The sequence below is a fragment of the Symsagittifera roscoffensis genome, chromosome 7 (assembly GCF_963678635.1).
Source record: "Symsagittifera roscoffensis chromosome 7, txSymRosc1.1, whole genome shotgun sequence".
In the NCBI taxonomy this organism is placed as follows: domain Eukaryota; kingdom Metazoa; phylum Xenacoelomorpha; order Acoela; family Convolutidae; genus Symsagittifera; species Symsagittifera roscoffensis.
The window spans coordinates 46,353,795-46,855,938 of NC_087068.1; the positions used below are offsets into that span (position 1 = coordinate 46,353,795).

At 37.3% G+C, this 502,144-nt stretch overlaps 11 protein-coding genes, 1 long non-coding RNA gene and 1 other non-coding gene across 17 annotated transcripts in view; 2 read left to right on the top strand and 11 right to left on the bottom strand.

Moving 5' to 3' along the window:
- LOC134851367 (uncharacterized) overlaps positions 1–1,808 on the bottom strand; it is a gene marked incomplete at its 3' end in the record, with an annotated part of 2,708 nt that extends 900 nt beyond the window's left edge. The window contains 1 exon segment of the mRNA XM_063867422.1: positions 1–1,808. This exon segment is cut by the window's left edge and continues 900 nt beyond it. Within this exon segment, the coding sequence (XP_063723492.1) occupies positions 1–1,141 (1,141 nt within the window).
- A 12,924-nt stretch (positions 1,809–14,732) lies between these two features.
- Positions 14,733–20,473, bottom strand: LOC134851155 (uncharacterized). The gene is made up of 7 exons (XM_063867114.1): positions 19,538–20,473; positions 17,843–18,350; positions 17,295–17,472; positions 16,846–16,964; positions 16,524–16,614; positions 15,999–16,193; positions 14,733–15,620 (listed from the first exon to the last, which is right to left on the bottom strand). Exons 1-7 carry the CDS (start codon positions 19,565–19,567, stop codon positions 14,864–14,866), a joined length of 1,878 nt encoding a protein of 625 aa, XP_063723184.1. The 5' UTR covers positions 19,568–20,473; the 3' UTR covers positions 14,733–14,863.
- A 5,247-nt stretch (positions 20,474–25,720) lies between these two features.
- Positions 25,721–52,567, bottom strand: LOC134851563 (protein scribble homolog). Of its 2 annotated transcripts, XM_063867703.1 has the most exons (18): positions 52,117–52,567; positions 50,553–50,845; positions 50,229–50,349; positions 48,681–48,755; positions 47,633–48,592; positions 46,061–46,081; positions 44,947–45,405; positions 44,075–44,341; positions 40,488–40,665; positions 38,643–38,751; positions 36,463–36,586; positions 34,313–34,888; positions 33,855–33,972; positions 30,676–30,896; positions 30,337–30,516; positions 29,673–29,870; positions 27,156–27,332; positions 25,721–26,339 (listed from the first exon to the last, which is right to left on the bottom strand). In XM_063867703.1, the coding sequence occupies exons 1-18, from the start codon at positions 52,276–52,278 to the stop codon at positions 25,992–25,994; spliced, it is 4,587 nt and encodes a 1,528-aa protein (XP_063723773.1). In that variant the 5' UTR covers positions 52,279–52,567; the 3' UTR covers positions 25,721–25,991. The 2 variants fall into 2 exon arrangements, with proteins under 2 accessions (XP_063723773.1, XP_063723774.1); XM_063867704.1 differs by lacking the exon at positions 46,061–46,081 and having other exon boundaries at positions 25,722–26,339.
- On the top strand, positions 47,610–363,230 carry LOC134851561 (ranBP2-like and GRIP domain-containing protein 3). 4 transcript variants are annotated; one of them, XM_063867699.1, is made up of 19 exons: positions 47,610–47,619; positions 328,968–329,037; positions 332,777–333,094; positions 334,666–334,881; positions 335,246–335,391; positions 335,644–336,406; positions 336,721–337,026; positions 337,557–337,654; positions 345,668–345,899; positions 346,219–346,465; positions 347,078–349,315; positions 350,877–351,029; positions 354,733–354,948; positions 355,217–355,831; positions 356,143–356,358; positions 360,548–361,150; positions 361,450–361,684; positions 362,122–362,221; positions 362,797–363,230. In XM_063867699.1, the coding sequence occupies exons 2-19, from the start codon at positions 328,975–328,977 to the stop codon at positions 363,013–363,015; spliced, it is 6,984 nt and encodes a 2,327-aa protein (XP_063723769.1). In that variant the 5' UTR covers positions 47,610–47,619; positions 328,968–328,974; the 3' UTR covers positions 363,016–363,230. The 4 variants fall into 4 exon arrangements, with proteins under 4 accessions (XP_063723769.1, XP_063723771.1, XP_063723770.1 ...); XM_063867701.1 differs by having other exon boundaries at positions 355,217–355,747; XM_063867700.1 differs by having other exon boundaries at positions 354,733–354,936.
- On the bottom strand, positions 59,124–59,727 carry LOC134851565 (60S ribosome subunit biogenesis protein NIP7 homolog). The gene has a single exon (XM_063867707.1). It carries the CDS (start codon positions 59,721–59,723, stop codon positions 59,178–59,180), a length of 546 nt encoding a protein of 181 aa, XP_063723777.1. The 5' UTR covers positions 59,724–59,727; the 3' UTR covers positions 59,124–59,177.
- On the bottom strand, positions 66,498–68,210 carry LOC134851504 (uncharacterized). The gene has a single exon (XM_063867625.1). The coding sequence runs from the start codon at positions 68,200–68,202 to the stop codon at positions 66,514–66,516; it is 1,689 nt and encodes a 562-aa protein (XP_063723695.1). The 5' UTR covers positions 68,203–68,210; the 3' UTR covers positions 66,498–66,513.
- On the bottom strand, positions 75,763–78,477 carry LOC134851642 (protein SDA1 homolog). The gene is given in 3 exon segments (XM_063867818.1): positions 75,763–76,869; positions 77,261–77,623; positions 77,626–78,477. Coding segments are annotated over 3 exon segments (2,211 nt in total). The 5' UTR covers positions 78,451–78,477; the 3' UTR covers positions 75,763–75,846.
- Positions 81,655–83,429, bottom strand: LOC134852049 (uncharacterized). Its single transcript, XM_063868329.1, has 2 exons — positions 83,238–83,429; positions 81,655–83,186 (listed from the first exon to the last, which is right to left on the bottom strand). Exons 1-2 carry the CDS (start codon positions 83,427–83,429, stop codon positions 81,741–81,743), a joined length of 1,638 nt encoding a protein of 545 aa, XP_063724399.1. The 3' UTR covers positions 81,655–81,740.
- On the bottom strand, positions 91,290–93,973 carry LOC134851701 (protein SDA1 homolog). Its single transcript, XM_063867904.1, has 2 exons — positions 92,782–93,973; positions 91,290–92,390 (listed from the first exon to the last, which is right to left on the bottom strand). The coding sequence occupies exons 1-2, from the start codon at positions 93,970–93,972 to the stop codon at positions 91,374–91,376; spliced, it is 2,208 nt and encodes a 735-aa protein (XP_063723974.1). The 5' UTR covers position 93,973; the 3' UTR covers positions 91,290–91,373.
- LOC134851251 (protein transport protein Sec23A-like) lies at positions 264,879–267,912 on the bottom strand. The gene has a single exon (XM_063867251.1). The coding sequence runs from the start codon at positions 267,787–267,789 to the stop codon at positions 265,408–265,410; it is 2,382 nt and encodes a 793-aa protein (XP_063723321.1). The 5' UTR covers positions 267,790–267,912; the 3' UTR covers positions 264,879–265,407.
- Positions 268,264–282,418, bottom strand: LOC134850991 (dnaJ homolog subfamily C member 21-like). Its single transcript, XM_063866855.1, has 11 exons — positions 282,388–282,418; positions 278,559–278,690; positions 278,275–278,400; positions 278,119–278,204; positions 277,874–278,041; positions 272,353–272,523; positions 271,905–271,955; positions 271,751–271,830; positions 269,187–269,837; positions 268,649–268,859; positions 268,264–268,455 (listed from the first exon to the last, which is right to left on the bottom strand). The coding sequence occupies exons 2-11, from the start codon at positions 278,677–278,679 to the stop codon at positions 268,330–268,332; spliced, it is 1,791 nt and encodes a 596-aa protein (XP_063722925.1). The 5' UTR covers positions 278,680–278,690; positions 282,388–282,418; the 3' UTR covers positions 268,264–268,329.
- Positions 349,483–349,553, top strand: Trnag-ucc (transfer RNA glycine (anticodon UCC)). Its single transcript has one exon. It is a non-coding gene; the product is annotated as a tRNA-Gly (tRNA).
- A 53,682-nt stretch (positions 363,231–416,912) lies between the features above and the next one.
- On the bottom strand, positions 416,913–462,045 carry LOC134851137 (uncharacterized). Its single transcript, XR_010164216.1, has 3 exons — positions 460,204–462,045; positions 420,320–420,473; positions 416,913–418,864 (listed from the first exon to the last, which is right to left on the bottom strand). It is a non-coding gene; the product is annotated as an uncharacterized LOC134851137 (long non-coding RNA).
- Between the last annotated feature and the right edge of the window lie 40,099 nt (positions 462,046–502,144).

The following is a 502,144-nucleotide window of genomic DNA, read 5'->3' on the forward strand; positions in this document are numbered from 1 at the left end:
CCCCGCTTCGCTTCGACGCTTTTTTCAAGAACTCTATAAGATCATTTTTGCATTTTTCTGCTTCTTTTTCGGTCATAGTCTCGTCAAGTTGTTGTTTGATCCATTTATCAATATCCTTTTTAACTTTAATGGACTGAAATTCATTGGATTGAATTTTGGTATCAACAATGGCACTAGACCCCTCCATGGAACTGAGAGCCACCAGACGGAAAACCAGCAAGTCAAAATTATCTGTAGTGGTCATTGTCGGAATCTTATCAATAAATTCAGCCCACTTTGCCGCAAAACCTTTCTTAATATCTGACTTTTCGAACACAATAACTTGGCTGTTTTTCTGAGGGTACCACTGGGAGTCTTTTGCAAGCTCAGCTATTGTCTCGTTATTACCAGCAAGGTAGCAAAATACTGCATGAATTGGAACTTCTGTAGATTCGGCGCTGATTTCTTTTTCTGAGGTACTGGGGTATTTTTGAGAATTTCCTCTATAGCTCATAAGACATTGTAAGAAATTCAGGTGGACAAGCATTTCCGATTTCATTTTTTCGTCCAATTTCTTAGCCTTTTTTCTATTCTTTGACAAATTTTCGGCTTGCATGCTTGCGTTTTTCACATTAAAAATGAAAATGCCTTTCAGTGGGTGGGCAACAATCATGTCAATTTCTACGCAACCTATTGACTCCTTCTGAAAAATGTGACTTCCGTCAACATTTGGGAGAACAATAATTCCTGCGTCGTCCGTTTTAAACTCGTTTATCAAGCATCGATACACTATACTTTCGCCCTTTTCCCCTTTTTGAAGCGATTTATATTTCTGCCGAAGAGCTTTGCTCAGTTCCACGTTATGTAAAAACATTTTCGGAATACGGACACACGGTATCGATGATTTGTTTTTTGGTTCTTTCCAGTCTGGATATTGGTGTACTAGAAGATTCTTCAAAAACTTGTCATTAGCAAACATTTTAAACGACTGCCCCGGCCAAAGGATCTTCAAATTGTTGAGCTCATTGTCGAAATTTGCACGCTTTTGTTCGTCACTGAGAGCAAAGCATGATCTACTTTCGACTGAATTTGGGTCACCTGATGGTGTTGCTCCAGCCTCGTCAGAGATGTATTCAGTCATTTCGGTTGCAGAAAAAGCCATAAAAAAGGAGTTAAATTATCGTCTATTGAAGTTTTGGGTTCATTGCAATTTGGCTGGTGTTTAATTTAAAACAGATGCAAAGATAAAGGTAGATTACTCCGTAGAAAATTGCGCGTATTGGATCAAAATTTGTATCCATTGAGTAAAAGTTGCCAAACATAAGCTTTCGATTTAGCTCATCTGGCTCACGAGGTTATTAGGTGGTTAAAAAGTGAAGAAGGAACACATAAAAAGTTAACACATCATAAATTAGACAAAAATATATTATCATTATCAGAATTGAGATAATTTTTATAAGGACCAGCAATGAGTTCCATGAACAATAATCGATTACAAAAGTTTTTCAAGGCTTGTCTCCATAAAATTCTCGAATAAACTATTATAAATCAAGCAAATTAGGTTTCATTTTAATCCATTATAATCGATTAATAGGATTATTATGGAATATGAAGGATAGTATAATAATTTAAATTTGTTTAAGCACAAGCCTGGATTTTCTCATAAACAGTTGGAACATACTTGAAACTTGAAATAGCTTGAGATTTAAGTTTAACTTGTATTAAAAACTGGCATGGTTTTGTTTTACTTGTGTTCTGATTTCAAATTGAAACAGAATCATGAATTATTTTTTTGTGCTCACAAAGTGTGACGCCGCCGCCACCACAAAATAAATATGTTTTCATCCGTTTGCAAAAGGAAGGGAAATGCTATTGGAATAATTCGAATAACGTTTTAAGCATTGAGAAATGAAACGACTAGTATCAAAAAATCTAATTCCCTACAAAATTACAAACTCCCCAGTTGGACGAATACACTGAGCAAATCCAACGTAGCCATATACATGAAACGCATCAAATCCGGGAGCTAAAAAAAACAAATCCACAGTTTGAGAACAAACAATCACCAACTCATAGCCCGGTTGGAAGGAAAATTATAAAAATTTATCCTTTCATTTAAGATTTATCCTTTAATTTTATATAGCTATGTAGTATGGCTACTAATTTTGCCTTTTCCAACAATTTTGATTTTTATAAAAAATATATATATACCTTTTTGCAACCAGTCCTACCGAAATTACGCATACGGACACCCACTTCACATACTTCAGGACGAAAAGGAAACTTCAAGAAAAGAGTGTTCAAGGAATGATAATATTGAACTGAACTTCAAACTTTTTAGAAACAAATAATTTTGATGTAATTAAATTTATAATTTGATCACTTGGCTGTGTAAATTTTATTTGATTTATAAATTTAACTGTTGTATATATATTCATTCAGGACTGACTCAAAAATTAGGTCTACAATAACATCTGCTGTCGATAAAAAAACCAACAACAAACTATTGAACAAACTTCATGAGGTTGAACGAAAATAGCTTTGGTTGATTAATAAGTACCTCGCTTGATTAGCAGGGTAAAACAAAAAGTTTTAGTTTTTTTCCTCTCTAAAAAGTAGGATGGATATATTCTGATTCCGAATTGAAACAGAAACATGAATTTTTTTTTTGTGCTCACAAAGTGTTATGCCGCCGCCACCACAAAATAAATATATTTTTATCCCTTTGCAAAAGGAAAGGAAATGATATTGGAATAATTCGAATAACGCTATGAGCATTGAGAAATGAAACGACTATTCTCGTTCAATGCGAATAATAACGATTCCTCTCGTGAAATACGAGCATACGAAAGATTCTTGTCGTGAAATACAAATGCACGAATAGCATTCACGAGAGAATACGAAGTTAAAAATAACTTCTCATTTGATACGAAAAAGTGGGAGATTTCCCATCTGATAACAAATAGAAGCTGAAAACTAATGAAATTCATTCCAACCTTTTCCCTTCTAACACCACCACCTCCCCCTCTAATACTCCAACAAATTCTCACAAAATACCAACACCACTCTCTTCAACCACCCCAACCATTCTCTATAAAATACACTCCATTCTCAGAAAAAAATATCTCTAATTTCATCCTAAAAATAAATATTGAGTCAGAAGACAACTTGCAGTAAATTCATGCTAACTTCTTTTCTAATAAAATATTTCTCAGCAAATTTTAGATTTTTTTCCAAGATAGAAAGTAGAAAGGAACCTTTATTACTAGCAAGCGTTTTTTCCGACGTACATAGTATTGCTAGCGTAATACTTGTCTTTTCAACTTTTTCTCATTTTGGTCTTTTTTTCCTAATTTGGGTATCTCTCAGCCATACCTTTATTTGCACCACACTTATTTCCTGCATTCTTATTTCCGTAATTTACTACCACCTCTACCAGCACTTAATTTTTACGCTCAGATGTCTGCTGCCAACCCTCGCCTTGAGGGGGCGTAGCGTAGGCTGTATGTAATGCAGAAAAAGCTGCTAGTTTCGCTAATTATAATAATCCATTATAATGGTTTTTAAAATGATTATAATCAATTGAAATTTGCAAAAAAAGTGGAATTAGATGAATTAGAATCGACTAAAAGGTCCCAAATGGTAATTTTATTCCCTTATCATGCCAACATTTTTGGATACAAAAATATAATAGATTTTTATCAATGAAACCTCAGCTCGGGGAAATGTACTAAAAACAATTATTTATAATTGGACAAAAGTAAAACACAGTATCTGCAAAAAAACTAGATCTATAAAATTTTTTATACATTTGTGACAAACATCAATTTCAATATCATACTCCAGTAAACACACTCAACAAAACTAAATTAGCTCAGAAAAAGTAACGAGCGCCAAGTGATCCGACACATTTTTGGTAGATGACCATTGAGCCGAAAAATAATTAATATAAAACATTTTGAGCGAGTAGAGTTTGCAACTCCAAGATTTACACCCTCTCGGAACACACACAAAAAAATTCAAAAAAACTGTTTTTGTCCTTGAAGCGCCAAAAATTTGGTGTCTATGCCAATATCAAGAATGCCGAAACCATTTAGGCCAAACAAATAAAAAAATTATACAAAATCAGAAGTCGCAAATGTCAAATTTATAAGAAAAATTCAAAATTATTTCAATTCTAGCAAAACGCATTTCGTCGATAAAATAATTAAAAGCGTGATTTCAGAAAAAAGTGATAAGAAATAAACAAATAAAAAAAAATCCGGTAATTAAATTTCTCCCAAAAAAGAACCATTGCATTTAAGAAATCCACTCTTTGCCAGCATCGATCCAATTACCCTTGTCATCTCAAGCTCAGAAATTACCTTCAAGCACCTAATCTGGTACCTCAAACTTGACATACTTCTAAAGTAAATTGAGCAAAAAGGTTCAAAGATTTTATCAAACAATTTTTTTATCAGAAAACATCTATATTCAGGTTTATTAGTGCTTGCTAATTGCAACCGTAAAAAATTCAACCAGTCACATAACTAAAATAAGCTAAAACTTCGTCCAAAACTATAAACAAACTGTAAAAGACAAAAAATTATGAGAAAACTTAATCAAACAAATTGACAACTTTTCATGTTTAACTTTTCTAATGTTATTCTAGAATTCTGAAAATGATCTTTTAGATTTTCAAAAATTTCTGATTGGAGTTCAATCCTTCTCATACAATACCAACAAAAACAAATATAAAACAGAGGCGAAGTTGCACTCATACAAAAGCAAAAAAAAAGATGACCGATAACGCTTTTGGGAAAAACTGAATGAGTAAAACTTTGAGTCTACAAATTTTCTTAGGTGACGCACGCCAATTATGAGTATACAAACTTGCTGCACAAGCCAATTATGACACATTAGCAGTACCAGTCAATTTAAAAAAAAAAATTACCACATAGTATGCTTCAATTTTAAGAGCGGACCGCAAAAACATCCGACCCTACCCTGGTTCGAACCCTCTTATTTTGTTGCGGGTCTCCGTCCCTACCTCTACGCTACAGATCCATGATACCTAGAAGCTAAAGTGCTATTTGTAATATAATAGTCTGTGTTAATATCCTTAGCATTGGCTGTACTTAATAGCTGGATCAAAACGAACACTTTCAAAATGTACACATTTTGTTGCAACAATATTTGCGTCGCAACAACTTTTGCGACTTAAGTTGGAAAAAAAGAAAGTTCATACTATAACACAAGCTTCGCTTGTGTAAATAAACAACAAGAAAAGAAACTGAAAAAGTTCACGGAATTGACCTCAGCGCCAAAAATTTACCGAATATTTTCGCCACTGATCAAAAATATTTGCAGTTTTTAGAGTGCAGCCATGTCTCAAATGTCTCATTAATTTGCTTCAAATGCGACTTACAGTCATTTGGTTCATTCTGTGAAAAAATTGCGTACTGGAAAAGTCTAGTACCCGGTTGGAACACCCTTGCTTAATACAAGGGAAATATATATGAGCAGAAAAAGCTTCCCTACTTACCGTGTAAGCAGACAGTAAGACGAATTATTAATAGTTTACCAGATAAAAATCCATGTTATAATAGTGCTTTGATTGCGTTTTCAAATTTTTAAAGAGATGATTCTTTTAAGCCGGGTCGAGGTGCTCGATTTATGTTTCGATTTTCTCGACCGAAAATGGGCATGTTTCGACTTTGTGCCCGGCTTAAAATTGCTTCTCAACAGCGGAATTTCAGTCGCAAAACTGCAACGTCGAAATATAAGTCGAGCTTCTCGATCCGGGTACTACACAATCTTATTATATTTTAAAGTGCTAGACCAGAGTAAATTTGTTTAATTTATTTTTCAACTTTTGTTTTGGTGAAGAATCTACTTGTCTTAGATTTACGTGAAAAGAAAGATCTGGATAAAATAGCACTGCTTCTTTGTTTAAACTGATCTGGTTTGCCCACTTTTCAGCTATCGATTTACAGACTTCCCGAGTCGAGATTTTTCACCTAATTTGAAGCAAGATTTGAGCAGTTTGAGCGGGTTTTTTAGTGATTGATCTTTAGATTTTGTTTGGCAGCAAGGGACCTCGTAATATAAGTTGTTCGTTTTTCTAGTTTTATAAAATGAAATCTTCTTTTGAGAAAAAAAAACTGTTACAATAGGCAGTAGATTTTAGGGTATTCATAGAACAAAATTTGCGTAAATCGTACATACATAACTCAAGGACTGTTAAAATTTTGTGTTTATTAAAGTGTTCCCTATACTACTATTGTAATTTTTCTCGTAAAATATTTTCCTGGTTATTGTTTTGACTTTCGATACGAAAGTAACGGAATATTTGCGCTCGGGGTGGGTTTTTTTTTCTTCCGACAAATTTCGATTTTTTAACTAGCCATTTTTGACGGAATTTTTTTATCATTCAAAAAGTATTGTTGCCCTGAGCTCAAATTTGAAAAGATATTTCACTTGTGATCATTTTTCGTAAAGCTATGGGGGTTTAAAGATTGCCATTTTGGCCAATTTGGGACAATTAACGCGCGATATATTTCGGGCTATTAACGAGTAAGCGGAGAGTTAATCCGTCTTAGAAATCGTTCAAAATTGGTTTAACGAAGCCTATTTGCCATAATTGATTTGTTACAAGTAGCTAAATTGATCTTTTTGTACTTTAAATGGCGTGTGGGGGGATAATTTTCATTAGAAATTTCAAATTTTAGAAAAAACAGTTTTATTTTGTTTTATTTCATTTAACTTTTTAATGTTATTACTGCTCCATAAACCTGAAAAGGCAGTCGGAACACTCAGGGTTTCGCCCCGATACGAGCAGTCTTGTTGTTCCGACTTTCGATACGAAAGTAACGGAATATTTGTGCTCGGGGTGGGTTTTTTTTTTCTTCAGACCAATTTCGACTTTTTAACTAGCCAATTTTGATGGAATTTTTTTAGATCATTAAAAATGTATTGTTGTTTTGAGCTCAAATTTGAAAAGATATATCATCTGTGATCATTTTTCGTAAAGTTATGAGGGTTTAAAGATTGCCATTTTGAGCATTTTGACCAATTTGGGACAATTAACGCGCGATATATTTCGCGCTATTAACGCGTAAGCGGAGAGTTAATCCGTCTTAAAATGGTTCCAAATTGGTTGAAAGAAGCTTATTTGCCATAATTGATTTGTTACAAGGAGCTAAATCGATCTTTTTGTACTTTAAATGGCGTGTGGGGGGATGATTTTCATTAAAAAATTTCAGAAATTTTTTTTAAAAATTTTATTATATTTAATTTTTTAATGTTATTACTGCTCCATAAAACCTTAAAAGGCAGTCGGAACATTCAGGGCTTCGCCCTGATACGAGCAGTCTTGTTGTTTTTGCAAAAGAATTAGAGCTGCGGTTCGTGAAAATGATTTTATTAAACACGAGTAATCCATATTGTATGAAAGGTTTCATATTATAAAACTAGTAGTTAATGGTTTCTTCGATTGGCTCGAACTTCCTCATTTGCGCAGAAATTCCAGAAAGAAAGACTTCTTAATTTAGTTTCAAGTTTTCAATATGCGTACAAAAAGACAGTTTGCAATCCATAAAAACAGAGATATTTCTAAAAATTTTAAGTTTTACAGTATGTTCATTCAGACACAGCTGAAGTCTGGAAGCACTGAAGTCATCTCGAAAAAAAAGTTGACTTTTCACCGTTGAGTGTTAATTCATTTTTATTTAGCCAACATATACTCTTAATATCTTTAATGAGAGTTTGAAGGACTTGTTCTCGCATGCGAAAGTAGTGTCACCTGCAAATAAGTAACTTTCACAAAACTTCACCCTAACCGGCAGATCATTTATATTTACCAGGGACATTAGGGGAACAATTAATGACCCTTGGGGGACTTCATATGGTATATTCAACCAATCTGAAAACACCGAACTTTTAATAAAATAGTCATTGCATACAAATTGCATACAAGTGGGTTTTTTTTCTTCAGACAAATTTCGACTTTTTTACTAGCCATTTTTGACGGAATTTTTTACATCAGTCGAAAAACCTTGTTGTCCTGAGCTTAAATTTGAACAGATAATTCACCTGTGATCATTTTTTGTAAACTTATGAGGGTTTAAAGATTGCCATTTTGGCCATTTTGACCAATTTGGGACAATTAACGCGCGATTTAATTCGCGCAATTAACGCGTAAGCGGAGATTTAATCTGTCTTAGAAATCGTTCCAAATTGGTTGAACGAAGCTTACTTGCCATAATTGATTTGTTACAAGGAACGGAATCTATCCTTTTGTACTTTATATGGCGTGTGGGGCAATGATTTTCAGAAAAATTTCAAATTTTACAACAAAAATTATTTTCATTTTTTAAAATTTTATTGAATTTTTTCATGTTATTACTGCTCCATAAACCTTAAAAGGCAATCGGAACATTCAGGGCTTCGCCCCGATACGAGCAGCCTTGTTCAGATTAATTATTGAATCGGTTCAGATAGTTATATAGACTGGATTTGCATTACGCTTTCAAAAGTGTACCCCAGCATTTTAGCAAAGAATTCGGCTTACAATTAACTTCATCAATTTCACTCACCTCTCTGTAGCACGGTATGAGTTTGGGGCTCATAGGAAGCTCTGGAGTCTTTCCTTTTTTAAATGACAGATATATCAAGTAGGTTAGACAAGGTGGAGTTAAATACGAAACCGTTTTATAACAATAACGCTTTTTTCATCAAATCCAGTGAAATGATTGACATTTGAACTGTCAATCACCTCAAATTTTTTGAATACTGTGGATTCTTATGTTTTTGTTCCAACTTTTGATACGAAAGTAACGGAATATTTGTGCTCGGGCTGGGGTTTTTTTTCTTCAGACAAATTTCGACTTTTTAACTAGACTTTTTTGACAGAATTTTTTTATATCATTCAAAAGCCATTGTTGTCATGAACTTAAATTTGAAAAGGTATTTCACCTGTGATCATTTTTCGTAAAGCTATGAGGGTTTAAAGATTGCCATTTTGACCATTTTGACCAATTTGGGACAATTAACACGCGATATAATTCGCGCTATAATTCGCGCTATTAATCCGTCTTATATCGTTCCAAATTGGTTGAACGAAGCTTATTTGCCATAATTGATTTGTTACAAGGAACGAAATCTATCTTTTTGTACTTTATATGGCGTGTGGGGGATGATTTTCAAAAAAATTTCAAATTTTGGAGAAAAAAAAATTTTCATTTTATTTCTTTTAATTTTTTATTTTATTACTGCTGCTCCAAAAACCTTGAAAGGCAGTCGGAACATTCAGGGCTTCGCCCTGATACGAGCAGTCTTGTTATCTTTTAAAATATCATATCTCGAAGTTTTTTCACGGTGGGGACTTTCCGTGCTACTCTGCTTGAAAAGAAAAAATTGTTTGGGCAGTGATCTGCCAAATGATGCGCTTCGAAAACTTCTAATTGTTCCGACTTTCGATACGAAAGTAACGGAATATTTGTGCTCGGGGTGGGTTTTTTTTTCTTCAGACAAATTTCGACTTTTTAACTAGCCATTTTTGACAAAAATTTTTTACATCATTCAAAAAACCTTGTTGTCCTGAGCTCAAATTTGAAAAGATATTTCACCTGTGATCATTTTTCATAAAGTTATGGGGCTTTAAAGATTGCCATTTCGGCCAATTTGGGACAATTAACACGCGATATAATTCGCGCTATTAACGCGTAAGCGGAGATTTAATCCGTCTTATAAATCCTTCCAATTTGGTTGAACGAAGCTTATTTGCCATAATTGATTTGCTACAAGGAACGAAATCTATTTTTTTGTTCTTTATATGGCGTGTGATGGGATGACTTTCATAAAAATTTTCAAATATTAGAAAAAAAATTTTTCATTTTATTTTACTTCATTTAATTCATTTATGTTATTACTGCTGCTCCATAAACCTTAAAAGGCAGTCGGAACATTCAGGGCTTCGCCTTGATATGAGCAGTCTTGTTATCTTTTAAAATGTCATATCTCGAAGTTTTTTCACGGTGGGGTCTTTCCGTGCTACTCTGCTTGAAAAAGAAAAATTGTTTGGGCTGTGATCTGCCAAATGATGGGCATCGAAAACTTCTAATTGTTCCGACTTTTGATACGAAAGTAACGGAATATTTGTGCTCGGGGTGGTTTTTTTTCTTCAGACGAATTTCGGCTTTTTACCTAGCCATTTTTGACGGAATATTTTTATATCATTCGAAAGGTATTGTTGTCTTGAGCTCAAATTTGAAAAAAAAATGTTACGACTGCCTTTTAAGGTTTATGGAGCAGCAGTAATAACATAAAAAAATTAAATTAAATAAAAAAAAATGAAATTTTTTTTTCTAAAATTTGAAAATTTTCAAGAAAGTCATCCCCCCACACGCCATTTAAAGTACAAAAAGATAGATTTCGTTTCTTGTACAAATCAATTATGGCAAACAAGCTTCATTCAACCAATTTGGAACGATTTATAAGAAGGATTAAATCTCCGCTTACGCGTTAATAGCGCGAGCTATATCGCTCGTTAATTGTCCCAAATTGGTCAAAATGGGCAAAATGGCAATCTTTAAACCCTCATAACTTTAAACCCTCATACGAAAAATGATCAGAGGTGACCCTCATAACTTTAAACCCTCATACGAAAAATGATCACAGGTGAAATATCTCTTCAAATTCAAGTTCAGGACAACAATACCTTTTGAATGATATAAAAAAATTCCGTCAAAAATTGCTAGTTAAAAAGTCGAAATTTGTCAGAAGAAAAAAAATCCACCGCGAGCACAAATATTCCGTTACTTTCGTATCGAAAGTCGGAACAATAAAACATCAGATACTCCGTTTTCAACAGTCTTAGGTTCCAGAGGCACCAAAGTACTGTCAAAAAACAAATTTTTTCTTCGGGAAACAACTCATTGAACACTCTATTGGGCAATCCCAATGAATTGCTACTTCATGTTGACTACTTATTCATGCATGCGTTTTGAATGCTTTTCTGCTTAAAAAAATGTGTTTTTTCTTTGGTCCAAACTGCCTGGATTTGTTCATCTTGTTTAATCAATCACTTAAAACTGAGCGGCGCACTGTTAAAATTCATGCAGATAAAATTAAACATTCTGCTCACTGTTTTTACGCATCCTTCTTACTCAAAAAATCGATTTTCCCTATCCTTCTCGAGAATCGTACAAAGATTGGTAGGTTCCTGTAAGATGCACCTGTCGCCAATCGATAGAACCATCTGAAGGAGTAATATGAGCACCTATACTCGTAGATACTTGTATAGCATTGCTAATGGACTGATTATAATTTTCGAGTCAGTTGTTTCACTTGCATCTCGTCTTATTTGTTCTGAATATTTCAATAAGTTCAACTTAAGTGTCTTGTTATAGTTCTATACTTCTTCTTCCTCACATATAGCCTTTGCAACAATTTACTTTGCTTTAGGTTTCATTTCTTTTCGGACTTGCCCAAAAATTTCTGTTCTTGCGACAGTCAAAGTTCGTTCACTAACTTGAGTTTATGTCCGGAGTGGCCCACTCATAGATAAGGTACACCGTCTGTTCGTCACGCTATCTTATTTTCTAATACCGATCTTAATCTTACTCTTATATCTCCTAGTATCAATTAATCTACTGTATACTGGTATTTGCGAGGTTAGATATCAGGAACTGTTCTGGAGAAGAGCAACTGTTTGCTAAGTTAAAGTTATTCTGTTCTGGTTGAAACTATAAAGTGTTAGTTATCCATCATGATTGGTTAGTTCTAAGTATTTTACAGAGATAATTTAACAAGAATAAAAATAGGTTAAAACAAATACTTGTTTTGAACTGGTTCCAAATTGTCGAATTGTTACTTCGAGATCCTCCGTCTGCACTCTTACAATAGCCGGAATTTTGTTTTCAATTACCTTCACGATGGTTTTCTCCCAATTCCAGATATTCAGCGGGACTAAGTACCATGGAGGATTCCATTGTAACCTATTTCGCAATAGGCGCCTGGTCATGAAATTTTAAATTAAGTGGCTGATGGATTTTGGCATCATTTTTAACTTAAGATTGAATAATCTCAATTTCCAGTCTCTGAAACTATTTAATAATTTTATCACAACAAGTACTACCATGAATAATTTTATAAAAAACCATCAGTTTAGAGAAAACTTATCAGTTTTAAAAAACAGTCGTTGCCATGCAAATTGCTCAGAAATGTTTTCACGGAAGCTTAAATCGCTAAAGCTCTTAATCAAACAGAACGAAAAGAAAACAGAAAACGTGCTGTTTCTTGATCCGTACAAAAATTTAATTTCTGAGTCGTTTCTGAATACAAAATAAAAGTGATGAGAAATTTTATTTCTTAACTTTGCACAATTTTGCATAAATTTGGCATGAATTAGACTTGCAAAAATTTTGTATAGAAAAAAAACACAAATTAATCATTTAAATCACTTTTAGTTTCGTTAAAAATCTGCGCATTACGGTAGTCGGTTCTTTTTCTCAAAGAAAAGGCTATTTTCTTTCTTAATTAATGAATTTGTTTGGAACTTTTTATCGCAGCTAAAAATAACTCATTTAGTACCTAACTTTCTCGTTTAGTGTCAAAAATTTCTACTTACTCAACCTCAGTTTTTTCCATGCGGTCTTTTAGTAGCCTTCGATGGAACGTCAGCTCTTAGTTTCCATGTAAAATTGAACAGAACCAGCATTATAACTGAAATAGATAAAGAAATTTGAAACCCATAAAGAGAAAAACGAACCAAAACCATTGTTGGTTTGTCAGACAAAATGATTTCGTAATAAACGGTTTTGTAATACAGTTTTTCAGACAAAGCAATGAATATTTTTCAAAGAAAAACAACTACTTTTTGAAGCATATTGCAAGTCAAAATTTAAACATGGAAAATTTTGTATGTCGTACAAAAAAGACGCGGTTCAGATAATTTTAAAATTATAAAAAGAATCAAATAAAATCAATTTTTCCAGACGGCAATTCGACTCGTGGTATATTTGATATCAGACGGCACTTCGGTCCCTTGAAAATATACCAACACTAGCCACCAAACTGTTATTTGCTATGCATCAAAAATAGGACAGCTAGACAACGTTTTTGGAAATACAATAATTTGGATTATTGTTCCGACTTTTGTAGCAAAATTCGACTTTTGAACTAGCCTTTTTTGACAGGATTTTTTGTATCATTCAAAAATTATTGTTCTCTTGAGCTTAAATTTGAAAAGATGTTTCACTTGTGATCATTTTTCGTAAAGTTATGTGGGTTTAGATATTGCCATTTTGGCCAAATTGGGACAATTAATGCGCAATATATTTAGAGCTCTCAACGTGTAAGTGGAGTTTTAATCCATCTTAGAAATCGTTCCAAATTGCCATAATTGATTTGTTACTAGGAGAAAAATCTATCATTTTGTACTTAATATGGCGTGTGGGGGATGATTTTTGCTCAAAGTCAAAAAATATTTCATTTTACTTTTTTTACATTTAATTTTTCGTATTGTTACTGTTCCATAGACCTTAAAAGGCAGTCGGAACGTTCAGGGCCTCGCCCTGATACCAGCAGTCTTGTATTAAGTGTGAGGCATTTACGCTAAGTTTGTATTTAAAAACTTGGAAAGCACAAAGTCAAATTATGTCAAAATTGTGTATTTCAAAAAAAAATGCATTTTATATTGCAAAGGATAATTTCTGGAAAACAGTTTTTATAATGGTACTGTTGTTTGAAACGGAAAAATTTTTTCGGTTCATTTGATGCATTGAAACGCATCAAATGTGTTGAATTTTGACTAATCGAATTTCAAAGCACATGCTGCCAAAAAACGTACAGGTGCCTCCAAAAGTGGCCCAAATATTTACGACTTAGGTTGAAAAGAGAATACTTGTAATATTCCACCACGCTCGCTAAAGCTGGCTTGTGTAAATATAAGAATCTTAATAACGCACGACACACGTTAAACGCGTCAAGAAAATTGTCTTCGGAATACATAAGAATTTTTCAAGAACGATGTTTGATCAAACATTAATTAAAATTATTTTCCAACTGGCTGAAAAAAAATACATCCAGGTGGTTTATCTACATGAGTTCTACAAAAAGTCTAATGTGCTGAAATTTATCTGCCTAATATTCTTGCTACAATCTTTGTAATTTAGCATACTCGTCTCCTTCCCGGGATGAGGTGCTCGACTCATGATTCGACCCTGTTCGACTCATGATTCGACCCTGTTCGACTCATGATTCGACCCTGTTCGACTCATGATTCGACCCTGTTCCACTCATGATTCGACCCTGTTCGACTCATGATTCGCCCCTGTTCGACTTATGATTCGACCCTGTTCGACTAATGATTCGGCCCTGTTCGACCCATGATTCGACTTTGTTTGACTAATGTGTTCGTTCGACCGTCTTAATTTGCGACAAAAATTGGACTCCGTTCGACAGTGTCGGTCGAATCATGAGTCGAGCACCTCAGCCCGGGTAATAACTTTTTCTTTTAGTATTACTCTCAGTCGCAGCTAATCTCGCGAACCCTGCATGCAGTGTAGAAATTGTAAGTTCAGTTGAAGCTGCTACCTGAATTCAATATTCAATGCTGTTTGAGGATTGAGAGCCTGATCTGAACGTTCACGTAAATTTCTCAGTATAGGTAATATCTTCTGTAAATCGCAAATTTCACTGAGCAAGTTGAGCAAATTAATTTTATTTTATACAATCACCTGCCACCGAACTTGACCTTAAAAGATAAAACGTAAATTGAAAAATAAATTCTAAAAATGATTATTTCAAATTTATTTGTCTGATTATCATTTATTTTCAACCACACAGCATCATTGTCAAAACATGCAAACTACTCGCAGTTATAGAACGTACAAAAATTGACTTAAAGAACTGTTGAGAGACTCAATTCGGAATTTGACATCGGCGAAGGACTATCATCGTCACTTAGTACGTCAATCGAGGTGTCGTGAAAATTCATACTCGCCAAATTTTTCTTCGGCTCATTGATCACTTTAGTCTTTTCGTTTCCATATTTGCTACTTCCTTCTTGTAAATAATCAAGGCTTGAATTTTTTTGAACTTTCACGATTTGTTCACGTGGTTCACCGGAAGCCAAAGATATTTTGGGAGGGTTTCCGTCCTTTGAGATTCGGTGTTCGTTTGTAACTGTGCAATCTGTTTCATCACTAACGCGTGACCTTTCCTCTTCATTATCGGCCACATTGTCATGATGATTTCCATTCATGGCGGATGAAGTGCATTGAAAAGAATTGCGAATTGGCAGAATTAACTGCTCTTGTGGACTGTGAACTGAAATCATTTCATTCGAATTTTCTCGAATCGGACTTTGCGACAACATCGGTTGATTTTGCTCGGCAAGAAACGACTGCCCCCTTGATTTTCGTTTCGATTTAGTTCCGAATAAATCTTCCATAGCCTGTTCTGTACCAATTCCTTGGCCGCCTTTGGGTTTTCTGGGACGTTTCATGAAACTGTTCGTTAGAAGAATTTCGTTGCCGTTCGGAACTGATGCAAGGCCTGCGTATTGAGCTCCCTTTTTGAGTTGTCCGGGTGCAAAATTATTTGAGTAATCGAGCGACTGAGCGAGTTTTCGCTGAATTGCTTTGTTATTCTTGTTCCTAAAAATAGATTATTCCTCTAAAGTTGCGCTAAAAAAACTTTTTTTTGGCTGAACTGTGAACGGGCTAGCTATATTATCCCTAATATATAAATGTGTTGCAATATTCATGTGTCGAAAACTTGCAGAATAATTTATTTCTCGAATCAGTGAATTGGTTTTAGCGTTTAATTTCTTTCAAACTGGCTTTCGAGTTTCAACAACTTCTGATTAGTACGCCAAAACCCATTAAAAATGAGTAAAATAATCCGTTAAAAAAGAGCTAAGCAAAGCAAAGCTTTATTCTATTAAAAGGAGGATGGCTTTCTTTCCGTACTTTTCATTTGCCTGCTCGACTTTTTTCATGATGTCAGGAAGATTTTCAAGTTGTGTCACTAACTTATGAGCGATGTAGATACATCCGACAATGAGAAACAGCGACGCCAGTGCCACAATCACGAAGCAGATCAAGAGGACGTCTTTGAGAGGTACCATATATGAACCCCCCTCGTCCAGAACTCTGTCTCCCCCTGGCAGAACAGAGGGGTAGGGGTTGTAGTGCTCACACCTTTCGCCCACGTACCACTTCGTACAGCTAAAAAAAATAAAAAGATCTCTTTAACTATCCCCCTATGGCTTCATAGAGAAATTCACCCCTGTAAAGGACTAATTCAATGATTAAACATCTGCAGATTTTATACCTAATAAAGAATCATCTTTACTAGTCCCCTTCTTCATCTTAATTCCCATTTTAGCTACACTGCTACTGTTTGAAAGTTTTTGAATGGGGCAATCTTTGAAAAATATTTGTACGGACTCCAGTGCCTGAAAAGATTTTTTGTTGGTGAAGTATATCTGCTCATAAATTTCGGTTTTTCTTATCAGACGTTCACGATTAATGTTATGGCTGTTACATAATACTCACTGGCATTCGCTCCTGTTCTCTCTGATTCGGTGGATGCAGAAGCCGCCATTCATGCAGAACCCCAAGTAATCCAGATTGCAGTCTTCAACGTCTGAACAAAAAAACAGAGAGTTGAATTCAAACCGAAGCTAAAGTCTATCGAACGGTAAAATACCCCCCGCCCCCTCAACAAAAAACACTAGTTTATTTGGTTTTAAATTGGAAATTAACTAGGGGTTTGGTTCTAATTTGTAACAGATATCTGCTCATTAATAGACACCCGAAACTTTCCATCTATAAGTTTCGAGGTGAAAATACACATAACCGATGTCATCATGCTTACCGGCCAACTTCAAGTGCAGCTCCGTCTTCACTTCGGGGTCTTTGAAGTTAGTCCCGTGGCAGGAATAATAGCCTGGGTGTTGCCACGTCACAAATGGAATCTCAAGTACGCTCTTTTTCCTGAAACACGACAATAACTCCGATTCAATTTTCTCTCGAAATCAAAATCAAAATTTAATTTGGCTAGTTTTCATTTCTCCCTAAGTTTTTTTTTACAGAAAAAAAACTAAATTAAAATTGTAATAATGCAATGAAACGTTCATTCTTGCGTTCCTTTTTTGTTAAAAATGATTGTTTGATCTCGTTGTTATTAATTCTACGGTGCCTATTAACGAATATCTAAACCTATTTTCTGTGCTAGTCCAATAATGGATGTTTAGGATTAGGTAATGGGGTTGGTAATTGTCAGCGAGATCTAGAAATTATTTCAAGGTGCGTTTTCAAACATACCAGCTGGTAGTGACTTTGATTGACTTCGAGGCTGGGCCTTCTAAGGGGTGTCCGTTGAACTTCCAGTACATGTAGGGCTGTGGGAACCCTTTCACCTTGCACTCAAGCAGAACTGAATGCTTCAGTTTCGTCTCCATAACTGGCTCTAACTGGTGAACTTTTTTGATGTAGGGTTGCTCTAAAAGCAAATAATTTGGATCGATAATAGCATTTTTTTTAAAAAAAATTAACATCAAAATCAATGAACTGTAAAACAATACAGAAATGAATGTTTCGCTCCTTTATTTGTACTGAACTGAAATACAAAAGTGGTTAACTTCCATATTTTGCAGACTCTGTGTTTTTAAACATTTCATCTTTCTTTTAAAAGAAAGTTGCTTCTCATAATACAGGATTATTGAAAATTATATATCAAAAACGCAATCAATTTCTTATGAAAATTCTAGGTCGTAACCGTAATAAAACAGACCAGCAAAATAAAGTTAAAAAATTCGTTGCAACTAATAGCTCTATTGCTTTACTGAAGAAAGAGTTCGAGAAAAACTTACCAGGGCAACCTTTGCAGTACTTGCTCTCGTCTAAATATTTCGTAATTTCCCTCATCTTTTTTCTCTTATACTTTATCGGCTCGGCCATCGAAACCCAAACGGGGCTCTTTGTCTCTTTGTCCAGAATTACGTCATACTCCGCCAACATTTGGTCAGTCTTTTTTAAAAACATTATGTAATCTCGATCAGTGCGCATTTTGTTCACGCAATCAGATGCGCTTAAATTAACAAACAGCTCTCGAGTTTTTTCTGGCACTTGCAATGAATCTTCATCAGTTCTGATGACTTTCATAATTCCAGGATATAAAACGGAGACTTCGTCCGAAGTGTTTTCTAGTCGTGCCTGGACATAAAAGTCGGCGTTGTTCGCTTTGTATATGTGGTAACGAGGTACCTCGTTATGTTCGTCCATACATTGCATGACTTCAGTTGGAACTTCCGTTGATAATTGATTGTCAGTTTGTCGTGCATTTGCATCCGCGGTACAAATTTTGATTAAAGATGAAAGCTGAAACACAATGACTTTTGAAGATTAGATTTATAAGAATGACACCAATTTTTTTTCAGCCTATCTAGTGTTAGAATTCAACGGCAGATACTTTCTCTGTTGCTAATCGGTACCTTAAATCCATTGCTTAAAATATTATACATATACATTTTTTAAACCCGCTAAATCTACATAGTAGCGTACCGAGGGGGGGGGGGCGACCGCCATCCCTCAATTCTGGTTGCCAAATTTTGCCAAAGGGTCCTCCTTTTGGTATAATTTTACGACATTCATGCTGACGAACCGAACCTCAAAATTTTCTAAAGGCGCATTCGGCGCCAATATATCTGACTTCAAGGGGGTAACACGCGCGGAAAAAACGCAATTTTTTAGTCAAAATTTCACAAACTTTTTTTGGCCTGTTTTTAAAAAAAATTGCCTGCGGCGCAGAACATTTTTCAACAAAATAGGGTCCTTATAGTGTTGTTGGATCAAGTTGTTAACATCCTCCTCCCCGAATTTACCGAGTTAAAATTTTGCGCCCCAGCACTTAACTTGGATCAAATTCGCTTCCTAGTGCTGCATCTAAAATGCTTGATTCTGAATGGCTGAAACTTTCCACTTAGAACCCAGTTAAAATCCTCCATCAAACCGTTTTGGGGATGCTAATTGGTCCGAATAGTTATTAATCTGGGTTATGCTGTGTTATGCTGGGTTCCAGCAAGTGGCGTCCCTCATAATGGAGGGACCGAATGTTGGAAAACTATTTTCCGTCGTAGAATTGCGTGTTTGAAAGTCTCAAAGAAAGCGAAAAAATCCAGCCCATTAAAATCAAAGTTGACCGATAAGAGAAGAAGCAGATACATAAATTTAAAATATTGTGAAATCGAATTCGGGCATTTGAAAAATCGAATACCTATCTAAAAAAACTGAAAAATATAACAAAAAATTGTCTATCTGCTTGAATTGTACAGAAAAACTTCGCTGTGCTGCTATAATTCACTTTCTGTTAATAATGACTTCAGTTTTTTGCAAAAATCATTTAGCCAATAGGAACGCCTAACGATTCTGATTGGTTAAAAGTTTTCCATCATTCGGTCCCTCCATCATGAAGAACACCCCCTGTTCCAGCAGCTATGACCAAATTACTAAGCACATATACTTCTCGACTACAGATTTGTATGTATGCTGACGAAACTGAAACTCACCACGACGATGATTGCGTAACTGATCCTCATTTTGACGAGCGGCACTCAAATTTGAGAAGTAGTCTTCGAGTTCAAATATTTGTTCAAATTGAACCCAATGGTCGATATATTTATTTACCGTACTTCAAGATTTGTCTGGGTAAACAAAGTTAAACTCTGTCTGTATTTCAAAAAGAATGGAATAATTGTAAGGAAGTGAATATTTAATCACGGACGCCCTGAAGTTATAACTGTTTCTCAGGAGTTTGCAAATTCTTGGAATTGAATTGATATAAAATGGGATTTTGGTTTTGGGATTATGTTCAAAGTAAAGCAGTTGGTCGCAAAATGGTAAAATGAAAATTCAGCAAGGGTTTCAGACACTTTGGCTCCTGTGTGGTTAAATTTGATCTCCCTTAGATCTCGGCAATGTGACTTGGAATGAGCAATCGACTATAAAATAAAAACAAATACCCTTTCTTGGAGGTTTTCTCAATCAACTTCGAGAAGATTGACTCGCAGAAATTATGGAAAACAAAACTGAAGATTCCAAAAGATTTGACTTGAGGTAATAGTTTCTTAATGTATTGGTTATAATAAAGATAAAACAGGTTTGTAATAAAACATTTAAAGCTTATTTTCGCAGCCTGGCGTTTTGGTTTGCGGTTGCTTTTTAAGGAAAGAAAGAGAAAATTCTGGATTGGTTTCTGGCTGTGACGTAATATTTTTGTTGTACCAACCGGGACCAAATATTTGTTCATTATTTGTTGCATGATACAAAATGGTATCAGCAAAAGTGCTGTCCTCAAGCGCAGTTTATCGTTTGCACAGTTATTAACAGAAGAAAAAATTGGTTCCAAATGTGCTCAGCTAACTGGAACACATTTCTTTTGTGTTAAATTGTATCAAAAAAGCTGGTTTTTGGTCGAATCAAATTGATTTGACCTGCAAAAAGTTAGCAGAATTTAGCAATCAGTTTAAGCATTTTTTTCATCTTTCGGAAAAAAATTGGAAAAAAATCAAAATTTTGAAAATAAGTTTGTTTGAACTTAAAAGTTTTTTCTGCATTTCAGAAAAAGTAAAGCAGAGTATTAACCTAACGCAATCCGTTCAATAAAATTGATGCCATTCATAAAAACAGATTGCTGATAAAGAAAGCCTTCTGAATTGCGTGGGACGACTATACATGACACATCGGTTGCTGAATAAACAATGAACATGGAAAAATAAAATTCAATGGGATATAAAAGAAATTTTTAATGCAGGTCAAGGAAAAACAATCTTATTTCCTTTATAAAGGGCCTAAGTGTTACTACAATAATAAATCTCAAAATAAGCGGGTATTCCAAAAATTTTTAAGAAATAGTTGAACTTATACAAAAAAAAATGCAGATCAATGTCAGACATCAAATTTTCAGAAGCGGAAAAACACTCGTATTAATTTAATTTGATTGCTTTTTTGTTTCGAGTTCAATTGATTTCAATCGACTTAACGCAACTTCGGAGGATATCTACTTCAAAAGGAAAGCGAAGGCCAAGGAAATGAAGCACCTTGGTGCACTTATCAGATTCAGGAAAGTGAATTTATCATCAAAGCATTTCTAAATTACTGTCTGGTTTTTCTATATTTGCAAATTTGGAAATTTGCAAATCATGTAATTCTTTGCCAGCGTGCAAGATTTTTTATCGTGATAACGGCGAAAGCTCAAACAATGTCTAAAATCGAACCAAATTTTTTTGACGAATATCAATCTTCACCAAAAAATAATTTAAGACGGCAATTACTTGTCGCCTTTTTTGTCTGTTTTCCATTTTAGTTTCCAAAGAATCTAGCACAAATGTACTTGAAACTTTTTGGGTTGCTAGTCTGCGTTTACAAAAAAAACATAGGTTTTAGTCAATTGGTTCACCCTCAAAAAAACTATTTTCAATATTCAGTGTTTGAAGCTAACCCGCTTTCACTAAAAAGAGAAAATAGTAGATTATAATGGATTTTTATTGTCAGTCTCCATAAATTTCAAAAAAAGAAATACTCATCGATTAAAAATGGATTATAATGTTACTATTTTTCGAAACAAAAAAACCCAATAAAAAGCCGTTTTTGGCCTGTTTCTTCAAAAGTTTGACTGCGGTGCACAAATTTTGGCCAAAACAAGGTCTTTTAAGTTCTTTGGGAGAGCTCAGAAAATCGATTTGGTCTATCTAAAAAAAAAGGTCAAAAATCCACCCCACCCTTCGAGAAAATCTCTTATCTGCCCCTGGTTTACTGATTTCTTACTTCTCACTGATTTTTAATGTGTTTTCATGCAGAATAGCTAAATTATAATCCATTATATTTCATTTTTCTTGGAAAATATTATTTTGATTGAAAAAAGGAATATAATCTATTATAATAGATTATAACAGATTATAAGAGATTATAAGAGATTTTCGGAAAAATTATACGCAATGATAGTTGATTATATTTTATTACATTGTCACCAAAAATGTTATGATTATAATGGATTATAAATCGTTTCATTATTTAAAATTGGCGCTTATAATTAATCATAATTTTGCTAAAAGTACGATTATAATTATAATATAATCGATTATTTTCTCTTTTTACTGAGTGCGGGAAGCCTTAAGTAGCACGAATATATAAAATAAAAAAATTCGCAAAATTAGCCTAGCAAGTTTAAACAATTTTCGTGCTAATGAGAGCTTATATGATGTATTTTTGGGCACGTTCTGCTAATAGAACAGTATGCTCTATCTTTCGTTTTAATTAAAACTTTTTTGATTTGTTTTCTTAACTGATGTTTATTTTCTTCATATATTGTGTAGAAAAAAAACAGAAATTTCGTTCACAGAAGTGAGGCTGCGCATCGCAAACACAAACGAGAAAACGATAAAGAGCAGCTCTAAGAAGTGAAATACCAAAAAGTAGAAAGGTGCTTTGAATTAGCAAAATATTTGCTGTGTGTCAAATTCGAATCTGCAACCTAGAGATTTGAAGTCTCGTGTTTTTGCATCTGCGCCTCCCTTGCAAACTTATTAACAGCAACCACCAATGACGCGGCTATAGAAGCTAATATTATGCCAATTGTATGCAGCAATTTTTCCAGCAAATAAAAACAAAACTACTGATTATTGCGGCGCTGAACCTTCGACTTATCTCACGTCCTACCGTCTGAGACAAGGACGCTCAACTAATGGCAACCACTAGCCACCAATGACACAAAAAATATGCTATTTTAATCTTCCAACGCTACAGATCAAGATAACATTAAAAATGCCACCAAAAATATGAACAGTTTCATTTGCTAGTTAGATTGGATAAAATGTTGCACATCGTAATATCATACTACGCTCGCTCAGATTTTGCTTTCCGAGAATTATCATTTTTAAAAAATAGAAAAAGTTTTCGGAGTCCATCGTACAGCTGTTAAACAGAAAAATATATGCGCATGATTGATTTAAACAGTTAGTTACACAAAGATGCGGGTCTCCTTCGTACGCCACTGCATAAAAAGGCGGGTGAGGGCGATGCTCCTTGCTTCAGGGATTCGAGCCCCTGCCGATCTAAAAGTTTCTCCCTTTGCACTAATCTGAGATATATATTTTTGGCTGTTTCATCTTAAAATTTTCTAAAAGAGCCAATATCTCTTACGTTTGAGAGGGGATCGCCGAGTTAACCCCCATAGAAACTTTTTAGGCCAAATGACAGTGACTCGACAAAATATACCCATAATGAAAACAGAAACAGAAAAATAGAAAATCCAACAGAAAAAAAAGAAAAATTCAAAAAACTGAATGGGACCAGGAAAAAAAAACGATAAACTTTTTTATGAACAATCAGTTTTCAGAAGTCGATTTAAAAATTACAACAATCAATACCTGTTTGGAACTTCAAAAAAAATTTCACTTTTTACGTTTTTTTTAAAATTAAATGACTTACTATGGGTAAAACTGGGTTGAAAGAAATTTTTTGTATACTTTATTTCAAAAAAAATAAGAAAAATTTCCCATTCCGCTGGGAAATCCTCACTCCTCTATCGAAATCAGTTAATAACAGTTTCTGTGCCATTTTAAGTTTTATTATTCAACAGCACATTTGTAGGTTTTACTCAGCTTACAAAGCTTTAAGAATAAACAAACAATAAAACCAATTGAAAGTTTTCTACACACTGGCGAAGTTGCTCTTCGCATACACAAGCAAAATTATGACCAAAAACGCTACTGGGAAAACTGAATGAGTAATACTTCGAGTCTACAAAACTTCTTAAGTGACGCACGCTAATTATGTGTCTACATACATAATTGCAAAGTGACGCATGCCAATTATGACGCATTAGCAGTACCAGTCAATTTGAAAAAAAAATTACCAACTAACCTGCCTAAATTTATAGAGCAAACTCATTTTTAACTAGTATACGAAAAAAATCATAAAAAACATCCGACCCTGCTGAGGTTCGAACCCTCTTATTTTGCTGCTGATCTCCTTCACTACTTCTACGCTATATAACCATGATACCTAGAAGCTAAAGTGATAATTGTAATATAGGCTGTTTAATATCCTTAGCATTGGCTGTACTTAATAGCTGGATGAAAATGAACACTTTTAAAATGAACACATTTTGTCGCAACAATTGTATTGCAACTATATTTTCGACTGAAGTTCGAAAAATAAAGAAAACTCATACTATAACCCAAGCTATGCTTGTGTAAAAAGACAAATATATAGAGCACTAAAAACTATAGTCACTGTTTTTGAACAGTTCTGAGCACTATAATGAATTCCTGAAAACCTTGAACAAAAAAAACATTTTTGCTTGGCTCCGAAAATTCTAAAACTAATATTTTACGTTTTCCGATCAATTTTAAGCAATATGAAAAACTCTGATTAATAAATTATTTATTTTTTCTCGATCGATTTTAAAAAAAAATCAACTTCAAGTTGAAATAGAAATCTTTCATGTCTTTCAAGCCTGATAAACAATTTGAAAAGCCTGAAGTGTGCTTAAAGTTCTAAATAACAAAAGCATTCTTGAAAGACTGAAGAAACAATTATATGGACAACTGTTTTTGCGATGCATTTGATTAGCAAAAATTGAGTATATCTCCCAACTTACGGTTAAGTGCTTTGAATTCCACACCACAGCTGCTTGACAGAACATACATTCTAGCATAAACGAATTGATAGGGCAAGAAATTATGCCTTATCTTAAGCACATTTGAAACATGTTAGAAAAATGAACACAAGCCTTGCAAGGAAAAAATCTTGCATTGAAAAATTTCTTGGAGTCAAATTTTTAAGAGGAACAGAAAAACAATGCTAAATATTTTATTCATTCAGTAATCTTCTTTCAAAGAAAGGAGGAGATATTTTTAAATCTAAGCTCGGGCCGATCTTCGAAGGCTGGCTAATGCAGACAAAATTAAAACTTAATGGAACTGTTTAGGCAATTGTTCGATATTTATGATTTCAAAAATCAAGTTTAAATTTTGTCTGAATTAGCCAGCCTTTGAGATCGGACCGTGCGTAGATATAAAAAAAAATCTCATCCTTTCTTCAAAAGGAAAGTATTGAAAGAACAAAATGTTTTTTTCCCGTTCCTCTTTTAATTATTTCATGCACCTTTTTTTGAAAATTCATTTTTGAAGTTCATTTAAAAAAAAATTTACACAATTCAAAGAGAACATTTTAAACAACTGATCGAAAATTCTGGCAACAAAATTAGCTTAATTCGGAGTTAACTTGATCAAAGACAATTTTTTTCATTCTACTGGAAGTTCATTAATTTAAACCATTTTTTGAGTGGAGGTTAATCATATTTAACCAAAAAAACCGCGCGTAAGGCATTCTTGGCTTTCACAAAGGAATGCAACCTTTCAATTCGATAATGCCCAGTTTTTTTATTCAGTTCGAAGTACCACTGAAAAGGTTTCACATGTAAGAAGATGAAGGTCATTCACATTTTTTCGCATCATTCGAAGTCTTTAATTGGACAACGCAGCTTGACTTCCCTTTAACAAATGAAATTACATTGCTTGGAAATAAATTTCAGCACGAACAACTTAAGACAATTAAGTGCACAGACATCGTTCCTTGACACGCTTCGTTTACCAATTTCAATCTGCCATGAGGCAAAATAATCTTAAGCAACAAATAAACATTTTTTTGTGTTCTAATTGAAAACGAATTTCGATATTTTTTCTCAATGAAATTCCTGGAAAGCGATTGAATCATATCAATAATTACATTATCATTTACACTACATCACTGAATATCATTCTAAAGTTCAATCAAAACGGCGATCAAATTAAAGTCAAGAAAGTAGAAAATGTGAAATTATTGTAAGCTTTGAAAAGAAGGCAAACAAAAGAAAATAGAACGACAGAATAGATAATTTTGTACTTTTCAGCAAATTCTATAAAATTACACTCTTTAACACATTAAGTTAACACCCTTTGAGCTCAAAATTCAAAAATTTTAACTAGCGAAATTTCGCTGCTCGCGGCCAGGGCCGTTATTAAACTTCGGGTCTACAGTTTTCTGAGATTGTGAGTTACTAGAGATAGTTTTCGACATGTGTTCTTGTTCCACAATTGAGCTAATCGACTTGTTCATGTGATGTACGTTTGCTTCAGTTCTTGGAGGTTGTTTGCGGGTGTTACTTGGAGCTGTTTGTTTCTGTGATGATGACGCTGGAGCTCGTGATGATTGATAGGCGGGGTAGTTGAATCCATCACAGACGGTGATTTTCAAGTCGAACTTGGAACTACTCAGTTCGTATTTGGCTTCAGGGTAGCTGACGCCCACCATCGATTTATTGTTTATCTAAAACAATACATTTTGTATAACTTCAGCTGGGAAAAATACATATGAATTTGAACACGATCATTCGTCAGCAACTCAAATTACTGAGATCTTAACATAGTCTCTATCACAGTAGTGAAACGGCAAATAGCACACGAAAAGCAAATAATTTTAAACACTGGCGGAATTGCACTAAGCATATAAAACGCGAAAAAAAAACTAATCACTCAAAGTTTCTTAATTAAAGATCATTTTAGCATAGAGTCGAAGACGTGCTTTGTAAACACAAGCAAAAACGGTTTAAGGGTAAACGGTTTCCCCCTTTTGTACTATTTTGAAATATCTAATTTTGGTGAGGTACCCTAAAAATTTTCTAAAGGCGCCAATATACACTAATTTTGAGGGGAGAGCGCGCGCGATTTTTTGGTCAAAATTTTCCTAAAAGAGCCTAAAAACGCCTTTTTTGGCCTGTTTTTTAAAATTTTGCCTGCAGCGCAGAAAATTTTGCCAAAACTGGATTTTTTTTACTGCTTTGGGGGAGCTCGAAAATTCAATTTGGTCGACCTAAAAAAAGTTTTCTGATAATTTTTAGCATACAAAAATTTTAAATGTCATAAATCTAGAAGCACTTAATACCAATTCCGTTTTCCGCAATCCCTGCCCTATTTAGATTAAACATGGCGCAAATATCAGGCGAACGATTCGGAACATCGAAACAAGAAAATTCGACATGTTTTTCGGATCATCGAAACAAGAAGCTGAGTTTTTTGGGGGGCAGGGGCTGTCCACATAGTTCCTTTGGAGGAGGGGGCATTGTCGCGTTGATCCCAAAAGTACCTCGATGATGCGTTGTCCAGGTTGAATTAGGGCGCAGTTATCGGCTGGGGAGTAAGGCACCACTCCGGTTATGTAGATGCTCTCATCCAAGGGCTCGTAGGGATTGGCAGACTGGTAGCCTAAGCCTCCTTGGATCATGATTCCCCACACTTCATTGAAATGCTTTTTCAATTCCAGCTGTTAATCAGAAGTAAGTTTAAACGAAATAACTTTACAAAACTGAAATAAAGAACAGATTTAAAAACACAACGAAAATTTTTTTGTTGAGATAAAAAGTATCGCGTTATCACATCTGTTCCACGACCGCTGTAATGCAGCAAAAATTCGACCAAAACAAACTAATTACATGTTCCGGATTTGAACACCCGAATTGCTGATTAGGAGTCTCACGTCCTCACATCTTGGAAATTAACAAGTGGCCCAGCTAAAGCTGGATCTACCTGTTCCAATATTTTTAATCCTACTTTGTACTGATACGGAAATGCTTAAATTTGAAAAATTCAAAAAAAAAATGCTGAACCCTAGTTTTTCTGCTTAATTCGGGGACTAACCTCTCATTTAAAGAAGAAAACTACAAATCGCTCTTTCAATTGAAGTCTCTATCTCAGATTTAGCTGGGTAGTTTTGAAAAATGATGAAAGATTCCAGAAATCTATCAAAAAATTTTCCTCAACATATTAACTTTTTCTTGTAAAACCCAGAAATAGCCAATTTCCAATTGAATATTTCCGCACCCTAATTTTTTAGATTGAACCCTCAATATCAGATAACGCAAGAAGTTTTCGAGAATGGTGACAAAGTTTCTGTGAAAAAAAGGGTAAACATTTAAAAAGGAAAGTTTCCGAAGTCTATCTCAGCTTTTCTACAAAAAAACAGGGTAAAACAGATCTCACAGGGAAAATCCAACTACTATGTTAGTTTAAATGAACTACAACCTCAGGTTAGTTTTTTAAATCAGCAGGTCAATATTTGAAAACAAAAAATAGAATTACTTTCCAAAAACGGGTAAAAATTTTAAACTTAGACATTTACAAGGACTATATATTGTTTTCAACTCGCAGCGCATAGCCGCTTTCTCAGATAAAAAATGTATAAGTGATTTTTTTGTCGGTTGAACCCTCAAAATCTGATTTCACAGGGTAGTTTCTGAGAAAAAAACAAACAGTTTTAAGAAATAATCAAAATGTCAAAAAAATGGCTTGTTTGAAGCTATATCTGTTTTTTCTAGCTAATTTAGGTTATAGCTGCTTGAGAAAGGGAAACCCCCATAATTTAATCTTGTGATTGAAACTTTCATATCAGATTTGTGCATTTAATATTTGAGAAAGTAAAAAAACTCAAAAATAGGCCAAAAATCCCCCAACTGAAACTTCGAACGCCGTAGAACGTGTGGTAACATGAAAATGGTTGGACAAAAGGCAGGAACAAAGAAGAGCAGTCGGTTTTTCCATTGGTACCAATTGCTTTGAAACCCCGTATAAGAGTTTTTGAGAAAAAGTGAAATTTTTTTGCAAAAAATGCAAAAATTTTCCAAATCGTTGCAAAAATTACGAAAAACATCAAACCCCATTTACTTTCATAATATGTTTCTTCAAAAACGACCTATTAGCCAGACATAAAGCAGCAACTTATGCCATTAAATTGTTGATGCTTTTATAAGCTTAAATATGATTACATTGAAATATACCAAAAGTGCCACCAAATGAGCTTTTTTATTTGCGACTTATCTTAGACAAAAAACTTCGTAAAAATACACTACGCTTCGATTGTATATACAGAGTCAACAGACAGTTAGAAAAGAGTCATTGAACGCAAAAAAAATTAAAAAATTGATTTCTGTGTGGAAAAAAATCGAATTCGAATTTTAACCAAAAAAATATATGCTCTTGTAGCTCTCTGAATTTCAAGAACAATCAGTAATTGGTTCTTTTCTGATGAAATTATTAACCCAATTTGAGAAAACTGGATTAGTAGGAAAAGCTTTCATTAGGCTAGGAAATCTAAAAATTAAACTCTACTTTCCAAACTTAAAATCGATCACGTGGGGATGGGGTATAAAATTATCAGAGGGGTCCCGCAACTTCGGATCATTTTTGATAAACAAGATGATAAAATCGAGCCAAAAATATTCTTGAACAATAAAATTGGCATGAAAATTCGGATATTCGAACCACGCGAATGTTTTGCGATGAAAATTTCGGGTACAAATTTTATGGCATAAAAACTCCTGTGGCATCCATTCCCAAGTTTGAGGTGGTCAATATTCTAGGGAGTGAGGTTAATGAAGAAGTATTGCTTTGTATTGCGTGGGGTCCCGACAAATAAGTAGTGCAGAGTAGAGTATTGTAATATCCTGAAAAAAATATCATCACAACCTAGATAAGAGTCTGAACTACGTTCATCGACTCTTAATTAAGCGTATTCCTACTTAGCACTTATTTAAGTCAGCGTACTCCAAGCGGCCCTAACAAAACGAAAACGTTTTCAGCACGGTGTGGAAAGTAAAATTTTATTTACGTGTTTATAGCCACTGAGGAAATACTCGTGAGCAACTAGAAGGGTGAGACAGTCCAGTTCTCCTTCAGCGTTTGGTGGGGACACGAGGGCATTGACTGCCTCCTTGTGGGTCACACTGTTCAGGTTGATCCCATTGGCAAACAGGATTTTGTCGCCCACCACTAGATTGGACCGGCAAGCCAGACCCTCGGAGGTTATCTAAAACGTATCAATAGTTCACTGATGCGTACATTGTCAGTATTTCCAGAATTAAATATAGGTTATTGTTGGCAAATCATTTTTCAAAAGTTATGTCAAAGTTAATAAGATCAGTTATCTACTAGGGAAAACCCAGTTGTGATTTTAAAAAATCAGCTTATTTATTGGATGGCAGATGTCATGTCGCTCAACTCTCAAACAACAATCGTTAAGAATCGTTAAGCGACATTTGAGCCTCGAAACATCAATCTCTCGACTAATAGGCGAAGATAATAACCACTTCTTCTTTTATTTGACTCTTTAGGGTTGCCTGGGGCTCAATTTCACAATAGGATTTTCCATAAAACCGAATTTACTCGATGGGAAAACAACTACTGCATATGCAATATTTCGCAATTGGGCCACTAGCTCGAACGTTTTATTGGAATAAATCGAAAGAGGAGGAAACGACGGGAAGATGAACAACCTTGGATATGTAAACAGATGTGTCCTTGAGGCCGCAGATGTGCATGGGGTGGTCAGTGCCCCCCTTAATGCTGAAGCCCAGAGGCTCACCCGTCTTCACAAGCACCACCTCCTCCACGTGATCAAGTTTCATGTCACCCTCCTTTTCCTCCTCAATCACACGATTACCATTTTTCTCAATCTAGGAACAAGAAAACATACCATAACCATATGTTTAAGTTTTCTAAGGTCAGAAACTTTCAGCTAGCTACTCTCGTTTAGCTGATTTTAAAATATAGTTGTAGAAATCATTTTCTCGCTAACTCTTCTGGTATATTACAAAAAATTACGATTGATATACCTTTTCTTCTTCCTCGGGTTTTCCTGTTTCATAAGTAATCAGGTTCTGAGGTGGCAGCGGACTAACTCTGGACACAGGAGGGTGAGGTGATGGTGGCGGTGGACTATGAATAGCTGGTCGTTCTGGCTCTGGCATCTGTTCAGAGCTAGAGTTGATGCGAACTCCATTCGATTTCCCTCCAGCTGGCACTCGGTCTAGTTTGGCTGTTGAGTTGACATGAGCTGAAAATTAGCACTGAGATCAAATGGCGGTCAAATAAATGACAAATGCAAAAAAAACTTAACCAATAGAAAGTTGGGAGTGCTAACGAACAAAAGAAAGCGGAAGAAATTGACATTTCATAAAACTACCGCAATTAGAGAAAACTGAGTCAAAAGAAATGTTTTTCACTCCGCTGGGAAACCTGAAAACTGAAATCCACTTTCGGACCAAAGAACACTCATGCTTTCGTAATTGGAGAGCGTAATAAATTTGAGCGTGAACACCCGAAAAAAAGGCTTAAGAAAAATCAATGCGACTTCACAACGTATAAGCGCCTCCACGACGTTCATTAACACTTAATAAGCCAATCCTACGAATCCTGAAAAAGACTATGAAACAGTTGAAAATGAACAGATCTTTTCATTTGATATGGCTATAATTAGGCTATAACACTACAAATCGTGCAATACGAAACTGGGTTTACACGGGACCTAAGAAAAACAAGGATAGCTGGTTGCAGTGCAAGTAGCAGATAATGTGCCGACCACAAACAAAGAACGAACTTCAATATGTGAGTGACGTCCTTTTCAAAAAAAATTAATTCAAATTGTTCAAATAAATTTTAAAAAATTGTTGGCATCAATTTAAATTTTTCCATAACTACTTGAATTTTTCTTACGCAATTTAAATTTTTTTGAATTCTGTTTTTCAGTAGTTTTTAACAACTTTGTGTATTTTTCGCAATTTTGACACAGAGGCGAAGTTGAGCTTCGCGCCACTTGCGATACAGCAATTATAGGATGAGTGCACCATGACGCTAAAAAATAAGCAAAAACAATATGTCACAATTAAAGAAGGAAGTAAAAAAGAGAGAGAAAAAAAAAACAAAAACAGCTTTGTGTTTGAATTTGATTGTATTTTTCAAAGAGGCCCTAACCAGTTTTAAGTTGGGCAATCAAAAAACTGGTGCCAGAGTCTTATTGATCTTAAAAGTACTACCGGACATCTCAAGGAAAAAAAGTTAATAAGCCGACAGAATTGAAGCCGACATCCAAAAAGCTGAAACTCAGTCAGAAATTTTTGTCAAAAAACGAGGGAAAAATTTTTGTGTAACGCCCACATAAGATCCATGATAGCTATTTAACACGCATATGCATGAAGTAACGCCCGCATAAGATCCATGATAGCTATATAAAAAGAGTAGACTACATAAATTGGAAACTAAAACGACAGAGCCGAAAATGAAGCCAAAAACCATCAGGAGAAAATTATGCATACTATGGTTTCAGATATAACATGAATAGTAACTAGTATCCCTTAGTTAAACCTGATTTTCATGAAATTGAGCGCGTCAGCAGCATTAAACATAATTTAACTAATTTTGTTAAACAAGTTGTAAAAAAGTCTATGTTCGGATTTGATAGCGCTTGCTACTAGCAAGCGTAAGCAAAAAAATATAAAGCATTTTTTTCAGGCAAGTCTTTGCAAATAAATTTTGTAATTTTGGTCGTGAAGACTCCGCGGATCTCTCAATTAACTGCCATGAGTAAAAAAAATAGGCGTCAGATCGAATCCCGTTCATAATTTACGTCGGACTCACAATTTACATTAAAATAAACATTTCAATAAACGAAATATGAATTATTTTAAATTGTTTTTTTTTATATGGACATCACTGATTTCAACGCAGAGGCGAAGCCAAGCTTCGCAACGCTATACAACAAAAAACAATGAGGCAAAAGACAATGAACGGAGAGATATCGACGTTAAAGAAGGATAACCGGTTCCTGTGCAAATAACACAGAATGTTCCGACAATAGCCTAAGAAAAAAGTAAATTTTTTTTTCATATTAGTATCGGTTTTCTGTGTGGTTTGATCAAAAAAATAAAAAAAGGCATATTCTACAGTCAAAGCCAAATAGGCTACTTGGAAAACAGTTTTTGTAGAAAAATGACAAAAAAAAACGAAAAAATAATCAAAGAAAAATTTTCAATAAGTTCATTGTTTTTAACACATTTTTTGAATTTTCTAAAATTTTTCGATTACCAAAATGGCGCTAAAAAAACTCGCTCGAAAAAAAATTCATTTTTTTCAGGCTTAAATTAAGCTGAAATAAGGTATTGTAAGCCTGGACACACCTTACTAGCACGAAATTAGACCAAAAACCAAAAAAATTCCAACCGGTTTTTCTCGACACCAAGGAAAAATTTTCAGACGTTTTAAATGTTGTTCGAATTACGACTGAAAAGGCTATAATATGGTATAACACTCAACCAATTCCGACGATTATTTGTGTTAACTAACTTTGTGAGGAAAACGAAAGAAAAAAAGCAAAAAAAAACACCCGAATACAAAGTTCCTCCATTTAAAAAAAAACTTTTTCTATTTTTTGCGGAAATTTTCTGAACATTTTTTGATGTCACTCGAATCACGACTGTTGGAGCTTTTGGATAATATATATCTCGATCCACTTCGATGATTATTTGTGGTAGCTGATTTTGCGTGGAAAACAAAAAAAAATCTAAAACACCCGAATACAAAGTTGTTCGAATTCAATGTCAAAACAAAACACCAATATAAATTTCACGTTTGCACTGGATGAGGCCAATAAACAGCTATAAAAGCAATGAGAATGATTCAACGAGCGGCAGCTAAGGCGACAAAATTTTGGTCGACCCCTGTCGAGCCAAAAACAAAAATGTTGTCAAAAATTTTGTCAAAAGTTCGTACTGAAAAACTGAAAGCATATAATATTAATTAAGGCTAATAAAAGATAATGAAGGCTAATAAAAAAGGTGGAAAATAAAACGAAAGAAAACAGCTTCGTTCATTGAGACTTAATGACTAGGCGAATAACCCATGAAGCGAAAAAAAAAACATCGAAAATAATGAATTGACTAACATGTGAATCAAACCCGGCCCCATTTTTGGTCACAAAGTACGTGCCCCACCCATTGCATATTGTGAGTTTACTTACGGAATTTGAAGACGTCTGACTTCCGGACAACTGCGAGGGACACCTCAAACACACTCCTGAGGATATTGACTGCCGAGTCCCTTCCTTCGATGCCATTGGTCACATCTACATCGTTGATCTTAACACAGAGAAAAAAACATAGCCAACAAACGAAACTTGAAACCAAACAAAGACAAACTTAAAACTGATCGAGAAACTTTTGTGGCCTTTTCCCAGAAAAAATAAAACAAAAAACCACATGACCAAAATAAATGAAAACTCACCTTGTTCAAAATAACTTATTTATACAATTTTTGACAAAAATTTTCTGCTAAAAACAAAAGCTAAACTTTGAAAAAAAAGAACTACGTACCAATTTGCTCTATAGCCTAATTAATTTTAGCACAAGCCTACGGCACATTGGCGCTCAAAATAGAACTGTTCAACTACTTGTTGAACTTGACTGTATATAAACTAACAGATTGAATCAAGTCTCCAATATGCAAGGTTCCTTCTTTGGCAGCCACGCCATCAGGTGCAATTTTTGTGACCTTCAGTCCCGTTTCATTCTGGATACTCGCACTGTTAAACGAAAAGCCGAAGCCCTGGTGCACCTCTCGTCTCAACTTCACGTCAATCGTGAAGAAGGGCGACAAGGGAGTCACGGGTCCATTAAGCCTCGAAGCTTCGGAGACTCCGATTTCGTCTGTGACACTTTCCGACTCGTTGTTATCTGAATCGTGAACAAGATTGTAAATCCGTCGTTCTACTGTCAGTGTGATGGAAATTCCCCCATTACGTAATATTTCCACAGCTGAGGAGTGATCAATTTTAGATAAGTCATTTCCATCCACGCTTAGAATTTTGTCGCCAACTCGCAACCCAGCCAAGAAAGCAGGACTGTTTACAATGATGTTGGAGAGGAAAATTCCATCGTCTCCTGGTCTGTACGGAACGAGAGATCCGATTCCTCCCGCGATTGTTAAACCAAAACCGACTCCGGGACCTCTTGTGACCACGCAAACAAACTGTCCGTCTTCGAATTCGTATTTACTCTAAAATGATTCACAATTGAAACCAAAAAGTTCTACATATAGATGAAATATCAGCAAGGAAAGGACAATAACAATTTCAGCTAAAAATTGAGACAAACAAATAAAACATAAAACTTCGGGTAAATAAAACATGAATCGTTAAATTTTGAGAACAATTTTCGATTTAGACACTTTGTTTAAAACAACTTCACCTCAATTTGGAAAAAAATGGATAAATAGTCAAATTTTTTTTATTCCACCGGGAAATCTGAAATTCAAAACACATTTCGAAACTAGAAATCGATCACGTTTTTTGCGACATTTCCGCTTTCGTAATTGGAGGAAGCAATTGGCCTTTTTTTTAGCAAATGAACATGAATGGAATTCCAAAAATGCATATATTCTGCAGCTCATTCACTAACGCATTAATAAGCATATCTGTAGTTATAAAAGATTTATGTAAGTACATGAAAGTAACAAATACTTCGTAATCTTCCACTTAAAAACTCTAAGAACAACAACTGGAAAGATGAACAATAGACAACCCCCCTCTCCCGACATTGTTGGAAATTAATTTCACACACAGTTCATTTATCACTGCACCAAAGTAATAAACGAGCAGTTCACCTAGGCTCAAAACGCATTTAGGATTGGCCATACTTGAGTGGTATAACTTAGCATTCAGGTTCGATCTCAACTTTACAATCGGTCTGAATAAAAAAATCACCTCAAGCATATAATTCTCACTTTCTTCAAAAAGTCGGATCAAGGACGCATAATTTTGGTATACAATTTGCTTCAAGCATTTTCGATTTTACAGATGCTACAATTTAATGACCAAACACTCATTGCATGGATGAATTTTCAAAATAACAAGCTTAACATCACAGGCCAAAATTATGACTCATTATATTTTCCAGTGCCTCGGTAATAGGATTACTTAACAAAAAAAAACATTAATCTAACTTGCAATTCAGCCGCTTTCAAACAAAACTGGACATGTTATAACACTGACTGATAGACTATATTTAAAACCAGATAAGAGACCCTCAAAGAAAAACAAAGCCAACAGACTGTTGAAAAGGAGTCAATGAATGTAAGTAAACAGAAAAAATACTGACTTGTTGTTTTGAAAAAATCCCAACTTTCGAATTTGAAAAAAAATTGCTAATCTTAAAGCTCTTTGAATTTCTAGAACAATTTCTGATTGACACTTCTTAGATAAAACTAACCCAATTTGTTTGAGAAAAGATCAATAAGCAAAATTTATATTTCGCTGGAAAATCTGAAAACTGAAGTCCACAATCAAAACTAGAAGTCGATCAAGTTTTTGGCGATCTTTACACTTTTGCTGTTCAATAGCTGAGTTTGCCTTCTTTTTAACAAAGGAAATGAACTGAACTTAAAAAAAATCAAAAGTCAAATTGCGAAAAACTAAATTTGAACCTGAAAAAATTTTAAGACTTCCTTAAACAAAAAAACATCGCGACCAATAAAAGAGTGTAAACTGTAAACTACGTTCATCGACTGTTGAAAGAAAACCGAAAAAAGATCGAAAGAATTAAAGCAAGAAAGGGAAACAGAAAGAAAGTTACGTCATCACTGTAGAGCAGGTATGGTTGTTTGGCGGAGGCCGAGGTTGGACTGAGTTGGTTGTGGTGTCCCGCGAGAAGCTGCTGCAGCTCCTCCTCTGTCAACTCCTTTCCCTCGTCCACCAATCTAAACAACAACCACACAGCATGACTTCTTCAATTATTGATAAGGAGACCATATCGAGCAGAAAAATGTATACACAGAGGCGAAATGAAGCTTCGTGCCACTTGCGATACAAGTAGGCATACAAAAACAGAAGTCTAAAAAATGAAAAAATAAAAAAAAAATAAGGAATCGCCGTTTTCATCTCAGATCTGATAGGTTAGTTTTTAAGAAAATTCACGAAATTTCTAAAAACAGTGAAAAGTTCAACAACTGTCGAATTTCATAACTTTTTCTGCAAAAAGCAGGTGGTGGCTGCTAAAGCAGAGAAGAATCCCAAAAGCGGGTTTCACGATTGAACATATAATCTAAGAATCGGCAGTATAGTTTTCGAGAAAAACAAAGAAATTTCAAAAAAAAACGGTCAAATTAAAAATTCGACGTTTCCGAATATCATAGCTTTTCATGAAAAAAATTTGGGCGTAGCCGCTAATATAGAAGAGATTCACTGAATCTGTTATTTCGGGTGGGTATGATTGAACGCAAAATCTCAGATTCGGGTGGGTATTTTTGAGAAAAATCCAAAAGTATGGGATAAAGCTTCCCGGACAGACTTTTCGAAGGCTGTAGTAGAATATGGGGTAAAAAAAGAAACTCGTGGGTTATTCAGACACAGGCACATAGTGGAGTGGGGTTATTTCTATTGCAAAATTGGTAGATTCGTTTTCGAGAACACTAAATCTTACAAAAAAATATTCGAAAACGTCTCAAAAAACTAATAAAATACAAAAATCAATCCCATACACTTTCATTATACCTGTTTTTATCAAACAGGAATTCTAATTTAACATACCAACAAGATATTTAGGTTTTAAATTAGCAACGGAACAAAACTTACGAAGCGGAAACAAACCCGACAATCTTGGAGCAGGCACCAGTCAACGGAAAAGTATTGATTTTCTGAAAACTTTTAAAAAATTTAGGGTCCCCCTAAAACTACGATGATCAACACTTGCCCTCACGAGAATACTTGCTTACAGCACAAAAAAATTCATGACGTGGAACCTAAGCCGACAGAAGGAAAGGAACCAAGAGTTGCTAGGGTTCAACAAAAAAGCAAGTTCATTTTCTTGTACACATAACTAGCGGGAACACGACAAAAAGCATAAAGTGTGATAAGAAAAAATAGTAGCAGACCTCGAATAAGTAAAAATTCGGCTACGTCTCGGATTCGATCTGCGACCTAGAAATAATGAGTCTGACGCGCAAACCACTCAGCCACGGACGCGTAATACATCACAAACACTAGACTCAAATAAAGCAGAGAACAGATGCTAAGAAATTTCTAATGGTACTGATCGTGATTATAGCAAAAGTGCCACAAAATAAGGGAGCCCTTTAAATGAACACTTTTAAAAGGGTTAGGTTAGAAAAAAGAAGGTTCGTACTAATACACTAACGCTCGCTTGCTAGTGAAATGAAAAGATGTTTACGGGAAAAAAGACCAGTTCCCGATTACAACCTCAATTAAACTGAAAAAATGGCTCACATTTATTCATATTTTGAGTAATTTTTCAAGGAAAATTTCCGGCATTTGATTTGTCATTGCTGAAACATTTATCTGATGTCTAAAACATAGCCAACTGGCAGCTGGAAAAGAACGAAGAACGCAGGGAAATAGAAAACTTCTATTTATTAAAAAACGCAAACTTGCAAATTTTAAAGCAAAAAATGTGCCCTTTCTAACTTTTTGAGAAAACTGGATTAATATGTAAAACTTTTGAATTCCCTGGATAATCTGATAGTTAAATTGTCTTTTCGAAATTAGAAGTCGATCACTTTTTTCGTGACATTTACAATATCGCTGTTCGATAGCTGAGTTTGCCTTCCATTTAGGAAAGGAAATCAAGTGAGCTTAAAAAGAAATCAAAAATAAAACAGCGAAAAAAGTAATATTGAGCGCAAACAAATTCCTGTAAAACGATCACCAAGCCCTATATCAGAGCATTCACTACGTTCATTTCTCTTAGAAAAGATCGCGTGACTTCTAAAAGGGTCATCATGTCTCGTCACTTCTCACCGTTTTCCCTTCTTGTGGTGTGGTGTATCCCTCCGTTCCAGGAAAGCATCCTCCCTCATCGGCGTCTTTTTCGGTCTCAACTTGACCACACTCTCCACTCCGCCAACAACTAAACACAAACATCTCATCTACACAGAACTAACTGATGCTTCCTTTATGAACAAACAACTTAGTAGCTCACTAGTGATTCCTTTATAAACCATCAATGGCGTACCTCATGATGCAGGGACTGAATCTTGGAAATTTATTTTCACTTATTTTCAGCATGTCAGAACTGAGTAATCAAAAGTCTCAAAGAAATTGCAAAAATCTCAGATAAAAAGAATGATTCAAATCCATAAAAATTAGTCTTGACCGATAAAAAATAAGCAGATACATGAGTTTACAGATATTGCGAAATCGAAGTCGGGTAGTGGAAAAAGCTAAAACCAATTTCTTAAATTGTGAGAACAAAAAATTTATTGAAAGATGTCCATCATGCAGTCCCTCCATCATGAGAATACTCCCTTGAACAATCAATTTAGTTGCTATATTCATTCACTAATTCTTCTGATTAACTTTTGTCATTGAGTGAGTCCTTCACAGAACATTATCTACAGAAAAAACTCCTTGAATGTGCCAATTTCATATTTGAATTTGATTTCATATCTCATACTTTAATAACAGTAAAATAGCACTTTTAACACAATCTATCAGCGAACGCGGTGAGCAGCAATTTCAGAACACCGTAACAATTTCGCCGGAAAATTCCACAGCGAGAAACAGTGAGTGATCTGGGACTTTCTCCAGAGGGGTGGATTTTGAGCTCCCTTCAAAATTAGTATATATTGGTGCCGAAGGGCCTTTAGAAAAGTGTTAGGGCAGCCAGCCAACATGGAGATCTTACAACAGTATCACAGCGGATCCTTTGGGTAACGATGGTTTCGAATGCATATTTCCGTCAATTCCTTTCAAACTGCGAAACAAGGATCCAGAGAGAGCTTTAATTACCAAAAAGGTAGACCGCAAAACGCCAATTTTGACAGTGTTTTTGACTCTTTCTATAAAGTACGCATGCTGAAAAGCTTATTGCAGCATTGTGTTGTTGTTTAGCACACGTGAAAACTTACTGACCATGCCGGGTAAGAACATTTTGATATTTAATTATCGGAAGCATTGTTTTGATAGTGTCCGTTATTGTTATGATAGCATTCTTCATATAGTAGTTATTCATGAATCGTATTGTGATTCATGAATCGTGGGTACAATAATTCTGTGAAAAACCAAGCCGATCTCTTCAACTCAAAAGGGCGGATATTCGTTACTATGTATAAAATTCGCATAACCTTAACCGTTGAGTTATTTCATTATAGGGGTGGCAATTAGTTACTAGGTACCAAGGACGTAGTGAAGAGGGGGGGGGGAGGGGGAAGTTAAAGCAGTTTTTTTTTTAATTTTCAGCACCATATCAACCTTTTCGGCACTTCCGGCAGAGCCAAAATAATTCTTCCTGCTCATGACGGAATGCCTGCGTGATGAAACTAATATAAGGCAATCAAATTCGCCAACTCAAAATCTGATACACCTCCAAAAAATCTCCAAGAAAGCAAATAAACCTAGTTTACCACCAAGCCACTGGGAGTTTTCATTACGTTCTGCTAATTTGCTTTCGGTTATCTGCATGTAACCTTCAGCGACCAAGAACTTGTTCCTCTTTTGCACAATTCTAATTGGTCTAAATTTTTGCATCATTATGTCCCTCCACAATAAGATAATCCTAAATTTGTTATTTTGTTTAGAAAATTGCTTTTTACTACTAAGCCTCGTCAAATCCCAGATTTCTGGCTAAGTTAAGACATCACTTACGTCCCACACGCTTCGCCTCCCCTCCAACTACTGCCTGATCCGCTTCACTGTCCTCCCCCTCATTCAAATGCACTCCTCCTCCCCCGTTGGTAGCAGTGGTTGTGGTCACAGTGACGTCATCACTAAATCCCACAGTCTTCTCACGAGACACGTCCAGGTCGGAGTCCGAGTCTTCTTCCTACATGATCACAATGGAAATATCTCACAAAAAGTTTTGAAATAACAAACAACTAAAACGATCTTCAGCCCATCAAAATGCAGCAAAACTGGAATTCTCAATAGAAAACCTTTGTGCTCATTAACTGTATTTAACTATAGATGTGGATTTTCTTTATTAGTAGATACCATAGGCGGTTGTCAAATAGATCCCTCAGTCATAAAACAATATCAAATAAATTTTTTAAAAATGCTTTTGCCGATAAAAACGAACTGGTGTACCGGTAGTCATCTTATTGGCTGCAGTGTTTCAGCCAGCTCACAAGGTGCCTTGAAAAATTGAACGGGTACTCTTGAATTAGTTGCGGTAAAACACATTTATCATGATATCAAAAAGTTTTGACATCAATAAACAAGGTTGCTGTACAAGTAGCCCAGAATGCTCCTGCCCCTGCCTCAGCACTTTAAGTAAATCAATTTAAAAATCAGAAGAATTAAGAAAAAGCATTTTAAAATAGATTTACATATAATATTTTTTTAGATTAGTGGGTTCAATTAGATATTAATCTGAAAATCGAAGGTTTACGGCTTGAATAAATTGAATAGCAGAAGAAATAGATAGGAAGCTTATCAGTTTTCTTGCTCATTACAAAGTCATCTAACAGCAATTAGTCTGAAAAGCGGAAAAAATTGAAACCAACTTCTCGACACCAATTTTAGAATCCAAATCAAGGCCTTTAATGTGGCTTTAATATGATAACAAACTTTGCCTAAAGTGTCTAAAATAAGCCGGAAAAAAAACACTTTACGCGGTCGGAACAATAATTCTCGAGAAAAAAATGAAAAAAAGCGGAGAAATCAAATGAAAATGACGAAGCTAAAAATTGAGAAAAAAGTGTACTGAAATTTTTTTAAGAAACCTGTTTTTAAACATAGAGAAGCTCAACATATACCAGGAGACAAACTAACGACCTAAAGATACTTATGCTGCAAGGCTGTAAAAATTTTTGAATTGAACATATGAAAACAATGATTCTTTCATAACGGCAGAAACAAAAAAAGTGGTAACTTAAAAAACAATAATTAGATTTCGGGAGAAAACCCTTAACATCCAAAGAACAGCACACCAAAAATACCTTAAAGAAAATCGCGCTTATTAGTTCCTCAGAAATTAAGCCGACAAATTATCAACTGAATGAAACCCAAAAAAACACAGCCAATAAACCGTTGCAAAATAGTCAAGGAATTCGAGTATCACCAAGAAAAAAATATTGAACTTCATAAACTTTCGCAATTCAAAGAACAGATACATCAAGTTGAAAATTTCTTAATTTCAAAAAAACTTTAGACTCCACATTTTATTTCATAAAACTAGCCCAATTTGAGAAAAATGGATCAATAGATAATTACTTTATTCCCCTGGATTATCTTAAAGTATTATCCACTTTTCGAGCCGTCCTGTTTTTCTCGCGAGTTCTGCTTTCTTGATCTGAGAGCATAATTAACCTTTTTTTTCAGCAACCAAAAATGAACTTGAAAAAGGGAAAAAGCAAAAGATCAAGTTTGGTGTGAAATTTTTCCAGAAAAGGTTAACATACTCAATAAGAATTTTCATATGGTGTCATTTTCATAGTGTTCATTGAATCTGCACAATTTAATTGAAAATAATCTGCATAAAAAATTTTGACCAATTTTTATCTTTCGAAGAAAATAATATCACTTTGAAGCGTGATATGATGAAAAAATTATACAGACGCGTAGAAAATAAGTAAATTGGACAATGTCTTTATATTTTTTTGAAAACTTGCTGCCAACGAAGCGCAAAGTCAAGCTTGCAGAACTAGTTTTTGCTAAATAAAATCAACTTTTCTTAGCTTAAACGACCAATTTTATACAGAGGCAAAGCTGCACTTCGCAAAGACTAGCCAAAACACTACAAAAAGCAGCTCTATAAAGTGCAATAAGAAAAAGTAGAAATAAGCCTTGAATTAGTAAAATTCGGCTAACGTCTAGGATTTGAACCTGTGGCCTAGAGATTATGAGCCTCACACACCAAGCACCCAGTCACTGACGCTTAATAAATCACAAACACTAGCCACAAATGCACAGATGCTATGCATTTTCTAACTCTACAATGATATTTCCATATAAAAGAACACTTTTAATGAACACTTTTACTTGCGAAATTGGTTAGAAAAAAAAGTTCGTTCTAATAAACTAACGCTCGTAAACTCACTAGTGCAATAAAAAACGAACGCTACAGGATCGCTTTACTCGCTGAAAATTAGAATATAAAGCAAATTTTCAAACCGGTTTTTCTCGACACGGGGCCAATTTGCTACAATTGTTTCAATGTCGTTCGAACCACAACTTGAAGGGCTTTAATGTGATATATCACTCGACCCATTCCGATAATTATTTGTGGTACCAAATTTTGCTAGAAAATTAAAAAGAGAAAATAAAACACACCCGAGTACAAAAATGCTCTCCATTTAAAATGGTCGGATTAAAAATCATCAAGACCTTTATAAGCAAAAACCACTTGGTTCTTTTACACTTAAGAACTTGAAGAAAAAAGGGGTCAACAAGAACTTCAGATTTTTGTTCATTTTTTGAGGAGGGTCTGCGAGGTTAATTTTAAATTTTTAAATTTCAATGGTTTAATAAATCTCAAGTAATTCTAAGGGATTTAAATAGAAAGAGTCATTTCAGGCAACTGATTCTGCAGAATTGATGGCGACACCTGATAAGCAGAAAAACCTGCGGAATTTTTGGCAAGAAAAAACTCGCTTTGGAAGAACGCTGAGCAACTAAATGCACCAACTACACAGTAACCACGAGTGCACATTTTTATATTTTGCCATTATCTTCGCTAAGTTTTTTACGCGAAAATAAGTCTATTACCCGGTTACATTATCCTTGATGATCACATGGGTAAAAAAATTTTTCCTGGATATCTTGATTTTTTATAAATGGAAATGCTAAAAAAAAACTCACTTCTCCCATCAACACATTGATGAAGACTCTACAGTACTTTATTCGCGGGCGTCGATTATTAACAGCGGAGAGATTGAACGTTTTTCGGACAAAAAGGCGCTTTTCATTGCGACAGATTTCACAACTATCAGGTAGTGCCGCAACCCGCAACTCACCAAACGTTGAACACAAAACTACCTTGATCATAAAAATTGGCAAGAAATTTTAAGGGCTTTTTGCCTAGAAAAATTAGTTTCTTATTTGGATCCCTTAAAAACGTCCTACTTTTCCAAAATACTTGCATGCTATACAAAAGTTTCGGTGAGTCCCCCCAAGTTTGGCGGTGGCTTATTTTAAGAAAAGAAATTATGTTGTGGGAAGGTTCCCGTGAATTAAGTGGTGAATAGTACGAATCTATAACAAATTGTTCAACAAGAACCTGATAAAAAACTCACTATATTGGAAGAGCTCTCAGCAGTGATTGAACTTCGATTCAGTTGATCGCTCACATCCGAAGGAGTCTGTTTATGTTGCGATTTCACATTCAAACTATTCCCCTGCTGAGCAGAGGCGGCCGAGAATCGAGACACGGATGACCTCTGGGGTGGAGTTGGTAACTTATCCGTATTCCATTTCGGAGTGGGCGAACTTGACCCAATGATGGAATTTTTGCCCATGTCAAATTTTCTAGTCTCGCCTTTGTTTAACAGGCGTTCATCAACCTGCGTAAAATAATTTCTCAAAATTATACAAACTGAGTTTAATGCGGCCCAAAAAAATAAGGGCTGCAAAAGTGCCAATGACAGCAAGAAATCAAAAAAATTACTGAATTTTTTTTTTAATCTTCAACTTCCGATAGTTTTTGGATAAAAATAGCCCAATTTGTGAAAAGTGGATCTATAGGTGGATTTTTAACCGCAGCTAGGAAATCTGAAAATTAAAATTCACTTTCGAAGCCAGATTTCAAAAGAAAAACTCATACCATTTTCTTTTTTGCAATTTAAGAATGTAAAGGTCTTCTTCTTAGCAAATCAAATTGCATGGAACTTTAAAAAATCATGAGTCAAAGATCCAATTTGTCGTGAAAAAAAAACCAACACAGCCTACAAAAAGTCTTCACTACGTTCATTGACACTTATCAATCTGAAATTTTTTCACAAATTTATTAAATAATCCATGATTGCTTGACTTTCAAGATTTAAACACCCGAGTTATTGAATGCAATCTATTATCATGTGTCGCATCCCTTGCGAACCAAAAATCCATTTATTTGTTGGATTAGGATTAAGGCTACTGGGCTTGAAAAATATGCGAGCAACTAGCTTACCTCAACTTGGAGTTGGTCGGGAGAGATAGGGGTTATGTCCACAGCTACTGTCGTACTATTACTGCCTCCTAATCCGACCCTGCCTATGTTGCTACTACTACTATTCACGCCACTGTATTGATTATTGTTGTACATTTGAGATGAAATCAGGTGTTGTTGTTGTTGTTGTTGTTGTTGTTGATTTCCAATGCCTCTACCTCCACCAACCATCAACGCTTGTGTGGGCGACGGTGATATTGAAATAGGGGGCGATTGATTACTGTAGTTGTAACTGATATTAGGAGGAGAAATAGACGAAGAGTGGCTTGGGAGTTCTTTTTGGGGTGACGAATTGGTTAAATTTATGTGTGTTTCCTCTCGTCTTCTTGCGCTTTCGGTTCTGTACACCATCACCCTTCCCTGTTCTTTTCTGAACGCTAGTTCTTTAGGATGCGGAGTATGATGCCTCTTCAATTCCGTCTAAAATTTTAAATAATTTAATCTATTTAACTTTATTTATTATTCAATGCGGTTCCATGGCAGTCAAAACTTTCTTTGTGAACTTGAAATTATAGACAAGATCTCAAATAAATGAAACCAATCTTATCTTAAATAGTTGTTTACATGAAATGTGTTAACATGCGTAAAATTGTTATCATCAAACTCTATGATGAAACCAAATAAAGGCAGCTAATGAGCTCTAAAGGATTAATTTAATGATAAACTATACTGTTTTAATGGTTACTTTGTCTCAAGATAAATGAGTAAACCATACATGCTCTAGCGAACCGCTTGGTGCTGATTTAGTTTTTCAACGACATACAAATCGAGATATGACTTTCAAGATCAAATATAAGTTTCAGGTTACTTGTTTGGTCACTCAAAAAAATCAATTTACACAAATGGCCCCAACTTTTTGTTGGCTAGAATGCGCAGTTGGGAAATTAGACTGTAAACACACGTGAAAACCTGCTTAATTAGAGAACAAATGTCTGTCATAAATGCTGTTGACCCCGGAAGTACTAATAATTTTATTTGTGACCAAAACAAGTTTGATGAACTAAAAAAAAAAACAAAATCGATAACAATCTGATGAAGACATCCGATGAACACATCTTACGGTGAGAGATCTAACCGATGGGCCGAGCCAGCGATACTGGTTTAAAATAAAAAATAGATAAAAATGACCGATAATCAAGATTTTGTATGCCCTAACATCATTTAAATGCGCGCATAGTAAAAAAAAATAAGGAATTCATTCACCGCCGTTTTCAATTACAGGCTAAATACATCGTACTGAATTTTAAAAAAAAAACACCAAGAATATATTCAGTTGAATTCTCGAAAATCGTCAAAAAAAATTGCGAGATTGATATTATCTCATATAGGGAAGCGTCTTTTTGGTGAAAATTGCTATTTCTACAGTTTTGCCTTAATCACTTATCCATGACGTCTTGAAGATCAAAACTCGGGCAAGCTTTATTCTTTGATTTCAAGCTTTGCATCAACACTTTCCACTAAACTAACTTAGTTTGGGTGAAAGTAACAATCTTACAACACTACGCTCACAACCTCACTTGAGAATCTGAGTGAATAGAGGAGTTTTCGATGTGCTGTGTCAAAAATTTGAATAGAAATGGTAGCCCGTTGCTGTACAAGTAGCGCATAACCTTCCGACATCATATATTGCAAAAAAAAATATGTTGAAAAAAAAAATCGAAAAAAATCAACTTTATGTTCTACTATTTTTGACGTTTACCAAGTATCACAGTACAGACATGGTGGCCTCCAAAGTGTTTTAATTTGATAAAAACATTTAAAAAAACTTTTGAAACTATTTAAAAACATCAATCAAAATTTCGAAAATTTTTGAGGATATGTTCAATGCGCTCAAACAGAAGGCAAGTTTTGACATTGTTGTATCCCAATTGGTGCGAACGATACTCGTCAACTAACGCAGATTCCAACACGCTCTTAAAATGTTCTATGTTTTGATACATAAAATTTGATACATAAAATGTTTTGATACATAAAATGTTCTATGTTTTGATACATAAAATATTATTTTTCTTATAGGAGATAGTAATTTGCCTTCCAATCAACAACTAACAATCATTCATCATTCAAACTTTAAAAAATAATAATTTTTGAGATTGAACGAACTTCAATTTACAAAAAAAAACGAAAACGCGAAGTTAAATAAAAGAAAACTCAATTGGTGTATTAACTATTGAAGACCGTTTTTCTCGGCGTTGGATTTCAAGTAGTAAGTAAAAGGGCTTTGAATCAAACCACATTTGAACCCGCGCAAACTTCCTTGAATATTCCTAAAATCGTGCAAAAAAAACACCCTACGCCAATTTTCTCGCATTATTTTGGAAGGATCATAGGGCTGGACTTAAAAAGCAATCGCCCTGCAAATATTGAAGCATTTCTGAAAAGTGTTTCACAAACACTAATTATAATTGGAGTCTTGTCATCACATTATATGTTTTTAAAAAATAAAAAATTAGATGAACGAAAAGACGTTATAATTTCTTGCATAAAAAATCAAGACAAAAATCAAGACATAAAAAATCAAGACTTCTTTTAAATTCAAAGAAAATCGCGTTTTAAAAACGCGTGCATTAATGGTCTCAAAAACTGCTGTTCTTCATGAACAAATAAATGTTAGATGTTAACTTCTTATTAAATCAAACTAACTTACTGTGTACTGATTTAGAAGTTCGTCGTCTACAATTTCCGCATCATTAGACTGAAATGACACTTTCGACTCTCTCTTACTCCCTCCCCCCTCTCCCCCTTCAATTCCCTCTTCGAACCTCGCCTCCTTCATTGGTGGGCGCCTCATTTGCACCCCCATCATTGCACCTTGCGCGTCCCCCCAATCCCGCTGATCAACCTCATTACCCGCTGTCGTTTCTCCCGTATCGTAAACACCCGATTCGATATCGTCCATACTTTCCATGTCTCCTCCGTGATGTCTGTTATATTCATCGAAATGCAACGAAGTCATCGACGCCGCCAGCAAGTTTTCCATGCTTCCCGTCTTCTGTGGGAGGAACACACACGTCAGCACTTTCTTAGTGCCTCTCATTTCTGCATTTAGAGTTGGCAAACTCTGAGAACCCTGTGTTTCGGAGAGCCATAACGCTTTTAACGTGCGACCTAGCTTTCCTATACTAAATGGTAGCCATTCGAGTCTGTTGTTTGTCAAATCAAGAACGTACAGTTCCGTAAGATTTTCAATCGAGCTGGGAATTTCTGTCAAACAGTTGTCACGAAATGACAAAACACCAAGTTTGACGCATTTGCCGATGGATTCTGGGATAGACGTTATTCCATTCTGGTCAAAGTTCGCAGACCTCAAATTAACTAAATTTCCAATTGATTCTGGGATTTCTTTCAAACCGTTTGACGTGAAGAAAACTTCAGTTAAGGAAGTGCAATTTCCCCATGATTGAGGTATACATGTGAGCATATTTTCAGTGATTTTTAATCTGCATAGCTGCTTGAGATGTGAAATTGAGGTAGGGAGATTTTCGATATCATTCGTGTCCATCAGGAGCTCGTTTAGATTTTTAAGGTTGCCCAGTTGGTCTGGTAAATACTCCAGTTCGTTTTGGGTGACGTCGAGGCTTTCGAGACTGCGTAACCCATCAATGGTCTGGAAAGATAAAAAAAACAACTTTGAAACAAAAAACTTTTAAAATTGAAGAACTATGTATTGCTGATCAATTGGAGAATTTGCATACCTTTGGCAGCTCGACTAAGGCATTGTCATCAAGAAACAGGTCGCGCAAAGCTGTGAGATCTCCGATTTCATAGGGCTAAAAATCGAAGAGTTTGAATTCATTGAAGAGTTTGTTCAAGGCTGGTATACGATATTTAAAACGAGGCGCGGATATCTTGTAGGGCGCGAAAAAATTGATTTTGCTAGTTTGCTGCAAGAATGGCGCCACAAGTAAATTGTTTTCGGAAAATTTTTGAGTGATTTTTTATAAACAGGTTTTTGTCGAACACGTTTTTGGGCTTGTTTTTAGCGTGATAGGCTTGTTTACTTCCTTATTTTAATTCCGAACAAGAAATATGAAGGAACACTGCATTCTAGTGGGGGGCGTTCAACAGTGCCGAAGTACAACAGTGCCGAAAAAGGCGAGAAATTTTCAGAATAATTTGAACGCATTTTCTAAAGAGCGGGAAATTACTGACGCTAATTATCAAAGAAAATCACTCCAATTTTGGCGCCAATATGTCTGCAACTGCAAATTAAACAATTATTTTGGCGCCAAAACGTGTAAGCTGCAAATTTTCTCGCTCAAAATCTTTAAGTTTTACTCAAGATTGTAAACGATCGCTGTTTAATTTTTGATTGCCGCACTTAATATGTTGAAATTTTCGGCACTGTTGAACAAAGTTTTCATTTTCGGCACTGTTGAACAAAGTTTTCATTTTCGGCACTGTTGTACTTCGGCACTGTTGTACTGCCCCATTCTAGTGTTTTAGTTTGTAAATTTTTTATATGCAAAATAAGGCGTCACCACAAATAAACAATTTATGTCTACAAGTGATATCATATTGAGGCCCTTTTGATCGCAATTCGATTGATATGAACAATTTCCCAAAAGCTTTTTCTCGAGACAAAATCGGTCAGAAATTTAGCTTTGCGGTAATTTCTAATAAAACTATATCAAAAGCGCCTTTTATGTAGCCCACGAATAAAAGTTTTGCATAAAAAAAAATTGGAAAGCTTTTGGAGAATATATCCGTAAGACTTTTTGTTGGACCACAAGAAGCTCAATTTTATTTCGTTTAGCCAGGAGCTGGCCCGGTTAATTTTTGCATAGTTTTTATTAACACAACGCAGTCAAAAAGTGTCGGTTGCAAAAAAAAGAGTATTATAAACATAGCCAATCAAAGATTGGAAAAGAGAAATAAACGCAAGTAAACAAAAAACACGGACTCTGTTTGCCCGGATAAATTAAATCAGCTCTGCTGCTGTGTAAAATTAGGTGTCTAGTTGTGTTTACCTAATTTTTCAAATTTCATTTTCGTTAATCATTTTGCAGGACTGAGACTGAAGCCATTACCAATGTTATAAGCATACTTTAAGCTCCTCCCCCGCACGAAAAATTGCAATCTGAAAAAATATATCTATTACTTTTTTTCGAAAAATTTGTGACCAGCACCTTACGTGCTTTTTGCGCAGCAATTGGCAATACTGTACTGGTTGCAGTTTATTTCCTTTTTAGGTATAACTCAACATCTAAAAAGAAACCAGTCGACAGTGAAAGAGAACATACCAGTTCGTAGAGATCGTTTCCTCCCAGATCCAATAATCGCAGTCGGGTCAAGACGCCAATGGTGACAGGAAGAGTCTTCAGGAAGTTATCACGCAACTCAAGGCGCTCCAATTTGTTCAGACTAAACAAACAGCTTCAGGTACAAAATTCTTGAATTTTTATTTTACAAAACAATTAATTAACCTTCAGCGCTCATGTTATGTCGGAAACCATTTGACTCAACGCGTAAAAACAGAGCCAAACTACTTTCTGGCGCATTGAACAACTCATGGTCACCAATATTGGGAACTGTTTATGATTAGCTAAATAACCAAGACATCTTACGTCGATATTTCTTCCGGTATCTCCAGCAGACATATGTCATTCATCATCAACTTGTTCAAGTTTCTGAGCCTCCACAGTCCAGGGGGCACCTGGCCATCCATCATGGAGTTGCGACTGATGTCCAGATAGGTCAAGTTCACCAGCAGATTGATCTCATTGGGGAGCACTCTGATTTCATTGCGAGATATGTCGAGATGAGTTAAGAGGAGAAAGGTGGTGATTTGGGACGAAAGCTGTCGGATTCCATTGTCTGATATGTTAAGATAGCGAAGTTTAGTCATCTTCCAGAAGTCCTGCAATAACAAAAAAGGGGGATACATATGCTCAACCGTTGAACAAGTTCTTACCGGAGTTGCAATTCTTAACTCGGTAACATGGGGGTGATGGTTCTTAAAAGATCTAATTTGTGTTACCTTAACAAACATCAACGCTTTTGCCTTTCTGACAGCGCTTCAAAGCACATGTTTAACACAGATGCGAAGCTGAGCTTCGCACCACTTGCAATACAAAACAGGAAAGCTGCTAAGTCGAATAAAAAATTCGAAAATATCAAAAAAACTAGATAAATAGGGCAAGTTTAAAAACAAAACACAAGCCAAGACAATAGAATGTAAAATTCGCATCAAATGAAAATTTACCGAGCGGTAGCAAAGCCGAAAACACCTTAGATGAAATCCTTTAAGCTGAAAAAAATTCAACAAGACTTTTAAGAATTTATCAATTCCCCCTCGCCCTCAAAAAAAAACACAAACAAAAAAAATTTCGCTCCTCGAACGACGCAATATGATGCCACTAAGCCAATATAATATAGGCCGAATCTTACTAAGCCGAAAAAAAAAGTAAAATAAAAACCCATAAAACATCAAAAAAAATAAGATATTCAGTCACCCACACCCTCAAAACACACAACTAAAAAATTAAGCCAAAAAATTAAGACTACTTAAAAGTTATTAAGTCCCCTTCACTCTCAAAACACACACACACACATACACACACACACGCACACACACACACACACACGCGCGCACACACACACACACTTTATCGCTCGTCGAACGACGCAATTTTCGGCAACTAAGCCTATAGACTTAGTGGACGAATATATAGGCCTAAGCCTATCAAGCCCAAAAAAAGGAAAAGAAAAAACATGAAATTTTAACTAAATTACACATGACAGTTGGTTAAAATACAAACGACTTAAAAATAATTTCAGAACAGACAGATATTGAAAATCCCAACAAGCATAAAATATATCTGTAGCGGTAAATTGGTTGCTAAGAGGCTTCAAGGAAATGAGTCCAGATGAAAAGGTCATGAGTCTTCAAGGAAACGCGCCCTGTGAACAAAGTTATTTACGGGAAAAAGTCTTGTACCTGATTGCAATACCCTTGCCTATCGCCTATTCCGTTCGAAGGGTACTTAGAACGGAATACTTCGACAACTGCCGCACAAATTCAAAGTTAATTTTCCAATGTATTGCATCATATACACCCCTCCATTTGAATAGCAAGATTTATAAGATACTACGAGCTGTATGCGAGAATGAGTGTGCATGAAATAATACCTGAGGCAGACTTTCGAGGTCATTGACCTCCAAATTCAGCTCCAGAAGCGTCTTGGCGTAACGCAGCACTTCCGGGGGCACATCTCGTAACTGACATCTGGACTTGTCAATGGATTCTATGTTGCGGTTGCACGCCAAAACCAGCTGCTTCCAAAATCCCATTTGGACAAAAACTGCACGGTAAAGGTAAAGGTCAATTTACTACATCAGTCTTAAGGCCACGCGGCAACAAATGGAAAGAAAAGAGCGCAAACTAGTTCTATGCTAATGCAATTATGTTGTATTGCTATGTACAATAAACAATTTGGAGATAACGTTATGTAAAAAATTATATCATTCACGCATTCCCTTCGTTTTCTGGCGACATCAATTCAGGCATCTGTTTCAATCAGCTAAATTTTACGGGTAAACCCAACAAATGCACACTTAACAATTGTTGCTGAGTTCATTCTAATCTGAAAAGAGTCTATTGTGATTCTAGGCTGATCAAACAGCTACAAACTCAGAGCACTTATAGCATATAGAATTAAAGCCACCATCTCAGTCAATGTAAATTGACTTCGATTTAACTCTCAGATTTATATGATACCTGACTTTGAGTATAAATTAGGGCTATGAACAACTTTACTACCAACAGAGCATTCGTTTTTTAAAATTGGCGATCAAAAAAGATTGAAAAATAAATATCAAAAATTGAAAAAAATCCAGAACAAATAGATGAAAAACTATCTGAAAGTTGCAGTCTGAGTCGTATTCGAGCATTTACGCCATCAAGGTGATATTCAAGCATTACGCTATCATGGCCTTCTAATTGCCAATCACAACGCGACTGGAAAGGTTTGGGTCAGCTTCGGGGATGTGTTCCAAGTTTCAGACCAATTGAGCCATCTCCCCGCGAGGGGGCCTATCGCTCAATTAAACTTGATAGATGTTTATAACCACTTGAAACTTCTAACAAAAACATGAACCAGATTCTTGAACGAACATGGAACACCAAAATGAACAACATCAAAACTCACAACTACTTTCAGTGTAAGTAAGAAATCATCAAATTAGTTAATATTTAACCAAAATTTTTCAGTTTCAAATGAAGAAATATGTGCGGTTACATACATTAAGGTGCCGAGGAGAACCATTTTAGGTGTTAAGATATAATAATAGAGAACCAAACAGATTAGATAACTTACTTACCTCGAAGCAATGATAACTCAAAACGAACATAACAAATTTTCGATTTTTTTCTGTATCAACAAATTCTTCAGGCCTGCGTGATAATTATATATTATCGACCTGTTCGCGTTCCGTGATGTCTTTTCCGGTGATTTTGCCAGTTTTCCTTGGCTGGAGATAGCTCAATTGGTCATTACTAGGTGAGAGGAAAATCTTACAACTTCAAAAGATTCACTAACCGAAATCACAATTACTGGGGACCATCTAAAGCTGGAGGTACTTGTTTGGGTGCATAGACATTTGTGTCTCGGGACATTTGTGTCCTTGACAAAACAAACCGAAATTATCAAATTGTACCAGACATATGTCCCAGACAAAAATGTCCGAAACTGTTTTGCGAAATTAATTTCTTTGATTTGACCTGGGTAATTTTTGACAAAATTTTTTCGTAATTTGGTCAATATTTGAAAATGTAAAAACCCAAAATTGGGTAAACTGGAGCAAAGTTGAAATTGTTGACTTGATTGAGCCAAAAGGAAAGAGAATAGGACAAGCTGGATTACATTGATCATTTGCCGTTTTCAAAACGGGTCTTGCTCATTTTTGAAAATTTCTGGGAAAAAGTTCAACTTAAAAAAATTTATTAAAAATTATTGCTTCGCAATATCAACTTTGGAAAAAAAATAAGTTTGAAATATAGTTTCATGTTGCTGCTGCATCCTTTTAGGAAACTCAGAAATTTACTTAGTTCGTAAGCCGCAACTAGTTCGGACAAGTTTTTGTCAAGTTTGACCTGAAAAGGTTTTATAACAAGACACTCTTTGCCCGGCACACATTTTTTCGGTCAAATTCAGCATTTTTCTGTTCGTCCTGAAACTTTTCTTTGAGTTTGGGAAATGATGGATGCTTGCCGTTCACGAGCTTAACGAAGTTGCTATTCCAACCTTCAACAGCATTGTTGGTTCTGGGTCGCCCGGTTATCACACGTTGATGACATCTCCAGCTGTCAACGTCAAAACTGGGGTTTTGAGGAGTTCCATTTGCCGCCGAGAGCCGACCAACGTAATTGTCCTCCGAGAGCCGAACAAAGTAATTGAAGATTGGGTGGGCTGTCTCAGGGCATGTCTTCTGAAGAGTTTCAAAAGCAGTAGAAACATCACTTACAGGCAGGAAAGCGATACTCAGCAGCATTCGGACATGCTCGCGGAATTCTAGATCTAGTCTGTAGTTGTTTGTATTCTCAGTAGATTGAATGTGACGCCAGACGCTTTGGCTCAAATGGAAATAGCAGTATTGACATTGTACATTTTTGGATATTTAATTGAACGCATTTTTGACCGCTATTTCGAAATCAATGGTGGCTCGTTTGGGAAATTCAAAGTCGAAGCATCATTTTTCGCTTGGTATCGTTAGGTCCAGAGTCAAAATGAAGGAAACGCTCGCCACTGTGTGCCACTTTCAGCAACTCTGGCAGTTCAAAATCAATTAAGGACTGGGGTTCCTGCATTCTGGGCCGTTCTTCCTGTTTTACTCTGTTAATCATCCTCTGGTTGGCTGACTAGGTCGGAATTACTGCTGCAGTTCGGAACTTTTACTGCTGCTGCAAATTTTTTCAGCCTGCATGATACTTTATACATTATCGACCTGTTCGCGTTCGGCGATGTCTTTTCCGTTGATTTTGCCAATTATCCTTGGCTGGAGATAGCTCAATGGGTCATTACGGGGTGAGATGAAAATCTCACAACTTCAAAAGATTCACTAACCGAAATCACAATTACTGGGGACCATCTAAAGCTGGAGGTACTTGTTTGGGTGCATAGACATTTGTGTCCTTGACAAAACAAACCGAAATTATCAAATTGTACCAGACATATGTCCCAGACAAAAATGTCCGAAACTGTTTTGCGAAATTAATTTCTTTGATTTGACCTGGGTAATTTTTGACAAAATTTTTTCGTAATTTGGTCAATATTTGAAAATGTAAAAACCCAAAATTGGGTAAACTGGAGCAAAGTTGAAATTGTTGACTTGATTGAGCCAAAAGGAAAGAGAATAGGACAAGCTTGATTACATTGATCATTTGCCGTTTTCAAAACGGGTCTTGCTCATTTTTGAAAATTTCTGGGAAAAAGTTCAACTTAAAAAAATTTATTAAAAATTATTGCTTCGCAATATCAACTTTGGAAAAAAAATAAGTTTGAAATATAGTTTCATGTTGCTGCTGCATCCTTTTAGGAAACTCAGAAATTTACTTAGTTCGTAAGCCGCAACTAGTTCGGACAAGTTTTTGTCAAGTTTGACCTGAAAAGGTTTTATAACAAGACACTCTTTGCCCGGCACACATTTTTTCGGTCAAATTCAGCATTTTTCTGTTCGTCCTGAAACTTTTCTTTGAGTTTGGGAAATGATGGATGCTTGCCGTTCACGAGCTTAACGAAGTTGCTATTCCAACCTTCAACAGCATTGTTGGTTCTGGGTCGCCCGGTTATCACACGTTGATGACATCTCCAGCTGTCAACGTCAAAACTGGGGTTTTGAGGAGTTCCATTTGCCGCCGAGAGCCGACCAACGTAATTGTCCTCCGAGAGCCGAACAAAGTAATTGAAGATTGGGTGGGCTGTCTCAGGGCATGTCTTCTGAAGAGTTTCAAAAGCAGTAGAAACATCACTTACAGGCAGGAAAGCGATACTCAGCAGCATTCGGACATGCTCGCGGAATTCTAGATCTAGTCTGTAGTTGTTTGTATTCTCAGTAGATTGAATGTGACGCCAGACGCTTTGGCTCAAATGGAAATAGCAGTATTGACATTGTACATTTTTGGATATTTAATTGAACGCATTTTTGACCGCTATTTCGAAATCAATGGTGGCTCGTTTGGGAAATTCAAAGTCGAAGCATCATTTTTCGCTTGGTATCGTTAGGTCCAGAGTCAAAATGAAGGAAACGCTCGCCACTGTGTGCCACTTTCAGCAACTCTGGCAGTTCAAAATCAATTAAGGACTGGGGTTCCTGCATTCTGGGCCGTTCTTCCTGTTTTACTCTGTTAATCATCCTCTGGTTGGCTGACTAGGTCGGAATTACTGCTGCAGTTCGGAATTTTTACTGCTGCTGCAAATTTTTTCAGCCTGCGTGATACTTTATACATTATCGACCTGTTCGCGTTCGGCGATGTCTTTTCCGTTGATTTTGCCAATTATCCTTGGCTGGAGATAGCTCAATGGGTCATTACGGGGTGAGATGAAAATCTCACAACTTCAAAAGATTCACTAACCGAAATCACAATTACTGGGGACCATCTAAAGCTGGAGGTACTTGTTTGGGTGCATAGACATTTGTGTCCTTGACCAAAGAACCCGAAATTATAAAAATGTACCAGACATGTCGCAGACAAAATTGTCTGAAACTGTTTTGCGAAATAAATTTCGTTGATTTGACCTGCGTAATTTTCGACAAAAATCTTTTGTAATTTGGTCAATATTTGAAATTGTAAAAACCCAAAATTGGGTAAACTGGAGCAAAGTTGAAATTGTTGACTTGATGGAGCCAAAAGGAAAGAGAATAGGACAAGCTTGATTACATTGATCATTTGCCGTTTTCAAAACGGGTCTTGCTCAATTTTGAAATTTTCTGGGAAAAAGTTCAACTTAAAAAAATTTATTAAAAATTATTGCTTCGCAATATCAACTTTGGAAAAAAAATTACTTTGAAATATAGTTTCATGTTGCTGCTGCATCCTTTTAGGAAACTCAGAAATTTACTTGAGTCGTAGGCCGCAACTAGTTCGGACAAGTTTTTGTCAAGTTTGACCTGAAGAGGTTTTATAACAAGACACTATTTGCCCGGCACACATTTTTTCGGTCAAAATTCAGCATTTTTCTGTTCGTCCTGAAACTTTTCTTTGAGTTTGGGAAATGATGAGTGCTTGCCGTTCACGAGCTTAACGAAGTTGCTATTCCAACCTTCAACAGCATTGTTGGTTCTGGGTCGCCCGGTTATCACACGTTGATGACATCTCCAGCTGTCAACGTCAAATCTGGGGTTTTGAGGAGTTCCATTTGCCGCCGAGAGCCGACCAACGTAATTGTCCTCCGAGAGCCGACCAAAGTAATTGAAGATTGGGTGGGCTGTCTCAGGGCATGTCTTCTGAAGAGTTTCAAAAGCAGTAGAAACATCACTTACAGGCAGGAAAGCGATACTCAGCAGCATTCGGACATGCTCGCGGAATTCTAGATCTAGTCTGTAGTTGTTTGTATTCTCAGTAGATTGAATGTGACCCCAGACGCTTTGGCTCAAATGGAAATAGCAGTATTGACATTGTACATTTTTGGATATTTAATTGAACGCATTTTTGACCGCTATTTCGAAATCAATGGTGGCTCGTTTGGGAAATTCAAAGTCGAAGCATCATTTTTCGCTTGGTATCGTTAGGTCCAGAGTCAAAATGAAGGAAACGCTCGCCACTGTGTGCCACTTTCAGCAACTCTGGCAGTTCAAAATCAATTAAGGACTGGGGTTCCTGCATTCTGGGCCGTTCTTCCTGTTTTACTCTGTTAATCGTCCTCTGGTTGGCTGACTAGGTCGGAATTACTGCTGCAGTTCGGAATTTTTACTGCTGCTGCAAATTTTTTCAGCCTGCGTGATACTTTATACATTATCGACCTGTTCGCGTTCGGCGATGTCTTTTCCGTTGATTTTGCCAATTATCCTTGGCTGGAGATAGCTCAATTGGTCATTACGGGGTGAGATGAAAATCTCACAACTTCAAAAGATTCACTAACCGAAATCACAATTACTGGGGACCATCTAAAGCTGGAGGTACTTGTTTGGGTGCATGGCGTTAGCAACCATTTAGGACATGGTTGAACCGGTCAACATTGTTGACCATTCCTGTTGATTTTAGCACCCAAAAGCTGAATATTTTTCGTTTTTCCTGAACTAACTTCGTGAGCAAATCTTTGGGAGCAAGGTCTGAAGATTTAGCTTCAAGTTCTCGGCATCTATGTTGTTTAGCATTCAAGAGTCGTGTGGAGTTGTTTTGCATGGCAAGCAGCTTTGCTTTCATGGCGTAAAAGTTTTCTTCGACTTATTTGACCCTTTCACTTTCATCTGAAGTTAAGTTTTGAATCTGACCATCTCGGCTATTATTTGCTATACTACTAGGGTTCATTGATGAATTATCATCAGCTGAAGAACCATTGTTTGCAATTGTTTCTTCTTCTGTTTTTTGCCATCTCTTCATCTCTTCTCGGTTTATTTTAACTTCGATTTCAATTGGCATATTTTTTGCAAAAGGCGCTTGTTCTTCTCCACTAAAGCAACGCAATAAGCAATGGGTTCCATGTTAAATCTGAAACCGATTTCTTTTGTCTCAAATTTGAAGTTATTTTAAGATCAAGTTCTCGAAAATAGTTGCACTGGGAAACAACTTTTCTACAGCTGCGCTTCCCGGGTTAAGCAGAAATCGAGGGAAAGAACTTCGACTTTTTGCAGCACTTTTTGTAGATCATTCTTGAACATCCCAAATGGAGCCGTTTAAGTTGTCAAGCTATCTAAATAGTTTTCAAAAATTATTTCTTCGAAGAATGAAATTAAAAGGATGCCTGAAAGCGGGGACAACCACGAAAGCAAAAAAACCAAGTCAAAAACAAACACTACAGCCCGAATTTGAAAAACTTTAGGGGTGCGATTTTTTTTCGATATTCGGAGTTTAGACTAAAAAATCCTTGATCAATATGAAATGAAACTTGAGCATTGAAGCGATACAGCTGTACAAAAATTTTTCTTTGACTTATCTTGCTGCAATTTTCAGACCTGGTAATTCATCCGTGGCTTGAAAATTTCTTTTGAAGAATTAAATTCTCACGAGAGTAAAAACAACAAAACAATTCGATTTAGGTCAACAGTTCTGACTCGGACCGAATGTACTCTCCCACATCACTCTGATGCAGCAAAACATTCGTTATCGGTTGGGCTCTTCTGCAATCAGCTGTTGACCTCGCTGATACTCCGAAACCCAGCGGCACATCGCCCATCGAATACACGACAACACCCGCATACGCCGGTGTATTTTCTGTGATACGCCCCAAGCCCCCTTTAGTCACGTGATTGCCATACAAAAAAGATTGCTCTGAACTGGGCTTGAGCCATACTTTATACTGTGCGTAATCAGCAATTACTGGCAAAGCGGTTATTAGAAGTTTGAATTTTCCTGTTTTTGTGAACTTTCCAATGCAAGTTCCGACTGAGATGATCTTTTTGCGTGGGACTGTGATTGCGGCAGTGATGACATCTTCTCTGGCGTAAAACACGCGGTCGTTGTGCAACCTGAAGCTGTAATGGTGATCTGTTCTCTCGATTAGTTTCCGCACATTGTCTCCGATGTATTTCATCAACTTCTCAATCACCGATTTCATTTCTTGCTCTTTCAGCTGACGCATCTTTCTGTCTGAAAATAACATGGAAACCTTTGGTACTTTTTAAGAAATCCATTTTTTGCCGACCGACCCTAAAATTTTTCTAAAGGCGCCTTTGGCGCCAATATATACTAACTTTGAGGGGGAGCGCGCGCCAAAAAAACGCGATTTTTTTGTCAAAATTTTTCAAAAAGTGCCTAAAAACGGCTTTTTTTGACCTGTTTTTTCAAAAATTTGCCTGCGGCGCAGAAAATTTGGCAAAAACAGGGACCTTTTAGTGCTTTAGAAGAGCTCGGGAAATCAATTTGGTCGACCTAAAAAAAAAAAAAAGGGGGCGTCAAAATTTTCGAAAAATAGAGCAACACCCAATGGATCGTCTAGTGTTTTGTTCTCGGCAGCTTCAAAAAAATTTATAGCCCGATCTTTCTAAATGAAGTACAGTAGTGTCATCCTGGTCGGCGGAACAGTTGATATACTACCAATTGACCATGTACAGGGCATAATCTTATAAAACAAATCGCGATTTAAGATTTTCAGTCCTTTAAAACATTTTCCACTATTTTGCAAGAAGAACCTAGTATTATGTTCCTCCAATAAAAAACGATGGAGCCTTTTGCAAAGACTAGATAATAACGAGATCACTGACAAAAACAAACAACCTACCTAAAACACGATTGGTCTTCTAACATGCCCAGAGCCGAAGGAAACAGACAGGAAAAAAGCACTTGACGTAAAAGAACTTTTTTGCTGGACATGCAACAGACAATAATTAGCATGGATGGAGATCTGAAAGATCGTCTGATCGTTGAACAAAAATTAGAGAAATTGTTCTAATTTTCAATCGCAAACATGATCAACCGAATCACGAAAACCTTATCACCTTGTATGCACAAGCTTTCAACTCATTGTATTTGAAAAAAAAAGAAAACAGAAATGGAGTTGAAAACTTGGGCATGCGTGATGATGAGGTTTTTATTTTTCAAATACAATAATTTGATTCGATTTTTGCAAGCGATAAATAAATTCGATGATACATACTGAAATCTGAGCATATGGGAGAACATATGGCAACACGAACTCAAAAGATGCTTTAAAAAATCATAGGTATGCAAACAAATTATCGCAAATACATATGTCACTATAAGATTGGTTGATGAACAGAGGAGTTCAACGGAAAAAATAGAGCCACGTTCTCAAAGAGCAAAAATCAAATATGAACCTAAATCACAATGGAGCTTGCTCATATTTTCTGACTTCACACCCAACACAATTTTGCAAGACGCACAATTAAGTAATCTCAAGTGTGCATCCTGCAAAACAACCAAATACGAATATCCCACAACAACTACACCAACAATTGCATCACTCAAGTCCTGCGTGTTCAGAGAACACAACTCAGCAAAACGCCTATGTACTCAAAGAGCGCAACTCAGAAGAGGATCCAAAACAGAGCGGACACGCAGCGCACGAGTGACCCAAAACAATGCCTTTTCCAAAGGATGACAAATCTCACATTCATTTGATTCCCTCAAGGATGATAGTGGATGAGCACCGTTCTTTGGAGACTTCACTATGGGGTCGAGCCAGGCAGCAGCTTTTGGAATTTCATATAAACAAGACATGGCAGAATCGCATATAGTATTTTAAATACAATGCAAGACTATGACCCAAAAAGAGACTATTTATCCCAAAACCTAAAAACTATTCGCAATCAACCTTGAGGCAATCGAATGTGAGGTACCACTTTTCAACAGACAGGCTCTGTACGAACCACGCAGGAATAGCGGCGACAAAAGACTTTTCAACAGAGGTGCACGAATGCACTTTGGATATTGGTCAATCAACAACAGAGAGATCTCGCGCTGATGCAGTTGTTGGTGTAGTTGTTGTGGGAGATTCATATTTGATATTTTATAGGCATCAATATGGGGCGAAGGCTGCTCCGGGGTGGACTCTAGGCCGGAAAAGCCTTATTGTAAGATCAAATATTATATATAGTTCATAACAACTAGATAGTAACGCACCTCCGGTGCTTCGAATTTTTAACAACTCGTAAAAAACGTTATATTGGGAAAAAAATCAGCATCCTTTGAGTGTACTCTGACAGCACCGAAAAACAGGGTTGGCAATTTCAAATTTAAAAAAAATTCTTTTCAATTCAAAACTTTAAACACCACTAGGTTTTTTATATCTTAAGTCTTTGAAAAACTTTAATATTCTAAAACTAATTGAGCGGTGGCATTTAGACGCAAGATTTACAACTCCTGAGAGAACTCTTATAGTACCCAACTACAGCGTTGGGAATTTCAAACTTTGAGAAACTTAAAATTAAGTTTTCTAAAAAAAAAACTGAAAAAAACGTCTTATCTCGAAAACAACCGAAGATTTGAGCAGCCACAACTCGAGGCAAGATCTCTCGTAATCCCTGAGAGTACTCTGATATCCTCCAACTACAGGGGGTTAGGAACTTCAAAATTCGAAGAAAAAAATTTAAGTTTTCTGAAAATTTTAAAGAAAAAATAACAAAAAACGTCATATCTAAAAACTACAAAGACTTGAGCAGTCACATTTCGAGGCAACATTTGCAACACCTGAGAGCACTCTGACAGCCCCAAACTAAACGGTTGGGAAATTCAAATTTAGAAGAAATTAAATTATATTTAGGTTTTCTGAAAACTTTTTTTAAAAAAAACACAAAAAACGTCATATCTCAAAAACTACAAGGATTTGAGAAGTCATATTTGGAAAAAACACTGACAACTCCTGGGAGTACCCTGACAGCGCCTCACTATAGAGGTGGGAATTTCAAATTTTGTGATATTATTTATATCTAAATTCTTTCAAAAAATCTTGAAAAAAATCCTTAAAAACATCAAATCTCGAAAACTGAAAGGATGTGAGCAGTCATATTCAGAGGCAAGATCCGCAACTCCTGAGAGTATCCTCACAGTTTCCAACTACAGGATTGAGATCTTCAAACTTTCTGATTTTTCTTAAATTTTAAATTTTTCGAAAATTTTTGAAAAAATTCTAAAAAAACGTCATATCTTGAAAACTACGATGATTTGAGAAGTATAATTTGGAGGCAAGATTCGCAACCCCTGAGACTACAGGGTTGCAGATTTCAAATTTTCAGAAACTTAAAAAATTGAAGTTTTCCAGAAATTTTTGAAACATCTTGAAACATCGAGGCCGAAATCGCAACATCCGGGGAAACCCTGACAGCATCTCACTATTGGGTTGCTTATTTCAAATTTGGTGAAGTAAAAACTGATTTCAAACTGGAAAATTGGAAAAATCTTAACCATAGCAATATACGATATAGCTTAAACGTGAAAAAATTCTTTTGTTAAACATGCAAAAATAATACGTCGAAGAAGCTTAAACATGGCGAGATAGTGAACACTGACAACTCCTGGGAGTACCCTGACAGAGCCTCACTATAGAGGTGGGAATTTCAAATTTTGTGATAATATTTATATCTAAATTCTTTCAAAAAAATCTTGAAAAAAATCCTAAAAATATCAAATCTCGAAAACTAAAAGGATGTGAGCAGTCATATTCAGAGGCAAGATCCGCAACTCCTGAGAGTATCCTCACAGTTTCCAACTACAGGATTGAGATCTTTGAAATTTTTGATTTTTCTTAAACTTTAAGTTTTTCGAAAATTTTTGAAAAAATCATAAAAAAACGTCATATTTCGAAAACTACTATGATTTGAGAAGTGTAATTTGGAGGAGGCAAGATTCGCAACCCCTGAGACTACAGGGTTGCAGATTTCAAATTTTCAGAAACTTAAATAATTGAAGTTTTCCAGAAATTTTTGAAACATCTTGAAAATTGCAGAAAACCGTTATTGAAACATGGAGGCCGAAATCGCAACATCCGGGGAAACCCTGACAGCATCTCACTATTGGGTTGCTAGTTTCAATTTTGGTGAAGTAAAAACTGATTTCAAACTGGAAAATTGGAAAAAATCTTAACCATAGCAATATACGATATAGCTTAAACGTGAAAAAATTCTTTTGTTAAACATGGCAAAATAATACGTTGAAAAAGATTAAACATGGCGAGATAGTGAAGCCCGCATTTAAATATATAATAGATAACAGGCAGCGGGTTCGCGTGTAATCAATATGTATATTGGTTAAAAACACTATCAGGTAGAGGTTTTGCGGTCACCATGTGTGTAAAGTTCGATAACACCATCAGATGTCTGACGAAAAATTAGATGAAAGCCGAAAAAACCGAACGAAAAAATCGATCTCTGAAATAATTGTCTTGATTTTTTCTTGAAATAAAATTATTTCAAAAACAGATGCCCACGAATAAAAAAATGAATGTTAAACGAGGGTAAAAACCGTCGAAAGAAAACTTATAGCGGTAACTAAGACAACTCTTGAACAGACACGTCATTGTTTTTATTGTCCCCCTCATAACTCGTAAATAAAAATGTTTGCTCCTCAAAACCGCGTCAAAAAAAGCTCTGAGCCACAGCCTTTGACACCAAATAAGGAAGCTGAAACCTCTCCCTGTATCGAAGAGGACCAAGCTTCTTATCACGGAAATCTCGCAGAAAACCAAAATTCAAGCATCTTTTCAAATATCTCAAAGCTTGCTCATCCACCAACAGTTTCCTTGGGAAATTCTACAGCATCAACCTTGACTCAACAGTGCGCAGTTTAAACCTCGAAACATTCCAACTACCATACTCTGATACTATTACTGACAATCATTACATATCCGAAAAAAAACTTAAAAATCTCACAATTTTTGCATGTCACGAAATCGAGAGGTACCTCCAGCGCTCTTCACAAACACAACGGAGCTCTCCAAGTCGATCGGCTAGTTGTTCAGCAAGAATTAACAAAATGGTGTCTTTAAAGAAGAGTGGAAAGTTGGTAAAGTTAATTTTTTTTAAAGAAAGCTCCGAAAACTGATTTTTTTAACTATCGACCTATCACGCTGCTGAACAAAAATTGTCTTTCCCTCTCTTTACCAGCATGCTGTTTATTGTATTCCAAATCATCGATTCGGTTTTCAGATCTCCCATAAAATTCAGAACTTCTTTGCTATCTTGAAGCAATTTACAAAGGCATTGAAAACCCTGGTGCTGTTGTCCGAGCAGTTTACCTCCTCGACTTCTCAAAAGCGTTCGACAAACTAAATCATGACAGTTTGGTTAATAAGTTGCAGCGTATCGGAGCCTGAGGGCGCCTCCTCCAGATTATCAAAAGTTACCTCACTGACCGAAGACAATACGTTCAAGTTGGAGAGACTAAGTCATCATGCCTTTTCATAACCCATCAAAAGGATCCATTCTTGGGCATTTGTTATTTCTTGTTTTCGCTTTCGTCATGAACGACAGCATCAATTCTCAGCCTTTTATGTTTGCCGATGATAATTAACTGATATCATTATGCCAGCTTGGAATGGCTTCGTCACTACAATGAGATTTAGACTTACTTGGGACTTGATGTAGCTCAAACCAGATGATATTCAACTTCGGAAAGGGTCATCACATCTCTTTCGGCAGTAATAAATCAAACGCTTCGCTCAGTATTTTGCATTTCGCAGTAATAAATCAAACGCTTCGCGCAAAATATTTCGCATTCACACGAGGAGAAAGACTTGGGTCTTATTCTAACTCAGGACTTAAAGTGGAGCACTTACATTCTGAAGGCATGTTGTAACAAAGCTAATCAGAGCCTGTAACTTGTCAAACGCAACACTTCGCCTCGCCTGCAACATCTACAAAAATTAAAAATAGACAAGTCGATGAAACTTCCCATAGTGTTATATTGCAGCAAGGTGAGGTATCCATCCAGTACAGATTTGAAAGCAATAGAGCAAACTCAACGAAGGATGATTGGATACTACGTTTTCCTAGTGCTGCTAACCAGCAGCGTTTAAAAACCCCGAACACATTACCTTCATCGCTCAACATGCAGATTCATGACCTTCTGACAGTCTAAGATACTAAACAATGGATACGACCTGCCTGGGGATTGTTACTTATCATGGTATTCTCCAACTTACGATACACGTGGCTCATCGATGCAGGTCTTCTCCTTACTGCCACTTAAACTCAAAGACTTCAAGGAAAATTATGGTATCGAACTGCAAGACTTTTCAACATTTTGAATATTTTAACCAGCAGCGGACTAAAACCAAGATTCTTGAGGTTATTTTCATAATACTTCGACAACAGTTATGTTATTGATCGCATATGTGCCTGGAGATATGCGTGCATGTGCTCCGGGTGCCTTGACATCTTGTATTAAGTCGTTTATTTTTTTGAGGGTTCAACCCCTGCGGTGTACCGCGAATTTGCAATAAAAGCAATAATAATATATTTGAGCTGAGAAATATTTCTTCACTCTCAAGCAAAGCGTACGGATCATGGTAGGCCTAACACCAGGGATACTTTTCAACTTAAAGGTATAGAACCAGTAACATCGCCACTGCTTCTTTGGGTAGGTTATGTACTAAAAGTGGCAAAATATTTCAGTAGTATTACCTTTTTCCTCCAAGAAATGAATTCAAGGGGTCTGACTATTGGGGTATAAATAAAACTCCAATATTCATAAGCAAACACCTTTCTGCTCTTCCCGTATAGAGCATGATATAGTAGGCCACTACGGAACAAAAAACTGCATCCTTTTCTCAAAAACAGTAAGTCGCAAAAATTTGCAAGCTGGAATCTTTTTGCAGCTTGAAAGGCAACAAAAATGAACTTCTTCTTTTTAATACTCAGTTTCATGGAATTACAATTTAGGCAAATACCACTAAAGCAAAAAGATCTATTGCAAAATCAAAAAGTAAATTTTGACTCTTTCTTATCATCTTCTCGTGCCATTGGTTCAATTACAACGCCTACCTTCTTTCGGATCCTCGGTTCAATCAGTGACTTAAATGAGGCTGAAGTGTTGAAGTCCGGGCCAATAGGTTGCCTCATACTACTCTCAAAAGCTTCTGATTTCTTGTACCCAAATGGAACATCTCTTACTTTCAGTTGGTGTTCTGCTAGCTTCTCGTTTTGTACATTATTAAAAACAACATAGCCCATTGGCAAATTTTTTTTCATAGCCTTGTCATCTTTTTTACTTTTTGACTCTTTCAGTTTAGCTTCTTTTGTTGTGGATAACCCAGGACCAGTCCAACTTCCCCAGCCAAAATCACAAATATTTTCCTCTTTTTCAGACTTGTCCTCTTCAACCTGCATTTCTTCGATCAAATCTTCGTCGTCTTCAAATGCTTCGTGAATAGCAGATGTATTGACAGAAGTTGCTAGAAAAATATCACGATTCCCATCAGATGATCGCGACGTGGAGGTCAAAAAACTAGACGGATTGATATTTAGCTGGTTTTGGACTGATTTATACTTGCGCTTGATTCCGCCTCCAATTTCTAGTGGTGTTTCTCCGTTGTCCTTTATATCCTTCCGAAACTCAATCACTTCCTCTGTTTCAACGTCATCAACCAGGGGCTCACTGTCGCTGCCAGATGCTTCCTCTGAATCGGGATTGGATGTTTGCTTTGGTCCTCGTTTGTTTGTCACTACTTGCCATTCTTCATCTTCGGATTCATCGCTCTCATCCACACTCATCTCTTCGTCATCTTGTTTGACAGTCAGCGACTTATTCATTCTCCGTTTGCTCTCAAGCTCATCTTGGGTACTTTTCTCATGCTTCGCATAGTGAGCCAATTTCCTATCCCACTTTCCGGTAACCCTGTGTCTGAGTGTTGTGCGTTCGATTATTCGTCGATCACGTAACGTTGAGCTGAGACCTTTTGAAGTCAATTCATCCTGCATTTTCTCCATTTTATATCGTGTTTTCAGTCTTTTGAATTTCTTACTTTTGACAGATTTTTCGCGCTTGAATCTAGCAAGTTGCTGTCCGGTAAGTATCCTGTGTCTTCTCAGCTCCTTCAAGCGCTGCATCGCTTCATTATAGTCCAGCTTATCTAATGATGCGGTTTCTTTAGCAGTCAAACCTGTTTCCTTGCTCGGCGCTTCGCATCCAGCCGCTTTAAGAGTCGCATAAATTTGCTGCTCTAAGGTCGACGGGTTCTGAGCTGCGCGTTTAGAAATATCAGAAGCTGTTGCGAAATGTGTCAAAGGTTCTTTGTCAAGGGGAAATAGCAACTTTTCGGCTTGTCGATTAGATTTTACCAAAGGCTCCCATTCTGAAACCTGGTTCGTTACAGCCGAAAAATCAACATTTCTTTCGGCTGCTACGGCTTTAGCTGAATTGGGCTGGGCCTTCAATGTCTTTCCTTTTCCAGATTTGTTCAGCCTTAAAGTTACATTTTTACTCTTCTTAACATTCACAGACGAGTTGACCAGTTGAGATAAGGATAAAAAATTCGCCGCCGTAGGCGCACCAATAGCCGAGATTTCACCGGTAGTTCCTAATTCTCTTCTAACGTCCTTCCTATTCTTTTGAGAGAAAGCATTGATAAGTTTCTGATGATCATTGGCATCAGTATCTTCTTCCATAACGATCTGTAAAAATCGGTAAAAATTAGCTCGTTTAAAAAACGTTTCGGTATCTTCTGCCGTTCTTCTATTTAAATGCTTAAAAAATAGTCAATAAATGCTCAAAAAACGTGTCGGAAAAACAAGATCGACCAAAATTAATCAGGCTAGTTTTGAAATAAAAGGATGCACAGACAATAGAATGTGAAATTAGCATCCAAAGAAAACTTACCAAACTGTTACAACAAAACAATGCAGCTTTCCAAGTCGATCAGCTAGTTGTTCCGCAAAAATCAACAAACTGGTGTCTTACCAGAAGAGTGGAAAGTTGGCAAGGTTACCGCAATTTTTTCAGAAAGGTTCGAAAACGGATTTTGCTAAATATCGACCTATCACGCTACTGAACATTATCTCAAAGATCTTCAAAAAAAAGTGTCTTCCAAAACATCATTCATTTTTTAAAAGCGCTGATCCCCCATAACCCAACTTCTTAGCTATCTTGACGCAATTTCCAAAACAATTGAAGATCCTGATGCTGCAATCGAAGCAGTTTACCACTTCGACTTCTCAAAGGCGTTTGAAAAACTAAATCATGAGTTTAAAAAAAAGTTGCAGCGTATCGGAGTCTGAGGGCGCCTACTCTTCATTATCAAAAGTTACCTCAATGACCGAAGACAATACACGTTCAAGTTGGACAGAGTAAATCATTCTGCCTTTTCATAACCAGCAGATCCACACAAGGGTCTATTCTCGGGCATCTGTTGTATCTTTCTTATGTTTTCGACATGAACGACAGCGTCAATTCTATACCTTTTATACTTGCCGATGATATCAATATGCCAGCTTGGAAGTGCTTCCTCACTACAATCAGAATTAGACTTACTTGCGACCTGGTGTAGCTCAGATGATATTCAACTTCGACAAATTTCATCAAATCTCTTTCGTCAGAAAAAAAACAAACGCTTCAGAAACACACCTGACGAAAAACCCACACACTCAAAGAGCACACCTAAGAAGCGGAGCGGACACCTTGCGCACGAGTTACCCGAAGCACAACAGTTTCTAAAGGATGACCACTCTCATATGTGATTCTCTCAAGGATGATAAGAGATGAGTGCCAAGCTTAGGGCGAACCCCTATCTGATCGATTATGGCAGTAGTTGTTTGGAATTTAGGATAAATTTTTCTGTTTGAAGGCATAATCGAACATTGTATTAGAAATCTAATGTAAGACAAGGACCAAAAATTGAAATTAAATATCCCGAAATGGTAACATTATTTTCAATCCAGCTTCAGGCAATCAAACGAGAGGGACTACTTTTTAAAAGACAGGCTCCGAACGAGCAACACAAGGAAGAGCGGCGAAAAATGACTTATCAACACTGAGGTGCAAGATTTTACTTTTCCACATAGGTCAATAAACAACAAAGAGAATCTCGCGCACGTTTTTTGTGCACATTTATCCTTGACGTAGCCGAATCCCCTAACGGGTTATAAGCCTTCAGTTCTTGTCTCCTAACAAGATTTTTTCCCCTAATAGGGGGCACTATGGAAATAAAGCTGCCGCGGGTGAACCCTGGCGGACTCTAGGCCAAGAGAGCTTGATTGACTGCGAATGCAGTGGGTGCACCTCTTGCACCGGGCCTACCGCCCCTTGTGCCTAGAAAGGGCAAAATCGCAAGGGTAAAGACGTACAAAAAATAAATCTCAAGTAAACATCCTGCAAAGCAACCAAATTTGGAACTCCCAAATATGGATCTCGCAAAAGCCTACGTACTCGAAGAGCAAAACACAAAAGCCGAGCGGACATGTATAGCACGCGTGATTCGAAGCACTAGATTCTAAAGGATGACCACTCTTATATTTGATTCCCTCAAGGATGACAAGAGATGAGTGCCAACCTCTTTGGGCAAACCACTGTCGTCGACCTAGCGGAGTAGCCACTGACCAGTAGTCTATGGAATTAGGAATAAAAATTTCCAATTTTAGGCAGAATCCTGTATTGTATTATAAATACAATTTGTGACTATGACCGAAATTAGGGAAAATTTTTCCTAAAATATTAGAGCTACTCGCAATCAACTTTGAAGCCATCAAACACACAGGAAGAGCGGCAACAAATGACTTATCAACACTGAGGTGCAAGATTGTAATTTTCTACATTGGTCAATAAACAACAAAGAGAATCTCGCGCACGTTTTTTGTGCACACTTATCCTTGACGTAGCCGAATCCCCTAACGTGTTATAAGCCTTCAGTTCTTGTCTCCTAACAAGATTTTTCCCCTAATAGGGGGCACTATGGAAATAAGGCTGCCGTGGGTGAACCCTGGCGGACTCTAGGCCAAGAGAGCTTGATTGACTACGAATGCAGTGGGTGCACTTCTTGCACCGGGCCTACCGCCCCTTGTGCCTAGAAAGGGCAAAATCGCAAGGGTAAAGACGTACAAAAAATAAATCTCAAGTAAACATCCTGCAAAGCAACCAAATTTGGAACTCCCAAAAATGGATCTCGCAAAAACCTACGTACTCGAATAGCAAAACACAGAAGCGGAGCGGACATGTATAGCGCGCGTGATTCGAAGCACTAGATTCTAAAGGATGACCACTCTCATATTTGATTCCGTCAAGGATGACAAGAGATGAGTGCCAACCTCTTTGGGCAAACCACTATCGTCGACCTAGCGGAGTAGCCACTGACCAGTAGTCTATGGAATTAGGAATAAAAATTTCCAATTTAGGCAGAATCCTGTATTGTATTATAAATACAATTCGGGACTATGACCGAAATTAGGGAATATTTTTGCTAAAATATTAGAGCTACTCGCAATCAACTTTGAAGCCATCAAACCAGAGGGACTACCTTTTCTAAGACAGACTCCGAACGAGCCACACAGAAACAGCGTTCACCAATGAGTTTTCAACAATGGGGTCCAATAATGCATTTTCCAGATTGGTCAAATAACAGCAAAGAGAATCTCAAGCATCATTTTTTGTGCACACTTATCCTTGACGTGGCCGGATGCCCTGACGGGTTATAAGCCCTTCATTTTTGTCTCCTAACGAAACCTCGCCCCCCTTATAGGGAGCACTAAGTGACAAAGGCTGCCCGAGGCGGCCCCTAGCAGTTACTTGCCCAAGAGAAAATGATTGACTGCGAATGCAGTGGTTGCACCTGGTGCACCAGTCTTAGCGCCCCTTGTGCCCAGAAAGCGTAAAATCTAAAAGTTAAGATAGATTCCAATTTCGGCATAATCGTGTATTGTATTACAAAAACACTGCAAGACTGACCAAAAATTTATATTATTTATCCCAAAATCTAAAAACTACTCGCAATCAACCCTGAGGCAATCAAACGAAAGGTAAAACCTTTTAAAATACAGGTTCCGTACAAGCCACACGAATAGAGTCGACAAATGACTTTTCAACCCATACAGGTCAATTAACAACTAGAATCTCGCGCACCATTTTTTGTGCAGACTTATCTTTGACGTGACCGGATCCCCTAACGGGTAATAAGCCCTTAGTTTTTGTCTCCTAACGAGACCTTGTCCCCCCTATAGGGGGCACTATGGGACGAAAGCTGCCGGGGTGGATCCTAGCGACCCCTAGGCTAGGAGAATCTGATTGATTGCGAATATAGTGGGTGCACCTGTTGCACCGGTCCTACCGTCCCTTGTGCCCGAAAAGGGTAAAGTCGCAAGGGTAAAGACGTACAAAAAATAAATCTCAAGTAAACATCCTGCAAAGCAACCAAATTTGGAACTCCCAAATATGGATCCCGCAAAAGCCTACGTACTCGAAGAGCAAAACACAGAAGCCGAGCGGACATGTATAGCACGCGTGATTCGAAGCAATAGATTCTAAGGGATAGTCACTCTCATATTTGATTCGCTCAAAGATGATACGAGATGAGTACCAATCTTTGAGCAAACCACTATTAGGCAGTGGGTTTGCGGGTCAACGATGTCCATAATGGTTGCGAACACCAAGCGTCGGTCAACAAGGCTTCTCATGGCTGATAACACTATCAGGCAGCGGGTCAACAATATGTATAATGTTTGAGAACATTGTCGGGCAGCGGGTTTTCGGGTAAGCACTATGTATAATGGTTGATAACAGCATCAGGTAGCGTGGTTGCGGTACAACGATATGTAGAATGAATAATTACACGATCAGGCAGCGAGTTTGCGGGTCGACAGTAAGTATAATGGTTGATAACTCTGCCAGGACCGGTTGCTTGTGACGTACAAGGCATCTCGTAGAAAAATATTACAATGCCCGCCCAATTTGATCCCACGCCGCAAACCTTTCTTGATCAAATTGCAAACGGTCTTACAAGCAGCTCTCCGTGTCTTGTCCGAACTCCATTGACCACCTACGCAACTGTATGCAAACTGATAACCGTGCAACAAGCTTTAAGCGGTACAATTACACCTGATATCGTAACTTGATTTCCATACACCTACTTCCCATATCAAAACCAATTGTAAACAAAGATAGAACAATTCATGTCCTTTCTTCTGTGTGGCACAATCGACAGTTATAGTCGAACAAGCCAATCGGAACACAGTTTTTGTAGACAAATGACTTAAAAAAAGAAAAATGTTTACAAAAATTTCTTATTTTTTTTCAAAAACTAAGTTTAATCGAATAAAACCAAGTTTTCACGGCTTAAAAAAACCTGCATGCAAACCTTATTAGCTAGAAAATAGACCAAAAATCAAAAAATTCAAACCGGGTTTTCTTGCAGAATTTTTAAAATTTTCTTGAATATTTTGATTCCAAAAACGGCGCTAAAAAATCCCAGAAGCTAACATTACTCGATCAAAATTAAGTTTCCCCGGCTTAAATTCAGCTTAGATAAGCCTACATGCTCAATTTTTTGGCTGCAAATTAGACCATAAATCAAAAAAAACTTCAACCGGTTTTTCTCGACACTGATTCCCATAATGGCATTTAAATCTCCAAAAACTTATTTTACTCGAGCAAATATAAAATTAAGCATGATTGAGCTATAGTAAACGGTCTAAATTAAGCATAAATAAGCTTGCTCGCTCGCTTGAATTTAGACTAAAAATCAAAAAAAATCTCACGCCCGTTTTTTTCAAAAAGTTGTTCGAATCAAGGGCTTTAATATGATGTATAAATCGACCTATTCCGACTATTATTTGTAGTACCTTATTTTGCGTCAAAACAAAAAAAATTAAAGCACAGCCGAATACAAGTTCCTCCGAATTTTTCAAATGGTCGAAGAATTACATTTTGAAGATCAATTTTTGAAGCAAAATACTTTAGAGCACTGATTAATGATGGCAAAGTCAATTGTAAAAAAAAATCATAAGTTCCCGTTGTGCCTACCCGAAAACTCCTCTACCACGGAAAGGCTCCCTAAAATAACTACAGTCCGATTTTAAAACCTGTCTTGAATGAATAGACCTTAATCGCCCGAACTTTCCTTGAATCCTGCCCCCATATTGCATTTCGCCTTCGCAGCAACCCAAATAACCAGCTTAGAGATCTGTGGCTACAGCCGACCAAAGTAACAAAGTTCATTGGACTAAGTCAAGCCCGCATGACTAGCTCCCGATGCAATGGTCTTAAAGCTCGACTTAAATATATGTTGGTCACTTTTTTGATAAAATTAAATGAATTAGAAAAAAAACTAGAATAATAAGTTATTTTTCATTCCGCTGGGAAATCTTGAATAAAATCTATTTTCGAAACTAGAAGTCGATCACCTTTTTCGTAACCTTCAACTATTTGGTGTTCGATAGTGCAGTTTGCTTTCCTTTAAACGTCAAATCGCTAAAGATCAACTTTGAGCCTGAACGAAAAAACGTTTCCTGAAAAACAAACAAATAATCATCACGACCTATATAAAAGTCTTCACTACGTTCGAGAACTCGAGAAGACGCGATATCTCTCTCGCTTTGTATTTGACACCTTCAATAATTTACAAATTTATCAAACTGCAATTATTCGATAGATCAAACCGAAAACAATTCGAGAACAAGCTAACTGACGCTCCTATAGAAACGGTAAAAAACGGAAAACAAACGATGCAAGAAATATCTACGTAAGGAAAAAAAACAACAGTATATAGAAATCAGCAAAGCGGGTCGGAAAAAGTGAATCCGTGCTTAACTTTCAGAAATTAGAATATAGCCATTCAGAAATTGAGATACTGAAGTCAAGCTTCAAAAATTACAAATAGAAGAAGCTGAGCATCGCACCCTGTTCAATACAAAAACAAACACAGAAGCGACGCTTCGCAAAAACTAATGAGAACACAACAAGAGCAGCTCTATAAAGTGCAAAAAGAAAAATTAGAAATAAGCCTCGAATTAGTAAAAATTCGGCTTGTCTGAGAATCCTGCAACCTAGAGATTAAGAGTCTCGCACACTGACCACTCAACCACGGCCGCTTGCTAGGTACCAAACACTAGCCACAAATAAAGCAGAGAACAGATGCTATGCAATTTATAAAGGTTCAGTGAAATTTCCAAATAAGTGAAAACTTTTAATCAACACTTTTATTTGCGAGTTAAATTACAAAAATAGAAGGTTTCTAATAATACACTCCGCTGATCGCAAAGGTAAAAATTAAGAAGATTTGGGAATGGTAGAAAGAAGCCGAAATTTCAAAAAGTCCACTCTCGGGAACTAAGCCGACAAAAATAAGCAGACGGACAATAATCAAAACAAGCCGAAAATTTACAGTTTGCAAAAAAAAACAGACTGGAATGAAACTACCGGCTTTGTCATCTCAGCAAAAATGTTACATCAACTTCAAACAAAGCTGATATTCTGAAAAAAAGTCGGGCCATGGTAACTAAGCCAACAAAATTAAACAGACGGACGATAGTCCGAAAAAGCGCAAAAATTATTTGCCGCATTCAAACCACAAGATTTTGCCGTCTCAAGCAGTTGCTTTACCACTACGCCAGATGCCTCCGGATGGTTGATTGAATTTATAACAAGCAAGCGGTAAAAAAAAATAGCTGAGCAGAAACGCATCAAGCCGAAAAAAAATGTTTAAAAAACTCAAAAATTTAAGTCCCCCTTCCCCCACAGAACAGACACACTAACAAAAACTTTTTCGCTCATCAAACGACGCAATAAGAAGCTACTAGGCCAAGTTAAAACAAACCGAACCCTATTATGTCGGGAAAAAAGACCAAAAAAATTTGAAAATAAATGAAACTTTCAAACCGAGGACGTAGAAATTTCAACCAACATAAAAACGAACTTCGATTATGCCGGATTTTAAATTGCTAATATTCTCGAAACATCTTTGTTGCAACAGAAAGGCCCAGTAGAATAATGAGTCCAGGATCCAGGAGATGAGTCCTGTAAATCAAGTTATTTACGGAAAAAATATATAGTACCCGATTGCAATACCCTTGCTTATCGCAAGGATAAAGAAATAAAAACTGAAACACAGAAGCGATTTTTACTTCATATACACAGAAGCAAAAAAACATATAAAATAAGACTTGCAGAACCCGGTCTTCGTCTGCTCACAAATCTCACAATAAATTCTGACCAAAGCTACGATAAAAAATTTGATAAGGAATTGATAAGACCAACTGCATTGCTTCAATTTAACAACCCCACCGTTTAAAGATAAGGGTCTTCAAATATTTTATTAGCCAATAACTATATCATTTGGGATACCTCCTTTTCAACGAGTTCCTCAGCTTCTGCTGTCTTTCAACAAATGATCTTGTACGGCTTTTGTTTTTCGTTTTGTGACGTAGCATCATGAAATTTTTCGCTCTGCCCTTTTCAACGTTTGTCGTGCTTGCATGCGGATTTTGTCTTTTCTGTGGTCGACCAAACTTTTCACGACCTTCCCTTCCCGCCAAAACAGAGGCCATCTTTGAATCCTTGTCGTGTCTTCGCTTCATATTCACTTTTGCAATCGCTTCATAAGTTGGCAACTCATTTTCACTTTCGCTCGACTCATTCTCTAAGTCATCTGAGCCGATATCTAGCACTTCTTCATCGACTTTTACTTTCTTTCCTCCTTTTTTGCTCGCTTGCTCCATCTTCCGCTTCTTGGCTTTGCTTGCAAACTGCATTTTCTTACGCAATGTTTCAATTTTGATCTTTTTGAAATCTTCGTCTATCAGGATTCTCGACTTCAACAGATCTTCTGTAGTTTCTACTTCGGAACTTTCTATTCTAATCGTACCATCGTCCAATTTTTTCTGAACTTCTGCTGAAGCACCTTGGTCTTCAGAAATACCGCCTTCCTTTTCACTTTCGTCATCCGTTTCGCATTCGTCAGTATCATCAGCGTCGTCACTGTCACACATTTCAGCTTCGGCGTCGGAAGCAACATCAGACCATTGCTCTTCGTCGTCTTCATTTTCATGATCACTCGTCTCATTATCTTCCTCTATCTCTCTTTGCAGCAACACCTCAGCTCCAGCAATTATCGGTTTTTCCGACTCCAACAGGCCTGCCATATGTTCACTTGGCTTCCCTCTATCCTTTCTTTTCAACAAATGCGGATTGATGTCTTTAAGCAGCTGAATGATAGATCGTGATGCTGTGGCTACTCCTCGGTTTCTGTGGCGTTTGAATTGTACTAGATCGTCCACTAATTCCTGGTTCCCGTTTAGTGCACTTGGACAGCGTGAAATGATTTCCCGGACTGTATTGAGTCCAACGGCCATAACCTAAACACCGCACAATTTCGCACTGCATTCGTCGCCAATTAAATGAATTTTACGTCGATCCCCAAAGTTTGAAAGGAAGTTTGGCCAAAGGTGGAATTATCACGCAGAATTAAGTAACAAAAATGAAAAGATAATTTCATGTGATACTTCATTTAAATATCATCAATTGAAAAAAAAAACATTTTCTTTTGTAAACATTTTTTTTCGAAATAATAACCAGGGTCGCAACATTCTGAGCTTCTGGAACAGCCACGAGCTGCCCTTAATTTATGCACTCTTTTTACTTAACTTTTCACGCACCTTATTGCAAACAGTCCTTTAAATCATAAAATTGAGAAAGAGAGGAGAGAGAGAAAAAGAGAGAGATAGAGAGAGAAAGAGAGAGACTAACCTCGTCGGCATTCTGGTCAGTGATGAAATTGTAGCAAATAGTTCGAACTAGCTTCTCAACCACATCGCTGGGAACAACCTCGTGGATAGCCTGCGCAGCAAACAGAAGACACTTGGTCACGTCACGTTGATGTGCGTTAAGGTACCTCTGGATGAACGGATAGAAGTTTAGAACCATTAATTGATGCATGCCAATCAATCTTGAAATCAAGTCCATGATCATCAATTTGATGTGGAACTTACCGTTGTAACCTAATAAAAACTTCAAAAGCTTCTCAGCTAACGACTGAGGGTCGTATATCAGATCCAGTGCAGGCATGTTTACTGAGGAAGAAACATTTTCCTTTTCCTCTTTTTTCAAGAGTTTTTTGCTCGTTCAATTTTCCGTGCTTTCCGTTTTGTTTTCTTTGTGATTACATTGGCTTGTAGCAAACTTTTGAGACGTTTCTCGTGTTTTTGTTTCTTTTCTTCCAGGTCATCGTGTTCGCTGTCACTATCTGGTATATCAATTTCGCCAGCATCATTTCGCTTTACAAAAAAGGCCAAAGATTTCACCAACATGACGGGATGAGATGAAAACAAACAATTCGCAATGCTGTTAACCACTTTTTCTTCTGTCCAAATGCGTTTTCTGAACATTTCTACAAGAACGTTGAGAGCGACTTTTGCAACACTGACATTCGGCACCTTCAACTTAGAAAACACAATGTTTTGCAACTCACTGTTCAGTGCCCTGTCTTTGTGGTTTTTGTTGATATTTTTGATATCAGCTTTAATCAATTTTTTAATAGAACTTCGAAGTTGCTTATCTTGACAGGTACACAACTCGAAATATACTTCAGTAGCGAACTGTGACGTGATGATTTTGCGGTTTCTGTAAAACGTGAGTGCTTTGCAGAAACTCATTCTCAGATGAGGATGCATGTTCGTTTTGTGTCTTAACAGAAGTGTTTTGAACAATACTGGAGTATCCGCTAGTTCTGCCTTGTAGCATGGTGTAATATAGGCAATAAATAGTACAAGCTGCTGTAGAGTTTTGTGAGGTTGATTAGGCTCCAGTTCAAAAAGGTCCAGGGAGCTTTTGAAATGAATGTGAGCTTGCAGAAATTCTTCGTGATAACCGACAGGATCCCTTTTTATCTTATTTTGCAACTCAAGCAGGTTGTTCAGAGACACTGCTTGGCGCGGCATTTTTACTGAAAAGTCAAACAATGTAAGGACACATACTGAGAGATTAATCGCAGAGAAAAATCAATAGATACTCGCAGTCAACAAAAGTAACTTTTGTTTTCAGTGTCCAAAATTAAGTCAACCAGATTAAGAAAACTTCTCGTTTGAATTCATTGAACTGTTATGAAAAAGTATCGACATTTTTCTGGTTTGGGGTTTATCCTTCTGCTCTTTTTGGGTGCTTAAATAACAATTTTTCCCGCATCGGGCTTGCTGTTTATTAGCTTTTTTCAGCTCGAGATCTTGAGAGGCGTTGACATTTGCGGAAGGGGTTTAGATAGTGGTAGAACTTTGTATCTTTTTTATTTTTCATTGATGTAATTATATTGTTTATTGGTGTATTTATTTAAGGCTGGTATGGGCCCTATCCAGCTTCTGCACGACCACAATCACTTCTTAAAAAATAAACTTTAATTGCAAAATGATGAGCAATAATGTAACAGTCGCCTACTTATGTCACATATGAGGTTAAGAAAAACAGGCCCTATAACCATTGGCTCAAGGGCCAGGGACACTATCTCTTGTGCTTGTGCTTTTACACCTCATTCAGTCGGAGCCAATTCGATTCGTTTAAAACATGAGACTACAAATCGTGTTACAACTTAAAAGCTACTAACAAAATAGCCCCCCCCCCACACTCTAGAAATAAGAACATCCCCATGGTTAGGTCTCTAAATACCTAAAGCAAGCGAACGCCATTGAAAACAGGGTCGAATACCGTTAGTTTCTATCAGACAGCGGACCTTTGATACATTTCAGATGGATCAACCTAAAACTCGCCTTATCTCAACATAATCACATAAAATGAACTCAAGAAATTAAATTGAGTATTCACATACCGAGTCGTGTCAGTATTACCGACACGACTCTAGATTCAAGCAAAATCATTCATTCAGCAAATTCAATAAAGTAACTAAGACTCTAGATTCAAGACTCTGGATTTTTATCGTGTGCCATTCTGCCAGATGGCACAGCGCAACCTTCCGGCGACACGAGAAAAAACGAATAAAGGCCTTAGGAACGAAAAAGTATTGCGAAGGAGGGTTGGAATATTCTAGAATTTTTATTTTTAAAATTTCGATTGAATTGTGGTTTACATGCTTTTGATCAGCTTTCGTTTACATGCGAACACAACCACATAGCTGAGTCTCGGATCCTCAGACTACATGATTGTCATTAAAAACACGGCTCAAACAACCTATTTTAATATGTTTTTGTGTGACAGTTCTATATTAAATCCAGGCATTTCGGGACCCGACATTTTTCAAACCCGAAACCCGATTACCCGATAAGCTAAAACCCGAACCCGAACCCGACGGTTTCTTCAAACCCGAACCCGAACCCGACATTCATTTCAAACCCGAAACCCGGCCCGAAACCCGAAAAAGATCTCAAAACCCGATTACCCGACCCGATACCCGACATGCCCGATTTTCAGGTAGATTAAATGGTATGAACGTTGACGCAATAAATTTGATGCGTTTTAAGAGTGTAACTTTCTCTTCAGTAAAAAACCTCAAACAAAAGAAAAATTGGGAAAGTTTTTGTCGAAACCGAAAACAGTAAACAAAAGTCGGGTTTTAGAAATCCGACATAATTGAATACCCGAACCCGAACCCGAAAATTTGTTGAACCCGAAACCCGACCCGAAACCCGAAATTTGTCTCAAAACCCGAAAACCCGACCCGATACCCGAAAACCCGAACCCGAACCCGAAATGCCTGATTAAATCCATTGGAGATGGATTGACCCTTTCCTTTTTCTAGCTACTCATGCTCTGAAATATTAAACAATAACGGTGTTAATTAAGATCTATGACATTATAGCAGCTATACAGTCAGTCTATACAGTCCCTTCACATAGACAGTCTCTGGGGGGCCAAGCCTCCGCTCCCGTAATATTCTTGAGATAACACTCTTATCTCTTATATTTCGTGTCCCGGGAGGGTCCCGTGGTATATTTCTTCCCCCACTGAAGCCTCCTTCTCCACAAATTTCCGTCGCTAAGGTTCTTATCGTGTGTTATCGCCACGATAAGAGGCTTCGTATTTTTTCGTCTCTGATACGACTGTTCTTCACAATATCTGTCGTTGTTCTTTTTTCGTCTTTTTTATTCAAAATGGCCGTCTTTTTTCTATTTCTCAGAAATGTTCACTCTTCAATCGAATATTTAAAATTAAAAATTCCAGAACATTCTGACCCTCCTTCGCAACATTTTTTTTGTTCATAAGGCCTTTAGCCGTCCTTTTTTACGTCGCCGGAAGGTTGTGCTGTGTCATCTGGCAGAATGGCACATACTCCCCGGACAAGTCTCCATCAATGTCCCTATTGATCGCATAACACCGGGTTATCGTCAAGTACATTACCTTCATCGCTCAACATGCAGATTCATGACCTTCTGACACTGTCTAAGATACTAAACAATGGATACGACCTGCCTGGGGATTGTTACTTATCATGGTATTCTCCAACTTACGATACACGTGGCTCATCGATGCAGGTCTTCTCCTTACTGCCACTTAAACTCAAAGACTTCAAGGAAAATTATGGTATCGAACTGCAAGACTTTTCAACATTTTGAATATTTTAACCAGCAGCGGACTAAAACCAAGATTCTTGAGGTTATTTTCATAATACTTCGACAACAGTTATGTTATTGATCGCATATGTGCCTGGAGATATGCGTGCATGTGCTCCAGGTGCTGTGACATCTTGTATTAACTCGTTTATTTTTTTTAAGGGTTCAACCCCTGCGGTGTACCGCGAATTTGCAATAAAAGCAATAATAATATATTTGAGCTGAGAAATATTTCTTCACTCTCAAGCAAAGCGTACGGATCATGGTAGGCCTAAAACCAGAGATACTTTTCAACTTAAAGGTATAGAACCAGTAACATCACTACTGCTTCTTTGGGTAGGTTATGTACTAAAAGTGGCAAAATATTTCAGTAGTATTACCTTTTTCCTCCAAGAAATGAATTCAAGGGGTCTGACTATTGGGGTATAAATAAAACTCCAATGTTCATAAGCAAACACCTTTCTGCTCTTCCCGTATAGAGCATGATATAGTAGGCCACTACGGAACAAAAAACAGCATCCTTTTCTCAAAAACAGTAAGTCGCAAAAATTTGCAAGCTGGAATCTTTTTGCAGCTTGAAAAGCAACAAAAATGAACTTCTTCTTTTTAATACTCAGTTTCATGGAATTACAATTTAGGCAAATACCAGTAAAGCAAAAAGATCTATTGCAAAATCAAAAAGTAAATTTTGACTCTTTCTTATCATCTTCTCGTGCCATTGGTTCAATTGCAACGCCTACCTTCTTTCGGATCCTCGGTTCAATCAGTGACTTAAATGAGGCTGAAGTGTTGAAGTCCGGGCCAATAGGTTGCCTCATACTACTCTCAAAAGCTTCTGATTTCTTGTACCCAAATGGAACATCTCTTACTTTCAGTTGGTGTTCTGCTAGCTTCTCGTTTTGTACATTATTAAAAACAACATAGCCCATTGGCAGATTTTTTTTCATAGCCTTGTCATCTTTTTTACTTTTTGACTCTTTCAGTTTAGCTTCTTTTGTTGTGGATAACCCAGGACCAGTCCAACTTCCCCAGCCAAAATCACAAATATTTTCCTCTTTTTCAGACTTGTCCTCTTCAACCTGCATTTCTTCGATCAAATCTTCGTCGTCTTCAAATGCTTCGTGAATAGCAGATGTATTGACAGAAGTTGCTAGAAAAATATCACGATTCCCATCAGATGATCGCGACGTGGAGGTCAAAAAACTAGACGGATTGATATTTAGCTGGTTTTGGACTGATTTAAACTTGCGCTTGATTCCGCCTCCAATTTCTAGTGGTGTTTCTCCGTTGTCCTTTATATCCTTCCGAAACTCAATCACTTCCTCTGTTTCAACGTCATCAACCAGGGGCTCACTGTCGCTGCCAGATGCTTCCTCTGAATCGGGATTGGATGTTTGCTTTGGTCCTCGTTTGTTTGTCACTACTTGCCATTCTTCATCTTCGGATTCATCGCTCTCATCCACACTCATCTCTTCGTCGTCTTGTTTGACAGTCAGTGATTTATTCATTCTCCTTTTGCTCTCAAGCTCATCTTGGGTACTTTTCTCATGCTTCGCATAGTGAGCCAATTTCCTATCCCACTTTCCGGTAACCCTGTGTCTGAGTGTTGTGCGTTCGATTATTCGTCGTTCACGTAACGTTGAGCTGAGACCTTTTGAAGTCAATTCATCCTGCATTTTCTCCATTTTATATCGTGTTTTCAGTCTTTTGAATTTCTTACTTTTGACAGATTTTTCGCGCTTGAATCTAGCAAGTTGCTGTCCGGTAAGTATCCTGTGTCTTCTCAGCTCCTTCAAGCGCTGCATCGCTTCATTATAGTCCAGCTTATCTAATGATGCGGTTTCTTTAGCAGTCAAACCTGTTTCCTTGCTCGGCGCTTCGCATCCAGCCGCTTTAAGAGTCGCATAAATTTGCTGCTCTAAGGTCGACGGGTTCTGAGCTGCGCGTTTAGAAATATCAGAAGCTGTTGCGAAATGTGTCAAAGGTTCTTTGTCAAGGGGAAATAGCAACTTTTCGGCTTGTCGATTAGATTTTACCAAAGGCTCCCATTCTGAAACCTGGTTCGTTACAGCCGAAAAATCAACATTTCTTTCGGCTGCTACGGCTTTAGCTGAATTGGGCTAGGCCTTCAATGTCTTTCCTTTTCCAGATTTGTTCAGCCTTAAAGTTACATTTTTACTCTTCTTAACATTCACAGACGAGTTGACCAGTTGAGATAAGGATAAAAAATTCGCCGCCGTAGGCGCACCAATAGCCGAGATTTCACCGGTAGTTCCTAATTCTCTTCTAACGTCCTTCCTATTCTTTTGAGAGAAAGCATTGATAAGTTTCTGATGATCATTGGCATCAGTATCTTCTTCCATAACGATCTGTAAAAATCGGTAAAAATTAGCTCGTTTAAAAAACGTTTCGGTATCTTCTGCCGTTCTTCTATTTAAATGCTTAAAAAATAGTCAATAAATGCTCAAAAAACGTGTCGGAAAAACAAGATCGACCAAAATTAATCAGGCTAGTTTTGAAATAAAAGGATGCACAGACAATAGAATGTGAAATTAGCATCCAAAGAAAACTTACCAAACTGTTACAACAAAACAATGCAGCTTTCCAAGTCGATCAGCTAGTTGTTCCGCAAAAATCAACAAACTGGTGTCTTACCAGAAGAGTGGAAAGTTGGCAAGGTTACCGCAATTTTTTCAGAAAGGTTCGAAAACGGATTTTGCTAAATATCGACCTATCACGCTACTGAACATTATCTCAAAGATCTTCAAAAAAAAGTGTCTTCCAAAACATCATTCATTTTTTAAAAGCGCTGATCCCCCATAACCCAACTTCTTAGCTATCTTGACGCAATTTCCAAAACAATTGAAGATCCTGATGCTGCAATCGAAGCAGTTTACCACTTCGACTTCTCAAAGGCGTTTGAAAAACTAAATCATGAGTTTAAAAAAAGTTGCAGCGTATCGGAGTCTGAGGGCGCCTACTCTTCATTATCAAAAGTTACCTCAATGACCGAAGACAATACACGTTCAAGTTGGACAGAGTAAATCATTCTGCCTTTTCATAACCAGCAGATCCACACAAGGGTCTATTCTCGGGCATCTGTTGTATCTTTCTTATGTTTTCGACATGAACGACAGCGTCAATTCTATACCTTTTATACTTGCCGATGATATCAATATGCCAGCTTGGAAGTGCTTCCTCACTACAATCAGAATTAGACTTACTTGCGACCTGGTGTAGCTCAGATGATATTCAACTTCGACAAATTTCATCAAATCTCTTTCGTCAGAAAAAAAACAAACGCTTCAGAAACACACCTGACGAAAAACCCACACACTCAAAGAGCACACCTAAGAAGCGGAGCGGACACCTTGCGCACGAGTTACCCGAAGCACAACAGTTTCTAAAGGATGACCACTCTCATATGTGATTCTCTCAAGGATGATAAGAGATGAGTGCCAAGCTTAGGGCGAACCCCTATCTGATCGATTATGGCAGTAGTTGTTTGGAATTTAGGATAAATTTTTCTGTTTGAAGGCATAATCGAACATTGTATTAGAAATCTAATGTAAGACAAGGACCAAAAATTGAAATTAAATATCCCGAAATGGTAACATTATTTTCAATCCAGCTTCAGGCAATCAAACGAGAGGGACTACTTTTTAAAAGACAGGCTCCGAACGAGCAACACAAGGAAGAGCGGCGAAAAATGACTTATCAACACTGAGGTGCAAGATTTTACTTTTCCACATAGGTCAATAAACAACAAAGAGAATCTCGCGCACGTTTTTTGTGCACATTTATCCTTGACGTAGCCGAATCCCCTAACGGGTTATAAGCCTTCAGTTCTTGTCTCCTAACAAGATTTTTTCCCCTAATAGGGGGCACTATGGAAATAAAGCTGCCGCGGGTGAACCCTGGCGGACTCTAGGCCAAGAGAGCTTGATTGACTGCGAATGCAGTGGGTGCACCTCTTGCACCGGGCCTACCGCCCCTTGTGCCTAGAAAGGGCAAAATCGCAAGGGTAAAGACGTACAAAAAATAAATCTCAAGTAAACATCCTGCAAAGCAACCAAATTTGGAACTCCCAAATATGGATCTCGCAAAAGCCTACGTACTCGAAGAGCAAAACACAAAAGCCGAGCGGACATGTATAGCACGCGTGATTCGAAGCACTAGATTCTAAAGGATGACCACTCTGATATTTGATTCCCTCAAGGATGACAAGAGATGAGTGCCAACCTCTTTGGGCAAACCACTGTCGTCGACCTAGCGGAGTAGCCACTGACCAGTAGTCTATGGAATTAGGAATAAAAATTTCCAATTTTAGGCAGAATCCTGTATTGTATTATAAATACAATTTGTGACTATGACCGAAATTAGGGAAAATTTTTCCTAAAATATTAGAGCTACTCGCAATCAACTTTGAAGCCATCAAACACACAGGAAGAGCGGCAACAAATGACTTATCAACACTGAGGTGCAAGATTGTAATTTTCTACATTGGTCAATAAACAACAAAGAGAATCTCGCGCACGTTTTTTGTGCACACTTATCCTTGACGTAGCCGAATCCCCTAACGTGTTATAAGCCTTCAGTTCTTGTCTCCTAACAAGATTTTTCCCCTAATAGGGGGCACTATGGAAATTAGGCTGCCGTGGGTGAACCCTGGCGGACTCTAGGCCAAGAGAGCTTGATTGACTGCGAATGCAGTGGGTGCACTTCTTGCACCGGGCCTACCGCCCCTTGTGCCTAGAAAGGGCAAAATCGCAAGGGTAAAGACGTACAAAAAATAAATCTCAAGTAAACATCCTGCAAAGCAACCAAATTTGGAACTCCCAAAAATGGATCTCGCAAAAACCTACGTACTCGAATAGCAAAACACAGAAGCGGAGCGGACATGTATAGCACGCGTGATTCGAAGCACTAGATTCTAAAGGATGACCACTCTCATATTTGATTCCGTCAAGGATGACAAGAGATGAGTGCCAACCTCTTTGGGCAAACCACTATCGTCGACCTAGCGGAGTAGCCACTGACCAGTAGTCTATGGAATTAGGAATAAAAATTTCCAATTTAGGCAGAATCCTGTATTGTATTATAAATACAATTCAGGACTATGACCGAAATTAGGGAATATTTTTGCTAAAATATTAGAGCTACTCGCAATCAACTTTGAAGCCATCAAACCAGAGGGACTACCTTTTCTAAGACAGACTCCGAACGAGCCACACAGAAACAGCGTTCACCAATGAGTTTTCAACAATGGGGTCCAATAATGCATTTTCCAGATTGGTCAAATAACAGCAAAGAGAATCTCAAGCATCATTTTTTGTGCACACTTATCCTTGACGTGGCCGGATCCCCTGACGGGTTATAAGCCCTTCATTTTTGTCTCCTAACGAAACCTCGCCCCCCTTATAGGGAGCACTAAGTGACAAAGGCTGCCCGAGGCGGCCCCTAGCAGTTACTTGCCCAAGATAAAATGATTGACTGCGAATGCAGTGGTTGCACCTGGTGCACCAGTCTTAGCGCCCCTTGTGCCCAGAAAGCGTAAAATCTAAAAGTTAAGATAGATTCCAATTTCGGCATAATCGTGTATTGTATTACAAAAACACTGCAAGACTGACCAAAAATTAATATTATTTATCCCAAAATCTAAAAACTACTCGCAATCAACCCTGAGGCAATCAAACGAAAGGTAAAACCTTTTAAAATACAGGTTCCGTACAAGCCACACGAATAGAGTCGACAAATGACTTTTCAACCCATACAGGTCAATTAACAACTAGAATCTCGCGCACCATTTTTTGTGCAGACTTATCTTTGACGTGACCGGATCCCCTAACGGGTAATAAGCCCTTAGTTTTTGTCTCCTAACGAGACCTTGTCCCCCCTATAGGGGGCACTATGGGACGAAAGCTGCCGGGGTGGATCCTAGCGTCCCCTAGGCTAGGAGAATCTGATTGATTGCGAATATAGTGGGTGCACCTGTTGCACCGGTCCTACCGTCCCTTGTGCCCGAAAAGGGTAAAGTCGCAAGGGTAAAGACGTACAAAAAATAAATCTCAAGTAAACATCCTGCAAAGCAACCAAATTTGGAACTCCCAAATATGGATCCCGCAAAAGCCTACGTACTCGAAGAGCAAAACACAGAAGCCGAGCGGACATGTATAGCACGCGTGATTCGAAGCAACAGATTCTAAGGGATAGTCACTCTCATATTTGATTCGCTCAAAGATGATACGAGATGAGTACCAATCTTTGAGCAAACCACTATTAGGCAGTGGGTTTGCGGGTCAACGATGTCCATAATGGTTGCGAACACCAAGCGTCGGTCAACAAGGCTTCTCATGGCTGATAACACTATCAGGCAGCGGGTCAACAATATGTATAATGTTTGAGAACATTGTCGGGCAGCGGGTTTTCGGGTAAGCACTATGTATAATGGTTGATAACAGCATCAGGTAGCGTGGTTGCGGTACAACGATATGTAGAATGAATAATTACACGATCAGGCAGCGAGTTTGCGGGTCGACAGTAAGTATAATGGTTGATAACTCTGCCAGGACCGGTTGCTTGTGACGTACAAGGCATCTCGTAGAAAAATATTACAATGCCCGCCCAATTTGATCCCACGCCGCAAACCTTTCTTGATCAAATTGCAAACGGTCTTACAAGCAGCTCTCCGTGTCTTGTCCGAACTCCATTGACCACCTACGCAACTGTATGCAAACTGATAACCGTGCAACAAGCTTTAAGCGGTACAATTACACCTGATATCGTAACTTGATTTCCATACACCTACTTCCCATATCAAAACCAATTGTAAACAAAGATAGAACAATTCATGTCCTTTCTTCTGTGTGGCACAATCGACAGTTATAGTCGAACAAGCCAATCGGAACACAGTTTTTGTAGACAAATGACTTAAAAAAAGAAAAATGTTTACAAAAATTTCTTATTTTTTTTCAAAAACTAAGTTTAATCGAATAAAACCAAGTTTTCACGGCTTAAAAAAACCTGCATGCAAACCTTATTAGCTAGAAAATAGACCAAAAATCAAAAAATTCAAACCGGGTTTTCTTGCAGAATTTTTAAAATTTTCTTGAATATTTTGATTCCAAAAACGGCGCTAAAAAATCCCAGAAGCTAACATTACTCGATCAAAATTAAGTTTCCCCGGCTTAAATTCAGCTTAGATAAGCCTACATGCTCAATTTTTTGGCTGCAAATTAGACCATAAATCAAAAAAAACTTCAACCGGTTTTTCTCGACACTGATTCCCATAATGGCATTTAAATCTCCAAAAACTTATTTTACTCGAGCAAATATAAAATTAAGCATGATTGAGCTATAGTAAACGGTCTAAATTAAGCATAAATAAGCTTGCTCGCTCGCTTGAATTTAGACTAAAAATCAAAAAAAATCTCACGCCGGTTTTTTTCAAAAAGTTGTTCGAATCAAGGGCTTTAATATGATGTATAAATCGACCTATTCCGACTATTATTTGTAGTACCTTATTTTGCGTCAAAACAAAAAAAAATTAAAGCACAGCCGAATACAAGTTCCTCCGAATTTTTCAAATGGTCGAAGAATTACATTTTGAAGATCAATTTTTGAAGCAAAATACTTTAGAGCACTGATTAATGATGGCAAAGTCAATTGTAAAAAAAATCATAAGTTCCCGTTGTTACCCGAAAACTCCTCTACCACGGAAAGGCTCCCTAAAATAACTACAGTCCGATTTTAAAACCTGTCTTGAATGAATAGACCTTAATCGCCCGAACTTTCCTTGAATCCTGCCCCCATATTGCATTTCGCCTTCGCAGCAACCCAAATAACCAGCTTAGAGATCTGTGGCTACAGCCGACCAAAGTAACAAAGTTCATTGGACTAAGTCAAGCCCGCATGACTAGCTCCCGATGCAATCAACAACATTGCTTGAGCAATAAAACTCTCGAATGTCATAAATGCATGCCAAACAAGAACTCATACATTCAATAGCACTAGGCGGGCTTGAGAAGAATAATAATTTTGAAAAAAAAAATCAGCCGAATACCGGTTAACGTTGAAATTATCAATTCGAAAAAAAACTAAAAACATTCCTTACATTTAAAACAAACTTCCATCAAACCGAAAATATGGCCACCAAAAAGAAAAAACTTGCAAACAAAAACATCGACTTGTTTTTTTTTAATAAATCTCAACGTTCGAATTTCAAAGAAAAAATATATGGTCTTAAAGCTCGACTTAAATATATGTTGGTCACTTTTTTGATAAAATTAAATGAATTAGAAAAAAAACTAGAATAATAAGTTATTTTTCATTCCGCTGGGAAATCTTGAATAAAATCTATTTTCGAAACTAGAAGTCGATCACCTTTTTCGTAACCTTCAACTATTTGGTGTTCGATAGTGCAGTTTGCTTTCCTTTAAACGTCAAATCGCTAAAGATCAACTTTGAGCCTGAACGAAAAAACGTTTCCTGAAAAACAAACAAATAATCATCACGACCTATATAAAAGTCTTCACTACGTTCGAGAACTCGAGAAGACGCGATATCTCTCTCGCTTTGTATTTGACACCTTCAATAATTTACAAATTTATCAAACTGCAATTATTCGATAGATCAAACCGAAAACAATTCGAGAACAAGCTAACTGACGCTCCTATAGAAACGGTAAAAAACGGAAAACAAACGATGCAAGAAATATCTACGTAAGGAAAAAAAACAACAGTATATAGAAATCAGCAAAGCGGGTCGGAAAAAGTGAATCCGTGCTTAACTTTCAGAAATTAGAATATAGCCATTCAGAAATTGAGATACTGAAGTCAAGCTTCAAAAATTACAAATAGAAGAAGCTGAGCATCGCACCCTGTTCAATACAAAAACGAACACAGAAGCGACGCTTCGCAAAAACTAATGAGAACACAACAAGAGCAGCTCTATAAAGTGCAAAAAGAAAAATTAGAAATAAGCCTCGAATTAGTAAAAATTCGGCTTGTCTGAGAATCCTGCAACCTAGAGATTAAGAGTCTCGCACACTGACCACTCAACCACGGCCGCTTGCTAGGTACCAAACACTAGCCACAAATAAAGCAGAGAACAGATGCTATGCAATTTATAAAGGTTCAGTGAAATTTCCAAATAAGTGAAAACTTTTAATCAACACTTTTATTTGCGAGTTAAATTACAAAAATAGAAGGTTTGTAATAATACACTCCGCTGATCGCAAAGGTAAAAATTAAGAAGATTTGGGAATGGTAGAAAGAAGCCGAAATTTCAAAAAGTCCACTCTTGGGAACTAAGCCGACAAAAATAAGCAGACGGACAATAATCAAAACAAGCCGAAAATTTACAGTTTGCAAAAAAAACAGACTGGAATGAAACTACCGGCTTTGTCATCTCAGCAAAAATGTTACATCAACTTCAAACAAAGCTGATATTCTGAAAAAAAGTCGGGCCATGGTAACTAAGCCAACAAAATTAAACAGACGGACGATAGTCCGAAAAAGCGCAAAAATTATTTGCCGCATTCAAACCACAAGATTTTGCCGTCTCAAGCAGTTGCTTTACCACTACGCCAGATGCCTCCGGATGGTTGATTGAATTTATAACAAGCAAGCGGTAAAAAAAAATAGCTGAGCAGAAACGCATCAAGCCGAAAAAAAATGTTTAAAAAACTCAAAAATTTAAGTCCCCCTTCCCCCACAGAACAGACACACTAACAAAAACTTTTTCGCTCATCAAACGACGCAATAAGAAGCTACTAGGCCAAGTTAAAACAAACCGAACCCTATTATGTCGGGAAAAAATACCAAAAAAATTTGAAAATAAATGAAACTTTCAAACCGAGGACGTAGAAATTTCAACCAACATAAAAACGAACTTCGATTATGCCGGATTTTAAATTGCTAATATTCTCGAAACATCTTTGTTGCAACAGAAAGGCCCAGTAGAATAATGAGTCCAGGATCCAGGAGATGAGTCCTGTAAATCAAGTTATTTACGGAAAAAATATATAGTACCCGATTGCAATACCCTTGCTTATCGCAAGGATAAAGAAATAAAAACTGAAACACAGAAGCGATTTTTACTTCATATACACAGAAGCAAAAAAACATATAAAATAAGACTTGCAGAACCCGGTCTTCGTCTGCTCACAAATCTCACAATAAATTCTGACCAAAGCTACGATAAAAAATTTGATAAGGAATTGATAAGACCAACTGCATTGCTTCAATTTAACAACCCCACCGTTTAAAGATAAGGGTCTTCAAATATTTTATTAGCCAATAACTATATCATTTGGGATACCTCCTTTTCAACGAGTTCCTCAGCTTCTGCTGTCTTTCAACAAATGATCTTGTACGGCTTTTGTTTTTCGTTTTGTGACGTAGCATCATGAAATTTTTCGCTCTGCCCTTTTCAACGTTTGTCGTGCTTGCATGCGGATTTTGTCTTTTCTGTGGTCGACCAAACTTTTCACGACCTTCCCTTCCCGCCAAAACAGAGGCCATCTTTGAATCCTTGTCGTGTCTTCGCTTCATATTCACTTTTGCAATCGCTTCATAAGTTGGCAACTCATTTTCACTTTCGCTCGACTCATTCTCTAAGTCATCTGAGCCGATATCTAGCACTTCTTCATCGACTTTTACTTTCTTTCCTCCTTTTTTGCTCGCTTGCTCCATCTTCCGCTTCTTGGCTTTGCTTGCAAACTGCATTTTCTTACGCAATGTTTCAATTTTGATCTTTTTGAAATCTTCGTCTGTCAGGATTCTCGACTTCAACAGATCTTCTGTAGTTTCTACTTCGGAACTTTCTATTCTAATGGTACCATCGTCCAATTTTTTCTGAACTTCTGCTGAAGCACCTTGGTCTTCAGAAATACCGCCTTCCTTTTCACTTTCGTCATCCGTTTCGCATTCGTCAGTATCATCAGCGTCGTCACTGTCACACATTTCAGCTTCGGAAGCAACATCAGACCATTGCTCTTCGTCGTCTTCATTTTCATGATCACTCGTCTCATTATCTTCCTCTATCTCTCTTTGCAGCAACACCTCAGCTCCAGCAATTATCGGTTTTTCCGACTCCAACAGGCCTGCCATATGTTCACTTGGCTTCCCTCTATCCTTTCTTTTCAACAAATGCGGATTGATGTCTTTAAGCAGCTGAATGATAGATCGTGATGCTGTGACTACTCCTCGGTTTCTGTGGCGTTTGAATTGTACTAGATCGTCCACTAATTCCTGGTTCCCGTTTAGTGCACTTGGACAGCGTGAAATGATTTCCCGGACTGTATTGAGTCCAACGGCCATAACCTAAACACCGCACAATTTCGCACTGCATTCGTCGCCAATTAAATTAATTTTACGTCGATCCCCAAAGTTTGAAAGGAAGTTTGGCCAAAGGTGGAATTATCACGCAGAATTAAGTAACAAAAATGAAAAGATAATTTCATGTGATACTTCATTTAAATATCATCAATTGAAAAAAAAAACATTTTCTTTTGTAAACATTTTTTTTCGAAATAATAACCAGGGTCGCAACATTCTGAGCTTCTGGAACAGCCACGAGCTGCCCTTAATTTATGCACTCTTTTTACTTAACTTTTCACGCACCTTATTGCAAACAGTCCTTTAAATCATAAAATTGAGAAAGAGAGGAGAGAGAGAAAAAGAGAGAGATAGAGAGAGAAAGAGAGAGACTAACCTCGTCGGCATTCTGGTCAGTGATGAAATTGTAGCAAATAGTTCGAACTAGCTTCTCAACCACATCGCTGGGAACAACCTCGTGGATAGCCTGCGCAGCAAACAGAAGACACTTGGTCACGTCACGTTGATGTGCGTTAAGGTACCTCTGGATGAACGGATAGAAGTTTAGAACCATTAATTGATGCATGCCAATCAATCTTGAAATCAAGTCCATGATCATCAATTTGATGTGGAACTTACCGTTGTAACCTAATAAAAACTTCAAAAGCTTCTCAGCTAACGACTGAGGGTCGTATATCAGATCCAGTGCAGGCATGTTTACTGAGGAAGAAACATTTTCCTTTTCCTCTTTTTTCAAGAGTTTTTTTGCTCGTTCAATTTTCCGTGCTTTCCGTTTTGTTTTCTTTGTGATTACATTGGCTTGTAGCAAACTTTTGAGACGTTTCTCGTGTTTTTGTTTCTTTTCTTCCAGGTCATCGTGTTCGCTGTCACTATCTGGTATATCAATTTCGCCAGCATCATTTCGCTTTACAAAAAAGGCCAAAGATTTCACCAACATGACGGGATGAGATGAAAACAAACAATTCGCAATGCTGTTAACCACTTTTTCTTCTGTCCAAATGCGTTTTCTGAACATTTCTACAAGAACGTTGAGAGCGACTTTTGCAACACTGACATTCGGCACCTTCAACTTAGAAAACACAATGTTTTGCAACTCACTGTTCAGTGCCCTGTCTTTGTGGTTTTTGTTGATATTTTTGATATCAGCTTTAATCAATTTTTTAATAGAACTTCGAAGTTGCTTATCTTGACAGGTACACAACTCGAAATATACTTCAGTAGCGAACTGTGACGTGATGATTTTGCGGTTTCTGTAAAACGTGAGTGCTTTGCAGAAACTCATTCTCAGATGAGGATGCATGTTCGTTTTGTGTCTTAACAGAAGTGTTTTGAACAATACTGGAGTATCCGCTAGTTCTGCCTTGTAGCATGGTGTAATATAGGCAATAAATAGTACAAGCTGCTGTAGAGTTTTGTGAGGTTGATTAGGCTCCAGTTCAAAAAGGTCCAGGGAGCTTTTGAAATGAATGTGAGCTTGCAGAAATTCTTCGTGATAACCGACAGGATCCCTTTTTATCTTATTTTGCAACTCAAGCAGGTTGTTCAGAGACACTGCTTGTCGCGGCATTTTTACTGAAAAGTCAAACAATGTAAGGACACATACTGAGAGATTAATCGCAGAGAAAAATCAATAGATACTCGCAGTCAACAAAAGTAACTTTTGTTTTCAGTGTCCAAAATTAAGTCAACCAGATTAAGAAAACTTCTCGTTTGAATTCATTGAACTGTTATGAAAAAGTATCGACATTTTTCTGGTTTGGGGTTTATCCTTCTGCTCTTTTTGGGTGCTTAAATAACAATTTTTCCCGCATCGGGCTTGCTGTTTATTAGCTTTTTTCTGCTCGAGATCTTGAGAGGCGTTGACATTTGCGGAAGGGGTTTAGATAGTGGTAGAACTTTGTATCTTTTTTATTTTTCATTGATGTAATTATATTGTTTATTGGTGTATTTATTTAAGGCTGGTATGGGCCCTATCCAGCTTCTGCACGACCACAATCACTTCTTAAAAAATAAACTTTAATTGCAAAATGATGAGCAATAATGTAACAGTCGCCTACTTATGTCACATATGAGGTTAAGAAAAACAGGCCCTATAACCATTGGCTCAAGGGCCAGGGACACTATCTCTTGTGCTTGTGCTTTTACACCTCATTCAGTCGGAGCCAATTCGATTCGTTGAAAACATGAGACTACAAATCGTGTTACAACTTAAAAGCTACTAACAAAATAGCCCCCCCCCCCCCACACTCTAGAAATACGAACATCCCCATGGTTAGGTCTCTAAATACCTAAAGCAAGCGAACGCCATTGAAAACAGGGTCGAATACCGTTAGTTTCTATCTGTAACATTCGTCTACTGCAGTCACACATGAGGCTTAAGAAAAATAGGCCCTATAACCACTGGCTCAAGGGTCAGGGACACTATCTCTTGTGTTTTCCCACCTCAAGAACGGTCGGAGCCAGTTCGGTTCGCTTATGACATGAGACTACGACCCGTTACAGCTTAAAGGCTACTACTAAAATATCCCCCCACTCTAGAATTAGAAACGTCCCCATACTTAGGTCTCTAGATACCCAAAATACATGAACGCCGTTAAAAACCGGGTTGGAACAATCCGTTAGGTTACTTTTTATTAGACAGTGTGACTTTGATCCATTTCAGATGGATCAACCTAAAACTCGCCTTACCTCAACATAACAATCACAAAACACACTCTAGAAATTAAATTTGTACTCACATAGCAGCACGCTCAAGAATTGGGAAAATAATCCAGTCAGTAACTAACTCAAGAAATAAATAACTAAGAGAAGTTTAATGTTTTATAGTTTGGACAGCAAGGATAAGTTCATGCTCTAGAATTTGAGTTCTCTTGGACCGTTGGGACACTCCAGTTGTCCGCCTTTCCGCTGAAGGTTCACTCTGGTCCAACTTTAGTAATCGCTCTCTCGGGGATACTCTGTCTTCTATTTCAAGTAAGACAGCTCTACTCTCGATTGTATATAGACGGAAATTGTGAATAGCAATTTCCCACTCGTTTTTACTTTCTAACTTTCCCGCAATTGCTCTAAAATTGTTCTGATTTCTTTTTCTGATTTTCAGTTGTCGCGAGAAAATCGTGCATGACACGTTCCATTCGAATTTTTGAAAAATAAAATTTCTCTCCAAAATCAAGTATTTTCTGCTCTTCTCAAGGTCAAACTTCCCAACATGACCGACTGGCACATACTCCCCGGACTCGAGATCGATGTCCTCATCGCGCGCTGTCTTCTGCCAGTGAGTCCCAGAAAAACCGAGTGTTGCTCAAGATACAGTGCCAGTGGTCATTTACAGAAGTTTGCAGCAGATTTAAGATTATCTACACCCCAAAATTCACGACCATTTAAAATTTTCACACTATTGCTAAACAGCAATCAAAATCTGCATTTACCTGCACCTTTGAATTTTTCGCTTTTCAAGCCAATCATTTTAAAAATTCTTTTGTCCTATTCAATCAGGAAATTGTCATGCAGCATTTCGATTTATATAATAGATATAGTATATTAGTAACAATATTTACTTTGTTAAAATTTCTTTTTCGTGAATCCAAGTTTCACTCGGATTCACACTCAAGCCCCCCTTCCCTCTCAAGACTCAAGATCCATCCGATTTGCCCATTCACCTCGTGCTCTTCGCCTTGGATGTACTGCATCCTGAAGTGCTAGATGCGGCAAACTGTCTCAACAGTTCCTCTTCATCATCGGAACTAATCACAATCTCCTCCCAAGCCTTCAGTTGTTCATAAGATCGCATCCATTCTCTCTGCTCCTGCAATCTCTTTGCCTGGTTGGGTAGTGCCTTCACCCTAGCTTCTCGGTTCAAGCAAAAGGAGTTGTGCAGGCTCAAGCTCACGTTCTTCGCCAGGTCTTCCTCTAGTATCGACTCCCTCGCTTTGGTATTGTCTCTAGACATCTTACCCACTCTCTTCCATCCCGTCGTGATCGCATTACGATGGGTTAGCAGGGGTCTCTTGAAAGCTTCCGGCCCAATCTCGGCCTGGAACTGTCGATACTCCTTTTGATGTTTTCTCATGTGATCTTTCGTTGCCCTGTACAACCAAGACGTCAGTGTCGCCCGAAACCATGGAAAGTACCTCAAGCGACTCCATACGTGCCTGACTTCCGTTGGTATGGCGAATACTTTGCACGCAGTCTCAAACAACTCAAGTCTCCTGCTGTAGTCTATCGCGTATATTGACTCAGCCGTTGGTGTCGTCGCCTCCCGATACTTCGTTATATTCTCTTCTATCCATCTCAGAGCTAACATCGTGCTCACTACTAAGAGCGTCACCTTCTGCCGGTGATCCGGCAGTCCGATCGACCGAATCTCTTCCACATCCCACACCAGGCAAAGGTTCTTGTGATCTGGATACCACACCGCTTGTGCCAAACAGTGGCATGGGCATTCCCCATGAGAGATCTCAATGCTCCTGAGATTACGCTCCCCTGAGGCTTCCAAGAGAGGCTCAAGCTCCATCATTTTCTCGTGCATCGTGTCATTGTCTTCCAGGTTTGGAGTACTTCCCACAGGTTTCCCGATCACGTTTTGTCTCTCGTGATCGCTTGTGTTTTCTCTTTCCAACTTCAGAAGATCTTCTCCCCAGATTTCGCTCAAGTCATCTCTCAATTCTTTTGGTACTGTCCCTTTGATTTTTCTCAACAACTTGTGCGAATGATGCGATATCCGAGCCAACCTCACGCACTTGGGCACTGAGAAGGCCTTGTCCACCAGTATTCTCTGGCTGGACACTTCCACCATCGCCATGTGTAGCGGGTAGTGACTTCCGCACAAGTTGGCCATCATTGACCCTATCAGCGACTTCGCGTTCAATGGCAAGCCATAAGCTTCGCTCAAGGGAAATCCCATTTCCGCCTCAAGACCAACCTTCCAGCTCCGGATGTGTTTTTGAGTCACCTGCAACACCCCGGGCCATGATTCTACGCTCAACGCCGTCACTAAATGATGCTCAGACTCCAGTCTCTCCAGTGCCTGCAGATCACACATTCTCGAGAAGAATCCGAGAGCTGTCGCTATATTCACCGTGGTTCTCGCGTAACATTCCGCTATTATTTGCACTTCACTTTTCTCCCTTTCTGTGATGTCTTCGAACCAAGTGACCAGATCTTCTTTTTGAAACGACAGTATTCTGACGCATGACCGTCCATCGCAGATGTGCTCTCCGTTCCCACACGTCGAATCCAGACAGCTACCCGGCTCCAATTTCTTTGTTGACCCGGGGTCGCTCGTCCTTTCGCTTGGTTCTTGCATCTGGGGTGTGATTAGCTTATGTAGCACACTCAACTTCGCCAGATCTTCATCTTCCGTTGGGGCTAACCTCACTCGCTCGGTGGTTTCCTCGATTAGACTCGCATGGGGATGTGGACACCAGGAGGGTCTTAGTAGCTTCCATATCACTCCCAAGTTCGTGGTTAACAAGCCATTTCCACCGCCCATGTTCACTTCAACTCTCTTGTTTGAGCGCGGTATGCTTATCACCTCTGGTGCTTTCTCAAGAATCAGGCCCAGGCTCGGCCCCTCTTTCTCCACTGCGTCTATCTCCATTATCCTTTCTGTCCAAAACTTCAGTAGCTCCGCTACCTCATGGTTTCTGTGGGCTCCTCCAGCTTCCGAGTCTAAGAAGGGATTGTAGGCTATTCCCATCACTCCAGACACATATTGGTATTCCCCCTTCTCACTGAGTCTCGAGTATTGTTCTGACGAGGCCAGGTTACGGTGAACATCATGTTCTTCCTCGAACTTCTTATTAGAGAACCTCCGTACCTCGTCCAGCTTTCGATGGTTCTCCAAGGATACTCTGGAGCTATCTTCTTTCTCTATTCCTGTACTCTGATATACGTTCAAGATGATCGTTGAGACTCTTCTCTCCATGGTTTTACTTCCACTTGCTCTCTGGTGGCATGCCAGGATGGTGCTATCAGACATCATAGACATTGTCCATCTCAAGAAACATGTGGCATCTTTTCTTCTAGCCAGGCTCAAGCCTGAATTGTCCCTGGCCACGTGTTGCATCAGTGCCTGATACACCTCTAGCTTCTTGCTTCCCAACTTCAGCCTGTCATACGAGGTCAATGTCTCCAACTCTATTCCCACCAGACTCCAGGTGAACATTAATTGTCCCGCAGTTCTAACGAAGGGATTCGCCATTAGTGGCGGTGCTGATGAGGATGTTCTCATCGCCTCTTCAAAATGATCCTTCAACAAACTCTGCCAGGACCTCTTCAGATGACTTGCCATCTCTATCTTATTAACCTCGGCTTTCTGCTGGGTGGCCCAATTGCGTCGCCTGCGAGCTATTCCACTATCCAACTTCTTCAAGCAGTCCTCCATTTCCTTCAATGTTTCGAGGGCCACCCACCACGTCCGGGAAGTGTTCCTCGTCTTCCTCCTCTCCAATGGATCACTCGTCACTTGTTTGCCCATGTCCTGATGTGCCTTCGAGATCCATTCTTTGCCGATCTCCACTTCCCCTACCTGTCCGTTCGTTGAACCTCTCTTCACGTTTACCTTCTGAGGCTTGAAGTCTTCTTCTGACGTCGAACTGGTGGAAACCTCTATTTCCTTTTCCACTTCAAGTGGTTTCCTGAGCTCCGAGCTGTTCTTGTATGCCGCCGTCTTGCATCGGGCCAAAACGATGGGCGCCGTCTCTCTCAAGTTTCCTTCCGAAACAGCATCCACTGAAGGACTACCCCATCCCTCCACTTCTCTCTTCCTCTTGCGAGTCTTCACATCTCTGCTCGAGGGGGTTGTGGCTATCATCATTGATTCGACCTCTCCATCCACTCCTTCCAACTCTTGCCTCCCCCCTGCTCGAGCCTTAAGGATATTAGTACTTTTAATCATATTACTAGTCCCAACCTTATCCCTTTTTATATCATCAACCATTTTATCCACAGTTTTTTGTTTCAGAGTAGAGCTGTCCTCACATTTCTCTTTTCTAGTCTTCGATCGTGCGTTCCTCAGCTCCACTAGCTTGTTCAGCAGCTCTTTTCTTGCTTTCTCATCCAGGCCCGTTCCTATCAGGAGCGGTTCCCCGAATCTCACTACTGCGTCCCACAGTTCCTTCTTGAACTTGTCCAGCGTCGTCTCGCTGCCCACTTCTCGATTGAATTCCTCCAGGAACTCCTGCCAAGCGTCATCCTCGAGAGATCCCAAGAATATGTCCCTGTTCCCTTCGAACGTGTTCTTCCCCCTTTCCTCCGAGCTCAAGAGTAACATCCCCATATTGAAGGTATCACCTGCCAATGGCAATTCTAGGTCCTTCCGCGGGGACGGGTTCAGAGGTGGTGTGGCAGTATCTGCCCAATTCTCTTCGCTCAAGTCTTTCAACAGCTCTTGAGTGGTGAGTTCCTCCCCTGATGGCCCTGGTTCAGGTGTATTCCCCACCTCCATGTCCTCTCCAGCTTCACTGAGAGTTTCATCCATACTTTCTTCCTCCGATTCATTTCTTCTTCTCTCAAGAATTCTTTTGAATCGATCCTCAACGGGTCCGCTCCTCTTGTCTCCAGGTGTGTCCACGGACAGTGGTGATGGTGTCGCGGGATCCAGCTTTTTGTATTCCGTCAGTGCTACGTGCAGTTGACCTGCTGCATCTAGTTCTGTTCCTTCCTGTCTTATTTCCACCTGTTCCAAGCCATAGGGCGCCCTATATTTTCTCGTGGCAAATTTCATGTCGTCCACCAGTGCGACGTGTCCCTCCACCACGATCATCCTGCCATCATCCCATATGGGTAGCATATTCTCAAGTCCTTCCTTCTCAAGAGTCCTCAAGACTTTCCGCACCTCATATCCAGGGGGCTGCGAACCTCTACTCTTTTTCGCTTGCGTCGTCCACGAATTTACCTTTATCTCGCTGGTATGGAAGTAGACCGCCGCCGTGTAGCCAATGAACAGGGGGTCCCAGCCATCAGTGAAATCCTTCTGCATTTCCTCCGCCCTCATCCTCGCCATTATGGAGGGAACTACCAAGGGACTATTCATACCTAAGGTCATCCTCCTGACTATTGGGAACTCAGGCATGGTTGCCGGGAGGATTTCTTTCTCCATTATGGTCTCTAGCTCCCTCTTCACCAGTGCGAAGCACTCCTTCCAGGCAGGAATTCTCAAGATTTCTCGTCCGTCCGCCGTCAATGGGTTCAAGTTCCAGAATTTGGGATACATTTCAATAGGGCCCTCTCGCTTGCCTCCCATTCTGCATTGCATTTGTCCCCTGAAATTGCACACCATCATCTCAGCATCTTTCACTTTTCCGAAGAGTACCGTGTTCGCCCTGCACTCGCCCTGGTCCTCCAACTGGAGGATCGCATTCAGCATCACCGCCATTCTCTCGTCGATCTGGGTGTGGTCCAGGTCCCTCAAGCGTCTGTACAGCTCGTCAAGAGTGGGCCTCTGCAGAGCCGTGGGCATAGAGTTCCAGAATCGGTCTGCCATTCTTTATAACTTCGGGATGTGTGTAGATAGATGTCAACCAGCTCAAGAATTACCTTACCAGCTCAAGAATTACCTTACCAACTCAAGAATTACCCAATTCAAGAAATCTCTAGAAATCTTCTCTTGCAAGCACTTGCTGTAGATCCGGATTGTCGCGTGTTCAATCAAGATTCTCTTTTTCTGTTTCTCGTTTGAGTGTAGTTGGATATTCAACTTTGTTTTCAAACTTGATCTGAAAACATAGAGCTCATTAAAACTTAGTATGTCACGTTCCTAACCTAGGGACCCCCCTTCTACCCGTATGATTAAAATCTTATCATTCACATATCACTTAAAACAATTTGATTGGATCTCCCTTAAGAGCATGCAGATTCATTTTATGTTTTAGCACCATCAATTCTTTCTTTTAAAATTCAATTGTCATGCCAATCACATCTTAAGATCCCTTTACCTGCGCCGCACCCCAGTACCTGACTCAAGACTCCTCCCTCACACCCGACCTGATACCTCCATGTACCCGACTCAGGCGATGCTCAAGTAGTACTTCTTGTGAAGATGCACCATTATCTCGGTTTCTGCAAAGACCACATGTAGGATAGCGTACAATTCCCTCGAGCTCAGTTTGCCCCTATTTGGGTCGTACACCGGCATCGAGACCTCCACTATTCCTCTTTCAATCATGAAGTCACGTAGTCTTGTCAGTGCCAATATCACGTGTTCGGGATCAATTGTGTTTCTGTCGTTGACTCTCGTTACTAGGAAGCAGAGGTATTTGCCCGGGACTTGTGCCACTGACGGTGGAAGCGCTGCTATGCCTCCCAGTCCTGGCCTCTGTCTGAACAGAAACTCTACGTTCTGGTACTCTCTTTTGAAGTCAGCCTCCAATCTTGATTTGAAACTCATATCCGCCGTGATGCAGATCGCGCTGGTCCTGTTTGACAGGATGAAGTCGCTATCTGTTATCATGATGTTCTCTGAGTATTCATTGGGTATTTCGAATTTCGTTTTGAAATTCCTTCCTATGGTAGGCTCTGGTTCTTCTTCCTCCAGTTCCAATCCGCTTGTTTCCCTCACTTCCTTGAGCTTCTTTATCATCAAATTTTCGGTGTGGGTAAGTCCTACCCCCACTCCCCGGACAAAAATATTTATCGACGTCCCCGTCGATGTAGTCGGGTCTGAATTGTCCTTAGGGATGTCCAGTGGCCTGTCTGTTGCTGTCCATCCGAAAAGAGGGTCCTCTGTCTTCATGTAATTTGCTGCGGATATATCGACTTGCTGAATGCTTTGTCCTTCGTGGCTCTCGTCCTTGACATCACGCATCCACTCTAGAATCCTCAAGTTCGTGTTCTCCCTCCTTTCTATTTCACTCTGCTCGAGATCCGTCTCCAATTCTGGCGTCGAGTAATCATCCTGCGGATAATGTCCACCATCGTCAATGACCTGCCATTCCTCTCCGGCTTCCAGTTCGCCTGCGCTTAGTAGTTCATCGCCCAACTTGTCTGGCTGTATCTTATCGATCAAGAAGTCATCCCCGTACCTATTGTACCTCATGCCTGTGCGTTTACGATTGCCAGTCCTGGTTTCCGGTGGTGTTGGTCGATCCGGCTCCATCCACTTCGGTACCTCGTTTTGCTCTGGGTCGTTCCAGTCTTCTTCTACAAATGAACCTGCATCCGACTCCACTTCTATCTTTTCGTTGTCGTCCAAACTCAAGTTCTCATTACCATCATTTTTCTCTCTGGTGCCTTTCTCATTCACTTCGCACGCTGGTTCCACCACCAGGTACTCAAGACCTTCCATGTCTCTTGGTAGGCACCAGTCCTCCGGGGACGGGACATGAGGCTTCAGATTTTCGTAATGTGCTGCTCGCCCTGTACTCAAGCGATAGAACCGTCCTTGTTGATGTACTTCCGTAATCATGAACGGTCCTCTCCATTTCTTGAGTAGTTTCTTTGTTCCCTTGGGCGGTATGACATTTTGGAAGACCCACACGTATTGGCCCACTTCGTATGGCTTTGCTCTTAGTATCTTTTCGTCATATTTCTTGCGTTGCCTCATTTGCGCTTGCGCCGTGTTTCTCCGACATAGCTCGTTTAGCTCTTGTTGTCTTTTGATCGCTTCCTTCACGTATGCTTGAGGTGACGTCCTCTTCCCCTCGTACTCCGGGTAAAAGAATGTTATAGGCATTGCCCTTTCCCTGCCTGTCAACATCATGAAAGGACTGATACCCGTCGTTGAGTGCTGAGTACTATTATAGGCTCCTACTACCTGTGGCAGGTATTTGTCCCAGTCCGTCATGTATCTCGAGCAGTACACCCTGAGCATGTTGACCAGTGTCCTGTTCTGTCTCTCTACCAACCCATTGGTCTGTGGATGATAGGTCGTCGAGTGCGCTTGAGCAATGTGTGATCTCTTCATCAATTCTTTTGTCAAGTCCCCCACAAAAGCCTTGCCGTTGTCTGACTGGAAAGTCATTGGACAACCATATCGCGATATCCAATGCGTTATCAGGTGATCACATGTCTCCTCTGCCGAGGCTGTCTGGCACGGAACCGCTTCCGCCAACTTGGTGAAGTGATCTATTATAACTAGTATTTGGTTATAACCCGACTCCGTCATGCAGATTTTCTGATGGTCTATCTGCACCACTTCATTGAATTCCGAACTCTCGACAGACTTGAGGGGAAACTTCATCTTCCTTGGGTCTTTTACTTGAAGGCATGCTAGGCAGGCATTCACCCATCTCTCGCAAGCTTTTCTCATTCCCGGCCAATCAAACCTGTGAAGTATCCTTTGTTGTACTTTATCTATCCCCTGGTGGCCCATCTGGTCGTGTGATCTGAAAAGCACCTCCGTTTGGTACAATTGTGGTAGTATGATGAGGTTGTGTTTGTGTAATATTTTTTCCTCATCTCTTCTCTTGCACGCTACCACCCCTTCAGCTGTGTGATAAAGTAAATCTCTCTTTTCCTTGTAGAACTGGCTCAAGATCTTGTAGCTGTCTTCCTCAAGTTCCCCCTTCTCCTTGACTCCCGAATGGATCCATTTGGAGAGGTTACTTGTCATTTTGTCATTCTTCTGGGCCCTTATTAGGTCAGACAGCCTGTATCTCGCCTTAACGTGCTCCTTTAGCGCCATGATCTGTCCATTCATTTCACCAGGGTTGTGGGTGTCATCACTCAGCTTCACACATATCATCCTTTTCACGATTTTCATGTCGTCTTCTGGTACCAGATTCGTTCTGACGTTTGAGTTGCACGATAGTTCCCTTAGTGGTTTTCTTGAAACTGCTATTTTCTCAAGCTCTTCACCACCTCGTACCTCTTGTGTTTCCAGATTGTACGTCCCTGAAGATGGATCCGTCTGTAATTCCCTGTCGTGCTGTCTTATCTTCTCTTCCGCCAGTATCATGCATAGACTGTCTTGGTCTTCGCTGCTCTCATCCGAGTCTTCATCCCATTCTTCACGCTCCCCGGACAATTTCCCTTCTCCGGTTTCGTCTTCTTCCATGAATCTGGACCACTCCCCGGACTCTTGATCTAGTCCCAGGTGTTCAACTTCTTCTCTGAATGTTACTTTCTTATCCCTGACTTTTGTCTGTTCCAGAATTTTGTCGGGGATTTTTTCAACTAGTGATCGCACAACTTCCTTGCTATCAGTGATGCTTCCTTTTGAGACGTCAGTATTGTTCACTGTTTCTTCTCTCCGAAGTATGGTTAGTTCCGGTGCCTCCTGACCTTTCCCTTGGATCACGGGCTTGTCATCTGATAGTTTCTCAAGCAACCTCATTAAGTTTTCATCTATTCGGACCGTTCCCTCCTCTACCTGGGTGAGATCATAACCTTTTGCCTTGAGTGTCTCCCTCACGATCTTGGACTTGAGCATTATTCCTATCGGAATCCCTCTATTTTTCTTCAAGATGGTCTTTTCAAGAGGCTCTTTCGGCAATTCGGGATGATCTTCTATCGGTTTGCCTGATTTGTCCAGCCATCTCGTGAGTGGAAGACTGTCGTACGTTTCTTTGTCCATAAAGGAGAAGCCGTCTTTGATCTCAGGTCTGTCCGCCTCTCTTTGTTCTTGCCTCTCGTAGAACTCCGTCTTCTTACTCAAGCTGTCAGCATTTTGATGTTTATCTCGTGTTCTGTGCTCAATTATCATGTTGTATCCATCCAAGCCAACTATCCACCTCCCAATATAGCTCTGGTCCATTGAGTACGTTTTCAGCCAGCTTAGTGCTCGGTTGTCGACTCGCAGCTTGAAGGGCTCACTGCCTAGGTATGCTCTGTATTTTTCGACAAAGGTGACCACCGCGAACATCTCTGCTTTCGGTGCTCCGTACTTCATTTCTGTGTCACTTAGGACCTTGCTCCCGTATGCTATTGGTCTCAAGACTGTCTTCCCATTCCATTCTTGTTCTTGATGGAGAATCCCAGAAATGGCGACTACTGACGCGTCCGTGTCTAGCACGTACATCCCCTTCTCTGTCGGCATACCCAGTACTGGTGCCTCACATAGCTCTTTCTTTATTCTCTGGAATGACTCTTCTGCCGCGTTGTTCCACGTGAACTTCTTGCCCTTATGTCTCATTAGTTGTTGCATCGGGTATACCTTGTCCGCATAGCCCTTGATGAATTCTCTATAATAGTTGGCGAAACCCAGGAAGCTCATCAGCTGGTGCTCCGTCTTCGGTGATTTCCAGGTTAGGACTGCTTCCACGGCGTCTGGATCAGGTCTAATGCCGTGCTTATCTACCATCCTTCCCAAGTATTTAATCGAGTCCTTGAGTATCTCGCACTTTGATGGTTTACACTTCAGCCCCGATCTCTTCATGCACGCGAACACCTCGTCAAGCCTCTCGATGTGGTCTTCTAGTGTCGGCGTCGCTATTACCACGTCGTCCACGTAGCACATTACCAGGTTGCCGTACTTCTTCGTCACGCCTATCAACGCGTGTGCCATCAGCCGCTGAAACGTGGCTGTTGCATTGCAGAGTCCAAACGGCATCCGTTTCCATTGAAACAGACCCAACTCGCAGGCGAACCCTGTCTTGTCCCTGTCTTGCTTCCTTAATGGTACCTGCCAAAAAGCCGAGCCTAAATCAAGAGTCGTAAAAAATTTTGCATCACCTAATTTCGAGAGGCTCTCATCAATTCTAGGTATGGGATAGGCATCCTTCACCGTGACGGAGTTCAGGTATCGAAAGTCACAACAAAACCTTAACTGGTCGCCTTTCTTTTTGGCCATCACTACTCCACACGCCCACGGTGACTTGGATGGTTCTATCATGTCATACTCTAGTAACGTTTCGATTTCTTTTCTACACGCGTCCGATTTGTGTGGGGTCATGCGCCTCGCCCCCTCCCTGTGTGGTACCGCGTTTTCCTCAAGTTCAATTTCATGTTCAACAAAATTACAACACCCGATATCCGCCTTATGCCTTGAAAAGACCTCCTCGTTCCGCTCTAGTACGTCCTTGATAGCTTCGAGCTGTTCATCTTTCAGTTTGCCCCTTAAATGTTCAATCTCCGGCAGAACCGGTTTGTCAATTTGCATTTCATCTAGTGTGGGTCTCTCTGGAAAGTTCGAACAGCTCGAAAGCCCATCGTCCGTTTCTGACTTAAGTGATTTGATAAGACCTGAAGAATCTTTTATTCTCTGCAATCGTCTCAAGATACAAATTTTGTCCCTGTGGTTGGGACAATCAACAACTTCATTTTGTTTTGAGTTTTCAATTGTTTCATATCGAGTTTTAACCGGTAAAGCATATCCCAGCTTCCTGCCTCTCTGTATCGTGATCGGTATATCAAGGGTATTTAACAAGACACTGACGCAGAGGCCGCTCTTCGTTATCGAAAATGATCTTCCTAAAACAGCAGCGCTTTGACTATTAGGATTTGGAACTATACACACTTGCTTGTTGTCACTTAGTTCATTATAATTTTTCATCCTCAAGCTTACGATTGCCGCTTCATTAGCTTTTAACCTCACTCTCTTACTCAAGAATACCGGTGCTTTGTTTTCATTCGCCATTATTAAATTTACCGGTTTGATTGCGTACCTCCTATCCGGATTCCGTATCCTGAACATTGCATTATTTAGATCAATCGTTACGTCGAAATTCCTGATGAAGTCTCTGCCCAAAATGAATTGGTCAGATTCATCTAGGTTTTCTACCACGATGAAGCTCATCCACAGGTTACGTTCCCCCAAATTGAGGGCTATTATCGGCGTCCTGCCCAGCACCCGTAGGGCCCCTTTGTTTGCAGCTGACAGCCGTATTCTCGAGTCTATCAAGTCACCTTTGTCAAAGCCCATCTTTTCCCATGTTTCGATTGGTATGACGCTCAAGACTGCTCCCGTGTCAAGTAATCCACGCAACTGAGTCTTTTTGCCATTTATGTCTAGCACGTGCCCTGTCACGTCTGCTTCCGTCCCGATGTGCATTGCATCTTCTTCAAGCATGGCACAGTGTCCGATCGATCTTACTTTCAATTCTTCTTTCCCTACATAGATTTGTCCAATTAGGTCTTCGTCGCATGTTATCATCGTCTTTGTATAGATGTTGATTCCATCTATATTCAGCATGACCTCGTGTGGACCATAAGCTTCAGTGTACCTATTATCAACACGTACCGATTTGCTGCCCCCTCTCGTGAGTAGTGCCCTAAGCGCTCTAGAAGTCGTTTGTGGACTTATTCCACTCAAGTAGTCTGCATACACGTCGATGTGCATTATCGTCTGGTCGCTCGGCTCGCTCAAGTTTCTGGTTACCTCGTGTCCGCCCACTGTGATTATCGACATTATTCTTGCTCCGATTTTCGATATCCCAAAAGGTTTACCTGTCACCATTTTCACGGTGTTACAATTCCCAGTCTTCGTTGAGCCCGTTCTAGCCTCTGGTATTGAGTTCGATCCAGTTAATGCTTCGTTAAAATTTTGTCTTTCGATCTCCAACTTTAGTCGTTGCTCTATTTCTTTTGCTGCCAGATCTTGTTTCACTTTGGCAATTGCTTCCGTCGCCGCTTTCTCATAATTTATCTCTAGAGAGCTTCCGGCTGCGGAGTCTAACGCACCGCTAACATGTGTGACAGCTTTCACTGTCTTCGTCGGCAATTCGGTGTTTGGTGCCCCTAAGTTCCTAGATTCGAACTCGTTTTGCCTGTTCCTCTGATTCTGCACCGCCGCTAATGCCAACTTATGTTTGGGGTGATTCTGGTCCTTGACCGCTTCCCAGAACAAGGGACAATCCATTCTGAAGTGCCCCTCCTGGTTACAGAAGAAGCATCTGGCGCCTATCTTGATGATTAAGCCATTGTAGTACTCGTGTTCCTCCATCTGACTCATATCCTCCTCATCCGGTGCATAACCTAGGCTCTTCATGCCTTGTTTGTACGTTGTGCAGTCAGCCACATGATGATCCGCTGACCCGCAGTTCGCGCATGATCTGCGCTTATCCATATCATCTCTAGGTTTGTACCATGATGACCTCTGGGGTTGACCTCCCCCTTGCGTGTTCCTGTTTTCAGAATATGAGTACTTCTTAGGTTTCATCAGCATGTATTCTCTTGATTTCTGTCTCATTTCTTCTGGGGTGGGTGCGCTGTCCTTCGACAATGTGTAGTATGTTGCTAACATTGTCCTTAAGTCATCACTTTTCACCCCATCGATGAACTTCGAGGCAATGCTAAAGTTCCGTCTATTTGTCGACTCCTCTGGGTCACTCCTCCTTCTCAAGCTCTCGAGGTCATCTAGGAACCGATCTATTGACTCGTCGTCCCTCTGCCTTCTTTTTTCAAATCGCATCATCGCTTGGTGGCCTTTCATGCCTGACCCGAATCGATTCAGCAATATCTCGAAGATCTTGTCCGCGGTGTCGCGTTCTTCCTCCTTCTTTGCGACCACGCATTTTAATGCCGTTCCTTCCAAGTTGCTCAGTATGGCTGTACATGCTTGCCTTTCGTCACTCAAGTTATCTTGCTCTAGATGTAATCTCATCACTTCCACCCAAGTGTCAATGCATCCATCGGAGTCGTCTTTGAATTCCTTTGGCTTCTTGAATGTCTTTCTTGTTTTTCCCTCTCTCCTGTCGCTCGAGTCAGTGTTCCTCGTGGCGAAGGCCTCTAGAGTCCTGTTCATCATCTCCCAAGTGCTGGCCCATGTCATAGCATCCGGTCCTGTGTTGCTGTTAGCTGTCGAATCTCCCGGAGCAGTCGTTGTATTCGACGTTCCATTCTTCATTATTGTTTTCGCAGCTGTTGGTGCTATGCTTATCGCATCCCTGGTTAAGGGCAACGGTGTCGATTGCCGTTTGTTCCTTTGTGGTTCTGCAAAGTCAACTCTGGTGCCTTGCGTACGATCCGTTGTCGGTCTTTCTTGTGGAGTAGAACCTCTCAAGATTGCATCCAACTTCGCCTGTATTGCACACGAACTCTCGGCTTGACTCTTGCTCATTGTGTCCATTCTCCTTTCCAGGCTCCCTAATTGGCTGTTAACATCATCATATCGGTTCTTCAACTGTTGCATGTCTGTTTTGATGTTCTTTTCTCGTTCTTCATTGGTGGCTTCTACCTTGTCTGACATTTCCTTGAGTCTCTCCTCTGTTGCCTTAGCTAGGTTAAAATAACTGTCTAGATACTCGTGTTTGTTGTATCTTATCTCCTTTTTTATCACCTCTCTGTCTTCTTCACTGTTCTTAAGCCTTTTGTCGATTTGATTTAATTTCGCCAACAAGTCGCCCAGCTCTATGGTAGTCTCTTCGTGGTCAGCCGTCGGTTTCTCTTCGGCCGTAGCCTCTGCTTTAGCTTGTTCCTCATTCTGGCCGGCTTCTGTCGCTTTCGTGCTCACTGTACCAAATGTTCGTGCTCTTTCTGTTTTTGGTTCTTCAGTCACGTTTTCTTTCGCTTTGAATCCGACCATCATCGCCAACTTGTCTGTGAAGGATGTCTTTTTCACTTGAGAGTCGTTTTTCACAGTCTCTCGGGTATTGCCTGTTGTGTCTTCCAATGCGTCTATTCGTGAAAACTCCACGGTTTTTGGACTTTGGTCTTCCACGTGGGGCATCGGTGTGGATTCCGTTGTCCTCTTCTCCACTTCATCTACGCTCTGGTCTGGTGTCTCTAGGTCGATTTCGATTGTGGGCTCCACCTGTTTTTCCCCCACATCTTCTCGTGTCTTACTCTCGGTGCCACTTCTCGTACTGACCATGTTAACTGAAAAGTTCTTCTTTGTTATCTTTGGGCCTGTTGATGTCGTTCCGCGCAGCGATGAATTATATTTCATGTTTGATCCACCTGACCTTTTTTCGAGCACCGGTACCCTACTCCGCCTCATCATTTCTATTTACAACTGCTTCTATTTACAATTTTATTATATACACGATTCTATTCTAAGGGTAAAAAAAAAATATTTTTTGTGGTAACAAATTCTGTACAACGTGTTAAAAACCTTCTCCAATTCCCTTTCTAAAACCTCCGAAAAATTTTCCTTAATTTGGTCTTAACCCTACCTATTTCAATTTGTCTTATTCTGTCTTAAAACGCACTTGTTGTAATTTGACTTCAATTTCTATACCGTCCCAAGACTATTCGTCACTATCACAGTACTCTCCGTTAGTGTCCTAAGACCCTTGTACCAAGACCAGTGTCCCAAGGCTAGTGTCCCAAGACTACTGTCCCAAGGGTAGTGTCCCAAGACCAGTGTCCCAAGACTACTGTCCCAAGACTAGTGTCCCAAGGCTAGTGTCCCAAGACTACTGTCCCAAGACTAGTGTCCCAAGGGTAGTGTCCCAAGACCAGTGTCTCAAGGCTGGTATCCCAAGACTAGTGTCCCAAGGGTAGTGTCCCAAGACCAGTGTCCCAAGGCTGATGTCCCAAGACTAGTGTCCCAAGACTAGTGTCCCAAGACCACTGTCCCAAGACTGTCCCAGGACCACTGTCCCAAGACCACTGTCCCAAGACCCTGTCCCAAGACCCTGTCCCAAGACCCTGTCCCAAGACCCTGTCCCAAGACCACTGTCCCAAGACCACTGTCCCAAGACCCTGTCCCAAGACCACTGTCCCAAGACCCTGTCCCAAGACCCTGTCCCAAGACCACTGTCCCAAGACCCTGTCCCAAGACCACTGTCCCAAGACCCTGTCCCAAGACCCTGTCCCAAGACCACTGTCCCCAGGCCCTGTCCCAAGACCACTGTCCCAAGACCCTGTCCCAAGACCACTATCCCAAGACTGCTCTGTTTTAAGACTTCTTCGGTCTTGTCCCAATACTCGTCACGGAGTGTCTTCCTCGTTGTAGGGTCTTCTTGAACCACCGTACCTTGTACCACCACTCAAGCTCTAGTAAAATTTTCCCAAAAACCCTCTCTTAAAAGCCAAATGCTGACCCCCCTCTTCTTTTTGGTTGTTTCTCTTTCAATGTAGGTGCGCAGGTATCTTGTGATCACCTGTTCGTATATAACCAAACACAAATCCTCAATAAAATGCAACAAAAAATTTTAAGTAAGAAAAATAATAAAAACAGAAAAATGAGCCCACCTAAAATTTAAAGGTGACCAATGTCTACCTTTCGTCTAAAAAAATTGTCTGGTACCTAATTGCCACGCGTTTTCCTCCCCCCACTAGTGATCTTATGGGGTATCACAAAAGCTGTCTATATCCGGTCCCCCCTACCAAACCAACCAGCGTACCAGTCTCAACTCGAGTTGAATTCTGGATCTCCACCTAATATTACCAACGCGTGTTAATTTCTAATGTAACTAAGTCAACGATGTCGACTAATTAGTTACTCTAATTTCCCCCTTTTTACAATTTACAACCGCCAACCTCTAACTTAACCAGCCCCCCTTCTAACCTCCCCCCTTTCTAGCCCCCCTTCTTAAGCCTAAAAATTACTTTAAGCGCCGGGTGCTAAACCTCTCAAGAGAAAACCGTAGACCTGTTTCCAGGCCTGCTCAAGTAAAAACGTTCCTCAAAACTGGGGGATTTCGCTTATCCAATTTTACACTTATCTCCTATAATGTAATGTGGATTCTAACGATACCCGTTCTGCCCAACTTGAGAACTCGAGAATTGCCAAATCCTTCTTGGCTGCTTTCCCACTCGACTGGTCACCTGTTCCAGTCCAGTCTCCTATTGGTTCAGCCAAGTGTCCCTGAACCACTCTCCCACTCGGCTGGTCACCTCTTCCAATCAAGTCTCCTACTGGTTCAGCTCAAATGTCCCTGAACCACTTTCCCACTCGGCTGGTCACCTCTTCCAGTCAAGTTTCCTATTGGTCCAGCTAAGTTCCAAGCTATCTGAAAACCCTTGACAACGCCCCACTTCGGGCGCTTTATTCAGTTTACTGGTTTAAATTGCTAGGTTGATCGAAACGATCGAACTTGTAAAACAGTATGGGTATACTATTTAATTAATATAAAGGTTTGATCCAACTAATCTGGTGTCAAAGTCACTGTCTTTTTTCGTTTTATGGTTTTTGTTCCTTTTTCTATTCTTTTTTGGTTTTTGTTTTGCTTTTTGTCTTTTTGCTCGTGTTTTTGTCCCCCTAGTTGCCCCCCTATACTCGGTTAGCTAAGCCTCGTTCGGAGAGCGCACCAGGAAATTTTCTCGAGTTTTCTTAAAAAGCTATCACGGTACAACCGGAAGGTTTGCACGTTCCTGTCGAACCGTACCGCCGGTACTCTAGAATGGGCATTCAGCCCGAAGCTGTCTCAAGTGGGTTCGACTCCGTAGTCTTGATGTCGTAAACACCCAGGAGCGCCATAAAAACACTATGTAACATTCGTCTACTGCAGTCACACATGAGGCTTAAGAAAAATAGGCCCTATAACCACTGGCTCAAGGGTCAGGGACACTATCTCTTGTGTTTTCCCACCTCAAGAACGGTCGGAGCCAGTTCGGTTCGCTTATGACATGAGACTACGACCCGTTACAGCTTAAAGGCTACTACTAAAATATCCCCCCACTCTAGAATTAGAAACGTCCCCATACTTAGGTCTCTAGATACCCAAAATACATGAACGCCGTTAAAAACCGGGTTGGAACAATCCGTTAGGTTACTTTTTATTAGACAGTGTGACTTTGATCCATTTCAGATGGATCAACCTAAAACTCGCCTTACCTCAACATAACAATCACAAAACACACTCTAGAAATTAAATTTGTACTCACATAGCAGCACGCTCAAGAATTGGGAAAATAATCCAGTCAGTAACTAACTCAAGAAATAAATAACTAAGAGAAGTTTAATGTTTTATAGTTTGGACAGCAAGGATAAGTTCATGCTCTAGAATTTGAGTTCTCTTGGACCGTTGGGACACTCCAGTTGTCCGCCTTTCCGCTGAAGGTTCACTCTGGTCCAACTTTAGTAATCGCTCTCTCGGGGATACTCTGTCTTCTATTTCAAGTAAGACAGCTCTACTCTCGATTGTATATAGACGGAAATTGTGAATAGCAATTTCCCACTCGTTTTTACTTTCTAACTTTCCCGCAATTGCTCTAAAATTGTTCTGATTTCTTTTTCTGATTTTCAGTTGTCGCGAGAAAATCGTGCATGACACGTTCCATTCGAATTTTTGAAAAATAAAATTTCTCTCCAAAATCAAGTATTTTCTGCTCTTCTCAAGGTCAAACTTCCCAACATGACCGACTGGCACAATCAGACAGCGGACCTTTGATACATTTCAGATGGATCAACCTAAAACTCGCCTTATCTCAACATAATCACATAAAATGAACTCAAGAAATTAAATTGAGTATTCACATACCGAGTCGTGTCAGTATTACCGACACGACTCTAGATTCAAGCAAAATCATTCATTCAGCAAATTCAATAAAGTAACTAAGACTCTAGATTCAAGACTCTGGATTTTTATCGTGTGCCATTCTGCCAGATGGCACAGCGCAACCTTCCGGCGACACGAGAAAAAACGAATAAAGGCCTTAGGAACGAAAAAGTATTGCGAAGGAGGGTTGGAATATTCTAGAATTTTTATTTTTAAAATTTCGATTGAATTGTGGTTTACATGCTTTTGATCAGCTTTCGTTTACATGCGAACACAACCACATAGCTGAGTCTCGGATCCTCAGACTACATGATTGTCATTAAAAACACGGCTCAAACAAACTATTTTAATATGTTTTTGTGTGACAGTTCTATATTAAATCCAGGCATTTCGGGACCCGACATTTTTCAAACCCGAAACCCGATTACCCGATAAGCTAAAACCCGAACCCGAACCCGACGGTTTCTTCAAACCCGAACCCGAACCCGACATTCATTTCAAACCCGAAACCCGGCCCGAAACCCGAAAAAGATCTCAAAACCCGATTACCCGACCCGATACCCGACATGCCCGATTTTCAGGTAGATTAAATGGTATGAACGTTGACGCAATAAATTTGATGCGTTTTAAGAGTGTAACTTTCTCTTCAGTAAAAAACCTCAAACAAAAGAAAAATTGGGAAAGTTTTTGTCGAAACCGAAAACAGTAAACAAAAGTCGGGTTTTAGAAATCCGACATAATTGAATACCCGAACCCGAACCCGAAAATTTGTTGAACCCGAAACCCGACCCGAAACCCGAAATTTGTCTCAAAACCCGAAAACCCGACCCGATACCCGAAAACCCGAACCCGAACCCGAAATGCCTGATTAAATCCATTGGAGATGGATTGACCCTTTCCTTTTTCTAGCTACTCATGCTCTGAAATATTAAACAATAACGGTGTTAATTAAGATCTATTGCATTATAGCAGCTATACAGTCAGTCTATACAGTCCCTTCACATAGACAGTCTCTGGGGGGCCAAGCCTCCGCTCCCGTAATATTCTTGAGATAACACTCTTATCTCTTATATTTCGTGTCCCGGGAGGGTCCCGTGGTATATTTCTTCCCCCACTGAAGCCTCCTTCTCCACAAATTTCCGTCGCTAAGGTTCTTATCGTGTGTTATCGCCACGATAAGAGGCTTCGTATTTTTTCGTCTCTGATACGACTGTTCTTCACCATATCTGTCGTTGTTCTTTTTTCGTCTTTTTTATTCAAAATGGCCGTCTTTTTTCTATTTCTCAGAAATGTTCACTCTTCAATCAAAATTTTAAAATTAAAAATTCCAGAACATTCTGACCCTCCTTCGCAACATTTTTTTGTTCATAAGGCCTTTAGCCGTCCTTTTTTACGTCGCCGGAAGGTTGTGCTGTGTCATCTGGCAGAATGGCACATACTCCCCGGACAAGTCTCCATCAATGTCCCTATTGATCGCATAACACCGGGTTATCGTCAGGTAGTTATCCAGTTTTCTGTAATCAATCTTACAAATTGCATAAGAAATTGAAATTTATCTACTCCACCTCAACTCACTACGTGTTCACAAATGGCATCGTACTACATCTCACTGCCTTTCAACATTTTCACAAAATTTGCACCATGAGGAGTGTCCTAGATAAAATTTCTTTTCTGACTACTTTACGTCGTCTTGCCATAAAACTTCTCTTCGCTCTTTGTGATTAAAAAGTGGGACGTGGCACGGCCACGCACCCGTTAAAATTAACTTAACATTACTCACCAAGTATAATCAGTTATTTATGCGGTCCTTCCAATATTAAAACTAAGAAACTCTGTGGCTAGGAAAGTTCTTGAGTTACCCACCCTTCCAGAGCGAGTTTACTCAAACTTGCCATGTCGCCACACAGTGAATTTGTGTCTTACATAGGTTAAAAACTTCAGTCGTGAATAAATAGGTAAATATACTCACCTAGGTTCCTCATATACATACATAGATAATAGTAACTAAAATCAATAATTTCAACAATTTTAACAATTGCAACATTATAGTTTGGTCTGACCAAACTAAATCAAAACAAAAAGTTTCACAAGTTCAATAATCAAAACTTGGTTGATTGGTTTAAGTTTTAGCACACAAATACAATCAAGTTTTCTCTCCTTCTCTTCTCTTCTTTGGTCATCTTCATTCCATCACTTCTCCATCTTGATCTTCGCTGTCTTCCAACACTTTCTCCAGCATGTCCATGGAGTTGCGGGCCGTGCCCCAACTCTCCTGTTCCAACAGCCTCGGTTTGCAGCAAGGTAGCAAGTCCACATTCACCTTCTGCTCCCGGTTCCTTCAAAAGCTGTTGTGAAGACATAGGCTCACGTTTCGTTCTAGGTCAGCTCTTAAGACCTCTTTCTTCTCCTCTTCATTAACACAAGGCGTTCCAGCTACCCGCTTCACCGCTGTGGTGACCGCGTTTCTGTGCGTCAAGAATGCTCTCTTATAGGCTGCTGGTCCTATATCTAGCTGGAAAGATTGATAGGCTTCCGTGTTCCTTGACATGTGACGCTTCGCGCGTTCATACATCCATGATGTCATCACTGCACGGAACCAAGGCATCAATCTTTGCCTTGACCATATTCTTTCAATGGCTTTAGGTATCCTCAGAACCTTGCAGGTGGTTCTGAAAAGATCCAATTCACGACTCATTTTTACGTTGCTCAGCTGTTCAGGAGTCGGCACACCGTTATTGTTAGCCTCCAGCCATCTCACTGCTAGCATGGCGCTAACCACCACGATTGACACTTGTTGATTCTGATCGGGCAACCCCGTAGAGTACAACTCCTCCACGTCCCATACTAGCATCAGATTCCCGCGTTTGGGGTACCACAACGTCTGCACCAAGCAGTGGCAAGGATACTCCCCATGGGTTCTCACTATGTTCCTTCGGGTCCGATACCCTGAGGCTCCCAGCAACGGTTCCACTTCCATCAGAATTCTATGTAAATCGTCTTTTTCTTCTATGGTGGGGAATTCAGTGGGTAACGCTCCACTCGCTTTCTGTTTCTGGAACTCACTCACTTTACCTTCGTTCAGTCTGATGAACTCGTCACCCACAACGTCTTGCAACTCGCCTTCGGATCTCTTCGGGACTGCCCGAAAGATCTTTGCCAACAAGTCATATGACCTTTCCGACATTCTGGCCAACCTCACGCACTTTGGCACAGAGAAAAGTTGGTCAACCAATACTTGTTGCGTCCTCGCATCCATTACCACCATGTGCGTAGGATACTTGCTATTACAGTATGGCGCGGAGCTTGAACCCACCAGATATTTTGAACCAGTCGGTTTATGATAGGCCTCACTATCTTTAAGATTCAACTCGTTCTCCAGAGCTTCTCTCCAGCCTCCGATCTTCTGCTCCGTTTGCAATGCTCCAGGGAATACTTCCACGCTGAGGGACGTCACTAGCTCATGGGCACGCTCCAGGCGCTCAAGCGATTCAATCGAACTCGTCATGCTGCAAAATCCCAAGGCTGTGATCAAATTTACGTCCGTCAACCCATGACAGTCCGCGACCAACTCCATGGCACTCTTATCTGACATGCTCAATCTTCCGTACAATCGTGCCAGTTGTCGATGCTGCTCGCTCAGCGTAATCAGGCAGTGTCCCAAGTTGCAAACATGCCCTTCCATCCTACTTTGTTGAGCCAAGCATGTGCCTTGCTTCAACCAATCGCTCGATGGACTTTCCTCAGGCAGCTCCTTGGATGGATTGCTCTTCCGCTTCGTCGACTTCATGGCCAGCAGATGGTGTATCATGGCCAGATCATGTAAACTCGCGTCATCATCTAGGTCTAACGTGATATCCGCCGTCATGTCCCAGATTAAACCGGCATTAGGATGAGGGCACCAAGAAGGCTTCATGAGTTCCCACATCGTCACTAGACTGGTTTTCAAGGGACCGTCCCAAGAACCACAATCAAAACTCACTTGCCCCTTTAGCTCGGGAACCGAGGGTTCGACCACTCGTTCTTCCAAAATAATTCCCAGCTTGGGTTGTTCCACCATCAGCATCCCAGTTTCTTTAATACGCTCGACCCAGAAATTGAGTACTATGACTTGCTCATAGTCGAAGTACACTTCCCTGGCTTCTTCATTCACGAAGGGATTATACGCCATCCCCGGTATGCCAGACACATATTGGAACGACTTCAGTTTCCCTAGTGTTGCAAACTCTTATCGTCTCCAACCACTGTTGTCGTTCGGGGGTAGTCCCTCGAATACTCGCCAGGCGTCTGACCGGGTGGTTTAGCAAACTGCCTGTACATCTTGTGATGCTTGTTATTGGGCTTGTTCTCTGTCTGGAATTTGCCCTTGCGAGCAGGTGGTGTCCTTTCCCGGGTCCTATCTCGAACATCGGTGAGCGACCGGGTGTTCAAAGGTCCAAAGGTATTGTCATGAGGTAATCCATTCAAGTCTACATGTCGGAGTGAGGTCGAGGAGCTGAATTTCTCCTGCTCTGCTAGCAGCCAATCCACGCCCGGTATCCGATAGAGTCGCGATACTGTAGGACTTTCTCCGCCAGTCATTCTCATCACGTCCTCCCGACAAGTCAAGGTGTTCATGTTCAACTTCGCCGTCAAGGTTATACTGACCCCAATGACTAAGATCTGATCTATTCCAAAGCAGCCTGCTGCCTGATTCGATTCCCTCCGCTGGCACGGTACGTGTAGACGGTCCTGTTGTCGAAGCAGGATTTGTCGTGGCAGGCGGATCGTTCCTCCTAGACGCGGTCTGGGAGTTATTCCTGTTGTTCTGTTCCACCGATCTGCCGAGTCGGCTTCCAATCGATTGCGGCCTGGGAGGAGGAGCAGTCCCTAGCCTGTCTCTCACGTTTGAACTTGGAGCAACGGTTGCGGCTCCAACCGTCTCCGTTGCCAAGGGCCCTAGACGGTTGGCAAGGGATTCGGGCACGGTTGCCCTTATTCTACTCCCTCCGGTCGAATTGGTCCGAGCCAAAGAACCGGTCGCCCTCGACTCTTGCTCCGCTTCCCTCAATTGCGTCTGAAACACATCATTAATCCAATGCCTCCCTCGTTGGGTATTGAAGTGCACTCCATCTTTAGTGAGCGCGATGTGGTCAGTCATGCGCAGCATATTCTCGAGATCCAGGAGTCGCAACTCGCCAGGGTTGTTTCTCACCAGACTGCGGGTCATTTCATTCCACCGCGTCACGTTGCCATTCATGAAATCTGCAGCTATGGTGCCCACCAAAGGATTTGGTGGTATCGTGCACAAGATCACGAGCTTGGGTCTGTACTTTTCTTTCAATTCGTTCAAGAGACACACCAATAGAGGTTCCCACTTGTTCTCCGGAGTCACGGGGGCTCTCGAGACGTCATTGGTCCCCAGCATTATCATTAATGTATCCAGATGATCCTCGCTCTGGAATTCCATCATTTTGATGACCTGAGCCACTGAGGCTCCTCCAAAGGACAGAATGGTAGTCTGACCATAGACGAAGATCTCATTCAGATCTCTCACCAAACTGTCTCCAATGATCAAATGGCGACTCCCTGGGGGAATTACCTGGTCGTTCGTGGCGGGGTTCCAGCTCATGTCATTCAGGCAGGCTCGAGGATGCTCGGCTGGCACTTGCGTGAACTGATGACGTGCCATCAGATTCTTCCTGATGTCTACCACGCGAGACTTCTCAAAGACTCCACCAGGCGCAGAACACGCTATCGTGCGGGTTGCTCGCTCCGAGCTATTTGATGACTGATCACGACGCTGGGAAGGAACGATCCTACCCAATGTCCGTCCAGTGGTCCGGTTGATCTCCTCCATTGTCGCTCGGGCCACTTGGTTGAACGATTCTTGGAACTGAGGGGCGAGGTAAGTGTCAGAAGGATCTGGTATCGCGAACCTTTGACTAGAAGCAGACGGTCGTGTCTGCTGAGGAGCCTCGGGCTCTCTCGATGCACGCAAATCCAGAACCTCGGTCCCTCTCGATACACACAGCTCCTGAGCTGTTGTCCCGGGGCGTGTGTCGTTGGATCCCTCCGAGGATCTCATGCTCGCCAGGACCTCCGGTGACACTTGGCTCACCTTCGCCATATACAGCTCCTTCAGGTGCTTTATTTCATCCTCCTTATAAGCCACCTGTAGATCTTCGTATTTCTTCTTCCATTCGTCCCTTTCTCGAGCTATTGCCCTATACTCCTGGAGTTTGGCACACAGCTCGCTCTGATCTTTCTCCTTCTTTTCCAGCGTCTCGATCGTCTCCGACGTCTGGATCTCTATCTCACTCACCCTCACTTTCTTCAAAGGAGGAGCGGCTGTAGGAGAGTCGACCGAATGTGACGGGCCTGGCCCATCACGTTGTCTCTTCGCTCCGATGAGTGGCTGCGCAGGTTGGACGGGTAAGGGCATCTCACCTAGCCGGTGGTCCCTTTGCTCACCTAGTCCTGGCTCACGAGCCAGGTCGTGGCCAGACATTTCTCCACGCCTCCATCTCATCAATCGGTTTCGGCCTCTCTCGGCGGTCCCGGACTCACCGAAGGCCAACATCAACACGACTTCTGTAGGGCGATTCCCTCGACCCTCTCGTCCTATTGCATTGAGGAGTGCGACCACAAACATCGCCAACCCCGGGTCTTCTCGTGTGAGATCACAATCGATCAGCCGCTGATAGATCTCGTCTAGAGTTGCTCCTAGACTCGCTGAGAGGAATTCCATGAGTTCGTTCGTGTCACCCATTTCTTATCGTGTTGATTCTTCTTGTCGTGTCGTGTAATTTCTTCGTTTGATTCAATGAATTCAATAAACAATTTCTGATCAATCAAGATCTAAAAAACAAGTCGCGACTTAGAACCATCATTTTTGGATACAACATCAATCAATTCTTTAAAACTCTCCATTGAAATTCTTTTCACAATTCTGATTCAAAATTTTAGCACCAAGGTGGATCGTCCACCTTTACCTTTGTCAGAGTAGCACGAATGTGCGCTGTCACCTTGATGACCTGGAGTGCCCCAGGTCTTTTATGACACAAACATAAAACCTATCATAACAATAGCATAACATAGACACATAAACATCACACACCTATACTATCATATAAAAACTTAATCCCTAATAAAACTTGATCCTAATCTAAACTTAATCCTAATCTCTGTCAAGTTAACTTAATAAAAACCACTTACCGCCGGGCGCAACTCTTAGCATATGCTCAGATAGTATTTTTTATGTAAGTAAACTTCTATGTCAGTCTCTGAAAATATCACATGTACAAGTGCGTACAACTCTCTCGGATGTAGCTTTCCCCTATTAGGATCGTATACTGGCAACGAGAGAGAGGTCACGCCTCTCTCAACCAGGAAATCCCTAAGTCGAGTCAAGGCCAATACCAAGCTCTCCGGATTCACGTGTTGCCTATCAGTAGCTTTCGTAACCAAAAAACACAAATATTTCCCTGGTATCTGTAATGCGACAGGGGGCAGCGCTATCATCCCTCCCACACCAGGCCTCTGCTTCCACAAAAACTCGATATTTTTATACTCTCTCTTGAAGTCAGCCGCTAGTGCTGTTTTGAAGCTTACGTCCGCGGTTATCCGCGGATATCGCTATTCAATGAATTCAATAAACAATTTCTGATCAATCAAGATCTAAAAAACAAGTCGCGACTTAGAACCATCATTTTTGGATACAACATCAATCAATTCTTTAAAACTCTCCATTGAAATTCTTTTCACAATTCTGATTGAAAATTTTAGCACCAAGGTGGATCGTCCACCTTTACCTTTGTCAGAGTAGCACGAATGTGCGCTGTCACCTTGATGACCTGGAGTGCCCCAGGTCTTTTATGACACAAACATTAAACCTATCATAACAATAGCATAACATAGACACATAAACATCACACACCTATACTATCATATAAAAACCTAATCCCTAATAAAAACTTGATCCTAATCTAAACTTAATCCTAATCTCTGTCAAGTTAACTTAATAAAAACCACTTACCGCCGAGCGCAACTCTTAGCATATGCTCAGATAGTATTTTTTATGTAAGTAAACTTCTATGTCAGTCTCTGAAAATATCACATGTACAAGTGCGTACAACTCTCTCGGATGTAGCTTTCCCCTATTAGGATCGTATACTGGCAACGAGAGAGAGGTCACACCTCTCTCAACCAGGAAATCCCTAAGTCGAGTCAAGGCCAATACCAAGCTCTCCGGATTCACGTCTTGCCTATCAGTAGCTTTCGTAACCAAAAAACACAAATATTTCCCTGGTATCTGTGATGCGACAGGGGGCAGCGCTATCATCCCTCCCACACCAGGCCTCTGCTTCCACAAAAACTCGATATTTTTATACTCTCTCTTGAAGTCAGCCGCTAGTGCTGTTTTGAAGCTTACGTCCGCGGTTATCGCTATGGCGCACGTGCGTTCCGTGAGTATGAAATCGCTGTCCGTTATGACGATATTGTTCGAATAATGGTTCGGTAGATCAAAATACGATTCAAAGATTCGTCCAAAAGGCGGTTTTTTAGCGTTCTCGCCCTCTGTCTCTAGTTCTCCGGTTTCTCTTGCCGATTTCAATTTTTTTATTATCAGATTTTTGGTGTGGGTGAGTCCTACCCCCACTCCCCGGACAAAAATATCCATCGACGTCCCCGTCGATCGCCCAAAGTCTAGGACATCGAGGTTGGATTGTGGAACACGTAGAGGACCATCTGGGGCGACCCAGTTGGACTCGGTATTGTCATGACTGATGTATTTGACGCCGTCTCTATCGACGTCCTGAATCGTCAGGATCGTCTCTTTTGGATCTGTCGGCAGATCATGGAGCCATTCGAGCACGCGCAAGTTTGTTAGTTCTTGCTCATGAGTCTGTTCCGCTTCTGGTTTGAACTCCACTTCCGGTTCTGATCGATCGTCGATCCAATCTTGATCCATATCGTTCACAAAGTCGATTTCTTCTAGCATCGCCACTTCGTCCAGTCCCACCAGCGAGTCCATGACATCACTTACTACTGTCCTGTCTACAACGAAGTCCTCGCCGTACGGATTGTATTTCTTCTGGTTTTTTCCTCTCTTGCTTTGTCGTGTTTCCATAGTGAGAGGAAAGTCAGGCTGTATTCCTTTGTCAATTTTCGGTTTGTTCCGGGCAGTCCCAGTCTTCTTCGGCATAAGGTAGAGTTTCATCGTCCACCTCTACTCGCTCGGTCAACTCGAGATCCAGTGGTAGATCGCAATTGTCCACCACCTCATTCCCGTCGTTCTTGTCGCGAGTACCCCTTTCATTCACTTCACAAGCAGGATCCACTATCAAATAGTCTCCCTCTTGCATGTCCGCTGGGATGCACCAATCCTCTGACTAGGCATTGTGGGGTTTGATATTCTCGTAATGAGCCGCTCTTCCAGTGCTCAGCCGATAAAAACGACCTCCTTGGTGCACCTCTGTTATCTGAAATGGACCAGGCCATTTCTTTAATAATTTCTTGGTTCCTTTTGGTGGAACCACTTCCTGGAACACCCAGACGTAGTCGCCACCTGAGTAGGCCTTCGCATCAGCTGTCCTTCTGTCAAACCTCCTTTTTTGTCTAATCTGCGCCTGTTGCGTATTCCTTCTGCATAAGTCATTGAGGTCCTGCTGTCTTCTAATAACATCCCGCACGTACGTTTGCGGTGCTGTCCTCTTCCCCTCATATTCAGGGTAGAAAAACGTCAACGGGAGCGCTTTTTCATGACCCGTTAACATCATGTGCGGACTTATTCCCGTGGTGGAATGCTCCGTGCTGTTGTAAGCACCCATCACTTGCGGCAAATGCTTGTCCCAGTCATCCATGTAACGCGAGCAATAGACTCTCAGCATGGATACCAGTGTGCGATTTTGCCTCTCGACTAGGCCATTCGTTTGCGGGTGATAAGTGGTCGAGTGGGCCTGCGCTACCTGCGACCTCTTCATTAACTCCTTCGTGAGATCGCCCACGAATGCTTTGCCATTGTCCGATTGGAACGTGATGGGGCAGCCATGCCTCGCTATCCATACATTTATCAGATGATCGCATGTTTCTTCCGCCGATGCTGTCATGCAGGGTGCTGCCTCCGCATACTTCGTAAAATGGTCGATCATTACCAGCACCTGATTATAGCCCGTTGCTGTCATGCAGATTTTCTGATGATCAATTTGCACCACTTCGTTGAAACCTGACGACTCTATTGACTGTAGGGGGAACCTTAGTTTCCTGGGATCCTTTGCCTGTTGACAAGACAGGCATGCGGCTATCCATTTCTCACAAGCCTTCTTCAATCCCGGCCATTCGAATCGTTTCTGTATCCTGTTGTATACTTTGTCCACGCCTTGATGACCCATCTGATCATGTGAACGAAAGAGCAATTCGGTCTGGTACAACTGTGGTAACACTATTGAATTGTATTTATAAAGGACCTTGTCCTCCTCTTTTCGTTTGCAGGCTACGATTCCGTCCTTGTTCAGGTACAACAAGTTGTTTCGCTTCAGGTAGAATTGCTTCAGGATTTTATAGCTGTCTTCTTCCAAATCTCCCTTGTCTGGTGCTCCATTCTCGATCCATCTCTTCAGACTGCTCGTCATTCTGTCATTTCGTTGAGCCCTTAGGAGATCCGACAGCCTGTACCTGGCTTTCAAATACGTCTTCACCACGTTCATTTGCCCACTCATTATCTCCGGAGCATGAGCATCGTCCATCAGCTTGACACACCATATCTTTTTCAAAGGCGTCGCTTCCTGCACAGATGGTTCCAGATTGGTACGGACGACCGTACCATGTGGCAGCAATCTGGTTGGGCGTTTCGAAACTGCTATCAGCTCGAGCTCGTCCGCGGCATTATCTACCACAGTGCCCTCTTCATCTGAGGTGTATCTGTCCCTGTCTGGATCCTGATGTGTTTCCCGGTCCAGCCCACGCTGCTTCCAGTCTACCAATAAGGAGTGGATTGCGATTTCTGACATATTGGAACTGGAAGTTGTTTCAGACGTGTTGTCCCAGGACTGGGGTCCCGAGTCAACACTTGAGTCGACTGATTCTCCAACATCATACTCCAAGTTGTTTGAGATGTTTCTCGACTCCCCGGATCCTGACTTCCTCAGTAGTTTGGTTCTGATTCAGAGTTCCATATTCAGTGAACGAAGTTCTCAACAAGACTTCCTTCGGCATCGAGCTCACCAGCTGGTTGACAATCGACCTGCAATCCCGTTCAACGCCTCGGCTGCGAATGGACACTGGCCTCTTCTCTGTTCTCTCGGTGACAGTCAACCGCTGCATGGTCTCCATCCATTCACGATCATGCCTATCCACTTCCCTGTCCAACAAGTCACGGAGTTTTCCCATGTCACGGAGTTTTCACGTTCACCGTCTTGTTCAATAGAGCCATGCTGTTTATACCCAGCCTGGTTAGTTCTTGCTGTACCAAGTTGGATCGGACTAGCAGATCCAACGGAACGGGCTCGCCTCTGGCTAAAAGCTTTATCTCCGCGGCCGTCTCCACTGGAAGATCAGGGTGTCCAGGTATAGGATGTCCTGACTTGTCTAACCACCTAGTAAGTGGCAGCTTGTCGTAGGTTTCTTTATCCAGAAAGGAAAACCCGTCTTTGATCTCTGATTGGTTAGCCTGCTTCTCCTCGAGGCGCTCATAAAATTCTGTCTTTTTACTGAGGCTATCTGCGTTCTGGTGCTTGTCACGGGTACGGTGCTCTATGATCATGTGGTATCCATCCAGGCGCACGATCCAACGACCAATATAGCTTTGGTCCATCGAATAGGTTTTCAGCCAGGCAAGGGCACGGTTATCCACACGTAACTTGAAGGGAGCACTCCCCAGGTAGGCCCTGTATTTTTCCACGAACGTGATCACAGCAAACATCTCCGCTTTTGGTGCGCCGTACTTTATCTCAGTATCACTCAGGACTTTACTTCCGTAAGCTATCGGACGAAGAACCGTTATCCCGTTCCACTCCTGCTCTTGGTGAAGTATGCCCGATATCGCAACCACTGATGCATCCGTGTCCAGTACGAACATCCCTTTCTCTGTTGGCATGCCGAGGACCGGTGCCTCGCAAAGTTCACGCTTGATGTTCTCAAATGAAACTTGTGCTTCATCAGTCCAAGTGAACTTTTTGCCCTTGTTTCTCATCAACCGCTGCATGGGGTATATTTTGTCAGCATACCCCTTGATGAACTCTCTATAATAATTTGCGAATCCCAGAAAACTCATCAGCTGTGTATCTGTTTTAGGTGCCTTCCAGGTCAGCACCGCTTCAACCGCTTCAGGATCTGGTCTAACTCCATGTTTATCAACCAGGCGGCCCAGATACTTTATGGAATCCCTGAGGATTTCACACTTAGAGGGTTTGCATTTCAGACCCGCCTGCTTCATGCAAGAAAACACCTCCTCCGACCTCTCTATGTGGTCTTCTAAGGTTGGTGTTGCAATCACGACATCATCAACATAACACATGATGAGATTCCCGTATTTCTTAGTGACGCTCGTGAGTGCCTGGGCCATTAGTCGCTGGAATGTGGCCGTCGCGTTGCACAATCCGAATGGCATCCTCTTCCACTGGAACAGTCCCAGCTCACACGCGAAGCCTGTCTTCTCTCGATCTTGCCTTCTAAGTGGCACTTGCCAGAATGCAGAGCCCAAATCCAACGTCGTGAAGAACTTCGCGTCTCCCAGCTTGGATAGGCTCTCATCGATGCGGGGAATCGGGTACGCGTCCTTTATAGTCACTGCGTTCAGATAACGGAAATCACAACAAAATCTGAGCTGTCCCCCTTTCTTTTTCGCCATAACCACACCACAAGCCCATGGAGACTTCGACGGCTCGATCATGTCGTACTCCATTAACATCTCGATTTCCTTCCTACACGCTTCTGACTTGTTTGGGGTCATTCTTCTCGCCCCTTCCCTATGAGGTACCGAGCCCTCTTCTATCTCAATCTCGTGCTCTACAAAATTGCAACAAACTATGTCAGCCTTATGTTTCGAAAAAACGTCTGCGTTCCGATTTAGCACCGCCCTGAGCGAATCTAGTTCCTTGTCTGATATTTTACCCTTCAGATGTTCTATCTCAGGTAGGACAGGTTTATTCACTGCTAACTCTGCCTCCGTCGGTCTCCCAGGGAAGTTGGAACAACTAGACAGCCCATCATCCGTTTCCGACTTCATTGAAAACAATTTCCTAGAAGATTTCAATTCATTCACTCTTTTCATTATACATTCTTGGTTCGCATGCAATGGAAATTTAGTTACATCAAACTTTTTCAAGTTCTCCACACTCAGAAAGTCTGTGTTCAGAGGCAAAGCGTAGCCAAGTTTCTTTCCCCGCTGTATTGTCACTGTTGTTGCTTCTGTGTTCAATAACACACTCACACACAGTCGGCTCTGAGTGAGTGAGAAGCTTCTTCCTAAAATAGCCGAGCTTTTACTGTTTGGATTTGGTACCAGACACACCTGTCTGTCATTGCTGAGTTCATTCAAGTTCCTCATCCTAAACGTCGCTACTACGGCTTGGTTTGGTTTTAATCTAACTTTTCGATCCAGAAAAATCGGCACCTTGGCCTGATTAATTAAGATCTTATTAAGAGGTCTTTTTTCATACTTTCTCTCAGGATCCTTGATCCTAATCAATCCGTCATTGAGATCGATCGTGACGTCAAAGTTGCGAACGAAATCCCTTCCTAAGATGAACTGGTCGGATTCGTCCAAATTCTCTACTACTAGGAAGCTCATCCAAAGATGTCTTCCTCCGAGCTGCAGTGAAATGATCGGGGTTCGTCCGGCGACAGAGATCGCTCCCTGATTGGCAGCTGCCAACCTGATGTTTGTCGGTATGAGATCCGACCTTTCGAAACCCATGTCGGTCCAAGTTTTGACTGGCATGACACTAACCACTGCTCCCGTGTCTAGCAGTCCCTTTACTGAAAGTTGTCTGCCTTGCACGTCCAGAACGTGTGCGGCCAGATCGGCCTCGCAACCAATATGCACCGCATCTTGTTCGAGCATCGCGTTGTGTCCGATTCGTCTGACCTTCAGCTCCTCTTTACCAATGTATATCCGGCCAACCTGATCGTTCGCATCAGTTATGTGAGCTTTCGTGTAGATATTGATGCCATCTACATTCATCAGGATCGGGTAAGGGCCATGGACATCGATATAATGTCCGTCCACTTTCATCAGCCTCGGACCTCCCGTTGTGAGCAGCGCTCGCACTGCCCTGGAGTCCAGTTTGGGATCCTTCTCCTTCAGGTAGTCGGCATAGATGTCCCGGTGGACTAGTGTAATCTCGGATGGTTCACTCAAGTTTTTGACCACCTGGTGTCCTGCGACTGAGATGATGGACATTATTTTGGTCCCCGCCTTCGTCATGCCGAAAGTCTTACCAGATATAACGTTCAGTTTTAGTCCCTGTTTCTTGGGCTCTTCTTTGTCTTCTGCTTTTGTCGTTTTACCCAGGACATTAAGACTTTCCCGAAGATCTGTGCTCTCCAGCTCCGACCTTCCCCATTGCTCCACTTCTTTCGTGGCTAGGTCCTGTTTGACATTCTGCAGCGCTGTCCTTGCCGCCAGGCCGTAATCCACCTTGGGTGGGCTCGAGGACTCTGTTTCGAGGTTCGAGGCTACCACCTCGTCAGGCCATGTCTTAACCTTTTTGGTCGTGAAGGTGCTCGGTGTCGTCTCCTTTCTCCGAGATTCAGCCTCGTTCATCAGACGTGCTCGACTGGCCTTGACACCCGAAAGCGCCTCTTCGTGGCGGGGATGTTTCGCGTCCGCTACTGCGTCCCAAAATTGAGTACAATCCGACTTGAAGTGTCCCTCCAAATTACAGAAGAAACACCTCGGACCATATTTCATGATGAGCCCTCTGACGTACTCCTCATGATCCTCGTCGGTCGCGTCGGCGTCCTCGAGAAAGTAGCCTATGGCCTTCATGTTCTGTTTGTATGTAGAACACGCAGAAACGTGATGGTCCATCGAACCACAATTCGCGCACGACCTCCTCTTGTCCATGTCATCGCGAGGTTTGTACCAACTGGAATTCGCACCAATGTTTGTCCCGCTATAGTTGCCATAATTGCCGTAACGGTTTTGCGCCCTCGGTTTTATGAGTAAATACTCGCGTGACTTCATACGCAAGTCGTCAGGAGTGGGTACCGGATCAAGCGACAGGGTGAAGTGAGTGGCCAACATCGTCTTCAACTCCTCACTCCTTACTTTATCCATGAACTTCGAAGCAATCGCCAAGTTTCGCTCGGATATTCTCTCATCCGGGTTGCTTCTCCTCCTGAGCAATTCAAGGTCGTCCAAGAATTTATCTATTGATTCTTCATCTCTCTGACGCCTCTTCTCGAACTTCACCATAGCCTGGTGCCCTTGTACTCCAGAGCCGAAACAATTCAGCAGGATGTCGAATATCTTGCGAGCGCTGTCTCTCTCATTGGCTCTTTTCGCCATTACACAATTTAATGCAGTACCCTCCAGGTTGCTCGTCAGCGCGCTGCACTCTTTTTTCTTGGAGAGATTCTCTTCCTCAAAGTGTAACTTCATCACCTCTATCCAAGTATCAATGCAGCTGTCCGACTCGTCTTTATGTGACTTCGGCTTTTTCAGTGTTCTTCTTGACCTCTCTCCTCTCTCGGTTGACTTCGAGAGTTTGGTGATGAATGTTAAAAGAGATCTGTTCAGAGGCTCAAACATCGAGGCATACATCGTTGTGTCTTGTGAGGCATACATCGTTGTGTCTTGGATCTGGTACTGAACTGACTTGTGGCACGGTTGGCAATCTTGTCTCCGGGGTGGCATCTGCATCCGGCGGGACTGGATTCGTCCAGCCAGGCCTCTGCGGGTCTGCCCTTGGCCGCTCCTTGTTTCTATGTTCGTAGTTCGTTCTCGAGCCTTGCTGGGCTCTGGCACTGTTGCCTGTACCATCTCCAACATTCGCATGGCGTGAGCGCTCCCTTGAGTTGGAATGCTCCTGCCAACTACTCCCATTCAGGATAGCGTCAAGCTTCCGCATCATCAAGTCAGATTTGGCGTCCAACCTCTTTTCCAGGCCAGTCATCGTTTGGGCGTAGGTATTATCATGATCATTTAATAATCGCTCGATCTCTCTTGTCATCCTAGCCTCTCTTTCCTCTGACTCTTTGTTTGCCTGTGCCAGGCTCTCAGCCAGGCATTGATCGGTGTTACGAATCAATTGAGCCTGATCAAACCTCGCCTGCGACTTCACGTGCGTTAGCTCATCTTTCAAACTCTCTCGACCATGGTGAGCTCTCTCGTCAACTTGATCTATCCTCTTAGTCATGTCCCGCCTCAAATCATCCAGGCCATTCATCACACCAGCGAACATGTCACTTATGTCACCAGCTGCCCCCAATGGCGGGGTTAGCCCCAGAGAAGACGAGGTCAACTGCGGCTGTAACCTAGTACTCGATGACGCACCGCCCTTTTGCTTGTGCATTGACGTCATCAGTCTGTCGAAGGTTGATGACGCTCCCATCGTTATCCCATCTGACATGGGCCTGGTCGGCAAGGCTGATAACGCCTTCCCGTTCTTATCGTTCCTTGGGCACGGTGTGAAATTCACATCCGGATGGGATGTCTCCGGGTAGTCATAACTGGAAGTTAAACCTACAGTTGGTAGTGACGCCATGCGCTCGTCGTACAATGACTTCCAACTCTTCTTGGCCTTCGAACCCGGTTGTTCTTCACTCGGGCTTATACTCGACATCATTGCATTGTTGCTCTGCTTGGCCAGGGATGAGTGGGTACTAGCCGAATGTGAGTATTCTCCCCTCCACCTGTGACTCTTGGTCTCCGATTTGGACATTCCCTTGAATAAGACTTCCTCTCGCGGCTCGACCTCGGAACGCTCCGAGGTCTCCTCCGTCCTCTCGACTTCCTCCCGCTCGAGGTCCTCGCTCGGCTCAAAGTCGGGTCTAATGAGCGTCTGTTCTTCCTCGTCAAAGGGGTCCACAAGCGTTTCGCTCGCGGTTCCGGTTTCGGCCCTCCGCCTTTGATCGCCATCGAGGTTTTTCTCGCTCCTCAATCTCATTTCGCTCACTGAAAGATCAGGTTGACCTTTAGTCGATTCTTTTTCGTCAAACACGTCGGAGGCGCTGCTTGCTAAACGAGGACTGGCTACGCCTAGTTTTAAATTTTCGCGTGCTCCCCTTACTCAGCCTGGGGATCTTAGTAGTCAATCCTAACGAGTCCCTGCGCTGCATGCTTTGTTACAAAAACAATTTTCGTATGATTTAATGGCGACGCACACGTACCGCAAACAAATTCAAGTTAAATTACTTAACGCTGCCTCCTCGATCTCGTAAGTATCAAGAGTGTCTCTTAGATTTCTCAATGACAATCTTAGTGACTCCGTTAGAGTTACACACACACAGGGCCTGCTCAGTATTGATATAATGCTAGCTCAACCCTGTCGTATATTATAACAGTATCACAAAATTTTCACAAGATATAATCAACACACCAAACACAATAGATAATCAGATAAGAATATCCTACAGGTGACAGCGACCTTTTGTCAGTATCAATTTATCGCCACACAATTTATCAAGTCACTGCTTTGTTAAAATTAAACAATCTTTGATGAAAAGCAGTGATGACTCAGAAACAGATCAATAAAACTTAGTCTTAAAGAAAAAAGACTTCCCTCAATCGGAACGATCCGAAAGAACAAAGCCCAGGACACAGTCTTCTCAAGTGGGTGTGTATTTGCCTAATACACCCACCGAGGTCTTCTCTTAGGTGCCCCGCGATTGCCCGAGCTGTCCTATTAAGTAGCTCAAGGCAACCTCTGATCGAAAATTTCTAAAGTCTATGAAAAAGCTCTCCCACACCCGGACTGCTCCAAGTGCACGAGAGCAGGGAACAACTTTTCTTCTCAAGTGAGTGTGTATTTGCCTAATACACTCACCGAGGTCTTCCTTTATTTGTTCCCGGATTGCCCGAACTTTTCTATTAAGTAGCTCAAGGCAACCACACGACCAAAATCACAATCAAAAAAACTTTTCTTTGTTCGGGTACTTCTGATACACCCAATGTAGAATCCAAAGTTGATCACGAATTTCCGGGTCAAAATGGGTGCCTATGATCCTGATAAGCACGCCTAATATCCTAATATGATCCTAATTAAATGGATATTTTCCGTTTCCCAAATTGCCACAGAAAGTTTACTCAAGTCTCTAACAAGGAAGATCTTTAGAAGGTTTAAGACACTCCGGAGGGTTACCTCGGAGGGTACCTTGATCACCCAAGCTACTTCGGAGGGTACCCTAATCACCCAAGTTACTTCGGAGGGTCCCCCTAAATTTACTAAGGAGGGTCAATAAGATGCTTAATATGCTCCGGAGGGTTCCTCCAAAATTTTCAAATTTTTTGATCTCGCTTAGAAGGTTCTCCCACTAGCTTCAAAAAGCGTCAAAACAAGCTAGGAGCTCTAAGGGGAGCTGTTTTAACTTCTTAGGGTGATCTCGTGGAAATTTTCCACTAAGGAGGGTTGCCAAAAGGTTTAGCTGACTCCGGAGGGTCACTTCGGAGGGTTCCCCCAAAATCAAGAAAAAGGGTTATATCACCGCAGTAAAGCCTCTGAAAGCGGTCTACCTGACTTAAAACTAGGTTGGCTGACACGGTCAACCTTCCCAGTTGAATAAAAAGATGTTTTGATAAAATTTTCTGCCGCTCGGAGGGTTACCTGTAATTTGGACCCTCCGAACCAACAAATTCTAAAAAAAATTTCTTTTCCGAGATTGTCAATCCCAAAAACGGTTGAGATTCGGAAAAGTGGTCAAAAACGTCGACTTATGGTACCAAAATTATCCCAATCGGATAACTAGTCTTTGAGAAATCGCCAAAAACGCGTTCGTCAAAATGGCCTTTTTCACCACCTGTATAGGATCTGAAAGACTTTTTTCGCAGTTTCCGGTCGAAAGTGCCTAAAAATACTTGAAATGAGCGTAGTAGCCCTGTACTGTATGGCACTGAAATAATGCAAAAAACCGGACTAAAATTGGTTTAGAAACAAAAATTTGGCCAAAAACTATCAAATTTGGACCCTCCGATTCCTTCCTTTTCCAAACCTTAAGTCGTTAGCTCTATCCACGGAGCTACTCGGAGGGTTACCCAAAATTTTCTCTAGTAACCGAGCACGTTATGCTAGCACGCTCCTAACGCAAAAAAATTTATTGCTCTAACTCTAAAAACTCAAAAACTCGATCCCCAAAACAGATTGACAAAATACAGAAAACTATCAAAATTTTGATCAAAAAAATTCCGTTTTTCTAACTTCTACTGAGTCTTTGCTCACGCGGTTTCTTTAACGAATGGGATCGAACTACGTAGCTACTCTCTGTATAAAAGCTTTTTGCCTATCGGAAAAGCTCGGATATCCGGAAATTTGGGGGTCTGCAGTTTTGGTCGAAAATTGGTAATTTTCGACAAAAATGGCTGTTTCTTGGGTCTAAATAGGAGATAAGTAATATATAATAAGGATAATGATCTATTAATAGTCGTTAATGAATGGTACTATACCCTCCTTTGCACCAAAATACCCGAATTAAGACCCTTAACTCGGAAATTTGTAATCGATGGAGGGTACAATCGGACCGCGCCAATCGTGCCCCCCACCACTTAAGTTTTAATGAAATAGTACCCGAACGATACTAAAATTGCTTCAACGATACCCAACAGTCGTTGCAGATGTTGCCCTTGATGTCCCTGTTGAGCGTGGAACACGTCGGTCAGCTTGCCACTCTACCCTCCGGTCACCGGCAAAATCACCATTAACGTGCTTAAACACTCAAATTACACTCGAGGGAGGGTATCCAACCCTTCACCAAAACACACAACCTTTCTATTAGAAACGATATAAATCAATCTGAAACAACAACAAATAGGAAGGTCAGATCACATCTCGTCCGGAAATAACATATAAACTGTCACTTTATGTTTTTTTTACTGTTTTTGGTCTTTCTTGGATTTTTTACTGTTTTTTGTACTTTTTTGTTTTTAAATAAATTTGTTTTTGGCTTTTTCTTGGTTATACACTATTTTTGTTTGGTTGTTTTTGGTCCCGGGACCTCGGGACAAGCGGGTTCAAGACTTCCCACCTAACCCTCCGGCCCCCTGAATTTTCGGTGTTAACTGAGTTAAAAAGCTAAATTGTACTAGACGGAGGGTACGCACCTTCCCCCTAGTACAACAACGGTCATTAAGACCTCTAACTCGGGCATACTCTCGGAGCGGAGGGTTCGTCGCTGAAACGCTTGCTGATCATGATGGTTGCATGCCTTTAACAGGCCCACCCAGGAGCGCCATAAAAACGTTTATGTAACATTCGCCCAAATACTACACAGCGACGGAGCGTAGAAAAAGTACCTATTAACGACTGGCAGGCGTCAGTTACCTTAATCCTACTCGTTTTTCACCGTCTCGACCTTGCCAGTTGATTTTCTGGTCTGTTTAGGGCAAATGAAAAAGGTACCATTTTTAGGCCATCAGTCAAACGACTTTTGATCAGCTTTCGTTTACATGCGAACACAACCACATAGCTGAGTCTCGGATCCTCAGACTACATGATTGTCATTAAAAACACGGCTCAAACAACCTATTTTAATATGTTTTTGTGTGACAGTTCTATATTAAATCCATTGGAGATGGATTGACCCTTTCCTTTTTCTAGCTACTCATACTCTGAAATATTAAACAATAACGGTGTTAATTAAGATCTATGACATTATAGCAGCTATACAGTCAGTCTATACAGTCCCTTCACATAGACAGTCTCTGGGGGACCAAGCCTCCGCTCCCGTAATATTCTTGAGATAACACTCTTATCTCTTATATTTCGTGTCCCGGGAGATATTTCTTCCCCCACTGAAGCCTCCTTCTCCACAAATTTCCGTCGCTAAGGTTCTTATCGTATGTTATCGCCACGATAAGAGGCTTCGTATTTTTTTGTCTCTGATACGACTGTTCTTCACAATATCTGTCGTTGTTCTTTTTTCGTCTTTTTTATTCAAAATGGCCGTCTTTTTTCCATTTCTCAGAAATATTCACTCTTCAATCGAAATTTTAAAATTAAAAATTCCAGAACATTCTGACCCTCCTTTGCAACACTTTTTTGTTCATAAGGCCTTTAGCCTTCCTTTTTTACGTCGCCGGAAGGTTGTGCTGTGTCATCTGGCAGAATGGCACAATATTTCTCAGAAATACAAAAAAGACGGCCATTTTGACGAAAAACGACGAAAAAAACAGAACAACGACAAATATTGTGGAAAACGGTCGCACAAGAGACGAAAAACACGAAGCCTCTTATCTTGGCAACAACACACGATAAGACCCTTAGCAGCGGATATTTGACACGATAAGACACTTAGCAGCAGAGGAAGCTTCAGTGGGGAAGGAATATTCCACGGAACCCTCCCGTGCCACAAATTGGAAGAGATAAGAACGTTATCTCAGGAAGATTACGGGAGCGGAGGCTTGGTCCCCCAGAGACTGTTTTATGTGAAGGGACTATATAAGACTGACTTTGTAGCTTCTTGGATGTCGTAAAACTCTGAATTAACACCGGTATTATTTGATATTTTAGAATATGAGTAGCTAGAAAGAGGAAAGGGTCAATCCATCTCCAATGGATTTAATATAGAACTGTCACACAAAAACATGTTAAAATAGGTTGTTCGAGCTGTGTTTTTAATGACAATCACGTAGTCTGAGGATCCCAGACTCAGCTATGTGGTTGTGTTCGCATGTAAACGAAAGCTGATCAAAAGTCGTTTGACTGATGGCCTAAAAATAGTAACTTTTTACTTAGCCCTAAACAGACCAGAAAATCAACTGGCAAGGTCGAGACGGTGAAAAACGATTAGGATTAAGGTAACTGACGCCTGCCAGTCGTTAATAGGTACTTTTTCTACGCTCCGTCGCTGTGTAGTATTTGGGATGAGATGAAAACAAACAATTCGCAATGCTGTTAACCACTTTTTCTTCTGTCCAAATGCGTTTTCTGAACATTTCTACAAGAACGTTGAGAGCGACTTTTGCAACACTGACATTCGGCACCTTCAACTTAGAAAACACAATGTTTTGCAACTCACTGTTCAGTGCCCTGTCTTTGTGGTTTTTGTTGATATTTTTGATATCAGCTTTAATCAATTTTTTAATAGAACTTCGAAGTTGCTTATCTTGACAGGTACACAACTCGAAATATACTTCAGTAGCGAACTGTGACGTGATGATTTTGCGGTTTCTGTAAAACGTGAGTGCTTTGCAGAAACTCATTCTCAGATGAGGATGCATGTTCGTTTTGTGTCTTAACAGAAGTGTTTTGAACAATACTGGAGTATCCGCTAGTTCTGCCTTGTAGCATGGTGTAATATAGGCAATAAATAGTACAAGCTGCTGTAGAGTTTTGTGAGGTTGATTAGGCTCCAGTTCAAAAAGGTCCAGGGAGCTTTTGAAATGAATGTGAGCTTGCAGAAAGTCTTCGTGATAACCGACAGGATCCCTTTTTATCTTATTTTGCAACTCAAGCAGGTTGTTCAGAGACACTGCTTGGCGCGGCATTTTTACTGAAAAGTCAAACAATGTAAGGACACATACTGAGAGATTAATCGCAGAGAAAAATCAATAGATACTCGCAGTCAACAAAAGTAACTTTTGTTTTCAGTGTCCAAAATTAAGTCAACCAGATTAAGAAAACTTCTCGTTTGAATTCATTGAACTGTTATGAAAAAGTATCGACATTTTTCTGGTTTGGGGTTTATCCTTCTGCTCTTTTTGGGTGCTTAAATAACAATTTTTCCCGCATCGGGCTTGCTGTTTATTAGCTTTTTTCTGCTCGAGATCTTGAGAGGCGTTGACATTTGCGGAAGGGGTTTAGATAGTGGTAGAACTTTGTATCTTTTTTATTTTTCATTGATGTAATTATATTGTTTATTGGTGTATTTATTTAAGGCTGGTATGGGCCCTATCCAGCTTCTGCACGACCACAATCCTTTCTTAAAAAATAAACTTTAATTGCAAAATGATGAGCAATAAAGTAACAGTCGCCTACTTATGTCACATATGAGGTTAAGAAAAACAGGCCCTATAACCATTGGCTCAAGGGCCAGGGACACTATCTCTTGTGCTTGTGCTTTTACACCTCATTCAGTCGGAGCCAATTCGATTCGTTTAAAACATGAGACTACAAATCGTGTTACAACTTAAAAGCTACTAACAAAATAGCCCCCCCCCCCACACTCTAGAAATAAGAACATCCCCATGGTTAGGTCTCTAAATACCTAAAGCAAGCGAACGCCATTGAAAACAGGGTCGAATACCGTTAGTTTCTATCAGACAGCGGACCTTTGATACATTTCAGATGGATCAACCTAAAACTCGCCTTATCTCAACATAATCACATAAAATGAACTCAAGAAATTAAATTGAGTATTCACATACCGAGTCGTGTCAGTATTACCGACACGACTCTAGATTCAAGCAAAATCATTCATTCAGCAAATTCAATAAAGTAACTAAGACTCTAGATTCAAGACTCTGGATTTTTATCGTGTGCCATTCTGCCAGATGGCACAGCGCAACCTTCCGGCGACACGAGAAAAAACGAATAAAGGCCTTAGGAACGAAAAAGTATTGCGAAGGAGGGTTGGAATATTCTAGAATTTTTATTTTTAAAATTTCGATTGAATTGTGGATATTTCTCAGAAATACAAAAAAGACGGCCATTTTGACGAAAAACGACGAAAAAAACAGAACAACGACAAATATTGTGGAAAACGGTCGCACAAGAGACGAAAAACACGAAGCCTCTTATCTTGGCAACAACACACGATAAGACCCTTAGCAGCGGATATTAGTGGAGAAGGAAGCTTCAGTGGGGAAGGAATATTCCACGGAACCCTCCCGTGCCACAAATTGGAAGAGATAAGAACGTTATCTCAGGAAGATTACGGGAGCGGAGGCTTGGTCCCCCAGAGACTGTTTTATGTGAAGGGACTATATAAGACTGACTTTGTAGCTACTTGGATGTCGTAAAACTCTGAAATAACACCGGTATTATTTGATATTTTAGAATATGAGTAGCTAGAAAGAGGAAAGGGTCAATCCATCTCCAATGGATTTAATATAGAACTGTCACACAAAAACATGTTAAAATAGGTTGTTCGAGCTGTGTTTTTAATGACAATCACGTAGTCTGAGGATCCCAGACTCAGCTATGTGGTTGTGTTCGCATGTAAACGAAAGCTGATCAAAAGTCGTTTGACTGATGGCCTAAAAATAGTAACTTTTTACTTAGCCCTAAACAGACCAGAAAATCAACTGGCAAGGTCGAGACGGTGAAAAACGATTAGGATTAAGGTAACTGACGCCTGCCAGTCGTTAATAGGTACTTTTTCTACGCTCCGTCGCTGTGTAGTATTTGGGCGAATGTTTCATCGCTGTATGATTTTTGCAAACCATTTTTTCATAATTCTCAGTTTGGTTTTAGTAAAAAACGCTCCAGTTCACTTCAACTTTCAGTTTATTTAGATGAAATTTATTCAGCAATTCAACAGAAGAAAGAAATAGATGTTGTATATACCGATTTTGAGAAAACTTTTGACAGAGTCGATCATGGAATTTTACTTCAAAAACTTTCTGATTTTGGTGTCAGAGGAAAACTATTAAACCTGTTAAATTCTTATCTTAGCGGTCGCAAACAAAGTGTCAAAGTTGGAAATTACCTGTCAAAATTAATTGTTGTAACCAATGGGGTGCCTCATGATTCAATTCTTCAGCCTTTGTTGTTTTTACTATTCATCAATGACTTAGCTTTACAGACTGTCATGTCAGCTCACCATTATTATGAGCAGATGATGCAGAGTTCATTACCTTAAATTTCCTGAACAGTTTTTCCAAGCAGAAATAGATATTCTTTATACATGGAGCGTAACAATCAAAATGCCTTTCAATGCCCTTAAGAGTTGCTTTTAAAGTTTCAGATCGAAGAGTCAAAAATATTTATATTTCAATAACATTCCAATTACTAATCTGAAATCTCACAAAGACTTGGGTCTTTAAGTTACCGACGACCTTTCTTGGGATCTTCACGTATCAGAAAGTATCAAAACAGCAAATTCTGCTTTACTTGTAATTGAAAGAAATTCTCCTAAGCTTTCAATGAGCACAAAATCGAACCTTTATAAAAAAATGATTTTATCTATTATCATAGATTCAAGCTGGTGCTTCTACCCACGCATCAAAAGTAATCGTTTATTGGAGTCGTATCAAAAAGAATTTTTTTATTGGATCAGTGGTTATAAAAATTATGAATACGCCCTAATTAAATTGAACATTTTACCAGTACCATATTATCTTCAAATAATATATCTTTTATACTTATCGAAACTAATGAATGGGTCCTACGATTTCTATTTTGCTGCTAAAGCGGTCAGTTTTTCACCCAGGCAGAATCTTTTCAATTCAAGGTATGCTGCTTCTAGTTTGTTTCAGGTACAACGCACGAAGTTGAAGCTATGTGAACAGAACTTCTGATTTCGTTCGACTCGAGTTGCAAATTTAGCACCAAGTTATGTTGACATTACAGATATTGTTTATCTCAAAAAAGGCCTTCTTCGATGGTTTTGGAAATATTTCACTAGATACTTTGATGAAGATGTTACCTTCCCTTGAAAAATCAATTGTGATTGTCTATAGTACAACCGTAGAAATTTAAGAAGAATATTACCAACATGAGATTATCTCAGAGGATTGATGAGCCCTCATGGACTTTCCTCATGAAGTAACTAAGAAAACTCAGGAAGTTTCAAGTAATAGTTTTAGCACAAGTAGTTTCAAGTAACTCATGAACTTTCAAGTAAATACTTCTAGCTCAAGTAGATTGGGCAGCTTGACTCGTCTGCCTGCCCAATCAAGGTTCTCTCTTGCCCAACGATGACACTTTCGCTGGAACTCTCAATATTATCTGTCGGGAACAAGACAGCTCTACACGAATTGAAGATTCTGGTAAATTTGCGAATATCAAATTTACATTAGTGATTTCTGACAACTTTTTTTCTCCTTCAATTGTCGCGAGAAACTTGAGCATGACAGAATCGCGAGAAATTTGAACATGACAAAAATTACTTTTGTCCCCAAAATCAAGGTAGAATTTCCACATACGACCGACTGGCACATACTCCCCGGATTCAAGATAGATGTCCTCGTCGCGCGTCGTCGTCATGTAAGTGAGCCTCCAGAATGTTGAGTGCCTCGCAAGATACAGTGCCAGGGGTAATTTAAATAAATTGCAGCAGATTCAACTTCATATACATCCCGAAAATTCACAGACATCTAATAATGTCACTCTATAGCCTAACAGCAATCAAAATCTTCATCCACCTGCACCCTGAATTTCAGTTTTGAAAGTTTTTTCTTTGAAATTTATTTTGTCCAACCAATTAGAAAATTACTATGCAAAACTATGATATAAGTAAATAGATATTGTTTATTAGATAACAATATTTTTTTTTTTAATTTCTTTTCCGTGCCCTCAGATTTCATCCGAGTTCACACTCAAGTCCCCATTTCATTCGCCACTCGAGCTCGAGGCTCAAGAATCTAACCCGAGCACCCTGCTCAATTCGCGCCCTCTAACTTTGAAATACTGGGTCTAGATGCGCTCGACACCGTGATCTGCCTCTTCAACTCCTCCTCATCATCAGATCTGAGCACGATCTCTTCCCATGTCTTCAGTTGTTCATAGGCCCGCATCTATTCTCTCTGCTATTGAAGTCTTCTCGGTTGACTTGGTAGCTTCTTCACTTTGGGCTCTCTGTTCAAGCAAAAGTACTTATGTAAGCTCAAGCTAACATTCTTCGCCATGTCTTCCTCCAGTATCGACTCCCTTGCTTTGGTATTATCTGTAGACACCTTACCAAACCTATTCCAACCCGTGGTTATCCCATTACGATGAGTGAGCAGAGGTCTCCTGAAGGCATCTGGCGTTATCTCGGCTAGGAACTCGCGATACTGTTTTTGATGCTTCCTCATGTGATTTTTTGTCAAAGCATACATCCGAGAAGTCAGCCTTGCTCGAAACCATGAGCAGAATCGTATGCGGCTCCATACGTGTCCTACTTCCATGGGAACATATTTTTGAGAAAACAAATCCTTTTTCAATTTTTTTAGTAACTGTCTTCTTGGATTTTTAAAGTAAATTGGGTCATTCGGGGCTTTGCTTTGAACAAAATTGCTTTGATTTTCATTTTTATTGCGAAGACTAAAGCAAAATATAATTGAACAGTAGATATATTTCTCAGAAAAACAACAAAAAAGTGCATATTGAAGAAGAACAAATTGCATGCGAGCAAAGCTGATGTGATGTACACTTTTTCCACGATGCATGTTTTTGTTGTGGTTTTTCCACTAAAATTAAGCGAAGCGTTTCAGTTTATTGTTTTTTTGGCTTTTGGCTTTTTGTTATTGACAGCTATATTATAATCCATAAAAATTGATCCGGTTATGTCTCAGGTGTGAAAAAAATTTGACAGCGTTTTTGATAAAAATTGCTTTGATTCTAATTAAAAGTTTGTTGTCTGAAGCTCAAAAGGAAAAAAATAACAAAGAGTTGTTTTTTGTTCAGTTATTGGGGTCTGAAAATTGCTAGTTTTGCCATTTTGTATGAAATGCGCGTTATATTGCGTATAACACGCGTAAAAGGCGGATTAAAGCAAATTGAGTTGAGGCAAGACACTTGACCTTACTTTGAGATAAAAAGATGCTAAATACGACTTTTTACAAATATGCGGGGAAATTTAAAAAAATATACTCTTTTTTTCAATTTTTTTTTTGTTTTGTCAATTTTTTATTCAAAAACATTTTATTTGGCTGCAAAATGCAGTCGGAATATTTACGGACTGGCACTGATATATGAGAATTTTTGTTTCCTCATTACCAACCTTCGGTACCACAAGGTGAAAAATTGACCAAAAAACTGCGCAGCCTCATTTTCAATATATTTGTTGGCGCCCTTATAACGGAGAGATCGAATAATTGAATTTCAATTTCAACCGATGAAAAATGAGTATACGCACGATGAATACAAATTCTCAGAAAAATCGAGGAAATTATAAACTACGCAAATAAATTCAGGCCATTGAAATCAAAAATGACCAATTGCAAAATTGTCAAATTGAAAACGCGCGATACTGAAAGGATACCGATTTCAAAAGCAGGAGAAAAAAAACTTAATTGCTATTTGCATGAATTATGAATATTCCCAAATAATGATAATAGCCGCCAGATATTTTAAACGCTTTTCGAAAATTTAACATTAGTATGCCAGAAAAAAACTCGAATTTAGAGATTTTTTCAAAAATCAAGACTTTTATGTTGTTCCCAGATTCAACAAAGTTAACAAAATATTCGCGCTGGGGTTTGTTTTTTCTTGCTCCAGGCAAACTTTGAATTTTTGACTAACAATTTTTGACGGACTGGTTTCTATCATCCGACACATACGGTTGTCCCAAGCTCGCATGTCAAATTATGTCTAACACGTGATTTTTTTTTGTAAAAATATGGGAGTTTACAGATTGACAATTTGACCACTTTGCTATTAAAGCATAAGTGCAGATTTAAACCGCCTCAGAAATTGTTCAGAACTGAACTGAGGCATTTGTTCTGATTAAAAAAATTTGTATTTTATTAGCGTGTGCCTTTCGTAAAAGGGTGAAAATTTCATCATTTCTTTAAATCGAATACAACTTCAATGTCCTTAAAAAGCAGTCAACAAATTCAAGGCTTCGTCTAGAAATAAAATAAATGAGCAGTCTTGTTTCATTTTTTTCGCTTCCGTTAAAAAAACAGAAAAGCTTTGCGTGAAAATAAGTGCAATCAGTTTTGTTTCTTTGGAAGCAGTGTACCATTTTTCGTTGGCTGACCTCAAGAAAATATGACAATCGAAGAAAATCACAGCTAAATTTTTATTGTCCGATTTTACGCGGTATTGGCAAGTAGCTATGATTGTCATATTGCTTTTATGCGCTCTTATATTTGAGACGAGAAATAACTCGCACTGGAGTTTCTTGGGAAAAAATATTTTATTGGATAAAATTGGCAAATTTTTTTCGCATTTAATCGATTTTCATGACCCATCTAACCATGAAATTGGATTTATACGGGATTATAATTGATTGCTCTCAAAATTTTAAAATCCATTTTGACAATATAAACGATTTTTTCAAGGAAAAAAAAATTGATGAAAATTAAACTTTTGTCTGAAAAAAAATTGTTTACAGCTAAATAAACTCTTGAAATATTTGGATGAGATTTTTGCACATTTACATTTTGTAAAATTAAAATATCTGCATAACACCGAAACGTTAAAAAAACAACGTTTTTCATGTTTACAACGCGAACGTTCATATCATCCCAGTTTATGTCACTACCCCATTAGCCTCAACGTATGACATCCGCCACTACTTTCGCACCCACCCTTCTATTAAAAAAACTCGAAAAATTTTAGCCCATCACATCTAACACCTTCACACACGTCCAGTTTGCAAAATTTGTCATTTATCAAAACCTGTCAAAAAATCCTTTGAATTGGGTTATTATGATTACAATGAATTATATTGATATGAAATTTTAGGATTAATGAAAGTCCTGTGCGAAAAGGCACGTGAGTCAGTCTTTGTTGTCATTTTCGGTAGTTGAACCGATTTTTAAGTTTCAAGTTAAAATTAAATTTTTAACTACTTGGCAATCTCTTGGCAAATATGCTAACCACCAGTTTTTGAGATGATAATTGCTCTATGTGCGGTTGTTGTTACTTCTGCTAATTTTACTTACATCTTCCAACATTTTCCTTGGTATAAATTAAACGGTTTGCACTTGTTAGACGGGTGAGTGACATTGCTGAATTGTTGTCATATTACCATGACTTTATTTTTCAGAGTCTCGAAATTTTCTTTAAAAAATGGCGACTCCTATCAGCAATGAACGAACTAGACTATGTAGCAGCTGCGAAGAAACGATCGCAATAGACCTCCTCTACAGATGTACCCCATGCAACGTGTCTGATGACCCAAAGAAACCAGTGGATTTTTTTTGCGACCACTGTGTTGTTCTGCACATAAAAAAGGGCCACAACGTGCTTGACCATAGTAGCATGGAACCATCTCTATGCCCAGATAACAAGCAACTGTGCTCACACTATTGCATCGATTGTAGCGTAATTTTCTGTGTGAAGTGCCTGGAAAAACACCGTAAGCATGATTTCAAATCACTGAACAAAAAAGCATCTGAGTTGCGAGCGAAACTTTCTGACTTGTTGACTGATTGGGAAAAGAAGAATGAGGTTGCTCTTCAAAAGAGCGAAGATGTTTCGGGTACTGTTGGTGTTCACGAAAATGAGGTTCAACAGATGATACAAGAAGTAGAATCTACGCTAAACTGTGTAAGAAATACTCTTATTGCAGAAATAAGATCGAAACTCGCCGAATTTTCAGATAAAAAGAATTGGTTGAAAGAACACGTTCATAAAGTCGGTAAAACCCAAAAGGATATGCGGAGTTTGCTTTGCCAGTCCAATGGAACTTTAGTAACGTCTTTTCCAGCTTTTGAATCTGAAGTTGGAGTATTAGGTACGTTTCATTCAGAAGTTGAGCAGTACCAAATGCATGAAGAAAAGTTTGAAACACGTGAAGAATTCGAATTTCTAAACCAAAAATTTGTTTCTGAAGTAAGAAAGGAGCTAAATTTTCCTGGCGTGAAAAAAAAAGAAAATCCTGGACCACCTGTAGTGAAAAAATTGCAGCCTATAAAGACACCCGGAGTGTATTGTATTATATTTTAATATCATAAAACTAATATAACACGACATCATAAATAAATTTACCACATCAGACCAGTTTTTATTATTATTCAAAGGTTTTGTATAAGTTCTATCATCTTGAATTTGTCTTTTTGGATAAAAATAACTAAGCTTTTTTTTTGGTTGCTCATATGTGGCCACCATATATTCAAACCGATTCCAACATAAGTTGTAAGACAAAAAAATGAGTAGGAATCAGATTAACTGCTTTTAACAGAGAATGTAAAACTACCTTCAGATATTCACAATTTCCTGAAGGTTCTAACAAACAAGTACGCGTATATGTTAGAATATTTGATAAAAAAATACGCTTCTTTCACTGCGTTCTTCAATTTAGAAAAGCAAAACGGATGGCATTTTTTGTTCATATGAAAACAAAAGTCTGCAAAAAGCATTAAAAAAAACAAGTTTTAGGAAAATTTCAAAATACTGTCAAATCAATCATCAAAGACAACCATGGAGTAAAGAAAACAGAAACAACCTGCATGTTTTTTGAAAACAATCTAAGTTTTTACAATGTTTCTGAGATTTTGTCACCGCTTTTACACTGAGAAATTACCACTGTTTCTTTCACTGGTGTGTGTTCGCAAGTCTTGGTTGAGCTGAAAAATTCTGATCGATTTCATTTACTTGAAATCAAAATGACAGAAACTTGAGTTGGAATTGCTCGACAGCAACACAAAAGTTTGTACAGTGCTGATTTAAATTATCCGGACAAAACGAACAAAACTTGAGTTTTCAAACACGTTTTTCTCAAACTGGGTTAAGATATGACCAAAAGTGAAGAGAACAAAACTTGCTCAGAATTTCATCAGAATTAATATGGAGTAATTTTTTCTCCGAAATTCTCAGCCAAAATTTTACCCCAAAAATGGGTCACTTTGGTTTTTTTTCAAATAACCAAAAAGTACGCTGAAACTAATTTGTTAATTGATAAGAACATTATATCACAAGAAGCCTTTTGCACAGCCCAACAAAGTTTAAGAACGGTTAAATCTCCAAAAGATTGAGCAAATTGCTTAAAATTTGATTTTGAACAGAGGATCTGGGTTTTATATGGTAAAAATCACATTTATTGACTATCAAGTAAGAAATGTTTCTCTTATTCTAATTTTTGGAGATTTGACCCTTCTTAAACTTTGTAAGGCTGTGTAAAAGGCTTCTTGTGATAAAATATTCTTATCAATTAACAAAAAAGTAGTTTCAGCGTACTTTTTGATTATTTGAAAAAAAACCAAAGTGACCCATTTTTGGGGTAAAATTTCGGTTGAGAATTTCGGAGAGAAATTTACACCATATTAATTCTGATGAAATTCTAAGCATCTTTTGTTCTCTTCATTTATGTCTAATCTTAACCCAATTTGAGAAAAACCCGTTTGAAAATTCAAGTTTTGTTCGTTTTGTCCGAATAATTTAAATCAGCACTGTACTTACTCCTCCTTAACAAAGTCTTCTAAATCTGCTCGACAAACTGGCGGTTCTCCATCTGTAATCAATGCTTTTGTGCAGACTTGCACCAAAAGTGTCTACAAGATGAGATACAAAATGAGATCAGAAGAGGCTGCTGCATAATCGGTTTAGAGTGTTCAATCGAGAAAAAGTATTTCATAGTAAAATTATATTATCAAGTCAAAAACGCACGAACTACAAACTGTATTCAGCAAAAACTTTTCACGTTCTCTTTTTGACAGTAAACAATCAGGATCTTTTTTATGACAGTATAACTTCTTTACTTTTTGGAAAACTTGAGTTTTTAAATTTCTTAAACCAAAAACTTCCATACAATGAAGAAGAATCTTCAAAACGTGAGCCAAACACTTCCTTGAACAGCTACTTGGAGAATGATTTTTTTAAAACTTTTAAAGTACCTGATCAAGAGTTCTACCAAAAAGTTATATAGCTCCTCTAGTCGATCAAGGGAGGTTATCTTGCAAGATCTTGCAAAATTCTTGCAATATTCTTTCAAAGATGATGCATCTCTTTAAAAGAGCTTGCAAGATTCTTGCAAGATCTTGCAAGATAACCTCCTTTAAAGATAACTTTTTTTTGCAAGATCTTTAAAGATACACTTTTTTTGGGCAAAAACAGCTTTACACGCGAAGACAACCAAGTTGCGTTCGTGGAAGAAGCTCCCAACGTTTTTCAAGTTTCAAATTTTTTTCACATTTGATTTTTTCTTTTCAAATTGGCTTTTACATCAACAAACTTCAGTTTTTTTTGTTCAAGTTTACCACCAGTTAAGTTAACAGTAGTGAACGCACAAGTTGAATCTCAGTCCAACATTATCATAACACCTAGTATTTCCCTACCAACTATTCTTTGAAGAAAAGCTTATGGTTTTTCATTTCATAGGACCAAAGATATATTTCCCGTTTTAGCCCAAAACGTCTCCAAACATTTTCAAAACCATTCCCCTGTTAATATCCATAGGGCTGGTACTGTCAGCCACAATTGAATTTTTCCTCACAGTATCCCAGACTGTGGTTTTGGTGTTCCCACATTACTGAGCCTGCTTTTAAAACCCTCTTTTGGACTACAACTCAGAACATTGAAAAAATAGCAAGGTGAGAACGAGATCGGGAAAATTGAATGGAATTGGCAATTATTGAACATACTCGCAGAAGAATCTCAGTCAATTAACATCAGGAAAAACGCCATCTAGTTGAATCCTGCAGTACTGGCGGATACAGAAAGCTAGGCAATTTTTTGATAATGGTTGAAAATTTTTGTACAAATGAGTAAATGAAATCAACACAGGATTGTTTGAGTAAAAAAATTCGATTTGCGGTTGAAAAAAAAACAAAAAAAACGTTTGGAGCATTTTAAAAATTACCTGGAAAATGTTTTTGTTTTCGCTATCAAATAAAAGCTTGTAATACAATTTCCGTATATAGAAATTGTGTGATTAGCAGGAGCAGAATTAGGGTGGGAGGCGGTGGCCGGACGTCCTTCCTCAGGCATTCGACCCCCTGCCGGCCCAAATGGTCCCAATTAAAGTACTTATTAAGAAATCCATTTTTGGCCGACCGACCGTAAAATTTTTCTAAAGGCGCCTTTGGCGCCAATATATTTATAACTTTGAGGGGGAGCGCGCGCCAAAACAACGCAATTTTTTCCAAAAAGTGTTCAAAACGGCTTTTTTGACGTGTTTTTTTTTAATTTGCCGGCGGCGCAGAAAACTTGGCGAAAACGGCATGCTTTAGGAGAGCTCGGAAAATCAATTTGGTCGAACTAAAAAAAAAAGGTCGTCAAAATTTTCGAAAACTTCTTGAAAATCCGCCGCTCCCTCGAGAAAATCTTAGATTCGCCCCTGATTATTAGCGTTTATTTTGACAAAAGTTTTTCATTTTTAGTACGATTCATTTTTAGTACGAATTTTATGCTAAAACAAGAAAAAAGTCTTTAAAAATTCGATGTCATCATTTTAGCAAATTGTATAGAATTTTCATGAAAAGTAATATTAGTAATTTTCCATTGATGGCTTGATTATTATGATTTGATTATGATTTTCTTCGCAAAGTTTTGATCACTAAAAGCATATTGCCTGACAATGAAAAAATTTGAAAACATTTTTTTGATACTATGATTGACGACCTTTGAATGCTAAAGAGAAATTGCGGCATGGAAAATTCCATTTACTACGGTCCATACGGTTAAAAAAGACGTTTTAAATCGTATGAACTATTTACTGCGGTTCATACGGCTTGAAACAGGAAAAACCACAACCCGAGAAGTATTTGTCTAAATGTCCGTGTTGTAGAAATGGAATAATAGAAGCCCTAAATGCCCATGTTGTCTCTGTCATGAGATCCTTTTTAGATTGCGAATGGATTAGTTCCAACTGAACGCGTTTTTGGGGCCAATCAGAAGTGGAATCTTTCAATAGTGAACAACAACTGAGGTCAATTGGATGATACGAAAGAAAAAAAATGTATCTAATAGAACACTTTTACAGTGCATTTAGAAATGTGAAAAAAAATCATTGGAGTGAACAATGAAGTCAAAAACTCTCGTTGGCCATCGGCAATGATCTGTGGAAATAATCGATCGGACAAAATATTGAAATTCTTGAAGAGTTATATATCAAGCCACGGGGTGCCACGGAAAATCCACATTGATCAGGGAACTAGTTTCATGTCGAACGCGGTCAAAACTTTTTGTAATGGGGAAGGCATTGAAAACAACTAAAGGATCACTGGTTAGTGATAGCGATTGAGTTTTAAGCCACTAGTGACTCACCCTCTCCCTGGGTTAGAACAGTTTAACGAAGTTTGAAGTTACTAAGATTCGACGATCAATTTTTTCCTTCCTTGTCCTGATTGATAAAGTCAATCATTACGCCCCCCATTTTGGTGACCGCCGTTCTTTTCCGCCCGCTTCTTCTAGACGTTGTGGATGATGTCTCGTCCTGGATCTCCCCCTGGCTGCTGTATGAGACCAGCCTTGCTTTCCTGGATGAGGTTCCCTTTTTCTTGCTGGTGGTGATCGGTTTTGTTGGGTCTTGCACCCCTGGATTTGCCGTTCCTTGCACCCCTGGATTTTGAGCATCCAACTCGCCGCCTAGTGCCGGAATGGTGTCCTGGTCAGTTTCAGCTTCGGCCTCTGGTAGTGCTGTTGCTGAGCGTTCTATACGTGCTTCAGGGGTGGTAGTTTCTTGCTGTCTAGTACGTTTTACCGAGATAATCGGTAGGTCCTCGCTGTCCTCTGATTCAGAGCAGGTTTCTTCGAATCGGCGCCCGGTCCTCTCCCGTTTCTTTTCCGCAATTCGCTTGTTCAATCGTTCCTTTACTTCGCGCGGAGTTGGCGGTGGTAGTGTTGTTTGAGTTGCCCGTTTTTTCGCTTCTTTCAATGGTACCGGTAGTACGGATTTGGCTGCGGTTTTTGATTTCTTTGGTATGGACTTCGTGGCCACTCCCGATTTCCTAAGCACAACCCCATTATCTAACGTTAGTGTATGTGTACTCTCAGATCTAATTTTAGAATGATTTTGTCTATACCTTTTTAGGTTTTTGTTTCCAGTGCGCTGAAACAACGATCCGGATGGTCCCGGTTGTCCTGCGGGATTTGAACTTCTACGTATCGACGGCTCGTCGTCCTGATTTCCGGATTGATCTACAGTAAGACGTCGTGCATGGGTCCTGTTTTTAATATCATAGTCGAGATCTGATCGTACACTCCAGTTTGTTTCGGCTGGATGGGGCATGTCTTGCACATTAGGATCGGTGGTATCTAAACAAGCATTTTTCGTTTTTATAACCCGTGACCAATCCAGATTCTGCAGCAATGGTTTTTTAGTAAGATTCCGTAAAACTGTGTTTGCTTCTCTACCATGATGAGCTTCAAAGGGCGAAATTTTAAGTGTTGAGTTTTTTGAGAATCTGAGAGCACCAAGGGCCCGTTCGACCATTTTCTCCAAGGGTTCAGGATTTTTTTCGTGAGCGAAAGTAAGGATTGAATTCTTAAGACTTCCAATAGTACGCTCGACGCACCCGGTTGCCCGATGGTCGTTTACTGGTGATTTAATGATTTCAATGCCTTCCCCATTACAAAAAGTTTTGACCGCGTTCGACATTAAACTAGTTCCCTGATCAATGTGGATTTTCCGTGGCACCCCGTGGCTTGATATATAACTCTTCAAGAATTTCAATGTTTTGTCCGATCGATTATTTCCACAGATCATTGCCGATGGCCAACGAGAGAACCGGTCGACCGCTACAAGTACATATTTTGAGGATTCTTTTAAGTAATTGATGGGGCCCCAAAAATCTAATTGGACAGATTCATTTGGTTCTTTTCGTTCTGGTACAGATCCCAGTTGATTTTTACTTATTAACGTCTTTAAGTTCTTACCAGCTGCAGTACATTCAGGGCACCCTTCGGCAATGGAAGCTATTGAACGGTAGATGTAGGGATACCAGATATCCTTTGCGGCATCGAACATATTTGACTTCCCATGATGGTACGCGTGGATTCGATTATTGATTGCTGACTGGAGGTTAATTGGAATTGCTAATTTATCATCCATCCAAACTACATTTTCCTTCACTGAGAAATCATTGACAAATTGAGCATGATAACGGCTCATTTGAGTAACCTTTTCATGAATTTCCGGGTCTTGTGTAACAATGAGATCGCGAATAGCGCTCAGTTGGGGGTCCGATACATAATTTGATTCTATGAATTTTAAATTAAACAGGTCAGGTAATGCAGTAGTTTTGTTAACGATCTTACAATTTCGCGGGATAATTGACATACATACACGGTTTGGGTCCACTGGTGGTACTGTTTCTCCTTTGAATTCCGAGGGTAACGAGAGAGTTGTATTTGTGCGTATTGATCTTGTCTCTTTGGTAATGGCTTCTAGTGATACATTTGGGGGCAATTCTTTGATTTCGTCGCTACTACTATTTAGGCTTGGATGCTGTTTAAGAAATTTCTGCCATTTGCGCATGCTTCGGTCCATGTTGATATGTGATTTAAAAATTTGAGGGCTGGATGTAAAAAAAAATTGATTTTGAAAATTGGATTCAGATAATTTTGAACAACTGTGTTCTGATTGAATAATAGCCCCAACTAATCCAGTGCGTATTTCGCTTAGCCGTCGGCTTAAACCACGTGGTTGCTTCTGATTGGTTGATTTCCGCTTACATGTTTTGCCGCCCTCTACCGAATCGTTATGTGACGAAACTTCCAGTCTATTTATAGAATGCTCTCTATTCGCTGTACAAATTGGTCCCTTGGATGTATTAGGTCCCTTGGATGTATTAAAGCCAAGCGCAGTGCGAATTAGGTTGATCTTTGCCACCGTGAACATATTATCATACGTACTAATTGGCGTTGCTTCTTTACTTGGATGACGTGATAAATAGTCCGCCAAACCAATTTTAGCTCCCGGTTTATGCTCAATTTGAAAATCAAAGGGAATTAGTCGATCTAACCAGCGAGTTAAACGACTAAACATTGTCTTATTTTTCTTGTTATTACCGTTCAAAAGGGATATCAGGGCTTTATGATCGGTAACGATCAAAAAACTTCGGCCCAGTATGTAATTTCTAAAGTATTCAGCCCCCCACACAACTGCCAACATTTCCAATTCGTTTGTTGAGTATTTCTTTTCCGCTTCGTTAAGGTATCGCGACGCGAACGAAATTGGGCGCCATCCTTCTGGTCCCAACTGTTCCAACACCGCGCCGAGCCCATTATGGCTTGCATCGCACACTATGCGAATGTCCTTGTGGATATCAAAGTGCCGTAATTCAGCAATGTTTGAAACTTGTTTCTTCAGATTTTCGAACGCGTTCTGGCATTCAGGTGTCCAAATGTATTCATTATTTTTGCTTAATAGGGGCCGCAGTGGTGCCGATGATTCGGCCAATGCCGGCAGATTCGGCCAATGCAAACTATGGATCGACCCCACAAACGATTTTAATTGCGACAAGGTCCGTGGCGGCGTTAGCGCCTCTATTGGTTCTGTTTTTCTAACCAATGGAGTAATTCCAGTCGGAGTTATTTTATGTCCTAGCCATTCGCATTCTCGTTGGGCGAATTTACATTTTGTCAATTTTAAAGACATATTTTCACGATCCAGTTTCTTTAAAATTTTCTCTACCGTAGCTATGTGGTCTATTGCTGTTCCCTTGGTTACGACCAAAATATCATCGATGAACGCATGCGCTTGCGGGTATTCGGCGAGTATACAATCCATTGCGCGTTGGAATTCCGCGGGCATTGTAGTGAGGCCATAGAATCCGGTTTTGAACCGGTATGTACCCGTCGAATGGCCTCCAATTAGAGAAAAATTGCACTGTATGCTCGTCTCAGCATTTAGTGGCAGTTGGCCATAAGCGTATGTTAAATCCATTGTTGTGAAATATACGTCTCCCTGTTTTTTTCGCTAATCGTTTGCCCAACCGTGTCCATTAGTTCCTCGATATTCGGCATTTGGTATTTATTCTTATGCACTTGTTTATTTAGTTCCCTCGATTCTAGTGCCAGTTTTACGGATCCATCCTTTTTTACTGTTATTACTATTGGGGACACAAAATATTTGTCCGAGCATTCAGATAATTTTTCGATATGACCCTGTTTTAATAATTTGTCAATTTCGGCATCCACTTTTTCTTGCAACGAAATCGGGACTCGATGCCCCTTCTGTTGTACTGGGGTGAGGTTTTCAAAAAATTCAGCTGCTACTTTGTAGTTTCTTATTTTCCCTACCCTGCTAAAAAGATTTGAAAACTGCTTACTGAAGTATGTTTGCCACGAATCCAACTCCCCCTCCGGTTCCAGTGCGTCGTGACTGCCTTCTTCAATGGACATGATTTGGTCCCCCGGTGTTTGTTGCACCAACTGGAGTCCTAGTTGGGGCATCAGATCCCTTCCAATTATTGATGGTCGGTTCCCCCCGATCACTTTTATCCTTGCCTGGATCTTCCAACCGTTTGATTGTATTGTTACTGCCATTGTTCCAATCATCTGTAGGGGATTGTTTCCATAATCCCGAAAAGCATTATCCTCCTCCGTAAGATTGTCCAGCTTTACTCCTGATGTTCCCAATGTTTTCCGTAATTCCCCGATGGTAAAAATTGAGATTGGGGATCCGCTATCGATCCACACGCGAGTGGGTTTTCCATTGACTTTGATCGGCAATTGTGCCCCAGCAACTTTCAATTCTGTTACTCCTCTCCGTTTTATGGCCATGACCATATAATCCCCGTCGGAACTGCTTGAGTCCCACGAGTGCACCACTGGATTCTTATTGACCCATCCAATGGAACTTGCATGTTGTGATGCTTCTTCGTCCGCAGAATTTTCTAGATGATGATCGTCGACATTCTCCCGTATCATTCCTACGGCTCCCTGTCCTCGTTGGTTTCCACGTTTTCCCCTGCAGGTTCTTTCGAAATGGCCAATTTTGTGGCAAAAATTGCATGTAACCCCTTTTGCTGAGCATCTGTCCAAATGTTCCCTGGTGAAATTTTGTTGGTCGCAATTATAACATTTGTTGTTATTGAGGGGATTTCTTCCTCGATACGATCCTCGCCCTTGGTAAGAGCCCCGGCCCCTTGAACGATTGTTCCGGTAACCTACCCGGATTATCCCAACTGGCTCCGATTTTCTCTGGATTCCTCCGCCTCCTGATGATGATCCAGGGGTCCCCGCTGGTCCCGTGGCAACGTATGAGGATGCATACTTGCTACCCCTCTCGTACGAGAGAGCTATCCGGTACACTTCCTCAGGTGTTTTCGTCGACCTGCATAGTTCCTTTTGTGCGTCCCGATTATTCATATTAACAATGAATACGTCTCTTAGTATTCGGTTCTCTAGTGTTCCGAAATTGCACCGCGCTGCCAATCCGCTGAGTACGGAGTGGAATTGCTCAAGACTTTCATTAATAAATTGCTTACGAGAAAGGAGTTGGTATGTTTCATATGTTTCATTCCTTTCTTTCTTGAATTCCGTTTCCAGCGCGTCTATCATTCGTGGGTAACGAATCGTCTGGAGGTCCAGGTGTGGTCGTCTTTTGTGCAGTTCATCCTGCCCCTTCTCCCCCAAACACAAATACAGGTTCGAAATTAACACCATTTCTGATTCCCGCCGATTTTTCCCGTCTACTTCCGCGGGCAAGTCAGTAATTTGTGCGGCTGTGAGATTCGCGGCGAAATAAAAGTTCATTGGATTTAGTGAGTGTTTGGCGACCATTCCCCATTGGAATCTGTTAATCCAGAATTCCCACATCATTGGCGGTTCCGTGCATTTTGCTGGCCAAAATCCCGTGATGCCCAGTGGATTCTTTCCCCCACCTAATCCTGCTGGCTGCGCCATGTCGAGGAGGTAAAACGATCGTCGTGCAATTGTTAATTCCGAGATAAAAATACAGTAACTTAATCTTGCAAAGTTAGCATAAAAAGTGGTTAGAATTAGTATCCAAGGGTGACAGACTGTTCCAAGGACAAGCACCTGCTAATCAATTAGTCTATCACCAAGAGTGAACATTTGATTGACAGCTTTGGAAATGAACTAAATTACTCAATACAACAATTCTAAATTTGCATCAACAAATTTGTGATATTATTGGAGTTCATCCAAAAATTTTGCGCATAATTTTTTTCGATGGCACCTGTTAAAAATTCTGCAGGAAATTAGACAGCTTCTTTCCAGACACGGAAAAAATTTGATACATTTAACTTATTTTGGAACGACACCTGCGCAAGGCTTTCATAACAAGTTGTTAACCGAAAAGTGGGAAGATCCAAAACAGAAACAAAATCCAAGTTACCCCAAAAACCAAGGAAAGCATATAGAAATTGAAAACGCTCAATCAAAATAGTAAAAATTTCAAATAACGAGAATAAAGAGCTGCATCAAACTAGATGGTAACCTTCATTTATTTGATGAAAAAAGAGAAAATATGTATTATCTATGTAATGTGTGCGGATGAACTATCATATTTTAACAGTTTGGTTAATAGCAAGGTCGACCAAATAGATAATGAAAACTCAACCGCAACGGCAACCAAATTTGTTCAACTCAAACTAAGCGACCAAAATTTATCAGTGCATATTTGTTCCACCAACTCAAAAAAACAAGCAAAAAATCACATTATTCACCCACCAGATAACACCTTTTTAAATCAAATTCAAATTCTGCTCATAGTCGTTTTGGGGAATTTGGGAGGTGAAAAGAAAAAAGAAAAAATCAACAAAAACTTTGGAAGAAATTGTAAAAAGTTTATGGTTCTGAATAATTTTATATCAAATTTAATTGAGAAAAGCATTTAGAAAAGAGAAGAACAATTAGAATATGTTTTCACAATGACAACACCAGCACTCAAGGAAAAATTGGCTGAAGTAATTTGTGTAATAGTGTGTTAGTTTTGACTTTTTTGAACCTCTACAAGTCAGAGCGGAAAGAGTCTTGAAACGCGCACAATCTTGAAGGACTCTAAAGTAGATCAGGCGGAAACCTGTACAGAATAAACGAGACTGACAGGATTCTTTAGCCCTGAAGTGATCACTCAAAGATACGCGTCAGGTTGAGGCGGCGTGATTAAAGAAATAAACGCGGACTACTCGAAAAACTCGATGGTGCCAGCGATAGATGAATGACATAATCGATCACAATGAAGACAAGGAAGAAGAATTGAAACCAAGAGGAAAGTAGCGGCAAGTTAAAAGAGCCAGATTTATTGGAACAAGTGATAGGGCGCGAGTATTTGAATGCAACTTTTCTGCCTTCCGATGAATCATGAGCTGTCGTGTAAAAGTGTAAGAAAAATACGCCAATACGAAGGATGACTACTGAGCGATCGAATATAAAAACCTTCGTTTTTGTTTTGAAGAAAACGTTCTTTCGTCTCAGTCGGTCAACTTTCAGTTGATCATACAATCGCAGTGTTCAGATATGAGCAGAAAAAGAAGCAAACGATAGCTTTTTGAAAAGAGGAGGACAAAAATAGGCTGCAAATAAAAGAGATATCAAGAAAATACAGAGAATCAGAGAGCTACATTATGAAAGGAACGAGTGGTAGAATTGAGGGAAGCCAATTCGAAGTCCTACGAACCCACTAGGCATTACTAAAAGTTCTTTTTAAGAATGTGGCTCCATTGGTATTAAAAGCAGGAAGCTTTTTTGTTCCGGAAATGATGAGCACAAAGCATTAGCAACAAACTGCAGGCGACATGAAGAAGATTTTTGACAGCCGAGAATAATTCTTAGCAGTTGAAATTATTCATTATCTGAAGATGTGGGTGATAATAGGTGATCCACGGGAGGCCCTCAGATATTGGTCGAACGTCTTGGTAGATAGACTGATATTGGAGGAAATAAATTTTCTTTGAACCAACTAACTGAACTTTACTTGAGTGACGATAAAGAAGTATACAAATGTTGTGATGTATTCTATGTCGTTGACATTTTTTTTGTAGCAGAACAAAAGTCGAAAATCAGATTCTGTGAGCTTCAGACGGGTTGAAAAGCCGAAATATCAAGTCACGAAACTTCAACTTTCTCATGTTGAATATTCACAAAATTGCGGCGAAATTGAAAAGAATCAAAATGCCAAACAAGCCATGATTATTCAAAAGTTAGCCATCTGAAGTGCTGCTGATTATCAAACCAAGGTTTTTGAATGTATAGTCTCGCTAGCATGATCTTTGAATGGAACAATTCAGTTAACAGCTACCTGAAGTGTTTGTACCGACCTATAGCTAAAAGTGACTCAACCATGTGTTTCTTAAGTTGACAGTTCTATTTGAGCTTCAAAGGGTTCATAGGGATTCCAGTCTCAAATAAGATACACCATACACCAAGTAGACTTTTTTAGACAAAATGGTGACAATTACGTTGTGATAATTCATTAGGCGTCAAAGGTTTTGACCGAGTTTATACGAGTACCCATGCACCAGAAGCAAAAATCACATCAAATGAATTAGTATTGGAGAAATCATTCATATTAGAAAACGGATTGAAACAAAGATTCACCAGCTATAATGTATACACAGATAACAAGCGGTTAGATGCCTGTCAGCAACCCACACCACATTTTGATCCTAAATCAAACAGATGTGGCTAAAAAAGCATTGATCAGTTTTTTGTTCCGTTTTTCGAAGAAAACGGAATAGTTATGATCGGTATGGTTTTTTATTCAGTCAATTCGCCGATCGAAATAATAGTTTTCGACAAAACTTTTTATACCCCATTAAAAATATCGACCTCCTGAGTTCAAATTTGAAAAAATATTTTACCTCAGATTTGTTTTTGCTAAGTTCTGGGGGTTTAAAAATTGCCAAATTGGCCATGTTCTGAACTAAATTATGCGCGCTTTGAAGAATTTATTCATATTTCTGAGAGCGTAACGCGAATTATTTATGCGTGGCGAATTATGCCGCACAACAAAATCGCTCCAAATTCAATTGAGGCTAGCTAATCAGATCGATCGTATTAATTTCGTACGACTCAAAATTTCACACTTAGATATTGTCCAAAATTTATAAGTTTTCAATCTTTTCTTTTCCTAAAAACTATTCGATATGAATTAGGGGACAGTAGGAACATTCAGAGCTTTGCCCTGATATACCAGCAGTCTTCAGGGGCGGAGTTAGGGGGGGTGTGTTTGCCCTCCCTCCCTCAGGGATTGTACCCCCTGCCGACACAAAGGGTCCCCCTTTGTACTATTGCGAGATATCCATATTTGGTGAAGGACCCTAAAATTTTTCAAAAGGCGCCTTAGGCGCCAATATATACTAATCTTGAGGTGGGAGCGCGCGCCGAAAAAACGCGATTTTTTGGTCAAAATTTTCCAAAAAATGACTGAAAACGCCTTTTTTCAAAATTTTTCCTGTGGCGCAGAAATTTTGACCAAAACAGGGTCTTTTAGTGCTTTGGGAGAGCCCGGAAAATCAATTCGGTCGACCTAAAAAAAAGTTAGACAAAATTTTCGAAAAGTTTTTGAAAATCTGCCCACAGTCTTGTTATCACTAGAAAAAAGCTGCTTAAAAACGAAAATTGTGGGGCATGAGCAATTTGCGACCAACTACTTTTCGGGACCAAACATGACAATGTGGCACAGTGACTAACTACAAATTACTTGAATGAGTAACCTGACATGCTGGGCTCAAGCCTTTAAGTCAGAGAATGGGGTAGAGAGAATAGCACGGGCATTTTTTAGAGAAAAACTCGTAATCAGTAATTTAATTGAGTACGTGGCTTAACTGAGAAAAAAAAAGTTTTTTTTTCCTGCTGATTAATTTGTTTTAGTAACATCTCCGAGCAGAGTTTAGTATAACAGACTATGCGCTGGTTGTCTTATATATTGAGTGTTTTCTAAAAAGCTATCAAAACTTTTCGAAGGAGTGAAAAACACCCCCATCAGTTTCCACAGTTGCTCTTTCTAGGGCTGCTGCCAACCCTAACCCTGATAGTGTACTCATGAAGTAATTATTCAGAATGGTGCGCCATAGAAGCACTACGTTACAATCGTTCGAAGCAGCACACAACTCGAGAAAGAATGAAATGCCTACAGCCATTTTTACAGGCCGCTAAAAATGCACCCAATCTTGTTTGAATTGAACGATTAACTCTAAGCAATGGTCATGGGATGCTTAAAATACCCAGTTATCATTAAAATCCGGGGGCAATAAGTACGGCAATGGGAACTTCTCTGTTTTTTTTTGTCTTTTTTATTTTGATCCGTTTTCTAAAAGATGAGCTCTCAACTCGACTACTTCAACATAGCCGGAAAGCGGAAACAAAAAGATACTTCAACAAGGGGCTAAGTACAAGCTTAGAATTGAGATTTGGGAGTCTGTGTCTCTCCAACCAAAATTTGCAATGAGTTTTAAGGACCTGTGGAAGAATATTGAAGGCAGTTCCGTAGAGGCTGATTTCACACAAGTGATTTCTTCCAACTTTGTCTTTTCTTTTTCCTTGCAGTTGTTTTCTTTGTCAACTGTGACTAGTCCGAGTCATACTGTTATACAAAAGAGAGATTTAAATCATACTTCTACATCTGATGGAACTGTTTGATATTGTCTGTGCGGTTGTTCTGGAGAGAGTGAGAGTTTTTCAAATTTCTAGCGTTTTGGCGCCCATATTTCAGCCCGAATATCCTTTCAAAAAAAATTCAGTAGGCGCAGTAAATAACCGACTACCACAAAAGTTCCTCCGTGCATGCAAATTGGTCAAAAATTTATGGAAGCAAACAAAAAACAGACTTCATATTTTCTGAAAGGCGTCTACCCAAAGAGTACGCCCCAATTCTCATTGAAAAGACTATAAGGACGCAACCAGAAAAACCACTCAAATGAAACCTCGCAACCTCAAAAGAAATTTTGACGAAACTACACCACAAGTCATCTGGCCACTGGTTCAAGTATTTTTTACTTGAAACTGCTCAAGGTACTCAATCTACAACAGCAGTAAAATTGGTTCACGTAACTCTAAAAAGAAAACCTGCTTCTTCCAATCAAGCGCCTATATAGCACCGGGCTTAACTCTTTTCCCTCTTATTTCCTCCTTACATCAAATACCAAACACAATAAAACCAGTTTTTGCGTGAACAATTAAAATTTAGAGCTAGGATTTTTATCTAGCAAATGCGGAAATTAAAAGAGCGGACATAACTATTGTCAGTGGAATCCATAAACAAACCTTGAATCATTAGTAAACCAAAATTGTATTTGTACCTTTTAGTATTTGGGATAAAATTCCCTGTCAAAATTTCTTGGGATCACAGCAATTCAGCCAATAAAAAAACTTATACTTGTTTAGCGCCAAATAACCAACATTATTTAAACCCGGGTTGACCTCCATAGACCAAAAATGCTAATCATACACTTCCATAAACTAAATCTATGAAAAAACACTATTCATACACATTTCATACATTTTGCTTAAATGGTGTCATTGCATTTTCGAACAATTTTTCTCTTGTTTAGGCATAAAATTCGGTGTATCGTACTGAATAAAAAACAAAAACTTTTTGTCGAAAAATGCTAATCATACAATTTCCATATATGGAAAATGTATGACTAGCATTTTTTTGATGGCGAAAGTGTTTTTGGATTTGCCCCCAAAATTTTTTTTGCAATTTTTTTGCAACCGCAAATTGATTTTCGTACACAAACAAACATTTTTCGAAAAAAATAATTTTGCATGCAAAATTTAATTTTTTGTGTGTATAACGTAGTCCTGGATATACTAATATTGAATTTTTTCCTTTTCTCTTCATAGCTTTTCAAAAACGCTTGAAATTCTTCTTTCTTTTGTATGACACGTTTTTGTATGCCTTGATCAATGTCTGATAATTTAAAAATTCAAATTTTAGAAATAATCATCTTTGAAAATTTTTGCCAAAAATTAAAAGTTTGATGCTTTCGTTATTTTATTTGCGTGAGACAGAATTAAGACATTGCAGGCTATTTCCAAAGCATACTTAATGCGAAACGGCCAAACCTTTGCTTACTACGTTTGAGTAACCAAGGTTTATGTCATTTGTGTTCGGTTACGAACACAACCAAAAAATTTTGAGAAATTAAATTGTAAAAAATCGATGTTTTTGGTTTATGGAGAAATGCTAGCCATACAGTTTCCATATATGAAAAAATACTAATCATAGACCTTTCATGCAATTTTCTGTACTTATGGAATTGCATGAAAAGTGTATGATTAGCATTTTTCCATATATGAAAATTGTATGACTACCATTTTTGGTCAACCCGGGAAGTTACATATGTAAACACAGACCAGCTGCTGCGGGCATTAGTGTTTGAGTTGAGGAGATAAGAGTAACTGCAAATCATTAGGGCAAGTACTTCAGTTCTTTCAGTATTTTAGATAGGAAAGATTGGAAAGACCGGAAAGAAAAGATGACTTTGGCTGGAGACTTGAAACTGTAATCAAGAAGTGAGATCAAACGTTGAATTAACGGGTTACGTGAGATTTAACTGTTACTGTTGCCAGGAATTGATATTGACTGTTGGCAATAATTGAGCTTGAACTCGCAGATGACCCACAAACCTTGCGTAAAAAAATACATTTAATTTAAAGATGCAACTCGATATGCAACTGGAATCAGCAAACGAAATGCGTAGTCCGCTCACATGTTGCGAACTTCTCTTATAATTTGCTGATTCCACTTACAATTGCGGATTCTGCGACAGCGCAATTTTACAATACACATATAATTATTCGTTTTAGGATTCCACAAACTATTCCGTTTTGTTGAGGTTTTCGCAAAATCGGCTGCTTTTTTCTAAAATAATTTTGATTAATGGTGTGTTTTAGCTATTCTTACGTGGAATCCGAAACAACAAATAAGGTTTAAAAAACTAGCAATAATGTTGCGGAATCTGCGACAAATCTGTTTTTGGCCTGTTGCTGAATCCGCTTTTATTTACAAAGTTCAATGTTTGGCCTCGTTATGTTTTTTTTTCAACTTATTCATGATCCAAGCCACACCGAAGTGTCTCCGTTTATTATCTATTATCTGGTGATTTTGTAGTCGAACAAAAAAGTTTTTTTGAATAATCAGTTATCTGGTGATTTTGTGGTCGCAGAGTAGAATAATCGATTATATGGAGAAAAAAAACCCATTAAAAAACTTTAATTTTATGTCGATTACATTGGAATTATAATAAATTATAATAGATTGCCGCACTGAGCGCCCATGGATCATAATCGATTATATTGTCATAATATGGTCCGCAATAAACTGACAAAATAATCGATTTTAATCCAATAAAAATAGATTATAATCCTAATATTTTTTTGTCAATATAATCCATTATAACCGATTTTAATCGATTATAATGGATTTTTTCGAGGGTTTATTCAAGAAATTTACAATTCATTTAAAGTTATATTATTTCCTGTTTAGTGCAGTTGCTACGTATTGCGTTTCAGAAAATGTTACCATTCAGAACAAAATTTCTATTCTTTTTGGTTTCTGTTTTTAAATTCATCGCAGTTTAACACTTCATTTTACAGTTTTTTTCCACAAACTCCCCCCCCCCCAAGTTTAAACACCCCCACCCTCAGTTAAGCCCCCAGTTCACTACCCCCACCAGTTTACTCCCCCCCCCCCCCCCCCCCCCCCCAGTTTACGCCCCTCCCACTATTTACCCTCCCCCAATTTACCACTTTATTCCCCCCCCCCGATTTATTTACCCATCCCCCCGGTTATGCCCCCCAGCTTACACCCCCAGTTTACCCTACCCCTTCAGTTGGGGGGGGGGGTGAGGTAGAAAGCTTGATGGGCCGAAGGTATGACGTTGAGGCATTCCCGCAACATTTGCAATTTTTTGCAAAAATAATCGAATTTAGTTCTAAAAATGAAATGAATTATAATCAATTATAATGAATTATAAGGGATTTTTATTTCATATGCTTTTACTGCAATTTTATGGCGTTAGCAATAGTCTTTGTTGCAATTTTTTGGCAGTTTTATGGCAAATATATTACATTTTATTGCGATTTTATGGCAATTTCAGGGCGAAAAAAAAAGATTTTGATGAGATTATGTGGAGATAAAAAAAACATTTTAGTGGAATTACAAGGCAATATACTTTTGATGAAAATAATCTATTTTTTTTCTATTATAATAGAAAATGTTGCTTAAATTGGTTACACATAATCGATTATAATGGCAACATTTTCCGCAACATTTTCTCAATATAATCTATTTTTATCCGAGAAACTTCAGTGCGGGAACCGGACAATGAACTAACATCGATATTCAGCAAGAGTTTGAGGACCCAACGTCGATAGTAATGAAAGAAAAGAGGCTGCTTTGTACTTGGTGCAAACTGAGTGCTACAATTTGTCTCTAGCTCACTAGTATCACATAAGGCAGCACTTTAAGACTGGCGTACCTCAAGAAGAGAAGGTATGAAAAAAGTATAGCGACGAGACATCGAGAACAATCTCATTGAGTCTGGCTCGGAGGCTGGGTAAGATCTTGAGCAAATGGAGTTGCAGTTTTTTGTTAGAACGGATAAGCCAATCATATTGGTGTCCCAGGAGGTCCAAAGGTGGCAAGACGAGAACGAAGTGCAAGGGATATGGCAAGTATTTCATAATTGATAGAATCTAGCTCGATGGAAAAATATACTACTGCATAAAACTGTTTTCAACCCCCTTCTCGGTGGTTTTGCAACTAAAGTCCCTTGCCGAGGATATTCATGACATGATATTCAATGATATTTACAAAAATCTAAAGTGAGGTAAATTCATAACAGAGTAACTTAATTCGTTGCCAAATAATCGCAAATTTAACTTGAATTTGAAACCAAAAAGGGCAACTATGAAGACAACTAAAAATTAAAATGGATTCAATTCATTGTGTCTTGCTTATACCAGTTACAATTGTTGTAATACATAACTAAAGATCAGAAACTAAATATTAAAAACACCATTTGGTGAACCATTGCTGAAGTTGCGAACTACAGTTGTTGAGCAAATAAATTTTATTTCGATTTAACAACATATGCTAATTGCACGTGAAATGAACAGCTTATGTTATCTGACCAGAGTTCCGTGGGTAATAATCGATTATAATGGAAAATTGTTGTCTAAAATGTTGTCATTATAATCCAATATTGTTGCAAATTTAGACCACAAAATCGATTATATTGTCATTATAATCGATTATTTTCGTAAATACACAATCCAATAAAATCCATTATAATGGATTATAATCCATTTAAAATCCATTATAATTGAGGCTCTTTCTCCTTTTCCCCCACCACACACGAACATGAATTTTATGGTGTAACGGGTGGTTTTACAAGGTTAAATGTGAAGACCAAATATGTTTGTCATAACCTAATCAGTCCGTATGTCACTTTTCATAACGATCGAACAAGTTCAACATAGTTTTTACTTGTAAAACTTTGCAGGTGGGGGCGAATGGAAAAAGAGCCATAATTGATTATATCGGATTATAATCTTTACATTTGTTTGCAAAATCATTTGCAAAACTTGCAACATTTCTGCGTTACTCACGGCCTACTCGCAATATAAACCTATTCAAATTAACCCTCCCCCCATCCGCATTGCCCAAACCCCTACCCCACTCTCCTACGTTTATCCCTACGCCCACCCCCATGTTTACTAAAGTTTACCCCGAACCCAACCCCCCGCCCCTAAGTTACAGTTTACCCCCCCCCCCCCCCCCCCCCCCCCAGTTTGTTTACCATTCAACGGGGACAGGGAAGGGGGTTAATCAGTGTGAACAACACCAATTTACATCCATTCTCCATTTTAAGCCCCTTTCTCAAGTTTTTTGTTGCTTTCTCCCCCATTTTTTACCCCGCCCACATTCAGTAAAAGGCGGGAGGGGGGTTAAACTTAGATGGGGGTGGGGGGTAAACTGGGTGGGGGCGGATGGTAAACTGACGAGGGGTAAACTGGGAGGGGGTTACGTAGTATAGAAAAATTAGCGAAGTAAGAAAAAAATTTATGAAACGTAATACGTAGCAACTGCACGAAACAGGAAATGAGATAACTTTGAAAAAAATTGCAAAATTCGTAATTTCTTCTCAAAAAATACATTAGAATCGTTTATAATCTATTTTAATGGATCATAATCATTAATAGAATATTATGATTACAATCCATTTTTGATGGGTTATAATCGATTATAATCGAGCATTATGGTTAATATTGATATGAAAGGTACTAGGATTATAATCCATTTTTGATTATAATCGATTAATTTGTAACTTATTAGACATTGACTATAAAATGACAAATTAATCGATTATTATCCGTGGAACTCCGGTGCGATCTCGGTATGTGATCTCAGTTAAGTTAAGATCTGTTTTCAGAAAAGCAAAATCTAGTTCCCTCTACATTAAAAAATAATGTCTAAATCAACAAAGTTTTGACGATCCAAGGTCTAGGTTAATGAAAAAGAGGCTGCTTGTACATGATAGAAACAAATTGTATCTTTGTCTAGCTCACCAATAATACAGCACTTGAAGATTGCCGTTTGTCCCAAGGCTTTGCAAAGGGAAAATTACTAATAGCTCAACCAGTATTTTAGGTGAACGAGAAAAGTACGCGTGAAACAATTATCCTTATGCGAATTTGAGCGTCATCAAAGAACGAAATCGTTGAGGCTGACTCGTAGGCTTTCTCACATGCAGAAGACGATTGAGAGCATCCAGAGGTAAGAGATTTTCTAATTTCAGTTTGTCGCAACATACCGCATTTGGGTCGCGCAAAGCCGCATAAAATTTCCTCGGTCGCGCAAAGTCGCAACATACCCAAATGAGTCGCAATGGTCGCAACATGCCCGATTTGGGTCGCAATGGTTGCAACATACCCATTTTCAGTCGCAATGGTTGCAACATAAGTCCCCGACCTCGACCCGGGACCCGAGCATGGTAATACCAGATTGACGTTCAAAAATGAAAATGATGTCACAATGAATAAGGTGAAGCTCAAAGAAATGATTTGGGTACAAAACTTGTTGAGGTGTGCAGACAAGTAAACTAGACGACGGGCGCATAGTTCAGCTCATAATGTGCAGAATCAAAAAGTAAGGCGCAATGCTTAAGCCAAACGTGTACTTGTACTGAAATTTGCACTTGGTATTATTTTTTTAAGCAAGATTCATCTTTTAGTCGAAAATCATAATTAATGACGCCCTGAGCATGTTTTTCAAAGATTAAACGGCAGATTGGTAAAAAAATCAAAATTACATAACTGAAGTCAAAACAAACTCGGGACAATCGTTTTTTTTTTCGTATAAATTTATGAATAATCTTGCTAGGAATATAAATGGTGAGAACAAACGGTGTTTGTATTCTTACCATCATTTTATGATGCAGTTTACTTGAAAAAATTCAAACCAGAATCACATCGTGAAAATAAGGTTAATTGTAATTAAGCCTATTTTCCCTCTAAACATAAACCAGGCTGCACCAATTTTTTCTTTGCACCATTTTTTCTTTGATTACAATCCATTATAATCGATATATTGGATTTTATAGGGATTCAAATAAACTTAAGTTTCTCGAAAACAAAAACTAGTTTGGTTTATAATCGATTGCGTGGTCCTAAAACATTTTGAATGCGAAAAATAATTATAATTGTTTCTTCTCAAATGAAATTTGTCGCAGTTGCTGCACATTAGCAGTACAGAATAATTTTGTACTACTTAGTCAAACGTTGGTACGGACGACCGCTACCATATCATGCAGATAGACAAGCATAACATTCTTAAACAAGATTGCAAGTGTCAGTGTCAGAACAAACTCTTCCTGAATGTTTTGACTGGTGATCGAGAATGCTGCCCATTTGTTATAAATTCAGATATTGATTATGTTATGTTTTTTCTCTATACGTAAAATCAGATGCAATATAAATTGACAAAAGTCAAATTCGGACTTTGAAATTTTTTAAAAAGTGATCATTTGTAATTAATTTTTCTTAAATAGAGAACAACATGTCAATAGTTTTAAGATAATTTAAATCAGTTCAATATGAAAATCACATCCTCTTTGAAAGTCGGGACTTTTATTCTGTCTTGTCTTTCGTAGACAGTAGAGATATAATTAAGCTTAGATGGTGTTTCTATTCAGAGCAGTTTCAAATAGAAACAAAATCAAATGGAAAAAATTGCAAAAATATATATTTAAATATTTTTTTTCTAGTTAAATGGGCCGATTTTTTCTATTTGCACTGATATAATTATTTTTAGAAAATTTTTTGGATATAGAAATATCAGTATCTATTACATGCAATGAAAAAATATCGGCAGAGTGTATAAAGGAAAACTTGAAATTGCTCTGAATAGAAACACCATCTAAGCTTAAATGTTTCTTTACTGTCAACGAAGATGCGATTTTTATTGAACTGTGTAAAAATGTGATTGAAGATGTGATTTTTTTTATTGCACATGTGATTTTTTAAATTGCTTTATGTCATCATAAAATTATTGACACGTTGTTCTCAATTTTAGAAAAATTAGAAACAAATTATCATTTCTTAAAACGTTTTAAAGTCCAAGTTTGAGTTTTGTCATTTTGGCTCAATTGGGACACATTATGCCCGGGTTGACCAAAACTTCTTATCATATAATTTCCATATATGAGAAACTTCTTGTCATACAATTTCATACAATTCCATACGTACAGAAAATTGTATGAAAACTCTATGATAAGCATTTTTCCACATATGAAAATTGTATGATAGTGTGTTTTTCCATAAACCAAAAATTTTGATTTTTTCTTTCTAAATTTATTTTCTGAAAAATTTTCGGTTTTAGTTGCAACCGAACACAAGTGACAAAGACCTTGGTTACTCAAAACACCAAAGGTTAGCCAGTCTTGCATTGAAAAGGCATAGAAAACGATCTCAATGGGGCTGATTTTTACAATTGATATAACAAAAGTAACAATCATTTATTTTTTGGCAGAATTTTTTAATGATGATTATTTTAAATTTTTGAATTTTCAAATTATGAGACATTGATCAAGGCATACATTAACACCCCATACAGAAAAAATAGGAATTTTCCGCGTTTTTGAAAAAAATATATAAGTGAAAAGAAAATAAAAGCCAATTTTATCGCATCCTGGACTACGTTATGCACACAAAATATTCAATTTTGCATGCAAAAAAAATTTTTCGAAAAATGTTTGTTTGCGTACGAAATTCAATTTGCGGTTGAAAAAAAAAACAAACAATTTTTGGGCCAAATTTTCAAAATTACTTTGTCTCGCCATCAAAAAAAACTCCAGTCATAAAATTTCCATATATGGGAATTGTATGATAAGCATTTTTTTCAAAAAACATAAACCTCAGTTTTTATCACCAGACTGTTTTATTAGAATTAAACAGCCACAGAAACGAGTTTATACCAGTTTTCAACCATTTTTAGAAATTGTATGAAAATTGTATGACAAGCATTTTCCCACACACTTGATGTATGGAATTGTATGATAAGCATTTTCGGTGTATGGAGGTCAACCCGGGTGAGCGACATACTTCGTTCCACAGACACAAACCATTAATACAAATTAGAAAAACTTTGCCAATTAAAAAGTATCCGCTGATCTAGTTGTTTATAAAAGGTAAGGTTTTTCTTGCTTTTGATATCATAAATCATTTTTGGGCGTTTATAAAAACATCCGACTAGCAAAACTCCCGCACCCAGTTTCAAGTGTTTATAATTGATGCTGTTGAGTTTGGTTTCAGCATTTCTTTCTAAATTGAGAAAAAGTCTATTACAATAAACTAATAGTCGATTGTTTCAGAAAACGTTTTTGAACTAAATTATAATCAGGTATTCTATTATTTTAATCAGTATTTCAAATATTTATAATAGATTAGTTTTTACATGTTTTTGTTACCTTCTCAACAATTGAAATCAAAATTACAATCGACTACTTTCATCTCAATTGAAAAATTTTTTACGATTTAAATTCCAATTTCAGCGATTATAATCTATCACAACCTATTCCATTTTTAAAAGCATGCATCTATTTTGCATTTAATGTAAGTTTTTTGAAGTCATTAATTTTTGTGAAAATTTTGAAAACAGTGGAAATACTTTTTCCCCGAATTTTTAAAGATGCACATTTCTTGTTGTGTTCCACTAAACTTAAGTGAAACGTTTAAGTTTGTTGTTTATTTTGGCTTTGTTTGATTTCACGGCAAAAAGTGTATAACTGAAACAAAACTTTTGTTTTGTGGTAAGCTTCTATGTTCAGATGAACAAAATGTGAGAAGACCTTTTATGTTTAGCGATTTCGTTATTGACAGCTATATATTAATTCATAAAATATAATTAGGTAATGGCTATATTTTTATATTTTGCTTGGAGATGAGTTGTTATTGTCAAATAATAAGTTGTTATTGTCAGAGTATCAAAGTATCAAAAGAAGTAAACTTTGACATTTCTTAGCCACATCAATATTGACTGAGCGACCACCTTATAAGTCTTACATAACAGAGCAATTAGTGTTATTTCAATTTTCTTGAATCTAAAAGCCTCGCTTCAATGAAACCGACAAATACTTCGATTGAATAGTCATTTATAGTTTTCAATTAAAAGTTTGACTTCTGGGGATAAATGACGAGTATCCATATTGCCGCAAGAACGGACAGCTTCAACAGGTTGTGTCCTAGATAATCAAAATCTTAAATTGAGTAGAAAACTAATTATGTCAAACACTGATTCACGCGCAATTAGTGATTCAATTGTTTTTAAGTTACATGTTCTGGTAAGAAGTAGGTTCGATAACACTTTTGGGCATGCAAAACGCCAAAAAATCAACTGAAAAAAATTCTCTATTACTATTTTGATAATTTACTGCAAATGAAGGGTGCTGCTCAGATCTTCGAAGAAAGTTAAGTAGATATCGAAACGACAGTTTTTACACATCAACTTTGATAACAATTTTTGGCAAATAGAATGAGAGTTATAAAAAAAGTTTCTCTTTAAGGTATTAGTAGTCGATCAAAAATTGAAGATAGCCGCCTATCACAAAAAAAAAATAAGATTGCTTCCTTCTTCCACAAACGCTACTTGGTTGTCTTCGCATGTAAAGCTGTTTTTGCCCAAAAAATTGTATCTTTAAAGATCTTGCAAAAAAAGGTGGGTTATCTTGCAGGAGGTTATCTTGCAAGATCTTGCAAGTATCTTGCAAGATCTTTTAAAGAGATGCATCCTCTTTAAAAAAATCTTGCAATATCGAAGTGTACTGTACAATTTTGAGTCGTACGAAATTAATACGACCAGCATCTAGCTAGCCTCGATTCAATTTAGAACGATTTTGTTGTGCGAGATAATTCGCGACGCATAAATAAGTTGCGTTACGCTCTCAGTATTATGGAAAAACTCTTCAAAGCGCGCATAATTTAGCCCAGAACATGGCAAATTTGGCAATTTTCAAACGCCGAGAACTTTACAAAAAGTAATTGGAGGTGAAATATCTTTTTGATTTGAACCCAGGAAGTCAATATCTTCAATGGGGTATAAAAAATTTTGTTGGAAAAAATCATTTCGATCGGTGAAAAATGACTGAATAAAAAAATCACACCGGGCACAAATAATCCGTTTTCATCGAAAGTCGGATCAAAAACAAAATTTCTGATCTGAAATTGGATATGAAATAGCCCATCCTTAAAGTATCCAAGTTTAAATATTTCACAGCCCATTTCAGATCCGACAATAAGATCTGAAAAAGATTTTTTCAGATCTGAATTAGAAAATTTGCTAGGTGCCGGAAAGAAGTCAATTTGTTTTAACTATGACTATTTTTGCATACTAATCTTTGGTGTTATTCTACTGTGTTAAGATCCGACTTAACTGTTGAGCCATTGACCACAAGAGTGTATGGAAAAATAGGTAGTATGTAGGTATGTTAGGTTTTATCAACTGAGTCATTTTGACAAAATCCTCAACCCAAAAACCAAGGACATTAATTTGGATCTCCGGTCTCGAATATTCTCAATATGCTCTTTGAATTTAAGTTTTTTAATCGAATAATTACTCCCAAATATATTGCATGCGGTTTGATGTTAACTTTACCAAGAAAGGGAGTTTCATTTGTTTCATTTTGGGGTTGGTTTTACACTAATGGCTGAAAACAATTCTAAAAGACTTTTCTTCATTCAGTGTCAATTTTAATTCAGCTGAACCTAGCTTCTACCTTATCTAGATCTTTTATAACTTCTCATTAATTTCATTTATGAAAGTCTGAAAAAATTTTCAACCATCTGCAAATATAGTTGTATCCATTTTTCACATTCAAGAGGAAATTTGTTCATGTAAACAATAGAAATTAGAGGAACCAAAATTGACAATTGAGATACGACGCATCGTATGGTCTTAACTCCGACATTTCAATAAAGTCATACCAAATTGCAGTTTTTTTCGAAGGAGCGATGTAAAAAAATTGGCTGTTTTCACTTTATGTTCATATGTGTATCACAATTTTATGATCAGCCTTGTAGAAAACTCAAGAAAAATCCAACAACATGATTCCAATTGTGCTGCTCTCGTTAATTCGCGTGTAAATTCGTGCGTTAATTCGCGTGTTAATTCATTGAAAATGGTACATTACATTTTGGGGATTTTGTTTGCGGTGATTTTACAATTGGTTTTCATACAATTCAAGTACTGCCATTCTGCACATGTTTGCACTGGTAGTAATACATGATTCTGTTTTCAACGTGTGAGACTTTTTTGATTATGTTCTCAAGTTGAGTTTTTTGCAACAAAAAGTTGATATTTTGTTGGAATTCACAGGGGGTCATCAGATTGGTTATACTTGGGACAATTTGGTATATTGAATGGTAAAAAAACTTTTTTGTAAAAGTAGAAACGAATTTTTCTTGTTACTTGAAGTTAGGACATCCCATCTAATTCTGTTTTTTTTTTGTATAAGCACAAATTTCATTTTTCATTTTACATCATCTTTGCCAATACCATCCATTCTTTAAAAGATTATTTAGGATTCTATTTAAAGTTCAAAATGAAATTTTTTGGCGACACAAAAAAAAACGCTTTAGTGAAAGCTTACAATCACAATATTGCTGAATTTACTTTTGTGAAATCAATTTATGATAAAGGCTTGGTATTCAATCAAAAACTTTTTGAAAATCGCGTATAAAATCATAAAGGTTTAGCACAAAATTGTCTGTGAATTTGGCTGTGTTGAATGTGTAAATCGAAAAAAATTCGTCTATAAACTTGGCCTTAAGTTTTTGTGGTTCTAAATTTGGCTACTTCTCTCGAATAAATCGAAAACTTTGAAGTACTAAAGAGTTTTACAGCGGTATCTAAGTTTCTCCTCACTGCACTGCACATTTGAAGCTAAGTGAAGAATAGGGTATCACTTTTTTAATTTGTGGTTTAGACAAGTGTTGCAATTACTGGGTTTTACTCACAGAGTACTTCTATTAAAAAAACTGAATTGAACTTTTGTTCCTAATTGATCGTTAAAAACAATGTTAAAAGCTTTGTTTTATAAAATGTCTTCTTCTAAATCAAACAAGACTGCTCGTATCAGGGCGAAGCCCTGAATGCTCCGACTGCCTTTTAAGGTTTATGGGGCAGTAATAACATTAAAAAGTTAAATGTGAAAAAAATATATAAAATTTTTTTTTTGAAATTTGAATTTTTTTATGAAAATCATCACCCCACACGCCATATAAAGTACAAAAGGATAAATTTTGCTCCTTGTAACAAATTAATTATGGCAAATAAGCTTCTTTCAACCAATTTGGAACGATTTCTAAGACGGATTAACTCTCCGCTTACGCGTTAATAGCGCGAAATATATCGCGCGTTAATTGTCCCAAATTGGCCAAAATGCCAATTTTTAAACCCCCATAACTTTACGAAAATTGATCACAGGTAAAATATTTTTTCAAATTTAAGCTCAAGACAACAATACCTTTCGAATGATATAAAATTTCCGTCAAAAATGACTAGTTAAAAAGTCGAAATTTGTTTGAAGAAAAAAAAACCCACCCCGAGCACAAATTTTCCGTTACTTTCGTATCAAAATTCGGAACAATAACGAGTTTTGTAATTAAGTAACTTTGAAATTTTGTTGATTCAAATAGCCAAATAATCTGAAGGCCACAAATTTTACTTGTATTTAGCCAAAAATTTTTGTTAATTTCACGCGGTATTGGCAAGTAACTATGATTCTCATATTACTCATCTGCGCTTTTATATTAGAGACGATAACTAACCCGCACTGGAGTTTCATGGGAAATGATCTTTTGTAATGGATTATATTGGCTAAATATTAAACACATACAATCGATTTTCATGACCCATCCAACAATGAAAGTGGATTTTAGGGGGTTGTAATCGACTGTTTTCAATATGTTGAAGTCCATTATACTGGATTATTTTGACAAAATAATGGATTTTTTCAAGGCCACAAAAATCCATGAAAATCGTTTTTTGTCTACAAAAATTTTTAAAAAACAATTAAACTCTTGAATGAGAACTTTACACAGTTACATTTTGTAAAAATCTGCAGACACGAAAATGTTATAAAATTAACGTTCTGCGAGCTTAGAACTCCAGTTGAATTCCAGTTTATATCAGCCATCCCCCTCCCCCCCGCCTCTCCTGCTTTCACACCCACCCTTCTTTTAAAAACTCGAAAGCACTTAACCCACCACATCTGGATAGGGGGGGGGGGGGGTTGTTAATTGTGGTGATGGAGTTTACGTTGAATGAACCCCCCTCCCCCATCCCCCTGCCTGTTTAGACCACCACCTGCACATGATCAGTGGAGGGGGAGGGCGGTTGCAGGTAACTGAACTGATTATACCCCAAAATAGGTGGGTTGAACGGGGGGGGGGGGGTAGCGGGGGTGTCAAAATTGTTATGAAACGTAATCAGTAGCAAATGAAACAAACACAAAAATGAGGTAATTCGCAAATTTTGCAAAATCCTCTCAAAAAATCCATTATAATTGGTTATATTGATATGAAAAGTATAAATATTATAATACATATTTTGTTCAACATTTAAAATAAATCATTCTCGACAGTTGAAACCAATTTCAAGTTTCAAGTTGAAGTTACTTTTTGAACTTTTGGGCAATCTGGAAACGTTGATGGAAAATTAAAAAAAAACTGTGCTAAACAATGAGTGGCGAGAATATATTTATGTAGAAAAAGTTGAATTTTTATTCTGACCATGTCAATTTTGATGTGAAAAAACTGTGTGCTAAGTGTGATGTCGTGATGTCAAATGAGAGGCTGACCTCTCAACTACAATTTTCATTCACTATATTTTACTACTTTTGACGTTATTTAGCAAAGCTTAGCTCCCATTCTTGCAGTTTGTCATGTAAATCAGTCGCCCTATACAAAAAAAAGATATAATGATATTTTTGAATAAATATATGTTTGTTTCTGAAATCCTTGTGATTGGAACATGTTGTGCTACTTATACTGCAATCGGCTATACCTGTTCCGTTTGTTTTTCTTTTCATCAACAGTTATAACCAGAAACTCACCCTCGATATCTATTAAAGTGTTTGCACCTATTCGACGGGTGAGTGACACTGCTGAAAATGTTGTCATTTTACCATGACTTTACTCTGAAGTTTTGTTAGGAAAAATGGCTACTTCTACGAGCGATGAACCGACTAGACTATGTAGTAGCTGCGAAGAGTCGATCGCGATAGACCTTCTCTACAGATGTACCCCATGCAACGTGTCTGATGACCCAAAGAAACTAGTGGATTTTCTTTGCGACCACTGTGTTGTTCTGCACATAAAAAAGGGCCACAATGTGCTTGACCATAGAAGCATGGAACCCGCTGTATGCCCAGATCACAAGCAACTGTGCTCACACTTTTGCATCGATTGTGGCGTAGTTTTCTGTGTGAAATGCCTGGAAAAACACTGTAAGCATGATTTCCAATCACTCAACGAAAAAGCATCTGAGTTGCGAGCGAAGCTTTTTGACTTGATGACTGATTGGGAAAAGAAAGAAAAGGTTGCTCTTCAAAAGAGCGAAGATATTTCGGGTACTGTTGGTGCTCACGAAAATGAAGTTGAACAGATGATACAAGAAGTGGAATCTACACTAAACAATGTAAAAGACACTCTGATTGCAGAAATAAGATCGAAACTCGCCGAGTTTTCAGATAAAAAGAATTGGTTGGAAGACCACGTTCAACAAGTCGGTAAAACCCAAAAGAATATGCGGAGTTTGCTTTGCCAGTCCAATGGAACTTTAGTAACGTCTTTTCCAGCTTTTGAATCTGAAGTTGGAGCATTAGGTACTTCTCATTCAGAAGTTGAGCAGTACCAAATGAATGAAGAAAAGTTTGAAACACGTGAAGAAATCAAATTTCTAAACCAAAAATTTGTTGCTGAAGTAAGAAAGGAGCTAAATTTGCCTGGCGTGAAAAAAGAAAATCCGGGACCATATGTAGTGAAAAAATTGCAGCCTATAAATACACCCGAGTACTGGAGTAAATACTGGAGTGAATTGTAAATTTTTTCCGATGAATTAAGGTGCTCGCTGTTGATTTGACGTATTATATAAATATCATTTCTATCAATATTTTCTCACGTTTGTTTCATCATTTGACTCTCACTTATTGAATTTAATTTTGATTTCCAAAGCTATTTCAATATGCAGACATATATTTAGGTTCCCAAGCTTATCACCCCGCGTTGTTTAACATATAACTCAAAAATAGATAACCCCACAACAATTTAATCCCTTCTTAATACCAATTGTTAGAATCAAAGTAAAATTTATTTGAAAGAAATTCTTAACCATAGCGTCGGAAATCAACAAAGCTTTAATTGCAAAGTTTTTGCAAAACAAAACGAAATAACATGCAAGCTGCTAAATACAGTTTGGTTTTTGTACCAGAAATGACCTTGCAGATAGTCTAGACCTCGATTTGAACTTGAAAACTATTCCGATCGGCATGATTCAAAAATATGCAAATTTGTAAACTAACCGTCAATTTCTTTCATTCAAAATACAAAATTTTACGAATGAATTTGTATTTTATGGTGTTTGAAAGTTCCAATTTAACCAATTTGGGAAAAAATCTGGAAGGTATTTCCACTTATTGTAACTCGTAGTGACTGCAAACTAATCAAGCTCAAAAACTGTCCAAATTGAATAAAAAACCTTAACACAAATAATTTTTGAAGCTATATGATTTGAAACTAATTATTTGATTTGTTTTATATTGATGGTCAAGTTGTATTAAAATGCAAAGTTTTTCTGCTTTCATTTTGGAGTTTTACAGTGGTCCGCCAATTTTTATTCCATTGATACATTCAGAGAAATCTAGGTGCCAAACATTAAATAATTTAGTATTTTCTAGAGAGCCAAAATGACTTCAAAACAAGCAGCAAAAAATTTCAACATGAATTTTTGAGTCTAAAACAATAAAATAAAAGGACTTCAAGCCAAACAATTTCAGAAACTATTTTCCTACAATTGAGCAACTGCAGGATAATTCTTATTAGTCGATAAAAAACAACGATACACAGTATTCTTCCAAGATTTTTTTAATTCAAAACTTTTTGATTACTAACTTCTGAAACTTAATTTTGGGCAAGTAATCACTTTATGCGAGTAAATAAGACAAAAGAAAGTTTTGATACTTCAAAATGATTAGCAACTTGTTTTGGCTGATTGCTCAAACTATGTTTGAAACGGATAAGGCACACCGGCTATCTGATTTTCGGCCGGATTGATTCGTGCAACTTTTTAGTCTAATACCAATCCTAATCTTCTCTTATTTTTCTTAGTCTCAATAGATCTAATATATAATGGTGCTCGGTAAAAGTAGAGTAAGAGCAATTTTCTGCTATGTTAAATTTATTCTTCTCTTGATGAAACTATAAATAGTCTCAGCCTTACAAATTAAGTTTTAGTCAGGGACCATGATTGGTTAATTCTAAGTATTTTACAGTGATAGTTATCAAGAATATAATTGGATATATCGAGTACTTGTTTTGAACTGGATACCCTTATCCGGGTTTTAGAAAATTTTCAAGTTTTTAGTTTTTCCGAGTGAAGGATGGATAGATTGAATTGTGTAGGTTCTTTGAAGAGAGCGGCAATTTCTCTTGTGACATAGTTGTCTTCATGGAGAAAGTAGGGATTTGAGAAGACTGCAGTGAGTTGAAAGATCACATCAAGTTGAAGATTGATATAGTGATATGTCGATTTCGTTAAGTAGAGTGAGACTGTGTGCATTCTCAACTATTTATCAAATAGCGAGATAGGGTTTGACTTCTCTGAGTGAAGCGCCAAGTGACTATGATCCGTATTTCTGAGATCAAAATCGAGTTGGCCATTGTCCTTGTACAATGCTCTTTACTTTATATCCTGCGAGGGTAGTGACTGCGGCAAGCAAAACCAATAGTGTTGCCAATCCAGAGTCGGAAGGTCATCGAGTTTTCATCTCCTTTTTGCTGAGTATTTCTTTGATCTGAGAAGTTTCTTACATTTTTTTATATCTGTACCTTCTTGGTAATTTCAGTTTTAGTTATGATTTTTTTAGTCAATTTCGCAAAAGCGTTTGGATGAGTTCAGTCATTTTAAACAGTTGCTCATACTAGAGCTATTCTTATCAAAAATTGTGGGTCGGGGTTCTCCGTACATGGCTGGCTCATGTACTTCGAGCGACGTCTGACGGGTGAGGCCAGAGGAGAGTAATTTTGAGTGTCTCTTTGAGGAGAGTCTCTTTTTTGTATAACATTTCAATTTCTTGTTGTGAGGTGTTTTTTTGGTTTTCTTGGTTATGTTCTTTTTTTGAAATGTGCTATGATAATTTTGTGTTTTATCTTAGTTTCTTAGCGTTTCATATGGGCTTAATAGTTTCTTGCTTTTGTGTTCAAAAGAATATTTTATACAGTTTAATCTGTCTTTAATCTGTTTTGGATTACTTGAGACTTTACTTTAGTAAGCTGCGTTGGTTATTTAAGCTTAGCTTTAATTCTTTCTTTCAACCGCGTTAAGGGAAAGTTTGAAATGTGAAAAAGCGAGTTAAAGTTGTTAGCAGTTAAATTGCTAAACTAGAAATTCATTCATTCTCAAGCACTGTAGTGGCGAGTTTTGTTGAATTGTGGGGAATGCGTGCGTGACTTGTGGGCAAGTCATAGCAATGAGAAGAATCTCAAAATCATAACACACATAAAAAAAGTTTAATTCTCATCACAATTTTTTATTTATGATTAAATCAAAACTTCGTATAGAGAACTTACGAAATTATTATATTAAATCAATACTGCTTATAAAACTTACAGCACTTTTGAAGTTTAAAACAAACATTTTGCAATTTTTGCATAAAAATTTGTAAGAAGTTTTACAATGTTTTCCTTTTCATTGGGATTTTAAATTGTTTTTAGAGAAATAACTGAAGAAATCTAAAAGGAAGCAGTGAAATACACGGGTAAAAATGATAAGTGGTAAACAAAAAAAGTTATTTAGTGAAAAGTATAAGGTCATAACTACTGACGGTTGGCTTCCGAAAAAAAATCTATTGGGAAAGTTTCTTTTGTTTGTTGGTGAGTGCAATTGATTTGAGTGCATTTGAGTGCAGCAATTTTGCGATAATTTGAATGACATTTTGTCTACGTAAAAGTGGCTAAAGGAAATCTAGTGCGCAGATCATGTTAATTTCTTCAGCATTGGCTGGGAGTTCATGGTTAGTTTGCTGTATTAGGTTATTTAGCTTATGAATAAATTTAGTGTTATAAACGTTCTCTACTCTTTGTATGCTTTGGTGTTTTGTACTGCATGGTCAATAACATGGTCAAAAATTTCATTAGTGCTAGCTAATTCAAATAAGTATCCGTTTCAAAGACGAATTTCTCTCTTAGATCAAACTTTACTGCAAGATCTGTTTTGTAAGGTAAATCTTCCATGTGGCAGATGACCGTGTTGCCGTAGTGCGTGATAGGGAAATGGTTAGACTTGAGTGCGATGATGCGTTTTAGTACTTGTGAGAGTCCAATGTTAGTAAATTGTTTGAGGTGTAGTGCAGTAGTGAGTTATTCAAAACTAGTGTCCCAAAAGTCGTCGTCATCGGTGTTTCTTCTCAGTGGTATCTTCAAATGGTTAGTAAAGTTGAAAAAGGATATCCAGGAGAGAGTATGAAGAAGGAAAACTCGTCAACATAGTTGTTAAGTTGGCTCTGGGCTTCGTTATAGTCATAGATATATTGGGGAAGGATGGACGGTTTTAAACTAGAAACTGTGGTTTGTTAGTATGGCGAAAATGGTGACTTCGAAGAAGCTGTGATGATGATGAGCGATTGAGTAAATATCTTGGTGGGCTTGTAGGATACTTTTTCATAAGGATGCGTTGTGCGCGACGGAGAGCGCTGCGAATGGTTGATGTATATGTTTCTGAGGGGTGGGTTAATTGATGGATAGTAAGTTGCTGGGTAGTTTTGTGAAGCTGATGTTGGTTTTGTGCATTAAATTATCGAGTTCATGTTCGAGCTGATCATCAGTCATGGCGCTAGGGCTATTGGGTACATTATTGGCTTAATTCTGGTAGTGAGAAGGGGTGAGGTGGGACATTGATATGAGAGAGTGTTGTCGTTGGAGTTTGGAGGAATAATAGAGAGCACGGTCTCATCGTGGGCTAAAAAGATGGTTGATTCTATAGTACCAAACGATGTATTCTTCCTACTAGAAAAATATTGAGCGGTTACCTGAGAGTAAGTATCCTGCGTAGGGTTTTTTAAATACGGCTAGTGCTAAAGATTGTAGTATTTGTGTTTTTCAATGTCGCATAAATGATGTAATGTTCAATTCCGGATAATGACATTTCTTGAAAAACTATACGGATAGTATATTCGATATTCATTTTGAGGTGGATGGCATAATTGATTGCGCCAAAGTATGTGTTATTCATTAGTGTCACGATTTTCCGGTAGGGGTTTTCCAGCACTTTCTATTGTTGTTATGTAATATAAATATAGGATTTTTCATAAAGGATTGGTATATAGGATTTAGGACTGGTATATAGGATTTTTCATCCTCTTTGTTTTGATTTGGATGAAATATGAGAATTATGACTTTTCCGGTTTTCTTGTCCAATCTTTTATCATATTGGACTAGTATTTCTGAACATTGAGTATTGAGTTCGAACAAATGGTTTCCAATTTTTGCACGCTATTTCTGTTTCAGTGTATATTTTAAAAACATGTTAATTTATTTTCTTTTTTTCTATAATTCTATAAGGTTTCTCGTCATATTTTCATTGAATAGTGTGTAGTTGGCAAAATGGTACAACTTCTCTAAAAAAATTGAGAAACTTCATCTGTCTTGCGTAAAATTTTGCGTTTTGAGTCATGTGTCTTCAGGAAACCAAACAATGATTGCCTGGGTTCGAGTTGAGAGGGCGCAAAATCCTTGATCACTCCTACAAGATAAGCGGATTCCTTGATATGATTTTGGGTCATCTTTTAAATCGCGTGTTAGTTTAATTTTTTCAATTTGTTTTTTCCAATTATTTCTGGATATTCTGAATTTGTGGCATTTGCCTTTCATATTGATGGATCGTTTATTTTAATATGAGATTTCCTCGTTTGTGTATATCGTAAATTAAGCGTCCGTGGGCACCCTGATCCGGGAATTTTTTGTCTAATTGTGTATGGCCAAGAGTTGTTCAAGTTGTGCTTGATGTTATGAGTTTGGAAGAACGTGAAAGTTTTTTAGTGTTCAAGTACAAACTTTTGTCTCATTAGCTTTAAGCGTATTAGTTCACTTTTACAGGGTTCAAGATTGAAATGTAGTAGTCTTTCAATTTTTCTTTGGAAATTTGATTCTTAATCGGGTCTGTTTCCGTTTGAAATTTGGTAGCAAATTAATACTTCTCCAGAAAATGATCCTGTGAGCTTATAGCCTGAAAGAATTGTAGCGCTGTATTTTGAATAAAAGGTTGCAATTGCTTTAGTTGATTCGACTGCTATTGGTTCTAATGCACATTGTGTAATTTGGTTTAATGCATATTTGTGATGTGTTTTCATTGGTTATCTTCGCAATCGTAATGAGTTACGAGGAGATCTTGTGGTCCTGTACGTGATGAAGGGTTGTTGTGAACTGTCGGTTCAGGATGTTCTAGGAAGTAAAAGGAATAAATTGACAAATCGTTAGAAAAATCATAAATATGATAGTCCTGAAAATGGATTGTAGAAATTTATGTTACATGTTGTTTTTTAGTGTATCTATCGTATTTGTAAATCATTTCTGATCAAATAAATGGAAGGGATAGCATTGAACAGTGATGTCTGGTTGTGATCGTGGCCATAGGTGATGTACCAGATTGTTTACTTTTTTTTATTATGTCGAATTTAGATACTAAACTCTGTTCTGATAGGATCTGGATGTTATGTGTAAATCTTGTCTGTACTGTAATCTGTTTAAGGCCCCATTGTGAAGGCTGCTACTGTATAGATGTTGTCCAAATAAAGGAGGAGGTACTATGATTGAGTTCCAATCTAGTCGGATGCCCAATTGTGAAGGCGGCTACTGTCTACACGTGGTTCAGATAAAGAAGGTGTTAGTAGGGTTAGTTGTAATTTTTAATTCGTGATATCTATTGTTTAATTGATGTGGAAAGATTTTTGAAAAAGTATATAGGGATGATATATTTGCTACTGAAAGTGTTGATGAAAGGGAAAGTGTTTCTAGCAAGGATAAAGAATTTATGTCTGAGAAAAGATCGATTGGTTCGTTTAGCAGTAGGTTTGCTTTGGGTGAATGAATAATTTGTCCAACGTGAGAGCCTTAATGAAGACGTTGAGAGATTGAATGCGTTTTTTCTAATTTGTTCAAAATTAGGTGTTGAACCTTAGTAATTCGGATGGTAGATTTGGTGTGTTTTCTTCTGAATTGAAACTTACACGCGAAGGAGTGCTTTGAACTGTGTTGCTTGATAGATCAAGACGAGTCGATTTTAATGATGACAATATGTTGAATTGAACTCATGGTATTGTTAGTGTCCGGTTTCGTCGTGGTTGAGTTATCTGCCGTTCGATGATGGTATTTGGGTATGATTTTGAAATTAATCTGGTTCGATTTGAATCCTGTTGTAGTGATCAGTCAAGATTATTTGTTGGTTCGTATCATGGTTAACTCGGAGTTGCGTGGCGACAGGCTGGTGTTAATGGTTTTGATAAAGGAGCTGTTCTTTCTTCAAATTTAAAAAAAAATTTTGTTTATATGATGTGGGAGTAGATGTTGAGGGTGGTTTGATATAATTGGTGTTGAATGGAAGTTTTGGAATGAATTGGTAGGTGGGGAAAAGAGGCTTGGAGTTTGATCAGCAATTTTGACTTTTTGATTTAGGTTTTTGTCAATGGAATCATTAAATGAGTGTTCTTGGTAATAGTCTTCAACAAAATTTTTTATTAAAATGATTGCTAGAACAGATGCAATTATTTCTCTCTTGAGACTTTTATTAAAAGTCAAGGCGAGGGAAGTTATTTAAATTATGAAAACGACAAAAAAAATTATCAGTATGTGTTTTTGATAAATAGATTTTTTATCATTTAGAAGAAAAGATGTTGAAAATGAAAAATGTATTTGTAGTAGAATAGAAAAAATTTTAAATTATTTATGAAAAATTAAGAAAAGAATTTTTTGCCGTTTAAAATATCGCTTAGTAGAAAAATGCAGAAAACAAAAATTTTTGGTAAAACTTGTATTAAACAGAAAAAAAATTTTTTTTAAGAATACGGACAACTAAGTTTAAAGTAAGCATTAGGAAAATTATCGACTGTTCGGAGTGTTTTCAAATTTTTCAAATTTATATTGTGTAGGGTCGGGTCGTTTTCTGATTTTTGACTAGCGGGTTGGTTATGAAAAGGTTCTGGTGAAGGTGAGTCTGGCGTTTTGGATAAAAATAGCTTATTCTTGATTTTATTAATAAAATGATTTGATGCTTTTTTGCGTTAGTAGTTTGCGTTAGGCTGACGAGCTTATAAGTTCTGGTTTAAGGCTATTTTTGTGATTTTCTTTTGAGATTTTTTGAGACCTAATTTCTTTGAATGTTGTTGATTCTGTTTTGATTGATAGGAGGGGGTCGTATCTTTTATATAATATTTAAGTAAGTTATTGCTTACTTTTTACCGGAAAGTGTCTGAGTTAGAGTTATTGTTTTAGCTCAAATTGGTGTAAATTAGGCTAAGAATAGCAGCGGTGTCGAACAAAGAGTGAGATAATTTCAGGAGCTATGATTGATTATTTTTCGGGATGATTACTTCTGTGAAATAGAAATCAAATTTGCTTGGTATAAAGTTTTTAAAAATAACTTTTACAGAATTTTTGGAATTGTGTTGATGTTTATGAGAAGTGATGGTTGTTCGAGTGAAATGAAAGAATTTGTTATTTTAAATAGATGGTTAATTAAAATCTACTTTCTTTAAAATTTAAGTTTGAGGGACAAAAATTTTTCAAATCTTTTTTTTTGGTTGATTTCGGAGTCGGGATGATTGGCGTTGTGATTTTCCTTTTATTTCTTTTAAAAAAAATTGTTTTGTAAATTTTGATTTGCTCTTTAAGTATTGGTGGAATCTTTAGAGAATTTTTTTCACTTTTTTTATGAATTTTTTTGATGTTTGCGACTTTTTTTGAAAATTGTGTATCAACAATGTGTTGTCCTGTAAAAAATATAACTGAGTTAGATCGCGAAGAGCGTTTTCTTTGAGATAAAATGGTAAACGTTTATTTCTGTGTTGTTTTTTTTTGTTTTACTTCGGTCAATTAGTTTGTATGTTAAATCTGTGGGTTTTACTATAACTTGACATAGTCTTTTCTGATGGGGTGTGTTTTTTTGTGTGGTAAGACTTGGAACAAGTAAAAAGTTTCTTGTATCAAATCAGGAGCTGGTGAGAATCTTGAACTTATTTGAGGTTGTTTCTTCTTGGTAATTGTTTCTTTGCTTTTTTGATAAACTTAATTGTGTTTTATTCCTGTTTGGAATTCAATCCTTTTGGGTACCGAAGGCTAATTGAAATATTTTGGGTGGTGAAAACGAAGTTCATCATGAGTATCAAAAAATAAATTGTAACAAAATGCATCTTTTGTTGGTCCGCAGTATCCTTTTACGTTTTTGAGGAGTTTGCGGTGAAAATTTTTGGATAGTTTTTTGATTAAAAACAACTTGATAAAGTGATAATCTAAATAATGTTGTGATTTGAGATTTATATCGAATGGAAATCATTTTACTTCTGCTGATCATTCAGTGTACTTTTTACCATCTCCGTTAATTGTACATCGGAGGTATACTTGTATGGAATGAATCATTCCTTCAATTAATCCATTCCTCCGTGGAGCATGTGAGGTTCTAGAATTGTGTTAATATTATGCAAATGACATAGTGATATTTTAATTCGTTAAATGTAAATTCTGTCGCCTTGTCTGTTCCGTTTTTTGGGTTGGTTTTGGTATATAAGCCAAGCCTTCATTTGCGAATAACAAGGTCGAGGTTCTGATATTTCTCAGCAGGTCGGTTGTCATTTTTACTGTGCATGGAAGGAAAAAAATTCAGTTTCCTGAGATGATAGAGATTTAATTTCATATGGGTCTTTTAAATCAAATACTTTGTTTATTGTAATTGTTTTGTTAAAATCTAACTGTCCTGCTTAGATTTTTGTGTCTAGTAGATCTTCCTTTTTGGTTAAAATACAATGATTTTTCCGTTGGGCAGTTTGTTTTTTTTTTGTTTTTAATTGTGTTTTTATCCATAAGGAATATGGTATGGGTTTGATTGTCTGTTTTTGTTAAATCGACTTCATAATGTTTTTTTCTTTCTAACTCAAATTAAAGAAAATCCAGGTGATTGATCTTTGTTATCGGGGTCAATTTTGACTGCATTTTTTATTCTAACTGTGATGATGTTTCATCTTAAGCATGAAAGATTTTGTATAATTTGTGGGGTTTTTACAGGTGTTTTTTGTGTAAGTAATTCTTGTGCCTTGTTCCCTAAAAGTGTATCTGTCTGGTACAACTTTTTTTTTACCTATTACCCAGACCATGTGTAATTTTGAAAATTTCAATAGAGTTATTTGAAATCTATATACTCTATGATAATGGTCAGGTTTTTGTGCAGAGAAACATAGTATTTTTTAAATCTGTAAATAAACTGTTGAATGTTTGATCCAAGGATTAAAAACTCATGTTCTGTTAGTGTATATATTATTGCTGTGCGTTCTCATTAGTGTAGTGACATAAAAGTGCTTTTGTAAAAGTCTTGATTTTGCTGATATTAATTTCATTTTTTTATGCGGATGTAAAAAGGCTGCGCCAATTGGAAAATTTGACGCGTCGCACATTAAATATATTGATTGATTTTGATATGGGATTGTATATGAAGTTTGTTCATTTTTTATGTGTTTTAATTTCGTCGAAACGTATTTGATGTCCTATTGTTCTTTCAAAAAAAGTTTTGTTGACGTGGCTTTTTGTAAAATGGTCTAAGATATAACTGCATCATGTAAAAATGTTTGCTTAGGAAGTTTAACATTCCAAGGAATTCTTGTATTTCCTTTTTCTTAGATGGTGGTTGAAGTTCTATTAAATTGATACTGTAGGTTTCCACTAAACGAACTGTGTTAAGCGGATTGATTGTTTATCTAGGGGCATTTGCTCATATGTGCTGTTCATGTCATCTGTTGTAGAGTTTGTCCGCTTGTCTTTGTAACAATTACCTGTCTTTTTTCCGAGAAAAGTGGTATTTTTCAAATTTTTTATCTAAGCGAAATTGTTTTTGGTGTTGTATGTTGATACATATTGTTCGTATTTGCAAATTTTAACATTATATTGGCTGTTACTTGTTTTTAGCTGTTTATTATCAATATTTTTTGAATGTGAATCTGCTGTATTAGATAAACTCGAGTTAGGTAAAAATTATGTCGTGAATCTGCTGTATTAGGTAAACTTGTGAGTTTTGTGTAAATTTTGTGAGTTATTTTTTGGTATTTTCATGTTGTTGCAGATAATAAGGTAATGGAATTTCAATTCTCATTGATCCTGGTTGATAGCCTTGAGTATTTATTCGAAACTGTGAATGTATATTATGGTTTGGTTGTGTAGGATTTTGTAACATTAGTTTATTTTCTGAAACGGAAACTTCCATTGGATTGTTTTGCTTTGCTTCAGGGACGTTTTTTACTTACTGGTCTGTATGTTTGATAATCCATTTAGGGATATTTAGGAACAACTGTTGATTTAATTGTTGTTTGTGAAAACTGGGTATTATTTTCATCGCGTGGTTCTGTAATTGTAGGTTGGATCGGTGAAATACTTTGTTATGTTGTTGTAGGTATTGTTTTCTTATATTTTCTTAGCTTATATTTTCTTAGCTTATATATTTTCTTAGCTTACAAAAAGTGATATAAAGTGATTTTATCTTGCTGATATAGGTTTGTATTTCTATTTAGAGTGTCTTTTGTATTCAAAAATAATTAAATTAAACTGTTGTTAAAGGTCATATCAAAGACCTTTTCTTGTAATTTAAATGTGTGGTATCTGTTGTTAATGGGGTTACTGTTAAGTAATCTTATCTACTCAGATGGTTTCAATTGCTGCACTGGAGATATCGTTTGATATGTTAGGGAATAAACTATGATACCATTTTGGGTCCCATACATAATCTGTTTCATCTGCCAGAACTGTATCATGTTCATTTTGTGGTATAAATATTTTTCGGGCATGTGCAGTTAAATCTAAGTTGTATTGAAAATAGTCTAAAATGAACCGTGCTAGTACTCTTTAAAAATCGATCTTCCTGATTTTTGAAATCTTTATATCAGTAAAAGTTTTGTGGGTTGAGTCTAAAAATCATGAAAACAGACTGATTTTTCTTCCTACTATTGAGTGTCGAGATATATGAGGTGGGGAAATATAAAACGTTCCATTTGCATCTCAAATTGAAACATAGCTGTAAAGGATGGAACAGACGTCAATTGTGATTATTGAGTTTGCTTTTTGTGAGTTTCATATCTATTCTATATATACTCCAAAAAAAACCTGCGTTCAGCATCATCTGTTTTTTTTTTCTTGGGATGGTGTTTGACATTTTGGATTTGTTGGTTAAATTTCAATAGTGAATACGCCAGAATGGTAGGGTTACAATGCTAACACAGGGTAAGTACGGATCTAGTATTTGTCTTTTGATTTCTGATTATGGGAATTTTTTTAGGCTTCGCCTGTTTCCTTTTCGAAACAAATTTACTATTAAATTGTGGCAAAAATGGATATGTCATATTGAATCAATTTTTATGTTGTATTACACTCAAATTGTAACTCTCCATGTGTTTTAGGGGTTGACTCCAGTTACATAATCTAACTGGTTTTCGACTATAAGTCTGTATGTTTGACAATCCATTTAGGGATATTTAGGAACAACTGTTGATTTAATTGTTGTTTGTGAAAACTGGGTATTATTTTCATCGCGTGGTTCTGTAATTGTAGGTTGGATCGGTGAAATACTTTGTTATGTTGTTGTAGGTATTGTTTGAACATTTTCCTAGCTTACAAAAAGTGATATAAAGTGATTTTATCTTGCTGATATAGGTTTGTATTTCTATTTAGAGTGTCTTTAGTATTCAAAAATAGTTAAATTAAACTGTTGTTAAAGGTCATATCTAAGACCTTTTCTTGTAATTTAAATGTGTGGTATCTGTTGTTAATGGGGTTAATGTTAAGTAATCTTATGTACTGAGGTGGTTTCAATTGCTGCACTGGAGATATCGTTTGGTATGTTAAGGAATAAACTATGATACCATTTTGAGTCCCATACATAATCTGTTTCATCTGCTAGAACTGTATCATGTTCATTTTGTGGTATAAATATTTTTCGGGCATGTGCATTTAAATCTAAGTTGTATTGAAAATAGTCTAAAATGAACCGTGCTAGTATTCTTTAAAAATCGATCTTCCTGATTTTTGAAATCTCTATATCAGTAAAAGTTTTGTGGGTTGAGTCTAAAAATCATGAAAACAGACTGATTTTTCTTCCGACTATTGAGTGTCGAGATATTTGAGGTGGGGAAATATAAAACGTTCCATTTGCATCTCAAATTGAAACATAGCTGTAAAGGATGGAACAGACGTCAATTGTGATTATTGAGTTTGCTTTTTGTGAGTTTCATATCTATTCTATATATACTCCAAAAAAAACCTGCGTTCAGCATCATCTGTTTGTTTTTTTTTCTTGGGATGGTGTTTGACATTTTGGATTTGTTGTTTTAATTTCAATAGTGAATACGCCGGAATGGTAGGGTTACAATGCTAACACAGGGTAAGTACGGATCTAGTATTTGTCTTTTGATTTCTGATTATGGGAATTTTTTTAGGCTTCGCCTGTTTCCTTTTCGAAACAAATTTACTATTAAATTGTGGCAAAAATGGATATGTCATAATGAATCAATTTTTATGTTGTAATACACTCAAATTGTAACTCTCCATGTGTTTTAGGGGTTGACTCCAGTTACATAATCTAACTGGTTTTCGACTATAAGTCTGTATGTTTGACAATCCATTTAGGGATATTTAGGAACAACTGTTGATTTAATTGTTGTTTGTGAAAACTGGGTATTATTTTCATCGCGTGGTTCTGTAATTGTAGGTTGGATCGGTGAAATACTTTGTTATGTTGTTGTAGGTATTGTTTGGACATTTTCCTAGCTTACAAAAAGTGATATAAAGTGATTTTATCTTGCTGATATAGGTTTGTATTTCTATTTAGAGTGTCTTTTGTATTCAAAAATAGTTAAATTAAACTGTTGTTAAAGGTCATATCTAAGACCTTTTCTTGTAATTTAAATGTGTGGTATCTGTTGTTAATGGGGTTAAGGTTAAGTAATCTTATGTACTGAGGTGGTTTCAATTTCTGCACTGAAGATATCGTTTGGTATGTTAAGGAATAAACTATGATACCATTTTGAGTCCCATACATAATCTGTTTCATCTGCTAGAACTGTATCATGTTCATTTTGTGGTATAAATATTTTTCGGGCATGTGCATTTAAATCTAAGTTGTATTGAAAATAGTCTAAAATGAACCGTGCTAGTATTCTTTAAAAATCGATCTTCCTGATTTTTGAAATCTCTATATCAGTAAAAGTTTTGTGGGTTGAGTCTAAAAATCATGAAAACAGACTGATTTTTCTTCCGACTATTGAGTGTCGAGATATTTGAGGTGGGGAAATATAAAACGTTCCATTTGCATCTCAAATTGAAACATAGCTGTAAAGGATGGAACAGACGTCAATTGTGATTATTGAGTTTGCTTTTTGTGAGTTTCATATCTATTCTATATATACTCCAAAAAAAACCTGCGTTCAACATCATCTGTTTGTTTTTTTTTTGTGATGGTGTTTGACATCTTGGATTTGTTGGTTAAATTTCAATAGTGAATAAGCCAGAATGGTAGGGTTACAATGCTAACACAGGTTAAGTACGGATCTAGTATTTGTCTTTTGATTTCTACTTCTGGGAATTTTTTTAGCTTGGCCTGTTTCCTTTTCGAAACAAATTTACTATTAAATTGTGGCAAAAATGGATATGTCATATTGAATCAATTTTTATGTTGTATTACACTCAAATTGTAACTCTCCATGTGTTTTACGGGTTGACTCCAGTTATATAATCTAACTGGTTTTCGACTATAATTGTTTTTTATTCGACGTTTGCTTTTTATTGATGATGATCCTGTAGCTTCAGAGTCAGAAAAGTTTTGTTGATTGTCAATTGGTTCAATTGCAATCTTTAAGTTTTCAAATTTTTGTATCGTTGTTGAGTCTGATTTCGAACCATCGTTATGTAATCTGGAAAAAATTAGTATTAATAAATTCTTTGATTAGAACTTATAGCTTTCTTTCTTGTTTGCTTACTTGATCTGATATAGCCTTTTTTTTAATTGTGTGTGAAAATAGATAGGTCGTATTTTGAAAGGAATAACGAGTTTGTATCCTTAATTCAATAGTTCTGGTTTGTTATTGTTGATCTTTTCCTCAAATTATCGCTTAACATAAGTTGTAGAATGACTGATGCAAAATCCAGGTTTCCATCTCTATTTCTTAAACTGTTACGTTTAAATTCTTACGTTTTTGGGAGGTTATCTTAAAGTTTGGGATTGATTGTCGTTGCTAAACGGGTTGCGGAGAGTATATTAACTCTTTTCAATCATTTTGTACTGATCTCAAACAAATGTGGCGCTTTTTACATCTAAGTAAACATAATCTTACATAAATGGGGTTTGATATGAGATCGAAGATCGAATAAAAAATCAATCCACAAAGTTCAGGTATAGTTAAAACACAAGTAGATCATTAAATGGTTTTTTGGATCTTGCTAGTTTCAAAGTTTGTTCTAGACCTGGGTCAATTAACAGGTAGGCTTCAAGTGAAGGATGAGTTACCGAAGTTCTTCACTGTTTAGCCTAAATGGAATGGTTTTTATGTTGAAAAAATTTCAGCTGTTTTTGGGTTTTGGATAACTGTCGAAACATGAATTGACCTTTCTGGTCATTAGACACTAGTTTTAAGAGGTGAGGTAAAGTGATCCGAGAAAAGCCTTAATGATCTAAGTTTTAAAATTAAAATTAAAATACAGTTATAAACAAAAAATTAGGATTTCTATATAAAGTTACAGTTCAATGATCCAAGGGTAATCATGACGATCTGATTTTAAACGAACAAAGTTAAGGCTTAAATCAAACAAGGATAGGCCTTTACAAAAATTGAATGACAATTTAAGGATTTAAAAACGGCTAAAGATCCAAGAAAGGTCTTGATAAGCTTTAAATAAATTCAAGTTAAACTTTTCAAATCTTTTATTTGTTTAAGGTAAAAAAGACAACAAAAGAGAAGGTCCTCGAGAAGCATGGAGCCAAGTTTTGTAACAAAAACTAGTCATAAATTGTTTCCACTGAATAGTTTTTTGTGGTTTTTTTGTATTCATTTAACAAATTTTTTTACCCATATTATTGCTGATTTCAAGGTTTTGAGGCAGCTAAAAAAAAATTTCAGTGACTTTGTATTCATTTATAATACAATTTGTGCTTTGTTATTACGTATACGGCTTTGTAAGGAAAGTTACAGCTCTGTTTTTTGCATTTCATAATAGTTAGTAGAAATTTACTACATCCATGGTCTTGTAGATGAATAATTGTTGTAGTCTGCTTTTTCGTTTCACAATACAGAGGTTCGGTTTGTTGTCTGGTTGTGATCTAGCTTCAGCTTTATAATTGACTTGATTTGATTAGATTTTTTGAGACGTGGAAATAAGCTAACTAGGCCTTATTTTCGATTTGGTTGATCATTTTGTTGCTTTTTTAGAATGTAACTTGTCTATTCTATCTTTGTCTTTTTTAAATCTAAAAAGTATAGGTTTGTTTGAGACTCATTTGATCGCACGAGATGAGTTTAAGTCCGGGTTGGCTTCCTCATAGAGTAGTTCTGGATAAAGTACACCGTCTGCTCGTCAAGCTATCTGTCTTTCGGCCGGATAGATTCGGGTTAGTTTCTTAGTCTAATACCGATTCTAGTCCTACTCTTATATTTCATAGTCTCAAAAGGTCTAGTATATACTGGCATTCTTGCGAGCTTAGAGGAGAGGAAGAGCAACTGTTTGCTAAGTTAAATTTATGCTTCTCTGGCTGAAACTATAAATAGTTTCAGCCTTAAAAATTGCCGACAATTTTAGACATGGATCATGATTGATTAGTTCTAAATATTTTACAGGTATAGTTATCAAGATTAAAATTGGATGTAATAAATACTTGTTTTGAACTCTTTCCAGTCCATTGAACTGGCAATTATCCGAAAGTTTTATCGTTATTCACTTGAAAAAAACTATGTCGATATCTCGAATCACCAAAATTTTGCAGGGTAGAAAGCTTTTTTGTCATTAAAATTGATTGACGGTTTTTTGCTTAGGTTTTGTGTTAAGTTCAATGGCTTTTTAGTGCCACAATTATTTTCGTTTTGAAACTGGAATTCAGCTGTAAATTTGAATTATTTTCCAGCAGAAATTTTATCTTTCACTGATGATTTTTGGTGAATCATGGTCGCATTGTTTCATTTTTTTGCTCAATTTAGATTAAAGCGATTTGTTAATGTCCTAATTTATTGATTTTAAAATCATTTAAAAGTTTTTGTTTCTAAAACTTTTCATGATTTTTTTTGTCGTTTTTAAATAAAACCATTGTTGAATTGATCTATTTTGTTGGTCACATAATGAGATGTAGTCGCTTTTTAACGGCTAAATTTGTTGTCCTAAAATGTTTTAATACGCTTTGAAACAGAAAAACTATAGGAAAAGTTATTATATTTTTTTTTGAGTTACAAATGAGTTTTTTCACTCAAGATTTTTACTAACTCATGGTCGCAATGCTTCATTTTATAGCTCATATGTTTTGATTTATCCAAGTTTATATCTTCTATAATTTGTTTTTTAACTGTCGCAACCCACTGATTTAAAAAAAAACTTGGAAAAATCTTCAAGACTCTGGACTTTGCTTTTTGTCTTCAAGAGTCTTGGAAATTTGTTAACGATCTTCACCAATCTTCAAAACGCTTGAAACGCTCTTTGAGGTTCCCTTGGATTTCACAAAAAATGAAAAGACCGGTGGGCCTATGGTTAAACGCATTCTTCAGAAAGCAGTTCAGAATCAAAATTTTGGCAGAATTTCTCATCGACAAACGTTTCAATTCTTCGTTGCGAATTTTGTTACAGCGGGGCAAGGGGAGCAAAAGTTTCTTCTTTGCCAAGGCCGCGTGCCACGTCAAATTTTTTATTCTAAACGATAAATTTTGGCATACATGTTTTGTGCTAGTCGAGCTCTATCCTATTCATTTCATCATTACCAGATGGAGTGAATAAGCGCGTCGCTGCGTCGTACAAGGCGAGTGGTTCAGTCACGCAAAAAAATACTGAATTAAACACTGATTTTTTAAACACTGAATTCAAATATTATGGAGGAAAAGAACAATTGATGTGCCATTCGACACCCGTGCTTTTTCTTGATTGTGCTCCCAAAATCACACACGCTTCGTACAGTTACCATCTTGATTAACGTCGGTTTTGTTTTTTAAAGATCATCATGTATCTACCAAACTGTGCACAAAGTTTGTTTCGATTAGGATCCTCGAATAAACGCAAAAAACGGGTTATTTGATAACATTTTTGCACTTTCATTACCAGGCATTAATTTTCGTTTACGCTTTTGCTCAGGAAAAATATATAAAAACTAAAAAGCCAGAAGAAAAACCGCAAGAAAATTTTTTGTAAAACATAAACTAACTCGACACATAAACTAATCATGGTCTTCGTTGGAGTTGGCTATGGGTATGGTCATGGTCACGGATGCCGAACTGGCATAAATCTCGGCGAGGCCATGGTTATAACTCAAATGATGAAAAACAATAACAACAACGACAACAACTTGAATCAATATCCGCCTCACTACCATCAGCCTCAACCACTACCACCTGGCTATGGGTATGAAAAAAAAAATAATTTATCCAGATCAAACGACATTTTTTTAGCAATATAAACTAAAACGGGCAAAAAAATGTTTTCTTTAATTTAATTCGATAAAACACTCAATTTCATATTCTTTCCGACAACTTATTTCTAAATTTTAACTAAAGTTTTAATTGAGCAATTGATTTGATGTTCACAAACGAAAGTATAATTAGTGGAAGCTTTTATTGTTAACTAACCCACCACTTTTATGGTAACTTCTGGACTAATTTTACGAAAGACATAATTTTGAAGCTGCAATAGTGCTTTCTCAGTGGAAATTTTAGAGTTCAAAATTTCAGACAAAAAATTATAAGAATTTTCAAAATTTATATTTAACAAGTAATATTTAGTCAAATAAGACCAATTGTATTTGACAGGCAAGATTTTTTTTAGAATTTGAAAATCAAAAGGTATTAAAAGACACTTTAAGAAAAAAATCTGATTTTTCCTTTTTTTTTTAAAAAATCATGAGATTTTTGAGTTATAATGTCTTAGTCTCTAATATGATGCTGAAATTTTTCTTATTACTCAAAATTCTTGTTTTTACAAAAATGAAGAAAAAATTAAATTAGTTTTGGTGAAAAGTTTTTTTCCTAGGCTTTTCCCTGTCTTTCTATTGGTATTTCTAATATACTGAACCTTGACATTCAACTTATTCAGAGAAAATATTGAGCTTAAATACGTTGCTTAATAATAGTATTGATCAATGGCAGAAATTATGCAAAGTTCATTGGTAGAATTCAGCTTAGTGAATAGTTCCAGCAAAAGTATAATCGAATTACAATGAACTTTGCTTAAATCACGCCACTAATAAATATTATTAATTACCAATTTATTGTTCCGACATCTGAAAGATATTGTTAGTTTGAGCTCAAATTTGAAACGATGTTTCAATTGTGATAATTTTTTGTAAAACTACGAGGGTTTGAAAATTGCTAGATAAATGCGTTCCTATAACACGCGTAAGCGGTAGATTAATGCCTTCCAAATTGATCCGGGCCAGCAATTTAGTCTCATTATAACAATACGAGACGCTAAAGTCACCCTTTGTATTTTACCTGTGGAAGGCTTTAAAGTGCGTGTGGGGGAAAATTAAGAAAAAACAATCGCTTAACAATCGCCCTCCATTTGGTATCTACTTAAGAATTGCCACCCCTATTAATGAAAGCAGTAAATAGCACTAGAACTTTTTAGTTAAAATTCGAAATTTACGGCATTCTGATTGGTCAAAAATGCGTTAATTTAATCTACTTAACAATTGCCCCCCCCCCCGCTTTCTTAAAAGAGGGGGCAATTGTTAAGTAAATTCGAAAAAATTATAACAAACACTGTTTTCTTTCTTCAATTATTTTGTCAATTATTCAACCAAAAATTTTATTAATTGACTTTTTGAAGCTTTCGGAAAAATTAGGGGTTTGCCTTGATATACGAGGAGTCTTCAATGTGTTCTCAAAATGTGTTGTCTGAAAAACTTGAATGTCGAAGTTCAGTATTGTAGAGTATGGTAGTATAGAACAGAAACAAGTAAAAAGTTTGTTCTGAAATCATCTCAAACAAGCTTGAAGTAATTTATAAAAACAAAATAAATCTTTTTAAAACAAAAAACAACTGTAGCCAGTCGCTGGGATAGAAATAATCCGAACACTGTTGTCACTGCAAAAAAGATATGAAAATGTTTTTATACCAAAAATGTTGGCGTTTCTTATGAAAAAATTAATCGGTTTTTAATAATTAGTTATTTTTTCGTGACAAATTTTGTCGTATGAAATAAAAGGCATTATCCATTTCTCGCTAAATTTGAGTCCGATAGCAAGAAAAAATCAACCGGTTTTTTTCGACACTGCGAAGAAAATTTGAATTTTTTAAAATAAAATCCGGCTTACGACTGGAAGGCTTTAATATGATATCTCACTTAACCCGTCATAAAATTTCTCTGATGTATCTAAATTTGGTTGGGAGAAACTCCACCTTACGTCATAGTTCACGACTTTTGATCAAAATTATTGGGAAAGGCATTGCCTGAGATATAATAGCTTAATTGAGCCGATTTAGTGTTGTGGGGTGAGCGGGAGTTATAGCAGCCATTCTGGAGTAAGATAAAATATTTGAGCTGACTTATGGCGTCTGTTGGAAATCATTTATTGATTTGTTATACTACTAACTTTTTCTAATTTTTTGTTTTTTTTCAGAAAATTTTAAGATTTTTTAGTCCATAATATTCACCACAAACAGGAGCATACCTTAACCCAAATACACCCTACCCAGTGAGTTACCCAAACTACCCGACTCCACAACAGAACCAGCATTTCGACAGGTACCGACAATCCGCAAGAGGGCCCCATTCCAAGCACACAAGTACAGAGACGCCAAACTATCCACGAAGTCGACATAGATACCGAAAACGACGACCGCCAAAAAAGTGTTTCGAGACAAGGTACAACTCGAACTAACTCGCCTGAGCCGAGAGACTCAATTTTCAACACAAACGGACGAAAAGGGGTTACTAGTGTCCAGGTCTCTCGAAAAAATCGAGGCTCTTCGTATGCTCCGACTGTGTCACAAAGGAAATCGGAAACAGCACGTGAACCTGTGGTGAAAAAAAGAAGGAACGTTAAGCGCGTAAAAAAGCGCAGAGACGGCTGATTAAAGTTCTATATCTACTTAACAATCACCCCCCTTATGGTAACTACTTAAGAATCTCCACCACTATGAATAAATACAGTAAAATAGTAGTGAGCTTACTATTGAGAGTTCTAATTTTGCTGCATTCTCATTGGTCGAAAAATCTACCAGTTTGATCTACTTAACAATCCCCCTTTCTTGATTGATAAGTAGATTCAAAGTTTTCTACAGAATTTTTTTATGAAATGATAAAACTACGAAACAAAGGAAAAATTTCGCTTTTTATTTTGTTTTCGCAATATTTGGAAAACGTAAAATGGCCAGTTCTAGGTTCAAATTAATTTCCCCTACTGCCAAAAATCAGTTAGAAACAGTTTACTCAGATAACGAAGAAGTGTTTTAAGAAATATGAGTTTACATCGATCAAGCCGATTTCAAAGTGATTGACACCCATTTTTGAATAGTTTTATACACATTTTGTAACCCAGTTTTAAATCAATTATACTTGATTTTAATTCCATCAGAAACCAACTTGAAACATTAGTAAACCTGGTCTTAGCGCAGTTTTGTATTGTCTTATCGCAGTTTGCTCTCATTATTGCAATCTAACGAACAGCAAAATTTTTGAATAGAAGCTCCTGCGTTGGATTTCTATGAGTCGATTAAAATTGAGTTTCATTGTCAGTCTTCACAAAGGTTAAAAAAAATTGACTATAATCATTTAAAAGGGGATTATATTAATGATACTACTTTTTTTGAGGAAAAAAAAACAGTTTTTAATCCATTATAATCGATTTTGCTTTCACTTTTGTGGACAATGAGAATTGGTACCAGTTTAAAACTAGTAATTATAACCAAATATACTATTGATAAAAATATCTCTACAAGATATTCCTAACTAAAATCATGATCCATAACTAACACTTACAATAACTTGTAAAGCTGAAACTAATCATATTTTCAGCAACAGAACAAAACAAATATAACTTATCAAATAGTTGCTCTTCTCTTGAACATTTCTTGATATCTAACTTCGCAAATACCAGTATACACTAGATCTGTTTAGACTAGGAGATATAAGAGTAGATTAAGATTGGTATTAGACTAGGAAGTTGCCCAATCTAACCGGCCTAAAATTAGATAGCGTGACGAGCAGACGGTCTGCCTTATCTGAATTTACTCTATGAGTGAGCCACCCCGACATAAACTCACAATGAAACTCAATAAAATTGAGTTCTCCCCTTTATTGAGATGCAAATTCCAACAAACATGAAGTCTTTTCTACGTTTTAAACTAAAGTTGGTTACTTGTTGTTAAATTTAACTTTTTATTCTGCTCAATTTTGAATTTGTTACTGTTTTTTATGTTACTTGGTTTCTCAGTTTCTCCCCCCCCCCCTTATTTCCCCTCCACCTGACCACCTGAGACATCCCCCAACCATGAACCACCACCCCACCCCACCCTCCCCCCATCTGAACCACCGACCATCCCCTCCCCGTCTGAACCACCTGAGACATACCCTTTCCCCACCTGGCCAACTGAGACATCCCCCCGCCACCTGAACTTTGCAAATGGGCAAACGTTTGAGGGTGGAGCTTAACGGAATATTTTTGCAATTTGAGTTCAGATTTAGAAACGGAGTAGGCCGTGCACTCGCTTTGCAAAGTTTCCACGTTACTCATATGATTAAGTGTAGAAATTCTAGCAAAATTTTGCACGACGTAAAACAAAAATAAAATGAAAAAAAATCCATTTTAATGCGACTTTCTTTTTATTATATAATCCATTATAATTGATTTGAAATGAATTATAATGCCTAGTGTTTTTGGGAGTTTCACTTTTCTCAAATGCAAGTTCGTTTTTACTGAGCTTTATAATTCATCATTTGGTATTTTTCACGGCTTTATCAACGATAAGGGGTCAAAACAAAACTTGATAAGCGAAACAACCCCCCCCCCCCGCCCCCCAAAAAAAAAATCAAAATCTGTCAATGGATCTGTACAAAAATCCCTTTCAACCGATTTTAGTCACACGTCTGAGATCATTACATGAACCCTAGTTTTTCTGGCAGTTCTGTAGATGAGCTAGCTCCTCAGCCTGACAAAAACTGCTGCAAGCAATAGATTTCCAAAGAATGGCAATAATTATCATCTTACCAAACAGAACAATTCCATGTTTTTTAACCTTATGGAACTGTATACTGTATAGTAGGCAAATTTTCACAAAATGAAAACGGTCTGACAAGCTACTTTTGAAAAGTTTTTGTCAGATTGAGGCATTTATACCTCAGGCGCACCAGGATACCGATACAGATCAAAAAAAAAATGTACCATCAGTATTTAACAAAAATTGATTGAGCTTCAAAAAATCCAGCATGGAGATCGCCATTAGTCAAATTATTACGGCTTCAGACGACACTGATTGCAAAAAAAATATGTATAAATCATATGACAGTGCTATAATACTCCATAAAATTTGTTTTACTAAGCTAGATTATTAAAACCGTGAATTGAAAAAAAGAGATTTTCCGTTTTATTGACAAAAAATTAATTACACTGAAAATGCATGAACAAAACTTCACTAAAGAGAATAAAAAATTTAAGCTTTTAAGCGTAAAAGAACGCTTTGATTGTAATTTACATGCGGTCAAAATGTTATTTTTTAATTTCAGGAAGTAATTTAAAATTGTGCACGTCCAAATTCATTGTTGCAGAGCATTTTTTTAAAAAATTTTAGCTCCACTAATAAACCACAAGAGTGCAAGATCAAAAAAAAACATGAAGGGCTTCCATTTTCAAAAAAGGCTTCAAATTTCAGGGATCCCAGCGAAAAAAAAATATCTATTTTCCAGTTTTCTTTAAATGGGATTCACTGAAAATTGACCAGCCATTTTTGAAACAGAAAGAGCTTCAACGTGATATACCCTCTTGTTCGAAAATCAAAAGTTAAAAAGGAAAAAACTCATTTTTGTTTCGGCTTCCTTGATTTTTCACACTTTTCCAACCATCAGGTGGCTATGTTCATATATCTTTAAAAATAGACTTTTGGATATTTTTGATCAATTTTTTTTCGCTAGACGTAATACTCAAATGTCCGAAACGCCCCTACCAGCAAACTATTGTCCCGTACAAAAAGGCTATTGCTGAGGAATTAATTGCTAGATACACCATTTTCGAATGCGAGTAGTAGTATTGCGTATCGGCGTTCTCCGGGAGGGTGCAAGGAGACTTCTAAAAAAAGTTAATCAAACAAATTTGAATTTAGGAGAAATTAGGCAAAAACCGAAAAAAAAAATAGTTTAAATGAGCAAGTGAAAGCATATAAGATTAAATATTAGAGTCTGTGTATGAAATAGTTATCTGTTGATTTGTCCGGGATAAGTTGATATTACCTCTAGAAGCCTTCAAAATATTTAACTTTTGGTTGAACCCAGGTGAATTTTTACAAGAAAAACTTTATATTGAAGTATGGCTGCCGTAAAACAAATCGGTTGTACGTGGACGCCACTCTTGAACTGCATTTATGGTTCGGGCTAGGCCAGCTAGACCACACACAGCATTTTGATAATGGTTCTCTAAAAAACAGATAAGAGTGTTTTTTGGCCAACCAAATTCCCATTTAAGTACGTTTTTTGGAAATAGGCAATGAGCTAGTCTAACTTTTCGAGAACGGTTTGTGAAATATGCAGTTTGGTTGCCACGCTGCATATTTCCTCGGTTACTAGGTCAAACCCTGTTTCCACTTTTGACTCCGGCACAAAACTAAGAGCAGGAATTATATTCAGCACTAAGACAAGCTCGCTGTTTAATTCGTAAGTCTTTTTAAGGAACAATTTAGAAAATTTCTTTGAAAATAGCATCCCATAATGTCATTTTTGTAAAGAAACGCAATACATTTTTTCGAAGTCGATCAAAAATTTTTGCGGGGTGACGTCACCGATAAGCAATTTAAAGGCGTTTACGAAACTGTTATAGATCGATACGCATTTTTGGCTGAGCAGAGCGTAGATGCCAGCTGGGCAAAACCCATCAATCTGGATGTGTACAATGTAGACCGTGTGAAAGTTTCGTTTACAAGTCAGATTCTTTCGTACAATTTATGTGCACTGAGGTTCTCTTTCTCGCTAAAAGTCAATCTGCGATCCGTATCTTGTTTTCCGCTATAAAAAAAACAAAATGCATGAAATGATCCGTTATTTCGAAAAGACGGTCATCTGTGGCAAAAAAGGACAGGGACGCTTTTTGTTTACTTTTGCCTGAAATTCGCGTTATCGCCGAGCAGGAGGGCGAAGACAGTTGGGTTACTTTGTCTTCCTGCACCAATTGCAAACTAGCTGCGACGATTCGGCTGTTTACTAGATTTAGTTGATTCCTAACTGTTTTTTCATTCGCTGAACTAGTTGTCGAGCTTCTGAGCGTCCTGCGTTGAGCTCGTGACTATGTTAGAGATTATCTTGCTCCCACAAGTGATTTACTTTTTCGGGCACTTTTATGATCTCTTTTTTCTGCAGCGCCAGTGTGTTGTTGTCTTCGTATCGCATTTCTTTTGAATTTCATGGCCGTCATTAATAATGAAGAGGTGGCTTTTTTTGTGAGGTTTCACGAGTAAGAGGATTCATTTTTGACTATTCAGTGAGTTAAAGAAAAAGACAATGAAGTAGAATGTGAACATTTTCAATTGGGTTAAATACTTGCTGGCACTACGTTAACCCAACAAATGAGTCCAGTTTAAATTAAATTATCTTAAATTTGCGCTACTGATTAAAATGAGAAATAATTACTCTAGCTTTATTTCTGATAATACTTTGATCATGACATTTGTTCATATATCATGGGATCTTTTTAATTGGCATGGGATCTAATGGTATGAGCTATTTCTGTAAAAGGGATTTTTTGTTGCAGAATTTTTTCATGGGAGTTTTAGTATGGTACCTTTTGACACCTGGAAAATAACCAACTGGACCTATTTGAAACAAAAAACGCGCAAAACTTGATTATAAAATTTGAAAGAAAAAACTTTTTTAAATCAATGTAATTGTACGAAAACAATTTTAAAAAATTCGGTTTCTCTTTTTTTTGGTTTTGGGAAAACCTAAATTGACCACTTCGAGCTTCAAAACAAACATGGGCTTCAAAATAAACATAAGCGTCAAAACAAACATAATTACCAGTTTTAGTTTGATCAGTCATCAAGTTAAGCCGACCTAACAAATATTTCAATTTCAATTATAGTTTCTTTCACTTTCATACTTTTATAAGACCCAGATTTCAACACAGAAGCTAAGCGGAGCTTTGTACGATTTAAAATAAAAAAGCAAAAAAACACGTCGAAAAAATTCAATTGTTGAGAGAAACTAAGAGAAGTGAAGTTTTTGCATCTTTTAAAAAAATTTATTAGGGCCCAGTTAAAGCTGGAGGTACGTGTTTGATATTGCGTGAGTTTTTTTACTGATGCGGAATTTGGTGGGAGAGGTATCGAGAAAAAAACGGTCAAAACAAAAAAAATGACCTTTTTGAAAATCATAGCTGTTTGCGTAAGCAAACTTGGGCTTAGGCGTTTATGTCGAAAGTTTCACGCAACCTGTGAAATTGATTGAACTTTAAAAATCAGATATGGGAGTGTAGTTCTCGACAAAAGGCAAAAAAATTTAAAGAACGGTAAAAAATCAAACATTTGAACTTTCTAAGTGCTATAATTTTTTGTTCTTTTGATCTCAGTTTTTTTACCTGGTTAGATTGCAATCATATCAAAATACTTATAACTAACCAGTCATGATCCATTTCTAACACTCACAATACTTTGTAAGGCTGAAATTATTTATAGTTTCAGCCACAAAAAAAAATTAACATAGCGAACAGTTGCTCTTCCTCTCCTCGAGCCTCACAAGAAAATCAGTATATACTAGACCAATTGAGAATAGGAAATATAAGAGTAAGATTAGGATCGGTATTAGACTAAGAAGTTGCCATTTATCTAGCCGAATTTAAAAAAGGTGACGAACAGACGGTGCACTTTATCCAAAATTACTCTAAGAGAAAGCCACTCTGGACTTAAACTCATCTGGTGCGACCAAACGAATCTCGAGTAGATCTATACTGAATAAGGTTTAGAAAAAAGAACATAGAATAGAGCCACAAAATGACAAACCAAATAAAAAAATAAGCTTTTTCCTTGTCTCAATAAGTCTACAAAGTAACCTAAATAATACCACTGAAGCCAGATCACAACCAAGACAACAGATCAAACCTCTGTATCGTAAGACCAAAAATTAGATTACAACGATTAATCATCTGCAAAACTATTTATGCAGTAAACTTCTATTCACTAGTATATGAACTGCAATAAATAGAACTGTAAATAAAAAAAATCTGTATATTTTCATATAAGGCTTAACTAGTATTATATATAAATATGTAGTCGACGACAAAACCTCCGTCTACCTCAAAACGTCAAAATTTGCTGTAATTTTGAATAAACTTTCAAAATTTAAGGTTCATTGAATTTATACAAATACAAGAATTTAGTTAGAATAAAGAATTATGATTAAATTTTGTGAAAAAATCGGTTCTTAATTCTAGACACTTTTCTAAAGTTTGCTCTTCTTCACATAAGACAAACAACAGTTTTTAAAACTACTAATTTAATTTCAATTCAAGATCATCAAGACATTTCTTGGATATTTAACCATTTTTAAATCAATGAATTGTTCATTTAAATCTTATCATAACCTACCCTTGGTCAATTTAAATCTTAGTTTTGCTCATTAAAAACCAAATCATTAAGGCTACCATTGGATTTTTAAGCTTTAGTCTCAAAAAAATTTCAAATTTTTATTCCTAACTTTTAATTTATTTTTACTTTAAAACTCAGATCATCGAGGCACTTTTGGACCATTTTTTAAGTTACCCACCTCTTAAACTAGTGTCTAACGACCTCAACCGTTGATTCACCATCTGATCGATCTACTTGGGTTCTTAATATACCTGAACCATGCGGATTGGTTTACTATTCTCCAACCCTCAATCTCAAATCAAAGCCCATTTAAGTCAGATTAGCTTCACTTAGATGTAAAGAACGTCCATTCGTTTGAGAGCAGTAAAACTTATTCTAACGAAAATATATACCATCTCCACAACTCGTCTTGCCACGGCTCGTCTTGCTAATCAATCTAACCTTTTTGCTGATTTGAGAAATCGACAAAACATAAGTCTCCTTTATTGTTTGTTTAAGGACTCTAGATTCGACCTTTTTATTACAACACAACAAGAAGTAAGCTACATCAGATCAAAAAGCAAATAAACAAGAAAGCTATAATTTCTGAACAGAAAAAAAACCACTTTTTTTGGAATCTGACTCAACAACGATACAAAAACTTGAAGATCTTTTACACGACAAAAAAACCAGTTGACAATCAACAATTCTTTTTCTGATTTTGAAACTACAACAGTATCATCAATAAGAGGCAAACGCAGAATCATCAACACTTATAGTCGGAAACCAGTGAGATTACATAAATGGAGTCAACCAATAAGACACATTGAAAACTATACATTAACCAAAACACCGCACAAGAAATGATTAAAAACGACAAAATTATGACAATGAATTTATCCTCCCATTTGTCCTTGATCCAGCAAGTGACCCCTCGAGAGGACAAAATCAATTTTGCCATAATTTGATAATAGGTTTTTTTCGAAAAAGAAATAGCCCATGCCAACAAAACTTTGCAGAATTTGAAATAGGAAGATGAGTTCTGGATCAACATTTACCCGTTTTAAGCAAAATAAGCCCACATTATGACATAATTATTATTGCAATTTTATCACCAAATCGAACAAACAAAAACTACCACAACGAGCACAAAACAGATGATAAAGAAATAGATTTCTCCAACGTTTTTAGAGAATATATCAAAAATATTTATTAAAAAAGTCAGAGAATGCAAACTCGATTTTCCAAGTGGATGTCCTTGCTATCATTTATAATTTAGGGTGCAAGGAGACTTCTATAAAAAAAATAATCAAACAAATTTGAATTTAGGAGAAATTAGGCAAAAACTGAAAAAAAATTAATAGTTTAAATGAGCAAGTGAAAGCATATAAGACAAAATATTAGATTCTGTGTATTAAATAGTTATCTGTTGCACTTTGCATTCCGTACTTTGTCCGGGCTAAATTGATATTACTTCTAGAAGCCTTCAAAATATTTAACTTTTGGTTGTAGGAACCCAATTGAATTTTTACAAGAAAAACTTTATATTGAAGTATGGCTGCCGTAAAACAAATCGGTTGTACGTGGACGCCACTCTTGAACTGCATTTATGGTTCGGGCTAGGCCAGCTAGACCACACACAGCATTTTGATAATGGTTCTCTAAAAAAACAGATAAGAGTGTTTTTTGGCCAACCAAATTCCCATTTAAGTACGTTTTTTGGAAATAGGCAATGAGCTAGTCTAACTTTTCGAGAACGGTTTGTGAAATATGCAGTTTGGTTGCCACGCTGCATATTTCCTCGGTTACTAGGTCAAACCCTGTTTCCACTTTTGACTCCGGCACAAAACTAAGAGCAGGAATTATATTCAGCACTAAGACAAGCTCGCTGTTTAATTCGTAAGTCTTTTTAAGGAACAATTTAGAAAATTTCTTTGAAAACAGCATCCCATAATGTCATTTTTGTAAAGAAACGCAATACATTTTTTCGAAGTCGATCAAAAATTTTTGCGGGGTGACGTCACCGATAAGCAATTTAAAGGCGTTTACGAAACTGTTATAGATCGATACGCATTTTTGGCTGAGCAGAGCGTAGATGCCAGCTGGGCAAAACCCATCAATCTGGATGTGTACAATGTAGACCGTGTGAAAGTTTCGTTTACAAGTCAGATTCTTTCGTACAATTTATGTGCACTGAGGTTCTCTTTCTCGCTAAAAGTCAATCTGCGATCCGTATCTTGTTTTCCGCTATAAAAAAAACAAAATGCATGAAATGATCCGTTATTTCGAAAAGACGGTCATCTGTGGCAAAAAAGGACAGGGACGCTTTTTGTTTACTTTTGCCTGAAATTCGCGTTATCGCCGAGCAGGAGGGCGAAGACAGTTGGGTTACTTTGTCTTCCTGCACCAATTGCAAACTAGCTGCGACGATTCGGCTGTTTACTAGATTTAGTTGATTCCTAACTGTTTTTTCATTCGCTGAACTAGTTGTCGAGCTTCTGAGCGTCCTGCGTTGAGCTCGTGACTATGTTAGAGATTATCTTGCTCCCACAAGTGATTTACTTTTTCGGGCACTTTTATGATCTCTTTTTTCTGCAGCGCCAGTGTGTTGTTGTCTTCGTATCGCATTTCTTTTGAATTTCATGGCCGTCATTAATAATGAAGAGGTGGCTTTTTTTGTGAGGTTTCACGAGTAAGAGGATTCATTTTTGACTATTCAGTGAGTTAAAGAAAAAGACAATGAAGTAGAATGTGAACATTTTCAATTGGGTTAAATACTTGCTGGCACTACGTTAACCCAACAAATGAGTCCAGTTTAAATTAAATTATCTTAAATTTGCGCTACTGATTAAAATGAGAAATAATTACTCTAGCTTTATTTCTGATAATACTTTGATCATGACATTTGTTCATATATCATGGGATCTTTTTAATTGGCATGGGATCTAATGGTATGAGCTATTTCTGTAAAAGGGATTTTTTGTTGCAGAATTTTTTCATGGGAGTTTTAGTATGGTACCTTTTGACACCTGGAAAATAACCAACTGGACCTATTTGAAACAAAAAACGCGCAAAACTTGATTATAAATTTTGAAAGAAAAAACTTTTTTAAATCAATGTAATTGTACGAAAACAATTTTAAAAAATTCAGTTTCTCTTTTTTTTGGTTTTGGGAAAACCTAAATTGACCACTTCGAGCTTCAAAACAAACATGGGCTTCAAAATAAACATAAGCGTCAAAACAAACATAATTACCAGTTTTAGTTTGATCAGTCATCAAGTTAAGCCGACCTAACAAATATTTCAATTTCAATTATAGTTTCTTTCACTTTCATACTTTTATAAGACCCAGATTTCAACACAGAAGCTAAGCGGAGCTTTGTACGATTTAAAATAAAAAAGCAAAAAAACACGTCGAAAAAATTCAATTGTTGAGAGAAACTAAGAGAAGTGAAGTTTTTGCATCTTTTAAAAAAATTTATTAGGGCCCAGTTAAAGCTGGAGGTACGTGTTTGATATTGCGTGAGTTTTTTTACTGATGCGGAATTTGGTGGGAGAGGTATCGAGAAAAAAACGGTCAAAAAAAAAATGACATTTTTGAAAATCATAGCTGTTTGCGTAAGCAAACTTGGGCTTAGGCGTTTATGTCGAAAGTTTCACGCAACCTGTGAAATTGATTGAACTTTAAAAATCAGATATGGGAGTGTAGTTCTCGACAAAAGGCAAAAAAAATTAAAGAACGGTAAAAAATCAAACATTTGAACTTTCTAAGTGCTATAATTTTTTGTTCTTTTGATCTCAGTTTTTTTACCTGGTTAGATTGCAATCATATCAAAATACTTATAACTAACCAGTCATGATCCATTTCTAACACTCACAATACTTTGTAAGGCTGAAATTATTTATAGTTTCAGCCACAAAAAAAAATTAACATAGCGAACAGTTGCTCTTCCTCTCCTCGAGCCTCACAAGAAAATCAGTATATACTAGACCAATTGAGAATAGGAAATATAAGAGTAAGATTAGGATCGGTATTAGACTAAGAAGTTGCCATTTATCTAGCCGAATTTAAAAAAGGTGACGAACAGACGGTGCACTTTATCCAAAATTACTCTAAGAGAAAGCCACCCTGGACTTAAACTCATCTGGTGCGACCAAACGAATCTCGAGTAGATCTATACTGAATAAGGTTTAGAAAAAAGAACATAGAATAGAGCCACAAAATGACAAACCAAATAAAAAAATAAGCTTTTTCCTTGTCTCAATAAGTCTACAAAGTAACCTAAATAATACCACTGAAGCCAGATCACAACCAAGACAACAGATCAAACCTCTGTATCGTAAGACCAAAAATTAGATTACAACGATTAATCATCTGCAAAACTATTTATGCAGTAAACTTCTATTCACTAGTATATGAACTGCAATAAATAGAACTGTAAATAAAAAAAATCTGTATATTTTCATATAAGGCTTAACTAGTATTATATATAAATATGTAGTCGACGACAAAACCTCCGTCTACCTCAAAACGTCAAAATTTGCTGTAATTTTGAATAAACTTTCAAAATTTAAGGTTCATTGAATTTATACAAATACAAGAATTTAGTTAGAATAAAGAATTATGATTAAATTTTGTGAAAAAATCGGTTCTTAATTCTAGACACTTTTTCTAAAGTTTGCTCTTCTTCACATAAGACAAACAACAGTTTTTAAAACTACTAATTTAATTTCAATTCAAGATCATCAAGACATTTCTTGGATATTTAACCATTTTTAAATCAATGAATTGTTCATTTAAATCTTATCATAACCTACCCTTGGTCAATTTAAATCTTAGTTTTGCTCATTAAAAACCAAATCATTAAGGCTACCATTGGATTTTTAAGCTTTAGTCTCAAAAAAATTTCAAATTTTTATTCCTAACTTTTAATTTATTTTTACTTTAAAACTCAGATCATCGAGGCACTTTTGGACCATTTTTTAAGTTACCCACCTCTTAAACTAGTGTCTAACGACCTCAACCGTTGATTCACCATCTGATCGATCTACTTGTGTTCTTAATATACCTGAACCATGCGGATTGGTTTACTATTCTCCAACCCTCAATCTCAAATCAAAGCCCATTTAAGTCAGATTAGCTTCACTTAGATGTAAAGAACGTCCATTCGTTTGAGAGCAGTAAAACTTATTCTAACGAAAATATATACCATCTCCACAACTCGTCTTGCCACGGCTCGTCTTGCTAATCAATCTAACCTTTTTGCTGATTTGAGAAATCGACAAAACATAAGTCTCCTTTATTGTTTGTTTAAGGACTCTAGATTCGACCTTTTTATTACAACACAACAAGAAGTAAGCTACATCAGATCAAAAAGCAAATAAACAAGAAAGCTATAATTTCTGAACAGAAAAAAAAACACTTTTTTTGGAATCTGACTCAACAACGATACAAAAACTTGAAGATCTTTTACACGACAAAAAAACCAGTTGACAATCAAAAATTCTTTTTCTGATTTTGAAACTACAACAGTATCATCAATAAGAGGCAAACGCAGAATCATCAACACTTATAGTCGGAAACCAGTGAGATTACATAAATGGAGTCAACCAATAAGACACATTGAAAACTATACATTAACCAAAACACCGCACAAGAAATGATTAAAAACGACAAAATTATGACAATGAATTTATCTTCCCATTTGTCCTTGATCCAGCAAGTGACCCCTCGAGAGGACAAAATCAATTTTGCCATAATTTGATAATAAGTTTTTTTCGAAAAAGAAATAGCCCATGCCAACAAAACTTTGCAGAATTTGAAATAGGAAGATGAGTTCTGGATCAACATTTACCCGTTTTAAGCAAAATAAGCCCACATTATGACATAATTACTATTGCAATTTTATCACCAAATCGAACAAACAAAAACTACCACAACGAGCACAAAACAGATGATAAAGAAATAGATTTCTCCAACGTTTTTAGAGAATATATCAAAAATATTTATTAAAAAAGTCAGAGAATGCAAACTCGATTTTCCAAGTGGATGTCCTTGCTATCATTTATAATTTAGGGTGCAAGGAGACTTCTATAAAAAAAATAATCAAACAAATTTGAATTTAGGAGAAATTAGGCAAAAACTGAAAAAAAATTAATAGTTTAAATGAGCAAGTGAAAGCATATAAGACAAAATATTAGATTCTGTGTATTAAATAGTTATCTGTTGCACTTTGCATTCCGTACTTTGTCCGGGCTAAATTGATATTACTTCTAGAAGCCTTCAAAAAATTTAACTTTTGGTTGTAGGAACCCAATTGAATTTTTACAAGAAAAACTTTATATTGAAGTATGGCTGCCGTAAAACAAATCGGTTGTCGTGGACGCCACTCTTGAACTGCATTTATGGTTCGGGCTAGGCCAGCTAGACCACACACAGCATTTTGATAATGGTTCTCTAAAAAAACAGATAAGAGTGTTTTTTGGCCAACCAAATTCCCATTTAAGTACGTTTTTTGGAAACAGGCAATGAGCTAGTCTAACTTTTCGAGAACGGTTTGTGAAATATGCAGTTTGGTTGCCACGCTGCATATTTCCTCGGTTACTAGGTCAAACCCTGTTTCCACTTTTGACTCCGGCACAAAACTAAGAGCAGGAATTATATTCAGCACTAAGACTAGCTCGCTGTTTAATTCGTAAGTCTTTTTAAGGAACAATTTAGAAAATTTCTTTGAAAACAGCATCCCATAATGTCATTTTTGTAATGAAACGCAGTACATTTTTTCAAAGTCGATCAAAATTTTTTGCGGGGTGACGTCACCGATAAGCAATTTAAAGGCGGTTACGAAACTGTTATAGATCGATACGCATTTTTGGCTGAGCAGAGCGTAGATGCCAGCTGGGCAAAACCCATCAATCTGGATGTGTACAATGTAGACCGTGTGAAAGTTTCGTTTACAAGTCAGATTCTTTCGTACAATTTATGTGCACTGAGGTTCTCTTTCTCGCTAAAAGTCAATCTGCGAGCCGTATCTTGTTTTCCGCTATAAAAAAAATGCATGAAATGGTCCGTTATTTCGAAAAGACGGTCATCTTGGCAAAAAAGGACAGGGACGCTTTTTGTTTACTTCTGCCTGAAATTTGCGTTATCGCCGAGCATGAGGGCGAAGACAGTTGGGTTACTTTGTCTTCCTGCACCAATTGCAAACTAGCTGCGACGATTCGGCTGTTTACTAGATTTAGTTGATTCCTAACTGTTTTTTCATTCGCTGAACTAGTTGTCGAGCTTCTGAGCGTCCTGCGTTGAGCTCGTGACTATGTTAGAGATTATCTTGCTCCCACAAGTGATTTAATTTTTCGGGCACTTTTATGATCTTTTTTTGCTGCAGCGCCAGTGTTTTGTTGTCTTCGTATCGCATTTCTTTTGAGTTTCATGGCCGTCATTAATAATGAAAAGGTGGCTTTTTTGTGAGGTTTCACGAGTAAAAGGATTCATTTTTGACTATTCAGTGAGTTAAAGAAAGAGACAATGAAGTAGAATGTGAACATTTTCGATTGGGTTAAATACTTGCTGGCACTACGTTAACCCAAAAAATGAGTCCAGTTTAAGTTAAATTATCTTAAATTTGCGTTACTGATTAAAATGAGAAATCACTACTCTAGTTTTATTTCTGATAATACTTTGATCATGACATTTGTTCATATATCATGGGATCTTTTTAATTGGCATGGGATCTAATGGTATGGGCTATTTCTGTAAAAGGGATTTTTTGTTGCAGAATTTTTTCATGGGAGTTTTAGTATGGTACCTTTTGACACCTGGAAAATAACCAACTGGACCTATTTGAAACAAAAAACGCGCAAAACTTAATTATCAATTTTGAAAGAAAAAACTTTTTTAAATCGATGTAATTGTACAAAAACAATTTTAAAAAAATCAGTTTCTCCTTTTTTGGTTTTGGGAAAACCTAAATTGACCACTTCGAGCTTCAAAGCAAACATGGGATTCAAAATAAACATAAGCGTCAAAACAAACATAATTACCAGTTTTAGTTTGATCAGTCATCAAGTTAAGCCGACCTAACAAATATTTCAATTTCAATTATAGTTTCTTTCACTTTCATTCTTTTTTAAGACCCAGATTTCAACACAGAAGCTAAGCGGAGCTTTGTACGATTTAAAATAAAAAAGCAAAAAAACAAGTCAAAAAAATTCAATTGTTGAGAGAAACTAAGAGAAGTGAAGTTTTTGCATCTTTCAAAAAAACTTATTAGGGCCCAGTTGAAGCTGGAGGTACGTGTTTGATATTGCGTGAGTTTTTTTACTGATGCGGAGTTTGGTGGGAGAGGTATCGAGAAAAAAACGGTCAAAACAAAAAAAATGACATTTTTGAAAATCATAGCTGTTTGCGTAAGCAAACTTGGGCTTAGCCGTTTATGTCGAAAGTTTCACGCAACCTGTGAAATTGATTGAACTCGAAAAATCAGATATGGGAGTGTAGTTCTCGACAATAAACAAAAAATTTTACAGAACGGTAATAAATCAAACATTTGAAATTTCTAAGTGCTATAATTTTTTGTTCTTTTGATCTCAGTTTTTTTACCTGGTTAGATTGCAATCATATCAAAATACTTATAACTAACCAGTCATGATCCATTTCTAACACTCACAATACTTTGTAAGGCTGAAATTATTTATAGTTTCAGCCACAAAAAAAATTAACATAGCGAACAGTTGCTCTTCCTCCCCTCGAGCCTCACAAGAAAATCAGTATATACTAGACCAATTGAGAATAGGAAATTTAAGAGTAAGATTAGGATCGGTATTAGACTAAGAAGTTGCCATTTATCTAGCCAAATTTAAAAAAGGTGACAAAAAGACAGTGCACTTTATCCAAAATTACTCTAAGAGAAAGCCACCCTGGACTTAAACTCATCTGGTGCGACCAAACGAATCTCGAGTAGATCTATACTAAATAAGGTTTAGAAAAAAGAACATAGAATAGAGCCACAAAATGACAAACCAAATAAAAAAATAAGCTTTTTCCTTGTCTCAATAAGTCTACAAAGTAACCTCAATAATACCACTGAAGCCAGATCACAACCAAGACAACAGATCAAACCTCTGTATCGTAACACCAAAAATTATATTACAACGATTAATCATCTGCAAAACTATTTATGCAGTAAACTTCTATTCACTAGTATATGAACTGCAATAAATAGAACTGTAAATAAAAAAAATCTGTATATTTTCATATAAGGCTTAACTAGTATTATATATAAATATGTAGTCGACGACAAAACCTCCGTCTACCTCAAAACGTCAAAATTTGCTGTATTTTTGAATAAACTTTCAAAATTTAAGGTTCATTGAATTTATACAAATACAAGAAATTAGTCAGAAAAAAGAAATTATGATTAAATTTTGTGAAAAAATTGGTCCTTAGTTCTAGACACTTTTTCTAAAGTTTGTTCTTCTTCACATAAGACAAACAACAGCTTTTAAAACTACTAATTTAAAATCAATTCAAGATCATCAAGACATTTCTTGGATATTTAACCATTTTTAAATCAATGAATTTTTCATTTAAATCTTATCAAAACCTACCCTTGGTCAATTTAAATCTTAGTTTTGCTCATTAAAAACCAAATCATTAAGGCTACCATTGGATTTTTAAGCTTTAGTCTCAAAAAAATTTCAAATTTTTATTCCTAACTTTTAATTTATTTTTACTTTAAAACTCAGATCATCGAGGCACTTTTGGACCATTTTTTAAGTTACCCACCTCTTAAACTAGTGTCTACAACAAGAAGTACAACACAACAAGAAGTAAGCTACATCAGATCAAAAAGCAAATAAACAAGAAAGCTATAATTTCTGAACAGAAAAAAACCACTTTTTTTGGAATCTGACTCAACAACGATACAAAAACTTGAAGATCTTTTACACGACAAAAAAACCAGTTGACAATCAACAATTCTTTTTCTGATTTTGAAACTACAACAGTATCATCAATAAGAGGCAAACGCAGAATCATCAACACTTATAGTCGGAAACCAGTGAGATTACATAAATGGAGTCAACCAATAAGACACATTGAAAACTATACATTAACCAAAACACCGCACAAGAAATGATTAAAAACGACAAAATTATGACAATGAATTTATCCTCCCATTTGTCCTTGATCCAGCAAGTGACCCCTCGAGAGGACAAAATCAATTTTGCCATAATTTGATAATAGGTTTTTTTCGAAAAAGAAATAGCCCATGCCAACAAAACTTTGCAGAATTTGAAATAGGAAGATGAGTTCTGGATCAACATTTACCCGTTTTAAGCAAAATAGGCCCACATTATGACATATTTACTATTGCAATTTTATCACCAAATTGAACAAACAAAAACTACCACAACGAGCACAAACAAATGATAAAAAAATAGATTTCTCCAACGTTTTTAGAGAATTATCAAAAATATTTATTAAAAAAGTCAGAGAATGCAAACTCGATTTTCCAAATGGATGTCTTTGCTATCATTTATAATTTACAGATACATTTCAATATTGAATACTAATGAAACATTTTATGAATCCCCACTACAAACATCTCCAAAATTAACAGTAAAAAGAGAAATTAATAGTTTTTCACAATTTTTAGACTCAATCCGCAAAACACTCAACAAATAACAAAAGTCGATCTAGAAAGAATACTAGCATGGTTCATTCTATATTACTTGCAACATAATTTAGATTTAATTGCACAAGCCCGAAATAATTTTCGTTGACAAAGTGCCGAAGACATAATTCCAGCAGAAGATACAAATTATGTATGGGACCCAGAATGCTATCACAATTTAATTTTTGAACTGGCAGAAGATTTCTCCAGTGCAGCAATTGAAACTGTTTCAGTACAAAAGGGACTACTAAAGAGTAACTCAATCAACAATAGGTACCACACATTTGAATTGGAACACAATGATTTACAATAGGGTACTCAAACGCCATCATATTTTTTAAATGAGCAAAATGTTGAAACAATAAATACAACAACGCAACAAAATATTTCACATATCCATCCTACGATCACGACACTACAAAATAAGAATTGAACTCCGTTTCGTCAAACTTCATTATAATCAAGAGTTATGGTAAGAGTTGTTCCTAAATATTCACAAATGGATCACCAAACATACAGACCAATAATTAAAAAACGTCCATTTAACAAATCAAAATATACAAGTGTAAACCATTTTGCAAATAATAACTACGAATTGGAAATGCAAATAATAACCACGAATTGGTCGTGCTATTGGATATAGAAATCCAATAGCACGACCACTTATTGAAACACATTTTCTGTCTCAACAACATAATAAAAATCGGCAAACTTCCTAAAAACCCAACAACTCAATCCGTAAGTTTCAATGAAAAATGAAAAACTCAAGCAGATCGCACTGAGAACTATCCTTTTTTTTATTAAAAAATCATAAAAAATCACCCACAAAAAACCACCCACTCAATAATCAATTCAAAAAAACCAAACACATTATTCAAAAGATGAAAAATTTTTCAGTCAAAACTAACAGCACAAAAACTCTAACCACCAAAAATGTCCATGAAATGACGTGGATCAACCGAATGATAGTTTCCAGCCACATATTTTTAATCCTTATCAATTCATTAAGACCTCAATAAGAGAAAATTTTGCACAATCAAACCATAAGATACAATCACAGTATCAAATGAAAACCTAAATCTACCAGAGTCAATGAGAAATGAAATTCCATCACCTTATGATTTTTAACCACCTGAAATTACCAAAACCCAACACAAAAATTTTACAAAAACCAAATACAGTAAGATCATCTCAAATGACGATGAATCCATACCTTATGGGTGGATCATCTATTACGTCAAACAAACCGCTAATGGTTTTCACGGGAACAGACACCGAATACTCAGTAGAGGATTTTTTAACCGCTGTCACAGCTAACCTAATATTAAATATAGGCCCAGAACCTATAATTACATCACTTTATCAAAATTGGATTCATAGACGTACAGTAATGATAAAAATTACACTCGGCTGTGTAGCCCAAATAAAGTTTTCAGTCTCACTTATCAAAATTAAGTCCGATTGAGAACGTTTTACTTGATTCTGAAAAAACTTGAGTCTGAAAAAAAACATCGAAGAACTTTGTGTAATGAATTTTGAAGAATTCCAAATGAACTATAAGAGAACTTGCAAAAAGAACACAAGTTCTGTTACAAAATGCATGTTTTTAAGTACGCAGGACTATAAAAACACAAAATTAACAGACACTGGAATGATGACTTTGACATCACAATTAGAGAAAAAAACATAAATAGAAAATATAGTAATTAAAACATCAAATCCATCATCATTTCGCGAATCGTATATAAAATTCCGTTTTTTGTAGACAAACTAGAGTAAGCAGGAATTACAATGAAACTGGAAGAAACGAGAAAATTGAAAATTAAAGTCATTTTCAGACAAGTACGTCAGACATAAAAAACATTCAAGATTTTGATAGTGAATAAGCAGGAAAAATCACTCAAATCCTCAAAAAAAAAACGAAAAAAAACCCGAATTTTAAAAAAAAACCTCGTTTAAAAAATGATTAAATCTTTAACATGATAAATCAAACCGATCACCAAAACATAACAAACCAAACACATCTTTTTACCAATACATTAAGAAAGACAAAATTTACCAAACAAAAATTGTCAAAGCAATAATAGTTCAAGAAAGCCAAATCTACCTAGCTATAGTAACAGCAGATCACAATTACCATATACAACAATTTTCGTGCACAAGCCCAAATTGTACAAAAATCACAAATTGATTCACCAAATATGTACACTCGATCAAACAATCAAAAAATCCAAACAGAAAAACCTATCCTAGAGGTGACTCTGATAGAGTTACCTATACTAACTACCTTAGAAATTGATTATATTCCAACAAATGTAATGGATTAAACTCATATGATCTTTCTAGACATTCCTCAATCAATCGCAAAAGAGTTTATTCAAATAATCGCAATAAGAATTATTCAAATAAGAGATCCAGAAACTACTTGAATAACAATTCATGTAACAGAGACTGCAACAACCGATTCCGTGAAAATTTAAATAACTAAAGACATTCAAGCAATAGCTACCAAAACAGATCATGAAAATATTCTCAGTCATTAAATCGATCCAATTCACAGTACTCAGATAGACAAAATCATAATTATAGAAGCAGTACGCCTAAACACCAAAGACAGATAAATCGGGTACAAGCTACATATGAAACACCTCCAGACCCATCAGGAATAGAAAGCAGAGAAGTTTCAGAAAATAAATTAAATCAATTACACTGGGAAAGCACAGATGTCGAAAGTAAAAACGAAAGGATTGTTATAATTATATTAGTTTTAGCATACGAATATGAGACTCCAGTTCACTCTAATCATTATCAAAATAAGTATACTTCCTCTAGTTTCAACGAAAAAAAAACAAGGAACAAACAGCTCAAACATATTATAACCCACATATTGTTGACAATCTTGCAAATACGAATAAAATATACTTATATACAAAATCAAAAACACCTCCGCCTAGAAAAAATGTGGACAATTCCAGTTCTTTTAGAAAGCCCGAAAAAAACTTTTCAACCACAAAACCTTAAAAAGGAGTTTTCAATAGATTCAGGAGCAGAATCAAAATTTTTTGAAATTTTTCTTTGAACGGAAGACAATCATTACACAAACTTCCACTTTCAAAAACTTCAAGCAAATTAGCTGGAGCACAAGTCACAAGCTTATCGTTTTATGGAAAAAACCAAGTATCTCTCATACCAAGAAGAACGATGGAACAAAACAAACTTCTAGGAAAGTGTTTTAAACAAATATTTCATATCACAGATAATTAACACTACTTAATAGGCATACCATTTTTAACTAAATATATAACAACAAATAATAACCTTAAAAGTAAATTATATAGTAAAGATAAATACAGGCTGACAAAAAAGGTTTATTTAATTTTTTTCATTGACTTAAAAAACAACCTCCATTCTTTTCAAAAATTTATTCTATATATAACCAATAACGCAAACACTTGAAACCATAAGCTGCACATGCATGTAATTTTTCGATCAACCAAGTTCATCAATACAAATAAGATCAAAACACACATCAACATTTAGACACCTGACCTTAATTTCGGACAAATCCCCAATTTCTTCAGAGTAAGAATCTCATCATTTAATGGTGCAAAGAAAAACAAATGTGGACGTATTGGCATTACATAAAAACCACAAGTACCCATTAAAAATCACACTTTCTCTAAGATTACTCGGATTTTGCTATAAGAATGCAACATTATGCTCTACTCAAGAAAAAGCATACAGGTAAATGACACCTTAAAACTTTTAGACATTCTACAATTTCAAACGGAGAATTATCACTTAACAACATCATGAATGGATCAAAACGAAACACCAATTATTTTTACTGAAAAGCCATAACTTTAAGCAGATTTTTATTGTTTAACTTCCAACACACTTAGATAGATAAAACAAAAATTCGAACAACTAGCAGATTTGTCAAAAAACTACCCCAGTGTGTGTTTAACATCAAAATTCGCTGTCGGAAAGATATATTCACCATTGCATCTTCCACTCAAGCCCAAAGCATTTATCAAAAAACAACGAACAATTAAAGTTGCAATACATCTTTGTCTTGTAGATGTATTGGGACTTTAATTGCTCGTTGTTTTTTTGGACTTATTAAAGTAAAAAGGCAATTACACTTTTTCGAACAATCTGAAACTATATCACCATTAAACAAAGAACCACAATTTAAAAAAATTACATTTTTAAACCCAGTTATTTTCCGTGCATTTTTCAAGAAAGTTTTGGATGCAAGATACTTAAATGCCCTAATCGATGAAATAAAAGGATATTGGCTCATCGAACCAATACAGGTAGTTCTCTCATAACTGAATGGACAACAATACACAACAGCAACTACGAACAGCGAATATAACCAAATGCCCCTTGAAAACAATCACACTGTTTAAAACAATTTGTTATTGGAAACCAACCATTTTTATAGACTATTCTATGGCATCTCGCTAGAACCAGATAGGACCTGCCTTTATGACCGCTGATCTTAGGTAAAAAAAGCAATCACATACTTATTGGAAACCAATAATACCATTTTTTTAGATTATTCTATGGCATCTCGATAGGACAGGATAGGACTTGCATTTATGACCGCTGATCCTAAGTAAAAAAGCAATCACATACTTAGATGATGTCTTCATACAACCACAGACAAAACAACAAATGTTAGAGACTTTGGAGAAATACCTTCAAGTTCTGTTAAATGAAAATACGAGAGCAGCTCCAGACAAATCACATTTTCTCTCACTCGTAAGAAAAACTTCTCGGACATATTTTTGAAGGGCAAACAATTACACTTCTATAATCATGAAAAGATGCAAACTTGAAATTTCAGCCACCATCTGAAAAAGAAAGTACATGAATTCTTTGGAAGGTTAAATTTCCTACACAAATACGTTAATAAGATGTAACTATAACTTAGACCATTTTATAACATACAACGTCAACAAAAAAAATAAATAATTTTGAATGGACGCTGGAACATCAAAAACAATTCGACAAAATTGAAGAATTTTTAATCAAGTAGAATTACGACTCTCTGCACTAGTGAGAGAGTGCACAGCAATAGAACATACATTAACAGAATATGAATTTTTAATTCTTTGATCAAAACCTTCAACAGTTTTAATTCCACTTTTACAAACCTATTATCTTTCTTTTTGCACAAAAATCTGACCCTTATCATGGAGTACATAGATTTTATTTAACTCTAGTGGAATTTACAAACCTATACACAGTCTGGACAGCAGGTAAAAATTGTTCTTTACCAGACAATTTCAGTAGAAACACGCCACGAGAATTACTTACACGAAAAACACAGGTAGTGATACCACAAAAATTAAAAATCTTTCTTGTTAAAGATGAAACATCACCACGGATAGAATGTAAATACGCAGTCAAAATTGACTCCAATAACAAAGATTAATCATCTAGAACATTTTCTTCTTCATTTAGAATGCCAAAACAACCATTATGCGGTCGATTTAACAGGAAAGTACAAATTTAAAACCAAACTATATTCCTCATGGATAAAAAACAAAACACAATTGACAACACAAAAACAAGCTCCACATCCGAAAAAAACTATTTCCTTCATTAGAAAAGGAAGATCTCATAGATGCAATCAACTTAACAGGACCGTCAGAAACTAACAAAAAAACATACAATAAACATTGTATTTGTTTCAAAAGAACTAATTGACAATATATCTCTAATAACTCATGATATCCAAAAAAAAATGTTGCCAAGCAAAGTTAAAGTGACAACCGACCTACTCAAAAAACATCAAAATCTCGACCTTGTTTTCCACCAAAGGAAATCTTGGCATAAAAACAAAACTAAACACGGAAAAGCCAATCTCACTATTTTAGGAAACAAAACATTACTCAGATACTTCTGAAATTTAGTAAAACCTTAGAAAATGAAAACAAAGATATTTTAAAATATCATACCAGAGATACAGTAGTCTGCATTCCATACTTCACGCTGTTTAAATCCAAAAAGACAGATTGAATCGAAAAAAAATGTCATAAATCAAAACAAAGTTTTTACTTCCCAAACGCACCAAAATTCGTTAAAGTACTTTGCAATGACCGTCTTACCTGCCAAATAAATAAACCTAAAAGATAAATTCCACAGAAAAAAAATTTGAAAAAAAACTTACAAAAGGCCCTATATCGCCATCTTCCGAAAAAAATCATACATTATGGTAAGTATAGACGCATTTAGACACCAAGTAGGACTAAATCCCACTCAACACTGCAATGCTTACTGTGCATACACAACATTTTATAAACATTGTATAGCGAAATTCGGATTAACTGAAATCCTTGTTACAGACATTTTAAGATTGAACAGAATTTAAAAATAACGATACTGTTACACTATAAGATATAAAAAAATTAAACAAAAACCTAGAACCTCATATGCTCCATAGAAAAATGGACAGTTGAGGGCATGAACAGTTCCTTACAAGAGAACCTCCGATGTATAATTAACTGAGATAATAAAGAACACACTGATTGGTCAACAGATGTAAAGTCATTTCCAGTAGCTTATAATTCTCAAATCACAACAACATCCGGATTATCATCTTTTGAAATGCTTTTCAACCAAAAACTACTTAAACCAATAATTTTCACCGAAAACTCCGCAAAACATGTACAAGGACATTGTTAACCAACAAAAGACTCAATTTATAAAATGTACCACTTCATACCCATGATGATGATCATTTTCATCACCCAAAAACTTTAACATTAGCCTCTGGTACGCACATGGAATGAATTTTGAACAGAAATAAAAGAAAACAAGAAAATTTAACCAAAGTTTCAAGGAAATTATTACAAAGGCAAACCTTTAGTGTCAAATAAATTCACGCTTCACACCAGCTTCATGTTCAAGAATAGGAACATTTGTGTTATATTCTTTCTGTGCAACACAAAAAGGAATTTCAGAAATTGCAAACCAACGGAAAAGGAACACATCAAAATTTAGAAAAACACACAGATATAACAGAAAATATTCGACCTAAATAGAAAGGAAATAACGTAACACAAAAATAAACTTTAACCAAATTATTCCAAAGAATACGCTTATTGCGAGCTAACACGGTTGTACGTTTTATTGAAAACCACATTGTTAAAAAAACAATGATTCTAAATTACCTGATATTCAAAAAAAAAGAAAAAAATACCCGAATATTTTGTAAAATCTGGATACCTCATATCACAATAAACGACTAATTCACAAAAGTTCAGAATACCAAGAAATCGCTAAAATTCATGCGAGAAAGATAAAATTTCACAAAATTTTCTTAAAGAATCTATACCATTTGACCAATCACACCATATTAGACGAAGATCAGACAAAACTCCCTAAAGAAAAATGCTAGGTCTTGGAAATACATTAACGTTTTCAAACATACTCTGAAACAGAATTAATATGCAAAAATTGTGATCCATTTTTTTGAACTCACTATTCAAAAAAGCTAGTCAAACTTAAAAAAAAATTTGATATGAAAACAGGAAAACACAAAATTCCGGTACATTCTCAATCAAAATAGAAAGGATGAAAAATCCTACATACCAACTACATTACAGAAAAAGAATTGACACCTTGATGAGAAATTCCTACCAGAAAATGGTGACAATAGACGACTACAAGAAAAATCACCAATGAAAAACACATACTTTGGCGCATTTCATAATGACATTAAAGTTGACTATAATATACAGTTTCAGGAACTTCTTATAAATTGACAGTATCCAATGACAATCTATTGATCAAAAAATCAAACAACTCGCTGAAATAGACTAAATTTTCTCAACGTAAAAAAATTACCGCTTTCAAGACATTTCCGCTCATAAGAAGACCAATTAAAATGTTTAAATTTTAACATGTCTTAACTGAGCTGCTAGATTTTAGGACGGCCTTATTACATCCTAAAAAACATAGTATTTCATACGCAGCTTTTACCGGAGCCCCGAGCCAACGTAACACATATCTTGACGTATTGTACCTTCTCCCTACACTCTCCTGGATATCTCTTTATAGTTTTACTAGCCCTTTAAAGAAACCACTAAAAAATACCGATGTCGACGAATTTTGTGACACTATTATCCAACAACTCGCTAATGCACTACACCTCAACCAATTTATTAACATTGGACTCTCACAACTACTAAACTGCTTCATTACACGCAAGTCTAACCAGTTCCTTGTCACGCACTATAAGACATTCGACCAGAATGGCCAAAATGCAATCTCTGCAGAATTCGAATTTTTAGCAGCGAGCCTTCCGGATTGGTGGTTATTAAGAATTAAGAACGTTATTGGAACGATTGGCCAAACGGTGAGGGCTAGAATATTCTGTTATTTTAAAATTTCAAAAATTCGAATTATGACGTCATATTTCTGAGAAGCGTCAGAAACGTCCATTTTGACTAAAACGAGAAAGAAAAGGAGAACAACATTAGCTGCGCTAGCAACAACAACGAAATTGAGATCGGAAAACAACAACGAGTTACAGAGTAACAGAAGAACACTCCGAGTTGCAACTATTGTGCTGCTACAATAGTTGCAAGGCCGTTGCGAACAACGGTGAAGGGTGAGAGACGGTCTTCCGGATTAAGAGAAAATCAGGATTAGCGAGCTTGATCCAGCGGATTCATCAATCCGGAAGGGTAAAGGAACTGAAACTTTTATCCTGTTGCATAAACTTTTAGCTTCCTGTCATGTCCTGACTTGAATTTAATTAATATCTGGATTCATTTTGATAGGGATGAGAAGCTAGGAGTTGGGGGAAAGGGTTGATCCATCTTCGATGGAGATGATGATTTTTATCTACTGAGCAAAAACAATAGTAATATAATAAGTAGTAACCCTGTTTTTAGGAGTGACCTCGTGGTCCGGGGATACTGAGACCCAGCCATGAGCTCACTATTTCTGCATGTAATCTAGTTAATTTGAGTGTTTTGACCGAAGCCGAAGGCAGTAACGTTTTTGTCGACCCGATGTTAGAAAAGACCACCGAAAAGTACTGGCTTGGTAGAGACGGTGAAAAGCATGCAAAGCTCTGTTTAGACGCTAGCCAGTCGTCTTAAGACTTAGTTTTGTTTTCCGTCGATATGTATCTTCCGGGCGAATGTTACATGTATGTTTTTATGGCGCTCCTGGGTGTTATTCTTTTTTAACATCATGACCGGCAGAACCGTTAACGAGCACTCCGCGCCGAGCGGATGCTCACATTAACGCCCTTAATAGGCCTAAACCGCCGGGGCGGAAGGGTAGTTCGGAACGCGGAAGCCTTCCGGATCACCGTGAATAGTTTTTTAACCTAGTTAAGACCGAAAATTCACGAACCAGGAAGGGTGGGGGGATTCGCGGTCCCGTCATCTCCTGAGTGGTCCGTGACCAAAAACACTTAAAGATATATATAAAACCAAACAAAAAGTAGTATAGTACCCAAGAAAAACAAAAAACATTAAAAAAAATAACCGAAAAACCAAAAACAGTAAAAAAAAAGTAAAAAATCAGTAGAAATCATCCCCCCAGACAAGATGTGATCCGACCCCCCCGTTTGTTGTTGATAGATATATTGTTGTTACAGGCATTTATATCAGTCAGGATCGTTACGATCAGTTTTGTTGCCCGTTTGTGAGGCTTGTACTGTAGGGTTATTTGAGCATTTAAGCACGTTAATGATAAATTGCGCTCAATCCGGAAGGGTCAGCTGATTTGCGCTCAATTCGGAAGGGTCTTGGGAGAAGACTGATCCGGCAAGCAGTACAAGGAGCAACAAGAAGAGGCTCAACGACGACAAAATTCGACTGTTGGGTATCGTTAACAAGTTTTGTAGCCCTTTTGGTACAAAAATTAAGATAGTAATCTGTGGGGGGCTCGACAGTGCTGCACTGTAGTGACCCTTCACCGAACTGCGAATATCCGAGTTAAGCACCTTAATTCGGATACTAAACAAACCCGGAGGGGTATAGTATTACTAATATTATTACTTGTATAGCCTATATTAATAGTCTTATATCGTTTTTCAGTGAAAAACAACGAAAACAGACCGGTTTTTAGGGTCAAAATAGCGATATTTTGATCCCCCCACAAGTCGCGATTTTTGAGATATCGAAATTTTTTCAAACGGAAAAAAGCGCTAAATTAGTGTGTTACATCGTAACTGCACTACCACAATAGATAGAACCGGTTAAGTTTAGTTCGGAAGTGGTTGGAACTATTTTGGAACCAAAAACCGAATTTTCGTGATTTTTGAGAAAACGAAACACTATAAATTTAGAAAATTTTTTGAAATTTTTAAGTTACAACAGTAAAAATAGTTGTTCGGACAACGTCCACTAGTGAATCTACAAGTTTAAAAACCCGCTACCCGAAAGCCTTCCGGGTTGCAGAGAAATCGAACTTAACGTGTTTGATTTGGTGGATTCATCAATCCGGAGGGGTACAGGTAGCATAGTTTTTCGCAAAATTTTTCAGCAAAAGCGTTTTAGATCGGGTCTTTTGCATTGCACTAGAAGAGTATAGGCCTTCTGAGCTCGGATCAATAATTTTTAAGTCGAAAGGACCTGATTTGCGGAAAAAGTTAGGCGGAATCTATAAGAGAGAAAAATTTTTGAGTTTAGAAAAAAGACGTTTTGGTTAATAACTTTAGAACTACTGGGCATATCGAGTTTATCTTGGTACCAATAGATCAGAAATTAGCTGAGCTTACTTATAGGGACAAAAGTTTTTCGGAAAAGGAAGCGTGAAAATTTTTTGAGATTGTTTTTAGCAAATTCCTCAATTTGGAAGGGTAAACCCTTCACGTTTTATAAATTTCTTCTAGAAAAGCCCTTATACCCCTACTAAAAGGTGATAGCGGTTGAATAAAGTAACTTTAGGCTGTTCTAGACGAAAAGGGAAGGCTAAAGGCACAGCAAAACCTTAATCGAGCCGAAGTTAGGCGAGCGATAAGACCCTTCACCGTCAGTGTGAATTGTCAAATAAGAGGCTTAACTTCAATCCGGAAGGGTCTAGGAAAGTAGCACATACCCTTCCTAGTTAATTGAAAGAGCAAAATTGCATCGGAGAACGTATCCGGAGGGGTATAGGTTGAAAGAAGGTAAACTCTGAAAAGCTACTTTTACAAAACCGGAGGGCTCCCAATCCGGAGGGGTCAAAGATTTTTCAAGATAGGAGGGGTCCGATTCCGGAGGGGTCTTATAGTTGCTAATTCGGAGGGGTCCAAATCCGGAGGGGTCTTATATTAACCAACTCAGAGGGGTCCCAATCCGGAAGGGTCTAGATTTTGTTAGTCCGGAAGGGTCCTATTTGTGCCAACCCGGAGGGGTATTATTTTATTAAAGGACTTAGGTAGACGAAAGAAAGACTAAAAAGTGAGAGGTATTAGGTTATTAGCACACAGGCTAGGTATCAGTGACTGCACTGGTAACTTGCCTTTCAATAAGAACCAGACCAAAACAAAACAGGTCCGAACCTGGAAATTCGCGACACTAAGTCTAAACTAAAAAGAGCGTGATTGATTGGTGTGGATTGTAACTTAATACGTTTTTGTGAAAAGTGACTGCCCTGAGGAATTTAGTAGGTCTAGCTCGGGCAGTCCGAAGACAGATAGGTAAGACAGCACTCGGTGGGTGCAATAGACGCCCACTTGAGAGAATTACTGCGTTCAAAGTTTTGTCTGTTTGGTGCAGCACCTAGCAGGGAAAGCTTTTTCTTTAAAAGACAGGTTCGACTATTGTACTGCGACCGACTAAGAGTACATTACACATACGTTTTTTTTTTTCATAGAGGTATTCATAGTTTGACATTAAATATATATATTTTGTTTTTTTTTATTTTAAATCAACATAAACTGTGCTTGATTGGGTAGTGAGTACACTATCTTTTAAATTGACTGATAACATCATATTGTGCTAGTTTTCAAATCTTACCACCGATATTCGGTTAGTGTGAATAAATTTTATACATATTTGTACTCTGATAACATACAGGGATTCGTGGTCACTATTTAATAGAATCTGGTGAATTTATTGTGTTGTGTCATTATTATTGTTAATAAAACTATAAGGTCTCTAGCAATTGAGTCAAGAATAGGCATTAGAAAGTGACAAATAGAGAATGAGTCTAGACAAGTCAAGGATACCAAAACGAGGTAATAGCTCTAGGAAATTCATACCTGAGGAGCAGAGAAAGACGATGACCGATCCTTTTGTGGATTGGATCAAGCGATCCCGGTCTGATAAAAAAGGGACGGTTTCAGGCAGAATGGTTGAAACGAGAAGTCAGAAGACCTCAGAAGAGCGAAAAGAATTGTTAGAAGTGGAGGTCAATACGGACCATACCATGAACGACAACCAGGAAGTAAATGGACTGGAAGGGAGAGGCAGAAGGCTGGCGAGTGAATCTACTCCGATAGAACAAGGCCATGATTTTGCCACTTCCACCGGGACATTGGATCGAGAAGAGATGTCGGAACTGTCCGACATCTCAACTGAAGTAGCGGCGACTAGAAGATGTCCGACAGACAACACTATGATGGCAGGCGGAACTGGGAAACAAACAACGTCATCATCGTTCTCAGAAAGAATGAAGAACACCTTCGGAAACATCTTTCCATTCAGCATGGGAGGATGAGCAGGAAACGACGATGGGTCCCAGCAGGAAGAGGATGAAGAGGAGCAAGGGGACTTTGGATCTCAAGTCAGCCTCAATAGTTCGATCCAGGAGAGTGAGGCACACGTCGGAAGAGAGACTGGAACCATGGACAAATTTGGTGTAGTGACAACGATAAGCAAAGAGGCAAACACACCGGGCCAGTCAAAGGACTTCGCGATTAGGACAAGTTCGGAGCCACAACCTGGAGAGAGTAGAACCAGAGGGCTCGGCAACGCGTTAATGGATCCTGAAATAAATAATGAAAATACGTTGAAGCAGAGAGTCAAGGCCCGGATCTCGACAAGCTTGAAGTTACCTGGGACCGACAGGGTTACACCACCACTAGTGACGCCACTCGTGGAAAACGAGGCAGCACTAGAGGAAGCCTTAAACAACATAGTGGACAGTTTAGGAGAACAAAACGAGCAAATGTCAATAAGGATGAGTGAACTAGAAAGAGCAATTCACATTGAAAGAGAAAGTCTGCGGGAAGAAATAAACCGCAACAGACAAGAAGTTGGCAGGAGCGAAAAACGCTTGAAAGAAAGAACGGACGAACATATGACGAGGAACTTGTCGCGAATGACAAGAGAGGCGGAACAGAGGGAGTTACGCTTAAGAGCCGACATGGAGAAGTTAAGAATTCAGCAAGAGCAGTCTCTTGGGACTCTTGACACAAAGATAGATGCGATGATGGAGAGGCGAACTCAGGCTATCATGGATAGGTTGGACGGGCTACTAAGCAGCAAGAGTGGACCAAAAGAAGGAGAGCCGAACTCGGGAGGTCCCAGCAGGGAACCGAGGGTGAACTTCAATGAACATCAAAGGAGGAAGACGTATGGATCCACTAGAGGCAGGGGCAGTTCATCAGGCTATGCCACAAGGGGTAATACAGCATGGGGCCCGAACAGTAGAGCAAGTTCAACGGGGAACAGACAAACCTCTAACGAACGACCAACGCAAAGCACACATGCGACTGGGAGAAGTGATTCCGGCAACAGGGGGCATGCAAGCCCGAGGAGGAGTCATGTGGGCCAAGCGGGAAGCGCTCACGGTGATTCGGATTGCAGGGATGCACCGCACACAGAGCCTTCGACGAGGTGTGAGGACACTCAAGCGGGACACTCAAGGGATGCTACGGCAATGGCCACAGCATTTGAACCCCTGAATAGGTCTTTGGAGACATTCCTGACGCGGTTATCTAGAACCAATGAACGCAGTGAGAAGTCCAGAAGAGTCTTTAAGAAGCCAAGATGCTACAAAGACGAATTTGATGGCTGTATTGATACCTGGATAGAGGTAATGAAGCTGCATTTCGAGGAAGAGGACTTATCAGAGAGACAGGAATGCAGCGCGCTCACCAGCAACTTAGAAGGGACAGCCCTGAACTGTGTCATGGCCAAGAAGCAATATCAACGTGACACTGCTGAAAAAATCTTCGAAATCTTGTTAAACCGTTTCGGATCAGGGGTGCAGGGGCACCAGGCGATGATGCGCTTCGAGAAACGGAGGCAACGAGAAGATGAAACCATAGACAAGTTTCTCGATGATTTGGAAATGCTGAGAAGACGCAGCCAACCGGATGAGTCAAACCGAAGGATGAACCTGGCCGTAGCCTCAAAATTCATCGATGGTGTGAAAAATGATGAACTTCGTACGATGCTAGCAACGCATTACACACCACTATCAACTAATGCGCCAACACCGGAGGAGTTGAGGCTCAAATCAAAGGAGCATCTTTTGTTGAAACCTCCTTCGAGATCTGGATATTACAAGAACAATTATGGCAATTTTAACAACGGACCAGCAAACCAAGGGAACAATTGGTACAAACCGAGGGATGATATGGACAAGAGACGCTCTTGTGCTAATTGCAGTTCAACAGACCATCATGTGTCAGCATGCCCAGCTTACAAACAAGGCATGAAAGCAATAGGCTTTAGCCTCGAGGACGAAGATGCGTCAGAGTTGGACCATGAGGATTTCATCAGAGGAGTAATTGCAAAATTCGGCCCGAGATGTTTCTTTTGCAAATTGAAAGGTCATTTTAAATCAGATTGTCCGCAATTCTGGGATGCAGTGGCAGACATCAAGCATCCAAGACATGAAGAAGCTTTGTCAGGAGTGAAAGCCAGCAAGTCTCGACTTTTGAGTGAAGCGGAGGCACGCAGAAAGGATAAACCTCAAGAGCTGGCGGCAAAGAAGATGCAAGCGATAACAGAGAAGGCACGTCAGCCGGAACCAGCAACTGCGGCTGACGACTTCAAGATTGATTATAAGGCAGCCGCAAGGGATGCTCTAAATAGAGTACAACAGTAATTGGTGACGAAAGAGATCGAACAAAAAGTGAAACTTGAACTGGAAAATGAAAAGCTTCAGGAGCAATTGAATACCTTCGAAGCAACGGAGTTCGAGGAGACGAAAACACCAAGCAGTTTAGACATGAAACATAAAGTGATCTCCGGTAAGAGGTTCGGCATGGTGCCGCAGGGAAATAAGATACAGTCGATAATCTCAGTGGCTGGACACCAGGTAATAAGAAATCTGAGTGAACCACATATGCAGATTATCTGAGGCAGGTGGAGCCACGCACCGAGTCGAGAGCTGTGCGAGCACTACTAACGACGGGTGGCCCTCGCATGAAGAAACTTCATGGACGCTACATGGAGGTCTATGGGCCGTATCAAATAATGCTGAACGTGGATGGAATCAGTATCTACACCAGGACTTATATAACAACAGATGATGACCAAATGGGGCAGATCTATTTGGGTGAAGAGGAACTCAAAGTCCGCAGGATAGGCCATGACGCCATGATGGAACAAGACGCGGTACACATTGGATATGAAGCAGATGTGACAGCACATCTGCTCGACACCAACGGAACAAAAATCGGAGTCACAGGGCTTCTGGACACAGGAGCGGTGGTGAGTGTGATGCCGATAAAAACCTGTGAAAAGATGGGCTTCACGCGGGAAGATCTGATTCCTACGAATCTCCGACTGGCCGCCGCAAATCGAGGAGCCATCTACGTAGCCGGAAGAACACCGATAACGGTCCTTCACATGGGAGGACGAGATCTTTGGATGAGCTTCCTGGTGGTAGAGAATCTGGACGACGCCGACCAATTCATCTTGGGCAGAGACTTTGTCAGGAATTTTGACGTGATGATTGACTTGAACAACGGTCTAATACGGATTAGAAACCCGGACCGAAAGTATGTTAAGAGACCAATTAATAGGATAATAACAGACGAAAATAAGGTACCAGTTTTTTTGGATAGAAAAGTAAAATTACAACCAGGACAAGCTGTAGTAGCAATTTTTAGAATGAGAAATTTAAATTCGTTAAGTGATAGTAAACAGGTTTGCTTAGTACCGAATCCAAATAGTCAGAGTTCGGTGATTTTAGGCCGGAGCTTCTCGGTAACGCGAAACGGACTGTGTGTCAGTGTGTTGTTGAACACACTGGACACCACGGTTTCAATCCAGCAAGGAAAGAAGCTTGGCTACGCTTTGCCGATGAGGACCGACTATGAGGGGACACAAAACTTGAAGAAATATAGTGTGAAAGACTGTCCTTATCATGCCAATAAAGATAAAATTTTAAAGAGGATTAATGAATTAAAATCTATTCATAAATTGTTTTCAATGAAATCCGAAACGGACGACGGGTTATCAAGCTGCTCGAATTTTCCGGAACGCCCCTCGTCATATGAATTAGAATCTGACAAACCGGTTTTGCCAGAGATAGAACATTTAAAAGGGAAAATAGGTGAGGGAGATTTCGAAAAATTGCGGGACCTCCTAAATCGGAACGCCGATGTATTTTCAAAACATAAGGCGGACAACGGTTGCTGTAATTTCGTCGAACACGAAATCGAACTAGAAGAGGGCGCCGTTCCCCATAGTGAAGGCGCAAGGCGAATGACGCCACATAAATTGGAAGCGTGCCGAGCGGAAATAGAAATGTTGCTTGAATACGACATGATAGAACCCTCGAAATCGCCATGGGCTTGCGGAGTAGTAATGGCGAAAAAGAAAGGGGGGCAGCTTAGATTTTATTGCGACTTTCGTTACTTGAACGCGGTAACGATAAAAGATGCGTACCCGATACCGCGAATAGACGAGAGCCTATCTAAACTTGGTGATGCCAAGTTCTTCACCACATTGGACTTAGGTTCTGCCTTCTGGCAGGTCCCTCTGCGAAAGAAGGACAGAGAGAAAACAGGATTCGCGTGCGAATTGGGATTGTACCAGTGGAAGAGGATGCCCTTCGGCTTGTGCAATGCAACGGCCACTTTTCAAAGACTGATGGCTCAGGCGTTGACGAGAGTGACCAAGAAGTACGGGAATCTCGTGATGTGTTACGTGGATGACGTTGTCATAGCGACACCGACCCTGGAAGACCACATTGATAGGCTCGATGAGGTCTTTGGATGCATGAAAAGAGCAGGATTAAAGTGCAAACCATCGAAATGTGAAATCCTTAGGGACTCGATTAAGTACCTAGGACGAATGGTGGATAGGCATGGTGTGAGGTCGGATCCGGAAGCAGTGGAAGCAGTGTTGAAATGGAAAGCTCCCAGAACGGACACACAGCTCATGAGCTTCCTAGAGTTTGCCAATTACTACCGAGAATTCATTAAAGGATATGCGGACAAGGTGTATCCGATGCAGAAGCTGATGCGCAACAGAGGGAAGAAGTTCGAATGGAACGATGAGGCACAAGTTGCTTTTGAGAACATAAAGCGGGAACTGTGCGAAGCGCCAGTGCTGGGCATGCCTACAGAAAAGGGCATGTATGTTCTGACGCATCGATGGTGGCCATCTCAGGAATCTTGCATCAAGAGCAAGAATGGAACGGAAGAACGGTTCTCCGTCCCATTGCATACGGCAGCAAGGTCTTGAGTGACACAGAGATGAAATATGGCGCACCGAAAGCAGAAATGTTTGCAGTAGTCACCTTCGTGGAAAAGTACCGTGCATACTTGGGGAGCGCTCCCTTCAAGTTACGCGTGGACAACAGAGCGTTATCCTGGTTGAAAACCTAGTCGATGGATCAGAGTTATATTGGTAGATAGATAGTAAGATTGGATGGCTACCATATGATAATCGAACATAGGATGCGTGATAAACACCAGAATGCTGACAGCCTCAGCAAGAAAACTGAGTTCTATGAAAGATTGGAGCAGAAACAGGCCAATCAGGCGGAAATAAAGGAGGGATTCTCGTTTCTGGACAAAGAAACTTATGAAGCGCTTCCCTTGACGAGATGGTTGGATAAGTCTGGACATCCAATTCCAGGGCACCCTGAGCTACCTGTAGAGAAAGCAGCCGAGATAAAGATCCTGTCCAAGGAGGACCCGGTCCCGTTGGATTTGTTGCTGCGCTCGAACCTGGTCCAGCAAGAACTCTCTCGCATGAATATAAACAGCCTCTCATTATTGGATAAAACGGTGCAAGTCACACCACAAGTGATGCGGATGCTGGGTGGATTGTTAGAAAGAGAACTGACCAGAGATGACCCCGAGTGGACAGCAGCAGTGGCATCGCTAACAGTCAGTGAGAAAGTGAAGATCATGCCGTCCAGACGACAGCACGAAGAGAACGAGAGGGATTGTAGGACAATAGTTCAGCAACTAGTATCCTCAATACCCCAAGAGATTTTAACCAGTACTTCTTACGGACAGAAAGAACAGGGGAGCAGCAAGCGAAAGAAAACCGTCACCTTTGTGGACCGGGATAAAGAGGGTGAAGTTGTAGAACAAAATCTGCTGCAAGACTATTTGTCCGGGGAGAAGGATGAGGAGAAGAACCAGCGATCACAAGATCAGCACCCGGGACAAGAAAATTTGTCCGGGTAGTCTGAGATAAACGAGAAAATTCCTGATGAGAAACAGGACCTAGAAAACAAGGTTTTGTCCGGGGAGTTCAGATGGATGCGAAGAAAGCACAGACATGATCTAGAGGAGCGTGCAGTCTCCAGCACAACCTCTTCGACAGATTATAATTCAGGAAGCTCAGGAATGAACACCTATTCAGACAGGAATTCGACCTCGGGATCAGAACTGTCAGAACTAGCGATACACACGCTACTAGTGGAAACTCGGGCAAGGGACCTGGACAGAGAAGTGTACCAGGATCCTGACAGTGATCGCTACCTAATATCAAGCGAAAGAGTCTTTGACAACGCAGCGGGTGACTTAGAAACGATAGCGGTATCGAAACGCTCGATAAGCCTGTTGCCGCAGAGAGAGGTAGTCAGGACTGATCTTCAGCCGTTTGAACAAGAAACACAACCGTTGGCGAAGATTTGGTGCGTTAAGATGGAAGAAGACACACATCAACCCAACGAGTTGAATAGTCAGATGAGGGTCATGAAGACGTACTTGAAGGCGAGATACAGACTCTCGGACCTTCTAAGGGCGCAGAGAAAAGATCGCATGACAAGCAACCTGAAAAGGTGGATCGAGAATGGTTCTCCGGATAAAGGGGACCTCGAGGAAGATAGTTATCGCATCCTGAGACAATACTTCATGCAAAAGGAAGGGAGGTTATATTTGAACAAGGACGGGATTGTGGCTTGCAAAAGAAGGGAGGAAGACAGAGTCCTGTACAAGTATAACGCGATAGTATTACCGCAACTCTATCAGACAGAACTATTATTCAGGTCACATGATCAAATGGGCCATCAGGGGATCGACAAAGTATATCAGAGGATCCTGAAGCGCTTTGAGTGGCCGGGGATGAAAAAGGCATGCGAGAAATGGGTAACAGCATGTCTGTCATGCCAACAGGTCAAGGATTTAGGAAGTTGCGATTTCCTTTACAATCGATTGAGTCGTCTGAATTCAACGAGGTGGTGCAAATAGATCACCAAAAGATATGCATGACAGACAATGGTTATAATCAGGTGCTGGTCATGATAGATCATTTCACGAAGTATGCAGAGGCCGTGCCCTGCATAAATGCCTCGGCGGAAGAGACATGCGACCACCTGATCAATACATGGATAGCAAGACATGGTTGTCCAATGACGTTTCAATCGGATAATGGAACAGCTTTCGTAGGAGAGCTTACGAAAGAGCTTATGAGACGCTCACAGGTCGCTCAGGCTCACTCCACGACATACCACCCTCAAACGAATGGTTTAGTGGAAAGACAGAATAGGACGTTAGTGTCGATGCTGAGAGTATACTGTTCCAGGTATATGACAGACTGGGACAGATACCTTCCACAGGTGATGGGGGCATATAACAGCACGCAACACTCCACCACTGGAGTCAGTCCACACATGATGCTGACTGGACACGAGAAGTCTTTACCCTTAACCTTCTTCTACCCAGAATATGAGGGAAAGAAAACGTCCCCACAGGTCTATGTGAGGGATGTGATCAGACGCCAACAGGAGCTGAACGATTTGTGTAGACAAAACACTCAGCAGGCACAGGCAAGGCAGAGGAAAAAATTCGACAAGAAAGCAGCTCGTGCAAAGGCTTACTCGGTGGGAGACTACGTATGGGTATTTCAGAACGTTATACCACCGAAAGGGACAAAAAAGCTCCTAAAAAAGTGGAGGGGACCCTTCATGATTACAGAGGTGCACCAGGAGGGACGCTTTTATAGACTGAGTACTGGCCGAGCCGCCCACTACGAGAACATCAAGCCACACAATCCATCGACAGAAGACTGGTGTATACCTGCAGACATGGAAGAAGGGGATTATCTAATGATGGACCCTTGCTTGTGAGGTCAATGAAAAAGGCACCAGGGAGAAGAACGATGGAAACGAAGTCGTAGAGGAAGGTACGGATACACCGCTGGACCTGGATCCAAACGAACAGATCGAAGCGGACGATGAAACCTTACCCTACGCAGAGGAAGATTGGCAGGATCCCGAACAGATAGAGGTTCCCAAGAACTTGGAACCGGATCTTCCGTTCACCATACAGACTCGTCAGAAGGACGGGATGAGACCAAGAAAGAAATACAATCCTCACGGTGACGACTTTGTAGTGGATAGGATAGATCTAAAGAAGATAGTGGAGGAAGTAGTGGGTCTAGAGGAAATAACTGTGTCACAAGACATTGACATAGTCGATGATCACAACGATGAGTGGGTTGACGACTGGTCGAAACCCGAGGTAGAATTCGACGATGAGCAACAGCAGTCAAATGAACAAGACCTGACGAACCTGCGTGTCTTAGAGTGGCTGAACGAAATGACATCAGACCCTAAAGAGACCAGCGTTACGATTCAAGACGTAGATCGTGAAAGCGCGAAATACATTAAGACCGAACGAGATGATCCTTCCTGGGCTGCCCAGGAAGGACAACTTCTCATTCCAGCTTCTAACCTTGACTTGATATCCGGTATGCGATCGACGGGGACGCCGATGGATGTTTTTGTCCGGGGAGTGGGGGTAGGACTTACCCACACTGAAAACTTGATAATAAAAAAATTAAGAATAGCAAGAGAAACAGGAGACTTAGAAGCAGAAACAGGCGAAGAACCTAAGAAACCTGGCATAGGCAGGGTAGTTGAGTCATATTTTAATTTACCGAATGAATATTCCAGTAACATAATACTAACAAACAGTGATTTCATACTCACAAACAGACCATGTGCGATAGCGATCACCGCAGACATGAGTTTTAGGACAGCGCTAGCGGCAGATTTTAAGAGGGAATACAAAAACGTGGAATTCGTTTGGAAGCAAAGACCAGGGATAGGGGGCGTAGCAGCCTTACCTCCGGCGGTGTCGCAGATACCAGGAAAGTACTTATGCTTCTTGGTAACGAGGGCGACAGAGAAGCAGCATGTGGACCCAGAAAACCTAGTCTTGTCTTTGACGAGGCTGAGGGACTTCCTTGTGGAAATGAACGTGAAGGAGCTCTCGCTTCCAGTGTACGATCCAAACAGAGGAAGACTGCATCCTCGGGAATTGTACGCGCTTGTACACGTGATATTCTCTGATACGAACATACAAGTATATCTACATAAGAAATATTATTTAAGTATAGGCTGAGTGATGTGCGAGAGGGTGTTAGGCCAAAGATTAAGTTGTGTGTAATATGTGATATGTGTGTTATGTTATGTTATGTGTTAGGTTATTAAGATCATGGGTAAGTAGGGGTTAGTGACCATGAACAACTAAATGACAATCTTGGGAATAGATCCAAAGTTTAGACTGTCCAATCTTAGGTCGAATTCCAAAATTTTAGAAACCAATTGATTTTAATAAGTTTTAGGATAAATATCTTTTTATCTGAACTGTCTTTAAGCAAATTTTAACGATATATGTCAAGGTGAAACTGACAAGTGTGACATTCGTGATTTCTTTTCTAGATCCTGATTGATCGTTTAAATTACTCACTTGAGTCAAATCATCAAATCGAATCAAATCAAACTTGGAAAGAATAGTATGGACAACTTCAACCTGGATGAATTGAAATACAATCCTTACGGTGACGACTTTGTAGTGGATAGGATAGATCTAAAGAAGATAGTGGAGGAAGTAGTGGGTCTAGAGGAAATAACTGTGTCACAAGACATTGACATAGTCGATGATCACGACGATGAGTGGGTTGACGACTGGTCGAAACCCGAGGTAGAATTCTACGACGAGCAACAGCAGTCATATGAGCAAGACTTGACGAACCTGCGTGTCTTGGAGTGGCTGAATGAAACGACCTCGGATCCAGAGGAGACCAGCGTCACGATTCAAGACGTGGATCGTGAAAGCATGAAATACATCAAGACTGAACGAGATGATCCTTCCTGGGCTGCCCAGGAAGGACGACTACTCATTCCAGCTTCTAAACTCGACTTGATACCCGGTATGCGATCGACGGGGACGTCGATGGATATTTTTGTCCGGGGAGTGGGGGTAGGACTTACCCACACTGAAAACTTGATAACAAAAATATTAAGAATAGCAAGAGAAACAGGAGACTTAGAAGTAGAAACAGGCGAAGAACCTAAGAAACCTGGCATAGGCAGGGTAGTTGAGTCATATTTTAATTTACCGAATGAATATTCTAGTAACATAATACTAACAGACAGTGATTTCATACTCACAAACAGAACATGTGCGATAGCGATCACCGCAGACATGAGTTTTAGGACAGCGCTAGCGGCAGATTTTAAGAGGGATTACAAAAACGTGGAATTCCTTTGGAAGCAAAGACCAGGGATAGGGGGCGTAGCAGCCTTACCTCCGGCGGTGTCGCAGATACCGGGAAAGTACTTATACTTCTTGGTAACGAGGGCGACAGAGAAGCAGCATGTGGACCCAGAAAACCTAGTCTTGTCTTTGACGAGGCTGAGGGACTTCCTTGTGGAAATGAACGTGAAGGAGCTCTCGCTTCCAGTGTACGGTCCAAACAGAGGAAGACTGCATCCTCGGGAATTGTACGCGCTTGTACACGTGATATTCTCTGATACGAACATACAAGTATATCTACATAAGAAATATTACTTAAGTATAGGCTGAGTGATGTGCGAGAGGGTGTTAGGCCAAAGATTAAGTTGTGTGTAATATGTGATATGTGTGTTATGTTATGTTATGTGTTAGGTTATTAAGATCATGGGTAAGTAGGGGTTAGTGACCATGAACAACTAAATGACGATCTTGGGAATAGATCCAAAGTTTGGACTGTCCAATCTTAATTCGAATTCCAAAATTTTAGAAACCAATTGATTTTAATAAATTTTAGGATAAATATCTTTTTATCTGAACTGTTTTAAGCAAATTTTAACGATATATGTTAAGGTGAAACTGACAAGTGTGACATTCGTGATTTCTTTTCTAGATCCTGATTGATCATTTAAATTACTCACTTGAGTCAAATCATCAAATTGAATCAAATCAAACTTGGAAAGAATAGTATGGACAATTTCAACCTGGATGAATTGATGGACCTGGCAGAGGCATATGTAGGACCGATGATAGATGCGATCTATCGTCGGTCGATCGATCGAGACTTCGCTCTGGAGGACCCAGAGGTAGTCATGTTGCTGACCGCCCTGATCAACATCTTGGGGCACGACAACCGTGGGGACCGCCCCACGGAAGTCCTGTTGATGGCAGCATATGGAGAAAGAGAAAAAGGGCGAAAGTAACACAGAAGGTTCAGACGAACCAAACCATACAAGATCTGGACGAGATGAACGATCAGCTGAGAAGTACGAAGAAGGAGCTGGACGAGATGACCAAAAGCATGCTCCAGATGGAGGAAGACCGGGACATGTGGAGAAAGTTGTTTGAAGGCTGCAACAAAAAGCAGGGTCAAGAGATCGAGCGCTTAAGGCAGGAATACAAAGAGCGATCGGAGCAGGTGGCGTTGACAAAGGCCGTGGAGAAAGTGATACCTGCAAGGGATATTCCTCGTGGGCAGTCCCCGATGGAGCTCTTGACACCTCGAGAGATGAGTCAAACAACGGAGACACGGCTTCCAGCAGAGGCAGAGACGAATCGAGTAACAATCCCGGATCCTAGTGACACCTTGGGTGATCCCGTCGTAGAACAGACAGTGAGGAGGCTGATAGAGACAGCTGGACGACTGGTCGCTAACAAGAATGCGCCAGGTTCCGGGGTGACTGCACCCTATGGAACGATTGACGATACGGGCAGAGTACAACTCTCCCAGACCGTGATCAGACAAGGGATAAGTAACGTGACACCACTCATGGGGAGCTCGAGAATCCCAGAGAGGAAAATACGAAAGATGCCAGCGAAGAAAGTGTCTCGTATAATAGACGTGCAGAAGAATAATCAATTGAAGTATAATTTCACAGGAGTTCCGGAGACAGACCCGAGGGCCTGCTTCAATCGAGCTACCTGGAGCCCGGCTGTGAAACTGCAGCAACCACCACTCGGGACATCTCACCTGATATTGGGAGACAGCTTAGTCAGAGTGCTGTCGAATTTGAGGACCTCGTGGGTCACCACGGTGATGGCCTTTGGAGGCGCGACGATAGCCCAATTATATCGGATGGTGGAACTGATGAATCCGGGGAAGATTCCCAATGTGATGATCTTAGTTGGGACGAATGATATCTCCAGAGGATCAGACGAGCAGGAAGCACTGTGGGAGTCAATGATGGTGTGTTTGTTTACTACTCTCTGGCAGAAGTTCAGTTGCGCGGTACTGACCGTTTGCACGGTGCCAATGAACGCGAGAAGCCTGACAGCATCAGGAAGAAGGCACAACGAGGGAGTCATAAGATGGAACAACATCTTGAGAAACCAAGCAACCAAGTTGTAATTGAAAACTGAAACATTAAGTTGAGTTTTGAAATTGTTGCATTTATAAATTTGCATTTTGATTTTAGTTGAAGTGGCTTTAGAGACACTTATTATTTATTTAGAAAGGCTTAAGAGAAGAGTATATTTAAATATTCCAGCCTGCATGATTGTTTTTAATCACTTAGGAAGACTGATCACTTTGTGGTGACATGAAAGACTTGAGTAATCTCTTGAAGAGGGAGCTGGTTACATTGTTCTTTCTAACCATAAAGTTTCTTAGTTTTAATATTCAGGACAATAACAAGCAAGATTTCCGAAGGGAAAAGCGTAGTAGGATAATTTTAGCTTGTTGGTTGGCAGGACTGTCCTGCAAGCCAACACCTTTTAAATCAAAGAGAAAAAGTTTTAATCGGGACATTGACACTGGGAGTCAGAAAATATGTTTTATCTTAGGTTATATCCTCAATGTGCAGATTAATGAAAGAATTTGAAGGCTATAGTGATGTAGTATGATGCCATTTATGTTCTGCAGTGAGTCGATGTGACGTGGATAAAAGTAATTTCGTGCATTTTATAAATTCTGTTCGATGACACTGTAACCATTTTACGAACATTGTGCGATTCAATGAGGACATTGACGGGACTGTCCGGGGAGTATGTGACATTCGACCAGAATGGCCTAAATGCAATCTCTGCAGAATTCGAATTTTTAGCAGCGAGCCTTTCGGATTGGTGGTTATTAAGAATTAAGAACGTTATTGGAACGATTGGCCAAACGGTGAGGGCTAGAATATTCTGGTATTTTAAAATTTCAAAAATTCGAATTATGACGTCATATTTCTGAGACGCGTCAGAAACGTCCGTTTTGACTAAAACGAGAAAGAAAAGGAGAACAACATTAGCTGCGCTAGCAACAACAACGAAATTGAGATCGGAAAACAACAACGAGTTACAGAGTAACAGAAGAACACTCCGAGTTGCAACTATTGTGCTGCTACAATAGTTGCAAGGCCGTTGCGAACAACGGTGAAGGGTGAGAGACGGCCTTCCGGATTAAGAGAAAATCAGGATTAGCGAGCTTGATCCAGCGGATTCATCAATCCGGAAGGGTAAAGGAACTGAAACTTTTATCCTGTTGCATAAACTTTTAGCTTCCTGTCATGTCCTGACTTGAATTTAATTAATATCTGGATTCATTTTGATAGGGATGAGAAGCTAGGAGTTGGGGGAAAGGGTTGATCCATCTTCGATGGAGATGATGATTTTTATCTACTGAGCAAAAACAATAGTAATATAATAAGTAGTAACCCTGTTTTTAGGAGTGACCTCGTGGTCTGGGGATACTGAGACCCAGCCATGAGCTCACTATTTCTGCATGTAATCTAGTTAATTTGAGTGTTTTGACCGAAGCTGAAGGCAGTAACGTTTTTGTCGACCCGATGTTAGAAAAGACCACCGAAAAGTACTGGCTTGGTAGAGACGGTGAAAAGCATGCAAAGCTCTGTTTAGACGCTAGCCAGTCGTCTTAAGACTTAGTTTTGTTTTCCGTCGATATGTATCTTCCGGGCGAATGTTACACTACGAACACAGTCATCCGCTACAAGGAAGATTCACTTTATAACACATTTCCGGCAGTAAACTCACAACTAACCGAGAAACTCTTTATTGAAACCGATTACATATTTGATTTAGATAGTCTTTATGAAGAGTTTGATCATTGTTTTGACCATGCAGTACAAAACACTAAAGCATAAAAATCATAACTGAGCAAAATTGATCACTTCCAACTAACCTTTATCTTCTTTATTCCAGAGCAGCGTAACATCAACTGCTCGCATGAAGTAATGCTCCAAACCAAGCTGACTCACACCCACAGTTATTACCGCTCCATCCAACGTCGTTTTGTCAACAACACCTCCATATATCGAAAACCCCATCACCGCTATATGTTTACTGCTTCCAAATATACCTCACCCTATTTTCTTTACTTTGTATATTGTATTGAAACTACTGGCCTCCACGGCATCCTCTGAAGATATGATCCCGTCCGCCAAATGTATATGTTTTGTCCCCTCACGAACAACTTCCCTCTTTAGGAATCCTACACCATTATTTTTCCGCATCAGTAAATCCAAGCTATTGAGATCCCACTCTTAGAGAACATTCATAACACTAAATTTAATCACAAGCTAGAAAATCTAATACTGAATACCAACCAAGAAATTTCAGCGTCTACTGAAGAAACCAACATCATCCGCGCACTGGATTTCCTTTGGCCACTTTTACGTACCTAAAATAACATTCAAATGCTCGCAAAATTTTTATTGCACTCGCCCACAAATCAAACTAACTTTCCCAATGGATTGTTTTTTGAACCCGATCCTCATTAAAAACGCATTTATTTTTCTCAACTATTATATTTTATGGGTGTGTTCCACTGTTTCTTTTTATATTTCACCAGTTATTTGTCTGAAAACGATGTAAAATCCAATGATAAATAAAAAAACTTTGTAATACTTTGTACAATTTTTAATCAAAATTGCCAACTGTTCGTTGGAACTTTATAAAATGCAATAGAATGAAAAAGCAGCAAGAAAACATTATAATTATGCCTTAAATTCCCTATGGAAAACATTGATTTAATAATGAGAAATAAATTAGGATAAAAATTAAACCTTTGGAATGTGTGCTATATCTTGTTACTTTCACATTTGCTGTTTGACTCGCCCACATTTCACGCACTCTCTCCACATAATTCAATGTAGCTCGCCACTACAGTACTTAAAAAATGAAGTTTCAGTTGGGGAAACTAACTGATTACAACTTTAACTCGCTTACACACGTTTCAAAATTCCCTTAACCCGGTTGAAAGAAGGAAATAAAGCTAAGCTTAAATAATCAACTTAGCTTACTAACACTACCATGCTAACAACATAAACAGGAAAGTCTCAAGGTACCCAAACCAGATTAAACCTAGATTAAATTTGATAAAGTATTCTTTTGAACCCGAATTCAAGAAATTAGTAAGACCACATGAAACGCTAATAAACTCAAAGAAAACACAAATTTAAAATAATCCATTTTTGAAAAAGGACACAACCAAGAAAATAAAAAAAGAAAACCCGATAAAAAGGAAAATAAAGGTTATACACAAACAGAGACTCTTCTCAAATACACACCCAAGGTAACTCTTCTCTAGCCTCTACCAGCTAAATGTTCGGACTTCCAACCAGACACAAATTTCACTAAGAGTAAATTTTGTGTGGGGCACTTTTTAAAAATGACCAAGTTATTTAGAACGCTTTTGCGAAAACAAATGACAAATGATCATTGCTTAAACTCAAATTACCAAAAGGTGCAGATATTTATAATGTCAAAAAGTTCTCAGAGCAAAGAAACGAGCAGCAAAAAGGAGACAAAAACTCGACGACATTTCGAGTCTGGAATGGCAAGTCTAATGGTTTTGTTTGCCGCAGTCACAACCCTCGCCTCAAACATATTTATAGAGCCAATATCGCAGCGAAGGTTTTATTTAAAAATATTACTAGCCAACTCGATAATGAACTCAGAAATATGTATCCTAGTCATTTGGCGTTTCACTCAGAGCTTGCTATTTGATAAATAGTTGAGAATGGTCGTAGTCTCGCTCTAGTTAACGAAATCGACACATCACTATATCAATCTGCAAACTTGATACAATCCTTCAACTCACGACAGTATCCGCAAACCTCTAGTCTCTCCGAGAAAACAATTGTTTCACAAGACCGAGAAACTGCTACTCTTCTCTCTTCACTCTTTTTTAGGAACCTACTCAAAGAAGAAATTGGATTTCACTCCATCCATCCTTCACTCGAAAAAAAATTGAAACTTAAAAACATTCTAAGCCCCGGATGGGTGGAACCAGTTCAAAAACAAGTATTACTATATCAACTTATATTCTTTATCAGTATCACAGTAAAATACTTAGAAATAACCAATCATGATCATTGACTAAAACGTACAATATTTTGTAAGGCTGAAACTATTTATAGTTTTAGCCAGAGAAGAATAAATTTAACTTAGCAGTCAGTTGCTCTTCCTCTCCTCCTACCTCGCAAGAATACCAGTATATACTAGATCTATCGAGACTAGGAAATATAAGAGAAGGTTACGATCGGTATTAGACTAAGAAGTTGCACAAATCTATCCGGCCGAAAAAAAGATCGCGTGACGAACAGCCGGTCTATGTTATCCAAATTTACTCTATAAGAAAGCCACCCCGGACTTAAACTCAGTGGGTCCCACGAAAAAATGAGTACAGAAATTTAAGAAAAAAAAAGAGTATTACTACTATTGGAGCTCCAATTCTTCTTATTAGATTTTTACTAACTGAAATTCGATTTAAACTCGAATGTTGATGCTGGGTAATTTTTTACTTGCACTGGTACCTTGGCTCGATTTCTCAACAATACAGCACAGATGATTCTGACCAAAAAAAAACAGAACTGACCATTTAAAAATAATCTTTTAGCTTATATTCAACTTAGAGAGTCAAAATGATTATTACAAAAAAAACTCACTGATCATTCAGTCTAAATTTACTTTTATCTAACAGTTTCATCTACCAGAGATAATACTTTAACTGAAAAATGCTGCTGAAGATTTTTTAGTTAGGTGAAGAAGGTTAATTGTACTCGAAATGGAGTAAAAAATTTTGAAGGGAGATTTAGTTATAGCTTTTAGAGTAATATATCAGTCAATTTACTGAAAATTCATCACTTTTGTTGTTTCTTCTCTAGATAGTTTACTGTCACTAAAATCGTCCCTGTTCAAATTGGTTGATTATCTCCCTACAGGAATTGGTAAAGGCTGTAAATTTTATAAAGCAGAAAAAGTGATTGAGAATACAGTGAAATTTATTACTATTGTCAATCATAAGTGCTAATATATCTCAGTAAATCTATTCTGTAGTCTTTGCTATTTCCACAATTTGTTTCATGGTAATTTTATATGCAATCAATCAGCTTGACAGCATCAAAAATTCACGAGCTCAATGCGTTAAACTCGACGAAGCACAACCTAAACGCCCGTCTATTGGTGGCGCGTCTCAAGCAATTCTCCAAAATTAGATACTTTTCTTCTTCTGGTTGAAGTTCTCTCGTCCAGAGGTTTCTGAAAACACTGGCACTTTCCGATTTTCCCAAAATTTTATCCGTTTCTGCTTTTTCAAAATCATTGCAGAAAATGTCAAAATTGACTTCGACGCCCAAAGTTTTCAACTGGCGGTACAAGTTGATTATTTTTTTCTCGCTGTTTTGACGACTTCGAGTGAAAATCCACCCATTACTGTGTGATTCATAAAAAACACGGGCGTCTGGTTTTTGTTTGCTTATGAATTCTTTTGGCGCGCAGAATTTGATCACCAAGAAATCCGAGTCGAGATATATTAAGAATAAGTACCCAATAGATTTGTATGGTAAGTAAGCAGCCTTGCCTTCAAACTGGAATGAAGATTAATTTGCAGTTTTGCCGTTAATGTTTTTTGTTTAAAAATTTTTTGTTTCCTTTGTTTCCTCATTGTTCCGACTTTCGTAACGAAAGTAACGGAATCTTTTTGTTCCGACTTTCGCAACAAAAATAACGGAGTATTTGTGCTCGGGTGGTTTTTTTTTCTTCAGACAAATATTTGACATCATTCAAAATGTATTGTTGTCCTAAGCTTAAATTTGAAAAAAAATTGATCAATTTTCGTACAGTTATGGGGGTTGAAAAATTGCCATTTTGGCCTATTTGGGACAATTAACGCGCGATGTATTTTGTGCAATTAACGCGTAAGCGGAGATTTAATCCGTCCTAGAAATAGTTCTAAATTAGTTGAAGGAAGAAAGCGTATTTGCCTTAATTGATTTGTTACAAGGAGCGAAATCCATCACTTTGTACTTTATATGACGTGTGGGGGATGATTTTCACGAAAATGTCAGATTTTAGAAAAAAAATTCATTGCATTTTATATATATATTTTTTCTTGTTATTACTGCTCCATAGACCTTAAAAGGCAGTCGGAACAATCAAGGCTTTGCCCTGATACGAGCAGTCGTGTCTTTTATTTCATTTTGTTTAAAAATACCCTTTCAATACGCCAGAAATTTGAAACAGTTTAAAAAATGAGACTAGCTTGAGAAAAAACTCTTAAAAAATTGTGAATGAGATCAACTTCCTGATCAAAACAAATTGAAAAACGGAAGAACGGGAAAACGCAAATAAAATGGATTGATCTCAGTTTCCGTTTGGAAGAAGGACCATACTCCCACTTCAAAGACGCCATACTTGGAGCGCACCAGCTCAGCTGGCTGCCGGCCCGAGAAGTACGACCCGGCAGAGAAGGCAGCTGCAGGCGAACCAAATTTAACTCTGTAACGTCCTGAAACAAAAAAAAAACAAATCAACCAGGTCTGAAAAGGTCACCAACAATACGTGAAAAGGTCACCAAAGATCACAAACAATCACCCCCCCCCCCCCAAAAAAAAAACAGTTTGGAAACAAAAAACTTAAGATTTAAGGGTTCATTTGGTAAAAATGAGAGCCACGTTCGGGAAATCTCAAACAAACCTTTGTTATGATTTTACAGTGCGATTCGATGAAAACTGATAGCAGTGATAATTGGTAGAAAACAAAAAACTTAGTCGAAAGCTAAGTTCTGCTATTAACTCGAGGAAGCATTTCAGCAATGGATGATAAATTAATCCTTATATGGGTGCTAGTTGTTAAAAATATTTGTAAAAAAAACTAAGCAACTCCTTTTGATAAGTGAAAAGAAAGGTGTTTATCGAACGGTGTTTTCAACATTTCTTGTCGATCGGCACAGGGCGCCAAAACAGACCTGGGTGAGGTTGAGTGACCTCTAAATTGACTTCACTGCCACTAGTGAAAACGTTTTCTCCTTCTTTATCAGTAGTTTCCACGCAATTGTAGTTTTCAATGTTAAACCAAGTGCCATTAAGAAGGTCAACGTCAATATCCACCGGAGAAATAGGCCCACAATTATCCCATTCATAATTTTGCGAAGTCACTCGGCTGTTTGAAAGGATAAAAAAGTTGACAACAAAAAACAAAAACATTTGTGAATTGAATTTTTGATTAACGCACAATATAGGGATAAATAGTTTGAGTCTAGCGGTCAATGACTTTGAAGAAATTTAGAATAAAAGGTCAAAGGCCAAAAGGTAAAAACATTGTAAATTTCAAATTTTCGTCTATTTTATTTCTTTCAGTCTATGATATTTATTTGGTTTCAACCAATTATTAGTGGACTTTGTTTTTGTCGCATGCTTATATGCTTGAGTAAACAATTATGTTGAGGATGAACTAGTTAGGTTTCTTAGGAAAACTTATTTGAGGTAAATAACAAAATTTAGGACATTAAGTCGCATTTTTGCGAAGGGCTCGGGTAAAACGTAAGACGACCAGGGCCGAAAAAATTTGGTCATGGCAAAATAATGTCGACCAAAATCAACAGTGAAAATTGTTCGACTCCTAAAACTTACAGTGAACGTCATTGTTTGACCCACAAAGTCGAGAACGTACAAAAGCCGATCCATGGGGCCGATACATAATGCAGTCACCTCAATGGGAGGGGGGGATGAAAGATTTTTCTATGTACGTGTCAGAGTAAAAAAACTAAGTGACTATTTTGAACATTATATTTTTGCCAATGAGCGTCGTCGTTATCTCATTTTATTTTCTCTTTTTTAGAGGTCACGGTCACAATTTCCACATTCCCGGGCCTCACTGGGGTTTTGTTAAAATCAAAATAAAATAACTTTATAGGAATTTACAATTTACGGCTTGATTAGTATCATCGAAGTTTTTATATCATTTCAAAGAAAAGGCTAGCTTCCACAAAACTTAGGGACATAAATTTTCTCTTTTTTCTAATCTTTTCAATCTCAAAGTGTTTGAGGTTTTCATCTCTTCTTTCTTCTCTCTTCCTCCGTCTCCCCTTTTACTTTCCTTCCTCATCAATCAAGTTTTCTTACGTTTCCTATGTCTAAGTACAAATTTGAACTCGTAAATATCGTCCTTCACGCGGTTGATCGTTTTCGATAGCCAGAGCAATACAGCCACTGCTTTTCAGTTTCGTCCCCTGATGATTCCCACTTGAGCCATTGTGGCCGGTCCCTCAAAACTTACATCAGCGTGGATTCTTCGTCCAACAGTCCCTTCAACGGCCTCAGAGACATTCGGTAACTCTTCACCGCTAGGTTCAATTTTCTTATGAATCTTTTATGAGGTCAGATGTCGAAAGTGGATAGGCAACTCTTGAGCTTTTTTTGCTAAACCAGATAATGAGTTGTTGTCTATTGTAGCAGGCCGATTGAAATTCTAGCTATAGTCTATTGTTCAGGGGTAATCCCCTTCTCGTCTGGTCCAATCACACTGTCGATTGTTTTTTGTCTCGCCGCTCCTTGATTATGTAAGCGTTAGTGTTATTCTGCTGTAGTGATCGCTAATTTTGTCGTTTTAGTCTGATTTTTTCATCCGAGGAAATATAAGTTTCCTGTTCAATTGGCTTCGTAGAAACTGTGTATAGCGCCTTGTTCAACAAAAATAGCTCGTCAACTGCGAATATCATATCATCGACGTGTAGGGCGAGTAGCACAATGTTTTGCTGAAAAGAGTTTGTAGCGTAAATTAGACTGTGAGTCATATTGATTTCATGTATGCCTTCGCCATCTGAGTTCCGTTTGATTGCCTTGTACCAGTCTACTGCCGCGTCTGCAAATCCATATGCAGCAACTCTGAGTCGCCATAACCTTCCCATGCGTACATTTGCCCCTTTCGGCGGTGAAGCGTAAACCAATCGCCGTATCTGGTCCGATTGGAGAAATGCCTTTTCACGTCTATGCAATGGGGGATCCATCTTTTATGAGCGACCATGTTAGGGGCTAGTAATATTGATTTTCAGCTTTTTGGGGGCCTAGTTTTTCGAACATTTTTCGTCCCCTTTCATATCTCATCTGATTATCAGGCGGCTTTTTGTTTCTCTTGCTTTATACTCGGCCACTTTTCATGAGTCGATTTATCTACAATTGATTTCTCTTCCCTGTTCAATTGCTTTGGTTGCACTCACTTCTTGAATAACCCAAAAAAACCCTCCATCCTTGTAGCTCATCTGTGGATTTATCTAAAATGTCTTTGCGTTCTTTATGATCATTCGGAGTAGCCAACTCAGTGGTGGCTATCAAACTCGGTATGGCTGATGGTATGGCTTCTCCAAATCTTGTAATTTTGTGTCCGTTTACTTTTGGCCGCTGATTCATCGTGATGCATTGAGGGTCTTTTCTGATATGTTCCTCCTCGCTAATAACCTCGTCGTTTGTATTCGAACCTTCGTACTGGGTTGCCTTTTCTCCTGTTCCGGTCTGTCTATGTAGTCTAGAGACTTTTTCAGCAATCCATGGCGAAGTCACCCAACGTTTTGGCCAATTCTTAGTATGTTTTGCGCGTTCATTTTTTTCTAGGCAGGTGGTATTTTCTGTTTGGTCTGATTGACCTTTCTGGGTGTGTTTCTTTTGACGACAAACTGAACCCATTCTCTTTCTCTTTTTCTTTCTGGTGGTTTGGTGGTGTCCATTTCTTGATCTGGAATCCACGTGGCTTTTGCAGGGATTTTCCACCTCCCCTTCCCTATTTTTTCTTTTTTTCTTTAGTCACATACTAAATTCTCACATTTAAATTGATTCACGAAGAATTTTTGATTTTTTTTTTTACTTCTGGTGGTTTTATTCTTCGACAAAATTCTCTCATACCGCTTGGATGATATAAAAGGATTGTTTCAAGAGATTTAAAAAATGTTCATTTTAGCGTTATCAAGAACATCTTGAAGTTCTTCTCGATTTAGTATAGAAAAATTGCGCTTGTCCCCTATACTCGCTGGAATGGGGATACTCCGTCTACATCTAATCTAATAGCACATTTTTTGTCATTGTTGCCTAAGCCATTAGTAATTCAGGGTCTTCATTTATCAACTTTTTGTCTTTTCTGCATCAATACAAGATATTCTCTAGACTCGCGTTGTGTCTTTCGATGACTCAGTTCGAAAAAGGAAAAAATCCAGCGGTTGTTTCCATTTTACATCCACAACTCGAGTATAGTAATGCTAGGTCGCTATTGAACTCACCTCCAAAGTCCTGAAGATATGATTGCGGGGGGGGGGGCAAATTTTGTGAACCACTTCATTAGTATCCCCTTCATTATTTCTTTAATTTTTTATGGTAAAAACAGTGGCACTCATTCTTAAAAACAATCGATCATGTGCAATTCTATCCATTTTTGGTTAATTCAAGTATCTTTCCAATCAGTCAAACTGATAGCTACACTCTGGCTAAAGTAGCTGCTTCCTTGTATGGTGAGTTTTTTTGATTTTTTTTTCATCGTGTTGTGTGTCGCGCATGGGTCACATATCTCTATGATTTTATCAATTAACTCGTCTGTTTGTTATTCAGACCCGGTCAGATTTTCTTCACCAGTGAATAGTATATAAATGCTGATACTTTTTCTTCTGATGCGTGTTCGAAGCTTAGGTGAAGATACTTGATGCCTGATCCATTGAACTTCTCAAAGTTTGTCCGGTCAGAAAAACATTTACCTTTCCGTCCCTTGTCTAGGTGTATTGATTTGATTTGTAACTTTTTGATATGTTGTTCTACAGTTAGCTGCTGATGTTGAATGTGGGTCGTTTTGTTTTGAGTAGATTCTGTCCGATGTTAATGATAGATTCCAAGTTCTTCAGTGCTTGGATACCGAATAAGCAAGGTATTTTCTCATCATCGATGTATTTCTTTGGTGTTCAGAAAATATAATGCTCTCTGAAATATTTACTACTCATTCCACACTGACTGCGTTTCTTCTTCTGGATTTGAGTTTTAGGTCTAAAATCATCTTTCAGCGCTGTTTTTCTTTCCACTCATTGGCTTTCAGGGTTTCTTTTATCAAGTTTATACACTTCTTTGGTAAAGCGATTTTTGACTCTCCCGGATCTATAGTGAGTTTCAACCTTATTTTTGAACTATTATACCAGTGTATGAATTTGTTGATTCGTGTTAAAATTAATGGACCATTTTCATCAGTGTTATAATTAACCTCATGAAATCTTTTAACATAACTTTTTTAATTGCCTCATTGATTGTCGTTCCAAGGTCTTCCTCTCAAATTGTACTAAACTCCTCTTTGATTTCTCCATCTACTGCAAGCTTTTGCAAAATGTGCTTCTGTTATCTGTTTCTGCTGGTCTTACTTGTCTACATTTGAATCATCTTTAAATTACTCTGCCTCTCCCTCTGGAATTAACTCCAGCTCTACTCCTGTTCGTTGCAAAGACATACATGATACCTCCTGCTGTCTGTTCTTTCGACCCCTCAAACCTTCATATCGTATCTTCTAATGTTATGGGATCCGTTGTCTCATTGCCGGAAATGTCCCTCAACACAACTGCGATGTTCATTTTTGAGCTGTAATCTAGATTTGATTAAGTCAACAAAACTAAACACCAAATGAAATCAGGTATTAGCATTACTAAATTCTCCGTTCATTTCGGTACTTCTTCAAGTTTTTTGTACGGTTCCCAAAAGACAACTGATCATTTCTCCTTTGTCACCCATTTCTTGTAACATTGGGACAGTTTCAGAATTGGGTTGAGGAGCATGTGTTCACCTAATACTCTCAGTGAGAAAAATAAATTTTTTATGTTCAATGGGCCCTGTGGATTTTTTGAGACAGCACTTTATTCATTTTTAACAAAACTAATTCTTCACCTGCGGACATCGTATCATGGACATGCAAGGAGAGTAGCACACTGTTTTGCTTAGTTTCGTTTGTAGCGTTAAATAGACTGTGAGTCATCTTGTATTCATGTACGCGAATGTCTTCTAAAACTCGTTTGATTGTCGTGTACCAGTTTTCTGCTGCGTCCGCAAATCAAAATACAGCAACTCTGAGTCACCGTAGTCTTCGAATGGGTACATCTGCCTCTACTGGAGGTGATACGTGAACCAATCGCCGTATCTGGTCTGATTGGAGAAAAACTTTTTCACGTTTATTTAGTGGGGCGATCCATCTTGTGTGAGCGATCAAGTTAGGAGCAAACCAAAAAACGGATTGTGGGGTTGTCGGGGCCTAGTTTTACCAACTTTTTTTGTTCGCTTCTATTTCTCATCTGATTGTCAGGCGGCTTTTTGGTTCTCTTGTTTTATCCTCGGCCAGCTTTCATGTGTCGAGTCATCTAGAATTGAGTTTTTCTTTTCCCTCTCCAATTGCTTCAGTTGTACTCACTTCTTGGATAACCCCATAAGTTTTCCATCCTTATAGCTCTTCTGCTCTAGACTGACTTTGCATTCTTCAAGATCATTCGGGTTGACTCTGGATTGACTTTGCGTTCTTCTAACTCAGTGGTGATTATCAAATTCGGTATGGCTTCTCCAAATCTTGTGATTTTGTGTGCGTTTCAGTTTGGCCCTCAGAATTGGGTTGTCTACTCTCCGGTTCCGGTCTATCTACGTGGTCTGGAGACTTTTTTTGTCAATCAATGGCGAAGTCACCAAACATTTTGGCCTTTTCTCATTATGTTTTGAGTGTTCTCTTTTGCTACGCAGTTCGAATTTTCTGTTTGGTTCAATTGACTTTCTGGTCATGTTTTTTTTGAGGACAAACGGAACCCATTCTCTTTCTTCCCCTTCCGATGGTTTGATGCTGTCCATTTCTTAATCTGGAAACCACGTGACTCTTCTTTTGGCTGCTTATCTGTTGGTCTTCTATCCGTTTCCTCTCTTCTGCTGCTCCCTTACTCCGCTCCTGTCGTCGATTGTGTTTCCTTGTTTCCCGGTTGTTTTTCGTTTGGCTTACTGTGCTGCTATTGTGTTTCTATTGTTATTGATGAACATAATGGTCTCTCGTCAGATTTAGATTGATGCTTTATTCTCGATAGTGCCGTTCGCAGTTGTACTCATTTATCAACTTTCCAATTCGACGACTAACTAATCATATTGAATCCCCAGTCTCTACCTCAAGTGAAGAACGTAACTGCTTCACCTTCATCAATTGAGCCGGTTATGAAAATTTGTAATTCTTTTTGTCTATTGTTTTTCTAATTTCTTAGCTATACAGTCTCGGCATATTGTCTTGTAAGCTCATGCTGTTTAATTGCTTTTCTTTTCGTTTTGTACAATGAAGCTCGCTCAAGTAAACTCATTAGATATAATCGAACAGAGTTTTGGAGTTTAACAATCGCAAGTCTAAAAAAACCTGAAAAGATGATATATGTTCTTTCTCCGCTTTGAATGTTGCGCGGGGGTTGAGAAATTAGACGATAAGCAAATTAGACGGAGGTAATTAAAAGGAAATTAGACGGTAGTGCAAAACTGCAATTGTGAGAAAATAGACGAAAGTGAGAGAAATTAACTTTGTTTGCACACAAATTGCGTTAGAAAAAATAAAATTGTTTGTAGATAACAGTTCAATTTCGGTGGCCAAAAACTTTACAAGTCAATCATGCATAATTTATTCAATTCAAAACTCTCCTGTAATATTCAGATTTGACATTTTATGTTAATTTGAACTAAATGTTTTGATAGGTATTGAATTTTATGTTCTTTTTGTATTTGTGAATTTTGACTCTTAAGAAAAAATTTTGTTGGCCCTTTCCTTTTCATAGCTCTTTCGTCTAAAATGCCAGATCTGTAAAAAATAAATTTCGGTTTAATAGTATCCGTCTAATTTGCTTATCGTCTAATTTCCTAGGCCCCATGTTGCGCCGATACTTTTCGTGTTAATCTTTGTGTGCTTCCGCGTCTATCCCTGTCAAATATTTCATATTGTTTTTCAATTTTTTTTGCAAATTGTTTCCGATTCCGTTTTCAATGGAATTTCTCTAGATGAAGTTGACTGTTTTGCAATTAAATAATTGCTCACTTGACTGCTTCCGTTCTGTGCTGGCTCCGGTCAACTTTATTACGTCATTCGTTTCATTCTGTTGTGTTTGTGCACATGATCGCTTTTTTCCGAGATTGATAGGGTCACTATGACGTAATGCATCTCTGATATTTGTTTTGAACGAATTATCAGTTCTACTTAAGGAAAGACGTTTTGATGGGCGAATGATTGTTAACATTGATTCATTGATCCTGCGGAGACCTTGAAAAATTGATACAGTCATGACATTTGCCTTTTGATCTGTCAGACTCTGATTGTTTGATTCTTGAGTATCATCTTGTTCTGCTGTGTTCCAATTTTGGGCCGGGTTAACTCAGGTTTGATGTGCATGAGTGATTCTTTTTCCGTGTTTTATAATGACAATTGGGCGGTGATTCACAAGTACTTCTGCAGGGCCTGTTCACCGCCCCGTTTAGTATATTTTTTATAATAACAAACAAAACCCCACTTTTAGGTTGATTCATTGATTTTTTTTGAGTTTTCAAGCTTCTCATGTTTTTTTTGCTTCGACGAAAGTCTCTCTGACCGGTTCGATGGTATTATATTATGATATTCTCTAGACTTCGATTGCGTCTTTCAATGAGTCAGTTCCAAAAAAGGAAAGTATCAAGAATCAAAAATCACAGAAAAAAATCCAAATCAAGATTATTAGAAGGTCGTTATTGAATTTACTTCCCAAGTCATGAAAACATTATTGTGGGGGGGGGGGGCAAATTTTGTGACCCACGCCATTAGATCCCCTTCCTTACTTCTTTTCATGTTGAAAAAAAACAGAGGCAATCATTCATGAGAAGTCATCTTTCCTTTTTGTCAAATTTCTAGCTACACTCTGGTTAAAGTCACTGCTTCTTTGTACAATGATTTTAAAACTTTTTTCTCTACCTTTTTATGTGTCGCGCATGGCTCATATGTCTTCATGATATTATCAATTAATTCGTCTGTTTGTTTTTCAGATCCTGTCATTTTTTTAACATTAACTTGTCAATAAATGCGTACAGTTTTTCCTTTGCCGCATGTTTGAAGCGTAGACGAAAATTTTTGATGCGTGATCTATCGAACTTCAAATCATTTGTCCTGTCAGGAAAACACATGTCTTCCACACCCTTGTCTAGGTGTAGCGATTTGATTTGTAACTTTTTGATAAGAAGTTCTAAAGTTAATTGTCTATGGCCTGAGTCTCCCCTACTGTTATTCACTGTGTGGCGTTTAGTTTTGAATAGTTCCGTACCATGTTGATGACAGATTCCAAGCTCTCCAGTCCTTGGATACCGACTAAGCAAGATATATTCTCATCAACGATATAAATCTTAAGTGTTGAGAAAATGCCATTCTCTTTGACAGTGAGATCTACTACGCTTTCCGCACAGACTGCGATTCATCTCCCGAATTTGAATTCTTGATGTAAAATCTATTCTGCGTTGTTTTTTCTCTCCGCTCATTGGATTTTAGGGTTTCTTCTATCATTTTCATACACTTCTTTGTTGTAACAGTTTTTGACACTCCCGGAACTTCAATGAGTTTCAACTTTATTGTTAAACTATCATACCAATGATAAGAAATTGTTGAATTTTGTTTAAAAGAATTTTAATGTAAATAGCATCATAACGATGCATCATCAATTCCAGTTTTTTTTCATCCTTTTTTTGAGGTGTTTATTTTTCCATCTTGATGTTTTCCTGCTTTCGGTTACGCTGTTTTCTCCATATCGTGGACCATTTTCATCATTGTTCTAACTGACTTATTGGACTTTCGTACCATAGTTTTTTTGTCGCCGCTTTGATTGTCGTTCCAAGTTCTTCCTCTCCAATTGTAGCAAGTTCCTCTTTGATTTATCCATCTTCTGCAATCCTTTGCAAAATGTCCTTCTATTCCACGGTCAATTCAGTTACAATTAACTCTTCGTCTTTCTCTGGAATTAACTCCAGCTCTGCTCCTGTTGTTTCCAAAGACATACTTGATGTCTCCTGCTGTCTGTTCATTTGACGCCGTGAATTTTCTCATCGTGTAATCTAATGTTCTGGGATCCATTGTCTCATTGCTGTACAAATTTCTCACCACAATTTCTGTTTTCATTTTTGTGCTTTCATCTAGATTTGAACAATTCAATAACACTATACACTAAATGATATCAAGTATTATCATTCCTAAGTTCTCCTTTTCTTTTCGGTACTTCTTCATGTTCTTTTTGTACGTGTTCATCTGACAAGTGATCTCTGTTCCCATGTCACCCATTTCTTGTATCATTGGGATATTTTCAGAAATTGGTAGGAAAGTATAGTTCCTCTGATACTTTCATTCTTGAGTCTATTCTATGCTCCACGTATGCTGATGCTTTACGCTGATGCTCCACATATGCTGATGTATGTGGACTGCAATTTTTTTGAAATCAGGATTAAGTATGCCAATCAGGATCGCATGTGCCGCCTGTAGAGTGTTACCCAATGGAGAGCAACCTCTCTACCTTTTCAGGTTTTTCTTCCATCTTGAATAATCATCCATAAGACTTGTCTATAGGATGGCTACTTACACATCTTTTATCTTTATCTATTTTCTTTCGTGAAGATACCCGTTTCGGCTGTACGGTTGTGAGTTAAACATTTGGTCAATTGGTAGTGACAGTAACCCCATTTATGATTTCAATCTTTCTAGATCACCTTCTGCCCTTGTTCATCAGGATTTGAATTCTGTGTCCATGATCCCGAGTACGTTTATCCGTTTTGGGAAAAAGATTCTCTTACACTAATCATGGTCGCGTTCACTTTGCTCTCGGTTCTTGCTCCTCCAGCTGTTTGGCTTCTCTGCCATTGTTCATTAAGATTCGTATTCTGTGTCGAAGATCCCGAGTATTTTGTCCATTTTGGGAATTAGATTCTCTTACACTGAATGATTTTTATCGCATTCACATTGCTCTGTTTTTGCTCTGCGAGCTATGTTGCTTGATTCTGCCGTGCTGTCTGTTTCCTTTTGGTCGCTTAGTAAGTCGAACGAATTTCTCACTGTGCCTAGACTTTATACTGCATTCGACTTGCAGCCTGTTGGCATTTTCTAACTGTCTTTGCTTGTATTTTTCTAATCTCCTTCTACCATGAATGGTTTCTCTAATAAGTCTAACTCAAGAGTAAAAAGCAAAGCGACAATTTTGAACATTCTACTTTTGACTCTGAACTTCCCTGTTCTCTCATCTTATTTTTTCTCTTCTAGGCCAAGGCCATAATTCTCTCAAATTCTCCTTTTGATCCGAAACGGTCCCTTACGCATAAAGGCTCTCTTCTACTCTACTGAATAAACTACATTTTCCCACATTTAAATTTCAAATTTGAAAGCAAACTTGACATAGCTACAAGGTAACCAAATTTTGCAAGATGCATAAGTTAGCTATAATAGTTTAACTATGCTGATTAATTAACGCAACTTAATTTTGCTATCTTGACAGGAAGACTGTCACTAACTGTCACTAAATATCGCTTTCGTATACCTATGTCTGAGAGTGGTGTCCGCTAATTCTCGTTCGCTACTTTCTGCTCTTCTGTCTCTCTCTCCTCTCTTTCTGTCTCTGGCACATACTACCTTTCTCTTCTATCACCTCTGTCTTTTTCTCCCCTCTGCATCTCTCTCCTGTCTCTCTCAGACCTCTCTCCTGTCTTTATCTCAGTCTCTCTCGCTCTCTCTCTCTCTCTCTCTCTCCTCTCCTCTCTCCTCTCTCCTCTCTCCTCTCTCCTCTCTCCTCTCTCCTCTCTCCTCTCTCCTCTCTCCTCTCTCCTCTCTCCTCTCTCCTCTCTCCTCTCTCCTCTCTCCTCTCTCCTCTCTCCTCTCTCCTCTCTCCTCTCTCCTCTCTCCTCTCTCCTCTCTCCTCTCTCCTCTCTCCTCTCTCCTCTCTCCTCTTCTCTCCTCTTCTCTCCTCTCTCCTCTCTCCTCTTCTCTCCTCTCTCTCTCTCTCCCTCTCTCTCTCTCTCTCTCTCTCTCTCTCTTATTCCCCTCTATCTCTCTCTCCTCCCTCTCCCTCTCTCTCTCTCATTCCCCTCTATCTATCTCTCTCTACTCCATCTCTCTCTCTCTCTCTCTCTCTCTCTCTCTCTCTCTCTCTTTCTCTCTCTCTCTCTCTCTCTCTCTCTCTCTTTCTCTTTCTCTTTCTCTCTCGTTCTCTTTCTTTTTCTTTTTTCTCTCTCTCTTTTTCTTTGTCTTTCTGTTTCTCTATCTCTTTGTATGAGCCCGTTGGATTACCATTTTTTCAGATATGAATTTCAATTAACCTCATTCATTTCTGCAAGTGATTAGAACCAAACAATTTGCGTTTTTTTTTTCAGAGCAAAATTTAATGACGTTGAAAACATGGTGGCTGACTTTCATTGTTGTACTCAAGGTTACTAACGATTAATTACCGCACACGAGAAAAAGTTTTATCTTCTAAAGAATGAATAGTTTTGAGACAAGAGAGAAATGATACGGTGAAAAAGCTACAGGTTTTTTTGAGCTCACACTGTAAATTTTTACCATCACTTTCAACTCAACTGGCAATCATCACTTAAGGCAACTTGCACAAAATACCATCACCAGTCTGCATTGACTCATTTTGATCATCGAAGCATTATTTCAAAGATACAATTGATAGGTTATTCATGCTTCGCTCCCAAAAAAGAACAAAACTCGGTTCAAATAACTTATGAAAAAAGAACGAAAAATCACAATAACCTGAATACTCGAACACAAAATCCGTTACGCCAAATGTTTTAATGAGATCAACGTTTTTTTCTGATGGACAAATTTTGATAGTGGTAACCTAACTTGAGAAATCTGGAACAAGTTGTGTTTTTTTTGTCTAGTTCGCTGGGAACTTTCAAACCAAAATCTTCGAAACGAAGTGCTTCAAGTTGTTTAGCAATATTTACAATTTCTTCATAGGAGAGCGTAAATTGCTTTCTTGTCAGCAAATGAAATTGATTTCGGAATTCTTAGGTGGCAAGAACCTGGAGGTTGTGAAGGTTCATTAAAAAACCAAGTTGTAGAAAATTAAAAGCGAGTAAGAAAAGTTGTTTACTGGAAAACTTTATCCCGATTTCAGACAATTGCTCTCGCAAATGTATTAAGACCTTATTTTTTCAAACAGGATGTTTTACCTTCAAAACAACCCAATATACGTTCATTATGCCAGAAAATGTAAGCTGAAATTGTTTAATCGAAGTAACAAACTTTCAAAATTAAAAAACAATCAAAATCAATAAAATTCATGCTTAACAAGAAAGCCGAAAAAACAGTACCAAATAAAACAAACTTCGTTAAAAAAAGAGAAAAGAACTGATGGAAACTAGGCCGAAAATCACGACTACGCCAAGAAATCAACTTTTTTAAGAACATTATTTGAAACATACTAACACCGAAAACGTACTACAACTATTTACTACCCAAATGAAGGTAGTTTTATTTGCAATTTTAATAAATTGAGCAAGTATGAAACTTGCCATTCCTACACATTTGACCATTCTGCTCCTAAATTTATTTACGGGGGGAAAAGTCTAGTACCTGACTTGCTTTCTTCGTTATACGATCAGCGCTTTTTTGTACAATAGTCGCAACTTTGTTGTATTTAAACAATTTCCACACGAGGCTACGTTTACCATTGGCGTTTCTACCAACTTTTTCTCGAGGAACCTCTTTTGCTACTAATTTGTATGCATTTCTTTTCAAAGCCGCAAATTCGATACACGCAGAGGCGAAGCGGAGCTTCGCACCACTTGCGATACAGCACTAACATAAATTAAAAACATAAAAAGCTGAAAATGAAAAAGCTTTCATTTCTCGATAGAAGTTCATTCCAGGCAAACATGCCAGACACTTGAGCCTTATATCAGCCACAAGGAACAAAAATTACGAAGAAACAAAGCCGAAAAAAATGATTTAATAAAAAAAGTTTTAAGTCCCACATTAAACAACAAATGCGCTTGCAACTGCAACGGAAAGTGCTTACAAGAAAAATCAATTCTGTGGCAATTAACCCAACAATATATGAGCTAAACCCACATGAGCCGGAAAAAAAAAACAATTTTTTGATTTTCTTTTCAATCTTTTGGCTCTTTTCCAGTTTCTCATCCCCCCCTCGTAAATTACAAAATTTCAAAAACTGTTCACACAGCATTTTGCATGTTAAAAATGCTTACAATTTAGTTCACTTGTTCACGCAATTTATAACATGAAAAATCATTTTAAATAGACTTTCATATATTGAATTTCAGAAAATATCAAAGGAGTGAACTGGAAAAAAGCCAATCTTTCAAGTCCCCTTGAAACTAGAATGAACAACACTTGCGCTATCAATACATGTTACTTACAGTAAAAAGAATCAGTGATGATGTGCCAATTAAGCCGACCATCTTTGAGCAGACATTAACAGAACCGAAAAAAAATAGTCCCTCCTTGAAACTAGAATGAAAGTTGCACGTGCCACAACTAGGAAAATTGTCTACAGCACAAAAAAAATTCGTTGAGGCAATTTAGCCGACAAAACCTGAGCGAATAAACGAAAAACCCACAATTCATTTTTCTCTAAATTTTTTTTCAATTTCCTTGATACTGAAAAAAAAACAACATCCGTCCACGACTCGAACCCCAGACCGTAGGGTACGAAGGCAATTGCTTTACCTCCAGGCCAAGGGAGAAGCCACCTGGAACATGTTAAGAGATGGTAAGAAGAGAAGTGAAGATAATTTTAAAAAATTGAAAAAGTGATTCAACTGATTTTGTTAAACTAGTTGTTAACCAGAAAAAAGTCCGTATTCCAGTTTGATAACGCTTTTTTATCACAAGCGTAAAAAATTATTAAGGATAGCCGGTTAGTGTGCAGGTATCACAGAATGTTCCGACCATAATCATAAAAAAACATCCACGCGACTGGTATGAGCACATCAAGTCAGTTTGGAACCAATCTCATTTTACTTAAGACCCTGGATTTACTTGACACCAATGTCGTCTGCATTTATCTGACCCTATAATCGTGTTATTATACCATGAACCACTTTTTGAAAATCGGTTCACTTGACTTCATATGACTTGAATATTTTGGCTATTCACAAGTTATGATCGTCTGAGAAGAAAAAGGTGTAAATAAGGAGAACATTCAATTCGGCTGCTGCCTGGACCTGAAAATATCCATTCTTCATCTTGTTCCAAAAAATTTGCGCAAAATTCAAATTGATACCCATCATCAATTCCTGTTTTTCATCCTATTCCTGGTGTTTATTTTTCCATATTGATGTTTTCCTGCTTTCGGTTTTGCTGTTTTCTCCATATCGTGGACCATTTTCATCATTGTTCTAATTGACTTCTTGGAGTTTCGTACCATATTTTTTTCGTCGCCTCTTTGATTGTCGTTCCAAGTTCTTCCTCTCCAATTGTAGCAAGTTCCTCTTTGATTTATCCATCTTCTGCAATCCTTTGCAAAATGTCCTTCTATTCCAGGGTCAATTCAGTTGCAATTAACTCTTCGTCTTTCTCTGGAATTAACTCCAGCTCTGCTCCTGTTGTTTTCAAAAACATACTTGATATCTCCTGCTGTCTGTTCATTTGACGCCGTGAACCTTCTCATCGTGTAATTTAATATTATGGGATCCACTGTCTCATTGCTGTAAAAGTTTTTTCACCACAATTTCTATTTTCGATTTTGTGCTTTCATCTAGATCTGAACAATTCAACAACACTATACACTAAATGATATCAAGTATTATCATTCCTGAGTTCTCCTTTCCTTTTCGGTACTTCTTCATGTTCTTTTTGTACGTGTTCCATGTGACAAATGATCTTTTTTTCATGTCACCCATTTCTTGCAACATTGGGATATTTTCAGAAATGGGTAGGAAAGTATAGCTCATCTTATACTCTCAGTCATGGGTCTATTCCACCCTCCATGTATGCTGATGCTTTAGGAATGTGGACTGCAATTTTTTTTTTGAAATCAGGATTAAGTATGCCAATCAGAATCGCATGTGCCGCCCGCCTGTAGAGTGTTACTCAATGGAGAGCAACCTCTCTACCTTTTCAGGTGACTTGTTTTACGGATGGCTACTTACACATCTTTTATCTTTATCTATGTTCTTTCGTGAAGATCCCCGTTTCGGCTGTACGATTGCGAGTTACTCATTTGGTCAATTGGTAGTGACATTAACACCATTTATGTTTTCAATCTTTCTAGTTCACTTTCTGCCCTTGTTTATCAGGATTTGAATTCTGTGTCCATGATGCCAAGTACGTTTAACCGTTCTCATGGTCGCGTTCACTTTGCTCTCGGTTCTTGCTCCTCGAGCTGTTCGTCTTCTCTACCATTGTTCATTAAGATTCGTATTCTGCGTCGAAGATCCCGAGTATTTTGTCCATTTTGGGAATTAGATTCTCTTACACTGAATGATTTTTATCGCATTCACATTGCTCTGTTTTTGCTCAGCGAGCTATGTTGCTTGATTCTGCCGTGCTGTCTGTTTCCTTTCGGTCGCTTTTAAGTCGAACGAATTTCTCACTGTGCCTCGGCTTTATACTGCATTCGATTTGCAGCCTGTTGGAATTTTCTAACTGTCTTTGCTTGTATTTTTCTATTCTCCTACTACCATGAAGGGTTCCTCTAATTAAACCTAACTCAAGAGTAAAAAGCGAAGCGACAATTTTGAACATTCTACTTTTGACTCTGAACGTCGCTGTTCTCTCATCTTATTTTCTTTCTTTTAGTTCAAGGCCATAATTCTCTCAAATTAACCTTTGATCCGAAACGGTCCCTTACGCATAAAGGTTCTCTTCTACTCTACTGAATAAACTACATTTTCTCACATTTAAAATTCAAATTTGAAAGCTAACTTGACATTGCTACAAGGTAACCAAATTTTGCAGGATGAATAACTTAGCTATGCTGATTTTACTATGCTGATTAAAATAAGCAATTTAGTTTTGCTATCTTGACAGGAAGACTCTCATTCAAAATTGCTCTATCACCTCTGTCTCTGGCTCACTCTATCTCTCTCTCTCTCTCTCTCTCTCTCTCTCTCGCTCGCTCGCTCTCTCTTTCTATCTTTCTTTTTTTTCTCTCTTTCTCTTGCTCTTTGTCTGACGTGTCTTTTCCTTTCTGTTTTTCTTTCTCTTTCTTTTTTCCTCTGTATGAGCCTGTTGGATTACCATTTTTTTAGATATGAATTTCAACTTATCTCAATTTCTATGCAAGGGATTAGAATCATACGATTTGTGTTTCTTTTAGAGCAAAAGTTAATGATGTTGAAAACATGTTGGCTCTCTTTCATTGTTGTACTCAAGGTTACTAACGATTAATTCCCGCACACGAGAAAAAGTTCTATCTTCTAACGGATGAATAGTTTTGAAGCAAGAGACAAATGATACGGTAAAAAAGCTACAACACTTTTTCAAGCTGACACTATAAATATATATATCATCACTTTTCAACTCAACTGGCAAATCATCACTGTATTGACTTACTTTGATCATAGAAGCGTCATTTCCAAGGTACAGTCGACAGGTAAGTGATTCTTCGCTCCTAAAAAAAGAACAAAATTTGTTTCAAACGAGTTATGAAAAGTCCGAAAAAATTACAATCACCTGAAGAGTTCAACAAAAAAATCCTTAGCGCGAAATGTTTAATGAGATCAATGTTTTTTCTGAAGGACAATTTTTGATAATGGAAACCTAAATTGATAAATATGGAACAAACAGTATTTTTTTTTATAGTTCGCAGGGAATTTTTTTAACTAAAATCTCTGAAACGAAGAGCATCAAGTTGTTCAGCAATATTTACAGTTTCGTCATAGAGACCGTAATTTGCTTTCTTGTCAGCAAATGAAATTGATTTCAGAATTCTTAAGGCCAACTGTAAAACGTCAAATTTAAGTGCAAACAATTTTTGAAAATTTTTCAAAAAAATTGAAAATCACAGACTTATACACATAAGCGATTAAACCACTTGCGATTAAACACAAAACAAAAACACAAAAAACATAGGTGAAAAAAATGGAAAACGTTGAAAACTAGTTCTACCAAAATTTAAATTTTTGCATGTCTCGATAGAAGTTCACTCTAGACTGAAATGCCAAAATTTGAAAATTATTTCAGCAACGGAACAACTTACGAAAAGGAAATAAACACTGCCATCTTTGAGCAGACACAAGTAGAGCAGAAAAAAACTATCATTTCATAAAAAAAATATATTTAGAGTTTCAATTCCCACCTGAGATTAGAGTGAACAAAAATTACAATTTCAACTACAAAGGAAGTTGCCTACAGCACAAAAAAACAGTGATGTGGCAACTAAGCCGATAACCTTTGCGCAGACACCTGTTGAGCCGAAAGACAGATTTATTTTTAAAAAGTTCAAAATGTTTCAAGCCCAACTTCCTGAACCTACCAATGGCAACACTTGCACTTGCACTGAAAGTTGTAAACAGGACCAACAAGATTGTGATGCGGCAACTAAACCGCCAAAATTTTAGCCGAATAAAGGAACTCCAACGATACAATTTTTACAGATTTTTTTTTCAACTGCTGCGGAAAAAAAAACTAAGTTCGGCAAAGAGTTTAAACCCAGACTTTATGGTACAAAGGCGACGTCGTTAACTCCAGGTCAAGAGGAAAAGAACCTTGAGGTTGTGAGGGTTCAATAAAAAAGCATGTTTAAAGCAATAACAGTTAAAAAGTGTAAGAAAAAGTTGCTTACTGGAAATACTATTGTTCTCAATTTCAAGACACCTGCTCTCGTAATTGAAAAAAAATTAATTTTTTCGAACAGGAACTTTCATCCTCAAAACAACGCAGTATACGTTCATTATGCCATAAAATGTACGCTGAAATCGTTTAATCGAACTTAAAAACTTTCAGCAATATTTAAAAAAAAAATTCAAAATCAATTAAATCCATGCTTAACAAGCCGAAAGAACAGTACCAAATAAAACAAAATTCGTTAAAAAAAGAAAAGAACTGATGGAAACTAGGCCGAAAATCACGACTACGCAAAGAAATCAACATTTTTAAGAACATTAATTGAAAAGAAACTAACACCAAAAACGTACTACACCTATTTACTACCCAAATGAAGGTAGTTTTATTTGCTTTTTCGAAGAGTTGAGCATGTATGAAACTTACCATTCCTACACATTATACCATTCTGTTCCTAAAGTCATTTAAGGGGGGAAAAGTCTAGTACCTGACTTGCTCTCATCATTACACGAACAGCGCTTTTTTGAACAATAGTCACATTTTTTTGTATTTGAACAATTTCCACACGAGGCTACGTTTACCCTTGGCGTCCATTAAACACAAAAAGTTTGTCAACTTTTCGTTTTTTAAGTTCAAGGCCTAAAAAGTGCTCAACGTGCCAGAAGCATTTCCAACGAAAAAGTGAACAACCTAATAAACCACCACGAGCGTCAGAAACACCTAGACTAAGTAACCTACGAAATATTCCAACGAATCTAGACTTAGCCCACCCCTCCACCTTTCTACCAACTTTTTCTCGAGGAACACTTTTGCTACTAACTTACATGTATTTCAAAAACCGCAAGCTCGATACACGAAGAGGCGAAGCGGAGCACTAACATAAATTTAAACATGAAAAGCTGAAAAAGAAAACTGTTGAAAAAAACTAGGTCATACAAACTTTCAATTATCGATAGAAATTAATTCCAGGCAAACATGCCAGACACTTGAATTTTATATCAGCCACAACGGAACAAAATTTACGAAGAAACAAAGCCGGAAAAAAAAGAACTTTATATAGAAAAATTTCAAGTCCCACCTTAAACAACAATTGCGCTTGCAACTACAACGAAAGTTGTTTACAGCACAAGAAAAATCAGTTCTGGGGCGCTTAACCCAACAATATATGAGCAAAAACCACTTGAAACAAAAACAAATGCTTTTTTGATTTTCTTTTCAATCTTTCAAGTCCCCTTCAAACTAGAATGAACAGCACTTGGGCTATCAATAAGTTACTTAAAGCAAAAAGAACCAGTGATGTGGCAACAAACACTAACAGAACCCCAAAAAAAAATTTATGATTTTTTTTTTAATCTTTCATGTCCCCCCTTGAAATAAACATGATATTTGCACTTGCCACAATTAGGAAAATTGTCTACAGCACAAGAAAAAAGCATTGTGCCAATTTAGCCGACAAAACCTGAGAGAATAAACGAAAAACCAACAATTTTTTTTTAACTTAATACTTAAATTTCCTTTAATCCGACTCGAACCCCAGACTTATTTTTTTAAATTTCCTTGATACTTAAAAAAAACAAGATCCGACCACGACTCGAACCCCAGACCGCAGGGTACGCAGGAAATTGCTATACCTCCAGGCCAAGGGGGAAGCCATCTGGAACATGCTAAGAGAAGGCAAGAAGAGAAGTGAAGACAATAAGAAAAGTGAAGTGATTCAACTGATTTTGTTTAACTTGTTAACCCGAAAAAAGTCCATATTCCAGTTTGATAACGCTTGCTTATCACAAGCGTAAAAAGTTATTAAGGATAGCCGGTTACTGTGCATGTAGCACAGAATTTTCTGACCATAATCATAAAAAAAAACATCCACGCGACTGGTATTAGCAGATCAAGTCAGTTTGCAAAAACCAATCTCATTTTACTTAAGACCCTGGATTTATTTGACACCAATGTTATCTGCAATTATCTGACCCTATAATTGTGTTATTATACCATGAAACACTTCCCGAAAACCGGTTGACTTGACTTCATATGACTTGAATATTTTAGCTATTCGCATGTTATGATCGTCTGAGAAAAATGTGCAAATAAGGAGAACATTCAATTTGGCTGCTGCTTGAACCTGATAATACACATTCTACTACTTGTTCCAAAAGTGTTACGCAAAATTCAAATTGATACCCATTTCTCCGATAATACTCCAGAAAACTCGGAATTTACATAAACCACATTTCTACACAAATTGAGAAACTCTAAAACAACGGCAATATTCTTTTACAATATCGCAATTAATTTGATAAATTGATGAAATTTATGAAGCATATTATTTAGTATCATAACCTTTACAATTTATAATATATATTCGCCAAAATGATATAGGACACGTTGACATTGCAATCCTACTGAACTTTATTACACATGTACTTAGCTGTTTTCCGTATCTTTTTACAATTGTCAATGCTATCTTGAATCTTTTAAAAACTCTCAATGCTATCTTGAATCTTTTTTAAATTTTCAATGCTATCAAATGCAAATCGAAAAATCTTTTCTGAAAGCTTGACAAACTTCACATAAAAATAACCACTCGAAGACAATTATTGCAAAATCTTGATTAAGTCAAGAAACATCGTCGAAAGGGCCAGGGAAAAAAGATCAAGAAAACAGTTTCGTACATTTCAGTCTTCAGTTCTGAGCAGCGACTGCTAATTTCTTCAAGTGGTCGAAAAACACTTGGAAGCTGACATCATCCGTCAAAATCGGCATTGAAGACTCGCCACTGGTTGTCAAGTAATTATTGTGAGTCTGCGAGGGGTTCACGCGACTCATGAGGAATCGCGCCTGGGATCCCTCGTGTTCCGTCTGGACGAACCTCGGCAACGGGAACCTGTTTGCTATAATCTCATGCGCATCATCAACAGGCGCCTGTAACAACTGTCGCAAATTTGCATACTCAGGCATGTTTTGATATCCAAACTGTACCCATTTAGAAATAGTCTCTCCGTGGTAAATGACCACCTGGAAAAACGTATCCATGAGCAAGATTCGATCCGGTTTTATGCTCGTACTATCCAGTAAAACTGGCTCTGGTCCTTGGAAACTGTACGCGTACAACAACGGCTGAATCATCATTACACTTTGTCCAGTTTCTTCAGCATACAAACAATGTTTGTAGAAGACTGTCTCATCGGGCGAGAACCCAAAAATCTGCAGGAACTGGGACCGTCTTAAGTGGAACATAAATTGCGGATACAAGCTGAAGTTCGCGGGCAACGTAAACGAATTCGGGTCTTCCTTTGAGTAGTTTCCGAACTTTTGACACAGTTTGATGAGCTGTCGGTCTAACCAGCGAAGCACGTCTGGTATTTCTTCTGTCTCGGCTCGGTGGACCGCCAAGCGGGCCATAACAACAGCTGCCGCTTCCTGGTCGAACCCGGCTGCAATGTATTGCAAGTTCGTTTGCACTTCGGCCCAGGGACGACAAATAGTAGTGACTCTAATACGTCGCGAGGACGATAAGTGTTGATACTGAGTCACGAACTGAATGTAGCCTCTACCACCCGGCGGCATAGGTTGGTTCGTTTGTTGCGAGGCAACGTCGAAGAAATAACCGAAGGTCGAAGTCGGAGTTATACCGCATATTTTCCACTGAACCGTTCCCGATTCCCCTATATCAGTTTCAGCAATCGACGGGCTTTTGATTTCCATCGAGATACAATTTCCAACACATCCTGCAATTTTCAGCTCTTTAGACATGCGGACCTCACAGGTTGCTCCGAAAGCCAATTTCGAGTCCTCGTTTTCTGGTTTTGTCAAGAACTTCTTGAACGTCGAGTGGAATAATTGAGTTCCAAATGAGTCCCCCTGGACAACCACGCCTCCTGTTAGACGGAAACAGGTTGACATTTCCAGCAACCCAGTTTGATCCAGTGCGGCCGAAAAATAGTCAATCACATGCCCGTTATGACAAGCTTGCCTTGCGAGTTGGTCAAAGAATTTCGTACTTTTCTTCAAGTATTTCGCGTCATCCTTCATAATATCGTTATGTGATCTGATTGTATGTTTTAGATCATCGTCAATGACTATACCCGGTCCTTGGGTGCATGGTCCACCGGTAAACAGCATAATTCTTGCGCCAGTATTTGGGAACGACATTTCCAGCAGGCTCACCGCAATAGCCATCGCGGCGCCAGTCGATCGCAAAGCTCGCTTTCCAGTCGGAACTGGCCATGAATCTTTCTGGATATCCCTCACAAAATCATCCAAAGCCAGGTCACATTTCTCAATCGGCTGGATAAAAGGATTCGACGGAATAGCTGGTGCGTTCCCAGCTGGGTTATTTTGCGCAGGTCTGGCACCTCCCGGTTGAAACTGGGGAGGAACCGGGGCTCGCTGCCCAGGTGTCGCGTGAGGCATCATACCACCTTGGGACGCCTGTCCAATCCCTAACATCTCCTGCAGCTGTTTGGTTGTGTAGGTCTTAGTTCCTCGAAACACGAAACTCTTCGACAGTTCCGTGCAACAAAGATCGTGAACATGCACCATTTTGCCGTAAGTGATAAAACCTACAAGCGCATTGGTCGGCAAAAGTCCGATTGACACTTGAAGTGACTCTTTCAGACTATTCATTTCGTCTTCATCCAGGCACGTGTCCACGACGTACAGGAAAATAGGCGGCAACACCTGCGCTCTGGGCAACGTGTACTCTATAGTCGTAAATTGGGGGATGATCTCGGCCGGTTGATTCTCACGTGAAATCATCGCATACTGCGGCGGGAACGAGTTACGTTGAAAGCAGAAGTTACAAGCCCACACTTTCGAATCGTAGTCGATTTGGCAGAAAGGGTTCAGAATCGCTCTGCATGTCGGTCGTGCACAAATGATCGGATCGTACTTTAGTTCGGGTAAGTCCGGTCGGCTTTTGAGGGGGGTGTGTAGGACACTAATGGGCACGACATTTCGAGTGGCTTCCAGTCTGTTCGTGGGCCATACATTCCATGTCATGCGCACTCCGTCTCTCTGCTCTTCGGCCAAAATGTACTCTTCGTAAGTTTGTTGCTGTGCCATGTCAAACTCTGAAAATTAAGATAGCATTTCACGCACTGTACACAAGTATGAAACTCGGATAAACCGTACAATCTCCACTCTACTCCCGCCAAATGACTTACCGTTGATTTCAACTCCCCTCAAGCCTGTATTAATTTCTGAATTTTTTTATCTAAAGGTGTAAATATATACCAATTTCTAGGGAAAACCACACCCAAAAAAACGCGACATCCAAGTCAAAACCTTCACAAAAGAGCTCAAAAAGCTGCGCAGAAAATTGATTTGCTATATTTTTGGGTTCGGGAAATTGATTATTTCACCCTAAAAAAAGTCGACCAAAACCAAATCTAGAAAATCCTTTTCTCCAGGTAAATCGAGTAGACACTTTCAAAATTACTAGCTTACTAAAAACTAACGAGGCAAAAATGACTGACATCGAAAACCATGACAAAAAAATCAGATTTATGACATCTTAAATAAGATTCATTGCAGCTAAATTTCTTCATTCCAAAGCAAATTTCACTGAGAAAAAGGAAGAATGTGAAACTTGAATTAGAAATTTCATTTGATGATGGCGTGTTTTGTGTCTTTGAGGTGTTTAAAAAGACCGTTGCGAGAGGGCGCTTCGAACTTGCAGACTGCACACGTCAAACCACCTTCTGTATTGTTCGAATTGGAGACAAGGTCCTGCAACAAGACAATTTCTGTATATAATTTGATAGCTTAACTTTTATTTCTTCGAATCGCTTAGTCGAAAGAAAGCAGCCTGTATAGCAAACTTTTGTATTTTCGTTACTGATGAACAATTATAAACTAAATTTAGAAGCTATTGGTCCAGAATATTGTTGGTCATAACCCCGATGTTTAAAGAGCAACTCACCGGTTTATTTTTACTTTTCTTTTTCTTCTGTTTGGGTTTTCGTTCACCTGCTTGAGATTGTGACTGTTCATTTTTGATATGACCGTTTTTTGACTCAATTGTCTCGACTGTTTTGTCTCCATCGTCATCATTTTCGTCTAATTCTGGAATTTTGGCGCCTTTCGACTTTTTGGAGTTTTTACCGTTGGAAGTATCCACACTCTCGGCAAAACTAAATTGACAACTTTACAAATATCTCAGAGCAATCAAAATAAAAATTAGAACAAGAGCTAATTAAAGACATACTGTTCGAAGTGCCTTTTTAGTAGTAAATTTTGACAGGGTAAACAGATGTTAAAAATTGGGCTATTACACTGGAGGTACACCCAACACTGAGCTCCTTAGTAAAAAAAATTGTAAGAATTTATATAAAAAAGAAAATAAACTGCCACCTGCCTTTTCTACAGCATTCATTCAAAATCAAAAAAATGTTTTCAGCTTTCACTAAAACAATAGTCTAGATAATATTTATTTCTAAATTGACAAGAGTGAAACTCACCGATGCAGAAACTCATCATCATTTGGACTATCACCGTGATCCTCGTTTTCATCCAAAGTTTCAGTCTGTTTTATTGGTCTGTCTGAATTTGCGCATGTTTTGACAGTTGAGCTCTTCGCTACTTTCAACTCTTTTTCCATCTCAATTTTCGCCTTCTTCACAATATCTCTATGCTTCTTACTTCTCTCGTGACTTTCTTTTGCATTCATAGTTTTGAAGTCTTTATTACAAAATAAACATTTGAGTTCATTTGGGTCGAATTCGTTTTCATCGCAACTAGATTCCGATTGGTTAGAATTTGCTCCATTTTCTTTTTCTGTTGACGTATTATTTACACCATCAGTTTCTGTGACATCATTTTCATCATCGTCATCAATTTCACTTTCAGAGATTTCTTCTAACTCGGCTGAATATTTTTCAACCATTTTCAAGTGCAGCTTCGAAGTTTGATGGTTCAAAAAACTGTTTTCATTTTTAAAAGATTTATCGCACAGTTCGCACATGTACGCGACTTCTTCTGCTTCGGAATCAGAAGTGTCATCTTCATGTGCAATTTTAGTAGCAGATGTTAACGCCTCCGCTTCTGTAGCTTTCGCACTAGCTGCCGCAGCTACGGATGCTTTGTATGCCTCTACACTTGCTTGTTGTTCCCTAAATACGTCATACTTTTCTCCGTGCGAAAGATTCAGTGAAACAAACCACCATACAATCAATTTTCCAAAAAAAATAAGCACCCCCGTAAGCTTTTTTAGTTTTGCTCTCACTAATCGTTGATTGAGGAAGGCGAGCAATGCTTACTCACAATGCATATCACTGACACGTAAGCTCGAGTAATAAACTCAACGCTGTCCTAGTTGTTCCGATCACTCTTGATAAGGGGGGGGGGGGGCTATGGCGTAGGGTCCGTTCTTTTAATTTTCCAGCTAATTTTGACAACCTCAAGTGTGGTATCACAATAAAACCCGATTGGTCATGGTGATTTGGATTCTGAAAAACCAAATAAGTCCCCTCAGTCTGATTTGTTTCGTTTTCTGGGATTATTGATTGACTTTTATGGCTCATTGACGAATTTAGTCTCCTCTGAATAGCTAAAAGTTCAAAAAAAAATCAGAAACGCTTTTAAATTTTTCTCTTATTTTTGAAATTAAAAAAAGTTGCTTGGTCAGATAATTCTACGCTGCTTCCACAGCAACCGACTACTTCTGTTGTTCCGACCATTTGAAAAAAGGGGAGGAATTTTGTATTCGGTGTGTGTTTTTTTTACCTTTTTTTCCACGCAAAATCAGGTACCACCAATAATCATCGGACTGGGTCGAGTGGTATATCATATTAAAGCCCTTTCAGTCGTGATTCGAACCAAATTTAAAAATTTACCAAAAAATTTCCCAGTGTCGAGAAAAATCGGGTTGAAATATTCGATTTTTCGCCTTAATTCGAGCGAACTAAGCAAGCGAGTAGGCTTACAACAGCTGAATTATGCCTGATTTACGACCTGAAAACTTGATTTTGAGCAAGTAAAACTAGTTTTTGGAGTTTTTTTTAGCTTCACTTTGTTTCTCAGTTCCCAAAGTGAAGCTAAAAAACTCCAAAAACTAGTTTTACTTGCTTATCCTTTTATCACACCAAGCAGAAAAAACTACACAAATTTGGAAAGAAAAACTTTCGAAACCGTAGTTTTCTGAAGACAACATGGTCACAACATTCTGTGCTACTTGCATAGTAACCGGCTATCCTTTTTGTCATTTGGGTTTTTCGTTAAAAAAAATACGAAACGTGTCTACAAAAATTTTAAAAGCGAAAAACATGAGTTTATGACACTAGTATAAGTTTTATTTTACCGTAAAGACCAAGTGCAAAGCCATGGACGACCTTAGTTTTAAGAAAACGGATTAGAAATCTAGTTTTTACTACCAGTAACCATAATTGTTCCCACTATTGAAATGGACAGGAACTTTGTAATCGGGTGCCTTTTAGTTTTTTTGTTTTTCCAGCCAAAATCAGGTACCACCAATAATCATCGGACTCGGTCGAGTGATATATCATATTAAAACCCTTTCATTCGTTAATCGAACAAGAAAAAAATACAAAAAGGTGTTCCAGCGACGAGACAACCGGTTAGAAATGTTTCATTTTTAGTCCAATATCGAGCGAGCACGCTTATATTAGGCTGTTTATAGAAAAAGGATAAGCCGGGAAACTTTTATTCACAACCTGAAAAACTAATTTTACTCCAGTTACTTAAGTATTCCGGGTATATACTATTTCAAAAAAAAAATTTTTTCTGGTTATTTTTGCACAAAAAAACGCTTCCAATTTGCCTATTTTTCTATGATTGTCAAATATGCTTAAGTTCTAGTTTTTCTTTCAAATCCTTGTATAACACATACACACCACGCACAAAAAACTACATATATTTGAAAAAAAAACACTTTTTTGTAGTTTTTTTTTGAAGAATACGATTGGAACATTCTGTGCAATCCTTGCTTTGATTTGAAATCACTCGAAATCTCTGTGCTAAATACAAATCAATTCCTTTTCAAAAAATACAGTAATGAGGAACTAACTGAATTCTCTGATTCTGCCTCTCAATTTCCCGCTGTTTTCTTTCAGCTTCTCTCTTCTCATCGGCTATTCTTTTTTCTTCCTATAAATTAAAGAAACAACGTGACCTCTTTTTCGCCTAGACAAAGTTTGAAGCAAAACAATGAAATTAATTACCAGATACTTTTTCACTCGCGGATCTCGTCTCTTCACTTTAGAAACTAGCATCTAAACATTATTGACATGATTAAATCAAACTTGGCATTTAAATAACTTCCAAATTATTTCGTAGCAAAATAAATACGCATACAAATTCATTACAAATATCGAAACCTTCCGTTAATATTTTTAAAAATCTTCTGCGGTGCAGCAATATCGCATATATCGGTTCAGCAATTTTGCATGTAAGTTTGACAACCTAATTTAAATGAAAACCGGGAGAGTGAACTCGTTCAGAATCCAGATCCACGTTTTGAAGGTAGAATTGAATTAGATATTACTTTTACAACAAATACAAACAACATACAATAACAGTACTTTGAATCACGCCACTGATCAAAGTGCAATATTTTCACAGACTGCGTTAAATGTCATGAGTTCACTTATGTAATGAATATTGACTCACTCGGACGTTCTCGTTCCACTCTTTTTTCGCAGCTGCTCTCAACTTCTTGTTTTCCTTCTCCATCAATTTGGCCACTTTGCCATTGGGTGCCTCTCTCGTGTTGAACTCCTCCTCCCAGACGAAACTGCGTCTGGTGGAGAAACACTCCCACCACAAATAGAATTCCCTCACCTGAACAAAAAACACATCTTTTTTGTTTTACCTCAAATAAAACAATATAATTTGCCGCTCAGTCTCAGAAAATTCTTGACTGATTAAAACACTTTTAGATAAGAATAGATGATACTAACAAACAACTAACACCATACATCTGTAAAAATTATCATATTAAGCAAGTCGTCAGCACCTGTATTATTATTATATTTAACATTGGCCCAACCAGCGGTCACAGCCAATCGTCGTCTGTCAGCTTATAAACTCCGCTTTTCATGGTTTCCATCAGTTCATTACCGCAAGCTCCGTTCTTGCTCAGATAATTCGCAAGCATTCTCTCACTCCGACAATGGCGAAGTTCAGTAATGTCACCAGAACTCAGTGCGTCTTTGATCATAGAGATGTCAGTAATTATCCACGAATCATCGACCAGTTTAGTGATTCTCACAGCTTCGTACAGGTTCCTACAGTCCGTAAAAGCAAAGCAAGGTAAAATACTCATTCTCTGGCCAAATAACTGCACCAGAATCAATTTCGTGATGACAGATTTTACGTCTGTAACTCTAGCTTTCCGTACTTGCTTTGCTGCTCATGCTTTTGGCATAAAAACACAGGTCCGAACGGCTCGTAAAACTGATATTTGTAATTTTTCCAACCACCGACCGGAAAAGTGATTGCATATCTGCGCATGCTCATTTTCCAGTTGAGCGCTACTCAATTCTTGGAAATCGGATACCTCTAAGCTTTCTAAATAGTGATTCTGGTCCAAATTAATATCCTTAGCAACCTGCTCGATATGCAGGCCAACATATCGAAAACCAAAATCGTTATCAATCCCAAATGCGAATATTGCCCTCAACGAAGAAAAAATAACACAGTTGGGTGTTAAAAACCGTAGACTCTACTGGTGTTTCAGACGCTTTATTAGTCGGTTCAAGCAGAACAGAATCTTTAATTGAATCGCAACTGACTTTAGGCAAACCACTCGAAATTGGATTATTGAAATCATCACTCAATGCTTCTGTTAATGGGTCAGAGGTTACAGTTCTTGGTTCTTGATTGCTTTGAACATCAGAAACACGGTTTTGTGTAGCTGTTTTCTCGGTAGATGTTTCCGCAGGCTCGTTTCTTACGCCATAAACGTCGTCAGCCTTTGCTAACATAACATGGTCAGAATTTATTGTCAGAAATTTGTTTGCACGCACTGAATAAAGTAATTTACCGTCTTGTGAGTGTAATTTAACAAGACCTTCCCATTTACTTTCATTTTTGTAACAAATCCAGTCTCCCACGCTGATATCTCTAGCGCCTTTGAAAATACGTTGCTTCAGAGCGGATATGAGAGAACAGTCGGATTCTGACTCAATGATCAATATGCTGGGCCAGTGCTTTTGATACTGAGACCTCTTCGAGGCCCGGAGGACCCGCTGAGAGAAGTGTGAGCAACTTCGGATTCCGTCCACTAACTATTTGTGCAGGAGAGAACCCGTTCACGTTCTGGAGAGTGTTTTAAGCGTTAATTCAGCAAGCTAATGCGACTTCTGCTTTCATATCCGGATCAGATGTTAACATTTAGATTATCATTCTGTCGACCACGGCATGATTACGCTCGTTGCACCCATTGGCATTCGGACTGTATGCTGCAATACAGGTCTGCTTGATTTGGAGGTATTCTGCAATAGACGTCAGTGAAGCGTCACATAGTCCATATACCGGCCATCTCAGTTGCCCTAGTATCCCTGGAAACCTCAGCTCCTTCGGTGGCTGAAGTGTGACGTTACGCTCAATAGGCGCAGATTGGAGAAATGCGCTTGTGACATCACTGGACTTGATCAACCAGTCGTTTTTCGCAGCTACTGCTAACAAAATTCGGATATTTCCTTTCCGCACAGTTGGGGAATCTTTCGCAAACAAGGAGGAGTCCTCAAGATCACCCCAAATTGTCAATTTGGCTTTGGTGATAACTTTGTCGTCTTGTAATTTTTCGTTGACAACCCAATGAAGGCCTAATCACGTCTGGCCAACGCTCGATGCTTCGTCGTAAACGTCAAATCTGTCAAAGTTAGCTAATTCAGCCTCTTTTGCTTCTTTGATCACGACAGTTCCATGAAGCCAGCGTGGAACATTGACCGAAAAGGTGTCAGTGCATGGTAGGTTTTCTTGTCTCTGTAGTTGGTTTACCAGCTCTAAATTCTCGGGAAGAACGTGACCTGTGCCATGATCAGCCAAATTCCACCAATAACGATTTACTCCGATTTTCTTACCCGCTCGACTCAGAACTTTGGCTGTGATGAATTTATCTGAATTTTCAAGTTTGAATCGGATCAAATCGCTCTTTTTCATATTTTATGCACTCAATGAAGAAAAATTAACATAGTTGAGTGTTGAAACCATAGACTCTACTGGTGTTTCAGGCGCTTTATTAGTCGGTTCAAGGAGAACGGAATCTTTAATTGAATCGCAACTGACTTTAGGCAAATCACTCGAACTTGGATTATCGAAATCATCACTCAATGCTTCTGTTAATGGGTCAGAGGTTACAGTTCTTGGTTCTCGATTGCTTTGAACATCAGAAACACGATTTTATGTAGCTGTCTTCTCAGTAGATAATTCCACAGGCTCGTTTCTTACGCCAAAAAACGTCGTCAGCCTTTGCTAACATAACATGGTGAGAATTTATTGTCAGAAGTTTGTTTGCACGCACTGAATAAAGTAATTTACCGTCTTGAGAGTGTATTTTAACAAGACCTTCCCATATACTTGCATTTTTGTAATAAATCCAGTCTCCAACGCTGATATCTCCAGCCCCTTTGAAAATACGTTCCTTCAGAGCGGATATGAGAGAACAGTCGGATTCTGACTCAATGATCAATATGCTGGGCCAGTGCTTTTGATACTGAGACCTCTTCGAGGCCTGGAGGACCCGCTGAGAGAAGTGTGAGCAACTTCGGATTCCGTCCACTAACTATTTGTGCAGGAGAGAACCCGTTTACGTTCTGGAGGGTGTTTTAAGCGTTAATTCAGCAAGCTAATGCAACTTCTGCTTTCATATCCGGATCAGATGTTAACATTTAGATTATCATTCTGTTGACCACGGCATGATTACGCTCGTTGCACCCATTGGCATTCCGACTGTATGCTGCAATAGAGGTCTGCTTGATTTGGAGGTATTCTGCAATAGACGTCAGTTCTTCATTGAGGAATTCTCGTCCTCTATCAGTATGGAGTGTTTTCACTGGTCCTGGATCGGCTTGGGATATCCAAAAACGCAAGAGGGCTTCACCAACAGATACCGCAATCCTTATTGTTGATGAACATAGCCACGGTGAGCCTCGAAAACAGATCTACAGCATTAAGAATGTAGGCATATTTTCCTTCGCTGCCATAAGCTTTCAGGTCCGAACTGACTTATTCGTTGAACTCAGTAGCACGAGGAAGGGCAATTTTTGGTTTCGGCTTCTTGTTAGCGTTAAGCAGACAACTCTCGCAATCACGAATTTTTTCAAGGAAACCCTTCGCCTCAGTACTCAATTTCCCAGCGTTTTTGAGCAGTCCCGTGAGTTTTTCGACTGATGCATGTCCAAAATAGTGGTGTAGACGCCATATTTCTTTCTCCGTTTACTCTTTACTAGTTGCAACTAATTTAACTGCAGTTTCTGGTAATTGCTGCGGTGGAGGCGATATTTCTATGCTGAAATGGCCTGATGGCTCTTCTGACAAGTCCATTTCATTGCCGAAAAATGAAAACTTCCGCAGAACGACATCAATAACGGTGCATGCCAATTTCAAAGAAGAATTGCCAAGGAGAATTGTCAGATCCTCTTCGATGATTTGTTCTCAATTTGAGCAAACGGCCGCCAATGACGCACGGGAACTTCACGCTGTATTTCGAGTGACGCACTTCTCCGCCTCCAAAGCGATAAACCCTCTGAGTATCATACACTTCGAAATTCTGCTTCTGATCATAACTCAAACACGAGAAAAAAATCACAAATCCATTTTCATTCCTCCTAGTTAGACAAGCACAACCTAGAATCATTCTGAAACTTTTTCCGGAAGTGAAGTAGCACGTCTCAGAAAAATTCCAAGAAACCAGGCAAAGTTAATCGGAATCCTGGAAACCTTCCATGTCAGGAATATTGACAGACATAAACAATCCAAGATCAGATCTAGCATCACTTGATAACGAGGTGGTTTTGTAATCATTCCTCTGGTAACTTGAATTTTTGTAGTCGCCGTTTTTCTTGTATTGATCTGCCAAATGATAAACACGTGTGCACGTACAGGTGGTCGTGTTCTCACATTTACAAGCAAAACACTTTATCGGTTTTCCGTCTCTTCTAAGAGAATTCTTCTTTCCAAGATACTTCTTCCCCTGATCAGAACGTTTTGTGGGTGAATGACTACATTTCAGTGGCTTCTTCCAGCCGTTTGCAACTAACGTAGTTTCCATTTGTTGACTGATATAAGTTGATTCCGTTTTGATGACTTGCTGCGAATCCACCGAGCTATTATCAGTAAATACAGCAAGTTTTCCTTTTAACTTCTTCAAAGAGGCGTTCATCTGTTTGAGAAGTTTCCTCTGTACTTTACCAGTTTGATAGTCCACTCCGGTAAGAACGAGCTGTGTCTCTCTTTCATCTAACTGAGCTGCTTCCAGGAGCTCAAAAGAAAGCACGATATCTGGAAGTTCACAATCAGCATTTTTGCACTTGTAATAAAGTGTTTCCCACTCAGCAACGAATTCGTTCATTTGCTCACTTTTTGGGCGCTTTTTGGCTTTGAAAGCGACATATTTCCGATATGCATCACTGATATCGTCATCACCACAAATAGTACTCAGAAACTGAAGTTACAACTGGATTCCATCCTTGTTTTCAACAAATTCGTCGCTGAGATTTGTATCGATCTTTTCTTTAATACGAGACGGATGATCTTGCAACATATAAATAATAGTTTCTGCCTGCAATTCGGCCTTGATTGACGTCAATCTTGACCATCTCTCCAGATCTCGTTTGTATTCAGAAAAATTCTTGTTTTCTGAGATGAATGATGGTGATTCCAAACGCCTTGTCGCCATTCTGCAACCATTGACTGAATAAAATTTTTAGATAAGAATAGTTGATATTAACAATCTGTATTATTATTATAATTAACAATTCTAATTCACATATCATCTAAAAGCGTCTTCCAAACACTCCAGCAGTTTTAAATTCAGTTCAAAGCGCGTAGGATCAAGGATCTAGACTAAGCTTTGTTGAAATATTGCCCACTTTATAGCAGTACATAAACTTTCGTGAGAAGTTTAGAAACAATCAGTACAACTCATACTTAGAAAATACAGCGATTACACGTATTAAGACCTAACTTTTTCAGAACTGTCAGACGAAGTGCCAAAATCAGGTGGTTTCTGTGCCTCATCCACGTTGCGATTTTTCTGACTCTTCTTGTTCTGGTAGTCGCTTGAGTTCCTCGGAAATTTGGCCTCTTCTGTGCTAATTTCTTCGAATGCTTTCCGGTACACTGCATAGAAATCCTGAAATCAATTTTCGAGTGAAATGGACATCTCTTCATTGACTCGATAAAATCATCGGTAACTTATTGAAATCTTACGTCGTCAGCATCTCCAAACGTTTTGAAGCATTGTCGTCTGAAGTAATTCAAGAGTTTTTGAGTTAGCTTATCTTGGTAATCATCACCTGCAAACAGAACTTATGTCATCCTGCCATTTTAAAACTAAGTTAAATAAATTCTAAAATGCAACATCACCTCCATACAAAAGGACTTCTCTGTGTCTGTCATACCATTCTCGTTCTTGTGGATCACTCAATACTTCATATGCCTCTTGAAGCTCCTGAAACAGCTTTTGAGCTTCTTCATTATCAGGGTTTTTGTCTGAAACAAGTTGAGGCACGACTTACATTCAAAAAAATGAATTTATATTTCAACGAAAATTAAAATTAAGCCTCTGATATCCACTTTTTTCTGACTAAGCAATTTTGAGACTGTGGTCTATTCTAGAACCTCTTTTTTCAGTATTTTTTACATCTTACCTGGATGCAACTTAAGAGCTAATTTTCTGTACGACTTCTTCAGCTCATCATCAGTAGCTGTTTGTTCGACTTGAAGCAGTTCATAATAACATTTGGATGGCTGCATTGAAGACCCTACCATTATGCAGTTTCTCTAAAAAGGAGAGAAATGTTTCGTTCGGATGATTAATACAAACCTCAGCAACAAACATGTGCCATTTTAAAGTGCTATTCAACTTTTTTTCTTTACTAAAATAATCAGAGGGTCGAAAGTATCATAGTGACCGATGTTACAGTCAGGAGTCCCTTCATCACATTATCCAGTCAAAATCCTCGGAATTTTTTAGATAAGGAAATGATAATGATAAAAGGAGATGACTAGTGTTGATGTGTTTCTAATTAAACTCGATACGGTAATCAGAAGGTCAAAAGTATCATAGTAACCGAGGTTACAGTCATGAGTCCCTTCATCATGTATTCCAGTCAAAATCCTTGGAATTTTCTAGATATGGAAGTGATAATGATAAAAGAAGATGTCAAGTGTTTAAGTCCTTTTCATTTAAAATCGATACGGGTTACGCTTCTTCAATAAGAACACGCAACTCGACACGAGATAATATAATATACAAGTGTTACAAGTAAAAAATTTCGTCGAAAGTTATTTTGTCATTTATTGTTCCGAGTACGCAAGCGGCGTTCGCAATCTGTATTGCCAGGGAGATTCTCTGTTTTAAAAAGCTGCCTGCTCTGGGTTCCTCAGTGCATATGCTTAGGTTCTTACAAAGCTTGCTCAAAAAAACTTCTGCGCTGGGGCCGGCCGCGCCCTGAATTTCAAAAGCTAGCGGTTGAAAAAGATATCCATCATTTACAAGATCTTTATATTTGTCAATTTTTCGCTCTTCCGCTTCAGCGGCAGCCGTACCAGGGTTACAAACAGACCCGGCATTAATCCTACAAGGAGCTAAGGAGTCTACTACCGTTACATCCCACAAGAGCTGCTTACCATCAGCCCATGGAACGAGCGTCAAACCGTCTGGTCGCTTCTGATCGGTCCTGTAGAGGTGTCGTTGTTCTAAAACAGACGGAATGTGAGTAGATGATAGACTCTGCTTTATAAGGGCATTCAGGTTTGAATGCCTAGAGAATCTCCCTGCACTTTTGAGGCAAGAAAGACCATGCCAACCATCCTCGGTAACGTCTTTTCCGCACACGCATTTATGCCGTTCGCATATTTTTGATCCTAATCGAAGTCCTATCGCAATTCTGAGTTGTTGGTTCGACAGTTTCAACCTTAAATTTTTGCAGGGGATGACGTTCAACCATTGGGATCCAAATCTATCTTGGAACGCGTTGAACCTTTTCACGTCCGTTGGTTCGAGTCGTAAAATCAAGTCTGCAATTTCGCTGTCAAAAATTGGCTCCGTCCAATTTTTTTGGATTTCATTTTCCGGAGCCATTTCAATTTTTCCAAGGTCAAACCACCGTTTAAGCGCATCATCATAGGTTCCATCCACATGCTCCAAACCAAAGATTTCGCTCAAGGCATCTTTCGCTCCTACTGCTGAGGCTAAGAAAGCGGGTAAAGCGAGTAGACGAGCGGAAGAAACGCCCAAGCCACCTTTGGCTGCCGGGAGAACTGCTTGTAAAAACTGGTTATCATCCATTTTCACGTTAGTGACCTTGCATAACGAATTTCTTAGTAATTTATCGTAGCGTTCCAAAAAATCATTTTGCAAAAAACAAGGGCTCGTACGCAAAAAATATAGGAGTTTTGGCATGCTAAAGCAATTTTTCAGGAGGTAAAAACCATAATGGGCGTCTAGTTTGTCAATGACATCCGAGATTTTTTCAAGCTCCCTAATTTTTTCGTCGAGTAATTCTTTTCGGCAAAGTTCGCCGATTGGAGATCCTAAAATGAGGTGTTCTTCTTTTGTTTTTATTTTTATTTTGGGGCATATTTTTCGAAATTGTGTTAAAATTGAATTATACTGTGTACTAGTAGTCGGTCCCAAAAAACAAAGTTCACTCTTCTCAGTGTTTAAGCTCAGGCCGTAAATTTGTTCCGATTTCAGGATGTTTTTAAGGTCCCGGAGTACTACCTTATAGTCGTCGGCTAAATTCCCATCATCTAAATACCAGATGTTAATTTTCGACTCCAACTGTTTGACTAGTGTATGAGGCTTCAGGATCACCTTGCTGAGTTCCGTCTTCTGACATTATGACAGAGCTTCCGTAAAAAAAGGTAACTAGGTTTAGCATACGCGCAATGGGTGTAATTATATAATTCGGGGCGATTTGAAAAAAACATGATTCAGCATTGTTTCTCTGTTTAAAGAGTTAAAGGCATTCTTAAAATCTAGTTTTAAAAGAACAGTACATTTTGGATTGTCGTCGCGTTCAATTAGGTTTCGAAACGAGTGCGCAGCTATTTCTGCTCCTCGTTTGGTACCGCATCCTACCTGTACGTTTCCGAAAAAATTTTGTCGCTCGGAGAGGGCCTTGCTTCCAGCGCATTTAGACGCGATACGTCTCAGCGTGTTGCCTATGGCAATCGGTCTCAACCCTCCGTCTATTTTTATGAGGGCGATAAGCTTTGCGCCAAAAAAGAAAGGTCTTAGTGGTTCCGGTATTTTGCCATCTCCAATGAGGTTTATCAGCTTAGTAAGCGATTTCAGAAAATTAAGTCCTGCACTGCCATTCGACTTACTAACAAGATCTTTAAAAATTTGAGGAAATATTTTATCAGGACCTGCTGCTGATTCAATTGGAAAGGACATTATCGCTTTGTATAGGTCGAAATCGGTTACGAAAAAACTATCCAACTTTTCTGGATTTGGAGCTGCAAATTTGGCTCGCTGTGGGTGCTTAGATAACAATTTTTGATAGTTATCAGTTGAAAAAGGAGCTATTTTGTCATCCGAAGCAGCAAGCCTTATTCCTCCCTTTACATTTCCTTCATCGAGCTTACTACTTATTAACTTTATTCTCTGCTCGAGGTCACTCAGAGGCGGGCTTGAAACTTGGGGATGGGGTTTTGGAAGTGACACGTCATTTGCTCGAATTTTTTTATTTATCAAAGAGCTCATGCTTGTGGTCTGTTTGCGTCCACTTCTTTTCGGTTGCTCCAAAAAAAACAAGAACGACGTTAAAAAAATTAGCCATTTTGTAACATCTTCTACATGTAGACGATGTCATTTATTTTGTCCGACAGATTTTCCGCCAAGGGAACACGCGAGTCTTTTGGTACTCTCTTGAGTACTCGGACATTTGAGATGGCTGTATTAACATAATTGTCTAGCACTAAATCATTACCTATTGTTGCTTTATTAACAGATTTTACATCAACGCATAAAGGACACTAAAACCATTGGGTTTTCTTAGAGTCGCTAAGAGAAATTTTTACACAACTGATATGATACCAACTAGAACAACAATCACATTTAATCCAATTTATCAGTCCTGAAGGTTTTAAGCAATCTTTGCTTGTACACTCTTTGTTGTTTTTCCTCATCTTGACGCAGCATAAAGGTAAAAAAAAAAGGATTTTGACTGGACTTCAGGGGACTGAACTAACCCATGATAAGCGGTTAGTGGGAATTTTAGAAATCAGCAAATAAAAAAAAAAAAAAGACAACTAAATTAATTTAAAAGGTTAAAAGGCAGCATAAAGGTTAAAAATCAAAAACAAGGAACAATCTCACCCGAGCTCAGTAGGTTCAGCGGCGCACCACCAGACTTCTCAAGCCAGTTCCAGTTCCCCACCTCCCCACAGAAAGCCACTTGACAGACCTGTCTCTAAAATCCCTCAGAGGGCGCTCCACACACAGGCACAAACATCAAACATAACAAATCTATTTAATAAGTTTATCACAACAATTAGGCTAAAAGGTTAAAAGGTACAGGTTACGTTTCTTCAATAAGCACACGCAACTCGACACGACAAAATATATATTAATAAATAATATACTTTATTCCCTCACGAGCAGCCATATTCAAAGGAAAGATTCGCAACACCCTGAGAGTACCCTCACGAATTCCAATAACAGGATTGATATCTTCAACGTTTTGTAATTTTTTAAAATCTAAGTTTTTGAAATATGAAAAACGTCATAGCACTACAAGAATTTGAGAAGTGAGGATTGGAGTAGCTTATGAGTGTTGGCTGTTTGGTCTATAATCTCTGACTTCAGCTCAGCAGTACAGCCTACCTCCTTATTACATTCTAACAAGTGTTGTCCTAATGGGGAGTCCCCTTTGCGGAGTTCATCGACCCTCGTGGCTAAATGTCGGACTGTCTGACCGACATAGGTGCAGTTACATCCACTACATGTAAGCTTGTACACCACTTTGGATCTGTTCACGAGCAAAGGAAGTTTTGAGGGATGGCAAGCATGTTTTCAATTTTCTTGTTGTAAAAATTATTTGTGCCACGGATAATAGCCGAACCTTTGCAGCTAACAGTTGAGATGGATTGCCTCGATATTCCATTGTAAGAAGGGGTGGTGAGTCTTTCAACCATTTGTCATTTCTCGGTTCTGATGCCTTCACCTCTAAATTTTTCTTTTCCTCAATGATCTTGTTAAGAGTTTCAAACACTACCCTGTCAGACCAATTTTTTGGATATTGATTTTCAATCCATAGTTTCCGATTTTTTTTCAAAGCCAGGTCAAAATACTCCCACGTTGAGGAAATTCTGAAAACCCATTGAACCGTCCCTTCAATAACGTTTCTTTTGTACTGCGCAGCCTCTGAAATTTAGAATGGTACCGGTGTCAGTGGGTTTTTGGTACCAACCACACTGTGACATTCGACCAGAATGTGAAAAATGCAATCTCTGCAGAATTTGAATTTTTAGCAGCGAGCCTTCCGGATTGGTGATTATTAAGAATTAAGAACGTTATTGGAACGATTGGCCAAACGGTGAGGGCTGGAATATTCTGGTATTTTAAAATTTCAAAAATTCGAATTATGACGTCATATTTCTGAGAAACGTCAGAAAAGGCCATTTTCGCTAAAACGAGAAAGAAAAACAGAACAACATTAGCTGCGCTAACAACAACTACGAAATCGAGATTGGAAAACGACAACGAGTTACAGAGTAACAGAGAACACTCCGAGTTGCAACCATTGTGTCGCTACAATAGTTGCAAGGCCGTTGCAAACAACGGTGAAGGGTGAAAGACGGCCTTCCGGATTAAGAAGAAATCAGGATTAACAAGCTTGATCCACCAGATTTGTCAATCCGGAGGGGTGAAGGAACTGAAACTTTTATCCTGTTACATAAACTTTTAGCTTCCTGTCATGTCCTGATTTGAATTTAATTAACATCTAGATTCATTTTGATAAGGATGAGAAGCTAGGAGTTGGGGGAAAGGGTTGATCCATCTTCGATGGAGATGATGATTTTTATCTACTGAACAAAAACAATAGTAAGATAATAAATAGTAGTAGCCCTGTTTTTAGGAGTGAACTCGTAGTCTGGGGATACTGAGACCCAGCCATGAGCTCACTATTTCTGCATGTAATCTAGTTAATTTGAGTGTTTTGACCGAAGCCGAAAGCAGTAACGTTTTTGTCGACCCGATGTTAGAAAGACCACCGAAAAGTACTGGCTTGGTAGAGACGGTGAAAAGCATGCAAAGCTCTGTTTAGACGTTAGCCAGTCGTCTTAAGACTTAGTTTTGTCTTCCGTCGATATGTATCTTCCGGGCGAATGTTACATAGATGTTTTTATGGCGCTCCTGGGTGTTATTCTTTTTTAACATCATGACCGGCAGAACCGTTAACGAGCACTCCGCGCCGAGCGGATGCTCACATTAACGCCCTTAATAGGCCTAAACCGCCGGGGCGGAAGGGTAGTTCGGAACGCGGAAGCCTTCCGGATTACCGTGAATAGCTGTTTAACTTAATTAAGACCGAAAATTCACGAACCAGGAAGGGTGGGGGGATTCGCGGTCCCGTCATCTCCTGAATGGTTTGTGACCAAAAACACTTAAAGATATATATAAAACCAAACAAAAAGTAGTATAGTACCCAAGAAAAACAAAAAACATAAAAAATAACCGAAAAAACCAAAAACAGTAAAAAAAAAAGTAAAAAATCAGTAGAAATCATCCCCCCAGACAAGATGTGATCCGACACCCCCGTTTGTTTTTGATAGATATATTGTTGTTACAGGCATTTATATCAGTCAGGATTGTTACGATCAGTTTTGTAGCCCGTTTGTGAGGCTTGTACTGTAGGGTTATTTGAGCATTTAAGCACGTTAATGATAAATTGCGCTCAATCCGGAAGGGTCAGCTGATTTGCGCTCAATTCGGAAGGGTCTTGGGAGAAGACTGATCCGGCAAGCAGTAAAAGGAGCAACAAGAAGGGGCTCAACGACAACAACAATCGACTGTTGGGTATCGTTAACAAGTTTTGTATCCCTTTTGGTACAAAAAGTAAGATAATAATCTGTGGGGGGCTCGACAGTGCTGCACTGTAGTGACCCTTCACCGAACTGCGAATATCCGAGTTAAGCACCTTAATTCGGATATTAAACAAACCCGGAGGGGTATAGTATTACTAATATTATTAATTATATAGCCTATATTAATAGTCTTATATCGTTTTTCAGTGAAAAACAACGAAAACAGACCGGTTTTTAGGGTCAAAATAGCGATATTTTGATCCCCCCACAAGTCGCGATTTTTGAAATATCGATATTTTTTGAAACGGAAAAAAGCACTAAGTTAGTGTGTTACATCGTAACTGCACTACCATAATAGAGAGAACCGGTTAAGTTTAGTTCGAAAGTGGTTGGAACTACTTTGGTACCGAGAACCGAAATTTGGTGATTTTTGAGAAAACGAAACACTATAAATTTAAAATTTTTTTTTTAAATTTTTGAGTTACAACAGTAAAAATAGTTGTTCGGACAACATCCACTAGTGAATCTACAAGTTTTAAAACCCGCTACCCGAAAGCCTTCCGGGTTGCAGAGAAATCGAACTTAACGTGTTTGATTTGGTGGATTCATCAATCCGGAGGGGTACAGGTAGCATAGTTTTTCGCAAATTTTTTCAGCAAAAGCGTTTTAGATCGGGTCTTTTGCATTGAAATAGAAGAGTATAGGCCTTCTGAGCTCGGATCAATAATTTTTAGTTCGAAAGGACCTGATTTGCGGAAAAAGTTACGCGGAACCTATAAGAGAGAAAAATTTTTGAGTTTAGAAAAAAGACGTTTTGGTTAATAACTTTGGAACTACTGGGCATATCGAGTTGATCTTGGTACCAATAGATCAGAAATTAGCTGAGCTTACTGATAGGGACAAAAGTTTTTCGGAAAATAAAGCGTGAAAATTTTTTGAGATTGTTTTTAGCAAATTCCTCAATTTGGAAGGGTACACCCTTCACGTTTTACAAAAAATTTTTAGAAAAGCCCTTATACCCCTACCAAAAGGTAATAGCGGTTGAATAAAGTAACTTTAGGCTGTTCTAGACGAAAAGGGAAGGCTAAAGGCACAGCAAAAGCTTAAGCGAGCCGAAGTTAGGCGAGCTGTAAGACCCTTCACCGTTAGTGTGAATTGTCAAATAAGAGGCTTAACTTCAATCCGGAAGGGTCTAGGAAAGTAGTGCATACCCTTCCTAGTTAATTGAAAGAGCAAAATTGCATCGGAGAACGTATCCGGAGGGGTATGGCTTGAAAGTAGGAAATCTCCGAAAAGCTACTTTTACAAAACCGGAGGGTTCCCAATCCGGAGGGGTCAAAATTTTTTTTCAAGTTAGGAGGGTTCCGAATCCGGAGGGGTCTTATAGTTGCTAATTCGGAGGGGTCCAAATCCGGAGGGGTCTTATATCAACTAACTCAGAGGGGTCCCAATCCGGAGGGGTCTAGTTTCTGCCAGTCCGGAAGGGTCCTATTTGTGCCAATCCGGAGGGGTATTATTTTATTAAAGGACTTAGGTAAACGAAAGAAAGACTAAAAAGTGAGAGGTATTAGGTTATTAGCACACAGGCTAGGTATCAGTGACTGCACTGGTAACTTGCCTTTCAATAAGAACCAGACCAAAATAAAACAGGTCCGAACTCGGATATTCGCGACACTAAGTCTAAATTAAAAAGAGCGTGATTCATTGGTGTGGATTGTAACATAATACGTTTTTGGGGAAAAGTGACTGCCCTGAGGATTTCAGTAGGTCTAGCTCGGGCAGTCCGAAGGCAGATTGGTAACACAGTACTCGGTGGGTGCAATAGACGCCCACTTGAGAAAATTACTGCCTTCAAAGTTTTGTCTGTTTGGTGCAGCACCGAGCAGGGAAAGCTTTTTCTTTAAAAGACAGGTTCGACTATTGTACTGCGACCGACTAAGAGTACATTACACATACGTTTTTTTTCATAGAGGTATTCATAGTTTGACATTAAATATATATTTTGTTTTTTGATTTTAAATCAACATAAACTGTGCTTGATTGGGTAGTGAGTACACTATCTTTTAAATTGACTGATAACATCATATTGTGCTAGTTTTCAAATCTTACCACCGATAATTGGTTAGTGTGAATAAATTTTATACAAACTGTACTCTGATTACATACAGGGATTCGTGGTCACTATTTAATAGAATCTTGTGAAAATTATTGTGTTGTGTCATTATTATTGTTAATAAAACTATAAGGTCTCTAGCAATCGAGTTAAGTATAGGCATTAAAAAGTGACAAATAGGGAATGAGTCTAGACAAGTCAAGGATACCAAAACGAGGTAATAGCTCTAGGAAATTCATACCTGAAAAGCAAAGAAAAACGATGACCGATCCTTTTGTGGATTGGATCAAGCGATCCCGGTCCGACAAAGGGGAGACGGTTTCAGGCAGAATGGTTGAAACGAGAAGTCAGAAGACCTCAGAAGAGCAAAAAGTACTTTTAGAAGTGGAGGTCAATACGGACCATACCATGAACGACAACCAGGAAGTAAATGGACTGGAAGGGAGAGGCAGAAGGCTGGCGAGTGAATCTACTCCGGTAGAACAAGGCCATGATTTTGCCACTTCCACCGGGACATTGGATCGAGAGGAGATGTCGGAACTGTCCGACATCTCGACTGAAAAAGCGACAACTAGAAGATCTCCGACAGACAACACTATGATGGCAGGCGGAACTGGGAAACGAACAACGTCATCATCAGGATTGTTACGATCAGTTTTGTAGCCCGTTTGTGAGGCTTGTACTGTAGGGTTATTTGAGCATTTAAGCACGTTAATGATAAATTGCGCTCAATCCGGAAGGGTCAGCTGATTTGCGCTCAATTCGGAAGGGTCTTGGGAGAAGACTGATCCGGCAAGCAGTAAAAGGAGCAACAAGAAGGGGCTCAACGACAACAACAATCGACTGTTGGGTATCGTTAACAAGTTTTGTATCCCTTTTGGTACAAAAAGTAAGATAATAATCTGTGGGGGGCTCGACAGTGCTGCACTGTAGTGACCCTTCACCGAACTGCGAATATCCGAGTTAAGCACCTTAATTCGGATATTAAACAAACCCGGAGGGGTATAGTATTACTAATATTATTAATTATATAGCCTATATTAATAGTCTTATATCGTTTTTCAGTGAAAAACAACGAAAACAGACCGGTTTTTAGGGTCAAAATAGCGATATTTTGATCCCCCCACAAGTCGCGATTTTTGAAATATCGATATTTTTTGAAACGGAAAAAAGCACTAAGTTAGTGTGTTACATCGTAACTGCACTACCATAATAGAGAGAACCGGTTAAGTTTAGTTCGAAAGTGGTTGGAACTACTTTGGTACCGAGAACCGAAATTTGGTGATTTTTGAGAAAACGAAACACTATAAATTTAAAATTTTTTTTTAAATTTTTGAGTTACAACAGTAAAAATAGTTGTTCGGACAACATCCACTAGTGAATCTACAAGTTTTAAAACCCGCTACCCGAAAGCCTTCCGGGTTGCAGAGAAATCGAACTTAACGTGTTTGATTTGGTGGATTCATCAATCCGGAGGGGTACAGGTAGCATAGTTTTTCGCAAATTTTTTCAGCAAAAGCGTTTTAGATCGGGTCTTTTGCATTGAAATAGAAGAGTATAGGCCTTCTGAGCTCGGATCAATAATTTTTAGTTCGAAAGGACCTGATTTGCGGAAAAAGTTACGCGGAACCTATAAGAGAGAAAAATTTTTGAGTTTAGAAAAAAGACGTTTTGGTTAATAACTTTGGAACTACTGGGCATATCGAGTTGATCTTGGTACCAATAGATCAGAAATTAGCTGAGCTTACTGATAGGGACAAAAGTTTTTCGGAAAATAAAGCGTGAAAATTTTTTGAGATTGTTTTTAGCAAATTCCTCAATTTGGAAGGGTACACCCTTCACGTTTTACAAAAAATTTTTAGAAAAGCCCTTATACCCCTACCAAAAGGTAATAGCGGTTGAATAAAGTAACTTTAGGCTGTTCTAGACGAAAAGGGAAGGCTAAAGGCACAGCAAAAGCTTAAGCGAGCCGAAGTTAGGCGAGCTGTAAGACCCTTCACCGTTAGTGTGAATTGTCAAATAAGAGGCTTAACTTCAATCCGGAAGGGTCTAGGAAAGTAGTGCATACCCTTCCTAGTTAATTGAAAGAGCAAAATTGCATCGGAGAACGTATCCGGAGGGGTATGGCTTGAAAGTAGGAAATCTCCGAAAAGCTACTTTTACAAAACCGGAGGGTTCCCAATCCGGAGGGGTCAAAATTTTTTTTCAAGTTAGGAGGGTTCCGAATCCGGAGGGGTCTTATAGTTGCTAATTCGGAGGGGTCCAAATCCGGAGGGGTCTTATATCAACTAACTCAGAGGGGTCCCAATCCGGAGGGGTCTAGTTTCTGCCAGTCCGGAAGGGTCCTATTTGTGCCAATCCGGAGGGGTATTATTTTATTAAAGGACTTAGGTAAACGAAAGAAAGACTAAAAAGTGAGAGGTATTAGGTTATTAGCACACAGGCTAGGTATCAGTGACTGCACTGGTAACTTGCCTTTCAATAAGAACCAGACCAAAATAAAACAGGTCCGAACTCGGATATTCGCGACACTAAGTCTAAATTAAAAAGAGCGTGATTCATTGGTGTGGATTGTAACATAATACGTTTTTGGGGAAAAGTGACTGCCCTGAGGATTTCAGTAGGTCTAGCTCGGGCAGTCCGAAGGCAGATTGGTAACACAGTACTCGGTGGGTGCAATAGACGCCCACTTGAGAAAATTACTGCCTTCAAAGTTTTGTCTGTTTGGTGCAGCACCGAGCAGGGAAAGCTTTTTCTTTAAAAGACAGGTTCGACTATTGTACTGCGACCGACTAAGAGTACATTACACATACGTTTTTTTTCATAGAGGTATTCATAGTTTGACATTAAATATATATTTTGTTTTTTGATTTTAAATCAACATAAACTGTGCTTGATTGGGTAGTGAGTACACTATCTTTTAAATTGACTGATAACATCATATTGTGCTAGTTTTCAAATCTTACCACCGATAATTGGTTAGTGTGAATAAATTTTATACAAACTGTACTCTGATTACATACAGGGATTCGTGGTCACTATTTAATAGAATCTTGTGAAAATTATTGTGTTGTGTCATTATTATTGTTAATAAAACTATAAGGTCTCTAGCAATCGAGTTAAGTATAGGCATTAAAAAGTGACAAATAGGGAATGAGTCTAGACAAGTCAAGGATACCAAAACGAGGTAATAGCTCTAGGAAATTCATACCTGAAAAGCAAAGAAAAACGATGACCGATCCTTTTGTGGATTGGATCAAGCGATCCCGGTCCGACAAAGGGGAGACGGTTTCAGGCAGAATGGTTGAAACGAGAAGTCAGAAGACCTCAGAAGAGCAAAAAGTACTTTTAGAAGTGGAGGTCAATACGGACCATACCATGAACGACAACCAGGAAGTAAATGGACTGGAAGGGAGAGGCAGAAGGCTGGCGAGTGAATCTACTCCGGTAGAACAAGGCCATGATTTTGCCACTTCCACCGGGACATTGGATCGAGAGGAGATGTCGGAACTGTCCGACATCTCGACTGAAAAAGCGACAACTAGAAGATCTCCGACAGACAACACTATGATGGCAGGCGGAACTGGGAAACGAACAACGTCATCATCATTCTCAGAAAGGATGAAGAACACCTTCGGAAACATCTTTCCATTCAGCATGGGAGGAGGAGCAGGAAACGACGGTGAATCCAAGGAGGAAGAGGATGAAGAGGAGCAAGGGGACTTTGGATCTCAAGTCAGCCTCAATAGTTCGATACAGGAAAATGAGGCACACGTCGGAAGAGAGACTGGAACCATGGACAAATTTGGTGTAGTGACAACGATAAGCAAAGAGGCAAACACACCGGGCCAGTCAAAAGACTTCGCGAATAGGACAAGTTCAGAGCCACAAACTGGAGAGAGTAGAACCAGAGGGCTAGGCAACGCGTTAGCGGATCCTGAAATAGATAATGAAAAGACGTCGAAGCAGAGAGTTAAGGCCCGGATCTCGACCAGCACGAAGCTACCTGGGACCGACAGGGTTACACCACCACTAGTGACGCCACTCGTGGATAACGGGGCAGCACTAGAAGAAGCTTTAAACAACATAGTGGACAGTTTAGGAGAACAAAACGAGCAGATGTCAATAAGGATGAGTGAACTAGAAAGAGCAGTTCACATTGAAAGAGAAAGTCTGCGGGAAGAAATAAACCGCAATAGACAGGAAGTTGGCAGGAGCGAAAAACGCTTGAAAGAAAGAACGGACGAGCATATGGCGAAGAACTTGTCGCGAATGACCAGAGAGGCGGAACAGCGAGAGTTACGCTTAAGAGACGACATGGAGAAGTTAAGAATTCAACAAGAGCAGTCTCTTGGGACTCTTGACACAAAGATAGACGCGATGATGGAGAGGCGAACTCAGGCTATCATGGATAGGTTGGACGGGCTACTAAGCAGCAAGAGTGGACCAAAAGAAGGAGAACCGAACTCGGGAGGTCCCAGCAAGGAACCGAGGGTGAACTTAATGTAACATTCGTCATGTAACAGACGCACATTACCAGGTTGCCGTACTTCTTCGTCACGCCTATCAACGCATGCGCCATCAGCCGCTGAAACGTGGCTGTTGCATTGCAGAGTCCGAACGGCATCCGTTTCCATTGAAACAGACCCAACTCGCAGGCGAACCCTGTCTTGTCCCTGTCTTGCTTCCTTAATGGTACCTGCCAAAAGGCCGAGCCTAAATCAAGAGTCGTAAAAAATTTCGCATCACCTAACTTCGAGAGGCTCTCATCAATTCTAGGTATGGGATAGGCATCCTTCACCGTGACGGAGTTCAGGTATCGAAAGTCACAACAAAACCTTAACTGGTCGCCTTTCTTTTTGGCCATCACTACTCCACACGCCCACTGTGACTTGGATGGTTCTATCATGTCATACTCTAGTAACGTTTCGATTTCTTTTCTACACGCGTCCGATTTGTGTGGGGTCATGCGCCTCGCCCCCTCCCTGTGTGGTACCGCGTTTTCCTCAAGTTCTATTTCATGTTCAACAAAATTACAACACCCGATATCCGCCTTATGCCTTGAAAAAACCTCCTCGTTCCGCTCTAGTACGTCCTTGATAGCTTCGAGCTGTTCTTCTTTCAGTTTGCCCCTCAAATGTTCAATCTCCGGCAGAACCGGTTTATCAGTTTGCATTTCATCTGGTGTGGGTCGCTCTGGAAAGTTCGAACAGCTCGAAAGCCCATCGTCCGTTTCTGACTTAAGTGATTTGATAAGACCTGAAGAATCTTTTATTCTCTGCAATCGTCTCAAGATACAAATTTTGTCCCTGTGGTCGGGACAATCAACAACTTCATTTTGTTTTGAGTTCTCAATCGTTTCATATCGAGTTTTAACCGGTAAAGCATATCCCAGCTTCCTCCCTCTCTGTATCGTGATCGGTATATCAAGGGTATTCAACAAGACACTGACGCAGAGGCCGCTCTTCGTTATCGAAAATGATCTTCCTAAAACAGCAGCGCTTTGACTATTAGGATTTGGAACTATACACACTTGCTTGTTGTCGCTTAGTTCATTATAATTTTTCATCCTCAAGCTTACGATTGCCGCTTCATTAGCTTTTAACCTCACTCTCCTACTCAAGAATACCGGTGCTTTGTTCTCATTTGCCATTATTAAATTTACCGGTTTGATTGCGTACCTCCTATCCGGGTTCCGTATCCTGAACATTGCATTATTTAGATCTATCGTTACGTCGAAATTCCTGATGAAGTCTCTGCCCAAAATGAATTGGTCAGATTCATCTAGGTTTTCTACCACGATGAAGCTCATCCACAGGTTACGTTCCCCCAAATTGAGGGCTATTATCGGCGTCCTGCCCAGCACCCGTAGGGCCCCTTTGTTTGCAGCTGACAGCCGTATTCTCGAGTCTATCAAGTCACCTTTGTCAAAGCCCATCTTTTCCCATGTTTCGATTGGTATGACGCTCAAGACTGCTCCCGTGTCAAGTAATCCACGCAACTGAGTCTTTTTGCCATTTATGTCTAGCACGTGCCCTGTCACGTCTGCTTCCGTCCCGATGTGCATTGCATCTTCTTCAAGCATGGCACAGTGTCCGATCGATCTTACTTTCAACTCTTCTTTCCCTACATAGATCTGTCCAATTAGGTCTTCGTCGCATGTTATCATCGTCTTGGTATAGATGTTGATTCCATCTATATTTAGCATGACCTCGTGTGGACCATAAGCTTCAGTGTACCTATTATCAACACGTACCGACTTGCTGCCCCCTCTCGTGAGTAGTGCCCTGAGCGCTCTGGAAGTCGTTTGTGGACTTATTCCACTCAAGTAGTCTGCATACACGTCAATGTGCATTATCGTCTGGTCGCTCGGCTCGCTCAAGTTTCTGGTTACCTCGTGTCCGCCCACTGTGATTATCGACATTATTCTTGCTCGGATTTTCGATATTCCAAAAGGTTTACCTGTCACCATTTTCACGGTGTTACAATTCCCGGTCTTCATTGAGCCCGTTCTAGCCTCTGGTATTGAGTTCGATCCGGTTAATGCTTCGTTAAAATTCTGTCTTTCGATCTCCAACTTTAGTCGTTGCTCTATTTCTTTCGCAGCCAGATCTTGTTTCACTTTGGCAATTGCTTCCGTCGCCGCTTTCTCATAATTTATCTCTAGAGAGCTTCCGGCCGCGGACTCTAACGCACCGCTAACATGTGTAACAGCTTTCACTGTCTTCGTCGGCAATTCGGTGTTTGGTGCCCCCAAGTTCCTAGATTCAAACTCGTTTTGCCTGTTCCGCTGATTCTGCACCGCCGCTAATGCCAACTTATGTTTGGGGTGATTCTGGTCCTTGACCGCTTCCCAGAACAAGGGACAATCCATTCTGAAGTGCCCCTCCTGGTTACAGAAGAAGCATCTGGCGCCTATCTTGATGATTAAGCCATTATAGTACTCGTGTTCCTCCATCTGACTCATATCCTCCTCATCCGGTGCATAACCTAGGCTCTTCATGCCTTGTTTGTACGTTGTGCAGTCAGCCACATGATGATCCGCTGACCCGCAGTTCGCGCATGATCTGCGCTTGTCCATATCATCTCTAGGTTTGTACCATGATGACCTCTGGGGTTGGCTTCCCCCTTGCGTGTTCCTGTTTTCAGAATATGAGTACTTCTTAGGTTTCATCAGCATGTATTCTCTTGATTTCTGTCTCATTTCTTCTGGGGTGGGTGCGCTGTCCTTCGACAATGTGTAGTATGTTGCTAACATTGTCCTTAAGTCATCACTTTTCACCCCATCGATGAACTTCGAGGCAATGCTAAAGTTCCGTCTATTTGTCGACTCCTCTGGGTCACTCCTCCTTCTCAAGCTCTCGAGGTCATCTAGGAACCGATCTATTGACTCGTCGTCCCTCTGCCTTCTCTTTTCAAATCGCATCATCGCTTGGTGACCCTTCATGCCTGACCCGAATCAATTCAGCAATATCTCGAAGATCTTGTCCGCAGTGTCGCGTTCTTCCTCCTTCTTTGCGACCACGCATTTTAATGCCGTTCCTTCCAAGTTGCTCAGTATGGCTGTACATGCTTGTCTTTCGTCACTCAAGTTATCTTGTTCTAGATGTAATCTCATCACTTCCACCCAAGTGTCAATGCATCCATCGGAGTCGTCTTTGAATTCTTTTGGCTTCTTGAATGTCTTTCTTGATTTTCCCTCTCTCCTGTCGCTCGAGTCAGTGTTCCTCGTGGCGAAGGCCTCTAGAGTCCTGTTCATCATCTCCCAAGTGCTGGCCCATGTCATAGCATCCGGTCCTGTGTTGCTGTTAGCTGTTGAATCTCCCGGAGCAGTCGTTGTATTCGACGTTCCATTCTTCATTATTGTTTTCGCAGCTGTTGGTGCTATGCTTATCGCATCCCTGGTTAAGGGCAACGGTGTCGATTGCCGTTTGTTCCTTTGTGGTTCTACAAAGTCAACTCTGGTGCCTTGCATACGATCCGCTGCCGGTCTTTCTTGTGGAGTAGAACCTCTCAAGATTGCATCCAACTTCGCCTGTATTGCACACGAACTCTCGGCTTGACTCTTGCTCATTGTGTCCATTCTCCTTTCCAGGCTCCCTAATTGGCTGTTGACATCATCATATCGGTTCTTCAACTGTTGCATGTCTGTTTTGATGTTCTTTTCTCGTTCTTCATTGGTGGCTTCTACCTTATCTGACATTTCCTTGAGTCTCTCATCTGTTGCCTTAGCTAGGTTAAAATAACTGTCTAGATACTCGTGCTTGTTGTATCTTATCTCCTTTTTTATCACCTCTCTGTCTTCTTCACTGTGCTTAAGTCTTTTGTCAATCTGATTTAATTTCGCCAACAAGTCACCCAGCTCAATGGTAGTCTCTTCATGGTCAGCTGTCGGTCTCTCTTCGGCCGTAGCCTCTGCTTTAGCTTGTTCCTCTCTTGGATTGGCTTCTGAGGTCTTCGTGCTCACTGTCCCAAATGTTCGTGCTCTTTCTGCTTTTGGTTCTTCAGTCACGTTTTCTTTCGTTTTTATTCCGAACATTATTCCCAATTTTTCCGTAAAAGATGTCCTCTTTACTTGAGAGTCTTCTTTCACCGTTTCTTCGGTGTTGCCTATTGCATCTTCCGCGTCATCTATCGGTGAGAACTCTATGGGTTTCTGGTTCGGTTCCTCTGCATTGGGCATTGGAGTTGACTCTTTCGCCATCTTCCTTGTTTCATCCACACTTTGATCGGGTGTCTCTAGATCAATCTCGATGGTGGGTTCTACTCGCTCCCCTTCCGTGCCCTCTTTCGCCCTGTTCTCCGCTGTACTCCTTGTGCTGACCATGTTAACTGAAAAGTTCTTCTTCGTTATCTTTGGGCCCGTTGATGTCGTTCCGCGCAGCGATGAATTATATTTCGTGTTTGATCCACTTGACCTTTTTTCGAGCACCGGTACCCTACTCCGCCTCATTATTTCTATTTACAACTGCTTCTATTTACAATTTTATTATATGCACGATTCTAATCTAAGGGTAAAAAAATAATAAAACAACAAGACAACAAAAAAAAAAAAATTTTTTGTGGTAACAAATTTAGTACAACGTGTTAAAAACCTTGTTGTAGCTCTCTTTCTAAAACCTTTGAAAAATTTCCCTTAATGTGGTCTCAACTGTACCTATTTCGATTTGTCTTATTCTGTCTTAAAACACCCTTGTTGTAATTTGACTTCAATTTCTATACCGTCCCAAGACTATTCGTCACTATCACAGTACTCCCCGCTAGTGTCCTAAGACCCTTGTACCAAGACCACTGTTCCAAGACTGCTGTCCCAAGACTAGTGTCCCAAGACTACTGTCCCAAGACCAGTGTCCCAAGGCTAGTGTCCCAAGACTAGTGTCCCAAGACTACTGTCCCAAGACTAGTGTCCCAAGGGTAGTGTCCCAAGACCAGTGTCCCAAGGCTAGTGTCCCAAGACTACTGTCCCAAGACTAGTGTCCCAAGGGTAGTGTCCCAAGACCAGTGTCCCAAGGCTGGTGTCCCAAGACTAGTGTCCCAAGACTAGTGTCCCAAGACCACTGTCCCAAGACCCTGTCCCAAGACCCCCGTCCCAAGACCACTGTCCCAAGACCCCTGTCCCAAGACCCTGTCCCAAGACCCTGTCCCAAGACCCTGTCCCAAGACCCTGTCCCAAGACCCTGTCCCAAGACAGGTGTCCCAAGACCACTGTCCCAAGACCCTGTCCCAAGACCACTGTCCCAAGACCCTGTCCCAAGACCCTGTCCCAAGACCACTGTCCCAAGACCACTGTCCCAAGACCCTGTCCCAAGACCACTGTCCCAAGACTCTGTCCCAAGACCAGTGTCCCAAGACTGCTCTGTCCCAAGACTTCTTCGGTCTTGTCCCAATACTCGTCACGGAGTGTCTTCCTCGTTGTAGGGTCTTCTTGAATCACCGTACCTTGTACCACCACTCAAGCTCTAGTAAAATTTTCCCAAAAACCCTCTCTTAAAAGCCAAATGCTGACCCCCCTCTTCTTTTTGGTTGTTTCTATTTCAATGTAGGTGCGCAGGTATCTTGTGATCACCTGTCCGTATAAAACCAAACACAAATCCTCACTAAAATGCAACAAAAATCTAAGTAAGAAAAATAATAAAAACAGAAAAATGAGCCCACCTGAAATTCAAAGGTGACCAATGTCTACCTTTCGTCTAAAAAAAAATGTCTGGTACCTAATTGCCACGCGTTTTCCTCCGCCCACTAGTGATCTTATGGGGTATCACAAAAACGGTCTATATCCGGTCCCCCCTACCAAACCAACCAGCGTACCAGTCTTAACTCGAGTTGAATTTTGGATATTCACCTATTATCACCAACGCGTGTTATGGCTAATGTAACTAAGTCAACGATGTCGACTAATTAGTTACTCTAATTTCCCCCTTTTTACAATTTACAACCGCCAACCTCTAACTTAACCAGTCCCCCTTCTAACCTCCCCCCTTTTTAGCCCCCCTTCTTAAGCCTAAAATTACCTTAAGCGCCGGGTGCTAAACCTCTCAAGAGAAAACCGTAGACCTGTCTCCAGGCCTGCTCAAGTAAAAACGTTCCTCAAAACCGGGGGATGTCGCCTATCCTATTTTACACTTATCTCCTATAATGTAATGTGGATTTTAACGATACCCGTTCTGCCCAACTTGAGAACTCGAGAATTGCCAAATCCTTCTTGGCTGCTTTCCCACTCGACTGGTCACCTGTTCCAGTCCAGTCTCCTATTGGTTCACCTCAAGTGTCCCTGAACCACTTTCCCACTCGGCTGGTCACCTCTTCCAGTCAAGTCTCCTATTGGTTCAGCTCAAGTGTCCCTGAACCACTTTCCCACTCGGCTGGTCACCTCTTCCAGTCAAGTCTCCTATTGGTCCAGCTAAGTTCCAAGCTATCTGAAAACCTTGACAACGCCCCACTTCGGGCACTTTATTACGGTTACTGGGTTAAATTGCTAGGTTGATCGAAACGATCGAACTTATAAAACAGTATGGGTATACTATTTAATTAATATAAAGGTTTGATCCAACTGATCTGGTGTCAAAGTCACTGTCTTTTTTCGTTTTATGGTTTTTGTTCCTTTTTCTATTCTTTTTTGGTTTTTGTTTTGCTTTTTGTCTTTTTGCTCGTGTTTTTGTCCCCCTAGTTGCCCCCCTTTACTCGGTTAGCTAAGCCTCGTTCGGAGAGCGTACCAGGAAATTTTCTCGAGTTTTCTTAAAAAGCTATCACGGTACAACCGGAAGGTTTGCACGTTCCTGTCGAACCGTACCACCGGTACTCTAGAATGGGCATTCAGCCCGAAGCTGTCTCAAGTGGGTTCGACTCCGTAGTCTTGATGTCGTAAACACCCAGGAGCGCCATAAAAACACTATGTAACATTCGTCTACTGCAGTCACACATGAGGCTTAAGAAAAATAGGCCCTATAACCACTGGCTCAAGGGTCAGGGACACCATCTCTTGTGTTTTTCTACCTCAAGAACGGTCGGAGCCAGTTCGGTTCGCTTGTGACATGAGACTACGACCCGTTACAGCTTAAAGGCTACTACTAAAATATCCCCCCACTCTAGAATTAGAAACGTCCCCATACTTAGGTCTCTAGATACCCAAAATACATGAACGCCGTTAAAAACCGGGTTGGAACAATCCGTTAAGTTTATTTTTATTAGACAGTGGAACTTTGATCCATTTCAGATGGATCAACCTAAAACTCGCCTTACCTCAACATAACAATCATAAAAACACACTCTAGAATTTATATTTGTACTCACATAGTAGCACGCTCAAGAAGTGGGAAATAATCCAGTCGGTAGTTAACTCAAGAATTAAATAACGTAACTAAATGAGTCTAATGTTTTATAGTTTTAACAATGAGAACGAGTTTATACTCTAGACAATAGTTTTCTTGTGAACCATTAGGACACTCAAGCTGTCCACCTTTCCACCGAAGGTTCACTCTAGTCCAGTTCCGAATAATACTCCAGTCGTTATAATCCAATTCGAGGGAATGCTCTCGTCTCTGTCACAGATGGGACAGCTCTACTCTCGATTATTATAGTGATGGAAATTGCGAATAGCAATTTCCTACTGCTTTTTCTTGCGACTTTCCCGCGTATGCGACTCAATTGTTCTGAAATTGTTCTAACTTCTTTTTCTGATTTTCAGTTCTCGCGAGAAAATCGTGCATGACAGGTTCCATTCGAAATTTTGAAAAATTAAATTTCACTCCAAAATCAAGTGTTTTTTGCTCCTCTCAAGGTCAAACTTCCAAATATGACCGACTGGCACATCAATGAACATCAGAAGAGGAAGACGTATGGATCCACTAGAGGCAGGGGCAGTTCATCAGGCTATGCCACAAGGGGTAATGGAACATGGGGCCCGAACAGTAGAGCAAGCTCAACGGGGAACAGACAAACCTCTAACGAACGACCAACGCAAGGCACACATGCGACTGGGAGAAGTGACTCCGGCAACAGGGGGCATGCAAGCCCGAAGAGGAGTCATGTGGGCCAAGCGGGAAACACTCACGGTGATTCGGATTGCAGGGATGCACCGCACACAGAGCCTTCGACGAGGTGTGAGGGCACTCAAGCCGGGCACTCAAGGGATGCTACGGCAATGGCCACAGCATTTGAACCCCTAAACAGGTCTTTGGAGACATTCCTGACAATGTTATCAAGAACCAATGAACGCAGTGAGAAGTCCAGAAGAGTCTTTAAGAAACCAAGATGCTACAAATACGAATCTGATGGCTGTATTGATACCTGGATAGAGGTAATGAAGCTGCATTTCGAGGAAGAGGACTTGTCGGAGAGACAGGAATGCAGTGCGCTCACCAGCAATTTAGAGGGGACAGCCCTGAACTGTGTCATGGCCAAGAAGCAATATCAACGTGACACTGCTGAGAAAATCTTCGAAATCTTGTTAAACCGTTTTGGATCAGGGGTGCAGGGGCACCAGGCGATGATGCGCTTCGAGAAACGGAGGCAACGAGAAGATGAAACGATAGACAAGTTTCTCGATGATTTGGAAATGCTGAGACGCAGCCAACCGGACGAGTCAAACCGAAGGATGAACTTGGCCGTAGCCTCGAAATTTATCGATGGTGTGAAGAATGATGAACTTCGTACGATGCTAGCAACGCATTACACACCACTATCAACCAATGCGCCAACACCGGAGGAGTTGAGGCTCAAATCAAAAGAGTATCTTTTGTTGAAACCTCCTTCAAGATCTGGATATTACAAGAACAATTATGGAAATTTTAACAACGGACCAGTAAACCAAGGGAACAATTGGTACAAACCGAGGGATGATATGGACAAGAGACGCTCTTGTGCTAAATGCAGTTCAACGGACCATCATGTGTCAGCATGCCCAGCTTACCAACAAGGCATGAAAGCAATAGGCTTTAGCCTCGAGGACGAAGATGCGTCAGAGTTGGATCATGAGGATTTCATGAGAGGAGTAATTGCAAAATTCGGCCCGAGGTGTTTCTTTTGCAACTTGGAAGGTCATTTTAAATGAAGAAGCTTTGTCAGGAGTGAAAGCCATCAAGGCTCGACTTTTGAGTGAAGCGGAGGCACGCAGAAAGGATAAACCTCAAGAGCTGGCGGCAAAGAAGATGCAAGCGGTAACAGAGGAGGCACGTGAGCCGGAACCAGCAACTGCGGCTGACGACTTCAAGATTGATTATAAGGCAGCCGCAAGGGATGCTCTGAATAGAGTACAGCAGGAATTGGTGACCAAAGAGATCGAACAAAAAGTGAAACTTGAACTGGAAAATGAGAAGCTTCAGGAGCAACTGAATACCTTCGAAGCAACGGAGCTCGAAGAAATGAAAGCACCAAGCAGTTCAAACATGAAACTTAAAGTGATCTCCGGTAAGAGGTTCGGCATGGTGCCGCAAGGAAGCAAGATACAGTCGATAATCTCAGTGGCTGGACATCAGGTGATCAAAAATCTGAGTGAACCATCCGAGTTCACTTTGATGCATTTGGACACATATGCAGATTATCTGAGACAGGTGGAGCCACGCACAGAGTCGAGAGCTGTGCGAGCACTACTAATGACGGGTGGCCCTCGCATGAAGAAACTTCATGGACGCTACCTAGAGGTCTATGGGCCGTATCAAATAATGCTGAACGTGGATGGAATCAGTATCTACACCAGGACTTATGTAACAACAGATGATGACCAAATGGGGCAGATCTATTTGGGAGAAGAGGAACTCAAGGTCCGCAGGATAGGCAATGACGCCATGATGGAACAAGACGCAGTACACATTGGATATGAAGCAGATGTGACAGCACATCTGCTCGACACCAACGGAACAAAAATCGGAGTCACAGGGCTTCTGGACACAGGAGCGGTAGTGAGTGTGATGCCGATAAAAACTTGGGAAAGAATGGGCTTCACGCGGGAAGATCTAATTCCAACGAATCTCCGACTGGCCGCCGCCAATCGAGGAGCTATCTACGTGGCCGGAAGAACACCAATAACGGTCCTCCACATGGGAGGACGGGATCTTTGGATGAGCTTCCTGGTGGTAGAGAATCTGGACGACGCCAACAATTCATCTTGGGCAGAGATTTTGTCAGGAATTTTGACGTGATGATTGACTTGAACAACGGTCTGATACGGATTAGAAACCCGGACCGAAAGTATGTTAAGAGACCAATTAATAGGATAATAACAGACGAAAACAAGGTACCAATTTTCTTGGATAGAAAAGTAAAATTACAACCAGGACAAGCTGTGGTAGCAATTTTTAGAATGAGAAATTTGAATTCGTTAAGTGATAGTAAACAGGTTTGCTTAGTACCGAATCCAAATAGTCAGAGTTCGGTGATTTTAGGCCGGAGCTTCTCGGTAACGCGAAACGGACTGTGTGTCAGTGTGTTGTTGAACACACTGGACACCACGGTTTCAATCCAGCGTGGAAAGAAGCTTGGCTACGCTTTGCCGATGAGGACCGACTATGAGGAGACACAAAACTTGAAGAAATATAGTGTGAAAGACTGTCCTTATCATGCCAATAAAGATAAAATTTTAAAGAGGATTAATGAATTAAAATCTATTCATAAATTGTTTTCAATGAAATCCGAGACGGACGACGGCTTATCAAGCTGCTCGAATTTTCCGGAACGCCCCTCGTCATATGAACTAGAATCTGACAAACCGGTTTTGCCAGAGATAGAACATTTAAAAGGGAAAATAGGTGAGGGAGATTTCGAAAAATTGCGGGACCTCCTAAATCGGAACGCAGATGTATTTTCAAAACATAAGGCGGATATCAGTTGCTGTAATTTCGTCGAACACGAAATCGAACTAGAAGAGGGCGCCGTTCCCCATAGGGAAGGCGCAAGGCGAATGACGCCACACAAATCGGAAGCGTGCCGAGCGGAAATAGAAATGTTGCTTGAATACAACATGATAGAACCCTCGAAATCGCCATGGGCTTGCGGAGTAGTAATGGCGAAAAAGAAAGGGGGCAGCTTAGATTTTGTTGCGACTTTCGTTACTTGAACGCGGTAACGATAAAAGATGCGTACCCGATACCGCGAATAGACGAGAGCCTATCTAAACTTGGTGATGCCAAGTTCTTCACCACATTGGACTTCGGTTCTACCTTCTGGCAGGTCCCTCTGCGAAAGAAGGACAGAGAGAAGACCGGATTCGCGTGCGAGTTGGGATTGTACCAGTGGAAGAGGATGCCTTTCGGTTTGTGCAATGCAACGGCCACTTTTCAAAGACTGATGGCTCAGGCTTTGCCGAGAGTGACCAAGAAGTATGGGAATCTCGTGATGTTTTACGTGGATGACGTAGTCATAGCGACACCAACCCTGGAAGACCACATTGATAGGCTCGATGAGGTCTTTGGATGCATGAAAAGAGCAGGATTAAAGTGCAAACCATCGAAATGTGAAATCCTTAGGGATTCGATAAAGTACCTGGGAAGAATGGTGGATAGGCATGGTGTGAGGCCGGACCCGAAAGCAGTGGAAGCAGTGTTGACATGGAAAGCCCCCAGAACGGACACACAGCTCCTGAGCTTCCTAGGGTTTGCCAATTACTACCGAGAATTCATAAAAGGATATGCGGACAAGGTGTACCCGATGCAGAAGCTGATGCGCAACAAAGGGAAAAAGTTCGAATGGAATGATGAGGCACAGGTTGCTTTCGAGAACATAAAGCGGGAACTGTGTGAAGCGCCAGTGCTGGGCATGCCTACAGAAAAGGGCATGTATGTTCTCGACACAGACGCATCGGTGGTGGCCATCTCAGGAATCTTGCATCAAGAGCAAGAATGGAACGGAAGAACAGTTCTCCGTCCCATTGCATACGGCAGCAAGGTCTTGAGTGACACAGAGATGAAATATGGCGCACCAAAGGCAGAAATGTTTGCAGTAGTCACCTTCGTGGAAAAGTACCGTGCATACTTGGGGAGCGCTCCCTTCAAGTTACGCGTGGACAACAGAGCGTTATCCTGGTTGAAGACCTACTCGATGGATCAGAGTTATATTGGTAGATGGATAGTAAGACTGGATGGCTACCATATGATAATCGAACATAGGATGCGTGATAAACACCAGAATGCTGACAGCCTCAGCAAGAAAACTGAGTTCTATGAAAGATTGGAGCAGAAATAAAGGAGGGATTCTCAATTCTGGACAAAGAAACTTATGAAGCGCTTCCCTTAACGAGATGGTTGGATAAGTCTGGACATCCAATTCCAGGGCACCCTGAGTTACCTGTAGAGAAAGCAGCCGAGATAAAGATCCTGTCAAAGGAGGACCCGGTCCCCTTGGATTTGTTGCTGCGCTCGAACCTGGTCCAGCAAGAACTCTCTCGCATGAATATAAACAGCCTCTCATTATTGGATAAAACGGTGCAAGTCACACCACAAGTGATGCGGATGCTGGGTGGATTGTTAGAAAGAGAAGTGACCAGAGATGACCCCGAGTGGACAGCAGCAGTGGCATCGCTAACAGTCAGGGAGAAGGTGAAGATCATGCCGTCCAGACGACAGCACGAGGAGAACGAGAGGGATTGTAGGACAATAGTTCAGCAACTAGTATCCTCAATACCCCAAGAGATTTTAACCAATACATCTTACGGACAGAAAGAACAGGGGGGCAGCAAGCGAAAGAAAACCGTCCCCTTTGTGGACCGGGATAAAGAGGGTGAAGAGGTAGAACAAAATCTGCTGCAGGACTATTTGTCCGGGGAGACGGATGATGAAAAGAACCAGCGATCACAAGATCAACGCCCGGGACAAGGAAATTTGTCCGGGGACTCTGAGATAGACGAGGAAATTCCTGATGAGAAACAGGACCTAGAGAACAAGGTTTTGTCCGGGGAGTTCAGATGGATGCGAAGAAAGCACAGACATGATTTGGACGAGCGTACAGTCTCCAGCACAACCTCTTCGACAGATGATAATTCAGGAAGCTCAAGAATGGACACCTATTCAGACAAGAATTCGAACTCGGGATCAGAACTGTCAGAACTGGCGATACACACGCTACTAGTGGAAACTCGGGCGAGGGATCTGGACAGAGAGGTGTACCAGGATGCTGACAGTGATCGCTACCTTATACCGAGCGAAAGAGTCTTCGACAACGCAGCGGATGACTTGGAGACAATAGCGGTATCGAAACGCTCGATAAGCCTGTTGCCGCAGAAAGCGGTTGTCAGGACTGATCTTCTGCCGTTTGAACAAGAAACACAACCGTTGGCGAAGATTTGGTGCGTTAAGATGGAAGAAGACACACATCAGCCCAACGAGCTGAATAGTCAGATGAGGGTCATGAAGACGTACTTGAAGGCGAGATACAGACTCTCGGACCTTCTAAGGGCGCAGAGAAATGATCGCATGACAAGCAACCTGAAAAGGTGGATCGAGAATGGTTCTCCGGATAAAGGGGACCTCGAGGAAGATAGTTATCGCATCCTGAGACAATACTTCATGCAGAAGGAAGGGAGGTTATATTTGAACAAGGACGGGACTGTGGCTTGCAAAAGAAGGGAGGAAGACAGAGTCCTATACAAGTATAACGCGATAGTGTTACCGCAACTCTATCAGACAGAACTATTATTCAGGTCACATGATCAGATGGGCCATCAGGGGATCGACAAAGTATATCAGAGGATCCTGAAGCGCTTTGAGTGGCCTGGGATGAAAAAGGCATGCGAGAAATGGGTAACAGCATGTCTGTCATGCCAACAGGTCAAGGATCCAAGGAAGTTGCGATTTCCTTTACAATCGATCGAGTCGTCTGAATTCAACGAGGTGGTGCAAATAGATCACCAAAAGATATGCATGACAGACAATGGTTATAATCAGGTGCTGGTCATGATAGATCATTTCACGAAGTATGCAGAGGCCGTGCCCTGCATAACTGTCTCGGCGGAAGAGACATGCGACCACCTGATCAATACGTGGATAGCAAGACATGGTTGTCCGATGACGTTTCAATCGGATAATGGAACAGCTTTCGTAGGAGAGCTTACGAAAGAGCTTATGAGACGCTCACAGGTCGCTCAGGCTCACTCCACGACATACCACCCTCAGACGAATGGCTTAGTGGAAAGACAGAACAGGACGTTAGTGTCGATGCTGAGAGTATATTGTTCCAGGTACATGACCGATTGGGACAGATACCTTCCACAAGTGATGCGGATGCTGGGTGGATTGTTAGAAAGAGAAGTGACCAGAGATGACCCCGAGTGGACAGCAGCAGTGGCATCGCTAACAGTCAGGGAGAAGGTGAAGATCATGCCGTCCAGACGACAGCACGAGGAGAACGAGAGGGATTGTAGGACAATAGTTCAGCAACTAGTATCCTCAATACCCCAAGAGATTTTAACCAATACATCTTACGGACAGAAAGAACAGGGGGGCAGCAAGCGAAAGAAAACCGTCCCCTTTGTGGACCGGGATAAAGAGGGTGAAGAGGTAGAACAAAATCTGCTGCAGGACTATTTGTCCGGGGAGACGGATGATGAAAAGAACCAGCGATCACAAGATCAACACCCGGGACAAGGAAATTTGTCCGGGGAGTCTGAGATAGACGAGGAAATTCCTGATGAGAAACAGGACCTAGAGAACAAGGTTTTGTCCGGGGAGTTCAGATGGATGCGAAGAAAGCACAGACAAGATTTGGACGAGCGTACAGTCTCCAGCACAACCTCTTCGACAGATGATAATTCAGGAAGCTCAAGAATGGACACCTATTCAGACAAGAATTCGAACTCGGGATCAGAACTGTCAGAACTGGCGATACACACGCTACTAGTGGAAACTCGGGCGAGGGATCTGGACAGAGAGGTGTACCAGGATCCTGACAGTGATCGCTACCTTATACCGAGCGAAAGAGTCTTCGACAACGCAGCGGATGACTTGGAGACAATAGCGGTATCGAAACGCTCGATAAGCCTGTTGCCGCAGAAAGCGGTTGTCAGGACTGATCTTCTGCCGTTTGAACAAGAAACACAACCGTTGGCGAAAATTTGGTGCGTTAAGATGGAAGAAGACACACATCAGCCCAACGAGTTGAATAGTCAGATGAGGGTCATGAAGACGTACTTGAAGTAGAGATACAGACTCTCGGGCCTTCTAAGGGCGCAGAGAAATGATCGCATGACAAGCAACCTGAAAAGGTGGATCGAGAATGGTTCTCCGGATAAAGGGGACCTCGAGGAAGATAGTTATCGCATCCTGAGACAATACTTCATGCAGAAGGAAGGGAGGTTATATTTGAACAAGGACGGGATTGTGGCTTGCAAAAGAAGGGAGGAAGACAGAGTCCTATACAAGTATAACGCGATAGTGTTACCGCAACTCTATCAGACAGAACTATTATTCAGGTCACATGATCAGATGGGCCATCAGGGGATCGACAAAGTATATCAGAGGATCCTGAAGCGCTTTGAGTGGCCTGGGATGAAAAAGGCATGCGAGAAATGGGTAACAGCATGTCTGTCATGCCAACAGGTCAAGGATCCAAGGAAGTTGCGATTTCCTTTACAATCGATCGAGTCGTCTGAATTCAACGAGGTGGTGCAAATAGATCACCAAAAGATATGCATGACAGACAATGGTTATAATCAGGTGCTGGTCATGATAGATCATTTCACGAAGTATGCAGAGGCCGTGCCCTGCATAACTGTCTCGGCGGAAGAGACATGCGACCACCTGATCAATACGTGGATAGCAAGACATGGTTGTCCGATGACGTTTCAATCGGATAATGGAACAGCTTTCGTAGGAGAGCTTACGAAAGAGCTTATGAGACGCTCACAGGTCGCTCAGGCTCACTCCACGACATACCACCCTCAGACGAATGGCTTAGTGGAAAGACAGAACAGGACGTTAGTGTCGATGCTGAGAGTATATTGTTCCAGGTACATGACCGATTGGGACAGATACCTTCCACAAGTGATGCGGATGCTGGGTGGATTGTTAGAAAGAGAAGTGACCAGAGATGACCCCGAGTGGACAGCAGCAGTGGCATCGCTAACAGTCAGGGAGAAGGTGAAGATCATGCCGTCCAGACGACAGCACGAGGAGAACGAGAGGGATTGTAGGACAATAGTTCAGCAACTAGTATCCTCAATACCCCAAGAGATTTTAACCAATACATCTTACGGACAGAAAGAACAGGGGGCCAGCAAGCGAAAGAAAACCGTCCCCTTTCTGGACCGGGATAAAGAGGGTGAAGAGGTAGAACAAAATCTGCTGCAGGACTATTTGTCCGGGGAGACGGATGATGAAAAGAACCAGCGATCACAAGATCAACACCCGGGACAAGGAAATTTGTCCGGGGAGTCTGAGATAGACGAGGAAATTCCTGATGAGAAACAGGACCTAGAGAACAAGGTTTTGTCCGGGGAGTTCAGATGGATGCGAAGAAAGCACAGACATGATTTGGACGAGCGTACAGTCTCCAGCACAACCTCTTCGACAGATGATAATTCAGGAAGCTCAAGAATGGACACCTATTCAGACAAGAATTCGAACTGGGGATCAGAACTGTCAGAACTGGCGATACACACGCTACTAGTGGAAACTCGGGCGAGGGAATATGAGGGAAAGAAAACGTCCCCACAGGTCTACGTGAGGGATGTGATCAGACGCCAACAGGAGCTGAACGATTTGTGTAGACGAAACACTCAGCAGGCACAGGCAAGGCAGAGGAAAAAATTCGACAAGAAAGCAGCTGGTGCAAAGGCTTACTCGGTGGGAGACTACGTATGGGTATTTCAGAACGTTATACCACCGAAAGGGACAAAGAAGCTCCTAAAAAAGTGGAGGGGACCCTTCATGATTACAGAGGTGCATCAGGAGGGACGCTTTTATAGACTGAGTACTGGCCGAGCCGCCCACTACGAGAAAATCAAGCCACACAATCCATCGACAGAAGACTGGTGTATACCTGCAGACATGGAAGAAGGAGATTATCTAATGATGGATCCTGCTTGTGAGGTCAATGAAAAAGGCACCAGGGAGAAGAACGATGGAAACGAAGTCGTAGAGGAAGGTACGGATACACCGCTGGACCTGGATCCAAACGAACAGATCGAAGCGGACGATGAAACCTTACCCTACGCAGAGGAAGATTGGCAGGATCCCGAACAGATAGAGGTTCCCAAGAACTTGGAACCGGATCTTCCGTTCACCATACAGACTCGTCAGAAGGATGGAATGAGACCAAGAAAGAAATACAATCCTTACGGTGACGACTTTGTAGTGGATAGGGTAGATCTAAAGAAGATAGTGGAGGAAGTAGTGGGTCTAGAGGAGATAACTGTGTCACAAGACATTGACATAGTCGATGATCACAACGATGAGTGGGTTGACGACTGGTCGAAACCCGAGGTAGAATTCGACGATGAGCAACAGCAGTCATATGAACAAGACCTGACGAACCTGCGTGTCTTAGAGTGGCTGAATGAAACAACCTAGGATCCAGAGAAGACCAGCGTCACGATTCAAGACGTAGATCGTGAAAGCATGAAATACATCAAGACTGAACGAGATGATCCTTCCTGGGCTGCCCAGGAAGGACGATTACTCATTCCAGCTTCTAACCTTGACTTGATACCCGGTATGCGATCGACGGGGACGTCGATGGATATTTTTGTCCGGGGAGTGGGGGTAGGACTTACCCACACTGAAAACTTGATAATAAAAAAATTAAGAATAGCAAGGGAAACAGGAGAATTAGAAGCAGAAACAGGCGAAGAGCCTAAGAAACCTGACATAGGCAGGGTAGTTGAGTCATATTTTAATTTACCAAACGAGTATTCTAGTAACATAATACTAACAGACAGTGATTTCATACTCACAAACAGAACATGTGCGATAGCAATCACCGCAGACATGAGTTTTAGGACAGCTTTAGCGGCAGATTTTAAGAGAGAATACAAAAACGTGGAATTCCTTTGGAAGCAAAGACCAGGGATAGGGGGCGTAGCAGCCTTACCTCCGGCGGTGTCGCAGATATCGGGAAAATATTTATGCTTCTTGGTAACGAGGGCGACAGAGAAGCAGCACGTGGACCCAGAAAACCTAGTCTTGTGTTTGACGAGGCTGAGGGACTTCCTTGGGGAAATGGACGTGAAGGAGCTCTCGCTTCCAGTGTACGATCCAAACAGAGGAAGACTGCATCCTCGGGAATTGTACGCGCTTGTACACGTGATATTCTCTGATACGAACATACAAGTATATCTACATAAGAAATATTACTTAAGTATAGGCTGAGTGATGTGCGAGAGAGTGTTAGGCCAAAGACTAAGTTGTACGTAAAATGTGTGTTATGTTATGTTATGTTATGTTATGGTTATTAAGATCATGGGTAAGTAGGGGTTAGTGACCATGAACAACTAAATGACGATCTTGGGAATAGATCCAAAGTTTGGATTGTCCAATCTTAGGTCGAATTCCAAAATTTTAAAAACCAATTGATTTTAATAAATTTTAGGATAAATATCCTTTTATCTGAACTGTTTTAAGCAAATTTTAACGATATATGTTAAGGTGAAACTGACAAGTGTGACATTCGTGATTTCTTTTCTAGATCCTGATTGATCATTTAAATTACTCACTTGAGTCAAATCATCAAATCGAATCAAATCAAACTTGGAAAGAATAGAATGGACAACTTTAACCTGGATGAATTGATGGACCTGGCAGAGGCATATGTAGGACCGATGGTAGATGCGATCTATCGTCGGCTGATCGAACGAGACTTCGCTCTGGAGGACCCAGAGGTGGTCATGTTGCTGACCGCCCTGATCAACATCTTGGGGCACGACAACCGTGGGGACCGCCCCACGGAAGTCCTGTTGATGGCAGCATATGGAGAAAGAGGAGTACTAGACCGCCCGAACATGAGAGTGATGAGGTGGAGAAACGGGGCTCTCTCAGGGAGTGACTTGGCGAATGAGCCTGGATTGGGAAGTTCTAGGACTTACCAACCAGGTGAGATGCCAATGCCCTCTAAGCCTAAACCTGGGCTGACGAGAATGCATCGGGAGATGAACAGCGAGACGACCTCGTCTGGTTCACCACTGAGAGCAGCTGTGCCACCAAAAAGGGCGAAAGTAACACAGAAGGTTCAGACAAACCAAACCATACAAGATCTGGACGAGATGAACGATCAGCTGAGAAGTACGAAGAAGGAGCTGGACGAGATGACCAAAAGCATGCTCCAGATGGAGGAAGATCGGGACATGTGGAGAAAGTTGTTTGAAGACTGCAACAAAAAGCAGGGTCAAGAGATCGAGCGCTTAAGGCAGGAATACAAAGAGCGATCGGAGCAGGTGGCGTTGACAACGGCCGTAGAGAAAGTGATACCTGCAAGGGATATTCCTCGTGGGCAGTCCCCGATGGAGCTCTTGACACCTCGAGAAATGAGTCAAACAACGGAGACACGGCTTCCAGCAGAGACGAATCGAGTAAAAATCCCGGATCCTAGTGACACCTTGGGTGATCCCGTCGTAGAACAGACAGTGAGGAAGCTGACAGAGACAGCTGGACGACTGGTCGCTAACAAGAATGCGCCAGGTTCCGGGGTGACTGCACCCTATGGAACGATTGACGATACGGGCAGAGTACAAATCTCCCAGACCGTGATCAGACAAGGGATAAGTAACGTGACACCACTCATGGGGAGCTCGAGAATCCCAGAGAGGAAAGTACGAAAGATGCCAGGGAAGAAAGTGTCTCGTATAATAGACGTGCAGAAGAATAATCAATTGAAATACAATTTCACGGGAGTTCCGGAGACAGATCCGAGGGCCTGCTTCAATCGAGCTACCTGGAGCCCGGCTGTAAACCTGCAGCAACCACGACTCGGGACATCTCATCTGATATTGAGAGACAGCTTAGTCAGAGTGCTGTCGAATTTGAGGACCTCGTGGGTCACCACGGTGATGGCCTTTGGAGGCGCGACGATAGCCCAATTATATCGGATGGTGGAACTGATGAATCCAGGGAAGATTCGCAATGTGATGATCTTAGTTGGGACGAATGACATCTCCAGAGGTTCAGACGAGCAGGAAGCACTGTGGGAGTCAATGATGGTGTGTTTGTTTACGACCCTCTGGCAGAAATTCAGTTGCGCGGTACTGACCGTTTGCACTGTGCCAATGAACACGAGAAGCCTGACAGCATCGGGAAGAAGGCACAACGAGGGAGTCATAAGATGGAACAACATCTTGAGGAACCTAGCAAATCGAAATGCCGGAAGGATGATCCTCATGGACATTGAACATGAGTTGAGAGCCATGGGTCAGGCCAGACTGACCACGGATGGCATCCACTTCGACAGTATCGAAGGACAAGCTTGGTTGAATCGAGTCTTCCAAGAACGGTTGGATGAGCTGGAAGCAGAACTCTTTGACACAGGAGTGCTGAAGGAAGAGGGAACGGTGAGTGATGCGGTGATTACCACCTTTGTGCCTCCTAGCCTGGAAACACGCCTGGGTACGGTCCCAGCCGTCACGAATTACCGGCAACAAAGCTCCAGTGAACCAGGTCGAAGAACAGACGTGCAGGATCGGTTGGGAGAAGCACCGTTGAGGAGAACAATTCATCCTAGGAGAAGGATAGGACCTGTCAACCAACCAATCGAAGAAGTAGCAGGCACATCTAGATCGGACACTAGATCGGAGACGACGAGTACCAGTCGAGAGGAAAGACCGAGCAGAGGCTCATTGTTGTGGTCGAGATCCATACCGTCTCCTTGGCATATATACAAAGACGAACTAATGAAGCTGGACCTGCAGAGGGTAAGCTTCATCGAAGATGCAAGGAGGATGCTGAATGGAGCGATGCTATCCGTCAGCAGATTATACTCAATAACCGGCGTAGACTGGTTGATAGCCGCTAGCATAAATTTCAGCACCACGACGGCCTTGAGATTTGCTGATTTGGAGGGACTGCCCTCTAACAACACGATGGGACCAGTGAATGCGAGACCGTTGCAAGATGTGAGATTGAACCATGATGAGGGGAATCGTGAAGAGAGACCAGAGAGATTCCTAACGGCGAGAGCACCGATTGGACAACACGTGAAGATATTCAGGCAGCTGACGACACCACCTGGTCATGTGAAGGAGAGAGTGTACCCAAAACTAGTGAACGAAGATGGTGATGCCCAGAGGTATGGCGGATTGACAGCGATAAAGAAAGAAGAAACCATCTTCGCCGCCTATGACAAAGCAGAGATGAGGAAGGCCAAAATCATGGTAGTAGCGAATTCAGAGTTCGTGTACACCTCCAAGTCTTTGTTTTGGCCGGACGTCATAATGTTGGCCGCGGTCGACCTAGACCTATTGCAATCAGTGTCTTTGGCTATAGGGGTACAAAGGCAGACAGACATGAACCCAATTACGGTTGTGTTTGCTGGCGTCAATGACCATCTACACAGTAGAGGTTTTCTGAGCAGTCTCAGAGATCCTGCAACAGCAGAAAACGCAGTATGGCCAGCAATAAAAGACATCCTAGAGTCGATGGGTGAAGTGGTGGATGCAACGAAGGAGGGGTCATTCAATAAAGTGGCGTTGAGAGTAGTATTCGCGTTGTCTCCGGGATATGCACATCTCCCGGATGGACTGAAGTTTGTGTACGCAATGGTAGCCTTACTTTCGGAAGAAAAATATGATGTGATCATATCGGCCCCGAATTGCATGATAGAAATGGAGAACCTGAGGCCACTTAAGGCTGAACTGCCTACAGTATGGTCAGATATCTCAAACGCGATGAGAGGATTCAAGGACCACGCGCTACACATGTTAGTGTTGGACGAAGTGCTGGGGTTGGAACTGTCCAACTTCAGTCGGCAACTCAAACTGAAACCGGGAATAGACGACGACCATCGACTGATCACGGCAATGTCCAACGACTTATGGTTCCGAGCAATGGAAGTGGCAAGTGAAGACACAAGAAGAAAAAACTCACTAGAGACGAGAGCTCATCTGGAGGCGATGGTTCTGAGAACCAAGCCGGAAGCCAACCAGTGGCTACACCTGAATCCTAGAGTAGCGGCATTGGGTGCAGATGCTTTTCAGCAAGGCCCCGTAATGATCACGAAGATACATGCCTACTTGTTGAAGGAGGTGAACCTGGCGGAAAATGCCGGAGAAAAGACCGCTGAGTTTGTGAACAGAAGGTGTCAGATTACTCTGGAAACCTTCTGGACCCAGGAAGTGAAGGGACAGGAGGGATTTGAAAGGACAGACAGCTTGCTAGAAGGGTTGGGAGCCGGATGGACCGCGTCCTTCTTGGCAAAAGTTTACCCGAAAGTCTCGCACTATTTGATAAAGGAATTCCTCCAAGCAGTAGTGAGAGTATCGATAGTGGAATTAATAGCCTTGTTCGTGACATTCGGAGCGGAGAGTTTCGTGAAAGGACCGGCGATACTGCTCACGGATGGAATACAGAACCTGCGACTAGATGGACTTCTGACATTGATCGCAATAACCCACGGAAACTTGGGAGGACTAATGAAACTGGCACGTTGTCCAGAGCAGATGAAAGAGAGAGTGAGGAACCTGGATATGAAGAAATCCACGGACTCGTGGAACAAAATAAGAGATCTGAGACACACTCTTATCCAATATCTCTTGCAGCAAAATCGCTTTGGAACCGGAGAAGACGAGACAATTGAAAGAGAGGAAGATGTTAGACGACATGTTGGAGGCATGCCGCTATTAACGGATTTGATCTTAGCTATGAGAACCGATCCCTTGGCGCTGATCAGAGGAGTCACGGAGTTCGTGACAGTGATCTATGGACCAGCAGTCACATTTGCATTCCCTGACGTTAAAGTGGAAGCATATAGGAGGTCGGTGCTGCACCTGAACCTCATATCGGCAGTGGACGGTAGTACACTGAACTGGTGTGAGCAGCACACATTGCGGGAGCTCATGAGTGAAGATCTGTTATTTGCGAAAATATCGGAGCCAGAGATGACAGTCATCAATTTTGACGATCACTTCCGTGACCGCATCGTTGAGTAGAAAGAGGACACATCGAGGTGTTTCCGAAGCTTTGGAATCTGAGACCCTATGACAAAACGAATGGTGAAATAACCAGAGTGCCTCGTCTCACTGCAGCATACCACAAGGTGAGAGAAGAAACGAAGGACTGGGACGATTACAAGAAGCTACCAGAGGCAATCCCTGAATTCCCTCTAATAAGAAGGATGTTGCTCGGAGCAGTCTCCGTGGTACAAACTCCTAGGTTGAGAGCATTCGAGACCAATGAAAGGAGAGTAGGGACTTTCTCGGTGACGATGGATCCATACTTCGTGGGGAGAAATGCCGCCGTGTTACAGTACACACGATTTGCATACACGGATCAAGCGACGAGAAGGCGAATAAGCAACGCCGCTACTCCCAAGCCTGGAAGATTTGATGAGGAATGGAGAGGACTAGGCTTAGCTCCGATGAGAATGAGAGGCAGATCAGAATTGCCTGAAGCCTCATTAATCCTGACCAGTGTGAAAAAGGAGATGAAAGTTGGAGGAATATTGCAGACGAGAACCTTCCTAGCACCCTTCGGCTGCGAAGAAATCAAAGTGGTCCATGGAGAAGAGGAAGATAAATCGGCCGGTACATTGCTCATACCGAGATTCCAGGAAGAAGCCGACAATGACGAACAAGGACCATCGAGCTCGAACAAGGATAAGTCAGAAGGAGATGACGGACAGGGTGGAAGCCGTCAGACTGAAGAACCCATGCAACAAGATCAAGCTGGTGGAGAAGACGACAGGGCATCGACAGGAGGAACATCCAGCCTGCATTTCAGTGATCTTGAGAATAATGCAGACACGTTGGAAACGACTGAGCCATCGGATGAAGGCATCTCGACACTGGAGCCTCCGTCAGCCTTTATGGAAATGAAACAGAATTTGCCGGAGAGCAGCTGTCCTGGCAATTCAAGAAATAACGACCAGAGAATCCTCATGGAATCACCTCGGAGGAGAAGAATAGAGGCCTCAGCCAGAGTACCTGTCTTGGGAACGCTGCCCGAAGAAGAATGGGAAGTTCATCACCGAGACCACGAGAGTAGGACGGGATGCAAACTGGATAGAGTGGCGTTTATGGAAGAAGTCTGGACCGTGGTTCAAAGCTATGGGACCCAGTCTATTCTGAAAACGGGTCTCAACCAACCCTTGATGAGAGAAGTACTGGACAAGCTTGATGAGTGTGAAGGGAGACTGAGTGAGTTGTTGATCGACTCAGCCACTGATGAGAGTGAAGCGAATTCTCCCATCAAGATGACACCGCAGGACGATGAAGGAGAGGTGGTGTACCTGTCAAGGACCAGGAGAGGGACGATGCGATCAAAAATGGTGATTGATAAAATCAATGCGATGAAAATGAAGTTAGGCAGCAGAGTGATGCCGAGGAGAGTTGGGAAGACGAAAGTGGATTCAGAAATATCGATGAAAGCTGGTAACTCAGCGAAAAGAAAACGAGTCGAGGAAGTCATGGATTTGGGGCAAGGTGATTATCAATTGTCTGGCACAGATAGAGTATTAACTGATATAGCGATGGTGCCACCCATTCTCATGGCGGGGATAAAGTCAACCGGTTATAAATCCAAAAGGAGTGACCGCATACAGGCGGAAACGATCGAGCAGTTGGTGAGCCTTCCATGGAAAGCAGTAGTATTAAGGTATTTCGAAGACGAAATGAGGACTACGCCAAAAATACATGCTCTCGTGGCAGTACCTTACGTAAGAACAGAGTTACAGCTCAGGTTCGCCTGGTGCATGATGGGACTGACTCGCGAAGAGTATGATTCAGAAGAAAGGAAGAGGTCGAAAGAAGAGAAGGTTTTCCTCATGACGAATCTGAGGGATCTGATAGTCCAGGAGGGAGCAGCAGTAGCGTGTGCGAAGCGGAGAGACGCTCTCTGTTTCATTCGATTCCTGATAGAGCAGATTTCAGTACCTGCATTAAACACTTGTGTTAAAATGTTGAGGGAAGGCGATGAGCGAACGAAAGCCTTGTTCTTACTAGCAATGCTGGATATGCAGCAAAGTAAACCAATGAGGGTAAACATGAAAGAACCTGAAGAATTGGAACCCATGAAAAAGATAGACGAGATCAGGAGATTCTCAAACAAGGAGTTGAGACTCACGAAAGAATCTATGGGAGCATTGCCGAAATCCAGTGAATACTGTGGACCGATCAAGAAGAAATCGTATGGCTACGTATCCGGGATTATAGGGATAGCGTACAATCCTTTCCTGAGTGAAGACATACGCGATTGCTTCTTTGATTATGAGCATGCGGTGTTACTAAGATTCTGGACGTCCAGAATTGTAACGATTAAGAGCGTTAACAATCCACAGGCCAAATTGGGATTGGTCTTGGAAGAAGAGGTGACTGCACCTTCAGTACCAAAATCCGACAAGAGAGTGGAGTTTGGGTTGGGATTCTCAGATGAATTGCTGAGAACGAGCTTGATGGCAGTGTGGGAATTGATGAGGCCATCATGGTGTCCTAGTCCCAACGCTGACTCAATATTACGGGCGACACAAGACGTACAGAGGGAACTGAATGCAGACTGTAACCTGCGTGACCTCAACATCATATATAATGTGATAATAACAGCCTCTAAGAGCAACGGAGAAGATAAATTGGAGTTGCCTGGCTGGGGACCAGAAGACTGGGTCAAACCTGGTAGCTGTCTGGCGGAAGTCCGTGGACTGGAGGGTCACGTTTGTGGAGGTCTGGACTGTGTGAAAACCCTGGAGAAACAACACAAGCAATTGACAGTATTGTTTGGAAATGTAGTGATGAAAGCAAGAACTGAAACGGAACTGATAGCAGATTGCCATGGAGGAACCGATGTGAATCTAGTGACAGCACTAGGATTCTACAGCATGTTTGGTTCTTTAGAGTCACTATTGAATCTAGAACAGAAACATGAGATGGTCACAGCCATCAGCGTAGAAGTATTCCCAGGAGTTCTGCAGACTGAGCAGAAGTATATAGGAAAATGGAGGGAAGCAATCGAAACAGAGATGAACATCAGACACAGCGAAACTTATTGTAGACCATCAGGAGCACGATATTTGGTGGGTTCAACGTTGGCTCCAATGTGCAAGAGCAGATACCCTGTACATTTCGTGGCTGTGGACGTGAAGAGTACAAGAACGATCGTGGATCAAGCCTTCTCAGTGCCAAAGTGTGTGAGATTGGCGAGAATGTCTGAAAAGTCTTACGAGTTACTATGTAAGATGTTCTCAGCAGTTCCAGAGAGAACCAAAGAGGAGTTGGAGTCAATACTAGGAAAGAAGTTCATGGGATATGTGAGCGGGAACTTCAGTGACTTTGAGAAACAGAAACAGAGAGGATCAACTGTCACAGATTACAATGCAGTAGATGAGAATGATGAAATCCACCGAGTGATGATGGAAGTGGAACCATTGCTGGAAGCTTCGGGAAGACGTAATTGGAGGAGCATCATGTTGACACATGACGAGTTTCCTGGCCACTGCTTGCTGCAGACCTGGTGGTATCCCAAGCGTAGTAATCTGATGTTGATCTGGGACTCTGGAGAGCTGCTCTCCATGGGTTTACCAGATTCATCACAGCCCGTAACAATAGTGATAGTGGGAGTTATGATGGCGATACGATGGCTGGAAGATCATGTGAGAGAAAATAATAGACAGGAGGCACCAACGAGAGAACAATTGCGGAAATTAGATTGTCTAAAAGATTTAGATCTTTTTGAGACAATGTGCAAAGTTCTAAACATTCCGATGGAAGTGAAGAAGATATGGGCGAGAAAACGATTGATGCCATGGTTCAGAGCTAACATGACTGCATGGTTGTACGAGTATGCGAAAAAGCATATGTCGAAGCATGGCAGAGTGTACAGTGAATATCAGCTGGAATTGGAGCAGGAGCTTTCAAGCGAGCTCTCGTGACTCATCGGAATGCAGTGACCACCGCTGTGAAAAGAACTTCCAGGACGAGTGAGCGTAGTGGAAATGAGAAGGCAGAGATGCTGAAAGAAGATTTGGAGAGAAACGTGACGTTGTGTCTCCACAACAGTTTCTGCAGAAACAGAGAATCCAACGTGGATCCCCTACCTTGCTGTAAGCAGAGGGTAGAAGAGCAGAAGTCTTGGAGAACGGCTTCCAACAGCGTCAGGATAGCCAACGATTTGCTACAGGATACGGAGACCGAAAGTGCGGAGTCAGTATCACAGGAGGAAGAAATGGAACATTGATGAATGGTCGAGAAAACAAGACGCAACAAGAAAGAAAATTAGAAGAATTTAGAAGTTTTAGAACTTCTAAACGACGAAAAAAGAAGAGAACAAAGGAGTGATGAAGAAAAGTTAAAACTCAGAATTGTTTTATGTGTGTGAAAAACTCAAGTGAGAAACCAAGCAACCAAGTTGTAATTGAAAACTGAAACATTTAGTTGAGTTTTGAAATTGTTGCATTTATAAATTTGCATTTTGATTTTAGCAGAAGTGGCTTTAGAGACACTCACTTATTATTTATTTAGAAAGGCTTAAGAGAAGAGTATATTTAAATATTCGAGCCTGCATGATTGTTTTTAATCACTTAGGAAGACTGATCACTTTGTGGTGACGTGGAAGGCTTGAGTAATCTCTCGAAGAGGGAGATTGTTTCATTGTTCTTTCTAACCACAAAGTTTCTTAGTTTTAATATTACAGGACAATAACAAGCAAGATTTCCGAAGGGAAGAGCATAGTAGGATAATTTTAGCTTGTTGGTTGGCAGGAATGTCCTGCAAGCCAACACCTTTTAAATCAAAGAGAAAAAGTTTTAATCGGGACATTGACATTGGAAGTCAGAAAATATGTTTTATCTTAGGTCATATCCTCAATGTGCAGATTGATGAAAGAATGTGAAGGCTATAGTGATGTAGTATGATGCCAATTATATTCTGCAGTGAATCGATGTGACGCGGATAAAAGTAAATTCGTGCATTTTGTAAATTCTGTTCGATGACACTGTAACTATTTTACGAACATTGCGCGATTCAATGAGGACATTGACCGGACTACCGGGGAGTATGTGGCATTCGACCAGAATGGCCAAAATGCAATTTGTGCAGAAGTCGAATTTTTAGCAGTAAGCCTTCCGGATTGGTGGTTATTAAGAACTAAGAACGTTATTGGAACGATTGGCCAGACGGTGAGGGCTGGAATGTTCTAGTATTTTTAAATTTCAAAAATTCGATTTTTGACGTCATATTTCTGAGAAACGTCAGAAACGGCCATTTTGGCTAAAAAACGAGAAAAACAGGAGAACAACTTTATCTGCGATAGCGAACAGGACGAAAATCGAGATTAAAAACGACAACGAACTACAGAATAGCCGAGGACGTTCCGAGTTGCAACTATTGTGCTGCTACAATAGTTGCAAGGCCGTTGCGAACAACGGTGTAGGGTAAGAGACAGCCTTCCGGAATAGGAGGAAATCAAGATTAACGAGCTTGATTTAGCGGATTCGTCAATCCGGAAGGGTAAAGGAACTGAAACTTTTATCCTGCCACGTAAACTTTTAGCATCCTGTCATGTCCTGACTTGAATTTAATTGATATTTGGATTAGTTTTGACAAGGATGAGGTGCTAGGAGTTGGGGGGGGGGAGAGGGTTGATCCATCTTCGATGGAGATGATGATTTCTATCTACTGAACAAAAACAATAGTAATATAATAAGTAGTAACCCTGTTTTTAGGAGTGACCTCGTGGTCTGGGGATACTGAGACCCAGCCATGAGCTCACTAGTTGCATGTAATTAAGTTAATTTGAGCGTTCTGGTCGAAGCCGGAGAGCAGTAACGTTTTTGTCGACCCGATGTTAGAAAGACCACCGAAAAGTACTGGCTTGGTAGAGACGGTGAAAATCATGCAAAGCTCTGTTTAGACGTTAGCCAGTCGTCTTAAGACTTAGTTTTGTTATCCGTCGATATGTATCTTCCGGGTGAATATACATCCTTATAAAGCAGAGTTTATCTTCTACTCACATTCCATCTGTTTTAGAACCACGACACCTCTACAGGACCGATCAGAAGCGACCAGACGGTTTGACGCTCGTTCCATGGGCTGTTGGTAAGCAGCTCTTGTGGGATGTAACGGTAGTAGACTCCTTAGCTCCTTGTAGGATTAATGCCGGGTCTGTTTGTAACCCTGGTACGGCTGTCGCTGGAGCGGAAGAGCGAAAATATGACAAGTATAAAGATCTTGCAAATGATGGATATCTTTTTCAACCGCTAGCTTTTGAAATTCAGGGCGCGGCCGGCCCCAGCACAGAATTTTTTTGAGCAAGCTTTGTAAGAACCTAAGCATATGCACTGAGAAACCCAGAGCAGGCAGCTTTTTAAAATAGAGAATCTCCCTGGCAATACAGATTGCGAACGCCGCTTGCGTACTCGGAACGATAAATGACAAAATAACTTTCGACGAATTTTTTTATTTGTAACACTTGTATATTATATTTTCTCGTGTCGAGTTGCGTGTTCTTATTGAAGAAACGTTCTTATTGAATCGATTTTAATTGAATAGGATTTAAACACTAGTCATCTTCTTTTATCATTATCACTTCCATATCTAGAAAATTCCAAGGATTTTGACTGGAATACGTGATGAAGGGCCTCCTCACTGTAACCTCGGTTACTACGATTTTTTGACCTTCTGATTACCTCTAAAAAGCTTAAGGGGTGGAGATTTTTTAGTAGATACAATAGGGGGATTGTTAAGTAGATCCGAGTTTCGCTCAAAACCTATAACCACTGCGGGCAATTGCATCCGAAGCGTCGAAATGTTTTATAGTAAAATCTGGATGCTCATAGCAGTATTTAAAAATTAGGCTAGCATCGGATAATCGCCAATCTCGCAATTTGAATTTGGTCTGACAAAAAATTCAAGGTTGTTCGGCTTCAGATTTTGCTTGTAAAAAAGCATCGAAAAGACCTGATTGCTCATTTTAATTAATTCTGTCTGTCCGAACTTTTTGCTACTAATTATAAGTGTTCTTTTTGCTCTGAAAAATTACATGGCAGTTCCTTGAATGAAAACTTTCTTTTTCAATTGTGCTTTCGAAATACGGCAAACCTACGTTTTTCCAAAAAAGCGCAATCATTTTGCATTGCTCTTTTGTCATTTCAAATGCAGTTTTCAAAATTGATTGCAGTCCTAACGCCATATCACTGTCACGAGGTCAGAATTTTTTCAAAAATTTAGGACTTTTCCGATAAATTTGTTAAAAGCGATAAATGTATAAAAACTCATATCAGAGTATTTTGTCCTCGGCTTTGTTGCTTAGTCTCTTTGTATTTGGTCAAAAGAAAAGTCCCTTTCCTCGTATCTCATCTTCATAAAGATCAATCATAGACTCAATGTGCCGTAATTGAGAAGTGGTCTCTACACATTCTGGCTCAGAGTTCATAATAGTTTGATATTGCTGGCTGGCGTCCATTAGTAGCTTTTCTAATTCAGGTAAGCGGATTTCGAGCCAATGGTTCTCAGCCTGAGAATGTGGCACTCGGAACTGAAAAAAAAACTCGTTCAATAAAAATAGAAAAAAGATATGGAAACTACCTTTGCGATCCCTAGACATGATTTTTTTAAAACTGGTTGATTGAAGTCATTTTAAACGTATATATGTCACTTCTCGTATCGACTAGATGAAACTTTTTGAAAGACTGCTAGTCACTGGGGAGAAACATTTTCTTGGTGTGTCTACGCAAAACCAGGGGCCACAAATAGGAATATGCCGTGTGGTATATATTTCAAAAAGTTTTCCCAGTGTCGAGAAAATGCAGCACAGATTTGCCATTGTTCAGTTTTAGTCTAATATCGAGCAAGTAGGACTTCTGCTGGTATATCTTTCATTTTTCATATTTTGAAGCCTTTCAGTCGTGATTCGAACGATTATAAAAATTTTTATTCCAGTGTCGAGAAAAACCGGTTTGCAATTGTTCAGTTTTAGTCTAATATTGAGTAAGTAGGCCTTCTACAAGTAAATTTTTTATTCAACTAGTTGTTTTGTTTGTAAACATTATTGCACTTGCGAGAGCAACAGTTGACCTTACTTAACCCGTGCTTAGACAAGCAAAGCTTCTGTTATAATATGAACCTTCTTTTTTTTCAACCTAAATCGCAAATATTGTTGCGATGCAAATGTTGCGGCAAAATTCGTTCATTTTGAAAGTGTTCATTTTGATCCACCAGCTATTAAGTGCAGCCAATGCTAAGGATATTAACACATACTATTATATTATTATTTGCACTTTAGCCTCAAGGTATCATGGATCTGTAGTGTACGGGTAGGAGAGGAGGCCAGCAACTAAATAACTAAATAAGAGGGTTTGAACCTGGGCAGGGTCGGATGTTTTTAATGAACTTTTTCGTATACTAGTTACAATGCGTCCGCTCTATAAATTGAGGCATGTTAATTGTTTTTTTTTTCAAATTGACTGGTTACTGCTAAGGCGTCATAATTGGCTTGCGTTACTTAGCAGACTCATAATTGAAGTGCGTCACTTAAGAAACTATGTAGACTCAAAGTTTTACTCCTTCAGTTTTTTCCAGTAGCATTATCGGTCATATTTTTGCTTGTGTAAGCGAAGTGCAACTCGCCTCTGTGTTTACAACCGTTTTCCAACTGTTATCCTTGTTTTGAAATCACTGTTTTGAATATTTAAAAAGTTCCATATCTTCTCAAATTTTCCGAAAAAGGTTTAAAACACCTTTTTTGAAGTAAGGTCAGCAACCGGTTATCGTTGTTTGAAGTCACGGTTTTGAAGTTGCCATTCTTTAAAAATTTCTATATCTCAAATTTACCCAGAAAGGTTAGAAACACTATCTTCATATTAAAAAATGCTTTGGCACATGAATTTTTGCAGGTAAGGTCATCAATCGGTTATCCTTGTTTTGAAGTCACTGTTTTGAAGATTCTCTTCTTTAAACAGATCTATATGTTCTCAAATTTTCCGAAAAAGTTTGAAAACACCATCTTCAAATCAAAAAAGACTTCGGCACCGACTTTTTTGCAAGAAGGGTCATACTAGGGTTTCAGCATAGCCGAAAATTGAAGTCAATGGGTCACCTAAAAATTTCAACAAATACCCCATCTGTTTGCAAATACACAGTTTTGTTGCTAATTTTATTGCACTTGTAAGCGCAACTGTGTTGTAATCGGGAACTAGACTTTTGCTCCCGTAAACAACTAAAGACAAATATTTTAATAAATTAGGAAAAACGTGCAGTTATTTGAACGCGATGTCATGCTCAATTTCTTGAAAATTAAAAAAACTATAAATATTCAAATTCAAATATAGCTTAAGTTCAAATTGAGAAATTTGATATTTATATTTCGAGTCCTTATTCAGCAGTTAATAATTTTTTCAAATAAAATGAGAAAAAATTTTAGAGAAAGATTTTTTTTGGATTCAATGTTTTCGTCCTAGCTTCTGTCGGCTCAAATTCCGTTTTTTCAAATGAAGTGTTTATCTATTACGGTTGTTTATCAGCTTCCTTTGCAAAATGGGTGTTTATTCCGATTAAATATAATTGAAAGTTGTTCTGTAATTTGTAAATTTATCAACTCTGATTTTGTATATGTATTTCGATTAAATTGTTTTTGCTGATTTTATAACGGTTAACTCTCATCCTATTGCGTACTTTGGAGAGAAATTATGTTCCTCGACTTTCGAGTGTTTCAATAGGGATGTATCCTGAAAGCTGTTAGTTTCGAAATTTTATGGCTCAAATTTTCTGGACAACCCTTATGTTTCGGCTAAACGGGAGTCGACCCAAGTTTTTTTGGCTCAGTTGGCGCTCGTTAAAGGGTTGTCAGTGCATTTTAACGCTGTTTATCAAATTCATCAGATGTGAACTTGTGATATTTTTTAGTTTAAGTATATTTTTCTTCTTCCGTCTCTTTTTTTTTCACTATCTGGTAAGTCTGTGTCTATTGTATCAAATTGAACTTTGTCATTGCTTCATACCCACGCATTGTCGGCTTAGTGACCTGCCGAGATTTAATACTAAAAGTGTACTATTGTTTGTGAATGTGTTTCTTGACTGTTTTTCTGAAGTTGGAGCAAGGGTAATTCAACCTTGACCTTGGCTTTCTTTGCAGAGTTCGCACGTGAAATTGTTTTACGTTTCAATCTGCTTTATTTTAATTTCAAATTACCGACTTTTTAGTCTCGTTATACCTGGAGGTATCATTAAGCATATGCTTGAGACGATAAAGGCCATAGTTTCGAGTCCGGCCGACACTTGGTTGTAAATGTTATGCATTTTTCACACTATCGTCTCTGCCTTTTTTCGCCGGCTTTGTTCCCGCAGCAGTCTTTGATTCATGCTGCGCTTTACCTGTTAAGTTATACTTTTATCTCATTAGGTTATTTTGCCCACTTTTGAATTAAGATTGACATGGCATCATATTTCATATTTTCTCAAACAATCCTTAGGTTCTTCTGTCTTTCGTCTGACAAACTATTCTTTGAAATTTTCATTACCATCGATTTTTTTTCTTTCGCTATCTTACCCTTGTGATAAGAAAGGATATTGCAATCGGGAACTAGACTTTTTCCGGTTAACAGCTTTGTTCACAGAATCTTCACTTCTAGAAGTGAAGATCCTGTGGACAACTTCTAGCGGATCTTCGTTTCTTAAGATTCTTGAAAATTCAAATAAAAGTACTATCAGTTAGCTAGTAATTAGTTCAAGTCCGTTTCAGGTTGTAATTATCTTTCCAAAAAAAATTCTCATTTTTTTGGCTTCCTGGTTTTCGTCCTAGTTTCTATCGGTTCAATTTCCGTCTTTTTAAACGCCATTTTTTAAAAATCTGACAGATTTTTTATTTATGAATTTTTAAAGCATGGGTTGTGGTCCGATTTGAATAGTTCGTTCACCAGAACTGATTTCAAAACTTTGTAAATTTACCATCTGATTTTGAGTTTTTTTAATTTTTTTGTTCGTTTTTTTTTAATATTCAAACAGGTTCAATTTATGTTAGATTGACTATGTCAACTTGTTTTGCGTAATTTTGAGGGCAAATATCCATTTGGGATTGGGTTTTAGTTTGGATGGGTCGTAAAAACTTAATAGTTTTTAGTGAAATTTATTATGACAACAGTTTTGTTTTAGGCTCAACAGGTTTCGACCCGTTTAGACCCGAAAGTAGTTTTTTTTTTCAACTAAATTTTCCATATTTTTTCAACTTATTTTTTCTTTCATTTACTATTTTGTAGCGTTAGATGTTTTTTTTGTATCGCAAGTGTTGTAAAGCCATGCTTCGCCTCTGTGTTGAATTTTTCAGCAATTATTCAAAAGCTGCTCATGGAAACCAATTAAATTGCGTTGCCACGAGGCCACAAATATTTGTCCTGTAATCCATAAAGTAAAGGTCTCTTCTTGTTGATGTTGCTGTAGTAGCCTCATTTACTGTAGACGCCGTTAGTTCACTTTGTTTCGGCTAATAGTGGTTTCGTGTCGTTCCTGGAAGGTGCTTTTGGCACCCAATGGGATAAGTAGGGCATACCGGTAGCATTTGTTACTTGAACGTCGTTTTAACCCTGGACTCGACGGAATTGATGTTTGTTGTTACTAGTAGCTGCTCACAAGCATCGATTCGTCTGCAGCCTCAACTCGCTTTTGTCAATTATTTTTGGTACTCCACAATCGTAATTGTCGAGTTTGATTTGTTACGTCGTCTCGTTTTCAAACAGTGACTGTTGCGATCCCAGGGTTCGCTAAGAGCGGGAAAGCCCCCTATTCCAGCCCTGAGTAAACTCCTGTTCTAGGGAGTAGTTTTGTTATAGAAAACCGAGCGAAACTCCCGTGCCCAGTTCTGGCGGGCAGTTTTTAATTAGTGCGGAGAAACGAAAAAACTGCTCATGTGAGTTGGTTTTTGTTACTGGGGAACCTACAAAACCCCTCCTGTCTATGCTTACAATAGCTTATTTAAGCGTACTTTAAGCCGTAAAAACTTAGGTGTACTCAAATAAAGTAGTTTTTGGAGTTTATAGCGCTTTTAAACAAAAGTTAAAGTTTCAGAATTTTGGAAAATTTCGAGTCATTTTTCTTAAAAAACTGTTTTCCGAATGGTCTTTTTTTGCTATGACTGTCAAATATGTCCAATTTTTTTCGCTCAGATCTTTTTTATCATACCTTACAGAAAAAACGACACTAATTTGAAAAAAAAGTTATTGTATTCTTCTAAGACAGTGGTCGGAACACTCTGTGCTACTTGCATAGTATACGGTTATCCTTGTTTCATTATGGTATTTTTCAGCCAGACTGTTTCAATTTTCTGGATTTATAGTATGAGTGTGTTGTGTGGTAGTCAGCTCTGTGTGATTGGTGAGCTTCGACAAAGAATTGTTTGCACAGCAAATGTCATCAAACGCAGCATCAACTCGTCGTAGTTGATCTCGAGTTCTGTTGTGCTGTTGTGAGGTCAGCATCCTCCGTCAAGGTAATAAGTTATTTCAAGGGAGTTTAGCTCTCCCTCATTTAGCTGAACACCTTCAGCTGACATAGTTTGAAAAGGGTCTGCATGATTTTGTGTCCGTTCTTCTTTTCTTGTTTGAATTAGTGGTTTGGATTTAACATTGTTTAGTGCCGTTAAACCAGCAACTAAGAAACTTTGAAAAATGCGTATGATATTTTTAAAAAAAATACAAACTGAGCTTTTATAACGCTGAAATTATTTTTTTTGAAATATTTTTAGTAAAAAAAATTGACCATTGGTAAAATTCATATGCTGCTCATCTTTTTCCCAAAAAATAGCCTACTGAATTCGTAATGCGGAAATTAATTTTTTAAGACCACCTTGTATTATAAGTTTATGAGGGCTTAAGAAACTCAAAAGCCGCCTTTTCTCTAATTCCAGAAAAGTTTCATTCAGTCATTTTCATCGAAATGGGAAGAAACCATGGCCTGGAGTGGGTTTCTTCCCCCGACTTTAGGTTTTTCTAGAAATTCTTGGTGAGGGTTAAGTGTGATGGCATAATGAAATGCGCTAATTTTTGCAATATCTAGGCATCATACAAAAATGCTCTCAATTCCATACAAAGGAAACTGACAATTCTCGTAAAGTTATGTAAGTATAAGTTTGGAAAAAATTTGGCAGCTTATTGACAAAACAATTTCCCGGATGTTAAGGGATCAGTCACTGATAAACGAAATGAAAAAAGTTACTGGAGTTTTTTTTAAATTCTAAATAGCAACGAACTAGTCAAGTAAAATTGAATGAGAACCTTTTTGCAATATCTAGTTGTCCAATCATCTCCAGATAAAGATTCCAGAGACCCAGCCAGTCGTCTATTCGAACCAGTGGAGCTTCTTGCTAGAGATCCGGCCAGCGCGATGTCACTTGTGCTGATACCAGATCCCTGAGAGTTAACACTCGAAGGACTCATGGATCCATGTTGAAACATGGATCCTGGCATGAAACTGCTCGATTGTTGTTGGCGATATGGACTAGCAGCCAGAGCCGCATGAGTAGGAGGTGCCCAGGTTTGCCGTTCCGGAGTTTGGGGCATCATTGGCGACATCTTTGATTTGATGCTAGAAGCATATTGTAAATTGCGCAACGTAGGCGACGCAGGTGCCGCGTGACTCTGAAATTCCTGGTCATCAGCGAATGCGTCATCGTCTACGTTTGATTCTTCGAATTGATTTTCCCAGAATCTCCGTTCTGAAAAATAAAAAGTAGTCATTTTTGATTATGATTTATATGTTCATCACTATATACATATCCTGGTTGAATGAAATCAACGAACGCAACAAAAAAAATAACAAGGATGAAGCTATTTAGAAAAATTAACAAAAGTAAATGAATAGCAGTTTTTATTGTGATCATAGTTATCTTGTCGGATTAACGGGGCAAGGCGGACAAAAAAAATAATTGGAAAAACTGGTAGAAAAATTGGAACACTTCATCTGTACCAAAATAAAACCATGAATTACTGTCTCCAGTTTGAGACTAGCAGCGTAGCGTTCAAGGTTCTCAAATTTAAAAATAGCTTAGATTTTGGGAAAGGAGGGTTTGGAGAGAGTTTTTCATTGGCTTATTTTATGTTATTCACCGTTTTCACTCATCTGTCTCTTTGACATTTTGCTGTGTTTTTAAGCGTTTCTTGGTGATATTTAAAATATTCTTGGTTTTGTTTCATCAAATTATCAAACTTGATTGGCGACTTCTCTAAAACCGCTGTGAAAAAAGGTCAGAAGTCGTTGCTTAAATGCCGGATTTTTGTAAGCATAAGTAAAATTCTTTCATCAGCTCTTATTTGAATTTTTTGTTTCAAGTGAATTTGACAGTTGTAATTATTAGTATAATTTTTTCTTTTCAGATATAATGAAAACGAAAGAATCGATTGACAAACATGCTAAATTAGTGTTATCTCAATCCGGAGCTAAAGTGAGTATTGTCAAAGTTGCAAGAAGAAGACTGAGAAGGATTGTGGGGGGGGGGGGGGGGTGTTTTTTTGTTTTAGAAAATCAGGTTCACTAAAATTTCAGGCTTTTTGAATATTAATTACGCTTGCGATTAGAAAGCGTTATCAAATCGGAATATAGATTTTTTTTCGGTTTAACAACTTGTTTAACAGAGTCACTTGGTTCACAATTAATTCAAATTTCGAAGCCTCTCCGGTACCCTTAGTCTGGAGGTAACAAAGACGCCTGAGACGGCTAAGGTCCTTTGTTAGAATCTGACCAGGCATATTTTCTTTTCAAACGGAAATATTCAGTTTAAAAAAAATTGTCGGCTTATTATTTGCTTATCTATGTTATGTCGGCTTAGTTGTCACATTTTTTTGCTGTCTGCAGTTTTAATTGTAGTTGCTTTTTTATGTTTTCATTTACTCCTGCAATTTGAAATTCTATTCAGTTTACAACATTTTTCGGCTTAATTTTTTTTCGGCTTTTGTTTTATCGGCTTACTAACCTAATTTTGAGTCGTTCGATGGAACCATAAATTGTATGCTTTCCTCCGGATTGCAGAAAATCTCAGAAAATAATTTATAATTGAATTTTTTTTCTTGAAAATACTTTTTTTCGCTCGACTGCTTGTGAATTTTCATTAAACCTTGTCGAAATGTTTCTCTGGACGTGTTTTTGGCAAATAGAACATCATTGCAGACAATTTTTAGAATTTTGTTTTTGTGGTTTTTCCGAAAATTTTTCCGTTTTCTTTGGATTTTGTTGTTTCCTTTCCTGTCTGCTTGCTTGCTATGCTATTTTTGCGGTATTGCAAGTGATGCGAAGCTCCGCTTCGCCTCTGAGTCAAAACGATCTCTTGTCCAGGCGTAAAAAATCTGTAAGCAGGCTATTTCTATCTTATGTGCCATTTATATTCAAAGACAGATCAAATTGACAACACTGAAACGTCTTTGCACGAAGATTACTTGACTGCAAGACATCTTTCTTAATACGGCAGTTTTCTATGAGACTTCCTCTTGAAATTTTCGCAATAAATTTCAGATTTTCGGAAAGTTTCTGTGAATCAGTTTATATGCAAAGCTTGTGAGATAGAATGAATTCTCCCTTTTTCCAACCTAAGTCGCAAATATTAGTGTACATTTTGAAAGTGTTCTGTTTTTGCAGTATGTGCATAAGATCAATAACCAGCTATTAAGAACAGCCATTGCTAAGGATATTAACACGGACTATTGTATTACAAATAGCACTTTAGTTTCAAGTTATAGATCTGTAGCGTATAGGTAGAGAAGGAGATTCATAACGAAATAAGAGGATTTGAAGCAGGGTAGGGTGAGATGTTTTAAATGAACTTTTTCATATACTAGTTAAAATGCGTCCGCTCTATAATTTGAGGCATGTTAGTTTTTTTTTCAAAATGACTGGTGCTGCTAATGCGTCATATTTGGCTTGCATCACTTAGCAATTATGTAGACTCATAGTTGGCGTGCGTCACTTAAGAAATTATGTAGACTCAAAGTTTTACTCATTCAATTTTTTCCCAGTAGCGTTATCGGTCCTATTTTTGCTTTTTGATGCGATGTGCAATTTCGCCCCTGTGTAATACTAAGGGTAGTTTCAGAGTGGTGTAATCGTGCCTTTAATAGACGTTTCTTCAAACGTGACAAACGTTTCTTTAGACTTCGAATAAATTTCTTTCATTACACTTGGGAGAGCAAGTGTCTAGTGTCTTGTAATCGGGAATTAGACTTTTTTCCATAAACAACTTTTCTTACAAGAAACTGAAGTTGCTTTATAAGTGAGCGTCTGCAACTTCGAGACTGCTTCCCACTTGGTCTCGAGATAACGCAGTCGTGTTGTACCCTAAGGTCTGGGGATTTTAGTCACGGCCGGACCTTGTTCTTCTTTCAGTATATATGAAATTGAAATGTTTTTCCGGTAAAAATTGAATTGTCGGACTTTCGTTTGTCTACCCAGTTTCGTCGTTTTTTCGGCTTAGGTGCCCAGATTTCTCTTGTACTGTAAGCAAGTATCATGGTAGTTGCAAGTCTTGATCATTAGTTTCCGGGGCAGAAAAAACGTCAATTTTTTGTTCAACTGGTGTCTGCTCGAAAAATTGTCGGGATTGTTTCCGCTCGTTACTTTTTGTTGCGTTGCTAATTTAAAATTCAAATATCCTGCTTGGCATGGTAAATTAGAGTTCCTGTTTGATGTAAACAGGTTTTATCGAAATGTATGGGATTGGGTTTTTAATTTTTCTAAATATTTTTTGAGACGTTTTCGATTTTCTTGAAAATGGATCCACCGATTTTCAAGACAGCGGTATTAATGGGAAGGCCGCCTACTCCCGCCGACTGTTTGCCTGCAAAACATTTTTCAGTCTCTTTACCACACTGTCTACAGCTTTCGAAAAGGTGTGTGGGGGAAATATTTGACCCATATTTTTGGATTTTCTTCATTTTCTCTTTTTTTGGGAAACTCCCTTCTTAACTTGCCACGACCAATTTATTTAAACAAAGTTATGGCCCTCGGAATAGTCAAATTTAATTATTTTTGACTTTTCTCGAAAACTACAAGCCAAAATCTGATATTGTGGGTTCAATCCATAGAATGGTTTGTGAAAAGCTCCCCTGCATTCAGCTACGCCCAAATTTTTTGATTTTTGACCGTTTTAAGGTTTTTTTAGTTTTCGCAAAATCTACCCTCCCAATTCTGAGGTTTGGGGCTCAATCAAAATAATGGTTTGGTGGAAACTCTCCTGCATAATCGACTACGCCCATTTTTCTACTCAAAAAGATATGGCCCTTGGAATAGTCAGCTCTGATTTTTAACTTTTCTCGAAATTCTGAGTTTTTGTGTTAAATCCCGGAACTGTTTGTGGTAAGCTCCCCTATTTGACGCTAAAAATTATGGGTCTTGGAAAGTTCGATGTTTGTTTTTTTTTGCCTTTTTTGAAACTATTTTGACTTCTCTCGATTCTCGAAAACTACCCTCCCAAATCTGAATGTTTGTTTAATCGAAATAACAGGTTGTGTGAATTTTTCTGCATAAGTGGCTAGGCCCAAAACTACTCATACAAAAAGCTATGATTCTGGAAAAGTCAAAATTTTGATTTATCGAGCTTTTTTCTGAAACTTTTCGACTTTTCTCGAAAACCTGCCCTGTCAATTCTTAGGTTGAATTTTCAATCAAGAAACTAGGACATCGGGCGAAGTCCAATTTTTGAAATAACGCATCCCTAATTGCATCAGTATAAAAAATTTCAAAAATATGAAGCAGCTACCTCCAGCTTTAGCTGTGCCCCTAATTTTTTCTTTTAATGAGACATACGAACATTTTGGTTCTTTTTTTCAATAAATTCAAGTTTTTTTTTTTCAATAAATTCCATTTTTTTCAACTTCATTTGATTTTTATGTTTTTTTTATATCACTCCGTTTCACCTTTGTGCTCAATTAATCATAAGTGGAAAATTGTAAATGAAACGATGATAACAAAAAATTATGAAAAGCAAGTTAATTGGATCTGTATCGATAAAAAAATATTCGCAGAAACTATTTTGTCACGTTGGCCAAAAAGTTTCAATTCAAGAAGAATGGTTTGCGCGCTTAATTTCGTCAAAATTCTAGTAGGTGGTAGAATTGCATGATTTTTGGGCATTGGACTATGAGGGATATGAGTTCTTTCTAGGGATCCTCACTGAATGTTTCCTTGTATTTTAGGACGGGAAGCACTCTTACAATTTAGCGCGTCTCTACTTTGAAGCTCATTGTTACGATGACGCCAAATCGCACGTGAACGCATTCCTCCAGTCCATCGGAAACTCCGATTGGCGAGCTCACAAACTACTAGCCGACATTGAATTAGCCGAAGGATGTGAACAAGACGCTCTTCACACGTATAAGGATGTACTGAGACTGCATCCAGACTGTAAAGATGCGTTGCTGAAGGTGGCATTTTTGACTGCAAAATTCAACCCGGTTGAGCAGGCCGAAAAGTGGATGAAGGAGATTGAAAAGAGATACCCTTGCGAAGGAAAGGTAGACTGTTATTTGTTGTTGAAAATAGTAGTTATAAATTAGTAGTCATTAGCTTTCAGATAGTTTTTTTTAGAAAAAATTTAGTACCATTCAAACGTTCATAATCTTTTTTATACGCTTGCGATTAGAAAGCGTTATCAAATCGGAATATAGACTTTTTGGGCTAACAACTTGTTTAACAGAATCACTTGGTATCTTGGTTTATAATTAATTCAAATTTCTAAGTGTCTCCTGCACCTTTAGTCTGGAGTCAACGAATGCGCCTGGGACGGCAAAGGTCCTGGGTTCGAATATCACCAGGGCCAGTTTTTGTTTTTAACCGGGAAAAATCTCCGTTTCAAAAAATTATCCGCTTATTATTTGTCTGCTTATGTTTTGTCGGCTTAGTTGCCACATCTTGGAATCTTTTTGCTGTTTTCATTGTTGTTGCTTTTTATGTTTTCATTTACTCCTGCATTTTGTAATTCTTCTAACCTTTATTTCGTTTCTTTTCCCTTTTTCGCTTAAAAAATTTTTTGGCCTGAAGTATTTCGCCTTATGTTTGATTGACTTACTACCTATTTTTGGGTTTTTCGAGGGAACCATAATTTGTAGGCTTTCTTCCGGAACTCTTTTCATTAAACGCCGTCGATTGTGTTTCTGGACGTGTTTTCCTCAGCTAGAACATCATTCCAGAGAATATTTTGAAACTTTTTAGTTGTGTTTTCTTCGAAAGTTTAGTTTTCTTTGGATTTTGTGGCTCTCTTTTCCTGACTGCTAGCTTGCAATGCTATTTTTGTGGTATCTGAGTTGATGAGAAGCTCCGCTTGGCCTCTGTGTAGACCTAAATAGATGTTTACGCATGTGATTAGCAAGCGTTCTGAAATTGGAGTATAGATTTTCTCGGGTTAACAACTAATTGAAAAAAATTGGTTGAATCCATTGGCATTTTTGATATCATTTTTGATGGAATGGCTGGAAACAATTTTGTTGAGTATGTGTGCATTTTAAATGGCCGTTTTATGCGAATGTTTGTTGTCGGTTTCAAAAAAACTCTTCAAAAATTTTTTTTCTTTTTTCGCTGATTGTTTTCATTATTTTTTCTTGTTTTCTTCAGCTTAAATGGGTTCGGCTGATGATATATCTGTTTATTTGCCTCATAATTTGTCCTTTGAAGGGTAAAACTATTTTGTATTGCATTTGTGCTCTTTTTTACGGGGGTGTGAAAAACGGGAGTTTAAGATTTTTATAGCTCAAAATCTTTTATAGCAATTTTTTTCGGGTCATTTGTTTACCCAAGTGGTGTCTGCTCGGTTACCGTTTAGTTAATTTTCACTGGCAATTGTGTTTTTCAGTATCTTTTTTTCGAAATCAACTACCCTCGAGACAAATAGAAAAAAAAACTATATAAATTTTTTTAATATCTTTTTTTTTCGAATCAGTGGCTTTTGACCTTTTTTTTTCGGCTAGCCGCCATTCTATTTTTTGACATATCGAAATTGGGGTGAAGATCTGCTTCGCATCTGTGTTGAAAGATTCTAATTTTTCTCGAAAATTAGAAAAAGTTCAGTTAAATACATTTTTTTTTTCAGTTGAGTGACATCCGTGACCTCGTGAACAGTCGCAAATCTGGCAACCATCTAACTCTGTTGAAACAGAAGGCGGTCCAGTGTGGAAATGACGTTGAAGCGCAGTGCCAACTGCTGAACGAACTTGTCAACTCGGGCCAAACCCGACAGGCATTCGAACATGTAGTCGAGAAGTTCGGACTGTTCAATAGGTCCCTTCAGTGGCAGAGGATATGCGAGGTTAAATATAAATTTTTTGCTGATGACGGGTTTGTTTTCGGCTCAACGGGCGTCTTTTCAAGAACTTTTGCTTGTGATTTTGATTCTCGTATGATTTTCCTCAAATTGAATTTTAAACGAGACGCGAGACAAACGCATGTTTTTGTGGATGTAGTTTCGATATAGTTAAAAATAATTTTTTGGCCTAATGAATTCTCATTTTCTGCCCTCTATATTGTTATGCTATCTTTGCGTTGTATTGCAAGTTTTGCGAAACTCCCATAGGCCTCTTTGTATAAACTTGTTCGTTATCACTTGAAAAACCTTTGATTATTTTTTAAATTATATTTGATAAGAAAAACCTTTGATTAAATGTCGTTATCAGGTTGTGTTAGAGAACTTCATGGCCACATCTCCCAATTCAGAGCGGGAGAAGATAGGAAACTTCATGATTCTAGTCACCTACTACCGTCAGATTCTGCTCACAGCTGCAACCGCACCTCTCAACTCTACCAAGCTCCTCATTCAAAAGTAACGTCTGCTCTCACATTACTGCGCCACGCTTTTCATTGGATTTTTGCGGAAGATTAAAGTTATCTAGCAAGATTTTAAAATGGCTCTAGAAAATTAGATCCAAGTTGAAAGGCTTGATAGTACTTTTTCTGTAATTATGTTCAGAAAAATTCAAAAATTTATACTTTTCTTGGAATTATTGTGTACACGTTTGCATTTTCCAGGAATCTGAATTCTAAACCGAAGAAATATCATGCTTTTTGTTTTCAGATTTGACAGAGGTCTGTTTCGATTTGTATCTGGCTACGGAGTCAACAAATTAGACGATTCTTCCGAGCTAGCTTGCTGTGCGAAGGAGATGTCGGCCTGTCTTTTGACAGCAGTTGCCTTAATCATAAACAAGATTCTTCTTCAGAAAACGTTTTCACTTGCATCTGTAGATATGCTACTCGTCAGTTTATGTAAAACTGGACTGTCGTTGCAACCACATAAATTGAGTCTTTACTGGGTTCCCAATAGCTTCAGTTTCAATTCAGAAGGAACTTCAGTAAGCTCTTCGGCTCATTTCGACCTGAAACCGAGAACTATTTGGTCAGCTCTTGGCTGTGAACGAATGACGTTTTTAAGTCACATTTGGAACGCAGTCAAAACTGAACGCAAACTAGATTCGTCAACGATGAGTAGTTGTAAACTAGGAGCTGTTAGAGACCAACTTCTGAATACAGTTTACTCGGCAAATTCGCAGACAAGCAGCTCGTTTTTGGCTTCATTTTTGCATTTGTTGGAACCCTTTTACCCGAACTTGAACGAAATAGATCACACGTATAACTTGACCTCTAATGACCTCTACGTGAAAGAGTTTTTCAAACAGACTTGTGAAAGTGTGGAAGGGGTTTCTTGGATACTTCTGAGCAGATCTGGTTTCCCTGGCCAGAGAAATTTGGGAAGTGAGAGTTTGAAGTGGATGATGAGCGACAAGTTGCCGTTAAGTGTGGAGCTAAACGCAAACAGAGTTTCAAATCTTGATCTGCAGGTACGGTTTTGTTAGTATGACTGTATTGAAGACTTTTTGTAGAATATTTCTTAGTTTGTGTAAGATTTTTGGGTTTTCTAGAACGAATTGAATAGTGTCTCAGATAGCATGATTTTTTACTGCATCAAAATTTAGTTGACTCTCGGGCTAAAAGATCAGCAAACTTTTTTTTTGTAATTTGTCCACGAAGGCATATGTTTCCAATGCGCTGCGTACCAAGCAAAAAGTACGTATCAAGGTGGGGTTGGAACCAGCAGCCAATTGATTCTGAGACGAAGTCAATCTCCACTTAACCTTCGGTTCAATCTTTTCAGGCCTTTGCACTGGCAACAAGCTTCTGGGTAGGCGAACATGTTAAGTACTACAATAAACTCAGCCCTTTCTTGCCATCGCTGCCTCTTCTGTGCTCAGTCGCAACTCAAGAACAGTCACATTTCTGGCGCAGTCTCTTAGGAGTGGAGGGAAGATCGTCGGGAGAGAAATCGACATCGGTGGCATCAGGCGGGGGCACTCCTAATAAGGGGCGAAACGTGATTCAATCTCTGCAACTGATTCGAGGAGTGGTGCCTGGAATGCCGACTGCTGTTTTGGTTTCGTTGGCTAAGAGTTTCCAGAAACTTGTGAGTTATAAAGTTTTTAGGTCGACCAAAATGATTTTGGCCAAAATTTCTGCGCCGCAGGCAAAATTTTGAAAAACAGGCCAAAAATAGCGTTTTTAAGCTTTTTTTTTTGGAAAATTTTGACCAGAAATCGCGTTTTTTTGGCGCGCGCTTCCAACTCAAAATTAGTATAGATTGACGCCTTTAAAAAAATTTAAGGGCAGTCACCCAAAAATGGGTATCTCAAAATAGTACAGAGGGGGACCCTTTGGGTCGGCAGGGGGTCGAATCCCTGAGGGGGGGGGGGGGGGGGGGGGGGGCGTTTGCCCCTCCATTAAATTCGCTACTGGTTACAATGATAGCTGGCTAATCGAACAATGATTGCTTAGGTTAAAATGCAACCAGAATGAAGTAGAAATAGATGAAAATTTACATTTTTTTCATTTTTTCATTCATAGATGTTTCTCAAATTACTCTCAATGAAAAGTTCTAACAATCCGCATAACTAATTGAGCATAGAACCTTTTTTTTCATTAAAATGTTGTTTTTAGAGTGAGATTTCTGAAGACAGTGCTTGGTCGGATATCTACAGGCAGAGGAGTGTACACTACTGGGAAAAGGTGTTGCCGACCATCAAAAACATCACCAGGTAGCAGTCGTTCAATTAGATAAATGCATTTTGTCTGCAAGAGGGAACAACAGAACACGAGTTGTAAAGATGACCACGGTCTTATGCGGCTGATTTTTTCATTTTGAGCTTGCAATGTTGTTAGATTTTTTTTTCGTGTGGTCGACAATTCATAACAAGCTATAATTCTTAAAAGGAAACATTCGTGACAAAGACGATAATGAACGAAAAATGAGAAGTTAATTTGTTTCTAAGTGCGGTACTAGCTAGTACTGAAGCTTGCTCCGCTGCGCTTGTATTCGGCACGAGTGGTGCAGTGCGTGTGAGTCAGTGAAATTAGAGTACTGGAATTTTCGCCTGTTACAAACTGTTAAAGAAAGAAAGAAAGAAAGAATTTATTTTTCCGATTGATAAATATAGTCATTAGCAAAACAAAAGTAATTTCATCAATGCATTTATCATCGGAATGGACAACTAACGAGACCATTGGTCCACATAAATGTTGCCCTTATATAGCACACATACTGAATTTAACATCAAACAAAAGAAAGAAAATTAACAAAAAACAAAAAATACGTGATTTTGATTTTTACCTAATTGAAAACATATTGTTCTTCATAGCGCTACCTATAGCAGTTCAGCTGATGCTCCGGCATGGGAACACGTCGCTTCAAAAAACAAAAAAAAATGAAGAAAATTTTCTAAGTTTTCGGGAAAATAATTATTGAGAAAAAATTCAAAAAATCATAAAAAGGGCCATATCTCCTAAACTAAAAGGTTCTGGAGGGTCATATTTTTTCACATAAATCGCAACCTATAGTTGATTGTCCTGTAGCATTTAACCAAGGTACTGAAATTACACAAAAATTAAAAACTGAAAACTAAAGTTGCCAGCTCGTTGTTACCTAGCAGGTATCCATTCTTAAATTTATGATAAAAACTTGTAATTTTTGCATTTTCTATCCCATCTTCGAGTAAGCCTCTAGTTTTCAATACGTTGTAAAGCCTAGACCCCCGATAGGCAATTGATTGCCGTTCAAATCGTTTTTTTCTAAATGATTCTTTAAGGAGGTTTAAATTAGCCCTACGCGTTACTTTAGTGGGATTTTCGAATTCAAACACATTATTCAAAAAATCCTCACTGTGTAGTTTGTTTACTGATCGGAGTACAAATTTTAGTAATTCATACACATGAAGCTCGTGCACGGTTAGCAGTTGATTTCTAATAAAAATGTCATCCGATTGTTCGCGACGATTTCGGAAGTAAATCAATTTTAAGATCTTTCTTTGAAGTATGTAAATCGGCATTAAAGAAGAGTAGCTGCAACAACCGTAAAAAAGAATACCGTATTGGATAGTTGATTTAATGTTAGTTCGATAGTAGTCTAAAAGCTGATGACGTGGAGCAAAATACCGTAATTTTGAAATAATGCTTGACTGTTTCGCTAATCGCATTCTTACATAATCAATTTGCGAAAAGAAGGATAATTTTGAGTCTACATATATCCCTAGGTATTTACAAACAGGTTCAAATTTAATAGCACAGCTGTTTAATTGAAAGGTCATTGAATTGGAAGTCTTAATATTCAATTGTACTGTTTTATCCATATTAATAACTAATTTATTGGCATTTAGCCACTAGTTCAAGTAAGAGATGTCATTTTCAATTGCAACATTTACTTGTCCTAAAGCAGTGACATTGGTGTCGTCTGCAAAGAGGACAACTTCAGATGATTTGCAAACATGAGGAAGGTCATTTATATATATAAGAAAGAGTAAGGGACCCAAAATTGATCCTCGAGGAACACCGCTTTTTATAGAAGACCAGTTTGAAGAGACGCCATTTATTTCTATACGTTGTTTTCTGTTCTTTAAATACGATTCAAACCAATCATAAGTAATTTCTCTGATTCCATAGGACTCTAACTTCTGTAATAAAAGAGAATGTTCAATTGTATCAAATGCTTTTTTCAAATCAAAAAAGAAAGTAACAACATTTTGATTACCACATGACCGCATTTTTTCAGTAAAATCAACGAGTGCGTCTATTGTACTATGCTTTGACCGAAACCCAAATTGTCTACTATAAATAAAAGAGAATTTTTCAAGATAATTGTAAATACGAGTGTACATGGCTCTTTCAAATATTTTACTCCAGACAATTAAAAGCGATATTGGTCGGTAATTATTCTCATCAACTCTGGAACCACTTTTATGCATGGGTATGACTTTTGCTCTTTTTAATTTATCAGGAAAAATGCCTTGGCTGAAGGATTTATTTATTAACAGGGTTAAGTACGGAACGGTAGCAGATAACCGACAATTTAACTAAAATGTTATTAATATTGTCATCACCCGACGACGATTTATTATCAAGTTTGTTAATTATTTGTTCTACTTCAAGTTCAGTAACCTGATAAAGAAACATTGAGTGTCCCACTTGTTTAAGAGGTGGTAATGGTAGACAGTTCATGTCTTTTTTAAGTTGAGTGCCAATTTCGGAGAAAAAAACATTAAATCGTTCAGCAACATCAAAAGGAGTGCTGCTGACATGACTCTAGTATTGTTTGCATCATATATATTTTTACCACTTAAATCATTGAGTAATTTATATGTTTGTCTTGAGTCCCCAATACATGCAGAGAATTTGTTACGGTAAAACTTCCGTTTTGCCCTTTTAATTTCTTTTTCTAGCTTAAATCTTAAGTTCTTGAAATTTTCCAATAAATTGGAATTATTTGGTTGACATTTCCATGAACGATGTGCTCTGTTTCTTTTGGTTCTTAAATTTTTCAACTTGTTGTTGAACCATTTCGGCTTTTTTAAATCAGTAATTGTGTTTTCCCGCATGGGTGCAAAATTTGTGGAAACGTTATTAAAAACCGCAGAAAAAATGTTAAATGCTGCTGATGGATCTGCAATATTGCAGATTTCTAACTCTTTTTCATTCAGTTCAATTTGCAATGAGTTTATGTACGTATTGGATTTATCTTTATCTTTGACAAAATTAAGGTCACGAAAAGTCTGAGTTTTTTCATTTTTTAAACTAGGTGGAGTCCATTGCAAGAGGACAGGAAAATGATCAGAGAAATTTTGGTATTCTAAAGTGTGTTGATAGGCTTCATTCAGGTTTTGATAAATGAAATGATCTAGACAAGTGTTTGATGTTTGAGTAACTCTTGTTGCTTTTGTATCACCTAGTTCGAATCCATTTGCAAAAATACAGTTCATGTAATTGTTCGATAGTTGATTAATCTTTGATATGTCAATGTTAATGTCGCCACAGATTATAAAAGGAGTTGATGGCGAATAGTTTTCTTCTAAAAAATTCTCGAATGTATCTATGAACCGTAGTTTGTTAATTCTAGGTGGGTTGTAGATTACTGCTACTTTGAATTGGTAGTTATCTTTTTCAATAACCACTAGAATGCATTCCTCGAGGGTTGTGCTGATTTGTTTTATAAGCTTGAAATCTTTGCGTATTTGTATCATTACTCCGCCTCCGCGAGTTTTACGGTTGCATGTTGCAAACTTATTGTAACCATCAATGAGATAGCATTTATTATCATCATTTTCTGTTAGCCACGTTTCTGATAGGCATAGAATGGGGGGGAGGAGACTCAAGACTATATACTAGTGCTTCCAATTCGTTAAGATGACCTTTCAAAGAGCGAACATTTATATGTAGCACAGAAAATGTAGGTTCCGGAGGGGGCCTCCGGTTGGTTGAAAACACCAGTGAAGCAATTTATAACATTATAATAGTAACCAAGTGTGTGACCACCCTCATAGAGCCCAGTAATTTTATTTGTATAGTTGTCATTTCTGTACTGGAAGAATATATATTGCCCTCTCTGGACCAAGCGGAAGCGATGCGCTCATCTGTTTTCATCGATTTTAGAAAGTTGAGTCTCGCCTTGGTAAGATCTTCGAATATTTTCACCTCTTTCATGCCCTCAGTCTCATTTAGCTGGCGTTTCTTCTTCAATATATCTATTTTAGCTGTTCTGCGACAAAAACGAACAATTATTGGCTTTGTGGTGCCCCGACCCGGCAGGCGATGAGCAACAGATATGTCTTGCTTGTTGACGCTTGAACCGATTTCATTTGCAATTTTTATCACTTTGTTTGCTGTCTCTTCATTGGATTCTTGCGTTCCGGTATCGCTCGCTACACCGATAATCCGGATATTTTCTCTTCGAGTGTAGCTTTCCACCATCTCAGCTTCTGACAGACTTTTGAGGTAGCAGCGTGCTTCTTGCGCCGATAATTGAGCTTTAACTTCGGAGAGAATTTGTTTCTTCATGTCTTCCGTAGCATCCGTGACCATAGTCTTCATCAGCTCTTTCATCTCATTTTTCAGGTTTCCAAACATTATTGGGATAATTTCGTTGATTGATGTTTTGATGGTGGTTTGGATTAATTGCACTAGGTTGTTATCAGCAGTTGTCTCCTGTTCTATGGGGCTCAGCACCGCACATCCCCGTTTACTGCATGACTTTGGGATGGGCGTCATACCTTGGTACCTTAGTGCGGGAATATCTTCGGTATTGGTTTCAGCTTCAGTATGTATTTGCAATATGTTGTTTGAATCAGCATCAGCATTAGGGATATTGTCAGGTTGGGTATCAGTCATGATCATTTACTGCCTCTGAAACTATTTAATAAGTTTATCCCAACAATTAGGCTAATTGCTTCACATTTCTCGCCCGAGAAGTTTCTGAGGAGCACTAGCATTTTTTTACAGTGCTCCCGGTCTGAAAATCACACAGTGTCTTGCGGCATAGTTTTTTGGTTTCGTCAAATGGTAAGTTGAGTTACTCCACTTTTAATATAGGCTAATGTAACTAGCCGCTTTCAGGAATTTACCATCGCAAAATATTAACACGGTGAGCGAAAAAAAATGAATTTTTAGGCTGCACTTTTTTTTGTATAGTTGTAATGGTTCGAAGATATTCACTTTGATATAACTTAAGTGCGGTAAATTTTGTTCAATGGCTCTTCCACTCCCCATCCCACATTTCAAATTTTTCATTTTCTTAGTTGCTTCATTGCATTATATTATGGCAACGTTAAAATGGTTTTTCATAATTGATTTTCAAATGTGGGGGAAGTGGAAAAGAGCCTGTTTTTTAACACGTGAGTCGCGAATTCATATGGCTAAGAAATCATTCCAACTGAGGCAAGATATTCGGTCTCATTGAAGCGTTACTAGATCAGATGTTTACTTAAATGATTTTGATTAAGCTTCATTGAACAAAGTGAAGGCACTTATTTAGTTCGTGTGAATTTTGAGGTTTTTTAACAAGTCATACGTTTTTTTTTTCAAGTTCAATACAAATTCAATAGCTAGAGGAAATACAATTCCGTTTACAGACAAGAAAAGTACAAATGGCGGAAAAAAATTGAAAAACTTAATTTAAGATTTGAAAGTTGATTTTGATTCAAGGTGTCTCGGAATTTAAAAACTATTTATTGATCCTCTATCAATCATAAAAATTTGTTCAAAACTCAGAATGGTTCAAGGGTGCATATACAATGTAGTCCCATACGAAACAGTCCGAAACATTAAAAAAAATCTTAAAAAACAGTTCCATGCATATTAGCTTGAATTTTTGACCTTGATCTTTTAACGCCCACAGAGTTGATTTACGCTTTGAAACATCAAAAAGAGCGTAATTTAAGATGGAAGAACCAAAAATATTAACAATAACTCAGATCAAAATCAAAGGCCTCACGGTATAGTTTTTGAAGAGTGCAACTCAATCTCTAGAGATCAAAAGATCGAATCCCCGGCGGCACAAAATATTTTCCCAATTTTTGAAAAAAAGTTGAAATTTGGGTAAATATGAAACGGGTATATCTAGGGTACAAAATTGGGCTCAAACGCAAAGAGTATGTGAGGGGGAAAGGAAACTCATCACCTTTTTGTATCCAATTTTTTGCCGGTTTCAATTGGACTCTTGCTCATTTTTGGAAAATCTAGGAAAATAATTAAACTTGAAAAGATTTTATTGCTTGGCTTTGCTGAATGATTTTTAAAAAGGGAAACCAAATGATTTAAGGTTTATAGTTCGATATTATAACTTACCCCTCAGAAACCCAATGATATCATTGGGTTGATATGACCTAATCATAGTCATTAAGTTTTGTTGTGTTTTTGTTATGGAATCTTGAGTCTGGCTACTTTTTGTCCGGCGCCTGTTTTTCATTTTCTTTCTTTTGTTCTTCACGTTTTAAGTTTTTTTGTTCATCCTTGAATGAATTTCTCGATGAGTTTCGGAAAGGAAGGGTGCTTGCTGTTGACTAGTTATCAAAATTGCTGTTCCAATCTTGCGTTTTGGGTACTCGACTTTTAGAACCTTGAAGAGGCGACAATAAATTGATTCCTTGTTGTCGGAAAAGAGAGCGTAAACGAGAGGAACGCGATATCCTTCAACTGAAGTGTGTATTATATAAGTTTGGCAAAATACGTTCGTAGCAGTCGAAAACATTCCATAGCAGAACCAATCATCTGATAGTCAAAGTATGTCTAGCCCAGGTAAAGTGGGGAAAACGATAACCCGATCTTCATCTTGGGGACCAAAGTCGTGTAAAAGAAACTGCTCCCCGTCGTGAGTTTTCTGTAGGGCCAGAGGAAGTTCAGAGCCAGTCAGCGAAATTGGCTCTGCCATCAATGTTATTTTTTTGCTACGAACTCTATTTTTAGCTTGTTGGTTGGAACAGCTGTTTCTCGTTTAACATCACGCTGGGCTGCAAAAATAGTCTGCCGTGTTGTTTCATCCAAAACTGCTGCTCGATCCATAAGATTTTTCCTCACTTTTTGTTTTTCGATGTCAGCCGGATCGGGGAAGTGCAGTCATCTTTAACTATCTCGATGGAGTCCTCTTTTGTACTCACACCTCCATTGCACACATCTGCTTTGTGTACAGCGCCAGGAAAGAGAGTTGCTTGACAGTGTAATGCATATCCTTCAAAAATTAGTAACTGGGAGTTTTTGTTAGTAAGTATCGTTTCCTTTGATAGTAAGTTAATTGTGTTCGGTTGAGTGGTGCCATGCCAAATGTTCGCAAATGAAACGACTTGAGTAATCTGTATGTTTTTGACTGGATTCAACAAAGAGTCAATTTTTTTAGTTGTTAACTTTTGTTTCGCAGATTATTGCTTTTGATGAGTAGACGCTGCTGGTATCTAGTTAGTTCTATATTCTCTGCTAAACTACCAATATCATTCAGATTAATTAGAACCAATAAGTTTTTGATCCGTGCCAATTTTTTTTATCAATTCAAGGAACAGTTATCACTTCTATCATTGGGACTGATTTGTGGACTATTTTCGGGACTGTTTTGTATGGAACTGTTTTTTTTGGACTTGGATATATTTTTACGGGCTATTTGGTACAGGACTGTTTTTATTGGACTATTTCTTACAGACTTTAAACTCAGTGGATGATGTTTTTCCAAAAAGAGATTTTTTCAATAGTCTTTTTTTTGTTAGTGCATACGAAGTCTGAACAACAACAAATTGTTTAACTTTTATTAAGAACCATGAATCTTGTGAATACTCTAATATAGGTCTTGGTGATATTTTTTTCAGTAAAGTCTAAAATTTGATGCCTGTTTAAAGTCATTTCATTTCCTTTATTGAAAGAAAGGCAAGCTCAACTATCGAACAGCAAAAAAAGTAAAAGTTACGAAAAACGTGATCGACTTCTAACTTCGAAATTGGAATTAAATTTTCAGATTTCCTAGCGAAATAAAAAAATTACTTATTGATCTAGTTTTCTGATATTGGATTAATTATATCAAAAAAGTGTATCATAAATGGTTCTTAAAATTCAAAGAACTTTAAGGCTATCTATGTCTTCTTTGAAACTTGAAAGTTTTTTTTTAAAAACAATTCAGTATTTTAACTGTTTTCTTTGCGTTCATGGCGCAACTGTCCGTTGGCTATGTTTTAAGATATCCTTTTGTTTTAATGTAATTTTAAACCAAATTGAAAGTAGGAATTTTATGTGACGTTGTTCTCTTTCAGAGGTCAGTCTAATATCATGGATGTGGAGCAAGAGCGAAACAACAAACTGTTTCCAGTATCCGTTCTGCCTACCCTCAGAGAACAAGATGCGGCTAAACTGTGTGATGAAGGGTCCCTGTTTGTGGCTGCATGGTACAGGTCACAAGGAGATCTAGACGCATCCTTGACATGTTTGAGGAGAGCAGATTCGTCATTGCAGAGATCACCCCAGAGCGCAATTATGAAAGCAGAAGTAAGATGAGCTGTTTTTCTTGGCAGTCATTAGTAAATATCCACTTGATTTGAGAAAAACAAACAATAGTATTTACTCGTGTACATTATTTGAAACAAATGGTAGGAGAATATCACGTCTTGCGACCTGTTTCTAAGACTCACAAGATAAGAAGAAAGATAAATAGTAGGCTAGATCCCTAAAAAAAGATAGGTCTCTAGACATAAAAAGGTACAGAATGTTTTCATGAAAGACGTTTCGTATGGCAGAATTTCCGACCAATTAAATCAAACTGTTTTCAAAGAGCGAGCTCTGATTGAATTATCTTTTTTGATTTCAGGTTTTACACGACAAGTCCATGAATGACAACCTTGAAGACCGAGACAGTCAGAGGGAACTGCTGAACACCTCGATGGGTGAGATCAGCTCCATCCTGAAGAGACGAGACCTCCCAGTCTCGGTGAAGAAGGAGGCGCAGAAACAGCTGAACAATGTGGCCAACAGACTGACTGAATTGGACAGGCTGGATGAACTGGATCATCAAAATGCAGCTACGACTGCTTCTTGGTATGGAGACGGAAGTTTTGGTTAGTTGTTTTCTTTGTTTATGCAATTGAAGCTCTGCATTTTAGCGGTTTTGTGCTCAGTTAGGGATTGACTAATCTCAAGTAATGGCAAGGAACTAGAGTCAAGGCTGGACGAGATTTCAAGTGCCTCGAAACTAGTAGAGATTCAAGTACAAAAACATGTAAAAGGCGCTTTTCAGTCAAATTCCGAAAATTGATTCTGATAGCAAAAATGTTGCTCGGTGTCAACAAAAAGTGGGTCCAAATTTTTGGTTCTCAGACTTATTTTCACTGTATTCCCTCCTAACTTGTTTTTTGAACGACTAACAATTTGTTTTAAAATGTTAAAATTCACCCCCTGCTAATCAACATGGAAGAAAATTAAAATTATTTTGTTTTTGTGCATTAATTGCTGTAGTCGGAAAGTTCTGAATTACTTGCATAGCGGCCGGTTGACACTTAACTGTATTTATGTTGATACTCAAGTAACTAGCTCTGACTTATAGCTCTATATATCGTGAATAAAATGACAATTTTTTTTACCAATTTCTCAAGAAAAACAGCGATTTTCTTTCGTTTCAATAAATATGTCATTCGAGAGCAACAGAAATACTAATCTGATTTTTGCCTTAGGTGGCAGAGGAACAAAGAATTCTGAAATATCTGCTAAGTTAGACTCCGTATCTGGTGAACTTTCCGAACTGAATACAAACATACAAGCCATGACTGGAGAACTGAGGACTCTGCATTACAACTGGAACGACAGTATGCGAGAAATGAATCTAGCAATGAAGAAGTTAGTCGAGCTCCAAATCAATTCCCAAATGAACCGACCTTCGAACTCATCTCAAGTCATGGTTCCACCTTCACAGCACCCCATTTTGGTTCCACCCCAAAATTCAATGTTAGCCAATCAGATGCAAATGATGCCTGGTCAAAACATACCTGCTAATGTAATGTTTCCGCCACCGCACATGTCGCAATTTTTGCCACCCGGAGCGGCCGACGTTCCTCCGGCGCCATCGGGTATGCAGTTTCGATCTCCAGTGGCGCCTGGGAGTTCCATTGGAACTCATTCTATTCCGTCTATGGGAATGGTTCCTCCAGCGCAATTTCCATCATCAGGTAGTACCATTGGACCAAGTATGATGCAGCGAGTAATTCGACAACCAATTGTATCCGAGAAACAGTCTTCGCTAGTTTCTGAAACTGAGGGTCACGGTTCGAATCCAATACTGGCGGCTTTGCTCAAACCCCCCAGTTCGCAAGTTGAGCTTAAGTTAAGCCAACAATTTCAACCGCCTAAATTGACTTCAACAGTGGAGCATACCCAGGATTCGATTCCAGCAGGTTCAAAAGGAATCGCAAATGCGGGATCGAGATTAGGAACTCCGCCTAATATTTTAACTTCAACGCCTAAGTTGGCTTCTGGGAAAATTGTTGGACAATCCAATTTGGGTACATCTACAAATCCTCTTACTGTTGTAGGATCAAGCTTGAATCCAGCTGATAATTCAGAGGGAGCTGGAAGTTCGAAAAAGTCTCTATTTTCGAGCTTGCCTTCTAATAAACCAGATACTGTGAATACAACATCCGCACCTCAATTTTCATCTCTTTTTGCGCCAAAACCAACCCAAGCTGGATCTGCAGCTACAGGAGCTACCCCGCCTTTCAGTTTCAACCCGCAAGTGAAATCCACGGCCGCGCCTTCAAGTAACTCGACGTTCAGTTTCAAAATGTCAGCTCCTGTGGTATCTTTTGCGACACCGGCTAGCGTCTTCTCTCCATCCACCGCATCTTCGTCGGGACAATCAGCAGCTCCGTTGTTTACAGGATTCAGAGGGTTCCAGCCTGTCAACCACATGGCTTTTCAAGATCAGTCTAAACCTAGTTTGGGTACATCGGCTTTTGGCAACGCTTTGAGTACGTCGCCAAGTAAAGCGGCGAATGACGCTGTAAAGAACATCATTGGCTCAACGACAAAACCAGAAGACAAAAATGAAAACGGAGTGAAACCAGGAGTGCAGTCGGTCCCGGGAACATCGCAGTTTTCGTTCAAGTTCAATTTGCCTGCGGCAGGTAATGCTGATAGTTCGATACCTGGTAAACTGTCGGCGACTCCTGAAAAGAAACAGCCAGAGATCGTTCCGAATAATTCACCGGCCGTCGTTCCCGCGGCGAGTGTCCCGAAGAATGTCGTCGCGTCGCCAGGAGCTAATAAAGAAGGGGATGATTCGATTCATGATCCTCAATTTGAACCGATTGTGCATTTAGATAAAGTTGAAATTAAAACAGGAGAGGAAACTGAAAAAGCAGTTTTTGAAGAACGAGCCAAACTTCTGAGGTTTGTGGAGGGCGAATGGAAGGAAAGAGGAACCGGCGAGATGAAAATTCTGAAAACGTGTTCGGAAAAAGGCGCAGCTCTGAAGTACAGAATCGTAATGAGACGTGATCAGATTAAAAAACTATGTGCGAATCACGTGATCACAGATGAAATGTCTATCAAAGTTCATCCGAGTAATAATAAATCGCTAGTTTGGATTGCGAATGACTTTTCGGAAGAGGAAGAAAAATTAGAACAGCTTTGTGTGAGGTTTAAAACTCCGGAAATTGCGCAGAAGTTCAAGACAGTTTTTGATGAGGGAGTTGAAGTTTACAAGCAAAGAAACGGCGCTTGCAGTACTGTGGAAACAAAGGTTCCAAAAAGTGCTGAAAACAAAAATGTCGACAAAACAACCGACGAAGTTGAAAAGCCGAAAGAAATCAGCGAAAATGTTGAGACGAAAGAGCCGCAAAAAGATTTGATGCAAGAAGAGAAAAATAAAGAAATTGTTGTGGAAAATATTGGACCGATAGATACAGAACCAGCAAGTAAGTTGACTTGATTTTAATTTGTGCGGATTCAGAACAAACACATAACTAGAAAGAATTACAGACATGTTGAAATTAAGCGGCCAGTTGTGTGTAAAGCCGTGGTAATTATTTGTCCTATACTGGAGCAGTTGAGCTTTGAATTCTTTGTCAGCGGTGCATAGCAAGCATCGTTGGTGTAGTGGTAGCATAGCAGCCTTCCAAGCTGTTGACATGGGTTCGATTCCCGTACGATGCACGTTGTTTTTGGCAAAGTCGACAAAAGCTTAAAAATTAAGAATTCACTTGATTTACTTTGTTTGATATCATATTTTAGAAACCCTATCTAACTTTCTTTCTTCCCTTCATAAATCGATAAGTACTTTTAAATATCAGAGATTGAATATTCATACTCGTCAGTAAGCAGACAAATACCCAGGGGCGGATCTAGGTTTTTCTCGAGGGGGGGGGGGGGGGATTTTCCAAAAATTTCAAACATTTGGTCGACCTTTTTTTAGGTCGGCCAAATTAATTTTTTGAGCTCTCACAAAGCACTACAAAGACTGTTTTGGGCAAAGTTTCTGCGCAGGCGGTAAAATTTTGAAAAGCATGAATACGTAGTTGTCTAAATACTGCTACCGCTACGTAACCGAAGTTTTGCAGTTGCATGCATAATTTATCGGCAACTTGCAATAGTCTATGCGGGACCGACCTGGCTATAAAATTATTTACTTCAAGGGACCTGGCTGTCTGTTATAGTTGTACTTGTTTGGGTGCTTTTTAGAATGTTTGGGGGTACTACTATGATAGAGTGGTCCCTTGAAAATAACCAGGTCCCTTGAGAATAAGACACCTAGAGCTCTCAAATCGTTTAATAATTATGCTTAACGCCTTTCAGAAAGATGTCGCAGTGTATTTTCAAACAAATTTCATGTTTTGTTACCTCCTAAAACCTCCCTCTCACCATTTTAAGGCTGAAAATTTTAAAAAAAACCGCCAATAATGGGTTTTGATGACAAATAAGTCAACCCAATTATATAGTTGTTAAACCGTAAAATAAAGAAAAGCGAGCAGATTTCAATATATAAACAATAGTGATTACAAGTTTCAATCTGAAAAGTTTCTGGCTAAACATATTTTGCAAGATTTTTGAAATGAATAATTTATACACAAATAAGTTTTCATAATTATAACATGCGAAATGCATGCGGGACCTTTCTATCATAGTTGCTTTTTCGAGGGACCACTCTATCATAGTAGTACCTGTTTGGGATCAATCGTACAATTTTCCCCCAAGTTGATTTAGGGGGAGACAATATGTATTTTTCAGGAAATAACTTTGAGTATACCTCTAATTTACAGAAAAATAACAGTTTGTTTAGAGAAAATGGATTAAAAATCCGTTAGCTTAGGTTATAGTTCTGAAAAACGATCGAGAGGCGTCCATTGATTTGCCAGAAATAATATTTGTTAAAAGGCCAGAATTAATATTTGTTAAAAGAAGAAAAAATTGTTTCTCCGGAAAATAAAAAAATCTGAAAAAGTTCAGTGTAAGAATAACAAACAATTCGTCGTTTGGCAGCCTCTCTTGGATCCAAAAATAGGTTGACTTTCTCAGCATGTAAGAGAGAATGGATCTGCAGTATATGCAGTGTCATGAACAGGTCAAACGACATACTTTGTGCTGTGTGTCTTTGCGATAAGCCAGCAGATGCTAAATGCATTCCAACACAAGGTAATTTAGGGTTATCTCTTTTTTATAAGGACTTTATTTGACTCTTTTCAATTATGGACCTCCAGTAAGTTATAGCCCCGCGTAATAGAAAAACACAGTGTGTGGGACAGGCGCGGATCTAGGAATTTCTCGAGATCGGATTTTCAAAAATTTTTGAAAATTTTTCAGGTCGACCAAATTGATTTCTGAGCTCTCCCAAACCACATTAAAGACCCCCTAATTTGACGAAATTTTTTGCGCCGCAAATTTCGACCAAAAAATCGCTTTTTTCGACGCGCACTCCCACCAAAATTAGTATAGATTGGCGCCTTTAGAAAAGTTTTCAGGTCAGCCAGCCAAAATTGGATATCTCAAAATAGTACAAAGGGGGGACCCTTTGGGTCGGCAGAGGGTCGAATCCCTGAGGGGGGCGTCCACCCCCCCCCCCCTAAATCCGCTACGTGTGGGGGTATGTTTTTTTGCTACTAGGGGGATGGAGGGCTATTCTGATGCTCGAAGTACTGAATGAGCCAAAATTCTCAACCAATCAGCGTCCCTTAAACTGTCCAAAAGTGACTTATTTCACGCTCATTTCCTTCGAAATTGATGAATAATGAGTTATGATTGGCTGTCAACATTTTCGAGCATGAGGGATTCTACCGGGTGCTAGGGGCTATAATGGGAAAGAGTCCTCCTTTATTTGTGTAAGTCTTGTGAGATATACGTTTGCCTTATGTTGCACCGAAAGCCAAAACTTTTTCGCATGAAATGTATTTTTTATTCGTTACTTTGTATGACAAATTGTTTTTCGGCGGTGACTGGTGGAATGATTGTTTCTTAAAATTAAATGGTGTATGAACCTGTCAAGTGTGATGTCCTTTGCCTTAACCATTGTTGGTTAAATAGCAAGCGTGAAATGTGATTATAATTTATTCGATCAAACCCCCCCCCCTACAGGTGGGAAGGAACTTTGACAGAGGGTGTTTTACTACGCAAAATTAGCTACCACGGATCTACTTAACATCCCCCTCTATGGTATCTACTTAGCAATCTCCCCCTATCAATAAATACAGTAAGTTAGTACAGAGCTTTCTGTTGCGAATTCTAATTTTGCTGCATTCTGATTGGTCGAAAATTCGACTGTTTTAATCTACTTAACAATCTCCCCCTCCCTTAAAGGGAGGGGGGAGCTTGTTAAGTTGATCCGCTTCCACCAAGACACACTGTTCGTCGTTGTGTGATTTATCCTATTAAAGCCTTTTCAGTCGTGATAAGGATTTGCAAAAAAAAATCAAAACTTCTCGGTTAAAACTGGTCCGAATTTTTTTCTCAAATAGATTTACCACTGGGAAAGTAGATGGAGCTAAGTTCTTACCATCTACTTGCCTAGTGGTAAATCAATTTGAGAAAGATAATTTGGACCATTTTTAATCGGCAAGTTTTTATCTTTCAAATCCTTAAAGAAGGGCAAGCACCATGGAATGACTGAGTTTGTTCTCTGAGTTTGTTTTTATCACTTTGTGTTTTTTCCGAGAAAAAAAAACAATTTACAGTTTCAACACTGTTTTTGGCGTATTATCTATCCCAACTAAAGATTTGCATCGCATCTAATTTAGTTTTTCTTTTCTAGCACAATTGATTGTTTCGTTTTTGTTTTAATTCTGCGATGTTTTGCCTTTTAATGTAACAACTTTTCACATGTTATTTTCCAAGTTATCCAGAGACTCGGCTTGTACCCTGATTTGGTTTAAATTATTTGGTGAGTACATTGAAGTACGGCAGAAATAAACATACTCACAGGTGCAAATTATCAAGAACTTAACAAATTGAGCTGAGGAGGAAACGAAAAGTCAGAACAACATCATCAACCTGCAAACAATAATTGAAGGAGCTCAAAATTATCAGAGATCAAATTGCTTTTTGTTTATATATATATTTGCGTGTTTAAGAGACTTTTTGCTAATTTTCAAGCGAGCAGAAAATTTTTTTGACTAAATTGTATTTCAAAGTCTTAATAACTAAAAGCTGACTTGTCAAGAATTTGATATAAAATTTCTCTGAAAATACTTCTCAGAATTGTGTAAGTCTGAGATTTGTGCCCTACAATGATTAAATCTGCTCATAAACAAATTGTTCGAAAAAATCGCTTTTGCGTCAAAAGTTTTTTTTTAATAATGTTTGATGAACATCCATAAACCAAAATACCGTTTGATATGGTAGGTGTTGTGTAAACTTGATAAAACCTCAGTAGTATCATCAGCAATCAAGCTGTTTTTACTTTTGGTTACTTGCGTAGGCATATCATTGATTTAAGTCGAAACAGCAGTTGGTCCAAAAGAAATTCTCGAGGTACTCTAAATTTTTTTATGAGAATTTTTGCTAGAAATTTTTTTAGTGTTTTCTGTTGTGTAGATAAGATAGTACAAAAAATGGTTGTTCCAATATGAAAGCGTTTTGATTTAGCTTGGATAGTAAAAGTGAATGATCAATTGTATCAAAAGCCTTCTTAAGATCTACGAAACATGCGAAATTTAATTTCTTAGGATCGATGCAATGACGTTATATTTCAACAGCAGTTATTGTACAAACGGTTTCGGACGTTAAAAATTTAGATGTAGTTTTTATGTAGACGAAGTTGATCATTCGCAATTGATTGATTTTTCCAAAAATTTTACCGAATGTACTTAGAAAACAGACAGATCCTAATAGTTTTCGACCCATAAGTTTACTGTTCAAAAATGTAAGTACTTTTGAAATAAAAAGCTCTTAGGAAAATCATCAAATCTAAGGCAACGGTTAGAGCAGAAGACCAAGTACCAAGATATTATTTGTACACAAAAATTGCGATTTTAATATTGATGCCATCATGATCAACAGAACCTTTGTTTTTCGGTTTTCTCACAGTCTCGAAAACTTCATTAGGATATAAAACAAAATATTATCACTTGTCTATATGTGTATAGTTGAAGTTGGGAGAGTTTTTGAAGGCTTTAAAAAGACTTTTTGCATTGCTCTGGAAGTTCATTTTTCTACCTTAATAATTCCACTTGCTGTTTCAAAATCAGTCTGTTGACTATTGAGCGTTGATTTTTATATCTCTTTTTCTTAAAGCAATGAAAGCAGTGACGACTCTCAAATAGGTCTTGGTGATGTTTTTCGTATTTTAGGAAAAATTCTTAAAATGCTCTAATAACTACAGATGTGAGTTCAATTGAAATTCATCTGCTGTAAGTTACGTAAATAGCACTCTCCAAATACGCATGTGGAAATGGCGCAAAAAATTGTGAATAATTTTTAGTTTCGAAAATAAAATTTAATTTTTAATTTTCCTGAGGAAAAAATCTTAACCTATTGATCTAATTTTCTCAAGTCGGGTTAATGTTATCAATCATAAATTGTTGCGATTTTTTCAACGAACGGTAAGTTTGGTTTTTTTGTTTACTTGCGTTCATTTTTTTTCCGACTGTCAGTTGGCTATGTTTTCTAACGTCTTAAGTCGTGAATGGAGTTCTTCTCTGTTCACTATCCTTCTTTTCAAATCGTGAGTAATCCAAGACAGGCGCATTTATTAAGAACAATCTTTTCAGAACACTGAAGATCAAAAACATCTACCAATGTCTGAGAAGTTGTTTCCAATAGAAATGTTGTATATGTGCTGCCGATGCTAGCCTCGCTTAAAAGTTGATTTCACTTAATAAGTACCAAAAAGTCTACTTCTGTTAAGATTCATTTGCTGCCAAATTTGGACTTCAGCCAGGACAGTGGAACTGTGACGCTTGCTTACTCAAGAACAACGCAGATGCTGACAAATGTATAGCATGCGAGACTCCCAAAGACGGAAAAACAGCCCCCGGCGGGGGCGGTGGAACTGGTTCGGACCTGTTCGGGGCATCGAAGGGACCCGTGTTTAAATTTGATACTACGAAAAGTAACTCTTCAGGTATAAATGATAATTAAATTTGTGTTCCACTAAATCACCATGGGAAACTGTCAAATTATGGATGACAATATAAATAATTCAGCAGTGGTTCGAGTTGATAAACAAGAAATGTTCGAGATGAAACTTTTCTGGCGTTAATCTATCTAAAAATATATTTGAAGTTTATTTCAAAACACTCGTGTCATTCATTTTTCACAAATGAAATTGAAGCGCAGGTAAAATTATTGATTGAGATGAGTTTAAGTTATGTGGTTGTTTTTGATTTAAGGTGCGTTTAAATTTGGTGCAGCATCCACTGGCCAAACTTCTAGCTTCAAATTTGGAGTTACTCCTTCTGCTACTAATGCCGATCCAAAACCCAGCGAAAACGACCCTCCCAAAGATGACAAAGACAAACAAACCGGTTTGTTTGAAGGGTTCGCAGGATTTGGAGTGCAATCTAATTCAAATAATAACAGCGCGCCTGTCTTTGGAGTTTCTGCGTTCCAGCCGACTTTTTCAACCAATCAGAATACAGAGCCACAAAGCTCAGCAGTTACAACAACAGCTTCGCTTTTTTCGACGACTGAGAGTTCCAAACCGACTTTAGGATCTAGTTCGGTGTTCGGCAAGACTTCGGGAGCAACAAGTAGCCTCTTCGGAAGCGGAGCGGCCGGAGCGTCGTCGAGTATTTTTGGGAAGTCGGCTTCGTCGTCACAGCCGGCAACGGGGATGGTTTTCGGGAAGGGAGCGGGTCCAATGGGCGCTGCGGGCTCAGTATTTGATCGACCGAAGAACGAGGAGCTGCAAACTGCGGATGGTAAGCGAAGTGAAACTGAAGAGATGAACGGAGGAGAAACTCAATTAGTTTCTTGTTGTCCGGAGATAACTGATATGTTGAACAGTTTAGTACTCAGTGTTGCAATTAAACTCGCAATTATATGGTTTTTGTTGAAAATACCGGGACGCAGCGAATACGAGATGATTAAACAATTTGAAATGTAATTAAACGAAACAGAGCTACAATGCCATTTGAAACTCGTAATGAAAATGCGTGCAATTATAGCCTATAAACATTCTTATCTGTTGTCCGCTCTGAATTAATGTACGTAACCGTAAAAAAAATCTTTAAAAAGATTTTAATAAAAAAATTTTAAAATGATTATGAGTTTGTTAAAAGCTTATATATCTAAACGGCTATTGTTTGCTATTTAGCTCTGACGAAAGAGGAGTCTGAGAAGTGTGGGGTGACCTTTGAGGAAGAGTGCGAGGATGAGGACGAGAGATACTACTATCGAGAGGGAGAGGAGGGGGAGTATTTGGATGAGGAGGATGAGTACTGTTATGGGGAGGATTACGAGGAACCCTATGAAGGGGAGGAGGAGGGAGGAGAGAACCTAGACCCGTGCACAGATTTGGATACGATTATCAGTTAGTATGAATCAACATTAAATGAGCGCAATAGTGAATAACAATGAATTGTTTCCGAGTCATAAATTTTGTCACATATCAATGACTCATTTACACTTTAAAGGATAGCTTTGTGGATTGACACTAGACAGCTATGGTCCGTTTTCAAGTGTCTAAGTTGCTGTTAGTTTCATTAGAATGGCACCCGATAAAATAGAACCTGATTCGCCTAACATCGCTGTACGGGATCCCATGTGAAATCCGCAAGTTAGCTGAATCCTGTACAGTAATGTTAAGCGAATCGCGTGCTATTTTCTTACGTGCAATTCTAATAAAAAGACAGCAGTTAAGTCGCTTGAGAACGACAATTCACACGAACTATTTAGCAAACCTTATGCTCGAATCCTCTTGCACCAAGATCACCCGTTTTAAATCATGTTAGATTTGTATATTGATTCACGGAGCTCTGACCTTGAAGTCAAATGACTATAGAGACGATCCGAGAAACGTTAATTTTTAAATATTAGCTTAGATCCGTTCAATAATTTATCACATGAAAGCGCTCTAGTTATGATTAAATTATAATAAGAACGATAAGTTCTTTTTGCTATCATCGAATAATTAAAAAGTCTACCCAAAAACGCTTATTTTTTGTATCTCATTACATCTAGTAACCTCGGAACCGCCGTGTGTTATATTGCGAGTATACCTTTTTAAGAGGAATGAACGTAGTGACTACTCTATATAGGTCCTGGTGATTTTTTTTCAGGAAAAAGTCTTAAAATTTTGATTCACTTAGATGTATATGCACTTTTGAGTTCAATTGAAATTAATCTGCTGAAAGTTACGTAAATAGCACTCTCGAAATACAAACGTAGAAATCATGCAAAAAACGTGAACGATTTCTAGCTTCGGAAGTACAATTTTTTTTAGATTTCCAGCGGAATAAAAACTTTACCAATGATCCAGTTTTTTCAATTTGGGTTGATGATATCAAAAAAGCGCCAATCATATATTGTTCTAGAAAATCAAAGAGCTTAAAGGGTATCTATTTTTCTCTTTTTCAACGGAGTTAGTGTTTTTTTTCTGTTTACTTGCGTTCATTACTCTTTTCCAATCGTTCATTGGCCATGGTTTTTTTTTCAGGAATAGAACCTTAAAATATGATCTCGCTCAATTATAATTTTTTGCGGTTTGACTTGTGATTTCTTGCTAAGTTAAGTGCATTTTGATTGTTAAAAGGAAGGCAACCTCCACTATCGAACAGCAAAATTGGAAAGGTCACGAAAAACGTGATCGACTTCTAATTTCGAAAATGGAAATTTTAATTATCAGCTTTTCCAGAGAAATAAAAGTTTTACCTATTGATCCAGTTTCTCAAATTGTGTTAATTTTAACAAAAAAATGTGCATTATAAATTGTGCCACAATTTCAAAGAGCTTTAAGGCCATCCATTGTTTTCCTCGAGATTCAAAAGTTGAAGATTTTTGAAAAAGCAAGTGAGATTTTTTAGTTTTCTTGCGTTCATTACTCTTTTCCAACTTTCAATTAGCTATGTTTTACCATCTAACGCGCATAATTTAGCGCTCATTTTGATGGCATTTTTGCTGCATAGCATTAGTAATCGCAATTTAATTGCATATGTTTAACCGCGTGATGGGTGGCCAGTATCTGGTTAGGATCAAGAGTCTCTAGATTGGGGTTCCTTTTGAGTCTCTAGAGTGGGGGTCATTTAAGGAAAAGTCTATTTTTCGATTGCTGGAAATGCTTCCTTTTTTCTTGAAAACTACTCTGCCAAATCTGACATTGAAATAAATTGAAACATGTAGAAGGATTGTCCCCTGAATAAGCGGTAAACCCTTTATTAAGTTGGGAAACGACTATTGTTTTGGGTATCGAAAATTAAGCATGAAATCTCACATCAAAACAACATTATTAAAAAATCAAAAATGTACCTCCAACTACATCTGAGCTCCTAAACTTTGCGTCCTTTGAAGGGAAGGTTTTTTTTATGTATGTTTCCGAAGTGGGGGCTTGAAAATATTGAATTTCAGAATTTTCATTTCTTTCATGACAACATTTTGTTTTCGGTTCATCGTGTTCATTCAACTTTTTCGGCTTAGTTTCTGGACGTGTTTTTGACAAATTTTGTAGTTGTGGTTTTTCTTTTCCTATCTGTAAGCTTCCATTCCTATGATTGTGTTGCATGATTAATGGTGTGAAGTTTTATTTTTTTTTGTATTTTAGGCATTTTGATTTGTCAGTATTTCAGCTCTTGTATTACAAACTCATTTTTGTCAGCTTCATAAAAAATCTCAGCAGTCTAAACGATCTGAGGAGTTTGCGAGTTTACGCTATTATTGGGATTTTAACACACTGAATACGCTGAGAATTGCATCGTTTCCTTATTCCAATCTAGTGGTTCGACACAATCGACTATGGTTATATACTTAAAGCAATTGAAAACAACAAAACTTGTTCGAAGGGTTCATACGGTTAATGCGAATCTTTACTTAACTAATGTAATGTTAACAGAAAATAAAATAAAACAAGGATACCCATTTGCTGTGCAAGTAGTACAGAATTTTCCGACATTCATAGAAAACTGCAAAAAAAGTTTTTGATTTAAAATTTGGTGTCGTTTTTTGTGCGTCATGTGATAAGAGCTTAACAAACGCGTAGAAAATTAGTGATTTAGTCATAATCGATATTAGGATAATTAGATTTTCGAAAAAATATTAACAAACAAAACATGAAAAACGAATAAAAAAAACGTTGTTCAGATTCTTATGCAGGTGCTGATGATTTTGTTTTTTTTCCAGGAAAAGTCTCTAAATTTGTTCAGGCTCCAAATTACTTTTTTGCGGTTTGACCTTTCATTTCTTTAAGTTCAGTTCATTTCCTTTGCTTGAGGATTTTTACGACTTTTAGTTATGAGAGTGGAATTTAATTTTCAGATTTCCCAGTCAAATAAAAGTGACCGTTTGATCCAGTTTTCTCCAATTGGGTTAATTTGGGTCCAATTAAGTTCTTCAAGAAATTCAAAGAGCTTAAAGGGCATTTATTTTTTTCTTCTAAATTAGAAAGATGATATTTTTCAAAAAACAAGTCATCATTTTTTCATGTTTACTTGTGTTCCTTGACTTTTTTCCAACAGTCTGTTGGCTATGTTCTTATTTTTGCACAATGATTGTGAAATGTTTAAAAGAAAATTGTAACTTCCAAGGAAGAAATAAATGAAGCTTTCAAAACCAGTTTTTTTAAAGCTCAAATGGCTTATTATCATATAACGAACTTGACTCTACTCGATCGCGTTACTCAATCTAAATTAGAGTAAAATTAAATTTTCAAACAGTTTTTTTTCGACTGTGGGAGAGTTTTTTTTTAAAATCATGTCGTTCGAATCCAACACAGCAGAAAGGGCTTTAATTTGATATATCATTCGAGCGCTTCCGATGATTATTTGTGGTACCTGATTTAGCGGAAAACTAAAATACCCCCAATTCAAAGCGCCTCCTCATTTTCAATGGTCGAAACAATGTAAGAAAACATTCAGTTGTAAAATGATGGATATGCAACCCAATGTTGAGAGTTGTTATTACTTTCGTTATTTTTTCATTGCGTCAAATTGTACTGGTTCGTCCTTAGTAAACAAGATTTACCTTGATCAAAAAATTTGAACCGAAAAAGTCTAATGAGTGTTTTAATTGAAACAATAACACACCCGGTCTACAACTCTCTTACATCCCCAATTTTACATCAGTTTCTGTGATCTCTCCTTTTTTTGGAATTTTATTAATACTCTATTAGTGCTGGTTTATCTAAGTTCCGTTATAGTGGTTTAAAAACAGCTTAAAACAATAAAGATTCATTTTTAACCTTCTAGAGCTTTAATTCTGAGGTCAATAGCAAACTACTGTGAGGTTAATTAACTCTTCTTTCGGCCGAACGTTGATTTATGGTCGTTGATTTGTATTGATACTTCTTCTCGAATCCGAATGCGAGAGTTGTGTCGCCGAATTCTGGGTGATTTCACGTGCAAATTGGCTTTAGCTTGGAATTGTTTAAAATATTTCTGAAAAAGTCTCATAATAAGTTAGGATGACATTGTTGGCAAACGTTTTGGTAAGACTTTTGGTGAACACTGCTAGATTGAATTATTAGACACCGAAACATAAATTGAATTGTGATCTGATATATTTTTGATTAGCTACACCGAGGCATCGATTAGGAGCCGCGATTTCAGCCGCTCAGTACATATCCCCAATGGCTAGATTTGACCCTAACCAAAGTGCTGGAACACCGCCTCAAGTATCATCCGTATTTGGAGCCAAACCAAAAGAACCTCCAGCTTCATCATCAAATGCAACAAACGAAACAGCAAACACAGAAACCGAGGAAAATGAAAAAGACTTGGGCGAAAATGAAGGAGATGAAATAGAAGTCGTGTTTTCTCGTTCTGAGGATCCAAACGACGAGAACAAAGAATTAGTGGAAAAGTTCAAATTACCGCCTCTATTTTACGACTCGCTTAACAAACCCGACTGCTCTGGATGTGTTGGCTGTGGTGATGATCCAGCGACAACTAATATGCGTATTTATAAAGACAGCGATAAAGTTACTAGTGAAGAATCTGAAAAAGTTGCTGAAAATGTGAAAACATCTGGCGACGATGAAGAAGGCGTGAAATCTCTAGATGCAAATAAAACGAGTGGGTTTTTGTTCGGAAATCAAGTCTCGTCTGATTTTTCATTTGCATCACTTGCCAGTAGTGCAACTGCGCAAAGCGGTGCTTTCGGAGCAACACAGCCCGGTAAGTTATTGAGTTTTTCGTGGCAGTTGAGTAGTATCGTGTTTCCAAGGTGTCCTCTCGGAACAAGTAAAGTAATGTTTATTCTTGGATGAGAAACAATTAACCGAAGATATTTCTTTTACCTTTAATAGAGAAAGTGTTTCAAAAATGAAAACAGAAAGGAAGTTTCCACTGTAAGAAGGATTGAGTTCAAATTATCGTTTTTTTTCGCGCAAATAGTATGATACGGTTTTTGATTTAATCTTTCATCGTTGTTTCCTACGCGAAGGAACTATTGTCGAGTTAAAACTTTTATTCAGGAAAATCCAGCAGTTTTACTCCGAAGCCTCTCTTCGCTGGTCTCAGCCTGGGAGGCGCAACTTCATCCGCAGGTGGCGAGGGGGATTCGAACCCGGGCGAGGAGAGTGGGAATGTGGAAAACGAGGAGAATGACATTCACTTCAAACCAATCGTGCAGCTGAGCAAAGTTGAGACGACTGGCAGTGATGAGAATGACAATGAGACTGTGTTTAGTGCGAGGGCGAAACTCTTCAGGTTATTTCATTCTGCCTAAATATGAACTGATTTGAGGATGAATTGAATTATTGACTATAAAGCACCAATACATAGCAAGAGTAGTTGGTTGCTGTGCATTCTGTTGGTTGATGTGTGTTGAAATTGTCGACCACAAAAAACTTTAAAAATTTGTGCAGTTTTTTGTGCGCGGTATGATAAGAAAGAAAAAAGCTTCGAAGTTTAGTGAGCTAATCGTAGTCGATTACAGTTGTCCTCAAAGAACGAAAATGTCCTCAAGGAAGCGCTAAGCGCTCGAAGAAAAACGCTGAAACAAAAATCTGTGACTAATTTTTAAGAGTAATGAACGTAGTGGGTACTCTTTTATAGGAAACCACAGCTTTTTTCCTGACGTGACTCTGGCTCCGATGTAGTTGTTTATAAAAAAAGTAATCTCACTGTTTGTGGATATTTCATAGGTTCCAAAATGGGGAGTGGAAGGAGCGCGGGGTGGGGGAACTGAAAGTGCAGAGGTATATTCCGAAGAATGTGGGTCGTGTCATTATGCGACGAGATGCGGTGAGTGCCTTTGTCGCCTTTACTACTTTCTTAAATACCAAAAACTTAATATTTTATTCCAGTATTCATTGAAAAGCTGTTTCAAGCTTACAAAATTTATCAATAAGAATAATCATCACAAATCATTCAAAGCCAATAAACACAGCCTTTCTAGAAATATAAACAGGCCAATAAACCTGAAATGAAAATGAACGAAAAATGACAGAACAATCTCATAAACTTATCTAAGATCCGACGTCCCAGTGCTATCATTGCTAGATTAATTTTTCCTTCTTTTTGTGGGTTTGGTTGGTTGAGAATTTTTCTTGCATCAGGCGTTTTGAACCCACAGTCAATAGTAGCCCTGGAGGTTTGAAATGAAGTTTAAAAATACGAGGTTTACAAATAACTGTATTTGTGTTGCGGTTTTTTCCTAAGTATTATTCTTTAGAATAAAGGAATTTTTTTCTTTTAAAGAAAATTTTTTTTTACAAATTAAGATTTCTTTTACAGAAAAATAAAAATATATTCGGTTCAATTCGGTTCAAAAAGTAACAGTTTTGACATGTCATATGAATGTAATTGTTTTTTTCCAGATTTTGAAGCTGTGTGCAAACCACAGCATTTTTCCTGACATGGCTTTGGCTCCGATGCCAAACAGCAGTGGAAAGGCATTCGTTTGGTCAGCCACAGACTTCTCTGACGACACAGAAGGCTCTATCGAGAAACTGTGTGTGAGATTCAAGAATGCAGAGTTGGGATCCCAATTTGAAGAGAGTTTCAACAAGATGAGAGAACTGACTCAAACTGAATAGTTACAATCAGAAATGCAGACGGCGTTTTGATGGATTTCATTTGATGTATACTTAACTGAACTCAACCAAAATTCTTTTGAAATAAGTGTTGATTTTTTTTCTGTTTTTTTTCATGCTGTGTATTTGCTTGATATAAGGGAATGGCAGTTAAATTGATTGATGTGTGCATATTGAATGGGAAGTAATACGCTTCCGTTAACGATGCATTTAATTTACGATTTTAAAGTAATTGTTTTCAGATGTTTTAGAGCAATGATGTATCAAAAAAAAAGAGAGAAAAGTTGAAGCCATATTTTGTGGCGAGGTTATTTTTTTTTTCATGTTATTTTACTTTTGAATACTACTAATGAAAAATTTTGTGGTTGGATCTTAATTGCCGGCGAAGCTAAGATAAAGAAAAAATGTTGCCGATGGTTATCTCTAATATGATGACCTATGAAGTCTCCGACTTTTTTGCTTGTTTTGATTTCTGTGATTTTAAAGTTCAGTTAATTTTTGTTTGTTAAAAAGAAGGCAAACTCCACTATCGAACAACCAAACCCCAACGGTCACAAAAAACATCCTGAACTTCTAGTTTAGAAAGTGGAACCTAATTAGCAGATTTCCCAGCGAAATAAAATCTTTACTAATTCATCCAGTTTTCTCAAATTGGGTTAATTAATTGGCAAAATTGTCGATAAAAAGTTGTTGTAGAAACTCAAAAAGGCTTGGGCGATCTATTTTTTCTTCGAAAATCGAAGTCTTAGATCTTTTCTAAAAAGCATGTTTTTTTTCTGTTTCTTTGCTTTCATTACTCTTTTCCAAATGTCAGTTGGCTATGTTCAACTTGCAACTTTACAGCGGCTTGATTTTGGAGTCTTGTTTTCCAAAATCCTTGGTCAAGAGGAGCTCTAATTAGAAGAGCCTCTCCGACATTTTTATTATCGCCACAAAAACAATTGATTAGTTTAATGTGATTCTGTTAACGTGCGAAAGAACGAAATGGTTTTTGCTTAATTAGGTCTTAATGTTTTCTGCAGGAAAATCTTGAAATACGCTAAAAAACTAACTGAAGTGCCTCATATTTAATAATGCATTTATGAGTTAACTTTTAGTTTTTAAATCAAGTTATTTTGCTGTAAGGAAATCAAATGGCTCTACAGTTATGAAACCGGAAACGTCACAAAATTTTATTCAATTGACACAGTTTTCTTAAGATGGAGGAGCAGATTTTGGGGAGGGGTTCTTACCATGCCGGAACGTCACCTTTCTCTCTCTCTCTCTCTCATGGATTCGACCCCCTCACCAACCAAAGGTTGGCATTATTCTATGAAATCCATTTTCGGGCTACCGTCCCCCTTGAGTACACCCTAGATCTGCCCCTGCTAACATGTGTTAAGATCCTACAGATAGTGATAATCAAAACAGCGCTGGAAACTCAAAGCGCTTCAACCTGGTATATTTTTTCTTCAAAAACAAAAATGTTTTAAGTCTCTGTCTTTTTCCATTTATTTGTTGTTTTAAAATTTTTGAACCTTCTGTAGGTTATGGTCTTGTATTGAACAACAGAAGTTGCAAACGTAGTATTATACGGTTTATCCATTTTTCTAAAGCAAGTTATACGCTTCTGTGCAAATATTTGTGCAAAGATGTGGAGTTGAAATCCTTCCTATGAAAACGCGTTCATGTTTTTCTGGAATTTATTATGAAAATCTATGCAAAAAGGCTACAACATAGCATAAAAAGTAGTGTTTGGAGGTCAGAGCCCAAATCCGGTAAAAGCAGGTTTCTAATTTGAAAATTGAGGCGCGTATTTTAGGCAATACTGGCGATTTTTTTTTATAATTTTAAACTGAAGCTTTAAATTAATGTCTAACAACTGAGTGTTACACCCAAGTCAAATTTACTTAAATATTGCTTTGTTGAAATCATAAAAAAATCCAAAATGTGTCTTTTGCGGGCCCTCGACATGCCTCGACTTTTGCTCTATGCTGCACTTTTTGTTCAAATATATGGTTTAATGAAATGAAAACTCTTATTATCTATACGCATCTGATTAAAAACAGCCAGCAAATCGGAAACTAGAGTTTTTTTAAAGCAAATGGTCTAACAGAAGCACTTCGCAATGAGATTCCTTGAAACAACTTTGGTAATTTTTGAACTTGTTCCATTTGAACTTTACTGATTCCTACCTTGTTTGACTGTCCGCAATTATGTCATAATCGGACTCCAATAGCTAATGCTATCTTGTAACTAAAGTATAAGAAAAACTAATGGCCAAGATTCCCAAGAATCATTTGTCAATCAGTTTCTGGTATTGTTTTAAAAGTTTTATTGTTTGGTATTGCACAGGCGACATTTTTTATGATAACACTTTAATTTGTTCTATGCGTAGAATTTTTTTTTCTAAATGAATGGTTTAATTCCATTTAAATGAAGCTCTTTAATATAACAATCATAATAAATTGTTTGCAAATTAGATTCCATTCATTGTAAAAGTTACTACATTTACTAACAAACGTAATCACATTGCGAGAACGCCGTGGAACTATGCAGCCCGTTTTCAGGCGCCTCTGATCCTGCTATGACTTCTGTTATTTTTAAATATCGATAGTTAATCAAGAAATCAAAAAAAAAGATTTAATGATTTAAAGAAGAAAAAATTTTTGGAGCGAAAAAAGCGGAAATTTTCAGCAGTATACCTACCCTTGACAGCAAATCTTTTTTTTAAATACTAATTTTACTCAAAAATGAGTTTAAACAGTTGATAACTTTCTAGAATAAAATTGTCCAAAAACTCATGGTTGAAGATTTTTAATTGATATTGTGTGCAGCTCTGAATCTTGGTAACAAAATCGGGGTAGTTTTTTAGAACAAAGTTGAAAAGTTTTCTAATTCTAACGTTTACAGAAGTTTTTGATTACCCTTTGATTGCACAGGCATCTGCCTAGCTAAAAAAACTCTCTTATTCAAAATTGTGTTCAAACTATTCTCAGTTACAGCTTCCTGGACAATGGCCGATATGCACTCTTTTCTCAAAACCTTACATAGTAACTTTAATATTTCATAGATATGTATTTATTTACGAAGTATATTTTGCGTTTTTGTCTCAGTTCTTCGATGCTTTCGTTTCTTCTTTTAAAACAAATATTTTTTAGAAGCCGTTAAATTTTAAATTCAATTGTTTCTAATTTCGTTTTGCCTGTTGACGCATAAGCCGAAACCCCGTACTGTAAAATGGGTTTCACATAAGCGTTATATGCTTTCAATAGTTGATCTTTACCTAAAGTTTTCCCCAACCTGTAATACCTCCCACAAAACCTTGGCAATTTATTTTAAAGTTTTGTAATATGATCAGTAAAGGAAAGCTTAGAGTCAGTTTGAACACCTAAGTATCGGAACGATTGTTTTTATTCAATAATTATTCCATTCATTTTGACATCTGATTTACCGCTGCTCTTCTTAGATAGTATCATTGTTTTTGTTTTATCTTCATTTAAGGGCAGCTTGTTTTTTTCTAGCCAACTTGCTGTTTTGTCCAACGCTTCTTGATGTTTACCGGTTAAGTCCCTGTTTCTAGCTGTTGTTTTTATGACAGTGTCGTCTGCATATAAAATCAGATTACTTTCACTTTTTTCATTTAGCTCAATATCATTTATATAAATGATGAATAGAAGTGGGCCTAGTATGGATCCCTGTGTTACTCCATAATTCACATTTTTATTTTGAGAGCGTTTGGTTTTAGTGGCAACGTAATGTTGTCGGTTTTTTAAATAAGATTTTAGAAGATCAAAAACAGGTCCCCGAAAACCATATGCGTCACATTTCTCAAGTAAAAGAATGTGGTCAACTGTAGCAAAGGCTTTCTTAAGGTCAATGAATGTGCGCTGTGTCTTCGTGTCATTCGAATCCCAATCTTGACGCCTTCTTCTTTTAGGGTTATCAAAGCATCAATTGTACTCCTTTTTGATCTGAACCCAAACTGTCAATTTTGTAGTAACTGATACTTAGTGAGATATGGGTTCATTCTGTTATAAATGACCCGCTCAAAAATTTTACCAACAACTCGTAAAAGAGAAATTGGCCTGTAATGTGATGGGTATAGATCATTGCCTTCTTTGAAGAGAGGTTTAACTTTAGCCATTTTGAAACTGTCTGGAAAGACTTGTCTATCCAAACATTTTTGTAAAAGTTTTGTCAAAACTGGACAAATTTTTTCCAAGTAATAGGGATTAAGTCCATATGTATCCAAACTAAACTTGGTTTTTAGCGATTCGATTATATTTGAAGTTTCACTTTGCGTTATATTAGCTAAAAACATTGAGTTAATTTGCTTTTTGACTCTTAATTCTTTTGAAGTAATAAAATTCCTCGCCAATTTCTCTCCAATATTTGCAAAGAAGTCGTTAAATTCATCAACATTTATGTTTTTTTTTTCATGGTCGTTGTTTTTGGTAGCACATGTTAGGTCATTGTACAGACGGAAAAATTCTCTGCTGTTGTTGTTGGATTCCAGTCGTAATTTGTTTTGATAAAATGCTTTTTTTCCGACTCAGCATTTTGCGAACTAATTTTTTTTTTGAGATTCAAATTTACTTCTGGCTTCAGCGGTTCCAGTTTTTAAAAAAGTTTCCTAAATCGGTGCTTTTTCGATGCTGCATTTTTCAATTCATTATCAACCCAGTGCTTCGAAGTTTTTCTATTTGATGTTTTTTTCTGGTAAAAAAGATTCAATGTTATTTCTAAGATTTTCATTCAGCAATAAAAAAAAAGCTCATCGCAAATAAATTGGCTAATTTTTGTTTCAACTTCTAATAAATTTTCATATAAAGACTCATTTATTTCTTTCAGAAAAGATTCCGATTCAAGTTTGTACCATGGTCGGGCTTTGGTAATAAAAGGTTCATTTTTGCTTGTTTGTGCTGTTGCGTTTAAAATTACTCCATCATGATCAGTTACCGATGTTTTAAAGATGGTTACTATTTTTTTACATTGGAAAAAAACAGATCTATACACGTCTTGCTGGTCTTAGTTTCTCTGGTTGCTTCATTTCCATTTTGTAGGAAAAGATCGTTTCCATTTAACTTACTTAGAAGTTCAGAGAGTCGTTTACTCTTTCTTAAAACATTAATGTTAAAGTCACCACAAAGTAAATGATGTGTAGATGGTGCCACTATAATATCATCCAAAACCTTTTGTAGTATAAGGAGTGTCTGAGTTTTTACCGCGCTAGGAGGAATACAAACACACGTAATAATTGTATTTTTTAGTTTTTCATTTGTAATTTTGACGCTTAATATTTGAATGTTGTTACAACTTGTTCTTTTTATTATTTCATAAATTATTCCACATTTTAAATATAAGCATACGCCTCCTCCTCTACGCTTACGAGAACTTTCAATGAGAGGTTGATATTCTTTTAATTTGAAAATATTGAAATTCTGGTTTGATAAAAGCCAGGTTTTGGTGCAACATATAGCGCTAGGCAAATAATTTAGTTGAGTTAGACTAACTTGAAATTCGTCTTTGTTTTTTGGTATTGATCTTATATTTTGCAAAAGAACCTGCTCAGTGGTATTCATGATATACTGCCTTTTGTGTCTTTGTTGATCTGAGATAGAAAAAAAAACAAACGATGATCAAAAATCATGAACTCCTTCGGTTGGTCTGAAAGTTTTTCCCTTCTACCTCCTGATGTTTCATACGTTGTTCTTGTATGTAAGCAATATCGTTAAAGTTGCTGTTTAGGAAACAAAAAGTTTCTTGATTTGCCGTGTTTTCAATTTAACTTCTTCACTGTAGAGACCTGAAGTTTCCTCTTTTACATCCAAGTTTTACAACAAAAAAATTAATCATAATAAAATTAAAATTTAGGTAAATTTTAATTTCCAGATAGAAAATAAAAGTTTCCAGTTAGTGTCGACTCCGCGTTATCACAGAGCACACCAAAGTTCACTCGCATAACCAGTCCATAAGCCCCTTTCCAGGCTTAGAGGTCGCGTTATCACGACCAACCTGGAGCGCTCGCGTTATCTGAAGCAGGGCAAATGGAACTGACAGTCTGATTTCAATCAGAATTTGATTATGACTAACAATATGAAACAAACAAAAAGTTTGGGTTATGTTGTTTCTGACATAATTTGACTTATTTGAAATTTTAAACCAAATTGTAAGAAGTGGGGAAAAAATCCAAAAAGTCATTTCCTTAGTTCAAAGGAATAAAAAATGAAAGCAATATTATAATTAATATAAACAAGTTAACAAGTTAAGTTAGTGCAGAGTTGCACGGCGTTTTAGTATCAACTCATTTTATCGTTCATTTTATCATAACACAATGTATGAAATACTCAACGAAAAGTTTCAAATCGTGTAACTAATTAGAGTTTATGAGTCTATTTGTTGCTCATATATGGTTTTTTTGCCCTCCGGTGAGACTCTATCGCTTGCACCTCTGCTGCTTTTGTTAGCCTCAACAAATTTTGTTAACCTCAGCATTTGGTTCTAATTTATTAAGATCATCCAAGCTCATGACTTTCATATACTTTTTTGATCCATTTTCACGAGTAACTGCAACTGATACTATGCAATTGTTGGTCACCGTCTCCAACCCTATTCGAACAGCAGTTGCTTTGATGTCTGCGTCAGCTTTAGGCAATGTTTAATTTAAAATAAAAGACTTTTGGTTTATTGGGTTGATCTTTTTCTAAGAGCCCTTCTATTTTTTCCAGACTTGCGTTTTGTCCTCGAAGTAAATGAATTTGCATTTTTTGCTGGGAAGGAAAATACCTGTATCAATAGGCAGGACATGGCAAGCTTTCACACCTTCATACTTAATTGTTATACCCAAAAAAACTCTTGAAAAATTGTAGTGTTTCCATTATTACGTCTCTCACATTGCGCGCATCGTAAGGAGGATTCAATAATATAAAACTATCTTTTCTTGAATATCTTTCCTGAGCACGCAGTCGTTCCTGCATGTCCCGTTGATTTTTTTCCAACTCTTAAATACGCAATTGTTGAGCACCCGAAATCATTTTAAGACCATCAATTTCTTTTTGTAACTCGCTCACCTTAGTGTCACTTGTTTTACTCACGGAACCTCGAGCAGGGGTGGAGCTGACTGACGTTCCCACCAAAACATCTTGTTGATCCACACCTATGATAAATAAGCCGTCAAATAAGAATTTTTAAAAAAATTTATAATAGTGTATCTTGGATAACAAAAATTAGGGAGTTATTAATTGAATAAAGTCAATCAGGAGAAATTTTGGAAGATTGAATCTCAATTGCTTTAAATCAAATCGACCTCAGGGTTCTTAATAATCAATTACTTTTATCAATGTCAAGGATTGTTTTTAAACGAAAGTTTTGGCCAGAAAGAGAACTCGCAATAGATTTCAAGTTTGTGTCTCTTTTTGTGTCGATTCAATTCAAATTTGTGTCTTTTTTTCTCGAGGTCAACCGATTGTTCGCTCTTTCGCATCTTTTCTCTTTCTCGTTTCATTCCTGATTTCATATATTGCACAAACAGCTGTGGCAAAACAAAAGACAAGGTATGTAATTTATTTAAAACTACATGCTTAGTTAAAACTAAAGTGTTTTTTTTTGTTTCGTTTTGAAGCTGGGCGAATTTAGGGGGGGGGGGGGGGGGGGGGTGGAGATTCGACTTCCTGCCGACCCAAAGGTCCCACTCTGGTACTTTTTAAAAAATCCATTATAACCGACCCTAAAGTTTTGGTAAAGGCGCTTTTGGCGTAAATATGTACCATTTTTTAAGTGGGAACGCGCGCCAAAAAACCCGATTTTTTTGTCAAAGTTTTCCAAAGTGCCCAAAAACAGCCTTTTCCACCTGTTTTTTCAAAAATTTGCCTTCGGCGCAAAAAGTTTGGCCAAAACAGAGTCTTGTTTAGTGCTTTAGAAGAGAAATCAATTTGGTCAACCTAAAAAAATATCGTCAAAATTTTGAATTTTTTTTGAAAATCCGCCCCTCGAGAGAATGTCCTAGATCTGCCCATGTCTGTTAGCAATTATTGTTAGCAAGGCTCGTGTTGCAAAATGTTCATTTTTCAACTAGGTTTACTTTTTAGCCTGTAAATTTTTTTTTGATAGGCTGGCGCATGCAATTTTTTATTCAAATTTTTCAGTCAATTTACTTCAACTTTTGTAGAAAAAATAGTCAAATTTATATTTTGTGAATTTTAAGAGGGCGGGGCGATAATTTACTTTTGCACTGCACTTGCGGCTAAACAGCGTTATCATACAAGATTATAGACTTTTTTCAAGTGAACAACTTGTCTTACAGGTTTAATAATTCTTTCCAATGCTTACTATATTTTAAATTCAAATTATCCGCCTCTTCTTCCGCACTGTTGGCTGAACAAAAACGGCTATGCACTGGACATCTTAAGTGTTCGAATCAGGCAAAGACCTGTTCTTTATACAAACTTAAAACTATTAATATTTGAAAATTTTTTGCCTGTCGTTTTTCTGCTTAGTTATCAAAGCGCGGGCTTCTTTGAGGTTTCAGAAACTCTGACTGCAAACTAAAAACAGTTGTTTGATGTAGTAATTGCACTTGGGAGAGCAATTATGTTGTAATTGGGAACTAGACTTTTTATCCCGTAAACAACTTTTCTTGCAAGTCTCTAAGAAGTTGGGAAGTTTTTTGATTAGTGAATTTTAGCACCTTTGAGACTCCTCCCAATGGCCTAAAGGTAATACGGCTGGGCTTCGAGTCCCGGATGGACCTTGTATTTTTCAGTAACTATGAAGTTGAAATTTTTTTCTGGGAAAAATTGAATCGTCAGATGCTCGCGCGTCTTCTTATGTTTTGTCGATTTAGTTGCCACATCAAAGAGTTTTCCTGGTCTTTCAGCAAATTTCATCGTATATGCAAGTGTTTCTTATCTACTCTACTAAATCATTATAATTATTATCTCTGGCGTATGTTTTTTTTTGGTTTTGTTTTCTGTTTTTTTTTTCTCGCTCGAAAGCTTTATACGGCCTAAACGGTTTCAACCCATGTTTTATCGGCTTAGGTTTGTGTCGTTTCAAAGGCAAAAAATGATTTATTTTTGTTGAGATTTTTGCTTTTGATAGATATATTGTGTTGCAAGATTTCAAAGTTTGAAACTTTAACTGCTCAAAGTTTTTTATGACAAGCTTTTTTATGGCATTTGTTTTGTTTATGGCTAACTTTTTGTTGTCTTCATAATAGCGTAATTTTTAAAAGGAGCTCATTTAATTCCAAATTTATTTTATTTCCAAGTTCTCAAAACAAAGGATTTATACATTGCTATACAGGATCTATACATTGTATCGAAAATTTTTCTGCACCAAAGTTTTTTAAGACAAACCATCTTACCATCTCAAACTTCGTAACAGAACACATCGGAAAACCTTTTACCTATCTTATTTTCAGAAAATCCTATTTCCGATCTTAAAATATAGCCTGGGGACCAGATATCTAAGACCTATTTTCATACACGGGGGTCCAGCTCCACCCCCTTGCTCGCCTCCAACGTCTTCTCTACTACCTTATCATAACCTATTCACTATTCAATACATGGGAATGGAGACCGGATTTCAATTTCGAATTTTAAGACATTGGGGTTCTCATGGGTAACCAAACAAATATCGAAGCCAAGCCGCATTTCAAAACTGAAGTTTTGATAATAACATGATTAAAACTTTTTGCGGACGGTTTCCAGCAGTTATTATATTTTATAGAAGATGCTTTTTTGTATGACCGATTTCATCCTGGAACAAAAGTGGCACGATTGTGAAATTTTTCATGCATGTAAATTTGAGCCCGATAATTCCTATGAACCATCTGATTTGTGAGTTTTCTGGAATGGGACTTTTGGAATAGATCTTCTACTATTAATTTGCTAATCGTTTTCAAAACACTGATAATTTTTTTTGTTTGCCTTGAGCACCCATCAGTTATGTTTTTGATCATCCAAAAGGTATATTTCCGGAGTAGAAGGCAAAACAATTTGCTGCTTCAATCGCAAAAATGCAAGGTTGTGCGATTTGGAGACTTTCAACTGAATTTTTCATCTTCTACCCAACAAAGCTGCAATAGCATCTTGTCCACCCTATAAACAACTTAAAGCCAAAAAAAAAGTTGCCAATAAAACATAGCCAAAAGGTTTTTAAACAAACAAAAACAATCAGGTAAGATTATCTTCTGCCATAATTCTATACACATAAAAAAACATCTTGAACATATGCGGAGGGTAAAAAAAAAGAAAGCCAACAAAAAATGAAACCAAACTCTGAGCTCATGATCAATTTCCTTCATTGAGCTCATGATCTATTTCAGTAAACACAACTAAAAGCAGTATCACATAACTTTTTATGATTTTTTTGAATAAAACCATACTGAAAAGAAATTGCGACAAAAACTAATGATGAGCTACTTTACAAGGACGTAGAAACTGTGCCTTTGATAGATCTAAACAATCTAAGGGCGACGCATCAGCAGAGCCTGAGCAAAAAAAACAACACAAGTACCAAGAATCAGGAGACCATAAACAAGCAACTGGAAAGCTTCTCAACGGGTAGAGGTCTCAGTTGAATTTGAAGCTACACTTTCAATTTTTGAACAATTTTAGAGACAATTTAAACGATCGAAAAGCTTTTGCGATTGTTTTTTTTAAAGTGTAAATTGACAAACACGAAGTTTCCAATCGCCTGCTATAATGTTTTCTCAAGCTATGAAGTATAATATGATTAAATAGGATTAGAGATTAAAAGGAACAGGATAGAGAGTATTTTATAAATAAAGAGTTTTAGATAGTATTTCTTGGATAGAGAGTTTCGCTTGTGCGGCCATCCAACTTTATTGATCCGACTTTCGCAAGGAAAGTAACGGCGGAATATTTGTGCTCGGGGTGGGTTTTTTTTTTCTTCAGACAAATTTCGACTTTTTAACTAGCCATTTTGACGGATTTTTTTATATCGTTCGAAAGGCATTGTTGTCCTGAGCTTAAATTTGAAAAGATATTTCACCTGTGATCGTTTTTCGTAAAGTTATGAGGATTTAAAAGTTGCCATTTTGACCAATTTGGGACAATTAACGCGCGGTATAATTCGAGCTATTAACGCGTAAGCGGAGAGTTAATCCGTCTTAGAAATTGTTCCAAACTGGTTAAAAGAAGCTCATTTGCCATAATTGGTTTGTTACAAGGAGCGAAATCTATCCTTTTGTACTTTATATGGCGTGTAGGTGGATGATTTTCATTAAAAAAATTTCTTATTTTGAAAAAAAAAATTTTCTTTTGTTTTTTTTTTCATTTAATTTAGTGTTATTACTGCTCCATAAACGTTAAAAGGCAGCATTAAGATGGTGTGGTGTGAGAAGATAATTTTTATCTTAGTTGTGACTATACTGTGATCCACATGAGACAACTGTATCCCAAAACTGCATTTTTCGTAATTTTGTGTCTACAAAATATACGTTATTTTTTTGAATAGCATGGTATTCTCTAGTAGCATCTTTTTCCCTCAAATACGTATGTTGGTGAGACTTTCTCAGTGCATCTCCAATACCGAAAGATGTTTCCTGGATAAAATAATGGATAAAATTTGAGCGGATATCGGACAGTAGGTATCCTGTAGAGGGTATCTTTAGAACAGCTATTGCTACAGATTGTAAACTTCTGTTCATTTTAGTTCACATAAGTGATGTAATGTTTTGATTTCGGATAGTTACTTTTCTTGAAAAACTCTTCTAATCGTGCAGTCAAGTTTCATATCGAGGTGAATGTCGTAGTGAATTGAGCCATATTGCGTGTGGATCATTAGTGAGTATTCCTGTAGTCATGCACTGTCATGATTTTCTTGTAGGAGTGGTTTGTTTTCATATCAAATCCTTTTTCGTGTTCAACTAGTATTTCTGAATACTGTGTATGGAAAATCGGTTTTGGATTTTAACTTGATATTTCTGTATCAGGGTTCATTTGAAAAAGGGTTAATTTGTTTTTTTTTCCTTGTATGTTTTATATAGATTTGGATTTGATCATTTTATGTCAAGGTGTAACTGATCAAAGTGACTTGATTCGAGAAAATACTTTTAGTTCAATTTGATCATTATTGCAAAATTTTAAGCAATTGGAATGTGGTGCATGTGTCTTCAGGAAACTAAACACTGATTGTCTGTGTGTTAGCTTTGATGTCGCCATTTCCTTGATTGTTTGTACAAGGTAAGCGGATTCGGAGTCCCTGATAGAGTGTAGTGTCATCTCATAAATCACGTGTTAGTTGTATTTTTTCTAGTCGGATTTTCCAATCAAAAAACATTATTTCTTGATATCGTGAAATTTTTGTGGTTGCTTCACATCTTGAGGGGCAATCATTTCTGTATGAGATAGCCAGAATTTATTGTGTAAATCCTAAGTTAAATTTCGGTGTGCACCGTGACAAAAAAAGCTTTCATCCAATTGTGTATGACCTTGAAGTTGTTCAAGTTGCGCTTGGTGTGCTTAGTCTCAAAAGACATAAAAGTTTATCAATATTTCACTTACATCTTTGTTTGTTATAATTTCTAGACGTTTTATTCATTTTTACAGTCTTCAGGATTAAGATCGAATGGTTTCTCAAAATTTCTTTGGTAGTATGAATCATGATCGAGTCTGTTTTTTTCCGCTTGAGACTTGAGAACAAACAATGTATTTTCTTTTCAGAAAAGTTTTCTGTAATTTCTTAAACTGCGAAAGTCGTAGCCTGGGCTTTTGAATAAACTGTTGCAATTTTTTTTATTCTATTTCTTGTGGTTCTGAAAAGGATTGAGGAAGGTTATATATAAGTTTTTCTTCTGGTAAATCTATCGTTTTTATAAACTATTTCTGTGCATATAAATGGAGGGGGTAATGATTGAACAGATATTTCTGGTTGAGATAATGGCAACAATATTTTAGCTTAAGATCTGAGCTTTGTTGTGAAAGTATTTGAAAGTTATGTTCGTAAAAGTCTCTCTCAAAGTCGTGTCTGTACTGTAGTTTTTTGAATGACCAACTATGTAGGCGAATACTATCGAGGTGTTGTCCAAATAGGGTAGGTTGGGCTATAAATGAGTTTCAACCTAGGCGTAGGGGTTCACATGTGTTTTTTAATTCCTGATCTCTGTACTTCAAATGACTTGATGAGTAGATATTATATGATGGTTCGTCCTGTGGTTCGATTGAAGGTGCATAATGGTGGGCTGATGTTAATGATTCTGACAAGGGTGCAAGTCTTTCTTCAAACTTATAAGGTTTTTCTTCGCAAGATATACGAGTAGACAATCCGGGTTGGTTTGATTGATTGTTTTAGGTGTTGACTGAGTCTTTTGGCTCGGTTCGTAGGTGTAGACTCTTTTATCGGAGTTGGGTTAGCAATTTTAATTTATGAATTTTAAATTTTATTAACGGGTTGATTAAAAAGTGTGTTCTTGGTAATAATCTTCTGCAGAGATTGTTGTTAGAAATATTGCTAGTACAAATTCAATCATTGCCTTTTTATTATATTTGTGATAGTCAGGGTAAGTGAAGCTATTAAAATTCCAAAACTGATGAAAGTATCAAAAGTTCTTTTTTATTTAGCAAGTTTTGTATTATTTAAAAGAAAAGGTTTTTATTTTTGTACCTGGTTGGGTAGTCAATAGTTTGGGAAAGAGAAAAGTAGACTTGAAATAGGTAACAAAAATTAAAAATTGTGTAAAAAATTTTTAAAATGATTATTAGCAAGTAAAACGGGCAAATGTATATAACTTTTGAGAGGAAATTTTTCTGTAGGCTATGCGATCTTATGAATTTTTCACTTCAGGCTTATTTCGTGTTTTTGTTCTGGTGGTTTTCGAGTATCTAATTGTACTCAAAATTCTTGGTTTTTGTATTGATTGATAGAAGGGTTGAAAAACTTCATGATATTTCTTTGAGTTGTCAATGATAAGTGTATTGCTTATTTTTGATCTGGAGGTGAATTAAAATTTTGACCTGGGGCTCTTTGAATTAAAGTTATAGTACGATTTCAATTTGGAATTATTTCAACTGATAATAGCAGCGGCAGTGAATAAAGATTGAGATGATTTCAAATGACGTGAGTGGTCGATTTTTCAAAGAATATTTCCGAGAAATAGTTTTGATGACAGATGACAGTTGGAGATAGGTAATTTGAAAAGTCAATTTTAGTTGTTTGTCTAATAATATGATGAAAATTAGCTTCTTGGAAGGGTTTGAAGAGTGTACTACTTACTCAGGAGGCTGTTGGAATTCTACTTTCTTCAATATTTTAGATTGGGGAAAAATATAATTTTTTTCGTTTGAGTTTGGAATCGAGATGATTGGCATTGTTTTGATCTTTCCACTAGTTCAGATATTCTAATTTGCTCATATAATTTACGAGATGTTTTTGTTTGTCAGCGGGTCACAAGGAGATTTTTTCAATATGTTTTTTTTGTATTAATGGGGGACTTTGGTATTTTTTTTTTAATTCTGGAGTTTTTATTGTGTCGTGGTGTTTCAACAAAATGTAACCTTGTAAAAGAGTAGAAATGAGCGAGCTCGCGAAGAGCGTGTTTTTGGGGTAAATTGCAAAAAAAATTTTTCTTTGTTGTTTGATTTCCTTTTTGTCAATTAATTTGTATGTTACATCGGTGGGTTTTTCTTGGTAATAATCTTCTGCAGAGGTTGTTGTTAGAAATATTGCTAGTACAAATTCAATCATTGCCTTTTTATTATATTTGTGATAGTCAGGGTAAGTGAAGCTATTAAAACTCCAAAACTGACGAAAGTATCAAAAGTTCTTTTTTATTTAGCAAGTTTTGTATTATTTAAAAAAAAGGTTTTTATTATTGTACCTGGTTGGGTAGTCAATGGTTTGGGAAAGAGAAAAGTAGACTTGAAATAGGTAACAAAAATTAAAAATTGTGTAAAAAAATTTTATTTTAAAATGATTATTAGCAAGTAAAACGGGCAAATGTATTTAACGCTGTAAAATTGATAAAAATTTGAAAAGATTGATTTGAAAAAATTGTTTGATTGCGTCTAAAGTGAGCATTCGTTTTGCTTTCCGAACTGTTTTTTTTTAAGTTTTTTTTCAGAGTTATATCGAGTGGGGTCAAATGTCGTATTAATTTTTGACATGAGGTTTGGGTGAAGGGAAGTCTGGAGGTTTGGGTATAAGGTTATTCTTGTGTTTCTTCACGGGATGATCACGAGTTTTTGAGAGGAAATTTTTCTGTAGGCTATGCGATCTTATGAATTTTTCACTTCAGGCTTATTTCGTGTTTTTGTTCTGGTGGTTTTCGAGTATCTAATTGTACTCAAAATTCTTGGTTTTTGTATTGATTGATAGAAGGGTTGAAAAACTTTATGATATTTCTTTGAGTTGTCAATGATAAGTGTATTGCTTATTTTTGATCTGGAGGTGAATTAAAATTTTGACCTGGGGCTCTTTGAATTAAAGTTATAGTACGAGTTCAATTTGGAATTATTTCAACTGATAATAGCAGCGGCAGTGAATAAAGATCGAGATGATTTCAAATGACGTGAGTGGTCAATTTTTCAAAGAATATTTCTGAGAAATAGTTTTGATGACAGATGACAGTTGGAGATAGGTAATTTGAAAAGTCAATTTTAGTTGTTTGTCTAATAATATGATGAAAATTAGCTTCTTGGAAGGATTTGAAGAGTGTACTACCTACTCAGGAGGCTGTTGGAATTCTACTTTCTTCAATATTTTAGATTGGGGAAAAATATAATTTTTTTCGTTTGAGTTTGGAATCGAGATGATTGGCATTGTTTTGATCTTTCCACTAGTTCAGATATTCTAATTTGCTCATATCATTTACGAGAGGTTTTTGTTTGTCAGCGGGTCACAAGGAGATTTTTTCAATATGTTTTTTTTGTATTAATGGGGGACTTTGGTATTTTTTTTTAATTCTGGAGTTTTTATTGTGTCGTGGTGTTTCAACAAAATGTAACCTTGTAAAAGAGTAGAAATGAGCGAGCTCGCGAAGAGCGTGTTTTTGGGGTAAATTGCTAAAAAGTTTTTTCTTTGTTGTTTGATTTCCTTTTTGTCAATTAATTTGTATGTTACATCGGTGGGTTTTTCTATGAGTTGCCATTGTATTTTTCCAAAAAAATTTAACTTTTCGAAGACGCCTCTTGTTCTGTAATGTGAAGTTTGATTTTTAAAAAATGTTCCTATTTAAGGACCTGAGGCGAGTGTGAAGCGTGTTTTTGTTTGGGATTGAATATGTTGACTTTGTAGTGAGTTCTTTGAAATCTTTTGATAAATTTCCTTGTGTTTTTTATGAAGGCTAATTTTAAATTTTGTGGGTAATGAAAATGATCTTCTTCATGAGTATGGAGTGGTAACAACGAGTCTTTGGTCGGATGGCAATGTCTTTTTGCATTTTTTGAGGAATTTGCGTGAACATGATTCGTTTGGGTGGTTTTTTGGTTAAAAACCATTTTATGAGGTGATAATCCAAATGTTGCTGTGATTTGAGAATTTGGAAATAACTTTACGTCTGTTGACCATTGAGTATGTTTTTTTATCATCTCCGTTACTTTTACATCGGAGTTATTCTTTTAATAAGCGATTCATACCTTCAACTAGTTCATTTTCCCATGGAACTAGTGAGTTTCTAGGTTTCTGTTTAATGTTATATAAATGACATAATGATATTATTTCATTATTTATAATTTCTGTTCGGTTGTCCGTAACAAGGACTTTGGGTAATCTAAACTTTCCTATCAATGTTCATAGAGCAATCTAATGTATATCAATAATAGGCATTACAAGATGGTACAGGGTTTAGTGCTACATTACATGTATACTGGTTCAATGTGTGAATGCGTCTACAATGACCATTATGTATGCAATGCCTTCTGAGAATGGTGATAAGGGACCTTTTGTATCAATTGAAATCTGGTTGAAATACAAGCTTTTTCCTTTAAAGTCTTGTTTTTCTTCGGTTTGTTTTTGATGTGGGAAGATTTCATTTACTTCACATGTAAGGCAGTCATTGCAAAATAGTTTGATCTATTTTTGTGCGTTTGGAAAACAAAATTTAGTGTGTAACTATTATATGTCATTTTTCTGATTCATTATGTCCTTTGTATTTGAAAAATGTGATGTACGAAATGCCATCAAAATCTAAATTTAATGGTGGCAGGGTACTTTTGTCTCTGTATAAAGATATGCCAATAGATAAATGTTTTCGTTTATTGTGGTTTTAATAAACTATCGGAAATAACTGAGGAATGTTTTGTTTCCTAAAATAGTTTTATCGTCTTTCGCGCGTTGAGTTTTGTATTTATGCCAAAAACTTTTTGGCGTATTAAAATGTCAAGGATTTGATACTTCTTGAGTAAGTCAATCGTAGATCTGACTGTGCTTGGCAAGAAGATATTTTGGTTTTTTTGATTCGATAAAGGCATATGATCTATATTATTCAATTAATGGTACTGTACTGTTAAATTTTTTGTATCAGTTAATTCTTTTTTCTATTAGTGGAAATTAACAAAAATTAGTGGATATTCTATTAGTTTATTACGTTGTGGGTTTGTTCATGCAATTGTATTTTGGTATTTATTTTTATCCATGCTGAATATGGAATAGGTTTAAACGTGTCTTTCCCTAGTTAATCAACTTCACAAGTGTTGTTTTGGCAATCTAATTAAAAATCGGAAGTAATCTTAAATAATCGATTGTGTAGTATCAGAGTCAATTTTGACTGCATGTTAACATTCTAGTCGTGGTGATGTTTTGTCTTTAGCGTGGTAAGAATTTATGTTTGTTTTGGTATTTCCACAGTTGTTTTTCGTGTAATTAGTTCTGGTGATGTATTTCGACTAAATATCTCTGGTGAAGCCAGATTTGTGCCTGCTGTCCAGAGTTTGTGCAAGTTGGGAAGTTATTTCTATTGGGAGGATTAGATTTTTGACAATGAACTCATGATCTGTAAAAATACTGCTCCTATATCTAAGGATTAACAATTCAAATTCTCTTAATGTATATTTTATAGCTGTTTCTTCTCTCATAAGTGTAGAGAGTCTTAGTTCTTCTTGTGTGAAAAGTCTTGAATTTGATGATGTCAAAATCGTTTTGTTAGTGCCTTGTTGTGATTGTAAAGTGCTGCGTCGATTCCAAATCAAGAGCCGGAGCACATGGCATATAATGGCTGGTAAGGTTCGGGCATAGTGTTCGATATTTGTTCGGATTGAAGTTTCTTTCGTTTCTAGGGTCTATTACAATAGTTTTTTTTGTTGTAGTATGATATGAATTGGTCGAAAAAACAAATAAATTTTATAAACATATTTTTTGAAGAAATTTAACGTTCTACGGATTTCTTGCATTTTCTTTTTGTTAGATGGCAATTAAAAGTTTCAGATTGCATCTTTTCTTGATTTTAAGGTTGTTATTGTTTTTACTATAATGATATGTCCAAGAAAACTCACATGTGTAAGGAAAAAATGTTATTTATCTGGAGCTTTTTCCATGTTTTCTGTTAAAAAAGTTGGATGATATGTATCTTAAATTTTGAATAATTTATGTTTGTTGGTGATTGTATGAAAACATTCTTCTGGATAGGTGATAACGTTTTTAACTAAACTAAGGTGTTTATATATTGACTCATAAATGCAGAAAACTCTGCTGGTCCTATTGAGATCTCATAGAATAAACTAATAATTTCAAACTGTTGGTTTCCAATAACAAATTGTGTTAAACAGCTTGATTGTTCATTTAGTGACAATTAAGTATATGCACTAATCATCTCTGCTGCTGTTGGTTTTGTCTCTTTTTACTTTTGTGAATTTTACTTGTAATGGTTCTATTGGCCGATTGCATTTAGAGTCATCAATTGAGTTTAGATATCGTGCATCAAAACTATTTTATTGGATTCACCTTTTGCGAGAATAAAGACTGGAATCAAAAATGTATTTTCCTTGGGTTTTTGTTCTTTTTGCCTGGTGAAAAAAAATTGTTTTTTGAAGAATATTTAAATGTCTAATTAAATTGTCGTGTAATTGTATTGAAACTTTACTTGCAGGTTGTTTTTTGAAAACTGTTTGGGAATAAAGAGGAAAATGCAATGTTGAATGTATCTTTCCGATATCAAATTTTGGTGTTGCATATAGCATGGGACACTCCAATCAAAAATCTACTAATTAATCAAACTCTTGTTGATTTATTTAAAAGTATTGGAAATTAAACTTTGTTAACAAAGGTTTTTGTTGATTTGTGTATTCTAAAACTTGATATATAGGTTTAAAATATGGAATTTTCTTAAAGTCATTTATCTTTTCTAGTTGGTGGAGTTTTTTGATATATGTTGTTCAAATTTGTTTGATTGCCAGGCATACGAGGAATTTTATTTATTTTGGTTGTTTGATCAATGCTAGGTTCGTTAAGTTTTGAATTAGGATAATCATTTTGGCAATGGTTAGAATCGGTTGGAATTTAATTTTCGTGTTCTATTTTTAACACAATAAAAACCAATTTTTTTTTTCATCATTTGTGCTTTCAAATTGTATATGACTTAGTTGAATTTCTAAAGTTTCCACCTTACCTATTCGTGGCTGATCTGGAGATGTTTCACTTGTAGTTTGGACTTGATTAATTTGTCGTTGTACATCTAAGGTTATGATTTTGTTTATCTGGTTACTGTGAAAAATTTCATCATGATTGAGAATACTTTCTTGATTTTTCTTGGTAGCTATTACTTCTAGGTCTAGAGTTTCCACGAGATTTTTTGTTAATTTTTTCATAATATGGTTTATTAGTTAAATAGTTGCGAACCTGTTATTTGAGTTCTTCCTATTACGGTTATTTGAAAAGTTTCTTTTGCGATTGTTAGAAGAATTTTTTGATCGATTCTTTGAGTAATAAGGGTTTGGAATGTTTTAAAATGATCGATTTCTATAATATTTAAATAATTACTTCTAAAAGAGCTGAATCTTGATTAACTGCTCCTGTAGTAATTACTCTGACTGTTTGATCGACTACATCTGTTTTGTAAATGGTTTTATAAATTTCGTCTATCTGGGAATCCTCCACGAAAATTGTCGGAATATGTTGATTATGACCTGCTGTTACTATAAATAGATGGGAGTGGTTTTCTTGAAATATTCTTACTTTGAATGTTTCTATTTGGTTAATTTTCACTATTTCATCATTTATTGGTTAAAGTTTTTTTTGGTTCATTATGTTTTGGTGGCTGATTTGAACTATCTTGTTGTTTTGTGCGCATTCGGCAATGGTTTTTCCGTATCTTGTACAGTTTTTGGAATGGGGTTTTTTCTTTAAAATTTTGCCTCTTTTCATTTATTTTTGGTATTTGAGTAGTTTTTTCTGCTAAAATTTTTAGAGTGTTGGATGTTTCTTATGTGTTGAGAATTTGTCTGATTTTTATTGACATTTTGTAATTTTAGGTTTTCTGTTTTTTCTAATTTTATTGTGATTTCTGCTTGTTGTAGATTGTCTACGAGTTTGCGGATTTTGATGCCTGGTTTTTGAATTGATGATAGTAGTATATGTTTGAGACGATCAGGGGGGGGGGGGGGGTGGTTGCTGACCCCCATCTATTAATATAGGCTATAGATTTCCCAATGTGTTAAGGTAGGGAATAAGTTTCCCAATTTATTAAGATAGTAGGTTTCAAATGGTAAGTTTCAAATGGTAAGTTTTTTCGGCGCCCCAATTTCCGGTAAGAGTGGGCGCCAAAAATTTTTCTGGAACATACCATCTGATACCTTACCACCTTAATTAGGAAACTTATTCCCTATCTTAATACATACGAAATCTATTTCCTATCTTTATGAGTTCCTGATTCTCTGCACTGAATTTCTGATACATAGGGAAATCTATACACGATGTGTTAAGATCCTCTGCACCAACCCAATAGGGTATAAATTTCTCAATGTATTAAAAGATGTTTTTTTAAATTGTTCTAAACCATTTGAGTTTATATTGAAAGTGTCTGAAACTATGCTGGAACCTAACTGAAGCTTCGAAGAAGAAATCAAGTTTTTCAGAAAAAAAACTAAATTACTGTAAATTGTTATATTACAGTTGAAAATTAATTAACAATTAAATCGTTGCATCCTACGAAATTTTACTATAATTTACAGGTTAAATTTTCAAAATCAATGGCTTGTTATGTATTCCATCATTAAGTACTTCTTTTTTTGGGTAAAAGTAACTGAGTCTTCTTTTAGTTTGTTCATATGCTCCGACTAAATGGTTGGAGGTTTTGAATCCGCAATTCGTCGACTTCAAATTTACAGCTTCGTCAAGAACTCGTCTGTATTTAGACATGGGTCCATCCCCAGTATCTTCTAGCGTTCTTTTGTTGAGTCCTTTGCTGCTAAACTTATTTTTTCCGCTTCTACTATCACAACAGCAATAGGTAGCGCTGCACAGGCACAACATTTCAGTACAACGAAATTCTTCTTTGAATAGACCGGGTTCCCGCTGGTCATACTTTCTATGGACAGCGCAGCATGTACGTGGGAAGGAGTTTTTCATTGCATCGGCATTAAAATTATCTCTGCAGTCATTTCGACGGATTTGTATCCATTGAGTTTTGTTCTCAGGTAAAATACAATCCTCCAAACTCTCTTCGGCTAATGCTAGATACAGAGAGTATGTGTCCATCTCCACTTCCTCGAACTTGTTTTCATCGGAATACTTATGAAAACAATTGTAACATTTCCAACATTCTAAGTTTGGCGCATTGAAGATTGAAAAAGCCTACAATAGTTGGTTCTCTATGTTCGATTGTTGACTTCAACAGTTCTGCTTCACATAAACCTTTTTTCACAACCTTAAATCGCTTTAAATAATTTTCATTTATTGCTTTGTGTGTCTTCTCATCGTCGAGAGATTTGGTTATCGTGTGTCTGGATCTGTCCATAATTTGAAAACTGTACAAACTGTTACCGAGAAGCTTCATGGTCTCAGCAACAACTCCAGAGTGTGAATTCTTCTCTCCTTCTTGTCGAGCATCAACAACAGATTGAACAAAGTTGTTGAAACAACATTTCCTAAGTGTGTACGCAACAAACCGATAAAATTTTGTACACTGAAGACCAAGACTTAGATAGAAGTTAAGGAGGGGTGTGATGATTGTGCTATTTTGTAATTTAAAACTGGAAATCAACATTCGTTGTGGGTTTTTCAGTAAATCGTTTTTTTTTCGGCATAGTTTTTTCAAGTATTCTCCAATATCGTTACGGCAGACGTCATTATTTTTAAATATTGGAGGAAAATTTGAAAATGTGGGCTTCAACTTGAAGTTAACTATTAAATAGCCTTGTACATAACCAAAAAGGATCCGTTCTTTATTTTATCAAGTAAAGATTCAGTAGACAGAGGTCTTCTATATGAAAAACTTGTCTTGAAATCTTAACTGAGGAATTTAATTTGAAATGCTCCCATCACTCACACTCTCACATTTCCTGAACATTGTAAGCTTTTTGTTTTATGTACTCTCGTCTCAATTCATCCATATCTCGCTTCTTATTTCCCCTTTCAAGATCTAGTTCTGACAACAATGGACGGGTTTCTTGGCATGAGCAGAAGTGATAGTAGCAATCCATAGCTTCAAATACTGGTTTACAGTGATCGCAGTAGCCATCAACATGGAAACAGTCAATTTTCTTGTTTTCTGGTTGTGTAAGAAGTCTCAATTTTACACTCTGGTCTCAATTCTTGATAAAAGGACATAACCAGGTTCTCAACATTTCTTGTCTTGTTAATTCTAGCTTAAATCGATTAATTTCAGAGTCATACTCCTATCTTGTGTAAAGTCTGGTCGGCATCTCTTGACACATTGAGATTGGATATAATTGGCTGGCGTCAATTCCAACTATTGTCTTGCAAACTTTTGACGAGCTGCGAATATAAGTTTGATCGACAACAGTTTTTTGCGTAAAATCTATTAAAGGACCACCAGTCATGTTTTCTCTAAATTTCTCACATAAATCCTTGTCTCCTTCAAAGAACGGGTTAAGTTTGGGATTTGTCGACTTGTGTAAGCATATGTTCGCAAGATTTTGAAGCGTGCATCCCAGTTTCAGCATGTCACTTCCCTTATCATGGTAAAACTCTATCGTTTTTTGCACAGCTTCAAGAGTAGAAACAACATCTTTGTTGTTATACCATTGTAAGAAGTCTTTGGAAGTAATCATGCTGCGTTGATACCAGATGTTTTTCAAATAAAAGTAATTTTCAAAACCAGTTGGTGGAACTGATTGAGAACGTAACTTTTTCAGAATACTTTGTTGATTAAATTCTCCATTAACCAATTTTTGATAATCGTTGAAATCTTTCTCGAGAGGGTTGTGATTTCTCAGTTTGCTGAAAAAGGCTTCAAATGGAGGCAATTCCGTACAGTCAAGCTTGTCTGGAATATCAAACCGTTCGTAAAGGAAAAAACCTTTGGTCTCACTTGCTTTATAGGCTTTCAGAAACGAATCTAATGTTGTTACCCTTCCAAGAAACTTCATTATGTCCAGAAACTGAACATCTCCAAATTTGAATGATATGAAATCATTTGCTTTTTAAAAGACTGTTGGTTCGACTTTTTCTATCACATATAAGATATGGAATCAAACAAGATTTGATAAGGTTCAGATCTTATCTGCCACTATTGAAACCCAACACCTCTATATATGCTGTTTCAAGTCGATCAGCTGATTTTTTTGAATTCTTAAGAAATTAGATGACATGTCATTTTCGTCGCCATCCTCAACACATTCATCTTCATCATCGAAGACTTCTAGTCTTTTAGTTAAAGTTTTCAACACTAAGTTTATCAAAGACCTTTTTGGCTCGATCATTGACAGTGTTTTCGATTTCTTGAAACTTTGTTTTCATTTTTACTTTACTTTTTTCAGCCAGAAGTTCCAAGCTGGAAACAAAAGCAATTATTAGAAGTTCTGGATCTTTTTCACAAAAAAACTAGATCATCTTGCAGATTTGAAGATATCGAGACGGAAATAGGGACATGTTTTCCAATCCAAGTAGTTGTTTCGGTTGCTTTCACTTCTTCTGTGGGAACACAAATCGATCCGAGGTCAAAAACTGCATCATTACTAATTAACTTCTGATCTTCAGTGTAGGGAATGTTGAAGCCATCCAATTTCTCGAATATTGTTTCCCGTAGTGTGTACGAGTTTTCGGGATAAACATGTCGCTCTCTCTTTTTACACGTTAGAAGATGTCTGTTGAAGTTGTCTGATCTGTTGAAGAAACAGTCAACGCTAGGAAATCGAAAACTTTTGAAGAAGGAATCAATATCATTCGTATGAATGATCTGGTTGTTAAATCTTAACAATTTCACGGTTTTTTCAAACTTTCCAATACTTCGCCTGGCTAATTCTCCAACATATTCTCCTTCCTGAATATCGAAATCGTAAATGAATATGTCACGTTCAACTATTCCCTCTACAAGAGGTAAATAATCAATGGCAACTCCACGAAAGTTCTTTTGATCGTATCGAGATTTTGATATAAACTCTGTAAGCAGCTGAGATGTATGAGCATCGAGGTTACTATGACCATGCAAATACTTTTTTAACGCACGGAGAAGGCAAAGATGATATTTGTGGTTTTTTTTATTTTAATCCGATAAAAGACAGTTTACTGAATAGTTTTTCAGTAAAGGTTCAGACAAGACAGAGTCTGGACATCCCAATGGGATGTTTTTCAGTAGTGCAGTAAAAATAGTAACATTGGCGATCAATTTGAACCACCTCCACTTTGTGTTCTGACGTTCTTGAGTGCATTGCTCCACGATATCAAAATTTTCAACTTTTCCCTGCATTGAAATCAAATCCGCTTTCGTACACAGTAAATGCAATTTTTCGAACAAAGTATTTTTTCGTGTGCGTAGTAAACCGATATTCTCCCGTTACGTCATTACGGACAACAAATCCAAGTGCAATAATAGTTTTGCAGCGGAATCCAACTTGTTGAAGACTTCTTCAAGCTTCTCTTTGATAATCTTAGTATCTAACTTTGACATTTGAAAGTTAAACATATTTTGTCTCCCATTCTCAATCTCAGTATCCACAGGGAAGTGTTGACAAGCACTCAACTCCTTTTTGAGTTTCTCTCCCTCTTCCCCTTCCTCCTCCACAATCTTGTTCAAGTCTGCCATCGTATCACTCGTTTTTCATTGTTTCGCTCCATGCTCTTTTCTCCGAGGTTGTTGGAGCGAATAGTAACTTGGAAACTCCTTCTCGCAAGATGAGCAAACCGTTGATTTTTGGAAGTTGATGGAGCATGTTTCTTGATAATTTATTTCTTGCTTATTGTAAGTGAAATACTTACAATCAGGACAAGAAATAATCCCTGCTTGACAACTTTTGCGGTGTCGAGCCGCATCGGACCTCTTGTAATCTTTGTCACAGTCCTTACATTTCACTTTCTCATTCCTATTGAAAAAAAAAGTAGGAGACTTAACATGTACCCAAAATTAATTAAAAATACGTCGTAACTACAAAGTTGGGAGATTTAAAATGTCCCAAAAAAAGTTAACAAATTTATACTTACTTTGAAATGTTCAAAATTATTTAAAATAAAATCAATTATTTATACAAAGTTTAGGTTGATTGCTTTCAACTAAAAGGAAATCAGAATGAAATGAGTTTTTTTGACTGTTGCTTAGGGTAAAGCAACCAATCAGAATTGAGTTTTGTTTCAGTATCACTGTTTCTTGAAAATCAACCAATCAGAATCCAGCATTTTCTAAAATTGAACTTTTTATAATTTTCTAAAGAAATTAATCAATATTTGTAAAATGTCTATCAAAAAACATTTGAAATTCCTCGAGTTACTCTACAAGAAAAAAGAAAAATTCCAGTATAATTTTTTTGATGAAATAGATGTTCACTCTTACTTTTTTCATAATTTTTTGGACGTTTTTATCGTACAAAATAGAGTTAATCGATTAAGTGAAGGTCTCTCCAGAGAAACTTACTCAATCAAAGAGTTTACATTTGATCCACATATTTCGTATCTTTAAAACTTACGGCTGAATTACTCCTCACAAGGAAAGAAGTTTTGTTTATTCTCGAGAATTTGAAAATAATCAAAAAGTCGTACAATAATATATCAAAAACTCGTTTTATCCCCTATCCAATACCCAAATTTAAAAAACCTCCCCGGCAACTTTCTTTATTCCCTCAATTTTTAAAGGATTTTAAAAGCTCAAAATCCTGCTTGATTCGGTTCGGAACCAAATTTCCAGAGGTTTGCTCTGAAAAATTCATCAACTTTGAGTTATCCTTCCAAATTTACATCAAAATCAAAGCATTTGACTATCTACTCAAAAATCAGCAATTTCTCATTGATTACATATAAAAAATTCAACTAACTTGATGAAAAAAAAATTGAAATGCGACTCGTTCCAGTTTTCTTTCTTTAGTTACTTATATCGGCAATATTTCATATTTTTACTGCAAACAGCTTTTGGTCATTTAATTTTGCGATTGCTTTTGCGTATATTTTTACTTATTTGGAAAATTTAAGTCCTTAAAATGTTCCTCTGACTGGTTACGACAATGTGTAAAAGGTACCCAAAATGGAGCTTAGTTTCCGTTGGACATCACTTTCATCCAAGAATTCCAAAAAAGGAAGCTGAAATCTAATTGGACACGACTACAGTCCAAATAAAAAAAAATCAATTCGGATTGGTTAAACCCACACATTCGAGTTGAAGATACTCCCAACTTCTAACTAAAAATCATTTTAATTTCAACAAAACTACTGTCAACCACCTCCTATCTCAGCTCAAAATACCTCAATTTCAACTTATCTTCCGTCAGCTACCCCTCTCTCAGCTCTTTTTTGTTTTGACTCTTTTACTCAACTTATTGCTCAAAATGATTTTCTCAGAGCAAAACAGCAACCTCATGTACTCTGGTAAATTTTCGCCTGATCTAGTATAAATTCAAGTGCGCGAAACAGTCTTTCTGGCTCGACTGGACATCCCAATCCAAGTCTGGCACATGATGGAAGTAATGCAAAGGGATTTCAACGAGCATCATATGACAAAAGTACCCATGACAGAGAACAAAATTGAAGAAACGCAAATGATGGAGGAAGTTTCTGAGCATGTGGGAATGAACTACCCCGAAATTCCTGACTCACAATTTCTGGATCAACCAGTCGACGACTTCCTCTTTCCTTGGGAAGAAGCAGGATCAGCCAAAAACCCCATCACAATAGATGAAGATGAGGGTTTCTCAGAAGCAATGACGCCTCAAAACACTATCCACAATAACCACCAGCGATGGAACCTCGTCCAGCTCTGAGAACCTCCACAATTCTTCTGCTGCTCGACAGCTCTTTGATCAATTATTTTGTAAATAATTGTTGTTTGGCATTAACTTCGTTTTTTGTATTTAAACAATTTTTTCAATTTCATTTCAATTATGAGAATAGATGGGAGGTTCAGGGTAAATCATTAAAAATTAATGAGAACTTAATTCTTAATTTAGCGCTCCAAACCAGAAGACATATTAGGAATCTTGATTAATTTTTGCATGCATAATAAAAAAAACTAGAAATTTTGTACTTAAGTAAAAATACCTGATGGTTTTTGCATCTTGTCAAACGAAAATCACACACTTTTGACCCCTTTGTAGAAAAAATTGAAACACTTTTCGCCTTTTGTCGAAAAAGAAAACGAAACACTTTTCGCATTTTGTACCAAAAAAACTGAAACACTTTTCGCATTTGGAGGAAAAAAAGTGAAACTCTTTTGCTTCAGTCACAGAAAAATAAAACACGTTTCGCATTTTGTTGAAAAAATTGAAACAATTTTCGCATCTTGTCAAAAAAAGTGAAACAATTTTCGCATCTTGTCAAAATTTGAAACGTTTTTTGCAACTTCTTGAAAAACAAAAGAAAAATTACTTTTTTCTCACACTTTTGAAAAAGTTCCTGCAAATTTCATAGTAATGGTGAGTTTTTTGTTCTTTTTAAAAAATTTAAATTAAAAAATTTCAAAAAAAAAGAAAAAAGGTGAATTACCAAAATTTTTTTGATGAAAAATTGACATGATCACTCTTTACAAAACCATAACCATCAATGAAACAGTCAACATTTTTAACAAATCATGTTCATATTTTGAGTTTTGTACTTTACGAACTCGTTCTAGAAAAGCTGAACCGATAGTTTGTGTGGAAGCTAGTTTCTGGTTAGAACAGAAATAGTGACTCTTGAAATTTTTGCGTAACAGTCTGTTCTTTGCAACAATTGGCATTTCTTCTGCTGTTTTCCATTTCAAGTTGTGATGAACAGCGCGGTCGAGTTGATTGAAAACTTCGCCAGTTAATGAAATAACATTCGAATAAAATCTGTATTTGCACAGAGTGTAAAGACAATCAATAAATTGGTATGTGAATTGAAAATTACACAATTGCTGTAAAACTTGATCGAAAGATGAACCAAACAGAAGCAAGTGGAACTTACAATTTTCCTAAAAACAGTAAGAATTGTGTGGCTGGAGACACAAAAAATTGTTAGTTACTATATGCTTTTCGTAACAATCACTGGAAACGGAAATAAATAGCAATTTTTGACAATAAGCTGAATAAAAGCTGAGAAGAGCTTGACACATAGCTGCAGCCATCTGAAAAAATCATTTTTGCTCAGAATTGTGGGTTAAATAGGAACACTAGCACCTACATAATTCCGTATTTGCAAACCTCACTCAAAAATTCCAATTATAGTTCTATTTCTTTTTATGGTTATTTGAATGACTCATATTGCTTTATTCCATTTTCATTTGATCTCAAAATTATTTCTCTCATTTCTCTTCATCTGATCAGTCTGTTCTCCTATTGAAAAATATACTCAAGAAAAAACACTAGTCCCAGTTATATTGAGTTCTCAAAAATTTGCTTGGTCCCAAAAAACCTACGAGGGGAAAATTTATTTTGAACCCTGCTTTCAACTATTCAAGAAAAACGAGTTGGGACAACTCGAAAAAAGACAGCAAGTCTATATTGGTGCAAAAGAAGGAGAGGCAATCTCGGCAATTAGAAACACTGTTATTCACAATGCTGAAAACCTTAGATTCGTTCCTACATTGGAACTCATTTCTGACAAGGATTCAACTATGGATCAGGAGCTTGCCAACTGCAACAAAGTGTATGACATAGCAGCTTACATAGAAGACAAATTTGGGTCACGATCAAGAAGTACAATGTTAACAAACCTCCCTACATTGAGATTCGACTCTTCACTGCAAAAGAGAATGGAAGCAATGAAACAAGTTGACTATGTTAACTATACTTTGAACAATTTCAAAGAACTGTCCCAAATTTTGGGAGAATTTATGTCTGTTGAGAACTGTAAGGTACAACAAAATGTGTTATTTTGATTTTTTGTCTTGTGATTTATATGTTTACCCTCAAAATTGTTTTTCTTTCAGTATTTGCGTTGAGCAGTATGAGTTGGAATATTTGTTTTGAAAGAAATTTAATCCTAAATCTTCACAATAAAATGGGACTTTTTCAAATTGTTCCAAAAAATTTCACTAACAATTATAAAATCACAAAATTAACCAAACTTGCAATATTTGGACGTGGACTCACAAATATCTCATTTTGAGTCTACTCTGCATACTGGTAGAAGAAAACTTCACCTAGGATACAAATCCGACACCAATAAAGTACAACTTATACAATATCATAAAAATTGAAATCAATGGAAAATAATCAATTTTTTCAATTATAAAGAGAAGAATATGATAAGTTACTCGATGTACTTCCTTCATTATTAGGTTATGTAGAGACATACAAAAATTCTTGCCTTATTATTGACGAATGCACTATAGAAAATGAGCGTACAGAAATTGAATGAAATTCTAATAATTTTTTGTGATTATAAAGCAAGACTTTTTTGCTAATAGAAAAAGAAAAATTTATCTCTTTGTACCGTATTGTTTTGGACCCGGATATAAATTTGAAAGAAATGGACCAAAAACTTCCTTTTGGAGGTCTAGTTGGATATGGAAATTCCTGTATGGATTATTTTTTTGCAAACTCCAAAATCATTAGACTACATGCAATTCTACATGACTCTGCTGGATCTGTGAAATCTACAACGAAAAAAGGACCTGGGTATTGTTATGTCGCATTAGTCTCCCCAGTTCAAGCTTTCTTGGTCACGTGACTGGAATATTTTTCTGTTTATAAGTTAAAATATTTGCTTCATCAGTATATGCATTGTTTGATTGTTAGTAATTTTACCCGAAAAAACTCTAAAGAAAACATTTAACAGAATGAGCCTGCTATTTTTGGATATTGAATGTATTGAAAACAATATAGTGAAAGAAATAGGAGTTTATGAGGATGGACAAACTGTAAGATAATCCTTTCTTCCTCTCAAAAAATTCAATTCAACATCCCAATCTTCTTGGTTTACAAAGCATCTTCATGGATAATTTTAACTCAATTTCATTGTCATTTTTTTCTTTTTAGAGTTAAGATGAACGATCAATGTGACAATCCCGTAAATTTAAGAAATTTTGTTTTTGATGAAGAAAATCATGAACGAAAACCATGGAAAGTGTTTGGACGTACATGTAACAGATCTCTTTTAATTTTTTGTGCCAATTCTTTGTTATAGTTTTGAAACTAGTATGTGCAATTGTTCAAATTATGTTATCCACAGCATGTGAAGAAACAACAATTTGGGTAGCTATCTTATCAAGTACATTCGGTTATATTCTACCTTCTCCCAAGCTATGAAAAAAAGTATCTACCAAAGAACGAATAAATTTTTCCCTAGCTGCAACAAGTGGATCAAGAAAATCTCATCTCATTTTTGATTGGTTGGAAATTGGTACTTTTCAACCAGCATCCGGCAAATTTTTATATTTTTATCAACATTATCGACCACTTTAAAGTCAAATGCATAGAAAAAACCTTAAATTTATCGAAGGAGTAGATTTTGACTTGGTTGAAAATCTTTTCAACAATGGAACTAAGTATCTGCTTATATTTGTTGATTCTTGTGAAACATTTCAAACTCCAAACCATTTGTAAAAATGCCACTCCTGGGAGACACAGGGGACTGAATACAATATACATCAAAGACAATTTTTTTTCATCGAAGCAAATTAGGAAAAGATGTAGAGTTACAAAATACCCGCATAGTGTTGTTCAAGTCGCCAAGGGATGTTTTACAAATCAAAACATTAAGTCAAAAACTAGGTCTAGGATCTCAATTGAAAGAGTGGTATCAAGATGCAACATCTGTTCCTTATGGTCATTTACTTATTGATTTCACTCCAAAAACACTTGATTCACTTGGGTAGTGCTCTAATTTTATTTACCAGCTGGAATAGACTCAGAACTTTTGGACGATGAGTACACAATACGTCTCTATTCTCCCAAGATTTCCAAAAAACTTTCCCTAAGGCTTCGAAAGCAATTCATTCTCAATTGTCCAAAATATTTCAATCAATTCCTGAGCAAGTGTTTAGTAAACCTAATTAGATGAGAGCTTCGAGATCATCGGAAAGAAGACGTAGTAAAACATCGAGAAGAAATTTCAGAACTAACACAAAAAAGAACTCCTCTACACATAAGAAGAATTAATTTAAGTTCAACTAAAGGGTTACAATTGATATCTATCATCACCTCCTTTGTCATTAAACGATTGACATAGTAGCGATCCGTTTGTTTCAATTCTGTACTCAGTTTATCAATCACAAGGTACACTTCCAAGAAAACGAAAAATTAGAACAAAAGCAAGAAAAAGAGAAGATTGTTCCAAAATTTTTTTGACTCTGTTTACAGTGCTGTAAATGCGAGGTTGAAAAGGAACAACAATAAGCACCTTATTGATTTAATTTTGAATTCTCATGGACAATATTATATTAGATAATCGAGATAAAAAAGAATTTATTGTAGACTTTGTTTGTGCATTGAAGCGAAAAAACACCAATTTTCCAGATTTTACTTTACTATTTTGAAAGCAACTCAATTTTCTCCTAAAGTTGTTATTAACAAGAATGCCAAAGCAAAAGACAAAGAAAATTGGATCCCTTTCAAATTTTCAAAAAGTAAGACTAAACAGATTGTATTCTAGGGGCAGAGCTGCGTACGGTTTTACTCAAAACTTGAGTAAGTCGAGTGGATTGTCGAAAAAGAAAGACGAAAAGTTTTTACAAACCAAGACATCGTTTACAAAAATTGGTCCTCCAATCAGGCTTTTCCGAAGATTTCAGGCTTTTTCTGAATATATCAATGAAAACTGGTGGATGGACTCCTACTTTGTAGACAAGTTAGTTAGTCAAAACAATGGTGTCAAGTATTTATTAGTTGCTGTGGATATTTTTCAAGGTTTGTCAGAGCTCAAACAATGAAAACGAAGTATGCCAAAGACACTTTACAAGCTTTCAGAAAAAATGATTTCTCGAAAAAACACTCCTGAAAAATTTTGGATTGATAAAGGAACAGAATATGGGGGAACTTTTAAAATATTTTGCAAGGATAAAGACATTGAAGTTTGCTCAGCAATGAGTGAAACAAAAGCTGCGTTTGCAGAGAGCGTAATTTAGTCTTTAAAACTTATAATATATCGTTACATTGAAGATCATGGTAGAAAAAATGGTAACCAAATTGCAGCAATTTTTTTCTACATTGAATTGTCTTAAGAATTGAACAATTGGAAAATCTCCGAGAGATGTGAAAAATCGTAATTTTTAACAATTTTGTATAACAAATTGTTCATGAAATATACTAAACCAAAATTCAAAATTGGTGATAGAGTTAGAATATCGAAAATGATGTTTCGTTCCGAAAAGGAAACAAACCAGTTTGCAGATGAAATTTTCGAATTTTCGGCAATATCTACAAAAAAAACCTCCTACATACATCATGAAAGATCTCGAAAAAGAAGAATTTGTGGGAACATTTTACGAGAGAGAGCTGAGAAAGTGTTTAAATTAGAGGTAAGTCATTTTTTAATTTGAATTTCAATTGATCAGTTGTGATGGATTCTTTTACAATTGAGCTAGTTTCTAATGCTTCTTTTAATTGCTCTCCGAATAATAGTTTTATTTCCTTTACAAATTTTGTATCGGAACAAATACATCTAAAAGGAGAATGGAAGGTTGCTATTTCAGAAAAATCGTACCCTTCATTGTACCAAAACGTTACAGAGGGAAAGCTTATTTTCACAGATGGACGAGAAAGTCCTGAGGAAAAAAGATTCAGCCGATATATATATTGAGCCTGGATTGTATCCAAGTATTGTTGATATAGTTGTAGCCATGAATGACAAAATTCGAAAACGTATAGCCGCACAAAAAAATGAATATAACGGAGTTTATGTACCAGTAGATAAGATTACACAAAAAACTGCCAATCATTTACTTGAGGATCAATCAGTGTTTATAATTCGAAGTGCCGATTTAGAACGAAATCAGACAGGGGTTATGATGAAAGGAAAAGGACCACATTATCCTCAGCATTCTTATGACATTATAAGAATACATTCCCTAATGATTTATAGTGATTTTATAGGATATAATATAGTAGGCGATACAACAACTCCTTTACTGCAGTGTATTCCTTTCATTTCCAAAGTAAAAATAGAACTAAGGGATACTACAGGTGAAAAAATTCCTTTTGTGTCCGTAGAATTTACACGAGTTGTTCTCTTGTTTCGCAAGATTTCGGATAAAAATTTTTGATTTACACTTCATACGATATGATTGCTCAAATTTCAGCTAGTTTTCCTATTTTTCGTGGACATGCAAGACAGCGTGGAGGAGGTATTGGTGCTCTTGCACAGACTCTAGGGAAAACTGCAATTCCCTTTAACAAAAAATATATAGTCCCAGCTGCAAAAAGAATCGGAGCAATTTTTATATGAAATAGCTGCTCCAAATATTTGCAAGAGATGTTGGAATAAAAACAATTCGAAAACAGTTAGGAGGTGGAAAAAAAACCAAGCGTAGAACAAGAAGAGCCATTTCAGGAAAAAGTAGTTGAAAAATAAGTCGCACTCGGAAAGACATTTTTGACAAGATCAAATGAAGGTAAATCAAAGTAGTCATTTTCGGTATGGAGCTTTTGCAAATTCTTTTTCGGAGATTTTTGATAAGATCCCAATTTTGGAAACAATAGTTTTATCATAAATACAAGAAGTGTTTCCCAGTACTTCTCTAGATGAAAGCAGTATTGAGTTTGAGTTTGGAACGGACCGTAATCTTTATTTGGATATGCGTGATAGCCACCTCAGTTCAAAGCTTCAATTATTCTATTCAAAGGAAGATTGTTTGATGCTTTCAAAGAAAAAGAAGCTGCACATAAAGCAAAATTGGTGAAAGATTCAGATGAGGAACCACAAACTTACTCAACTTAGGTAAACAATCTGCTACATTCTCTAATCTACAAAACCTCATAAAACACAAATATCGAACGATTTCAATTCGTCAGCAGTGAGTAATAAAGGAATACCTGCTTGTCACGGGTACTGTTTTGAAAACAATCCGGTAGCATTTGATACGTTTCCGTTCATTAGTAGAGCAATTTTTTTTGGATTCGGGATAACTTTTTCACTTTATGGCAGGCTAGCCATTGACTTGTTTACTTGTGAAAAATTATTACTATCAAAAACCAAAGTTCGAACTAAACTAATACGAGCTAGAACTTTTTTTTACATGCTGTCTTATAATCCAAATGTTAGTCTGAAAATTGCTGATTGTTCACTGTTTACTGAAAAACCTAATCATCAAAATTTGCAATGGAATCTGGAATGCGAGCCGGCTCATTAAAAGTACATGGAAACTATAGCATGAACCTTTATTATTTAACCTTGTCAAAACCAGTTTTTTCTAGAAAATGTTTTCAATAATGCCCCAATTAGAAGGATAGCTGTTGCAATGAAAACAAACTTGGCTGTTGCGGGATCTTTTCATGAAAATCTTTTCAATTATCAACAATTTCATTTGAGAGAGCTTAGAATTATTTGGGGCGGAAGAGCAATTTTTTCATTATATCCAACTTCTCCTTGTCGCCCTTATGTTACAACAATGAAAGAAATGCAGTTTAACGAAGATTTTCGAGCTTTTCCTATGAAAGATTTTCAAAATCACTATTTTCTTGTTTTCGACTCGACTTCACTACAGGATGCAGCTGAACAGTTGCATTATCCAGAACTTTGTGGAGAAAGCTTGAGACTAGAAATGTTTTTCCAATTTCCTTTGGAGCAAGTAACAGAAGTGATAGTCTTGAGAAAAAGACTATCAATCATTCAAATTGACAAATTCGGAACAGCCGCTAAAAACGTTTATTTTTTTGAGTTTTCAGGTTACTATAAAATTATTGTAACTTTTTTGGGACTTTTCTTTGTTATTATCTCTGTACAATCTATTTTGTCTTTCTTCAGACCTAAAGCTCCAGAAAATATAGAGAAGGACTGCTGTCTACTTGAAAACTCAAGAAATTTCTTCAACCTAGTCTGTAGACCATTGGTCAATAATTTTTGCCCACTATAGAAGGCTTGTGTATGGGACTTTATGTATTCAATTCCTAAAAATGTGTAAGTCATTATTCTTTCCTTTTTTATCATAAAGTACACTATCGAACCATCAATTTCTTTTTTTTAGGTGCAAATCAGCCTACAATTGCAAAGACGGATAACTTTTCATTTTTGCAAATTCTTGAAAGAACTCCAGAGCTCAGGTTCAAGTACATGTGATCATACCTTTCTGATACAGTACCTCAACTAACAAAATACTCTTTTGCAAATATTTACTCAGCCCCAAGCAATGATAGAGGAGAACACTGGATCATGATTGTTCGACTGGATAAAAGCTACTACTTTGCTGATTCTTTGGGAAAAAAAGGTCAACTTGCCTCTTTTTGACAAAAAAGTTTCGACGAATGGTTCCTCGAAAGCTACAAAAGACTGATAATTTGTGTGGATTTTTCGCAATTTATTCAGCATTTTTCTTTTTTACTTTTAGGTAATTTTACTATACAATGTAGTGAATTGTTTCATTTATTTACGAAATTTAACTCTTTAAATTCTTTAATTTTTTTTACATAAAGCATCTTAGCAACTCACTTTTTGGTGAAATAACACGGAGATTGATGATGAAATAGGGATGTTGTAGTCCCCCAACTGAAAGAATTATCGATAGAATACATAAGTTTTCGAAAATTGTAACTAACTTCTAATAAATTGTATAATATTCTTAAAAAATTAAAACATCAGACACAAAAAAATTAATATACTATATCTTTCTCAGTTTAAACTTTTACCGTGGCAGAGCAATTGACAATTTTCGATGATAATTTTGGAACATTTTTTAAAAGATTTAAGACAAAGGGATAAAATAAAAATAAAATCAATCGTAGCAAAAAATATGACAGAATATTTAATCCAGTTGAGATAAAAAATTGAACTAGCTAAAAACATCTGATCGATTGAAACTTGGAAAAAATTAAAATTTGAATCTGTCAGGAAAGTGATTCACGCTTCATTAACTCAGTGGGGAGCTGCTAAAATGCATCTGTCATATGCTGAAAAATAACTAATAAAACTAATAAGTATAATGGAGCTGTCATACGTTCTCCAGATAATCTGGGGAATAAAAGATTAAGAGGGAAATAAAAGTAATCAACCAAGAGGAGCTGTCAAGATTCCCGTGATATCCTGTTGAGCTGAATAATTAACCTGTCAAAGATAATCTCTTCTTGAAGTTTTTCCCCAGAAAACCTGAGGGAAAATAAATAAGATGAAATAAGTATTTAAAAGATTCTTTCGAGAAAAGAAGTATTCTGTGATATATTAGATTATGATCCCATATATTAAATTGAAACCTAATTTTTGTCAAACTTACCATCTGAAACTTACCATCCATTTTTTTTTAATTTTTCAAGATCAAAATGTGATTGCAAGAAAAAATTTTTCGGAAACTTACCATCTAAAACTTACCAAACCCAAATTTTGTAAAACAAGAGAGCCCATACATATCACAAATTGTAGAATTTAGCTAAGAAACGCAAGTATCGTCAAATTCGAGCTAAAAATTTTGAGCGCCAAAAATTTTTCTGAAACTTATCATCTCAAACCTTACCATCTTAATTAGGAAACGTATTCCGTATCTTAACAAATAGGAAATCTATTCTCTATCTTAATGAGTTTTGAATTCTCTACAATGAATTTCTTATACATAACGAAATCTATATTCGTTGGGGCGCCAAAAAAACTTACCATCTGAACCTACTATCTTAATACATTGGGAAACCTATTTCCTATCTTAAAAGACTGGGAAATATATAGCCTATGTTAATACATAAGGTGCTGACCGGATGCTCTATAGCCTATGTTAATACATGGGGGTCAGCACCCACCCCCCACCCTCTCCTCCCCTCCGATCGCCTCACACATATACTACTGATGAAGGATGAGAAGTTTTCTTTCTTAATGCTATTTTTCTTAACTGTGGCGTTAAGGTCATCATTAGAGTTTCTTCCATTTTTGTGTTTAGTTCTCGTGTTCATTTAAAGAGTATGCTTTTTGTACCAGAGTTTCCATCCTTACAGTAATTAGTTTTATAGTTTCATTTGGGAGTCTGTAAATCTCTTTGCCTAAAACTCTTTGATGTTGTTTGTCTCAGCGTCAAAAAATTTTGAAAGTTCTTGAGTCAATCGTTTCGAATCGGATTCATTTTTTATGGGTAGGACTAAAACTCGTTTTTGAGCTGCATCGTCGAGTGTACTTTGTATCAATTCTGTGCGTCTTTGAATCCATTTTTGTTGAACTGGTGTATTTATAGGTTCTGGGCCTCAATTTAATATTAGATTAGCTGTGAAAGCGCTTAAATAATCTTCTATTGAGTAATCAGAGTATGTTCCCGTAAGAATCAAATGTAGTTTTTTGGATGTTATAGATGATCTAGCCTTGAGGTGTAGAATCGTCAACATTTAAAGTGATTCTGCTGTATTAGGTGTTTGAGTAAAATATGTTAGTTGGTTTTTGGTGGTTTCATCTTATTGTAAATAATAGGGTGGTGGATTTTCATTTCTCATCAAATCGGGTTGGTAGCCGTGAAAATCTATTTGGTGTTGTGATTGCAGATGTTTTTCTATTTGTACAATGTTTCATCTTGTACGGTATTGCTGTTGTAATTGTCGTGGTCTTTGTGGGTTCATGTAGGGTTCAAAAACATCTGGTTGAAAAAAAAATCATCTTCTTGGTCTATATCATTCCATTGATATTGTTGCAGCGCACAAGTAAAATGCAGTTAACGAAAAAAAAATTGAACGTAAATAATGGTTCCTTAACAAAACTATAGCCTTACCATCCATTTTTTTTTTAATTTTTCAAATTAAAAATGGAGTTGCAAAAAAAACTTTAAAAATTTTCAAAACTTTTTCGGAAACTTCCATCTGAAACTTACCAAACCAAAATTTTGTAAAACAAGAGAGCCCATACCTATCACAAATCGTACAATTTAGCTAAGAAATGCAAGTATTGTCAAATTCGAGCTAAAAAAAATTCGGGCACCAAAAATTTTTCTGAAACTTACCATCTCAAACCTTACCACCTTAATTAGGAAACGTATTCCCTATCTTAATAGATAGGAAATCTATTTCCTATCTTAATGAATTCCTAATTCTCTACAGTGAATTTCTAATACATAGGGAAATCATACATGGAAAATTCTGGCGCCGAAAAAACTTACCATCTGAAACCTACTATCTTAATACATTGGGAAACCTATTCACTATCTTAATACATTGGGAAATCTATGGCCTATGTTAATACATAGGGTGCTGACCGGATGCTCTATAGCCTATGTTAATACATGGGGATCAGCACCCACTCCCACCCTCTCCTCCCCTCCGATCGCCTCACACATATACTAGTGACGATGGATGCGATGTTTTCTTTCTTATGCTATTTTTCTTAATTGTGGCGTTAAGGTCATCAATAGAGTTTCTTCCATTTTTGAGTATAATTCTCGTGTTCATTTAATGAGTATGCTTCTTGTACCAGAGTTTTCATGCTTATGGTAAATTGTTTTATAGTTTCATTTGGGAGTCTGTAAATCTCTTTGCCTAAAACTCTTTGATGTTGTTTGTCTCAGCGTCAAACAATTTTGAAAATTCTTAAGTTTTTTTTCGAATCAGATTCATTTTCTATGGGTAGAACTGAAACTCGTTTTTGAGCTGCGCCGTCGAGTGTACTTTGTATCAATTCTGTGCGTCTATGAATCCATTTTTGTTGAACTGGTGTATTTATAGGTACTGGGCCTATATTTAATATTAGATAGCTGTGAAAGCGTTTAAATAATCTTCTACTGAGTAATCAGAGTCTGTTCACGTAAGAATCAAAAATAGTTTTTTGGATGTTATAGATAATCTAGCCTTGAGCTGTCGGTTCGTCGTCATTTACAGTGATTCTGCTGTATTAGGTGTTTGAGTAAAATATGTTAGTTGGTTTTTGGTGACTTCATCTTATTGTAAATAATAGGGTAGTGGATTTTCATTTCTTATCGAATCGGGATGGTAGCAGTGAAAATTTATATGGTGTTGTGATTGCAGATTTTTTTCTAGTTCTACAATGTTTCATCTTGTACGGTAATGCTGTTGTATTTGTCGTGGTCTTTGTGGGTTCATGTAGGGTTCAAAAACATCTGGTTGAAATAAAATCATCTTCTTGGTCTATATCATTCCATTGATATTGTTGCAGCGCACAAGTAAAATGCAATTAACGAAAAAAAGATTGAACGTAAATAATGGTTCCTTAACAAGACTATAGCCTTACCATCCATTTTTTTTTTAATTTTTCAAATTAAAAATGTAATTGCAAAAAAACTTTAAAAATTTTCAAAACTTTTTCGGAAACTTCCATCTGAAACTTACCAAACCAAAATTTTGTAAGACAAGAGATCCCATAGATATCCCAAATTGTAGAATTTAGCTAGGAAACGCAAGTAGCGTCAAGTTCGAGCTTAAAAAAATTCGGGCGCCAAAAATTTTTCTGAAACTTACCATCTCAAACCTTACCATCTTAATTAGGTAACGTATTCCGTATCTTAATAGATAGGAAATCTATTCCCTATCTTAATAAGTTCTTAATTCTCTACAATGAATTTCTTATACATAGGTAAATCTATACATTGAAAATTCGGGCGCCGAAAAAACTTACCATCTGAAACCTACTATCTTAATACATTGGGAAACCTATTCACTATCTTAATACACTGGGGAATCTATAGCCTATGTTTATACATTAGGTGCTGACCGGATGCTCTGTAGCCTATGTTAATACATGGGGATCAGCACCCACCCCCACCCTCTCCTCCCCTCCGATCGCCTCACACTTATACTACTGATGATGGATGCGATGTTTTCTTTCTGAATGCAATTTTTCTTAGTTGTGGCGTTGAGGTAATCATTAGAGTTTCTTCCATTTTCGTGTTCAGTTCCCGTGTTCATTTAAAGAGTATGCTTTTTGTATCAGAGTACCCATCCTTACAGTAATTTGTTTTTTAGTTTCATTTGGGAGTCTGTAAATCTCTTTGCCTAAAACTTTTTGATGTTGTTTGTCTCAGCGTCAAACAATTTTGAAAATTCTTAAGTAAATCGTTTCGAATCAGATTCATTTTCTATGGGTAGAACTGAAACTCGTTTTTGAGCTGCGCCGTCGAGTGTACTTTGTATCAATTCTATGCGTCTATGAATCCATTTTTGTTGAACTGGTGTATTTATAGGTTCTGGGCCTATATTTAAAATTAGATTAGCTGTGAAAGCGTTTAAAAAATCTTCTACTGAGTAATTAGAGTCTGTTCCCGTAAGAATCATATGTAGTTTTTTGGATGTTATAGATGATCTAGCCTTGAGGTGTAGGTTCGTCGTCATTTAAACTGATTCTGCTGTATTAAGTGTTTGGGTAAGGTATGTTAGTTGGTTTTTGGTGATTTCATCTTATTGTAAATACGAGGGTAGTGGATTTTCATTTCTCATCGAATCGGGTTGATAGCCGTGAAAATTTATATGGTGTTGTGATTGCAGATTTTTTTCTATTTGTACAATGTTTCATCGTGTACGGTATTGCTGTTGTATTTGTCGTGGTCTTTGTGGGTTCATGTAGGATTCAAAAACATCTGAATGTAAAAAAACCATCTTCTTGGTCTATATCATTCCATTGATATTGTTGCAGCGCACAAGTAAAATGCAATTAACGAAAAAAAATTGAACGTAAATAATGGTTCCTTAGCAAGACTATAGCCTATCGTTCAAACCCCCGGTCGACTGGGTTTGAATCCCCCATACGCTAACCTTTATACATGTATAGTCGAGGGACTATATACCCATTTGACCAATTTTAACCATTTTTTCTCTCAAACACGATTCAGGCTTGATTAAGTCAGACCTCCAAAAAAATAGCAAATTTTCTCAAGGGCAAGTACCAGTGTTTTGAGATTTTGTTTTGAGTTTGCAGCTATAAATTATTGTTATTATGATGGATATAAAACTCCGAAATTTATCTATTGTCTGAGTTGCTTACCAAAAATTATCCTACGTTTTTGGGGGATTGTGAGCGATCACGTTCTGGTGTCGCGACCCGGGCAGGATCTGTTACTGGATAAGAGAGCTGACCCGGCTGATCTTGGAGCTCTCGCATTTCTCGCTCTGTTGAGGGGCGAGGATGTTCTCGCTTGAATTCATAGCGAGAAAAAAACCAAAGTCGTAACTAATGACTTTTGTGGTGAACGCATAACAGTGTGAGAAAAAGTCAAAAAATTAAAAGATCGAAACAAAGTTCACAAGTTGTTCAGGCTTTTTTAAAATTGATTTATTAAGGTATTCAATTTGCGTATTTTTTGTCATTGAGTTCTGCTTTTGAATACCAAAATTTATGTCAATTTCATAATCTTTGTGGACCTGTAATTTGCGATGATTACGGTCAATTTACGTATGAAGTGAAATGTTGTCAATCAGTCAGCTACCCGAAACCGATCTACCTCAAAAACGAAACAAGGCAGAAATGTCGAGCTAGGCAGTTAGTGTTTCAGCTTCCTTGAACTCAACAATTTTCTCCTCACAATTATCTTTGGAAAAATCAAATTGATTAAGTCGATTTTGAACGCTGTAAAAATTGATTGCTGATGTCATTCGAATACATTAATATTTTAAGCTTCCTTTGTAATTTATGAAGCATACAGCAAAAAATTCGGTAAAAACTCGAAAGAAAGGATATAAAAAAGATTTAAAAATTTGTTCGAAAATAGAGACTCTACAGAAATTGATCTTTACAAGTTTCATGCTCTCGTACAAGAGTACAATGAAAATCAAAGCCCTTCGACAAAAATCGAGACAGTTATCATAAAATGTAAATCTTTTATGGAGCAGGCAGTTGAAATAATTGAAGAAATCATTCAATGGGCTCGAAAAGCCGAAGACCCCAATAAGTACATAACTAAACAAGATCTCTGGCTCCACAAACTAACAGACACTAATAGTAAGCTTTTACAGGAGGCCGAAATTGGGTTTAGAAAAAGCAGAAGTAAAAGAAGTAGTAAAAAAAATGATGCAGCCTGATAACATTAAGTCCAAAATTGCTTCAAACTGGAGGCTTTGGTTCCAAAAGGTCGAGTGTAGCCTCTAAGAAATTGATCACAAAAATAACCCATGATTCATGCTCATCATCCTGTCGGTATACGGCCGCATTTGAATCTAAGGATTCTAATGAGATTAAACGCAATCTCGCACTGAATAAGTTGTGGCGAGAAGAACTTGCCAGGCAGGCAAGCGTAGCTTTTAAATTAAAACGGCAACAAAATGAAATAGAGTTAGAGGCTTTAGATTGATAGGAGAAAGCTAAAAGAAGTCGATTTTGAAGGATTGCAAATGGAAGATGACTAATCTGCCGTAAATGAAAAATTAAATAGAACGAGTTTAACAAAAGTAAATCTTCAACTTGATGAAACAATAAGGAGGACCGTACTGGTTCCTGGGTTGGTTCTATCGAAGATCATACTTCCGCTGTCTCGGCTAGGCAACCAGAAAACACAGTTAAAATTGAACAACTAAGGTTTTTTCACAACGGGTTTACCGTCAATTTCTGAATTTGATGCAAACTCCGGCCACTTTCACTGCTGGGCATGGAGCATCTAGTGATCCTGGTTTACATATCAGTTATCATCAAGCCTCTCGTCAAAAATGTCCATGATCAATTTTGGCTTTAAGTACTATTGACGCATCTGTTACGGTTCCTCTCTGTCTAGCACATCATGTCGGTGTTAATTAGCAATTAACTCTCTTGGAACCATCCATTAACTCATCATTTGTCAACAGCGCATTCACATAATTACCGGATACAGAATCAGCAGCCTTTTCATGCACCTGCCGGCAAACACCTGTTATGACACCCCATCAGAAGGCCAATGCGAATGTGTTTTCTTTGGTCTCTCCAATTGGTGGTACGTCAAGAGGGATAATCCCGTATACTAGTGATTGTACCGTATATTTTACTCCTCAAACTGATCTCCAACGTACAAACCCCGCATACCAAGAATTTTCTAATCCTCTTGTTGTTTTGTCATATGAAGTCCGGTAGAGCAACCGATTTGGGCTCGTGAACTAGAGTTGATGAAAAGTAGCCGCAAAGACAGTCTCCCAGAATTGAAGTTTGGTCAATTTGATGGTAAAGCTTTGAACTGGCACGAATGGTTCGGGTAGTTTACCCCAACCATCGGGTCCCCCCTTCTGAGTGATGACGAGAAAATCAATTATTTTAAGACGCTCGTAACCGGAAAAGCTAAAGGGTAATGGCCGAATACAGTTATAGTGGAGTTTTATCCATTGATGCAATTGCTAAATTGCAGAGAAAGTTTGGCCAGCCTCATACTATTGTTGGGGCTCAATTGGATAAGTTAGCCAGTTTAAATTCCCTCGAAATGCATGAATTTCATCAGTTTCTCTTCCGCCGTTTCGGGACTAGTTGCAGTATTTCAATCGTTGTCATTTCATGATGATCTTCAAAGCGTGACTCTTCTGAACCAAGCGGTCGGCAAGCTCTCACCAATGTGAAAGAAACTCGGTCAATGCATACTATTAAGCATAATTGACAGCATCCTAGCCTCTTAGATTTCAATTATTGGTTAAAAGAGAAAGCGGAGGGCCACGAAAGATTACTCGCTCTTGGTTCTAGAGCTAAAACGGACGAAACAGTAAAACCCAAAACAACCAAAATTTTTGCATCAAATGCTAAGAGTACTAGCGGTTACAAACGCAAGCCCAATTATCCGCCGTGCCAGCTGTGTAAGGGAAAGCATACACTTTGGTCTTGCGCTGCGTTCAAGGAAAAGAATGCCACTCATTGAGCAAAATTTGTAGCTGAGAAGAAACTTTGCTTCGCATGCCTCAATGGGAACCGCGGCTTCCGTAATTGCGCGAAGGCAAAGAAGTGTCCAAAACAGGGCTGTGAGAACACACACATTGTCCTTCAGCACGGTGCTGAAAGAAATTTTACACCAAAGGAAAAAATATCAAGAAAAGCCGATGAGTCTGAACGAAAAATGTTAAACATGTTTCCCCTCATGCCGCTGTTGGTTGTGAAAATCAAAAAGAATAGCCGAAACGACTGTTGCCGATTGCAACAGTTGGTGTATCTTCGGATAGCGCCAGTCTCCAGACATTAGTTCTTTGTGACGGAGCATCTACACATTCGTCGGTTTCCGCATCTCTCGCAAGTCGTTTATTTCGGTTGGTGAGCCAGACGACTTCTCTATCAGTGGTTTCAATGCCATAGAAGTCCTTGAAACTCAGCGGGTCAAATTCAATGTTTCGTCTGAACCGAATAACGGCGATATACTTTTCACTATGGAAGCTCACGTGAAAGACAACATTAATATTGATACAAAATGTATCATTTACCTGAGTTGCAGAATAAATATTCTCAGTTAGCTCCAATAAAACCCGTACAGTATAATTATGAAGATATAGAAATTGTCATAGGAAAGGATTACTACCACGCCGATCGTCCGATTGAATTCCTCTTAGGAGAAGACTCTAACTCATCATATTCCGTCCACCTACCGATAGGTTGGGTCGTTAGTGGTCCGTTACCTCAGTCCGCCGGATTAACTTCTTAGTGCTTTGTGTTGTTGAAGATTCTTCTCTAACTGACCAGATAAAGTCATGGTATGAATGGGAATATTATGAAGCCTTTAAACGAGTCGGTGCCCGTTCTGCCTCGGATAAACACGCTCAATCCATCCTAAGTTACGAAACATTCCATGATAAAGAAAGATACAACGCGTCTATGCTTTGGGATACCAATGCCACCGTGTCTTATAATATTTATTCATCGCTTGCCCAAATCAAAACTATGGAGCGAAGGTTAAAAGAAGATCTACAGCTGCGCGAAAGACACGCAGATACAATAAGGGAGGATATCAAAAAGGTCATGTAGTTACCGTCGAGCCGCATGGTTCACGTTTGCGAACCGATCGTATTTGGTATCTTCCGCACCACCTAGTTCTAAGCCCGAAAAAGCCGGGCAAGGTGCGCTGATCCCTTAACGGATCTGCTAAGTTTCATGGCACATCTCTAAATAAATCTCTATTGGTGGGTCCAGACCTACTCCGAAACCTAAGAAACCTGTTGGAAGCGCGATTCGTACCATCGCGCTTCCAACAGCCCAAGTACGCCCTCTCCGGGGATACAGAGGGTTTGCTTCTCCAGGTAGGAGTTCGCGACCAAGATCAGTCTTAGGATCCCACATTAGACGTGGTAGTCCGTCAGTACGCTTACCATATACTTGGCGCCCGGGACTCGCCTACATGCGCGAATTACGCTTTGCAAAAAACAGCAAATGATAACATGTCCAGATATCCTGAAGCAGCATCAGTGGTTGCCGAAAAGTTTCGTCTGGACGATTACTTGGATTCCTTCACAAGCATCGAGCAAGCAGTAACAATTTGTCGGGATTTGGTCAAGTTACTAAAAATAGGTGGTTTTGTTTTGACTAAGTTTGTCAGTAATATTGAAGAAACAACATTCGCAAAAAACTCCGATGTCAATGAAACAACTTTATTGGTTAAGGAAACAAGTAGGGTTGAACAATCATTGCACGTCTTAGCTCTTAAATGGGACCATGTAAAGGACACATTGGTTGTGAGCCGAGGTGTTGATTGCCCTCTCGATAAGGTGATAACTCAACGAACAGTTTTGAGTTTTGTATCTTCGGTATTTGAGCCTTTTGGGTTAGTAGCCCCGTACATCGTAATGGCTCGTCTTTAACTTCAAGTCATTTGGCGCATTAATCGCCAAAAATGTGATGATGACTTACAAGAAGATATTCGAAAACAATTTCTTGTCTGGCACTCCGGCCTCTCTCTGTTAGGTCAACTGACACTTCCCCGCAGTTACTTCACGCAACATATGAATCGTATCGAGCTTCACATGCTCGCGATAGCTCGCAGGATGTTTTCTGCGCCGTCAGGTTATTGCAGCGCGACATATAAGCTAGCACAAAACTGAAACCTCTTTTGTTTTTGGTAAAGCGCGTGTTTAGCCAATGAAAGCGTTGTCAATGCCCAAGTTAGAATCTCAAGCTGCTCAACGTGCCACACGGTTACAAACCGAAAGTGAGAAGGCACTTACTGTTAAAGTGAACAATATCTTTATGTGGACAGATAGCACCACCGTTATGTAGTGGCTTAACTCTTATGATAAGTTAACCGTGTCGGCAAAAATCTCGAATCGACCACTATTGATGAGTGGCATCAGGTTCTGATTGGCAGTATTCCAGCTGATACCGGCATAAGGAGGGTTTCTTCGGAAGCCCTCAAGGATAGTAGCTGGGTTATTGGTCCGTGCAGTCTCAGGACTACTGATTGGCATTTTACACCCGACGAGCGTGTGCTCAAAGAAACTCGTTTGAAAGGTTCTCCTTGTGATGTCGATAACTGCTTGGAGACATCTGCTTCCTTCGTCACCGATGTCACGTCCGTCAAACCTCCCAAACACGGGTTTAATTGGGAAAGTCTTAGTTCTTTTACGAGTTATAAAAGGGTTGTCGCGTTTATGTTGCGGATGCTGCCTTCACATAAACATTTTCGCTATAAGGACTTAGGGATCGCCGACATCATCGAACTTGATAGTGCAGAAAATGAGCTAATTTATCTTGCTCAGATGGAATCCTTCCCTAATGAGTTGAAAACACTCACCGATGGCAAAACTTCTCAGAAGAAAAGTAAAATTGCCACATTTTCTCCGTTTATCGGTCCCGCTAGTATCATTCGGTCCACCGGCCGGATCCTTCGCTTAGTGAATTCCGAGTTTTATACTAGGCACCCAATTTTATTCGACGCGCGTCATACCATAGTTCTCTTGTTGGCCCACAGCCTCCACCATAAGCATTTTGATTAACGCTTAGACTACATGCGCTCCGTTTTAAAAAAGAAATAGGCAATACTTGGGTTGCGTCGACTACTTCGGTCTATCGAAAAGCAATGTGTAACACGCTGTTAACGCAAAGCAAGTACCATCCAGCCAATTATGTCCGATTTACCCGTTGAACGGCTCGGATATCAGCAACTATTCTTCACTCACACGGTTGTGGAATATTTTGGACCGCTTTGCGTTCCGGTTTGCAGAAGCACTGGAAAAAGATAGGGATTTTTTTCTCTTGCCACACCACCAGGGCTGTAAACCTTGAGATTGTGCCATCTCTGGTCACTAGCTCTTGTATCAGGGGCATTGAGCGGTTCATTGCGCGTCGTGGTAAATCAAGCACGATCTGTTCGGAGAACGGCACGAACTTCGTTGGTGCGGAGAAGGAATTACTTGCCTGCATCAATTACTGGAACGGCATTGCCCCGACCATTTTTGGACACAAAGTTGTGGCTTGGAAACTTAACCCGCCAGGCGCACCTCATCATGGCGGCTCTTGGAAGCGCCTCGCCCGAAGCTTGAAGCGCGTGCTTTACGTCATACTAGGCAGAAGGCGAGTTACTGAAAAGGTGTTAGGAACAATACTCAGTTTAGTTGAGCAAGTTTTGAATTCGAGACTAATCACTCCCGTTAGTACCGATTCACGTGAGTTAGAAGCGTTAACCCCAAACCACTTTTTGCTTGGACAACATGCCATAAGCTTTCCTTCGCTTTTACCCGGGGAACTCTTCTATCACATGAAAAAGTACGTGCGAGCGCAGTCGTACGCTAAAGCTATTTGGTATCGCTGGCTTCTCGAATATGTTCCCTCACTGAATAAGCGTGTCAAGTGGCACACTCAGTCTGACTTGACGCTCAAGACATGCGATCTCATATGGGTGATTGAGGCCGACCCCCCGCGAGGATATTACCATCTCGCTCGCATCGTTAAAATTAACTACGGCAAAGACGGATGCGCACGTTCCACCCTCATCAGCTCGGCCCAGTTCTTCCGTATTCGGGGGCGGAGGATAATGCAGCGCAAAAGTAAAATGCATATAACGAAAATAAAATTCAATGCAAATAACGGTTCCTTAACAGGACTATAGACTAAGGTATAAGACATCGTTCAAACCACCGGTCGACCGGGTTCGAATCCCCCATACCTTAACCTTTATACATGTATACTCGAGGGGCTATATAAACAATTGTCCGATTTTAACTGTTTTTTCTCTCAAACACGGTTCATACTTGATTATGTCTGACCTCCAAAAAAGAGCAGTTTGTCTCAAGGGCAAATACCGGTGTTTTAAGAGCTTGCTTTGTGTTTGCAGCTAAAAATTATTGCTGTTATGATTGATATAAAATGTTCGAACTTATCTATTGTCTGAGTTGTTTACCGAAAAGTATCTCGTTTTAATTTACAGTTTCGATTAAAATTATTTTACATTTATTGGTGATTGTGAGCGACCACGTTTTAGTGCCGCGACACGGGCAGGAGCTGTTCCTGGATATGAGAGCTGACCCAGCTGATCATGGAGCTCAGATTTTTTTTGCTGATTAGTATTGTACTGTTGTTGATTTCAGTGGAAGTATCTTCATCTTCTGATTATTGTGGTTGGTTTTTAGTGAATTGTCTTTGATTTGAGTTTTTATTGAAAAAAAGGATAGTTTTTAGTGCGCTCTGTATGAGATTTTCTCTTGTCATTGAAACTTACAGATTGAGAAATTGGGTTCTTAGCTACTTGCTGAGTAATTTTATGTTCTTGAGACTAATTTTGTGTTGTAACAAGTGGTCGTGCCGTTTGTTTGCTGATTTTATCATTAGTAAAAAATCGTGGTTATGGTTTGCAAAAAAGTTTCCATTTATAAATTTTGGTTTGCCAAATGGACGAAGTGTAGTTTTCGACCATAGGTTTGATAATCTAATTGTGAGTTTTTTTGAACGAAATATGTTTTACTGTTGACGATTGTTGTTTGTGCTGTGGTGTTGTAATTGTTGGCTGTATAGGTGAAAGACTTTGTTCTATTGTAGTGAGTATTGTTTCAACATTTTACTCATTTACAAAAAACGACGGTGTTTGGATATGTTGTTGTGTCAGGTTCGTAAGTATGTTTAATTTTTGTGTGTATTTCTTGTGTACTCAAAAATGTTGAATTTGGACTGTTATTGAATATCCATACAAAATCTGTTTCTTCTGCTAGCATTGTTTCGTCATCACTTTGTGGTCTAAAATTTTTTTCTTGCTTGTGCAATTAGATCTAGTAAATGTAGCAAGTAATCTATTATGAACCATGATAGAACTTTTTGTAGATCAACTTTTTTAATTTGTCATGTTTCAATGTCAGTGAGTGTTTCACAAATTGAGTCTAAGTCGTGAACAGAGATTAACTTCTCGTTTTACTATTGCCTGTCTAGATGTTTGTGGTGGAGATACATAAAATGTTTTGTTAGCTTCTAATATTGAAACGTAACTATAAATTATAGAGAAAACATCATTCGTGAAGATTGTGTTTGCTCGTTGTGAGTTTGATGTTTGATATTTTCAGCATATTCTATAAAAAATTGTGAAAAATCTAATTCTCTATCTTCTGTTTGTTTTTGGTGTGATGATTGATTGGATGAAATTGGTAGTAAAATTTCAGTCGTCAATAAGCCATAGTGTGAGGTTATAATACTGATACGTGGCAGATAGTGATCTAGTACTTGACTCCAGATTTTTATTTTATAGATTCTTGTTTGCATAGGCCAATTCATTTTTGTAACTTGTTTCTAGGATTAAATTGAGCAAAAACTGTACTTGTCCTGTTGACGGATCGCATTTTGGGTCAATGACGAAGGAAAAGATAGTGTCCTCGTCCAAGTTGTAGTCCCATTGAGTCATTTTTTATTGCGGTCTTACGATTAATGTGCAATTTTTAGTATGTTTTATCGGTTGATTGCAATTGTTTAACCTCACTGTCTTGCGTATATATGAAATGTTCATTCTGTGTTTGCCTTTTATGGATGATGATGTGTTTTGGCTTCTGATTTGGAAAAGTATCTTTGACTGTCAAATGGTTTAATCTTGTCGTGTAGTAGGTCTCGTAGATCTTGGATTTTGTATTGCGGTTGGGTCAGATTCCAAAACAGAAAGTTTTTTTTTCATCTGCTTTCGCTTTAAATTTTTTGGCTTCTTTTTTGTTTGCTTTTTTACCTGCTACATCTTATTTTTAGCGGTGTTATTACGAGATTGTACCTTGCGTCTATAACTAAACAAATCTAATTCTCTATCTTCTGTTTGTTTTTGGTGTGATGATTGATTGGATGAAATTGGTAGTAAAATTTCAGTCGTCAATAAGCCATAGTGTGAGGTTATAATACTGATACGTGGCAGATAGTGATCTAGTACTTGACTCCAGATTTGTTTCCTTATTGTTTGTTTGTTTCCCAAATTCTCTATTGACATAAACGTTGAATGACTGATACAAAATCAGTGTGTCCATTACTGACTCTTTAACAGTTACTTTTTACAATTTTTTTGAAGTTATCTTACTCCTTGGGATAGATTTTTGTGAACGAACGGGTTGGGGAGGGAGTATATCAATTCGTCAGAATGATTTTGTACTGCTCTCGAGTGTGTAAATTTAAATTTAAAAAAAGTTAGTCTTATTTAATTGGGGGTTTGATTTCACATCAAGGGTTTGAGAATACTAAATCAATCCACAAGGCTCAGAATGCTTAGAACGCAAGTAAATTGTTAGATACCTTTTTAGTTCTTATTAGTGTTAAGATTTGTTCTAGGCCTGAGTCGATTAAGAGGAAGGGCTCAAGTGAAGGATGAGTAACCGAAGTTCTTCACTGCTTAGCTCAATTGAAATTGTTAGTGTTTAGAAAAATCAATGAAAATCCTGGGTCGTATAGAAGGGTTGAAATGTGAATCGACGTTTGAAGTCGTTACACACTAGTTTTAAAAGGTAAGGGATAAAGAATTTTTTAAATTCATCCAAGAAAAGCCTTCATGAACAGATGTTTAAAGGAATAAAAAATTACATTTATAAAACTAACTTCAAATTTTTAAATGTAGATTGAAAAATTGGAGCTCCAAGGATAGCCTTGATGATCTGATTGAAAAATAATCTTTAGTTTTAAGTTAAACAAGGATAGGCCTAACATTTTTATTAAAAGGTTGATAACTTAAAGAAAAGTCAGGGTTTAAATTTTGATGAGGTTAGTTGTCTAAAGTAGTTTCGTGTGTTGCAGGTGAAGAAAAACAATAACAGGAAGAAACGAATTTTTTTATATAAAATATTCTTAAACGCTAAACTAACTATTTGGTTCAATAAATTTGAAGTTAGTTCAGTTTTTACAACAAATACTGTAGATTTGAAAGTTTTGAGGTAGATGGTAGGATTGTAGTCGACTGGGTATGTTTATATTTGTTATTTATATATCGTAGTGAGATATATGGCTTTGGAAAGAATCTTACTGCTCTATTTATTGCTATTCATTTTAATGAGTGGACATGTACTGCATAAGTAGTTTTGCAGAGAAATAATTGTTGTAGTCTGCTTTTACGTTTCACAATCTAGAGTTTCGGTCTGTCGTTCTGGTTGTGACCTGGTATCAGCTTTATTATTCGTTTGATTTGATTGGACTTATTGAGACGTGGAATTAAGCTAATTGTATTATCAATTTGGTTTATCACTGTGTTGGGCGTTTTTTGATCTAATTTGACTATTCTATTTTGTTTTTGCCAAATATAAACCAGCAGAGGTCTGTTCGGGACTCTTTTGGTCGCACCAGATGAGTTTAGGTCCGGGGTGGCTTTATCATACAGTAATTTTGGATAAAGTACTCCATCTGTTCGTCACGCTTATTTTAGACCAGATAGGTTCGTGCAACTTCTTAGTCTAACACCAATCCTAATCTTACTCTTATACCTCCTAGTCTCCATAGATCTGGTATATACTGATTTCGTTGCTAGTTTTAGAATCAAGAAGGAGCAACTGTTTCCTTAGTTATTTTTTTTCTCTGGCTGAAACTAATAATAGTTTTAGCCTTACAATTTTTTTATAAATTTTAGTCATCGATCATGATTGGTTAATTTTAAAAATTTTACAGAGGTAGTTCTCGAGAAATTAATTGGATGAATAAAGGTTTGTTTTGAACTGGTTTCAAGTGGCCGCAGTTTTTTTTCAACCAAAAATTTGTTTTAAATTATCAAGTCTACTGTTAAAGAAATTCATTTATTGACTAATCTTTGCGGTTTCTTTATTCCATAAAAGCAGTTGAATCTTTGCAAACCCGAGAATTCTTACTTATAGCTTTCTCAGTGAAATCTTTGGGGTGAAAAGAGTGACGGCTTTTACAAAACTTATTTTTTTAAAGGGAGGTTTTCAAAAACTGTTTCAAATTTTACCAAATAAGTGAAATAAAACGAAACGCCTGATCTGTATTAGTGTCTGTGCATTAAATTGAAAAGTAAAAGCATTCAAAACTTCATTCACAATCGTCAAAGCCTCAAGGAGTTTTATTGCTTGCCAATTCATGGTGAAATCCAGACACACACAATTTAAAATTTGACCTTGAATTAGAGAATGAACTATCTTCAGAAGACACGTCATTTTTTTTTTGCGCTTTCCAATAGCAAAAAATCGAAGCGTATTAAATGTTGACAGGCAAATTTTATTGCCAAAGCCAGAGGAGCCACAATCTTAAGACTTGTTAGTTCCGCATCTGAACTCTTCTTATTGTGCTTTTGGACTCCAATTACCACTTAAATCGAAAGAACTGGTAAAAGGCAGTGAATGAAATAAAGTTCTTCCGATTCCGCAGAACTCTTATCATCATCGCTGAAATTTTTACCTAATTTGCAAAGGTGTGTTTTTATAATAATTGTTCACATAAGTATATTTCTGTTTTTTATCTGACAAAATCTTCCACCAAAAAATGGTCTGCTGCCTAAGACAAACGTCTCAAGATAAAGTATCTAAAAATATTACTAGTCAGAACATAATTATAATTTTCTATAGTAGCAAATTTTACAAACAACAAATGTTCTTTTTACAGATATTTACATATTAATAATATAAATAGAAGTTTTCAGTCAATTATTTAACATGAATCTAGATATTTGAGACGGCCATTTCAACTGCAAAACCCTGTTAAAGATCATACGGCAAATGAGACAAATAAAGTTGATGAAACATCGAAAACCGAGATCATAACATTGAATGATTTTTGAAAAGTTTTGATCAATTTGTAAATCTGTTTTTAGTATTTTTTGACTTCTAATTTCTGGCCCATTTGTTTAATTAATTATTGAAAGAATATCTCCTCTCCCATTTGAATGCATATTGATTGAAGTTCAGTCATCCATTCCTCCAAAACTAACAAAATATTTTTCAAGACTTCTCTATTTTGCTGTGAATCAGGGTTCCATTCGAATGACTCAAGAGCGAAAGCAAGCGTAAATTTGAGGAATTGAGACATACTCGATGGAATGAAGTACCCACGGGATTTGATATCAACCGCATTAGGCTCAGAACTTTTTAAAGCTGTCAAATTTTCCTTCGCTAAGTTGGAGATACTTTCAGCCAAATGAATTCGTTGAGCAACCATATTTCCCAACTGCAAACTTTTGGAACCCGACCGGACAGCTTGCGCATAATCGCTTCGTTTCTTTTCAATTTCTTTAAGTCGATCTAGAAAAGCAGCGTCGCCCACTTTGAGCGAGTCATGGTCATAGCAGCGTAAGCCATTTGTTTTTCCTCGCCACACATCTTGCTCAATCAGTTTTTGAATGTATGCGTTTGTTTCATGAAATTGCTTGTTTTCTTTTTCAACCATACGATTTACAGTTTGTTTTATTTCGTTGAGTCGTCTGTAGCTTCGATCCCAGTAAGGGTTAAGTTTGATGGCTTCACATGCAGCAAAAACTGCATAATAAATACCAGATTGAAAAGATTCCTCCTCCAAGTCGCCTTCAAATTTGTCTTCTTCCAAACAACATAAAATCATTTTGCAAATATTTGTTTGTAATTTAGCCATTTCTTTTTGATCGTTGAAAGCCGTCCTAAAGTCTGCTTTTTCGATGTGATCGTTTTGTTCTCGAGCTAGCAAGAAAAAACTGTTTTCGTACGTTTTGAGTGCACTCACATGATCTCTAAAACGATAGAGCTCGGTTGCTTTTCCCTTCCAATTCGCCCACTTGCTGCTGGGTCCGGATGTTGGGACTTCAGTTTTTTTTCCAAATATTACTTCCGCTGCTGTTTGCTCTTTTTTCTTGGCTTTTTCTTTGAGAAACTTATTGAAATTGGAAACATTATACAAATCATAAAAGAAACGTTCGTAATGGTCAATAGTTTTAAAAGCGAAAGTTCCGCGATGAAGATCTAATAAACTTTTTGTTTGAGAATAAAATGTCGCTGTAAGATCATGGAAATTTTCAGTATCGCCCACAATAATCACATCTGTAATTCCATAACGTATTAGTTCTTTTACATCTTCTTTTCTGTAGATGTCATCCAATTGGTAAACCAGCTTACCTCCTGGTCCCTCAAAGAACTGAATTGATTCGACGTTTGGATGTCCGATTGTTTGATCTGAAATCAATTTCTTTTTAAATGGCATGAATTTTTGAATGACACCTATGATGACAATTTTATCCATTCCAGAAGAGTTGAATGCGTTTTCCAATTGCTCTCTAATTCCCATCATTTGCGCAAATTCTTCTTTTTGAATATCAAGTTTAGGAAAACCAGTGCCTCGAACAATAACTAGTTTTTTCGTTGCTCTTGTGATGGCAGAAAAGAAATCAAGTGTATTTTTAATATCTCTCTCGTTGTATGTGGAGCACATTAGAAGAATAACTATTGGGAATTCGGCTCCTTCTACTTCATGGGTATTAAAGAACCAAACAGATGGTGACTCACTTTCAATCATTTGAAAAAAACAATCAGGCGCATATTTTTTGCGAAAAATTTGCTTTGGGTTACTTTTGACGGCTAAGCCGGCTATAACACGATTTAATAACTCATCCTGTATGTCCGCCACTACAGGTAAAAAGTCATAACCGTGTCTATTGACATAGTGTAAGATTGTGGAAATGCACTTATCGATAAAATCAGACAATGGATCCGAAAACTTTTGATCAGCAATGAAGGGTACAAGACAAATCTCTGGTTTCTCGCCGTAAAAGTTATGACCAGGTTTGCATTCCAAATTATTGGGATGAAATTTGTAAATTTTCATCCAATCGTTAGCAAAATTAGCTACCTCGGTTGTTGACCTCAGAGATACAGATAGAGCTTTGTGCTGAAACACAGGATGCTCGATCTTAAATTTTTCCGAAAGATGAGGAATTGACGTGAACAAGATACAATGTTGATTTTTTGCCAAACTGTCCACGCAAATAAGAGATGCACCTTCTATGACTGGCTTTGTTTTTTTGGCACTTCTGAAAAGAAAAACAAGCAAGCTTCGACAATAAAAAAATAGAGTTTTTTCAAAAAAATTGAGGTTAGTTTTGAGACTGATGACTTGTACAAAATTTAATGCTATCAAAAGTATCAAGTTTAATTATAGTAGTAAAAATTGTTTAAAAAATCAAACTTATCAGGAACATTTGGCTGCTGTGATTTTTATAGCATAAAATTGGGTACCACAAACAACGATCAGAAGGGGTTGCATGATTTAGAATTTCAATGCGGTCATTCGAGCAATAAAAAATTTCTAAAAAAATGTATCCTATTTTCATAGAACCAAATTTTTTTGATTTGTTGCTTTTATATCTTGCCATTAAATGCCATCAGGAAAAAAATTACAAGAAAAATGTAGCAGTTTGACGATGACCCACTTCTTTTTAACATTTACTCACTTGTTGAGTAATAATATCGACCGAAAAAGAATAGTCGAAACAGGGGTTTCAATCGAGCTCAAATTCAAAATTTACCTCTACCCCAAGATCGAAACATACCTCGAGCACGGTCGAAACATACCTCGAGCACGGTTGAAACATACCTCGAGCACGGTCGAAACAAACCTCGCGCACGGTCGAAACATACCTCGAGCACAGTTGGAACATACCTCGAGCACGGTCAAGCAAGGTCAAAAATACCGATTGTTTTGCGGTAATTCGGAGTCAAGGAGGAAATTTAAAAAGAAAAAAAAAAAAAAAAAAAAAAAAAAAACACGTACCCTTTTTTTGAACAATTCCGACTCAAATTCCTAACCAGTATTCCAAAAATTGGATAAAAAGTAGCTCAAATTTAGGTCATATCTACTACGAAATCAAATGGCCAAAAGCTCTGATCAATTCATTCTGATAGGAAAAAACATCACAAGTTGTTACCCGAAAAGCATAACTTATAACGTTTAAACTCGGATAACTTATGTTGTTTGAAAGCACTACCCGAATTATACCCAAATTCAGTCGAGCACGGTCGACAAAAATCTTGCTTGGGTCGTTCGAGCACAGTCGAGCACATTTGTCTCGGTCGAGCACGGTCGAAACAGACCGAATTTTGGCCGAGACTGTCAAAACATACCGATTTTTGGTCGAGACGGTCACAACATAAAGTGAGCACCTCGACTCGGTTTAGTATGTTTTTTTTTGTGGTGAGCCTACACAGATTTTTACTGATCTTGTTTTTTTTGTTTGCAAGTATAAGCGCTGTAATTTTTTCGCATTTAAATAAATACACTTTTTATAACTGTTTGTTGAATGAAAACAGCAATGATTTTGAATAAAACGTCATCAGACATCATTCCTGAGAATTCAATTTGAAAAAAAAATGTTATCCTTGTGTATGAGAATGTCTGAGTTCTTAAAGTTTTTAAAATATTGCTTGTTCGGTTATTTCGCATCCAGTTGATTCAAAAAATATGTTAATTTTGAACCCAAATCAATTACCTTCTACAATTTTCTTTTTTCATGATGAACTCGTCGCTCATCACAAGCCTTGATTGTCTTTGTTCAACTCCGATCCGCTCACTCGCATAATCCTGGAGCTCATGAACTGGACGGTGGTAGAAGCTGTTTTTACGTTGAAATTCTTTAAGAAAATCTAAAACAGAGTCATTTTATTTCTCATAATGAGGATGGCTGATTTTTTATGAGTTGCAAGTAGTTTTGTAATCTTCCTTAAGAACTTGCAATTCTACAAATGATTACGCTGACAGTCAAACAATTCTACCAAAAGTACTTTTTTTACTCTTAACACATAACAATTAATTAACCAACACAGTGCTGATTTAAATTACCCGGACAAAACGACCAAACTTTGAGTTTTCGAACGCGTTTTCTCTCAAATTGGCTTAAGATTGGACGAAAAGTGAACAGAACAAAAGTTGGTTGGAATTGCATTGGAATTAAAATGGTGCAAATTTTTCCCCGAAATTCTCAACCAAAAAATTCCAACAAAAATTGGTCATTTTGACTTTTTCAAGAAATCAAAAATTACGCTAAAACTACTTTATAAATTGATGAAAAACATAAATCATAAGGAGCCTCTTACACAGTTCAAAAAACTCTACAATGGTTAAGTCTCCAAAAATTTGCTTTTCGGTTTTAAATAGTAAAAATCACATTTCTTGACTATCAAGCAAAATTATCTTTTCTCTTATACAGGTTTTTGGAGATTTAACGCTGGTATAACTTTGTTGGGCTGTGTACGAGGCTTCTTGTGATGTAGATTTCTCATCAATTACCAAAGTAGTTTCAGCGTAGTTTTTGATTAATTGAAAAATGCCAAAATAATCCATTTCTGGGGTAAAATTTTGCTTTAGAGTTTCGGAGAAAAAAATGCACCATTTTAAAAGTGCTAAAATTCTGCGCTAATTCTAAATCTGAGTTTTTGTTCTCTTCACTATTTGCCTAATCTTAACCCAAACTGAGAAAAACGCGTCAATTCAAGTTTTGTTCGTTTTGTCCAAATAATTTAAATCAGCACTCTATATGCAAGGAAAATGAACTAAGAGCTGCCTTCTACAGATTAAAAAGGTTCACCAATTACTGAAAAATTGCTCCATCCGTTTAAATGATGACGTTTATTTGGGCTTCAGGTTGAGTTTGGCGGAGATTAGGTTGGGCTTCAGGTTGGGTTTCAGGTAGTATTAAAATTCTCCATTAAAACTCGCAGTTCTAACTGTATCAATTGGTAAACCATTAATTTGCATGGTTTTGTATGCGAGGATGGAGGCTGTTTATACATTCATATGAGCCCACTACTTCAATGTGAAAGGTTGCAAAGTCCTAATTTACTTTGCTACTGACGAAAATATCTAGACAGGAAAACTTAGAGGAAAAACGCTGCCCAATAAGGCAAGACACTCTTTACTCGTACAAAATAGTCTGCTTTATCCGCCTACCAAAATTTTGTTGAAAATCCCTAGCGTTTTATATGATTGGCTGGAGAAGAGAATATTTTAAGTTGAGAATTATCTCTCTCAGAATTTATTTCTCTGCAATTAGTCGACACCGGATACTGGAATATGATTTTCTCTAACATCAACAGAAAAACTCGATCGGCCCTTGAAAACAGCAAATCGTCTGACCGATATTCGTATTGACTGATCATTTCATTTATTTTCAAAGTTTAAAGTTCTGGAACCAGTTCTAAACTAGTATTTATACACCAATTAAATTACTGATGGAATATCACTTAAAAATATTTATAACTAACCAATCATATTCCATCTCTAACATTAACACTTATTTGTAAGTGCTGAAACTGTTTGTAGTTTCAGCACCAGAACAATTTAAATAAAACGTTGAATATAGTTGTTCTCCTTCTGGATAAACTCCAGGAACTAACTAGCATAAGCCAGTGTACACTAGATCTATTGAGACTAGGAGATATAAGAGTAAGATTAAGATCGGTATTGCACGAATCAATCTGGCCGAAAATAAGATAGCGCGACGAGCAGACGGTGTACCTTATCTGAAATTACTCTATGAGTATAACGAATAGATCATAACTCATCTGGTGCGACCAAAAGTCTCGAACAAGACCTTAACTAACTTAGATTTAGAAAATAGAACTTAAAATTAGACAATTGCAAAAATGCAAAAGTAATAGATGGAATAGATAATTTAATAAAAATGTCTCTACGTCTCAAAACGTTTACGCCAAACTTTCAAACAATACAAGAAATACCAGCTATTGAAAGAAGACCAAGATCGTGGCGTGAAAGAAAATCAGGAATCGAACCACTCTGCAACATGATAGTATGACGAAAACGGGAACAAACATTTGTCTTTAGAGTACTTTATGCAGTAAACTTAAATTTTCATTAGCTGACATGAAAATAATTTGAAGAAAAAATTCTTCAACAACCTTACTGCTGCTAAACCTACTATCTATACAATAACGACTGATAAAAAGAGCACAAGTCGTTCCCCCCAAAATCTACAGTAAATCAAATTTTTCAATGAAAAATTTATTAATTACAAAAAACAAAATTTAGTTAGTACTAAAAATCACTGTTAGTTTAATAAATTATCTGATTTTCTTCAACCCAGTTTCATCGCCTAGAACATAACAGCATAAATTCAAGAAACTAATCTCATCAAAACCCTAACTTTTAATATTTTAAACTCAAAACTTTTAAATTAAAATTTATCGAGGCTTTTCCTTGCTTTCAATATCCCCTTTTTCTTTCATAAACAGATCATCAAGGGATCCCTTGTATCTTTAAATTCAATTAAACCTAAATTTAATTTATTGTTTTACTGATCATCAAGGCGTTCCTTGGATCAAATCAGAACAATTTTGTACCCCCTTCCTAAAATTTTAAAAGTGTCTAACGACATCAACCGGCGATTCAATACCCAACCCCTACAAACGACCCAGGGCTAACAGAAAATTTTGAAAAACTAACCTTTTTAATTAAGCTAAACAGTGAAGAGCTTCGGTTACTCATCGTTCACTTGAGCCCTTCCTCTTAGATGACCCAGGCTAAAACCCTTAACAAATTAGTAAGTCATAAAATAGTAATTAACGATCTACTTGTGTTCTAATTATATCTGAACCTTATGGAATGATTTACTATTCTCTAAACCAAATCACAAATCACAACCCCTAGGTAAGATTCAGTAGGTAACTCACAGATTAAAAATATTCACGAGAAAGTAAAAAAAATCATTTTTACGAATTTTTTTTCTCTCTCTCCAACCCGTCAACCACGACCGACAATTTATGTCCCAAGTTATGATAACCACAGAAAAACCGTACGGTCTTACAGTTTAGGAAATTAAAAACTCTAACCGCAAATATTGCATCCATCATTCTAAACCTTATGTCAAGAGATAATCTAGGTAGTAAACTGACAATCGTATTTCATAATTGTTTAACTAAAAACGAAAGAGACGACCTTGTAATCACACCAAACAGACAAACAAAAGGACATATTAGGTCACAAAGACAAACACGAAAAAAGAAAATCATAACAAAATAAAAACAAATTACCAAAAGAAGATTTTCAAAATAAAGAAACGCAGTATCAGAATCTGACACAAACACAATAAAGAAAGTTCAAAAGGTTCAATTTAAAATGTTCGATAAATAAAAATAACCCGATAGACGACCAAATACATTTTTCTGAATCAGAAGCTACAACACCATCATCAATAAAAAAAAAAGTCATAAATCAACAAAGCAATACGTATTTATAATTGGAATCAACCAACAAGACATATTGAAAATTATACACTAACAGTTTTACAATATAAAACATGATCGAATACAACGAAAATTGGGATGATAACTCGATACTCCTTTTTTTCAAAAACCACAAATTGATGCCGCCCGAGGACAAGTACAATTTGTAACAACTTAATTGTAAGTTTATTTGAAAAAGGAAATAGCCCATGTAAACAAGAACTTTCTGAAGTAGGAATGAAACGACAAATCCTTGACCACTATCTCAAAGATATATGTAAAATCACATCACACTACGGTATATTTACAATTGAAATTGCGTCACCAAAATCAAATCACACAAGACACCAAAGACAAACAGACGATATAGATATAAAATTCTTGAAAGTTTTTACAGACTACATAAAAAAAGACAACATCAAAATTCACAAACGTTGTATTTTTAATCATCTATAGCTATCTATCCATACTAGAATTGAAAAAACTCAAAGCGAGTCACCAACTCAAACATCCCGACATACAACTATAAGAAAAGAAATCTGTTTTTTTTCACAAATTTTTTGAATACATTCCGTGAAAAACTCAGTAGTAACGAAATCTCACAAAGTCATAGACATGATCTACAAAAAATACTAGCATGGTTTATGACTGACTATTTTGTCTATAACATTGATCTCATAGCTTTATTAAGAAAAAGTTTTCGGTCACAAAAATCAGACGATGAAACTGTATAGGCAGATGAAACAGATTATGTTTGGGACCCTGATGGGTCTCATCCACTATTTTTAAATATACCAACTGATATATCAAGTCAAACGATTGCCATCATATCTATCAATAATGATTACGTTAGAATAACTCCACTTGCTATTGATGCAACACTTTTGAATTATAAAACACTATTCACTGACAGAACAGGAAATAAAAGCTTACGTTATACATTCATTAATACACAAGCAATTTTAAATGGAACAAGAACTCTTACATGACAAGATATTTAAACTCCATCGCATTTCGTTAATGAAAAAATAGTCGGAACAATGCCAGCAACAACGCAAGCAAGCGTTTCCCCCATTCAACCTACTTTTACAACTCCAAAAAACTAAAAATACAGCATTTCCGCAAACAACTATACAAATCCACGGTAAAACTTTCAGTTATTCCAAAATACTCACGAAAAGATTATCAAACATTTAAACCAGTAACGACCTCAAAGCAAACAAATAAACAAAAAACATCTAATAGAAACAACTTTTCAGATCATAACTATAACTTGCAAAATCCAAAACAACAAAACCCTTCTATATGGACAGTCTAAGCCAATCACAAGCACAAAATTACAATAAAAACGTACCACAACAAGTCTCTCACAAAAAATTTTTACCGATCAACCACGAGCTACATTGGACCGTAGCAAAAATTATCCAATTATCCAGCAATTGAAAACGGGACAAATAAAAACAATACAAGGAATCAACCACTCTACTCAGAAAATGAAAAGTACTATAGTCAAAATCAACAACAATTCAATACAAATCAACACAACAATACTGGGAACATTGATCAACGAGATCATATTTATCAACCAGATCTTTTCGAACCATATACATGAAACGGACAAACACGATAAACAAGACATAACCCAATGTCAAATATCAATAACTTTTAATCACAAAATTCTATAATTACACAAAGTTATCATCCAACTCAAATGCAAAATCTAATCCCCTTGCCAAATCATTTACAACAACACGAAATAACAAAAAAAATTACAAATTTTTCTCAAATACCAAATGCCGCAGAATCACTAAAGATGACTATGAATCCATACCTTATGAGTGGATCTTCTATATCTTCAAATCAATCACTATTGGTATTCACAGGAACAGATCCTAAATACTAAGTAGAAGATTATTCAAACGCAGTCGCAGCCAATTTAATATTGAGTTTAGGACTTGAACCAGTAAATACACCACTTAATCAAAATACAGCTCTATTACAAACCACACTCGATGGCGCAGCCCAAAAAAGGTTTTCAGTTTTACCTATAGATACTAAATCAGATTGGAAACAATTCACACAAGAATTTTCAAAAATGTTTGACTCTGAAAGAAATAAACAACATCAAAGAGTTCTATGCAACGAAATCCGTAGAATCCCTAATGAAACAAATATGCAACTTGCAGTAAGAATCGAAACATTGGTAAGAAAACATATTCCTTTAAAAAGCATGACTATAAAAACACAAAAATGACAGAAATTTAAATGATGACTCTAACACCATAATTACGGAAAATAGTGATAAAAAAGAGAACATCGCATCCATCTTCAATTCAACAGTTCGATATCGATTTCCAAAAACTAGTAGATAATCTAAAACAAGCTGAAATTACTATGAAACTGGAAGAAACAGATTCTTTAAAATTACAATACGTTAAGAACATCCATACAATTTCTTCACAAATAAATAAAATTCATGGATCTGACACTGAATTAAGTGAAAAAATTACTCAAATATTAAATATCTACGTGAAAGATCCAAATTTTAAAGACGAATCATCATTCAGAAAATGGTGTACCTATTGCCGTAGATATGGATATAGCATTGCTGAATCTAGAAAAAAATAACAAGATAATCAGAACAAACAACAGAAATATACAAAACCAAATAAATCTTTTTATCAATACATGAAAAAAACCAAAATTTATCAAACAAAACATTCACAGTAACAAAAATTCAGGAAAACTACTCCCTGATAACTATAATTCCTCTAGACAACAATCACCTTACCGAAATAACTACCGCGGAAAATCTTCAGATCGAAGAAATTCACAAAATTTCTCACAAATTAAATACAGTCGATCAAAGAGTCAGAACAATCAAAATCGATATAATTATTCAAGATCAAACTCAAACAGAAGGAACTACTCAAAATATAATAGCAACCTTTCATACTCAAACTCTCGAAATAGATATTGCTCATTGAACGGTTATAGAAATTCCTCATAAAACCGAAACAGAAACTACTCAAACAAAAGGAATAGACAATACCCAGATAACAGATCACGAACCTATTGAAACAATAGATCAAACTATAATAATAATCACAATAGATCACGTGAAAATTCCAAGAACCAAAATTCTAAAGACAAAGAAATTACTCTCAGTCACCAAATAGAAATAATACACAATATCAACATTCACAACAAAACTATAGAAGTAGCACACCTAAACATCAAAGACAAATCAACCAGGCACAATCAACTGAAGAAATTCAATCAGAACCTCCCGGTAATGATAACACAGAAAATTCAGAATTACAACTAAATCACGTAAACTGCGAATCCACAGATGATGAGAACGAAACAGAAAATACGCTTTCAAAAACATGCTTCAAATTGAAAATGAATACGAAACACGAATAGAATCGAATTATTACTAAAACAATAAAAATCATTTTCCAAATCCTGATAATACTCAAAAATAACAGACTATACCGAACAAGAATTTAAAGAAAGTTCAAGTACAAAAGATATATAAATCAGAATACAACAAATAAAGTACAATTACCAAAAGAAAAAATTCTATTAATACCTTCAAAGACCTCAAGCAAATGAGCTACAGCACAAGAATCAAGTTCAACAAATTTTGGAAAAGTTCAATTAATCCTTGTTCCCACTCGAACAATTAAACAGAATAAACTTTTAACTAAACCTTTCAAACAAACAATTTCATATCACAGATATAAAACACAATATCGTTGGAATATCTTTTATTAGTATATATATTAATATCCCACTATTATTATTCTCAAGAGCAAAATAAATAAGAAAGATAAACATACAAGGTTAAAAAGATAAAAAACACATCACTTACATTCTTCAAAGATTAAACAAACAACCACCATTTTTCTCCAAAATTTACCCTATATATAACCAAGAACGAGAGCACTTGAAACCACTAGCAGGATATGTATATAACTTTTCAATAAGTCAAGTCCATCAATACAACATGAAATAAAACAAACAACGACTACATATGTCAGATTTTGATTTCAAGCCAATTAATAAGTTTTTCCGATTAACAACCTCATCAACCAATTACACAAAAAATTCAAATTCAAATATATTTTATTTTTATGTAAACAATAAATTTCCATATAAAATAATATTACCTCTAGGACTTTTAGGTAATTGTGAAACGAATGAAACAAACTCTCCCACAATAGAAATAGCATAAAGAGTAAATAATTACTTGAAAATTTCAGATGTACATGAAAATTTCAGATGCCAAGCAACAATTCTTAATGAAGAATTATCAATTATCAATAATATAAATGATAAAAAAAACGAAACACAGATTATTTTACAAAAACACCTTACTTTGAACCAACATTTCAGATATCGAAATATAACACTGAACAATAAAAATTCCTTGTAATGTTCAATTTTTAACATTCTCAAATTACACAAAAAGAATTTGAACAACTAGTCGAACTACTACTTAAATACCCAATGGTTTACGCTACATCTAAATTTGATGTTGAGAAGGTAAATTCACCACTGAACCTACCTCTAAAACCTGAGGCAAATTTCAAAAAACAACGAGCAAGTAAAGTTCCAATTCGAAAGAACAAGACAAAATCAATAGATTACTAGACATATTAGATCAATACGAAATCATTTCTCCAGTAAATAAAGAAGAACAAATAGAAAGAAATACGTTCATGAATCCCGTTATTTTTTTTAGCCAAATGAGAATCAATAAAAATAGTTTTAGACGCAAGATACCTCAATTCGCTCATTGTTGAATCTAAATGTAATCTGCCCATAGAACCAATTCAAGTAATTCTCTCAGAAATAAACGGAAAATACTTTACAGCAGCTGACATGAACAGTACATACAACCAAGTGCCATTAGATGGACAACCACAACGTTTAACGCAGTTCGTTATTGGAAACCAACAATACGAAATTAATAGACTTTTCAATAGAATTTCTAAAGGACCAGCAGCATTCTCAGCATTTATGAGTAAAACTTTTCAACCACTCATTCTCAGTAAAAACTTCAGGACATAATTAGACGATTTTTTCATGCAATCACAAACAAAAAACAAAACGTTTATTGTCTTAGATAAATATCACCAAATACTACTAAACGAAAACATGAAAGCAGCTCCAAACAAATCACATTTTTTCCTCACTTGCGTAATATTTCTTGGACATATTATTGAAAGAAATACAATAATTCCATTAAAATTCCGCATAGACGAAATCAGAAAACTTCAACCTTCATCAAACAAAAAAAGCTCCATTTTACCACTTTCTCAGGCAACAAAAAATTTTTTATTGGACGACAGTATATCAGAAACGATTTGAAGAAATAAAAACACTTCTCACTGTAAAAATATCAAGTACTATGCCAGATCCAGACCCACCATACTATGCTATGTGCGACGCCTCAAATTTCAGCGTCGGTGCAGCATTAATACAATCACACATTGGAACAAATAAATTGAAATTAGTTTCAGCAAACTCAAGAATCCTTACACAAGCTGAACTTAGACTCTCTACATTTATGAGAGAATGTACAGCTATGATATGTAATCTCACAGAGTATGGAATCTTAATACTTGGATCAAAACATCCAACAGTTATATATACAGACCATAAACCTATAATTTTTCTATTTACACAAAAATCAAATCCGAACCACAGAGCTTATATATTTCAATTAATTTTATTGGAACTCCCAAATAAACATATGGTTTGGACTGCAGGAAAAAATCTGTATTGCCAGACACACTCAGTAGAAACACACCACCTGAATTATTAACAAGAAAAACAACAGTAAAAATACCACAAAAAATGTGTTTTTTTTTTGGAAAAGACGAAACATCACCACAATTAGAATGCAAATATGAAGTAAAAACTGACGTTGATCGAGCACAAAAAAATAATTTACAAAACTTTCCATTTTATATAGATTACCAATATAATCACTACGAAGTAGACTTATTACGAAACTCTATTTGGATAAAAAAATACAAAACAAAAAACCACTTAGAAAAAGTACCTAATCCTTTTATTAGAAAAAGAAAATTTAACTAATACTAAAAATTTATCAGAACCTCCAGATATCGATTCAAAATACACAATAATTTAAGTTTTTTTTACCTATATGACCTCCTTGATAACATACTTCTTTCAAAATAGAAATTGAAATTATCTTTCTGCCAACCACAGAAAAAATTACACTTGAACTATTACAAAAATTCCAAAACTTTTACCTAGTCATTAGACAACTAAAGTCTTGGCATAACTATAAAACAAAACCCTTCAAAGTAGATATCACATTTCTAGGAAACAAGACGATTATAAGAGACTTCAGAAAACTTAATATTACATCTGTAGACGAGAATACCAATATTTTAGAAAACCAGACACCTGAACTAAAAGTACCTTGTTTACCGTTCAATATGATACACTTAGCTTTACATTTCACTTTCCTTGAACACAAGAGGACATGCAGGATCAGAAAAAAAAACATATTCAAATTTTCTGCAAAACTGTTACTTTCCAAATAAACCGATTTGGATGAAAGTTTTATTCAACAATTGCATAACATGCCAGTTAAATAAACCATACCCACATAAGAAACAAATAGCAGAAAAACAAGATTTTAAAAAACAAAGTTTACATTTTACCACAGAATCTCATTTGATACAAACGGACCGTTATCACCGTCTTCAGAAGGAAACTCATATATAATGGTTACAGTTGATGCATCTACACATTATGTAGCACTCAACCCAGTAACTCATTGTAATGCCTATCATGCATATACAACACTTTATGAACATTGGATAGCTAAATTTGGATTAGCAGAAACCCTTGTCACCGATAACGGCGCTGAATTCACGAATAATGACGTCATCACATTGTGTCATCTATACAACATTAAACACAAACCACGAACTCTCATGCCCCATGAAAAAATGGTTTAGTCGAGGGAATGAACCGTTCACTACGAGAGTACCTCAGATGTATCATAAGCGGAAATGATACAAAATACACTGAATGGTCAACAGATATAAAATTATTCCCCTTAGCTTATAATTTACAGTTAACAACAACCTTAGGACTATCACCCTATGAAATGGTTTTTAATCAAAAACCACGGAAACCAATAATGTCCACAGCAAACTCCTCAAAAAACACACAAGGTTATTGCCAATCTACAAAAGAATCAATTTGTTATAATCTACCATTACATACACACGATGAAGATTATTTTCATCACCCAAAATTCTTAAAATTAGCTTCCGGCACACATACTGAGTGGATTTTAAACAGAGATAAAAAACCCAATGAAATTCATCAAAAAATAGCCAAAAAACTTTTATGAAGACAGAATGTTCAATCCCGAATAAATTCACGATTCACACCAGCTACAAACCTAAAAATTGGAGCGTATGTCTCAATACTAAATTTCATAACACAGAAAAGAATATCCAAAAAAGTACAACCAATCAGTAAAAGACCATTTCAAATCATAGACAAACCCACTGATGTAACATATAAACTTATTGATTCAAATAAGAAGGAAATTGTTGAACAAAGAAACAATCATTTACCCTACTACCCAAAAAACACGCTCTTCGTGAACTAACAAAATTATTCTCCTTTACAGGACTCAGAGTTGTCCACAAAAATTCAGACAATAATCGAAAACAAACAAATGATGCAAATTGTTCAACACAATTATTATAACCAAAAAATATAGAAATAAAAATACCCGACTAAAATCTCAGGAATTAATCAATGAAAAAATACCTCAGAAACAAAGAAAAACCAAAAAGTGGAAGAAAAAATTTCATCAAAAGGATCAAAAGAAAAAAAAACAAGGAAAATTATCGCGACCTAGAAATCAACCACGAAAAGATTTTAAAAAGTTCATGCAACAATCTAAAATAATAAAGAAACTTGAATTTCAAAAACCCATTTCCCCTTAACTGATCATATTAAACTTTTAAACTATACTAAAGTTTCCTTCCTTTTTAAAAAAAAATTCATGCTGACACTACTGAAGAAATAATTCAAATTAAACCAATCAGAAACTATTTAAACATCACCCCATTCTGACACACCTTCTTTAGCCGACACTTTGCACACTTCAAACATATAAAAAAAAACTAAATTTTGAAGAACTCCAGGTCAAAAATAAGAAACAAGCTCATATTTGACAACCGAAATAAACAAAATCTAAATTTTAAAACCCTCCCCTATAAACTAGAACAAAGATCAACAATATTGTCCCAACTTACACTCCAGATTTCCCTTGAACAAAATATTCAACTAGCCTAAATTAAAACTAGGAAATGACCATTTAGCCTAAAACCTGAACAACTCCTGAGTACTTCAATCATCCCATTAAAAAAAATTAAAAAGCTCATTCTTAGACCCTCAGATATCTCCACACCAAAAATTGTCTATATCACACCCACTTGTCAAATATCAATAAACAATCCAACCGCATTCAAACTTGACCTTAAAAAAATAAAATATAAATTCGGCAAGAACGAATCATTTCTCAAATGCTATTTTTTCAATCAGTTAAACTCCCCAAAATAACAATTTCAAAATTTTTTTCTTTCCTATCAATCTTTTTTCAAATCAGTATGTTTTTTTATTATAGACACCTTCAAGATATTTCGCTTTCTCTTCACAAATTTTTGCAGTTTCTTTGTGTTTTTTATTCACTACAAAAGCCTACCTCAATTTTCCAAAAACCCTTGACCACTGCCTCAGGTACGAGATTTCAACAACTATCTAAATGTTACGACATCTATTCAACAAGAAAGACATTTTTCTTCTTTTTGTGATAATTTTCACATTTTTAGTCTCGCTAACAATGACAAAATACAAATGTATAAAAAAGCCAACAATAGCTTTTGCATTAGCAACAATATTTTAATAATTTTCATAAAAGAAAATTATAATCAACATAAATTTCCTTCATAAGTTAAAATTTAAAGAATTTTGCTAAATTGCTAATCAACAACCAACACAATATTCCCCACCGACCACGACAACACAGGAATCTCTAAAAACACCAACATCCAGTCAGACCAATCACCCCCGATCATCAACACGTATTTCATTTCAAGAAAACCCATATACATTTGAGTAAAGACACGCATTATTATCAGAACCTTTAGTAACCGTAGTTCGCCACGCACCTCTAAGCGAACCACAAAACGAACCAATACAAAATATATAGCCTTCTCTCCAGCAAGACCTTAATAGAACAAGACACCCTAGTCAAAAACAAATCCAAACATCTACAAAAGATAGACAAATTATACATCCAAGACGTAATAGAAATTTTACAACTCCCAGAGTTCATTTTAACATACCCTCAACACCACCTCCAAACCATTTAGATCTTTCCAGTAATACAATTCAAGGTACCCATCCACCATTACAATCTACCTCACATCAAAATACTCCGAACATACCATCGGATTGTTTAAGATCAACCCCCACATCCGAATAAATTCGTCAAATCCTTTTAACACCCCAACTTCAACACAACGTCTCCAACATTGGATGACACAAACGTTCACTCTCAAGGTGAACCAAATTTGGTAAACGACACTATAGAAATCTCATCGGATACCTTACCAGAATTTTTATCACTACCTTCAACCCCTTCAACAATAAAAATAACCCGAAAAACAACATTTCCTCTAAATTTATCTACAGAAAAATAACCAATAGTATACCCCTATGGTTTGATTGGAATAAATTTGTAGCATCCGCTCCCTTATTTGGTCAACATCTTGATAGCAAAAGACTACATAGTTGGGCACTCAACATTTTAAAATATAAATAAACTATTCACAAAAACTTACAGGAACACAGCATACAAATCCTTACACAAGACAATTAAACACTTAACTTTGGAATAACAGTAAAACTAAACAATTTAAAACATCATCTTTTCTCCCTAGCTCCTCCAAATATAACAGCTCAATCATTACCTCCCCCATTTACCACAACAGAAATTATCTAAAAATACGATAGATATACTAAACAGACACTTGGATACATCACATTCTATAACCCATATTCAGGACTATACCACATGTATTTTTTCATTAATGTTTTTCCTCCAAAACCTCCCCCTTCTTGTTTTTCAGAACTAACACATCATAAAAACCAATCCCCTCGAACACGACATTAGGGTTTATTAGTCACACACTATGATTGTGAAGAAATTGAACCAAAGAGTACTAAACAAATACGCCATAAACCAGGTAACTCATTGCTAATCCGAACCACAAGAAAAAGAAACAACAAATGTAGCAGCAGTACTTTATCCAAAAGCCTGAGCTACAACCTTAACGGGATAGAAATTCACACCGACATTCTCAGGGAAAAACGTACATTAATCCCAAGTCTCAAATGGAAACAAAAAAAGACCCGATCACGAATCTTTCTATCAAAGCAATATAAAAAACTTCTATATCCTAACCCTGAAGATTGTAAAAACCAACTTCAACGATTAAAATTATATAAAAATAAAGGCACTAACCTAAAGTTGGTAATTTTTCAAGTTTTCCAGACTCTGCACACCAAGCGGAACTTGAAAGATACAAAGGTCATAAAAAATTGGATGACAAATATTCAATCCACGGCGCACATGGACGATTACCTTATAATCTCCATGATAAAAATTGGATAACACACCTTGGAATAAACAACCCTTCTAAGTGCAAAGCTGACACAAAAAACAAAGGATATCGAGTTATTATGTTTTTTGATTTGAAAACCCAATTAGAAAAAAAAACAACTAACACGAGATTTAAAAGACGGCACTATAAATTATCAATGAAAAATGACCAAGGTTATTGCAAAAATGACCAAAGTTATTGCGATCTAACAACAAGAACGCAATCAACTTTTGTTTGGTTCCCCGAAAGCACATGTACCACATTTCAAGTTGCAAGGATACACGCAAAAATGATAAAATTTCATCAAAAATAATTCATTGAATCAATACCTTAAGATAATGTAAGCCATGATAAAATCCGACAAAACAATAATCGCTATATTAATATCGATGGAATAAAAAATAAATTGATTTATTTTCAAATCTAACTCGAAACAGAACTCGCTTGCAAATATAAAACTCAAGTTTTTAAAACACTATACACAAAAATTCTTGTCGAATACGAAAAAGTTTTCGACATGAAAACAGGAAAATTATTAAGTAACCCATATCCAACGTATCACTATAAAAACGACGAAAAATCATATATCCGAGTAACATTTCTGAAAAACACAGGAAATACTGGTGGAAAACTTCACCAACAAGACAAAAGCAGCACACGTTTACAAGAACTATCACTCAAGAACAATACCTATTTTGGTGCAACTCAATCAGACATTCACTTAGACATGAAATTGGACTATACAAAAAGCTGAATTTTTCAAGAATTGTCATCACTTATGCGCCTCATCACTTATGTGAACTTGAACGAACACAAATTTTACAATCGTTTGCACTTGCAGTATTAAAAAGTCTTTATGCAGGGTACCTATTATCAGTAAACTAATCATCTTTTTTTAAACTACGAAGGAAATAAGGTTTAGTATTACACATGTACGAAAAGAATATCACCATTATTTGTATTTAAACAAAAAAAATGATACCAAAGAATCCCTTATTCTACAAAAACAAAGTACAATTTGTTGACAGACTTTCTAGACGAACATATTTTTGGAAAAAAAACCGTCCCATTTGGAGAATAACCCTGAGAATAACCAAAATGTTGTACAGCTAAATCCAGATGAAAATAAATACTATCATCTCACACCATATCCTACACTTATGCCACCATTAAAAAAATTTGCACCAAAAAGTATCAGAGCTACTGCTAAAAACCCAAATATAGATTTACAATCAATAGGTATATACTCTAGATTAGATATACAACCTCAAATCCGCACACAACAATTTCAAGATTTTCTTACAAAAATGGATACATTACAAAGACAATCCATTGACCAGAACTTAAGAAAACTTGCAGAAACCGCAGGATTTTTAGACATCTATATACAAGACTACAGTGGATATTTGTAGGATAGAAAACAGTTATTTAAACGGTGAAAAATACTGTCCACAGGATATTTCATCTATTAATATTTTTAGTTTTGTAAATTGAAAAAACAAACTTCTTGCCTTTCTAGGATGGCCCTACTACATCTTAGAAAGATTGAATATCTTATAAGCAATGTTTAATTTTTTTGGATTCCTCTTCTCAATATTGAAAGGAATCTACAACACATGCTCAATACACACACAAATAAACAAACAAGCAAGTGTAGCGCACATATTATTCGCAGGATTCTTTGGAATTTTTTCGACCTCAACTAACAAAATTTTTCTAGACGCTCAAATAAATGAATATAACAAAAAACTATCAACCATACCAAATGCATATGATAATTCACAAGAAAACAAAAATACAACCCCTACTGCACCACAATTACACAATGTGCATAATAGCCATCCGTTATCTATAGTAACACGAAACTACAGAATTACAGCCGTAACAGAGCACATCTGTACAGGTCATTGCTACCCACAAAGTCCAGTTACTCACATAACAGCCCATCAACCAGATATAGAAAAACCTATGAACAAATACCATTCATTTCCGTTCTCAGAACAACCATTTTCTTAGCCCACGATGAGCCGCCAGATTGAATCCCTCAACCGTTTCCTTTTTTACCCATCCAATCTCCAAAGTCACTCTCCTAACATATCAATCGCTGATCTCGCTCCCTCTCCCGTACCATCATGTACTAATAAATCACCAAGCATGGATTCTAATGATACTTCCACACACACAGTTTTTCATACCATCTCACAATTTAACAATTCTTGTATTGAAACTCCAGATGCATTCCGAAGTTCCGAGTCCAGCCCGTCCACTTCCTCGCAAACCCAATTCCGCCCGCTTCACACCCAAACTCCCGATGAACCTTCCCCAGCCCCTTCTTTCTACACTGATGCAACCACAATTCTCTCCTCAATGACCAGCCACCCACCCAACCCCCTAGCCCCGTTAATGAAGAAGTTGAAAAAAAACTTGATAATTTCATAAGCTTACAACAACAGCTTCAAAATCCTAACACACTAACATTTCATCATTTATTGCAATACATTACCTCCGAATCCTCCAACCTAGCATCTACAATTGAAGAAATCCGAGCCCACCGAGTATTTAAACGAAAACATTCCAATACCCCAACGCTTCCCAACCCCCGACCTCCTCGAATGTTTTCCGTTCATCCACTCCACAATAACACTTCTTTAGAATTTGGAATTGATCAAAAAATCGTACAATAATATATCAATGAATCTTTTTATTCCTTACTCGGTACCAAAAAATGACAAAAACCCCAGCAAAGGTCTTTATTCCTTTCAAAGCTCAAAATCCTGCTTGATCAGGTTTGGAATCAGATTTCCAGAGATTTGCTTTGAAAAAATCATCAACTTTGAGTTATCTTCTTAAATTTACATCAACATCAAAGAACTTGACTATCTACTCAAAAATCAGCAATTCCTCATTGATTACATACAAACAATTTAACTAATTTAATGGAAAAAGTTTTGGAAAGGCTACTTGTTCTAATTTTCTTTCTTTTGCTACTTATATCGGCAATATTTCTCAATTTTATATCAAACAACCTATGGCCATTTATTTTTGCGATTGTTTTTTTGTATGTTTTTACTTATTTGGAAGGTTTAAGTCCTTAAAAGTGCCCTCTGATTGGATACGACAACTAGAACAAAAATGAACATTTTGTGATTGGAAAAGACAATGTGTAAAAAGTACCTAAATGGACTTTGTTTTCAATTTGACTCGACTTTTATAAAGAAACTTCATAAAAGAAAGCTGCGATCTGATTGGACAGGATTATACACCAAATAAGGAAAACCCACACATTCGACTTGAAGGTACCCTCACTCCTAACTAAAAATCATTTTGTTTACAACTAAACTACCGTCAGCCACCTCCTCTCTCACCGCTAAATCTTTTAATTTTGACATATATACCGTCAGGTACCTCCTCTCTCAACTCTAAATCATTCTTGTGCTTACTCTTTTACTCAACCTATTGCTCAAATTGATCTTCTCAGTGCAAAACAGCAACCTCATGCTCTGTAGTATTTTCGCCTGATCTATTACAAGTTTAAGTGCGAGTAACAGTCTCTGGAGCTTTTCTGGCTTGAATGGACATCCCAATCTAATTGTGGCACATGGTGAAAGTGATGCGAAGAGATTTCATCGAGCATCGTATGATTCAAAAACCCAGGACAGAGAGTCAACTTGGAGAAATGCAAATGATGGAGCAAGTGGCTGAGCACGTCAAAATGAACTACCCCGACACTCCTGACTCTAGATATGTGGCTCAACCAGTTGACGACTTCCTGTTTCCTTGGCAGGAAGCAGGATCAGCCGAAAACCTCATCACAATAGATGAAGATGAGAGTTCCTCAGAAACAATGACGCCTCCAACACCACAACAACCACCAGCGATAAAAACACGTCCAGCTCTGCGTTCTATAGAAAACCTCCAGAACTCTTCTGCTACTCGACAGCTCTTTGATTAATTATTATTTTTTGTAAAAAACTGTTGTTTGGTTTTAACTTCGTTCTTAGTAATTAATTAGTTTCTTTGATTTCATTTTAATTATGAGAATAGATGAGAAGTTTAGGTTTAATCTTTGAAAAAAAAATTAGAACTTAATTTAGCGTTCCGGACTCGCACACTAGTTAAAAACTTGATTATTTTTCGCACACATAATAAAAAAAGCACTAGAAATTTTGTAGACAAATAAAAATTATCGAATGATTTTTGCATCTTGTCAACAAAAAACTCGAACCCTTTTCGCACTTTGAAAAAAAAAAGAATGAAACACTTTTGCATTTTGTAGGAAAAAAAATGTCAACATAATATCATAAACATAATGTCAAAAAAATTGAAATACTTTTCGCGTTTTGTCGAAAAAAGAGAAGCACTTTTCGCATCTTGTCAAAAAAAAAACGTTTTACTTTTTTCGCATCTTGTCAAAAAAGTTGAAAGACTTTTCGCTTTTTGTCAAAAAAAGCGAAACATTTTTTTTGCATTTTGTCATAAAAGAGAAAAATTTTTCGCATTTTGTCAAAAATTGAAACATTTTTTGCCTTTTGGCAAAAAGTGAAACTTTTCGAATATTGTCAAAAAATTAAAAAGTTTTTCGCCTCTTGTAAAAAAAATAATGATAATTTTGCATACTTGTCGAGAAAATCAATTTGAATTCTACATCTTGCCAAAAGTTTCCGAAAAAGTTTTGCACACGTATTACAAACTACATAGATTTTTGTGTTAGAAAGTAATTAGGCTGGATTAAAGAATTAAGATTCTTTTTCAATTATTCAAATATCCATACGAAATTTTATTTGAAAAAACTTGATCCGAGAGTCGAGATTAGCAGAGTTAAGAAGGTGTCTTTTGAGTTATTTAGGCAAAAAAACGTATTTCCACCAGCGAAAAAGACGTCATCACATTCTAAATTTTTTAAAACACTAAAAGTTGTAGAATAGTTCCACCAGAGAAAACGACGTCATCACCCACTAACATCTAGAATCTTCTAAATGTTATAATCCAAATTTTTGCTCCTAGAGTTTTTTATTAAGACCTTACACCTACTTTTTAGAATTTATTAAATCTTTCAAATGCTAGAAATAATCTTTCAAAGTTTAACCAACCACATTTTTCAAAAAAAACACAGAGGTGATGAGATTGATGAAAAAATTTGTCGTTTTTTCATATTTCACTGTTTTTTTAAATCCAAATAAAGATACTGAATCAAGGTTACGATTAAAAAGAGTAGTTTTCACTTCTTCATTTTTTTCTTCATATATAAATTAACTTCAGTTCAAGAAGAAAATTATTCTACAAAATCTAGTCTCTACTATCTAGTTTACACAATTATCTAGTCTCTACAGATTTTGGCTGAGAGATGTTCCTATTAAAACCAAATGGAACTTACAGTTCTCCAACGAACATAAGGAGTTGTGGGTAGAGACACAATAATTATGGGTTTTTATGTATTTTTCGTAGAAATCACTAAAAACGGAAAGAAAATAGCAAATTTTTACAATAATCTGAATAAAAGCTGGAAAGAGCTTGAGATATAGCAGCAGTTATCTGCAACAAAATATTTTATTGGGAATTGTGGATTTATATAGTAGAAGTAACGACTAAACATTTTCGATATATGGATATTTCATACAAAAAATTCCAAATTTGGTACTATTTCCATATATGGAAATCATGATGAGTCATACAATTTACTTACTTTTCAATTAAATTTACAATCACTTTTCTCATTTCTTTTCAGCTCATCAGTCTGTTCTTCAAAAATGTACTCCAGAAAAGACACAAACTCAGACAATAATCGAAAACAAACAAATGATGCACAAGTATTAGAACCAAAAAAGATAGAAATAGAAAATACCCGACTAAAATCTCAAAATTTAATCAATGAAAAAATACCTCAGAAAAAAAGAAAAAACCAAAAAATGGAAAAAAAAATTTTATCAGAAGGAACAAAAGAAAAAAAACAACGACAATTATTGCGACTTAGAAATCAACCACGAAAAGATTTTAAAAAGTTCATTCAACAATCTAAAATAAAAAAAAAACTTGAATTTCAAAAACCTCTTTCTAATTAACTGATCATATTAAACTTTTAAAGTATACTAAATTTTCCTTCCTTTTTTTAGAAAATTCATGCTGACACTACTGAACAAATAATTCAAATTAAACCAATCAGAAACTATTTAAACATCACCCCATTCTGACACCACTTCTTTAGCCGACGCTTCGCAGACTTCAAACATATATAAAACTATTTTTTGAAGACCTCCAGGTCAAAAAGAAGCAACAAGCTCATAATTGACAACCGAAATGAACAAAATGTAAATTTTAAAACCTCCCCTATAAACTAGAACAAAGATCAACAATATTGTCCCAACTTACACTCCAGATTTCCCTTGTAGAAAAATACTCAACTAGCCTAAATTAAAACTAGGAAATGACCATTTAGCCTAAAATCTGAACAACTCCTGAGTACTTCAATCATCCCATTAAAAAAAACTAAAAAGCTCATTCTTAGACCCTCAGACATCTCCCCACCAAAAATTGTCTGTATCACACCCACTTGTCAAAAATCAATAAACTATCCAACCGCATTCAAATTTGGCCTCAAAAAATAAAAAATAAATTCGGCAAGAACGAATCGTTTCTCAAATGCTATTTTCTCAATCAGTTAAACTCCCCAAAATAAAAATTTCAATTTTTTTTTCTTTCCTATCAATTTTTTTCAAATCAGTATTGATTCTTTTATTTTAGACACCTTCAAGACATTTCGCTTTCTCTTCACAATTTTTTGCAGTTTCTTCGTATTTTTTCATTCACTACAAAAGCCTACCTCAACTTTCCAAAAACCCTTGATCACCGCCTCAGGTACGATATTTCAACAACTATCTAAATGTTACGACATCTATTCAACAAGAAAGACATTTTTCTTCTTTTTGAGATAATTTTCACATTTTTAATCTCGCTAACTATGACAAAAGACAAATGTATAAAAAAGCCAACAATAGCTTTTGCACTAGCAACAATATTTTAATAATTTTCATAGAAGAAAATTATAATCAACATAAATTTCCTTTTTAAGTTAAAATTTAAAGAATTTTGCTAAATTGCAAATCAACAACCAACACAATATTCCCCACCGACCACGACAACATAGGAATCACCAAAAACACCAACATCCAGTCACACCAATCACCCCCGATCATCAACACGTATTTCATTTCAAGAAAACCCATATACATTTGAGTAAAGACACGCATTATTATCAGAACTTTCAGTACCCGTAGTTCGCCACGCACCTCTACGCGAACCACAATACGAACCAATATAAAATATATACCCTTCTCTCCAGCAAGACCTTAATAGAACAAGACACCCTAGTCAAAACCAAATCCAAACATCTACAAAGATAGACAAATCATACATCCAAGACGTAAAAGAAGTTTTACAACTCCCAGAGTTCATTTTAACATACCCTCAACACCAAGTCCAAACCATTTAGATCTTTCCAGTAATACAATTCAAAGTACCCCTCTATCATTACAATCTACCTCACATCAAAATACTCCCAACATACCATCGGATTACTTAGGATCAACCCCCACATCCGAACAAATTCATCAATTCTTTTTAACACCCCATTTTCAACTTAACGTCTCCAACATTAAAGCGACACAAATTTTCAGTCTCAAGGTGAACCAAACTTGGTAAATGACCCTATAGAAATCTCATCGGATACATCTTTGTCATTACCAGAATTTTTATCACTACTTTCAACCCCTTCAACAATAAATCTAACCCGAAAAACAACATTTCCTCTAATTTTGTCTACAGAAAATTAACCAATTTTATACCCCTATGATTAGATTGGCAAAAATTTGTAGCATCCACTCCCTTATTTGGTCAAAATCTTGATAGCAACAGACTACATAGTTGGGCACTCAACATTTTAAAATATTAACAAACTATTCACAAAGACATACAGGAACACAGCATACAAATCCGTACACAAGACAATTAAACACTTAACTTTGGAATAACAGTAAAACTAAACAATTTAAAACATCATTTTTTCTCCCTAGCTCCTCCCAATATAACAGCTCAATCATTACCTCCCCCATTTACCACAACAGAAATTATCTATAAATACGATAGATATACTAAACAGACACTTGGATACATCACATTCTATAACCCATATTCAGGACTATACCACATGTACTTTTTAAAAATATTTTTTCTCCAAAACCTCCCCCTTCTTATTTTTCAGAACCAACACATCATAAAAACCAATCCCCTGGAACACGACATCAAGGTTTATTAGTCACACACTATGATTGTGAAGAAATTGAACCAAAGAGAACTACACAAATACGCCATAAACCAAGTAACTCATTGCGAATCCGAACCACAAGAAATAGAAACAACAAACATAGTAGCAATACTTTATCCAAAAGCCTGAGCTACAACCTTAACAGGATAGAAATTCACACCGACATTTTCAGGGAAAAACGTACATTGATCCCAAGTCTCAAATGGAAACAAAAATAGACTCGATCACGAATCTTTCTATCAAAGCAATATAGAAAAACTTCTACATCCTAACCCTGAAGACTGTAAAAACCAACTTCAACGATTAAAATTAAATACAAATAAAAGCACTAACCTAAAGTTGGTAAATTTTCAAGTTTTCCAGACTCTGCACACCAAGCGGAACTTGAAAGATACCAAAATAATAAAAAATTGGATGACAAATATCCAATCCACGGCGCACATGGACGATTATCTTATAATCTCCATGATAAAAATTGGATACCACACCATGGAATAAACAACCCTTCTATACGCAAAGCTGACACAAAAAACAAAGGATATCAAGTTATTATGTTTTTTGATTTGAAAACCCAATTAGAAAAAAAAAACAAATAACACGAGATTTAAAAGACGGTACTATAAATTATCAATGAAAAATGACCAAGGTTATTGCAAAAATGACCAAAGTTATTGCGATCTAACAACAAGAACGCAATCAACTTTTGTTTGGTTCCCCGAAAGCACATGTACCACATTTCAAGTTGCAAGGATACACGCAAAAATGATAAAATTTCATCAAAAATAATTCATTGAATCAATACCTTAAGATAATGTAAGCCATGATAAAATCCGACAAAACAATAATCGTTATATTAGTATCGATCGAATAAAAAATAAATTGACACATTTTCAAATCTAGCTCGAAACAGAACTCGCTTGCAATATAAAACTCAAGTTTTTAAAACACTATACTCAAAAGTTCTTGTCGAATACGAAAAAGTTTTCGACATGAAAACAGGAAAATTATTAAGTAACCCATATCCAACGTATCACAATAAAAACGACGAAAAATCATATATCCCAGTAACATTTCTGAAAAACACAGGAAATACTGGTGGAAAACTTCACCCACAAGACAAAAGCAGCACACGTTTACAAGAACTATCACTCAAGAACAATACCTATTTTGGTGCTGTCAGACATTCACTTAGACATGAAATTGGACCATACAAAAAGCTGAATTTTTCAAGAATTGTCATTATCAGAACTAGAAACGCTTCATCACTTATGTGAACTTGAACGAACACAAATTTTACAATCGTTTGCACTTGCAGTATTAAAAAGACTTTATGCAGGATACTTATTATTAGGAAACAAATCATCGTTTTTTAAACTACGAAGGAAATAAATTTTATTATTACACATGTACAAAAAAATATCACCATTAATTGTATTTGATCAAAAAAATGATATAAAAGAATCCCTTATTATACAAAAACAAAGTACATTTTGTTGACAGACTTTCTAGACGAACATATTTTTGGGATAAACCCGTCCCATTTAGATCTGAGAATAGCCAAAATGTTGTACAGCTAAATCCAGATGAAGATAAATACTATCTTCTCACACCATATCCTTCACTTATTCCACCATTAAAAAAATTTGCACCAGAAAGTATCAGAGCTACTGCTAAAAACCCAAATATAGATTTACAATCAATAGGTATATACTCTAGATTAGATATACAACCTCAAATCCGCACACAACAATTTCAAGAACTTCTTAGAAAAATGGATACAATACAAAGACAATCCATTAACCAGAACTTAAGAGAAATCTTTCAGAAACCGCAGGATTTTTAGACATCTATACACAAGACCACAGTGGATATTTGTAAGATAAAGAGATTACATTTATTTAAACGGTGAAAAATACTTTCCACAGGATATTTCATCTATTAATATTTTCAGTTTTGTAAATTTAAAAAACAAACTTCTCGCATTTCTAGGATGGCCCTAATACATCTTAGAAAGATTGAATATCTTATAAGCAATGTTTATTTTTTTGGATTCCTCTTCTGATTATTGAAAGAAATCTACAACACATGCTCAATACACACACAAATAAACAAACAAGCAAGTGTAGCACACAAATTATTCGCAAGATTTTTTGGAATTTTTTCAACCTCAATTAACAAAATTCTTCTAGACGCTCAAATAAATGTATATAACAAAAAACTATCAACCACACCAAATGCATATGATAATTCACGAGAAAACAAAAATACAATACCTACTGCACCACAATTACACAATGTGCATAATAGCTATCCGGGATTGATCAAAAAATTGTTCAATAATATATCAAAGACTCTTTTTATTCCTTACTCGGTGCCAAAAAATGACAAAAAAACCCAGCAAAAGTTTTTATTCCTTTCAAAGGTTTGCAATCAGATTTCCAGAGATTTGCTTTGAAAAAATCATCATCTTTGAAATATCTTCTTAAATTTACATCAACATCAAAAACTTGACTATATACTCAAAAATCAGCAATTCCTCATTGATTACATACAAAAAATTTAACTTATTTAATGGAAAAAGTTTTGGAAAGGCTACTAGTTCTATTTTTCTTTCTTTTGCTACTTATATCGGCAATATTTCTCAATTTTACATCAAACAACTTATGGCCATTTATTTTTGCGATTGATTTTTTTGTAATATTTTACTTATTTGAAAGATTTAAGTCCTTAAAAGTGCCCTCTGATTGGATACGACAACTAGAGCAAAAATGAATATTTTTGTGATTGGAAAAGACAATATGTAAAAAGTACCTTCATGGACTTTCATTCCAATTTGACTCGACTTTTATGTCGAAACTCCATAAAAGAAAGCTGAAATCTGATTGGACACGATTATACACCAAATAAGGAAAACCCGCACATTCGACTTGAAGGTACCCTCACTCCTAACTAAAAATCATTTTGTTTACAACTAAACTACCGTCAACTACCTCCTCTCTCACCACTAAATCTTTTAATTTCAACCTATATACCGTCAGGTACCTCCTCTCTTAACTCTAAATCATTCTTGTGCTGACTCTTTTACTCAACTTATTGCTCAAATTGATCTTCTCAGTGCAAAACAGCAACCTCATGTACTCTGTAATATTTTTGCCCGATCTAATACAAGTTTAAAAAAAAGTAGCAATCTCTGGATTTTTTCTGGCTTGAATAGACATCCCAATCTAAGTGTGGCACATCGTGGAAGTGATGCGAGGAGATTTCATCGAGCATCGTATGATGCAAAAACCCATGACAGAGAACCAACTTGGAGAAATGCAAATAATAGAGCAAGTGGTTGAGGACGTCGAAATGAACTACCCCGACACTCCTGGCTCTAGATATGTGGCTCAACCAGTTGACGACTTCCTCTTTCCTTGGGAGGAAGCAGGATCAGCCGAAAACCTCGTCACAATAGATGAAGATGAGGGTTTCTCAGAAACAATGACGCCTCCAACACCACAACAACCACCAGCGATAAAAACTTGTCCAGCTCTGCGTTCTATAGAAAAACTCCAGAACTCTTCTGCTGATCGACAGTTTTTTGATTTATTATTATTTTTGGTAAAAATCTGTTGTTTGGTTTTAACTTCGTTCTTAGTAATGAATTAGTTTCTTCAATTTCATTTTGATTATGAGATTAGATGAGAAGTTTAGGTTTAATCTTTGAAAAAAAATTACCATCTTTGTCGTTACCAGAATTTTTATCACTACCTTCAACCCCTTCAACAATCAATCTGACCCAAAAAACAACATTTCCTCTAAATTTTTCTACAGAAAAAAACCAATAATGTACCCCTATGATTAGGTTGGCATAAACTTGTAGCATCCTTTAATAAATTAGAATTAATTGGCATAAATTAGAAAAAAAAAAACTAACACGAGATTTAAAAGACGGCACTATAAATTATCAATGAAAAATGACCAAGGTTATTGCAAAAATGACCAAAGTTATTGCGATCCAACAACAAGAACGCAATCAACTTTTGTTTGGTTCCACGAAAGCACATGTACCACATTTCAAGTTGCAAGGATACACGCAAAAATGATAAAATTTTATCAAAAATACTTCATTGAATCAATCCCTTAAGATAATGTAAGCCATGATAAAATCCGACAAAACAATAATCGTTATATTAGTATCGATGGAATAAAAAATATATTGACAAATTTTCAAATCTAGCTTGAAACAGAACTCGCTTGCAAATATAAAGCTCAAGTTTTTAAAACACTATACTCAAAAATTCTTGTCGAGTACGAAAAAGTTTTCGACATGAAAACAGGAAAATTATTAGGTAACCCATATCCAACGTATCACAATAAAAACGACAAAAAATCATATATCCCAGTAACATTTCTGAAAAACACAGGAAATACTGGTGGAAAACATCACCCACAAGACAAAAGCAGCACATTTTTACCAGAACTATCACTCAAGAACAATACCTATTTTGGTGCAACTCAATCAGACATTCACTTAGACATGAAATTGGACTATACAAAAAGCTGAATTTTCCAAGAATTGTCTTTATCAGAACTAGAAACGATTCATCACTTATGTGAACTTGAACGAACACAATTTTTACAATCGTTTGCACTTGCAGTATTAAAAAGACTTTATACAGGATACTTATTATTAGGAAACAAATCATCTTTTTTAAACTACGAAGGAAATAAATTTTAGTTTTACACTAGTACGAAAAAATATCACCATTAATTGTATTTGAACAAAAAAATGATATAAAAGAATCCCTTATTATACAAAAACAAAGTACATTTTGTTGACAGACTTTCTAGACGAACATATTTTTGGGATAAACCCGTCCCATTTAGATCTGAGAATAGCCAAAATGTTGTACAGCTAAATCCAGATGAAGATAAATATTATCTTCTCACACCATATCCTACACTTATTCCACCATTAAAAAAAACTGCACCAGAAAGTATCAGAGCTACTGCTAAAAACCCAAATATAGATTTACAATCAATAGGTATACACTCTAGATTAGATATACAACCTCACATCCGCACACAACAATTTCAAGAACTTCTTACAAAAAACTTTCAGAAACGCCAGGATTTTTAGACATCTATAAACAAGACTACAGTGGATATTGGTAAGATAAAGAGATTACAATTATTTAAACGGTGAAAAATACTGTCCACAGGATATTTCATCTATTATTATTTTTAGTTTTGTAAATTTAAAAAACAAACTTCTCGCATTTCTAGGATGGCCCTAATACATCTGAGAAAGATTGAATATCTTATAAGGAATGTTTACTTTTTTTGGATTCCTCTTCTCATTATTGAAAGGAATCTACAACACATGCTCAATACACACACAAATAAACAAACAAGCAAGTGTAGCACACATATTATTCGCAGGATTTTTTGGAATTTTTTTGACCTCAATTAACAAAATGCTTCTAGACGCTCAAATAAATGAATATAATCAAAAACTATCAACCATACCAAATGCATATGATAATTCACAAGAAAACAAAAAAAACAACACCTACTGCACCACAATTACACAATTTGCATAATAGCCATCCGTTATCTAAAGTAACACGAAACTACAGAATTACAGCCGTAACAGAGCACATCTCTACAATTCATTGCTACCCACAAAGTCCAGTTACTCACATAATATAGCCCATCAACCAAATATAGAAGAAACCTATGAACAAATATCACTTAATTACGTTCTCAGAACAACCATCTTTTTAGCCCACGATTAGCCGCCAGATTGAATCCCTTAACCGTTTCGTTTTTTACCCATCCAATCTCCAAAGTCACTCTCCTAACATATCAATCGCTGATCTCACTCCCTCTCCCGTACCATCATATACTAATAATTCACCAAGCATGGATTCTGATGACACTTTCATAACCACAGTTTTTCATACCACCTCACAATTTAACAATTCTGTATTGAAACTCCAGATGCATTCCGAAGTTCTGAGCCCAGCCCGTCCACTTCTTCGCAACCTCCCTTCAGCCCGCTCCACACCCCAACTCCCGATGAACCTTCCCCAGCCCCTTCTTCCTACACTGATGCAACCACAATTCTCTCCTCAATGACCAGACACCCACCCCACCCCCTAGCCCCGTTAATGAAGAACTCGAAAAAGAACTTGATAATCATAACCTTACAACAACAGCTTCAAAATCCTAACCCACTAACATTTCATCAGTTATTGCAATACATTACATCCTCCGAATCCTCCAACCTAGCATCTACAATTGAAGAAATCCCAGCCCACCGAGTATTTAAACGAAAACATACCAATACTCCAATGCTTCCCAACCCCCGACCTCCTCGAATGTTTTCCGTTCATCCACTCCACACTAACTTTTCTTTAGAATTCGGAATTGATCAAAAAATTGTACAATAATATATCAAAGACTCTTTTTATTCCTTACTCGGTGCCAAAAATTGACAAAAAAACGCCAGCAAAGGTCTTTATTACTTTCAAAGCTCAAAATCCTGCTTGATCAGGTTTGGAATCAGATTTCCAGAGATTTGCTTTGCAAAAATCATCAACTTTGAAATATCCTCTTATATTTACATCAACATCAAAAAACTTGACTATCTACTCAAAATCAGCAATTCCTCATTGATTACAAACAAAAAATTTAATTAATTTAATGGAAAAAGTTTTGGAAAGGCTACTTGTTCTAATTTTCTTTCTTTTGCTATTTATATCGGCAATATTTCTCAATTTTACATCAAACAACTTATGGCTATTTGTTTTTGCGATTGATTTTTTGTATGTTTTTTTTATTGAAAGATTTAAGTCCTTAAAAGTGCCCTCTGATTGGATACGACAACTAGAACAAAAACGAACATTTTTGTGATTGGAAAAGACAATGTGTAAAAAATACCTAAATGGAATTTGTTTCCAATTTGACTCGACTTTTATGTCGAAACTCCATAAAAGAAAGCTGAGATCTGATTGGACAGATTTATACACCAAATAAGGAAAACCCACACATTCGACTTGAAGGTACCCTCACTCCTAACTAAAAATCATTTTGTTTACAACTAAACTACCGTCAACTACCTCCTCTCTCACCACTTAATCTTTTAATTTCAACCTATATACCGTCAAGTACCTCCTCTCCTAACTCTAATTCATTCTTGTGCTGACTCTTTTACTCCACTTATTGCTCAAATTGATCTTCTCAGTGCAAAACAGCAACCTCATGTACTCTGTAGTATTTTCGCCTGATCTAATACAAGTTTAAGTGCGAGTAGCAATCTCCGGAGTTTTTCTGGCTTGAATGGACATCCCAATCTAAGTGTGGCACATGGTGGAAGTGATGCGAAGAGATTTCATCGAGCATCGTATGATGCAAAAACCCATGACAGAGAACCAACTTGGAGAAATGCAAATGATGGAGCAAGTGGCTGAGCACGTCGAAATGAACTACCCCGCAACTCCTGACTCTAGATATGTGGCTCAACCAGTTGACGACTTCCTCTTTCCTTGGGAGGAAGCAGGATCAGCCATAAACCTCGTCACAATAGATGAAGATGAGGGTTTCTCAGAAACAATGACGCCTCCAAGACAACAACAACCGCCAGCGATAAAAACTCGTCCAGCTCTGCGTTCTATAGAAAACCTCCAGAAATCTTCTGCTGCTTGACAGCTCTTTGATTAATTATTATTTTTTGTAAAAAACTGTTGTTTGGTTTTAACTTCGTTCTTAGTAATTAATTAGTTTCTTCGATTTCATTTTAATTATGAGAATAGATGAGAAGTTTAGGTTTAATCTTTGAAAAAAAAAATAGAACTTAATTTAGCGTTCCGGACTCGCACACTAGTTAAAAATTTTGTCATCTTGTCAAAAACTTGAGAAACTTTTCGCTTTTTGTCAAAAAAAGCGAAACATTTTTTGCATTTTGTCATCAAAGAGAAACACTTTTTGCATTTTGTCAAAAATTGAAACATTTTTCGCAGTTTGGCAAAAAGTGAAACTTTTCGAATCTTGTCAAAAAGTTAAAAAAATTTTCGCCTCTTGTAAAAAAAATAATGATAATTTGCATACTTGTCGAGAAAATCAACTTGAATTCTACATTTTGCCAAAAATTTCCGAAAAGGTTTTGCACACGTGTTAGAAACTACATAGATTTTTGTGTTAGAAGTAGTTAGGCTGGATTAAAGAAATAAGATTCTTTTTCAGTTATTCAAATATCCATAAGAAGTTATTTGAAAAAAGCTGATCCGAGAGTCGAGATTAACAGAGCTAAGAAGGTGTCTTTTGAGTTATTTGGGCAAAAAAACGTAATTCCATCAGAGAAAAAGACGTCTTCACACTCTAAAATTTTCTAGAAACAATCATTCAAAGTTTAACCAACCACATTTCCCAAGAAAAACACAGAGGTGATGAGATTGATACAAAAATTTGTCGTTTTTTCATATTTAACTTTTTTTTTAATCCAAATAAAGATACTGAATCAAGGTTACAATAAAAGGAGTAGTTTTCACTTCTTCATTTTTTTCTTAAAAAAATATAAATTAACTTTACTTCAAGAAGAAAAAAAATTCAACAAATTTGATGAATTATTTCAATCAAAATGACAGAAGTGTTCGATAATTTTTGATTGAATTCAGATATTTTCTTCGTTTTTTAGAGAAGGCAACTAAAACCTACTTTAAGCTGGTAGTAAGATGCGGCTGAGAAGACAAAAATCATTTTCTTTGGAAATCTACTAAAATCAGTTCGAATCAAAGGGCGAGTAACTGCATCAAGTTTAAGTTTGGTACCGAAACTGTCAAGAGTAACTGTCAATAGAAAAGGCGAGTAACTGCATCCAGTTTGAGTTTGGTACCGAAACTGTCAAATGTAACTTTCAATAGAAAGGGTGAGTCACTGCATCCAGTTTGAGTTGGGTACCGAGTTTGGTACCGAGTTTAATCTAGAGAGTAAATTATCATAAATCTTTCAGAATAGAGAGAACTTGAGAGCAACAAAAAATAGATAATTTAGAAAAAAATTAGCTATGGCCAAGTCAACCTCGAGAAAAAAGGACGGGTTTTCACATGATTCAAAAGAAAAGTATCTTGATGAATTTGTGGATCTGGGATATGGACAAAGTTTTCACTTGCTCACAAATGAATAATTCTCTACAAATGACCCCTTTTGAAGAAGTAGTTGAATTTGACATCTTATACGGCAATCTGAAGAAGTGTTTCAATCCCTTAAGAGTTTCTCTGTATGATTGGCAAAAAATGAAGCCTTTCGTGATAAAAAATATAAAAACTTTAAGTTCAACAGGTATAAAATCTCTTTTGAGAAGAAAAGCTGGTGTATCACATGCAGAAGAAAGTGACAAGGAACTCGAAGTTTAACTCAGTTTTGTTTCAAATAAAAATTTTTGTCTTTTCCTACATATATTAGTTTTTCCTATTTGTTTGTAAATTGGTTTTTTTTTTCATTTCAATTAAATATTTCTGAACCAAAGCTTAGTTTTTGAAGATTTATCAGTGTAAATTGTTAAGAACCTATATAAAATTGAATGTTTTTATCACAAAACTTACTTAATCACTATGCACAGAACCATGAAAAACTCTTAAGCAATCAACAATCTTGAACAAATCAAATTCATATTTTGAGTTTTGAACTTTTTCAGAAATGCTGATCCAAGAGTTTGTGTGGAAGCTAGTTTCTGGTTTGTGTGGAAGCTAGAACATAAATAAGGTCTCTTGAATTTTTTCCAAATAAGTCTTTTCTTTGCAATACTACGCATCTTTTCCGCTCCTTTCCATCGTAAGTTATGTTGAACTGCTCGATTAAGCCGATTGAATGTTTCTCCACTTGACGTAACAATACTTGAATAGAATTTGTGATTGAACAAGCTGTAAAGACAAAGTTAATCTCTTGATAAAAGTTTACACAATTATCTAGTCTCTACAGAATTTGGCTAAGAGATGTTTCTATTAAAATCAAATGGAACTTACAGTTCTCCAAATAACATAAGGAGTTGTGCGTAGAGACGCAAAAATCTTAGGTTTTTTTGTACTTTTTGTAGAAATCACTAAAAACGGAAAGAAAATAGCAAACTTTTACAATAATCTGAATAAAAGCTGGAAAGAGCTTGAGATATAGCACCAGTTATCTGCAACAAAGAATTTTGTTGGGAACTGTGGATTTATATAGTAGAGGTAACGCCTAAACAATTTCGATATATGATTATTTCATACAAAACATTCCAAGTTTGGTACTTTTTCCATATATGGAAATCATGATGAGTCATACAATTTACTTACTATTCAGTTAAATTTACAATCACTTTTCTCATTTCTCTTCAGCTGAACAGTCTGTTCTTCAAAAATGTACTCAAGAAAAGACACAAGCTTTATTTATATTAAGTTCTCCAAAAATCAAACGAAAAATCGGAGATTTGTTTGATTCCAAAAATCTTACAAGAAGAATCCTGCTTTCAACTATTTAAAATTAATGATTTGGGACAATTTGAAAAGTCCCAACAAGTGTATCTTAGTGAAAAAGAAGGAAAATCAATATCGGCAATCCGGAAAAGTGTTATTCACAATGCTCAAAACGTTGGACTCGTACCTATATATGCAGCCAAAATGACAAAGAACAAACTATGGATTAGGAGCTCGTTATCTGTAATAGAAAATATGAAATAGCAACATACAACATGAGGAGGGTATGTTTAACAATCAAGAAGAACAATGTGAATAAGCTGCCCTACATTCAGATTCGACTCTTCAATGCAAAGAAAAATGAAGACTTGAAGCAATTTGCCTATGTCAACTATAGTTGGAGTTAATTCAAAGGTCTGTCCCAAATTTTGGGAGATTTTATGTTTGTTGATAATTGTAAACCTCAGTAATGCTTTTTGATGTTTTGTATGTTTGGTAATTGAATTATTGTTGGTTCTGAACCCTTTTTTGTCACTGATGTGTACATTTAGAGCTATGAAGTCTGAGGAAAAGTCAGACAAAACATACAATCTAATCAAAATTGAAATAAAACACTGAGCAATTATCAGTTGATTTTCCAGTTTTTTTTGTAGAAACTTCAAAAAACTTATTTAATCACTCTTTTCATCTAAATTCAGGTAGGTTTTGTCTTATTCGAACAAGAGTGTAGTTTTAGTTGAAAACCTTTTCAATAGTTTTTGAATTTTTGTGTTTCATTGGTTGTTTTCAATTTTTCTTGCTATAAATTGAGGTTTTGATTGGCAGCATGAGTTAACTAAAAAACAAATTAGAGTCTAAATAAGGGAAACCATTTAATGGTGAATGTTATTGCAAATTCATTTTAAATTGATACAACAATTCGAGTTTTTTAAGTTTCATTGTTTATTTCAATGTCTGAAAAGGGTTTTCCATGTCTGAAATGGACAATTTTCAGATTTTAAGGTTGAACTAAAACAAAAAAAACAGAGAGTGGTGGACAGATAACGTTGATGGAGATTGCATTAGTTTTCACATTAAAGCAACACAAAAATTTCAATATTTTGTTAAAAAGATGGAGAGGAGATTTCAAGAAAAAAGAGTTCTGCCAGATTTATCAACAACGTTTTCATTTCAAAGATTTAACTCAGATTGAGTGGTCGATCAGTAAAAAACAAAAAATGGAAGAGTCTTCGAAACAAAAAGTGAAAATAAGGATAACCTTTTCGATTACTGTTTTGAATTTGATACAAATACAAAAACTAGATTTGTCAGAATATCTTTTAATAATAATCAGAATAAAGCAAATTTAAAAGATTTTCGGTTGTTTATATTACAATATACCTAAAAAACGTGATAAAAGTGTTTTTTTTTGTTAATTTCTTTTTTCACTGGTTAGAATTGGAAATCGAACAAATTTTGATCGAAATTTTGAAAAATTTGAATTGAGTATCAAAAAGTTAGTATAAACCAGACAAATCTCACTTCGGTGTCAATTGTATAAGTTATCATTTTAGAAAAATTCAATAAAATTGACTGATTGAGAAGTTTCATATACATAGTTTGGTTCTGATCTAAAAAATACTTTAAAATATGTGAATATTTCTTTTGATTAGTTTTTACCACAAACCTTACCTGTGAAGGAATGCGCGATTCTGATTGACTGATATCAAAGATTTTAATAACACCATGGTTACCTCGGATGATTTTTGTTTTAGCTTGGTTAAGTCGCATATCCATTTTAATTTTTTTCATGTTGAAAACAATTGGTTAAGCAATTTGCTGTTTGTATTCACTTTTATTCATTTTTTCATTTTTCGAGGTTAATTAACTCTTTTCATCTAAAAGATTGGGACATTCTAAATCTCCCATTTATTCTTTCTGTACGTTTTGAGATGTCGTCACTGAACAGAAACGAAAAACTTGCATTTCTTGAATGTGGCAGAGACTACACACGTGAAGATGCGTCAAGACATCGCAGAACACTTAGTGTTTTGAAGTGTTCGAACTGTAACTTTTATACATATAGCAGCAATGAACTCACGAATCAATTCAAGGAGAAGCATTATTTGTGTCAACATAAAGTTAACTTATGTCCTCAGCATTCTCCAAACACACTCGAAGAGAAAATAAACTGAATATACTTTTTTAAAAACATAGGAGAAGTTACTATGAATAATAGTTTTTACTGATTGTAAAAAGTCTGTACACTAAATTTGAAAAAAATCTAGTGAAAATGAAACAATTTTTTCATCACAACTCTTGATATGTCATTTTTCTTTATTCAAAGATTCTGATTGTTGAGAAAACCAGCAACAATTGAGTTCAAATTGTCGTGAAATTTTCAATGGAAATCGATCCGAAAGTCTTTAAGCTACAGTAAAAACTCCATTGGTTGCAGAGGTTTTGTTGCAATAATTTTGTAGTATAACGCATAACATGAGCTAACAAGTGGTTAAGTTTTTGTTTAAATTTTAAAAAACTGGATATTTATAAAACATCGACTAATTGAAAGTTTTGAAATAATTTTGTAGTATAACGCATAACATGCGCTAACAAGTCGTTAAGTTTTTGTTTAAATTTTAAAAAACCGGATATTTACAAAACATCGACTAATTGAAAGGTTTTGCCTAGATACCATTTTAAGGTTTTCCTGTTTAGTGCTTAAGCAGATAATGAGCGTTGATTTATTAAGAAATATGGTTTTCTACTGGCTTATAAAAAAATTGATAGCTGACCTAGAAAGGAAGAAAAAATGTAGGATCTTGCTAAACATTGAAAAATTTAATATATACATCAATCTCAACCAAAGTTTTAAATACTTCAATTCAGAGTTGAAACAGCAACATACAGTTATCAGGTTGAGAAAATCATTTGAAGATTTTTAGCAAAGAATTTAGGGTATTTGTTTTGCTTCGGATTTTTGAAAATTTGTTGAAATGATACATTTTTCCATCTAAAATTCAATTTTGAAGTAAAAATTTGTTCAAAATGGTTGAATTTGGAAGATGGTATATGAAGCAGAAGTTGAGAAAGTACTAAACTCAGATACAAACCCAATTTAATTCAATAGTGTATTTGAGATTATTTGACATATAATTTTAGCTGATAAATTGTATCTTGAGAAAAAAATTCATCGTAAAAAGTCTCAAATGTTTATATTTGTGTGTAATTTAACAAAAAGTTTGTTATAATTCGATATGTTAGGAAAAATCAGATGTTTTGAGAATAATTTTTGTAAAGTACACTCAACTCCGACATCTTTCGGAGGATGATACCTGATGCATAAATCATTTTCATTATTCTGGAAAAAAATTTGATGCAGAAAAGTTTTAAGAGAAAATAATATGGAACTTGCTGAAAATTTCTAAGCAAGCTGACACTTTAGCAGAACCGGATATAAGATCTGTTAATTACTTGAAACATTAATTAGACACACAGTGAAGATTTTGTTTAGGTTAGCTTCAAGTTTTTTCAATAAGAAATTTAGGTAGAACTAAAGAGTTTTTTGTTAAATATATTTCGCAAAATTATTCAATTGTTACAGGATGCTCCTTAATTTCCCTTTTCTTTCTAATTGATTTTTTACGAAGCCTTCTTTTAGAATTTGTTAGATGTTGCAGAAATTACAAACTAGGCTACCTTCTGTATTTCTACTTCCGAAGGTTTTCAGATAAAACCAATAGAGCTGCTCTTAATTTGTTTTGAAAACTCAACGTAAGAAGACACCTTTTTTTCTCAATTTTTATATGGTTTTAAACGCTTTAACTGGCGCCAATTTATTTTGACTTGAATTTTTCTATGGCCACCTCCGACGAAAATCAAGAATAAAAAGCATTTTACTAATTGTTTTGTACGAAAAGTGATAGTTAATGATGTAAAAGTTTCTATTTTTGCTTGAATAATTTACTGTAGAAACTGAATAAGGGAACCTAAAGAAAAACAGGTACAAATTACATTGTAATAATCAGATGTTATCAGATCTAATTTTAGCAAATTGTTTGTTCAAATGATACTATTTTCCTCCTTAATTGCCCAGTTCTGACTAAATTTTCTTGTAAAGTGAGTTCAATAGTGAAAATATGTTTTTAGCAGAAAACAAGAATAAGTTTAAAGCATAGAACAATTCTACAAAAATCATAAAATTCTGTTGTAAAAGCAACAGAGTGTACTCATCTGTCATGAAAAAGACTCTGTTGAATTTCATCCTATATCTAATATACTTTTAAGAAGAAATTATCCCATTTTTAATCAATTTTAGCGTTTTCGTACAAAATTGGGTTAATCACTGAGAGAAAACTTTTATGAAAATTTAGAAGATGCGTCTTAACAACTAACGATGATGATTGAATATGGATGTTGTAGTCTCGCAATTGAAAAAATTAACAATAGAACAGATAGATTTTTGAGAATTGTAACCAAATTCTAGTAATTTGTATAATCTTCTTAAAACATTACTCTGAGAAAGATAGAAAAATTATCATACCATTTTTCCAGACACAAAAAAATTTCTAATACTATATCTTCTATATCTTTCTCAGTGTGAGTTTTTACCGGGGCAGATCAACTGACAAATTTGGATGATAATTTATCGAATATTTCAAAAATTATTATTTTTAATACATTATAGACAAAGAGAGAAAAGAGAACTGAATCTAATCGTAGCAAGAAATATAACAGAATTAATAAACACGCTGAGGTGAAAATGAGAACTTCATAAAAACATCTGATTGGTCGAAATTTAAGAGTTGTAGCATATTAATTTTTTAATTCCAATGAAAAATTCATTCAGTTTTTATTGGATTTATTTCAATTTTTTACGAAAATTTAACGTTTGAACCCCTCCAGAAAGCAATTCACGCCTCATTAACTCCGTGGGTAAATGCTAACATACATCTGTCTAATAATCATATGATTTTTATGTGAAAAAAGATAAAATAAGACATAAAAAATAAAGTGTAATGGAGCTGTCATCCTTTCTCCAGATATCCTGGGGAATAAAAGATTAAATGGGATATAAAAATAATCAACCGTGAGGAGCTGTCAAGATTCCCCTGATATCTTGTGGAGCGGAATAATTAACCTGTCAAAGATAATCCCCTCTTGCCACTTTTCCACAGAATATAAGTAAGTTGAAGTAAGTTTTCAATAGATTTAAAAAAAAAAAATATTCTGTGATATATTAGTTTATGATCCCATACCCTAACTCAAAATTTAAGTTTGCCAAAACTTACCATCTGCAGCTTACCATGCAAAAGTTTCTTTTTCAATTTTTCAAGATAAAAAAAAATTTTTGAGATAAAAATGTATTTGCAAGTAAAACTTAGAAAAATTTCAAAAAAATTTCTGAAACCTACCATCTGAAACTTACCAAACCGATGTTTTGTAAAAAAAAAGATAGCCTTTACATATCACAAACCGTAGAAATTAGAAAAGAAATTCAAGTGTCGGCAAATTCGAGCGTCAAAAAATTCGGAATCCAAAATTTTTTTGAAACTTACCATCTCACCATCTGAAACTATGAAACCTATATGCAATCTTGTAACATTGGAAAATCTATTCCCACGTAACACAACAATATTATTTTCCCATTAGGAAACACGTGCCGAGATTTTCGCGAAAAAACTATACATTTCCACACAAAATCCAACCGTTTTTCTTACCATTCTCCTATCATTACTCAAACCATGAAACCCTACCAACTCTATTCCCTATCTTAATACATTGGGAAATCTATTCCCTATGCTAATACATAGGGTGATTACTGGATACTCTGTTAATACATAGGAGTCATCAACAAATCCCCACCCCGATTTTGCCCCGACATATACTACTTAAACTATCAGAATCCACTAAGGAAAAGACGATGGACACTGTTATATTTAGATAACCTGAAGTTGTTTTTCGATTAAAAGTTCGAGAAAGTTTTCGATTAAAAAAATTGATGATATTAATTTTCTTGAAAAAAATGAGCACACCTTATTTGTTTTTATCTGCTCTTTAGTGAAGCATCCTTTCAAATAGCAACTTTGATAGTACCCCAGCTCAGAGCTCAAAGCGCTTCTTTCAAGGTTTACCGTAAGTTTTTCCAAACCGCTCAACACAATTTTTAAGTTTTGGCTGTTTTATTCATTTTTGCTTCATTTTGCTACAAATTGGGTTGTACAACAAATGTTTCGTAAAAAATATTAGTTGTTTCTTTGATTCAGATATGCCACTTAATCGCTGAAAAATTTGAAAAACTCAAGTTGAAAACTCGCTCCAACATACAATATGTTTTGTTTCCCTGCCAACTACTTTTGTAAACTAACTTTCATGCCAGAAGGCCATAAGGATGTTACATTCCAGTACCAATCTCACTGGTAAAAATAACACGACGGTTTTGAGTTTCCCATGGTACCTTGCCCTGCTGTACTACCCATCATCCCCCTATTGAGTGCTGGCGGATAACGGATTACTACTCTACTGTTTCATGTAGTTCTCATTAACATTCAAGTGGCAGACACGATATAAGTAATTTTCCTTTGGCTCGAAATAAATATTCACCTTTTTGTGTTAAATAAAAATATAGCAAAGGATATTAAGTAATCTAATTGAAAGCCCACCTATTGGATGTAAAACGGTTACTCCATATGGCGTAAGAAGATGCTTCAAAATATCTGCAAGTAGCAAGTGCGAATGGAAGCCAGCGACTGCGACCACTTCGTTCTGAAACTGAGAGTCGCAGACAGGCTGTTCTAGAATAATCTTTGCGACGCTTGCAAGAAAAACCATCAGCATCGTTTTTCCGGATCCTTTGCAGCCAGTCACTAGTAGTCTTAAATAGCCGTTTTCAGTAGGATTTTGCAGATGCCTGACCACTTTGGCTATTATTTCCAGCTGCTCTACTGTCCAAATTATGAATCTCTTTTTTTCGTTTCCTTGAAATTCTGTTTTATACGTTCCGTCGCCTTTCAAATTCAGATTTTTGAATTCTTCTGCCAAATGTTTAAGTTCCCCAGCTTTAGCTTCCAGTTTGTCGTCATCCAAAACAACAACTGATGTTTTGCTACCCGTTTTGTCTTCAATTGTCAATTCTGCAGTTTTCGGACTTTCAATTTCGACTTTTTGACATTTAGCTTCTTCTGCTTCATCTGTAGCTTTGTCTTTAGATTCATCTTGAGTACTCCGAAATCGCCACGCTTTGTCATCATTTTTTTCTGTTTCATCAGTTTCTTTTTCTTGACTTCCACTTTTTTTATGATCATCTGTCATTTTTTCAACATCGTTTCTTTCAGTTTCACTTTTTTCCGGTTTTTCTTTTTTTACAATGAGTGTCTTTGTTTTTGTCATTTTTATTTTTGAAGCGGTTTCAAGGTGTAATTTTGTAAGGGGATCAAAGGCATCAAATGTTTTTTCACAAAATTGGCCTTTGGTTTTGTTGATAGCCTGCATGCTACAGTTGAAAATTAACTGCTCATGAATCAATGCAGCAGAGCTCTCCAACGAGCTAAGTGTGACCAATCTTGCTAAAGCTATTTCAAACACGTTTTTTTTGCTAGGATCGAAATTTGGAAGCTTTTCGAGATTTAGTTTCCATTGCTTCGCAAAGTTATCTTTTGTTAAATCGCTTTTGCGGAGCATTAAAATCCGATTTTGCTGTCCGGCTGATTTTGTGAGTGTGACAAATCTTTCTTTGTTGTCATCGTGTAGTAGACAAATAACTGAATGAATGGGAATTGGGTCTACTGGTTCATCTTGTCCATACTGCATCAGCTTTCGAATGAAAGTATCATGACGCTCAATGTCATCTTGTAATTTTTGTGGAGTCAGGCCTTTCCCTCCTGGCTTTTTAATATTGAGCACGAGAAACCCTTTGGTTGGGTGAGCTACCAACATGTCAATTTCGACGTCTGCACTTTTACTTTTGAAAATTTCTTGAGGATTAACATTCGGAAAGACCATCATACCTTCCTGATTTGGATCCGTTTCGTGCAAAAGCAATCTGTAGACCTTAGTTTCTCCGGTTTCTCCTTTTTGCAAATATTTGAAGCTATCTTGCAGTTTTTTGGACATTTGTGTGTTTTGCAGAAACAGTCTGGGTACTCTGGCAACTGGAACCGAAGTTACGTTTCCTTCTTCTTTCCAGTTAGGGTATTGGGAACGGAACATCCTAACCAGACTTTCGTTGTCTTTAAATGGAACTCTCTGAGCTCCCGGCATTTGTAACTCAAAATTGTCCAGCTCCTGGAAAAATTCATCAGCCGAGCTCTCTGCCATTTTAATTTTTATAAATCAGTATACAAGTAGAAACAAACAGTGAGCAAACTAAGCGCGCTGATTGAGACGGTAGAGAAATAATGAACGTGCTTACTTAGTCAAACAATTGGTTAGCATGTTTTGATTTACTTTTGTGCATATTTATGCGAAAAAAAATATATACAAAAAAGAGCGCATGCTGATTGTGGTTTTAGTCTTAGCAACTCTAATTACGATGTTCACACAAAATGACGTAACATGCTAAAAAATTTGTGTTGCGTCAAACGAATTGGTTGGCAAGTTTTTGATTTACGTGCATACGCTTTAAGTTAAAATGTAAAAGAATGAAGGCACACAATTTTTTTTGTTTTTTTAGCAGCTGCAATTACTAATGTTCAAACAATGTGAACATTTAATGTGAGATGATGCAACATGCAAAACAAGTGATTTTAACCAAACTATTTGCTTTGCTGTTTTCATTTACTCTTGTACGCATACAAAGCTGATTTAAATTATCCGGACAATACGAACAAAAGTTGAAATTTAAAAAGCTTTATTGTCAATGGAATAAGAAAAGCAAAAAATATGAAAACAAAGATGCTCAGAATTTCTCCAGAAATAATCTGATGCTGATTTTTTCTTCGAAACTCTCTACTAAAAATATATCCCAAAATTAGGTCCTTGTTTTTTTTTAATTAATCAAAATTTACGCTGAAACTACCAAGTTAATTAATGCGAAAATTGTAATGAAAGAAATCTCTTGCACACCCGAACAAAACTCTTAGAGGAGAATACTTTCCGAAAATTCCGCGAGGCTATTTAAATTGGTTTTTAACCATATATTTGATTTTTATGGTAAAAATTACTTTTTTAGTTATCAAACAAAAATAGATTCTCTTATACAAATTTTTGAAAATTTTGATCTTTAAAACTTTTTGTATATGAGGCTTCGTTTGATCTATTTTTCTGATCAACTAACTTAATAGTTTCAGCGTACTTGATTAAATGAATAAAGCCAAAAAATTAGCCAGTTTTGGGGTACAATTTTGGTTAAGAACTTCGAGGAGAAAAACACACTATATTAAATCTTGTAAAATTTTTAGCAAATTTGATTTCTTTATACTTTTTTCACTTAAGTCTAATCCATTTTGAGTAAAATTGCTCGATATTTTTTTTTGTTTTGTCCGGATCATTTAAATCAGCACTGTTTAAACTGAAGTAAATAAAAATCAGGGCATGCCTTTTGTTTATAAAATTAGCAGATATATTTAATGATTTGAGCTCAATGTTAACATAAGCAGAAAATGGATATAGAAACGGTACAAAATATTCAGTGTTGCGTCAAACGATGAGCTCTACATAACTTTCTTAAACATTGACGCGCATTTAATTGAAATATATATATTTTTTATATATGTAAAAGTGAACAATACGTAACATTTTTTCGTCAAAAAACAAAAGAGAAGAAAAAAACTAATTTTATTAACTGTTTAACTGTTCATGGATCTCAATTCCCCTTTATCAAATTACTAGTTTGGTAAGAAATTCACCGCATTTGTACGCAATACTATTGCTGCTAAAGTGCATTCATTAACAAGACAAAAGGCAAACTAAACGTATCATTTGAGATGACAGGCAAATCAAGATCGTGTTCTGTAATTAAACGAACTATAGCCATTGTACGGATTTCAGTAAAAAAAATGTAAAACTGAGTTTACAGGGCACTGAGTTTATGTCCGAGGATGTTTTCCCATTGAGTAATTTTTGATAGGATACACCGTCTGTTCGTGTATTAATTTTTTCGGTCGGATAGATTTTACCTAATTTTCGGTCGGATAGATTCGTGCAACATCTTAGTCTAATACGGATACTAATCTTACTCTTTTAATTCCTGGTCTCAAAAGATCTAGAATATTCTGGTACTCTTGAGATGTTAGAGAGAGAACGAGGCAAATGTTTTTTAAGCTGAATTGATTTTTCTATACCTGAAACTATAAATAGATGAAGCTTTAGGAATTATTTTAAATTTATTATTATGAAGCTTTATAAAGTCACGGATCGTGATTGATTAGTTCTAAGTATTTTACAGTGATATTTATCAAGAATATTATAAGTGGATATATAAACTACTTGTTTTGAACTGGTTCCACCCATCCGAGGTTTCGGATATTTTTATACTTTTTTGTGAAGGATGAATTTTGTCTAGTCTGGTTTTTATGAGAAGATTCTTCGAGAAGAATTGCACTTGCTCGGATCAGTGAAATATTTGTTGTCGAGAAAAAGGTAGAGATTGACAAGCTTTTTTTGTGAGTTGAAGGATCGTTTTGTGCCTGCAGATTTATAAGTAGAGCGAGACTACGAGTGTTCTCAACTATTTATCAAATACCAAGATTGGGTATGACTTCTCTGAGTGAACTACTGTAAGACTAAGATCCCAATTTCTGAGTTCAATAACAAGTAAGCTTGTGTTCTTGTTCAATGAATACCTTTGCCGCAAAATTGAAATGATTTCATGTTCTTTAGCCTGTGAGTGTTGCGATTGCAGCAAGCAAAACCAAAAGATTTGCCATTCAAGTATCGAGAAGTCAACGAGTTTCTTCACCGTATGCCGGTCGTTTCTTTTGTTTTGAAAAATTTTTACTTTGATATCTGCACGTTTTAGTAAATTCATGTTTTCTTGTGATCCTTGATAGTTTTTTTGCAAAAAGAAAATAATTAAATTAGTTATTTTTTAAAAAATTGCTCACACTTATGCTACTCTTAATAAATTGTGGGTCGAGGTTCTCCATAGATGGTGAGAGGCCAGAGGAGAGTCGTTATGCGGGTCTCTTTGAGTAGAGCCCCTAAATCTGTGTTATTTTTTTTCTTTAATCAAAAATTTTTTATCTTTAGTTTTTTGATGGTCCTTTTTTGTAAAGGGATTGCTTTTAGTTTGGGTTATCTTTGAGTTAACAAGTGTTTTATGTGGTCGTTTTAACGTTTTGAATTGAAATTCAAAAAAAAAAACATTTTATCCAGTTTAACCTGGTTTAATCTGGTTTTAAGACTTTCATGTACAAGTTATTGGTATGGTGGTATTAGTAAGCTGAGGTTGTACCAGTAATTCCTTCTTCCTACTTTTGCTGCAATTTATTTCTGCCAATTGGGTTAGAGATAATTTGAAACAAGTGAAAGCGAAATAAATTTATAATCAGTTAGTTTATCAAAGTAGAAACTAATCAATTTCCAAAAAATGTAGCAGAGAATTACGCTGACTTGTGAGAGGAGTGCATGAAGTAGGGGTAGGTCAAACAGCAAATTGAAAGTTTCTCAAAAAAAGCGCATATAAAAAGTTAAGTCCTCATCTAATTTTGTTACTCATTTTTAAACCAATAATCTTTTATAGACAATTAATTGCACAAGTGTAATCGACTTTCGCGGTCTATAAATTTTACTGCAATTTATAAATTACTAACAAACAACTAGCGTTATTGGTTCGAAAGTTTTACATTTTTTCCACGTTTTTATTTGATTTTTTTTTAAATTTACCGGTGAATTCTTAAATTAGCTGGTGAGACACAAATGTAAAATTGTTGAATGAAATTTTGATGAAAATTTAGCAAAAATGTGAATTCATACTGATCGGGGGTCGACTTCAATATAATCCATCAGGGAGTCGAGTTCAAAATAATCCATTAGGCAAGTTAGTTTTAGCGCGCGGATGATGACTTTCTTAGAGGTGGCGTAAAACTCATGGTGAGTAAATTGTGTAAGGTTATAGAGCTTGTGACTGAAATTAGTGATGGACATTTTCTAACATGGCTATTTCGATAGGTTGGATGCACTCATTCGGAATGATAATGGAGCGGGAGTTTTCAATGGGGAAATTGTTGGTGAGGGGACAAAAAATATAAATTTGGCGGACTGGGTCATAATTCTGGAGGATGCCGTGGGGTTAGTTGTTTTAGTACAGTAGGTAATTTTAAGAAAACGGGCAGAAATATAGCAGGAATAAACATGTAACGCAGGTGAGAGTTCCTGGCGGGGAGCTTTGTCAAAATTGTGATGCACTCATGATAGGTTGGATGCACTCAAGCGGGATGATAAAGGAGCGGGAGTTTTCAGTGGGGAAATTGTTGGTGAGGGGACAAAGAATAAAAATTTGGTGGACTGGGTAATAATTCTGGAGGATGCCGTGAGGGTTAGTTGTTTTAGTACATTAGGTAAATTAAAGAAACCGGGCAGAAATATAGCAGGAATAAACATGTAACGCAGGTGAGGGTTTCTGGCGGGAAGCTTTGTAACAAGTGTCTTTGAATAAAGCCATAGTATGTAAGAATGTTAATGATGTTTGTTTTCAGCATTACTCTATACGAGCTGCTGATATTGCGTTCTCTGGGAATGAGAAAGGTAAAGGCGAGTTTAGAAGTCAAAAGTTCAGGTTTAAGGAAACATCAATTAAATGCTTTTTTGATTTGGTGATGCTTGATCTATAACGTGGGCAAACTTTTTGTTAAGGCTATTTAGATCGGACGTATAATCCGTCTTATTGATAACTGTTTCCGTTAGTTTTGAGTCAACTACTGAATCCGTATCGTAAGGGGAACTTTTTATATAGTGTACGACTGCGTGATCCTAGTGCGTAATGGGAAGTTATTTAGATCTTTCTGCGATAAGCCGTTAATTACAAGCGATAATCCAATGTTTCTGTAGTCTTTGAGTTGTAGTGCGTTAGTTAGTTGGCAGATTATGGTGATATAAAGTCTGTCATTTTTGTTTCTTTTCAGTTGTGTTTTCAATGGGTAGTGATGTTGTAACATGATATCCTGGAGAATTTTAGGTCGGAGGAATTTTTCATCAACGTAGGTGTTACGTTGGTTTTGGCCTTTTTTGTTGTCGTAGGAGTATTCAGTTAAAAATGGGTGCATATCAAGTAAAAATTGTAAAAGTGTTAGTATGGCTGTCTTGGTAAATACAATTGAATTTTGGATGAGGACGGTTGGTTGAGTAGGTATCTAGGTGGACTAGTGGGGTACCTTCTAATCATAAGACTGCATTTGGACGAGTGGGATTTTACGAAGAGATGATGCTGATATTTCTGGCTGTGAAGCAGAGTGGGTCTGTTGATGGATAGTAAGTTGTCGGTAAGTATTAAGAAATTGTTGCTGGTGTTGGGTAAACTTGTCGAGGTCGTGTTCTAATTTGTCATCTGTTGTAGGACTGTGGGTATCAGGAAGGTTACTAGAGAGAGAGAGAGGAAAAAATCAGGATTCCATCTGTGTGGGAATTTACAATTTACTGCTGGGGTTGGGGGAGTTGTTGGAACAAAAAATTATTATGGGAAAAAAAGTGGGCCTTGGTTCAGATTTCAAAAAACTGTCAGGGATGTTAACAGCCGAGTTATCTAGTGTGTTTCGATTTTCAAAAACTGAGCCATCAGAGTGCATGTGAGTTGAGTTAGATGAGAAAGTAGAAAAATTGCGACTAATAACTGGCAAAAAAAGAAGAAGCGAGGTTGAATGTGGAAATGATAAAATTTTATCGTTGTTGGACTTTGGAAGCGTAAGAGAGAGAATGACTGAGTGATCCAGTTTGGCGGCTCATCAGGGGCTGAATACATTTTTGTTTCGAGAACGGAAACTTGTCGTGTGTGACTTTCAATTTTTTGTTCATATGCTTCATCAGTACTATGTGGCTGCCAGGCTATATACGCATTGGGGCTTCGTCGTTTTTCATAGTTCTGCTGCATTCTTGGTTCTGGTGAAAATTTCTATCTATAGTTTTTTGGTGCTATCTGAAAATTTTTGTTTTTGATAAATTGTGTAATGTGATCGTACTGTGGCTGTAGTATTTATATTGTTTTCTAGCGTTTCGTACGTGTTTGGTTTGTTGATAGTTTTCATTGTTTTTGCTAAGTTGTGCTTATACGTGAATTTTAGTAACAAATGTCAAGAAGTTTTCAAAAAGTCCTGCAAATAATTTTCTTGCTACGCTGGCTTGTCTGTTGACTTATTTATTAACCCCTCAATTTTTGTATTTTAATCGATAACCTGTCTTTTAATACTGACCATTTTGTTAGAAGTTTTTGAAATTGTAGTCTACGGATATTATGATGTATATGTTACTAAGAGTAAGCACTTATGGATTGTAAATCGATATTTTGACTTCGAACTTTTGTGAGCTTGCTTTTGAGGTCAAAAATTTTCTTAAAACGTCATTAAACTGGGGTAAGGTGTGAGGTGATAATAAGTATTTTCGTCAGTATTCAATTTTACTACGTTGTGGCTAAGTTCTGATCCACATGGGACTGCGGTATCCCAAATATCTTCAAAAACATATAGTGCTGAGACTTTGTTTGTGCAGGTAAAACACCAAACGATGCTGCCTTCAAAATAAAAAAATCGAGCGGTTGTCTGAGTGTAGTAACCTAGTAATACTACTAATTCTAGTGAAAGTGAAATTTGTTTACGTTCTAGTTAACATAAGTGATGTAAATTTTCGAACTCTGAGAGTGACATTTCTTGAAACCTTACTATGATTTATTTAAAGTTAAAGAGTTGAAAATGGACACGGATTCGTTATACCAAGTTCTGGAATCCATTGAGGTAAGAAAAATGCATGGGAAAAACTGAAGTGAATTGATCGCAGAGAATTTTCAACGGCAGATACAAAATCGAATTTCTTTCCTCGAACGTAAAGCAGTACTTTTGAACTGCACGATTGACAATAACCTGGAGCTTTAAAGAGGAGTTTTGTTGCACCGAGATGTTATGTTTGTGTAATAGGTTTTATTGCTGTTATGACAACAAGTCAGATATTTTTTATCATCAAAAAACTAAGCAAACTTGTTTTAGAAGTTTCTGGAGACAATTCTATGGCAAATAAACGAGAGTACTGGATAGAACAATCAATTTATAGTCAACAAACCGAATATTTTGGACTGATAGTCATATGAACGCTATATATAATCAAACAAATAAGTATCTTGTTGTTCTTATCCAGAGGGTCAAGTTGAAGATGATGGAGATTTTACAAAGCCATTGAAATTAAAAGAAGTGATGAAACGTAGTAGGCTCGCGAGGTTTGATGCAATGTAGTAAATTTATGCAAAAACCAGTATGCTTTGATGATGTAATGATTTTTCAAGAAAAAATAATATACAATGCAATGATTTTACTCTCTTTTTATTTCATTGTTTTTTTTTCCTAAAACCCTTGGTTTATTTTCGAAGCTTCAGGAGGTTTTTTTAATAATTTAAGCTAGATAGTCCATTCCGTGAACTAGTTAAACAACAAATGAAACAAGTCATAGACCAACCTGAATCAAATCTTATTGTGATTTGATTTTTTTACAGAAAAAACGAAAGAAGAAAACTAATATTTTTCGGAAAACCATAGAAAGCAACCAACTTAAGATCGACAAACCGAAGATTTTGAACTGTTAATCATATGATGGCTATAAATGATGAAACAAAGAAAGGATTCAACAATCTACACGTGATACACTATTAGTTTTACATAATTAGGTAACGCGCACCAAACTATTTTTCGTAAACTTGAAATTTTTAAGCAAAAATAACAAAAATCCTTTTTGTTCATTTTCTTACCATGACACACACACTGAAACCTTAGTAGCTCTTTTTCATAAACCAATACATAGCAAAGCCCATTTTCTCTTTTCATACATAGCTTGCGGACCATAAATTTTCACACTATCATAGTATGTAGGGTCCGCCAAACACAATGATAGTAGCAAATAAAATGTTTTTTTTTATGTTATGTTATTATATAATGATTGACGATCGACTGTAGCCAATGAAACAATATACTTTTTTTGTTTTGTTAAATTATGTTATTTTTAATTTTGTGTTATGTATATATTTTTTGAATGTATCTAAGCAACATTTTGATTGGCTCTGAAAAGTTTCACCAAAATCACGATATTGGCATTGTCGGCCTGGAGCCGATGACTAAATGCACTAATTCATCTTTGTTTCAAATTAGAGGTCAACGAAAGTTCGAAAGTGTTTTTGTGACGGATCAGGGGGAAAGCTATCTCAAAAATTTAAAAACTACCACCGCCAGGCCTCATCTTAAGAAGTATCTTAATTCATTCAGTCGTTGCGAACCAATGGGGCATCTCCCAAAGTTTTTCGTTAATTAAAGATACCAATAAAACTCTTTTCGTCAAAATCGAACATTAAACAACAGATCACAACAATTAGTTTCGTCTAAATTAACCATCGATTGCAACAGAACCACTCAAAAAAAACTTGCTGCGCGTAACAAGACTGCTCATAACACGGTAAAGTCCTGAGTGTTCCAAATGCATGTTAAGGTCTAAGCAGCAGTAATAACATAAAAAACTGAAGGTAAAAAAAATACCAAATGATTTTAGACCAAATGAGATTTTTCATAAAAAGCATCCGTCCGCACGCCAAAACACGACTTTTGAGACGGATAAGTTTCCGCTTACGCGTTCATACAGCGGAATACGTCGCGCGGTAATTAAACAAATGGGCCGTTGTTTAGTCAAGAACATTTAAACCCTCATAAATTCACAAAGAATGATCACAGTTGAAATATCTTATCAAATTTAAGCTCAGGACAACGATGTATGTTGGAAAATTTCTCAAAAAAATCTGTCAAAAATGTCTAGTTAAAAATCCAAATGTGTCTAAAGGAAAAAACACTCTGAACAGAAATATTCCCTTACTTACCTTACGAAAGTCAGAACAAGACTGCTCGTATCAGAGCAAAACCTTGAATGTTTTGACTGCCTTTTAGGATCCATGGAGCAAAAATTAACAAAAAAAAATTGAATGCAATAAAATAAATTGAAAGAAAAATTAAAAATTGACATTTTTTTGACATCTACCCACATGCCATATAGTGATAAAATTTGCAAAGGGCAAAGTGATAAAACTGGTGATCTAGTAACAAATCATTTATGACAAATCAGCTTCCTTCAATCAATTTTGAACAATTTACAAGACGGACTAAATCTCTAAAAGCGCAAAATATATCGCGCGTTAATTGTACCGAATTGGCTAAAATGGCAATATTTTAACTCCCATAGTTTTACGAAAAATGATCACAGGTGAAATATCTTTTTAACTTTGAGCTCAAGATAACAATAATTTTTGAATAATATAGAAAATTTTTGTCGAAAATGGCTAGTTAAATAGTCTAGAATTTCGTTTGAATGGCTAGAAGTTTGTTTGACGAAAAAACACCCATCCCGAGCACAAATATTCCGTTACTTTCGTTTTGAAAATCGGAACAGTAATAAAATAATTGTCTCAAGGATGCATCAGAATTGAAGCCAGACTTTTCATTGAAGCTTTTGCAACTCAAACAAAAAGGAACAAACGCCATTTACAACCTTACAAAGACTGTTAAATCTGTGAATCCTAATAGAACATCAACTAATAAAAACTTCTTTAAAAATAACGTCTAAAAATTAGGAAAAGATGTTTAAACTTGTATTCTGTTTTAAAAAATTGCTTGAACAACTCAACAGAGAAAGCGTATCAAACAACTTCAATCAGAAACACAGTGTCCACAAATAGAGATGTAAAACAGATGGTTCTGAATAACTTTGAAGATTATTTGTCTTCAAATTTCAAAAAAAGTTTTCTTTGGGTTTTTACTTCATCAAATATTTAAACTCGCTCCTCGGGGCCCCGTGTCGGAAATTAGCCCAATGAAACTAATCGCATGCTTATACGTACAAAAGTATTTCTATTCACAAAAACCTGACCTTTCCTGGGCCTGACAAATCTGTATGCTGTAGCTTCAAAAGTCAGTTGAACCAATCAAAAGACAAACTTATTAAACTTACCAAATCAGAATCAGGCCTTTTTGTTTATTGAACAGTGGAAAACAACTACTATCTTTGAAACACTTGATACTGCATCATCAAATATTGTTAATATTGATGCCGATGAGATTAATAGAGCTGAACAACAGAATCCTCTGAATATATTTAAAGGTTAAATGTCTACAAGGAATTATGACGCAATTTTTGAAATTTTCAGAAAGTTCACTTGGATTATTGAAACATCAAATGTACAAAACTGCACCAAAGGCCCCGCGTCAGCCGTAGCCATTTTAGTAGACCAGTGGAACTAATCGGATGTTTATAAGTTCAAAAGTAGTTGTTTTCACAAAAACCTGACACCTTATGGGCGTGACGAATCTGTATGCTATTGCATAAAATTCAGTTGAACAATCAACAGAAGAACTTATTAAACTTTTAAAATCAGAATCAAGCCGTTTTGATTATTCTTCCGACTTTTGTAACAAAAGTTACGGAGTGTTTGTGTTCGGGGTGAGTTTTTGATCTTCAGACAAATTTCGACTTTTTAACTAACCATTTTGACAAAATTTTTTAAATATAATTCAAAATTGTTATCTTGAGCTTAATTTTGAAAACATATTTTACTTGTGATCATTTTTCGTAGAGTTATGATTATTTAACGATTGCCATTATGGCTAATTTGGGGCAATTAACGCGCGATCTATTTCGCTCTACTAACGCGTAAGCGGAGATTTAAGTCGTCTTAGAAATCGTTCCAAATTGGTTGAAGGAAGCTTGTTTGCCATAATTTGTTTGTTACTAGGAGCGACATTTATCATTTAGTGTTTTATATGGCGTGTGAAGGAATGGTTTTCACAAAAATCTCAAATTCAATTCTTTGATTTTTTTTACATTTAACTGTTTTATGTTATCACTCCTTCATAGACCTTAAAATGCAGTCAACACATTCAGGGCTTCGCCCTGATACGAACAGTCTGCTTAATTTCAGGGCAGTGCTTACTTTCTTGTGCTTCGTTTTATTTTTGTTGTGTTTGACTTGAAAAACAGTAGCCCAAGACTTAATAAGAGAATTCAGTTAAAACAAAATTTTTATCGAAACGATTTTTTTCTAACGATACCAGTTTCGCCTCTCATTTGTAAAACCAATCAACCTCAATGGATCAATGAAAAAAACGTCTTTTATATGGCGTATGGGGGACGCTTTTCACAAAAAAATTCATTTTTAAAAAAAGTTCATTTTGTTTTATTACATTTAATTTTTATGTTTTTACTGCTCCAAAAACCTTAAAGAGCAGTCACAACAAATTTGAAAAGCTTAATTCTGTACTAACAAATGTTGATAATATCGTTGCTCATGAGAAAATGGTAATGTAAAACAGAGGACTTTGAATATTTTGGAAGATTCTGACCTCATATATTTGAGATATTTCAAAAACAGTTCTGACTTCTTTATCAAACTAGTAATATGTCAATTTTTAAACTCATTTTCTTGATGGTATCTATATCTTTTGTTTTTTTGGCCTTTTGTAGTTTCTATAACAAATAAAGTTTCGAAATTGGGAAATCTTCCGAAGGATATTTCAAAGAAACGCCCATCTAAATCTGAAGAACAAAGATAATTAATTATCCGTGAGGTTTTTCTATATCTCCTGTTTTTTTGCGGATGTTTCTGCTACAGTTTGCCGACCACTCAATCTTATTTAAAACTCCTATTGCAAAAACTGAACATTCAAAATAAAATGGCCACTACAACTAGGTTTTATTTGCTTATGGTATTAATGTATATCTGCACTTAGTGACAGGAAACAAGACTCGGTATCCGCGCTGAAACTGCCATATTCTTGTTGTTTTCCTTTATTATTTACAATTAATGAGGAAAACTAGTTAAGTTTCAGTTGTGTTTCCAATTATTTCAACAAGGTTTGTACTGTAGTTCTACTCTGGAGTCAGATAAATGGAAAAGTAATCTGAACAAGTAGCCAAGACCAAGTAAAACTCAAAATCTCGTATCACATCATTTGAAACAAAATCCATAGTTTGGTTCTTTCTGCTGTCTTGTTATACTCTCTAATTTATCTTCTGCATTAGAACGCACGCCAATCATTAGAACGCACGACAAGAACGCACTATCATTAGAACGCACTACACTAGAACGCACGACAAGGTAAATAAACGACATTTACGGAAAATATAATTTGTATGTAGTTTCTGTTACTGACTTTCAGCCATAACATGTATATTATCTAAGAGTCTAGAAATTTTAGCAGACCGGTTTTTTTTAGCAGCCTCAGAACAATTATAAAGCCAGATAACACTTCAAGACCCAGTTTTTTAGCAGACTCAGAACATTTATAAAGTCAGATAACGCCATTTTAAACTCGACATTGGCGATTAGCGACCGCTTGCGCTTGCTCCGATGTGCTTTATTTCAACGCGAAAGTTAGTGTGCGCGTAAACTTTGTTTTGCCGCTAATTTAAACTGTTGAGTTTTTGAAATTGATAGTTTTGTCGACAAATCGTGAGATAATAGACTTAATTGGGAAAGCTTGGCCCCAGACTGAGCGCCTTTTTGAGTCTGTCAATCAATCATCCGTCACTTTATTGCGTTTGTCTGCTAAAAGACTAATTTTCACTTTTTTGCTAAAAGATTTGTCTGCTAAACGATCGGTCCCCGTTTTGTTGATAAATCGCGAGAAAATTGTCTTAATTGAAAAAACTTGGCCCCAGTCTGCGCGTCTTTTTGAGTCCGCCAATCAATCATGTATCAATTCATTAAGTTTGTCTGCTAAAAAAAACATTTATTACTTTTTATGCTAAAAAATTGTCTGCTAAACGATCGGCACCCGTTTTGTTGACGAATCGCGAGATAACTTCTTAATTAGGGAAAGCTTGGCCACAGACTGTGCGTCTTCTTAAGTCTGCCAATCAATCATTTATCACTTTATTACGCTTGTCTGCTAAAAGACCCCTTTTTCACTCATATGTTAGAAGACTTGTCTGCTAAATGATCGGCCCCCGTGATGTTGACAGATTGCGAGATAATTGTCTTAATTGGGTCAGCGTGGCCCCAGACCGAGCGTCTTTTTGAGTCTGTAAATCAATTATCCAAATAGCGAGACAAATCGCGTTTAGCAGAAAAATCGCGGGATAATTGTCTTATTTTGGGAAATTTGGCCCCAGACTGTGCGTTTTTCGAATTTGTCAATCAATTATCGATTAGTTCATTAAATTTTTCTGCTAACAGACCCATTTATCCTTTTTTATGGCAAAAGATTTGTCTGGTAAACGATCGACCCCCGTTTTGTGTACAAATCGCGAGATAGTCGGTCTAAATGGGGAAGCTTGGCCCAGATTGTGCGTCTTTTTTAGTCTATCAACCAATCATCCATCGCTTTATTACGTTTGTCTGCTAAAAAACTCATTTTTCCTTTTAAATGTTAAAATATTTGCCTGCTGAACGATTGGCCCCCTTTTTGTTGACAAATCGCAAGATAATTGTCTTAATTGTGAAGGCTTGGCCCCAGACTGTGCGTCTTTTCGATTCTGCCAATCAATCAACCAAATAGCGAGACAAATCGCGTTTAGCAGACAAATCGAGAGATGACTTTCTTATTTGGAAAAGATTGCTCCCGGGCTGTGCATTTTTTGAATTCGTCAAGCAATTATCCGTTACTTCATTAAGTTTTTTTGCTAACAGACTCATTTATCACTTTTTATGGCAAAAAACTGCCTGCTGAACGATCGGCTCCCGTTTTGTTGACAAATCGCGCGAGAATTGTCTTAATTGGGAAGGCTTGGCCTCAGACTGTGCGTCTTTCAGAGTCTGTCAATCAATCGTCAAAAAATCGAGACAAAGCGCGTTTAGCAGACAAATTGAGAGATAATTTTCTTTTTTGGGAAAGATTGCTCCCGGACTGTGCATGTTTTGAATTTGTCAAGCAATTTTCCATTACTTCATTAAGTTTTTCTGCTAACAGACTCTTTTATCAATTTTTATGGCAAAAAATTTGTCTGCTAAACGATTGACCCCCGTTTTGTGGACAAATCGCGCGAGAATTGTCTTAATTGGGAAGGCTTGGCCCCAGACTGTGCGTCTTTTCGATTCTGCCAACCAATCAACCAAAAAGCGAGACAAATCGCGTTTAGCAGACAAATCGAGAGATTACTTTCTTATTTGGAAAAGATTGCTCCCGGACTGTGCATGTTTTGAATTTGTCAAGCAATTTTCCATTACTTCATTAAGTTTTTCTGCTAACAGACTCATTTATCAATTTTTATGGCAAAAAATTTGTCTGCTAAACGATCGACCCCCGTTTTGTGGACAAATCGCTCGAGAATTGTCCTAATTGGGAAGGCATGGCCCCAGACTGTGCGTGTTTTCGATTCTGCCAATCAATCAACCAAAAAGCGGGACAAATCGCGTTTAGCAGACAAATCGAGAGATGACTTTCTTATTTGGAAAAGATTGCTCCCGGGCTCTGCATTTTTTGAATTCGTAAAGCAATTATCCGTTAATTCATTAAATTTTTCTGCTAACAGACTCATTTATTACTTTTTATGGCAAAAACTGCCTGCTGAACGATCAGCTCCCGTTTTGTTGACAAATCGCGCGAGAATTGTCTTAATTGGGAAAGCTTGGCATCAGACTGTGCGTCTTTCAGAGTCTGTCAATCAATCGTCAAAAAGTCGAGACAAAGCGCGTTTAGCAGACAAATTGAGAGATAATTTTCTTTTTTGGGAAAGATTGCGCCCGGACTGTGCATGTTTTGAACTTGTCAAGCTATTTTCCATTACTTCATTAAGTTTTTCTGCTAACAGACTCATTTATCACTTTTTATGGCAAAAGATTTGTCTGCTAAACGATCGACCCCCGTTTTGTGGACAAATCGCGAGATAGTTGTTCTAAATGGGGATGCTTTGCTCCAGACTGCGTCTTTTTAAGTCTATCAACCAATCATCCATCGCTTTATTATGTTTGTCTGCTAAAAAACTCATTTTTCCTTTTTTATGTTAAAATATTTGTCTGCTAAACGATCGGCTCACGTTTCGTGTACAAATCGCGAGATAGTTAATCTAAATGGGGAAGCTTGGCCCAGATTGTGCGTCTTTTTTAGTCTATCAACCAATCATCTATCGCTTTATTACGTTTGTCTGCTAAAAAACTCATTTTTTTCTTTTTAATGTTAAAATATTTGCCTGCTGAACGATTGGCCCACGTTTTGTTGACAAATCGCAAGATAATTGTCTTAATTGTGAAGGCTTGGCCTCAGACTGTGCGTCTTTCAGAGTCTGTCAATCAATTGTCAAAATATCGAGACAAAGCACGTTTAGCAGACAAATTGAGAGTTAGTTTTCTTTTTTGGGAAAGATTGCGCCTGGACTGTGCATGTTTTGAATCTGTCAAGCAATTATCCGTTACTTCATTAAGTTTTTCTGCTAACAGACTCATTTATCACTTTTTATGGCAAAAAACTGCCTGCTGAACGATCGGCTCCCGTTTTGTTGACAAATTGCGCGAGAATTGTCTTAATTGGGAAGGCTTGGCCTCAGACTGTGCGTTTTTCAGAGTCTGTCAATCAATCGTCAAAATATCGAGACAAAGCGCGTTTAGCAGACAAATTGAGAGTTAGTTTTCTTTTTTGGGAAAGATTGCGCCTGGACTGTGCATGTTTTGAATCTGTCAAGCAATTTTCCATTTTTTCATTAAGTTTTTCTGCTAACAGACTCATTTATCACTTTTTATGGCAAAAGATTTGTCTGCTAAACAATTGGCCTACGTTTTGTGTACAAATCGCGAGATAATTGTTCTAAATGGGGAAGCTTGGCCCAGATTGTGCCTCCTTTTAGTCTATCAACCAATCATCCATCGCTTTATTACGTTTCTTTGCTAAAAAACTCATTTTTCCTTTTTAAGGTTAAAATATTTGCCTGCTGAACGATTGGCCCCCGTTTTGTTGACAAATCGCCAGATAATTGTCTTAATTGTGAAGGCTTGGCCCCAGACTGTGCTTTTTTTCGAGTCTGTCAATCAATCATCAAAATAGCGAGACAAATCGCGTTTAACAGACAAATCATTTCTTTATTGGGAAAGATTACGCCTGGACTGTGCATGTTTTTAATTTGTCAAGCAAATTTCCATTACTTCATTAAGTGTTTCTGCTAACAGACTCATTTATCACTTTTTATGGCAAAAGATTTGTCTGCTAAACGATCAATCCCCGTTTTGTGGACAAATCGCGAGATAGTTGTTCTAAATGGGGATGCTTTGCTCCAGATTGTGCGTCTTTTTAAGTCTATCAACCAATCATCCATCGCTTTATTACGTTTGTCTGCTAAAAAAAACTCATTTTTCCTTTTTTTATGTTAAAATTTTTGTCTGCTAAACGATTGGCCCACGTTTTGTGTACAAATTGCGAGATAGTTGTTCTAAATGGGGAAGCTTGGCCCAGATTGTGCGTCTTTTTTAGTCTATCAACAAATCATCTATCACTTCTTTTCTCACGTTTGTCTGCTAAAAGGCTCATTTTTCCTTTTTAATGTTAAAAGAGTTGTCTGCTAAACGATCGGCCCCCGTTTTGTGGACAAATCGCGAGATAGTTGTTCTAAATGGGGAAATTTTGCTCCAGATTGTGAGTTTTTTTAAGTCTATCAACCAATCATCCATCGCTTTAATACGTTTGTCTGCTAAAAAACTCATTTTTCTTTTGTATTTTAAAATATTTGCCTGCTGAACGATCGCCCCCGTCTTGTTGACAAATCGCGAGATAATTGTCTTAATTGGGAAGAAGGCTGGGCCCCAGACTGTGCGTTTTTCCGAGTCTGTCAATCAATCATCAAAATAGCGAGACAAATCGCGTTTAACAGACAAATCGACAGATAGTTTTCTTTATTGGGAAAGATTGCGCCTGGACTGTGCATGTTTTGAATTTGTCAACCAATTATCCATTACTTCATTAAGTTTTTCTGCTAACAGATTCATTTATCACTTTTTATGTCAAAAAATTTGTCTGCTCTACGATCGGCCCCCGTTTTGTAGACAAATGGCGAGATAGTTGTTCTAAATGGTGAAGCTTGGCCCAGATTGTGCGTCTTTTTAGTCTATCAACAAATCATCCATCCCTTCTGTTCTTACGTTTGTCTGCTAAAAGGCTCATTTTTCCTTCTTAATGTTAAAAGAGTTGCCTGCTAAACGATTGGCCCCCGTTTTGTTGACAAATCGCGGGCTAAATGTTTTAATTGGGGAAGCTCGGCCCCAGACTGGGCGTTTTTTTAAAATATGTCAATCAATCATCCAATAGTTTATTATTTTGTTCTGCTAAAAGACTCAGTTTCTTCTTTTTATGCATTTTTCTTTTTTTATGCTAAAAGATTTGTCTGCTAAACGATCGGCCCCCGTTTTGATAACAAATCGGGAAAATTTTTTCTTAATTGAGGAAGCTTGGCCCCAGACAGTGTGTCTTTTTAAGTCTGTCAACCAATCATCCATCACTTTATTAGGTTTGTTTTGTCTGCTAAAAGACTCATTTATCACTTTTATGTTAAAAGACTTGTCTGCTCAACCAAGCATCCATATTGCGAGACAAATCGCGTTTAGCAGACAAATCGCGAGATAATTGTCCTAAATGGGGAAGTTTGACCCCAAATTGTGCGTTTTTTTGAGTATGTCAATCAATCATAAATCACTTCATCAAGTTTGTCTGCTGAAAGACTCATTTATTGTTTTTTTTTTTGCTGAAAGATTTGTCTGCTAAACGATCGGCCCCCGTTTTGTTGACAAATCGCGAGATGGTTGTTTTAATTGGGAAAGCTTGGCCTCAGACTATGCGTCTTTTTAAGTAAGTCTGTCAATCAATCTTTCATCACTTTTTAATTTGGTCTGCTAAAAGACTCGGTTTCTACTTTTTACGCATTTTTCTTTTTTTATGCTAAAAGATTTGTCTGCTAAATGATGGGCCCCGTTTTGTTGACAAATCGCGAGATAATTGTCTTAATTGGGGAAGTTTGGCCCCAGATTGTATGTTTTTTTGATTCTGTCAATCAATCATCTATCACTTCATTAGGTTTATCTGCTAAAGACTCATTTATCACTTTTTATGCTAAAAGATTTGTTTGCTAACCGAACGGCCCCCGTTTTGCTGACAAATCGCGAGATAGTTGTCTTAATTGGGAAAGCTTGTCCTCAGTCTTGGCGTTTTTTTGAGTCTGTCAATCAATCATCCATCACTTTTTTAAGTTTGTCTGCTAAAGGACTCATTTTTCTTTTTTATGCTAAAAGGTTTGTCTGCTAAACGATCGGCCCCCGTTTTCTTGACAAATTGCGAGATAATTGTTTTAATTGGGGAAGCTTGGCCCCAGACTGCGCTTCTTTTTAAGTCTGTCAATCAATCATCCATCACTTTGATACGTTTGTCTGCTAAAAGAATCATTTTTTTCACTTTTTATGTTGAAATATTTGTCTGCTAAACGATGGGCCCCCATTTTTAAGTTTGTCTCAAATATAACTACTGAAGCGATGGCTTCCGAGACATGAAAAGTACTCCCTTCTCTTAACTTCAACACTTTAATATTAGCCGAAACTTGGATAACTGAGAATTGAAACATCACGTGGAGTTTTATAGAAAACAACTAGTTCAACTTTACCCCCAGATTTAGCTGGGTCCGTAGTTTTTCTAGAAATACGGCCATTGAACGCTGGAAGTAATCAATTATAGAAAAACCATAAAAGAAAAAAGGAAAACCTACTGGTAGATGAAAACTTGTTCAATTTCAACGCCAAGCAAAACTGTTTTTTTTTTTAAGGTATAATGAAAACTTTTTCAGATGAAATAAATGTTGTCTTTCAGCAAAAAGAGGAAGGTAGTACTGTGGAGTTGCAGTAGTCATGTTAAAGCACCAAATTTTATTGTGTTGATTTAATGCTTGATTAAAATTTAGGTTATAAAGGTTTATAGATTACCATTTTAGCTGTTGGGACAATTAACGCGAGATATATCTCGTGTTATAATGTGTAAACGGAGATTTAATCCGTCTCAGATTTCGTTCCAAATTGAGTTGAGGTATCCTAACTGGTCTATTTAATCCTTTGCAATATTAGAAAAATATGACTTTGTTATTAACATAGCGGGTGGGGGATATGAGCCTTGAAATGAGCAGGCTCGTTTCAGGCTCAAGTTAATACAGCATTATTTTTTTTTCATTTCACTACTCGTAATAAAATAAAATAAAAAACGGAACACAGGTTTACTTAATTTCTTGTTTTTTTTCTTTAAGTAAAATGATATAAAAACTTGCTGTTCTCGTGAAGAAAACTTTTCCATGCAAACGCTGCAAAATGGAGCTAAATTCACAAAATTATTCAACAGCTGCAGCGGTTTTTCACAAACCAAAAGGGAACTGCCATATGTTTTATGAGAAAACTTTAATTTTCAAAATGCCAATCAAAGTTTGTTTTATAATTTAAAAAAATCAAATTTTCTCTAGGATTGCCGGAAATATACTGAACTTCAAAATATGTGTTTTAGTCTCTTTTTATCACTACTTAGCTACTTCTCACCACAAATGTTCAACTTAAAGTTATTTTTACAAATTAAGGTTGAGGTAGTTATCACATTGAAGTAATTCTATACATCCGGGGTGTATTTGATCCTCAGACTTGAGAAACAAAAAAATGAAGTGAGAGGAAAAAATGAAAATACTGTTCAAAAATTTCCAATATTCTTCTTCTGCTTCTTCTACTTCTGCTTCTTAGAAATTCGTTAAAAAGTTCTTCGCAGCCAACTTTTTTTCAATACAATCAACTAACACTAATTGAAACATCTTACCAAACTTTACTGTCTAGAGAAACTTTGCCGGTTCTGAACTTTAGTAGGGTTTTAGTTAGTTATACTACGACTATTATTTCTATACAAAATCTCGAATATTGGTGCCAATTTTGGAGCAGCTTTACGGATTTTGACAGCATGTGCTTTGATTTTAAAATAGTATTAAGTTAACACACTTGATGCACTGTAGATTCATCAAACAAGCCACAAAATCATTTCACAAATTTTTACATGAAGAATTAAAGTCGATGCCTTCAGCTTGTTACATTCCAAATGATTACTTGATTAATTGTGGCTTTGTTTCTTTGGTGTTATTTCGCTGTAGATCATTGAAAATTTATTAGCAGATGTAGCAATTTTTTTGTGACTAGTTTTTGCCAATTGTTAAGCGTTCGTGGCCAAAAGGACAAGGCGCGAGACTCCAGTTCTTGAGCTCGCAGGTTTGAAGCCAATACTTAGCAAAATCTTACTAACTCTAGGCTCAATTCCGTTTTTCTTATTCGACTTTATAAAACTGCAGTCGTGCTTCGAAATGAATTGAAAGAGTCCAAAGATCTGTGTGCCAAAAACAGGGAGGAACTTTGTATTTGCGTGTTTTAGTTTTTATTTCACGTAAAATCAAGACCAATAAATAAACATTGGAATAGGTTGAGCGATGTATCGTATTAAAGTTCCTTCAGCCTCAATTCGAAGAACAATAAAAAAAATTGAAATATTTTTCCCAGTGTCGAGAAAAACACGATCAAATATATTGATTTTTGGTCTTCTTTCGAGCTAATAAGGTTATCGAGAAAGCTTATTTTTTTAACCATAAACATTTACTACAAATAATCAGTTTATTGGGTGGAAATATAGATAATATTAAAGCCCTTTTAGCCGTGATTTAACCGATATTTGAAAACATTTCCCAGTTTTTTTTAAAAAAAGTTGTCACAGTGTCGAGAAAAACCGGTTCGAGAAAAACCAAGCTTAGTATAGAAAAATGAGCCCTGAAATTTCAGTTGAGCGCCACTGAAACTGTTTTTCGAGATTGTTTCAGTGGTCTTGGGAATTAAAAAGATCAAAACTTCAAAACCAATTCTGCAATAGAAAAAAAAAGCAAATGTTATATTTTTTGATGTTTTTTTGTCATTTTTTGATTTTGAACCATGAGTATTAACAACAAATAATCCTTATAATTGGTAGAATAAGGTAGCATATTAAAGCTTTTTTTAGTCGTGATTGAAACAAGACTGGAGCAATAAACTTTAGTAAGTTATCCCAATGTCGATAAAAACCGGTTCGAATTTTTAAGTTTTAGTTTAGTTTTTTTTAGTTTAGGTCGAGTAAAGCAAGCGAGCAGGCTCAGTGTAGATGAATAAGCCGTAAAATTTCAGTTGAATTCCGCTGAAACAGTTTTTCAAAAATTTTTCAGCGTTCTTTGGAATTAAAAACTTCAAAATTCAAAACAAAATCTGCGATAAAAAAATGCAAACGCTTATTTTTTCATGTTTTTTTTTGCCTTTTTTTGACTTAATTGGTTTTTAAACCATGAATAATATACACAAAATAATCATTGTAGAGTGGATGGAGTAATATATCATATTAAAACCTTTTTAGCCGTGACTTAATCGATATTTAAAAAATTTTCATAAGTGGTCCCAGTGTCGAGAAAACCGGTTCGAGCTTTTGAATTTTGGGTTAGTTTCGAGTAAGCAAAGCGAGCATATCTACTATAGAAAAACAAGCCCGGAAATTTTAGTTGAGCTCCATTGAAACTGTTTTTTGAAAATTTTCAGCAATTTTTGGAAAAAAAATTTCAGATTTTCAAAACCAAATCTGCAGTAAAAATTGTGAATGCTATATTCTTATTTTTCTTAAGAATGTGTCTAAATTCTAATTTTTTAATTTTTCAGATTCTCAGATTCTTTATCACACGACACCCGAAGAAAACAACACAAAATTAAAAAAATATAACATTAAGATAAAAAATAAATTAAGAGCATGGTCCGAACATGGGCTGTGCTACCTGCACAGCCACCGGTTATCCTTGTTTCATTGTTTTGCTTTGCAAACCATTTATGAGCAAACATTTGACGTATTATTTGAGCCAATTTACGGCATTTAAAAAAAAGTATATAAAAAAACTATATAAGCATATTTGAAACATTACAAAAAGAAAGCCCAGTGAGTGACTTGGAACCTGATCTAAACTATATTTTATGATTGGATAAATTAAATGTTTTACCAATGTAAAGTATTTAATATTAACCAATCATGATCCATCTAACTAACAACCCACTTATTTGTAAGTGCTGAAGTTACTTGTAATTTCAGCACCAGAGAGATTTGAATTTAACTTAGAAATTAGTTGGACTCTCCCGAGCACTTCAGCAGCCGCAATAAACCAGTATACCCTAGATCTATTGAGCCTAGCAGAGACTAGTTAAACAACCTGAGACTAGATAGTATAAGAGTAAGATTAGGATCGGTATTAGACTAAGAAGTTGCACGAATCTATCCGGCCGAAAATAAGATAGCGTGACGAGCAGACGGTGTACCCTATCCGAAATTACTCTATGAGTTACACTCCAGTCCTAACTCATCTGGTGCGACCATAAGTCTCGAACAAGACCTTATTAGATTAGAATTAACCAAAATTAGATTAGAAATTAGACATAAACATTTACAAAATGTTATACGACAATAATTTAATTGAAATGTCTCTCCGACTCAATAGATCCGAGCCAATATTCCGAACCATAATAGAACTACCCGGAATTGGAAGAAGACATCGAACCAAAGACGACATACGACAAAGTAGAAACTTGCCGTATAGTTATATGATAGTTCGGCAAAAGCCAGAACAAACTTTTATATTTCGAATACTACTTGCAATGAATTTAGATTTCCATTTGCAAACATAAAACCTTGAAGTAAATCTTCAAAATCATTTCAGGCGCTAAACAAAATTAATATTATACAATAACGATTGATAAAAAGATCTAAGATCGTTTTCCTAAAATTCTGCAGTATTATACAAAACATGTTTGAAAAATATTTATTGGAAAATAAAAATAAAAATTAGTAGCATGACAATAAATGGTTAGTAATCATAAATCATCTTGTTGTTCCAGCTTCATCACCTAAAACATAACAGCAATCATCAACTCACTAATATCATCAAAACACTAAATCTTTCCTTTACACAAATTTAAAACCTCATTAAAACTTAAAGTCACTTAATTTTAAAACCAGATCATCAAGGCTTATCCTTGGATCTTAAATCATTTTCTACTTCATTACATTTTAAATTTGATCATCAAGGCTTATCCTTGGATCAAACAGAACAACTTTGTTCTCCCCCACCCACTTAATTAGTGTCTAACGACCTCAAACGTCGATTCACTACCCAACCCTTTCTAAAGACCTAAGACTAATAGAAATTTTTAAATAAAACTAATCATTCAAATTAGGATAAACAGTGAAGAACTTCGGTTATTCATCCTTCACTTGACCCCCCCTCTTACCAGACCCAGGATAAATCTTAGACTTAGTAAGTTTAAAATAGTATCTAACGAACTACTCGCGTTCTAATTATACCTGAACCTTGTGGATCGATTTACTATTCTCCAACCCTTGAACACAATCACTACCCCTAAGTAAGATTAAGTAAGTTAACACCTTAACTTATACTAGTCACGAGAAAGTAAAAATCATTCTTCGGAATCGATATACTTTTCTCTCCAACCCTAAACAAATAGACCCAGGTTAAGCTAACCAAAAAATCGTAAGAACTAACAGTTTAAGTCAATAGAAATCATTTAACAACCTTTTGCATCCGTCATTCTAAACCTTATGTCATTTAAAAATCTAGGAAATAAACAAACAATCATTTTACACAATTGTGAAATAGATAACAAAAAATACGACCTTGTAATCACACCTCATACACAAACAGTTGGATACATTCGAACAAAACGACAAACACTAAAGAGAAAAATAATCACTAAACAAAGACAAATAACACGAAAAAGATTTTCAAAAAATCGAAACGCATTTTCAGAATCAGAAACCAACAGTTTAGACGAACTCTACAAACTAAAAGAATCAATAGATAAAAATTACCCACAACACGATCAATTATATTTTTCTGACTCAGAAACAACTTCAAATTCATCACAAAGAGGAAAAAGAAGAATAAAAAAGCAGTATAAACACAAACCAGTACATCTATACAATTGGAATCAACCAATTCGACACATTAATAATTACATATTAACAGTCATCGAACGAAAAAATGAGTTCAACGCACACCCCAGGTGACGAAACTCCAGATGATGATGAAATCTTTCCTTTTATAGTAGATGCAGATACTGATAGAGGACAACACATATTTTGTCAAAATTTACTCGTAAATTTATTTGAACCCGGAATCAGTCCATGTAAAACAGAGTTCCCCGATGTAAAAATCAAAAGACAAATCATAGATCACTATCTAAAAGATATATGCAACATAACACAACAATATGGAATCTACTCTATAGAATTCACTTCCCCAAACCATAATAATAGAACATACACTATTCAAACAGACGACCTTGATTTAGAATTTTCAAAAGTTTTTTCAGAATATATAAAAAGCATACAATACCATAACTCACAAAGAGCAAACTCCATTTTCACCAATGAAGTTTTCGCACTAATATATAGTTATATTTCGATATTAGAAAATGAACTCCCACTAACAAATGTCTCACCGACAGAAACATCTAAACATTTAAGAATACGACATGAAATCACACTACTCTCTAGTTATTTAAACATCATTAAAGAAAATTTCACGAAAGACGACGTTTCACAACATACCAAACACGATTTACAAAAAATTTTAGCATGGTTCATAATAGATTATTTTACACACAATATTGATTTAATTGCACAAGCAAGAAAAAATTTTAGACCCCAAAACTCGAACGATGATACAGCTATCACAGAACAATCAGATTATGTTTGGGACCCCGAATGGTCTCATCCCGTATTTATAAACTTTCCACAATCAATCTCAAGTCAAGCAATAGGTACAATATCTTACATAAGAGATTATGTAAGAGTAATACCATTAACAATTGATGCAACACCATTAAACTATAACACATTTTTACCCGATACACAAAATAATAGTTTAAACTCTACAGTTATACACAATGAAAATCTCAATGGAACTAGGAATCTTACTCAACAAGATATCCAGACACCATCACACTTCATAAATGAAGAAATTGTACACACAACAACTACACAACAAAGTATTTCACCAATACGCCCAAATTTAACAACACCAAGAAATACAAATCCTTCACAAACACAGGTAACCTTACAATCAACCGTTAAACCTTCGGTTGCCCCTAAATATTCACATATGGATTACCAAACATACAAACCCATGACAATACCATCAAAAACACGCAAAACATTCACTAGAAACAACTTTGCAGACCATAATTATAATTATACACATCCATCAAAAACAAATTATAAACCACAAAGAAATTTTAATCAATATACAAAACCTCGAAACTGGGATAACCCAACGGCTCAATATAATTCCACAAATTTTCAACCAAATCCTCCACAGGATCGCAGTGAAAATTACCCATTTTTTCAACAAAATAAAAATAAAAAACAAACATCTTATCAAATGGATTATTTATCCTCAGATGAAGATTTCTTACAACCAGATATATTTGCACCAAATACTCAAGAATATCGTAGACAAGGAATACAGAAAACACGTACAAACCATAGAAATTTTTCTCCACAATCAATAGATGCACAATATCAACAACCAATTCAACAACAAAATCCAATTAATATACAATCTTTTCAACCAATTCAACAACAAAATCCAATGACTACACACTCGTATCAACCATCACAAATGCAAAATGAAATACCACTCCCGTATTATCTTCAACAACATGAAATAACAAGAAACCAACTTTCAAATTTTTCTCAAATGCCAAATGCAGCTGAATCATTACAAATGACAATGAATCCATACCTTATGGGTGGATCATCAATAACATCAAATAAACCCTTAATGGTTTTCACAGGAACAGACCCTGAATACTCTGTAGAAGATTACTTAAATGCAGTAACAGCAAATTTAATTTTAAATATTGGACCTGAACCAATTAACACGCCACTACATCAAAACTGGATACATCGACGCACAGCGTTGATACAAACAACCTTAGATGGCGCAGCCCAAAAATGGTTTTCAGTACTACCTCAAGAAATAAAATCAAACTGGAAAAGATTTACACAAGAATTTTCAAAAATGTTTGACTCCGAAAGAAACAAACAACAACAAAGAGTTTTATGTAATGAAATTCGCAGATTACCAAACGAAACCATCAAGCAAATAGCAGTAAGAATCGAAACACTAGTTCGAAAAGCATATTCACTAAATACACATGACTATAAAAACACTAAGATGACAGAAATCTTAATGATGACCTTAACACCACAATTAAGGAAAATAGCAATAAAAAAGAGAGCATCACATCCTTCTTCAATTCGAGAACCCGATTTAGATTTTAGAAAACTAGTAGACAAACTAGAACAAGCAGAAATCACAAGGAAATTAGAAGAAACGGAAAATCTGAAATTACAATACGTTAACAAAATTGAAACGACTTCCACTAATATTAATAATATACAGGAATCAGAAACAGATCTCGTTGAAAAAATCACTGAAATACTCAATATTTACGAAAAGAACCCGAACTTTAAAGGCAAACCATCTTTCAAAAAATGGTGTAATTATTGCCGACGATACGGACATAGTATTTCCGAATGTAGACAAAAACAGCAAGATAGTCAAAATAAACCTCAAAAATACAAAGAACCAAATAAATCATTCTATCAATACATGAAAAAAGATCAAAATCTACCAAACAAAAATGTATACAGCAACAACAGTTCAGGAAAACCACTCCCGAACAATACAAGCTATACAAGAAATCAATCTCCATATAACTCAAGTTATAGAGGAAGATCACCAGAACGAAGAAACACGTATAATTCATCACAAAATCACTACAATAGACCGAATAGTCGAAATAACTACTCCAGATCAAATTCAAATACACAACGATTTGTTTCTAGATCTAATTCTCAATCAAGAAATAACTATTATCCAAACAACCAATCACGAAATTCATCATACAATAGGAATAGAAACTACTCCTATAATAGAAATAGAAGTTATTCAAACAACCGAAACCAGAATTACCCGAACAATCGATCAAGGAATAACTCATATAATAGATCGAACTATAACAGACCAAACAATAATTACCAAAACAGATCGCGAAATAATTCACAAAATCGACACCCAAGTTATAATAATCGTTATAGAAATTATTCCCAATCACCACACCGGAATAATAATCACTATAATAACTCTAATAATCGTCATAGAAGCAGTACACCTAAACATCAAAGACAAATCAATCAAGTACAAGCTAACCCAGAAACAACATCAGACCCTCCAGGTATTGATGACACAGTAACTGATACGTTACAACTCAATCAAATAAACTGTACATCATCAGATTCAGAAAGTGATACTGAAAACACTCTTTCTATCAATATGATAAAAGTCGAAAATGACTATGAATCTGTCATATATGAACAACCCTTTCCATCACATATATATGAAAATCAATCAGAATTTCTTCAAAATCATTACACTACACCCATAAATTCCACACCAACGACGCAAGAAACAAATGAGATAAACACTACAAATCAAACCAATAAAAATACCAAAACAAAATGCTTGAATACAAACCACATTTATCAAAATATACAAAAAGAACAACCCAAAGAAAAAATTTGGACAATACCATTTCTCTTAGAAAGCCCAAGAAATAAAGAATTTCAACCACCAGACCTTGAAATAGATTTTTTAATTGATTCAGGAGCAGAATCAAACATAATAAACATTCCCACATGGAATGAAATAAAAACTTTACATCCAAAGCTAACACCTCTTGAAACCTCCAGTAAACTAGCAACAGCACAAGGATCAACATTGATAAACTACGGAAAAATCCAATTATTTCTCCTCCCTACCAGAACAATGGAGCAAAGCAAAATTCTAAACAAGCCATTTAAACAAATATTCCATATCACTGATATTAAATATAATATCATTGGAATACCATTTATTTCGAAGTATATACCGACAATTAACATACTAAATAGTAAAATATTAATCAAAGATAAATATACAAAAACAAAAGACACATCCTTAACATTTTTTCAAAGATTGAATAAACAACCACCATTCTTTTCAAAATTTTATCCGATATTTAACCAACAAAGAAAACACCTGAAACCACTATCAGGAAACATCTATAATTTTTCAATCAAACAAGTTCACCAATATGATAAAGCACAAAACAAACAAAAATTTTATATGTCAGATTTTGAATTCAAACCGATTCATAAATTTTTCAAAATCACAATCTCTTCAATAAAATATTTGAAAAATTCGAATTCAGATATCATCTCCTTACATGTCTATAACAACACACCTTACCAAGTAACATTACCATTAGGACTTTTAGGATATTGTGAAACCAACGCAACAATATCACCAATACACGAAAAAGCCTATCGCGTAAATAATATACTCCAATTACTAGATATTTGCCAATCTACAATTCTTAATGAAGAATTATCTATAAATAATATAATAAGTAACGAAAACAGAAATACGGATTATTTCACAAAAACTCCATATTTCAAACCTACATTCAACATCAGTAACTACACAGAGGACCAACAGAAATTTTTAACAATGTTTAATTTCCAACATTCACAAATAACACAAGACGAATTTGAAAAGTTAGCCAAACAGCTAATTCAATATTCATCAGTCTATGCAACATCAAAATTCGATGTTGGCAAAACCAGTTCATCACTACATCTCCCATTAAAACCAGACGCAGTTTTCAAAAAACAAAGAGCAAGTAAAGTACCAATTCACTTACATGATAAAGTAAACAGATTACTCGATATTTTAGAGCAATACAACATTATATCACCGGTTAATAAAGAAGAACAACCAAAAGGCAACACATTCATCAACCCCGTTATCATTCTAGCTAAAGGAGAATCGTTAAAAATCGTTCTCGATGCTAGATACCTCAATTCACTCATAGATGAATCAAAATGTAATTGGCCCATTGAACCAATACAAGTTATTTTAACAAAAATAAACGGCAAATACTTCACAACCGCCGACATGAATAGTGCATACAATCAAATGCCACTAGATGAACAATCACGACATTTAACGCAATTTGTTATCGGAAACCAACAATATGAATTCAACCGCTTATTCTATGGAATATCCATAGGACCAGCAGCATTTTCAGCCTTTATGAGCAAAATTTTTAGACCACTAATACTCAAGAAAAACGCAATCACCTATTTAGACGATGTTTTTATGCAATCACAAACAAAAGATGAAATGTTCAAAGTTTTAGAACAATATCATCAGATACTTCAGAACGAAAATCTGAAGGCCGCCCCCGATAAATCACACTTCTTTTTAACAAGAGTTAAATTCTTAGGACATAACATAGAAAGAAAAACAATCACTCCACTGAAATCACGCATTGACGCTATTCAAAAACTTCAACCACCAACAAATAAAAAGAAAATCCAAGAATTCCTTGGAATGTTAAACTTTTTAAGTAAATATGTTTATAAAATGCAATTATACCTACGACCATTTTATAACATCCTTAGACAACAAAACAACTCTGAATGGAATACAGAACATCAAACACGATTCGAAGAAATAAAGAAACTTTTAACTGAACAAATTTCAAACACAATTCCAGACCCTGATCAACCATTTTATGCAATGTGCGATGCTTCGAACTTTGGCATCGGCGCAGCATTATTACAATCACATAATGGTACAAATAAAATGAACCTCATATCAGCAAATTCTCGATTATTCACTCAAGCAGAGCTACGACTCTCAACTCTAATGAGAGAATGTACAGCCATAATATATACACTTACAGAATATGAATTTCTGATACTTGGATCAAAACATCCCACAGTTTTATTCACAGACCACAAACCAATCATCTTTCTTTTTACACAGAAATCTAACCCAAACCACCGAGTTTACAGATTTCAACTAATTCTAATGAAATTTCCAAACTTACATATAGTTTGGACTGCAGGAAAAAATCTTGCATTACCAGACACCTTAAGTCGAAATACACCACCTGAATTACTTACACGAAAAACAACAGTTGAAATACCCAAAAATATAAAATTCTACCTTGCAGAAAACGAAACATCACCTCGATTAGAATGCAAATATGCAGTAAAAACTGATATTGAACAATCACAAATAAATAATTTACAACATTTCCCACTTTATTTAGATTGTCAAAATAATCATTATGAAGTTGACCTACTTGGAACATCAACTTTTAAACCAATTCCATATTCTCAATGGATACAAAATAACACCCAACAAAAACGAACAAAACAACACCTACCTAAAAAAGACCATTTTCCACTAATTGAAAAAGAAGATTTAACTGATAAAATAAATTTATCAGGACCACAAACAAATGATTCAAAATACACAATAAATCAAGTTTTTGACCTTCACGACCCACTTGATACAATACCCTTATCTAAATTAGAAATCGAAAACATTTTTCTCCCCCAACAGAAACAATTACAATTTCAACACTGAAACAATATCAAAACCTTGACCCAGTAATTCGACAACTAAAATCATGGCACAAATATAAAACAAAACCTATCAAAGCAGATTCAACCATTCTAGGAAACAAAACACTCCTCCGATACTTTCGCAAGTTTAACAATACAACAATTAACGAAAATACAGACCTTTTAGAGTACAACCTTAATGAATCTACAGTTCCCTGTCTCCCTATAAGTATGATTCTTATAGCTTTTAATATTTCACATACACAAAACATTAAAGGACACTCTGGATCAGAGAAAACATATTCAAATTTTATACAAAATTTTTACTTCCCAAATGCACCAATTTGGATAAAAGTACTATGCAATGATTGTATAGTATGTCAATTAAATAAACCTTACCCAAATCAAAAACAAATAGCACAAAAACAAGATTTTAAAGGACAAAGTTTATACTTTAATCATCGTATCTCATTTGATACTAAAGGACCAATTTCACCCTCATCAGAAGGAAACTCCTACATTATGGTAATTGTTGACGCATTTACACATTATGTAGCACTTAACCCAGTACCACATTGTAACGCTTATTACGCATACACAACACTTTATGAACACTGGATAGCAAAATTTGGACTACCAGAAATTTTAGTCACAGACAATGGTACAGAATTCATAAATAATGAAATAATAACACTATGTCATTTATACAACATTAAACACAAACCACGTACATCTCATGCACCTTGGACAAACGGCTTAGTCGAAGGTATGAACCGTTCACTACAAGAATATCTTAGATGTATCATCAACGGAAATGATACCAAATATACCGAATGGTCAGCAGATGTAAAATTATTTCCATTAGCATATAATTCACAAATCACGACAACTTTAGGAATGTCACCATACGAAATGGTTTTCAACCAAAAGCCACGCAAACCAATAATGTTTACAGCAAATTCCCATAAAAACGCACAAGGTTATTGTCAACCAAATAAAGACTCAATTTGTTATAACCTACCATTACATACACACGATGAAGATCATTTTCATCACCCACAAATTCTTAAATTAGCCTCCGGTACACACACCGAATGGATTTTAAATAGAGATAAGAAACACAATGAAATTTACCAAAAAATAACGAAAAAGTTATTACAAAGACAAAACATAAATGAACAAATCAATTCACGTTTTACACCAGCTTCCGATTTAAAAATTGGAACATTTGTTTTAATACCTAATTTTAATACTCAAAAAGGAATTTCTAAAAAATTACAACCCCTCCGAAAAGGACCCTATCAAATAATTGCAAAACCCACAGATGTCACATATAAAATTATCGACTCAAACAAAAAAGAAATCGTTCAGCATCGAAACAACCTATTACCTTATTACCCAAAAGAATACGCACTCCGCGAATTAACCCAATTATATTCTTTCACAGGATTAAAAATTATTCAAAACGAACCACATCTGAAAAACACAGAACAAAATGATAACCCCACCGAAAATCAAAACACAAAACCAATCGCTACCAAAAACAATACACAAAACCATAAAGAATCTCCAAAACAAAGAAAAAATAGAAAAATGACAGAACAAATAATACCCCAAGAAGAAATAGACAAATCAGAACATAGAAAGACAACAAGACTCCGAAATCAACCACGTAAAAACTACAAAATGTTCATCCCCCAATCTAAAATATTAAAGAAAGTAGAATTTAAAAAGTAATTTTAAAATTTTATACTTCACAATCTTGAAACCTCCGTAACATTTTTCATTTCCATTTTTCAAAATAACATGCTCACAAGTACGCAATAATTCTAGTTCAAAATAGACCAATAGGATTCATCCAATCCGCCACTTTCTCTAACTCAAACTAAGATCAATTAGAAGAATAATCTAGAACTCCAGGCACATCTCTAACTATAACTTTACAACCTCCAGGTCAAAAATAAGCAAACCACTCCAACTTGACAGCTAAAATAAATATCACCATAATACCGTACCCCTCCCTTATCTAATAACCCAAAGATCAACAATATTTCCCCAACTCAGACCACGAATACCCCCAAAACAAATTTGATAACTTAGCCTAAAGTCACAAAATGAAGATTTTAATTAGCCTAAAGTATAAAAATCTCACCATACCCCGGATCATTTGACAAACAAAAATAAAGAAAAAGACGACCTCCCAGTCACCATGAAAATTGCCCCCAACAATTTTTTACGAAACTCAACCCACTTGTCAAAAAACTAATAAATAATTCGACCACACTAGAAAATCGCCTCAAACAGCAAAAAATATTCGACAAAGAGATCATTTCTTAAATGCTTTTCTCTCAAACAGTCGCTCAAATATTTATCAATTTTAAACATATTTTTTCAATACTTCAAGTCTTTATAATATTTCTTTTTGATATCATCGAATCTTTTCTAATAATCATAATAATTTTTTGTAACATTTTTTTAATTTTCTACACAATAATTGAACTATTCCTCCAACTTTCCAAAACCCTTGAATATATCCACAGGTACGATTTTAACAACTTGTCTAAATGATACGAACAATTTTCAGTAGAACTGATATTTTTTTATTGTTTGTAATTTTCATAACATTTCTATCATCCCTCATTTTGACAATATGTAAATGTATAAAGAAAGCAATCATTACATTTGCCCTAGCAACAATTTTTCTAATTCTTTTTTTAGAAGAATATTATAATAAACATAAACCTTCCCACTAAAGAAACAATTTAAAAATCCATCAAAAATTGCTACCCAACAGTCACAGAATCAGTCTTCACCGACATCATCCCAAGATAATCCAACACCACCTTCAACTACTCAAAACCCTCAAACATCTACACGAATTTCTTTTCAAGACAATCCATACACCTTTGAAGAAAGGCACGCTCGTTTATCTGAACCACTAGAACCAGTTCAACGACAAGCATCCCTAAGTGAACCAACATATAATCTATACCCAACACTACCACAAGAACTAAGTAGAATACGAAACCTTAGTCAAAACCAAAACACAGCAGAAATAAATAGACAAATTATACATCCTCGACGAAATAGAAATTTTCAAACTCCCCGAGTTCATTTTGATATACCTCAATCCCCAACACAAACCACTCCAGAAAACACCACTGGCATCACACCAGAAACTCCTACACTTTTCTCACAACGAAGCACTTCAAGTCTACCTTCAGACTACTTAGGTTCAACACCAACATCTGAACAGATACGTGAAAATCCTTTTAACCCCCCAAACCTAACATCACGACTGCCATATTGGACTACAAATTCATTCACACAAGGTGAACCAAATTTAGTCAATGACCCCATAGATATTTCTACGGATACAACAACATCCTCATCACTACCAGAAACATTATCACTACCATCAACACCATCAATAAGTCAATTTTCACCACTACCCTTTAACTTAAATTTTCCAAATAATCTCGACGCCAGATATCGAGAACAATCATCAATAAATATTCCTTTAAGATTAGATTGGAACACATTCACAGCACCTCCACCACTATTTGGACAACATCAAGAAAGTAACCGCCTTCATAACTGGGCACTTAATAGATTACAATATCGCCAAGATATTCACAACGATATCCGTGATCACAATATTCAAATACTCCAACAAAACAGTTTACAATTAAAGTTTGAAATCACAGTTAAGTTAAATAATATTACCCAACATCCCTACCCATTAAATCCACCTAACATAACAGCTCAATCACTACCACCACCGTTTATAACTACTGAAGTAATATACAAATACGACAGATACACCAAAAATACAATTGGTTACATTACATTTTATAATCCATACTCAGGATTATCATACACATGTATATTCTAAAATTATTAATTTTTCTCCAAACCCTTTTTCTAATAACCTCAAATCAAAATATAAACCCTTCCCCTCGTACAGGACCACAAGATTTATTAGTAACACATTACGATTGCGAAGAAAATGAACAAAAAACACTACATAAATATGCAATCAATCAAGTATCACAATGTGAAACAGAACCACAAGCTATAGAAACCACAGATATAATAGCAACACTCTATTCAAAAGCCCGAGCAACAACAGTTACAGGTTATAAATTCACAGCAACATTTTCCGAAAAGAAAGTACATTGTTCACAAGTCTCGAACGGAAACAAAAACCGACTTGACCATGAATCATTCTACCAAAGTAATATAGAACGTCTTTTACATCTCAATCCCGACGATTGTAAAAATGAATTACTTAGACTAAACATCACAAAAAATAAAAACTCCCAAAGAAAATTAGTTAATTTTCAAGTTTTTTCAGACTCTGTACATCAATCACAACTTGAAAGACACCAAGGACATATAAAACTAGACGAAAAATACCCGTATAACGGCGCACACGGACGATTAACCTATGACCTACACGATAAACATTGGATACCACACATTGGTATAAATAACCCATCAAACTGCAAAGCAGACACGAAAAATAAAGGATACCAAGAAATAATGTTTTTCGATTGGAAAATACAACTCGAAAAAATACAACTCACACGAGATTTATCTGATAATACAATGATCTATCAAGGAATCCGACTACCTTGTAAAAATGATCAAGGATATTGCGACCCTACAACGAGAACACAAGCAACAATTGTTTGGTTCCCCGAAGACACATGTACAACATTTCAAGTAGCAAAAATACACGCTCGTATGATAAAATTTCACGAAAAATATTTCATACAATCAATTCCATATGAACAAGTCCATCCATCACGCAAACTAAGTTCCGATTTTCGAAACATAGACAATATAGAAAATAAATTGACACGTTTTCAAATATATCAAGAAACAGAACTTGCATGTAAATACAGGAATCCACTTCACAGAACACAATACTCTGAAATATTAGTTGAATATGAAAAAGGATTCGACATGACCACTGGTAAAGTAAAAATCGACCCATACGCCACAGGTCATCCTCTAAACGAAGGAACATCCTATATACCAGTTAATTTTGAAAAAAGCAACGGACAACCTGGTGGACATCTAAAACCTTATGACACCAGAAGCACACGCTTACAAGAATTATCACTAATGAATACTACATATTTTGGTAATATCCACTATGATATTCATTTGGATATGAAACTAGACTATACAATTAGCCGCATTTTTCAAGAAATGTCACTCTCCGAATTAGAAACACTACATCAACTATGCGAATTAGAACGAACACAAATACTACAATCACTTGCACTAGCAGTATTAAAAATACCCTACGCAGGATATTTATTATCAGGAAATAGATCAAATTTTTTAGACTACGAAGGAAACATCTTATGGTTTTATACTTGTACTAAAAAAGTATCACCACTATACGTTTTTGAAGATAAACGATGTTATAAAAGAATCCCTATCTTTTATAAGAATAAAGTACATTTCGTGGATACACTTTCACGAAGAACATATTTCTGGGATACCGCAGTCCCATGTGGATCAGAAAATAGCCACAATGTAGTACAACTAAACCCTGATGAAAACAAATATTATCTTCTCACTCCATATCCCACATTAATGCAATCACTCAAAAAATTTTCACCAGAAAGCATTCGCGCTATTGCTCGAAACCCAAATATAGACTTACAATCAATAGGAATCTATTCAAAATCAGATATTCAACATCACATTAGAACACAACAATTCCAAGAATTATTAACACAAATGGACACTATACAAAGACAATCAATAGACCAAAACTTACGCAAACTTGCAGAAACCGCAGGATTTGCCGATATCTACACGCAAGACTATAGCGGATATTTTAAAGACATAAAAGATTATATATATCTAAACGGCGAAAAATACCGTCCCCAAGATATATCACCAATTAACATTTTTAGCTTTGTTACACTCAAAAATGAGATCCTAGATTTTCTAGGATGGCCCTACTACATCTTAGAAAAATTGACTATTTTATACGCAATGTTTAACTTTATTGGATTTCTTTTCTCACTCTTAAAAGGAATCTACAATACATGTGCTATACACACACAAGTAAACAGACAAGCAAGCGTAGCACGCATACTCTTTGCAGGATTTTTTGGAATTTTTTCTACATCTATAAACAAAATTCTTTTAGACGCACAAATAAAAGAATATAACACAAAAATAACAACACGACAAAATACATACGACGAAGAACATAACAATGTCGACACACAGCCAACGGCACCACAATTACCACCCCTACCAAATAACCATCCACTATCCCTAGCCCCGCGAAATTTTAGAAATTTAGCAATCACACATAATCCAAATTTTAGACTCACCACATCACAAAGTCCCGTCCAACATATAATGACACATCCATCACAAGATGATAATACTTATGAACAAATTATTGAACAGCCCCATACCACCGCTTTTCAATCTCAAAATAATAATTTTTTTAGCCCACGATGAGCCGCCAACTTGGATCACTCCATCGATCAAATTCCCATCCAACCAACCTTACCTCTTCAATCCCAATAATACCACTTTTTGCTTTTCCGCCACCCGATTTTCCATCTAGCAATGTAACATCAGGCATGAATTCCGACACTAACTCACAAATTTCAGTTTTATACTCCATTTCACAGCTAAATAACCCGAATATTGAAACCCCCGACGAATTTGCCGACTCAGAACCATCTCCATCCAATAATTTCCATAACCCTTCTCATTTTTCTCAACCTCCTTTTCAACCCATATTGTCAAATAACCCTGACCCCATCACTCCTACACCCTCTTATGCTTCCCAAGTTACCCCAACCTACTCCTCATACCATTCTGACCAATCATCTCCAGACACCCCCCGAATCTCCCCAGAGCTAGACAATTTTATTACCCTCCAACAACAACCCTACCACCTTAACACCCCGACCATAAACCAAATCTCCTCCACTACCAATTCATCCAATCCCCCTACACCCTCTTCAAATTATACCGAATCATTAGCACCATCATCCACATCAACTGAATCCTCACTCAACACTAATAGAGCTTACCGCACTTTTAAAAGAAAGTTCCCCAACCACCCTTTCCCAGCAAAACCAGGAACAGCCCGTGAATACATCAACCACCCCCAACATACTAACACTAGAGAATTTTTAGCCATCACTTTACCCTCATTTCCACAATACACCTTAAACACCCCTCATGACGCTAACGAAACACGCAACTTTGTAGACGAATACGTTTTAATGCCCACTCTCTCTTGGACCTCATACTATCATTTCACTAACCCTCTTTGCTTACCTTTAACTAACACATCCATCGATATAGACCAAAACAAAGACATGCTATATCGATTAACTACACCACTCACCGCTAGACAATTTACTTACGTTGGATATAAAAAATCACTAAAAATACACACTGCACCTAGAGCTAACGAATACACACTAGAATACTATGATCACAACATCATCAGAGCTAACCAAGATCAATTCTTAGACGACGATCGCTTCGCTAACCCACAAATCACCGAGAAATTTTTCATCAAGACACCATATGTATTTACACTAAACATCTTCGACCGAAAGTTTGATCACATTATTTCAGAAGCACTAACAAGCACACAAGCGTACGAAAGTTTTAAAGAACGCTTCCAAATCTTTTCACTAACCTTTCATTTCCTTGCACCACACGAAAGAGATCTACACTGCTCACACGATATTATGTTGCGAACTAAACAAACACATACATACAGTTACTATCGTTTCATCCAAAATCACTTTGACCTCCACACACCCTCTAGACAACCACACCATCGCTTTCAATTCATCAATTCAAAATACACTTCACCGTATTTCCTAAATTTCACATATTGTATTAAAGACACTAACCTTCATGGTATTCTTCGTAATTATGACCCCATAACCCAAATGTACATTTTCTGCCCCATCACCAAGACCTTCAACGCAGAAGAATCCCGACCCTTCCTTATCCCGCACGAGTTTGTACAGCCTATAGAGATCCCAATTTTAGAATTCATCCACAACACTAAATTTAACCACAAATTATATAACTTAATCCAAAACACACCTTATGAGTTTGCAGTAGGCACTGAAGAACTAACCACTATTAAGGCACTTCAATTGCTTTGGCCACTGCTTCAAACTAAAAATATCATCCGCATCTTAGCTAAACTACTAACAACTTCAGAACTAATTCACGATATCTTCCCCCACGGTTTTTTCCCCGACGACTAACAGGTAAGTATGAATTAAATGAATATTACTAACTAATTAAAATATAGAAAAACTCACCATTCTTTATTCATGTTTTCTTTAGATTTTTAGCCTTCATCTTCAATCATCTGAAAAATTCACAAAAGAAAAATAAAAAATAGCAAACTTCTTCAAAACGGTTTAAGAACCTTTTAACTTTTGCACCAACAATTCAATAAATATAATACCAATGCAGTAAATTAATTTATAAAATTTTCCCCTAAAAAGCAGTAAATCTACATATGATGAAAATTTGTATCTTAAAATTCCCCCATTACTAGCAGTAAATTTCCAAATTCTATGCAGTAAATTAATAAAATGCAATTGCAGTACTAACCTTTTGATATTTTCATTCATTCGCACAGAAATTCTATCCACACTCGCACAGCTCGCCCACGAAGAATTGTTTAAAATAATGAATTTCAGTTTCAAGTTTTCACACTCAACAACTCTAACAAATAATAACAAGTTTCAAACTTTCCTTTAACCCGGTTGGAAAGGAATCATATACTAAACAAAACTAACCAACGCAGCTTACTAAATACCACAAATCATAAAATAACAGCATGACTAAGAAAAGGAAACCAACGGTACCCAAACCGGATTAACCCAGTTTAAAACTGGATAATTTATTCTTTTGAAGACTATTACAAAGTCTTAGAAAGAAATAATAAAACACAAAAAAGTCGAAAGACAAACCCATAACACAAACAATTTGCTTTTTGGAAAAAGTACATAACCAACAAGACATAAGTAAGACCACAACAAACCCAACATAAAACGTTGTCACATAACAGGACCCCTCACAAAAACCGCATGAAATCATACTCCCACACCTGGCCTAACCCACCAGGAAAGGACGTCCTGAGCATGCTCTATAGCCGGCCTAACCCACCGCGCTACATCCACGCTTTGTGACCACACCTTTATTTTTAATAAGAGCTACTCAAGGGTGAGTAACTCTTCAAAATAACCAAACTAAAACAAAAAGCTTTTGTGAAAACAACTAACTAAAATCATAATTAAAAAATATTAAATTAATAAAAGTTTTATAAAATGTAAAATCACATGATGCAATATATAGATCAGAATACAACACCAAGGACGAACATCAAAAGACAAGACGACCTCACTACACTCGAGAGAGAATGACCAACTACAATCGATATGCCGCTCACAATCACAACTCAAAGGATTTAGAGTACGACTTGACTTCGCAGAAAAGGACTTCATTGAACTAGACCAATGACCACCTCGATGTTCAAGTATACGTACAGATCCGAGTAGCCAGGCATCCCCTCCACGCACAACCTCCACGCCATTCCCGAGCTAGACCAAACACAAAAGAAGTTCTCTCCGAAGAACAGAAAAACCTGACATAGCCAACCATTCTGAAACCAGAATTGATGCTGTTGCAGAGACTCAGTCGTTGTCACAAGAAGAACACAACGTCTTGTGTCCTCAATTCCAGATCCCTGGAACTTCCTTAACAAAAAGGAAACAAAAGAAAAATGATGTTCGCCAAATACCAACGTCCATCATCCATCCTTGAACTACAAAAGAACTGTTCTAAAAAACTCTGTAAAACCCGGATGGGTGGAACCTGATCTAAA

Coding starts and splice junctions, on each gene's coding strand:
- LOC134851155 (XM_063867114.1), bottom strand. CDS start 19,567: ATGAGGATCAGTTACGCAATCATCGTCGTG. Junction 17,473..17,842: donor GTACTGCAAAGGTTGCCCTG/GTAAGTTTTTCT, acceptor ATTTGCTTTTAG/AGCAACCCTACATCAAAAAA. Junction 16,615..16,845: donor GCTGCACTTGAAGTTGGCCG/GTAAGCATGATG, acceptor TTTTTTGTTCAG/ACGTTGAAGACTGCAATCTG.
- LOC134851563 (XM_063867703.1), bottom strand. CDS start 52,278: ATGGGATTTTGGAAGCAGCTGGTTTTGGCGTGCAACCGCAACATAGAA. Junction 33,973..34,312: donor TTGGAGACTTGATTCAATCT/GTTAGTTTATAT, acceptor CTCTGTGTTAAG/ATCAACGATGTAGATGTGAC. Junction 30,517..30,675: donor AACCCGAGGAAGAAGAAAAG/GTATATCAATCG, acceptor TCTTGTTCCTAG/ATTGAGAAAAATGGTAATCG.
- LOC134851565 (XM_063867707.1), bottom strand. CDS start 59,723: ATGCGTCAGCTGAAAGAGCAAGAAATGAAATCGGTGATTGAGAAGTTG.
- LOC134851504 (XM_063867625.1), bottom strand. CDS start 68,202: ATGGAAGAAGATACTGATGCCAATGATCATCAGAAACTTATCAATGCT.
- LOC134852049 (XM_063868329.1), bottom strand. CDS start 83,429: ATGGAAGAAGATACTGATGCCAATGATCATCAGAAACTTATCAATGCT. Junction 83,187..83,237: donor ATGTTAAGAAGAGTAAAAAT/GTAACTTTAAGG, acceptor TTGAAGGCCTAG/CCCAATTCAGCTAAAGCCGT.
- LOC134851701 (XM_063867904.1), bottom strand. CDS start 93,972: ATGCCGCGACAAGCAGTGTCTCTGAACAACCTGCTTGAGTTGCAAAAT. Junction 92,391..92,781: donor CTGACCAGAATGCCGACGAG/GTTAGTCTCTCT, acceptor TGCGGTGTTTAG/GTTATGGCCGTTGGACTCAA.
- LOC134851251 (XM_063867251.1), bottom strand. CDS start 267,789: ATGGCACAGCAACAAACTTACGAAGAGTACATTTTGGCCGAAGAGCAG.
- LOC134850991 (XM_063866855.1), bottom strand. CDS start 278,679: ATGGTAGGGTCTTCAATGCAGCCATCCAAATGTTATTATGAACTGCTT. Junction 278,042..278,118: donor CGTTTGGAGATGCTGACGAC/GTAAGATTTCAA, acceptor AATTGATTTCAG/GATTTCTATGCAGTGTACCG. Junction 272,524..277,873: donor CGTCTGACAGTTCTGAAAAA/GTTAGGTCTTAA, acceptor TTTTTTGTTCAG/GTGAGGGAATTCTATTTGTG.
- LOC134851561 (XM_063867699.1), top strand. CDS start 328,975: ATGAAAACGAAAGAATCGATTGACAAACATGCTAAATTAGTGTTATCT. Junction 329,038..332,776: donor TATCTCAATCCGGAGCTAAA/GTGAGTATTGTC, acceptor CTTGTATTTTAG/GACGGGAAGCACTCTTACAA. Junction 333,095..334,665: donor GATACCCTTGCGAAGGAAAG/GTAGACTGTTAT, acceptor TTTTTTTTTCAG/TTGAGTGACATCCGTGACCT.